At 47.9% G+C, this 497,624-nt stretch overlaps 17 protein-coding genes, 3 long non-coding RNA genes and 1 pseudogene across 59 annotated transcripts; 11 read left to right on the top strand and 10 right to left on the bottom strand.

Annotated features, from left to right (window-relative positions):
• The first annotated feature begins 41,553 nt into the window (after positions 1-41,553).
• On the top strand, positions 41,554-46,323 carry TSPAN1 (tetraspanin 1). The gene is made up of 8 exons (XM_082454763.1): positions 41,554-41,692; positions 42,123-42,187; positions 44,547-44,753; positions 44,966-45,040; positions 45,140-45,238; positions 45,318-45,473; positions 45,573-45,656; positions 45,844-46,323. The coding sequence occupies exons 2-8, from the start codon at positions 42,131-42,133 to the stop codon at positions 45,889-45,891; spliced, it is 726 nt and encodes a 241-aa protein (XP_082310889.1). The 5' UTR covers positions 41,554-41,692; positions 42,123-42,130; the 3' UTR covers positions 45,892-46,323.
• Positions 46,324-48,487: 2,164 nt separating this feature from the next.
• POMGNT1 (protein O-linked mannose N-acetylglucosaminyltransferase 1 (beta 1,2-)) lies at positions 48,488-57,773 on the bottom strand. Its single transcript, XM_082454489.1, has 22 exons — positions 57,646-57,773; positions 57,008-57,177; positions 56,287-56,401; positions 56,033-56,151; positions 55,284-55,349; positions 55,080-55,193; positions 54,178-54,295; positions 53,886-53,984; positions 53,602-53,729; positions 53,189-53,259; positions 52,885-52,960; positions 52,606-52,689; positions 52,475-52,516; positions 52,205-52,263; positions 51,816-51,888; positions 51,605-51,733; positions 51,395-51,520; positions 50,340-50,404; positions 50,120-50,164; positions 49,617-49,752; positions 49,263-49,372; positions 48,488-49,163 (listed from the first exon to the last, which is right to left on the bottom strand). Exons 2-22 carry the CDS (start codon positions 57,125-57,127, stop codon positions 49,076-49,078), a joined length of 1,983 nt encoding a protein of 660 aa, XP_082310615.1. The 5' UTR covers positions 57,128-57,177; positions 57,646-57,773; the 3' UTR covers positions 48,488-49,075.
• Positions 57,774-57,888: 115 nt separating this feature from the next.
• On the top strand, positions 57,889-76,614 carry LURAP1 (leucine rich adaptor protein 1). The gene is made up of 2 exons (XM_082454776.1): positions 57,889-61,073; positions 71,247-76,614. Exons 1-2 carry the CDS (start codon positions 60,876-60,878, stop codon positions 71,766-71,768), a joined length of 720 nt encoding a protein of 239 aa, XP_082310902.1. The 5' UTR covers positions 57,889-60,875; the 3' UTR covers positions 71,769-76,614.
• On the bottom strand, positions 75,026-103,235 carry LOC309657423. Its single transcript, XR_014261808.1, has 3 exons — positions 103,129-103,235; positions 76,623-76,716; positions 75,026-75,106 (listed from the first exon to the last, which is right to left on the bottom strand). It is a non-coding gene; the product is annotated as an uncharacterized lncRNA (long non-coding RNA).
• Positions 103,236-103,321: 86 nt separating this feature from the next.
• Positions 103,322-135,273, top strand: RAD54L (RAD54 like). 4 transcript variants are annotated; one of them, XM_082454454.1, is made up of 19 exons: positions 103,334-103,947; positions 104,027-104,113; positions 105,515-105,634; positions 110,335-110,395; positions 111,130-111,265; positions 111,710-111,779; positions 111,897-112,185; positions 112,413-112,537; positions 117,813-117,963; positions 121,398-121,524; positions 122,860-122,934; positions 123,082-123,212; positions 123,733-123,843; positions 124,004-124,127; positions 124,481-124,559; positions 124,871-125,050; positions 128,895-129,058; positions 129,155-129,380; positions 132,587-135,273. In XM_082454454.1, exons 1-18 carry the CDS (start codon positions 103,945-103,947, stop codon positions 129,363-129,365), a joined length of 2,244 nt encoding a protein of 747 aa, XP_082310580.1. In that variant the 5' UTR covers positions 103,334-103,944; the 3' UTR covers positions 129,366-129,380; positions 132,587-135,273. The 4 variants fall into 4 exon arrangements, with proteins under 4 accessions (XP_082310579.1, XP_082310580.1, XP_082310582.1 ...); XM_082454453.1 differs by lacking the exon at positions 132,587-135,273 and having other exon boundaries at positions 103,322-103,947; positions 129,155-129,848; XM_082454455.1 differs by lacking the exons at positions 103,334-103,947; positions 104,027-104,113; positions 105,515-105,634; ... (1 more) ...; positions 111,130-111,265; positions 132,587-135,273 and adding an exon at positions 111,294-111,404 and having other exon boundaries at positions 129,155-129,848.
• LOC309657429 lies at positions 116,289-117,963 on the bottom strand. The gene is made up of 2 exons (XR_014261810.1): positions 117,849-117,963; positions 116,289-116,448 (listed from the first exon to the last, which is right to left on the bottom strand). It is a non-coding gene; the product is annotated as an uncharacterized lncRNA (long non-coding RNA).
• LRRC41 (leucine rich repeat containing 41) lies at positions 129,485-148,239 on the bottom strand. Of its 6 annotated transcripts, none has more exons than XM_082454404.1 (10): positions 147,814-148,239; positions 144,193-144,279; positions 142,561-142,631; positions 135,280-136,426; positions 132,162-132,422; positions 131,456-131,620; positions 131,265-131,363; positions 130,593-130,715; positions 130,293-130,368; positions 129,485-130,177 (listed from the first exon to the last, which is right to left on the bottom strand). In XM_082454404.1, exons 1-10 carry the CDS (start codon positions 148,010-148,012, stop codon positions 129,958-129,960), a joined length of 2,448 nt encoding a protein of 815 aa, XP_082310530.1. In that variant the 5' UTR covers positions 148,013-148,239; the 3' UTR covers positions 129,485-129,957. The 6 variants fall into 6 exon arrangements, with proteins under 6 accessions (XP_082310530.1, XP_082310535.1, XP_082310532.1 ...); XM_082454409.1 differs by lacking the exon at positions 144,193-144,279 and adding an exon at positions 144,129-144,165 and having other exon boundaries at positions 147,814-147,947; XM_082454406.1 differs by lacking the exon at positions 147,814-148,239 and adding an exon at positions 145,938-146,340.
• A 108-nt stretch (positions 148,240-148,347) lies between these two features.
• UQCRH (ubiquinol-cytochrome c reductase hinge protein) lies at positions 148,348-155,602 on the top strand. Of its 4 annotated transcripts, none has more exons than XR_014261779.1 (5): positions 148,348-148,511; positions 151,742-151,768; positions 152,247-152,394; positions 152,507-152,680; positions 155,382-155,602. XR_014261779.1 is itself a non-coding variant. In XM_082454793.1 (5 exons), the coding sequence occupies exons 3-5, from the start codon at positions 152,332-152,334 to the stop codon at positions 155,412-155,414; spliced, it is 255 nt and encodes an 84-aa protein (XP_082310919.1). In that variant the 5' UTR covers positions 148,402-148,511; positions 151,742-151,768; positions 152,247-152,331; the 3' UTR covers positions 155,415-155,602. The 4 variants fall into 4 exon arrangements, 3 of the variants coding, with proteins under 3 accessions (XP_082310917.1, XP_082310918.1, XP_082310919.1); XM_082454793.1 differs by having other exon boundaries at positions 148,402-148,511; positions 152,507-152,665; XM_082454791.1 differs by lacking the exon at positions 152,247-152,394 and having other exon boundaries at positions 148,355-148,511.
• Positions 155,603-165,723: 10,121 nt separating this feature from the next.
• Positions 165,724-204,636, top strand: NSUN4 (NOP2/Sun RNA methyltransferase 4). 2 transcript variants are annotated; one of them, XM_082454700.1, is made up of 6 exons: positions 165,724-165,879; positions 169,816-170,159; positions 174,890-175,044; positions 178,062-178,222; positions 192,330-192,454; positions 204,499-204,636. In XM_082454700.1, exons 1-6 carry the CDS (start codon positions 165,787-165,789, stop codon positions 204,515-204,517), a joined length of 897 nt encoding a protein of 298 aa, XP_082310826.1. In that variant the 5' UTR covers positions 165,724-165,786; the 3' UTR covers positions 204,518-204,636. The 2 variants fall into 2 exon arrangements, with proteins under 2 accessions (XP_082310826.1, XP_082310825.1); XM_082454699.1 differs by lacking the exon at positions 204,499-204,636 and adding an exon at positions 199,636-202,054.
• LOC309657293 (sperm head and tail associated protein-like) lies at positions 166,708-169,803 on the top strand. The gene has a single exon (XM_082454508.1). The coding sequence runs from the start codon at positions 167,013-167,015 to the stop codon at positions 168,954-168,956; it is 1,944 nt and encodes a 647-aa protein (XP_082310634.1). The 5' UTR covers positions 166,708-167,012; the 3' UTR covers positions 168,957-169,803.
• A 4,918-nt stretch (positions 204,637-209,554) lies between the features above and the next one.
• LOC309657321 (fatty-acid amide hydrolase 1) lies at positions 209,555-230,055 on the top strand. Of its 2 annotated transcripts, none has more exons than XM_082454596.1 (15): positions 209,555-211,740; positions 217,175-217,288; positions 219,656-219,790; positions 219,997-220,130; positions 220,210-220,416; positions 220,668-220,708; positions 220,941-221,065; positions 222,686-222,811; positions 223,331-223,437; positions 224,591-224,690; positions 224,970-225,010; positions 225,738-225,777; positions 226,273-226,381; positions 226,949-227,094; positions 227,565-230,055. In XM_082454596.1, exons 1-15 carry the CDS (start codon positions 211,546-211,548, stop codon positions 227,691-227,693), a joined length of 1,749 nt encoding a protein of 582 aa, XP_082310722.1. In that variant the 5' UTR covers positions 209,555-211,545; the 3' UTR covers positions 227,694-230,055. The 2 variants fall into 2 exon arrangements, with proteins under 2 accessions (XP_082310722.1, XP_082310723.1); XM_082454597.1 differs by having other exon boundaries at positions 209,562-211,740; positions 223,340-223,437.
• Positions 230,056-234,710: 4,655 nt separating this feature from the next.
• LOC309657413 lies at positions 234,711-238,969 on the top strand. 2 transcript variants are annotated; one of them, XR_014261797.1, is made up of 2 exons: positions 234,711-234,850; positions 237,130-238,969. It is a non-coding gene; the product is annotated as an uncharacterized lncRNA (long non-coding RNA). The 2 variants fall into 2 exon arrangements; XR_014261798.1 differs by lacking the exon at positions 234,711-234,850 and adding an exon at positions 234,862-235,449.
• A 4,396-nt stretch (positions 238,970-243,365) lies between these two features.
• On the top strand, positions 243,366-290,868 carry LOC309657537 (fatty-acid amide hydrolase 1-like; annotated as a pseudogene). Its single transcript, XR_014268806.1, has 16 exons — positions 243,366-243,449; positions 243,879-243,993; positions 244,248-244,397; positions 244,711-244,844; positions 245,430-245,634; positions 247,256-247,296; positions 247,734-247,857; positions 248,788-248,979; positions 249,184-249,296; positions 249,725-249,917; positions 250,721-250,839; positions 250,936-251,046; positions 253,856-254,001; positions 255,388-255,936; positions 284,041-285,340; positions 288,228-290,868. The product of XR_014268806.1 is annotated as a fatty-acid amide hydrolase 1-like (transcript).
• A 4,635-nt stretch (positions 290,869-295,503) lies between these two features.
• On the top strand, positions 295,504-319,541 carry DMBX1 (diencephalon/mesencephalon homeobox 1). 4 transcript variants are annotated; one of them, XM_082454668.1, is made up of 6 exons: positions 295,504-295,963; positions 296,230-296,369; positions 309,849-310,014; positions 312,955-313,133; positions 314,435-314,783; positions 315,758-319,541. In XM_082454668.1, exons 2-6 carry the CDS (start codon positions 296,343-296,345, stop codon positions 316,210-316,212), a joined length of 1,176 nt encoding a protein of 391 aa, XP_082310794.1. In that variant the 5' UTR covers positions 295,504-295,963; positions 296,230-296,342; the 3' UTR covers positions 316,213-319,541. The 4 variants fall into 4 exon arrangements, with proteins under 4 accessions (XP_082310794.1, XP_082310795.1, XP_082310796.1 ...); XM_082454669.1 differs by having other exon boundaries at positions 295,504-296,369; positions 315,758-316,230; positions 316,289-319,541; XM_082454670.1 differs by lacking the exon at positions 296,230-296,369.
• Positions 319,542-331,736: 12,195 nt separating this feature from the next.
• On the bottom strand, positions 331,737-344,069 carry TMEM275 (transmembrane protein 275). Of its 3 annotated transcripts, none has more exons than XM_082463340.1 (2): positions 343,675-344,069; positions 331,737-334,648 (listed from the first exon to the last, which is right to left on the bottom strand). In XM_082463340.1, the coding sequence occupies exon 2, from the start codon at positions 334,558-334,560 to the stop codon at positions 334,027-334,029; it is 534 nt and encodes a 177-aa protein (XP_082319466.1). In that variant the 5' UTR covers positions 334,561-334,648; positions 343,675-344,069; the 3' UTR covers positions 331,737-334,026. The 3 variants fall into 3 exon arrangements, with proteins under 3 accessions (XP_082319466.1, XP_082319467.1, XP_082319468.1); XM_082463341.1 differs by lacking the exon at positions 343,675-344,069 and adding an exon at positions 341,954-343,659; XM_082463342.1 differs by lacking the exon at positions 343,675-344,069 and adding an exon at positions 342,310-343,659.
• Positions 334,568-355,640, bottom strand: KNCN (kinocilin). Of its 4 annotated transcripts, none has more exons than XM_082463384.1 (4): positions 349,822-355,640; positions 348,681-348,749; positions 348,139-348,213; positions 334,568-334,648 (listed from the first exon to the last, which is right to left on the bottom strand). In XM_082463384.1, the coding sequence occupies exons 1-4, from the start codon at positions 349,970-349,972 to the stop codon at positions 334,638-334,640; spliced, it is 306 nt and encodes a 101-aa protein (XP_082319510.1). In that variant the 5' UTR covers positions 349,973-355,640; the 3' UTR covers positions 334,568-334,637. The 4 variants fall into 4 exon arrangements, with proteins under 4 accessions (XP_082319510.1, XP_082319512.1, XP_082319511.1 ...); XM_082463386.1 differs by lacking the exon at positions 334,568-334,648 and adding an exon at positions 344,213-347,348 and having other exon boundaries at positions 348,139-348,240; XM_082463385.1 differs by lacking the exon at positions 334,568-334,648 and adding an exon at positions 344,213-347,348.
• Positions 355,641-355,731: 91 nt separating this feature from the next.
• On the bottom strand, positions 355,732-388,168 carry MKNK1 (MAPK interacting serine/threonine kinase 1). Of its 7 annotated transcripts, none has more exons than XM_082463268.1 (13): positions 388,030-388,168; positions 380,475-380,581; positions 378,196-378,297; positions 375,715-375,812; positions 372,909-372,988; positions 371,276-371,349; positions 369,107-369,211; positions 365,961-366,016; positions 362,831-362,926; positions 360,512-360,706; positions 359,683-359,847; positions 358,395-358,438; positions 355,732-357,036 (listed from the first exon to the last, which is right to left on the bottom strand). In XM_082463268.1, exons 2-13 carry the CDS (start codon positions 380,488-380,490, stop codon positions 356,802-356,804), a joined length of 1,266 nt encoding a protein of 421 aa, XP_082319394.1. In that variant the 5' UTR covers positions 380,491-380,581; positions 388,030-388,168; the 3' UTR covers positions 355,732-356,801. The 7 variants fall into 7 exon arrangements, with proteins under 7 accessions (XP_082319394.1, XP_082319393.1, XP_082319395.1 ...); XM_082463267.1 differs by lacking the exon at positions 388,030-388,168 and adding an exon at positions 381,438-381,564; XM_082463271.1 differs by lacking the exons at positions 355,732-357,036; positions 388,030-388,168 and adding exons at positions 357,043-358,205; positions 381,438-381,564.
• A 9,809-nt stretch (positions 388,169-397,977) lies between these two features.
• MOB3C (MOB kinase activator 3C) lies at positions 397,978-409,439 on the bottom strand. 2 transcript variants are annotated; one of them, XM_082463329.1, is made up of 4 exons: positions 409,307-409,439; positions 405,269-405,737; positions 402,999-403,201; positions 397,978-402,673 (listed from the first exon to the last, which is right to left on the bottom strand). In XM_082463329.1, exons 2-4 carry the CDS (start codon positions 405,684-405,686, stop codon positions 402,644-402,646), a joined length of 651 nt encoding a protein of 216 aa, XP_082319455.1. In that variant the 5' UTR covers positions 405,687-405,737; positions 409,307-409,439; the 3' UTR covers positions 397,978-402,643. The 2 variants fall into 2 exon arrangements, with proteins under 2 accessions (XP_082319455.1, XP_082319456.1); XM_082463330.1 differs by having other exon boundaries at positions 409,303-409,434.
• An 8,462-nt stretch (positions 409,440-417,901) lies between these two features.
• On the bottom strand, positions 417,902-452,109 carry ATPAF1 (ATP synthase mitochondrial F1 complex assembly factor 1). 8 transcript variants are annotated; one of them, XM_082433429.1, is made up of 10 exons: positions 451,666-452,108; positions 447,094-447,202; positions 443,933-443,983; positions 443,125-443,187; positions 440,331-440,381; positions 439,100-439,147; positions 435,493-435,588; positions 433,700-433,807; positions 427,656-427,729; positions 417,902-418,841 (listed from the first exon to the last, which is right to left on the bottom strand). In XM_082433429.1, exons 1-10 carry the CDS (start codon positions 451,992-451,994, stop codon positions 418,706-418,708), a joined length of 1,065 nt encoding a protein of 354 aa, XP_082289555.1. In that variant the 5' UTR covers positions 451,995-452,108; the 3' UTR covers positions 417,902-418,705. The 8 variants fall into 8 exon arrangements, with proteins under 8 accessions (XP_082289555.1, XP_082289553.1, XP_082289559.1 ...); XM_082433427.1 differs by lacking the exon at positions 417,902-418,841 and adding an exon at positions 419,317-419,880 and having other exon boundaries at positions 451,666-452,109; XM_082433433.1 differs by lacking the exon at positions 417,902-418,841 and adding an exon at positions 420,672-422,610 and having other exon boundaries at positions 451,666-452,105.
• Positions 452,110-456,507: 4,398 nt separating this feature from the next.
• TEX38 (testis expressed 38) lies at positions 456,508-457,092 on the top strand. The gene has a single exon (XM_082433698.1). It carries the CDS (start codon positions 456,593-456,595, stop codon positions 457,046-457,048), a length of 456 nt encoding a protein of 151 aa, XP_082289824.1. The 5' UTR covers positions 456,508-456,592; the 3' UTR covers positions 457,049-457,092.
• Positions 457,093-458,677: 1,585 nt separating this feature from the next.
• Positions 458,678-495,118, bottom strand: EFCAB14 (EF-hand calcium binding domain 14). Of its 3 annotated transcripts, none has more exons than XM_082433388.1 (11): positions 493,899-495,118; positions 492,176-492,324; positions 487,745-487,890; positions 477,427-477,525; positions 473,773-473,883; positions 471,347-471,451; positions 470,122-470,313; positions 468,365-468,451; positions 465,829-465,940; positions 464,658-464,783; positions 458,678-459,890 (listed from the first exon to the last, which is right to left on the bottom strand). In XM_082433388.1, the coding sequence occupies exons 1-11, from the start codon at positions 494,078-494,080 to the stop codon at positions 459,853-459,855; spliced, it is 1,347 nt and encodes a 448-aa protein (XP_082289514.1). In that variant the 5' UTR covers positions 494,081-495,118; the 3' UTR covers positions 458,678-459,852. The 3 variants fall into 3 exon arrangements, with proteins under 3 accessions (XP_082289514.1, XP_082289513.1, XP_082289515.1); XM_082433387.1 differs by having other exon boundaries at positions 458,678-462,152; positions 493,899-495,116; XM_082433389.1 differs by lacking the exon at positions 470,122-470,313 and having other exon boundaries at positions 458,678-462,152; positions 493,899-495,115.
• Positions 495,119-497,624: the final 2,506 nt, after the last annotated feature.

Genomic DNA, 497,624 nt, shown 5'->3' with positions numbered 1-497,624 from the left:
TGCTAAGTGAGAGGATGTGCCCATGGGCCCCGTGCAGCCGTCCCCGGCCGCTACCTGAGCCCAGCCGCGACTTCTCCCCTTGAGAAGTGAGGCACTTCTTAAGCAGGCATTTCGCGGTTACCCTGCGCTTTCCACCCCAGGATTTCTGAACCCAGAGGGAACTGCCCACCCCTGAAATAAATGGTGGAGGGCCACAGCAGGCCCCTCAGCTCTAGTGCTCAAGCCGGAAAAAATGCCTTGCAATTACAGCGCGTGTGTGATTTTTGAGATAAATCACAGGTGTTGGAATCCCTCGCCAAAAGGGCTCTATTCTGTTTCCCCGACAGATGCCTTTCCACATACACCCAATCCCTACACCTATTCTTAAAATGCTGACTATTTCCACGCATTTCAGGAACTGCTAATTAACTTGCTGGAGGGACACTGAATAGCCAAAACCAGATTTGTGTCTCGTGAAGCTTGTGCCTGGAATTGCCATTCTGCATACCCTGCAATACAGTCTGGGGAGGCCAAAAACTGCTCTCTTTCCTCTTTACACAGGAGTAACGAAGCCCATTGTGTTTGGGTTGACAACCTGATTAAAGCCGTAGCAAAACCTCCTACCATGAGTGGCTATATTGACATGCCTGTGGAAAAGTTGCCACGTTTCATCCTCAACCTCCTAAAGTGGTTCTGCCTTCCTTAAAGGTGCTCTGAGTTGAGACAGTTCCTGGGAGCAGTCAAAATGTGTATAGACTGGGTGTAAAGTCATGGGTTAAAAAGAGCCAGGAAGAATGAATGGACAGGGTTGAGCTGAGAAAACATCAGGATTCTTATATGCTTGCTTGCTTACATTTCTGAAATCCAAATGTGATTCTGGAGCCAAATCAACCTGGGACAGGTCACATTAATTTGAATGTCCTGAACCATTCCTCCAGGTAGAAGATACTGGAAGATCAACCCTAATTTGTGGCTGGTTTCCCAGCAGGCTCTTTACTTCACTGTATCTGGGAGCCAGAAGTACTCATATTTGATAACTCAAAAAGCAGAACAATCAGTCAAGGGCAAGTTGGTTTATTTTTGTTCACGGGTGTCCCTGTGCATTCCCAAACAAAATGAAGGTGAAGAGAGGAAGTGTGGAAAAGATAATAGCTTTCAGATTTCCATAGCAGCTTTTGCCTGGACCACTTCTCATGATTTAGTGGTGGGGATTCAATTTCCAATGCACGGAGCAATCACCCAGGCCTTCCCCACAGCTAAGGCTTTGGGAGATGTAGTGAAGAAACAGCACAGTATATCATGTGTGCTCAAAACTGACACATTGAGTAAAGCTATGTGATTCAACCTTGCCACCTAAAATCATATGACCCAACTGTCCAACAAATAAAGGAGGCCTCCAAAGAATAACAGTGATGCAAGAGGCAACGATGAATCAAGGGGAAGCACACTTCCTTCAGATGGGCTTGAACCAGTGCCCTGCCATGGTGGGAAGTGCCTGTCATATGATGTTGGCTTTACTTTCTTTCAGTTGAGAAATAGAAGTGAGGTTCTGACTGCTTGTCACCAAACCGCCTCAGGCTCTTTGGCAAAGGTAGACAATGTTAGCTCTGGTGCCCTGGATCATTTCCATCCTGGAGAATTATATTTGGCCTGGGTGTGGAGTAAATTCAGCTGTAAGAGCTCAAACTCCTGGGTCACAACCTGCTACTTTCGGAGTTGTTTTTTCCCCTTTGCCTCCTGCCTTTTTAAAATTTAAAGTAGTCTTAGGTAAATCACAAAATCTGCCTTCATTTATATATCTGTGAAATTGGAGATTACCTTCAGATTTATGCAAGCTACTTAGTTTATTGTGAAACACTCTGAGAATGAAAAAAAAATGCCACTTAAGTACTTAGAATTAATAGTACCTTTCTGTAACTCCAAACAGACAGTGTCCTTCACTTTTCACCCTGCTCTTGTCTTGCTATGAAACAGTTCAAATATGCTCCGTTTCCCCCTCTTTATTTCAGAGATGGGTGAAATATTTCTTCTGTGCACTGAATATAGGGTATGATCTCAGACCTCTCTGTGCCAGCAGAATCAGCCTGGAACTCAGCCAAAAGTTCTTCGTGATTAAAGGTGCCATCTGAGCACACGATATTTTTTTTAAAGCCTTGCAAAATGGAAACATACTTTTATTATTTTTTTAAGGTCACTGGCTTTAACGCAGAACTGGCTTTAGGCTTTGCGGAGGATCACTGGACTCAATCCCCCTCTTTTTTCCCTTTCTCACTATCTTCCCTTTGCCACTTGTCTTGTGATAAGGCCAAGTCCGTGCAGCTAAATAAACTCATTTAATAAATGGGATTCCAAGAAAACTCTACAAATTATCAGTTGCAGATTTTAGGACCTTCCCAGCCACATGCCTTATAAGTTGGGGGTATATCAAGTTTTTATGGAAAAGTTTGCCTTTACAATGTAAAAAAAGCAATGCTAGTGGATCTTCTAGAAAGACATCTCCCCTGGGGATGGATAGTCATCTCTTATGATACCAGTGTCTAACATCTTGGTTTTCCATTTTTTCAGAATGATACCCCTTTTATTTGGCATTTGTAATTTTTTATTTCTCCTCTACATCTTTCTTGAAACTTGGAAAACCATGGTAGGGTTAATCCTATCAGCCCAAGGCACTGAGAAATTATGACATTAGATGAATGAACAGTTTTCATAGGAGTGGCATTTCTCCAGATGCTGCTAAATTCCTGGGCTTATAGGGCTCTGTTTGAGGGCTTCCTCAGACCCTTCAGCACATGATATAGATCTTCTCCCCACTTTGGGTCCTCCTTCAGCTTTGGAGATCACCAAAAATGCAGGTCTCTCTCTCTCTAGCCTAACATGTTCCCCTCTTTTTGGTATCTGCCCTTTTAGCAACACAAGGGCCACCTGGATGGTATGTTATGCAAACTTCCCCTCCATCAAGGCAACAGCTTTCAACTCAGCTCTCACCGGGAGAGAGAGAGAGCAAATGAGATCCAAATGACAGGAACAATAGTCCAGGCTGTTTCACGAGGGCAGGGCACAAACAGGGCAGCTGGTGAGCTCTGCTACCCCATTTAATCTCCATAACCCTGAGGAAGTTTGTATTTTTATTCTCCTTTTACAGATGAGGAAATTGAGACCCAGAGCAGTGAGGAGACTTGTTCAAAGTCATGCAGCCACTCAGTAGCACAGCCAGCATTAGAGCCCCAGGTCCTGATGCCTTTCCCACTACACCACACAGCTTCCCACCCCTTCATTCACTTAGCGAATGTTTATTGATGCTTCCAAACACTGGGGATACAAAAATGAATAAGACAAAGTGCCTAACATTGAGTCCAGAGTCCGTAGAGGAGGAGTCCAATTATATGCTATAATAGAGAAATTGACAAAGTGCTATATGAACCCCCAAAACAGTAATGATCTCTGCCCACAATGCAGCTGAGTAAAGGCTTCCTTGAGGAGGTGATATTTGGCCTGCCCCAAACTTATATTCACCTGCTTTAAACATGTGGTCTCTTTACTTCTCAGTTTGTCCAATCCATATGATTAGCTCCAAGCCTGAAAAAGTTTCACTGAAAGCTGACCCAAAGATCAGATTACCAGAGTCTTTCATTATCTTTAATCAGGCTGCAACAGCCTCCTCATAATCTCCCTGCCTTGCTTCTTCCAGTTCATACTCTACAAAGTTAGAGTGATGGCTCTAAATAAAAAATCTGGGCATGTCACTCCCTTGCAGAAACTGCACAGTAATCCCGTTTGCCCTCAGGATAAGGTTTCAGTCTCTTAGCCTGGCATTCAAGGCTTTGATGGTCTAACCCTTGCCTCCCTCTCCAGTCTTTTCTCACACATTTCTTCCTGTCACTCCTAAGAACTATACTGAAGTACTGCATTTCTCAGAAAATATCTCCTCCACACAATGCCCTCCAGTAGAAACTTGCAAACTCCCACTTATGTGCATCCGATTTCGAAGATTGTGCTCACTCAGCCCCCTGCACTGGCCTCTGTACAGCCCTTAGCACACCGTGTTCAAAGTGTCTGTTTCCAGGTCTAACTGTCCCCTCCTGCTCTTGGAGCTCTTCACGGGTGGAAAGCATGTCCTCAGACCATCAGTGCCCAGCATCAGGCCTGGTGCACAGTGGGTAGCCGATGAATATTCTTTGAGTGAATAAACAAAAGTCACAAGAAGAAATGAAACTCTCCAAGAAAGTTCTGGGGCAGTCTAAGTTCAGGTTACCCTAATAATCCTTCTGTAGTTCCTCAGCTGATTCCCATTTATTTAAAAGGACAAAAAGAAAATTTTTTAACTGTACAGTTTTTGGTTACAGACGTGCGAGGGGCAGACAATGACATTTCTCTCCTGCTGGGTGCCTCTCGGGTCTTCACCACAGACACTCAGTTCCACTACCCTTTTATTTTATCAGCTGTGAATTGTTAGCAAAATTCCAAGCAGCTTGTAGAAAATTCAGAAAAACTCAGCAGTGAGAAGAGAAGCTGGTTTCATTTTCCAGGCCAGCTCATTTCTGAAATGTAACACCATATAGGGCTTTAAAGTACGCTCACTTCCTGTGGTCATTATTTCAATAGTTCGGAACAATTTGTAGTTCATGCCCCCTTTCTGGAATGTACAATAATCTCCCTGTAATTCCAGGGTCTCAAATCTAAAAACTGTCTTATATGTTTCATTGTAGAGGGCAAAATCAGTCCAGTTCCCATATTGGACAATTTTGGTTTAAAAAAAAAAACTAATAGCATTTTTCATTGCTTCTATGAATGATAAAATCACAAACATCCTTTAGAAATATTCTATAAAATCTATGCATTAAAAGAAAAGACGGGACTTCCCTGGTGGTCCAGTGGTTAAGACTCCACGCTTCCACTACAGGGGGCACAGGTTCTATCCCTGGTGGGGGAACTAAGATCCCGCAGGGTGCAGGGAAGGAGGGAAGGAGGGAAGGAAGGGAGGGAGGGAGGGAGGGAGGGCGAGCCTCTTGCAGCCTCCCCAGACACCTCTGCATGGGCATCCTTGAAATCTGGGAAAATGGTGCAACCTCTAGGGCTTAAAGATCACCATTTGAATAAGAAAAGTACAGGTATGGAATGTAAAAGGCTTGGTCATCTGTGTCTTCAGATCTGAGAATTTGTTTGAAAAAAATGATACACCCACAGTGACTTTTTTTTAATTCAAGGGTAGAGACTACCTTGTATTCTGCTCATCTTACGCTTCTTGCAAAGAACACGCTCTGCAAAGATCACTATTATTCCCCAAACTTCATCCAGGATCCTGTTGCTCCCCTCTCAGTACCAATATGTGAAATTCTAAATTATGCAATGTTAGGGCTAAGTAAAGGCACCTAAGGTCCTGATAGTAGAAGTAAAACACCTTAGGTACTCCTAGCATAAGGAACTGGGAGTTCTAAAGCAACATATTTTCATATAGTGAACAAAAAAAATTTAACTGGTCATCACATATATCAAAAATGTAATATGATAATTGCACCTAAAGTAGATTTATTAAATGTTAAAGGTGGAAGGGAAGAACAATCCAAAATGACAAGCTCTTTCAGTTCAACTGAACCTCTTTCACGATCTACAGTTTATGCTGAGTACTCAGTAAGATGCTATTTCTGTCCTTGTTGAGCCCATCATCTAGTAAGGGAGACTCATGTGAACAAGCAATAATAGTTTCACTGACCTTTGTGCTTTGTTTTTTTTAAATTGAAGTATAGTTGATTTACAATGTTTCAGGTGTACTGTAAAGTGATTCAGTTATACATTCTTTTTCAGATTCTTTTCTACCATAGATTATTACAGGATATTGAGTATAGTCCCCTGTGCTATACAGTAGGTCCTTTTTGTTTACCTATTTTATATACACTAGTGTGTATCTGTTAATCCCAAACTCCCAATTTATCCCTCCCCCACAGCCCTTGTGCTTTTAAACTGGCTAACTCTCTTGAGGCCAAAAGATCAGGGCAAGACAGCCTCTATTTACCCTCTCCATCTTCTTCTCCAATAGCGCTACTGTTTCATAGCCTCTTTCTCATCTCCTCGACTGCTATCTTAACGTCACACTCCTCACTGATTCTGTTCTTGCAGCACTGACTTCTGGCTGTGTTCCCTAACCACAGCTCAAATGTGTCCCTTGTCTTCTTTTTCAGGGCAATGGAGGAATCTAGCTCTGTATCCTACCCTGATATAGGGCCCTGTGGTTGGTGTTTCTCCTGAGTTCTCCCAGGACCCTGCAAACAAGAACCAGACAATATTATACCCATGAATTGCTCCTTCTCTGAAACCTCAACTCAAACAGATAACTCTCTCCAACCCTCCCTGACCTTTTTTTTTTTTTTTTTGGCCAAGCATAGGCATTGGAGGAAAATGATTACCATCTCATACCACTGTAGTAAATAGTGGTCCCCAAAAAAGATCTAAGTCCTAACCCTTCAGAAGCTCTGAATGTGATCTTATTTGGAAAAAGGGTCTTTGCAGTTATAAAGATCTTAAAATGAGATCATCCTGGATTTAGGGTGAGTCCTAGATCCAAAGGCAGGTGTCCATATGAAAAAAGGCAGAGGGGATTTGAGACACAGACAGAGGGGAAGGCAATGTGAAGCAGACGCAGAAACTGGAGTAATGCATGTCCAAGCCAAGGAACACCAAGAATTGCCTACAACCACCAAAAGCTAGGAGAGAGGCATAGAACAGATTCTCCTTCAGAGTCTTTAGAAAGAATCAGTCCTGCCAACAACTTGATTTCAGACGTCTAACCTCCAAAATTGTGAGAGAATAAATTTTTGTTGTTTTAATTCACCCAGTTTGTGGTAGTTCATTACGCTAGCCCTGCAAAACTAATACATTGCCTGATAATTTAATAATTAAAGACATTTTAATATCAAGACATAGAAAGAAAGAAAGAAAAAAGATATAGAAAGAATATAACTTCAAACTAAAGGATCATCCTTCCCAAGAAATGACCTTAAGTCACTTTAAATATAGTGTTCAAACTGATGAAACGTTGTCATAGACTAGCCCCAGTACTCGGAACCTCAGGCCTAACCCAAGGTGTATCTTTTTAACAATTTTCTCACAATACCTTCAACTTTGTCTCCCCTGTGTCCTTCCAAAAAAGTCACCCTGCTGAAGCCAAATCCCAGACCAAAACAAGAGTCCTGCTTCTGCTCTTACACTCAGGCAGCTGGGGCTTAGGTAAAGAAAAACCAGGTTTACCAAGTTCGCTCTGGGCTGGTCTCTGGTCATAATTGGGCTTCCTTCCTTCCGACGTTCCAAACCTTCACCACTTATCTCAGATGACTACGTCCCACCCTCAGATCAGTAAATATAACCTGGCCTTTTACTTCACAGAGACCATCAGGCATAACGCCCCCCTGCTTACATCCCCTCCAGAGCCTATAAACTTCTACCATCCTTGCTTCCTTGCCTCCCTCTGAGGCAGCATGTCTTTCCTCCAACTGAAAGCTGATCACCCATTCTGACCTCTGGTAGCACCCTCATCAACCTCCTAAAGCATCCCTTCTCCTGTCTATCCAAATGCCTACTAGATAGCCCCAAAACACCTCAAAATCATCATATCTAAGCTGGTTCCTTTTCTAGTTGGGTGACAGGGCCGGATGAGAATATAGGCCCACAAGGAAAAGAGCATGTGCAGATGCCCAGAGGAGAGCATGTGTCTCTTGGGGACACTGGAAATAGTGCCATAAAGGATGTAGAGGATGGTGAGGGATGAAGCTGCAGGGCGAAGAGCCTTGTAAACCAAGATAAGGAATGCATTCTTTTTTCCTTTTTTGGCCACACCACTCGGCTTGCAGGATCTTAGTTCCCCGACCAGGGATTGAACCTGGGCCCTCAGCAGTGAAAGCGCAGAGTGCTAGCCACTGGACCGCCAGGGAATTCCCAGGAATGCATTCTTTTTTTTTTTTTTTTTTTTTTTTTTAAATTTGTTTATTTATTTATTTATTTTTGGCTGTGTTGGGTCTTCGTTTCTGTGTGCGGGCTTTCTCTAGTTGCGGCGAGCGGGGGCCACTCTTCATCGCGGTGCGCGGGCCTCTCACTATCGCGGCCTCTCTTGTTGCGGAGCGCAGGCTCAGTAATTGTGGCTCACGGGCCCAGTTGCTCCGCGGCATGTGGGATCTTCCCAGACCAGGGCTCGAACCCGTGTCCCCTGCATTGGCAGGCAGATTCTCAACCACTGCGCCGCCAGGGAAGCCCAGGAATGCATTCTTTATGCTCAGAGCAATGAGGGCAGATCTGTATTTGAGAATCATTACAGATTGCAGAGTGAATTGAAGGGACAAACTGAAGACCATTTGAAGACAAAACATTGTTAAAACAATGTAGGCAAAAGACGGAGAGCCCTGGGTAGATTTGAGAAATGTTTAAGAGGTAGGAAAGGCAACACTTGGTGGTATTAGGTAACCAGCACATCCCCAACCTAAAAAATGGCTCACTGCAATATGAGATTACAACTTTTCTGGTTGAGAATCTTTCTCTTTATTGGTAGTATTTTCCTCCTCTGCTTCTCTAGGTGATACACTCACTTCTGGGACCTCACTGGGTGGATTAACCAGCCCCGAGAATACTGTTTATGGGTTAAGGCTTGAGGGTGTGAGTGGATCGATGACCCAGACTGGTTGGTCAGTTGTCCCATTGTAGTAGACACCTTTTAATACCTCTGGCCAGTTCACCATGACATTTCTCTTCTCAGTTTGTACATGACCTTGCCGCTGGCCATAGTTGATGGGACACAGACTGAGTTAAATTTTCTGTCAGAAATATTTGCAAACAGTAGCCAACACAAGAACTGGTCTCTCCAGGGGTTTGGACGTGTAGCATGGAATCCCTGGAGCTGGCCAGTGTTCAGAAAGCCAAAGAAGGATGAAGAAAATGCTCTGAAAGGAGCAGGGATGAAGAATGGAAAGGACCTAAGCAGTAGTCAACTTCTTTTTTTTTTTTTGGCTGCTCAGCACGGTATACAGGATCTTAGTTCCCTGACCAGGGATCGAACTTGTGCCCCCTGCAGTGGAAGCACAGAGTCTTAACCACTGAACTGACAGGAAAGTCCCCCAGTAGTCAATTTCTTCGGTCTATAGCCTCCTAATGCCCAGCTTTGTCCTTGTTCTAAGGTCAGGCCCACCTCTAACATTTGCAGAGCCCAGGACGATAATATAAATAGAAGCACACATACCATACGTCAAAATACTTAAAAGTTATAAATCAAAGGAACAACCATTAAGTAAAGCATATTCAATCCTCCTATCTTGCTAAATATACTTTCATGTAAACCTGGAAGACTAGGTTCAAATTTAGAATTCATGGATTCTTAGAGTTCTGACTCCCATCTCTTTTCACCCCTGGCTTCATCCTGCACTGTGAAGGGGACCCTTGTGCACATGTCCAAGCCCCTTCCATCCATTCTGCTATAAATAGCTGTCGCTTGACCACCCCTTGGGTCTAAAGGTACTGACATTGACAATGCTGTCTGTCCTTAGGAGAACAGATCCAGGGAAAAGGCCCAGTGCAGTCCTGGAAACAGGCTTGGGGCCATTTGGGTGAAGAACTCCAAAAGCATGGTCTAGAAGAAGGAACCGAAGCCTCTGGGTGGGTAAGTTCCCTTGGCTCTACTGATTTCTCATCCTATGAGGAGAGGTGGGCTCAGGACCCTCTAGACCCTGTCCTGGGCCCCTCTTTCTCAGATCTAATAGGGGCTGCTTATATGAATTCTTTGTTTATTTAAGTAGGCTCCAACTAGATTCTTTTATTTGCAACCCAAGAATCCTAAATAAGACTGATGTCTTTACCCTCTCAACCACCATCCAATTTTCTCTCTCTGTTCCCCATGGGGCCTCTAGTAGTGCCTGGGGGAGGGTTTCCTCATGAACCCTAATGCCTACCAAGTGGGCCAGAATAAAGGAGGGTTCCCCCATCAGTGGTAAGTTATTTTGGTCAAGCACTGTGACTGTCCTCTCCCACTCTCAGGCTATATGTTATACCTCCAATTAGCTATTTTGAGCTTAATGGGCAGCTCCAAATCCTAAAATAGCACTTTATTTCATTCTTGCATCTTTTGGCACCATACTCAACATCATATCAGAGTTTATGGACCCCATCTCCCACCTGATTTGGGAGTCCTCCAGAACGGAAGGGCGTTCAGATGCCAGACGGCCAAAAATGTCAAATGTTTGGTACTATGCTATTAATCAGGTCTTGAAGCCATCTCTATTGGAGGATGCTCTGGTCCTATTCCTTGGGAAGTTTTGAGTATTTTCTTTGGAGAGAACCCACACACACACTCGGCTTGGGTCCTGCCTATCATTCCTCTCTCCAACTCTACACTCACATTGAGGATAGTAATGGTCTGCCCTGGACCACACAGTCAAATGCCACTGTGATCACGGTGTCCAAGGCCTGTGTCAAAGCCTGATTCTCAGTGGCCCGTGAGTATAGACAGTGAAGAAAAACCACCGGCATGCTTACAGATCAATAAGAGTCAGGTACCAGAAGAAACCAACTTAGCACTGGGAAACACATGGGCAAATGAGATGTAGTCTAGCACCTGACACATCTGCTCTCTCTCTCGGAATTTACCTGTGATTTCCCACTTTTGATCCAGAAACTCTATTTTTTTTTTTTTTTTTTTTTTTTAGTTTTTTAAATATTTATTTACTTCTCTGGCTAGCCGGGTCTTAGTTGTGGCATGTGGGATCTAGTTCCCTGACCAGGGATTGAACCCGGACCCCCTGCATCGGGAGCGCAGAGTCTTAGCCACTGGACCGTCAGGGAAGTCCCCAGAAACTCTATTTTTTAAATAGTGTTGCACCTCACTATCAGACAGACTTGATAACAAAAACTATAAACCTTCTCTCTTCTTCATTTTTTTAACATAATACTTACTTAGATGCCCTCAAAACTGACATCAGCGTGGGTCAGCAATTGCTAGGACAATCCTGAGCTAAGGAGCTCAGCAAACTTACCAAGGCCTTGAACTCTCACAAGGGAGTGAAGGATTTGACTTCCTTCTGGATTTTAAGCTGACTTATGAATTGGTGAGCTGGGTCTGTCCTGATAATGCCATGTTAGAATACAAGTGAATTCTGCAATCTTGGAAGAACTTTTCATAAACATTATGAATATTTCTAGTTTTTCATAGTTGATGGGGCAGAACTAGTTGTTAATAGAGATCTTCTCGTGGCCTGTTCTTACCCCCGTGTGACATTACATGTCATCCTCTTTTACTGAGATAAAGCAAAATTACTTGAGTTGTAAAGTCTCCCAAGCAGTCTAGTATCACTATTGTATTAGTATGACTTTTTCAGATGTAAGTGACAGAAAACTAGCTTAAGCCAAATAAACATACCTAAGTAGAGGTGCTCAAATAATGCTAGCAGGAACTAGATTCATTCTCAGTTCTCCTTCCCTCTGATGTTCCCCCAAATGGTGACAAGGAAGGCTTCCAGCAGCCCCAGGCCTACATTCCACATACTTAGCAACTCCATCTAACAAAGTGCAAGTTTCTCCATACAGTTACAGAAAAATTCTGAGGGTTGAGTCTCATTGGCCTACCTTGGATCACATGCTCACCCCTGAACCAATCACTGAGCCTAGTTAGATGGAATGTTCTAATTGGACAGTTCTAGGTCATGTGGCACTCCTGGAAGCAGAGTATGGGGTCAGCTGCACCCACCGTAGAATTGGGGATTGAGAATTGGGGAGGGCAGTTTCTCAAAGAAAATCTGGGCAGACAAAAAAAAAAAATGTTTACTACTCTTTTTTTTTTTTTTCCTGGCTGCGTTGGGTCTTATTTGCGGCACACGGGATCTTTGTTGTGGCATGCAGAATCTTTCATTGAGGCGCGTGGGCTTCTCTCTAGCTGTGGTGCTCGGGCTCTAGAGTGCCCGAGCTCGGTAGTTGTGGCACGCGGGCCCAGTTGCCCTGCAGCATGTGAGATCCTAGTTCCCTGACCAGGGGTCAAACCCGCATCTCCTGCATTGGAAGGTGGACTCCCAACCACTGGACCACCAGGGAAGTCCCCATGTTCACTACTCTTGAAGAGCCATTCTTCATGCTTTTCCAAGGTTTTGGAGAACATGAATATATGTGTATATATATAAATAATGAATATATAAATATTACATATAAATGAATAAATAAACACTTCCAGATAAATTCAAATGACCAATCACTTTCTCCAGTAACCTCTGAACAGTAACGGGGTTTCCTGAAACCCCAATTCCTTCATATTGGTAGACCTACACAAGACAGATAAAATCTACCCTGTTAACGTCCTCTGTAGTCATAGGGATTTTATAATACTTGCTCTGACATCCAATTCTGGAAACAACTGACTCCATAGGAAGTGGCTAAGCCATCCTGTATAAGGAACACAGTATGCTGGACTATTTTAGACTGTCTATTCAGAGCCAGGAAATCCACACAAACCCAGAATTTACTTGATTTTTTTCTCTTCACTATCACAAAAGGGAATCTGTGGGATATGGAACCCAGAGATGATGCAGTTAATCAGTAGGTCTTTAAGGTGATCTAAAAGATCATCCCTTTCAGACAATATAGACTTCCTGCACTATTTTCTAAAGAGTCTGGGTTTCCAACTTCAAGCTTATGCTACTTCCCCTAAGCCCAGTCACAGTCCCTTCTTAAAGAGAGAAAACTATTCTTGGTTTGGGCCTTCCATGACACCTTCTATTTCCACCTTTTGAATTTTAGGAATCCCCCAAATTAAAGCTTAACATAGAGGACCCAGAATGGAAAAAGGGAGGATGGGAATTTGGGGCTCTTCCTTGCCTTGATTTTCCTGTGGCTTCCATTCCTGCATGAGGGTTGAACACCACTGCATGCTTTCAGTAGACACTTTAAAGGGTCTGGACTTGATCCCTATAAAGTACCTACCTTTCTTGAGCACTTCCAGGGTCCAACATATAACCACAGATTTTTCACTCCTTCCATCATCTCCACAAGTCCTGTAGGAAACTCAAGCTTCACAATCAGTACTAAAACAAAACCACATCTGACCCATTCTTTTTTTTTTTTAAATAGATTTTAATGAGTTATTTTATTTATATTATATTTTTGGCTACGTTGGGTCTTCATTGCTGCATTCAGGCTTTCTCTAGTTGCAGTGAGTGCACAGGCTTCTCATTGTGGTGGCTTCTGTTGTTGCGGAGCACAGGCTCTAAGCACGTGGGCTCAGTAGTTGTGGCACACAGGCTCAGTAGTTGTGGCGCATGGGCTTAGTTGCTCTGCGGCATGTGGGATCTTCCCGGACCAGGGGTCGAACCCGTGTCCCCTGCATTGGCAGGCAGATTCTTAACCACTGTACAACCAGGGAAGCCCAGACCCATTCTATTTTCATCACGGGGAATGGCTTGCGTGCTTGCTACTTGTGAATTCACCATCAAGCCGTGCTTAGTACTTGGTGCTTTTCTTGGCTGCTCCTCTTCCTAGTATTTTTCCCTCCACAAGACAAAGATGGGCTCTTCACCTGGCAGGGGATCCTCTTGTGAGGGTTGAAGAGAGCTCAAACTCCAGGCCCATCTCCATTCCCTTTCCCTGATGCTCTTCAACCTTAGGAATGCTATAGCTGGGATTTCTTCTTGACCTGGAGCCTCCTCACCCCTCCAGTGCTCTGCCTTTTAGGGGCTCTGAACTGTCCACCCTCATAGCTCTTTCCCCAAACCTAGAAGGCCATCATTAGGGCTCTCATCTGTACTGTGAAGTCCTTCTGTATAGTAGTCATTGGAGTCCTTGCTGCATATCTACAATCACCTCAATTGATGGAGTTTCCTTCATTCCATGACTTGAGCTGCCTCCCTTCCTCCTTTTCCTGTGTTAATTTCAATAATTGGAAGAACCTAAAAGACTACTCTGGGTCTGGCAGCTGAAATTTTCCCCAAAGGCTTAATTTAGGATAGCCCTAGTCCTTGCCTGTTACACAGGGGACTTGATTCACACTGTTTAGAACTTTGGCTCCTGTTTCCTCTGCCTCCTATAAGTGTGTCTCCAGCCCCAATTCAAAAGTAGACATCTTTTCAACATCACTAATTATTAGAGAAATGCAAATCAAAACTACAATGAGGTATCACCTCACACGGGTCAGAATGGCCATCATCAAAAAAATCTACAAACAGGGACTTCCCTGGTGGTGTAGTGGTCAAGAATCCGCCTGCCAGTGCAGGGGACACAGGTTCGATCCCTGGTCTGGGAAGATCCCACATGCCACGGAGCAACTAAGCCCGTGTGACACAACTACTGAAGCCTGCGCACCTAGAGCCCGTGCTCCGTAACAAGAGAAGCCACTTCAATGAGACGCCTGCGCACTGCAGCGAAGAGTATCCCCCGCTCACCGCAACTAGAGAAAGACCCAGTGCAGCCAAAAAAAAAAAAAAAAAAAAAAAATCTACAAACAATAAATGCTGGAAAGGATATGGAGAAAAGGGAACCCTCCTACACTGTTGGTGAGAATGTAAATTGGTACAGCCACTATGGAGAACAGTATGGAGGTTCCTCAAAAAACTAAAAATAGAAATACCATATGACCCAGCAATCCCACTCCTGGGCATATACCCAGAGAAAACCATAACTCAAAAAGATACATGCACCCCAATGTTCATTGTAGCATGATTTATAACCAGGACATGGAAGCAACCTAAATGTCCATCGACAGAGAAATGGATAAAGAAGATGTGGTACATATATACAATGGAATATTACTCAGCCATAAAAAGGAACAAAATAGTGCCATTTGCAGAGACATGGATAGACCTAGAGACTGTCATACAGAGTGAAGTAAGTCAGAAAGAGAAAAACAGATATTGTATAACATTGCTTGTATGTAGAATCTAGAAAAATAGTACAGATGAATTTATTTGCAAAGCAGAAATAGAGACACAGATGTAGAGAACAAACTTATAGATACCAAGGGGGGTGGGGGGATGGGATTAATTGGGAGATTGGGATTGACATATATACACTATTATGTATAAAATAGATAACTAATGAAAACCTACTGTAGAGCACAGGGAACTCTACTCAGTGCTCTGTGGTGACCTAAATGGGAAGGAAATCTAAAAAAGAGGGGATCTATTTATATGTATAACTGATTCACTTTGCTGTACAGCAGAAACTAACACAACATTGTAAAGCAGCTATACTCCAATACAAATTTAAAACAAACAAACAAAAAGTAGGCATCTTTAAAACATAAAGTAGGCATCTTTTCTCACACCCTCCAATAGAGCAGAGAAAAATATCTGAACAACCCTATGGTTATAAACCCTACCAACTGCTAAAGTGGTCAGAGTATTTGGCACTCAGGCAACTGACACTGAGACCTTGATAGCCTTGAAAACTCCCTTTGCCAGACTCAGAGGTTCTGCTCTCACTTCTCCACTACTGGTATCCACTTGTAGTATCTCAGTAGAATGCCCAACCAAAAGCACACTTTCCTCATACCAGGGGTGGCCTTCCCCTCAAATACTCTCAACTTTGGATCTCATAAATCTCTAACTGGAAGGCCTTTCCTTCCCCCTGTCCCCAGTAACTAGGCCAATGATTCTGGTGGCAGTTGGAACTATCTATTTTCATGTAGGAGAACTTCTAACCATATCCAACACTGAAACTCTGTTCCCTGGTATCTCCCTGGGACTTCAGACTAGTTAACATCTTTAGAAACTTGAGTAAGGCTGTGTTCTCTCCCCTCCTGAAGACCTTGCTGGGCCCAGGGACCTAACAGAAGTTTGCACACCTGTTCAATTTCAGGTCTTCCATAGTTCTTTTGAATCCCACAAGTCATAGAGATTTCTGGAAGTCTACATCTACCACTATGCACAAATTTTCTAATGTTTTCTTGGCCATTATCCTGAACATTTATTGGCTTTATTTCTAGAAGTAATGGTGAGTTCATGGTACGGATATAAACTTTTGGTACAGATATAGACTTCAATAAGATTCATAAAAATTCCAGGTGGAACCCCCTCCAAAATATAACCCACATATCCTCAGCCTCATTTGCCTCCAACTACCAAATGAGATTATATTATTTAATAACCTTTTATACCTAAGTTATTCTAGCATGAACACACACTTCCCTATTTGTAGGAATTAACCCCATGTCAGCTATTTCGGAGACTCTCTCCAGGGCCTCTTGAGTCCTCAAGAATAAATTCTTCAATGGCTGGTCATCTTGCCACCATACTGCTCTTTCAGCTTGTGTCAGATGACTCCCAGGAGCTTTAATTGGGCTATGGGATTTGCCCAAAACCACAGATGTTTCAGTGTTCTTTCAGCACCTTCACACTATCTGAGTTGTCAACTCCGTCACCCTCCAACTTTCATCCAAGATTTTCACCAAAACATTAGCTTTGGGTTTTAAATATTTCACAATTCTGAATGTGTTCAACATGACAGAACACTCATTAGACACATAACTGTTTAAAAAGAATTCACCTTTAGGAATTTTATTTAAAATGTGAGATTGAACAGTGTGATGTTAGCAAAAAGGTAGACACATAGATCAATGGAACAGAACAGAGAGCCCAGAAATAGTCCCACACATATATCCTCAGCTGACTTTTGACAAAAGTGCAAAGGCAGTTCAACGGAGAAAGGATAGTCTTTTCAACAAATAGTGCTGAAACAATTAGATACCCACATGGAAAAAAAGAAAAAAAAACAACAACACAACATACCTCACATCTTATACAAAAATTAATTCAAAATGGATCATAGATCTAAATGTAGAACCTAAAACTATAAAACTTCTAAAAGAAAACACAGGAAAAAATCTTTGTGACCTTGGGTTAGGCAAAGATTTCTTAGATATGACATAACAGAGCAATCCATAAAAGAAAAAAATTGATAAACTGGACTTCCTCAAAATTAAAAACATCTGCTTGCAAAAGATCCTGTTAAGAGAATAAAAGAAAGGTACAGACTGAGAGAAAATATTTGCAAATCACATATCCAACAAAGGACTTGTATCCAGAATATACAAAGAACTTAGTTACAAAGAACTTAGTAACAAATCACCTAATAAAAAATGGGCAAGAGATATGAACACTTCACCAACAAAGATATACAGATAGCACATTAAAATGTGCTTAACACCACTAATCAGTAGGGAAATGCAAATTAAAACCACAATGAAACACCACTACGCACCTATTAGAATGGCTTAAAGAAACATACCCCGACAATACCAAGTGCTGGTGAGAATGTGGAACAAATGGAACGCTCATACATGGCTGGTGGGAATTTAAAATCATATGGCCACTTTGGAAAACAATTTGGCAGTTTATTATAAAATTAAACATACAATTACCATATGGTCCCTAAATTCCACTCCTAGGTATTTACCTAATAAAATTGAAGGTTTTGGGGCTTCCCTGGTGGCGCAGTGGTTGAGAATCTGCCTGCCAATGCAGGGGACACGGGTTCGAGCCCTGGTCTGGGAGGATCCCACATGCCGCGGAGCGGCTGGGCCCGTGAGCCACAATTACTGAGCCTGCGCGTCTGGAGCCTGTGCTCCGCAAAAAGAGAGGCCATGATAGTGAAAGGCCCGCACACCGCGATGAAGAGTGGCCCCCACTTGCCACAACTAGAGAAAGCCCTCGCACAGAAACGAAGACCCAACACAGCCATAAATAAATAAAATAGTGTTTAAATAAATAAAAATTTAAAAAAATAAAAAATAAAAAAAGTCAGCTTGTATATCACCTGCTCTTTAAAAAAAAAAAAAAAATTGAAGGTTTTTTTAAAAGTATTTATTTATTTTACTTTGGCTGCGCTGGGTCTTAGTTGTGGCACACGGGATCTTTTTTTTTTTTAATATTTATTTATTTGTTTATTTTGGCCATGCTGGGTCTTAGTTGTGGCACACGGAATCTTCGTTGTGGCATGCATTATCTTTAGTTGCGGCATCGGACTTCTTAGTTGCGGCATGTGTGCGGGATCTAGTTCCTCGACCAGGGATCGAACCCAGGCCCCCTGTATTGGGAGCCCGGAGTCTTACCCACTGGACCACCAGGGAAGTCCCAGAAAAATGAAGATTTACATTCAGACAAAAACCTGCACACAAATGTTCAAAGCAATTTCATCCATAATCACAAAAAACTGGAAACAACACAAATATCTTTTAACTGGTGAACGGATAAACTACGATATGTCCATAAAATTGAATATTACTCAGCAATAAAAAGGAATGAATTACTGATACACTCAACAACATGAATGAATCTCAAATGCATTATGCTAAGCAAAAGAAGTCAAACTCATGCCTTATGATTCTATTTATGTATTATTCTGGAAAAGACAAAATTATAGAAACAGAAAACAGTGACTGCCAGGGATTGGGATGGAGGGGGGTGTTGACTACAGAGGTGCAGTATGAGGGACTTTTTTAGGATAATAGGACTATTCTGTCTCTTGATGGTTGTGGTAGTGAACTGACTGTATGCATTTGTCTAAACCAGTGGTGCTCAACAGGAGGCGATTCTGCTCCCTAGAGGATATTAGACAATGTCTGGAGACATTTTTGGTTGTCACAACGCAGAGGAGGGGGTGCCATTGGCATCTACTGGGTAGAGACCAAGGATGCTGCTAAACACTTTACAATGCAGCAGGACAGCCTCCACAGCAAAGAATTATCTGCCCTGAAATGTCAATATTGCCAAGGTTGAGAAATCCTGGTCTGAATCAGAGGTCAGAAAACTACAGCCCAAGGGCCAAATTTAGCTCATCACCTATCTTTGTATTGCCCACAAGCTAAGAATGTTTTTTAGATTTTTTTTCATGATTGCAGAAAAACATCAAAAGAAAAAGAGTATTTCATGAAAATTATATAAATCAAATTTCAGTGTTCATAAATAAAGTCATGCTCATTCATTTATGTATTATCTGTAGATGTACTGGTGCTCCAAAGGCAGAGTTGAGTATTTATGACAGACTGTATGCCCACAAAGCCTAAAATATTTCCTATGCAGCTCTTTACAGTTAAGTCTAAACCCATAGAAATGTACACAAAAAATAGTATATTTTACTTACATAAAAATTTTAAGGTGAATTTTATTTTATTTTATTTTGGCCGCCCCTCAAGGCATGCAGGATCTTAGTTCCCCCACCAAGGATCGAACCCATGTCCCCTGCAGTGGAGGCACAGAGTCTTAACCACTGAACCACCAGGGAAGCCCCTAAGGTGAATTTTAAAATGCGAAATTATAGATGTCTACACTGAATTACTACAAGCTGTGCTGAAACACACTCATTTCTGTAAATGTGCTTGTCTTTTCTGGTTTTCCTTATAGAAAATAAATAGTAAATAATAGGAATTCATCACTGGCTGGGCTCTGATGTGAAAGTTTCCTATTTAAAAAATCATATGCGACATCTCTGACCGCGAAGAATTTCATTCAGTCTCCTGGACACAGAGACAGTTCTCCAGAGCAGTCATCTGTGGTGAAGCAGCTAATAATCCCGTGCACTTGTCATCAGATCAGTAACAGGGTCTGACTGGGTTTCTCTGACTGTGACTGCCCCTGGACTGAATGGGGCATTTAGCACACTGTCTTGGAAAAATCAGCTGACCATCACTTGCATGGGCCCAAGAGCCTGTCAATTAGCTCCTGTCCATTAGTCCCTGTCCAAACACTCAAATGTCCTGGCCCTATTACTGCAGTCACGTTATCAGTTCCCTCCAGACCCTGAAAGCGTGATCAGGCATGAGCTCCCTGTCTCCTACCATCCCTCATTTCTACTTGGACAAACTGTCAGTTAATTAGCTAATGTGGGTAAAAATGCTTGAAGCTTAAAAATGCTCAGCTGGGCTGTTATGATAATCATCTGCTGGGCCCCTTCCCTCCAATTCCCTCCACTCCAAAGTCAGCCCACAGGACTCCTTGCTGCCCATCAATGGGAAAGCTCCACAGGAGGTGGCTGAGTGGTCATTCATGTTCAAGGACAGAGCCTCCCCAATCTCCTAATATTGATGCTGTGGATTCAGCCAACTAGTATCGTAAATCCTGAAGCTCAGGGACTGCATTGGCTTTCTTCTTTTAGAGGAACTGGCAGCATGGCAGATCTGGGTTCCCCCAAATTATCAAATTTTAGTTATCTTTGATTTCTTTCTTCAGCTAGATAGACCATTTAGAAAGTCAAAACAGCCTTTGAAAAGATTATGTGGGAATCACAGCATTATTTGCTCCAAGATTACAGAGCTTTATACCTGACATTTCCGGGGCCAAAACTCAATTCTCCATCTCTCAGTTCAAGCCGCTCTGGGAGCCAGGAGAAATCCCTGTTCAGAAAGTCGATCCCTGCAGGACAGAGTGATGGCTAGAGTACCCCAACCTGCTGAAGTTTCGTGCAGTTTTCAAATGCCAAAACAGGAAGGTTCCCAGGGCAGACACATGTTACTCCTGTCCAGCTCCCTTTCCTGAGAGGTATTTCCGTGGAGTGGGACTGAAAATAGTTGACCTCAATCTCCCAAAGCACAATTTCAGAAGAGTTGAGAGCACAGTTTCATTGTAGTCATATCTGGGCAATTCCTATATGTTCCCTGATAATCCTAAGAGAGGAGTTAGAGCATCTTGTTTCACCCTGAATTTCTATCATCCTTCCTCTCCATCTCCATTCCAAAGGCCTCATCGGTACTCATCAGGGCAGTTGTTACAGCCTCCTCCTTCGGTATTCCCATCACCCCTTTGTCCCTGCTGACCCTCAGCTCTCCTCCTCTGCAGCCAGACAGAGCATTCAAAAACACAATTGTGACTATATCATTCCCTAAAAGTATTTGATGGCTCTCTACAATTTACAGAGTAAGTCCAAAATCCGCAACTTGACAATTAAGTTCCTTCAAAATCTTGTCCCCACTTCCAGCACATTATGCTTGTCCCATATCAGGCAATTTCCCCTTCCCCACCTGAGACTTGAGCATGCCAGTCTCTTTGCCCATGCTCACACCTTTTTTTTTTTCCTCCTGGAATGGCCTCTCCACCTCATCTCCATTCGTGAAAAGCCTTTCCTCAAAATCAGCCTAAATGCTCCCTCTCCAGGAAGCTTTCCATGAGCTTACCTTTGAACTCCCAGAGCACTTTGCTAGTTATTCTCTTGGGCCTGCTTTTTATGATGGCTGTTAATGTACAGATGCACTCTCTGTACATTATGTATTATCTGTAGATGTTCTGGTGCTCCAAAGGCAGAGTTGAGTATTTATGACAGACTGTATGTCCACAAAGCCTAAAATATTTCCTATCCAGCTCTTTATAGCTAAGTCTAAACCCATAGAAATGTACACAAAAAATAGTATATTTTACTTACATAAAAATTTTAAGGTGAATTTTATTTTATTTTATTTTGGCCGCCCCTCAAGGCATGCAGGATCTTAGTTCCCCCACCAAGGATCGAACCCATGTTTGATCCCGCATGGGACAGTAGGCATCTTAAGAAAATCCTATAACTAAGTGTGCAGCATATAGTAGGTGCTGTTAATTATTAGTGACTGATGAACCAACTGCAGCAGAAAGATGATAGGCTAATGAGAGCATGAATCAGAGGAAGAGAACTGGGATGGCAGGAGAACCACAAATCATTATCAAAAAAGAATGGTCAACAAGGTCAAAGACTTAGCTGCCATCTTAGTGACAAAAGCTTACAAGGCCTGGGCCTTGTGCTAAGCGTTATCACGTTTACTCATCATATCTACTCTGTGATATAGGTACTATTATCATCTGTATTATTAATTTTATTTATTTTTAAAATTTATTTATTTATTTATTTTTGGCTGCTTTGGGTCTTTTGCTGCGCGCAGGCTTTCTCTAGTTGGGGCGAGCTGGGGCTACTCTTCGTTGTGGTGCGCGGGCTTCTCATTGCGGTGGCTTCTCTTGTTGCGGAGCACAGGCTCTAGGTGCGAGGGCTTCAGTAGTTGTGGCACATGGACTTAGTTGCTCCGCAGCACGTGGGATCTCCCCGGACCATGGCTCAAACCCTTGTCCCTTGCATTGGCAGGCAGATTCTTAACACTGTGCCACCGGGGAAGCCCTATATTATTTAGATGGGAAATTGAGGCTCGGAGAGGGCAGATTCATTGTTTCAGCCACCGGCCTCCTGTTGGTCTATAAACACATCTCACATACTCCCACCTCAGAGCCTTCACACTTGCTCTACCCTCACCTGAAACATTTTCCCCCAAGTATAGGCAGGGCTTGTTGCCTCTCTTCTTGTAGGTCTCTGATCAAATATCACATTATCAATTAGGCCTCCTCTGTCCACCTTATAAAAGGTGGCAAATAACTAACCCCCTGGCATTTCATCTCCCTCTCACTTGCTTTATCTCCATACCACTTATCTCTATCCATCATACTACGTTTTATTTTATTTTTTTTTTGGCTGTACCACATGGCATGTGGGATCTTAGTTCCCCAACCAGGGATCGAACCCATGCGCCCTGTAGTGGAAGCACAGAGTCTTAACCACTAGACCACCAGGGAAGTCCCTACATATTTTATTTATTTGTTTATTTTCAATTTCTTCCCACTAGATTATAAATTTCACAGTCACACAGCTGGTCAGGGGCAAAGCCCAAATTCAAACCCAGTTCTGACTCCAAAGCCAGATGACAAAGTTACAGTCTGGTGGGGCAAAGGAAGTAGCCTTGTTCTTCATGGCTCCCAAAGGCAAATGCCTTTGATCATGGGGGAAGCATTAAGGAGGTTGATTTCATCTTAATATGAGTACAATAGAGTTGTTAGCTGGCGTTCTCTCTGCCTCTTAAGAACCAGATAAGGGAATTCCCTGGTGGTCCAGTGGTTAGGACTGCTGAGAGCCTGGGTTTGATCCCTGGTCAGGGAACTAAGATCCCACAAGCCACACAGTGCAGCCAAAACGGAACAAAACAAAACAAAAAACAGATAATATTGGTCAAACCCCCATTCCCAAAAATTCCCAGAAACATTCCCAAAGATTATTGAAAATCCCCAGGGCAATTACACACACATTGTCATAATAACCTCTGTCTCTGCCTCCCTGCTTCCACTATCTGAATTTAGCTTATAGATTGCCTCACATCCCCTGTGTGTTATCCCTGTCCTGTACCTGGTCCTCAATCCTTTGTCATCAAAAACGGTCGCTTACCCAGAAGCTTTGTTACCAGACTTGGGACAGAGAGAACTTAGTATAACCACGGAAAACCTCCGAAATTTAGTATTAGACATTATTGTTCTTCAAAGCCTTTCTGCTACTATGCCATATTGTTTGACTTTCCTTTCTCTTCTTCTTTCTCTCCAGCCCTCGCTTCCTGGCCCCCTAATTCTCAAAAGCAAAAACAAACAAACAAAACACCCAGTTATCTTATTCAAACCATTTAACCTCTTTCCTGCCCAAACTCAGCTCTCTTTAAACTCTTCCTTTCTAAAGCCAAGGATTTGGCCAAAATACTTGGGTCATCAGATTAGATCCTTCCCATCTTTTGTCTTAGTTTCAGTCATGGGGAGTAATTTAGTTCTTCCAGTTCATGAGAAAAAAAAACTTTCCTTCGATGTTGACTTTCCAATGATGGTGACCTCGGGTGGCCTCGACCTGCAGTGGCTTGATGCAGGATCTCAGTTCCCCAGCCGGAGATTGAAGTCAGGCCACGGCAGTGATAGCACTGAATCCTAGCCACTAGACCACAAGGGCCAGTGGCCAGTGACAAGACCCCGGCTTGTCTGCTTTGTAGAAATAAATTTCAACAAAGAGACAAAAAGTAGTGAAACAAGTAAAGGGTGTATTGGGAGGAAAAAAGTACGTGTGAATAGACACACACGGGTGGGTTCAGAGAGAGAGTCGTGCCTTCGTGGTAGTTTACATCACTTATATGGGGCATTTCTTCTGGGTTTCCTCTGGCCAGTCATCTTGCTTACCTGGCTCTGAGTCTGTATTTGGTATAATTCAAGGTGCTCCCCTGTGTGTGCGTGCATCTCTTAGCCAAGATGGATTCTAGCACAGAGGCCTATGGAAAGGTTGACATCACCTGCTATGGGGTGGTGCCCCCTCCCTTTTTGGCCCCTGAGGAGTCTTTCTGCGCATACATGTGTAGTCAGGAAGGTTTCCTTGACCGTGAGAATGAGAAATATGTGGTCTCTTTATCTTTTATCTGGGCAGGGCTCAGCTCCTCCCTGCTCCTGCCATTATCTTATCTTGGAGTATCTGCCCATGGGGGTGGTGGGGGGACAGACTTCAGCTGCTCAGCCTGGGGCCCATCTATCTCCTGACTCAATGGGACAGATTACCTTTGAAGGTAGTGAGTACTCCATCCTTGGAATTATGCAAGCAAAGGCTGGACTAATACCTGACTAAAACACTTGGAGATTTGCATATAGAACATGAATGAAGAACACAGTGAAGATCCTTCAACCTTCAGAACCTATGATTCTGTAACAATTTAGGCACCTTTGCCTTTTCTGAACACCATGCAAAAACCATAGAACTTTTTCAATTGCATATAACAGAAACCTAGTTCAAACTACCTTTAAGGGGGAGGGGGGGTTGTGTTTGTTGCCTCACGTAAATGAAAAGCCAGACAGCTGAATCCAGGGGCTCAGACAAAGTCTCCAGGTATATCTTCTCCATTTCTGGGCACCACTTATCTAGTATTAGCTTCTGTCTTAGGCGGGCTCTCCCCTTGAGTGGCAAAGTCAGCCACCAGCCAGTTCCAGGCCTGTATTCTTTTTATATATATATATATATATTTGTATTTGGTCAGTTTCAGTTATGTATACACACATACATCCATTGCTTCAGGAACTTATAAAACTGCTTTGTTAAAAATTATAATATTCCATTTGCTAAAAGAGGAATAGTGACACTAGGAGAGTTGGAGGAAAGAACGAAGGAAATGAATCATTTGAATATATAAATTATCTGGAAATGCAGGCCTGCATTCTTTAGCTTCACTCTCTCTACCCCCAATCCCCTAATAGGAGAGATGGCCTCTGTCCCCCAGGTGTTCCAGCAAAAGGCCATCATTGCCCCACTTGCGTGAAATGTCCATTACTAAACCAATCACTGTGATGACTGGCCAGGCCAGGGTCTCAGTGCCCATCCCTGGAATTCGGGGGGTGGAGAAGGCCCACTTGAATCACAGGGACCAAAATGGAGGAGGAAATTTCCCAAAGGAAAACTGGGAGACTATAACCACAAAGAGAAGAGAACTCCAGGCAGGTAAAAACAATAGATACCCACAACAATGGCCAACCCCCACCGACTTAGTGAAGGAGACAGTCTGACCTGTAGAAGAATTTACCGGTGAGACTGGACCAAATCTTTGACCTAGTAGACCCCTGCCACTCTGGCCTCCAAGAAACTATTCAGCAACAACAACAACAAAAATGAGATTCCAGTTTTTACTTATCAAATTAGAAGAATTTTTTTATGGTAATACTCAGTGTTATACCATAAGACAGGTACATTTATATCAGGGTGATGGGGTGTAACTGGCACAACCTTTCTGGAAAGCATTTTGGCAATTCATATCAAGATCCTTAGTATAGCACAGGGAACTATCCTGTAATATATATCCTGTAATAAACCATAATGGAAAAGAACATGAAAAAGAATACGTATATACATATGTATAACTGAATCACTTTGCTGTACACCAGAAACTAACACAACATTGTAAATCAACTATACTTCAATTTTAAAAAGATCCTTAAAAATATTTTGACCCTCTGACCCAGTAATTCCACTTCCAGAAAAAAATTATAAGAAAATAACCCAAAATATGGACAAAGATATATGTACAAAGATTTTCATCACAGCATTTTTATAATAGAAAGAAAAAAAGAAAGAAGTAAAGGAAGGAAGGAAGGAAGAAAGAGGGAAAGAAAGAAAGGGCCTATACGTCTAAGGATGGGGGGAGTGGTAAAATGAAATATGGTAACTCCATATACTAGAAGATGATGTAGTCATTAAAACATTTTTTTTAACAGTTTTAAATCATATGAGATAGTTCTTATAATTTTGTTGAATAAGAAAGCAAGACACAGGATTTCCCCAGTGGTGCAGTTGTGAAAAATCCACCTGCCAATGCGGGGGACACGGGTTCAAGCCCTGGTCCGGGAAGATCCCACATGCCACGGAGCAACTAAGCCCGTGCACCACACACCTAGAGCCTGTGCTTTGCAACAAGAGAAGCCACCACAATGAGAAGCCCAAGCACCGCAACAAAGAGTAGCCCCTGCTGGCTGCAACTAGAGGAAGCCTGCGCACAGCAATGAAGACCCAATGCGGGTATAAATAAATAAATAAAAGAAAGCAAGACACAAAATTATCTATGCAGTATATTAACCATGTAAAAGAAAACCAGAAATGCCCAGAAATGAAAAAAAAGGAAATACTTTAAAATGTTAGCAGTATTTCTCTCTTAATGGATGCTTTATTTTTTTATTTTCTTTTTACTTGTATTTTCTACAATGATCAAATATTACTTAAACATTGTTTGGGAAAGTTATCCCTTCTCAGCTCCTAAAATGCAGCCACCCCCTTACCATGGCAGTTATTTGGACACCTGGAAAAAAACACTTAATGAGTGACAGATGAAGGTTAGCAATGTTTTTTTGTATCTTAAAACTTTTCCCCAATCATCCACAGAAAAATCAGTTTTTCTTGTAATTGTCAGTCCTCCCTTAGAAATAACCCATCACTTCATCACACGATTTTTTTTTTTAAGTAAAACAAAGCCTGGGAACAGAACAGAAACCTGTGCTGAACCCTGATATGAAAATGAATAGGCACTGGGATTCCAGCTGCCAGTGAAGTGCCTGTGCAGAAGGGATGCTCAGGTTGACGGATGCCAGAGACCGAGGTAGAAGTGCCTCCATTTCAGGCCTGAAATGCCTGCAGGAATTCCAGCCTGCCACTTTCTGGGCTCTGTGGACACATTCTACCTAGAGGTCCCTCAGATGACAAGGTCTCCCTCACGGCAGGCAACGGCTGATTGTCAATGATTGCTGGCTGGGAAGACAGAAAACAAGATTGCGCTTCTATGACCTCACAAATTGCACCACCTCCAGGAAGCTTTTCCTGCCTCCTCCCCCAATCCCCCTTACCCCCTCTAGATTGCATTTCTCCCCCAAGGAGCCATGGCTCTGGTGCTTTCCCTGCCCCTCTTAGAACAAATGTCACCATTGATGATGCGGCAGCTGGAACTGTGAGAAGACAGCACACAGACCTTTGTTCACTTCCAGTGACCTTTGTTCTGCCACTCAATTTCTGAGCCTCAGTTTCCTGAGTTATAAAATTGACATAGTAATCTCCACAGCACAGAGCACTGGCACCCTCCAGGGACTCTCTTTGGGAACGATCAGACAACTCAGTCCTTGAGCTCCTATAACATGACTGTGACCAAAGAAACTGCCTAGCAATCCAGAACCACAAAGGAACACTCACCAGACCCAGCCCAGTGGTAGCAGCACCCCCAGCCCAGCCTCCCCACGCAGACCTCCAGCCAGCCGCAGCCAGGGAACAGCCAGCCAGCAGTGCTAATGATACCCCTCCCATCTTATGGACAGAGGAATTGCCAGGTGGGACGACAGGACCCCAGTTACTGAGGGTCTGTGCAGGGGTGTGGTCAAAGGCATGTCCAACGCTGAACTCAGCTTCCCCTCAAATGTTTTACTCTTCCCGATCCCTGTCTCAGAGAATAGCAGCACCCTGGGAACCCAAGTTAGAAATCAAGATATGCCTCTTATTCATTCTATCACCAAGTCCTGTCGCTCCTGCCTCTCCCAAATCCATCCACTTCTTTCCACCCCAGGGCTGCCGCAGAGTTCGTGCCATTATCCTCCTCCTCACAGGTCTCTTTGTGCCCACACTGCCCCAGTGGGAGCCTATCTCCTCCTGCCTCCGATGAAAACTCAACAGCTCTCAGAAGGGAAACCGGCCTCCGTAACTTTGAGCCCCACCTTGCCCCAGTCTGGCCCCAGCTCACCTTTCTAATCTCATCTCTTTCCACTGCCTGCCTCATGCCTCCCCGTTTCCCGCAAATTCACTGTCCTGTTTCTCCCTGCCTGTTTTTACTCATGCTGTCCCCTCTGTCATTAACATTCTTCTCTTCTCCCTCTTCCACTGACAAGCTGCTACTCATATTCTAAGACTCAGCTCCGATTTCCACTCTTCCAGAAGACTTTTTGTTCCCCATCCCCACCCTCACCTCCAAACTAGGCTAAGTAGCTTTCATTGCTACCACTTGCTGAACACTGTTCTAAGCACCTTTGCTGTCCTAACTCATTTAATCCTCAAACAAATCCACAAACCCTGGGCCTAGGTTCTCCTATTATTATTTTACAGATAAGAAAAGGTTTGCAGAAGTTAAAGCAAATTTTCCAAGGCCAAACAGTAAGTGGCTTAGCAGGGCTGAAAACTAGGTCTATTTACTTTTTTTTTTTTTTTTAAATAAAAAGAGCTGTCGTGTCCTTTTCTGGTTATAAAAGTAACAAGAAAAAAGCGAAGACGCACTCCTCTTTTTGTCAATTTGTTGAATATCCTTGGTGTGGCATGCAGTATGCACTCAATAGATGCCATCTCCCTATGCCTATACATACATGCTGATTTGGCTAGCGTTTCCTTATAAACTGCTCACACCATTCCTGCAGGTCTGCTTCCTGAAGCTGGAGCCCCAGCACCCAGCACGCCTACTCCCGCCTGTCCTCTCCTCCACCCTCCTCCCAGTAGTGTCAAGGCTCTCAGGCCTCCGAGGTGTAACTCCAGCTTCGGCTTCCCTGCCAGGCTTGGGGCGGCCCCTCACAGGCCCGGGTATTCCCCCTCGTCTTCCACCCCACGATCTCCAGCGCTATACACGCTCCCCAGCCCTAAACCTTCATATCTCTCCACCAAAAACCTCAGGCCCGGACCTGAGTTCAGCCTGCCCAAGCTGCTCCCCATCCCCTACACTCCTAGTTAGGTTCTTGCTGGTCTTCCAGACCACCGCTTCCGGCTCCACACCCGGCGTTCCGGCGGGTTAATTACAGCCCCGCCCCCAGGCCGGAGCCGCCGCGGCCCAGCACCCATAGTCCCAACACCACCCCTATCCCCGGGCTAGCGGGGAAGGCACCCCCGCCCAGTTCTAGGCCGTGGCGCCCTTGGGTCACGGCCGGGGGAGGCACGTCCAGCCAAGCTCTGGCGCCGGGCGCGTCCCGCTTTACGGAAGAACGTCCGGGAATAAATCCGGAGCGGATTTGCATCACAGCAGCACTGGGAGGGCTCGCAGCAGCCAAAGCCCTAAAGCCGAGGACGTCCCTCTCCCGTCCACCACCCCGCCCGCAGTGGCGGGATCGGGAAGCTGCTGAAGGGAGGAGGTGTGCGCACTGGCCGGAAAACCTGGGGCAGGAAGGCAGCTACTGGGGTGTAATCTTCTCCCCTTAGCTGGGCCCGACCTCACGCTGGGCCTGGGTCCTGTCGAGGGAGGTCAGGGCAGAGCCTACATAGATCAATGGAACAGGATAGAAAGCCCAGAGATAAACCCACGCACATATGGTCACCTTATCTTTGATAAAGGAGGCAAGCATATACAGTGGAGAAAAGACAGCCTCTTCAATAAGTGGTGCTGGGAAAACTGGACAGGTACATGTAAAAGTATGAAATTAGAACACTCCCTAACACCATACACAAAAATAAACTCAAAATGGATTAAAGACCTAAATGTAAGGCCAGACACTATCAAACTCTTAGAGGAAAACATAGGCAGAACACTCTATGACATAAATCACAGCAAGATCCTTTTTGACCCAGCTCCTAGAGAAATGGAAATAAAAACAAAAATAAACAAATGGGACCTAATGAAACTTAAAAGCTTTTGCACAGCAAAGGAAACCGTAAACAAGATCAAAAGACAACCCTCAGAATGGGAGAAAATATTTGCAAATGAAGCAACTGACAAAGGATTAATCTCCAAAATTTACAAGCAGCTCAATAACAAAAAAACAAACAACCCAATCCAAAAATGGGCAGAAGACCTAAATAGACATTTCTCCAAAGAAGATATACAGATTGCCAACAAACACATGAAAGAATGCTCAACGTCATTAATCATTAGAGAAATGCAAATCAAAATTACAATGAGATATCATCTCACACCGGTCAGAACGGCCATCATCAAAAAATCTAGAAACAATAAATGCTGGAGAGGGTGTGGAGAAAAGGGAACGCTCTTGCACTGTTGGTGGGAATGTAAATTGATACAGCCACTATGGAGAACAGTATGGAGTTTCCTTAAAAAACTAAAAATAGAACTACCATACGACCCAGCAATCCCACTACTGGGCATATACCCTGAGAAAACCATAATTCAAAAAGAGTCATGTACCAAAATGTTCATTGCAGCTCTATTTACAATAGCCAGGACATGGAAGTAACCTAAGTGTCCATCATTGGATGAATGGATAAAGAAGATGTGGCACATATATACAATGGAATATTACTCAGCCACAAAAAGAAACGAAATGGAGGTATTTGTAGTGAGGTGGATGGAGTTAGAGTCTGTCATACAGAGTGAAGTAAGTCAGAAAGAAAAACAAATACACTATGCTAACACATATATATGGAATCTAAGGGAAAAAAAAAAAGGTCATGAAGAACCTAGTGGCAAGATGGGAATAAAGACACAGACCTACTAGAGAATGGACTTGAGGATATGGGGAGGGGGAAGGGTAAGATGTGACAGGGTGAGAGAATGTCATGGACATATATACACTACCAAATGTAAAATAGATAGCTAGTGGGAAGCAGCTGCATAGCACAGGGAGATCAGCTCGGTGCTTTGTGACCACCTAGAGGGGTGGGATAGGGAGGGTGGGAGGGAGGGAGACGCAAGAGGGAAGAGATATGGGAACATATGTATATGTATAAGTGATTCACTTTGTTATAAAGCAGAAACTAACACACCATTGTAAAGCAATTATACTCCAATAAAGATGTTAAAAAAAAAAAAGGATTGGAGGAAACAGACTGGGCCCTGGGGTGGTGAGAGTCCAGCAGACCCCACCCCTGCTGCTAAGACTCTCCCAGCCCTGGTCTTCCTCAGACTGCCGTACCAACCGCCTCGGGGCCCTGGATCCCTGCGGCCTCCACCTCTGTGACTTCTCACAGAGCACAGACAGTCCTGACCTCAAGTCCTAACCCTGGCTTATACTACTGCCCATCAGACTTCTATTCCAACCACATGGGCTAGCCTTGTAGGGCAATTTATTCATCCCACATAGCCAATCAGTGCCCCCTCTGGGCCGTTGCTCATGGTGTTTCTCAGCCAGGAAAAGTCTTTTATCCCTTTGCATCAGCTAAAAAGTTGTCCTTTCTTTAAGCCCAGCTTTAAAACCACGTATACATTTTTGCTGAAGCCTTTAGGGGTCTGTGCCCCTGCCTCTCTAAGCTCCCAGTATACAAAGTCTGAACCTCTCTTTTAGCCCTGACATCTCTCTTGGTGTGTCTACCAAGCAATCTTTGGCAAGTCCTGTTCTCTTTCTGGACCTCAAACTCTTTCCTCACCCTTATAGTGAAGGATCTGGAAGAGATGACTGCCCTCCCCCGCCCCCCACTGGGGTGCCTCCAGTCCTGACCCTGTGAGACAGTGACTTCCTGATTTCCCAGCCCCCTGTGAGGACCCAACCTTGGACAGGGCAGGGGTTAGGTGACCATCTGAAATCCTTCCACTTCCTTTGAGCCAGTTAACTGAGGCAGCTGTGCAAGGTTGCTGAGTCTTAGGGATCCAGAAGGTGCTGGGACCCTCAAGGCAGTGAGACTAGTGCCAACACACCATGCTATCCGAGCTGGAAAGTCCCCTGCTCCAGACCCCAAAGTCCCGTCAACCAGCTCCAGCTTCAGGTGGCAGAGGCTAGCCCATCCCAGAAAGCGAAGAAGCCCACATTCACAGACCCTCCCCAACATGCACACACTATCTCCAGGAACAGTGACAGCAGCCTCTCAACACCCTAAAGATCAGACCAGGACCACCCCACTCTCCAACCCAACCTCCTCACACTCAACCCAGCCCAGCTATCTCCAGGCTGAGCTGAGGATACCCAGGGGTTCCCAAGAGAAGGAGCCTCAGTTCACCTTTTTTCACAGCATGAGCTGTCAGTCCTTACTGCAAACTTTTCTTCTTTTTTTTAAATAAATTTATTTATTTATTTATTTTTGCCTGTGTTGGGTCTTCGTTGCTGCATGCAGGCTTTCGTGGCGAGCGGGGGCTACTCTTCGTTGTGGTGTGCGGGCTTCTCATTGCGGTGGCTTCTCTTGTTGTGGAGCACGGGCTTTAGGCGCGTGGGCTCAGTAGTTGTGGCTCGCGGGCTCTAGAGCGCAGGCTCAGTAGTTGCGGCGCATGGGCTTAGTTGCTCTGCGGCACGTGGGATCTTCCTGGACCAGGGCTCAAACCCGTGTCCCCTGCAGTGGCAGGTGGATTCTTAACCACTGCACCACCAGGGAAGCCCTGCAAACTTTTCTAAGTGCAACTCATCACCTTTCAGATCCAGCCAGAGAGACCAGTTCTCCCTAAACTCCCATTCATGGGCTTTCCTTTTACCTATGGAAGCCGCATGAAATAATGCTAATCTGAAACCACAGCACTCAGAATTAATACAGACCTGGTTGAGATTCCGCTTCTGTTGCTCCCTACTGAATGATTTGAGGCATTTTATTTACCCTCCCTGAACCTCAGTTCCTTCATCTATAAAATGGGAGAAATGATTTATATACACAGGGTGGTTGTGGGAATTGTATAAGATTTATAAAAACAATCATCATGGGCACTGACACATATAGCATGTCAAATGCGAGCATTATTTCTATTCCCTGTTCCCTGCATTCTCCCCTACGCTGCCAGACACTTTCTCTGGAAGCTGAGAATGGAGATATCTGAAGTTGAAACTGATCTGGACAAAAGCGGGACTATAAAGGACTAAAAGCTTCACTTAGGACCCAATTATAGACTTCAAAAAAGAGCAAAGGAGGTTTGGGGCCTAGAGAGGGGACAGCATTTGCCAAAGGTCACACAGCAGGTATAGGTAGGTAGAACAGAAGGCAGGCAGGGAGAGGGAGGCAAATGGGGGTGTGGGTAGAGGTCGAGGCTGAGGTTTTGAGCTGAATCCAAGGACAGGCAGCCGAGCAAGAGGATCTCCAGCTGACATTGCCCCATTTCCCATGCGCAGCAGGTCCTGGCATTTGCCTTTCTCTGGAGCTGCTCCTTCTGGGCTCCTGAGTTTTCACTAGTTTCCCAGAAATGCTAAGTAAATATCCCTGTTGTTTACTGAGTAACCAACTCCATAATCAGACAAGGGTCCCCATACAAAGTGCTGCCTCAAACTTGGCTCCTTCCATAGAGATGCCCGCCCCCAACAGACACCACCCCAGACAGATGCCCTCCACAAGGCCCCCTACCAGGGCCTTGCTGGGGGCGCTGAACCCCACCCCACAAGCTGGCTTTGGTGTACACCATGTTGCTCCAGGTTCAGCACCCCTTCGGAGAGAGGCTGCTCCTGCCAGCAGCCCCAAGAAAAGTGTAGTATATAGATTTTTTTCTGTTTGGTACCTTTCTGACCAAAAAAAAAAAAGCCAGGCATGGGTCACCATTCTAATGTGATAAAGAGTCTTACTAACCTACTAACCTTTGAAAATGTCCTGGGCTGATGTTAACCCCAATCCTGTGGAAGTTGGATGCATTAGGGCCGGTGTATTGTGCTACTTGATGATATTTTTCTTCAGGTAACATTTTCTTTGTTTATATAGTTCTCTTCTCTCTCCTCACTGCTACCCCACTCCCCTCATCCTCAGGAACCTGGAATGTGTCCTTATGAAAGAGGTCTGTCTTCTGTCTGGTTTACTGCAGGTGTGTTACCTCACCCTAACTAAGCTCATGTGTCCCAGGCTCTGCCTCCTCCTTCGTGTTCATGTGAGAACTCCTGTGCGCATCCCCACTGGGGAATCCCCTGGTTTAGACATCCACCCTTTACTAATTGACTTCTCAAGACTTCCATCTCAAGGATATGCTAATCTTGTCATCCGGGACTCAGTGATGCCAGAATTCTGTATTTCTAAGATTCTGTAACTCAGATTGCACCATGCTAGAATTCTGTGATGCTAAGACTCTGCGACTATGGATTCTATGCATCCAGAATTTTATGATTTTTGTGTTTCATGAATTTGTCATTGACATGGTGACAACAGTCTGGATTCACTTGGCCTGGATTTCTGTGTTTGTTCTCCAGAGGATGCAAGTCTCAGCTCTAGGCTCTTTTCTCTGAATTCGCTGAAGGCAGAGGAAGAAGATGGCTGGATAGGTGAAGGGTAGCACTGCTACCTCCCCTGGGGCTGCCCGGGGCGGGATATGCCCAGGGCAGCCCAGTCTTAGGCCCATGCATTCAGTCCACCTGCCTCCCCCAAGCCCCTTATTTAGGCTCCAGTATCTGAGGGTAGCAGGAAAAGCAGCCTCCTTTACCGCCCTCCCACCCAGCTTCCTTTCCTCCCTGGACTGCCTGCGGGTCCAGGAAAAGAAAGTTGACTGGGAGACTGGCCTGGCCAAATGGGCAGAGGGGGAGGGTTAAGCACAGGGCAGGGAGCCAGTGGAGGAGATATGGGAGATTCCCTAGGGAGCCCTGCAGCTTTCCCTGAAGGTGAGGAAGGAACAGAGGCCGGAAGTGGGGGTGGGGGTGAGGGCACTGGTAAGGGTGGGGTGACCGGTATTGCATTGTGGGGCTGGAGCTGGGCTTCCGGCCATTGATCCATTGGTGACAAGGGACCTCCAGCCTGGCGCCCTAGAGGCTGTCTGGTCAGCCCCTACCCACTGGCTTTGTGTTCCTGTGCCTAAGTCAGACTCCCAGGAAAACACGGAGGGCAGGAGTTGGGGGTGGGGAAACTGATCCTCCAGAGCTCCTTTCCGGAAGGGCCCACTGAGGCCAAGAAAGGGGGCAGGACTTTCTAAGGATCACACCGGGGTCTGGGGCAAAACAATGACTGAAACTCTGGGCTCCTGACTTCAGCCCAGAGCTATTTTCCACATACTCCAAAGGGCCCCAGTGTTATAAAATGCTCCCGCGATGAGACCATTTGGCCATACTCCATGCTAGAGAATGGGCCCACCTCCAGGCCACCTCCCAGGTGTGGTCTGGACCACTCCTCCAGTCCTTCGGGTTAGCTGAAGCTGCCAAACCCGATTTTCCAGCAGTTGCCCTGGCTGGGTAGAGCAGGAAGCCCTCCTCCAGGCACGAGCCCCTCAGGCTGCGGTCCTCCCCTCTCCCACCTCCTGACCTCATCCCTGCTTCTTCTACACCAGTGCCACCACCACTTCCTCCTCCACCTGCCTGCCATCTCGCCTGGGCTGCTCCCTGGGCATTGAGGAATGTGGTCCAGCACTACCCCTCTCTGGTCCTCAGTTTTCTCATCTATAGATGGGAAACACTGGACTGCTTCCTGGGGATCGACTGTGGGGAAGCTCCAAAGAAAAGAGAGACACAAATAGTGGTGGGCCACCACTTGGATGGTGGGCTGGTGCAGAGCTGGGAGCAGAGAGTGGGGTGTGAGAAGGAAGCAGTACTCTGTGGGATTCTGGAGGTGTGGTTGTTGGGGTGCGAGGTGCAAGGTAAAGGGAGTGCCCCTCTGGTTCCCTCAGGTCACCTCTGTGAGAGACAGAGACCATCATCCCAGACTAAATCCCCTCGTTACCAATTTTCAGAGCCCTCGCTGCGGTCCAGTGCGGTGCCTGTGTGCTCTGTTTCATGTCTGTCTCCCACCGAGCCATAACTCCAGCCAGGAAGAACGCCCACTGTCATGCTCACTGCTCTGTCCCCAGAACTTGGCATCCTCCCTGGCACACAGCAGGCACTACTGACCAAGACACAGTTTCAGATTGAAAAGCAGAAGGAGAGGCGCCCTAGGTGCTGGAGATCAGCCAGGTCAGCTCACCTAACCCAGGCCCCTTCTCTGGGCTGCCAGACTGCCCAAGCCTCCTCCTCTGGCCTGGGAGCCCGGTGTTCTCAGCTTCCAGGGAGCTAGGGCTGGGGTGAGAGGGAATGAACTGTATTCGGTCATCCAGGGGGTCACCTAGACTGGGATGGTGGTTGCCCACTGGCTGCGGCTGCCTCTGGGAGCCTGAAGGGGGAGGAGAGATGGGAACCTGGGAGGGGGAGGGGCAGTGAAGCAGCCATCATTGCAGAGGGAGCTAAAAATAGCCAGAAGAGCTGATGTCATCGGGTTCCCACAGCTCAGCACCCCGCTCACTCACACACACACACACACAAATGCACACACACTCTCACAGACCCAGATACACACAGACACAAGTGTGGGCATGCATGCATGCATGCGCTTGCACACAAACACACACAGACACTCATATAGGGGAGGGAGTCTTTTCTGGGTCCCAGGGCCGCAGGGGCAGGGAAGTCTGGTGAGTGTGTTTGCATGTATGTGTGTGTGTACCTGGGTTTTCATGAGTGTGATTGCAAGTGTCTGTCTATATGCTTGTGTGCTGTGTCTAGGAGCATGCATGTTTGTGTGTGTGTGTCCTCATTTGTAGGCATGTGTATGTGTTGTTACATGTGTCATGTGGAGAGGTTTATATGCATTTGCGTCAGTGCATATATCTGTTTATAGGCATGTACTTGTATGCATGTGTGAATCTGTTGCATTGTGTATCTGTGAGTCCAGTTGTATTTACATGTCTGCATGTGTTCCTGTCATGTGTCTTTATATGTGTGGGCCCCCCTGTGGGCCTTGGGCACTAGCCTAGCTAGCTTCCAGCTCTGACTGGGGTTCAGCACCTTCCCCCTAAACCCTGAGAAGCCTCATCCTCCGCCAGTGCTGTCTGGGCATGATGTGTCAGTGAATTCTCTGCCCCCCTCCTCCTCTCAGGGTCCCAGTCTCTGGCAAGCCTTGGAGTGGATGAAAGCAGACAGAATTCATTTTCTCCTCACAGGCTTCCCAGGGGCCCAGGCCAAAGGTCTCAGTGTTCACTCCCACCCCCAACACTCAAGGAAGGGAGCCCTGGAACTGGAGCCAGACCTCAGGACATTGGGACACACACTAACTTGTGCATAAAGTGACACCTTAGAGACACAGTCCCTCACAATGTTTCCTGCCACTGAGACACAACTCCATGGAGACACACCTCACGTAAACCCAGTTACACCCGATGACACATGGGCGCACATGCGGAAATCCAAGTGGAAAATCCCCAGGCCTGAGAGCTTAGCACCCTCCCACTTTCTGGCCTCTAACTCAGTCTCACCCCACCCCCAAACACCCCAGCTAAGCTGTTAGTCCTGGAAAATACCAACCTCAGAGAATGGCTGGGGGGCTGAAGATGGTACACCCCCGTCAGAAGCTGACGCTCTCCTCCTTCCGGCCTCCCGCACCCGCCTCCTGACCTTCATTCATTCCTCTTCGTGGAGATGATGCCTCTCTCTCCGACCCACTCATACGCTCACAAACACACCTTGACACACACAGCTGGCAACATTGGCACATTCTTTGCAAAGGTACGTTCAGCCACATGTCTGCTTAGATCCCCATTCTCTTGGTCTCACAAACACTGACCATAACAGGCACACAGAGCCACATACACCTCTCACTCAGGCACTCGTGGTTTACACTGGAGCAGTGAAATCTGTCTTTCATGCTATCCTTTTCTGATCTGTGCCTCTACCTCCCTCTCCAAGGATCTGGCTTCTTATACCTTCCAAGATGTTTCCGGAGATCCTTTTCCCTGTGCAGATGGGAGTGCAAGGCAGGAACTTCCCCTACCTCGTAGGGCAGATCAAAAGCTGAGGCCAAAGACGGTGTGTGTTGCTGACCTTGTTCTGTCCTTCCACTGTCTTACTGTGAGGGCTGCTGCTGTCGCTGAAGCCTATCCCTGGGAGCATTCAGTCCCAACCCTGCCCTCATACCCTACATAGTCAGCTGGAAACACCTTGGAGTGGAGTAAAGCAGTTGGAGCAGAAAGGATTGTTATTTGTCTGCTGTTTACCACCCGTGGCCCTTAGGAGATGCAGGTCCGGAGCCAGCCAAGCTTCTGGACTAGTTTCTGGGCATTTCTAGAGGATCAGAAAGCTGCCAGGTTGACAAAGGTGTCTGAGTACTGAGGAGAGGAAGGAGAGGGAAGAGTGTGAGGAAAGCAGAAGTTCTGGAAGCTCCACTGCTCTTAGATTCTCCCGTTTCCCCAGGCCCTCCACTTCCAGCCAATACATCCTCCGTTAAGGCTCTCAGCCTTTGGGATGCCTGCCATCAAGACCCCACCATACCTTTGGGGTGATAATTCACAGAAGGTGTGTCCCCTACAGTGCCTGCACAAGGCTAATGTGGGGAAAACTTGAGTGGCCCTGTTTTTCCCACCCCCCACCCTGGCTCAGGGCCCTCGGCTAACCTTGCGGTGGAAGGATCCACACCCTGGTGGTGGCAGTGTGGGTGTCGTTGATATCCGTGGCCATGGTGGCAAGATTGGTGGCTGCAGTGGTGGCAGCTGGGCCTTGGGATTTCTGCCGGTACCTTCTGTGACTACACTTGAACATCCTGGGAAACCGGAGCCGAGGCCAGCCTATACCTGGCCTCCGGTAGGGGGAAATTAAGCCCCGGGGCCAGGCTTCCCTGATGGCACAGTGGTTGGGAGTCCGCCTGCCAATGCAGGGGACACGGGTTCAAGCCCTGGTCGGGGAGGATCCCACATGCCACGGAGCAGCTGGGCCCGTGCGCCACAACTACTGAAGCCCGCGTGCCTAGAGCCTGTGAGCCACAACTACTGAGCCCACGTGCCACAGCTGCTGGAGCCCGCGCGCCTAGAGCCCAAGGTCCGCAGCAGGAGAAGCCACCGCAGTGAGAGGCCTGTGCACCGCAACGGGGAGTGGCCCCTGCTCGCCACAACTAGAGAAAGCGCACGTGCAGCAACAAAGACCCAACGCAGCCAAAAATAAATAATAAATAAATAACAAGCCCCGGGGCCGAGGGGCACAGACAAGCTGAGAAGGCCCCATGGGCGCAGGGAACTTCTGTCACGTGCCTGATGGTGCTACTGGCCAGCGCAGCTGAGGCCTCTATGACATACAGAGTCTGTGTAAGAGTGATGCTCTTTATTACAGGTCCTGATCCCCAGCCCCTCCCTTAGGGGTCAGGCTCCCTCACAGTTCTCTCCATGGGTCCAGCCGAAGAGCCAGAAAACCTCAGCTTGGCCCCTTGGAAAAAGGAACTCTGAGTAAAAAAATCACTCCCTCTTTTTCTCACTCATCCACGTTAACAACATTAACAATGTTTATTGAGTACTTACTATGTGCCAAACACAGTGCCAAGTCCTTTGCAAACATAATCTCATCTAATCCCACAACAGCCCTACAAGGAGATTCTGTCATTATTCCTATTTCATATACAGTCGATTCTTGTTATTCGTGGTAGTTAGCCCTAATAAAGTCACCACAAACACTGTATTAGCAAATATTGAGCCAATGCTCCCAGGAGAAATACAGGATTAGATTCATACTAACCTCTGGTCACAGCATTTTGTCAACTGAACAATAACCTAGTTTATTTGTGTTTCTGTTAAAGCCACTTCATTTAAAATATATTGATGTCAATAACATTGAACTCACGGCCAACAAATGGCCAACGTTTGCCTGAATGAAGTTTATCTAACACGTGTATTTTCTTCATAAGGCACATCACAGCCTTCTTGCACTGAGGAACACTAGAGAGCACTTCAGCACTACGCTGGAGGGAGTCTTTAATAGCAAAGTCACCAACAAAAAGCACAAAAATGCAAAAAACATGACAGACACTAAATAGGCCGCAAAAAGAACACTTGTTTACATTGTGAGAGCTGAAACAAGAAGGCAGAGCATCCCCTTGTTCAACCTCAGCTGAGAACAAGCATGGTAGACAACTCAAATTTTTTGCAGCTCTGCACATGTCCATGAATGACCACAAAAGTGCTGTGAGTATTGGTTTGCAGTTATAAATCATTTTTAGTGAGTGGGTAAATTCACTCAGTTAGGCTCACACAATTAGAGGCAGGCAGGGATTCAAATCTGGGATGGCCAAGGTCCAAAGCCCAGACGTTTAACTCCTGCTATTCTGCAAGCATTCATTCATTCAGAAATGTGCACTTAACCTTCTGTGCCTCTCTTTCCCCATATTTAAAAAGCAGACGAAAAGAGAATCTTGTATCATAAGATTGTTGTGAAAGGGGAAAAAAGACTTACTATATAAGTTATGCATTTAAAGCATGATACGTACAAATGTTAGTGTTAACAGCCTTCCTCTCTCTCCTGTCTCTTCAACTGCCTCCTCCCATTATAAAAACAAAACAAATTTAAAAATCTTCCATCCCACACCCCCTCTGGCTGTGACTCTCCTTATTCTGAACTTTTCACTCTGTGGTCATTCCCTTATGTCCCAGAATGGGAAGAAAAATCTCATTTTAAATCTCACTTGAAAACCCCATAACTATTCTGTTATACAGACCAGGAAACAGAGGCTTAAACCCAAGTCTAAGAAATGCCCCTAGGGTCACACAGCTAATAAGCAACAGAACCAGGAGTCGAGCACTTGGTCTGAGTGACTTAAAAGCCAGAACTTTCCGAGCACCTCGACATCAGGACCAGCAGCCCCGGAAGGACTGACGATGATGGGGATTACCGAGCTGTAGAACTTGGTGGGGAGGGGTCGGGGGAGGAAGGGGGGGCAGTGCTTTTGTGGGACCATGGTGTCCCCTGCTGGCAGGAATGGAAGGGGTGTATGCAGAGTGCTGAGAGAGGACTGAGGAGAGAAAAAGGGTGGGAAGGGAGAAGAGTGAGGAGGAAAGACTCAGGGAGGAGAAAGATGGGTTGAAGGTTTGTTTTTTTTAAAAACATTTTTATTGGAGTATAATTGCTTTACAATGGTGTGGGGTTGAAGTTTGTGGAGAGAAAAAGACTAGAAGATTAGGAGTCGTTTGCCACTCAGAGGAGGGGGCAGAAAACTCCAAGCCTTGGCCGTTTCCTTGAAAGCACGTGTGGGCATGCCTGCGTGAGAGAGAGAGAGAGAGTGTGTGTGTGTGTGTGTGTGTGTGTGTGTGTGTGCGAGAGAGTGTTTCAGTACGTACCTCAGATGTTGCTCTATTGATTGTTGCTGGGAGTCAGTCCACACAGTTCAGAGTGTGTGTGTGCGTGTGTGAGTGTGCATTTGAGAGCACTAGGAGGTGTTTGTGTGTGTGTGTGTGTGTGAATATACAGCTTGGGCAGATACGCGTGCCTCGAGCATGCAGGGTGTGTACGACAGTATCAGCAGGTGCGGGGTAGGAAGCGCCTGTGCACTGCTGTGGTGGAGGGCACACAGTTCTGGGGGGCCACTTGCCCCACCCCCAGACCTCTCTCTTCTTCAGGTCAGGAGGGGCGTTGCCCGTGGCTGGCGTTGACAGGAGGAGCCCCGAGGAGGCTGGGGCTGTGAGGACGGAGCGCCAGGCAGCAGACAGCAGGGGCAGGAGGAGCCAGACTGGCTGTGGGTGGGGTAGATGGGCAGGCAGAAGGAGGCCTTTAAAGCACCTGCCCTGCCCACAGGTGAGCAGTGTTGTGTGAGAGCCAAGCTCCGTCTCCCCGCCTGCCCACTCAGTGGCAGTTCCCCGGAGCTGCAGTCCCCTCTGGAGCCTCAGCAGATCCCTCTTTCAGAACTCACTACCAAGAACCCTGAACAGGTGATGGCATAGGATAGAGACTATCCCGCGAAGTGAAATCAATCTGGAAACAGGTTTGGGGAGCTGGAAGGGCCATGGGGAGGGTCTTGGAAGAGTCTAGGATTGGTTCAGGGGGAGTGGAAAGCCCAGGATACACAGGTGCCAGGGAAGGGCATGGAGTGACCCTGTAGCATGGGAGTCAGGCTTCGGGTGCCAGTGGAGGAACCTGGGATGTTAGGATTTCAGAGTGCCAGGTGTTGGTAGAGGGCCTGGGCAGTACAGAGGGATAGGGGCATCAGGATGGGAATTGGGAAAAGTCCTGAGGTGTCAGAGTCCAGATGCAGGAGAAGCTTGGTGATTATATGAGTCCAGGATGCTGGAGTCGGTATGTCAGCCCAGGTTGGGGGTGGGGGCAGGGAGCGAGGTCCTAACACACACATCTGCCTCCCAGGAGCCACCATGCAGTGCTTCAGCTTCATTAAGACCATGATGATCCTCTTCAATATGCTCATCTTTGTAAGTGTGGGGGTTATGGGCTCCTTGGGGTTCCCTATAGGAGTGGGTCTTAACCTGAGCAGAGCCCGAACTGGGGAAGAGGAGATTGCTATGCCCAGACTCTTCCTGCAAGTTGAGGAGGTGCAGAAGTCTCCCCAAATGCTGAGTCCTGGTCCCAGTAGCAGCCCGGCTGCCACACAGTTGGGGTGGAGAAGGTTAGGGGCATCCTCTCCTTTCCAGGAAGCTTCAGCTCAGGCAGGCTTACAGCAGGGCAGGGTAGGCTAACAGGCTGGGGCCCCAGTGAGGGGAAGGGGTTTGCCCAAGGTCACCTAGTGTGGAAGGAAATTCAGTGGCCTCTGTACGATGGGGAACCAAAAGCACAGAAGGCCCAGAGACATCAGAGCAAAGTGTCAGCTGCAAGCGGCCCTTATTCATTCAACCAACACACTGCATAAGACTCTGTGCTGAGTGCTGGGGTGACAGGTGAGCAAGCCCTTTCTCTGCCCTTGGGGATCTCAGGTCCAGCAGGCCAGATAGGCAGACAGTTTTGACATAGTATACATGGTCTTAGCACAGGGGCCCATAGGAGGGGCTTGAACCCTGCTTGGTCAGAGAAGACTTCTAAGAGGAAATAGCTGAGGCTAGGAATTTGCACTGAGTGAGGGGGTTGGTAAAGCATGCAGAAAGGCCCAAAGGCAATGAAATCAGATATTGTTCAGAAACCCAGGAACAGATTATATAGGGCATGTTTGAGGAAGCTGAGCAATGAGGCATGAACCCTAGAGATGGGGAGAAATGGACAAAGTGGACAAAGGACAAAGCCCTTGGATGGTGGCTGAGGGATGGAAGAAGGGGCAAGGGAGACATCATCTTGGAGATGATGACCACGTCTCTGGCAAGAACAACCTAGGGGATATCTCACAGGCAGCTGTGTACCCAGTGGGGTTGCAGCTCACGATATTTGAAAGTCATGTGCCCATAGGTGGTCGTTGAAGCCATGGGAGGGGTGAGAGCACTCAGGGAGAGTGAACTCCAGGAAACTCAGCTTACAAGGGATAAACAGACAAATGGCCACCAGGAAGCAAATGAAGAAAAAGCAGCAGGAAGCAAACCAGGAGAGCGAGGTATCAGGGAGGTCAAGGAGGATATGCCCATGACTAAGCACAGGATGTCACCAGAGACCTTGGAGCCACATGAGAGTGGGTTAGAGTGAGTAAATGGGGAGGAAATGGAGACATGAAGTATAGATGAATTTGGAGGAATTGGGCTGGGGGTGAGTAAACTGACTCCGATGTGGTCTGTGCCTTGGGCTTCCTCTGGTTTCAGGAAACGACTTTATCCATGTATCTGAAAAAGGCAACAGGACTGCAGGGATTTGGAGAGCAGGGGCTCTGGCCCGAGGGGGTTAAAGGCAAATCTGGTTTGGTTTCTGCCTCTGTTGCCCTTGCCTTGCCAGACTGGGCAGGGCAGGCCTCAAACTCCTTGAAATTTGACCCTGTAGGCTAAAAGCCCAGCTTTCTGTCCTTGGGCAAACATGCCTGGGATCCACCCACAATCTGCCACCTCACTCCTGGTTTCCATAGCCGGAAAGCGGGGACTGGACACCTAGGCAGTGTCAGGCTGATTTATCCACTGAAGCTCTGGATCAGCAAGGCTTTGCTCTAAGAGCTGTGGGAACTGGGCAGTGCCCTCCTCCCCAGTCTAGGCTTCAGGATTCCCTCTGAGCTGGGGGTTGAGCCAGAGAGCCTCTAAGAGCTCTGGCTGTACTCCCTCTCTGGTGCCTCAGTTTCCACTTGGGTGGCAAGGAGAGGTCTAGGCTGGTTCTGGAGGGGAGCCAAATGGGGCCTTGGGGTGGGTATCCCTTCTCACCACCGCCCTCTCCAATGTTGGTAGCAGGTGTAAACCTCAGCCATGACTCTGTTGCTATGGTGACTGTGGAGACTGCTCAAGGCTCCCACCCCCCTGTTTCCACCTATCAGAGGCCATAGTTGTTCCAGGCACCTGGAGGGGGGAATGGAGGGGGGGGCGGGGGGGCGGAAGCTGCTGGGGGGGGATGTTCACCTGCTTTTTTTCACCCCTAGCTATGTGGCATGACCCTGACAGCAGTGAGGGAAAGCCTTGCCCCTCCCCCCACCCTTCAGCTATTTCTGGAATCCCTGATCCCATTTATATCTGCCTAGGTGTTCAGCCTGGTGCTGGCTATGGATGTTCCAGCTCCCGCCTTTCTGGCTCTAAAGGATGTTTTCCTCCCTACAGGATGAGTTTTTAGACTCCATAGTCAATAAAGGGGGAAGTTTCTCATCTCCCATCTCCCTAACTCAATTGTGTGGTAGGGAGCTGCTTGATGGCACCGTTTCAAGGTCTGCCTCTCTGTCTCCAGCTGTGTGGTGTGGCCCTGTTGGCAGTGGGCATCTGGGTGTCAGTCGACGGATCATCCTTCATGAAGATCTTCGGGCCACTATCATCCACTGCCATGCAGTTTGTCAACGTGGGCTACTTCCTCATCGCAGCTGGCGCTGTGCTCTTCGCTCTTGGTTTCCTGGGCTGCTATGGTGCCCAGACTGAGAACAAGTGTGCCCTCATGATGGTGTGTCAAACCCAGCTCCACAGGCCCGTAACCAAGGCCCAGGGTCCCTCACCCTTGACACCAGGCCCTGGGGATCCCCAAGCCCTGCTCTGGACTCCAGGGGCCTCAGCCAGTGGGGCCCCTGACTTGTTTTCATGTGGGGGTGGGTTAGGGCAAGGAATGCATGAGGGACTGTCTCTCCCTAAAACTCAAGATCCCTGTTCTCCACTCAGTTCTTCTTCATCCTCCTCGTCATCTTCATTGCTGAGGTTGCAGCTGCTGTGGTTGCCTTGGTGTACACCACAACGGTGAGGAGCGGGGATGGGGCAAGGGGGGGACAACTGGGCAAAGCACTGCGAATGGCCACCCTCCCTACCAGGCCCTAAACACTGACCTTCCCCACCCAGGCTGAGAACTTCCTGACGTTGATGGTAGTGTCCACCATCAAGAAAGAGTACGGTTCCCAAAAAGACTACACCCAAGTGTGGAACTCCACCATGGAAGGGGTAAGGTGGGCTGGGGGAGATTTTGGGGTGAGGAGAAATAAGCAAGGCCCCACTGACCACCTCTTCTCCTCATCTTCAGCTCAAGTGCTGTGGCTTCAACAACTACACAGATTTTGAGGACTCTCCCTATGTAAAAGAGAACAACGTCTTCCCCCAATACTGTTGCTTTGACCATGACAATGGCACATTAGTGGAACCCTGCACTAGTGACGAGGCCCAGAACCAGAAAGTAGAGGTATAGGTTGGCCTGGGAGGTTGGGCTGCTTTAATGGCCTCGGAGTGCTGAATGTGCATGGGGGCAGCTGCTGACTACAGATGCTCTCTCCCCTCCAAGGGTTGCTTCAATCAGCTTCTGTATGACATCAAAACCAATGCAGTTACCGTGGGTGGTGTGGCAGCTGGTATTGCGGGCTTGGAGGTAAGGAGGGGAGGAGGTTGGGGCAGGATATCCCCATGGGCTCAGGGCTGTTTGACCCATGTCTGAGGCCTTTCTGGAAGAGACAGACTTCTAACAAAGCTTCATGTCGAATGTCTGGTGGGCAGGGGACTAGAGCTTAAGGACCCTGATCATGTTTCTTCTTCTCTGCCTGTTCCTTTCTCACCAGCTGGCTGCCATGATTGTGTCCATGTATCTGTACTGCAATCTGAAATAAGTCGGCTTCTGCCTCCGCCACTGCTGCTGCTGTATAGGAACTGGGAAGAGGCACCCCGACACTGCCAAGAGGCAGTGATCAGCGTGGGGACAGGATCTAACAGTGTCACTTGGGCCGGAGTGGGCCTGGGGCCAAATAGGCACCACCCCCTTCAACCTGTGCCAGACTTGTCCTTCCACTGGTGGGGTTGGGGTCCACCTATTTCAGAGCCTCTAAGGTAGCCAATCCTCTTGCCCATTCCTCCAGTCTGTTTCTTAAACCCTTGATACCCTCTCAGGCCAGGGGGTGGGGTGCTCTTGGTGATCCCAGTACTCCACAGGGGGATTAAAGGCACTGCACCGATAGCATGAGCATATGCAAAATCAGCAGTCACCAGGCAGATGTGTAGAAAGCACTTCAGAACTCAAAAACCCATTAAAATGTTTCCATTTGCACTCTTTTTGTGTATCCTTCAGGAGAGGGACCCATCATGCCTAAACTGGCCTCAAATTCCTGTGGGGCTATTGACTCAGAAGGCTCCTAGAAATGTAGCAGAATGGAAGTAGCACGGAGGTGGGTGGCTATTTCTCACCTTCATTTGGATGCCAGGCCTGGGAGGGAGCCTAACAAGGATGGCCAAGAGGACACTGAGGGAGGAAGCAGGGGCCGGGCCAGTCTGCAGTCCTATAATGTGGGAGGACTTTGGCCTGAAACTGCCGTCTCCTGGGTAGGAGCACTGGGCTGGAAAGCTATGAAAATAAAAAGCTTGTGCCCAAGTGGGGGCAGGGAGACCAGAAATACTGCCAGGGCGATGGAAGAGGGTCATTCCTTAGGCTCTGGGAAGCCCTCCAGAAGTCCCCATCAGGGGACCCAAGCTGCCTACCCTTCTCATGCAGGCACAGCCCCCGACCTGTCCCTGCTTTGGGGATTTCAGAAAGAATTTCATTTACTCTCGGTCTTGGTTGCCCAGTGCTCTACAGATTTGATCTCTTATTTAGTCTTAACCACCCCCATGTTCCAGAAACTGGGCCTAGAAAGGCCAAGTGACTTGTTCCAGGCCCACAACCTCCCATGAAGAGCTGAGCCTGGATTTGGGTCCATGACATCTGACTCCAGAGCCGGGTGGGATCCTGGCTGACATGGGAACATGATTTACTTTTAGGCCAGAATGTCCCAGACATAGATCTGATTGCTGCTGCAGGAGATATAGCACTAAGGTGGGAGGCTGTGGCCAGAGGATATGGTGTCTACTACCAAGCAAAGCCCAGCCTGGCAAACCAGTCCTCCTTGCTTGCCTCTGAGCCCTGGATTCCTCTTCCCAGGTTTTACTAGGGCAACCCAGAACCATCACCCCTCGTGAATCCAAAAAGGAACTGCGACCTAGCCAGTGCAACGCAGTGCCTGAGAGCTGGTCTGTGAGGCCCAGATCAGCAGCCTGCTGGGGGGATGGGCAGGTAGAGCACTTAGCCCCCCTCCCACCTTCACCACCTTTCTATGCCTCTCACACTACCCCACCCCCAGGTGCCTATATAGAGGCTACAAGGGATTTGTCTGCCCTGGGTGGGCCTCCTCCACTTCATTATGAGCTAATTGTTCCTCAACCTGACTGTTGTGGCACCTCAAGCGCTATCTCTACCTCCAGCAAACACTGAAGCCACACACCACCCGTGCCATCGCCGAGCAGGGCTCCAGGCACCGCTTGGAGAGGTAGGGGCAGAGAGCTGGTGACAGGGCAGAGTTCCAGCCAGCTCCTGCCTCCCTGGCCAAGGCTCTATTTAAGGAGCTCATGAGGCTCATTTTGCAAGGGCTCTGCAGGCAGACCCCTTCTCCAAGTGTCCTACACTTACTCTCTTGAACCTAAGTCCTTCACAGATTCCTTAAATGTCATGCCCTCTGCTTTGGGCTATCTCAACCACTTCCTCTGGACAATCTCATCCATTTTCTGGTGCTAGCATGACTAACTTAGTATCTTCCTGACTTCTTTGGATCACTGGTTGGGTGATCTGATGAAAATGATGGCTTTTCTCCAGAAAAATGCCCAGATATGGAATGTGCATACAAAGTACCCTAAGGGCCATAGACATCCTTGTTCCTGTGTCTCCACCTGCAGCCCAGTCCTCACTTCCTGATGATGCCCATTCAGCTCTGTCTCATCCACTTCCTTCCCACCTCCACTATACTCACCTGCTCTCTATCACCCTCTCATCCCCAGGTATCCCTTTTTGCTCTCTCTTGCTCCATTTTTGGGGACAGGTGCCCTGGCTCAGACACAAGCTAGGCAGGAAACAGCCTGATGGTTAATTAAACAGTGGGAATGGGGTATAGGGTGGCCGCTCTGAGCTCAGCCCCAAGTAGGGTGGGGCAAAGGTCAGACTCTGTTGTTCTACGGTAAAAATCTTGGAGTTTGAGACTTGGGAGTCCCCTGCTGGCCAAATGGCCCCAAATGGAAGATAAACCTGTGGAGGACAGTAAAGAAAACTCATCATCCATCATGACCATCCTCTCTCCCACTCATCTCTCTTTCTCTGTCTCTCTCTGTCTCTGTGTGTGTGTGTGTCTCTCTCTCTCTCTCTCACACACACACACACACACACACAGAGTCACAAGACAATCCCCAGAGCTTTTCTCCTTTTTTAATCAATGACCACCTCATCCAGCTTTGGAAATCTGGACAAAGAGGAGGCTGAGAAGAGGCCTGGTTCAGGGTCTGAGGGTCTCTGAGTGAGTCTGCATCAGCAGGTGGGCCCCTGCTGGGCCTGTCCATGGGTTGGGCACAGCAGTTTCCTGAGTAAGAGCCTGCCCCACCCTCAGGGCAGCACCCCAGTCCAAAAAAAAAAATCAAGGCCCTCCAGGCTTCTGCCTGTTTCCAAGGCCCTCAGGACAGTCAATAAATAGGTTAGATTCTGAGCCAGGCCTGGGAGGAGGGAGTATACAAAGGGCAGGATCAGCTGCCCAGGGATCCCAAAGATTCCCAGGTACTATCCTGCCCTCTCCCGACAAGGAAGTAAATAAATAGACCTCCAACTCAGGAACAGGGATGTTGGAGCAGGGGAACCCTCCCCTGGGAGTTAGTAATTAAGTCTCATGTTAAAAACAAACCAGCCCCAGCCCCTGAGAGTGTCTACAAAATCCTACAGGATTGGGTGAAGGGCTAGCCTGCCTGGGGGTACACAGTACCCAGCCCTGCAGGGTCCTGGAGGAGGTCTCATGTCTGTTCTGCAGCTCCTGGGGCTCCCTCCTCCTTTGGGGGTGGCTCCAAGAAAATTGGGGTGATTGATGGTGGCTTCTTCATTCTGGGAAGATAACAGGAAAACGAATAGGGAGGAGGTCATTAGCTACGTCCCCTAACCCCACTAGTCTTCCATTTCCAAGGACAGAATAGAGTCACTCACGAGTAGGGGGAGGCTGGGACCCCCACCACCAGGAAGTGGTTCCTCTTCCGAAACAATCTCCACAGGCCCCGGTGGTTGCCACGTACATCCAGGTCCCAGATATGGAGGCACTGGTGGGGGTGGGGTGGGGCAAAGGCAAGAGTCGGAGGGCTGTGGGGTGGGCCCTTAGCCTCCCTCTCCTCAGCAGCCTCCTCAGTTTGCAAGAGGTAGCATCCTCAAGAATATGGATTTGTAAAGGGGCTTAGAAGAGAGGCTCTGAGAGTATGAAGAGAAGGTTCTGAGGTGGAAGATTCCAGAAAGGCTCCCTGTATCTTGGGGAGGGGTATTGCTGGGGTAGGTGTGGTATTGAGGCACCTTGGCAAGCTGGGTCCAGGTGGTGAAGTCATCATCCTTCTCCATTCGGATAAAGGCCACATAGGTGTGGCCCTCTGTGTCTGGCAGGAAAGAGTCTTCACAAGGGTTTTTGCTGTGGTCCAGAACCTCAGCTTCACTGTAGCAGGGAGTGGGGGAGAAAGGCCAAGACAGGGCCCACCTCATGAGTGTGTCACACAAGCAGTGTGCTTTTAATGCTCTACTGCTGCCATCTTGGAATTCTTAACATTTGTTGTTTTTTGGCGTTTTTTGGCCGCGGCACATGAGATCTTAGTTCCCCAACCAGGGATCAAACCCGTGCCCCCTGCATTGGAAGTGTGGAGTCTTAACCACTGGACCGCCAGGGAAGTCCCACTTAATAATGTTTGAACAAGGGACGCTGGTTTTCATTTTGCAGTGGGCCGCACAAATTATGGGGCCAAGACTCCCAGTATTTGACTTCTCCTTACCCCCTGCCTCATACCCCACACTGCCCTAGGCCATACCTGAGCAGCCTGTGAACTTCCACTTCATACGCTTCTTTCTTCAGACTAAAGGAGAGGGAGAAATGGGTCAGGGGAGGGAGTAGCCCCTCAAGGGATGACATGGAGATTGGGGGGCAGCAGGGCTGGGGTAAACACACAGACCGCAGGGCTAGTAGGGTCTGTCAGGCACTGGTTATCAAGGCCCCTAAATATCCTCCCCTTGGCTGTCCCCAGCCCCCACCTGTCCACGTTCCTCAGCTGGACACCTGGAACCGTGTTGAACTTGTGCTTCTTGAAGTAGGCCTCCTGGAATGGATGTGAAGGTGAAAATCAGGGCATTACACTGTCTGGCCCACACCTGCCCGCTGACCCACCACATATCCACGAGGCCCACAAATGAAGTCCTGGACCTATAAAGGTCCCTCTGATTTCCTCCCGTCTTCCCCATCCTCTTGGCAGCAGGCTTGGCAGACTCTTCTTAGCTTTAATCTGGCTCCACCATTACCAGAGAGCTCATGCTCATACTGGCATCTCATGCTACTGACCCCTGAGCTAGTCCTTGTCCCCAGTGGCTCTCCCTGGGCCTGCTGTTCTAGGGCCACAGAAGCCAGGAACGGCCCCTGCAAAGGGACAGGCTTGACTGGGAGGGAGAAAACTGCTATGACTAAGGTACTAAGGGTGAGGGACATGAGGTCACTCCCCGTCCCTCTCGGAGATGAGTGGGGGTCTTGTAGTAATCAGCCTCTGAAGGCCCTTCTGGCTTCTAGGAGGTTCCAAGCTGGAAACTCTCCATTCTTTAAACTGGGTTGTCTCAAGGCCTCCCTGGCTATAACTGCGGAGTGGCCCTTTGGACACAGCGATGAAGGGGTGGGGACCTGGGGCCCTCTCTGTTCACTTCAGGCTGAGGCTTAGGCCTCAGCACTTGCAAGGACAGGAGAGGGCAGAGTTTGCTGGGCTGGACGAGTGCGTGGCAGCAGAAATATCCTCCCCACACCCACAGTCTAGTGCTAAGAATAGTAATGATAAAAATAATACCAGCTAATCCTTATATAATGTTTACAGTCCAAAGCATATTATACATATTAACTCATTTAAACCTCATAACTTCACAACCCTATGAGATAGGAGTATTTTTATCCTCATTTCACAAATAAAGAAACTGAGGCAAAAGAAGGTAAGTAATTTCCCTAAGGCTACATGGCTAGTGAGTGGCAGAGCTGGGGTTGCTCGAGTCCATGTTCTTGCCCCATCTACCACACTGTGCCCTATGCCCCAACACCCCTGCCTTCCACTCACATGGAAGTAGCCATTCATGTTGAGGCCAACGATGCCAAAGTGGTAGGATCGGGAAATGTCAGGGATGATGCACTCTCGGCCTCGGCGTTGTTCCGGCATCCGCATCCACATATCCCAGTCCCAGAGCTGGGGGCGTGGAAGACTCTGAGAGTTATGAGGTTTCGAGCTGGTAGGGGACTTCAGTCCACTCACCCTACCCTGCCAGGGTACCTTTTCCGGTGTGGGCCACTTGGGCTCAAGCTCCTCCTTGTACAAGGACTTCCTGAGCACCCATCCCAGCCCAGGCATGGTCTCCACACGGTACAGCAGTGCTGGGTCCTCAGCCGTGTGTTCATACCCCTGGGGACAGGGGGCCGTAATGGGAGGTATTAGCTCGGGGCCTCTACCGACTCCACAGCTCATCCTAGGCCACTCAGCCTACCTGGTCATTCCAGGCAGAGATACAGTACAGGCTGTCGTCCTCCTCCAGCAGGTGGATGGATTGGCTCAGGAAACTGAGAGGCAGGGTCCAGGGGTTCAGGGAGGGGCAAGGACAAACCCAGTCACACAGTGATGCTGGAAGAGCTGGAGATGGGACTCAGGAGTCATGCCTCCTTCCCTCAAAGTCCCACTGTCTCCATTCATCCTTTCTACTCTCTACTCCAGCCCCAACCCCTGCCAGCCTACCTTTGCTCAGGCATTTTCCCCACCTTGGAGCTTGCTTCCTCCGGAAACCTTTCCAAGACCCCTCATTGTCTTCCTCCCTGGAGACCCAGTCAAGCAAAGAGGCCCTACGCAGCTTGGAGCTGCGTGGAGGGACACTTCCCTCACCTGAAAAAATCCACAGCGATGTCCAGGTCCTCTTCCAGAACCACAGCAAACTTGGCTTCCTGTAGTGGGTGGGGGACAACATGATCCCAAGGGCGACTTTCTCATCCCCTGTCTCTTCCACCTCCATCCCACTTCTCAGGCAGCACTACCCCCATTTGCCACATCAGGAGGATGAGACCCAGAGAGAGGAAGAGCTTGCTATATAATAAGACCAGACTAATGCCCATGTTTCCCCTCTCTAGGTCCAAGAGTTTTGTCTTTACTACTCACCGGAAACAGGTTGAAAGTGGCAGTGAGGCTGGCCTTGTAGTGCTGGGTGGGGAGTAGGAATAGGGCACATGAGCTTTGGGGTGGACAGTGGGGCCAGGTGTCCACCCCTTCCATCCTTGCCTAGGCGGTACCTGAGACACACGGGCGTTCTTGATGCTGATGGGAGTGTGCTGGATGCCCCTCAGACCAAACAGCGCCACCACATCCATCGGCTCCTAAGGGGCATGGCCGCTGGTCATCTTGTGAGCCACCCACCCCCTGCCCACCTCTGCAGGCTCTGACACGCCAAGCCCTGCACATTTCACGGCCCTTGCCCAGGCTGTCTCCCTTGCCAGTCCTCTGTGATCATTGCTACTCAGCACCAGCAACCCTGCACTCTGCTCCGCCCAAAGCCCCCAAGCCCCACTCACCTCATAGTAGCCGTCGATGAAAACTGTTATCATCTGGGGAGACACCCCCTGGGCTGAGAGTAGAGAGCGCAGCATCCTGGGGAGCCCAGGGTTGGATTAGGCCTCTTTGTCCCCCCAAATCAGGACTCCCCTGTGCTTACAGATGGGCCCAGATTCCCCATGTTCACCCCCAAAGGTGAATGGACCTAGAATCTGTTGCTGTTCCGCCCACCTCAAGAGTTCCCCCTGCAGGTACATGAGCCTCGGGTTCCCACCACTGAGCACCTCCTGTTCAGAGATGGATGCAGCCCCCTCCCAGGCTCACCGGTACAGGTAATTGGGCCGGTTCCCCGCAATGACAGCTACAGGCACATTGAAGACCTTGTTGTCTGGGAGCTGAGGGAGAAATAGTGTTCAGCTCTTGCCTCACTCTCTTCAAACTGGGATCCCCACATGGGGAAGAGTCTTGAGGGAGAGGGAGACTCAAGGGAAAAGGCAGAGGGTCTTCCCTGTCCTGGCCCCTCCACACACTCAGTCCAACTCCAACTCTAGGCCTTTGCTCACATGGCCTGCTCCTTCCCCACAACCAAGACGCCCCGTCTTTCAGAGCTCAGTATAAATCCTCAGCTCCTGGTTCCCTCCCAGGCTGGGGTAGGCAAAGTCCAACCTGGACCTTTCCTGGGGCCCCTTGCCAAGCTGGGAAGGAGTCCGGGCCTCGCTGCCCAAGGTCCCACTCACTGGGTCAGGGCTGAACTCGATGGGTGTGGGGTCCTTGCAGCTGCACACACTCCCATAGCCCTCGACTTTGCTGCAGAAGCGGTGGCGGCGACGGTTCAGCTCTGTGTCTGCCCAGTGGCACTCTGCTTCTGAGGGAGGGATGAGGTCAACAGGATGAGGGCATGAGGTCAGTGTGGTCTGGAGAACACCAGGCACCCAGTCAAGAATAGAGCCCTGTAAAGAGAACCCAAATGCCTATCCCCAGCCCAGGCACTGCCCTGGAGCCCAGCGCCTGCTAACCCCACCTTCAGCTGAGCTCAGCGGCACATCTGTCTTCAGTAGGACTGGATCGCCCCAGGAGGAGAGGGCAGGTGACTTAGAATGTTTCTCCCCGAGGACAGGACCTGGCAGGGGGCAGAAATGAGGGGCAATGGGGGCCCAGGCTGCAGTTCTGGAGCTTCTTCCCATCTCCCTGCCGACTTTCATCCAGCCTACCACCACCGACTCCTATCTGCCCCCCAGCCCATCCCATCTCCTGCAGTTCTGCTCCTCCCAGCCCCTTAATACTACAGGGTGGATGGCCTATGGTGCTGGCACCTCCTTTTCGTCCCACGAAGGCCCAGGTGTCCCTCCAGCCCAGGGCAGGGCCGGCCTGGCTGCCTAGGCTCCTCAGCAGAGCCTTGGCTGTGTCCTTGAGGTGGAAGGAGCCCTCATCCTGGGAGACCAGAAAAGGTGGTCAGCCTGACTGGCACAGCTCCAGCAGACCTAGCCTCAGGGAACACTAACTACATGTCAAGCACCATGTAAAACCTTTTACTTAAATTAGCTCATTAAACTATCACAACAACCCTTTGTGGTTACTATCATTTCACAGATAACTAAAGGCTTAGACAGATCCTGAGAATCACCCAAGGTCACTAGGCTAATTAGTCCTTAACATGATCCCACACAGTCTGCACCTCTGTCCCCTGCTACCTCCCTGCCCTCTTCCCACCACCCTTCTCCTCCCCTCCCTTATTCTGCTCCAGCTCCACTGGCAGCCCGGCTGTTCCTCAAGCACACCAAGCACCTTCCCAATTCAGGGCCTTTGCACTTGCCATTCTTTCTATCTAGAGTGCTCTTCCTCCAGATATTCACATGGCTCACTCACATCCTCCAGCTTTCTGTGCACAGGTCATGTCCTTACAGAGGCCTCCCCTTTCTAAAATGCACCCCCCATCACCCTGTCTCCCTTGCTTAATTTTCTTCTTCATACAAGTCATCTTTTCCTGACATTGTAGATTTATTTGGCTGCTTTTTGTTGATCTTGCCCTATTGGTGTAAACTCCATAATGGTAGGGACTCTGTCTTGCTTTCCATTGACAAGGATAGGATTGGAACCTGGTCACCTTCCTCCAGAGGCTCTTGCCACTATGCCATATTAGGGGCACAGAACCCAGGGCCATGAGCAGGGCTGGAGCTAGGGGTGTTGGGAACAGGGCCAAGGCATAGTCACTGACCTTGACGGTGCAGATGAGCACTCGGCCAGGTGCCACCATGTTGAGGAACAGCACCATGGCCTCATCCTCATGAGGCGAGTACGTGTCAAACACCCGCTTTGCCATCACATGGCCCTGGCAGGAGACACACCTCTCATGAGTTAGTGTCACCAGCAAGGAGGGCTCAGCTTTGGCCCTCTAGGTCCCCTACCCCTAGAACCTCACCGTGGCCTGGTTGAGGACGATGACATGGATGCCCCGGCCCTGCTCCCGGGCCTCATCCTCCAGCACCTACAGGGTAGCAGAGACAAGGTCAAACTCTTCACTCTGGCATTTGAGGTCTGTCTTATGGGCACTTAAATAAAACAGCTGCATGAAACAAAACCTCCCCTCCTTCCTCTGCTTCTGTTCACACAGTTCTCTTCCAACCCAGCCTGAAGGCCATCTCTTCCAGGAAGCCTCCATAGCTCCCCCATCAAAAGAGATCCCATCTTTCTACAACACCCCGACCCCCTGCCAGCTTTCATGACTCTTAGAGCCCTTGACTGTCTCTGCCTCATGCTGGAGGTATCACCGTCTAACAGATGGAGCCCCTCAAAGTAGGGCCAGGGCTGACTACCTCCAGGTTCCCAGTGTCCAGGACAAGGACAAGGCCGAGGCCAAAGAAGGGACCAGGAAATAAATAAATAAATGGGACCACGAAATAAATAGATCACTGAATTAACTGCCTACTAATACTAATGATCACTTTTGATAATATCACACTACATATAATACATTTCACATACCTTACATTTAATCCTGACAAGCAGAAATCATTAGTCCCAGTCTACAGATGAGGAACTGAGGCCTCCAAAGTCACACAGCTAGAAACTGGCAGAGCTGCAGTTCCCACTCAGGCAGTGGACCCAGAGCCAGCGGACCACACCCTAAGTAGAATGGAGTGACCGTACACTAGACACCAGCCCACTCACCGTAGTGCCGTCCACTGCCACGTACACTTTGCTGCGGCTTGAGTATACCTCCACATCCAGGACCCGTCGGGGACCACTGCCTCTGCGCTGTGGGGACTCCAGTCGGCCCAGGGCCTCATCTGTGGGTGTGTGACAGGTCATGGAGGTAGTCCCTCCAGCAGTGTCTCACCCCTTGGGATCTGCCCACCATTTCAGCCACAGGATCCCAGGGGACACCCCCTCCACCACCAATCCCATCCTCAGTCTGGTCCTACCATAGTCTTTTTCTGGCTCCGGGTCTTCATTGGCCTCGCTGATTGCTCTCCGCGTGTCCAGGATCAACTTGATGTTGACAATGACGGTCACCAGTAGGAAAAGCACAGCTCCTGTCTGAGGGGAGGGGTGGGGACAACTAAAGAGGGGCACCCCCTCCAGATCACTGCAGGTCTTCCTGAAAGGAGGGCTCTGGCTGAAGCAATGACACAGGGAGAACCTGGGTTTTGCCTCTCTTCCCTCTGTCTGACCAGCTCTACTCCCTCAGACCTGGGTTCAGTTTCACGACCACCTCCTTCAGGGACCCTCCCCTGACCCTTCCCCCTTCATCAGGGCGCTCCCTACCCAGAACTCCTGTATTCTTCCATTTGAGCCTTGATTCCCTTGGTTCCTCCACAATTAGTTCCTAGAGATGGAGCCAGTCCCAGAGAACCATGCTGGGGATCAGAAGACCAGGGTCCTAGCCCTGACTGCCTGACAGATGTGGGCCCTGGGCAAAGCCTTCCTGATCCAACTTCAGGTTTGTCAGAAGCCTAGGAGGTTGTACTTGGGTTCTGATTCCAGAACTGTGGACCCAACCCACTACCTGGTAGGGACATGAGACAAAGAGGTTTCCCACCCTGCTTGCAGGGTGGGGGCAGCCAAGGTAGATCCCAGTGCCCATAGTCTAGGCTGCGGTAAAGCTGGGAGGGAGCCCCTGGGAGGTATGGGACACCTCTATACCTGACAGAATCTCCGCAGGGCCCGCTGGTTGGTCAGTTTATACTTCCAGGTAAGATACCAGCTCCGCTTTTTCCGAGCCCCAAAGGGCTTGATGAGGGGGCTGGGCTTCCAATCGTCCATGCCGGATTGGGGGGTCACCACTGTCCTGGCCAACCCATGCCTTCAGGAATCTGAGGAGACCAGAGGGTCACGTGGAGTAAGGTTTTCCTCCCAAAGTCTGATGCTTTCTTGGGGAGATGAGGGAGGACCCCCCAGTAACTCTTCCTTGCAGCATCCATGCTGTGTGACCTGGGAACAGTGGCTCAACTTCTCTGGAAAGGAAACCTTCAGAGGGGTCAGATCACCTGGAAACTCCCCTGGGGCTGGGGAAACTGACAGGACTGCCCATTGTCCCAAGGCTGGAGGCCAACTAATCGGCTCTCAAGGCTCATCAGTCCCTATAAGAACCAAGTCCCAGGCCTTCCTAGTCCTAGGGTGAGCGAAGGGCAGCGACCCCCCCCCCATTAGCCACCCCCTTCTGCCCTCGCCCCCTCCTATCTGGCCCTGCTCTTCTCCTCCCGGGCCTTGGGCCGCCCCAGCACTCGGGGACACGGCCCGGCCATGCCACCCCTCCCGGACCCCCGCCCAGAGACACTCACGGCTCAGGGGGCCCGGGCCCCGCTCGGGCCCCGCTCGGGCCCGCACTGCTCGGCCCGGCGCGCCGCGGCCTCCGCCTCCTCCATGCCGCTCGCGGCCCCGCCCCGGCCCGGGCGGCCCGCCTCCCCGCTTCCGCCGCCGCCGCCGCCGCCGCGGGGTGAGAGGGTGGCGGGCGGCGCTTAGGGCGGCGGCTGGTGTCTGCCCCCAGCGAGTGCCGCTAGTGCTCGGTCCCTCGGCTGCCTTGCAGCTGGCTGGCCTGGTGGGCGGCTGGGGGAGAGCAGGTTCCCCGCTCCCAACACTGCGTGGTGGCAAACCCGATTGGGGTCGGAGTCCTAGAGCCTTGGAGTAGACCGCAGGGCACGCCAGGGTCAGAGGGGCTACAGGCCTCGGACCCAGATGCCCCTCCCTTTGCTTGGGCAAGGCTGCACCCAGGTCTAGAGCATGCGAGGCCACTGAAGACTACGGGGGAATTAAAAACGTGGTTTTACCACCCACCTAGACCTTGGGCAAGTCACTTCACGTCTCAGCCTAGGTTCCCTTCTCTGTGAAATGAGGATGACCTCATATGACGCTTACTCTATGGCAGTCACTGTTCTAAGTAAGCATCTTACTATATTAACTCATTTAATTCCACAACAACTCCATGAGGTAGGTACTGTTACTATCCTAATCTTTTAGACAAAGAAAATGAGGCCCAATATCACGAAGTTGGTAAAGCTAGAATTCAAACCCAGGCAGCCTGGCTCCAGATTCCACTCTTAACCCCTCACTATACTGACAATAATAACACTTATAGAGTTTAACACATGCAAAGCACTTAGCTTAACACAGTGGTTCTCAAACTTTAGCTTGCATCAGAATCACTTGGAGGACTTGTTAAAACAGATTGCTGGGCCCCATTCTTAGAGTTTTTGATTCAGGAGTCTGGGGCAGAGCAGAATACTGCATTTCGAAAAAGTTTCTAGGTGATGGTGATGCTTGTTTGAAGTGAGTGGGTAGCCGTGGCACAGTTTTAGGCAGGGAAGCAACATAATCCAATTTAAGAGAACATTTACTGTTTTGTGGATAACAGATGAAAGGGAGACAGAAGAAGCCAGAAGATCGGTTAGATTTTTTTTGAGCTCTCCATATTCCATCTGCTTCCTGAAATGGTAGGATGGTATCCCCAAAATGTTAACAGTGCTTGTCTCAGTAGTTGAGGCAATCAGTGATTTCTCCTAATAAGCATGTGTTAGAATAGAAGAAATCCCAACACATTTTAAAAAGGCATTTTAGAAAGGTGTCCCACAGGGTTCCTCCCTGACCCTCTTCTCTCCTCAAACTCACTCTCCACAGAAGATCTCATCCACTCTCATGAGCTCTCCGACCATCTAGATTCCTAAACTCATATCTGCAGACTTAGCCTTTCTTCTGAGCTCCAGGTGGACCTGTGTTCAACTACTGGCTGGACATTCTCATAGGTTCCTCCAATTCAACATAACTCCTGCTAGAATCAACTCTTCTCACTCACAGTCCTCTTCTTGTGTTCCCTTCCTTCATGAATGGCATCAAATCAAACAGCTGGGAGTCACCCTCGATTCCTTGTCTCTCTCCAGCAACCAGTCCAGGTCTGTTTGCTCACCATTGTATTCTTTGTACCACATACAATGGCTAGAACATAGGAGATTCTCCATAATATTTTTTGAAATCATTCGTTTTCTGAACAAATATTTATCAAATGCCAGTATAAACAAATGAATGTTACTGGTCACCAAGTCTTGTCAATCTTACCTCCTAAAGAGTCCTCCTCCATTCAGGTCTAATTCTTTTCCAACCTTACCACCAGCCCCTGTCCAGGCCATTTTAGTTTCTTGTCTTCTAGCTGGTCTCCATGACTCCAGATTTTTACCCCTTTAATTCTTTCTCCTTGCAAAATCCAGAGTATTTTTTCAAAAAGGCAAATCTGTTTTGTAAATCTCTGATTTAAAACCCTTCCATGGTTCAAGGCATACTAAGGAACAGTATGTTACTTAAAATTACAAAGGTAACAAGCTAAAAAATAATGATAGAAATGTACAGGGCCAATGGAAGAAGGAAGTACAGAGTGTGAGGTAAATCTTATTTATCATAATAGGAAGTCAGTAGACAATATTTAAAATTAAGACATAGTGGTATAAGTCTATTGTGGAGTTATGAGTATAAACACCAGGAAAAAATAGCTGAAAGTGGTTGCCTCTGGGGAGTGGGACTAGAGGTGGGAAAGAATAGGTTGCGGTAACTATCTTTTCATTATAAATCCTTCTGTAACCATGGGCTGGAATTACTTGGATTAAAAACCAAAATCAAGCCAAAGCATAAAATGTTTTTTAGGGATCATCATTGCCCATAGAATAAAATCCCAGCACCTTAGAACCATCTTTTATAACCTTGTTACTCAAAGTGTGGTCCCTGGACCAGCAGCATGGCCATCAGCAGAATCTGTTAGAAATGCAGAATCTCAGGCCCCACTCCAGATTTACAGAATTGTAATCTGCATTTTAACAATTCGCAGATAATTCATGTATGCGCAGTCAAGTTTAAGAAGCATCAGTTTACAAGATCAAGCGTGATGTAGCCCTCTTCAGCTTCAATACTGGTTGCTCCTTTAGTCTAAATTTAGTGGCTACACTGGATGTGTGTGTGTGTCAGTGGCTAGCTAAATTCCAAGCACTGTTTTAGATCCAGCTCCTCTACTCCAGGAAGCCTTCCAAAACCCTCTGTAGTTCTGTTACCAATGTTCCTTAAAATCCCACATCCCTAACTGAGGATGCTTAACCTCATTCAGCAAACATTCATTGGGCGCCTGCTGAGTGCCTGGCTGGACTCAGTGCCAGAGTCAGGAGAAGGCACTGAGCTCTTTCAGGTGCATATCCAGCATCGCCCAGCCTCACCCATTCCGGAGCCAGAGTCAGGAGAAGGCGCTGAGCTCTTTCAGGTGAATATCCAGCATCGCCCAGCCTCACCCATTCCGGAGCCAGAGGTTGTGCGCAGCACTCGAATGTACACACACACACACACACACACACACACACACACACACACACACACACCGTCTGCGCGGCTTTTCTGAGTGTTACGGCGCCCTCCTCCCGCCCCCACACAGCGCGGGCGGGGACCCACCGGTTCCGCTCTGCACTAGCTGCTGTGAAAGCAGGACCCCCGGGAGCGGGATCCCGGCGTCCGGTCGCCCAACCCTGTTCAGGCTTAGGCCCGCATGGAGGGGACTGCGGAGTCCCAGACGCCTGACCTGCGAGACGTGGAGGGCAAGGTGGGCAGGAAGACCCCTGAAGGGCTGCTCCGCGGGCTGCGAGGCGAGTGGGAGACGGGAACCTCTGGCGCCCTGCTGCTCCCGGGGGCGCCTAGCACGGGCCACAGCCTGGGGGACAAGATCATGGCGCTGAGGATGGAGCTGGTGAGTGTGGGCTACATGGGCCAGGGGCACGGAGTCTCCAGCATGGGGCCGGAAGGGATGGACTCGCGTCCCCAGAATTGGGCTGGAGAGGAGGGAGTTAAAATCCCCCGCCTAAGTCCTCAGGATTCCGATCAGATCTATCTTTAAGCCCTGGGGTGCATTAATTGCATTCCCCACGAAGGGTGAGTGGAGTATTGATGGGCCCTGAGCACTCGGGGTGGGAGGCTCAGGGTTTTTTCAGTTGGTTTTTTTTTTTTTTTTTTTTTTTTGGCCAAATAATTGGGAGGGGAGAGGTGAGGATTGGGAAGCACTGAGAACCTAGCACAGCACAAATCTTCCCCCTCTCCCCTCACTTTGGGGCTACCTCTGCCCCCAGCCACCATTATAGGGCAACCAGTTTTTTCTCCTCTTGCAAACTGGGCCCAGGGTTTGTTCCTCAGAGGCTCCAGTATCCACCACAAGACTCAGCACAGAAGAGATTTGGGTGAAAACTGCCTGGTCTAGGGCCACTAAAAACATCCTCTTTCCCCAACATTCCCCCACACCCACTTAAAATATTTGAAAGTTCCTAGAACCTTAGCAGACACAGAGTAGCAGCACCTGCAGTGTTGGTCCCATCACTGCAGACTCAGTCTCCTTCCTACCAACCCCCAAGTACACTGGATATTTGCATCTCATCTGCACTTCCTTGGGGAGAAGAGGAGAAAGCAGGCACCCAACCCCTTCCCTGTTGCTGCTGGTCTAGATTCAGAGCCAAAAGGGCAGTTGGGGCCTCCCAGGCTCCCTAGCGCCCTGGTTCTGTTGAAGGGGGTGATTTACACCTGCCACCACTTTGCGGCCAATTCTAGGGAACTGAGGAATTGCCAGCCACTTTCTGGCCCAGAACCAGGAGCCCACAGTGAGTGTGTCAACTAACAGGTCTTCCTGGAGCCCCACTGTGCCCAGCTCTGTGCCAGGCTGAGCTGTGTGTGTGTGTGTGTGTGTATGGAGGGGGTGCCTTTGGGAGGGAGGTCATGGGCGCTACCTGACAGCCTGAGAGGCTGGGAGGAGAGATTTGTGGGCAAAGCAATCAGGAAAGGCTCCCTGGGGGAAGGATTTGAATGCCATATGTGCAGTTGGCCTTGAAGTTTGGAAGCTATTGCCAAATTCTCCAGAGTAGGGCTGTAACTGTGCCCACCTAAGGGAGGGGTCTGGCTTTGCCTCAGTGTACAAACTTTAGCTCAGGGCCCAGAAAGAGCTAACTTAGAATGTCTTGCTTTGGAAACTAACTTTCACCAAGTGCATGTGCCAGGTATCATGCTGAACATTTTACAAGATATTCTTTTAGTCCTCACAGAGATTTATTAGGTAGGTGATATTTTACAGATGAAGAAACTGAGGCACAGAGAGGTTAAGTAACTGCCCAAGTCATACAGAAAGTAAAAAGCAGAGCCAGGCTGTGAACCCAGGTGATTTGCCTACACTTTACATCTTCACCATTGAGACCAGCTTTGTGCCAGATGCATTAAATGCCTTTCATGTCATTGGAGTGAGAAAAGCAGTCGTTATTTTCCCATTTCACAGAGCAAACATGCTTGCAGGTGTTAAGGGCCTTGCCTGAGCTCATACTGGGAGGAGCCATGCCTAGTCTCTCTGGCTCTAACTCTTTTCTGTCTTTGGTAGAGATTACCTGTTCATAAACTTTAAGGGGTACGTTTTACTTTCGATTGGGTCTCTCTGCATTCCTGACCTAGCCTGGCTTGGGGCCCAAGGCTGCCCACGAAGAACTCAAGGGAGGGAGCCTTCTGGGGTCCAGCACAGGGAGAGGCTCCCTATGTGCCCCACGGATTCCTACTCCATTTCTTTCTCCCTCCTCGGCAGAGGTATCTTAGGTTTCTTTATGCACTCTGCCCTACCCACTGGGTGGCACCCAGGGGGACAAGGGTGGGGCAGGGGGGTTTCCCCTGGAGCCGCTTGTGGCAGAACTAGTCCAAGCCCTCTAAGTACTGTCCTTCAACTGTCCCTCACTCAGCTTTCCTGCAGGGAGGGGGCAGGCCTGCCCTTGAGGCCAAGGTCATCAGTGCCTCTAGGCCTCTCCCTCCCCTACTCAAAAGTTGACTGAACCAGACAGACTCCGGGATTTGTGGGAAGGGGAAACAATGGCAACTTCCCCTACTTAATCCTCCCACCCAGAGAACTGTTGCTATGACGACCCACCCCCACAGAGCACTTTGAGAAAAAGCTTTAGGCAAGGAGAGAGAAGGCATGGGTTCAAGTCCTGACTCTGCTCCTGAATGATTTTGTGATCTTGAGCAGAGCCCTGACTCTCTTGGCCTCAGTTTTTCTACCTCCTGGGGGAGGGGGCGAGGGGAAAGAGGGGTAACAATAGTCTGGGAATCTCATTCTAAAACCAGGGAGCTAGGACTGAGATCTGTAGGCTTTTATCCCAGGGCTTGATTTAGATTGAGCCATGAGTGAGCCATACTTGTGATCTTAGGGCTGGTCAGAGGGTTTGATGTGTACATGTTAAGGGGAAGAATGGGGAACCTGAATCCCCCTGGGAAGAGAATTGGGTTGGAGTGGCCTCTGAGGCTGCATCTCTCCTGAGCTGTTTATCCCCTTTCTGTTTCCAAAGAGATGGTGTGAAATGACTGTTTCTTTTTCTGGCAAGAAAGCCTTGCTTTCTTCTATTCTGGGCAGTGATGCTGTCACAGTCAGGGAATCCCACTGTCACAGGCCTATAGAATCTGGTCCTCAGATTCATTTGCCACCAACATGGTAAAACCCAGCCCCCTGAACCCTAGGACCAGCAGAGGGACCAAGGATAGTAAAGGCAAGAGAATCATAGAACTGAATCTGACCTACCCAATCCTAGGCTAAGCACCATAAACAAACTGGGCAGGACCTGCTGCTCTCAGGGAGCTCATAGTCTGGGTTAGGGAAGAGAGAGACAGACTAGCCACTCTGGCACAGGTGCTGTTGGAACTCAGGGAGGACTTCCTGGAAGAGTCTTCATTATAGAGTGACATGGTCAGATTTGTGCTCTGGAAAGGCACAACTGAACTGGAGAAGACAAGCTGTTTCTTCTGGTTGGAATGACTCTCCATGGCTTTGTCTGGCTAAGTCCCACTTGACCTTCAAGTCTCAGTTCATGTCCTTTATTCTAGGAAGCATTTCCTTACTCCTCTGGTTATGGTCCTCTAGGTACCCACAGCTCTCTGTGCAGCATTTGCATCCCCTGGCATTTTCTGCACTGAATTTTAAGTGCTTGTGTCATTGTCTTATCTTAACCCACTAGACTGTGAACTCTCTGAGGGCAAGAAAGGTGTCTTTTCTTGCTTTATCTACACAATGCCATGCCTATAAGAAACACTCAATAAATAATGTTCCATGACTGAATGGCTTAATTCCACCTTAAGGAAGTGTAGGGAAGACTTCCTAGAGGAGGTGGCATTTGAGTTGTGCCTTGAATAAAGTCAGTGGGAATTCCAGTTCAAGATGGCACATTAAACACATGCATTTACCTCCATTCCCCCCTGAAACTCCACTAAAAGCCAGGAGAAAGATTATTTTTAAAGCCATGAAGCCATTATGACAAGAACAGGAGAGAATATGATAGGAACAAAATTTTGGAAGCTGAAAGCAGAAGGAAGAGTAGTAACTAACTTAGTATACTTGAAAAAAGCTGAATTCCAAGCCAGCAATGAGGAAAGTTGAAAAGAAACCCATTTTGCACCTCAAAGGTCTCAGGAGTTGGTCTCAGATATTTCTAGATCTGAGTGTGCAAATAGAGCTGAATACAAAACGGTTGATGAATGTCTGTTTAAGAATCATACTCGGGGGCTACTCTGGTGGCGCAGTGGTTGAGAGTCTGCCTGCCGATGCAGGGGACACGGGTTCGAGCCCTGGTCTGGGAAGATCCCACATGCCGCAGAGCAACTAGGCCCGTGAGCCACAATTACTGAGCCTGCGTGTCTGGAGCCTGTGCTCCACAACAAGAGAGGCTGCGATAACGAAAGGCCCGCCCACCGCGATGAAGAGCGGCCCCCACTTGCCGCAACTAGAGAAAGACCTCGCACAGAAACAAAGACCCAACACAGCCATAAATAAATAAATAAACCCAAAGTTTAAAAAAAAAAAGAATCATACTCGGGGGCTTCCCTGGTGGTGCAGTGGTTGGGAATCCGCCTGCCAATGCAGGGGACATGGGTTCGAGCCCTGGTCCAGGAAGGTCCCACATGCTGCAGAGCAACTAAGCCTGTGTGCCACAACTACTGAGCCTGTGCTCTAGGGCCCGCGAGCCACAACTACTGAGCCCATGCGCCTAGAGCCTGTGCTCCGCAACAAGAGAAGCCACCGGAATGAGAAGCCGACACACCACAACGAAGAGTAGCCCCCACTCACCGCAACCCGAGAAAGCCCGCGTGCAGCAATGAAGACCTAACGCAGCCAAAAATAAATAAATTTTAAAAAAATACTGGTTTTCCTTTATATTAGTGATATAAAATTGGGGAAAAAAAAAAGAATCCTACTCAGGGGACTTCCCTGGTGGTCCAGTGGTAAAGAATCCACCTTACAATGCAGGGGACGTAGGTTCAATCCCTGCTCAGGGAACTAAGATCCTACATGCCACAGGGCAACTAAGCCCGCGCACCACGACTACTGAGCTCACGCATCTCAACGAGAGAGCCCATATGCTGCAAACTACAGAGCCCACGCACCACAACTAGAGAGAGAAAACCCACGTGCAACAGCTAGAGAGAAGCCTGCACGCCGCAACGAAGAGCCCACATGCTGCAACTAAAGACCTGACGCAGCCAAAAATAAATAAACAAATAAAAAATCTTAAAAAAAAAAGAAAATATTAAAAAAAAAAAAAGGGACTTCCCTGGTGGCGGAGTGGTTAAAAATCCACCTGCCAATGCAGCGGACACGGGTTTGATCTCTGATCCGGGAAGATCCGACATGCCGCGGAACAGCTAAGGCCGTGCGCCCCAGCTACGGAACCTGCGCTCTAGAGCCCGCGAGCCACAACTGCTGAAGCCTACATGCCTAGAGACCATGCTCTGCAACAAGAGAAGCCACCGCAATGAGAAGCCTGTGCACTGCAATGAAGAGTAGCCCCCACTAGCCGCAACTAGAGAAAGCCTGTGTGCAGCAACGAAGACCCAACGCAGCCATAAATAAATAAATAAATAAATAAATAAATAAATAAATGAATGAATAAAATTTATTAAAAAAAATAAAAGAATCATACTTGGGACTTCCCTGGTGTTCCACTGGTTAAGAATCCATCTTGCAATGCAGAGGATGCCGGTTCAATCCCTGATCCGGGAACTAAGATCCCACATGCTGCGGGGCAACTAAGCCCGCGCACCACAACTAGAGAGCCTATGTGCTATGGAGCCTGCGCGCCACAGCTAGAGAGAAACCCACACACTGCAACAAAGAGCCCACGCCGCAATGAAAGATCCTGGCGTGCCACATCTAACACCCGACGCAGCCAAAAACTAAATAAATAAAATACTAAAAAAAGAAAAAGAAAAAGAATCCCTCCCCAACTGGGCAACCAAGTACCCACAACTCCTTTATCATCGCAGAAGACTGGAAATGTAAGTTTTGGAAAGAATAGAACAGAAGGAAGGGAGGAAGGGGAAGGGAAGAAGACTGGAAGGCAGGAAGGAAGAGAAGGAGGGAGGGAAGGAGGGAAGGAAGGAGGAAAGAGGAAAGGAAGGGGGGAGAAAACAAAGCAGGAGAAGCATTTTTAGTATGAAAAGTTTTGTTTAATACATTTAGTTTGGTCATGGACTACATGGTTTCACTGTTAATAAATTTGTCCCCAGCATGAAATAATTGAAGATAATCTCTTTTATCCTGTGTCATTAATAGTCTGTGCAGTCTGTGGTACTTGAGTTATTTATGTCCACATCTCCTTACTGAAACTGTAAGCTTCTGTTAAGCAGGGAGAGTTTCTCCATTATCTTTGTAATTATTAGAAAATCCAGGTACCCAATAATCATTTGTTTAATTGAATTCAACAAATATTCTTCCAAATGTTGTGATGTTCTTCCAAAAACACAAATAATTTCAGGTAGAAAATTTTCTGTGCTTATGCCATAGTAGATAAGTTAACCATAGTAATATGTAAAGCCAAATAGCTACCATTTATTGATTAGTGAATATTTGTCAGGCAGTATGCTATGCCTGTTAATGATCCTTCTATTTCTGAAAATAAACCTTTAATTAGATAGTATCCTCTTTTTACAATGAAGAAATGATGGTTTAAAGGGAAAAAAATATTCCAATTTCATATGACTCATTAATGGCAAAACTGGAACTTGAATCCAGGTCTGTTTAATTCCAGTGCCTATATTTTTCTCAGTGTACAAATACTTGGTCTGATTTCTGGCTTATCATTGTAGGTGTGACTAAAGCAGTTATTTCCTGAATAATTCAATAAACATTTATCAAGTAATATATATTTAAAAAATAATAGAACCAAAGGTCTCCAGGTTGGGAGACACCAAGCAGAGTTTGAGAGCAAGAGGGATTAAATTAAAATATACTAAATGCGGGCTTCCCTGGTGGTGCAGTGGTTGAGAATCCGCCTGCCAATGCAGGGGACACGGGTTCGAGCCCTGATCCGGGAAGATCCCACATGCCGTGAAGCAACTAAGCCCATGCAACACAACTACTGAGCCTGTGCGTCTGGAGCCTGTGCTCCGCAACAAGAGAGGCCGCGATAGTGAGAGGCCCGCACACCGCGATGAAGAGTGGCCCCTGCTCACGGCGACTAGAGAAAGCCCTCGCACAGAAACGAAGACCCAACACAGCTAAAAATAAATAAATAAATTTATTTTAAAAAAAAATACTAAATGCTATGTAATACCCCTCCCAGCCTTTGCCTTACTTGGCTCCCATAACATTGGCAGCTTTGCTTACATTATACTCTCTAGATGGGTATAATATAGTGAATGTGATGAACCCAAGAAAAAAAAAACCACACATGCAAGGTACTACCTACAGGCCTTACCCAATCAAACATCCTAGCAAAATAACCCTTAGTGAGGTTCAGAGCTGGCAAGCCTCAGGCACAGAGAGTTTCCAATCAGCTTTTTAGAGACCACGCTGAAGTATGAGCAGCAGCTAAAGATTATAAAACATCTGATGAAGCCCTTTAACTATATAGACCTATACAAACAGAAAAAAGCGACTTGAATAAAATGGAGATAATTCAGGAAGATAAGAACTTAAACAATCATTAATTATATCCTTAAAGAGATGAGATAATATTGCAGCCATGAACAAAAACAGGAAGTTATTAAAAAACATTCAGAGAACTAGAAACAACTCTTGGAAATAAAAACATGATAGGAAAAAAATGAAAAACTCAGTAGAAGGGTTGATAATGTTGAAATATTTCACAAACTAGAATACATACAGGGAGAGATGAAAGAGAAAAAAAATAGAGGATCCTTTCAGGGTGCCCTCTATCTAAATAATGGTATTTCCAGAAAGAACAAAAAAACATATATTGGAGAAGAAATAATCATCAATGAAATAATTAAAGAAAATCTCCAGAACTGAAGCTCTGAGTTTACAGATTAAAAGAGCCCAACAAGTGATGAATTCAGTGGATGAAAACAGAATCACACCATGGCAAATTACTGTGATAATTTAGAAAACTGGGCACCAAGAGAAGATCCTAAGAACTTCTAGAAAGAGTGGCAAGGTGGTCACATACAAAAAGTCAGAAATCAGAATGGCATCAGACTTTTTAAGTGTAACACTGAAAATTAGAAGACAATGGAACAATGGTCTAAATTCTGAAGAAAAATTATTTTCAACCTAGATTTCTATACTCAGCTAAACAGTCAACAGTGTGAGGAGCAAATAACATTTTAAAGGCATGTGAAGCTTCAACAAATATACCTCCTATGCAGGTATAGTCTATGCAGACTTTCTCAGGAAGCTACTGGAGGAAAAGCACCACACACATGAAGGAGTAATCAATAAAGAAGATCTGGGATCCAGGAAACAGGGATCCAGCTCAGGAGAGAGGCAAAGTTGAATCCCCAAGGTGATAGTGAAGGGAGATCTCTGGAGAACAGTTGTGCAGCAGGGACAGATTGGAGCAGATCAGAAGGCTCCTAAAGAGCTGCCTGTAAGAAGATGGAATAGATAAAACATATGTTGTGTTTAAAAGCCTTGAGATGGAAATTCAGACAACAGGGAGAGAGTTTAGGGATGACTTACTGATAATGATATACCAAACTAAGCAAAATAGTAGCAGTAGTAATAATTATTATTATCTAAAAAGGAAAGCTTAAAGTTGTAAGAAAGGAAAAGTAACCATAGTAAACCGGCTTAGCTGTGAATAGCATTTCCAAATCCTAATGAGGTAAAGCTGAATAATTAATTTTATTGCATATATTGGGCATATGGGGAGATGGGAAGGGTATGAGTATGGCAGAGGAGTAGGGAGTAGGATGAAAGAGTTAAATCCTTAAACTTCTATTGTGTGTGAAGTCAATAGAAAATACCTAAAACTTAAAAATCAATAAGTAGTTATTTGGAAATTAGAAGGTAAGTACCAAAATAAACAGCTAAAAAAGCAATAGTAGCTGTCTTTGGAAAGTGAGATTTAGGACTAGGATGAGGGAACTGTTACTTTTCATAATAAATCTTTGAGAAGTGTTTGCTTCTTTAATCTATGTACATCTATCACTTTTATTAAAAGTAAAGCTAGGGAATTCCCTGGTGGCGCAATGGATAGGCCTCTGCACTCCCAATTCCGGGGGCCCAGGTTCGATCCCTGGTCAGGGAACTAGATCCCACATGCATGGTGCAACTAAGAGTTCACATGCCACAACTAAGGAGCCTGCATGCTGCCGCTAAGGAGCTGGCAAGCCTCAACTAAGGGGCTGGCAAGCCGCAACTAAGGAGCCAGCGAGCCACAACTAAGGAGGCTGCATGCTGCAACTAAGGAGCCAGCAAGCCACAACTAAGGAGCCCGTGAGCCACAACTAAGGAGCCTGCCTGCTGCAACTAAGACCTGGTGCAACCAAATAAATAAATATTAAAAAAAAAAAAAGTAAACCTAGGACTTCCCTGGCGGTCCAGTGGTTGACACTCCACACTTCCACTATGGAGGCTGCAGGTTTGGTCTCTGGTCGGGGAGCTGGGATCCCACATGCTGCACAGTGCGGCCAAAAAAAAAAAAGTAAAGCTAAATAAAATGAAATTTTAAAAGTTGTGTGTGGCAGGACCTGGGGTTCCCACAGAAATATGCTAGAGGTGAAGTTAGAGGGATGGGCAAGAGCTGTATTACGACAGGCTTTTGAATACCTGCTGCTAAAGTGCTTAGATTTTATTCTCTAAGAGCAGTGCAAAGCCCGAAAAGGTTCTTGAGCAAGGGAGGGACAAGTTCACACTTGTGCTTGGGGAAGACAACTCAGTGCATCTGAGCTAGAAGGGACCCTAGAGATTACCCAGTAAGTCAAACTTACTCCCAGTGCAGACAAGGAGACTGGTGTATAGTAGAGGGAAGCCCCGAATCCCCAGCCAGTGAGATTCTGACCCTTTGAAGCTCTAGCCAACCCTTCCCTCCCACAGCAGCTGCTACCAACAGCCTGAAGGACCAGGTTAGCGCCTTCTTTACCCCCCCAGCTCCTGCCTCATTTTGGCCCAGTCTACTTCCCAATTAACACTTGGCCGCCTATCAGGCTACTCTTTGGATGACTGCTTCTAAGTCTTACTGGTGAATCTGGACTGGTTCAATAGTTAATACCCTATCTGTGAAGTTCAAATCTCAGTAGGATTGGATTTTAATACTTAACACTTACCGAGATTTTACTCTGTACCAGGCACAGTGCTCAGTGCCTAAAAAACAACATCACAAAATTCTCTCAGCCACCCTGTGCAGTGAGTGACCTAACCCTATTTCACAAACAAGGAAACCCAGGCTCAAAGAAGGTAAGAAAGTTGCCCACAGTCATATAGCTAATCAGTTGTAGAGCTGAAATTTTAAACAGCAGTCTCTCTGCTTCTAAAGCCTACACTCCAAACCATTCTATTTCCATGCTTCTTGAAAGTGAAGCATAGTTGGTTAGATCACAAGGTAGAGGCCTCTAGAAACATTGGGGCAACCTGTGGCCCAGAACCTGGAACTGATTCCTTCTCCCACTCCCCTAGGCTTACCTGCGAGCCATCGACGTGAAGATCCTACAGCAGCTGGTGACCTTGAACGAGGGCATTGAGGCAGTGCGCTGGCTGTTGGAGGAGCGGGGGACGTTGACCAGCCACTGCAGCAGCCTCACCAGCAGCCAATATAGCCTGACAGGCGGGAGCCCAGGCCGTTCAAGGCGAGGCAGCTGGGACAGCCTGCCAGACACCAGCTCCACTGACCGGCTGGACAGTGTCTCCATTGGCAGCTTCCTGGACACAGTGGCCCCCAGCGAGCTGGATGAACAGGGCCCCCCCGGGGCTCCCCGTCCCGAGATGGACTGGGCAAAGGCTATACCTGGTGGGGAGAGGGCCAGGACTGAGGTGGACCTGACAGCCACCAGGCTAGGAAGCTTGAGGGCTGTGTGGAAGCCCCCAGGGGAGGGGCTCCAAGGTGGACCTTCTGAGCCACCAGAGGATGAGAGTACCAAGCTGGGCTTTGAGACCCACTGGTACTGGGGCCAGTGCCAGGATGATGTGACCTTCCTGTAACAACTCTTCCACCCTTTTGTTCTCCTATGGCTCTTTCATCGCTAGGCCCTGGTCTCCCTCAAATTTATTCTCCCTCAATCTGGGATTAGGAAGAGGCTGCATTGAGATCAGTTACCATGGAAACCTGGCCTCACCATCTCTCTGGTCCCTGGGGAGGCTCTGCCTTTATCCTTCAATTATTGGGTCCCTAGAGCTATTTTCATGGATACATTGACTCTAGAGGCTTGACCTGTGGCTCCAGGTGTGATGGTATCTCTTCCCCTTTCCTCCCAACTGGGATTTGATGGTTTAGCATCCCTGCGAGATCACTGATGAAGAGATGGGGGTATAATTGCCTCACCCAACATCTAGGAGCCTCGGCTCCCCTCTTGGCCAAGATGGAGGATTGTGGAGGGACATGGACATTCAAGGCCAACCCTCTATGGATTGGCCCTCCCAGAAGCCTTTGGGGTTGGTAGAGCCACCCCTTCCTGCCTGGTGAGTGATGTCATTTCCTGCCAGGATGGATTAGCCTTTCCTCTGTACCAGTCTTTTAGTGATGATAGGTCAGTATAGGGGTGTCTGAGCCCCTGCTGCTAAGTGAGACCATATCATTTATTCTCCCTACCATTACTTCTTGTGAATGGGAACATACCACCCTCCTCGCAGGAAAGTTTCTCAGTCAGATGTTTGTACTTCTTCTCAGAGAGGTTCTTAGTATTTAAACAGGGAGTTCTCATTTTATCCTAGGGATTCTCACTTCCTCTCTGACCACACGCCTGTCTGCTGCCAGCATTCCTATATCTGTGCTTTTAGGGAGGAAACTGGCAGGAGCCTCCAACTACAGCTCTCAAAAGTCTGTTTGGCCTGCCCTGCCACAGTCGCCTGTCTTACTCTGTCCCTGGGTTGCCCCCATTCTTGTATTCTGGCTCCAAATCTGTCTGTCAGGAGGTTCAGCCTTTGTGTTTCCACACCTTCTCGGTTTCCACTTTGGGCCTCATACCTTTTATATGCAGATGAGTCCCTCAGCCTTCTCTCTCCAAGGCTGATGGGAGCCAGAGGGAGGAGAAGCTTGGGGTGTACCAGACTCTCCGAAAGGGGGAGGTATCTTCTCAGATGTGATTCCCCTGCCCCCATCCTGCCCCAGACCTTCCACCATTGGTTACTAGGATGCCTGCCTGAGGCCAGGACACAAGGAATCCCCTTGTCTGGGTTACAATGGGGGGTGTGGCAGAGAAAGACAGAGGCTCTTTGGTCCTAGGGCCCACATCCTGGGAGGGGGGAGAGTAGGAGGGAAAGGCTGCTTTCCTTCCTCCCTTAGAGCAAGCTTTAGACTCCCGGGACCTGCAGAGGGAGCAGGGCACTGGCTCTGGGCCTGGGTCCCAGGGCCCTAGTGAATTACACCAAAGGAGGGACTCAGGGAACCTGCCAACCTGGGGCTCAGGGAGGAGACAGGCCCAGAGAGAGGGTGGGGACAAAGGCTGTGGCTGATGTCAGAGTATGAATTATTGGAGATTAACTCTTTGAACCCCAGATAACTGCCCCTATGTTGGTCCCTGTCTTTCCTGGGCCCTGAAACTAGATTATTGGAAGGCGAAAAGGAGAAAAAAGGATGTCAGGTAATCCTTGCCTATTTGCTGTGCCCTCGTGAGTCGGAGGAGTCTTCCTCAAATCCTGGAATAACTCCTGCAGTTTCTCTACTTTTCATTCTATGCTGAGGAAGGGACGGAAGCCAAGTTGATTATCTCCAGTTCCCCTAAACTCCTCAAGTCTGGTTCTGCAACCCCCCACCCCAATCCTTTTGGGGCAATACATTTCCTCCTCTCCTCTCAAAGTGATTGAAATCTCTAAAGAATATCCGTTAAGTCTCTTCTTTGCTGCCCACCAGCCCTCTCCTTACCCCTCTGGGTCTTGGGGCTCCTGAGCTCCCCTCAGGCTGGGAATTCAAATATCCTTTCCCAATACCCTGACTCTGTTGCCATTTTGTGGTGACTTATGGGTAACTACCTTTCCACGTGGAACCCTTGTATTCCTTTTCGAAGCTTTCTTATTCATTTAATCTACAAACTTCTGAGCTGAAGAGGTTGTCCGCCCTCTTGTGACCATTATGCACCATTGCTGGAATAGCTGGGTGAAACCTTCAGGCTCAAATATAACCTTAAAGAAGACCAGCCCTCTCATTGCACAGACAGGTTAGAGAGACAGGCCTACAGAAGGCAGAGACTTGACCAGTGTCACCCATGGTAAATCTGTGACAATGCTCAGGTTAAAGAACCCAGATCGCCTGCCTGCCAGCCTGTCCACCCACAATTCCATCACTTGACCAGACTGTTTCCCCACCCCACCCTGTCACCACCCAAGCCCAAAGGATCTGAAAGCAATTTTCTCCCTGTTTTAATAGGTTCTTACCCCACCCTAGAGAGGCAGCTCGGTATTTAGAGAAAGAGCCACAGGCTCTGAGGAAAGAGACCCTGGACCAGGACTGGGTAAAGGGTGCATTAATATGGACCACAGATATAAGGAAGATCAATCTTGGACCAACTATTTTTCTGGGAAGGTAGGGCGAGTAGGCCCAGACATCATGGGGGCAGAACTCAACATTCCAGACCTGGACGTGAGAAGCAGGGGATAGCGGTGGGAGATGAGAGAGAAATCCAGTTGGGTCCTGTGGAGTTGGGGAGCTCCAAAGTCAGGGGATTACAGCTCAGCTGGACTGGCATCTGAGGGTATTGAGGGGTTGCAGAGGTGGGTGAGTGGGGCTGCCTGGGAACTCCAGGTAGCCTAGACATCCCGTCTCAATACCTTAGACTCCATTTCACTACTAGAGAAGCCCAGGAACCCTGGTAAGCACACATTCCTGGTCCCTCCTACCTGCCTCTGGACTGACTGTTTAAGGCTTAGCTCTCCTTTTAGTTTAGACCTTTCCGGGTTATGAGGAGGACCTGTTTAGGAGCTCACAGAAGAAAAGGGTGAAAAGGGAGAGAGATGCAGAGAGACAAAAGAGAATGGGATGAAAATGGAGGCTTGAAGATATGATCAGAGGGAGCATACTATCCTCCAAGTGGGCTGGGGACTTGTCAGGGCTCGGGGTAAAGGCAGAGATGACAGAGCTCTTGGCAGCTGCAGAAACAGTGCCTGGGAGTATAAGGGGTGATGCTGGCTGGGATTAGTCCACCAAGGAGACGAGACCATGTGAATGGGCAAGTGTAAGAGCCGGCATTTAGGATGCGGTGGTGAACTTGAGCACTGGACTGACTGGAAGCTCAGTGGCAGCTTAGGTGAGAAATGCTTGGATCTTGCATTGGATGCAGGCTCACTCTGTGCATGGTGCCAGGCACATACTGGATGTTCAGTGACACCTGTTGAATGGAGGAATGAATGTAAACCCACGAACAGATGTGACTTATAGTTTAAAAAGTGGTTAATTAGGTAGTAATAGGTAATTTAAAGTATTATTCCATTTAATTCTTAGCAACACTGTAAACAATGCATTATTAACAGATCATAAGTGAACTACGGTAGGAACCTACGTCAGTCTGACTGCAGGGGCTTCCAGGAAGTCTTCTCTGATTCCCCACTCCCCTCTCTCACAGACCTTACGCTTCTAGGAGAACAGGTTATGCTGCCCAGCAGCAGGGCCACTGTACATGTTTCCTATTGCTGCTGTGATAAACTATCACAAACTTAACAGCTTAAAACAACACAAATGTGTTATCTTACAGTTCTGGAGGTCACAAGTCCGAAATCAATTTCATTGGGTTAAGTTAAAAGTTAAGGTGTTGGCAGGCCTCTTCTGGAGAGTCTCTCCTGGAGACTCTAGGGAGCAATCCATTTATTTGCCTTTTCTAGCTTCTGGAGGCTGTTTGCATTCCTTGGCTCATGGCCCCTTCCTCCATCTTCAAAGCTAGCAGCATAGTATTTCTTCTCTCTGACCTCTGCTTCCATTCTTACATCTTTCTCTAATTCTGTCTCCTCTTAGGAGGATTACTTTGTGATTACATATCCTTGTGCTTACATTGGGCCCACTGGGATAATCCAGGATCATCTCCCCATCTCAAGATCCCTAATTTAACCATATCTTCCAAGTCCTTTTTGCCATATAAAGTAAAATATTCTCAGATTCTGGGGATGAGGACTTGAACATCTTTGGAGGAAGGACCACTATTCAGCCTTCCACAAGCAGAGATGGAGGGTGGGCAGGAGGATGCATCCACACCCAGAAGGAGCCTCTATGCTTTGTCTAGCCTCCTTAGGCCTGGAGCGAGAGGTGGTGCCAAGGGGAGCTAGCCAGGCCCAGGCCCCATGCCTGGAGAATGGCAAGTGCCTCCTGCATCTTCACTACCAAGGAGAGCTGAGAGTGAAGGTCAGACTCGGGAGCAATTCTGTTTAGGGAACTTTTCAGACCTGAGACTTCCCTGGTGAACATGGTGGAGGGTTCTAACAGGCTCTGTCTTCAACACTGCCTCCTCTCCACGACCATTCTGTGCTCCCCCTCAAGGCAGAAGATAATTACCAGCTAACTAGCCTGGGCTCTCTCTAGAAAGGGTAGATTAGTTGTCTCTCTTTTAAATTATTATCTTTTTATTCCTTAATAGTTAAACCATGCTCCTCAGAGCGGGGTGAACTCTCATCATCTGTTGATACTAAGTCTCTTTTTGTTTGATCTTTTTTTAATCCCTGATCCCTCATTCCTCTCCCTGACCCAGGCATACACGTTAATGTGTTCAGTATGTGTTTGGATATGTATGTATCTTTGAAAATATAAATAATTATGTGCTTATGTGTTTTAATATATATAAATAGCAAGCCAACCTTTATAATGAATTGCCCCATATTACAGTAATTTAACACAATAAAGATTTATTTTTCACTTACACAGGAGCACAGGTATTCTTGGTTGCACGGCTCTCCTTCACTGCCCATTTCAGGTCCCAGGTTCCTTCCATTTTCAGGTGGTGATAGCCTGATCCTGCATCATAAAGTTCCCTGTCAACTTTTCACCAAATTGTTTTACCATCCATTAATGACCATTTTATTAATTGGTTATTTCACTAGCAATTAAAAAATGATGATTTCCTAATGCTATTATTTTTTCTCTTATTAGTTCTAATTTTGCACAGAAAAACATTTTCACGTCCTCCGGGACCATCTGGTTACCCTGAAATAAAGTTCAGACCAGAATGGCAAGATAAATGCTTAAATCTCTTCCCTTATTTATCCCTTTCAAAGTAGTAAGTTGATGTCCTAGCAACTTGGTGTTCAATGATTTTGTTTTGTTTCGCTTTCTCTTTAAATTATTGTTGTGAACTTATAGCTTTTATTTATTTAATGTCTTTTAATCATTTGTAGTTATTTTTGTTTTATATTATAAAAAATCTTGAGTGTAAACAATAGTAGAGAAGATAGTATAATGAATTTCCATGCATCCATCACCCAGCTTCAGTAATTATCAACTCTGGCCAATCTTGGTTTATTTATTCCCTCAGCTACTCTCCCCCAACCAAGATTATTTTGAAGCAAAACTAGATATGATTCCAGTTCATTTGTAATGTCTTAGTTTGCACCTCTAAAAGATAAGGAATTTTATTACCATTATGGCACCTAAAATTAGTAATTCCTCAATATAATAAAATATAACTATTCAATTTTCTGATAAACTTTTTTTAAAAATTAGTATCAGGATTATGCTGGCCTCTTAAAAGAAGTTAGGAAGTGTTTCCTCCTTCTTTGTCTTCTGAAAGCATCTGTGTAAGATTGGTAGCATTGTTCAGTATTTGATAGAATTCATCGGTGAAATAATACGGGCTTGGAGTTTTCCTTGTGGGGGAGGTTTTTGATAACAAATTCAATTTCTGTGACACATATAGAGCTATTCCAACTTTTAATTTCATTTTGAGTTAGTTTTGGTAAGTTGTGTTTTTCAAAGAATTTGTTTCAATTAAGTTGTTGAATTTATTGGCATGAATTTGTTCGTAACACTGCCTTGCTATTCTTTTTTTTTTTTTTTTTTTTTGTACATGGATCATCAAAAAATATGGAACGCTTCACAAATTTGCGTGTCATCCTTGTGCAGGGGCCATGCTAATCTTCTCTGTATCGTTCCAGTTTTAGTATATGTGCTGCCAAAGCGAGCACCTTGCTATTCTTTTAAAAAGTATTCATTGTAAAATAAAGCACAAGTGTAGAAAACACACAAAACAAATGTAAGGCTTAATGAATTATTCTAAGGCAAACACTCCTATAACCACTGCCGTGTTAAGAACTAGAACCCACCCAGAAGTCCTGTCCATGTGCCTCATCCCAATTATAATCCCCTTCCTCTGCTGATAAGCAATCATTTCCTGATTACAGTATTCACTTCTTTGTATTTTATTTTATATCTTTATCATCCAAATGGACATCCTTAGATACTATAGTCTTGTCCACTTGAAAACATTTAATGTCTTTTTATTTTATTTTATTTTATTGGAGTGTAGTTGATTTACAATGTCGTGTTAGTTTCAGGTGTACAGCAAAGTGATTCAGTTATACATATACATATATTTATTCTTTTTCAGATTCTTTTCTCATATAGCTGATCACAGAATACTGAGTAGAGTTCCCTGTGCTATACAGTGGGTCTTTGTTAGTTGTCTATCTTAGACAACCAACATAGTATGTATATGTTAATCCCAAGCTCCTGATTTACCCCTCCCCCACACATCTCCCCTTTGGTAACCATAAGTTTGTTTTCGATATCTGTAAGTCTGTTTTATAAATAAGTTCACTTGTGTCATTTTTTAAAAAATTAGATTCCAAATGAGTGATATCATATGATATTTGTCTTTCTCTGTCTGACTTACTTCACTTAGTACATGTGATGTCTTTTTATTTTTTTTTATTTTTATTTTTTTTATTTTTTAATTTTTTTATTTATTTATTTTTATTTATTTATGGCTGTGTCGGGTCTTCGTTTCTGTGCGAGGGCTTTCTCCAGTTGCGGCAAGTGGGGGCCACTCCTCATCGCGGTGCGCGGGCCTCTCACCATCGCGACCTCTCTTGTTGCGGAGCACAGGCTCCAGACGCGCAGGCTCAGCAGTTGTGGCCCCCGGGCCCAGCTGCTCCGCGGCATGTGGGATCCTCCCAGACCAGGGCTCGAACCCGTGTCCACTGCATTGGCAGGCAGACTCTCAACCACTGCGCCACCAGGGAAGCCCGTGATGTCTTTTTAAATCTCTTAATTTAAAGTCCCCCCTTCATCCCTTTCTTAATTCCTTACAATTTATTTGTTGAACAACCTGGGCCATTTGAAGTGTAGAGTTTACCACAGTCTGGATTTTGCTGATTACGTACTCATAATGCAGTTCTGAATGTTCCTGTGTTCTCAATATTTCCTGCAAGTTGGCAGCTGGATCCAGAGGCTGAATCAGACTCAGATTTGATCACTTCGGCAAGACTCTAAGAAACATATAAATCCAGTCTCTATGCCTACAATTTTTTTCAGGTGTTGATGTTTATTGCCTGTAGCCATTAATTCGTTGAGGATGCCATTAATTCTATAATTTTATTTATTCATTGAAATACTTTCATAAAGAGAAACATCCTCTTATCTGCTATTTGGTTTCTGAGGGTACGGTTCACATAGGAAAGGCAGAATAAATGTTTGATTCTTTTTTCACCAGTTTTGAAGATAATGAATTGAATCCCTATCATCCTCCAAAGTTGACCACTTTAAAAAATACCACTATGAAAAAAATATGTATCATTATGAACCTATGGATTTATATATATTTGATGGGTTTCAATCATCAATTAGAATTGTTGTCATTATTGAACTGCCAAGTGCCCCAACTTTGGCCAGTGGAGTCTCATTAAGCTGGCTCCTTGGTTCTTTTGACGTGACTCTAGTAATCTTTTTTTTTTTTTTTTTTTGGCTGCGTTGGGTCTTCTTTGCTGCGCGTGGGCTCTTGGGCTTTCTCTAGTTGCAGCGAGCGGGGGCTACGCCTTGTTGCGGTGCATGGGCTTCTCATTGCGGTGGCTTCTCTTGCTGCGGAGCATGGGCTCTACAGCACCGGCTCAGTAGTTGTGGCGCACGGGCTTAGCTGCTGCGAGGCATGTGGGATCTTCCCAGACCAGGGATCAAACTCATGTCCCCTGCATTGGCAGGCAGATATATTTTTTTTTTAATGTATTTTTTGGCTGCATTGGGTCTTCGATGCTGCCCGCGGGCCTTCTCTAGTTGCGGTGAGCTGGGGCTACTCTTTGTTGTGGTGCGCGGGCTTCTCATTGCGGTGGCTTCTCTTGTTGCAGAGCATGGGCTCCAGGTGAGCGGGCTTCAGTAGTTGTAGCACGTGGGCTCAGTAGTTGTGGCTTGTGGGCTCTAGAGTGCAGGCTCAGTAGTTGTGGCGCATGGGCTTAGTTGCTCCGCGGCATGTGGGATCTTCCCAGACCAGGGCTCGAACCCGTGTCCCCTGCATTGGCAGGCAGATTCTTAACCACTGTGCCACCAGGGAGGTCCCGACTCTAGTAATCTTTGATAGCTTTCCTTACTGTTTGGTTTGACAAAATATTCCTGGGTCATCTTCTATACTTCTTGCCCCAGACTGCAATCAACCATTTCTCTAAGAAGCCTTCAGTTTTTTAAGTAAGAAATTATATTTCAAGACCACCGCCAGGCCTTTTCAGTGGACAGAACTACAGATTCAGTGGATAGACTATATATATAGTACACACACATACACACACTAAAATAATTCAGGAGTACCTAGTGATACTTTCAATTCAAATTAAAGACTCAAGAACTTTTACTTAATCTCTTCTCTGGCTCCTTTCTTCCATACTGAGAATCTTAGTTTTTAAGGACACAGGAGATGATAGAATTAGAATATTCCATAATTATTCATTTCTTTTATCTCATACACAAAGCACTCTCAGAATAACAATATTAATACTACCACCAATATGATTACTGAAAACATTAAAAAAGTATTTTGCAAATGCACTTGCCATTCTCCACCTCATTAAACAACTTTGTAGTGAATCTACATTGTCAGGGCATATAGTCATGATATGCTATACTCTTTTTTCTTCTTAGCCCCTATGTAGTTTTAGTTCTACAAGTAATCTTATAATATTCACCTTCAGTCCTTAAGTCACTCTACTCATTTTGGTTGCCTGAAGTTGGTTTTCTACTAGATTCCCCAGGAAGAGCCCTTGGGAACAGTATTCTCTGAGATCTTACATGTTAAGTCTGTGCCCTTTATACTTATTAAGTCTTTTGCTAGGTTCACACTTTACTTTCTTGAGTCTCTTAAATATGTTACTTCATTCATAAAGTATTTGAAAAGTCTAATGATAATCTAATCTTCCCTTCTAAGTCATGTGTTGTGTGTGTATTTTTTTAGATGCCCAAAGTATTTTTTTCTTTAAAGTTCAGTCATTTTATTAGAATGTCTTGGTGCTGGTCATTTGGGGACTATATTCTCAGCTTTGAAGTATGATCTTTGAATGTGCAGCTTCAAATTTTTCTTTATTTCAGAAAAATTTTCTTCAATGGTTTTTAGTGTTTGTTCTGTTCCCTTGTTTTTGTTTTCTTCTTCAGGGACTCTATCTACCTATCTATCTATCTATCTATCTATCTATCTATCTATCTATCTAACTGTCTATCTATCTATATTTTAGTCTTCTTTGCCTATTTTCAGTATTGGTCATTGTCTTTCAAATCCTTTTTACCTTTCTTCATTTCTTTTTGATTTAAAATTTTTTCTTTTCCGTTTTATTTATTTAAGGCATTATCTATTGTGTTTATTTGCTGTTGTGTACTTTCTAGTTTGGTCTTCATTTCTAAAATGATTTTTTTCTTTCATTTCTAATTCTCTCCTGAGACCTGTCGCCTCATTTCTGAGTTTTTCTTTTTTTTTTTATTATATGAAACATATATTGTTATTTATCAACATTTTAAAAAGGACATGATATAGAGCAAGTATTGTTTTCCAAACTTATTTGAGCACACAGTTATACTAATATATCACAAATAAATGGTTCTATAGGAGGAATAAATGAGAGCTCATGTGCAAGAACTAGGGAAAGGTATTAAAGAGAGACGTATTTTCAAGAGTGTGACCATCAGTAGCTTCAACTAATCATGTCTTAAACTTGACCAGTTGATTGGAATCCCCTGGCTTAGATAATAACTGATTTTTCTCTTGAGTCCAGTATAGGGAGCCCCTGAGCAGATGCCAACGTATCTTAGGAATATACAGTTTGGTGCTGAAAACAAGATACACATACATTTGAAAAAAAATAAATATATCATCTGAATGGGATGGGGACTAAGTTTGGAAAGAATTTCTCAGGGAGACCTGATTTGTGCATTTGGCTAGGAACAATTGGCCAAGAGGGTAGGGACATCATAGGATACATAAAATGGCCTTGGAAGCAAGGAATGGTGGGATTTAAAAAAAGCATACTGGCTTGCTTAAAGTGGGGGCACTAAAGTAAAGACATTTTAAGATTGAAGGAAGATCAAATTTTAGATTTGATAGGAAAGGCACTAGGACCACTGTCAATTTTTTAGTATGCTGGGTGAGGCAAGAGATTCAGGTCAAAAGATTTCAACGGGGACTTCCCTGGTGGCACAGTGGTTAAGAATCCACCTGCCAATGCAGGGCACATGGATTCGAGCCCTGGTCTGGGAAGATCCCACATGCTGCAGAGCAACTAAGCCTGTGTGCCACGACTACTGAGCCTATGCTCTAGAGCCCGCGAGCCACAACTACTGAGCCCACGTGCCACAACTACTGAAGCCCGCGTGCCTACAGCCTGTGCTCCACAGCAAGAGAAGCCGCAATGAGAAGCCCACGCACCAGAACGAAGACACAACGCAGCCAATAATAAATAAATAAATTTATTTTTTTAAAAAAGGAAGATTTGAACGTTATTTGCCTGAGATAGTGCTGAGTTTTTCTCTTTTCTTTTTTTTTAACATCTTTTTTAAAAATAAATTTATTTATTTATTTGTTTGTTTATTTATTTATTTATGGCTGTGTTGGGCCTTCGTTTCTGTGCGAGGGCTTTCTCCAGTTGCGGCGAGCAGGGGCCACTCTTCATCGCCGTGCACGGGCCTCTCGCTATCGCGGCCTCTCTTGTTGCGGAGCACAGGCTCCAGACGTGCAGGCTCAGTAGTTGTGGCTCACGGGCTTAGTTGCTCCGCGGCATGTGGGATCTTCCCAGACCAGGGCTCGAACCCGTGTCCCCTGCATTGGCAGGCAGATTCTTAACCACTGTGCCACCAGGGAAGCCCTTTTTTTTTTTTTAATTAATTAATTAATTTATGGCTGAGTTGGGTCTTTGTTGCTGCATGCGGGCTTTCTCTAGCTGTGGCAAGCGGGGGCCACTCTTCGTTGCGGTGCACAGGTTTCTCATTGTGGTGGCTTCTCCTGATGCGGAGCACGGGCTCTAGGCACACAGGCTTCAGCAGTTGCGGCACGTGGGCTCAGCAGTTGTGGCTCGCAGGCTCTAGAGCACAGGCTCAATAGTTGTGGCGCATGGGCTTAGTTGCTCCGTGGCACGTGGGATCTTCCCGGACCAGGACTCAAACCCGTGTCCCCTGCATTGGCAGGCAGACAGACTCCCAACCACTGCACCACCAGGGAAGCCCTTTTTTTTTAACATCTTTATTGGAGTATAATTGCTTTACAATGGTGTGTTAGTTTCTGCTTTATAACAAAGTGAATCAGCTATACATATGCATATATCCCCATATCTCCTCCCTCTTGCGTCTCCCTCCCACCCTCCCTATCCCACCCCTCTAGGTGGTCACAAAGCACTGAGCTGATCTCCCTGTGCTATGCAGCTGCTTCCCACTAGCTATTGGTTTTACATTTGGTAGTGTATATATGTCCATGCCAGTCTCTCACTTCATCCCAGCTTACCCTTCTCCCTCCCCGTGTCCTCAAGTACATTCTCTATGTCTGCGTCTTTATTCCTGTCCTGCTCCTAAGTTCTTCAAGTGCTGAGTTTTTCTAATTGGGATTTATGGTGTTCATTCATATATCATTTTCTTAGTGTCTTTTAGTTTGTTTTCAAATAGTAGGTTGCAGTTTTGATCTGTTTTCTGGCACATCTTTGTGATGTGCTTTCACTGACTATATTAATGTTATTCTTACAATTTTTTAATAATAACTTTATATGGGATTTGACCTTGATACTTTCCCATTGCTCAAAATTAGTTTTCTTGAAATTAAAGAATGAGTCAGGGTTCAGAAAAGCTTTTATAACATCACAGAGCTCCTTCTTCTGTTATTTTGTCTGGCTTGCTTCCTGGGATTTCCTGGCTCTGTTCCCCTCCTCTACGTTGGTATCCATCTTCTCTTTCTTTGTCTCTGTTGTCCCTATCCTACTATACTTGGATTCCATTCCCAGCAATTTCTCCTCAGGGCTTACTAGAAGGAAGCCCTGATGGGCTGGTTTTGACAGTTCATAGGCGCCAGACCTGCTCCAGCCCCTTAGTCCTTCTCACTGCGGGCCCCTTGCACTCACCTGCTATTTTAGACCACAGATCCCTCCTAAGTTTCATTTACTATTCTCAATTGGCCTCTCTTGATTCCAGTAAGCACCTCTTGACTCTTTTGGGGTTCTCCTGTTCTTATTCTCTTAGATACTATCCCTTTGGTTCCTTCTTTCTCCTTGCACAGATGCTAAACCCATTTAGGTCTGGTGACTATTGGTGGTTTGTCCCCACTTGCTTGTAATTTGGGGTTGTGGAGATAACTTGTCACCAAATTTTGTTGTAAATGTTGTCCATGTTTTTAAAAATTTGACTCTCCAGTTGTTGGGTCAGCTTTTACGTGGAGATCTGAAGAGACTGAAAAACTGTGTGCCATCATAACTATCATCTTCTCAGAATCCCCTCACTTTTATCCTTTGATGTCTGTAGGATTTGTAGTGACATCTTCTCTTTCATTCCTGATATGTATAATTTGTGCTGCTCCACTTTATTTTTTTTTTAAAGGCTACCATTATTATTTTTTTTAATAAATTTATTTATTTTATTTTATTTTTTGGCTGCGTTGGGTCTCCGTTGCTGCGCACGGGCTTTCTCCAGTTGCGGTGAGCGGGGGCTACTCTTTGTTGCAGTTCATGGGCTTCTCATTGCGGTGGCTTCTCTTGTTGTGGAGCATGGGCTCTAGGCATGCCAGCTCAGTAGTTGTGGCGCATGGGCTTAGTTGCTCTGCAGCATGTGGGATCTTCCCGGACCAGGGCTCAAACTTGTGTCCCCTGCATTGGCAGGCGAATTCTTAACCACTGCGCCACCAGGGAAGCCCCATTTTTTTTTCAAAATTTATATTTATATTTATTTTTGGCCGCACGGCATGTGGGATCTTATTTCCCCAACCAGGGACTGAACCCGTGCCTCCTGTAGTGCAAGCACAGAGCCCTAACCACTAGACTGCCAGGGGATTCCCCTGCTCCATTTTATTCTTGATTAATAGACTCTTGCTCAGAGTTTATCCATTTTGTTAATCTTTTTAAAGAACCAAATTTTGGCCTTATTAATTTTCTCTATTGTTTGTTTTCTATTTCATCAAATTTTACTCTAATCTTTATTATTTTTTTATCTTCTACTTTAATTTGCTCATCTTTCTCTAGCTTCTTGGGTGGAAACTTAGATCATTGATTTTAAGCCTCTATTTTTTTAATAATATAAGCTGTAAATTTCTCTCTAAGCACTGCTTTACCTACATCTCATACATTTTTTTATGTTGTATTTTATTATTCAGTTAAATATGTTTTATGATTTCCTTTGCTATTTCTTCTTTGGCCCATAAGTTAATTAGGAGTATATTGCTTAACTACCAAATATTTGGGGCTTTATAGAGAGCTTATTTTTATTGATCTCTAATTTAATTCCAGGTAATATACTCTGTATGAATTCAATTTTTTAAAATTATTGAGATTTGCTTTATGGCCCAGAAGATGGCTTATCTAGATGAATGTTCCATGTCCCCTTGAAAATAACATGCATTCTGCAGTTGTTAGGTATAATGTTTTATAAGTGTCAATTAGGTTAAGGTGGTTGATACTATTGGTCAAGTCTTCTATCTCCTTGGTGAATTTTTATCCACTTGGTCTATCAATAGATGAAACAAATAGAAAATAAATAGCAAATGGCAGTCTTAAGTCCAAACTTATCAATAATTACATTAAATGTAAGTGCACTAAGTACTGCAATTAAAAAACAGAGGCTGTCAAATCTGAATAAAAAAGCAAGATCCAACTGTTGCTCTCCACAAGAGATGTACTTAAATACAAAGATAAAAATAAGTTGAAAGTAAAAGTTTGGGAAAAATAAAGCATGCAAAGACTGGTCCAAGGAATTTGGAAATTAATATCAGGCAAAATAAACTTCAAGACAAGGAGTATTACCAGAGAAAAAGAGGGACATTTTATAATGATAAAAAGATCAATACATGATGACTTAAAATTTTCAAATGTGTATGGGAATTCGCTGGTGGTCCAGTGGTTAGGACTCTACACTTCCACTGCCCAGGGCCCGGGTTTGATCCCTGGTCAGGGAACTAAGATCTTGCAAGCCGCCTGGTGTGGCAAAAAAAGAAAAAAATTAAAATGCGTATGTACCTAATAAAATGAGCTTTCAAATTACATGAAGAAAAAATTGGCAGAACTAAAGGGAAAAAAACCAAGCCCACAATCATAGTTGGAGATTTTAACACTCTTCCTTACTGATGATAGAACAAGTATTGTACTACTTCACATAAAATACAGGAATCTTGCAACAGTATAGTTCCATTTTCCCCCTCTGGCCCAATCCTTTGAGCTACTGTTGTCAGCTGTACTATACCTATATATGTCATAAACCCCAGAATATAGTTTATAATGTTTGTTTTTAATTTATTTATTATATTTTAATTTATTTTTGGCTGTGTTGGGTCTTTGTTGCTGTGCGTGGGTTTTCTCTAGTTGTGGTGAGTGGGGGGCTACTCTTTGTTGCGGTGCGTGGGCTTATTGTGCTGGCTTCTCTCGTTGCGGAGCACGGGCTCTAGGTGTGTGGACTTCAGTAGTTGTGGCTCGCGGGCTCTAGAGCACAGGCTCAGTAGTTGTGGCGCATGGGCTTAGTTGCTCCGTGGCATGTGGGATCTTCCTGGACCAGGGCTTGAGCTCGTGTCCCCTGCGTTGGCAGGCGGATTCTTAACCACTGCGCCACCAGGGAAGCCCTATAATGTTTGTTTTAACATTTTAAGCCAGACTTTTATAATAACCAACAGTATTAGTTTCCTATGGCCACTGTAACAAATGACCAAATTTAATGGTGTAAAACAACACAAATTTGTTACCAAACTTAGTGGCGTAAAACAACACAAACTTATTACCTTACAGTTTTGGAAGTCAGAGGTCTGAAATGGGTCTCATTAGGCTAACGTCAAGGTGCCAGAAGGGTTGCATTCTTTTCTGGAGGCTCTAGGGCAGAATCTGTTCCCTTGCATTTTCCAGCTTCTAGAGGCCATCTGCTCTCTGACACTGACTCTTCTGCCTCCTTCTTCCACTTATAAGGACATCTGTGACTACATTGGGTCACATAATCCAGGATAATCTCTCCATCTCAAGGTCAGCTGATCAGCAACCTTAATTCCATCTTCAATCTTAATTCTCCTTTGTAACCTATCATATTCATAGATTCTGGAGTTTAGGTCAGGGATGTCTTTAATGGGTCATTATTCCTCCTACAATACTGACATATTTATTATTTTTGATGATCTCCCTTCCTGTGGATTATTTGGTGTCATTTTCCTTTAGTCTGAAGAACTTTCCTTAGCATTTCTTGTAGTACAGATCTGGTGGTGATGATTTTCTGTTTTTATTGATCTGAAATTGTCTTTATTTTGCTTTTTTTTAAATTAAAATAAACTTTATTGAGATATAATTTGCATATAAGTAAATGAAACCATTTTAAGTTAGTTTGATGAGTTTTGAAAATGTATACACTCATGTAATCATCATTACAATCAATACATAGAATATTTTCATCACCTCAAAAATTTATCTCATGACCCTTTGCAGTCAGTCTCTCTACTGCCCTGGCTGCAAGCAACCATAGATCTGCTTTGTGTCAATGAAGATTAGTATTTTGTTTTAGAATTTCATATAAGTAGGATAATACAACATGTACTTTTTTTATGTGTGGCTTTTTTTGTTCAGCATCATGTTTTTGAGGTTCATATATATTTTATGGATCAGAAGTTTGTTACTGGGACTTCCCTGGTGGCGCAGTGGTTAAGACCCCACACTCCCAATGCAGGGGGCCCAGGTTCAATCCCTGGTACGGGAACTAGATCCCACATGCATGCCACAACTAAGAGTTTGCACGCCACAACTAAGAAGCTGGCAAGCTGCAACTAAGGAGCCTGTGAGCCGCAACTAAGGAGCCCGCCTGCTGCAACTAAGACCTGACACAGCCAAATAAATAAATAAAGATAAAAAAAAAAAACTTAAAAAAAAAGTTTGTTACTTGTAATTGCTGAGTAGTATTCCACTGTATGAATATACCACAATTTGTTAATCCATTCACCTATTGATGTACATTTGTGTTGTTTTCAGTTTGGGGCTCTTATGAATTAAGATTCTGTGAACATTCATGTACAGGCTATTTTGTAAACATTTGTTTCTCAAATAAAAGCTCTTTTGGATAAATATAGGAGTGGGATGGATGGGTCATGTGGTAAGTATAATTTTATAAGAAACTACCAACACTTTTCTGAAAATGCTTATACCATTTTACACTCCAACCAGCAATGTATATATGAGTGCCAGTTGCTCTACATCCTCACCAACACTTAACATATTGTCTGTCTTTTTAATTTTAGCTATTTTAGTAGCTATATAGTGGTATTTCGTTTGCATACATTTTCTTTATGTCTTTGAAACTTAATAACAGCTGAATTAAATTAACATCTGAGTCATCTTGGGGATTTTGTTGACTGACTTATAACATTTCCTGTTTCTTCACTTGCCCAATATTTTTGTTAGATACTGGACATTAAGAATGATATGTCCCAGGATTCTAGATTCTGTTATGTTCCTTTGAAGAATGGTTTTTGTTCTTGCAGGAAGCTACCTTGGTTAGACTTCAACTCCAAATCCTCTCTCTAGCAGGCAAAAGCTGATATCCTTACCCAGTTCTTTCACCTTCTAGCTGCTGCTTTTTTTTTTTTTTTTTTTAAACTGGGCTGCCTGGTGTTAACCCTATGCATGTGTAGGTTAGCAGTCAAACAAGGATTGGGGGGGATTATTTTATGCAAATGTTGGGGATCCACCCCTGCTATTCTCTGCTTTCCAGGATTTCTCCTCTAACTCTGGTTGTTCTGCCAGCCCCAAACTCTAATCTCTAACACCTCAAGGCAGTAAAGCTGTGTCTTTTCCCCACCAGAGCTGCTTGCAGGTTGGGGAATGCTCTCAGCAAAACGCCACAGATTCACAAATCTCACCAGTTGCAGTTGTTTTCCAAGGTTACTTACCTCCAGTTTTGCTTACTTTTGGTCACTCTCCAGTGCCTTCAAATAATTTAAAAAAAATTTTTCCCCAAATTTTGTAATTGTTATTCATGAAAGGTTAGTCTGACTGAACTTACCTGCCATCACTGGAAACCAGAACCAGAAATACTTCATTTGGCTGTGGCAAAGCAAAAATCTACGTTTTCCAAGTGCCTGAAACCTTCTTTACCTGCTCAGGGAGCCTCTTCTCCTTTACGAACCTTTGACTCCACATTGAGCACCCCTGGGCCCCCCTGAGCTACTACAGCACCCCCTTTTTCACAAGTAGTGGAACTCCCTGTTTTTCAATGGGCACAAGGCCATCTGGAATAAAGACTATATTTCCCAGCTTCTGCATTTATATGTGGCTGAGGTAATGTAATATAGGTTTTTCAGGTTGAGTTCTTCGGAGTCAGAAGCTGAGAAGGAATTTGGGGTGCTAAATACTCATTACAAATGAACAGCTATGAGAAGAAGGGTGCAGAAACAGGACTGGGCAGAGAAAGAAGTCAAACTGTGAAGCCACAGGCAACTCATTGGGGAGCTCTGTATCACTTACTGCCTGTCAGAGTGTACCTTGTTGGGCCCAAATTGTTGGGCCTTTATAGTCCGACTCTCTCAGTCACCTGATGCAAGCTACTATGGGATAGTATGACCCCAAGTAAAGTGGATCTGTGCAGCATGAAGGACCCAACTTTCAGAGGCTGTTTGATAATAACCACATTCTCTACAGATGAGCAGTGCATTAGGGTTCTCCAAAGAAACAGAACCAATAGAATATCTATATCTAGATATATATATTCATATACCTATCTCTATATCTATATCTATTTATCTATCTATCTATCTATCTATCTATCTATCTATCTATCTATCTATCTATAGAGAGAGATTTATTATAAGGAATTGGCTCACACTATTATGGAGGCTGACAAGTCCCAAGATCTGCAAGGCAAATTGACAAGCTGGAGACCCAGGAGAGCCAATGATGTAGTTCCAATCTGAAGGCTGGCAGGCTCAAGACCCAGGAAGATCTGATGTTTCAGTTTAAGTCTGAAGGCAGGAAAAAACAGATGTCCCAGTTTGAAGGCAGTCAGGCAGAATGAATTCTCTCTTAGTCAGGGGAGGGTCAGCCTTTTGGGTCTAATCAGGCTTTCAACTGATTGGATGAGGCCCTCCCACATTAGGGAGGGCAATCTGCTTTATTCAATCAACTGATTCAAATGTTAATCACCTCCAAAACACCCTCACAGATACATTCAGAATGTTTGACCAAATATCGGGGCACCATGTGGTCTAGTCAAGTTGATACATAAAATTAGCCATCACAGGCAGCAAGTCATTTCTTACATCATCCCTGTGTCTACCTTGATGGGCAACATCCAGAAAGTTTTCTTAAAGGGTGGAAAGTCCAATTCTTTGTCCTTTCCTCTTTCCCGCTGGTTTAAATGCAGGCAGAATATCTGGAAATTTAGCAGGAAATTTTGACTGTGAGGTGGAAGTCACATGCTGAAGATGGGGAAGAAAAAAGAAGCTGACAACTTTGTAAAACCCACACTACCAGCCTTGAATTGCCTGTCTCTGGCCTTTTCTGCGAAGGAGAAATAAACTTATCTTTTGTAAGGTATTGTTATTTTGGATTTTCTACAATTTACAGCCAAACCTAATTGTAATTAATATAGCTCCTTTCTCCCTGAAGGACTAGAGTTTATTTATAAATTCATAAATAAGGTAGGTTATAATATTCATGAAGATAGAGACTATATCTTATTCAACACTCTTTCCCCAGTGCCTGACATCAGAGTGCCTGGCACATGATAATGGTAGTGACCACATCTGGCACTTTTATATGTATCAGGCATTGTCCTAAGTGTTTTATATACATAATATGTAATTATGAGTCATAGGTATGAGGTGGCTATTATTACTCCATTACTATGTTCATTTAGGTTCAGAGAGGTTAAGGAACATAATATATGCCAAGGTTATAAAGGTAATAAGTGGACAGCTGAGATTTGAACCCAGGCAGTCTAGCTTTTTTTTTTTCTTTTGTGCCCGCGCCATGTGGCATGTGGCATGAGAGATCTTAGTTCCCTGACCAGGGATTGAACCCACACCCCCTGCATTGGGAGTGCGGAGTCTTAACCACTGGATCGGCAGGGAATTCCCCAGGCAATCTAGCTCTTAACTACTACTCCATCCCGCTTCTCATAGATGCCTGTTTAGTGAGTAGGTATTCAATAAATACTTGTGAAATGAATGGAAAACCCCAGGCTTCCACACCTGTGGCCTGAAGGGAGCTGAAGCCGTATGTGGGGCTAAAGTGTGTGCAGGCCCAATCATTTCTAGTATCTGGGGCTGCCTAGAGGGGTCTCAGCAGCTGGGCTGCCCCTGGTCTGTGGTGGCACATGTCACTGAGTGAAAGACGTGCACTGGTCTCTCTCTGAGCTTCAATTTCTTCAATTATAAAATAAGGATAGGGCTTCTCTGGTGGTGCAGTGGTTAAGAATCTGCTTGCCAATGCTGGGGATGCGGGTTCCAGCCCTGGTCCAGGAAGATCCCACATGCCACAGAGCAAATAAGCCTGTGCGCCACAACTACTAAGCCTGCGCTCTAGAGCCCCTGAGCCACAACTACTGAAGCCTGTGTGCCTACAGCTGGTGCTCCGCAACAAGAGAAGCCACCGCAATGAGAAGCCCGCGCACTGCAACAAAGAGTAGCCCCCGCTTGCCCCAACTAAAGTAGCCCCCAACTAAAGACCGCGTGCAGCAACGAAGATCCAATGCAGCCAAAAATAATAAATAAATAAATTTAAATAAATAAAATAAGGATAACAATACCTACCAACAGGGTTTTTGTAAGAATTAAATAATATGTAGGAAGTGCTTGGGAAAGTGCCAGGCATATGGTAAATGCTGACTAAAAGTCAGCTAAGAGTATTATCATGATTTTAATGTAATTGTGGTTATTAGTTCATCTTTTTGTTTTTAAAAATGGCTTTATTGGGATATAATTCATATACCATACAATTCACTTGTTTAAAGTGTACAAGTCAATGGTTTTTAGTACATTCACAGAGTTGGGCAACCATCATCACAATCAATCTCAGAGCATCTTCATCACCTGAACATGAAACCCAGTACTCATAAGCAGTCCTACTCTTCCCTGCCTCCCTCCTATCCCCAGGCAACCACTAATCTACTTTCTGTCTCTATAGATTTGCCTATTCTGATTATTTCATGTAAAGGGAAATCATAAAATGTGTGCCTTTTGTTTCTGGCTTCCTTCACTTAGCGTAATGTTTTCAAGGTTCATCCATGTTGTAATGTGCATCAGTACTTCATTCCTTTTTACTGCTGAATACTATTCCATAGTATTTTATTTATCCACTCATCAGTTGATGGACATTTGGCATAAGTTCAGCTTTTATCCTCACAATAGCCCTGTGAAGCTGGCTGCTCAGGAATTACCATTATTTCCATCTTATAGATGAGGAAGTTGAGACCCAGAAAGAGAAAATGATGTGCTCAAGGTCACACATCAAGTTAGAGGCAGTCTTCTGACTACTGGTCAGTTTCCAGTGGCCCACAGATGCAATGATGAAGTACAGGCTTGTGGCTTATGTATGTATATGGATGTACCAGGCTTTTGAGAGGGGAAGGAGAGAGATCATGGTCCAGCAGTTCTGGCCTGGCTCCAGTCCGCAGCTCAGCTCAGCTGGCTCCGGTCCGTCAGCTCAGGGTCCACCAGCTCAGCTCCTGGGAGGCAGGAGCCTCCATCAGGCTTCCTTTCTGTGTCTAGGGCAGATAAGAAGCCCTTTAAGAATCCAGATTTTGGGACTTACCTGGTGGCGCAGTGGTTAAGATTCTGCCCTCCCAATGCAGGGGGCCCAGGTTCGATCCCTGCTCTATGAACTAGATCCCACATGCATGCTGCAACTAAGAGTTTGCATGCCACAACTAAGGAGCCCGCCTGCCGCAACTAAGGAGCCCATCTCCAGCAACTAAGACCTGGTGCAACCAAATAAATAAATTAATAATAATAATAATTTAAAAAAAAAAGAATCCAGATTTCACTTGGCTGTCTCATTGCCAGATTTTACCTCCTGGGGCCCCTACTGGAGGTCAGCCACACAAGATAAGAGAATGGGGATAGAATATGGAGGATGCAAAGCAGGCTGAGACCCTTAGCTCAATAGGAAGGCTTTCCGCAGTGTGACCTTTCCCTACTCTTCAGTCTCCTGCTCTCACCAAGGCCATGCATCCCAGCTTTCAGTTTCATACACCTGCTCTAATACACACTGATCCTTCTCTCTGAGATTCTGCTCTCTGCCAGTTGTATTAATTAATTATTCCTCCTTTTATTTTTTACAACCTAGCTCAAACGTCATTTAAAGGTAATAATAATAGGAACTTCTGCTACTGGGAATATGGGAGTAGATGTATTTTTCCCTATTCCTCCCACTAAGTACAACTAAAAATCCTGGACTTTATATATAAAACAAAAATAAGAAGACTCTGAAAGATAGAGAGAGGAGAGACTGGCTAGGAATCTTGGGATTCCTAGGAATTCCTGAGGAATGACATGGTGGTGAGTTCCCTGAGTTTTCTTAGAGCTGAAGAAACTGGCAACCAGAAATGCCAATGAGTACAGACCAAAAGAGCCCCATAAAAGCCTGTTTTCTCTAGCCAAAGGACCAAGAAAAAGAGGCAGCTCAGCAAGGAGAAAATCGTCTAGACAATAAGTGCCCTGGCCTAGCTAAACAACACAGAAAAAAACTGTAGTACTACCTTACCCATGTCAGCAAAGGCCAAGTGTGCAGCCTAGATTTCCTGTTTTTGGGGGTACCCCAACATCCCCACTTGGGAGGTGTCAGAAAAGGTCAAGCAGGGTGCTGCACTCACATTTCTGCCCAGCAGTAAGGAGAAGTCCCCCTCCTCAGGTATCAATGGAAGCTGTGTAAGGAACCTGGACTTCTAGGACTTCTACCTATACCTGGCAGTAACTTGGCACAGCCCTCACTTCTCTTGCCTGAACAGTGTCCAAAAAAAAAAAAAGCCAGCTAAAACAGAAGGTTTAAATAAGATCTAGAGTCTCATAACATTCAGGAAAATATCCAGGTTACAAAAAACAAAAAAGACACTTGCCATACTTTCTATTTTTCGAGAGAAAAGGAAATCCAACAGATGCCGATACCACAATAACAGAGATATTAGAATTATCTGGCAAAGATTTTAAAGCAGCCATAATAAAAGTTCTGTGAGCCATTACAAACATGCTTGAAATAAATGCAAAAGAATAGAAAGTCTCAGCATGGAAACAGAAAGTCCAGTGAAGACATAGAAGATATAAAGAACCAATTCTAAGTTTGGGACTAAAAATACAGTAACTTTTGATTTAAAAAACTCAATGGATGGTATCAACGGAAGAATGGACAGAGCGGACATAGGAAAGTATCTGTGAACACAAAGGTACAACAACAGAAATTCTCCAGTCTGAACAGGGAGAGAAAAAAAAGGCTCAAGGACTGGTGGGACTAGAGCAAAAGATATGACATTCATGTCAGAGTCCCAGAAGGACAGGAGAAAGAGGGAGGGGGTGAAAAGGTACTGGGAGAAACAGTAGCTGAAAATCTCCAAAATTTGTCACGAAACATAAACCTACAAATTCAAGAAACTGAGCAAACTCCAAATACGATAAACCCAAAGAAATCCATATCAAGACACATCATAAACTTCTGACAATGACAAAGAAAACATCTTAAAAGCAGCCAGACCAAAAAAAGAAAAAAAACACCTTACCTATAGGTGAAAAATAATTAGAATGACAACGATTTCTCATCAGAACCATGGAGGTCAGAAGGAAGTAGCACAATATTTTTCAAGTGCTGTCAATCCAGAATCCTATACCCAGTAAAAACGTCATTCTTGAATGAAGGGGACATTGAGACATTCTCAGATAATGGAAAACTAAGAAAATTTATCACCAGCAGACATACCTAAACAAATAGCTAAAGGAAGTTCTCTAAGCAGAAAGAAAACAATATAAAAGAAGGAACCCTAGAACATCAGGAAAGGAGAAAGAATACAGTAAGAAAAAATATGGGTAAACACAACAGGATTTCATTCTCCTCTTAAGTTTTCTAAATTATGATAATTGAAGCAAAAATTACAACACTTTCTGATATTGTCCTAAGTGTTTGTAGAGGAAATATTTAAGGCAATTATAATAAATGGGGGAGAGTCAAAGGGGGTAAGGACAGTTAAAGATTCTATACTTGAACTAGTAAAATGATGACACCAGTAGACTGGGACAAATTATGGATAAAATGTAATACCTAGAGCAACTACTAAAAAAAAGCTATACAAAGACATACATTCAAAAGCACTATAGGACTTCCCAGGTGGCACAGTGGTTAAGAATCCACCTGCCAATGCAGGGGACACGAATTTGATCCCTGGTCTGGGAAGATCCCACATGCTGCAGAGCAACTAAGTCCGTGCACCACAACTACTGAGCCTGCACTCTAGAGCCCACATGCCACAACTACTGAAGCCCGCACACCTAGAGCCTGTGCTCTGTAACAAGAGAAGCCACCTCAATGAGAAGCCTGTGCACCGCAACAAAGAGTAGCCCCCACTTGCCACAACTAGACAAAGCCTGCGCGCAGCAACGAAGACCCAACACAGGCAAAAATAAAAATAAATACATTTATACAAAAGCACTATAAATAAATCAAAATGAAATGCTAAAAATGTTCCCATAGGGAGCAAGTAATGCAGGCAAAAGGAAACAGAGAAATGAAAAACAGAGAACAAACAGAAAGCAAAACAAAACAAAATGGCAGACTTAAGCATTAAGCCCTAACATAGCCACAATTATAGTTGGAGACCTCAGTATCCTTCTCACAGCAATTAAAAGAACAACTCGACACACAACCAGCAAAAATATAGACATCTACAATAACACCATCAACTAACAAATCTAATGAATATTACATAACACTCCACCAAACAACAGCAGAATACACATTCTTTTTGAGTGCTCACTGAACATATACCAAGATAGAGCATATCCTCAATAACAAAACAAATCTCAACAACAACCAAAAAGAGTTGAAATCATATAGAGTGTGTTCTCTAGCCACAATGGAATCACTACACATCAATAACAGAAAGATAACAAGAAAATTTCTTAATACTTGGAACTAAAGAATACACTTCTAAATAATCCATTGGTCAAAGAGGAAGTTTCAAGGGAAAAAATACATTGAACTGGATGAAAATGAAAATACAACAAAATTTGTGGGACACAGCTACAGCAGTGTGGAGAGGAAAATTTGTAGCATATGTTAAAAAAGAGGAAAAATGTCAAATCAATAATGTAATCTCCTACCTCAAGAATCTAGAAAAAGAAGAGCAAAATAAACCCAAAGCAAGCAAAAGGAAGGGAAAAATGAAGACAAGAGCAGAAATCAATGAAATTGAAAATTGATTAACAGGTCTCAGTTGATCACTGACTGAATGATGATATAGAGAAGTTAATGCCACTGAAAGAAAAGTTTAATGTTACTACTCACAGTTCCCCTACAGAGGGGAGGCATAGCACACTATGCAAGACCATGGGGGAAGCACCAGTATTGGTCAGGAGGCAGAAAGGAGTGAGGGGCACAATCTTTATTGGGGTTTCCACAGGAAAGACACAGCAGGGCAGGAAAACAGTTTAGGATTGGCTAATTTGAATAATTCTAGTGGGCTTTGGTCTGTTCCTGGTCATCTGGTACTTGGCCCTGGGTGATTTAGGGCAGGGAAAATATTGGCTTGGAGTATGAGGGTTAAATAAAGGAAGTGGTTGGCATATAGACTTGGGATTGGTTGAACGGTCTGTAATATGATTTTCACATGCCTGCAAAAGCTAGGTTGCAAGGGAGATGTAAACAACTTTAATCATTAGTTTGTCCCTGTGATTAATGGGTGCCAAATAGACAAATGTAAAATCTAAGAAAACATAGTAAGAACAAAAGCAGAAAAGCAATAGAGAAAATCAGTGAAACAAAGAGCTGATTGTTTGAAAAGATCAATCTGATAAATCTCTCATAAGACTGCCAAGAAAAAAGAGAGAAGACACAAATTACTATGGATGAAATAAGGAATATCACTACAGATGCTCAGACATCAAAAAAATAGTAGGGGAACACTATAAGCTCTACACACATAAATTTAACAACTGGAACAAAATGGACCAATTCCTCAAAAAAATACAAACTACCACAACTTATCCAATATGAAATAGATAATTTGAATAGTTCTATAACTATTAAGGAAATTGAATTCCTACTTTCAAATCCCATAAAAGAAATCTCCAGGCATAGATGATTTCACTAGAGAATTCCACCAAACATTTAAAGAAAAATTAATACTAATTCTACACAATAGCTTCTAGAAAATAGAAGAGAAGGAAACACTTCCTAATTCATTTTATGAAGTTAGTATTACCCTGATACCAAAACCAGACAAAACAGTACAAAAAAAAGAAACTATAGATTAATATCCCTCATGAATGTAGATTCAAAAATTCTTAACAAAATATTAGCAGATAGAATTCAACTATCTATAAAAAGAACCATATACTATAACCATCCAGGGTTTATTTCAGGGATGCAAAGCCAGTTCAATATTCAAATATCAATTAATGTAATCCACCATATTAGCAGGCTAAAGAAGCAAAGTCACATGATCTTATCAATTGATACAGAAAAAGCTTTTGACAAAATTCAACAGCTATTCATGATAAAACTTCCCAGAAAAATGGGAATAGAGGGGAACTCCTCAATTTGTTAATGAACATCAACAAAAAACCTACTGCTAATGTTACACATAATGGTGAAAGACAATGTTTTCCCCTATGATTGGAATAAGACAGGATGTCTTCTTTTGTCACTCTTATTCAACATAGTGCGGGAAGTTCTAGCCAGTGCAATAAGGCAAGAAAAGTAAATAAAAGGCATACACACTAGAAAGAGAAATAAAAGTGTCCCTAAATGCAGATGACGTGATTGTTTACGGAGAAAATCCCAAGGAATCTACCAAAAAGCCTCTTAGAACTAATAAGTGAGTTCATCAAGGTCACAGAATACAAAATAAACATACAAAAATCAATTGCATTTCAATATACTAGCAATGAACACAAGGAAAACAAAAATAAAAATACAATACCATTAACAATCACTCAAAAAAAAAAAACTTAGGTGTAAATCTGAAAAAGCATGTACTGTACAGGATTTGTATACTGAAAACTACCCAATGCTGGTGAATGAAATAAAACAAAATCTAAATAAATGGAGAGACATACTGTGTTCACAGACTGGTAGATTCAACACAGTAAACATGTCAATTCTTTCCAAATTGATAAACAGGTTTAATGAAATTCCTATCAAAATCACAGCAAGAGTTTTTTGTAAACATAGATAAGATTATTCTCAAATTTATACAGAAAGGCAAAGGAACTAGAATAGCTAAAACAAATTTGAAAAAGAAAATAAAGTGGGAGGGATCAGTCTACCCAATTTCAAGACAAATACCTACAGTTATCAAGACTGTGTAGGGGCTTCCCTGGTGGCACAGTGGTTAAGAATCCACCTGCCAATGCAGGGGACACAGGTTCAAGCCCTGGTCCAGGAAGATCCCACATGCTGCGGAGCAACTAAGCCTGTGTGCCATAACTACTGAGCCTGTGCTCTAGAGCCCGCGAGCCACAACTACTGAGCCTGTGTGCCGTAACTACTGAAGCCCATGTGCCTAGAGCCCGTGCTCCGCAACAAGAGAAGCCACTGCAATGAGAAGCCCGCACACCACAACGAAGAGTAGTCCCCGCTCACCACAACTAGAGAAAGCCCACATGCAGCAAGGAAGACCCAACACAGCCATAAATAAATACATAAAGAAAATAAATTTATAAAAAAAAAAAAAAGACTGTGTAGTACTGGTAGAGGAATAGACACATAGATCAATGAAACAGAATAGAGATCCCAGAAATGTACCCACAAATATGCCCAATTGATTTTTGACAGAGGTACAAGAGCAATTCAATGAAGGAGAGATAGCCTTTTCAACAAATGGCTGTTGAAATAAACGTCTAGGCCCAAATGGAGCCACTCCTGCTCGTGGTGACACAGAAATTTAGATAACCATCATGTCCCCGTAGATGTTCCACTTCAACAGAAACACACTACATCATCAGCCAATCCCCAAATGTCAAGCCAGCTCTGGGCTCTATACTTATTTCCTGTTCCTTCTCACCCCAAATGGGGTTGACTATGTGGCCCCAGTCAATCAGATATTTTCTATTTTTCTCTTCCTGTTCATTATTCTTTATCTTATAAAAGCTTCCTGTCTTTTGCTCCATTTAGCAGTTTTCTGAATGGCTACTGTCTGCTTCATGAAGTGTTAAGTTTGTATCACCTAAATTATCTTCTTTAATCGTTTTTTAACATGGTGCTAGAGCAATTGAACATCGATAGGCAAAGCAATGAGTCTCTACCTAAATATAACACATTATACAAAAATTAACTCAAAATGGATCACATATTTGAATACAAAACATAAAACTTAAAACTTTTATGAAAAAACATAGGAGAAAATCTTTGGGATCTAGGGTTAGGTCAAGTGTTCTTATTTTTTTTATTTTAAACCTTTTTTTTTTTTTTTTTTTTGGCCACGCCACGCACCTTGCAGGATCTTAGTTCCCTGACCAGGCATGGAACCCGGGTCCCTGCAGTGAGAGCACTAAGTCCTAACCACTGGACCATCAGGGAACTCCCAGGTCAAGTGTTCTTAAAGTTGACACCAAAATCATGATCCATAAAAAGGAAAAACTGGGGACTTCCCTGGTGGCACAGTGGTCAAGAATCAGCCTGCCAACGCAGGGGATACAGGTTCGATCCCTGGTCCAGGAAGATCCCACATGCCGCAGAGCAACTAAGCCCGTGGGCCACAACTACTGAGCCTGCACGTCACAACTACTGAAGCCCGTGCACCCTAGAGCCCGTGTGCTGCAACAAGAGAAGCCACCGCAATGAAAAGCCCGCACACCAAAACGAAGAGTAGCCCCCACTCGCCGCAACTAGAGACTGCCCATACGCCGCAACTAGAGAATGCCCACGCGCAGCAACAAAGACACAGCGCGGCCAAAAAAAAAAAAAAAAAAGTTCAATGTCATTAGCAACTAGAGGAATGCAAGTTAAAATCACAACAATATATCACTTGACACTTACCAGAACAGCTAAAGTAAAAAATAGTGACAACACCAAATTTGTGAGGATGCGGAAAAACTGGATCACTCAAACATTGTTGGTGGGAATGCAAAATGATACAGCCACTCTGGAAAACAATTTGTGAGTTTTTTTAAAAAAAACTAAACATACAAATACTCTATAGCCTAGCAGTTGCACTCCTGGGCATTTATCCCAGAGAATAGACTTATGTTTACACAAAAATCTGCAAATGAATGCTTGTAGCAGTTCATAATAGCCAACACTGGAAACAACCTAGATGTCCTTCAACCTGTGACTAGCTAAATAAACTGAGGTACATCCACACCACAGAATACCATTTAGCAATATTAAGAAACATATTGATATACATACGCTCAACAATCTAGATGAATCTCTGGAGAATCATGCTGAGTGAAAAAAGCCAATTTTAGAAAGTTACTGTTATATGATTCCATTTATATAACATTCTTGAAATGACAAAGCTATAGAAATGGAGAATAGATTACTAGTTACCAGGGATTAAGGAAGGGGTAGAAGTGAGAGGGGGAAGGAAATGCGTGTGGCTATGAAAGGGCAACATGAGGGATTCTCAGGAGGTGATGGAAATGTTCAGTATCTTGACTGCATTTTTGTCAATAACCTGGTCTTGATGTCATACTATAGTTCCGCAAAATGTTACCATTAGGGGAAAAGGAGTAAAGGGTAAAGGGTACATGGGATCTCTCTGTATTATTTCTTACAATTGCATGTGAATCTGCAATTATCTTAAAAATTTAATAATATAATTAAAAAATCAGTAAGAAATTATCCCCTGCCCCACCCCAGGCAAATAGTAATAGTTTATCAGAGGCAGATTTACCATAAAGCTAAAAGTAAGCTTCAGGGCCGACCTGCACAGACCCTGGGGGTCCCAGAAGTTACTGGGGATTTGTAATCAGTGTTCTAATTGGGGAGAAGCCAGATTGCAACAGGAAGACTTTCTGATAAATTGCCTAGAGGTTTCAGAATAAAGGGACCTAAATTTCCAAGATTCTGTAATTTAAAAAATCTCATTCTAAATAAATATTAATGTGTACCTAATTTTAATGTGTACCTAATTTTAGAAGGTCTCAATAAGTACTTACAAAAGCTTCAGTCCCCACAAAACTTGGCTCAGCCCCTCCTTACCATACCATGGTGACTAAGAACAGGGACTCTAAATTCAGATCCTGGGTATTCTCACTAGGTGTGTGACCTTAGATTAGTGTCTCTGAGCATTTCTTCATCTGTAAAATAGGGATGATAAATGGAATATTGCCTGCCATATCAGTAAACAAAGGGTGTCACAGTCATCAGCGATTGCAGCCATGCAGCCAACAACGAAGGGGGTGAGCCCTGAGGGAACTCAGGAAGGAAACAAAGAATACCTGCCATCTAGCAGCCTTCAGACTGCAGCCCCTCCCTAAGGTGAGCCCTGAGGAAACTTAGGATGTGAAAGCACAGGATACTGGACCCAGATAGCTAAGGTGCATATCAAAGGAATGATTTCATTGAGCCCAGAATCTTACATCTTCCCATATATAGAAAAGTGCTAAATTCCTTAACTTGCGATTTCTGGTTTTCTTTTATTAGTAGTAATCTTTTGATGTTCCAGACTACCTGCCCTTTGTTGCAAAACTCCTATGCATCCTAGCTCCCCCCTCGCCTCCTCAGAGCAGTTCTCTCAGGGTTACTTGAGATGCTGCCTCCTGGGCTTGAAGTCCTAAAAATTCCCGCCAAATAAAACATAACTCTCAACTTTTTGGTTGTGAATGATTTTTAGCCCACAGGGACAATGATAAACTTACCTTACTGTTGTGAGCATTAAATGAATTATTATAACTAAGAAGCTTAGAAGTGCCTGGCAGTAAACGCTATGTGTATACCCTTACTATTATTAGTGAGCACCTGGGTTGTGCCTGGCATTATACTGAGAATTTTAAGCACATTAATTTAATTCTCAGAATAGCCAAAGTACTAACATAATGTACATTTTCGGTATGAAGTAATTGACGTTTTGAGAGACTGAGTCTACAGGTAGACTGAGTGTATAGGATTAGGCCTGACTCCAAAACCACACTACCACCAACACGGTTTTCCCTAGGAAAGGAAGGTAGCTTCCTACAAGACACCCCCAGACCTTAAATTCACGTCCCCTGGGGGCTTTCACTGCCTTAGCCGACCACGTAGTAGGGAGTCCAGGCGGAAAAACTCCCTCCACCCGCGGCGGGGGAGGTGGGAAGAAGAGGGCCGGGAGGAGCGACATCTGACTCCAACCTCGACCTCCTCTCCAGGTCCGGCACAAACACACACACAGACACACACACACACACACGCACGCACACGTGCCTCCTTTCTCAGCCTTCCGCACACAGGGGCAGGTCCTCCGCTGCCCCGTCGGAGGTAAACTGTCACTTCAGCTGCCGTCCGGGAAGCTCACCGGTCTCCCGCAAACGGCAGTGGACCGGAGCCGGAGTCCAGCCCGCGGGTGCAAAAACCCTGCGGGCGCGGCCGCCCCGCCCACTTCGCCCAACGGCTCCCGCCACTGCAGGCCCCGCCCTACCTCTTAAGTCCCTCCTCCTCGCTCGTCCGTTTAGCCTACCCAGCTCCAGAGTCCAGGCCTCTCAGCGACCACAGCGCTAGGCCTGCCCCCGTCCTTGGGTCGCGAGCGCCGAAGTCATCGAACGCAGCCAATGGATGGTGCGGTGGCGGCACCGCGGGAGGTTCGATTGACCGGGCCTGGCGGGTTCCGGGAGTCCTGGCGGCTGTTAACGCGCGCTTTGGGAAGAGGAAGGTTGAGGCGGAGTGCTTGGGCTGAGGGTCAGCCTTGCCGCTCTTTCCAGCCTCGCCTGGGATAACCCTCCCAAGGCCGGGTCTTCTACTTGTCCTGCCTGGACCCCTGCTCGGCCTCCCTCAGTCCGGCATCCGCACTCCTTCTCCGGACTCGCCCTCCCCAGGCCTCGAATTTTCACCGTAGCCTCTCTCCTGGCCTGTGATTACCCTTTCCCTCCCGCAGCTACCCTCTGCCTTCACGTCCACCTGGGACCATTATCTCGACTCCACTCTACTCAGTCTGGCAGCCTACCTTGCCTCTTTGCCCCATCCCAGACCTCTACTCATTTCTGCTTGGGTATTTCCTTTTTTGCCTTCTCTTCCGCCTTGGCTGCCTCGGCTAACTGGAGACCGACACTTTCACAGTTTGGGCCCAAACCTCAGCCCCTGGCTGTATTCCCTCCATCCATGCTCCCTCTTTAATTAGCCCATGCTCTCAGTAATGTAGCAGCCCGCTCTTTACCAGGCTGGTTCTGCGTTCTCAGCTGTTGGGTGCCTTTGACCTTTGGCTGATGGGTACTTGACATTTTATGTTCCTGGGCCCAGAATGGTAAATATGGGCCTAGGGGAGGCTGTGGCTAGCCCTATGGCGGTGTCTAATGGGCTCACTTTCCGTCCTCTCCTTACAGAGGAGGAGCTTAGCTCCCAGTCAGCTGGCCAAGAGAAAACCGGAAGGCGGACCCTGTGATGAGGAGGACTGGCGGCCTGGAGCAGTGGTGAGCCCTCTGCCCTCAAGGGGATAGGGGAGGTGGGGGTGCAGGCTGTTGAGGCAGAAAGGAACCCTAGACCTGGTTTCTGGGGTTACTTGGAGTGAACCCCGTCACCTCCAGAAGCCTCTTTCAGTAAACTTCAGTGAGTGCTTACTATGTGTCAGGCATTGAACCACATAAATAAAATCTTTGTCCTCAAGGTGCTCATGAGAAGCTAATATGCCTCAATTTTCCTGGTTAGGAAGGGGCATTCCAAAGCAAAGAGCTGATTGGGTTGGGCCCTTTGGCTCCCTTGGAAAAAAAAGGGGGGGTCCCCGACAGCAACTAGCAGCCCGCTCTTTTGCTCTTTGTCACCTGCCCAATGTCACAGAACAGTAGAGTGTACTGGGCCTACCTTAGAGTCTGAGCTCACTTGGGCCTAGATTGGAGGGGTAATGCCCCTCCAGTCCCTGCAAATACTCAAGGGCACTATGTTCGACTTTGGACTGGGCTCTGCCTTGGAGGTTTTCTGGGGCTGGCTGTGGGCAGGACCTATGTAACCAAAATCAGTAGGAAGATGTAGTATGTACTTCAGAGAGAGCAATTCAAGAAGCAATGTTTGGCCACTGGAACTTTGGAGGGAGAGATAGCTAAGGAACTTCTCAAAGGCAGTTTTGGGCGGGGTTAGTGAGTGAGTAAGTAAAAGCCTGTAGAGAGAGCGGAAGGGGCCTGGTGTTTCTGTTTCAGGTATGCCTTATAGCTTCAAATACCTTGGCAATCTGGTACAAGTGGGTTCTTGCCTGATGGCTCAGTGGGGCTTACTCTGTAGTTGTACTGCTGGTGTGCAGGCGGCTCCTCTACCTGTGAGGGAGACACATTGGCTGCCCCTTGCCACTTACATGGGTCTCAGACTTGAACTTGGGGCAGTACTTGGTGCTGTCTGCTACTGGTTGCTCCAGAAAATGCTTTCAGTGCTGGTGTTCTCATTGCCGTGGTGTGGATGGTTGAGAGTGGTCTCAGAGGCCTGGGAGTTGGGAGCAGCTGTACTCTTGCCCTGCATTGGTAAACTCAGGGAGGGAAGCAAAGGGTCACTCAGTATTCCTTGGGGCTTTTAGAGTGAAGATTTGCGGGCAGCATGACTCTGTGCTACTGATGGACTTGCCCTTCACAGGCCCACTTCATTTACCTCTTCCAGTGCCCCTCAGATTAGGCAAGTTCTTTAACCTCATTAAGCTCCAGTTTTCTCACCTGTTAAATCAGGATATAAACGTGTATTTTAGGATTACTGTGAAGATGATACACGATAATATTGTACATGTGAAGAGTTTAGCACAGTGCCTGGCACTTAATAAGCATTTTAAATGTTAGTTGCCATTGTGGTGAACTCTGTATCTTCCAGACTTCACCTTTCCCAATTCTCTCTCCTAGACTCCTAAGAAACGGAAATCCAGCAGTGAGACCCAGAGCCAGGAGTGTTTCCTGTCTCCTTTTCGGAAACCTTTGACTCAACTAACGAATCGACCACCGTGTCTGGACAGCAGTCAACATGTAAGCCCTAACTGCAACCTGCCAATGTCTGTGTGTGCCCTGTTTTGTCTAGGGAGGCTCCCTCGGTCCTCACACAGTAGCCAGCAGATGCTTTAGTGGGGGCTTTGGGCCTGCCCACAGCTCCTGGGGCCTGGAAAAGGCCTGACCTCTTTCCTTAGAGATTGTGTGCCTGACTTGGAATTCCCCTTGTTTATAGCTACTTGGGCACCAGATCTCAGGTGGCTCAGATTGCTGAGGACAAGAGGGTGCAGGAGAGTGAAGGCTATGGCAGGGTGTTGGAACCTGTCAGAGAACTGTCTCTGACTCTGCATATAGCTTCTAAGAAGTACCAGAGTCCTACAGCTTTCATGTGTATCCTCTAGTAAAATCAAAGGTAATCATCAAGTGGCAGGTTCTGTGCATTATCTCATGTAACTCTCATTTTTTAAGATGAGGAAGCTGAGTCTCAGAGAAGTTAAGTAATTTGCTCAAAGTTACAGAGGTGTCAAATCTGCCTAGCTCCATCCAAAGCTTTTTCCTCCAAACTTTCTGAGGGACAGAGTGACACTGAGCTCCAAAAACCCTTGGAATGTGATAAGAGTGATAAAAGTGTCTTCTGTTATTCCTAACAAACCCCTTTCAGCCACACCTGAATTTGCTAATGAGATGACTTTGTAAAGCACTTAACTTTGGGGCTGGTTGCCCGGGGAACCAAACTACCAATGGCCAATGTTTAATCAGTCCTACTCTTTACAAACCCAAAAGGTATGGGAGGGTTTGGAGAACTTCCTAGTTGGTGACTTGGTGAGCAGGAAGTCGGGAAGGGGCACACCCGAAACTCCCCTGGGACAGAAGCTCCTGTGTTCACCACCCTTCCAGACCTCCCTCTGTGTGTCTCTTCATCTGGCTATTCATTCATATCTTTTAATATACTTTGTGATAAATCAGTAATCTAGTAAGTAAACTGTATCTGAGTTCTGTGAGCCACCTAGCGAATTAATCGAACCCAAGGAGGGGGTTGTGGGAACATTTGATTTATAGCTTGTGGTCAGAAGCACAGGTAACCACACGGAATTGAGATTTGCATCTGAAGCAGTGGGGAAGGCAGTCACGTGGGGCTGAACCCTTTAGGATCTGATGCTTTCTCCTGGAAGATAGTGTTGGAATTAAGTTGTAGGGCACCCACGTGGAGCCGAAGATTTGCTTCATGTATGGAAAACCCACACATCTGGTGTCAGAAGAAGTGTAGTATTGAGAGTAGAGGAGACACAGGATCGTGTTTTTCCTTTACAGGGACATTTTGAAGGAAAAATGGGAGTATGTTGATGGGAACGTGTAGTGGAGGTTAGTTATTTGTGCATTCAGCAAATGCTTAAAAACATTTTTACATAATATTTGATGAATATGAAAACATATATGTATAATGTATATAAAATATAAAACAAAATAAACACCTGTGAACCCACCATCCGGGACTAGAACATCATCAAATTCATAATCCCTTTTCTCATTCCCAGAGGAAGCCACTATCCTGAATTATATTCATCATCCCTTGCTTTTTGTGATAGTTTTACCATATATATATAATTCACTAAGTAATACATTGTTTAATCGTTTTCTTGAGCTTTAAAAAGTGGTGTGTAGTCCTCCGGGACTGTTTTCATTCGGGATTCATTTTATTGTCCTCTAGAACTATATGACATAAGTGCGGATGTGGTGGGAGTATGCAAACAGGGGGCCTAACAGTCTGGAGGCTGGTGGAGACCCGAATCTGAGGGACATGCTGATTAGGTTGAGTTCTGAAGGATGCGAGGAGTTTGCCAGGTGAAGAGAACAGGAAGTGTTCTAGATAGAGGGAACAGCCTGTTTGAAAGCTGTGGAGGAAGGGTCCCCAAAGGCAAAAATGCTTCAGGACCACAAAAGTCAGTGCAGCTCTGGAGATGAAGACTTTAGCCTTAGACACAATCAGTTTTAAGTCCTGTAGGATGTCTGGGTTTGCAGATGTGGGTGTGGTACTTAGGAGGGAGTTATGGAGTGGAAATAGATTTGGGGTGATTGGCATAGAGTTTGTTTGACACCTACAAAGTGTATTGGAGTGTCCATGTGAATGCACAGTTAGAAGAGCTTAGGGCTGAGCCCTGAGGAACACTGACTTTTAAAGGGATTGGGCAGAGGAAGAAGAGCGCACTAGGGCACTGAGCATGAGGTGCTAGAAAGGCAAAATAGTGGGAGAGTGGTGTCATGGAAGTCAAAAGCAGAGAATATTTGAGAGGAAGGAGTGGCCAGCTTTGTCTGGTAAGATAGGGTAGAAACATACCCCTTGGAGTTAAGGTCTTGTAGGCCATTGGTGACCTTGGCCAGAATCACTTCAGAAGAGTGGAAGGGGCAGAAGATAGATAGGAGGAGTGAGAGATAAGGAAGGGGAGACAGACTGCTCTTTCTAGAAGTTTGAAGGGGAGGAGATAAGAAGTCAAAGGACATTTTGTTTTTGAGATAGGAGAGAGTTAAGCATGTTTTAAATGCTGGTGAGAAAGAGCTAGTAGGGAGAAGTTGAGACAACAGGAGAGATCAGACAGACCTGACAGAGTGACTCTCTGTGGAAGAGGGAAGCTTTGACCTTGGGTTGGGGGAGGGATGTTCTTCTCCCTCTTCTATCATCAGAAGGAAAGGGTGGTATGAATTTTCAGTAACTAAATAAAGTGAGAGCATGGTTTCTCCTCTGCCTCTGTCAGAGTCTAGTGAGTACTACTACCAGACCAGATTCTTGGAGGCTGGCCTTTGCAAGTCTTGCAGGCTCTGCCTTCAGATGTTTTTGGCCATGGGTCCTCACCTTCTTCCACAGTAGTTGCACGAGCCTGCACTTCTACCTGCAGAACTTGTGGCTCCTGGGTTTTACTGAAAGTCTTTTTAAATTTAGAGCATAAATTCTTGGCTACTTAGAGCTTCAATACTAGCCTCTTATATTGACAGTCTTGAAAATAATAGTTTCAGAATTAAAAGCAGAATTGACGCCAAGTTAGGAAAGAAATTAGAGTCCATTTCTTTCCTTTTCCTCTCCTTTGAATTAAAGGTAGCTTTTTGTTAGCATGTTCTATATATGAGTTTCTCATCATTGCTATGGTAATTAAACATAGTCAAAAGATTTTATTCAGCTGCAAAGAAATATGCAAATAAAGAATTTGGGCCTTTCTCCAACCCTGGGCTTGTCGTGTTATTTAGTGTGGTGATGAAGTTCAGTTCTCCACATTCCTTTTCTGTCTTCCAATAGATTGCCAAATATATTCATTACATTTTTCCTATTTAAAGTACCTTGAGTTTCTAGAATTTAATTTATAATCTGTATAGAAGTGAGTCAGAATAAAAAGGTAAGAATTGCAGGGCAAGACAGGCTTGCTTTTTTCCCTATTAAAATACCTTATTGCTAGAAGGGAGTATTTTTCATTACTTCTTTTTCCACTAATGTATTCCACTAAGACTACCTTTAGGGTTTCTGGTCTTGTTTTTACCTTGCTCTCTTGGGTTCTAGCTCTTATTTTGTTGAGGTTTACAGGCTATTGTAATTCCCTGAGGGCTCAGGTGCATATAGATCAGAACTTTGATGGGAGTTTTCAGTTAGCTCAGGAGTTGGCATTGTGGACTCCCCTGCCTCCTCCTGCCCCAGCCCCGTAGCCCAGTGCTGATTCCAGGCCGAAGTGATGACACAGAGACTTCCTGTCACCCTTGTCCCTTGCTTTTTCTTGGTGATTGGCTTCCCCTCTCTCTCATGTCCTCTTTCTCATGTTTTTCCCTCTCTTGTGCCTTCCCATGGCAGGAAGCTGCTGACTCTGGGCTGATCCACATGGCTATACTCAAACAGGTTGGATTAGGAAGCCATATTGCCCAGTAGTTACAAGTAAGGGCCTGGAATCAGGAAAGTCCTGCAAATGTCATGGCTGTGTGACTTGGGAAACGACTCAGCCTCAATTTGCTCCTCTGTAAAATGGGGATGCCAGTAATATATGGACCTCATAGGACTGTTAATGAGGATTAAATGGTAACATGAATGCGAGGGCTTAGCACTGCATCTGGCATACATTGTTAATCATCATTATTGTTGTCACTTTTGCTGTTGTCAACATTATTTTACTAATACTATCGCTCCTTTTACTCCTGCTACCACTACTCTTTGAAGGGCTGTTTAGTTCCCAAGGAGGCTGATGTGAGAGTTGATATGGAAATTGGATGCAGTAGGCAGAACTGATATGACAAAAAAGGAAATGTGCGCTATGCTTGGAAAGATGTAACCCTGTGGGACAGTGGTTGAATCCAGACATTGGAGTTCTGTTAGTACTGGGATTGGGTGAGTTTGTGGTGCTTTCTTCTTAGGGCGCTGCAGCCTAGGGAATAGTTAGGTGTCCTTACTTGGCATGGTCTTTCATGAGCTAAAGGCTCTGAGCCTTGTGGTTGACCAAGGCTAGGTATTTGCTTTGGCACTCTCTTGTCCCTGGCGATTTGTGGAACGTTATGCAAAGCCTCAAAGGTAAAAGCCATTGTACAAAACCTAATAATCTAATATGGAGCACATCTGCTTCTGTTCTAGATGCATCTGAATGAAACGTAATCAAAATACAATGCTCTGAATGTATTACGATGCTTAAACAGGCATTTTAGACTGCATTTGTAAAAATATTATCCCATAACATCTCCAGTCAGTCCTGAATCCCTGTTTCTTCTCTTTTTAGGAAGCATTTATTCGAAGCATTTTGTCAAAGCCTTTCAAAATCCCCATTCCAAATTATCAAGGTAAAAATGGAGACTTTTCTATTTCTTAAATTAGTCACGTGTGAATATGCCTGAATAGATTAAAACCTCTGCTTTTGTAAGTACAAGCTTACCTTGGAATTAAAGATGCCAGTCCAGTGGTGACTGTGTATGGGGTGACCTTCCTGGGGCCTGCGTGAAGTCTGTGTTTGACAGCTTCAGCAAAGGCTACCAAGACTAACTGCCCCTCATCTTCTTGGTGGGGATATGTCAGTGTTCAGGAAGCTCCTGGTGGGCCAGGGTGGCTGATGGACCCAGGCTACATTCAGTCCAAGTGAGTTCAGTAGCATTTCCTTTATGAAGTTGGCTCTATCAGAGGCCTAGGTTCTATAGGGTTTCCCCCTGCCTTATGTAGGGCATAGAATTGTGCTAAAACTGGGGCCTGGGAGGGAGGAGGCAAACTCTCAAGACCTCTCAGTCTTGAAAGGCCCCTTTAGGGTTTCAGACCTTTCCAGGATTGATTTGATGTAAGATGAACGAGACCTGGCCCCCCAGAAGTTTGTAGTTGAATGGGAGAAGTCATATGGGGAAAACTCTGATCTGAGGCAGACTTGGGTAATGGTCAGGCAGAGGTGCCCAAACTGCTTTTGGAGAGGTTTTTGGGAGAGGGGGTCATATGGAAGCTTAAGAAAGTTTATATGAAGGATAGGCATTTGAGCTGGGCCTGCTGGAGCTCCTCAACTTAGAGACTTAGGTGACAAATTGTTGGTTTCTAGGTCCTCTGGGCTCTCGGGCATTGGGCCTCAAAAGGGCTGGGGTCCGCCGGGCCCTCCATGACCCTCTGGAAGAAGGTGCCTTGGTTCTGTACGAGCCTCCCTCGCTGAGCGCCCACGACCAGCTGAAGCTTGACAAGTATGTGCACTGGTATTTCTTGAGCAGTTCTGGTCCTCTAAGTGCACAAACCTGGAGGGCAGAGGGCATTTTCGTGTGATTTCACCTTGGGACCTGCATATGTTTTCAGAGTGCTGTCATGACTACTGTACCATCCAGAGTGAGTAGGTGGGGAAGGAGAGTGCCTGGGGAAGAACATGTGGACATGTCCAGTTGGTGGGGTTTCCTCATCCATTCCTACCAGGCTCACTCAGGGGCACGGGGAGGGTTAAGGTGATGGCATAGGGAACCCATCTCCGTCTCCTAACTTTCTCACCCTGGAGAGGAATTTGCTATGGTTTGATTGCACCAGGCCAAGGAGGTCCTCTCTTAGGCAGCTGCCTCTGAATCAACAGGACACAACTTTCTGAGGGTGTGCCCTTGCCCGTGTCTGAACTCCGTGTTTTCTTTGTTGTGTTTTCTCAGGGAAAAACTCCCTGTCCATGTGGTCGTTGATCCTATTCTCAGTAAGGTCTTGAGGCCTCATCAGAGAGAGGTAAATGGAGTTGGGGGGTGAGTTTGGGCTAGGGTAGGGGCTGCACCTGAGGGGCTGTCATCCCTGGGGCAGCAGCAGTGTGGATGCCAAAGTGGGCTGAGTGCTGTTATTCCCCAGGGAGTGAAGTTCCTGTGGGAGTGTGTCACCAGTCGGCGCATCCCTGGAAGCCATGGCTGCATCATGGCTGATGAGATGGGCCTGGGCAAGACGCTGCAATGCATCACATTGATGTGGACGCTTTTGCGCCAGAGTCCAGAATGCAAGCCAGAAATTGACAAGGCAGTGGTGGTGTCGCCCTCCAGCCTAGTGAAGAACTGGTACAATGAAGTTGGGAAATGGCTTGGAGGGAGGATCCAACCTCTAGCCATCGACGGAGGCTCTAAGGACGAGATAGACCAAAAGCTGGGTAGGAGCCTTAACAAACATGGCCGCACTTCTCCATACAACCTGCTCCTGTCTTAAGTGTATCCTCACTGATGGTCAGAGTTGAGGGCAGGGAGGGGGTGGCAGAAAGTAGAATTCCCGTGGAAAGAGTTGAAATAGTTATTTCCAGGCTAAATTAAAGAATCGTCAAACTGGCTTTTTCTTTATGATATTCTCAGATTTGTTCCCTTGACACCTTTTTTGTCGTAGAAGGATTTATGAACCAGCGTGGAGCCAGAGTGCCTTCTCCCATCCTCATCATTTCCTATGAGACTTTCCGCCTTCATGTCGGAGTCCTCCGGAGAGGGAGTGTTGGACTGGTCATATGTGATGAGGTACTTGACACTCGGCTGTCTGGGTGGTGGGAGGAAGTCTGTCGATGTCTTCTCACTGAGAACTGCCGTCCAAGGGCTGTGCCGGTTACTGGGGGATGTAGAGGACAGAACATACTGCCTTGAAGGAGGCAAATGGGAGGGAGAGCCCGTGGTACCATTTGCTGAAAGAGGGGTTAAGCAGAGCTTGGAATGCCAAGGAGAGTGAGGTGCTGTGGGCTGATTGGTTTTGTTGCCTCTAGACAGTTTTCCTAGACCAAAGGACTTTGAAGGGTGGGAGGGATTTGGATGGGTGGAGAGACATGGTACAGTGTTCAGGGGAACAGGTTCTAGGGTCAGAGAGATCTTCGTTCAAATCCTGGCTCTGCCACTTATCAGAGTAAGTGGTAAGTTACTTAACCACCCAAGCCTCTTTTTCTGTGTCAATAAAATGGGGTGATAACATCTGCCTTATGGGATTATTGTGAGGATTAAATGAAGGAAAGCTTTTATCACAGTGCCTGGTATGTCATAAGACCTTGGTACATGTCAGCTCTGGGTGTTTTTTTGTTTTTGTTTTGTTTTTTGTTGTTGTTGGTTTTTTAAAAATAATTCACCTTTAAAAATAATTAATTATTTTAAATTCTGTTTTATTTTTTGGGTGCACCACATGGCATGTGGGATCTAGTTCCCTGACCAGGGCTCGAACCCATGCCCACTGCAGTGGAAGCGCAGAGTCTTAACCAGTGGACCGCCAGGGAAGTCCCTTATTTATCTGTCTATCTCACGCAGGGCCATTTATTGATTGATTGATTGATTGGCTGCGTAGGGTCTTCGTTGCTGTGTGTGGGCTTTCTCTAGCTGTGGTGAGTGGGGGCTACTCTTCGTTGTGGTGCGTGGGCTTCTCCTTGTGGTGGCTTCTCATTGAGCACAGGCTCTAGGTGCGCGGGCTTCAGTAGTTGCAGCACACGGGCTCAGTAGTTGTGGCTCATGGGCTCTAGAGCGCAGGCTCAGTAGTTGTGGCTCATGGGCTTAGTTGCTCCGTGGCACGTGGGATCTTCCCGGACTAGGGCTCGAACCTGTGTCCCCTGCATCGGCGGGCAGATTCTTAACCACTGCGCCACCAGGGAAGTCCCTTAATTTATTATGTACGTATGTACTTATTTATTTAATTAATTAATTTTTTTGGCTGCGTCGGGTCTTGGTTGCAGCACACAGGATCTTCATTGAGGCATGTGGGATCTTTCATTGTGGCGTGTGGGCTTCTCTCTAATTGTGGCGTGCGGGTTTTCTCTCCTCTAGTTGTGGCATGCAGGTTCCAGAGTGCGTGGGCTCTGTAGTTTGCGGCACACAGGCTCTCTAGTTGAGGTGCATGAGCTCAGTAGTTGTGGTGTGCGGGCCTATTTGCCCTGCGGCTTTTGGGAACCTAGTTCCCCGACCAAGAATCCAACGCACGTCCCCTGCATTGGAAAGCGGATTCTTTACCACTGGACCACCAGGGCAGTCCCCTCAGCTTTGGTTTTTATTCTAGGTTGAGAGGACTCATGTGAACAGAAGCACGGAGATAGGAAAGTCCAGTGTGGATAGTCCATACACCTTGTGAGTCTGTGTTGACTCTCTGGGACTAAGGAAAATACGGCAGTTGTTACTCTCTGGCCTTTTCCAGCACTGTGCATGAAGGGTGGTAGGGATGCAACTACTTGGAAAGCAGTGAGGGTGGCTGGGAGCTTCCCTGTATAAAGAATTTCCCACGTCTTTAGGGGGCTTGGCTACCCTGAGCCTGCTGCCATTGTTTACATCTTGGGGAAAGTAAGGTCACTTTGCACACCCTGGGGACTTTAGTGTAGAGGTGGCTGAAAGACTTGGCCCCATCTGTCAACTGATTGGCAGGCTTGACTGTGCTCTGGGGACTATAGATTACCCTGTATCTGAGGGTCTTTTGGGAGAGGACAGAGAAGAAAAGCTTACTTTGGGGTACCATGCTTGCTAGTAGTGAGCTGTTTCCCAGTTGAGCTTTTGTCCTTATGAAGAGTCTGGCATGTCTGCCAACTTCTGATACGCTGATGGGCCATTCCCTGGTAGGAGTAAGGGATTTAGCAGATTGAGATGGGGTATGCACGTGGCCACTGCCCAGGACCCTGGCATTTGCTTCATCACCATGGAGGGGGACTGTGCCAGGAGCCTGGTCTAGAGGCCAGGGCATTGGGGAAGGGAAGGGAAGGCAGGCTGTTGAGCCCTTGAGGACTGGGGAGCATCTAGATTTTCTTCTCCTCTATAGTGTTTCGTTTCTTCCTCATCCTCTCCTGTTTTCTGAGCTGACTGGCATGAGGGACCAGGCTGCCTCTTGCCACACTGCAGGGTCCTGGCCCTCCCTTCTGCTCTTCTACCTTTTATTTATTTATGTTTTTTTTTCTTTTTTTCTACCTTTTATTTGTCAGCAGTGTGTTAATTGTCAGAGACCTGAGGAAGCCAAAGTCCTGAAAGATAGTCAGCCTACTCTAGGAGAAGTTTGTCCTGTTTGGATCTGGGAAAGAGAAGGTTCTGCCCCAGGCTTTCATGTTCCCAGCTTCCTCCCAGCTGATGCTTTTCTCTGGAACACAGAAATAATAACGTAATAATAGCATAATAACTGTACAAAATCTTGATCCACATTGTGATCTGAGTTAGACAGGGCAAGTCAGAACACTTGGGATCAGTGTTGGCTTTGCCACTTGTAAGCGTGACTGCAGATGAGACTGCTCTGAGACTATAGAGTAGATAGCACATGGTCTACCTGAAAGGGACATGATACAGATCAAGAAAGAGGATATAGGGAAGCGTTTTGTAAGGTGTATGAACAGGGGAGGGACTGACATCATCATCATCATCATCTCAGTTTTGGAGATGAGGAGACTGAAGCTCAGAGAAGTGCTGGGACTTGAATCCAGGTCTGAGATTTTAAGTCCTGACTCTTTCTTCTCTCTTAATGCCTTGGTTGTAACCAAAGCTTGGTGTAGGGAGAAGCTTGGCTTGGTTATGGAAGGACTGTCCCTGTATGCCTCATCTGGACCCATGTATGTTCCTTTACAAGTGCTAGAACACAAAGCAAGTCAGATGCTGGGAAATGCATTAAAAACAAGAATCTACTCATGGGGCTCATGTTTCAGAGAGACAAGTGGTGGTATTTAATCTTGGTATCATTTTTTGCTTTTAAAAGGATAATCTGAGAATTCTGCCAGAACAGAAGTTCAGCAGCAGCTTATAAATAAGAACTCTGACAACTTTTCATCTGGCCAAACATTTGATTTGCTGAGATGCCAGCATTTGGGTTTTAAATCCGTGGCCGATGGTGGCAGGAGCCGGGTCTGGAGCCAGGAAGGTCCCACAGGAGCTAGGGTTGGCTTTCCCTTTCACAGAGACCCACAGGGGTAGTGCATCAGTTCAGTTCATTAATTGAGTTATGAAGTACCTGTTATGTGTCAGGCCCTGGGGATCTCATGATTGCCAGCCGTCATGGGGGCTTCAGTTTAGAGGGATCCAATTGTTTAGAGGGATCCAATGGATGCCCATTTCCCCAGGGCCTTTTGGGTAATTTCTTCACGAGTTTCAAGTCTTATTTCCCTCTTCAGCTCAGAAGTCTTAGCCTTTTGTTTCAGGGCTGTTGCTTGGATCCTCCAGTCACTTTTAAGTTTATTTTCTTTGTTTAGGATGTCTTTAAATTTTTTTTTAAAACAGATATAATTGACATATAATGTTTTCATTTTAGGTATACAACATCCAGTCATTTTTTTTTAAATTAAAATTCTATGGGTGTCTGTCTGATTCTTCAATAGCAATGTTGCTTATTCAGTCATTCTTCAGCAAGCATTCACTGAGCAGTGTTCTGTGTGGGGCTCTGTCCTGTGCACTGTTACAAAGGCAAATCTGACGTGGTCTCTGCCTTTAAAAGTTCCTGCCTTGGTGAGGAGATAAAGTACAATCGAATGTGATTAGTATATATAGCAGTAGATAAGAGGCAGAGTAGTATAGTGCCCGGACTTCAGAATCTCACACACCTGAGTTCAAATCTCAGTTCTGCTACTTGATACCAGCATGATTTTGGATAACTGTTCACCTCTCTGAACCTCATTTTCTCTAAAAGGGTATTGTAATTTCCTCTCATCTGATCGTTATCTGGGTTTTAGAAGAGAATATAGGTAAAGTGCTTAGTATAGTGCCTGGCACATTAAAAGGATTCAGTGCACAGCTGTTATGTACAGAGTGCCATAAGAGCCAGAGGTGAGAGACCCCAACAGCCTGGGGTCATTGAGGAAGGCTTTGCATAGGAGGTGACATTTGAGGAATTTGCCTGTGGAAGCGAATTGTGGGCAGAGGAATGGCATGGGCAATGAGACCTAAGGAGATCCAGCATTAGGAGTGGTGAGTTGTAGTTTCCTGGACTGTGACAAGCTGTGGAGAGTGTCAAAGAAGTCAGCTGGGTCCTTAACTGAGAAGTACTAAGCTAACGAGCTTGGACTTGATCCCACAGATGGGAGAATCAGTGGAGGGTCTGTGTTTAATTGCACTGTGAAAGGCTGGCTTATTTGTTCATTCTTTCACTGGTGGTTGTGTTTTGTGTGCCCTGCCCAGTGTGGGGCTGAAAGGGGCTGGGGGTAGAAAAGGCGCAGGCCTGACCGTGCCCGTGTGATTCTTGGGGAGAGAGGAAAGTTGATAGGGTCCTTTACCGTTTTGTTTTAAAAGGCTTAAAAGAGAGAAGTAACAGGTGTGTATTGGGGTGGGTGATATAGGGATTGGGGAAGAGATGCAAAGAGGCAGAGAGAGGCTCTTTCTTTAGATTTCTGAGCTGGCTGGATTCTGTGGAAAGAGGAGAGGAGGAGCCTGGACCAAGTCCCCTTAGCACTGATAGCTGGGAGACTAATACAGAAGGCATCTGGCTCAGGAGGTTCTGGGATGGTTGGGCTAGTGCAGAGGGAGGATTCCCTGAAAGCACGGGTCTCTAACATGTCTGAATGATCTCTGAAAAGGATAGGCAGGCTACTATGGCTCTGGAGGTTGGGGCAGGGAAGAGGAGGGGAAGAAATAGAGAATCCATGCTTTATGGATATAGCATTGGTCTAGAAGCTGAAGGTCTGTCTCTTGAGCCTGGCATTTCTCCCCGAGAGAGTGGGTAAACTCTCGCTTTTGCTGCCCCCTGCCCAGTTCCCAAGGCCTCAGGACCTGTAATGCTCATGATTCCTCTTTGCCTGTCTATACAAGATTTTGCTACTGTTAGGGAGGCCACATTGTGCCCATGCCTAAGTGAGAATTAATTTCCTTGCAGGGGCACAGGCTCAAGAACTCTGAGAATCAGACTTACCAGGCCCTGGACAGCTTGAACACCAGCCGACGGGTCCTCATCTCCGGGACTCCCATCCAGAATGATCTCCTTGAGTATTTCAGCTTGGTACATTTTGTTAATTCGGGAATCCTGGGTAAGAATCTTGGCCTTGTCTGATATACTGGAGAGGAGCCTTGCCTTAGCCTTGGGATTGTAACGCTAGCTGAGGAGAGAGAGGAGAGACCACTAGTTATATGTGGGTCACTAAGCACTCTTCTAGGAAGACTTCTCATGTCAAGGAGTAGCAAAGCCATTGGGAGACCTTGGCTCTGCTGAGCAACTCAGCAAGGCCCACTCTGGTCTTTTTTTCCACTGCAGAGGTGGCAGGTGCTATGCAGGGCATTGTCTCTATGAGCTGGGGATGGAACTACTATCCCCAGGCATTTTTGCTCATCACATCCTAGCCGCCTCTCAAGAGCTTTGGCCTCAGAGCAGACTCTGTATTAGGCAGTTTTGTTTTGTTTTTAATCATTTTTTAGTGTGCAACTTAGTGTCATTAAGTACGTTCACATTGTTGTGCAACCATCACCACCAACCATCTCCAGAACTTTTTTCATCTTGCAAAAGTGAAACTCTACCCATTAAGCAGCAATTCCCCATTTCCCACTCCCCCCAGCCCCTGGCAACCATAGCTTGGGCAATTCTTACACATAGATATCTGTGGAAGGGTTTATTAGTGCCCATTTTTGAACTTTAAAGAATCATATAGCATATTTTCCTTTGCATCTGGATTCTTTTGTTCAGTATTATGTGTATGAGATTCATGCATGTTGTTGCCTATAGCAGTAGTTTGTTTTTCACTTTAGTATACTATTCCATTTTATGAATATACCAGAATTTATTAGTTCTACTGTTGATAGACAATTGAATTGTTTCCAGTTTTTTATTATTTTGAATAATGATCCTGTGAACGTTCTTGTACATTTTTTTACCTGAGCATAGTATGCGTTCCTCTGTCATAAGAGTGGAATTGCTGGGTCATATGTTATGCATGTGTTTAACCCTAGTAGATACTCCAGTTTTCCAGAGTGATTGTACCGGCAGTATATGAAAATTCCAGTGTCTCTACATCAGGGGCCAGCAAATTTTTTCTTAAAAGGGTAGATAGTGGGCTTCCCTGGCAGTCCAGTGGTTAAGACTCTGTGCTCCCAACGCAGGGGGCATAGGTTTGATCCTTGGTCGGGGAACTAAGATCCCGCATGCTGCACAGTGTGGCCAAAAAAAAAAGGCTAGATAGTTATTTTAGGCTCGTAGGCCATACTGTCTCTGTCACAGCTACTCAGCTCTGCTATTGCACTATGAAAGCAGCCATAAAATGTAAATGAATGAGCATGGATGTGTTCTAATAAAACTATTTATAGAAACAGGTGGCTGGCCCATGGTTATAGTTTGCTGGCCTCTGCTTTATAGCATCACCAATGTTTATCTTTAGAACACATTTTAAAAAAAATTTTAGTCATTCTGGATGGGTGTTTAGTGATATTTCATTGCATTTATTTAATGTTGAATAAAACTCAAACACCTTTGGGCCTTCCCTGGTGGTCCAGTGTTTAAGACTCCACGCTCCCAGTGCAGGGGGCCTGGGTTCGATCCTTGGTCAGGGAACTAGATCCCACATGTGTACAGCAGCTAAGATTCCACATGCCGCAACTAAAGATCCTGCACGTGGCAACGAAGATCCTGCGTGCCACAGCTAAGATCCGGCGCAGCCAAATAAATAAATAATATTTTTTAAAAAAAAAAAAAGATTGTTTAAAAAAAAAAGTTGAACACCTTTTAATATGTTCATTGGCCATTTGGAGATCCTCTTTTGTGAGGTACCTGACCTTTTACATTCCTGGCCAAAACAAAACCCTATACTCATTAAACAGTTGCTCCCTATCCTCACTTACCCCCAACCCCTATCAACTACCAATCTGCTTTCTGTCTCTATGGACTTGCCTGTTCTGAATATTTCCTATAAATGGAATCATATAATATGGGACCTTTTGTGTTTGGCTTCTTATACTTAGCATAATGTTTTGAAGGTTCATCCATACTGTAGCATGTATCAGTACAGATCTTCCTCAACTTATGATGGGGTTCTGTGCCACTAAACCCATTGTAAGTTGAAAATATTTTGAGTCAAAAATGCATTTAAGGGACTTCCCTGGTGGTCCAGTGGTTAAGACTCCACGCTTCTACTGCAGGGGTGCAGGTTTGATCCCTGGTTGGGGAACTAAGATCCTGCATGCCATGTGGCACAGCACCCCAACCAAAAAAAAAATCATAAAATAAAGTGGTATGTGGCATATAAAATAATTATACACCTTTAAGGAAAAAAAGCATTTAATGTCAAACATCATAACTTAGCCTAGCCTACCTGAAATGTGCTCAGAACACTTAAATTAGCCTACAGTTGGGTAAAAGCATTTCACACAAAGCCTATTTTATAAAAAGTGCTGAATATCTCATGTAATTTATTGAATACTATACTGTAAGTGAAAAACAGAATGATTGTATGGGCATAGAATGGTTATAAGTATATCGGTTGTTAACCCTCATGATCACGTGGCTGACTGGGAGCTGTGGCTCGCTGTTGCTGCCCAATATCATCAAGAGAGAGTATGGTATTTCATATTGCTAGCCTGGGAAAAGATCAAAATTAAAAATTTGAAGTATAGGGCTTCCCTGGTGGCACAGTGGTTGAGGGTCTGCCTGCCAATGCGGGGGACACGGGTTCGAGCCCTGGTTTGGGAAGATCCCACATGCCGCAGAGCAGCTGGGCCCGTGAGCCACAGTTACTGAGCCTGCGCGTCTGGAGCCTGTGCTCCGCAACAAGTGAGGCCGCGGTGGTGAGAGGCCCGTGCGCCGTGATGAAGAGTGGCCCCCGCTTGCCACAACTAGAGAAAGCCCACGCACAAGAAACAAGGACCCAACACAGCCATAAATAAATAAATTAATTAATAAAAAAAATTTGAAGTATAGTTTCTACTGAATACATATTGCTTCCACACAATCATAAAGTTGAAAATTCATAAGTCAAACCATCATAATAAGTTGAGGACTGTCTTTTTTTGTTTTTTGTTTTTTGTTTTGGCTGCGCTGCATGGCATGTGGGATCTTAGTTGCCCGACCTGTGCCCTCTGCAGTGGAAGCGTGGAGTCTTAACCACTGGACCACCAGGGAAGTCCCAGTTGAGGACTGTCTTGTACTTCATTGTACATGCTATTTCATCTCTTATAAGCAGTATATAGGTGGGCTATTAAAAAAAAAAAATCCTGACAATTGGATTATTTGGTCCATTTACATTTAATGTAATTAGTTATATATTTGGGTTTTGATCTACTTGCTATCTTATTATTTGGCCTTTCAAGTCTTTTCTGCTTTGGTAGCTCTCTGATCCATTCAAACAGAAATTGCCTATAATTTGTTCAGCTTTGTTGTTCTCAATAGAAGGTTGGTCTGTGACAAAGTAGTCTGCTGTTACTGGCAGTGGGAAAGTCATTACTTTTCTATATTCTTTAATGCCTTTTCTCCTATGCTTAGGAACTGCCCAGGAGTTCAAGAAGCATTTTGAATTGCCAATTTTGAAGGGTCGAGATGCAGCTGCCAGTGAGGAAGATAGGCATCTAGGAGAGGAGCGACTGCGGGAGCTCATCAGCATTGTGAATAGGTAATGGGGGGGGGTGGGCTAGACAGTAGTAACTCCCTTTGGGTCCCCCCACATTAGGTCATCAGAATTGCCTCCTTAGCCATCCAAAGCCGATCCTTTGTGGCCTTGGCCTTGAGGTCTGGGATTCTCCTAAGAGAGTGGGATTGTGCCCTGACAGTAGTCACTGAATAAATGAAGGGGTCTTGCAGGCTGATTCCCTGCTTTCTCCCTGACCTTGGGTCCTGTGGTCTGGTTTGGTGCCGCTTAGCATCCTGCTGAGGAAGCCTTTTTCTGTTGCTAGACTTCCTGAGCAAAATATCCCTTGGAGCATTGTTAGTACTTCAGAAGTTTCCTCTCAGTCAGTCTCACACCTAAAGCATCAGGCGTCCCTTCCCACGTCCCATAGCTTTCTGTGACAGGTAGTAGATCTGAAGGATGGGTATGGCTCCCAGGCTGACAAGGCTCTCTCCAGGGGGGCCACATAGCTCAAGGGGCAGGTACATTCTGGAGTCCTCTGTTGTAGTTATGTATACTTGATGATCTGCTTCCTGAAGAGTCTTGCTTTTGCCAACAGGCACCTCCCTCCCAGGTTAAGATGGCAGGAAGGAGAGTCAGTGTGCTCTTAGGAGCTGCTGCTTAGGTGCCTGATCCTGTCCTTCCTGGTCTGCCAGGTAGTATGGGCATACTTTCATTGAACCTTGGGCCGTGTGGCAGCAGGCATTTGGGCAAATGCAAGCAGAAACTCCCATAAGGGCTCAGTGGTTTACAGCTTACTTCCCCTGTCAGAGCACCAGGCTTAGTAGGAGACCTCTGCCTTCCCTTGAAAGGCAGCTGACCTTCTTTTTTCCCCTTAATTTTTATTTATTTATTTATTTATTTATTTTTGGCTGTGTTGGGTCTTCGTTTCTGTGCGAGGGCTTTCTCTAGTTGCGGCGAGCGGGGGCCACTCTTCATCGTGGTGCACGGGCCTCTCACTATCGCGGCCTCTCTTGTTGCGGAGCACAGGCTCCACACGCGCAGGCTCAGTAGTTACGGCTCACAGGCCTAGTTGCTCCGCGGCACGTGGGATCTTCCCAGACCAGGGCTCGAACCCATGTCCCCTGCATTGGCAGGCAGATTCTCAACCACTGCACCACCAGGGAAGCCCCAGCTGACCTTTTGAAGGGGAAGAGAGAGTTGTCCGTCTGAGCTAGACTGTTTGAAAGGGTCTCTGTTCCCGTGACTGAGACCCTGGTATAGATATCTTTGCCATAGGGCTGATGGGTTTCTGACATTTGATACTACAAAAGAAAATCAGTCTTGGTCCTTTGGGTGGCAGTTTTATCAGCCCCTTGTCTTTTTATCTTGTTCTCCCAGGTGCCTGATACGGAGGACATCTGATATCCTTTCTAAATATCTGCCTGTGAAGATCGAGCAGGTGGTTTGTTGTAGGTACTGAACTCAACTGAGGGGTGTGGAGTGAGTGGGTAAAAGCTCAGTCCCTGAGGTATGGCTGGGCTCTCAGTGTGTCCTTGGAGGGCAGAAGTGTGGTCCAGCATTTCCTGCTGACCCAGCTCCTTTTTTTTTTTTCTTTTTCAGGCTGACACCCCTTCAGACTGAATTATACAAGAGGTTTTTGAGACAGGCCAAGCCAGCAGAAGAGTTGCGTGAGGGCAATATGAGTGTGTCATCCCTTTCTTCCATCACTTCACTAAAGAAACTATGTAATCGTGAGTTGGATCCGTGCACTGGGGTCCTCTGTGAGAGTGAGCAAGGAAGGTAGTTCAGCCACCTTCACTAAAACTTGTCCATAGTCCTCATAGAGGCCACATGTAATTCTGTGCCTCCACAAGGCATGAGCTCATGTATTGTGTACTCTAAACCAGACCCTTTGCTTTGGAAAATTTAGCTTATCCTTTGCCTGACCCATGCTTGATGCTTGGAATATATAGGACTGCGCGTGAGAGTGTGTGCACACACACATATGCATAAAAAATATTGGACGGGGGAAAAATAACAAACTTTGCCCTGTCTGGTATAGCTCGCCTCTTGTTGGGAGAACACAGAACACATTAGTGAGCAAAATTGTCCACTCATGATCCCAGGTGGCACTGATTGCACACTGGGATTTGGAAACAAGCAAATCTGGTGGTGAGGAAGGTCTGGGTAGGCTTCTAGAGGGCGTTCTAACGAGCATTGAAGTGGAAACTTCTGAAAGCAATGTAGCTGGCATTTTGGAGTTTTTTTCAGATCCAGCTCTAATCTATGACAAGTGTGTGAAGGAAGAGGATGGCTTTGAAGGTACCTTGGACGTATTTCCCCCTGGTTATAGCTCCAAGGCTCTAGAGCCTCAGCTGTCAGGTGAGTCCTTTCCTACCAGTCTTTGGGCTCCTCTGGGAAGAGGGGTGGGATGTTGTCTCTTTGTGCTAGATCTGTTCTGTCTCATGGCAGAATATCATGAGTAAGAATCCTGGGCCATTGGGATGGCCCATTGGGTGCTGATGGTTGTTGATCTTCCCAGGTAAGATGCTGGTCCTTGATTACATTCTGGCGGTGACCCGAAGTTGCAGCAGTGACAAAGTAGTGCTGGTGTCCAATTACACTCAGACATTGGACCTCTTTGAGAAACTCTGCCGGGCCCGAAGGTAGGGAAGAGCTGTCAAAGGGGTACCTCTCCTACTGTACCCCTAGGAAAAGTAGGTGTTCTGATTGGTGGATATGGACCAAGATGTGGGAGCAGGAGGGACTTTCCAGAAGATGTCTGTTTCCTTATTGCTCCAATGGCCATAACTCCATCTCTAAGCAGAATAGTTCTTTGTCCTTCTGGTACTCCACAGGACAGTCCTAGCCCTTAGCTCCCTGCCACTCCCTTTGGGAGTTCAGGGTTTCAGGCTGTATATGAACAGCATTCAAGCATGGTTGGTTCAGTCCCTTCAGTAGCTCTGGCTCCAAGGGGGCTCTGCTTCCTTCTTGATTTGATCTTTGGATTCCCCTTCAGGTACTTATATGTTCGCTTGGATGGCACAATGTCCATTAAGAAGCGAGCCAAGGTTGTGGAGCGCTTCAACAATCCATCCGTAAGTGCACAGCTCCTGTCCCCACACCACTAATGCAATAACATCAGAACTAAGGGTTGACAGAATCTACAAAGGGGCTCTGCTTTAGGTCTCTCTTGACTTTTTTTTTTCTGGTGGGTATGGTAGGGTTAGGCTGATTGGTTGGTGATGGCTGTACTGGGAACTGACCTTGTGGGCTGGTAAATTGGCTGGTAGGTAGCAAACTGGTGGTCCTCACAATTGGTCTGCACATGAGAGAACAGTTGGCTGGGCTGAGCAAGATTCTTAGTTTGGGCTGTAAGTGGTTCTTTTTCTCCTTCTTCTCTTTCCAGAGTCCTGACTTTGTCTTCATGCTGAGCAGCAAAGCTGGGGGCTGTGGCCTCAATCTCATTGGGGCTAACCGACTGGTCATGTTTGACCCTGACTGGAACCCAGCCAATGATGAACAAGCCATGGCCCGGGTCTGGCGTGACGGTCAAAAGAAGACCTGCTATATCTATCGCCTGCTCTCTGTAAGGATGGTGATAATGGTCAGCGTAGGTGTGGGTCATGGAATAAGACTTTCAGGACCACCTTGGTTTGTTTCTCATTGCCTCTCTTTGGCCCCTCTGCCCGTAACAGTGGCCAGGCTATGGGCTTAGCCTGGAGCTCTTTATTCTTCTTTTCTTGCCCTCTCTCACCACCCTGTTCCTCAGATCCTTCTTACTATGCCCTCTGGATGCCTGTGCAGTAGTTAACAAACTCCCCTGTGGCCTCATCCTTTTCACAGGACACTTGCTTTCTCTTACACCTGATTTCTTCTGTACCGCTTGCCTTGTAGTCTTCTCATACTCCATGTCCCACGGGGCTAAGAAGTGGTATTGGCATTCTCCAAGTTCTCAGTGATCAGTCAGACCATCCATCGTATAGTACCTCTTTTGAAGCTCATGTTGTCTTGACTACCCTCTTTTTCTTCCTTGCTACAGTCATCTACCTTCTGCTGTTTACCTAATTCATCAATAACTTTGGACACCAGTTCAGTCTTCATTTCTTCCCCAAATCCAGCTATCATCCTGGCTGACTTCAAGGACCTGCAATTTTCCAGCACTCTGGCCTTCATGTTTCCTTGACTTCATCTCTAATGACCTCCTTAACTCCCCCTTTTTTTAAAAAAAAAATTTATTATTTATTTATTTATTTTTGGCGGCCTTGGGTCTTTGTCGCTGCATGCGGGCTTTCTCTAGTTGTGTCGAGCGGGGGCTACTCTTCGTTGCGTTGCGCTGCGCGGGCTTCTTATTGCAATGGCTTCTCTTGTTGCGGAGCACAAGCTCTAGGTGCGTGGGCTTCAGTAGTTGTGGCACACGGGCTCAGTAGTTGTGGCTCCCGGGCTCTAGAGCACAGGCTCAGTAATTGTGGCGCACGGGCTTAGTTGTTCCACAGCATGTGGGATCTTCCTGGACCAAGGCTCGAACCCGTGTCCCCTGCATTGGCAGGCAGATTCCCAACCACCGCACCACCAGGGAAGTCCCTTTCTTTAAAAAAAATAATAAATTTATTCATTTATTTTTGGCTGCATTGGGTCTTCGTTGTTGGGTCTTCATTGCTGCTCATGGGCTTTCTCTAGTTGCTGTGAGTGGGGCCTGCTCTTCGTTGTGGTGCACAGGCTTCTCATTGCGGTGGCTTCTCTTGTTTCGGCGCTCAGCTCTAGGCATGCGGACTCAGCAGTTGTGGCTCGCGAGCTGTAGAGCTCAGGCTCAGTAGTTGTAGCGCACGGGCTTAGTTGCTCCGTGGCGTGTGGGATCTTCCCGGACCAGGGCTCAAACCCATGTCCCCTGCATTGGCAGGCGGATTCTTAACCACTGCGCCACCAGGGAAGTCCTCCCCCTCATTTTTTTACTCGCGTTATTCCCAAGGCCACAGTATGGAACTTGTAACAGTACCAAAACTACACAGTACCCAGAGCTTTAATACCTCTCATTCTACTCTCATTTCCTGTCCTTCCAGCTTTCTCATACCTCCTATATCTGTTTCAACCTAATGTCCCTAGTTACCCCCGCCCCAGCTCCTCCCAGTCTGGCTTCCCTTTCTATTCAGCCTGATCCTCATTGTGCATCCTTTCAGGCACTCTTCCCCTAATACCTACTCCACGTGGATCCTTATAGCTGTTCTCAGCTTCAGCTTCTGCGCCAGATACAGCTTGCATTTACGGATTGGCACTACCACAGATTCATTCTCCATTTTGAGCAGGGCCATATTTCATTTCCTTCACCAGCTACTTCAAGCCTTCACCACTTTCCTCAAGCTTCCTACCTGGCCCTGTCTTTCCTTCTTTCAGGAGAGACTTTGTCTTCTACTTCACAGAGAAAATGTAGGCTACCAAGCTTGAATTCTCTTGCCTAACTTCCTCTCTTCTGTCAGTCTTTACACCTGCTCTTCCCTTCCATTCTCAAAGGAAAATCATTTCCTTCCTCTCTGTTCGAGGCTTATCATTCCAGCTCTGCTCTAGACCCCTTTCCTATCCTTTCCTTTCTTAGTTGATCAGTTTCTCCTTTATTCCCCTGAAGTCTGTAAACGTTGTCAAGTAGCTCTCACCTTAAAAACAAGTTTCTCATTTGACTAACTTAAAAAAATAAATAAATAAATAAAAAATTAAAAACAAAACAAAACAAAACAAGTTTCTCAACCCTCTGTCCTATTGCAGTGACTACCTTGGGTTACTTTTCATTCATTCACTGTCAGATTTTTCCAGAGCCTACAGATTTACTTCATCTCATCTCCTATTCACTCATCTCACCAGTTATGCCACTGAACCTTCTTTCGATATATTGGCTTCCTAATTGCTAAAACAAGAGACTCTTGATTTTTCTTCTTTGTATATCTGACACTGTTGGCTACAAATCTTAAAATTCTTTTCTCTTTGGAAACTCCACTCTGGTTTTCCTACCGCTGTGATTATATGCACTCATTATATTGACAAGTCTCTAAGTAACTTTTTAGCCCAGATCTCTTACCTGAGTTCTCGACCCATATTTCCATCACCTACTGTATATTTCTACTTAAATGTCTTATGAGTATCCCCTTCTGAATTTTGTCATTTAATGGCTCTGTTATCCACCCAACCCAAATCTGGGTATTATCCTACTGGACCATTCTCTGTCTCCTAACCAGATTCTAATTATACCATTGATTTTACCTTCTCAGAATTCCTTAATCTAACCTTCCTCTCCATCCCATACTAAAATCACAGTCATCTGACTTCCTAATTCTTTACCTTTGGTCTTATCATAACCCATTCTTCACAACTACTTCCGGAATGAGCTTTCCAAAAATTCTAATTTTGCTTTTCACTTCCAAGACAAGGTCAAGCTCTTTAGCCTGGCATCCAAGTTTCTCCAGTATGGGGCTTTCTCAGTCCCAGCTCTTACGTACTATACTCCTACCATCCTCTAGACAGGCCAAACTCCTCACAGTCCTCTAGTAGGCCAGGCTTATTGATTTTGTTCTTATACGTGGAATGCCTTCTCTCTTTCCTTGTAAACCATCTATTCATTTTTCAAGATTCAGCTCAAGGATAATCCTTACTTTCAAGCTTTTCAACATTATTCCATTCCACCATCCCTCTTGTGGGTCCCTGGGTATCCTATACAGATTTCTATCATTGTACCAAGTATATGTCTCTCTCTCCCCCAGTAGTCTATGAGTTTAAGAATAGGGATCAAAAAAAAAAAAAAAAAAAAAGAATAGGGATCATATTTGATTCTTCTTTGTATCCTGGCATTAGCACAGGGCCTGGCATAGGATACCCAAATGACATTTACTGGAGTGAGATTTGGACTTGTTGTGGAGATCTGCTGTTGCAGACAAACCTCAGCCCACCCTGAAGAAATTTAGCGAGGCCCTGGAATCCTCCATCGGTACAGAAAATATCCTGGGTGGGCAGACATGCACAAGTCATATTCCCAAAAGATAGACTGGGAAAATGGGCTTAGATCAGGGGTCCCCAGCCCTTGGGCCGGGGACTGGAACTGGTCCACGGCCTGTTAGGAACTGGGCCGCACAGCAGGAGGTGAGCAGCAAGCGAGCAAAGCTTCATCTGGGGCTCCCCATTGCTCGTGTTACCACCTGAGCCATTCCCCACCCCCCCCCACCCACCCGTCACCAGTCCGTATAAAAATTGTCTTCCACAAAACCACTGGTCCCTGGTGCCAAAAAGGTTGCGGACCGCTGGCTTAGATGAACAGAGGTATTGCTGCAAGACTCTTCTCATTCATCTCCCCTTCTCTTGGGTGGCCATAGTTTCAACCCCTGGGTTTTCCTGCCCTCTGTGTTTGGAGGTGACTTAGCCCTGGCCTCCACCCCTACCCCTACCACCCCCAGGCAGGAACCATTGAGGAGAAGATCTTTCAGCGTCAGAGCCACAAGAAGGCACTGAGCAGCTGTGTGGTGGATGAGGAGCAGGATGTGGAGCGGCACTTCTCTCTAGGCGAGTTGAAGGAGCTGTTTACCCTGGATGAGGCTAGCCTCAGTGACACACATGACAGGTGGGTGGAGTGCCCCTGCTGGCCATTACCTCTGAACACCCTACACAGCTTGGAGATGGGATCTACAGTAACCACAGCTCTGTCCTCTGCCCGCAGGTTGCGCTGCCGCCGCTGTGTCAACAACCACCAGGTCTGGCCACCCCCTGATGGTTCTGACTGCACCTCAGACCTGGCTCAGTGGAACCATAGCACTGATAAGCGGGGGCTCAAGGATGAGGTACTCCAGGCTGCCTGGGATGCTGCTTCCACTGCCATCACCTTCGTCTTCCACCATCATTCCCATGAGGAGCAGCGGGGCCTCCACTGATAACCAGCTGGTCTGGTGTGTAGCTGTTAGAGGAAGGAGTTGGGGAAAGGGGGCTCCCCGCCCCATAGGGCACTGTTGAATTTTGTTCTCTGAGAGAAAAATCATCAAGAAGGGCTGCATGATGTTTGCCCAAAATTTATTTTATAAGAAAAACTTTTTTGGTTAAAAAAAAGAAAGGAATAAAGGTATGAAAGGGACTGAGGCCTGGGAGCAGCATGGTGAGCCCAGTAGAGGAGAGGCCTGGTAGTGGGCACTCCTACACTTCACTAAAGCCTGGGTAACTGCTTGAGGAGGGAAAGCAGGAACCCCGGGGCAGGGAAGGGGGTGGGGGCTGTCCTCAGTGATTAATGACCACTGTGACCTCCTGGCCCCGGGTACTGAGTAAGGAGCCCAAAGGCTCTAAACCCAGTTGTGGGAATGCCTTTGCTGGGCCCCATCAAGGCCTCCAAGACCTCAGTGCAAGGGAAAAAGGAAAAAAGAGAAGGTGACAGAAAGAGAAAGATAGAATTGGTGGTTGGGAGTTCTGGGCAGCCCATGCCTCAGCCCCTGCAAGCTGATGGTACTGAGCATGGGCCTGTGAGGCATGGGCCCATCACATGGTGCTGACATAATCTGCGAAGGCTTGGGATGAGTCCCACGAGTCGCTAACCACATGGCAGGTGGCCCGGAGCCGTCGGATGGCTTCCCTGGCTGTGACTGCATCCTGGTCCAGCCAGTTCTGGAAGAGGCGCAGGTGACCGAAGGCCCCACGGCCCCAGCGCTCCAGCCGCTTGGCAAACTCCAGAAGCCCATCTGGCTTGATGCAGTTGGAACTGGTAGGGGTGAGAAGGATTAGACACCCAGGAGTCAACTAATCCCTGGTCTGTGTCCCTGCAGCTCCATCCCTTGTCGTTGCCCTCCTCTCACCTTCCCCACGCCCACATGTACCTGATATCCAGCTGACACAGAGAGGAGGATGAATCTTCTGAGAATACATCTGCCAGGGCCAGTAGGCCAGCATTCCCTGGGGAGAAGGGGAGAAATACTCATCACCTCTACCCAAGAACAGGGAACAAGGGTATCCCAACCCAGTTCTGGCTGGGGAGAAGCCCAGACTCCTAAAGCCCCAGCACAACTATATCCCAACCCCCGTCTTCCCAGTGGAGAGGTGTATGCCTTCACCCACTGAGTTTCTAGGTCAAAGGACTGGCTCCTTCCCCCTCTCCCTCCTCAGGGCCCTGCCCCCACCCAGGCGGTTTCCCGGCAGCCGGAGGCCCTTCAGTGTGGAGTTGCCCTTCATAGCAGCAACCATCTCAGGCAGAAATTGGGCCGGGCGCTTCTCAAACAGACGGCAGAAGGAGAAGGTAATCTCTGTCAAGAGAAAGTGGAATAAGTTCTGATGGCAGCATGAGAACTGGTGTTGCCCCTCCGGCCCCAGGGCCTTAGCAAGGGGTATGAACATTTTACATAGAGTCCCAGAAAGAGAAAATAATTTGTCCAAAACCCCAAGCAAGGCTGCAAGTAAGTCAGTATTCAAACCAGAGATTGAGCCTACAGGGGAGGCTCTCTGCACAGACGGTTCTCCATACACTTCCTTCTATGCAGGGGTGGGCATTAGCTACAAGTCTATGAGGGGGCGCCTGGCAGCACATTTATCCCTTCCCACCACCATCATTTGTCAGCCACTGGAAGGTAAGAAAAATTTTTAGGTGAGGCACTCTCCAAGTGAGTAATTTCCCGTGTTTAGTATAGGAAGAGTTGAGTAGGGGACCCTTTAGAAGGAAGGTGATGCAGGTTCTGTGATCATTTTATAGTTGACATAAGGCCAAGAAAAGAACAGTGGCTTGCTCACTCAGTGAGACCGTGGCAGATCTGCAGTGAGGACCCACAAATGCCCCAGGCTCTGGATGAAGAACTTACCTTGAAGAGTCAGATTCTGTAGCAAAAACAGCACCTCACTCTGACAGTCAGCCAGATTCATGTCGTGGAAGCTCAGCCTCTTCAGAGCTAGGTTGTACTCTGGATCGGGAAAGTTCATGGATCTTAGTGTTCTCAAACAACAATGCAAAGTCCCCTTCTGTTCTCCCTTTACCATTCTAACTGGGTCCTACCTTTGAGTGTCTGCAACACAAGCCCAAAATCTTGGGGAGAGGCAAAGGTGGCACTATCCAGGGACAGCTGCTGCAGAGAACCTGAGGCCTTCAGTACAGAGCACAGCAGTGGGGCTGGCTGGGCTCCCCGTGGAAATCCCATCTCCAGCTGTTCCAGGCAGTTTTCTGGATATGGTAGGGAAAGAAGATTACAGCTGGCCATTGCTACTTCACTTCCATTGCAGGTCCCATCCTGTCCTTAAAGGATTCACTGAAAAATCATTTATTCATCTACTTGTCCTTGAGTGCCTAATATATGCGAGGCAGTATGCTAATATTCGACTTAGTCCTTGTCCTTAACGGTGCTTTTAATCCAAGAAGACAACTAATCAGACACGAGTAGCATATGCAGAATGGTGGGATATGAGACATGCAGGAACTAAGGGAACATACAGCATGGGGACCCAATCTAGTCTAACGGTCAGGTCTGTTCTTGGTTCAGACCCCTTTCTGGAGACAGATCTGCCATAGTCACTCCCTACGGGGCTAGTGTTGGTCTGGGATTTATCCAACCCATGGTTATCTTTAAGAACAGGCTCTAAAGGCAACAAATTACAGATAAGCCAGGAATGTGTGGTGACAGGCCTGGATTAGAGATCTTTTGCGTCCCCACACAAATACACCTGCACACTTCTGTGGAGATAGACACACGCGCATAGTACTTCACCTGGTATCTCCTCATCCCCAATTATGTGGCTAGGGGGCCCTGCATTCCCTGGTACTGCAGGGTTGTCCCTCTGGCTAGGGTGGTCGACACGAATAGAGAGGACCCGCAAGAGGGGCAGGGCTCGCACAATGGCACGTGTCAGCTCCAGGATGGGCAGTGGTGAGAACAGGTCACTGAGATGCAGGGCACGGAGGCGGCATCCAGCCTGGCTTGACAGGGCCCGCAGGCTATCTAGCAGGCGGAAGATATTAGAGCCCAGGCCTATGGCAGGAAAGAGATTGGGTCAGTCATGTGGGAGTATCAGTAGGGGTAATATTCAGAGACAACTCCAAATATTTCTGTTGATAACTACCAAATCTGAGCTTTGGATCAGATTATTTTAAATCATTCTCAACTATTCATCCGTTGTCTTGCTTTTTCCTCAGGTAACCAGCTTACTGATGTCTCTTCTACTGGGCCATGCCCTCAAACATCAGTCAGGGCAGAGTCACAAAACAGAAGATAGGATGTGGTGGGACAGCATGTGGCTGCTAGCTGAATGATGGGCCCAGACAGCAGCAGAGATCTCTGGACTTTTCCTATAGGTCATGGGGAACATCTGAAAACTAAGCAGGAGAGTGACAGTGATCCAATAGGGAATACTTTTAAATTCATTGGGTGGGGATAGGGCAGAAAACATCCCACAGAAGGGAGTAGGATCCAGAAAGGTTAGGGCAGTTGCTTAATGCCACAGAGCAAATAATTCCTTGGAAGCCACACCTTTATCTCTCCTTGGACTGAGCAGGCTCCTTTTGATTCATTCATTCAACTAAACCTTACCCATGGTAAGCACCTGGTAAGCATGTTTTTTTTGCTAGATAGTCATGAGCAGCAGATCTTGTTCCTGCCTATACAGCCTGATAACAAAAGCATATGATGGGAACCGGGGAAGTAGAGTGCTGTGGAAGTAAAAGGATGGGTACTTAACACCCAGTTTAGCTTTCATCAGTAAAGACTCTCTGGCTGAGTCCTAAAGAACATAAAAGAGACAGGCTAAAAGGAGGAAGAGTGACTGGCAGAGTGAACTTGGCATATATCAAGACCTGAAGGGGAAAGAGTGGCAGGTTCCAAGAACAGAAATACTCAATGTGGCTGGTGTGTAAAGTATAAGGGAGGGAAGTGTTGACGATTCAACTATAGAGGTAAGCAGGGTAGGAACATGAATGGCCCTCTAAGTAAAACAGACATACAGTGACAAGAAGCCATTGCATTTTTAGGTGATTGACAGATATGCACTTTTGAAGATGCTTGGGTTGTGGTGTAAAAAATGAGTTGTATGGTGTGTGTGGAGTCAGGAGGAACTGCTGAAATGATGAATCCAGGTGAGAGGTAATGGTAGTCTGAATTAAGGATGTGGAGATAAATGAATCTGAGAGACTGTACAACCTGGTAACCAAATAAATGTGGAGTAAGAGAATCCAGGTTTCTTTTGAGCAACTGAATCATCTGTGATGTCATTGAGAACAGAAGGAAGGTCTGTTTAGAAGGAAGAAGATGCATTCAGGTTGGGGAGTGTGGTTTATGAATCCTGTGATATCTAGTTGTCGGATAAATAGGTCTGGAGTTTAGGAGGAAGATCTGGGCTAATGTCATAAAATGGGGGTGTCTTCAGCATAGTTGGTCTTTGAAACCAAGTCCAGGAAGCATGTGTAAAGTGGGTGAACTTCGAGGCTCTCTGAACATTAAGAGAGAATATCCAGAAAGGGAGGAGAAAAAAAATCAGAAAATTTTGACGTAGTAGAAATGAGACTATTTCATGAAGAAGACAATACTTAATAGCAGATGATGCTGAGAATTAATTTAAGATGAGGACTGAAAGGTATATATTGGACTTAGCAACAAGGATGACCTTGGTCACCTCGAGGTCCTCAATGCAGTAGATGGGGTGTAAGCAAGGCTGGAGTGGCTGTGAGAGAAGAGGGCACAGATGACTCTTAAGGTTGTCTCTGAAGGGCATGAAAGAATAGGACAGTAGTTAATAAATGGAATAGATGGAGGTGGTGGTGGTAGTTTTTGGTGGATACCTGATTGAGAGAAGAGAGGCAGCATTAAGTGGTTTATAAGTATGAGTTCTGGAGCCAGGTTACCTGGCTTTGAATTCTAGCTCTACAATTTACTAACTTATCCTGGGCAAGTCACTTGACCTCAGAATTGTAAGGATTAAATTAGTTAAAGAATATTTAAAATATGCCAGATGCATAGTAGGCAGTATATAAAAGTTAGCTCTTATTAAGGCATTTGAAAAATGTGCTTTCCTCAGGCGGTAAGAGGGTATGTATCCAGAGCACAGGCAGAAGAGTTAGCCTTAGATAGGGCAGCCATTTCTCCCATTGTGATGGAGGAAGAAAGGAAGAGTGCAGGTGTAGGAGTTTATAGGTTGGTTAACAATAAGTTGAAGGAGTTATGTGTGATGGCTTCTATTTTCTCTGTAAAGTAGGTGGTCATCTGCTGAGAGGAAAAGGGTTTGAAGTGGTAGGGTAGGAATGGAGCTGATGTTGCAAACAGGGTTCATATGAGGTTGATGACCATGAATGTATATAGTAGCACCAATCTGCAGTTGTGTGACTTTCTCTAGCAGTGTTCAGCAACCTGGGCAGATTGCTGGATTTAGCCAGAACTGAAATTTGGCTAGCTGGGCACAACCAGATAGGAAAGAACTGAGGGCTGTTTTGTAGGTTGCTGGTCTGATTTTTTTAAAAAAAGGTGTCCCACACCTTTTTGTATAGCTGCTTTGATATGACTAGTGAGATCCAACCTCAGCCCTGGTTGGCCCTGTATACACTATATTCTCCCACCTGTACTTGGTTTGCCTACCATATCTAAGGTAGACTCATTCTTCAGATTCTCACTGTCCCTCAGGAACCTCTGCTTCCAACTAGATCAAGCCTGTAGACCTTGTGTTCATCTTCTCGAGCACCGACAGTCTGCCACTATTTCATGTGTGTGCCTTCTGCCTCCCGTGAAGTGGGTAGGGCCACATCTCCAGCTTCCTGATCATACCCCCTATTCCCCTCCACAGGGTTGGGCACACAGCTGGTGCTGCTGGGAGACCCAACCCCTGCCCCTCCAGGGCACTCACCATTATAGGAGAGTGTGAGGCTCTCCAGAGACACCCAGGAGCTCAGCAGGTGGCACAGTGTCAGAGCCGCCTCTGTGGAGAGTGGAACTGTGAAGAGCTCCAAGGTGGAAATGCTGCGGAATCTTTGGGAGGCCTCCAGTGCTGGAAGCCCCAGGCAACTGGGATCTGATCCATCCAATGCTCCACAAGCCACTTCCCCGATCTCCATCTCTTCCCCATCCTCTTTCTCACCCGCCACAATGAAAACAAAGTCATATAGGTCTTCAGATTCAGCACCAGACCCCTGACGGGTGCGAGCACCCTTCTTCCCTGCAGCTCGCTTAAAACGCTTTAGGGGCTTAGGCTGTGGGGCTGAGCTAGCTGGAGCCCGTTTAGATGAGGATGTGGAAGAAGAGGAAGCAGAGGCAGAGGAGGTGGTGGCTGGAGCAGAGGGTGGGCGTTTGGTGCCAGGAGCCTCATGGGAAGTGGCTGGAGGGAGCGGCTCCCTCTTAGGGTCTGTCCCGCCTGCTGTCAGGCTCTCCTGTGTGCTCCGGCGTGTTACCCGAGCGGCAGGTGTGGCTCTGGCCGTCTGCTTGGCTTCACTCTTCCGCCGGGAGGCCATCAGGGCTGCAGCACATCGCTCAGCAGCATCCCGGCGAGGCCGGCGTGAGCCCAGCAGGAGGGACCCTTCATCTCGGGATGGGGCCCGGCCTCGGGAGGCCTCTCCACAGAGGCGGCAGGGTGGGCCACCAGGGCCTGGCTGCCAGAAGCCAGCACTCATGGTGAGGATAAGAATGAAAAGGGCTGACTCAGGTACAGGCCAGGAGTACAGCGACACCTGGCTGACAGCCCCATGGTGAATAAGCTGATGCAACAGCTGCCGAAGTGACTGCTGAGCAGCCACATCAGAGAACAGCAGGTGGCGGAACTTGAGGGTGTGCAGGGAACTGGCCAGGGTCTCCAGAACCCTGCGGTTGGGCTCAGCCACCAGCTCAGTTGCACCCTGCAGCATGTTGCAGATGGTGAGCTGCCGGACATGGCGGGAGCTATGCAGGAGAGGTGAGAAGCGCTGGTCACAAAGACGCCTGTCAGAAGACACATCAATGGTCCCACGTAGAACATGGGAAAAAAAGGCCTCCATAAACTTGGCTCGCCAACAGGTCACGCTCTGAAAGCAGAGAACATTCCAGACAGCTGTGATACTAAGTGCTACCCATGGAACCCAGTTTCCTTCCTTCCAATAGCTAGCTGTTTACTGAGCCAGGTAACTAACGTTCTAAATAATGTATGCAAATTCATTTAATCCTCACATCTTTGAGGTATATATTACTATTAGACCCATTTTACAGGTAAGAAAACCAAGGCACAAATGTTATTGCCTGTGGTTACACAGTTAAGGGGCAGAATTAGGATCTGAACCCAGGAGGGAATTCCTTGGTGATCCAGTGGTTAGGACTCTGAGCTCTCACTTCTGAGGGCCCAGGTTCACTCCCTGGTCGGGGAACTAAGATCCCACAAGCTGCATGGCATAGCCAAAAAAAAAAAAAAAAAAAAAAGATTTGAACCCAGGAAATTTGGTTCCAGAGACTATTGCTATAGTGCCTCCCAAGTGAAACACTCAACCCTGTAAGTTCTTCCACACTTGTTTTTAGAACCTGATCCTAACTTTCCATTCTTAACACTACCACCTTTGTTCAGACCCTTATCATCTAACATCTGGCTACTTCATTAGCTTCCTGATTCCTCTGCTTGTTCCCCTTCCCAAACTTTTGCACAAGTCCACTGGGTTCATCTTTGTATTAAAAAACAAAACTCTCTGATTACATTATTCTCCTTTAAAACCCCTAATGTCTCCCCACTGCTTAGGGGATCAGTGCTGCAGCACATTTGAAGTTCCTCAGGCTGGCAGGGAAAGCTGTCCACAATATAGCCTCTGCCTACCTGAGAAGCTTTATCTGCCACATCTTGCTCATGAATGCTTTGCTCTGGCGAAACTGGTCACCTCACTGACCCAAACGTGCCTTCTTTTTCCTTTCCTACCTCTGCCAGAAATGCTCTCCATTGCCAGATCAAATAGACTTCATGAAAGGACCTACGAACATTTTGCTCTTTGAGGCTGTTCGTCTCATTGACTGTCTGCCCCACTTTCTACCCCTCCCCCTACCTCTCTTGTTGGAACTCTGATACTGACTACTCAGGTCTTAGACATTGGTAGGTATGTCTCATGGTGCTGAGTCTCTGCCTGTATACACATCTCATCCCAACCAGATTAGAAATTCCTGGAGAGGAGGCAGCAAGTCTTAGTTTTCTCCAAGGCAATACTTTGCTTTGATGGGTATGAGATTTCATCAGGCTATTCTGATACATTTAGAAGAACTGAACACAAGTGATTTTTAAGCTCTGATATACATCAGAATTTACTGTGGAGCTTTTTCCCAAAATTCATATGCCATGTACCCAGACTTGGTGATTATGTTACATCTGAGGTAAGGTCCAGGCATCTTTATTTATTTTTTAAACCTTCCCCGGATGATTCTGATGTATATATCAGAGATTAGGAATTACTGCTACCTACCCCAAAAGGACACATTGAGACAAATATTGATATTTCTCTAAGTCCCCATTCTTTCCTAAGGTGCATAGAAAGTCTGATGACTTTGATAAAAGTGCCAGCTCTGCCACTATACTCTGGACCTCTTTAAACCTCTTTCTTCATCTGTAAAATGTGGATAATATCACCTGCTTCACCGGTTTGTTGTGAAGATCAAATGAGACAGTGCAAGTTTAAAGCACCTTGTAAACTGTAAAATACAAAATGTAACTTCTGTTGTTAATGATAATAATTACCCCACATGGGAAATGTGAAATGGGCTGGATGGAGGCAGAGCCTGTTAAGCAGGGTGCTTATTCAGCCTGAAGGTAGTGGGGCCTGAGGTTCCCAAAGGCTAAAAATAAGATACTTCCTTTGGTATCTACCCTGCCTCCGTGCATTCCCTCATACCAGATTGACCCTCAGTTTATATGAGGTTCTTGGCAGGAGGTGGGCCCCTATTCTCAGGCAAAAGTGTCATTCCCTTTGCCCTAGCTATTCCCCAAGACCCTGCTGTGGTAATAATTAGGAACGACTTCATGTTTAAGCTAACTGCATAGCAGCAACAAGTGAGAAAGGCCCCTCCAGCAGCAGTGTGGGGGCCTGAGGGCAGCAGGAAAAAATACCTGGCAACCAAATCTCTACTCAGCCTTAAGTGGAAGCAAAGAGGCTATTCCTGAATCCTTTAATCCTGCCTCATTCTAGCACTTTTTTCACACATTTGCTGGCCCACACAGCCTTGAAAAATACTTGCAGGTATCCCTAGCAAAGCTTCAACTTCACAAGTGAAATAGATGGTTACCATGAGATCTGGGCCTAAAATATGGACAAAGATGTGAACATGAACCAAGATATTGTGGCTGTTTCCGACTATAAGGCATGTGGAATATGAACTTTAGATAACTAAATACTTGGGTTTTTCAGACATTTTATTGGTTTACAAAGACAATAGGAGAGAATATTTGAAATTGGAACACCCCAGACCTGTGATAACCACAGTGAAAGCAGCATGACATAGTGATTAAGAGCATGCACTCCAGAGGCAGACTGCCTCAACTTGAATCTCAGGTCTGCCATTCATGAACTGTCACCTTAGGTAAGTCACTTTTCCTCTTTCTGCCTCAGTTTCATCATCTGTACACTGAGGAAGATAACTATACCTACATGACAGAGTTGTTGTGAAAATTAAATGAGTATGTAAAATTAGTTGACGACTATTGCAATGGCTTCTTTCTCATGAATTAATGCATAAGCAGGTATCAATTCACTGTATTTTATTCCATTACCACCTTGTAGAAGACTCTATGCTAAAACTTAAAAGCTGAAAAATACCTGAGAGATCTAGTCCAAGCCACTCATTTTGTGGACTCATACACTATAGTTCAGACAATGCAAAGTGATTTAAATACTTTCTTTTGGGGGAGAGTAGGGGAAATGAGGCACCACCAAAGAGGTGACATGACATTTGCTTACCAACACAATTAGTCCTTGGCCCATCCACAACGGGCTGGCAGCTCAGGTACTGGTAGGGAAGGAAGAAGTGTGTACAAACTAGGGAGAGCTAAATATTTTCTTGTACTAAACTGTTAGAGCCTGCAAATGCTCATAAACTATATATCGTCCACTGTTTTTCTGATAACAGAAATATTGTTTGTGGAACTATAAGGAAGCAAATCAAAAATCATGTGTAAACCAACTTTTTGGAGTGTATATGTATATGTGATGAGCTATAAGTATTTGTGTTTTTAACACTGAGACAATTCTGAACAGTTTCAAATGCTGGGCTTTTTTTTTAAACATTACATATCACCACATCATTAAACATTTTTACCACCACGTATTTAAATATTTTTAGAATGACTTTATTAATACTTTGAAAATATGGATGTACTATATTTAATAATTTCTATATTATTGAATACTTAAATTGTTTCTAGCTTTTTATATTAAACTTTGCTGTAATGAACATCTGGAAATAAATCTTCATGAGTATCTCAATTTTATATACCATAAGATATATACTTCTTAAAATTTCTAGTTGAAGAATTTGAATATTTTAAAGACTCTTGACAATTATCACCAGATTGCCCACCAAGAAAGTTGTAACATTTCTGCTCCCACCAACAGCATATTAAAATGCAAGTCCTACCCATCCCTGGAATTATCTTTTAAAACAAAACCAAATTAAAACAAGACTTCACTAATTTAAGAGGTATAATTTTACTTTCCCATTTTTTTTATTATTAATGAGATTGAACATTTTTTACTTTATTGGAGATTTTTGTATATTTTGAAACTTGTCCAAATCTATATTCATTTTATTCTACTGTTCGCCTCTATCTTATCTTCTGTATCCTTTTATTTTGCAAATACTGTTGCAAACATTCTTTTACGTACCTTTTAAATTGTATTTATAGTGGTTTTTTTTTTACATACCTTTTAAATTGTATTTATAGTGTTGGCATTTTATGTGGCCAGATGTGTCCATATTTTCTTTTTTGGTTCTGCCTATCTACTAGCACTCTCCACCCTGAGATTAGATAACCAGTCACCTTTATTCTTTTTTAAAATTGTTTTGTGCTTTTACTTTTTACAATGTAATCTTTAATCTATATAGAAATTGAGTATACTGTAAAGTGAGGCACTAACTTTAGTTTTTCCAAATGGTTAACCAGTTACTAGAGAATCATTGACTGAATAATCCTTCATTTCCCCATTGCTTTGTCTCCAGAATATCTATTTTATTCTGCAGATCTCTTAATAAACATATACACTAGTACTACACAGTTTGAAATACTCTATTAGCAATCAGGTGCTCTGTCTATCTTGCTCACCACTGTATACCTAGAACCTAGCGTAGTGCCTGGAACTGAATAGTCACTCAATAACTGTTTGAATTATGAATGAAGTGAAGGTTACTGTTATGCAAAAGTGGGAAGTGGAAGCAGACACCCTCTGGAATGGATATACTCCAAGTCAGGACTTGTGTGTAGGTGACTGTTGTTAGGCCACCAGGCCTGGGGCATCCTGTATATTCTGAAATACTCTGAGACAAGGAAACAGATAACAAATAGACATTACTTCCCAGGAAGCTTGAGATAATGGTGGAAAAAGCTTTCTCAAAGAGAAAGATATTACAGTCTCCATCACCTGCTAGTCAACCACACTACTTGGGAGACACTGTGACAAAGTGAATCTCATGTTTCTTTAAAGGTTGCAGGAAGCTGTGGCCATTTCTCAACATTCTTGTGTCCACTTCTCTTCCTCATGAGGCCTAACTCCTGTACATAATGCCTGATAATTTCATTGGGCCTCAATGTCATTATGCTGAGCTCCAGGGGTTGCATCTAGATCTGGAAGTGGAAATGGAGCTGAATGTTACTGAACCCAGTATATCCCCACAAAATAAATCTCCAATTTCTAATAAGAGCTTGTTCTCTTGTCATTTGGCCTCATTCACTATATAAAGCCCAGTTCAAATACTACTTCCTAGGAAAGACTTTCTTACTCCCTTTTCCTTCAACCTCCTCGCTACACTCGATCATACCACTTGCCCTACCATACATGATGTATTTGTTTGCAGATTTCCCCACTAAACTGATAGTTCCTCAAGATTAGGGATTGTGTCTATACCTTTAATATTCAGCATAAGACGTGGTATGTGGTAAGTTTGAGTAAATGTTTATTGAACTCAATCTGTCCTGTCACCTAATTATGGAGCAGCAAAAGGAATTCTGTTTAAATGAGAGCTCCAGTGAGTTATATATGAACCAATGAATAACAGAATCTTATTATTCTAAGGGCTAAGAGGACCCCTAAAAGTCATCTTGTCCAATATCTCCAATAATGCCGAACTTCTTCTATTGATACATTACCCTTGTGTCAGGTGGTTATCCAGACTCTATTAAACACTTAGTGATGGGAAGCTTATTACCTCTGGAATTAGCTTGTTTCATCACCAATAACCTTAGAGTTTAAAAATTCTACAGTTTAGCAAAAATTTATCCTCCTTTAGCTTCCACCCAGAACAAGTCTGTTAATCCCTCTTTCAAATATTTCAAGACAGTTCATGTTCCCCAAGTCTTCTCTTTTTCAGGAAAAACATCTCCAGTCTTCCAAATGTGACTCACATGATGTGGCTTTGGCTTCTTTCTCCATACTCCAGGGATAGCCTGACCACTGAAGAGTCAAGCAGGTCTATCATCCCCCTTGTCTTTCAGTCTACATTATAGTTACATTAGTTCACACAGCTCAGGATACAGTCATTATATGAGTGGCTTCAGCACAATGTAGACTAAACCCTCTTAATCTTTTTTATACTAGCTGCTGCTAAGCCAGACCCCTCCACCCACTACCCTGATGTCATGCAATTAGAATTTTTAGACTCAAGTGGAGAGGTGGTTTATTCTGCTAAATTTCATCTTGTTAGGTTTGACCATTGCTCCAGCCCTGTCAAGACCTGAATCCAGGTTCTGCCATCCATTGTGATCACTACCTTTCCCTGTTTTGTGTCAGCTGCAAACATGGTGAACAAGCAAGTCAGTGACAAATGTCAAATGAAAAGAACTTTGTGACAAGCCATCAGAGACCTCTTCCCAAATTCATTCCATGCCTGCCCCTGCACTTTACCAGTACCCAGCTTGTGTTTGTGTGCTATTCCTGCTTTCACTGTGCAAAGTCAGGCCAGAGTTCTACCTGGTGCCTTAACTTACTTCCAAACTGGAAGGCCTTGTCTTCATCAGCTCATCCCATAGTCGGCGCCAAATGGCCTGAGTGGAGAGGCCTGTAGAGAGAAATATCACATTTACTTGGCTGCCCCTTGGTCTCCATGAGTGAAGTACATCAGCCTTTTAATGTCCTTTTCTAGGTTCACAGGAGCAACACGGCAGAGTGGTAAAGAGCACTGGCTCTAACGACAGACTGCCTGGCTTTAAATATCAGCAAACCATAGTCTAGCAGTGTAACCCTGGGCAAGTTACTTAATTTTTCTGTACCTCAGTTTCCTTATCTATAAAATGTAGTTAATAATAGCAATTTCACAGAGTTGTTGAAAATATTAAATGAGTTTCTCCAGGTAAAGTGCCTAAGACAGTGCTTGGAACAGGGTTAGTTAGATGAATGTTAGCTGTTAACAGATGTGTCCAATGAGGGGTTTGGGAGGCAGCTTGAAAAATTAGAAAAACTAAGATTCAAAAGATCTGGGTTCAGGACTTCCCTGGTGCTCCAGTGGTAAAGAATCCTCCTTACAATGCAAGGGACCCAGGTTCGATCCCTGTTCAGGGAACTAAGTTCCCACATGCCGTGGGGCAACTAAGCCCACGTGCCACAACTACTGAGCTCGCGCGCCTCAACTAGAGGGCCCGCATGCTGCAAACTACAGAGCTCACGTGCTCTGGAACCTGCACGCCACAACTATGGAGCCCATGCGCCCTGGAGCCTGCATGCCACAACTAGAGAAGAGAAAACCCACACGCCACAACTAGAGAGAAGCCCGGGCACCTCAATGAAAGATTCTGCATGCCTCAACGAAGATCCCGCGTGCTGCAACTAAGACTCAATGCAGCCAAAAATAAATAAAATAAATAAAAAATGAATTAAAAAAAAAAAACATTGTAACTGAAGCTTATTTAAAAAAAAAAGGATCTGGGGCTTCCCTGGTGGCGCAGTGGTTAAGAATCCGCCTGCCAATGCAGGGGACACAGGGTTCGAGCCCTGGTCTGGGAAGATCCCACATGGTGCAGAGCAATTAAGCCCATGCACCACAACTACTGAGTCTACGCTCTAGAGCCCACGAGCCACAACTACTGAGCCCGTGAGCTACAACTACTGAAGCCCATGTGCCTAGAGCCCGTGCTCTGTAACAAGAGAAGCCACTGCAATGAGAAGCCCGCGCACCGCAACTAGAGAAAGCCCGTGTGCAGCAACGAAGACCCAATGCAGCCAAAAATAAATAAATTAATTTAAAAAAAATAACTTAAAAAAAAAAAAGATCTGTGTTGAGGAATTCCCTGGCTGTCCAGTGGTTAGGACTTGGTGGTTTCACTGCCGGGGCCTGGGTTCAATCCCTGGTCGGGGAACTAAGATCCCGCAAAAGATCTGGGTTCTATTTGGCTTTGCTATTAATCACTGTGTGCCTGTGGTTTCTTTTTTATTAGTATAATAGGGATCACATACTTGTTTTATGTTTCACAGGACATTGAGAAATCAGATAAGAAAATAGGTGTGAGGGTACTTTTTGAAAAGCATGAAGTTCTATGCAGGTATCAGGTGTAATATTTACCTGAAGAACATCATGGTGCCTTGCTTACAATCAGTGACTGAAAAAAAGACAGAAAAACACTCACCTTTCTTGAGGGCAGTTTCCTCAATCCTCTCCAAGTAATATATATTGAGCAGAGGTAAGATGCTTTGAAGTATTGGGCCTGGGAGGGCTACAAAAACCAAACATAAAATTTACTTTTTTCTCCCAGAGTTGCAAGCATTATTTATCCTACTGGAAAGGAAAACAGAAGGGCAGACTTCTCACTTGACGAGAGGAACTTATAGAAGCTAACCTAAGTTTAATTCAAACTCTGGTCCACTTATCTTCAGCCACTTAGTTGGCAGCTGGAATTTCAGGGGCATGCATGTCTTCAAGGGTGAGATAATCCCACAAAGCAAGCTGATAGGCTCATTTAGGAGCTGGCAGTTCACTTCTGCCCAAGTCTAATGGACCATTCCGCATTTAAAAGGTTCTTTTGAATATGTGTGATTAAAAAAAAAGTCCTTCATAATCTGGGCCCTACTAACTTCTCCAGCTCCCTGCTTTGCCTCCTACACTTCAGCCATACTAAACTACTTCTTTCAGTTACCTAACTCCCTGCTTTCTGCCTGTGCCTTTGTCATGCTGTTCTCTCCACTGGGAATGTTCTTGCCATTTTCAGCATATCAATTACTCATCTTTCACGTATCACATGCCCTTTATTAAGCCTTTCCTGAATTCCCTTCCCACTCTTCCAAACTGGCCACTTCCATCCTTTGGGCTCCCACTATACCCTGAACTAGCACTTTCCTATGAAGAATAGAAATAATTAGGCTCTATACTCTTAATTCAATATATCTTAAAAACAAAACTTGCTCTTGCTAACTTCCCTAGATCTGAGAGGCATTACAGTATTGTGGCTAAATGGTTTAGTCTCTAGATTGGACAAAACTGGGTGAAATCCTGATTGTACCACTTAATTATGAATTCATGGACAAATTAATGTCTTTGAGCCTCAGTTTCCTCAATTTTAAAATTGAGATAATAATAACTACCTCTTAAGATTATTATTCTTATCCTGTCAAAAGCATCTCTGTCCTGCCAAGAACAAGTCTTAAGATCTTGATACTTCAGAAAATTCTTTCAAAACTTACATTCCAGGATCTCCTTTTATCTTTACTTATGCAATAACTGAGTCTAGATATCCAAGAGCCTAGTACAATTCTTTCTACATAGTAGGTACTCAATGTACCTGCTGAAGAAAAGCATTAATTCCCTATGCTATTATACTAATGTAGTCACTCTACTGCATTCAAGATAAAGTCCAAGTTCCATATCCTGGCATTCAAGGTATAACATACCTATTCTATTCCTCATTATATCCCTTCCTGCTGCCTTCACTCATTTTCCCCTCCTCTCTCTCTACACTAAGAAATGCTAGTGCACTACTTCCAGGAAGGCTTTCCTGGCTGTTAGCCCACACTGAGACCTTCCTCCAAAATAGCATTGCTTAGCAGGCCTCTTACTTGGCCCTTCTAAGAGACCTAGCTTGATTCTGTGTGACTGTCCACCTGGGCTAGGCCCATAGGAGCTCTTCCTCCTCTGTCCATAATGCTCCCTTGTTTAGCCATCCCCTCTCACAGCCACAGGGATTCTCATCCCGTTATTCACAAACTCCTCTGTACCTTTCTCCATTCTTCTTAAGCCAGGCTCTTCCTTGCTTCTTTCCAGCCCACATCTTCAATGCTTCCCCTTCCCAACTTCGGGCCTCCACCCCCAGTCCTCTGCCCTCGTAGCCAGGTTTAGCATTCTGGAAGGTCCAGGCTGACACAGCCAGATCCACTGTACCTTCTTCCACATTCCCCAGGATTTTTCTGAGCCTCCTGCACAGATCTGCTGAGACTTTTCTCCCATTGCCCATGAGTCAGCCTGACCCTACTCTTTTTAGCTGTTGGTCCAGGGCCTCCGCAATCCCCTCCCCCTCACTAGGCCTGAGGACTTCTAACAGTTTTCCCCCGGCAGACAAGGCACTTGGGCCTATTCAGGATCGGTCCCCACCACCACCACCACCACCACCAAGGGCCTTCCTCCATCCCTGGACCTCCTTAACCACTCCACAGTTTTGGGGCTCATTCCTGGAGGCCCAACCCCCCAAACGCCAGAGCCTTTTCTCCACATCGGCCTCCTCACGCGTATAACCCAAATCCCCCATCCCAGGACATCAAGCCCCCACTCCTGACCTTACACGGGCCTTCCTCCTCGCAAAGACACCACCACCACCATTCCTGAGGCCTACTCTAGACACCCACCCCCCCCCCCCACCCCGCAGGCCCAGGGCCTCCTCTCCTGCCACCCCCTCCCCCTCCCCGGGCCCTCGGCCTGGCCTGCCATCTCCTCACCCAACTTCAGCCCTGGCCTCCGGGCCCCACCCCCTCACACCAGCAGTCAGTCAGGCCCAAGGCCTCCCTCCGCCCCGTGCGGGCAGGCCTACCCCCAGAGCTCTCACTTTCCTCTCTTTCACTCTCACCGTCGGTGCCCAGGTCGCCCACCCGCGCTTTCCTCCTCAGCTGCCAGACTGCGACCAGCGGTACCCACCCCACGGCCCGGCCTCCTCGTGCCAATCCGCCTGCAGACCTCCCTCCTCCGTTACTCGGCCCACCCCGCCGCCGTACTCCCAGGCCCCCCAGCCGGGCTAGTCGGTTCACCCTCCCAGGCCCTCATCCCAGCGCCCTAGGCCGCCCGCCTCTGCTCCTCAGCCTGGGCGCCCTCAACCCAGGCCGGGCCTGGCGGTCTCGGCCGCTCTCAGGCCCGGGCCTCCTTTCATTCCACTCGGACCCAGGCCTCCTAGCGGCGCCGCACCCCCTCCCAGTTCGGGATCCCCGGGCCGTCGCCCCGCCTGGGGCCTCCGTGGCCCTTCCCGCCTGTCCGTCATTCGCGCCTCCGTCGATTGCTGATCTTCTCCCGGCCTCCCTTCACCCGCTCTCTGGCCCTTCCTCGCCGCTCCGGCCAATCCGAGCGGCCTCCGGCGCTCCGTGCCCTGCCCGTCAGTCCGTCGCTCAGTCAGTTTGGCATCCGAGGCCCTGGTCGTCTGTTCGCTCCCTGCAGCCCCGGGCCGTCAGACAGGCCTCGGCGCCCCAAGCCTTTCGGCCTCGCCGGCAGCCCCATCCCCTCGCTCTCCAGTCCACTGGCTGCCCTCGCCCAGCGGCTTGGCCTCCGGAGTCTCGGCCCCCGCGGTCTGTCAGGCAGACGCCGGAGGCCCCGCGCCGTCAGTCTGGTTAGGTAGCCCCGGGCCTGGCCTCCTGGCCTCCGTCCGGGCCTCGCAACCTCGGCCCCCGCCCCCAAGCAGACGGGCCATCCCTGACCGTCCGTTCGACATCCGAGACTCCGCAGCCCGGCCCAGCCCGAGTGTCACTTCGGTGCCCACAGCCCGGCTAGTCAGTCCTGCCTCTGTCGCCCGGCCCGCTTCGCCCCAGACCGGGCCTCCTGGCCTCGCCCCCCGCGCCCCCCGGCCAGGCCGCGGTGCGGGTCCACCTGCCGGTTTGGTCTCCGCCTTTACTGTACCCAGTCCTGTCAGTCACGGAATTCATGCTCCAACCCAACGGTCTGGCTTCCAGTGCCCCGGGCTGGGCCTTGCTCCAGGCCTCCCGGCCTCGCCCCCCGCGCCCCCCGGCCGCTGGGCCGTCTCCGCTCGTTGCCAGAGGTAGCCCCTCACCCCGCGACTTACCCCACACCCCGCTTTCCAGAACCCCCATATGGGCGCTCACCGCCCGCCCGCACAGCTCGAACAGGGCGGGGGGAGCGCTGGGGCCCGAGGCCGAGCTCTTCGCTGGCGCCGCCTCCCGGGACGTGGCCTCCATGGTCGTTGCCGCCGCTACCTCACAGAACCAGCAACTCCGGGCGCGCCAGGCCTCGGGCGCCGCCATCTTGGGGAGGTGCGCGAGCCCGAGAGTAGCATTCGCGGGCCACCATCTTGAAAAGGTCAGCAGTTAGGACGGTTCCATCAGCGATGTGGGGAAGACTGGGAATTGCGCTAAAGGAACATCGAATACTTCTGCATACCTTCCAAGTCTCTTAGAAGCCAGTATTTCAAGTAAATTCCCAGGGTCAATATGTTTGGGTCTGGCGTGACTAAGGGGATAATTCCTTCGCAAATCCTCCTCTGGTGCAAATACCAGCTACCCCTATTCCCTGCCTCTGAGCAGTAGTACATGCCAATCGGAGCGTGTGTTCGCGACCACGACTAGTCTGCCGCACTTCCGGCCAGATCGCCGGATATCCGTTGAGTGACCCTTACAAGTCCTTCTTGATCCTGAAGTGGAGTAGGTGCCGCTGTTGCTGCTCGTGTTGAATCCACAACAGCAGTCGGACATGGTGCTGGAGGAAGAGCAAAGGATGCTGGCCGGGTCCGGAGATCCCAATGAGGTAAGACCAGGCGAGCGACTCGACCCTCTTCGTAGCCCTGAGGCTCAGGACCTAGCCCGCCAAAAAACGTTTCCCGCATAGAGTTTGCAGGGTCGGGAGAGCTGGTTCCCCCTACCCTTCCCTGGAGTTCGTCGAGTGACCTTGGGCAAGTAGATGACTAGGCTTTCTCTGGGCCTTGGCTTCCCCATTCTGTAAATGTGGTGAAGGTTTAACGAGAGCGAAAATGCTGTGTGGACTAAACTTTTGTAAAAGCAGTGCCTGTATTTTTAGTCAGTCAGGTGTTCAGAGCCCCTAGTTTTGTCGGGTTTGGGGAGCAAGCGGACCAACCCAGACCTCGCCTCAGCTCGGGTGGGGAATCCTGCCATGTCTTCTGTGGAGGTTCCGGGCAGCTGGCCTTAACGCTAGTTTCTATGAAAACGTGTTTTCTTTTTCTTTGGGTGGAGGGAGGGGGGGGGGGTGTCTTTGGGGACAGTGTGGGGATGTGCGGTATAATTCTGTGATAAAAGAGGGAGCTCTTTCCCTGACTGAGAATGCCAATGTAATAATTTATTGGCTGCTTAACGATTCCAAGTGCTTTGTATGTACTAAATCATTTAAGCCACACAATAGTCCTGTGAGGTAAGTATTAGGTGCTCTCAGTGTTGCCATTTTACAGATGAGGAAAACAAGCATAGAGAGGTTAAATATCTTGTCTGAGGACACACAGCTAGTAAATATTGGAGCCAGGAATTGAACCCAAGCAGCATGGTTCCAGAGCCAAGACTTAGCCACAGTGTTACACAGTTTTACAGAAACCAGCTAGTTTTTTGTTTCCCATCACATTTCCTGTCTTTTCTTTGTTCTCTGGTCACTTCCCGACAGCTGTGGGTTCAGAATAGTTGGAAACTAGTTTATCCCATAATTTTTTCTAGTCTTATTATCAGAAAGAGGACCAGAAAGAAACGGAGCCAGCCTCAGGAAGTTCAGCTGGAAGTATACCAGAAAGTTAAGTAGGGCTCACCACAGCAGTAGATGAGGGAAAAGGGAGTAAACAAGTAGTCAATTTTAAAATAAGAAAACTGAAGTTTGTTATGAAGAACCTGTTCCTCTTGGAGATTGAATCTTTTTATGTAGTGTGACCTTGGTTTTTCTCATTGACATGAAGTTTTACATGAAGTAGTCCATATTCAGACTTGTATTTGGATTTGTTTTCCCAAAACATGCCATGATACTTTTGACACAAAATTATCAAAGACATAAAATGATCAGTGTAGTAGCATTGCTAATAGGGAAAGGATATAAAGGTCTTGCTTCTAGGATGCTAATTTCCGGTTTCTAACTCAGGCAGAATGTGATTTCAGTTTTCTGGAAAAACTTTATTCAGGATGAATTTTTTTTAAGAGCAAGGTTAAGAAACCTTGTTTAATGGAAAACTAGAATTTTACCTCCTAAGTAACAGCTTCATGTTTAGAAGACACCTTTGCTAATTGTAAGAATAAATAGCCTGGGTTACAGTTGAACCTGCCCTACCCCTCACTTGCAGCTTTGATGAGCTTTGGTCCCTTCACTGAAGGTCATGGTAGAGAATGGGGCAGATTGTATTGGAATTTTGAAAACACAGTGAAGGATCTCTGAGCTAGTTCTTTTTTTCTGTATGTATGCCTTTTCTTTCCCTTCCCCCAAATGTGGACACATGCATGCACGGTCAGGCAAATGCCTTACTTTTGACAGGTTGAGTTGCTAAGCCACAGATTTAGGCCTATGCTGTTGCTCCCAAGGGGAATTTTTTTTACACTGCTCCTCTTGGAAGGTTGTGCACCTGAATCAGGAGTAACAGGTAGGGCCTGATGTTTTCAAGCTTGTGAATGGAGTTGTGTAGACCTTTGGTGCACTTAATGTTGGTAGTCTACTTAGTGTCCTGGGAGCTCAGCAAGCCAAAAAGCAGCGACCGAAACTATCTTTAGTTAAGCTTTGGCTAAAGTAGAGTTTAGGTTTGGCCATTTTCATGTTCCCAATTTAGGTTCAGAGCCTAGAAAAAAAAAAAAAAAATGTTAGCTTTCTTCCTAACTTGGTTTGGGGTGTGAGGATTAAATTTAGCTATTTCTGGTAATACTGGGACCTACCAGAATTTAGAATAAAATACTTAAGTTATGCAGATTCCATATGAACATCTGACAGCTTGAATCTTTTTTTTTTTTTTTTTCAGAAAAAATTAAAACATTTAATGGGCATTAATATATTACATATACACTACAGATACAGTTAGGTATTAAATATAGCATAGTATTTGCAAAATCTATACATTAAAATTGATATGGCAGTTTTAATATGACAGCTTGAATCTATATCAGAAAATGTTTAATTAGTGTTTGTTACTCCTAAACTGGGAGCCCCTTAAGGGACTGTTGTGATTAATCAAATCATTACAGATATAAAAGTGCTTATAAACGTTAGAGTGTTGTGCACACTTAAGTTTGTTGCTGATGAACGTGAAATTGTGTGTCCTTGTTGAAATATACCCAGGACTTGTTTTAGTCAGGTAGGGTAAGGTTACAAAAATGGAGACAACTTTTTTTAAAAATTTAAACTACTTTATAATTTATTAAAAAATAATTTAAATTGTATAATTGGTAAAAAGTTGTTTATATAAGTGGCCCTGTCTAGAATGATATTTATCACCCTTCTTCAAAGCATAACTAAGATGAGACAACTGTTTTTGAAAGAAAAGTTTATTACTTATAGTTCCCAAGAGAAGGGGGCCGGCCATACCACCCAGGGCCACATGGGGAAGTGCTTGGATCAATCAGGAGCAGAAGGAAAAAGGAATGAGTGAGGCAGGATAGGTGTGCTCTAGCAAGTTTAAGATTGGATAATTTCGTGGTGGGCTCTGGGCTTTGGGCTGGTCCCTGTTTGTTTGACACTTAGCCCTGATGTGATTAGTGCAGGGGCAATCATTGGTTTAGTGTAGGAGAGTTAGAGAAAGGTGGTTGGTGAGAAGGGTTTTGGATTGGTTGGTTTGCATACGAAATGCGTGCCCCCAGGCAAGTTGTTTGCTAACTCTAGAAATTAGCCAGTCCTGGGAGGGGCTGTCTCCAGGATTAGCAAGTCTCCTAAAACATCAAATCATCATAAAATACAGAAAATTTAAAAAGATTAATAATGTCTATCCTCAGTGATTACAACATCAATGTGATTGGGAATATACGTGTTATAAAATTGCTGCTGACATTAATTTTGTTTTCGTTTTGTAGGAAGAAGAGGAGGAGGAGGAATTAGTGGTAAGAGCTGTCTCAGGTTTGGAACCTTCTCAGTAAAAGAAAGTTTGAGTTTCATGAAACTCTAAGGGCAATTTAAGGATTCTTGACACCTTAGAGAGAATGGGAGTGGAAAAATCCTTTAATACCTCCTGTACAGTGTTTGGGGGGCGTGTGGGCCTGGGAAGCTGAGTCTTTTCTGTGTTTGGGGCTTCTCCAGTCATGGTATCAGGGAGCAGAGTAGCATCTTGAAGGCCTGGTACTCGATCATATGCTATTTGTGGTTTAATAAAAATTCTAGAAGGAACCTTTCTTAGATTGTCCTTCTCCACGTAACATTGCCTTTCTAGCTGGGCAGCTGGGGTGCATAGGCCTGGTTGTCAGACGAGGGGAATTGAAATTCACAGACATTACATATCCCAAAATGCTGTGTTAACAAGTAAGGCCTCCTATAGATCTACTTCAAGTTTGGCCAGGTTTCCTTTACCACCTTGTTTTTCAGATAGGACTGAGGCTTTCAGTGCATACTGGCAACCCTGGAAGGCAGGAATGTGAAACTTTCCCCTACTACTTAGCATCAGAATTGAATGGGAGACCCCATTCTGCCATTTCTGGCGGCAGTGTGGCTCTGCCAGCTGGCCTTCTGCACGGTAATTCAGAGGCAGCACCTTGGTTTGGTGGTTGTATTAATCAAAGCTTATGATTTGTGGGTTTCCTAAAACCCCCATTTTGGTTTTCTGTGTGTGTGTGTTTCTCATTCAGGATCCCCTAACAACAGTGAGAGAGCAATGCGAGCAGCTGGAGAAATGTGTAAAGGCTCGGGAGCAGCTAGAGCTCTGTGATGAGCGTGTATCCTCCAGGTCACAGACAGAGGATTGCACAGAGGAGCTCTTTGACTTCTTGCATGCAAGGGACCACTGCGTAAGTCAGCCTAAGGTCAGGAAGGGGAAAGCTTACAGTGGCCAGGGAAGACTTGGTGCTGACCACCTTTTCATCCTAGAGGCAGGACAGTGCTGAAACTGAGGCTCAGAGAAGAGAAGTGATGTTCTAATTTACACTGCTAAACAGTGGGGAAACTGGATTTTGTATTTTTAAGTACGAAAGGCTACTCTTTAAAATAATTTATATCCTCCGGTGTGTCTTGTACATAATAGTTGGTACAAAAGTTGTTTGTTTGTTTGTTTGTTTTTAAGTAAACTTGTGTTTGACTCCCTTACATATAACAGTAAGGTATTTTAATAAATTACAGGGTAGGCAAAGTTCAATATGATTGTTTATGTTAAAACTGATTGGGTGGCTAATAAGCATATGAAAAGATGCTTAACACCATTAGCTCTTAGGGAAATGCAAATAAAAACTACAATGAGATACCACTTCATACCACAAGAATGGCTATAATCAAAAAGATAGGGAGAAATGGGTGAAGGGGGTCAATAAATCAATAAACAACTCCCCACTAGTTTATAGTTTAATAGTTTAAATAACTATTAAAATAGTTAATGATCGCCACTCAGGCAACTTTCATAATTTATGCTTCAGCAATCCCAATTTAGGTATTTTGTTTTAATTCTATAATATACAATGCAAACACACAAATGTACATGTATAACATACTCATACACAGGCTCATATTAAACACATTGTGATAGTTAAGGAAAAAATTTTTTTTGTTTGGTTTTTTTTCTGGCTGCACCACGTGGCTTGCAGAATCTTAGTTTTCCGACCAGGAATTGAACCTGTGCCCCCTGCAGTGGAAGCACAAAGTACTAACCACTGGACTACCAGGGAATTCCCTGGAAAATTTTTTTTATAAAGACAAAAATCCAACTGAAATCATACTGTTTAGAGATTACCACGTTTTCTGGTATAATACTATCAGATTTTTAAACAAATATGAAATCATAATAAACACATTTACATGTAAAATATTATGAAGAGGCATTATATTCCTTTCCATTGATGTATGTTCATATTTTATCCATCCTCTGGTTTATATACAATTATTCATACAACTTTTTTTTTCAACATGATTTTAGTGGAAAGAGGGAACATTTATATACAATTCTCCATATCATGAAAAAAAATGTGTTGGTGATGTGGAGAAACTGGAAGCCTCCTATACACTGCTTATGGGAATGTAAATTGGTACAGCCCTATGGAAAAGTCTGGCAGTTCTTCAAAAGGTTAAACTTAGAGTTAACATATGACCCGGCAATTCCACTCGTAGTTATATACCCAAGAGAAATGAAAACATCTCTACACAAACTTATATACAGATATTCATAGAAGCATTTTTCGTAATAGCCATAATTGGAAACAAAACAACTGATAAATGGATATATAAAATGTGATTTATCCATATAAAGGAATATTATTTGGCAATAAAAAGAAATAAGTACTTTACTCAAAAAATTAAACATAGTACCATATGATCCAGCAATTCCACTTCTTGGTTTACACCCAAAAGAATTGAGACTCTGTTCAGGCACTTGAATAGATATTTGTGCATACATGTTCATATTCATAGCATTCACAATAGCCAAAAGGTGGGTGCAACCCAAGTGTCCATTGGTGGGCTGGATAAACAAAATGTGGTATACACATATAATGGAATATTATTGAGCCTTAAAATGGAAGGAAACTGACACATGCTATAACATGGGTGAACCTTGAAAACATGCTAAGTGAAATAAACCAAACACAAAAGAACAAATATCATTCCATTTATATGAGGCATCTAGAGTAGTCAGATTGATTGAGACAGAAAATTGAATAGTAGTTGCCAGGGGTTGGAGGGAGGGGGAAATGGGAATTATTATTTAATGGGTAAGGAGTTTCAGTTGGGAAAAATGAAGAAGTTCTGGAAGTTGATGGTTGCAGAACAATGTGAATTACTTAATGCCACAGAAATGGATAATTTAAAATGGCTAAAATGGTAAATGTTATGTTATTTAAATACTTTTATGAGGCAACACTAGGTTAAGATCTGGGAATGAGACAAGCATAGTCCCGTTCTACACTGAGTTATAAGCCAGCAGAGACAGAAGTAGAACGGTTAGTAAACTGGTAAATCTCTTGGGTGTAACCTCAGGATGGCCTTTACTGACTCTTCTATTTAAAGTTGCTATTCCCTCCCCCTGCCCCTATTTTATTTTCCTCATAGCATTTATCACTACAAGAAGTATATATATATTATATTTCTCATTGTTCTCTAAGTTCCAGAGGAGACAGCGATATTGTCTTGTTTACTGTTGTGACTCACTCAGCACCTAGAACAGTATCTGGCATATAGTAGATGTTTTATAAATATTTGTTGAATTAATAAGCACTGTGATATGGGAGGCATAAGTTTATGTGGGGAAAACAGGAGGGACAGGAGCTTGTTAGAGACAGCTTGCAGGAAATAACATGTAAGTTTAGATTTTGAAGGAAAATTAATAAGATGAAAGAGTTCTGGTTAGAAGGGAGCTAGGATTCAGGTAATTGAAAGGAGTTCACTAGGGCTCACGAAGAGTGTGGGGGTGTCAGAAGGCAAGTGGTGGGAGGAGAGGCAGTACTGTTCCAGGTTATGAAGGCCCTTGGAACTCATGACATTAGAGATGCGAGTTGATGACATCCTTTTCTTTCCCCCATCTAGGTGGCCCACAAACTCTTTAACAGCTTGAAGTAAGTGTGCAGATTCGTTCACCCCAGGCTTCATCACCCGGGCTTCGGGATATTTCCTTATGGTTTGGAACATGCCATTTGTTTCTTATTTGTGTAACTAAGGTCATGTGAACCTCAAGGATTTTTGGCTTAGGCTGGTAGCTTCTGTGTAATTATCAATGATTCCATCTTAATAAAGTCCAGTGATCAGCAGTCTTGCCTTCTGTCCTTTTTTTTTAATTTAAAATTTTCAAGCATAAGAATAGACAGAATAGGGCTTCCCTGGTGGCGCAGTGGTTGGGAGTCTGCCTGCCAATGCAGGGTACACGGGTTCGAGCCCTGGTCTGGGAGGATCCCACATGCTGCGGAGCAACTATGCCCGTGAGCCACAACTGCTGAGCCTGTGCGTCTGGAGCCTGTGCTCCACAACAAGAGAGGTCGCGATAGTGATAGGCCCACGCACCGCGATGAAGAGTGGCCCCCACTTGCCACAACTGGGGGGGGCCCTCGCACAGAAACGAAGACCCAACACAGCCATAAATAAATAAATAAATAAAATTTAAAAAAAAAAAAAAAAAAAAAAAAGAATAGACAGAATAATAATTAACCCCCATGTACCCATTACCTAGCAAGTATATCTCTCTTAATGATAAGGACTTAAAAATTTTACCTTGATGCCATTATCACACTTTAAATTAACAGTAATTGCTTAATATCATTAAATACTCAGTTCATATGAACGTTTCTTTTATCTCAAAAGTGTCTTTTGACAGTTTTTGGTCTCAGTGTCCAACAAGATTGCTTTTCTTCCTTCCTTCTTTCTCCCCTCCCCTCCCCTCCCTTTCCCCTTTTTCTTTTTTATTATTTGAAATCTATAGATGGTTCATTTCATTTCATTTTTTGGCTGCACCATGAGGCATGTGGGATCTTTGTTCCCCTACCAGGGATTGAACCTGTGCCCCCTGCATTGGGAGCGCAGAGTCTTAACCACTGGACCACCAGGGATATCCCCAAGATTGCTTTTCTTTAAAAATATTTTTTGGGGGGCTTCCCTGGTGGCGCAGTGGTTAAGAATCCACCTGCCAATGCAGGGGACACAGGTTCGAGCCCTGGTCCGGGAAGATCCCACATGCCGTGGAGCAACTAAGCCCGTGCGCCACAACTACTGAGCCTGTGCTCTAGGGCCTGTGTACCACAGCTGCTGAAGCCCGTGTGCCTGCAGTCCATGCTCCGCAACAAGAGAAACCACGGCAATGAGAAGCCCACACACCGCAACGAAGAGTAGCCCCCGCTCGCCACAACTAGAGAAAGCCTGCGCGCAGCAATGAAGACCGAACGCGGCCAAAATAAATTCATTAAAACAAAAAAAAATTTTTTTTAAGGGGGAGGGGAGAGGGGTACTGGAGTCAAAGCAGGGTGAGAAAAGAGCGCCTGGCTAGGCGGTGCTGAAAATGGAAGATTTGTTACATACATGGGGAATTGATCCAATAAGTAAATATATTGAAGATAATGAGAGCTAGCAGAGAATGGAGTTACAAATATAGGAAAGGATAAAACCAGAATGAAGCCTGCAGTGTTATTTGTATGAACTAAATAAATACAGGTTTCAATTTTAGTAAATACAGATGCCAATTTGTGTATGTAGGGAATATATATATTCCCTACCTTGGCCCACAAAGAGGGCTTCATTCTCCAGTAAAAGGAACCAGGGCTTCTTGGAGAAATGGGTGATTCCAGGGCTGGGATGGGGAAAGTATAAGATGAGCCTGAACATTTGTTCCAGAAAGAAGGAAGTGCTCAAAGAATGATAGGGACATACCAAGAGTATAGCCAAATCTGGGACGATTTGAGCATCAAAATATATAATGAAAGTACTGGATTATAACTCATTGAATAAAACAAATCTGTGAGCCATACTAATAAATGAATCAACTGAAAGTTCGGTGAGAAGGGGATACATATTAATTACAAAAGAAGAAAGTACACTGTAGAAGACATGCAGACAGCTTAGATGAAAGCTGGCGTCACCAATAATGGGACAAATAATATAGGAAGAACAGCAGCACCGGGATTTCTGCGAGAAATAGATAAGATGAATCCAACCAAGATAAATCAAATTGAGGGACATTCTATAAAATTGTTCACTGTACAAAATAATCCTTAACTTGTGTCGAGGGTGTGACAGTCAAGGAAAGACTGCAGAACCATTTCAGATAGAAGGAGACACATGCAACATGTGATTCTAAACTGGATCCTTTTGTTGTTAAGGATTATTGAGACAATTGGTTAAAACTTAAATGGGGTCTGAAAGATGTCAATGATGTATCAATGTTAAAGTTTGAAATTATTAAAAATAAACCACAGTAAGTCCCAAAGGTGTAGAACAGAGGCCAGTTTCAGACTTAAAGCAACAGCTAGTGCTGTGAGCCATCCATAAGCTTATGTCTAGTGTTAGGACATGGCATATTTCCCCATAAAAACAGTAAATAGTGATGAGGCTCTGAAGTATCACTAATAAGGTATGTTGCCCAAGGGATAGGAAAAATGTTGCCTGTTCTAACTGGGGAGACAGGCTAGGTCAGCACTCTCCAATAGAACAGTGTGCAATGATGGCAAAGTTCTATTCTGTATTGTCCAATATGCTAATGTGGCTAATGAGACTGAGGTACTGAGTTTTAAATTTTATTTAATTATAATTAAATTTGAATTAATTTATATTCAATAGTCTTGTGTGGCTAGTGGTTATCATATTAGAAAATTGCCTTTTCACTGCAGTCAACTGTTGCTATGTGGAAATGCACAGCCACTGTTGCCAGATCAGTTGTTTTATGTGAAATCTCCCAATTTTTAAATGTGGACAACCAACTTTTTGAAAGCATTAGGCCAAATAAAATACATCTATGGGCTGGCTTTGGCTCACTAGTTTGCAGTCTCTGGTTGCACATGAGAAAGACCTATATGTAAACAGTCATACACAGAAAGTGAGCCATGCCAGAAATGAGTGCCTTGTGCTTCAGAAGTAATCAGCATACTGATATTCAATATAGCCTGCAAGACTGAGGCTTCATAGACAAACATGGCAATGGAGCGTCTGAGAATCTGAAGGATTATGTTTGTAAAAATGGGGCAAAGGTCCACTTTAACCTAGAAGCTCTTTCAACCTATTGTCCTAGCTACAGGGATGGCCAGCATTTTCCAGCCATTTCTGACTTAGAACCCATTTCACGGTGATGTATAATCCTCACAAATACCTATATACAGGGTGCTATTATATTTGTTGTATGTAATCTGATCATTTTCAAACATCTATTAAATTTTCAAACATACAGCAAAGCTGAAATTTTACAGTTAACAGCCCTAAACTCATTACTCAGATTTTAGCGAATATTTAGCAAAGTGTTGCTAGTTTTATCATAAAGAGGAGGGAATTACCAGAGAGAAAGCTCTGAATCCTGCTTAGAGGATGCTTAAGTCTGTTGCTGAATACTAAGCTGCAAATGAATAGAATGAAACTCCATGTAGCCAGGCAAAGAACTACTGGGTAGCTGTAAACTGAATAATTCCCAAAGCTGTAGGCAGAGGGCTAGGAGATGTTTGAGGTTTTTTTTTTTTTTTTTTTTTAATTCTATTTATTTATTTATTTTTGGCCGCGTTGCATTTTCCTTGCTGCACGCGGGCTTTCTCTAGTTGTGGCGAGCGAGGGCTACTCTTTGTTGCGATGCGTGGGCTTCTCGTTGTGGTGGCTTCTCTTGTTGCGGACCACGGGCTCTAGGCGCGCGGGCTTCAGTAGTTGTGGCTGGCGGGCTCAGCAGTTGTGGTTTGTGGGCTTAGTTGCTCTGCAGCATGTGGGATCCTCCCAGACCAGGGATCGAACCTGTGACCCCTGCATTGGCAGGCAGACTCCTGACCACTGTGCCACAGGGAAGTCCCCGAGATGTTTGAGTTTGACCAGCTAGAATTCCTGTTGAACTTGCACCTCAGCAGTAGGGCTAAAACTAGCCATAGAGAGAGGCCACTCAAGATAGACTATAACTAATCTTAAAAAAAGGAACCTTAAAAGGATCAAGCTGATTCACAAACAAACAAACAAAACCCTGACTGCCTGCCAGAACAAACTCCAAGACATTTTAAAGAAGACAACAAAATCCAGCCTTTAACAATGTAAATGTCACAATACCGAGCGCTCAGTAAAAAAAACTGCTTGACATGCAAAGAAGCAGGTAAATGTGACCAGGAAAAAAATAGTCAATAAACAGACTCCTGGGCATATAGCTGGAGAAAACTATAATTCATTTATATTTTATTTTTGGCTGCGTTGGGTCTTTGTTGCTGCATGCAGGCTTTCTCTAGTTGTGGCGAGCAGGGCTTCTCTTGTGGAGCACGGGCTCTAGGTGCATGGGCTTCAGTAGTTGTGGCATGCGGGCTCAGTAGTTGTGGCACACGGGCTTAATTGCTCCGTGGCACGTGGGATCTTCCCAGACCAGGGCTCGAACCCGTGTCCCCTGCATTGGCAGGCGGATTCTTAACCACCGTGCCACCAGGGAAGTCCCGAAAACTATAATTCAAAAAGATACATGCACCTCAGTGTTCACTGCAGCACTATTTACAATAGCCAAGACATGGAAGTAACCTAAATGTCCATCGACAAGTGAATGGATAAAGAAAATGTGGTATATATGTATACAACAGAATATTACTCAGCCACAAAAAAGAATGAAATAATGCCATTTGCAGCAACATGGATAGACCTAGAGATTATCATACTAAATGAAGTAAGACAGACAGAGAAAGACAAATACCATGTGATATCGCTTATATGTGAAATCTAAAAAAAAAAAAGAGAGAGAGAGATACAAATGAACTTATTTACAAAACAGAAATAGACCCACAGACATGGAAAACAAACTTATGGTTACCAAAGCAGGGGAGGGATAAATTAGGAGTTTGGGATTAACATGTACACACTACTATATATAAAATAGATAACCAACAAGGACCTACTATATAGCACAGGGAACTATACTCAATATTTTGTAATAACCTATAAGGGAAAAGAATCTGAAAAAGAATATATATATATGTGTGTGTGTGTGTGTGTGTGTGTGTGTATATATATATATATATATATATATATATATATATCTGACTCATGGTGCTATACACCTGAAACTAACACAACATTGTAAATCAATTATACTTCAATGAAAAATTAAAAAAGCAAATAAACAGACCCAGAACGACAGAGATGATAAAATAGTAGACGAGGACATTGAAATTGCCATTACAAATATGCTCAAGGATTTAATGGCAATCAACATAATGAGAAGTAGAAAATATAAAAATGAATCAAATAGAATTTCTAAAGCTTAAAAATATCTGAAATAAAAAATTCATTGGACAAGATAAAGGAAAGATTAGACACTGATAAAGAAGGAAGAATTAGTGTACTGGAATGTTCTTGAAGACAGTAACAGAGACTATAAAAACTGAAGGACAGGAGAAAAAAACACTAAAAATAGATGAACAGGGATTTCCCTGGTGGTGCAGTGGTTAAGAATCCACCTGCCAATGCAAGGGACACAGGTTCGAGCCCTGGTCCAGGAAGATCCCACATGTCGTGGAGCAGTTAAGCCCGTGTGCCACAACTACTGAGCCTGCACTCTAGAGCCCTCGAGCCACAACTACTGAGCCCACATGCCACAACTACTGAAGGCCACGCACCTAGAGCCCATGCTCCGCAACAAGAGAAGCCACTACAATGAGAAGCCCGCGCACCGCAACCAAGAGTAGCCCCCGCTCGCTGCAACTGGAGAAAGCCTGCGCGCAGCAACGAAGACCCAACGCAGCCAAAAATAAAAATAAATAAATAAAATAATAATAATAATGAAAATAAATGACTAAAGGAAAAGTAAGCTGAGGGACAATATCGAATGGCCCAGGAAAGAGAGGAAGAGGGGGAGGGGGTTAGTGGAGGGGAGAGAACAAATATTTGAAGCAGCAATAATTATAATTTTCCAAATTTGATGAAAATTATAAACCCACAGTTCCCAGAAGCTCAACAGACCCCAACCTGAATAAACACAAAGGAAACCAGAACAAGTCACTTATTTTCAACTTTTTGAAAACCAGTGATGAAAATCTTAAACAGAAAATATGTATTACAGGGACTTCCCTGGTGGCACAGTGGTTAAGAATCCGCCTGCCAATGCAGGGGACACGGGTTCGAGCCCTGGTCCGGGAGGATCCCGCATGCCGCGGAGCAACTAAGCCTGTGCGCCACAACTACTGAGCCTGTGCTCTAGAGCCCACGAGCCACAACTACTGAGCTCGAGTGCCACAACTACAGAAGCCCGCGTGTCTAGAGCCCGTGCTCCACAACAAGAGAAGTCACCGCAATGAGAAGCCTGCACACCACAATGAAGAGCAGCCCCTGCTCGCTCTCCGCAACTAGAGAAAGCCTGTGTGCAGAAACAAAGACCCAATGCAGCCAAAAATTAAAAAAAAAAAAAAAAAGATCCTGCATGCTGCAGCTAAGACCTGGCAGAGCCAAATAAATATTAAAACAAACAAATAGAAACCACTACAGCTAACATCATGTATAATGGTGAAATACTGAATGCGTTCCCCCTAAGAATGGAAGCAAGGTAAGATGTCTTGTCTACTACTGCTACTTGTGTTCAACAGTGTACTGTAAGTTGTAACCAGTGGAGTAAGACAAAGGAAAAAAAAGGTATACAGATTTGAAAAAAGAAGTAAAAGTGACCTCATAAAAGACACGACTTTGTGCACAGAAAATCTGAAAAGGTTTCAAAAAAAGTTACCAAAAGAAAATTGCATTTAACAAGGTTTCAAGATACAAGATCTGTTGACAAAAATCAATTGTATTTTAATATGCTAGCATTTTCCTGAAAAGTAAACAAAGTAAGCTTGCCACTTCAAGGAAAACAATTGACAGTATTTGTTGCCAAAGATAAAATCTGCGTTTTCAATGAAAAATTAGGATTTTGAAAAACTTGTATGCGCCACTGTGAGTTTAAAAGCTGCCTAACATTTAAAGACTTTTCTGATGAGATCAGTAGTGATATTAACAAATGTGATTTTTTAAAAATATATATTGTATAATGAATGTGAAAACATTAGGAAGATCCAGGACTTCCCTGGTGGCGCAGTGATTGAGAATCCGCCCGCTAATACAGGGAACATGGGTTCGATCCCTGGTCTGGGAAGATCCCACTTGCTGCGGAACAACAAAGCTTGTGCACCATAACTACTGAAACCCGCTTGCCTAGAGCTGGCGCTCCGCAACAAGAGAAGTCACCGCAATGAGAAGCCACAACGAAGAGTAGCCCCTGCTCGCTGCAACTAGAGAAAGCCCACATGCAGCAACGAAGACCCAACGCAGCCAGAAAAAAAAAAAAAAAGGAAGATCTGCATAACTCAGTGAACCAACAATTTCCAAATAACCACTGTAAGATCTGACAAAATTATGCATGATAGACCAACAGATCTTAATGTAACAGACTATGAAAAGTTCTTTGATATGATTTCAGATTCTACACTGCCACTAACCTTGAAGGAAACTATCACTTGTCAAATTTTGGTGTAGTATCAAAGAATATTCACAGTTACCTATAAAGGTTATAAAAATACCCCTCTCTTTTCTAACTACATATCTGTGTGAGGCTGGATTTTCTACATATACTGCAACTAGAACAACATATTACAACACATTGAAGAAGAATATCTGAGAATCTAGCTTTATTAAGCCAGACTTTAATTTGCAAGAGATTTGTAAAACAATGCCACTCTTCTGACTAAATTTCTTTCAGGAAAATATAATTATTTTTCATAAAGATATTTATGTTAGCATGTAATGGGCTTATTATTGTTATTTTTAATGAATAAATATTTTTTAAAATTTCTCAGTTTTAATTTCTAAGCTGGTAAATATTGATAGACAAAATAAACATCTCAATAATTCTCAATAATTTTTAAGATTTTGAAGAGGTCGCAAGACCAAAACATTTGAGAATCATTGATCTAGTCCAACCCTCTCTCCCTTGTTCCCCCAATTTCTAGATGGGTAAACTGAGGTTTGGAGTGGGAAGGGGCCCTTCCCAGGGAGATTGTGGCTGTGGTTCTGACACTCCATATTTGGTGTAAGCCTTTGAAAACAGGTGTGTCTGGGATACCTCCTCTCTAGTGTATTGACTCTTTCTTCACTGGATCCTTACCTGGATTTAAATGTCTTTTTTTTTAATTTAACTTTTATATTATAGTTGATTTACAATGTTGCATTAGTTTCAGGTGTACAGCAAAGTGATTTAGTTATACATATATCCATTCTTTTTCAGATTCTTTTCCCATATAGGTTATTACTATGAGCTTTTTATTTTTATTTTTTAATTTTTTTATAGATTTATTTCATTTATTTATTTTTGGCTGCGTTGGGTCTTTGTTGCCGTGCGCGGGCTTTAGTTGCGGTGAGCAGGGACTACTCTTTGTTGCAGCGCGCAGGCTTCTTGTTGTGGTGGCTTCTCTTGTTGTGGAGCACGGGCTCTAGGCAAGTGGCTTGAGTAGCTGTGGTGCGCGGGCTTCAGTAGTTGTGGCGCGCGGGCTTCAGTAGTTGTGGTGCATGGGCTTAGTTGCTCTGTGGCATGTGGGATCTTCCCCGACCAGGGCTCAAACCCGTGTCCCCTGCATTGGCAGGCGGATTCTTAACCACTGCGCCACCAGGGAAACCTTGAGCTTTTTTTTTAAAAAAGGCCTTTCTCTATACATGTACCTCCCTCCACCTTACAACTGCTAGGTCCCTGTAACAAACTTCTCAAAGAAATTGTTTACACTCACATCTCTTTCTCATTTTTCACTCCCTCATTCAATAAATATTTATTGAGAGCCAACAATGTATCATATACAGTTCTAGGTGCTGATAATTCAACAATGAATCAAACAAAATTCTTGCTCTTTAAATATTACATCCTAGTGAGGGGAGACAAATCCAGAAAAATTGTCCAGAACTTGTAAATGGGCAGAAGAGGATTACTGGGTGATCTTTTATTGTAGTGCTGGGGTATACCTTTGATTGACTTTACATTGACTAGGCTATCTTACAACTTTGTAGGAGTAGAGGTTAACTTGTAGAAAACTGATGGCAATGCAAATCTTGTCTGAGAGCAATGCAAATAATTCCTATCCATAGAAATGCAAATGAATTTTTGTCCAGTAGAGATGGAATTTAATTCTCTCTGGTAAAAGATAATCCCCAACATTATAGTTTATTGCTTAATAGGATATTAATGTTTTTGCAACTATTAGCAAATTCATTTCAGCATTCCTTTGGCTCATAATCTAAATCTCTGAAACTCAAATTCTCATTTGAACAAGTCTTACCATCTCACTGGTTCCCTCATTATTTAGGATAATAATGGATAAGCAGTTTATTATGATGAATAAAATCTTTGGCATGTGTTCATTTTATATTTCTATAAGTTATGTTTTTAACCTTTTGAAAATTATTATTTAGCACACTATAAGAAAATAAATACATATCAGGTGATAATAAGTCAGAAGAATAAAAGCAGGGTAAGAGGACAGCTATTGACTGGTGGTGTAGTATATACTAGTGTAGATAGGGTCAATCAGTCAACAAGTCCTGTACTTCTTTCTCTGAACTGTAAGGGGAATCCATCTTCTCTCCATCTTCACTGCCACCACACTAATGCAGACCATGGTCTTCTCTCATCTGATCTCCCTGCCCTACTCCCACCTACTCCGATCGCTGGCTATCAGATGTTCATTTGTAAAAACAATTATCTGATCATGACCCTCCTTTCCACTGGCTCCTGTGGTGGAGTCAAGTTCTGTGGAAGCTTAAAAAATTTGGGAGACCCTCTTTAAGAAAAATAATACAAAAATTAGGTACGAGCCTTGAAAAGGGCAGTGCAAATGACAGGTCCTGAAACTTAAGCTTAATTAGCTTCACTATAAAACCGCCTCTGCCTAGAAGTCTAGCCTCGTTTTTCTCTACCTCAGGATCTCTCTCTGTACTTCTGCCTAGAAGGCTCTTCTCGCTCCATTTTGCCTAACTAACTCCTTCAGTACTCAACTGTCAGCTACCAGTCCTCCCTGATCCCCCAACTGGGTTAGGGGACTTTACAGAGTCTGTACAAGCATCCAAACGGAGCCACCACTCTCCGCGAAAAATTCTTTTCCAGACCCTCAAAAGATCCCTACGCTGGGCTGGGTTTGCATCCGTGACGTATAGGTGGGCGGAGCCCCAGGAAAGAGGCGTAACTCTCTCCCCTTTTCGTCCGCAGTGGGGCGCACCACCTCTCCGGAACCTGCGCGTCTCCCTTAGCGGTTCCGGTCGGAATTACCCGGCAGCCCACGCCGACATGGCTGCGCTGGTAGGGAAAGGTGTGCGCGACATGCTGAAGCGTGCGGACTTCATGACGGTCCCGCGGAGACAACGACATAAGAAGAAATGGGTGAGGTCCCGTGGCAGCAGTGTCTCGCCACCACCCCTCGGGAAACTTCTCCAGCCCTCCCACTTCCCGCACCCCCAGTTAGGCTCGCTACTCCCGCGCCTCTGGAACGCCTTGGGCCTCCTTTCCCCCGCCCCTCAGGGGGCGTGACTAGGCGCCTCCCGCTCACATCTGTTACGTCATCGCCTCTGTCCGCCCTTTTATTTCGTCAGAAGTCTTCGGCTTTCCCTCTTAAGTCTGCAGACTCCGCCCCTCTATGTTACGTCATCACCTCCGTCCTCCTTCTTTCAGTTCTGTCACGCCTCTTGTTTCCCGGCTCTTGGTTACCTTCCCCTGGGCCCCCACTAACCCTTCCACTTCCCTTCCTCCCTCCCCCCTCCCCCTTTTTCCTCCTCCCTCTCCCCTCCCACCCCCCCACCCCCCCGCATGATCTCTTCTCCTCCTTTCCTCCTAAACCTTCCAGCCCGGCCTCTCTCACCCCTAGGAAGGTGACATAGCGACTTCCCCTTCCCTCCTTCCGCTGCCCTCCGGGAAAGGATTCAACCCCTTCCTCAGCCTCGAGCCGTCTCTGGTGCCCAGGAAGTTACAGTAGCCACCCTCCCGGCCTTTCCCCAAACCCAGGCAAAAGGTGCAGCGACTCCTCTCACCCCATGGACTCTCCCCACTTATCCAGAGATCCTTTCTCTGGCCTCACTTGTAGCCCTGGAATTTCTTCCATAACCGGCCAGCCCCCCTCCCTACCCCGAGCGATTCCTTCCCCGCCCCCACCGCCCCTCTCCCCACCCCCACCTCCCCTCTCCCCACCCCCACAGACTCCCCTGCGCCCAGGAAGATGTTCTTTCGAACCCTGTTCTCCACTCCTAGGAAGGCCCTATTGCCGGGAGCCTATCCTCTCGGGTTCGTCCTCTCCAAGTCCTTGTGTTGACCGGTTCCGCCTTGTGGCGTCACCCCCTGCCCGTCCGCGGAGCCCTTATTTCAGCTGGATCAGTCCCCTGAGAACACCATGTCCCTGTCCCCGAGGCCCTTACACTGACCAACACACTTATGGCTGTTACTGTGGTGGATACCCTTCAGCCCCAGTAACCAACCCGGTGACCTCCCCTCCCCTCACTCATGTGCCTTTGGAAACTGGCCCCATGATTTCACCTTCCATCACTCCTGGGACCCAGGGAACTTGCCCCATGATTTCACCTCCTGTTACTCATAGGCCCCTGGGAACTGGCCTCATAATTTCACCTCCTCATGCTCACTGGCCCATGGAAACTAGACCTATAATTTCCCCACCCCTTTCTCACAGGGTTTTGGAAACTGGGCCCATGACCTCCACTCTGCTCTCTTCCTGGTCCTCAGGGAGAAGTTATAATGATCCTCCTCTTTCCCCAGCATCTTCCCCACCCACTGGCAGCTTTTACCATGGCCACGTTAAGCATCTAGACGCTTGTGAACCTAAACCACAGCTTGACGCCCCTCTTGGGAAAAATTACTGTGGCTCCCCACTTTCTTCTCAGGCAGGCACATCTTCTTGTCCCAGCTCACCTCAGAAGGGCTCTTATCACTATTCCCATCTTCCCCCAGATGCCCGCATACCTGCCCCTGGGAGCCCTTACTGTGCCATCTGCCTACCCCCTGGGAGTACTGGCTCTCCTTGCTCGCCCCAGTCCCAGGTTTCCAGGAAGCCTTGCTTTGAGTCCATTTACTCTTGGGAGACTGGTGGGAGCTCTTATCTCTGCATAACCCCAGGCACTACAATTTCTGGTGCATCCTGTCCCCAGGAACCACCTCTTCCCCTGTCCTCCCACTGTCCTTGTTCTGCCTTCTTTCCTTCACCTCCAGGCAACCAGTTTATGTCTCCACCCCAGGCACCCCACTGCAGAAGCTATAAGGAACCCCCTCTCCCTGCCCCAGTTTGCCCCCAAGCAAAGTCTCCCAAATCCTCAGAGTTAAAACAGCCATGTGCTCCTCACAGATGTCACTCCCTGGTCACCCAGCACACTCCTCCTGACCGGCCCATGTCCCCTAAGGCCAGCACCTCTCCTCCACCTCCCTCCTGCCCTCCTGGTCTCTCTGGTCCTTCTTGTATGGTGACATCCATCAAAACTTGCTCAAATTCCTGCCCCAAAGAACTTCCCCAAGGGACTACCGCACCTACTGTGGTCCCTAGAACCCTCAAAACAGTTATCCCCACTTCCCTTCCCCTTCGCCTTCCTTGTGATCCTGTCTTACCCAATAGTTATGCTCAGACCAGCCCCCTAGGACCCCCCATTGGACCCCCCTGCAGTACCCATGTATATTCTGTGGTTTCCCCCACCCGCCGCAATCCCTGCCTACTCTCTGGTTCCCTCAATCAATCCGCAGTTCCCCTTCAGTGTCATAACCAGCCCGTGGCGCCCTCCTGTGGCACCTATAGCACTCCCAGGGGCCCACCCCAACCTCATCGCCAGCCTGTGGCGCCTCCTTGTTCTACGCATATCTATTCTTTTATCCCTTTGAGAACACCCTTTGACCCCCCAAATTTACCCATTGCCCCCCGAGCCTGGGGCCATCTTGATACTAGGCCCTGTGGCCTCCATGTCTACTCTGTGGCTTCTCGAGACTGCCGCAAGGAGTCTCCCCAGATCCCCTACAGCTGTCCTTTGTCTTCATCCAAGAGTTCCAGCTGTAGTACTAATGCGAACTGTAGTTCGACTGTTGTTATTAGTGAATGCCAGAGTAGTGACAGCCAGAGCAAGAACACCCTCCAAAGCACAAGTTGGAGCCAGAGTGAGAGTACCCATAGCCCTAGCACAAACTGGGGTCAAAGAAAGAGTTTCCATCTTAGTAGAAGTCTGAGTGGGAGCAATAGTACCCATCAAAGCATAAATCAGGAACAGAGTGAGAGTCCTCAACTTTTTGAAAGTCAGGGCCAGAGCGAAAGTACCCAACACAGCAAAAGTCAGGGCCCGATCAAGAGTGCCCTCCGTAACAGAAGTTGGAGCCGAAGCAAGAGTCCTCGCCGTGGCAAAAGTCGTGGCCAGAGCAAGAGTCCCCACCGTAGCAGAAGTCGAGGTCGGAGCAAGAGTCCCCACCATCACAAGAAATGAGGGCAGAGAAAGAGTTCTGACCAAAAATCCAGGCTAAAGCAAAATTCATAGACAGTAACAGGGCTGCCAGCCATAGCAAGCATCCCAGCTGTGGCAACCAGGACCAACTTGTGGACTCCTCAGCTGAGGCCTTTTTTACCTTTCAGTCTACTTCTGTGCTCTTCAAGCCTGACTCATGCCCCTCTCTGCTACCCTCATAGCAGTCATCCTGTAAGTCCCCACTTTTGTTGACACCTCAAGGTTTCTGTGAGCTCTCCTCATCCCACCTTCCTGGAGTCTGGGGACTTTCCCAAAATGACCCTCAGCCCTGTGATTCTGAGCATTGTGGTGTCAGTCACTGCATGACCTTAGGTAAGTTACCCTCATCTCTCCATCAAATGTAGAAGGTTGATATTTTTTGTGTCCCACTGCGCTATCTCTTGTGGTGCTCACCTAAACTAGGAGACATGAAAGTGCTTTAGAAAATGGAAGGACTGTTCAGAAAGAAAGCATCTTCTATTTTTAAGCTTGATGCTTCACCCAGGGCCTACACAGTTTCTACCAACCTTCTGTAGACTCTTCTCAAGAGTCCTCTCCAAGGCCTCAAAGGAGTACGCTCTTTATTGGTGACCCCCACATGCTATTGTGAGAGCTATAGCTTACTTTCACAACACGGAGACAGAAAGGCTGGTTCCCCACTGCTTGTCTCTCACACACTTCTTTGGCAGGCAGAGGCAGGATGCAAAGACAGAATGCAAAGACAGGAGTGGGCACTAGCTGGATCCACGTTTGCCCCAGCGCTCTGAGGTACTGGTGGGGTCAGGCAGTAGGGGATAGAGGCAAGACTGGAAGACCAATAGGCCTGTTCTCGTTCTTTTAGGCTGCCACAGAGCCCAAATTTCCTGCCACTCGACTGGCTCTGCAGAATTTTGACATGACCTACAGTGTGCAATTTGGGGATCTTTGGCCATCGATCCGGGTCAGTCTCCTCTCAGAGCAGAAGTATGGTGCACTGGTCAATAACTTTGCTGCCTGGGATCGTGTGAGTGCTGAGCTGGAGCAGCTGAGTGCCAGGGACTTCGTGAATGAAGCTATCTTCCATGGGGAACCAGAACCTGAGAATGGCCAAACTGCAGCTCCACCCCCTGCCTCCTGGGCCTGCAGTCCAAACCTTCGATGCTTCACTTTCGCCAGAGGGGATGTCAGCCGTTTCCCTCCTGCCAGGTAGGATCTGGAGTTGTGTCGGGGGCTGTCCTGAGTGTCTGCTGGAAGTAGACAGGAAGAGACGCAGCTCCTGTCCTGTTTAATAGGGATCTTAATACTGCTAATATTTACTGAGTACTTATACATGCTGGGCATTATCTCCTTTTGTTCTGTCAACAGCCCTCTGAGGTGGGTAATATTATTGTTTTTCTTTTACATTTGAGGAAACTGAGGTGCAGAGAAGTTAAGGTACTTACTTGCTTTAGGTCCCTTAGATAGTAAGTGGTGAAGCTAGTAAGTGGTGAAGCTAGTATTTAGACCCAGGCAGGCTGACCTCAGAACCTGCACTTTGAACCTGCTTAAGTGCCCCACTTCTACTTCCTAAGTAAGAAAAAAAACAAAAAACTAAAAACCTTTTTACATGAGCACCCTCTCCAGTTAAAATGTGTGTTATTTACAACTGCTTTCTCACTTGCCCCCATCAAAGTGAGTAGGACAAGTAACCTGATGATACCAAATAAGAGGTGGGACTTGCCTAGGAAATGGGGCTTGCTTAGGGACACAAAGTTAGTACCAGACCAGACTGGGGTAAAAAAAAGGAGACCTTCCAGTCATCTTATCCAATGCTCAGATGTATATGAAGTTGAATGAAAAAAGACTCTGTAATAAAATGCTAAATTGAGAAAAGGAGAGCTCAATGTTAGCTGTAGGAGGTGGGAATTGATCTTTGAAGGACTGATTCATTCATTCAACAAATATTTATTGTCTACCAAATGCTAGGCACTCTTAAGTGCACAGGTCCTCATGGAGCTTGCAGCCTAGTGAGGGAGATAACTGTTGAAAAACTATTTATGGTTGTGATAAGTGCTACAGAAAAAAAGTACAAGATGCTATGAAGTCTTATAGTTAGGAGATCTAATGCCGAGGAAGTGAAATTTAAGCTAAGACCTGAAAGCTGAGTAGGAATTAAAGCTGGTGGCATGGGAGTGGGGATGGGAGTGTGATGTGAGGCTACAGAAGAGGGCTGGAGCCAGATTTTGAAGGTTTTACAGGCCTTATGGGATCATGGACTTTTTCTCTAAAAGGAAGAGGGAGCCATGAAAGGTTTGTTTGTTTGTTTTGTTGGTGGTGGTTTTTTGTTTGTTTTTGGCCACACCATGTGGCATGCATGATCTTAGTTTCCTGACCAGGGGTCGAATCTGTGCTCCCTGCAGTGGAAGCTCAGAGTCTTTTTTTTAAAAATATTTATTTATTTATTTATTTTTGGCTGTTTTGGGTCTTCGTTTCTGTGTGAGGACTTTCTCTAGTTGCGGCAAGCGGGGGCCACTCTTCATCGCGGTGCGCGGGCCTCTCACTATCGCGGCCTCTCTTATTGCGGAGCACAGGCTCCAGACGCGTGGGCTCAGTAGTTGTGGCTCACGGGCCTAGTTGCTCCGCGGCACGTGAGATCTTCCCAGACCAGGGCTCGAACCCGTGTCCCCTGCATTGGCAGGCAGATTCTCAACCACTGCGCCACCAGGGAAGCCCGGAAGCTCAGAGTCTTAATCACTGGACATCCAGGGAAGTCCCAGCCATGAAAGGTTTTAAGCTGGGGAATAACATGATCAGATCTGAATTTTTAAAATATCATTCTGGCTGCTGTGTGGAAAATAGATTGGAGAGGGGCAAGGCTAGAAATGGGGTTGTAAATTAGGAGGCTTTTGCAATTGTCCTAGCTGCGGGTTTGAGGGAAGGCTGTATGCTTAAGAGAAGTAAGAGATGAGGTTGGAAAAGTACATGGGGGCCATGTGTGGGGATCTTGAATGTCAGGAGCTTGCAGGTTCGGGGAAGGGGATTTTCCTGGTGGTCCAGGGTTGCTCATAAATGGCTGGAATTACCAGGGCTGGGTAGCTTCAGAGATGTGCCTTTTAATTCATATTGCTGTAATTGCAGTATGTTCATCTGTTCTAGAGAACCACTGAAGAGGGTTTCTGAGTAGAGGAAAGGTAATGTACAGTGGTTAAGAAAACCTAGGTTTGGATCCTGTCTTCACCACTTATTAGACATGTGGCATTGGATAACTGAGCCTTGGTTTCCTTATCAGGAAAATAATCTGGAAAGTAATGGTAGTAATAGCTGACAGTATAGCTCACTATGTGCCAGCTACTGTTCTAAGTACTTGTCTTCTATTACTTCCTTTAATTCTTACACTAATCCTATCTGATAGGTACTGTTATTACAGATGAGGAAACTGAGGCACAGGGAAGTTGAGTAACTTGCAGAAGGTCACACAACTGATGAGCAACTGGGCTGGATTTGAGATCCAGGCAGTCTGGCTCTAGAATCTGGGTTCTCCTGCCTCACAGGGTTGTGGTGAGGATTAAAGGAAATGATGCGTATTAAACACCTAGTATAGTACCTGCAATATAGCACTCATAAATAGTATCTCTTACTATCGATGTTATTCCCATCAAGGTTGTGCTTTAGGAAGATCATTTTAGTCACTGTGAGGAGGGCATAGATTGGAGCAGGATTAGAGACCAATTTGGAGGCACTGGCTTTAGGCAGATCCATGGAGTAAGACCCATGTGGTTTCCTAAGTTGCCTGAGGACACCCGGAGAGTAGTGGGGGAAGCAGCCCTCTGTGTTTAAGTTTTTTTCCTTCTTGTCTTGATGGGCTCCCTGTAAATCAAGGGGATCTTAATCTCTTGGGAGTTCAAGGATGTACTTAGGGAGTCCAGGAACCTTCTGAAATTGAGAAATTGTTGTGCTGCTTTTTTTTTTTTTTTAGTTTATTTATTTTTTATTTATTTATTTTTGGCTGTGTTGGGTCTTTGTTGCTGCGCGCAGGCTTTCTCTAGTTGTGGCGAGCAGGGGCTACTCTTCTTTGTGGTGCGCGGGCTTATTGCGGTGTCTTCTCTTGTCGCGGAGCACAGGCTCTAGGCGCGTGGGCTTCAGTAGTTGTGGTGTATAGGCTCAGTAGTTGCGGCACAAAGTGTGATTTGACTTTGAAAATATCCTATCACGGCCTGAGCCCATTTGTGAACGCCAGAGGTGTTGTGACCTCAAGACTGGGGATTGTAGGTCTTGTAGCTGATTCTCAGTGGTGCTCTGTCTTATATCTTGTCACATCTTTCTTCCAGAGCCTTCCTGTCAGGTCAGCAAGGACCAAGTTTCTGCCTCCTTGAGGCTGTTGCCAAAGGCTGTCCGTGCTGAACCGTGTCTCAGGCTGAATGGCTGCACCACAGTTGCCCTTATGACAAGTGGGTTGGGAGTGAGAAGGCCTTCTGTGACAACAACCTGTCTGTTGTCCCTCTCTCTCTACCCACATGGGTGCTGCCTCTCTCCATGCCTTATTAGCTCTCATTTGGACTCTTTTTTCTTTTTTAATTAATTAATTTATTTTATTTATTTATTTTGGCTGTGTTGGGTCTGTGTTGCTGCGCGCGGGCTTCTCATTGCGGTGGCTTCTCTTGCTGCAGAGCATGGGCTCTAGGCGCGTGGGCTTCAGTAGTTGCAGCATGTGGGCTCAGTAGTTGTGGCTCACGGGCTCTAGAGCACAGTCTCAGTAGTTGTGGCGCACGAGCTTAGTTGCTCCGTGGCATGTGGGATCTTCACAGACCAGGGATCGAACCCGTGTTCCCTGCACTGGCAGGCGGATTCTCAACCACTGCGCCACCAGGGAAGCCCCTCTCATTTGGACTCTTGTAACAGCTTTCCCACTGGTGTCTCTGTTTCTAATTTGTTCTTTGTAGCCCACCTAGCTTTCTAAAACTCTAACTAGCCGATCATGTCATTTTCTTTAAAAACTTTTGGTAACTGCCTACAGGTTATAGTCCAAACTCCTTAGCATAGGGTTTAAGACCTTTTACAGCCTTGGCCTCTATCTGCTTTCCAACTTCAATCTCATGTACCTTGTATTTCTAACACACCAGATTTCTCACTGTGTCTGAAAGAAGGTATGAGTTTGCATGCATCTGTGCCTTTGCTTTTTCTTTTTACTTCTGCTTGGAATGCTCCTCTTCCCTTTTTTTTTTTAACCGAATGAAGACCCATTCCTTCATCAGATCTAACTCAGGTAACTGACTCTGACAGGCACAGTGGATGGCACTCTTTTCTGAACCCACAAAGCACTTTGTGTCTCAATATGTAACCTAATAAAACTGAGTTCCTACTACATGCCATTCACTGTTTCAGGTGTTGGGGATGTTATAATGAACAAAGCAAGACAAAGTCCCTACCTTCGTTCTAATAGGGAGAGAGAGAAGGGGTAAAATACACACAAACCTATACATATAAAGTGAATAATAAATACTTTAAAGAAAAAGAATGCAAGATAGATAGATGGGAGTAGGGGGCTGCTACTTTTAGATGGAGTAGTCAGGGTATGCCAGTGCCTCTTTGATGAGGTAACTTTTGAGGAGGACCTGAAAGAAGTGAGGAAGCAAATGAGGGATATTTGGAGGAAGAGTGTTGTAGGCAGAAAGCACAACAACTACAAAAGCCTGAGACAGGAGTATGCGTGGCTTAATTAAGGAATAGCAAGATGGCTGGTGTGGCTGAAATAGAGTGAGTTGATCTATGTTTTAAAAGGCTGCTCTGGTTGCTATGTAGATGAATGAGTGAGTAAGCACACAACTGAGTGTGGGTCTGAGAAATGAGTTTTTGCTGAGTAGAGCTCAGTAGCCCCTGAGGGCATGGACTTGTGACCTTGACTTCCAGTGGGTCTCCTGACTTGGAATTTGACTCTAAGGTGGTCTCCTCTCTTCTAGGCTTGGCAGCCTGGGTGTCATGGATTACTACCTGATGGATGCTGCCTCCTTGCTGCCTGTCCTGGCCCTCGGCCTGCAGCCTGGTGACACCGTGCTTGACCTGTGTGCCGCCCCTGGGGGAAAGACACTAGCATTGCTTCAGACTGGCTGTTGCCGTAAGTCAGAGGGCTGGTGTCTTGGCAGGGAGGGCTCCCGACCTCACCCAGTCAAGGGCACACTAAATATGATGGGCTTCTGGTCCGGGTCACAGGTAGGATAGTGCTTGCTTGCTAAGCTGGTGTGTTTTTTCTGTTTGCAATGATTTTCTCTCTTTCTCCGTTAGTTGGCCAGGGAAGACTGCTGAGCAGAGCAAGGTCTCTGAAGGCAGATTAAAACAGAGCCCTGATTAATCTACCACATGACACTTTCATCCCTCTGCATCTGTTTACTTTGTGTCTAAGATTAAGTTCCATTTCCTTAGCCTGCCAGCTAAAGTGATAAGATCTGGCTGCAGCAGCCTGTTATAGCTTTATCTTCATTTTTTAATAAATTTATTTATTTTTGGCTGCGTTGGGTCTTTGTTGCTGCGCGTGGGCTTTCTCTAGTTGCGGTGAGTGGGCTTCTCACTGCAGTGGCTTCTCTTGTTGCGGAGCACAGGCTCTAGGTGCGCGGGCTTCAGTAGTTGTGACTCACAGGCTCTAGAGCGCAGGCTCAATAGTTGTGGCGCACGGGCTTAGTTGCTCCAGGCATGTGGAATCTTCCTGGACCAGGGCTCGAACCCATGTCGCCTGCATTGGCAGGTGGATTCTTAACCACTGCGCCACCAGGGAAGTCCCCCGTTATAGCTTTACTGTGTCATTCTGCCCCAGGCTTTGTGTGTTTCTGCCAAAACCTGCTACTCTCTGTTGCCTGAATAAGCCTCCAACTTTGCCATGTTATGGATTCTCTCTGGAATACCCCCACTTTATCACAGCTGGCCTGTCAACGCCCTTTAAGCTTTCCAGCCTCAGCTTAAGTGTGCCACCTCCTGGAAATCTTCCCTCATGATCTCTGCTGGCCAGTTGAGAAGTGCTGCCTCTGTCTCCTGTGCTCCCACACCATGGGCATCACCTTTGCAACTGTTAGCACATTAGCCTTGCATCAGAGCTTTACTGGGTATGCATCTTCTTCCTCCTCAAGGTTATAAATTCCTTGAGGACAGGCCCAGGTCTTACTCAGTAGTATAGGCCAGGCTGGGCCTTGTACATTGTAAGTGTTCACTTCAGCCATCCATTGGCCGACATCCTGCCTTAAATAGGCAGTATTTTTATCTTGAGAAATATCCACAAGGGGGCTGTATTTTTCACACTGATCCTGGAGCTCAGCCAGGCTTAACTTGCCATATGCCCTAGCCTTTTTGTTGGGCCTGGATCCTTCTTTTCCAGTTCTCATTAGCCAACTTGCACAGTTTGAGTTAGCTTCCAGCCTCAAGGTAGGTCCTACAGGTGATTCAGAGAGGTACCACATTTGATCACTAGCTTCTGGCAGTCCAGAGAGAATGGAGAAGAAATGTTGATATGGTTTAATGGGTCCAATTCAAGGGAGCCCAGCCTGTGTACTGGGCTGTGTTAATCTGACTGAGTGCTGTGAGAATCCATCAGAAGGGGGAATGGATAAGGTAGGGTTACTTGGATGAGGAGGGACTGGAACTCAGAAGAGGAAGAAGGGCCAAGGAGAAGTAACTGAGAGTTGCTTTTCTAAGGTATGCTGAATCACCAACACCTCACCCTTATCCCAGCTCCTCACTCAAGTGACTCTGTGATCCCAAGGAGATAGGAATTACAGGGTAAGAAGGGACCAGCCCTCATATTTTATGGAGGGGGAAATTGAGCTCTAGAGAGATTAAATAACTTGAATCTTTTACATGAGTTGGAGGTAGAGGCAGAAGTGGAACCCAGCTTTTCTTTTCTCAGTTGATATCCTGCTGCAAATTCCTCTTGAGCAGAGAATCCAATTTTGACTTCTTTGAGTGCCCTCAAAAATTGGGACATATTTCTTTGTGGGAAGACTAAGCTGGTTCACCATTGGATAAGGTATGTGTTCTCTAGTTCTTCACCACAGTGCCCACTGCTCCCTTTCACTCCTTGACTTTGAGGCCAGGTGTCAATTGCCATTTATCATTAAGCTTGCAGTAATAATATTTCTTATAGTAGAGCCAAGAGCAAAGTGAGATATTTCTTGAACTCATGTCTATCACAAAAGGGAAAATGAAAGGAAGATGATGAATCATTTAGGATTAGGTTTGGTCATATACAAAAGAAAACTCAACTAACCGGCTTAAAGAAGAAATGTTTATTTCTCTCTTACATAAGAGAGCTGGGATATAGGCAGTCCAGGGCTGGTATGGAGACCCCACAATTATCAGGGGACTATTTTATTGCTGGCTTCCATCCCCAGGATTGCCTCATGGTCCTCATAACTGCTGGAACTCCAGTCATCACATTCAAATTCCAGGCAGGAAGAAAAGACTGGACAAAAGGGACACATCTCCTGATTGTATCAGCTCCTTTTAAACGTTTTCCCGGAAGTCCCACACAATAATTCTGCCTACAACTCATTGACCAAAACTTAGTCATTGAGTCTTACTTAGTTGTCAAAGGAGGCTGGGAAATGTAGTCTTTTGGGGAATATTGCTTCCCCCTCCCTCAAATAAAATTGGAGTTCTATTACTAAGGCATAAGAGGAGAATAAATTTTGGGTAAGTAATGTGTAGTATCTACCAAAGATGAAGAGAGACACATATTTCAAGAAAAGTGGGAGAGAACGTATTTCTTTAGAAATAAATGTTTTAACCTGGTCTGCTTTATTTATTTACATAACCTTTCTGGCCTATGTCGGTGTTTGCCTTTGCAGCCCCCACTCCAGAGTGTCTAGTATTGTGCTGTGCATGTAGTAAACGTTTCTCCTCCACCTGCCCCTGCCCCTGGGGTCTGCATTGATTGGCTATGCCTGAGAATTGGTCTGACTCTCTATTAGCACCATTGCTGGTGGGATGTTTTCTTTTGCTGTGGCCTCTGAAGTTGCTTTATTCCTGCGGGCATAAGATGTTCATACTACCCAAAACGTCTATAGATTCAGTGCAATCCTTGTCAAGATTCCAATGGCATTTTTTACAGAAGTAGAAAAAACAATCCTAAAATTTATGCTCCCACAGGCAATCTCGCTGCCAATGATCTCTCCACTTCACGAGCAGGCAGACTACAGAAGGTCCTTCACAGCTATGTGCCTCAAGATGTCAGGGATAGGAATCGAGTTCGAGTCACATCATGGGATGGCAGGAAGTGGGGAGAACTGGAGGGGGACATCTATGACCGGGTGAGTGATTCCTGATCTGGGACATCCAGCTAGCCAAATCTGGCATCCCCATCCTGGCTCTAGGCCCTGAGGGGGTAAGATCTAGCCATATATATTTGAGGATGTATGGCTGACTGTGGACCTGGCCAACTCTCCATGGATGATTTGGTGAAAACAGCCATCTGTAGAATTGTTAGTTCAGTTTAGATAACTGGCTACTATCTTCATTAGAGGCAGTTAGCAAAAAGAGTTTGAACCTGTCTGACTGGAAAAAAAATTATTAGGCTTATTTTATTTTGCAACTCACTTGGTTACACAGTAACCCTCATTAAATTAATATGAATTATCTCATTTATTTTTGAATATTAATACAGTACATGGTACAAAATGCAGAAGGCACAGCATGGTATCCAGGGAAAAGTATGTTTCCCTCTTACTCCTGTCTCACAGCCATCTACTTCCTCTCCCTATAGATGACTATTGTCTATATTTTCTACTGTATCCTCTTAAAATATTTTCTTTGTGTATATACAAATATAAATGTGTATTTTAAATCTACAAACAATAAATGCTGGAGAGGGTGTGGAGAAAAGGAAACACTCCCACACTGTTGGTGGGACTGTAAATTAATGCAGCCACTATGAAGAACAGTATGGAGGTTCCTTAAAAAACTAAAAATAGAACTACCATATGACCCAGCAATCCCACTGCTGGACATATACCCTGAGAAAGCCATAATTCAGAAAGAGTCATGTACCATAATGTTTATTGCAGCTCTGTTTACAATAGCCAGGACATGGAAGCAACCTAAGTGTCCATTGACAGATGAATGGATAAAGAAGATGTGGCACATATATACAATGGAATATTACTCAGTCATAAAAAGAAATGAAATTGAGTTATTTGTAGTGAGGTGGATGGACCTAGAGTCTGTCATACAGAGTGAAGTAAGTCAGAAAGAGACAAACAAATACCTTTTGCTAGAGAAAAACAAATACTGTATGCTAACACATATATCTGAAATCTGAAAATAAAAAAATGGTTCTGATGAACCTAGGGGCAAGACAGGAATAAAGACGCAGACGTGGAGAATGGACTTGAGGACACAGGAAGGGGGAAGGGTAAGCTGGGACTAAGTGAGAGAGTAGCATTGGCATATATACATCACCAAGTGTAAAATAGATAGCTAGTGGGAAGCAGCTGCATCGCACAGGGAGATCAGCTCTGTGCTTTGTGACCACGTGGAGGGGTGGGATAGGGAGGGTGGGAGGGAGATACAAGAGGGAGGGGATATGGGGATATATGTATACATATAGCTGATTCACTTTGTTATACAGCAGAAACTAACACAACATTGTAAAGCAATTATACTCCAATAAAGATGTTTTTAAAAAAAAAAGGAATGATAGTATATTATGTTTACTATTCTGAACTTTGTATTTTTTTAAATTTAATAATGTGCCTTGAAGTTCAAGCTTTTGTTTTTGTTTTTGGAGTATAATTGCTGTATAACAGTTTATATGTACTTAGGATATTGACAGAGGTTACTAAATCACTCCCTATGGAGGCCAAATCAGTTTCATTTCTACTGGCAATGAATAAGAGTACTGTTTCCTCATATCCTGCCACCACTGATGTTGTCCAACTTTTTGGTTTTTGCCAAACTGAAGCATCTAATTTGCATTCTGTTATGAATGAAGTTGAAAGTCATTTCATATATTTTTTTTAATTTTAAAAATTTATTTATTTTATTTTATTTATTTTTGGCTTCATTGAGTCTTTGTTGCTGTGCGCAGGTTTTTTCTCTAGTTGCGGCGAGTGGGGGCTACTCTTGGTTGCGGTGTGCAGGCTTCTTATTGCGGTGGCTTCTCTTGTTGCGGGGCACGGGCTCTAGGCACATGGGCTTCAGTAGTTGTGGCTCGTGAGCTCTAGAGTGCAGGCTCAGTAGTTGTAGTGCATGGGCTTAGTTGCTCTGCGGCATGTGGGATCTTCCCAGATCAGGGCTCGAACCCATGTCCCCTGCATTGGCAGGCGGATTCTTAACCACTGCGCCACCACGGAAGCCCCTCATTTCATATTTTTAAGTTATTTGTATTTTCTTTTAATTGACACATTCTAAAAACATTTACTTAAAACATATACTTCTAAAAATGTAAAAAATATGTAGCTATTGTCTCTGTGTTGTCATCTGACACATTTGTCCAATCTGTCCAGTTCTTGCCATCTTGTCTCAGCCACTCTAAAAAATTGAAAGAAAGACCAAGGCTTATAGAATCTTGGATACCTTGAGAGACCTGCTTCCCACCTGTGTAGGAATCCCCTATTCAGCTTTTTTGGTATGGGGGCAGCAGATTGGAGAGAGCATGACCTCTGCTGTCGGCCTAACTTGTTTCTGTATCACAAGGTTGCCACTCACCTACTTTGGGAAAGCTGCTTGATCTTGCTGAACTTCAGCCTCTTCATTTGTAAAATAGGAAATACTGCTATGTAAGATTATTATGAGGATTCATAATGAGCATATCCAGGGAAAGTGCTTAGTACATCATCTGGCCGTGAAGATTAGGCAGGTAGTAACTATCATCGTTATTCAGCCTGTGCTTTCACACTTTCATTGACAGGGGCTCACTGAGGTTTGGTGGTTGAACACCTCTGCTGTTAGAAAATTCTTCCTCTTATTGAGTTAAAATGTGTAGATTTTATGGTATATCGTTGAGTACAGGGATTCTAGAGTCAGACTGCTTGGATCGGGGTCCTGGCTCTATCACTTATCAGCCAGAGAAGTTTGGGCAAGTTAACCTTTCAGTTTAAGTTTTAGTTTCTTCATCTGTAAAATAAGGATAATAGTAGTGCCTATCCCATAGGTGAAGATTAAATAAGAATGCATTTAGCATAGCTCCTGGTACATAGAAAGCATTTAATAATATTGTCATCACAATCCTTATTATGTTTATTATTTCCATTCATCGGTCCTAGCTATGCCTTTTAGAACAATGAGCTGCCTCCCATTTCACATGAAAGTGCTTCAAACATTTGAAAACAGCTTTAATGTCCTGAAGACGTCTTTGTTAATTTATTTGTTGAACAAATAGTTGTGCATACTATAACATAGTAACACATACTACGTGTTAGGCAAGGGTGAAGCACTTTAGATGCAAAGAAGAATACTATCTCAGGGCTCCATACGCTCTTGGTAACTCTATCTCTCCCCCAACTCTACCTGGCCATCAGCTGGAGTGCCAGAGCTCTGCATTTTCATGGCAAGATACCTACCTGCCTCCCCACTCACAGCTTTCTTTTTATAGGTGTTGCAGTTATACCTTTACCCATCTCTTTATTTTTAGCCTTGTTGAATCACTTCCTTTTAGATATGTCTCTTATATACTGCATGGAGTTGGGTTTTGCTTTGTGAACCAATCTGTAAATTTTATTCTTTTAAAACAGTTGTCACTGATATATTCGGTTTCGGCTCTGTCAGATTATTTACTGTGTTTGTTTTACTTACTTTATCTAGGAAGGTTTTTATATATATATATATATATATATATATATATATATATATATATATATATATATATATTAATTATTTATTTTTGGCTGCATTGGGTCTTCGTTGCTGTGCACGAGCTTTCTCTAGTTGGGGTGAGTGGGAGCTACTCTCGTTTGCGGTGCGCGGACCTCTCATTGCAGTGGCTTCTCTTGTTGCGGAGCACGGGCTCTAGGCACATGGACTTCAGTAGTTGTGGCTCACAAGCTCTAGAGCACAGGCTCAGTAGTTGTGGTGCACGAGCTCAGTTGCTCCATGGCATGTGGGATCTTCCCAGATCAGGGTTCGAACCCATGTCCCCTGCATTGGCAGGCAGATTCTTAACCATTGTGCCACCAGGGAAGTCCCAGGAAGGTTTATATTTTAATTCTACATTAGATAATTTCAATATGAAAACTCTTTGGGGGTTTAATTCTACTGGTGGTTGTTTCTGCTAATGCTTGCTCAAGGAGGCTTGTTTCCCTTTAAATTTTGTGGCCATTTTTATCACCTTTCATAATTTTCTAATAATTTTTCTGTTGGAGTATAACACAGAAGTGATCAAATCATCAATATGCTGCTTAAAGAATGATCTTATAGTGAAATATATTATTACTATCCTTTCAAGAACTATGATACTACCAGCATCCCAGAAACTCTCTTATGCCCCTTTCTGTCTTCCTAGAGGTGATCACTATTCTGACTTATAAAACCATGGATGTACTTCATATAAATGTAATCATATAGTATGTACTCTTGTCTGACTTTTTTCTCTCATTATGTTTGTGAGATTCATCCATGTTGTTGACCCTGGCAGTGGTTTATTCATTGTTGTTGCTGTATTATATATTATGGTGTATATACAGAATTTATAGTCCATTCTATTCATAATAGACATTTGGGTCACTTCCAGTTTGGGGCTATTACAAACAACACTGCTGCGAACATTCCTGTAAATGTGTTTTGTTGCACTATGTACACATTTCTGTTGAATTTCTGAATCATAGAGTATGTGTATATTCAGTTTTAGTCAATACTGTCAAAGTTTTCCAAGTGATTGTGCGAGTTTACATTCCTACCTACAGTGCATGAAAATTCCTGGTGTTCCACAACCTTATCAACATACTATTTTGGGACTTCCCTGGTGGTCCAGTGGTTAAGACTCTGTGCTTCCACTGCAGGGGGCACGGGTTTGATCTGCGGTGGGGAACTAATATCCTGCGTCCCGCATGCTGTGTGTGTGTGTATGTATGTGTGTGTGTGTGTGTATATGTATATATATATATATATATATATATATATACACTATTTTTTCCTCATTTTAGCCATTTTGGTGGGTGTGTAATGATATTTGCATTGTGATGTTAATTTTTGTTTCACTGATGACTAATGAGTTTGGACACCTTTTCATGTGTTGATTGGCTACTTTTTTTGAAGTGAGAATTCAAGTCCTTTGCCTGTTTTTCCTATTGTCTGTCTCTTTTTAATGTGTCTATTTTTATTTATTTATTTTTAAATTTTATTTACTTTTTATTTTATTTATTTATTTGGCCACACCACGGGGCTTGTGGGATCTTAGTTCCCTGACCAGGGTTTGAACCCGTTCCCTCACATTCCCTCAGCAGTGAAAGTGTGGAGTCCTAACCACTGGACCGCCAGGGAATTCCCTGTCTGTCTTTAAGGATTTACTTCTTATTTACTTATTTATTTTTGGTTGCATCGGGTCTCAGTTGCAGCACACGGGATCTTTCGTTGTGGTACATGGGCTCTTCGTTGCGGCATGCAGGCTTCTCTCTAGTTGTTGCACGTGGGCTCCAGAGCTCGCGGGCTCAATAGTTGTGGCGTGGGCTCCAGAGCGTGTGGTCCCTATAGTTGCGGCATGCGGGCTCTCTAGTTGCAGTGCATGGGCTTAGTTGCCCCACAGCATGTGGGATCTTAGTTCCCTGACCAGGGATTGAACCCGTGTTGCCTGAATTGGAAGGTGGATTCTTAACCACTGGACTACCAGGGAAGTCCCCTTGTTTGTCTCTTTTTAATGTGTGAGTGTTCCTTTATGTATTCTGGATATGAGTCCTTTATTGAATATATATGTATTATAAATATCTTCTTCCACTCTGTAACTTATCTTTTCACCCTCTTAGGATGAAACAGAAGTTCTTAATGTAGTCTAATTTATCACAATGGTTAATGCTTTTGGGTCTTATTTTTTTTAATTTATTTTATTGAAGTATAGTTGATTTACAATGTTGTGTTAATTTCTGCTGTACAGCACAGTGATTCAGTTATACAAATATATATACAGTCTTTTTCACATTCTTTTCCATTATAGTTTATCACAGGATATTGAATATAGTTTCCTGTGTTATACAGTAGGACCTTGTTTATACATTCTATATATGATAGTTTGTGCCTGCTAATCCCAAACTCCCAGTCCATCCCTCCCCCAACCCCACTCCCCTTTGGCAACCACAAATCTGTTCTCTATGTCTGTGAGTCTGTTTCTATTTTGTATATAAGTTCATTTGTGTCATATTTTAGATTCCACATATAAGTGATATCATATGGTATTTGTCTTTCTCTTTCTGACTTACTTCACTTAGTATGATAATCTCTAGGTCCATCCATGTTGCTGCAAATGGCATTATTTCATTCTTTTTTGTGGCTGAATAGTATACCATTGTATATATGTACCATATCTTCTTTATCCATTCATGTGTCAGTGGACATTTAGGTTGTTTCCTTGTCTTGGCTATTGTGAATAGTGCTGCTAGGAACATAAGGGTGCATGTATCTCTTTGACTTATAGTTTTGTCTGGATATATGCCCAGGAGTGGGATAGCTGGATCATAGGGCAACTCTATTTTAGTTTTTTGAGGAACCTCTGTACTGTTTTCCGTAATGGCTGCACCAATTTACACTCCCACCAACAGTGTAGGAGGGTTCCCTTTTCTTCACATTAGGTCTTATTTAAGATACCTTTGCCTACCCTAAGGTAATAAAGATATTCTAGTATTACCTTCTAGAAACTTTTTTGTTTTACCTTTGTCACTTGGATTTACAGTCCATTTGGAACTGATTTTTATGTGTAGTGAACAAAGTTAGGATACTAAAAATGGTATTTAGTTGACCCAGTATCAATTATTGAAAAGATTATTCATTTTCCACAGCTCTGCCTTGTCACCTTTGTCATAAATCAAGTATCCATATATATGTGGGTCTGTTTCTGGACTCTATTCTGTTCTATTGACCTATTTATCTTGCTTTTCAAGAAACTATACTGTCTTCATTGCTATGGCTTTATAGTAAGTCTTTAATATCTGGTATACTAAATCCTCTAACTTTATATTTGAATTTCTCTTGGCTCTTCTTGGTTCTTTTGTATTTTCATAAATTTTGTCAATTTACACAACAAGACTTTCAGGGCTTTTGCCAGGAATTACATTGAGTCTAAAAACCATATTTGAAAGATAATTTCACTGGACATAGAATTCTATATTGGTAATTGTTTCCTTTTAGCATTTTGAAGGTCTTATTTTTTTATTTTTTAAAATATTTATTTATTTATTTGGCTGTGCTGGGTCTTAGTTGCGGCATGTGGGATCTTTGTTGTGGTGTGCAGGATCTTTAGTTGCGGCATGTGGGATCTGGTTCCCTGACCAGGTATCGAACCTGGGCCCCCTGCATTGGGAGCATGGAGTCTTAGCCACTGGACCACCAGGGAAGTCCCTGAAGATCTTATTTATTTTGCTATTCATTGTTTCTGTTGAGAAGTCAACTCTAAGTCTTATTAAAACTCCTTGAGGGGAATTTCCTGGCAGTCCAGTGGTTAGGACTCAGTGCTTTCACTGCTGGGGCCTGGATTCAATCCTTGGTCAGAGAACTAAAATCCCACAAGCCATGAGGCGTGGCCCCCCCCAAAAAAAACGACCTTTAAAGGTGGTGTGTATATCTCCTGCCGGAGGTTCATAGTGCCTCCTGAATCTGTGGTTTGATTTTCTCATCAGTTTTAGAAAATTCTCAGTCATTATCTCTTTTTTTTTTTCTTTTAATAAATTTATTTATTTTATTTATTTATTTTTGTCTGTGTTGGGTCTTCGCTGCTGTGCACGGGCTTTCTCTAGTTGTGGCGAGTGGGGGCTACTCTTCATTGCAGTGCGCGGGCTTCTCATTGTGGTGGCTTCTCATTGCGGAGCACGCGTGGGCTCTAGGCGCGCGGGCTTCAGTAGTTGTGGCACGTGGGCTCAGTAGTTGTGGCTCACAGGCTCTAGAGCACAGGCTCAGTAGTTGTGGCGCATGGGCTTTGTTGCTCCGCGGCATGTGGGATCTTCCCGGACCAGGGCTCGAACCCATGTCCCCTGCATTGACAGGTGGATTCTCAACCACTGTGCCACCAGGGAAGCCCCCAGTCATTATCTCTTCATATAATTTTTTTGCTTCATTTTTTCTCATAATTTTGGGACTTTAATTACATGTATGTTAGGCTTTTTCACCATGTCCCGTATAAATTTTATATTCTTTCCTATATTTCTCTCCTTTTTTCCATCATGATTCAATCTGGATGTTATGTTTGACCTGATTCACCAGTCCTTTCTTACCTGTGTCTAATAAGCTGTTAAATACATCTGTTGAGGTCTTTTTAAAAATTGAGAAATAATTGACATATATATTAATATTGTATTAGTTTTAGGTGTACAACATAATGATTTGATATATGTATATATTGTGAGATGATTATCACAATAAGTTTAGCTAATTAACATCTATCACCACACATAGTTAACAAATTTTTTTCTTTTTTTTTTGGCTGCCATGCGGCATGTGGGATCTTAGTTCCCTGACCAGGGATCGAACCCGTGTCCCCTGCAATGGAAGCGCGGAGTCTTAACCACTGGACCACCAGGGAAGTCCCACAAATTTTTTTCTTATCATGAGAACCTTTTTTTCTGGCTGTACCACGCAGCTTGTGGGATCTCAGTTCCCTGACCAGGGACTGAACCTGGGCTACAGCAGTGAAAGTTCGGAATCCTAACCAATAGACCACCAGGGAACTTCTGAGAACTTTTAAAATCTACTCTCTTAGCAACTTTCAATATATAATACAGTATTGCTAACTATGTCATCATGTTGTACATTATATCCCCAGGACTTATTTCTTTTATAACTGGAAGTTTGTACCTTTTAATCACCTTCACCCATTGTACCCACCCTCCACTCCCTGCCTCAGGTAACCACTACTCTGTTCTCTGTATCTACTAGTTCTTTCTTTCTTTTACATTTTTCATATAAGTGAGATCATACAGTATTTGTCTTTCTCTGTCTGACTTATTTCACTTAGCATAATGCCCTCAAGGTCCATCCATATTGTCTCAAATGGAAGAATTTCCTTCTCTTTTATGGCTCAGTAATATTCAGTTGTATATATATTCCACATTTTCTTTATCCATTCATCTGTTGATGGGCACTTAGGTTGTTTCCATGTCTTGGCTACTGTAAATAATGCTGCAGTGATCGTGGGGGTGCAGATAGCTTTTCAAAGTAGAGTTTTTGTTTTCTTCAGATAAATACCTAGAAGTAGAATTTCTGGATTATATGATAGTTCTATTTTTAATTTTTTGAGGAACCACCATACTGTTTTCCATAGTGGCTGCAGTAACTTATATTCTCACTGCAACTATTGAGTTCTTGATTTCAGTTATTATATTTTCCAGTTTTAGAATTTCCAGCTGATTATTTAAAAAAAAATTCTAGTTCTATAGAAATTAGAAATGATAAAATTTTATGTCTTTTCATCTAACTTCTTGAACATATGCATGATTTTTTCAAATACTATGATAATTCTAATATTTGGATCTCATGGGTCAGCTTCTGTGATCTGTTTTTTCTCTTGGTTTTTGGTCATTTGGTTTTGTCTCCTGGTATTAGTAATTTTTTTGTTAGAATGCCAGACATTTTGTGTGAAAAATTGCAGGGATAATCTGAGGCTCTAGAAAGGATTTGATTTTCCTCAGGCTGACAGTTAACATCAGAGCAGATCATCTTAATTAAGCCAGAAATTAGGCTGATTCAAAGCTGGAGTTTGTGAGGGCTGTTCTTTTTCCAGTTTACCTTTATACCTAGGGTATTTAATTTCAGCACTCTAGCTCAAGGCATGAGGTGTTTCTTTACTAGGACCCTCTACTCCTTGGTGTGGACTCTGAACTCCAGTTTTTGTCCCCACAGTTCCATAAGACTGCTGAAAGTTCTGTTCATCTTCTCAACCCCTTATTTGTCACAGTAGAGCTGAATGCTTTTGGCTTACCTACCTGTACTTTTTCCTCTCTAGGATCTTAGCCCCTCAGTTCTTGGTTCTTTAGTAGATCTCTAATGATTTCAGATAGATATTTTAAATATTTTGTCAAGCATTTCTAATTGTTCCACCAGGAGCGTTGGTTTACAAGCTATTCTGCTTTTACTAGAAGTGTAAAACCTGATTTTGTTTATTGTCAGTTTATGATCATTGCTTAGTTAATTATAAGAGCCCTGGTTTAATGGTTGATTTTCATTCCTCCAGAAAGGAACCTGCCTTTGCTTTGCCAGGTGTTTGGGGGATCACTCAATCCAGGACCATTTATGGCTCTACAGGGGGTTTTCTGGATCATGCAGGCATCATGAGTTCGAACCTCCTATCTGAGTGGTTACAAATTCTCAGGGAGACTTTTTTTCTTTTTGCCTAGAGTTAAAGCCAAAACAGACAAGTTCTCTTGTCTTCTGTTGTGTCTGATTTTTCTTTTTTTGGCTGTGCCACGTGGCATGTGGGATCTTAGTTCCCCATCCAGGGATTGAACCTGTGCCCCCTGCATTGGATGCACAGAGTCTTAACCACTGGACTGCCAGGGAAGTCCCATTGTGGCTGATTCTTTTTTCCCCCTAGTTCATACTTTGATTGAGCATGTAGCCCTTTAAGGATTTTGACTTTTCTATGGATTTCCATTCCACTTCTGTACCTCAAGTGCCCTGTTTTCTGCCCTCCAAGGCTTTGGGTTACTAGGGATTGATAAAAGATAGAAGCCACCTCCAATGGGCACATGAAAAGATGACTAACATTGCTAATTATTAGAGAAATGCAAATCAAAGCTACAACGTGGGGACTTCCCTGGTGGCGCAGTGGTTAAGAATCCACCTGCCAATTCAGGGGACACAGGTTCAAACCCTGGTCCAGGAAGATCCCACATGCCGCGGAGCAACTAAGCCTGTGCACCACAACTACTGAGCCTGTTCTCTAGAGCCCACGAGCCACAACTACTGAGCCTGTGTGCCACAACTACTGAAAGTGGTGCACCTAGAGCCCGTGCTCCACAACAAGAGAAGCCACGGCAATGAGAAGCCCACACACCTCAATGAAGAGTAGCCCCCGCTCGCTGCAACTAGAGAAAGCCCGTGCACAGCAACGAAGACCCAACACAGCCAAAAATAAATAAATAAACAAATTAATTAAAAAAAAAAGAATCCGCCTGCCAATGCAGGGGACATGGGTTCAATCCCTGGTCCAAGAAGATCCCACATGCCATGGAGCAACTAATCCTGTGTGCCACAACTACTGAGCCTGCGCTCTAGAGCCTGCGAGCCACAACTACTGAGCCTGTGTGCCACAACTACTGAAGCCTGCACGCCTAGCACCCGCGCTCCGCAACAAGAGAAGTCACCGCAATGAGAAACCCGTGCACCGCAACGAAGAGTAGCCCCCACTTGCCGCAACTAGAGAAAGCCCACGCGCAACAATGAAGACCCAACGCAGCCAAAAATAAAAAATAAAAAAAAAATACTACAATGCGGTATCACCTCACACCAGTCAGATTGGCATTCATTAAAAGGTCTACAAATAATAAACACTGGAGAGGGTGTGGAGAAAAGAGAACCCTCTTACACGGTTGGTGGGAATGTAAATTGGTGCGGCCACTATGGAAAATGGTATGGAGGTTTCTCAAAAAACTAAAAATAGAGTTGCCATATGATGCAGCTATCCCACTCCTTGACAGATGTCCAGACAAAACTATAATTCAAAGAGATACATGCACCCCTATGTTCATAGCAGTATTATTTACAAGGGCCAAGACTTGGAAGCAATCTAAATGTCTATTGACAGATGAATGGATAAAGAAGATGTGGTACATATATACAGTGGAATACTACTCAGCCACAAAAAAGAATGAAATAATGCCTTTTGCAGAAACATGGACGGACCTAGAGATTATCATGCTAAATGAAGTAAGTCAGACAGAGACAGACAAATATCACAGATCACTTACATGTGGAATCTAAAAAAAAGATACGAACGAACTTATTTACAAAACAGAAACAGACTCACAGACATAGAAAACAAACATGGTTACCAAAGGGGAAGGGGGGAGGGATAAATTAGGAGTTTTAGGATTAGCAGGTACAAACTACTGTATATAAAACAGATAAACAACAAGGTCCTGGGAGTTCCCTGGTGGCCTAGTGGGAAGTGTGCTATAGGGAATATAGTTCCCTATAGCACAGGGAACTGTATTCAGTATCTTGTAATAAACTACAAAGAAAAGAATCTGAAAAATAAGATATATAATATCTACGTGTAAATATATATATTTACTGAATCTCTTCGCTGTATACCAGAAACTAATACAACATTGTAAGTCAACTCTACTTCAATTTAAAAAAATTAAAAAAAATAGAAGGCATCGACTTCAGCTCTGGAATCCCTCCCTGGATTTGTGCTCCTGGTTTTTCTTTGGCTTCTGAGGATTTCTCTAATTTTCTATGAGCTATGCATTTAAAAGTATTTTAAAAATATATTTTATCTGGCCTTTTTAGATATTTTGTATCACAAGGGTTTCAAGATACCTAGTTTACTACGTTCCTGGAAACAGGAGGTATTAATTTCTTCTATCATGTGGTTTCTAAACATCACAGTGGCCCTTCTCTGAGCATTCCTATGCCCTTCTCTGAGCATTCCTATTTAGTTAATGTCTCTTTTTCCTGTGAACGCTAGCCGCATCACATTTCTTGAGTTACGACCTGACCAGAATACAAGGTAGTCATTATTTCTCTTACTCTGTGTACACTGTATCAATTCATTCAGCCTAGGAGTACATCAGAATATTGAACACTGGGTCATTACTAATTTACTCAGAATTTCTGCTTGACTGAAAATTTACAGATCTTTTCCACAGATGATTTTACTTTTTTTTTTTTTTTAAATTCTTATTTATTTATTTATTTATTTATTTATGGCTGTGTTGGGTCTTCGTTTCTGTGCGAGGGCTTTCTCTAGTTGCGGCGAGCGGGGGCCACTCTTCATCGCGGTGCGCGGGCCTCTCACTATCGCAGCCTCTCCTGCTGCGGAGCACAGGCTCCAGACGCGCAGGCTCAGTAATTGTGGCTCACGGGCCTAGTTGCTCCGCGGCATGTGGGATCCTCCCAGACCAGGGCTTGAACCCGTGTCCCCTGCATCGGCAGGCAGATTCTCAACCACTGCGCCACCAGGGAAGCCCTACTTTTTTTTAAAAATAAATTTTATTTATTTTATTTTATTTATTTTTTAGCTGCATTGGGTCTTCATTGCTGCACGCGGGCTTTCTCTAGTTGGGGCAAGCAGGGACTACTCTTCGTTGCGGTGCACGTGCTTCTCATTGCGGTGTCTTCTCTTGTTGTAGAGCACGTGCTCTAGGCATGTGGGCTTCAGTAGTTGTGGCTTGCAGGCTCTAGAGCGCAGGCTCAGTAGTTGTGGTGCACAGGCTTAATTGCTCTGTGGCATGTGGGATCTTCCCAGACCAAGGCTGGAATCCATGTCCCCTGCACTGGCAGGTGGATTCTTAACTACTGCACCACTAGAGAAGTCCTGATTTTACTTTTTTGAAATGTAAATACAGGACTGTTTTTTTTTGGGGGGGTGGGTAGGTTTTTTTTTTTTTTTTTGGTCTTTAGTGCCCATCACAGAGTAGGCTCTTAGTAAATAAATGAATGACTTTATTTATTTATTTATTTTTGGCGGCATTGTGCAGCTTGTGGGATCTTTGTTCCCTGACCAGGCATCGAACCCAGGCCCTCAGCAGTGAAAGCATGGAGTCCTAACCACTGGACCACTGGGGAATTCTTCAATAAATGAATGACTTTACATCTCTCACTTTAAAACTTTTCCATATTGGATATGACGTTGTTTTAGCATAAGATAATTTTGAATCCTGATCCTGTTATTCAATATATTAGCTACCCTTTGGGTATTATATCGTCTGTAAATTGGATGTTTTCATTCAAACAGCTAGGGACAGAGTCAAGGACAGAGCCCTGAAGCACTGAAGACTTCTTTTTAGGTTGATATCAATTACTTAATTCAGTTTTTTGTATGTTGGTTTTGGTTTTTTGACCAGCCATGAGTATACTTAGATGTACTATTTTCCCACTGATTATTTCACAGTTGTCCACAAGGTTAAAGTGAGAAGCTTTGTCAGATACTCTGCAGTGGGGGGATGGGCCAGGGAAGCACTCTGCAGAACCCTCCAGGTCAAGGGCCTAAAACACCCCTGGCCTAAGGAAGAGGAGCCTGTAAGGAACCCTAATACTTTACCCTTTAACACTCCTGGGCAGGTGCTGGTGGATGTGCCCTGTACGACAGACCGCCACTCCCTTCGTGAGGAGGAGAACAACATCTTTCAGCGTTCAAGGAAGAAGGAGCGGCAGATGTTGCCTGTGTTGCAGGTGCAGCTTCTTGCGTGAGTAATAGATTTACAGAAACTCAGGACTTCGGGCCAGAGTGCTGTCGGGGGGTCTGGTCACCTGGGGGGCTTGGGGGCTAGAAGCTGTTGCCAAGACCATTACCCGTAGAAGGGTCTTCTGGCTGGGAATCTGCCTGGAGGAGACAGTCATCACTGGATGGTCTTTCTCTGGGACATAAGGACTCTATGTGGAGATTGGTTCAAGATGGCGTAGTAGAAGGACGTGCGCTCACTCCCTCTTGCGAGAGCACTGGAATCACAGCTAACTGATGAACAGTCATCAACAGGAAGGCACTGGAACTCAACAAAAGAGATACCCCACATCCAAAGACAAAGGAGAAGCCACAATGAGATGGTAGGAGGGGCACAATCACAATAAAATCAAATCCCATAACCGCTGGGTGGGTGACTCACAAACTGGAGTGAAGGTTCTGAGCCCCACATCAGGCTTCCCAACCTGGAGATCTGGCAATGGGAGGAGGAATTCCCAGAGAATCAGACTTTGAAGGCTGGTGGGATTTGATTGCAGGACTTTGACAGGACTGGGGGAAACAGACTCCACTCTTGGAGGGCACACACAAATTAGTGTGCACATCAGGACCCAGGGGGAAGGAGCAGTGACCCCATAGGAGACTGAATCAGACCTACCTGCTAGTGTTGGAAGGTCTCCTGCAGAAGCGGCAGGGACAAGGACACTGGCGGCAGAAGTTCTGGGACGTACTCCTTGGCATGAGCCCTCCCGGAGTCCGCCATTAGCCCCACCAAAGAGTCTCTAGGCTCCAGTGCTGGGTCACCTCAGGCCAAACAACCAACAGGGAGGGAGCTCAGCCCCACCATCAGCAGACAAGCCGATTAAAGTTTTACTGAGCTCTGCCCACCAGAGCAACACCCAGCTCTACCCACCACCAATCCTTCCCATCAGAAAGCTTGCACAAGCCTCTTAGATAGCCTCATCCACCAGAGGGCAGACAGCAGAAGCAAGAAGAACTACAGTCCTGCAGCCTGCGGAACGAAAACCACATTCACAGAAACATAGACAAAATTAAAAGGTAGAGGACTACATACCAGATGAAGGAACAAGATAAAATCCCAGAAAAACAACTAAATGAAGTGGAGATAAGCAACCTTCCAGAAAAAGAATTCAGAATAATGATAGTGAAGATGATCCAGGACCTCAGAAAAAGAATGGAGGCAAAGATTGAGAAGATGCAAAAAATGTTTAACAAAGACCTAGAAGAATTAAAGAACAAACAAACAGAGGTGAACAATACAATAACTGAAATGAAAAATAACACTAGAAGGAATCAATAGCAGAATAATTGAGGCAGAAGAACAGATAAGTGATCTGGAAGACAGAATGGTGGAATTCACTGCCGCAGACCATGATAAAGAAAAAAGAATGAAAAGAAATGAAGACAGCTTAAGAGACCTCTGGGAAAATATTAAACGCACCAACATTTGCATTATAGGGGTCCCAGAAGGAGAAGAGAGAGACAAAGGACCCAAGAAAATATTTGAAGAGATTATAGTTGAAAAATTCCCTAACATGGGAAAGGAAATAGCCACCCAAGTGCAGGTAGCGCAGAGAGTCCCAGGCAGGATAAACCCAAGGAGAAACATGCCGAGATACATAATAAATTGACAAATATTAAAGACAAAGAAAAATTATTGAAAGCAACAAGGGAAAAATGACAAATAACATACAAGGGAACTCCCATAAGGTTAACAGCTGATTTCTCAGCAGAAACTCTACAAGCCAGAAGGGAGTGGCATGATATATTTAAAGTGATGAAAGGGAAGAACCTACAACCAAGATTACTCTACCCAACAAGGATCTCATTCAGGTTCGATGGAGAAATCAAACGCTTTACAGACAAGCAAAAGCTAAGAGAATTCAGCACCACCAAACCAGCTCTACAACAAATGCTAAAGAAACTTCTCTAAGTGGGAGATACAGGAGAAGAAAAGGACCTACTAGAACAAACCCAGAATAATAAAGAAAATGGTAATAGGAACATACATATTGATAATTACCTTAAATGTGAATGGATTAACTGCTCCAACCAAAAGACACAGGCTCACTGAATGGATACAAAGACAAGACCCACATATATTCTGTCTACAAGAGACCCCCTTCAGACCTAGGGACACATACAGATTGAAAGTGAGAGGATGGAAAAAGATATTCCATGCAAATGGAAATCAAAAGAAAGCTGGGGGACTTCTCTGGTGGCGCAGTGGTTAAGAATCCACCTGTCAATGCAGGGGACATGGGTTCGAGCCCTGGTCCAGGAAGATCCCACATGCCAGTTGCAGAGCAACTAAGCCCATGCACCACAACTACTGAGGCTGTGTCCTAGAGCCCGTGAACCACAACGATTGAGCCTGCGTGCCACAACTACTGAAGCCCGTGCGCCTAGAGCCTGTGCTCCGCAGCAAGAGAAGCCACTTCCATGAGAAGCATGCGCACCGCGATGAAGAGTAGCCCCCGCTCGCCACAACAAAAGAAAGCCCGTGCACAGCAACGAAGACCCAACACAGCCAAAAATAAATAAATAAATAAAATAAATTTATAAAAAAAAGAAAGCTGGAGTAGCAGTACTCATATCAGATAAAATGACTTTAAAATAAAGAGTTTTATAAGAGACAAGGAAGGCCACTACATAATGATCAAGGGATCAATCCAAGAAGATGATATAACAATTATAAATATATATGCACCCAACCTAGGTAGGAGCACCTCAATACATAAGGCAAATGCTAACAGCTATAAAAGAGGAAATCAACAGTAACACAATAATAGTGGGGGACTTTAACACCTCACTTACACCAATGGACAGATCATCCAGACAGAAAACTAATAAGGAAACACAAGCTTTAAATGACACAGTAGACCAGATAGATTTAATTGATATTTATAGGACACTCCATCCGTAAACAGCAGATTACACTTTCTTCTCAAGTGCACATGGAACATTCTCCATGATAGATGACATCTTGGGTCACAAATCAAGCCTTGGTAAATTTAAGAAAATTGAGTCAAGCATCTTTTCCAACCACAACGCTATGAGATTAGAAATCAATTACAGGGAAAAAAACCGTAAAAAACACAAACACATGGAGGCTAAGCAATATGTTACTAAATAACCAAGAGATCACTGAAGAAATCAAAGAGGAAATAAAAAAATACCTAGAGACAAATGACAACGAAAACATGACGATCCAAACCTGTGGGATGCAGCAAAAGCAGTTCTAAGAAGGAAGTTTATAGCAGCACAATCCTACCTCAAGAAACAAGAAAAGTCTCAAATAAACAATCTAACCTTACACCTAAAGGAACTAGAGAAAGAAAAACAAACAAAACCCAAAGTTAGTAGAAGGAAAGAAATCATAAAGATCAGAGCAGAAATAAATGAAATAGAAACAAAGAAAACAATAGCAAAGATCAATAAAACTAAAAGCTGGTTCTTTGAGAAGATAAACAAAATTGATAAACCTGTAGCCAGACTCATCAAGAAAAAGAGGGAGAGGACTCAAATCAATAAAATTAGAAATGAAAAAGGAGAAGTTGCAATGGACACTGCAGAAATACAAAGCATCCTAAGAGACTACTACAAGCAACTCTATGCCAATAAAATGGACAACCTGGAAGAAATGGACAAATTCTTAGAAAGGTATAACCTTCCAAGACTGAACCAGGAAGAAATAGAAAACATGAACAGACCAATCACAAGTAATGAAATTGAAACTGATTAAAAATCCTCCAACAGGGACTTCCGTGGTGGAGCAGTGGTTAAGAATCTGCCTGCCAATGCAGGGGACACAAGTTCGAGCCCTGGTCTGGGAAGATCCCACATGCTGCGGAGCAACTAAGCCCGTGTGCCACAACTACTGAGCCTGCGCTCTAGAGCCCACGAGCCACAACTACTGAGCCTGTGTGCCACAGCTACTGAAGCCTGTGCGCCTAAAGCCTGTGCTCTGCACCAAGAGAAGACACCATAATGAGAAGCCTGTGCACTGCAATGAAGAGTAGCCCCCGCTTGCCGCAACTAGAGAAAGCCCACGCACAGCAAAGAAGACCCAACGCAGCCAAAAAAATAAATTAAATAAATTAATTTTAAAAAGAAACAAACGAACAGAAGTCCAGGACCAGATGGCTTCACAGGTGAATTGTATCAAACATTTAGAGAAGAGCTAACGCTCATCCTTCTCAAACTCTTCCAAAAAATTGCATAGGAAGGAACACTCCCAAACTCATTCTACGAGGCCACCATCACCCTGATACCAAAACCAGACAAAGATACTACAAAAAAAGAAAATTACAGACCAATATCACTGTTGAATATAGATGCAAAAATCCTCAACAAAATACTAGCAAACAGAATCCAATGACACATTAAAAGGATCATACACCATGATCAAGTGGGATTTATCCCAGGGATGCAAAGATTCTTCAGTATACGCAAATCGATCAATGTGATACACCATATTAACAAATTGAAGAAGAAAAACCATATGATTATCTCAATAGATGCAGATAAAGCTTTTGACAAAATTCAACGCCCATTTATCATAAACACTCTCCAGAAAGTGGGCATAGAGGGAACCTACCTCAACATAATAAAGGCCATATACCACAAACCCACAGCAAACATCATTCTCAGTGGTGAAAAACTGAAAGCATTTCCTCTAAGATCAGGAACAAGACAAGGATGTCCACTCTCACCACTATTATTCAACATAGTTTTGGAAGTCCTAGCCACAGCAGTCAGAGAAGAAAAAGAAATAAGGGAATACAAATTGGAAAAGAAGAAGTAAAACTGTCACTGTTTGCAGATGACATGATACTATACATAGATCATCCTAAAGATGCCATCAGAAAACTACTAGAGCTAATCAATGAATTTGGTAAAGTTGCAGGATGCAAAATTAATGCACAGAAATCTCTTGCATTCCTAAACACTAACATCAAAAGACCAGAAGGAGAAATTAAGGAAACAATCCCATTCACCATTGCAACAAAAAGAATAAAATACCTAGGAATAAACCTACCTAAGGAGGTAAAAGACCTGTACTCAGAAAACTATAAGACACTGATGAAAGAAACCAAAGATGACACAAGGAGAGATATACCATGTTCTTGGATTGGAAGAATCAATATTGTGAAAATGACTGTACTACGCAAAGCAATCTACAGATTCAATGCAATCCCTATCAAATTACCAATGCCATTTTTTTACAGAACTAGAACAAAAAAATCTTAAAATTTGTATGGGGACACAAAAGACCCTGAATAGCCAAAGCAATCTTTTTTCTTGAGGGAAAAAAGCGGAGCTGGAGGAATCAGACTCCCTGACTCCAGACTATACTACAAAGCTACAGTAATCAAGAGAATATGGTGCTGGCACAAAAACAGAAATATAGATCAATGGAAGAGGATAGAAAGCCCAGAGATAAACCCATGCATCTATGGTCAACTAATCTATGACAAAGGAGGCAAGGATATACAATGGAGAAAAGACAGTGTCTTCAATCAGTGGTGCTGGGAAAACTGGACAGCTACATGTAAAAGAATGAAATTAGAACACTTTCTAACAGCATACACAAAAATAAACTCAAAATGAATTAAAGACTTAAGTGTAAGGCCAGACACTATAAATCTCTTAGAGGGAAACATAGGAACACTCTTTGACATAAATCACAGCAAGATCTTTTTTGACCCACCTCCTAGAGTAACGAAAATAAAACCAAAAATAAACAAATGGGACCTAATGAAACTTAAAAGCTTTTGCACAGCAAAGGAAACTATAAACAAGACAAAAAGACAACCCACAGAATTGGAGAAAATATTTGCAAATGAATCAACAAAGGATTAATCTCCAAAATATATAAACAGCTCATGCAGTTCAATATTAAAAAAACAACCCAATCCAAAAATGGGCAGAAGACCTAAATAGACATTTCTTCAAAGAAGACATACAGATGGCTAAGAGACACATGAAAAGCTGCTCCACATCACTAATTATTAGAGAAATGCAAGTCAAAACTACAGTGAGGTATCACCTCACACCGGTCAGAATGGGCATCATCAGAAAATCTACAAACAGCAAATGCTGGAGAGGGTGTGGAGAAAAGGGAACCCTCTTGCACTGTTGGTGGGAATGTAAACTGATACAGCCAATATGGAGATCAGTATGGACGTTCATTAAAAAACTAAAAATAGAATTACCATATGACCCAGCAATCCCACTGCTGGGTATATACCCAGAGAAAACCATAATTCAAAAAGACACATGCACCCCAGTGTTCATTGCAGCACTATTTACAATAGCCGGGTCATGGAAGCAACCTAAATGCTGACAGATGAGTGGATAAAGAAGATGTGATACATATATGCAATGGAGTATTAGCCATAAAAAGGATCGAAATTGGGTCATTTGTGGAGACATAGATGGACCTAGAGCCTGTCATACAGAGTGAAGTAAGTCAGAAAGAGAAAAACAATACATGTGTATATTAACTCATATGTGTGGAATCTAGAAAAATGGTACAGGTGAACTGGTTTGCAAGGCAGAAATAGAGACACAGATGTAGATAACAAACGTATGGACACCAAGTGGGGAAAGTGACGGGGAGGGTGGTGGTGGTGATACGATGAATTAGGAGACTGGGATTGACATATATACACTAATATGTATAAAACAGATAACTAATAAGAACCTTCTGTATAAAAAATAAATAAATAAAATTTAAAAAAAAGAAAAGACTGTGTGGTAGGACATGCATAGCAGGATGGGCTGCACAGATTCACTTTTACCTCTATGCTAGTCCCCATGTCAGTGAGTAGCACAGTTTTGAAAAATAGTTACTGAGGTTAAGGCTCTGTAGAGCTGGGGTAAGGACTCAGTCCATATCCAGCATCAGGGTTTGGTTTACAACCAGAGTCAAAGATCAGGGGACCATTTCAAGAGGACTTTTGGAGGAGAGCCCATGGAGTAAGGTTGGGTTGCTCTCAGCTTTGAGAACAACTTTCAGGTGGTGTCAGTGTGGAAGGCACTTCAGAGGCTAACACAGCTACCCATCCCACAGTACACTCCCCTATCCTTCCAGCTTCTTCTGATGCGCTTCTACTTCTGGGAAGCTTACTAGTCACTGCTACTCTCTCTTTCTGGTTACAGGGCTGGACTCCTTGCTACCAAACCAGGAGGCCACGTTGTCTATTCCACCTGCTCACTCTCACACTTACAGAATGAGTATGTGGTGCAAGGCACCATCGAGCTCCTGGCCAATCAATATGGCATCAAGGTTCATGTGGAAGACCTGACTCACTTCCGAAAGCTTTTCATGGACACATTTGCTTTCTTCCCATCCTGCCAGGTTGGGGAGCTGGTAATCCCAAACCTCATGGCCAATTTTGGGCCTATGTACTTTTGCAAAATGTGTAGAATGACGTAGCATCACCCTGTTCCTGAAGTCCTGTTGTAGGAAAACAAAGGGTGTACTCTTGTGAAGACCAGTGGCAGAGAAGCACTCTGGCCTATCTCCATCCCATTCAAGTCTTTCTATAGACAGTTTTCAGCAGTAGGAAGTAAGAGTTTTTCTGTCCTGCTGTCCAATTGTGGAGCATCAGCACGTTTCTAACTCACTTATTACACTCCACTTCCAACCCCTACTCCCCATCCCTGAGCCTGTGCTAAAGGTTCCTGCCCCATTAGGGGCTTAGGAGGAGGAACCTGTGAGCAGGGCCACTCTTTAAGCTGTAAACTTGGGAAGAAGCATTTAGCCAATAAAATTGTTGAAGCTCCATGGAGCTGGGACTGTAGTTGGGGGGCCTCACGTCACTCCAAGTAGTGTTAGTTCCTTTTGTACCCAGATACCCAAAGCGCAGGACCTCAGCCTGGTTACAGAGCCCATCTCACACTTGAGGTGAGAGTTCTGCATGATAAGTCTTGAGCAGCCGAAGGGCTTAAACAAGCCTACCAAGTTTCTCCATATGTCCCATGATCTAATTTAAGAAACAAGTAACTAAAATGTTAAGCCACTGCATAATAATCTGCTTACTTACTTTGAGAAAGCTCTCTTGAGCTGAATAATTCCAGCCATTCCTCCTGCTGTCAACAGCACTGCTTCCCAAATGTGGCTGGGAAGAGGCTAGTGGCTCCAGTGGCTCCTGTGCTCTAGAGCCTGCGAGCCACAACTACTGAGCCCACGTGCCACAACTACTGAAGCCCATGTGCCTAGAGCCCATGCTCTGCAACAAGAGAAGCCACTGCAATGAGAAGCCCGCGCACCGCAATGAAGAGTGGCCCCCACTTGCTGCAACTAGAAAAAGCCCATGCGAAGCAGCAAAGACCCAACGCAGCCAAAAATAAATAAATTTTAAAAAACTAAAAAAAAAAATTAAAAAAAAAAAGAATGTTCATAGCAGCCCTGGTCACAAAAGCAAACCCAAATGCCTATGAGAGTGGACAAATAAAATGGAATATTCACACAATGGAATATTATACAGGTGTCAAAACAAATGAGCTACAATAACACATAACAATATGAATGATTCTTAGCAAAAATATATTAAATGAAAAGTTTAGTCCCAAAGATTAAATGTAGCATGATGCCCTTTAGAAATAAAACTTTATTCTTTTTTGTTATTATTTACATACGATATAATGTATCAATTTTAAATGTACCATTTAAATGAATTTTGATAATTCATTATAATAGTATAGCCATCATCACCATCAAAATATAGAAAATAATTCCATCTTCTAAAAAGTTTCCTTGTGCTCCTTTGCACTTAATCCCCTTCTCCCACTCCTGGTCCCAGGTAATCACTAATCTGCTTTCTGTCACTATAGTTTTGCCTATTCTAGAATTTCACATTATGGAAGAGAGAGTTGATTTACAGCTGGATTTCAAAGGCTGTGTCTTTATCTGGATGTCTGTTTTTTCACTCTTGGCCGAGGTAAGGGCATTGGTATTTCTAATGTGCTATTTAAATCTGAAGCTCCCCTGGTGACTCCCAAGGTCACTTTATTTACTGACGGTTTACAGCTGGCCTAACTGGTTACATGTGTGTGGCTTGACTACATGGCCAGATTAGCATAAAAAAGATCTGAGCTCTCCCACAGCCAAGATTCCCCACACAGATCATGGAGATTCAATCCAAAGATAGAGTACTTTGCTTCACATCCTTGCTAATACTTGGTATTATAAATTTTAAAGTTCACATCCTGTCCCAATGCATTATGGCTTTGCCACTTCCTTCACCAAGACACAGTGTCTCTTTCCTCACCCCTTGAATCTGGGCTGACTGTATGATTTGCTTTGACCATTTAAATTTGGTGGAATGAATGTTGTGTAAGTTCTAAGCTTAGGCCTCAAGAGGCCTTGCAGCTTTCACTCTCAACTTGGAACTTTTCTACTGCCATGTGAAGAAGCCCAGGCTAGCAGCTGGAGACATGTGACGGACACCAAGCTAAGACCTTCTAACCTCAATTAAGTGGTTAAATGACCCAAACTGCATGAGTAACTCCAGTCAAGACCAGCTTAGCTTGCTGATTCCCAGAATCATGAGTAAATAAAATGGTTGTTTTTAAACCACTAAGCTTTGGGGGTGGTTTGTTACACAGCAACAAATAATTGACACGTGTGGAAAACCCAAATCTGACTGTCATTTACCTGCTTACTATCCTTTGTTCTCTCTGCATTGCCTGCAGGATCAAGTCCAAACTCTGCCCTGGCCCCTGGTTGTTGATTCTATCTCTGCTATCCCCCAATGCTCCCTTCTCTCACAAGTTCTTTGTGTATCCCAAGCATAACCTGTCCCCTGGTGCCTCTGTATCATGACGCATTGTCTTCTCTGTCTAAATGCCCTTTTCTCTCTGTTCTTGCTAGCCCAGATTTCCACCCCCTCCAGGAGGCTTTCTCTGATTTTCTAAAGCAGACTGAGTTCCCTTTTCTGTGCTTCCCCAGCCCTCTGTATATATTATGAATATAACACTTCCCTTGTGTGCTTTCTCTCCTCACCCCATCCCCAAACTGAGAATTATTCGGGGCAGGAAGCTAGTATCTTGCATCTCTAACCCCCCAGCACCAATATGTTTGGTACATAAAAGGCATGAGTACAGACTGAGTATCTCATATGTGCTAGGCCTCATCCAAGATACTAGAGAGAGGGGTGATCAGAATGCACAAGGTCTTTGTTCTCAAGGGATGTACAATCTAGTGGGAAAGATAGATAAGAAATTACAGATGAATTACAACTAAATTACAAGTGAGCAAAGTACTGAGAGAAGTGTACAGTGCGTATACCTGGGAGACCTAACGTACCCTGGAGGAAGACGTGTTCAAACAGACCTGGGGATGAGGAGGAGTTAGATTAGTGAGGCACAGGAGGAGGTTGTGTGTGTGTGAGGGCTGTCCTCCAGCAGAGATAACAGGCCGTGTGACTGAAGCTCCTGAGGCTGGAGAGATATATTCCGGGACCTGAAAGAGGTCTAGTATGTTGCAACGCAGAGAGAAGGGGACGCTTGTGAAATACGAGGTCAGAGAACAGGCGGAAGCCAACTGCACCAGGGCTGGCAGGCTCTGAAGGAGTGAGTACTTGGAGTAATTGGAAGCCATTGCAGGAGTTTTAAGCTGGAAAGTGACCTGATCAGATTTCCACGGGCCTCCCACTGGGAGTATGGTTATCAATAGTATTTGCTGAATGAGGAAGTTAAATAACTGATTCAACAGAAAATGCTTCTGAAGGTCAGTCCAATACTTAAGCTTCCTCAGCCCTCCCCTCTCTGAGTAAAGGGAGCTGCTGAATTCCCTGCTGTTCAGACTGAAGTTTGAGGTGACCCACTAGGAGGCACACTGGCAAAGTCAGGTGTACCTGGGAGAGTGACCAGGATGGAGAGGAAACTGAAAGTTCCATCCTGGGAAGAAGAACTTGGGAGCATTAAGCCAGGAGACAGCTGTTCTCTTGCTCTCTATACATCCCCTGCTCGACCAGTGCCTGCTTCACCTGCACCCTACTCATCTGACTGACCTTCCTACATGCTTGCCCCAGGCCCCAGCTAATGATTGTTCTAACTTTAGCCACCGTGATAGCTTATCGTAGGGGTAGTGAGAGGTGTGCCCTTCTGCTAGTTTCCCTGGTAACCAATAAGCCAACCTAACATCAATTCCCCCTATAACTGGTAACCTACACCTACCCCTGGGAGTGAAGACTGCCACCAAGTCTGGCCCCGCCAAGTCCAGCCCCGCTGCAGAGGGGTGTCGCTCCAGGACCTTGCACAGACATGTAAGCTCCCTCTATCCATTAAACCGCTGATGTCTCTGTTGCTGAAAAAGAGAGAGAGAGAGTGAGAGAGAGAAAGAGAATGAGAGAGAGAGAGAGAGAATGAGAGATGCCTGCATCTAAATAGGACTGTTCTGAGGCAGGGGGTGCAGGTGTGTTTTGAGTGTCTCCAGGGTCAGTAGGGCTGGGGTCAGTAGAAGAAAGTTGTAGTGAGCCAGATTGCAGATCAATAGAAAACCTTTAAACTAGTGCTTTCTGGACTGTGGTTCACAACCATAATTCATTGGTGGTCATGGAATCAATTTTTTGCATATGGTAGGCAATAGGATTTTTCAGAGATAGCTAGTTACTTCTCTTCCTGAAGGAAAGGTTACTCCTCTTCCTCAGAAGGGTTGCCTTCCCCACTCCCTCTGCAGTTGGGCATGGCTATGTGACTTGCTTTATAAAATATTAGTAGAAGTGGTGTCTTTCTTCCACATTTCTGGATGGAAGCATTGAGAGTGAACATCAGGTTTGCCATGTCATTCCCACCACAGTGACCATGGAAACATATGTTGAGATGGAACTTACATCAGCCTGAGTGCCCAAGTGACTCTGTTGAGCAGAACCCCCTGTGGACCTGCATTAGACACGGGGCGAGAGTGAAAAATAACTGCCGTGTTCAGCCTCTGAGATTTTGTGTTGTTACTGAGGTATAACTTGGTCTCTCTCTCTCTCTTTTTTTTTTTTGGCTGCGCGGCTTGTGGGAACTTAGTTCCTCCACCAGGGATTGAATCCGGGCCCTCAGCAGTGAAAGCATGGAGTCCTAACCACTGGACCGCCAGGGAAGTCCCTACCTTGGTCTCTTTTGAACTATCCAGCGGGCATGGATCAGCTCCTTATTTTTTTTCTTATTGATTTTTTTTTAATCAAAGTATAGTTGATTTACGATCTTGTGTTAGTTTCACGTATACAGCAAAGTGATTCAGATATATATATATACACACATATATGTACATAATACTTTTTTTGATTATTTTTCATTATAGGTTATTATAAGATATTGAATATAGATTCCTGTACTATACAGTAAATCCTTGTTGCTTATCTATTTTATGTATATTTTTAACAAAAGAGAATAAAATAGACAATATCAGATGCAAACCAATCTATAGTGACAGCAGATCAGTGGTTGCCTAGGGGAAGGCTAGATTACACAGGACCATGAGGAAACTTTTGGGGATGATGGATGTCTTGATGGTGGTAATGATTTTACATGTATATACATATGTAAAAAACTCATGACACTGTATACTTTAAATATGTGCAGTTTATTATGCACCAGTTTTATCTCAATAAAGCTATAAGATATATGCATAGAAAACAACACATTTTAAAAGATCATATACAAACAAAAAGATAGGCATTAAATTATGAGTTGCTTATGGGTGGAGGGAGGATAAGATTGGGGAGCAAAGATAAAAAATAAACAGATAGTATATGAGAGGGGCTTGGATGGATCAATGATGATAATGTCCTGTGAACTGAGGGGTATGATGAATTCAATCCCTCTGCTCCTGATGGCATAAATGGATGAATGAACAAACTATTAGTCAAGAAAGGTGGCTGGTGGTATGCCTTTCTTCTTGAGTTGTGTTGGTCTTACCTCCCAGGAGGCTTTTCCCCTGACTCAGAGGGTTAACTGGTCAGGAGAGGGAATGTGACCAAGAAGTGGGCAGGTAGGCTGGGACTCCTACAATGTCACTGTCCCTTTCTCTTTTTTCCCTTCTTTGTCTGTTCTAGGGGACCAGCGTCACACAGTTCCTCTTTGTTCTGTTCCTCGCAAGCCCTGATTCCCTTAGTGGTTGCCCTGCCCAAACTGGGGCACTTCATTTAGAGAGTATTTCATCACACTCGAACCTGGACTGTTATTTTATTTATTGAAGGGGCAGGGAACAGCCCCAAAGTCACAGCAGTTCCAAAACAGTACTCTGTATATTCCCAAGACTGTCCTCACTGCCCATTCCTGCTTGGACCTTCCCCAGGTCTTTCTTGGGGAAGACCCTGGCTCCCTCTGGTGTCTTAGACTGCTTCTCCTTTTTCTTCAATTTGATATCACCTGCTTTCTATCTTCTAAGAATTTTACTTTTTGGGGGGTTTGTTTGTTTACCAATAATGCCTCTGTTATTCTTTTTGTTATTGTTATTCTTTTAAAAATATGTTTTTCTGTTATTTTAATGAAGAAGGTAAATGCATGTGCTTCATCTGCAAAATGCATGTGCTTCATCTGCCGTCTGGAACCTGAGGCCTCTGAATTGGGTCTTGAAGGATGAATAGAAGTTTGCCAGGCAGTGTGTGTTGCAGGGTTGGGGTGAAGATTTTGGAGGAACATCAGACATTAGAGGCCAAGGGAAGTGTGTTCAAAGGCACAGAATAATACTGGGACCTAAAGTGTTTGAGGAAGGCCGAGAAATGAGTTAGGACCTTCCTTTGTACATATGCTCATTCTGACAGTCTGCCAGAGTTGTTACATACTGAGTTTTAACCCTACCCGTGTGTTCCTCCAACTTACAGAACCAGATGAGGGCATCCACTAGAACTGTGGGCTCTGTCTCTCTTAGATGCCCCTGTTTGTGAAGGAAGTTGTAAGCAGGTTGTCGCCAGCTTGAGCAGAAGCCAGAGAGCTTGGTAGCTGAATATCCAGACTGTCAGCATAGTGACATCAGAGTCACTGAGGACAATGGCCCCACACCTTCTGGTTTCAAAGGGACTCACCTTGGTAGAGCCAGGAATTGCAAAAATTCCGGTCCTAGAGAGCCAAGGGCAAGAGGCCTCTTTGGGTGGTATCAGGATTCAGTAGCAGGCAGCCCTAGAGAGAAGGACCAGAGTCACCTGAGGGAGCCTTGGGCAGGCAGATTTGTTTTAGACACAAAGAAGTTCTGTCTACCTCTAGTCAAAATTCTGAATGTCCCTCAAAGGTATACTGATTTTACAAAAGCCATCCTCACTTTGCAGAATGGTTCCCCAGATGAGTTCTTTAAATAAGATAGATTTATGTTAAGATTTGATTTATACACAACCTACCAAGAATATACCCTCTGTGAAGTATGAGGTAAATATGTAATAATGTCCTACCGATGCTTCTTGAGAAGGGAGGCATGTGCTTTTCTGCATGTCTGGTTTTCAAAAACTGGTTTGCCACCCACGAGATGTTTTCTTCCACACCGTCTTGGATACAAAGGTTATGGCATACAAGCTCACTCAATACTCATATTGATGTCACCAGAGCCAAGTGAAAAATATGTAGCTCTCAGGATCAAAATTAAAATGTTTCCCTAATAAAATTGCTATTGCTATGGCTCATTTTTAGTCACATTATTTTATTCTATTATTTTATTTTATATAGCCCTTGCTATATGTCAGGCACTGTTCTAAATACTTTACTAAAATTAACTCATTTAATTCTCAATAACCAATGAGGTAGTACAATACCTCCATTTTACAGATGAGGAAACTCAGGGGCAGAATGGTGAAGAAACTTACCCCACAGTTTCAAATAAATTTAGGAGGGAGAAAACATTTTGTGTATATCCAAAGGATGACATGGGTTAAAACAGGTTGAGGAAAACAGATTAAGGGTGAGATGTGGTTGGTGTGTTTCCAGGTTAACGACTAGAAACTTTTTTTTTTTAATACAAGAAAATTTTTTTAAATTCTTTTTTTAATTTGTTTTTTAAGATTTTTGGCTGTGTTGGGTCTTTGTTGCTGCGCCCGGGCTTTCTCTAGTTGCGGCGAGCGGGGGCTACTCTTCGTTGCGGTGCGCGGGCTTCTCATTGTTGTGGCTTCTCTTGCTGCGGAGCACGGGCTCTAGGCGCACAGGCTTCACTAGTTGTGGCATGTGGGTTTAGTAGTTGTGGCTTGCGGGCTCTAGAGCGCAGGCTCAGTAGTTGTGGCTCTTGGGCTTAGTTGCTCCGCGGCATGTGGGATCTTCCCAGGCCAGGGCTCGAACCCGTGTCGCCTGCATTGGCAGGCGGATTCTTAACCACTGCGCCACCAGGGAAGCCCAGGAACTTTTAATAACAGTTCTAAAGTCTAGATGTGTGTATCCCTGTTAAAGAGGTAGCAGTGAGTCTCAAAGATCCAGGTCTGACTCACAGTGGGCCCCCACTCACTATGGAGTATTAAGCAAGTCCCTGGTTGTCTGTGGGCCTCAGTTATTCATCTGGGCCATGGGGATTGGGAGGTATGTCAATTAGCTATTGCTTTGTAATAAACCAACCCCAAAATTAGTGATTTATTTATTTATTATTATTATTTTTAAATTATTTATTTATTATTTTAATTTTTGGCTCTGTTGGGGCTTCGTTTCTGTGTGAGGGCTTTCTCCAGTTGCGGCGAGTGGGGGCCACTCTTCATCGCGGTGCGCGGGCCTCTCATTATCGCGGCCTCTCTTGTTGCGGAGCACAGGCTCCAGACGCGCAGGCTCAGTAGTTGTGGCTCACGGGCCCAGTTGCTCCGCGGCATGTGGGATCTTCCCAGACCAGGGCTCGAACCCGTGTCCCCTGCATTAGCAGGCAGACTCTCAACCACTGCGCCACCAGGGAAGCCCCCAAATTAGTGATTTAAACAACCATTTATTATTCTGAGTCTGTTGGTTGGCTAGGTTCACTCATGTATCTGCATTCAAGTGGCTCTGCTCATCTTGGCTGGGCTCTCACCTGTGTAAGGGCCTGAGCAGGGACAATTGGCTGAGGTTCTACTCCACATGGCCTCATCCTCCGGAAGGCTAGCTTGGACTTCTCATGGCAGTGGCAGGGTTCCAGGAGAGAGAAAGAAAACAATTCTCCTGCAGCTTAGGCTCAGAACTAACACAACATCCCGTGCACTGCATTCTGATAGTTAAAACAAGTCACAAAGTTCAGCTCAGATTTACAGGGGTGGGGAAATAGCTCCCTTCTGAAGGGAGGAGCTCTTTGCAGAGAGCGGAGACATAGAAAGCTGTGGTATTGGAATCGTTTGCCATAGGAGACAAACTCTCCCCTCCCTCTGGGGAGAGTGTAAGAGTAGGGGGCCTCTGAGGTGGTTGGGGAGCTCAGTCAGCTGAGGTCAAAGACCTGTCAGTGCTTTGAAAATTATAAACTGCCCCACAGGTAGTGCTTCTGAGTGCGGTATCCTGTGTCACTTGTGGAACTGTGAGTTCCTTGGAGCCAGGCTGTGCCCTGCCCCTGCCCTCCCCTTCTGTATTGAGGAAAGGCTCACAGAAGTGAAAGAAAACAAAGCAGAGCAGTTACTGAGAACAGGGGCACACTCCCTCTTCTCACCCCCAGAACAAAGACAGGCTTCAAACCCTCTGGAATCTGAGAAGCTTCCTCCCCTTCTGCATGCTCTACCCCTCATCCTTTCTGCCCTGCCCCTGCCTCCAACCGAACTTGGCAAGGTATTTACCTGTCTTCCCACTTGACAGCTGAGGATACATAAGGATGACTTGCTCAAGGTCACCAGCTAGTGGGGGAGGACCCTGATACTGCTCAGGAAACCCACCAGGGCCTGCTTGAGCGACTGCAAATACAAGTAACTAGTTTACACGCACCACCTGAGGGCAGGCACGTGCTGTTTTGTCTCACGGAATGGTGTGGTGTTGAATTACAGATGCTTTTCTAGTAACACAGGTGGAACCCTGGAAACCCAGCCCCACTGGATTCTCACATCCGCCTGCTCTTCCATTCCATGGTCTCTGCCTCCAGCTTTCCTCTGCCCGTCCTCCTCCACATTGCCTTTCCAAAACATTTGTGTCACATCTCTGTTTAAAATAATGAGTCAATGGTTATTGAGCTCTTACAATGGACCAGGTGCTGTTCTAACCTCATTTAATTAGCTGAATTAACTCTTTTGAATTAACTTCCCTTGAATTAACTCATTTAATCTTCACAATTCTATGAAGCAGTCACTATGATTATCTCCCATTTTGCAGATAAGGAAACTGAGGCACAAGAGGTTAAAGTGACTTACTGAAGGTTACACAGTAAGTGGCAAAGTTAGAATTTGAACTCAGAGAGTCTGGTTCCTGAGCTTGGGCTTCCCAGGTCAGAAAACCCCTCTCTGTAGGTCTCTAATAATAACAACAACAATAATATACTGATTAACATGCATGGATTGCTTTCTATAGGCTAGTCCCAGTTCTGGCTGCATTTCATGTATTAGCTCATTTGGTTCTTACAATAGTACTAGAGAATTGGCCGGGCGTCGGGGGTACTATTATCCTCATTTTACAGGTAAGGAAACTGGGGCACAGTCACACAACAAGGATGGGTTACCAGACACTCCAGCTCCAGAGGCAAACTTTAAACCACTGTGCTATCTGGCTTTCCCAAGGGCTATTCAGCCCAAGGGCCCAGCATCCAAGGCTCTTTGGATTCATGCCACATGATCTCTGCATTTCCACCAAAGCATGTCTTTTGTTTCTTGGTCTATGCATGTTTTTTCCTTCTCAACCAGACCTTGAGCTCCATAAGGCCTGATTGAAGATCTGGTACCCCCTTCAGTTTCCCCAGCTCACAGCAAGGGTCTCACAGATTCCTCCTAACAATCTTGCGAGGTAGGCATTCATCCTTTTACAGGAAAAGGCACGGGTTCAAAGAGGTAAAGACAGAACTGGATGGACAGCAGTGTTTCAGCAGACAGAGTTTTCCAGCCACAAAGCACTTTCCCACATCCCATCCCACGAAGCCTCACTTCCAGGGGCAGTAATGGTAGTACTGCTTGATGGTTAAGAGCAATGGTTTAGGATCAGACCTGAGTTTGAATCCCCACTCAACCACCTCTGTGACCCACAGAAGTCATTTAACCCCTCTTGTCCTCAGTTACCTCATCTGTAAATGAGGATAATAAAAATGCTTTCCTCATAGGTCTGTTGGGAGGACAAATGAAATAAAGCACATAAAGTCCTGTGAGAGAGGCCTAGATGGGAGAAGTATTATGTGTGTGTATATATAATCCACCCACCCCCCTAATGAAGGGTGCCAGGTCCCCAGACAGAAGCAGTTCTTTCTGTTTCCTGAGTGTGAAATCCAGGAGGGCCCAGGACTGGAGAAGAGTGACCCTGGGAAGGCCAGTCTGTGGGAGGTGGCTGAGCAAAAGGACAAGTGATGGGTGCTCTGGCCATGAAGAAGAGCCCAGGGAGGGAGACACCAGGTCCCAGGGTGGGGGAGGAGAGGGGGCAGCAGGTGGGCTCCCTGAGAGGAACATCCTGTGGCCATCTCTGCCTGGCACCCCAAAGCCCCACGCAGGGGAGAGGTGGGTGCCCTGTGATGCACGGCCCAACCCAAGGTTCTCCAAGCAAGATGCTGCTAAACTGTTTGCGGGGATTAAACAGGTCCGGGAGCTCAATCTATCGTTGCTCTCCGTCCTATTTTCCGCAGGGGCTCTGGCTGGACCGCTCTTCCGGGAGTTGGGGCTCTCGGGTGCGCCGGGCAGAGGTCGGGCCGGATGGGGGCGCCGAACCGCTGCTATGCTCGAGCTTCCGAGGGCGCCCAAGGGAATCGGGTGCTCCTCCCACTCCGCCTGGCCCAGTGCGTAAGGACTGGGGAGCAGTCTTAGCCGAGCTGCCGCGCTTGACCTTGACGGTTGCGCTTTACCGGCATCTGGCCGGCTGCCAGGCAACAGCGCGCCGCCCCGCGGGTCTGCGGCTGCGGCACCGCCACTCCCTCCCTCCAGCGCAGGCGGCCGCTGGATCCCAGGTTGATCCAGGCCGGGTTTTGCGGCGAAGTCCGCGCGTGCTGATTCCTCATCGGTTGCCCTCGGCAGCGGTTGGCGGCGGGAGACCATGGTGCTGGATGAACTCTGGGCCGCGCTCTGCGGGCCCTCCGGGGCTACCCTGGCTTGCTTCTTGGTGGCGGCGGCCTTGGCCCTGCACTGGTCCAGTCACCGGACGGCGCGGGGCGCGGCGGCCCGGGCACGACAGAGGCAGCAAGCGGCCCTGGAGACCATGGACAAGGCGGCGCAGCGCTTCCGTCTCCAGGTGATGGCCGGGGTTGGAATCGGGGTCTGGGGGAGGGCCTGGGGTGGCGGCAGCACTTTCAGCCGCCCGGGCGCGCGGAGGGGCGGGCGGCGGGCAGCGCAGGTGTGTGGGCAGCGCAGGTTCGTAACTCTCCGAAACTCCTCTCGCCGTAATGCATTCCGTACTCTTTCTGAGCCAGGTGGGGCCTAGGGGAGGAAGGGAAACGAAAGGGACAGGGCAGGTTGTCGAAGGCTGTCGCCGCACTGGGTCAAAGAGGAGCTTTGCTCTGGTGCCAAAGAATCTCAAGATCACTATTAGGACGCTAAAACGCAAGTGTGAGAACCAATAGAATGCTCGGGTTTAGGACTTTGGAATCATAAGGTGATGGCCAAGGGCATCTGGAGAGCTTACAGTTCAAACTCACTGATTTGTGCTTGAGGATGCTAAGAGGGAGCTGGGGAGGGACTTGCCCAAGTCCACAGGGAGTTACTGGCGGAGCTGGACCCCTGCCACCTAGGCTGTCGAGTCTGATGGGTTATAAGCCCTTTGCATGAATAGGTTTAGGTGGGTGATCTGTCAACAAGATTTTATCCTCTGGATCAGCTCAGTGTGTGTATGGGGGCGAGGGAGAGGCCTAGAAGGGGAGGCTTTTCCTCCAGGTGTATGACACACTGGACCCAGTTCCAAGTCAAAATGCTGAACTCAGTTCTTATGTGCTGAGGGAGGGAAGACCTGCCCCGAGTGTTTGATAGGATTTGGATCTGACAGGTGGGAAGGCATTCCGGATAATGGGACAGCACGAGGCAGGAGCTGGAACTAGAACCCAGATGCCTGGTGGGACCATCCAGCCTCATTCCGCTGGAGAGGAGCAGGGGAGAAAGATTAGGAAGAGAAACCCTGGCCTTGAATGCCAGGCCCTGGGTATGGCCTTAATGGCCGTGAGGTTTTAGCTGGATGTAACGGTATGGATTTACTCCACACCATTCCTGGACCAGGAAATGTCATATTTGTTTATTTATTGAAATAAAAATGTATCTGGTTCCAGCCTTCACTCATCAAGCTGGCTGAAAAGTACACAATCAGTCAGTTTTTAGGTATTCAATCCAAACTGGTCACGTTCCCTACTTGAGCACAGGTTTATCACTGTCTGATCCTCCTTCTCTGGCTGGCCTCCTTGGTGCCCCGCTCAGGGATCCTTGCAGTGATCCCAGGCTCAGCCTAGAGACCCTGGGCTGCTCCCGAGGCTCCAGCTCCTGTGCAGCTGGCTAGCTGAGTTCTGCCAGCACCGAGGGCTGTATGGAGGCAGCTGTAAGAATCTGCCCACAGTTCATGCCTACAGGACTCCCGTCCTGGTTGCAAGGAACCCACCAGCTGGTAGGGTTGTGGGGTGGTAGAAGGGTGGGTCTTCCCTCACTTCAACTCCAAGCATCAGCATCTACACAGTTTCCTTCCGGAGCAACAGCCTTTCATTATTTTTAAGAACCGACTCTTCCAGGGTAGAAGCTTTGGCCCTGAAATACCAAAAGCTGTTGAAACAGCCTCCGTGGGGCAGAGCCTGGCCTCGGAACACCAAAACTTGGCTCTTGCAGATGGGAAAGCAGGGAAATCACCTTTTGGCTTTCCAGTGACTGGGAGAAGAAAGGGAGAACTATCTTAGGAGCCTCAATGTGCTGAGCAATCAGCAAAGAGGTGAGGTCTTCGTGACAGAAGCTTTGGGAATGGGTAGGAGGTGGGCAGTTTAGCTGAGCTCATCCAGGGCCTTGGGACGGGGCCCGAGGTTAGCAGGGTCCTGGATGAATACAGCAGCCTGTAGTACAGCTCCTGCCTGATAGACCGCAGGAAAGCTAGTTGGGACCCAGATACCTCCTGTGTCCCGAGGCGTTGCTGGAGGAGGGGGCGTACTAAGCACCTTCTGAACATCGCAAGATGGTTCATCTTTCTCTGGACTCTAGAGCAACTTTAGAGTGAGGCGTATTTCTTGTATTCTCTGTTGACCGTGTGAGGCTTAACCTGTAACATGCCCATTTGTTGCATTTGTTTCCACCTTGCCCCCTGAATGAGTTTCAATATCCTTTCTGGACTGAAGAGAGGGCCCACCATTGACAGAATATTATGGCTGGGAGAGCCATCCCAGAACACCTGCTTATCCCTCTGTGTCTCCGCACCTGTAGTTTTATCCTGAATGCCCTTCCCACACATCCCTTACAAGCCCTTTTGTCAAAATCCCACTGGATTACAAATGCCACTTCCTTCAACTGGATCTGACCTGTAGTTCCATCTCCTGGTGTCTCCAAGACCAACTTGAAGCTGATTTTAAAACAAAACAATTCAATGAATGACTTGAAGAACAGTATGGTTTTTGTTTCGATCAGTATCAGTGGCCTACATGATCAAATGGAAGAGATATCTTGAAATAGGACAAAAGCGATTTAAAAAAACCCCATGAGTGAAAATAAAAAAGACTTCGAGGACAATCTAGGATACCTGAAATTAGGACAGTAGGTGGTTCAGAAGGAGAAAAACAGATGGAGGAGGGGCAGTGATTCAATGATAGCTATAGTATCCTTTGCTTGAAAAAGTAGGCATACAGATGGCCACATGCTTGGTGAGACGTTATTTGTGCACTTCCCTGCATTCTCCATACTAATTTTTTTTTAATTTATTTATTTTATTTATTTATTTTTGGCTGCGTTGGGTTTTCGTTGCTGCGCACGAGCTTTCTGTAGTTGCGGCGAGCGGGGGCTACTCTTCGTTGCAGTGCATGGGCTTCTCACTGCGGTGGCTTCTCTTGTTGTGGAGCACAGGCTCTAGGCGCGCGGGCTTCAGTAGTTGTGGCGCACGGGCTTCGTTGCTCCGCGGCATGTGGGATCTTCCCAGACCAGGGTTCAAACCCGTGTCCCCTGCATTGGCAGGTGGATTCTCAACCACTGCGCCACCAGGGAAGCCCCACATTGTGGGTTTTTCACAGACATTTTTTTTTCCTCTGAGGTTTCATCAGAAACTGTTAACTATGGTTTCCTTTTCAGAAGAGGGACTGGGCAGGGTGGTCCTAGAGGTGGGGGGAAATGTTCACTTTTCATTCTGTATACCTTTAAAAAACTACGTCACTAGGGGTTGTTCTTGTGTGTTGGTGGGGAGATCATGGATCCATTTTTCTTTTTTTCCTTCCTTGTAGCTCCCTGTGTTATTTAAAAAAAAAAAAAAAAATCCCAAGTGAGTGTTGTATCCACTTAACAAATTCATGGAAGAGGTAGAGTGTTCCTGATATTGAGGCCGGGCTTCAAAGGCTGTGTGGTGGGCGTTCAGCTCTGGGCGTGTGGTGGGTGTGAGGGGGCCATGTTGCATTGAGGGGGTTCAGGGGAGTCTGACAGCACCAGGGCCTGGAAGCATCTCCTGGAGCTTGTGGTGTGAAGGGGACTTTAAGGGGAGAGGCAAGGTGGGCTTGGACATTGCCCTATCTGGCCTGGCCGCAAAGCTTGGGCGGGGCAGCCGGTTGGGTGGCCCCTGTCTGACCCAGGAGAGAAAGGATGTGCACTGGCAAGGGTTTTGGTAGAGCGGACAGAGAGATAGCCATTTGCCAGAGCTACTTAGGGGGCTTGGTGACTGGATGTGGGTGGGAAGGAGAGGGGGGGAGTCGAAGATGGAGGGCAGCGTCCTTCCCTGAGGGAAGAGGAGCCAGTGGAGAGGGGTGGGGAGGCACCGAGCTCAGGGGAACGACACAGGGACAGAGGGAGAAAAGGGAGTAGCCCAGCGAGTAGGTCTGAGCTCAGTTGGGTCAGTCGAAGGGCATGATCTGGAGGCTTTGAGATAGGCAGAGGGCCTGGAGTGGAAGCCATGAGAAGGAGTGACTTCTCCCAGCATCAGAGAGGGAAGAAGAGGTGCCAGAGGAATCTCCAGGAGCCTCTGTCTCTCTCCGCGTCTGGCTCCTTCTCAGGCTTCAAATCACATCTGAAATGTCACCGCCACCTACCCAGCCCATCTGAGTCATTCCTCTGTTCTTTCTGTCACAGACTCCGTTTATCCTTTCTCACACTTGCCGTGGTCTGTCCATTCTTTGTTAACTTGTTTTCTTTCTTAAAAAAATTTTTTTTTCTTTTATTCTTTTTCAAATTCTTTTCTCAATTAACTTGTTTGTTTTCTTGAAGGTAAGCTCTGAAAGCAGAGACTTGTCTGTCTTGGTTATCTCTAAATTCACAGCCCCAGCTAGTCCTCAGCACATAGTAGATGCTCAGAACATGTGTGTTGACTGAATGAGCGGATGACAGAAGTAGCGGAGAGGTGGGAGGGAACCCCGGGGAAGGGGGTATGTCTGTGCCCAGAGGAAACTGAAGCGAGCCCTCTGAATGCCTCCATGAGACTTGGAGCAGAATGAACAGAGTCAAGTGTTTGTTGTATTCGGCAACAAGGAAGTCCCTGGTGACTTTGGCAGGAGCAGAGGAGGGTAGAGATGAGATGTGGTGCCTGCAATTCAGATGTCCTCCTAGCCCTATTTACTAATTAGCCCAATACCCTCGAGGGGGAAACCAGCGGATGTTTGCAGGCAGGGGCTGACCCCAGAGACTCTGGGGGACTTCGAGGCCTGGCAGTAGGTGTCTGATCAAACATCTCTTCTCCTTCAGAGAGCTCTTCCCTGACCACCCTCTACCTGTGTGCCGCCCACTCACTGCATCCATTTTATTTTCTTTATTTCTTGCTATCTACAATTCTTATTTACTTATGAATTATCTGCTCACTCCCAACTCTGCACCTTGTGTAAGCTCCCCCAAAGCCTGGATGTGACTTTTTTGTTCACTGCTGTATCCGCTTGCCTAGCATGGTGCCTGGTGCGGAGTAGGTGCCTAATGCATATCTGTGGAATGAACAAAAAAACCCTCTCTTTTGGATGTGGCTCCAGCTCCAACCCTAACCACCCAGGACAGGGTTTTCTTATTTCTGCCCTCCCCTGACAAGGTGTTGAGTAGTTAGGTGCAGGTGGACAGCCAGTGGGCAGCCCATGCTGAATGGGTAGAGAACTATAGTTTATCTGTAAGTCCTAGGCAAGGCACTTCCCCTTGCTGAGCCTCAGTTTCTTTAGTTGTGCAATGGGAATGGTAGTAAGATTTAATCCAAACATGGAGCACATTGGCATGGTGCCTGGCACACAGTAGGTAGTCATTGGTGGTCCCTGTTAGTAATGGTCTAATGATCAGCCTGGGCATGGCCTCTCCCTGGACCCCCCTCAGGTAAGCTTCTTGAAGAGATAGATCTGTATTGTCCACAGGTGGCAAGGGCCTGCCCAGACTGGACCACATTTGTGGTGTCAGAGCTGCGGGTGGGCACATCTGTCACGGGTTGGCATGTGACAGTGAGCACGTGCTTGGTAGGTGTGGGGATTTGGAGGCATGGGCCACTGGCGTCTGCTGCAGGCACATGGGGCCTGCGGGGAGTGGGGGACTGATCCAAGTTGTCTCCCCAGAACCCTGACCTGGACTCGGAGGCACTGCTGGCCCTACCTCTGCCTCAACTGGTACAGAAACTACATGGTGGGGAGCTGTCTCCGGAGGCTTCACTCTTCACCTACTTGGGAAAGGTAAAGCCTGGGAGTGACCCTGCTCCTTCCTCCCCTTTCTCTGCAAGGCTTGGGGGAAAACCTGGCCTGGACTTTGTCCCACTGAGGGCCGTGTTGGGATCACAGTGCCAGGGAGGTAGGGAGGGAGCCAGAGCTCTGTGTGTGTGTGTGTGTGTGTGTGTGTGTGTGTGTGTATGTGTGTGTGTGTGTGTGAGAGAGAGAGAGAGAGAGGGAGAGAGAGAAGAGAGAGAGAAGAGAGAGAATGGCTCTGTGTGTGTATGCGGGGACGGGGGAGGGGCGGGGGGGGCACTGAGCATGTTGTCTTAGCTAGAAACCTGGCTTTTAGCCCAGACTTCCCTCTCCCTCCCGCCCCCACCCCATCAGTCACCAAGTCTGGTCTGTTGCCTTCCTATAGCTGTCTCTAGTCCATCCCCTTGTCTCCCCCTCTTCAGCCACCCTGGTCCTCCACCACCATCTCCCTCTGGGACCAAGCGCTAGCCTCCTGGCCAGGTGCCCTCTCAGCTCTTCAGCATCCTCTCTGGCCAAGGCCTTCTGTAGCTTGGGGCACCAGCGGCTCAGCCGCTGGCAGTTCCCTGGCACCCAGCGCCTGCACTGGCTCGAGTGGGGCTCCTTGTACCGGTGAGGCTCTTCTCCTTCTTGCCCCGCTCAGTGCAACAGGCTCCCCGGAAGAGTCTTCAGGGCTCAGAGAGGAATCTCTGGAGTCTTCCAGTAAGCCTCCCATGACCCTCCTCCCCTCCCAGCCTGAGTTAGGGTTTCCTCTTCAGTGTTCACTTTCTAACAGCACATTTCTCGTCACACTGTAGGGCTTGCCTTGTCTTTCTCTTTCCCAAGGCAAATGTGGGCTTTTGGTGGACAGTCTTATTTGTCTTTGCACCTTAGTGCTGAACGCTATGTCTTTTATATAGTAAGTGCTCAAGAAATGTGTTTGAAACGAAATGAAAGAAGGAATTGTGCTTTGTGAGTGTGACTTGTCTATATATGCCATAGCATTTTTTTAAAACATCTTTACTGGAGTATAATTGCTTTACAATACAATGTTGTGTTAGTTTCTGCTGTATAACAAAGTGAATCAGTAATGTATACATATATCCCCATATCCCCTCCCTCTTGCATCTCTCTTGCGTCTCCCTCCCACCCTCCCTATCCCGCCCCTCGACGTGGTCACAAAGCACCAAGCTGATCTCCCTGTGCCATGCGGCTGCTTCCCAGTAGCTATCTATTTTACATTTGGTAGTGTATATATGTCCATGCCACTCTCTCACTTCATCCCAGCTTACCCTTCCCCCTCCCTGTGTCCTCAAGTCTATTTTCTATGTCTGCGTCTTTATTCCTGTCCTACCCCTAGGTTCATCAGAACCATTTTTTCTTTAAGATTCTATATATATGTGTTAGCATATGGTATTTGTTTTTCTTTTTCTGACTTACTTCTATGAGTGTGACTTGTATCTGATATGATTTCTTGGAAGAGAGCATGTGGTAGTGAGTGGGACCCCTAAGCAGGTGGACATGAGTGCCAGGGGGACTGACGGGTGTGTATGAGAGTGGTGTGAGTGACTGCAGCTGAGAGGGGGGCAGAGAGGGACTGTAGAGAAAGGACTGGACACCCCTGGGCCGGGTGCACTGAGAGGACATAGTCTCAACAGCCAGGGTTGCTTCTAACGAATCAATGTCCCTGAAAAAGCTCCTGCCCCTCTTAATCATCCACAGAGAGCATTCTGGCTACAGATTGGCCTCCTCTCTTTCTGCCCGGGGCAGGAGACAGATTTCTGTACCTGAGTGTGGCAGTAGGGCCACACCCATGTTCCTGTCAGTTGCTGTCAGTCAGCCACTCCTCCGTGACACTTGATTATCAGCTTCAAGGGTTCCTGGGGGAGGGGAGGCTTCACCTGGGCCTGCCTGGGGCAGAGGAGCTGGGAGGCTCCCTGGGAGGCTGTAGCCTGGGTCTAGACCTGCCCTGCACTGACTCCCAGTGTGACCTGACACGGGGATCTGCCAGCCTCACTGGGCAGAGGGTGCCGCTTGGAGGAGGATGGGGGTGCGGTGGCCAAGGGTCATCCTCCTCCCAGCTCGGCCTCTGGGGGGCATCTGAGGTCAGTATCTTGCCCCTTTGAGTTCCCTGGTTGTGCCCTGGCCCTGGGAGTACTCTCTCTCTGTCCGTTTTGGAGTTGAAGGCCAGAGACAGCCAGGGTGAGGCCGGAGCCACATGTCCCTAGTGAGGCGAGTGCTGGGCCTAGGTTATCCTCTGTGCCCCTGGGTCATGTTTCTGGTTACCCTTTTCCTGGGTGGTAAGGGAATTTTAACACAACTGAAAAAAAACCCAAAAAAGCCAGCCTCACTTTGTCTTGTATCCATATCTCTCTCCCCCAGGCCTGGGAAGTGAACAAAGGGACTAACTGTGTGACTACCTACCTGGCCGACTGTGAGACTCAGCTGTGCCAGGTCCCAAGGCAGGGCCTGCTCTACGGCATCCCTGTGAGCCTCAAGGAGTGCTTCAGCTACAAGGTGTGCCCTGCCTCAGTCCCTGCCAGCCAGCTCTGTGTCCTGGGTCACCCTGGGCCCTCAGAGGAAGTACCAGGTCCAAAGGCCTTGAGAGGGCACCATGGGTATGCCCTACCTTGGCCTGTGGCGTGGTGGTGGGAACAGACCCTGTGCTGCTGAGGCACCCCTGGCTCGTCAGCCACGCCCCTCTCGCCCATCCCTCCTTCTAGGGCCAGGACTCGACACTGGGCTTGAGCCTGAACGAGGGGGTGCCAGCAGAGTGTGACAGCGTGGTGGTGCAGGTGCTGAAGCGGCAGGGGGCCTTGCCCTTCGTGTACACCAATGTCCCCCAGTCCATGTTCAGGTTGTGTCTCGGGTGCGGGGTGGGGGCAGGGGCACCGGTGCCAGTGTGACATGGGCTGACCCCTTTCTGCTTCCTCCAGCTATGACTGTGGTAACCCCCTCTTTGGCCAGACTGTGAACCCGTGGAAGTCTTCCAAGAGCCCAGGTGGCTCCTCAGGGGGTGAGGGGGCCCTCATTGCGGCTGGGGGCTCCCCACTGGGCTTAGGCACCGACATCGGAGGAAGCATCCGCTTTCCCTCTGCCTTCTGTGGCATCTGCGGCCTCAAACCCACAGGGAACCGCATCAGGTATGGTGTAGGTGGTCGGGAGAGGGAGCTTTTGAGTCTCTTGCTGTGTGACCTTGGCCTAGCTTCCCACCTCTCTGGGCTCCAGGCAGGGATTCCCTGACTGGGGTTTTGCTGGGAGGTAGTGTCACAGCACCACAGTCCTTGGTTCCTAGTTTCCAAAGTGGTGAGAGAGTTGGGAGCTGCTGTATGGATGTGGGGTTGGGCAGAGGATGGCCATTTTCCATTTCCAACATCTTGTGTTTCTTATCCAGCAAGAGTGGCCTGAAGGGCTGTGTCTATGGACAGGTAGCAGGTGAGGTCTGTGGTTCCCTCTATGCCCTGGAGGAGGGGGGTCTGCCTTATCCGCCTCTGCCCCTGCTTCTCCTTGGGGCAGTGTTGTTGGGCCCCCAGGCCACTCTAGGTCTGAGTTCCTACGCCTTGTCCCTGCTCACACTCCTGGGCCATGGCCCAGCCTTTGCCTGGACCCGGCCCCAGAGCCCCTTGGGGCTGGGTGATCTCTCTTTCCTCCCCACCCTGCCCCACAGTACAGCTCTCAGTCGGCCCCATGGCCCGGGACGTGGAGAGCCTGGCGCTGTGCCTGCGAGCGCTGCTGTGTGAGGACATGTTCCACCTGGACCCCACCGTGCCCCCCCTGCCCTTCAGGGAGGAGGTGAGCCGGGGTGGGGGTGGGCATGGGGTGGATTCAGGTCTCACTGGTGCTCCTGAGCCCAGAGAGCAGCCCCCGCATTGCAGCAGGACTTGGAGGTCCTGTCTCCTGAAAACCACCCCCGCGGGGCGGGTGAGGGGGGTGAGGGGGGTGGGGGGGGGACGGGGCAGGGGCGGTGTCTAAGGCCAGCAGCAGCGCCTCTGCAGACAGCCACCAGATGGCGCCCTTGCCTGCATTTGGAAACCCTGAGGTTTTCAAATTGGTGGGCTGGGAGCAAGAGCTAAGGAAAGGCCCACCTTCTGGCCCAGCCTGGGGGCTGTCACTGCGGAATAGGAGTGGCCTCGAGGCTAAGAACAGCTTGAGAGAGCACTCCTGTACCTTATCTGTGTTTGATCCCCAGTAATTAGGAGCCTTTCCTACAGTATTCATGTCCCTATCCCCAGCCTCCAGAGGGATGCTTGGCGCGTAGGCTGAGTGAGTTAAGGACAGTTAAAAGCGGAGCTGTCTCCCTCCCAGAGAAAGCTGGGATCTGTGGGCAGTGGCAGATGCTGGCTCCCCAAAATATCATCAAAACAGCCTGTTGATCAGATAAGGCTGAGTTTAATGCTTTCTGTGGTGAGGGGGAGTGCTGCCTCCACAGAGCCTTAGCAGCATGGGGGAGGGGCGCGAAGTTAGGATATTGAAGTTGGTTTCAGGTGGATATTTCAGTGTGGGCCATTGGTTAGGATTGGGTACAGATCACGATGTAATAGGTTAGGACTGGTGGATACAGCAAGGTGAAGATTCTGAGGAGAGGGGTTCAAGGAGTCTTAGAGGATAAGCCGTCATTTGGTGCTTCTATTGAAGAGTTGATGGGTCTTTTAAGAATGACTGATAAAGTTATCTGTACTTTATGTACAACACATTCAGGAGTAGTCAAGTTAGATCGATGTGGGCAGTGGAATAGTAAAGCCATGTTAATGTAGACAGTAAGCTGTGTGATGTAAGCGCCATTTCTCAGCAGTCTGGCATTTCTCCCTACAGACCTCTTGCCTCACCCAGCCCGGGTTGCCTTGGAAGTGCTGAAGGCCCTGGGGCAGGCGGGAGATCTGGGCTGGGGGTGGGGTGAGCTACCCCTCCTCAGCAGAGGAGATGTTCTAAGTGAAACCACTCGTTCAAGAGCCCCTTCCTGAGCGGAGGCGAGGAGGTGAGGCTCCTGTCCTGAGGTCTGGAACAATCTATTATTACGGGAGCCAGGACTAGCATTCTTGAAACAGGCCGTGGAGAGCCTCGGCTCAGGACGCAGGATACCTGGCTTCCCGACCTAGTGCTGTAGCTCTGCCCTGACAAGTGGCCTTGGCTGAGTCCCAGCCCCACTCTGGGCCTATCTCCCTATCTAGACCTGAGGCCTCAGTTTCCTCGTAGGACCAGTGGGAATCCTCATTCTTGCTCTGCCCACCTGCAAAGTCATTGTGAAGGAGTCAGATGCAGAAGGGGCTGGCCTCGCTGGCAGTCAGTTTTCGGGGGATCTAGGGTGCAGCCTCAAAGCTGCGTCTGGGGCTGAGTAGCTGCTCTGAGCTCTGGGAGCCCTGCTTGGGGCCACCCTCTCCTGACCTGACTCTGACTCCTGTGTGTTGCCCCCAGGTCTACACAAGCTCTCAGCCCCTGCGTGTGGGGTATTATGAGACTGACAACTATACCATGCCCACCCCGGCCATGACACGGGCCCTGCTGGAGACCAAGAAGAGACTCGAAGCTGCTGGCCACACGGTATGGAGTTGGGAGCCCACAAATCCTGGCATCGCCCCTCTTTCAGGGAAGCCTTCCTGGTACCCATGGCTGCCACCCATCCCTGGCATCCTCCCACCCTGATTGTTTTGTGGTTGGGGATGGGAATTCGGTCCCTGGGGGACCAGTAAAAAGAGACTGATCAGAAGTATTGGGGTACATGATTGATGGTGAGCTCACCCCTGTGCTGGGGCTGTGTGAGCTGCATCGGGAGGGCCTCGTCGACCACAGACAGGGGTGCACAGCTGTCCAGAGGTTCCTGGGGCCCTGAGATGGCAGGTTTGGGGATGTTCATCTGAGACAGGCTTATGTGTGGCTCCAGACTTATCTCCTGATGTGCATCTTACAGGGAGTTATCACGGGCCAACAAGGCCACCGTTGCGGCTCCAGTGAGGGTACCGTGAAGGCAGGGTTGGTCCAGTCCATGCTCGGGGCTGCCTGGGTAGCATGGGGGTGGTGGGACCCAAGGGTTTCTAGGTCTGGGAGTCTTACACTCCTCAGTCCCTGCAGCTGGTTCCCTTCCTGCCAAGCAACATACCCCATGCTCTGGAGACCCTGTCGACGGGTGGGCTGTTCAGTGACGGTGGCAAGAGCTTCCTACAGAACTTGTGAGTGATGTTGGGTTTGGAGGTCTGTGGTGGGATCAGGACATGGGGAGACCCAGGAAGAGCAGCTGGGTGCTGTAACCCCGGGGACAGGCCAGGCTGGGGGAAGATGGAGGACAGGCCTCGGCTGAACGTGAAGAAGGTCTGAGCATTCTGGGTAGGGACCTTGCCACCCCTCTGATGGCAGGCTGAGCCTGGCACTACCTTGCCAGGGAGTCTTTGGAAAGGTGCCAGAGCAGGGGGAGGCTGGATTGAGCATCCGTGGCCTCATCCTGAGCTGAGCTGGCTGGGAGGTAGGAGGTAGACAGGGAGTTGCCTATCTGTTTGGGAAAGATTGAGAGACAAGGGTAGGGTCAAATAGGAGGGCAGGGGTGTAGACGTCATTCTGTGACTCCGGGCTCTTCTGACTTGAGCCACGTCTTTCTCTTTTGAGTAGGACCTGAGTTTTCTTGTCTGTAAAGTCAGTAGGTTGGACCAGACCAGCTTTAAGGGACTTCGCAGAGCTCACGTTTAGAGAAGCTGGTTCCACTTGGGTGTTTTCAGTCCTTAAAGGTTGACACGGGCAGAGGACAGGCCTGTGAAGGTGCCTCCTGGGGACATGCCCAGACTGACTGGACTTCCCCCAGTAGCTAAGTGTGGTCCAGGCTTCAGCGGAAGGGGCTACCCCTCACTCTGGCCCTGGGAATGAGGCTCCAGGATCAGCCGCCTGAGACCTTTCCCTGAGATCTAGAGCAGAGATAGCCTCAGAGACAAGGATCACGGTGCCCACTCAAGATTGCGCCACTCGTGCCTCCAGGCCAGTATCCGCATCCATGGGGGGAATGCCCTCAGTATCACGCCCTGGCCAGGGAGATGCTGCCTGTAGTTCTTATTGCTTTAAGCTGAGTTTGCCAGGCAGGGAGACAGGGAGTCCTGCCTTGGGGAGCTCCATTGGGTGTGGGTGGAGCCCAGGCATCCCAGAGGGTCTGCAGACACAAGCCACATATTGGAAAGGAGAGGCTGAGATGAAGGGGCTGGAGAGCGTGGTTACCGGAGTCTGGTGAGGAGGGAGGTAGAAAGAGTCACTGAGTAGAGACCGGGGGGATGCAGTAGGTGGGGGTGAGCCAGGACGAATGCCTGGGGTGGATGTGTCTGGACTGGACCCTTTGTCTCCCAGCAAAGGTGATTTCGTGGACCCCTGCTTGGGAGACCTGATCTCAATTCTGAGGCTGCCCAGATGGCTTAAAGGACTGCTGGCTTTCATGCTGAGGCCTCTGGTGAGGGCACAAGGAATAGAAGGGGTGGGGTGGGCTGGGCGGGAGCCTCTAGGGCTCTTCCCCCCTCCCCTTAGCCTCCTCTTCTTCTCAGCCCTCACCCAGTCTCTTCTCCTCCCCCCATGCCCTTTGATCTTCAGCTAACATGCATGCTGAAAGGGGTGCTGACCCAGGACATGGGGGGAGGGACAGAGGGAGGAGGCACGGGCAGCTTGGCCTGAAGAAGATTATTGCCACACCTGGCCCAAAGCTGAGTCACTGACTGTGTCTGTCCTTCTGCAGCTCCCAAGGTTGTCAGCCTTTCTCAACAGCATGAAATCTCGGTAAGAATGTTTCCCATGCCCAGATGCTTGCCCCCCTTTTCCCCTGACCTGGGTCCAAGTGCTTTCCAACAGGAAAAGATGAGAGAAGTAGCTTCTGAGGCTGGAAAGGACCCAGGCAGGGTGGCAACCTCTGTGGCTTTCGAGGAGGATCTTGAAGATGTCTTAGCAAGGTCCAGGAAGGCCTGGAGAGCAAGGACCTGAGGGAGAGCACAGGATGGGAGAGGGTGGAGAGGAGAAGACTGTCCTGGCTGGGCATGGGTGGAAAGGCCCGGGAGGGAGCTGGCAGGCGGCAGGAGCGGGGGATGCTGGGAACCCATGAGGGGTGCTACTCTTTTAGAGATCAGACTACACTTCGCCCTCTCCTGCCTGCCCCTCAGTGGCTCACGCCGGAAAGGCTGGGAATAAATTGCCCCATTCTCAGGCCCTGACATCTTGTGGACTTGCTCCTTCTGTTACCACCAGGCATTTAGGACCTTGGGTGGCCTTGGCCTCTCCTGTGTCCTGAGGGTAGCTAGGAGTCAGGCCTAAGTCCCTCTTGGGGACTCAGTGGGACATGAACTTAGGGATTAGAACTTCTGCCCTGCACTACTTTCCTCTCAGAGTGCCCTGGAATTGAGAAGGGTCCAAGGAGGAATGAGATCTGGGAGGTGTTGAGAGTAGGGGTCTGATGTTGCTAATCCCCGTGGCTGTGATCATCATGGTCGGTGACCTCACTCCCTCTGTCCAGGTCAGCTGGAAAGCTCTGGGAACTGCACCACGAGATTGAGGTGAGGCCAGAGCCTCTAGACTAGAGTAGGGAGGGTGGGGGGTGGAGTTGGACAGGGCACCTGTGTTGGGGTCTCTCGGCCACTGGTCCCACTGGTCCCCTGGAGTGGCCCATCGTTCTCCATTCCACTCCCTGGATTGGGCCGCTTGGGGACTGCTGTCAGACCCTCACTTGCCCAGAGACCCATCTTAGGGGCCTGGGTCAGCCTGGGGCTCCTGTCCTGGATACCTCTTTGCCACTCTGGTGCTGCCTGTAGCCAGCACTCCACGGCCCTGCCCTGGTAGGAAGAGTGGTGTCTGTGGTTCTGTGGAGCAGTTGATGCCCCCTGAGAGCAGCCCTGTCTGAATACCCCGAGGTCCTCCATCCCCCTGTGGTTCAGTTCACATCCGGGGCAGGTGCAGGGCTAGAGTCACCCCAGCCACAGTGCCTGCGTTGGAGAGTCCATGTAACGGGCTGGGTCCGAGTGCTTCACCTGGTGTACGGGTGTCCTCCCCAGGTGTACCGTCACTCTGTGATTGCCCAGTGGAGAGCAGTGGAGCTGGATGTGCTGCTCACCCCCATGCTGGGCCCTGCTCTAGACTTGAATGGCCCAGGCAAGGCCACAGGTGAGGCTTGCAGCCCCATCACAGCCCTGTCACCTGTCTCTTCTCTTCTATGAGTTCAGCACTTTGCCTGGTGGGGCTGCTGGGAGGTAGAAGAAGAGGAGCCCTGCGGTGGGTTGCACCCCTGGGGGAGGATTCCGCCCTTGAGAGGCTCACAGTCTGGTTGGCTGGAGAGATGGGAGTCATGTGGGATGGCTTGGGAGGGAACGAGCTCCCTCTCCTCAGCACTATTCAAGTTGGAGATCTTGTTACAGAGTCTATGGTTTTGGGAGGTGGTATTTGAAGTCCAGGTGGGATTTAGATAAACCAGGAAAACAGCAACAACAGTCCAGGTGGGGGGAAGCTGCAGGGCAGAGGCACAGGGCAAGCTCGTCAGCAGGCTCTCCAGCCTGCCCTGAATCTGGATTCCTGGGCTCTGTCACTCTCACTCAAGTCTCAGCCCTAGGAGAGAACCTCTCCCTATCTGTGGAGGCAGGGTGCCATTTCACAGGGTGGAAGACTGGGGCTCAGAGAGGACAGTTGTCATGGAAGGTCACCCAACCTGCTCCAGCCACATGTGCTGTGTCTCAGGGGCCGTCAGCTATACTCTGCTCTACAACTGCCTGGACTTCCCTGCGGGGGTAGTGCCTGTCACCACGGTGACCGCCGAGGACGAGGCCCAGATGGAGCATTACAAGGGCTACTTTGGGGATATCTGGGACAAGACGCTGCAGAAGGTAAGTCCCTTTTCCCCTGGACTCACACCTGCTCCCCTTCCTCTAGTGGAGGAGACAGTATAAACACGAGTATCCTTGTCTGTCTGTCTTGAGAGCTTGTTTGGAGGTTCTAGCAGGGGAGCGCAGCTACTCGTATACCCTTGACCGAAGAACGGTCCTCCTCTATCGGGGAAGGTCGTCCTCTTCGACGGGGCGCGCAGCTTCGGGAGGGACGCACGTGGAGCGGTGAGGGAGGAAGGGGACACCCGCCTAGCCAGCCAGATCAGCCAGATCAACCCTGGCGATCAATGGGGTGACAGATGTCACAGCCAGATCGCCCTCACATCCTCTTGTCTTTCTTAACGCAAGACCCCTAAAGACTGCGGGCTGGCCCTGCTGTGCTGCCCCTCCTCTCCAGCTGGGATGCTTCCTGGGCCCAGGGTGGGGTACTGCCTCGACACCTCCCATCCTGATGCCTGTGTCCCCTGCAGGCCGTGAAGAAGAGCGTGGGCCTGCCTGTGGCTGTGCAGTGCGTGGCTCTGCCCTGGCAGGAAGAGCTGTGTCTGCGGTTCATGCGGGAGGTGGAGCGACTGATGACCCCTGAGAGGCAGCCATGCTGACTACCGCCGCCTGGCCCTAGAGGGCCTGAGACCCACTGGAGCCACGCCCAGTGTAGTCAGGGCACAGCTGCCATCCTGGAGGAAGTGTTCAGCCTGGGGCAGAGGCTTCCAAGTCCCTCCCCCTCGCCCCTGCAAGAAGCCCAAACCCGCTGAGTCTGGACCTCGCTCCCTCCCCCATTCCCCTCCCTGCCCTGACACCCCCAACATGGCAGCCAGTGGGCATGACATGGGCGAAGGCCCACTAACAGTCAAGAATCGGTTCCTGGTCTGTGTCCTTTCTGGAAGTCATCGTTAGGGCACTGGGGGTTGGAGACCCGACCTTCTAGAACCTGACTCCAGCCACATCAGTCTCCTGCTCCAAAACCTCCTCTGGTTCCTGTCACTCGCAGGATGGACACAGGCTTCTCAGGATGGGCGATGCAGCCCCAGCACTTCACACCCACCCTTCCCACCCTGCTTAGACTAAGCCCTACTTTGTTAGACACTGTCTTATCTTTTCTCCTTGCCTCTGCTGGGAATGCCCTTTCTGCTCCCCTACCATTAAATCCTCTGAGGCCCAGCTCAGATCCCTCTTTCTCCTTCTGAGCCCTGGAGTAGGTGGGCTGTTTCCTCCCAGTCTGCCCTGTGTGGTGGGCATCCGCGAGTGGGTCGCCGCCCTTAGCACACTGGCTCTCCTTGACGGCAGGGATACTATTTCTACATCTTTGTCCTCAGTGGCCAGCACAGGGCTGGGCACAGGGCAGCGGGGAGTCTGGGATGCTGCTGGGGAGAGGACCCCGCAGGACTGAGGAGGCGAGCACAAGACACGGTGATCTGGCAGAGAGTGCTCGCAGGGCCAGCCTGGGACTGGAATGTTCTGGGAAGGCTTCCTGAAGGAGGAGTACCTGTGATGAGTATAGAAGGTCCCCAGGGCTGAGATAGGGGATGAGGACATCCCAGGGAGAAGGAACAGTAGTACACCCAGAATGGGCACAGGAGGAGCAGCGGAGATGTAGGTGGGGGTCAGATCAAGGTGGACTTGGAGGGCCAGTTCAGGAACTTGAATCCAGTCTCAAGGGCAATGGGTCGCTCTTGAAGGATCAGACAGGTGTGGCAAGGAGAGTAGGCTGGAGGGGCAGAGCCTGGAGAGGGTAACGAGGCTGCTCCTTGATCCTAATATGGGGAAGGGGGCCTGGGGCCTGAGCTAGGGCCCTGGCCCAGGTAGAGAGAGAGGTGGTTTGGGAATTGACAGTTGGGGGGTGGAAGTGAGCTGTCTCAGCTCAGGCTCAGCTCTGCCCAGTTTGCCAGCTCACCTCTTACTGGACTGCTTTGCCTGGTGGGTGGAGGGTTAGCTCATCTGGATGACTGGGGCCTTCTTGGGTCCACCAGCACAGCTGCCTCGCTCCTCCCTGGCTCCAACCCTAACTCGCCTGCTTGCTGTCGGAGATGTTTCTGGCCTGAGCCCTCGGGCAGGGTGGGCCCCTGGCTCCCACCTGACCTACTTCATATTCTTTTCAGGGCAAGCTGCTTTCCCAAGGCTCCCTTCTCCACCGAGATTTTCCTGCTTCTCCAGTGGTGCTTTCCCCTCCAAGTCACGTGCCCAGTGGCGCCTGTACTTTCTGCCAGTGGCATCCCTGCCTCAGTGGGGCAAGTCTCAGGGCAGACATGAGGCCCTACCTTGGGGCTGACTAGAAGCCCCGACCCACATGGATGCCTAGATTGGGGTGACCAGGCAGCTGCTGCACTTTGCCCTGATTTCTCTTAACTGCTGCGTCATTTTGCCTCATATCCTTGCATAAAACCACGTGCCATCTGCCCCAGCTTTCTGCCCCATTTCTCTCTTAGGTTAATGATAGCCTCGTGCTTTCAGACACGAGGCTGCCGTGGGGGGCCACCTCTCTTCCATTCCTTCCCTGGTTTATTGATGTCACCCTTGGACCCAAGCAGGGCCATGCCCAGCCCCGTGCTTAGTGGTGCCGGAGTTCCGCCAAGCCTGGCTCCCATCCCTGAGAGGCTCCTGGGCCTGTGTGTGTGGAGGATGTTGGCACAAGCACGTTGGCTCTCTTGTGATCAGGGCCGGGGGAAAGGGTAGATGACGGGGCCAAATGCTGCTGAGGGCAGCGGAGGTGGTCAGTGAGGAAGCGAGTACCCCCTGCGTTCCACCTCCACCTCTACACTGTGGTCCAAGCCACCTGCCTCTCACCTGGACACTAGTAACCGAACTGGGCTCCCTGCTTCCTTCCTCACCTGTCCGCCAATCCATTCTCCATACAGCAGCCAGAGTGATCATTTAAAAATGTATATCAGATCGAGTCACCTCTCTCCTTAAGACCTTGCAATGGCTTCCCAATCACCCGCAAATAAAATCCAGTCTCCTCCTCGAGTCCTGTGAGGCCCCACGTGATGTGGGCCTTGCCCACCCCCCTGCCTCCTCCTGGATGTCTCTTCCTCTCGTTCATCGTGCCTGCTCCAGCCACATGAGCACCCTTTGGTCTCTTGATCATCTCAAGCTGGTCCCTGCTCCAGAGCTTCTGTGTTCGCTGTCCCTCTGTTTGGAACACTTGGCGCCAATGTCACCTTCCCTGATCACCCACTTGGCAAACAGTTCCCCTTGACACCTTCTAACATGCCACCCTTTGTACTTTATAGCATTATCACTATCTGGAATCATACTTTTTTTTTTGTCTCCACTCAGGCAAGCTTCCTGAGAGCTGCATTTTGTCGTGCTCAGCCTGATACTCAGCATGTGGAACAGTGCCTAGAAGGTGCTTAGTTAATTTAGTGAACATTAACTGAGCATCTACTAGGCACCAGGCGCTGTATTGGATGCTGGGACTGCAGTGATGAATGCGGCAGACTAGGGTCTTGTCCTCTCGAAGCTGCATTCTGGAGGATATTTGTTGACTGAAAGGAGGCAGGGAGGCAGGCAGGTGTGATAGTAAAGACCTACGTATTTAATGGTGACTTTTAATCAGGACAAGGGGGGAAGGACATTCTGAATCTGAGCCATCTACCTTCTGGGCACTTTATAGTCATCATGTCATTTTATCCTATTAACCCTGTTGTGGGTGTTTGTGTCCCTATTTTACAGAAAGGTCCCACAGCTAGAAGCAAGGGAGTTAGAATCGATATCTGATTCATTCTATGTCAGAGCCTCTGCCTGGTGTCCCATGATGCTGAGGCACAGAGGAGTGACAGCATAAGCCAGCCGCCGCCTCTTCCTGTCTGACCAGTGCAGCGGCCTCAATACCCTCTAAGTCACGTGGCTACTTCCTGGTCTCAGCCTTTCCCCTACTCCCCGGTCCACTGCCACAGCTTCTTGCCTGGCCTCCCCTCTTCAGACTGGTCTTCTCCAACTGTCTTTCAGAGGGCAGATGAGTGACCTTTCTAAAAACAAATCTCATCATGCATAAAACCTTGTGCTCAGTCCAGACTCCTGGCTCTGACCCACAAGGCCACGCTTCACCTGGCCGTGCAGCTGACCACTCTGGATTCCTCCCCTTCCTTGGGGCCCTGAGATGGTGCCCAGGGCACTGCACACCTCCCACCTCCATGCCCTTTGCTCACTGTGCTTGCTCTGCCTGGAATGCTCTTCCTCATGTCTCCACCTGAAGATCCCCCCCCACCCTGTCCCACTATTCCAAGGTAAGGGTGGTCATCCTCTTACAACTGTCAGGCTGTGTTGAAAGGGCTTCTTGGTGCTTCTGTTCATGCTCGAAAGCAGGGGCTGTGTCTTAATAATAGAATCCAATATTGATTAGGTTGTGGAGTTGATAATCCATTATCTCATTGGAAAAAGTAGGCATTATTACTTCCATTTTATAGATGAGGGAACTGAAGTTCAGAAAGGGTTGCTGATTTGTCCAAGGACAAAGACTTGAACAGAGAAGAGTTGAATCCACATGCCCGACTCCAAACTTAGTGTACTTTCCTTGTCTGCGCAATCATCCCTAGAATAGGCAGTAAACACCCTCTGGGTGCCAGGTTCTGTGCTAAGTGACCACAACACTGGAGACAGAAGCCACGTCCAGGCACTGTGCTCCTCTGCTGGTGTCTGTTTACAGAAGGGTTGTGATATTGGAGTTTAGGACATACAGAGAACCTGCCACTTGTCCCTAAAAGGCACCATCTTTTAGGGTCATCCCAGAGCTCCAGCTTGTTGAGAGCCTTTGGGATCCTGGCTCTGTTGCCCACTCTTTCTGCTCTGCCTCCTAGCTTTGTCCATCCACAAATCTGAGCACTGGACCTCTCCAACCTCATCCAAGTCGCCAATAAACAATCAGATCAGAGCCATGGAAAGAGCCGTGGGGTGTGTCACCCCAGACCACCTGCTCAGACAACCTGGGCATAAGAGATTACCACATAATTAAGTCTCATCAAGTCCTGAGCGTCCCAGCCAGCCTTGGCGAGACCTCCCAGGTTTCCTACACATAGATTGGGAGTGGCGGCCCTGTGCACCTGAGGCAGATGAAGTCACCTGGGGTCAGGGCTGTGTGGGGTCTGCCCTTGCATGTCCGGCACCCAGCACGGCGCCTGGTACTCAGTGGGTACCCAGTGAAGGCTTGTTGAATGGAGGAGTGGGTGACTTGTTATTAGTGAACCCTTTTGGCCCCACCTGTTACTTCCTTCTCTCATCCTAAACAGGAATGTCCTGGTCAGCCCCTGTCCTCAGCCCTTTTCACATTTATCTTTCTACTGCTGTGACCTTGATTTGTGCCCATAAGGACAAATAGCTCCCAGTATATATTCAACCTGTGACTTTCTCCTCGTCTGCAAGTCTTCATCCATCCAGTTCCTCATCTCTATACCCCCTTCATCTCCATCCATCCAATAAACGTATTGAACTCCTCCCACAGGAATTACTTCAGGGTAACCAATCAGAAATAGTCCCTGCCTGAATGGAGCTTTCATTCTTCTAGCAAACAGACACCAAGTGCACAATCACATAAAAACACTTGTTAGAAGTGCAGTAAAGCAGAAGCACTACTTTATTTTATCAGAGTAAACTAAGTGGTACCTGGTTCATCCTGGGGGTGTGTGTGTGTGTGTGTGTGTGCGTCAGGGAATGCTTCCGGAAGGAAGTGACATTTAAGCCAAGAGCTGCACTGTCACAAAAGCCAAGGAGTGAGTGTATTTCAAGAAGGGTGGAGGCAATGGCTTCACATGCTGCTGAATTAACTTCAGGGAGATTGTTGAGATGATTTGGCATAAACCAGACTGGACTGGGTGGAGGAGTGAGTGAAAGATGAGGAAGTAAAGGCAGCAAGTGTAGATAACTTGAGAAACTTGGCTGGGAGTGGAGGAAAGATGTCAGGGTGGTAGCTATGAAGGATGTAGATCTGAGAGAATCTTTGAAAAAATTTTAAATTATTTTTTTAAGATGGGAGAGACTTAAGCGTGTTAAATGCTGCTATAAAGGAGCCATAGAGGTAATAGAGGAGCTACATCGAGATAAAGGCGGGAAGGGAGGGTTCGACCCATCTATCATTCCTCCACTTAAGAAATATTACTGAGCAGCTGTCGTGTGCCAGGCACTTTGAAAAAGGCTGACAAGGTACTTACTTTTATGGAACTTATTTTTTTTAGGGAGGAAGGCAAGAAATAAGTAAATAAGATAATTTCAGCGAATGGTAAGTGTGATAAGGAGATAAAATGGGGTGATGTAATGGAGGGGTGCAATCAGGAAAGGGTGATGTAACAAGGCCCCAGGTGCTGCAGGGGTGCTACAGCTGCCAGGTGGCCTGGGGGAGCTGAGCCGTCAGGGGAGGCCAGGGTTCAGTGAGGGGGGTGGGTTTGGACAAGGGAATGGTGGGGGAAGAGGAGGAAGGATGCGGGGAGTTTGCTGATGAGGAGGGCTAGTTCCAGAGGCCCCTGGGAGACGGTGAAGAGTGTTAGAGGGTGGATGACCTTGGGGTTACCCTGTAGGTCATGACTCCACATCCGGCCCTGGGTGACCCTGGGTGCTCAGACTCAACATTACGAACCACAAACCCATCTCCTTCCCACCAAATCTGCTTCTGACTTTCCAGTCTTGAGGGTGCGGCCACCATTCTCCTGTTCACCGGTGACTGGCAGCCTGAGATGTGACAGACTGCTCCCCTCTCCTCCTCTGATACAGAGGACTGGGCCCAAACAGACAAGAGTGGAAGGGCTCCCAAATCAAGTCCCTCCTGCTCTACTGCTGCACGTCTTCCCCGTCTTTCCTGCCCCTCGTCCAGGAGGTTACCTCCATCCCCTCACCTCACCCCCACCCCACAGATTCCTTCTCTGCATGCTCTCCCTGCTGGTAGGGAGCTCCTAGTCCAATGAGGAAACGGGACATGAGTCTGGAAGGGACAACCAGTAGACTGGGGAGGCTGGAATTCCAGGGGCAGCAGTGTGGCCTTGCTTTGGGAATCAGGAATGAAAGTCTAGCTGGGCTGGCGGGGGCAGGGGTGAGGGCTATGCCTGCCTGCCTCAGTCCTCACTTCCTTACAGCATGTCCCCCGGGACGGATGCCTTCTGAGCTCTGCCTGCCCCCCAAGTGTCCCTTCCTTTCTTCTCTGCCTGAGCCCCAGACACCCGCAGAGTGAGCTGCTAACTCTGGGCGGCCGTGGGCTGTTCAGTCCTTCTCCCTGTGACCTATGAGCCATGTTAAGGGAGTTGGCGATTATCCTTCAAGCCACAGGCAACCCCATCCAGAACTGGTGCGGGTCAGATTAGGGTGCTGGTGGGGTGTCTGATGGGTGGGATGGGGGAGGAGGACGTGAAGGGGGTGTGATCAGAGCCTGGTCACCTGCCCACCTGCAGTCTTGGGCTCCTCTTCAGGCTAGTTTCTGCCAAAGCCCCTTCTTCTGCATGGCCTGAGGAACAGGGGACTTTGTCCAGATAGGGGATAAGTCCAGATGGGAGTAAGAACTGGCTGGGAGGAGGTTGGGTTCTGTCAACACCTGGGATCGTGGCTCCTGCCTCTTTGGAGAACAGGCGTGGGAGTGTGCTCTGGCTGCATAGCTGACAAATAAGAAGGCAGCGCTCTTGAGGAAGCAGATGGTGCATCCGCACGACGCCTGTGGCGGCTTGGCTGTCATACTCGCTGGTGGTGCAGCAGGCTCCAGCCCTGAGCAAGATTCCAGGGCGCAGAGTGCAGAGAGGGGGCGCTGCAGCAGATGGCAGCCCTGGCACAACGTCTCCGGCAGCAGGTGAGCGGACATTGACCCCTGAGGCCCCCAGCCCTCAGTCCCAGTAGTGGGTCCCACGTCAGGACAGGGCCCCTCCTGTTGCCCCATCTCCTTCAGAAGACAGGGAGCAGCACCCCCCTCAGCTCCCCACCCTGGCTCCTTGTGTCCCTGTCAGTTCCTCCTCCATCTGTGTCCTTTGAGCCCCTTGAGGTTGGGGGCGGGGTATTTTCTCTTTCTCCCAGTGCCCAGCACAGGGCTCAGCAGCATTGTGGGTGTTTACCTGGGCTCTTTGTTGAAATAAAATAAACTGATGGAGGTGATTGGAGGTAGGAGGCCAGGGCCCTTTCAGCCCCTGAGCACCCCCAGACCCCACTGGGACAGGACCGTGGTCTACACATTCTGCCTCTCACCACCCCCACCCCCTGCCAGCACGGGGCTCTGCAAATGTTTGCTGAGCACATGACAGGTGCAAAGCACATGGGGTCACTGGAGATGGGATCCTCCCAGGAAGCTATGTTTCTTAAAAGGGGGCTTGGACAGCTTGGCTGGGGATAGTGCAAGGCACTGAGGCGAGTCACTGTGGCTGGGCTGGGCCTCGCAGTGAAGCGGTTGAGCTGTGGGTAAGTCAGCAAAGCCTTCCCAGAGCGGCAGAGGGAGCGGGAGAAGGAGAGGCATGGAGACAACTTTGCACCATGCCTGCGGTTTGCCATGTGGCCTGCAGGATGTGACAGTCCCTCTCTGGGCCTTGGGCTCCCCAACTGCCCCAGGAGGGGTGGGCTGGTGATGTCTTGGGTGATAGTGGCGGCCTCCCTCTGGGAGCCCTGGGAGCGGGGGTTGGGGTAGTGCCTGAGGTGCTGTCCCCGTGCTCTGGAGTTCCTGAGTGTCCTCTGCTGTCCCCTGGACGGTGATTGATGGCCCAGGCAGCTTCTCTGCCCGAGCTGCTGCAGTTCCTGAGAATGTGTATTAATATTAATTGGGGCTAATTAGTTGGATAAATCAATCTGCCCCAAGAGAGCAGCTGCCCCTCCCTGGTTGATGAGGAGGAAATCTGGGCTAATGGGGTTGCTGTGGCGAATCTGTGTGATGGAGAAGATTCCTGTGTGCGTGGGGAGGCCGCATCTGTGTGCAGTGGTGGGTTTAGGTTCCTTTACTGCAAACACCAGGGTCTGCTTGTGTGTGCCTCCTACTGGCGTTTTATTGTGTGCTGGATGGGTGTGTGTCTGGCTGTACGCTGCTTGGGTTTGGTTACGGGCCTTGGTGTATGTGCCTGGCTGGGTGTGTACGTGTTACTAACTGGCATGTACTCATCTAGGTATGTACGTCTGGCTTGGGTCTGCATGTCTGGCTGAGTGTGTGCACATGGGGTCGTGTGTCTGATGTGTGAGGAAGTCTGAGTCTGAGTGTGTCTGGGCATCTGGTTGGTGTATGTGTGGGTGTCTGGGATAGGTAGTTATTGGCTGAGTACCTGGAGGGGCTTGTCTGATTGGCTGGAGGAGTGTAAAGGGTTTGGGGTGAGGTTACCCACGGTGTCTCCAGCCTTCCCTCAAGGCCTCTTGGCTCTCAGCACCTTATTCTCTTCCCAACATAGCTACACATGTCTGTCCTGGGCACCTTCCCAATCAGGTCACTCCTCTGCCAGGGTTACCCTCAAGGCCTCAGATGGCCAGCTTTCTGACCCAGGCAGGTGGGAGGCTGAAACACAGGTCAAACCCTCACAGGATTCAAACAAATCCAGTTCATTTCCATTTAGGAAAATTTCACAAAGGATTCCCCTGGGTCTTGCCTCTGCTGGACCCTGGGGGCAGATTCATTATACAGATGCTGAATACAGAAACAGAGCTGTGCAGACCACGAGGGGAGGCAGCTCAGCTGAGGGTGGAGAAGGCCAGATGCCCAGGGAGCTGTGGGGCTCAGCAGGAGGGGTGATCTCTTCTGTCTGGAGAGGGCTGGTGGGGAAGGCTTCACAGAGAGGTGGTGTTGGAACTAAGCCTTGCAGGGCGTGTAGGAGTTTTCCAAAAGGAGGAAGGAACAGGAAAGGCAGTACCAGAGAGAGAAAAGCCTGCGATAAGGCAGTGTTTCTATAGAATACTTAGAAAATAATATTTGTAGGGTCCACTGGCTGAAGGCTGCTGCCTAGGAGGCTCTGGTCACCTCAGGTGGAAACTGGCCACCCTGAGGGTTGAGGGGTTTTATGACATTAAACATATTTAACAACCACTTTGGAAATATGAATAATAAATCAATCTACTAAAAACTTCAAAATATATTTTCTTTGATTTTCAAACGACACGTGGAGGCAGGACGAGCTGAGCGTGGAGAAGGCCAGATGTCCCTGGACCTGTGGGGCTCGGCAGGACGGGATGATTTCTTCTACACTGTTGGGCGGGCCAAAAAGTGCCTTCAGTTTTTTAAGTAAAAATAAAAGCCACATTTTTCATTTTCACCAGGAACTTTATTGAACGACGTATTCACCCTTTTGTTCCACTACCTTCTGCCATTTTTCAGGCAACTTCATAATTCCATCTTCCCAAAACTTTTTATCTTTTTGAGCAAAGAACTGTTCCAGGTGCCTTTTACAGTCTTCCAGGGAATTGAAATTTTTTCCACTAAGAGAATTTTGTGAAGACCAAAATAAATGGAAATACAAAGGTGCAATGTCTGGTGAATACAGCGGATGAATCAGAACTTCCCAGACAAGCTGTAACAGTTTTTGCCTGGTCATCAAAGAAACATGCGGTCTTGGGCTTCCCTGGTGGCGCAGTGGTTAAGAATCCGCCGGCCAGTGCAGGGGACACGGGTTTGAGCCCTGGTCTGGGAAGATCCCACGTTGCCTTGGAGCAACTAAGCCTGAACGCCACAACTACTGAGCCTGCGCTCTAGAACCCTCGAGCCACAACTACTGAAGCCCGCGCACCTAGAGCCTGTGCTCCACAACAAGAGAAGCCACCGCAATGAGAAGCCCGCACACTGCAACGAAGAGTAGCCCCCACTCGCCGCAACTAGAGAAAGCCCGTGCGCAGCAACGAAGAGCCAATGCAGCCAAAAATAAAAAATAAATTAAAAAAAAAAAAAAAAGAAACATGCAGTCTTGCATTATCCTGATGGAAGATTATGTGTTTTCTGTTGACTAATTCTGGATGCTTTTCGTCGAGTGCCGCTTTCAGTTGGTCTAATTGGGAGCAGTACTTGTTGGAATGAATCGTTTTGTTTTCCGAAAGGAGCTCACAATAGAGGACACCCTTCCAATCCCACCATATACACAACATCACCTTCTTTGGTTGAAGACTGGCCTTTGATGTGGTTGGTGATGGTTCATTTTGCTTGCCCCATGATCTCTTCTGTTCCACATTATTGTACAGTATACACTTTTCATTGCCCGTCACAATTCGTTGTTTTTTTTTTTAATAAATTTATTTATTTATTTATTTATTTATGGCTGTGTTGGGTCTTCATTGCTGAGCGCGGGCTTTCTCTAGTTGTGGTGAGTGGAGTCTTCTCATTGTCGTGGCTTCTCTTGTTGCAGGCTTCAGTAGTTGTGGCACATGGGCTCAGTAGTCGTGGCTTGCGGGCTCTAGAGCTCAGGCTCAGTAGTTGTGGCACACGGGTTTGGTTGCTCTGCGGCATGTGGGATCGTCCCCGGGCCAGGGATCGAACCCGTGTCCCTTGCATTGGCAGGCAGATTCTTAACCACTGTGCCACCAGGGAAGCCCCCACAATTCGTTTTAAAAACGGAACATTTTCATTACGTTTCAGTAGAGACTCACATGTGGAAATATGGTCAAGAAAGGTTTTTTCGTTTAACTTATGTCAACCCAAACGTCAAAGCAATGAAATAACCAAACTGGTGCAAATGATTTTCAACGCTTAATTTGGATATTTTGAGTATGTCAGCTATCTCTCACGTGGTATAGCGTTGATTGTTCTCAATTATTGTTTTGATTTGATCGCTATCAACTTCAACTGGTCTACCCGACCGTGGAGCATCGTCCAGCGAGGAATCTCCAGTACTAGACTTCGCAAACCACTTTTGACACGTTCGATCAGTCACAGCACCTTCTCCATACACTGCACAAATCTTTTTGTGTGTTTCAGTTGCATTTTTATCTTTCTTGAAATAATAAAACACAATATTGCCGAAAATGTTGCTTTTTTCTTCCATCTTCAATATTAAAATGGCTACACAAAAATTCACCAATTTTGATAAGTCTTTTTTTTAAATGCAGGATGATATGACAGCTGTCACATACAATCTAACAAAATTGTTTCAAATGAAGTTAAAGGCAACTAAGTGCTACTAGAGCCATCTTACGGAAAAAAGCGAACGAACATTTTGGCCCACCCAGTCTATACTAAAATGGCTTAAAAGCAATATAAGTTGAGGCTCAATTCTTTCATCAGATTATTCTAATAATTTCCAAATAATCTGTTGATTTTTAGAAAATTTGTGGGGATTGTCTGATGTGGCTATCATCTTTTGAAGATGTCCCTATCTTTCAAAGCTCTCTCAATAAACTGAGTCATTAGGTGACTTGCAGTCTCATTAAGTAGAGACTTTCTCTCAACACCAATGCATCCATTCTTGGGCTGAGTCTTGCTCAGCTTCTGCTGAAGCAGTAGCAGTGACACTCACAATTCCTAGGTCTTCTAATGCCCTCCAAGATTTTATATAGTCAAGCGTCTCTGTTGTCAACTAAGTCATAAAACTGTTATTAGAATGTCATATAAATTACATCGAACCTGATCTTACAGGCCTCGGGAGAACCTGTGTAACATGGCGGTTAAGAGTGTGGTAGTTAAGAGAGTGCTGGGCTGCCTGTGTTCAAATCCTGACTCTGATGCTTACATTTAAAATAATTTCCCTGTGCCTTAACCTCCTCATCTCTACAATGGGGTGATGATTATAATTATAGTACACAAGTAAGTGAATAAATGTTTACAGTGGGTATAGAGCAAACACTATCTAAGTGACAGTTCTCATTTTAGCAATAAAACTAATGTTGTTTTTGCTGAGTGGGCTTTTAGTGAGTTTCAGTGAATTTATTCTAGTAGATTTGTTCCATTCATCAGGTTGGTGAAAAGCTTCCTCGGGCCCTTGAAAGCCCCCCACCCCAGCACTGGCAAAGGAGCAGTCCCAGCAGAGGCCTGCAGGGCCCCCATTTGTGTCTCCTGGCCTGCTCTCCCCACCTCTCCCCAGATTCCCGAGAGGCTGCCATTTTCTCCAGTGGCCACGCAAGGACAGCTGCAGGGGAACGCTAGCCTCAGGGGTCCAGATGGACGCCGGGCACTTGCCCGCAGGGTGCCACCAGGGGTGCAACCTCTCCAGGTAGCTATGTGGGAATCGGGGTTGGCATTCAGTCTTGGTGGAGTGCCCGTGGACCGGCGGGTGCTGGGTGGTCCCTGGTGGGGCTGGTGGGGCTCCTCAGGACTGGGGAGAGAAGGGCAAGGGATGAGCACAGGCTGGCCCTCCGTGGCCCCCGAGGGAGTCAGAGGCTGTGCCTAGAGGAGCCCTTTACTTGCTGGGCTGCGAAGAGAGGATGCAATCCCAGGGGAGTGCTCAGGGCAGTGGCTCTTTGCTAAGTGACTCAGCAGGATTTCAATATTTTTAGGCACGGAGGGTGCAGCTGTTGAGGTGCATTCTAGCCAAATGCTCGCCCTGTCCAGGATGATGCATATCCGGGCCCTCCTGAAAGTCCTTGTGTTACCGACTAGGGTTCTTGGCCTTCCCCAGTCAATAGAAATTGACTAGAGGCCAGACAAGAAATGCAGGCAAGGCTTTACTGGGGCCCCTGCTGCAGTGGGGGGAGCGAGAACAAACAACAGGCTCCCTTGCTTGCTCGCTCCCTGAAGGGGGGCAAGCTTGTTTCTTATATGGGGTGAGGGTAAGGGTGTGTCCCAGGGTCGGGCTGGAGTGGTGGCTTAGGTGTTTCGCCCACCCCTTAGGTGGTGTTGTGTGCAGGGGGCATGCGCAGCACCCTGCTTTTGCTCCCGACACCCTGTTTTTGCTCCAGGTTCTTCAAAAGTGGCAGTTGGGTTTTTGGTCTCTTTGTATCTTTTGGGTCCAGAATTTGCCCCAACTGTGCATGTATGCAGTCATTTTTAGTCCCATACAGTTTCTTTGTATTTTGTTGCTGGAGGAGAAGTGTGTCCAGGTGCAAGCACTGTGGCACAGCAGCAAAGGGGCCCACGTCCCAGCAAAGGGGCCCAGGTCCCAGCCTGTCTCACTTGTGGCAAAACAGGCTGGGGAGCTCTGAGCTGAGGCACGGAGATGGCAAAATGGCACGGTGAATAGAAGGATTGGGCAGCAGTATACGGGAGGGGAATAGGCAAGAAGAGGCTGGTGAGATGGGCCCACCGGGACCCAGGCAGAGAAAGGGCCTAGTGCAGTGCCTGGCACCCAGGAAGTGCTTCATCAGAAAAGCTCCCCTCCCAAGAGCCATCAGAGGGTAGCGGTGAAGCTACAGATGACTTGGGCTTAAGTGTCCCCACCTTTATGACCTGGGGCAAGAAAGTTAACCTCTGTGTCCCAGTTGCCTTCATTGGTGAAATGGAAATGATAATAAAAGCACCCATTTAGGGCTTCCCTGGTGGCGCAGTGGTTAAGAATCCGTCTGCCAATGCAGGGGATATGGGTTCGAGCCCTGGTCTGGGAAGATTCCACATGCCATGGAGCAACTAAGCCCGTGTGCCACAACTACTGAGCCTGCGCTCTAGAGCCTGTGAGCCACAACTACTGAGCCCGTGTGCCACAACTACTGAGCCCACGTGCCACAACTACTGAAGCCCGCGTTCCTAGAGCCAGTGCTCCGCAACAAGAGAAGCGGCCACAATGAGAAGCCCACGCACCGCAATGAAGAGTAGCCCCTGCTCGCTGCAACTAGAGAAAGCCCACGCGGCAACGAAGACCCAACGCAGCCAAAAATAAATAAATAAAATAAATAAATTTATTAAAAAAAAAAAAGCACCCATTTAAGGGTTTTGGTGAAGATTTAATGAAATGGGACAGGCAGAGTGCTTGACGTGTTCCTAGTGCAGTAAGTACTGGGTAACTGCGAATATTGGTGTATCTATGTGTGAACACGTTATATGTTTATGGTGAAAGCCTTATAAACCATCCTGAAGAGAATGGTGTTGCAACTTTATTCTGAGGGCAACTGGGACCTGTAGTCAGATTTGGGTTTTATAAGTTCTGGAAAGGATCACCCAGGCTGTAGTGAAGAGGCTGAACTGGAGGGGTAGAGTCTAGAGGCAGGGAGGCCAGTGAGGAGGCTGTAAGAAAACTGAGAGACAGAGAAGGTTCTAGGCAGGAAGGAGTCCGAGGAGTCAGAGGTGGGAGATTTGAAGGAGGCAGGACCACCTACTGGCATTGTGTGTGGATAAGAGAATGGTCACTGGGGCTGCACAGGCCGGTGTGAATCCAAGTCCTTGGGTAAACAGCTCTCTGAGCTTCAGTGTCTTCTGCTGTAAAATGAGAAAATAACATGACCTACCTCCTAGGGTTGTTGTGAGGAGTAATATGAACTATTATATGTAAAATGCTTGGAATGGGGCCTGGCACGTATGAAGTGTTGTAACACATCTATCTTACATGTGATTGTGTTAGCATTTATCAATCCATGGTCAGAACTTGGGTCTGTCAATATTATGACATAGTATGAGTGTGTTTCGTGTTTGGTAATTGCAATCATTGTTGCTTTTGTTGTGGTCATCCATTTACAATGCTTGGTGTCAGTTTATTTATCTCTTGTAAAAATAAAATACAGTGTGTGTGTGTGAGAAAAAAAAAGAACTTGGGTCTGAGGATCCAGGGTGATCTTGAGGTTCACTGCGTTGGTGACACAAGTATCATCAGTTGGGAATCTCATGAAGAAGAACAGGTTTGACAGAAAAATGATGAGTCCTGGATGACTGTGGGTCCGTGGGTGGGTAAATGGGTCTGAGGCCTGGTGGGAGGCGGGCCTCGACTGGAGAAATGGGGAGATCTGGGCGCTGTGGGGCCCATGTGGCCGCTGAGGTTGCCCAGGGAAGGTGGACAGGTAAGGAGAGAGGAGGGCCAGAGGAGACTGAGCAGGAATTGCTGGAGAACAGGGGAAAGTCAGGGGAGTTGAGGGCAGGGAGAGTTTCCAGAAGGAAGGTGTCTCAGAGTCAGAGGCTGCAGAGGAGAGTAAGATGAGGACTAGGAAGAATCCAAGAAGGCTTGGAGCCCCCAACCTCCCAAGAAAACCCCTTTGTCTCCCCCTGCTCCCCTCCAGGACCAAGAAAGCTCCACCCAACCCACACTCCAGCTTGCCAGCGTCAGGGTCTCAGCTGGGACCATGGAGGGCAAAGGGAGACAGCTTCGCCTTCTTGAGTGCCCGCTGTGTGCTAGGTCCTTGTCACCTCACCCTTGCCCCTGACCGGAGTCCTGAGGGCTGGTTCAGGCCCTCCCTCACACCCTGGAGGGCTGAGCTTAGAGCAGCTGAGGGGCTTGTCTGTGCTCACCTGCATGGCTGACCCCTGATTGACTTCTGCTCCTTTCCTCTCTGAGGAGACCTAGGCCATGGGAGGGGAGCTGACCAGTGCTGTGGTCAAGGCTGGCTCCCAGCTCTCCTGCCACTCACGCTGGATCTTGCCCTTCCCCAAGGTCAGACCAGCAGGGGTGGGAGGACTGGAGAAGAAGGAAAGGTGGGATGCCGGGCTGAGCCCTGAAGGCAAACCTCACAGAACTGAGCCTCACTTTCCGTAACCACTGTGTCCCAAGATGTGCCTGTAGAGTCACTCCCACTCCACTGGTGTCCCTGCTGGATAGCGGTACGAGGAGGGGGGCAGGCCTTCTCTGTGCCGGGCCCTGGGCTGGATTCTGCGGAGGCAGACGCAGAAGAGGACACCTGTGTCCCTGTAGGGCTTTCATGACAACCGGGAGACAGACCAGGAGACGTTTTTAATGCTAAGGATGAGCACAGGAACATGTGCTGAGCACACTGTGTCCACTGGAGTAAGTGGGCGTGATGTTGAGTGTGTGGGGGGCCCTGAGTGGAGCAGTATGACATCTGCCTGCCCCCCAACTCCACAGGAGCCAGAGCTGGACCCCAAGCCCATTCTTGGAGCTGCCCCAGGAGAGGCTGGCCCAGAAGCTTCGGGCTAACAAGCTGAGTCTGGAGAGCGTCCTCTGCAGCTACCTAGAGGGGGTGGCGGTCGGGGTCAGGGCCCAACCCCGGGGCTCTGGGTGGAGTGGGGGATGTCACCCGTCGTTGTTCTGCTTAGAGGAGTTGGGGGACAGGTGTGACCCTGTGGCGCTGCAGCCAGCTTGGGAGGTGACTCGTGCCACAGTCATCTGTCACTTCTGCTCTGAGTCAGGGTGGGCAGAGGGGATGGGGTGACTCAGCGCCCTGTGCCTCGCCACCCCCTGAGCCCCGCTCTGGTCTCCCTCAGTGCTGCTCAGGCACTGAAAGCGCACCAGGAGGTGAACTGCCTGACAGATGTCCTGGGAGAATGTGAGGAACAACTGCAGGCATTGAAGAAGATGAAGAAGAGGCAGCGAGGCCTTCTCTACGGGGTCCCCATCAGCCTCAAGGATACCTATGACTGCATGGTGAGCCCTGGGGGTACACGTGCATGTATACACATGAGCATCTGAGTGTGTGACATTGGGCAAGTTACTTAATCGAGGCTGTACAGTTAGAAAGTGGCCAACTAGGAAACCGAACCAGCGGTCGGGCTCCCAAACCCCATCTCTTAACCACCGTGCTCTTCCGCCATCTGTGAATCCTTCTAAGGGTGCAGCACTTGTGTCTCAGAGGGCAAGAGGATGCATGTGAGTGTGAGCGGAGTGGGGATGAGAGTCTGTCCACTGGCTGATTCCACCCTGACCCCCAGGGGCTGGAGCTCATGTCACTTCCCTGCAGGGTCATGACTCGACGTGTGGCCTGGCCCAGTTCCCGGAGAAGCCGGTGGCCAAGGATGGGGTCATTGTGAAAGGGTTCAAGGCCTGGGTAGCTATTCCCTTTGTTAAGACCAACATCTCCCAGACACTGCTCAGTTCTCTGCAACAGGCAGGCCGGGGCTGGGGCTGGGCCCAGGACGAAGAAGCAGCTGAAAGTCCAGACTCAGGGCCGAGGGTGAGGTGAGGGCCGGTCACGCAGACCTTGGGACCCAGGTTCTTGGGCAAGTCTTCTCTGCCCTCTGAGCCTCAGCTTCCTCATCTGACAACGTGTGGGTGGACTCCATGCTCCCTAAGGGCCCTCAGGTCCCAAGGTTCTGAAAAGTTACATCTCTGTTTCTATTGCAGCTTCTCTCTAATTGTTCTTATTCTCTATTCTCCTCCCCTCCCCTGCACCCCACTCAGCTGTTGGTGTATCTATTTCTATCTGTTTCTGGAACCTATTCCCAATTCTGATAGCAGAGCTGTGGGCTCCTTGATCCTTATTTGAGGAGTCGTGGTTGGTCTCTCTCTTGCAGCAGCCGCTCCCCTCAGCTGAAGGGACACCAGGAGGTTTCCAGCCCCCCCGGGTGGAGCTCACCAGCCCTGGGGGTGACTCTGAGGGAGGTCGGCCTCTCTATGGGTAGGCCAGTCTTCTCCAGTTAAACCTTCCCCTCCCAGCCCCTTTTCTTCTGCTTCCCTCAGCTTTGATTGCAGCAACCCCATCCATGCACAGATTCAACCCTTTGAACTTAAAGAAGACACCTGGGGGCTCCTCAGGGGGTGAGGGAGCTCTCCTGGCAGGAGGGAGTTCCATCCTGGGCATGGGTACCAACGCTGGTGGCAGCGTCTGCGTTCCAGCCAGCTTTTGTGGTGTCTGTGGCCTCCGGACCACAGGATACCGCCTCAGGTACTCCGTGGTGGGTTCCTCCAGCCCAGCCTGGAGGAACTAGGGGTCTGGTCCGCATATCAACTCTCATTAGCTCAGTACTAGGGGAAGTGGGTGAAGGTAGGAGGGCTTCAAATAACTCCTGCCTCAGCCACAGCTAAACACACCATGTTTGGTATGGATGGCAGTGGAATAGACTGTCCACTCATTCATTACTTCATTAATTCATTCATCTGTATATGCATCCACCTACCTACCCTTCCCCTTACTCATACATCAACCCATCCATTTATCCATCTATAACAATTCCTCATCCATTCATCCACCCATGCAGTCATCATCCCAGTCTCTATCCATCAAGCAATTTCACCATTCATCTGCCATTTAATTTATTGGACAAAGACAGACACTGGACTAGGTACTTGGGATGCAACAGTGAATAAAATGGACAAATATCCCAGCCCTTGAAGAACTTACACACATCCTTCCTTCCATTCGTTCATTCATTCATTCATCCATTTATCTCTCCATCCATCCACTCAACTGGCCATCAATCAATCCATATTTGCCTCCATTCATCCATCCACCCACCTCTCCATACGTATTTCCATTAATCTTTCCATCTATCTTGCATTCATCCATACATCTATCCACCCCTCCACCTATCTTTCAACCCCACTCTGAGTACCTACACTGTGTGGGCCCTGTAATGGGGACACAGAACACTCTCAGACCTAGCCCCTGGCCCTACTGTGCTCTTAGACATCCAAATGGCTTAGGCAGCAAGTGATCGAGACTCTAAGAGAGGGTCAAATCTTGTGGGAACTTACAGGATGAAGCTGACATTTTCTTCAACAGAGATTTATTAAAAGCCTAGATTTGAAACTTTCAGAGGCAGGTCAAAGGCAGGGAAGGCGTCCTGGAGGAGGCAGCATTTGAGCTTGGATTTTTAAAATTAATTAATTAATAAATTTATTTATTTATGGCTGCGTTCGGTCTTCGTTGCTGCACGCGGGCTTTCCAGCTACGGCGAGCGCGGGCCATTCTTTGTTGCTGTGCGCAGGCTCCTCATTGCAGTGGCCTCTCCCGTTGCGGAGCACGGGCCCTAGGTGCATGGGCTTCAGTAGTTGTGGAACATGGGCTCAGTAGCTGTGGCTCGTGGACTCCAGAGCACAGGCTCAGCAGCTGTGGTGCACAGGCTTACTTGCTCCGCAGCACGTGGGATCTTCCTGGACCAGGGATCGAACCCGTGTCCCCTGCATTGGCAGGCAGATTCTTAATGACTGCGCCACCAGGGAAGTCCCTTGAGCTTGGTTTTGAAGGATGGACATGCAGAGCTGGAGTGGCATCTAGAAGGCTGTAATTCTGTAAGCAGCCTATTTTGCCTGGAGCAATATGGGTGTGTGGAAAGGCTAGAAGGGGAAGTTATGGAAGGAGTTGATATTTTAGAGCCTTGAAGGGCAGTCAAAGAGCTCAGATTTATGCTGTGGGCAGTAGAAAGTCATGGGAGGGTTTGAAGTAGCTCCCATTCTTGTGTGCTGGGTCCCGGGGGAGTGCACTGGCTGGGTGCTCAAGCCTCTTTGTCACCCAAGTCCTTCCCTTCAGGTGCTGAGCTGGGCTCTGGGTGGGCGGCGTTTTGCAGCTACTCCGGAGTTGCCTCTGCTGTCAAGGGCAGGAAATCAGGTGAGGTCTTGTCCGCCTCTGGCCACATCCATTCAAAGGCAAACCTGCCTGCCTTTCTCCAAGGACATTTCACTTGTCCTGTATCTCAGACAGACTGGCCCCACTGGTGATCAAGGAATCTGGGAGAAGGTTCTGCATGGCTCCCTAGTCTAGTGACTCTTGCCCCACTGAGAGGTGCTTCCTGTTCTTTAGCTTTAACCTCTCCTACCGGTCTCTTGATGTTCTGCCCCAGATGAGGGTCTCCTTTCAGGCACCAGAGTCGCTTTAGCCAGTCTGCCGACTCCACCCGTCCCCAACCCCTGACCCAGGTTGGCCCCAGGGCCTCTTCCTTTTGCCCTGATCATGGCCCTGGGCCCCACCCTCCGAGGCCAGGCAGTGGGGGTCCCCAGAGCAGAAAGGATGCGGTGTATCTGCCTTCCTCAGCCCCCTCTATGCAGTGACCACAGCAGCTGGCCCCATGGCCCGGGACGTGGAGAACCTGGTGCTGTGCCTGCGAGAGCTGCTGATTGAAGACGTGCACCCACTGGACCCCACCGTGCCCCCCTGCCCGTCAGGGAGGAGGTGAGCCAGGTGGGGAGCAGGCCTGGAGGGCTCCCTCCCCCCGCCCCTCATTCCTCATTGGCGGGTCTGCTGTCTGACCATCCCCTGTGAAGCCCTCCTTTCTCAGCCCAGGGTGCAGTGCGCAGGAAGCCCACACGCTTGATCAGTCAGCTGGATGCCAGCTGCTTTGGCTTCTCTGCCGCCCTGAGCCGTAGAAGATATTACCCCCAGAGAGGGATCCCAGCATCATATACCCAACACACACAGACAGCGTACTCAGCAAGTGTGGTTTAGAGAGCCTGGTATCGAGTGAAGCTGGGCCTTTAGGCCTCTAGGTAACCCTGGCCAAGTCACGTCTCTTCTCTAGGCCTCAAGTCTCCACACTGGTACAATGAAGAGGTTGGACCAGAAGACTGATGGGGTGGAGGTGGGAGCAGGGTGGGCCCCACCCTGTGAGGAAGGCATCCCCCTTCAGTGGTGGGGACTCTGGGGCTCACGCCTATGATTCCCATAGCCGGGGTTTCTGTTGCCTCCATCAAATGGCTGTAAGGGGCGCTCTGTCCTCGAAATCCCCCCTCCCCAACCTCCCATGCCCCAGTGGCTCCTCCCTGCCCTGCCTCCCCTTTGAGAATTGCCGGGCCAGTCTCTTCACCCCTGTGAGTCTCAGGTTTCTACCACACCGGGTGGCTGTGAAGGTTAAATGAGCTCACAGTAAAGCACTTGGCAAGGGGCTGGGTCACAGTTAATCAGGCAGCTCGAATTCTGTCTCATCTCTGTGTGGGGTGAGGGAGTGGGCATGGCACAAAGGCTTCTCACGCCCTGCTGAGGGGCTGAAGTGGATGGAGGTGAGGGGTGATGTGGTATCCTCTCTCTAAATCCTGAGGGATACAGAGAGAACACAGGGCAGAGCAGGAGGAGCTCCAGGCCCTGACTCGGCCTCTGTCTCCCCAGGTCATCCCCTTCTCTATCCCCCCGTGCAGTGTATGCCTTCTTACACCTGTACGGCAGGGGTCTGTTTGCTGATCGGAGGGGCCACACTTCTGGAGAAGCTGTATGTCTGCTGGGACTCAGATATGGGGCATGGTGGAAATGGGGAGGGGGCTGGTGGCAACTTGAGCCCTAGGAGGGGAGCTGCGGGCCCGGGCTGGTGGGATGCCTCTGGCTAATTGTGTGACCTTATGCAGCGAGTCACCCACTCAGGCCCCGTCTTCAGGATGCACACATTCTGGGGGTGGTGCTGGTGGGAACAGAGTGTTTCTTTGGGTCTGACCTCCCTCCGTGGCTTATCTACCGAGGGGAAGCTGGGCGGTGGGAGCCAGCTGGTGGCTGAAGGCTGTAACTGACCAGCTCTGTGTCTGTGGTTCCTCAGTAAGGGGGACCCCAACATGAAGGACATGGTCAGCCAGCTCCGCCTGCCAGACCCACTCAAGTGTTTCTTGGCCTGGTTCCTGAAGTACACAGTGAGTGTGGGCCCAGAGCGGGAGGGACTGGGGGGAAGGGGCCCAGAGAGGACAGGGGCTCAGAAAGGGGAGGGGGCTCCCAGGGGGGTGAGGTCGGGTCAGAGAGGAAGAGGAGGCCCAGAGAATGTGGTGGTTCAGAGAAGGGCTCAACGGAGAGGAACTGAAAGAGGGGGGATGGGGCCAAAATAGAGGAGTGCTCTCAGAGAGGGGAGGGGGCTTCAGAGAGGCTCAGCGAGGGGGAGTTTCAGTGAGAGGGCAGGGGATTTAGAGCGGGTGGGACCTAGAGGGGGCCCAGGGCTTGGTGCGGTGGTCAGGGGCTTAGGGAGGAGCAGAGCCGAGCTGCTCTTCCTGGACCCCCGTCCCGGGCAGGCTGGTGTTGCCCTGTGGTTTCTGAATTCGGTCTCCCCCTCTCTCCCCTCCTCCGGGAGCCCCGGACTGGCCAGAATTTGAAAGAGATTCGTGGAGTGGGGTGGGTAGTCGAGTCTCCTCGGGTCCAGCTCACAAGGGTTTTCCATGGGAATTGGATGAGGGTCACGTGGCTGGGGAGGGCTTGTCTGCTGGGGGCAGGGCTGTTTAGACTTTGGGATCTAATTAGGGTTTTAGAGTCATGCCTGACATGGGGTTAAATTTAGACTTTTGGGTGTGGTTGGGACCGGGGCTGGGGTTAGATTTGGAGTTGAGCTCTGAGTGCATGCTAGAATTGGGTTAAGTTGGGATAAAGGTTGGGCCTGAGTTGAGGTTAGGTTTGGGTTTGGGTTGGGGTTAAGGTTGGAACTGGGGTGGGTATGTGTTTGGGAGAGGAGGCTGGTTTGGGCTTGGTTTGCTCTTGGGGTTGGCCTGGTGCTCTTGGAGTTGAGGTGCTGTTTGGAATTGGGGCTGGAGCAGCCTGAGGGCTGACATGGGGCCTCGCAGTTTAGGGGAAGGGACCTGTGGTTTTGAGGGGGACTGTAGGTCCCTTTGGCTAGTTGTGGTGGTAGGGCTCTGATCAGGGGATGTGTACTCTTGGGAACATTGGACAGGCAAGGTGTCTTGGCCAAGGGACAAGATACAGGGTGATTCCCACCCTGCCAGCTGATATGCAGCCAGCATTGAGGCCAGACCCTGCTTCCTGGGTGTCATGTCCCCATTTGTATGAAAAGGAGTCCTCCCGTGCTGACCTTTGGACTTCTCAGTCTTCCCCATTCCCCAAGGACACCCAAGAAACTGTGGGAGCAGCACACAGCAGTGGAGGTGATGTATGCCTGGGGAGACCTTGAGGGACTGCCGGAACAGGGGCAGCAGACACCTGAGTGATGACAGGAGTAGCCCAACAGGGGGTAGATCTCTGTCTTGGCCGGCAGGGCGTGCCCAGCTGCACCTGGATGGTGACCTAGGAGGTTAATGTAGTCTGCCTCCCTGGGGCCAGGTTGATGCATTGTCCCCAGATCACTGTAGCTTCAGACTCCCTTTCCCATCCCTTCGCCTTGGCCCCTGGGAAGACCCTGACATCTCCCTGTCCTGCCCCCATCTCAGTCTGCATCTCACAGCCTGGGAATTCTTCCTGGTGTTTAAGCTGACTCTGCCTGGCAGCACCTGACCTTGTCCTGAAAACACTGACCTCTGCCAGTCTTACCCCTCCTGCCCACCACTATCCCTTCAGGAATATCAGCAAGAGTTCATAGCCAAGTGAATGTCCCTGGACCTGGACGTGTTGCTGGCACCAGCTCTGGAGACCTTGTCTTCTATATCGGCTATCCTGCCATGGCATCAAGTGAGAGGGCACTGAGTCTTGGTGGGGGTGGGGTGGTTTGAGACTAGGAGTCCAGGACTTTTGAGTCCTGCCACAGCCTCTGTGGCCTTGACCTCTGATGCTCTTCAGTATTTTAAAAATTTTTCTTGAGAAAAAATTCAGATTACTTAAATTCACCATTTAAAGCGTACAACTCAGTGGTTTTTAGTACATTCAGAATGTCATGCAACCACCACCACTATCTAGTTCCAGAACATTTTCATCATCCTGAAAAGAAACCCTGTACCTGTTAGCATTCACTCCCAATTTCCATTCACTTTTTTTTTCTGTTTTCTTTTGGCCGCGTCCTGCAGCTTGTGGGGTCTTAGTTCCCGGACCATGGATTGAACCCGTGGCCTCTGCAGTGGAAGCATGGAGTCCTAACCACTGGACCACCGGGGAATTCCCTCCATTCACTTTTTAAATGAACTTTATTGGAGTATAATTTACATGCAATAAAATTCACCAATTTTGAGTAACTTGATGAATTTTAACAAATGTATATATACATGTATAACCACCACCATAATCAAAATATAGACTATTTCCATCATCCTCCAAATTTCCCTCATGTCCTGTTGCAGTTCACCCCACCCCTACCTTCAGCAACCACTGGTCTACCTTCCATCACTATGGTTTTGCCTGTTCTAGGATTTCATATAAATGGAATCATAAGGTATGAGGCTTGGGGGTCTGACTTCTTTCTCTTAGCATATCCATTCACTCTTTTTTTTTTAAATATTACATTTAAAATATTTATTTATTTATTTATTTAGGCCGCGCTGGATCTTAGTTGCAGCACGTGGGTGGGATCTTCCTTGTGGCATGTGGGATCTTTAGTTGTGGCATGCAGGATCTTTTAGTTGCAGCATGCAGACTTCTTAGTTGCGGCATGCATGTGGGATCTAGTTCCCTGACCAGGGATCGAACCCGGGCTCCCTGCATTGGGAACGCAGAGTCTCACCCATTGGACCACCAGGGAAATCCCCAAATGTTACGTTTTTATTTTTATTTATTTTTTGGCCCTATGGCATTTGGGATCTTAGTTTCCTGACCAGGGATTGAACCCGCACCCCTTGCAGTGGAAGCGCAGAGTCTTAACCACTGGACCACCAGGGAAGTCCCCCTCGTTCACTCTTAACATGCTTTCTGCTGCCTCACTTCCAAAGGTGGCCTCAGCCCAGCCCACCTGCAAATGCAAGCCTCAGCACAGGGCAGCAACCCATCCCCAGAGCAGGTGCAGGTCTCAGAGGTGATACCATGCAGAACGCAAACCCACCTCAAGCCTGGACTCCTCTCCTCTGGGTTCCGCCACGTGGCTGCCCAGAGGCACATCCCACACCTGGCTCTGCTCTAGTGCCCTCTGTCCACCTCACTGCTGCTTTGATGCTCACTCCCTGCACACAGGTAGCTGCTGGGAGGAGCTGCCTTTTCAACTCAGGATTGCATTGCGCACTCCAGCCCTCTTGGAGCCCCGTGTACTGGAGGGCATGGCTGAATCCTCTGCCGCCCACTAGCTGTGTACCTGTGTACCTGTCTGCCATCTTGGTTTCCCATTTGTACATGCGGGATAGTAATCCCCATCTCATGGGGTGGAGAGGAGCCAAGGACTCAGCAACACAGAGAGGGGAGCACAGTGCCTGGCACTTGAGTAAGTCTTTGCAAAGCAGATTCTTTTTTTAAAAAATTTTATTGGAGTACAGTTGATTTCAATGTTGTGTTAGTTTCAGGTGCACAGCAAAGTGAATCAGTTATATATATATAATAATAATCAGTTATATATATATCCACTCTTAGATCCTTTTCCCATATAGGCCATTACAGAGTATTGAATAGAGTTCTCTGTGCTATACAGCAGGTTCTTATTAGTTATCTATTTTATATATAGTAGTGTGTATATGTCAATCCCAATCTCCCAGTTTATCCCTGCCCACCCATCCCCTGGTGACCATAAGTTTGTTTTCTACATTCGTGACTGTACTTCTGTTTTGTAGATAAGTTCATTTGTATCTTTTTTTTTTAAGATTCCACATATAAACGATATCATATGATGTCTTTCTGTATCTGACTTACCTCACTCAGTATGACAGTCTCTATCTAGGTCCATCCATGTTGCTACAAATGGCATTATTTCATTCTTTTTATGGCTGAGTAATATTCCATTGTATATATGTACCACATCTTCTTTATCCATTCCTCTGTTGATGGACACTTAGGTTGCTTCCATGTCCTGGCTATTGTAAATAGTGCTGCAATGAACATTGGGGTGCATGTATCTTTTTGAATTATGGTTTTCTCAGGGTATATGCCCAGTAGTGGGATTGTTGGGTCGTATCGTAGTTCTATTTTTAGTTTTTAAAGGACCCTCCATACTGTTCTCCATAGTGGCTATACCAATTTACATTCTCACCAACAGTGCAAGAGGGTTCTCTTTTCTCCACACCCTCTCCAGCATTTATTGTTTGTAGATTTTTTAATGATGGCCATTCTGACTGGTGTGAGGTGATACCTCATTGTAGTTTTGACTTGCATTTCTCTAATAATTAGTGATGTTGGGCATCTTTTCATGTGCTTTTTGGCCATCTGTGCAGAGCAGATTCTGATTTTCTCCTTCCCTCCACTGTGGGGAGCAGGAGACAGCTGTCAGGCCGACTCCCTGCACTGAACTGGCTATTGCAAGCGGAGGGCTGCAGTTCCAAGAAGGACCCTGAGGGAGTGCTCACCCACATTCTTTCCCACTGAGTCTTTTCTGAGCAGATAATTTCCTGGGCTTACCTGGATCTTCCTACAGGTAGCTCTTCCTACTTGGCCCTGTACAACATCCTGAATTTCCGTGCCGGTGTGGTGCCCGTCACCACCGTGATGCTACAGGATGAGGAGGAACTGGCCTTCTACAGGGGCTACTACAGAGATCGTTCCGACAAAAATTTCCAGGAGGTCAGTTTCCCTCTCTGCCTCTCTCCCTGTTGGGGTGGGGCCGTTCATTCCTGGTGTTTACCCTTTACCACTTCGGATGCAGTTTCACCCCATCCCTGAGGACACACTATCTGACCTCCAAGTCAACCTCTGTCCTTGTCAGGGGAGAATACTTTGCAAAAGCAGTGGTTTCCTTAACACTTCTGTAGGGAAAGTCGATCCCAGAGGCAGGGTAAGTGGAGCAGGGCGAAGGTCCCTGGTTAGGAGCTTACTGTGTAACTGAACTGGACACTGCCCCTCTCTGGGCCTCAGTTTCTTCTCCGGGAAAACGGGATTTAAAACATCTACCTTGCGGGTTTGTGCTAAAGTTTAAATGGAAAAAGAGTGAAGCAATTAACATAATGCCTTGTATGTAAGAAGTGTTCAATAAATGCTACTATTACTAATTCAGAGAGGGCTTCACAAAGGAAATATTTCCATGGACCTATTTAATTCATGGTCTAAAATAACAACCCTGACTTGGGTGAGAGAGAGGAAGAGAGAGAGGGAAAGAGAGAGACTGGCTCTGAAAAGTATGCATGTGTCTGAGTCAGACATTAAGTAACTTATTTTTTCTGGAAATTGATTTTACTGCTAGAGTTACCCAGTGGAACTGCTGACCTGAATTCTGAGAAGATAACAATAATGATACTATCTAATGTGTCTTGAGCTCTTACTCTGTTCCAAGAGCTGTTTAAAAGTGCTGTATATATATTAAATCATTAAATCCCATAACTGTCCTGTGAGGTTTTGCAAATGAGGAAATGGAAGCACAGACAAGTTAAGGGACTTGACCAAAGCCACACACACAGCTGAAGAGAAGGAGCCAGGACTTGAAGCCATGTGACCTGGCTCCAGAGACAAAGGCAAATAAGGGCTTATATGATAGCATCATAAAGCAATGAAAACATGTTTGAATGCCTACAAGTATGCCTGGATTTCGTGGCAGGGACTCAGGCTCAGCCCCTATGTTCCTGGGCCTGTGTTTGGGGTCAAGGCACCCCTTTCAGTGTAATGAGAAGTGTGATGAGACTCTGGGTCAGGGATTTGCACATTCTTCTTTCCTTTGCTGAGAACACTGGGGTGGATACTCGGTTTTATATTGCATCCTTGTATTCAGCTCTCTACACAGGGAGCAAGTTTTATATCTTAACCCTGGAGAATTGTAGCCAAAGCAGAACTGTTTTCCCAGGTTTTGCTGAGAGCTGAGGAAGCCTGGAAATCTAAGATCCAGGACATCTCTACCTTAATATAGACAGGGGGTGAGATATTTGGATTAATGCACACCTAAAGGTGGTGAGGAAGGCTGGACAAGGGCTCTGTGAGCAGGAAGCAGGCTTTGAGTCCACAGACCCTCTCTCTATGCAGGTGGTGAGAGGATCTGTGGGGCTTTCGGCGGCTGTGCAGTGCACTGCTTTGCCATGAGAAGAGGAACTGTGTCCCCGGTTCATGAAGGAGGTGGAGGCCTTGGTCAAGAAGCACAGAGAATCCAAGTGACAAGACACTCCTTCTCCTGGAGGCCTTTCTACATCCTCATCTAAGTCTGCTCTTGACGTCCCTTCCTTCTCATGAATACCAGATCTGCCTCATTTCTCCTCCTCCTGGAAGCCCACCAGACTTTTTCTTTGTTGTCCCTCTGCATGTCTGCTCAACACAGACGCCCCAGATTATCCCAAGATAGGGAGCAGGATGAAGTGCTTAATAAACACTTTGACTGGCCAGCCTCGTGATCTCTGGTCTAGGTGGGGAGGTGGGGCTGTAGCCTCCTGGTTGTCTCCTGCCCCCAGCTTCTCTCCTCCAGCTCAGTCCCCAAGATGCTGTCCCACATTGCAGCAGAGGGGAAAGAGCCCCAAACTGAGGGGTTGGAGACCTGGGTCCAAGTCTTGGCTCTGCTACTGGCTTGCTGTGCAATGCTAGGTAAGTCACTTCCCCTCTCTGGACCTCAGTTTTCTCATCTACAAATTGAGGGGGTTAGATTTGATGAGGTCTATGGTACCTGCCAGTACTTGACTATTAGTGAGCTGTGATTCCTAGGCATTTCTTTGATCAAGAACTTGCCATGGCTCCCACTGCTTTCTAGAGAAAGTTCCATAGAGCAAGGCCAAGGGAGTGAAGCCGAGTCAGAACAGACCCTGTGTTGGGACCTAAACCCTGCTCACAGTCCAGCTGCTAATTAAAAAAAATTTTTTTTAATTTATTTAATTTATTTTTTTTGGCTGCATTGGGTCTTTGTTGCTGCGTGCGGGCTTTCTCTAGTTGTGGGGAGCAGGGGCTACTCTTAGTTGCGTTGCGCGGGCTTCTCATTGCGGTGGCTTCTCTTGCTGCGGAGCACAGGTTCTAGGCACGCGGGCGCCAGTAGTTGTGGCGCGTGGGCTCAGTAGTTGTGGTGCACGGGCTTAGTTGCTCCGCACGGCATGTGGGATCCTCCCAGACGAGGGCTCGAACCTGTCTCCCCTGCATCGGCAGGCAGATTGTTAACCACTGCGCCACCAGGGAAGTCCCCCAGCTGCTGATTTTTTGGCCTGACACCCAGCACCTCCTGAGGGCCTCCACAGCCTCCTATGGCATGGCTGCACCACAGCACAGCCTCCCTCCATCCCCTTAAATGGGAGCCTTCTTGCCAGCACAAAGGGTGCTTCTGCCTCTGTGCCTCTGTTCATACTGTTCTCTTTACATAAACATCATCACTGTTTTCTCTGCCCTTCAAGCCCTGTTTCAAATGCCACTTCCTCCAGGAAGCCTTATTTGAGCCCTCCAACTCCCCCATGATCTTCCCTTCACCTGAACTCTCTTGAGGTTCTCCCCAATCAAAACTTCCCCTTCCTCTATCCCGTTCCTCTTTGTAGCCCTACTTCCAATCAACCAGGCAAACTAATGAACTCATTCCTCCCTGCGTTTGATAGCCCAGACTTCCTGGAGATAATATCTCAATGCAGATGAATGGAATTCATCTAACCATCCATCCATCCATCTATCTTACATTTGCTGAGTACCTCCTCTGAACACAAATGATGGAATTTTAGGCAGAAAAAGCCCTGAGTTTAACTAAGATGGAGACCCCAGGAATCACACCAGAAAGGCAGCCCTGACTCCACTTACAATAGAAGGAATCATTTGGGTTGTTCAGGTGCACCTCCTGCCTCCTCCGGACGCAGGGAATGCGTCCCGCTGGCTGCACCAGTCTGGGCACCAGGGGGCAGCATTGAGCTTCACACAGTCCAGACATTACCTGGCCTTCTCCCCTGTCATCAGGTCTTTCCCAGGCTTAACTCCATTGCGCAGATCGCAAATCAGGAAACTAGCGGGTGGAGATGAGATTGCAGGACCAGGAATAAGCCAGGTGCATTTGCAGATTTTAGGAGATGGGGGCAGAATCCTATTTTTGGCTGAAATCAGCCTGGGGAAAGGGAGTGGCAGATACCAGCCCAAGGGGCAAAGTAAGTGGGAAACCTCATCCTGGGCAAGACTTCCCTACAGGCTGGGCTTCTCTCATTTCTCTTGAGCTGACGTTTGGGGTCAACAATTGCCTTTCTCCCCAGTCCCAGCTCCATCTCCTGTGCTGACCTCTAATCTCTCACTTCCTGCCAGCACCGTCTTCAGCTGAAATCACTCCCTGGTCTGTGTGACTGTGGGCAGGTCATTGGCTTCCTCAGATCCTTTCTTCATAGCGGCTTCTCTGAGGCCTGCGTGGGTGCATATGGGACCTCCAGGGACAGGGCATCGTCTCCCTCTCCTCTTCCCACTCCATCAATACTTCCATCGTGGAGGGCTTCATCTGAGTGTCCACATGTCCAGGTTCCGGCTCTGCCTCCTCCGAGGCCTTGGGCAAGTCTCCCAGCTTCTCTGAGCCTCAGTTTCTTCTGTAAGATGGAAATAATGATTACATATGACCCGGCCTCAGGATGAGACATCCACAGAAGGTGAAGGCCAGGTGGAAGAGGACATGGGCTGCCCCTCCTCAGCCTGGGAGTCACAATGGGGATAGAGGCTGGTTCAGGTCAGGGAGTCTGTGTCCAGAATTCCCAGGGAAGAGCCATCTCCTCCTGGGGAAGCCAGTCTGAGAGCCTGAGGTTGGTTCACTCATGGGGAGGAGTTTTGCTCAGTAACAGGAAATTTCCCAGGGGGTGGTTGGTTCTACAAAGGCTGGGACTGAGGTCCCTGACTAGGACCCTTTGAGTTCTGGTCCAGTTTCTGCACTGTGGGATGCAGATAAGACCTATCTCCTTTCTGGGCCTCAGTTTCCCCTTTGGCTGCAAGGGGAAGGGGTGTCCGTCCCCTCCCCATTCAGTTCCAAGGCTCTGACGGTCAGCCTCTCTTCGCTGCCCAGCGGCTGTCCGGGCCTCTGTGCCCCACCCACCGCGATCGGGTATATCCCCGCGCCAGGTCTCCCGTGGGCCGGACAGACAGACCCGGCGGAGGCGGCCCTCCCCGCCCGCACATTGACGGACAGACGGCCGGACGCAACCCGCCCCGAGTCCGGCTGGCTCCCCGGCCGCTCCGCCGCTCGCAGCTCCGCGCACTGGCCGCCCCGCCCGCAGCCCTCCCCGGGCGCCCGCATTAAAGCGCATATGCAAGCCATGAATTATCAACTGAAAGGAGTCAATTACCGGCTCTAAAAACGAGTGTCTGCGCCCGGAGCGCCCGGGGCCATCCGCCTATTTACGGAGCGATTTCCCCCGCCCGGCCTCGGGAGGGAGAGACTGGAGAGACGGGGCCCGAGACCGGGAGGGAGAGAGTGATGACAGGGAGAGAGGCTGGGAGAAAGAGATCCAGAGACCCGCAGAGACAGGGAGAGAGAAACTGGGACGGGAGGGCGAGACCGAAAGCCTGAGATCTAGAGAAACGCGCGGAGTATCAGACAGGCAAAGGCATCTTGGTTCCTTCTCCCCTGAGCGGGGGCGGGAGAGGTGAAGCCCCAGGACCGCCGAGGCCCGTTCCCTGTCCCCCAGGGTCCAATTCTCCTGTGCTGAGGGAGGCTGGACTCCTGGGGCCCTGGGGATAGATCTGGGGCTCAGAGCGTGACAGGGTGAGGAGCACAGTTTGCAGAGGGGCCTGTCTTGGCAGGACACTGTGTTGTCAGGTGACCAGGAGTGAGTGAGTGAAGAACAGGGACAAAGTGAGGACAGAGCCTGCTGCGCGGGTGTCTGTGCGGCCTCTCAGCATTGAAAGAGAAGAGGTGAAACCAACCCCAGTGGGCTCAGGAAGTCTTGTCTGCCTCCCAGGTTCTCACCCAAGCGGTTCCCTCTCTGGAAATGCTTTTCCTACTGGGCTCCTACTCATTCTTTGGCTCCAGGCCTCCCCAGCTGCTCTGCCTGCCTTAGCCTCAGCACACACCCCATTCTATTCCATGATCCAGGTGTGACTTTTCCATGTGATCAGTAAGTACCATAAGGGCAGGTCCTTGGTTAGTATTGTGCCCTGTGAAGGGAGAGACATAAGTATTTGCTGAATGAATGGATCAAGGAGTGAGCTGGGCTAGAGGGGACCTTGGTCTGGCCTGAGGATGTGACCAAGGACCAGAGTTTGGATGGGAAAGGCCAAGTGTAAAGCACTCTGTTCTGATCACATGGAAGGCTTCAAGCAACCTTGGTGCTAGTGTGAGTTCACAGTAACTGAGTCCAGCCCTTGCTGTGCAGAGGGTGAGTGAGAGGAGGGCAGGAGCAGTGGCAGGGAGGGGAGGGGTTGGGGGCAGGAGACCTGAGACCTGGCTCACCAACACCAGCAAATTGCTGCCAGAGCCCCCAGGGCTCTGCCTTTAGCGCTTCAGGTCCTCTTCTTCTGCAGTGGGTGGGGACAAGGAACCCCCAGGAAGGAGGAAGGAGCAGGGTCTAAACAGCAGAGGGAAAAGTCTAGGCTTGGGAATCAAGCAGAGCCTTTTTCTTCTAGCTGTGTGGCCTCTGATAGCCTCTTAACTTCTGAGCCTCAGGTTCCTTATCTATAAAATGGGGACAGTGCGATCACTTTTACACTGAGTGTAAAATGAGTGTTCTCACATCTGCATAGCACTTTCCCTCAGAGGAAAAGACCCTGCCTAGAGTAAGAATAGCTACCATCTATTGAGGCTTAGAGGTGCCAAGTGCTGTGACTAGTGGGTTATCTTTCTCTTCTTCTCAACAGCTTTCTGAGGTTGTGAAGTCACTTTGCAGACAAGGAAATTCAAAGAAGGGCAGGATTTGGGAAGTGGTAGCCTCGAGTTTTGAAGTCAGGTCTGACTCCAGAGCCTCCTTAACCCTCGTACCATGGGGCCTCCTAGACTTGGCCCGTGTACCCCTGTCCTGTTTCTTCAGCCCTTCCAGTCTGACTGAGCCCAGGTCTACTGAGGGGGCCACAGCAAGTTGGGCAGGATAGCTCACGTCCAGCAGAGGCGGCCTGTGGGGTCTTGTTCCCACCACGGTGTGCATGGGCCGGCTTCCGGCCTGACGAGTCTGCAGCCCCGCCGTGCCATTAGTTGGCAGCCAGAGGGGGTGTCTGCAAGCGCCAATGCTGGGGTTCCTGCGGCTGCTCGCCTATTAATGGCTGGTGGCTTCGCAGTGATTTATTAGGGCTTCTTCATTTCCCCTTGGTCCGCTATAAACATATTTATACCACCAGAGTGACCGATAAATTTCCCTTATGAATCCCGTTATCTCCCCCATTAACCATCCGTCACCTTTTATGCGGCCACAATGGGCTGGGCCAGGGCACGGGGGGCTGGGTGGGAGGCCCTCGGCCTGCAGCCCTTGTGCCTAGTGAACTCTTCACCTCCCCCACTGCTCCCCAGACAGAGCAACCGCTGCTGCCTTGGAGCTGCCTCTAGGACGAGGGCACGGGCCTCAGAACAGACTGGACCAGGCGGGCCCGTTGAAATGTGGCCTCCTCCAGGGTCTTAGAATAGGGAGGTCCCTCTTGGGGCTACCCTGAGTCTCTCCCACTGTAGCTCTGGCTGCTCTTCCTCCTCTCCCCACCCTCAGCTCTCACCCTCATCCCTCTAAGTGCAGCAGAAAGCTAAGACACAGTTAGATGTGGTACTGGGGGCCAGATGCCAGCTGGCATTTGCCAAGCACCTCCTCTGTGCCAGTCACTTTACATTCATGATTTCATGTGATCGTCATCACAATCCTGGGGCCAGACATTTATATCTCCATTTGCCAGATGAGGAAGTAAGGCTCAGAGACATTAAATGAAGAGCCCAAGGTCACCCAGTCAGAGGGCAGAGAGGTGATTAGGGGACTTTCTGGCCCTAAAGCTTATGCTTTCAACTACTGCACTCTACCATCTCTTCAGATGCCCTGGTCTAGGAGGGATTAATCCAAGAAAGTTTTACAGCAGAGAGGGCTACAGAGCAGAGGAGGAAGGAGAAGAGAGGGGAGGGAAAGGGGCCTCAGTGTAAGGCTGGCAGGGAGAAGGGGGCAGGGCCGTGGGAGTGGGGAGTGATCCTCACTTTGGGGAAACCTGGACCCCTGTTCAGAGTTAGGCCCCAAGCTGCTGGGAATGGGGGCAAGGTCTCTCAGAGCCCTAAGGCACCTGTCCTGCCCACATCCGGCAGGGCAAGGGGCCTGGTGCATGGCCTGGGCTAGTAGACTAGGGCTTGGCTTAGACCTTCTCAGCTGTGTGACCTCAGCCTTCTGTCTATACCTGGGCATGGAGGATTCTGCCCTTGGAGTACCTGATACGTCGGCTGCCTTGGGAGATGGCTGGGTTTTTGTGGTGGGGGGCTGCCTGGGAGTCATGTCTCCTCCACCTTTCCCCCCAAAGTCAGCCAGAACTGCTGAGAGCGTCTCTAGAGCTAAGATGACCCACAATCTCCAATGGAGAAGACTCTCTAGACTTAGGTAGACCAAAGTCCACCCTGAGCCTTGGCACTGCTTCTCTGGCCCAAGGAGGATGGGCATAGGCATTTTACGGATGAGGAAGCTTCAGCCCAGAGAAGGAAGGAATCTGAGCAAAGAGCTGAGCCCAGGGTTAAGGTCTGGTGACTGGGAGGGGACTCAGCAGCATCAGAGCCAGGAGGTAGCAGAATGGAGCTGAGGATGGGACTGGAGTGTAGCCTGCTGGGTCTGGGTGGCCATGGGATGGGGGTGCAGTTCTATGAAGGCTGTCTAATTACTCCTGTCTCCAGCAGTGCCAGCCTGAGTGGTCTAGGTGTGGCTAGGGCAGAGGGGATTAGGGGCTTAACACCCCAAGGAAACAGATTCTCCTCTGACTTCAAGAGGATGTGGGCAGGTCTTTCTTTTTTCTTTTTGTTTTTTCTTTTGGCCAAGTGGCATGTAGGCTCTTACTTCCCCGATCAGGAGGGATCGAACCCGTGCCCCCTGCAGTGGGAGTGTGGAGTCTTAACCACTGGACCGGGGAAGTCCCTGTGGGCAGGTCATTCTGGCCATTCTCCTGCCTCCCATGGTCCACAGGGAGGACATGTTGGGGGTGTTCACAAGAGCTAGTCCATCTACTTCCTGCTCCCCTCACCCCAGCACCCGAGTGGGGAAAACAGCCATGCTAGGAGGAAGGAGGCCTGCTGGAGCACGTTCTGGCCCTTTCTGAGCCTCAACCCTAAAAATCTCCAGCTTGGACTCCAGACTCCTTGCTGCCATATGCCATGGGGACACCCCTGCCCTCAGATGAGAGCTCCTGAAGTGGGGACCAGGCCAGAGAGAAGCAGGCACCACAGCCAGATACTCTGGTTGTCTCTCCCACAGCGGTCCTCAGCCTCGCTGTCTCCTGGTCTCCCTCGCTCTTCTTCCCCCTCCTTCCCTTTGCCTTCCCTGTCCTACCCCTACCCACTGTCTGTCTGTCTGTCTGCCTGTCTGTCTCTGGGCTGGCAGCTCTCTCCCCCATGTCCTCTCCTCTCTGCAAGGTTGGAGGGAGGGGTAGGGCAGGAGTGTGCCTGTGTGTGTGTGTGTGTGTGTGTGTGTGTGTTTGAGAGAGCGCAAGTGCTCCCTCTCTCTCCCTTCCCACCCCCCTACGCTATCCTTCTCCCACACTCACACACACACTCTCTCTCTCAGTCATTTTCAATGTCATAAATTTCCACGTCTCTCTCCTCCGCTCGGCTATTACCTGCGCCTCCGTCACTGGCCGCGCTCTCGCTCCCAGATGGGCTAGGCCATCTCCGCTCTGCAAATGACTCAGGGAGAGAGAGGCAGGGAAGGAGGGAGAGAAAGGAGCGGAGAGACACCAGGAGAGATTGAGAGCTTGAGAGAGAAAGCGAGTGAGCAGAAGACAAGAGACTGAAGCAGAGAGGGGGAGAGAAGCAGCCCCGAGAGACCTCAGCCCCCTCTTACTGCCCCCTCCAAAAAAAGTCGCCACCAACAGGGAGCCTGTGGCGGGGAGGGGGGCCCATCTCGGCACCGGGGCAGGAGGCGTGGTGCTGGCTCTGGGGGTGGAGTCAGGTCACCTAGCTCTGCTCCCCGCCCCACCCCCTGGGACTTGCTGCAAGTCCTTCCCCTCCACTCAGGTTTCCCGTGGGCCTCCACATGCCAGCGCTGTGCTAGTGGGGAATCAGACACCCGGTATTCCTCCCTCCAGCGGCTCCCAGCCTAGGGGGCAGACAGACTGGTGGCTGTTCCCTGGGTGGTACAAATCTGCTAGAACCCCGTGGGGACACTTGCGGATGGGGAGTGGTGGTGTTCAGAGTTCCCACAGCTGAGAGTGGGCTGCCTGGGAGCTGTGCCTCGACCTTCAGAATTGGAGGCTCTCCTAGATCTGGGCTTCTCACCGTCAGTGTGAGACCCCCTCCTCCCCTCCTGCTATCTTCATAGCAGCTTTTAGATTTCCCAGTCCTGGTCTTTGGAAGAGAGAAGGGCCAGGAAGACTCAGGGGGTCTGGGGGAGAGAGCATTTCCAGGAGACCCCATAGGATGAAGAGTGAAGCAGAGGGTGTCCGGGCAGTGGTGTAGTGGCAGGACCCGTGAGAGTGTGGGGACCCAAGTCCCTCAGATGCTGCCGGGAGGGCCTCAGTGAAGCACCAGCTGGTGGTATTAATGATGGTGCCTGTGGGAGCTGCTGGCGGTGCTGGGAGGACATGTTTCCTGGGCCTGGTGCTGATACCAGAACCTCCTGGAAGTTTCCTGCTTTTACTCTCAACACCTCCAATTTCTTTTAAAATGCAGATATGATCATACCACTCCCTTGGTTCACCCCTCCAATGACTCCACGTCCCACCGAAAAGAAAACCTAAGCTCCTCACCGTGGCTTCCCAGGCCTAGTCTCTTCTGACCCCACCCTCCCCTCCTGCATCTCCCCTGACTTCTCTCTCCTGACAGGGGCTAGAATGTGCCCAGGGTCTTTGCACTCACTGTTCTCTTTCCACCCGGCTGGCTCCTCATCCCGCAGCTCGAATGTCACCTGCACGGAGGGGCCAATCCTGACCACTCCATCTAATGGTGGGTTGATCACCCTGTTAACTTTATTGTGGTCTTCTGAATATTTATTTTGTGGCCCTTTTTACACTCTGTCATTATTCGTTTACTTATCTCTTTGCTTGTTTAGTGTCTATCTCTCCTGATGGATTGTACCTTCCACGAAGTCAGAATCATGTTTGTCCTGTTCCCCAAAGATAGTAACTGCCATATCACAAATCCTCAAGAAGTACTTATTGAATGAATGAATGAATGAATGAATGATGTTGATGTAGGTGAATCCTCCTCACCTTGGTGTGTTGGGACTGATGTTTGAATGGATGTTGAGGCTGGACTGATGATCTCAGGGTTGCTGTCCGTCTGGCAAATTTGGAATCCCAGTGGGATAGATTTCAGTCCAACAGGGAAAGGCATCTTGCCCTGATGTTGGGAATTTAGCCTGTGATTAGGATCAGGCCTCATAAAAGAGTTTTCCTTGACTGAAGCCCACATACAGGAGTCCCTCCACCTGTGGGTAAGCATATATACACAGGCACACACACACGCACACACACACACTCTTACCAAAGGCTTACTCAGAGCCCTGCACAGAGTGGCCTAAGTTAAGGCACACTCACATGCATACACAGAATCCCCATAGATGCCTGTACACACCAAGGCACACACAGGGACAAGCCCAGTACCCATATTCCTACATATGCCAGACAACCTCACGGGTATATTCGTGGACAGGTGTACACATATACACACACGTACAAATACTACAAGTACTTATGTGTGCAGACACAGTCATAAAACAACATAATTAAACATTAAAAATGACATCAATGGACAAGACACCTGTTCCCTTGCTTACTGACTCAGGAGTCCACACCATGGAGTGACTAACTGGGCTCTGAGCTGCCCTCCAGCAGGGGATGCACTATGCTGAGTGGTCCACACTCTCCTGTCTCATCCCTGCACCTCCCCCTGCTCCACTGCCCCAGCCCTCATGGTCTTGTGAGAGGCCCAGGCTCCAGCAGACTCAGTCAGGGGCCAGAGACAGGGCTCAGCTAGAACCAGGGTCAGGGCTTGGTCTGTGGCCAAGGTCAAGGTTCACTGGGTGACTGGGGTCAGGCTCATCTGGGAACAAGGTCAAAGGTCAGTCAGGGGCTGAGATTTCCTTGATGCCCGGGTCTCTGCACACAGGTTTACCCACATGTGTGCCATCCCAAGGAGCTGCTGGTGGGAAAGAGACGTAGGGTCCTTACCGTGTGTAGGCCTCTGTGGCTGGTGGAGGCGGGGGGAAGGGGGGCCCGGCCGGGCAGATAGCTGTGAGGTACGTTTCCATCTCCGCGGGTCGGGCGGGCGAAGCCATTTCCAATCTGCTCTCTATCATTTTCAATATCATTAATCCCAGACACTCTATTTTCCATGCCTGCGCAGCCAGGCCCCCGAGTGTGCGCCGTGTAAAGTGACACATATTCATCACCGGCTCGTGGCGCCGGCGCCGACGCTGATACAATATTAGTGTTGCCCCCCCGCTCGGGGCGCGCTCTGCCCGGCTCCCCGATGGCACGAATCCATCACCTGGAGCCCGTGTCACTTTCCCCAGCAGCCACATTTGTTTGGGCACTTAGGAGGTAATTGTGGCACATTAGCCGGGGCGGGCAAGGGCGCTGGGTCCCAGGGAGGAGGGGAGGCTGAAGCGTCTTCTTCCATAGCCCGAGCCCACCGTGGCCTGGTGCCACTCCTGGGCTCATGCTGGGGTCCCAGAAACCTGGGTTCTTGCTCAGCCTTGGAGGGGGTGGCTCGAAGAAGCCAGGCCCCATCAGGAAGTCTCAGAAGGGTGCCCCAGCTCCCCTGTGAGCCCCAACATTGGGGCTTAGTCTAGATGGGGCCCCAAGCTTGGAGGTGATGCCCTTGGAAGCCCAACAGTGAGGGGAAAGTTGGCCCTGCCCTGGGAACCTGAGTCTGAGAGGGGAGGCCACTAGTCTTAGAAGGGTGACATGGCCCAGCCCTCAGGAGCCCTGTCTGAGTCCAGGTGGAAGGAATGTCACCCAGCCTGAGCAGTAGTTCATGGCCCAGGGCAGGGTACTTTTGGGAAGACTGCCTGGAGGTGGTGAGCCAGACACAGGGACAGCTTCCGGCCAGTGGGAGGCCCAGAGTGGCTGCAGTGGACGGAGGAGCAGCAGCCGGGGTCATTGATCCGGGCAGAGGCCAGGCTGTGCGGGGGCAGGGGTTCTCCCTCCTCAGTCTGCAGGGCTAACACCCATTAACCTCGTCAGCAGACAAATTGCCCGTCTTGTCAAATTCCCATTTAAAATGCAAACTCGATTTGACAGAGTAAACTGAGCGGAGGTGGGAGCGGATAATCCAGTGGAAGCTCATTAGCAGGGCCCAATGAGAGGGCCTGCCGGGATGGCCTAACGAACCTGCCGTGATGAACCTCCCAGCCTTTTAACATCCCACCACCCGCTCGATACTCACTGGCCCTACTGCCCGCCCCCCTCAAGGAGCCTGGGGACCCCAGCTGCCTGCCACCACCTTCGGGCAGGTGCATCTGAGAGCTCTGGAAGCAGACAGAGCTGGGAACCAGCCTCTGCCCTCTGCCTGCCCACTCAGTGGCCTTGGGTGGCGACAACAGCAATTGTGTCTCCCCACTCCGCACCGGGGTTCCCACTGGGACACTGTGTGTCTATTTGCTGAAGGCGGCCTGTGAGTTGGCATTATTAACTCATTTACAAATGAGAAGCTTGGGACCCAGCTCGAAATCAGCGGGCAGAGCTTGGATGTGAACCCCAACCCGTCAGACTGCCACAGTTACACTTGTAACCACTGCGCCGCTTTGCCTTCCTGGATTGTAGATGGCCGTCCTCTCCTCTCTGCTTCCCTGGTTTCTGCGCTGTCACTGGCTGTGTGGGTCTAGGAAAAGGGACTTCCCTTTGAGCCTCATTTTTCTCATCTGTAAAAAATGGGCAAACAACAGCCTCCCAGCCCAAGGGATACGGTAAGGAGAATTTTAGTAAGTACCTGGTTTAACGAATACTAATAACCATCCAAGAAATATCTGCAGACAACTTAGCCTGGGATGGGGTGGGGAAGGGGGGTGTGAAGGGGAGAGAGGGGAACTGGGTTTTCCCAGGAAGTAGCTCATGAGCAGACATGGGCCCCTCCTGGCTTCCAGGACCTGGGCACCCCTGGACTCACACCCTCTCCTGCCTTCCCAGCTCCCTGCCTGGGCCCCTCTCAGAGGAAAGAAGCCTGTGTGTGGTCGCTCTCACAAGCCTGGAGTGGGGTTGACGGGTCTCCCAGGCAGGTGAAGGTCCTGCTCACTCAGCCACTCCTTCTGTCCTGTGTTGCAGTCAGGCTGCTGCTACCTGATTCGAATAACTGCAATAACGGACAGTTAAGAGCCCTGGTTGGGCAGCCGCCAACAGCTGATGGGCTGTCGCTCCATCTCGCCTCCCCAGGGCACCCCCAGCTATTCCTTCAAAGGTGCACGCAGAGCGCCTGAACCGGGCTGGGGCTGCACTTGCCCCTGCCACCACACGGGGCGCTGTGCTGTCCCACCGCAGTGGGAGCTGGTGCTGGGTGACCTTGGGCAGTGGGCCTCTTTGGGTCTCATTGCCTGTCACTGGCATTGCAAGAGCCTTCTCACCCCCAGTCTCTACCCCTCTCCCTGAGTCCTTCACAGGCACCAAAGCAGTTGCTCTGAATATTACCACTTCCCCATCGTGACTCCTTACTCTTCCCAAGGTAAAGCCCAAATTCCTCAGCTGGTGGAATTCGAGGCCCTACACAATCTGGCCTCTGTTTGGCCTTCCAGCCTCTCACATGATGCAGAGGGTCCTGAACTCTCCTGTCCCTCTGTCGCTGCCGGGCCGTGATTACCCTCATATCCTTGTCCACACCACCTCCAGACTCCGCACCTCCCCTAGGGGATCCTCTTCAGCCCCTCTCTGCACCCCTCCTCGCCTGGCTCTAGCTGGAAGAGACCCCTATGAGACCCTGGGCCCTGGCTACATGGGGTGGGCTGCAGAGGAGGAGAGGCGGGGTGGGTTCTCAGCCTCCCCCCAGTTGTCTGCAGAGCCGTCCTCTGAGGCTGGCCTAATTCCCTTCAGAGCCTGGCTCCCATCTTCAGGGTGGTGCTTAGGGAGCTGAGAGCCCAACGTTAATGCCTGAGAAAGTCGTGGGTGGATTAGAAAGCGAGGCGGATTAGGGCCAGAGCTGGTGGCTGATGCAGGAGCAGAACCCCTCCTCCTGAGGAAGAGGAGGCTAATCCTGCTTAGCGACTGAGGAGCCGGCAGTGTTGAGGGTAGGGGGGCTTCTTCCCATCCACCCGGGGTGCTCAGACCTGCCCGGCCCACCAGGCCCAGCCTGGGCCCAGGCCAGAGCAGCATACAGAAGACCCCTGCCCATCCTCCAAACTTTTGGTCCACTGGGGTCCCCCAACCATCTCTGCCTTGTCCCCAACACTGCCCTAGCCCTTCATGTGACCCCAAACCTCATCCTGCTGTGCCCAGCCGAACTGCCCTGTATAGCCATGGCGCCTGATTTTCATAGCTACCCGCATGTCCATGAACTGAGCCATCCCACTGAGACTCCTGGTGCCCCATCGATCCGTGCTGCCCAGAGAGCCAATAGTGGATGCTGCAGTGCTGCCTAGATCCTCCCTGAGGGCCAAGGCACTCATTCCTGCAGCCGCTGGAGTGTTGGCTGCTGAGGGCTCATGGTCAAGTTCCTCCCTGGGGTATTGTATTGCTCTCAGCTGCCTCCCCCAAGGTTATGCCCTCTCCCTGGAGACAGTCCACAGGATGGCTGGTCAATGCAGGAGTACAAAGCTCTGGCCCCTTTACCTCCATCTGGGGCGACTCTGAAAGGCCATCCCAGCACCAGAGTTTTCTGCGGGATTGGCTGAGGCCGCCGCTGCAACTGCATCACAGCTCAGCCTCTCCCTCTGCCCAGTCCTGTCCCACACTGCTTTGTGGGCTTTGCTCCCCAGAGCACTCCCCATAAGCCCCCATCTCTGTGAGAAGTCTCACCCTTCACTTTCCTTTTTAAGTCTCAAGGTCAGGGAGAGAAGATTAGGTTGATCAGTGAAGGGCCTAGATTCCAGAGCTCCTGACCTAGATGCCTGCAGCCCAGCCGGGTGAGGACCGGCAGTCCTTTCCCCGGGGATTAATCCTTGGCCCCTTTGGTTTCAATGGTGTAGGCATCCCGTGGACTGAGCGGGGAGAGAGGTCCTGCCCTGGAGACCCAGTCTGGGATCCTGGCCTGAAAGAGGAGCCAGATTCTGTCTAGGGAGCTGATTGAGGAGAAAGCACCTGGTCTGAGAGCTTAATCTGAGGGAGGAGGCAGGTCACTTCCTATGAACCTGCTCTGAGAGGAGCAGCAGAATTCTGCTTGGGGAGCCTAGTCTGTGGGGCAAGAAAGGATGCTCCTTAGGAGCTGAGTCTGAGGAAGCAGACCAGGCTCTGGACCAAGAGAAAAGGCAGACCCTACCCAGACTGTCTGCCCCAGGACCCTCCACCCCACCCTCTGTCCAGGTCCTCCACTGCCAGGCTTGGCTTGCTCTCCCAAGGGTCAGCCAGTCACTGTGATGCCTGAACGTGGGAGGACTGGGTTTCTAAGTTAATGATGGGGTGTGTGTGAGAAGAATAGGAGGGACACCCACTATGGGTCCTTGTTCCATTAGGCTGGAAGCTGTGGCACATGGGGACAGAGATCGTCCTGGATGTAAGCAAGGTCTCTGAGAAATTCTGGTCCTCCGGTAACTTGAGAGCAGGGCTAGGGGACTGGACGGATTGACCTTTGAGAGTCAGTTTGGGAGGCAGGGATCAGTTGAGGGGGACCACTCCCCTCTGTTCCCTACCTTTGATGGACAAATGCTAATGACATTACCAGCGATTGACCAGAAACAAATAAATAATTCAGTCTGGCTTGAAAATGGGAGAAAAGTACTTAAATGCTATTGACAAGCCAGTCCCTGGCCTCATTACCCATGCAGACGCAGGCTTCCACATCGACCATGCCCCCCCAACCCCGATTCCTTCAAACCCCACTGTGGGCAGCCTCAGGCTTCCCTCCCACCAAGCTGGCCCAGGCTGAGTGTGGAGGGTGACCTGAGGAGACCAGATGGACGGTTGGGCCGTGTGGCTAGAGGTACCCCCAGGAGGGACAGCAGTCCCAACATCCTTCCCCCTTTCCCAGACCCTCCCAGTGGCCTCTGTTCCTGGGAAGGGTGTTCCTGGCCAGTCCCTCTCCAGCCCAGCCCCCGGTGTGCATACACGGGGCACAGGCGTGCACGCACACGCACACACAGAGCCCAGCAGCTGCTGCATCCTCTTCCAGGACAAGAAGAGTGGTGACCCCCGGGGCGGCTGTCAGTCACCGTGCTCTCGGGGAATACAAACTCATTAAATGTTTCCCTGCCTTGTTACAGGGGCCCAAGTCCCCGAGTCAGGCCTGAGGAGGAGGAGGAGGAGAAGGAAACAAATGTGCAGCTGATCCTTTAAAAGCACATCCTGTATTCCTGACCCCTGGAGAAGAGGGATTATCGAGGGTGGGGATTACCCACGGAAGGGCCTCACCGTGGGTTCCTCTGGAGTCAGGAGTTGGGATTTCCAGTTCCTGTGGCACATGGAGCTCCCCCAGGCAGCTATTCTGCAAAACAAAACCTTTCTATGCTAAGGGTCTCCCTCTCTCTTCCTTAGTTGCCTGGGCCTGACTCCCCTTCACGGTGCCTCCGCTGGCATCAGCTGGTCTCTTTAGGGAGAACTAGAGGTGCCATCCTTCCTCTGGCCTCTTCCCTGCTGGCAATACGTTTACGCCAGAGTCATGGAGCCTCCCTAAGCTTCCACAGTCAGAAGCCAACAATGCCTACTGGTTAGAGAATGGGGAGCCTCAGAGACCCTTCAGCCCAGCGGGCAAGCTGTCTCTTTGCTGGACGGCTCCTGAGCTGGACTCAGTGGTGGGGAATCTGGGAGGGAGCGCTGTAACGTGGGCCTGGAGGTGCAGGATGCTCCGGTGGGTATGAAGGGCCCACTTCAGCCCAGCCCAGGAAATAGTTCTAAAAGGGACCCCATCCCTTTGTGAGCCAAATAACCTGCTCCTGGATGTGGGCCGAGGCCCTGGTGGCACCCCCATTGCCTATCACTGGTGGCCAGACTTATCTCCTCACTCCCTTTGGAGACCAGACCCCCACCCTGCAGTCTGGAGGGTTTGGGCTGAGCTCACCAGTCCTGGCTTCTCTCCTGGTGCCCTCTCTGCTGCCTGCCCAGATCCTGCTCCCACGAGGGCTTGGCCCCAGAACCTCCCAGAACCAGCCTCTCCCTTCCACTTCCCCCACCCCACAGAAGTGCAAGGACTCTTCCACTTTCCCATGCACGCCCCACCCCCCTCAGCGTGGGCTAAAAAGCTCTGCGCTCCTGCTCATCATCCGTAAGGCCCTTCCTTCTCTGTGTCTCTTCCCACCCTAGGGTCCCATGGGGAGTCATTTATCCGGATAGACTGGCTCTCCTCAGTGCAAACATTCACAGGAGCATTAACAGGCCTAAAACCCAATTAGCCTTCAATTACTCAGGCCTCAGCCAGATTTTCTGTGATGGGGACAAGGGTAAGGAATGTGTTTGGGCCTGCCTGACGGTAGCTCCCCTCCATTCCTCCCCCGCCAGGCTCCGCTACTCCCGTCGGGCCAGTCTGCTCCCTGGGGCGCTCCCTCCTGCTCTTCCTTCCTTCCCTCCTTCCCTAGTACTCTTCTCTCTTGCCCTCCCTTCCTTCCACATCCCTCTTAAAAAAAAGCAGTATTCTTAAATATTATTAGTACATAACTAACACATGGTTTGAAAAAACCTTACTGTAAAAGCGTAATGCAAAAGAATGCAAAGCGAAAAGCTAAATCCCCACCCTACCTCCCGCCCCATAAATCTCAGTCAGTAATCGGGGGTTCTCTTTACTTTCAGACATTTGATTCTATACATTTACACATACACACCACACGTAGTTTTAAATGTTTTTTTTTTTTTAAACATTTCAGATTGGGACCCTACTATTCATATTGGTTTTTAATTAATTTAGCTGCGCTGGGTCTTAGTAGTGGCACTCGGGATCTTCGTTGCTGCGTGCAGGCTCTTAGTTGTGGTATGCGGGATCTAGTTCCCTGACCGGGGATTGAACCGGGGGCCCCCTGCATTGGGAGCGCGGAGTCTTAACCACTGGACCACCAGGGAAGTCCCCATATTGTTTAATGACCTACTGTATTCACTGAACAATATATCATATCGGCTGCATCTCTCCATGTCAGCGCACAGAGCTCTTCCTTCTTCTGGGTGCATAGTAATCCACCACGTGGCTGCTCCGTGATATACTTGGTCAGTCCTTTCTTGATGGACATTGAGTTGCTTCCGAGGTTTGGGATGACAAGCATCATTGCAGCGACCACCTCTGTCCCTATATGGCTGTGCACAGAGGCCAGTGTTTCTGTGGGACAGATACCTAGAAGTGGAATTGTTTGGCCCCAGGGGATGCATATTTAAAACGCTGATAATTATTGTCAAAATGCTCTCCATCTCCAGAACCTCCAAGATTATGCCAATTTGTACTCTCAATTCTCCATTTCCTCTGCTCTCATCAACACTGGGTATTATCTTTTAAAATTTATTTTTCAACCAAATAGGGAAAGTGACATCTGATTTAATTTGTACTTCTCTTCTTCCCATCTACTATCTCCCTTCACCTCTCCTTTACTTCCGTGTCCCACTCCCTCCCCTTCCTCAATCCCATCCAGCCTGCCTTTCCTCTCTCTCTCTCTCCCCCCCATCCCCATCAGGTCCTCTTTTTCCTTGCCTCCTTCTCCCCTTCCGCTCCTTCTTTCCACTCTCTTCCCCACATCTTCTCATCCTTTTGCCTTCCCTCTCTCCTCCCTCCTCCCCCGGGTACTACAATCCTGGGGGGAGGGGCATCCAGAGAAGCTATTAGCTCTGCCCCCTTAATACTCTGAGTCCTGCTCGCCTCTTAACACCTCCCTGAGCCTGGGCCTCTAAGCCCCATCTCACTCGCGTCTCCCTCTAATCACTAAGGCTTATTTCTGATTTTCTGAAGTGACAAGGAGCTGGGTTTGGGGGAGGGAGGGCTGTCAGCCAGCATCCTCCAGGATTGAGGGAGGGAAGATGCAGGGAGGGAGGCCTGGCTCATGGGATGTGGCAGTGGGGACTCCAGCTAGGCCCTCCTCACTCTATAGGCCCAGATTCTCCAGCCCCTTCTGCCTCGGCTTATGGTGCATATACTTCCACCCTCAGGGTGTTCTTTTAGGCTGTTTTCTCTGGTTTCTTTTGTGAAAAGGAAAGTGACTCCCCCTTCCCCCAGGGAGCTCCCGTGGACAGTCTCAGTCCTCCACTGTGCCCCCTCTTCTCCCTCCCCTGCTGCCACCATCTCCCTCTGCCCCAGCCCTCTGATCCCCAAGGTGGGAAATGCCTCCATGCAGAGCACCCCTCACCTCCATCTCCTGCTTCTTACCCGTGGACATCCCGGTCTCCCCTCTCCTGCCCCAAATCCACTCCTCCGAAAGCTCAGTGAATTGGCATAAATTTAATTAAGAACAGCAAGCAAATCTCTTGTCATTATAAAGACATTTAAGGTTTAAAATATGTGCTTAGAGTAGAGGTCTCAAGAGAGGTAGGATGAGGGAACCAGAACTAATTTGAGGGAGTTACACTTGAGCCCCAGTTCTAGCCCCACTGTGTGACCCTGGATGCTCCCCTGGCGTCTCTGAGCCTTTCCGTATCAGTCCCCCAGAACCTCTAAGAGGCCCAGCAGGAGTACCTTACTCCTGCCTGGAAGTGTTCTCCCTGCACTAATTTAATTACGTGGCCTAACTGGGCCCAGGCTGGGGAGGTGGTTAATGGCAGCTGCAGAGACAGTGGGTAATCAAGAATTAATTAAGCGTTTCTGGGGATTCCCGAGTCTGGGCCAGGGATTTCTGGGAGCTTGGCTATGGCTGCGCAGGGGGCCGGAGGGGGGGGCCCTCCAGCTTCCCCTGTGCCCTGCCCCTGCTCCTGCTTCCTCAGGAGTTGGGGGAAGCAGCAGGCCCTAGCTCCAGAGAGGCTCTGGGTGCAGGGCTCCCCACTGAGGCAGTCTCTGATCAGTGGGATATGGAAGCACACAGGGGCCAGCACCTACTGGCCAATCCAGGAGCCAGCAGTGGAGTGGGCAGCGTGGAGCTGGACGGGCGCCTGTGCGAGTGGGTCTGGACATTGCTGTTAAGGGCTCAGCCCATGTTGAGGTTGGGGCTCAGTCTAGGCTGGGCAGGTGGAAAAGGAAAGGTGGGGCCTCAGCCTCTGGGCTTTGGAGTCAGGCAGCCTGAGTTGCACGCTCAGCTTTACTACTTGCTATGGGCTGGTGCTCTGCCCCAAGGCCTGTCCCCCAGCTCTTCATGGAGCAGGTTCCTCCCTAGTATTCAGGTTCCACAGAATGCATCACCTCCTCAGGAAGCCTTCCTTGACCACTCAGGCTAATTTGCCTCCCCACCCCCGAGTTACTGTCACATTCCTCTGCCTTATTTTCTGTTCACGTATTTCTTGACTTGTTTGTTGTGTGCCCCCTGCCTTCTTCACTAGAATAGCGTTCCATATGCAGGCAGAGCCGGGTCAGCCTGGCTCACAGCTGGATCCCCAGAACCTAGCAGAGCGCTGCCCTTAGAAGGTGTGCCCGGAAGGAAGAGGCCTCTCTGAACCTGTTTCCTCACCTGTCAAATGGGGGATATTCACACTCTGCAGACTCTCAGGTCGTGAGGGGGATTTAGAGCCCGGACTCGGGAAGCGCTGAGCACCGCGCCGGCCCAGAGCTCGCCGCGATGGCGGTCACGACGTGATCAACTTCATCAGCGTCGTCCTTGCCACCGTCATCATCACGGGCGAATTTCCTGCCCCACCTCCCGGCTCCGAGCCCCGCCGGCTGCGGGGTGGAAGGCGCCCGCCGGGGTTGGGGCCTCGCCAGGCCAGGCCGGCAGACCCGCCGCGGGCCCCGCTCCTTCCCAGGCGCCCCCGCGCCGCCGGCGCTTTGAAGTCCCAATCCGGCAAATAGAGTCAATCAATTATGAAGGGAACAATCTGGCGGCCCCTCGGGGAGCGGCGGCCGAGCGATCCCGGGGGATTAGGCCGCAAATCGCGCTGAGCCTCCCTAAGTGACAGCGAGAGAATCGCACGCGGCGGCGGCGGCGGGAGCGGGAGGGAGCGCGGCCGCTAACCCGATTATGCAGATCCGCGGGGGGCGCGGATTAGGCCGCGGGGGCGGCTTCGCCCTAAGCGGCTCGGGGATTTGGGAAAAGTTTACTCGGGCGGAGGGGGCGGGGCGGGGCCTCCCCCGGGCGGGCTGCGCACCGCTCCCAGCTGGGTGGGTGGAGGCCGCAGGGCCGCAGAAGAGCCCGAGGTGGGGCGCACCTGAGACGCCGGCACGGCAGCACCTTTCCAGGCACAAGCTCACACACACACACGCGCAAAGAGTTACACACGATAACCCTACGTACATAAACCCACAAACCCACACATCCTGGCTCGCCATCACCCTTCCAAGTTGCAAAAGCACGTGAGAACACACAGAGGCGTGCACACATGCCCCCAAGCTCAGCGTCCCACGTAAGCCGTAAGCCGGGCCTATGATCGCTCACACACTCACACAGCAGTGGCTCACGGTCACACGAGCGTTCACGTACACAGTCGCAGACACAGGCAGACGCTCTACCATTCACAGACACACCATCCTGCATTTAGATGTGGTGCCTCCCTGCCGCCCCAGCAGACACCCCCAACACAGGTGGAGATGTCAGCCACAGGATGGCCCATGCAGACATGTGGTCAGGGGCATAGTCCCCCTGGAAGGACCCTGAGGACAAGCATGTGCCAGTGTCTGTGAGCATGAGTGTTTTTGAGTGTAAGCCTGCCAGGATGGCCCATATTTCTGGAGTCTGAGCCTACTCTTGGGCTTCTGCAACGGGGTGGAAGGGACTGAGGCATGACACTGAGTCCCCTTGGTGACTCTGGCTGGGGGTCCTCTCTGCAGGCTGGGGGTCCAAGACTTTCCTCACCAGGTCCTCTGGGCCTGCTGCTTCCCTGAGGTGCAGTCAGGGAGGAGGTTGGGGAAAGAGGGCAGTAGCTTCCCCCTACCCATCCGGGAAAAGGGCACAGAACCCAGCTCCAAGACAACGGAAGTCAGGCTGTCAGGAATGTCTCAGCCACTTTTCATGTGTAAAGTGTTCAGTGTGTATGATTGGGGTATGTGCAGGGAACACACATGCTTTCATGCTCAGTGTATGTCCATGTATGCTTTTGCGGTTGCCGGTATGTATATCCTTAGCCTCACACCCCTCACACAAACATCACAGCCACATATAATGACTGAGGGCACACAGTGACCACAGACAGGCCCTCATTTTGGACACACAAAATGACCATGGACACATATTCTTAACACACACACACACACACACATACAGCACGCCTCTGAGAGAGGCCAATCCTTTGCATGGACAGACAGTGAACACTAAATGGAGTCACCTTCTCAGTCCCCACAGCCGCTGTCAAGGTGGCAGAGGGCAATTACTGTGGCATGGAGGACACCCCACCCCATGCCCTAGGCAGTGATAGAGTGATCCTGTGGCTGACTCGATCAATGGGGAAGAGGGGTCAGGGTTAATGAGTCTTTAGCAAGCATGGCACTGGCTGCTGCCTCCAGCCCCTGTTCTGTGTGCATGTGTGCCTGTGTCCATCACACACACCATTGTTGTCACTGGAAAGAGGGTATATGTGTGTGTGTGTGTGTGTATGAGAGAGAGAGAGAGGGTTATTTTCAGAACCTGGGATCCACCTTAGAGTGGTCTGGGCTTACCCCTGGACCCTGGTCAGTGGGGGAGGGAGGTTCTACGGTGGGGTGAAGATGTGCTCTGGTGTCTCAGGCTGCTGGGCATGGTAGGCGGAGAGTCCCCTCCCTGTGTAACTACAGCCAGGCCCTGATGCTGTCTGGGCTTGGTTCCCTCATTGGCCTTCCCTCCTGCAACCTTTCTGGTCCTGAATCCCTTGGAGGTGAAGCTGGAGGAATCAGACCTTCAAGAAGAAATTCTCTTGGGTATCCCTGACCTACTGGACAGGACCTGTAGGTCCAGTTGGCCAGCTCCTCACACCTAAAGTGCCTGGCCCCCCATGGGGCAGTCAGGCCTGATTTCATGCTCAGGAAGGATTCCTCTGGCTGCCAATGGGGCAGATATGATTAGCTGGCTGCAGGGAGGGCTGAGTCACAATTAATCAGCAGCCAGGCTGTGGGGAGGGGCCGCCCAGGCAGGAGCCCACCACAGGGGTACACAGGGGGAGGCCTGCAGGATTAAAGGGAATGAGGGTGGGAAAAGCACCCCCCTACACACACCCAGGGTTCCTCCAGGGGGAGCTCAGTGGCATCTCAGTGGTCCTTAGCTGGGTTGGGCCCTCCTTCCCCCCAGCCTGCCCTGATCCAAATCCTGCTGCACCACTTGATGGATATGTATCCTTGGGTAAGGTACTTCATCTCTGTATGCCTCAGGCCCCATCTTTAAAATGGGGATAAGATAATCCCTTCCTCATAGGATCTATATAAAGGAAATGTGAAGCATGTGGCAGAGTGGCTAGCAGAGAGTAGGTGCTCAAGCTGTGGGAACTTCTGTTATTGTTACTACAATATTATAATTAGTTTAGAAGAGGCAGACCGCAGAAAAAAATCCAACAGCCGATGAAATCTGACACCCCCCCCCCCAAAGGAGGGAGGCTGGGGAGAAGGGAGACCCCTTGGGATCCACGACAATTTCCCCTCCCGCATTCAGGTTTATTACCTAGGAGAGCACACACGGGTCGGGTCGGGGGAACTAGTCTGGGCAGTCTGCCCTGAGGGGAGGCAGACAGAATCCCCCTCCCTCCAGCCCCCAAGTACAAGTGTGTGAGGAGTGGGTGGGGAGAGGGAGGCCAATCTGAAGTGGCTCAGCAGCTCAGTTGTTTCAGGCCAGAAGCCATTACCTTCCTGGAGAGAGAAGCCCATGGCCCATCTGAGGCTGGGGGCAGGGGCGAGCAGGGTGAAGATTGGAGTGAGACCCCATGTCTGCCTGGGGCCTTCTTGCTGTCTTTTCTCTTCTCTGACCAGGTGAAGAGGCAAAGTCCAACTCACTCTCCTCCAGTTTGGGCATGTTCCACGCTGGCCCTGGGGGTGAGGGTGGGCACCAGCAAAGAGGAAGGGGTCCCTGCCCACAGTGCCTCGAAAATTGAATGCACCTACTGTGTGCAAGGCCCCTAAGCATCTCCTGTTTACTTTGTACCCTCGACACAGCTGGAAACCAGCAGGGATATTCGAAAGAAAGGCATCCAATTATCTAGCCTGGGGGGCAAGACTCGGCAGCAGGAATCAGAGGATTTCCATATAGGGGTTGCAGAGGTGGCCAACAAGAGGGAAGGGGGGTGCTCAAGACCCTGCCTGCTGGGTTTGCACAGCAAGTGTGCTGTTTTATGAAGATGGCTTGCCTGCTTGGGGTGGCTTGGTGCTGATGATTGAGGAAAGGGCTAAAACTTCAAGCTCAGGGAAAACATTCTACTAAATTTCAGGCCTGGAACCCACTCGAGCTCAACGTGGCAATTTCTTGAGTCACCCCCAAGGTGGGTAAAGGGGGACAGAGATGGGAGTGGCAACTTGTGATGGGCCCTGGAAAAATCAAAGACCAGTTCTTATCTGTAAAGGACAAGAGGGGACCTTGTGTGTCTCTAGGGGACAAGTGTGTCCCTAAAGAGCAAGGCTGTCTCAGTACCATGGACAGCAAGAGCCTTCCTCCCCTTCCAGCCCCAAGTAGAGTTTATCTGTCCATTTATTCACTGGTGTTGGGTGTGTGTTGTGGGGTGGAGGACTGGAGAAGAAATGGGACAAGGAGAGGAATGAGGCTGTGTCCCTGCCACTTACAGGCTGTCAGTAGGCTGAGAAGACAGACTTCTAAGTAGCCAAATGGGGGGATTGTGTCTGCGCTGATGAATCTGTCCTCAGCCCAACTGTTTGTGAGGTAGAAGGTGTTTTTCCACATCAGAAGCTCTCAGAATGCTAAAAGGGTGTTTAAACCATACTAGGCGTCCTGGGTGAACTGAGAAGTCAGCTTTGCAAAGCACATCTTGCAGGCTCCAGCCAACCTTAAATTCTAGCTGGCACCTGAATAGCTTCGTAGCAATTTAAATTTCTTTGTCTGTCCTTTCCAGATCTGGCCACATGAACAGGTCTGAATCCCTGGGAACATTCACACCTCTCAAGGCACAGAGCCTAGGGAAGGCAGAAGCAAGACTCTGTTCTGGGTAGGCTGTGAGTAGCAGTGCTGAGAATCTGGTGGTGGTTGAGATTGGCATGGGGCTGATGATCGTGGAGACGGAGACAGCCATGGAGGTAGTGGTGATGGTACTAATGTGCTAACAGAGTGTGGGAGAGAGCTGGGGTGCTGATATGGTGGAGGTGATGGGGAAGTATTGGCAACAGTCAAAAGGTGGCAATACTGTAGGCAAAGAAGTAGGCCCTAATGGGAGATAGCTTGGCATAGTAGATAAGAACTCAGCCTGGGACTTCCCTGGTGGTGCCTGCCACCTGCAGGTTAAGAATCTGCCTGCCAGTGTAGGGGACACGGGTTCAAGCCCTGGTCCGGGAAGATCCCACATGCCGTGGAGCAACTAAGCCCCTGCACCACAACTACTGAGCCTGTGCTCTAGAGCTCGCGAGCCACAATTACTGAGCCCATGTGCCACAACTACTGAAGGCCACACGCCTAGAGCCTGTGCTCTGCAACAAGAGAAGCCAATGCAATGAGAAGCCCGCGCACCACAACAAAGAGTAGCCCCTGCTTGCTGCAACTAGAGACAGCCCGCGTGCAGCAACGAAGACCCAACGCAGCCAATAAATAAGTAAATAAATAAATAAAAAATTCTAAAAAAAAAAGAACTCAGCCTGGGTTCGACTTCTGCTTTTGACATTTGCTAGCTGTGTGACCTTAGGCAAGTTATTTTAACTTTTCTGTGCCTCAGTTTCCTCATCTGATAATAATAGTGCCTACCTCATAGAGTTGTCATAAGGACGAAATTAGTTAATATATGTAAAATACTTAGAACAATGCCTGGAACCTGGTGAATACTATGTAAGTGATAGCTGCTAATACTATTAAGGAAGGCAGTGGAGGTGGTGATGATGAGGGTGGTAATGAAATTGATAATGGTGAGAACAGGGATTATAATGACAACAACACTATTTACAGAGTACTAACTATGTGCCTTGCGCTATTCTAAGCTCTTTGTATGTAGGAACTTGTTTAATCATTTTAACCCTATGAGCTAGCTCATATTATCCCCATTTTAAAGATGATGAAGGTAACACAGCTAGTAACTGGAGGAGCTCTAGAGCCTGTGCACTTAACCACTTGCTGAGTGGCAACAGTGATGGAGTGGGGCACAGCGATAGCGAGTGCTGTGTACTGTGGATGGTGGTAATGGAGCGGGCCTGGGCAGTGGTGGTGGTCCTGTAGGAGGTGCAGGGGCAGTGAAGTCACCTATAGGAGCATCCACTAGCCAAGTTCCCAGTAGTGCTTTCGGCTGCTGAGAGGAGGCTCTGCCAGGTTTCCCTGGTGCTGTGTGTGTGTGTGTGTGTGTGTGTGTGTTACTGACCTTTTGTATGGTTCTGCTCTGAAAGCAGGTAGGATAGCAAGGACCTTCCTTTCTGTTCAGCAGCAGGGGCTTTGGGTCCCCGGCAGTGAAGTAGGATGCAAACAGGCAGACTCTCCGGGCACAGTGTGGCAAAGCCGTGGGCTGGGGCTTCCCATTTGTCCTCCACCCGCTTCCTGGGATTTGGCATCCTCTGACCCCATCACTGCCCAGGCCTTGAGCTGTCTGCCAATGCCTGGCCTGCACTGATGGAGCAGACAGCAGCAGAGGCAAGCTGCCCAGCCCATCACGGAACTCTCTCGGCCTCGCCTGCCCAGCGCTGGCTCTGGCCTGCCTCCCGCTTGCTGCAGCGCTGAGGGGGGAAGCCTTAATAGAGAATCCGCCTCTGCGCCGCGGCTCCCGCCCGCCAGCCTGTCCCTATTATCAGCACCATCAACGGCGGCAAATGACACTCGCGGAATCTTGACTCCAATCTGATGCCTGGTCCCCGGGGCCGCAGAGAGGCGCAGGCTGGCCAGGCTGGGGGGCTGAGGAGGGGCTGCGCAGTAATAGGATGTGGCCGAGGATGGTCTATTAGCAGCGCCGCAACTGATGATGAGCCCCCTCCCCAGCCCCTTGGCGTCCCCATCCTCCCATGCCCCCCCAGCCAGGCATACAGGAGGCTTGTGGAGGCAGGGGAGCTCGGGGAGGGGGCTGTTGCAGGGGTTGGGCTGGGGCATCTTTAAGCCTGGACACCAGGCTCCCTTGGGGAACCTGGGGGTTGGGGGAGGGAAGTTGGAGAAATGAGGCCCCTCAGACTCTCTCCTTCTGACCACGTGCTGGGGAGGAAGAGGAGTAGGGAGCAAGGGGTCCCTACTGAGGGAGGGTGACTTTTTCCATTCCTACCTGGGAGCATCCGGGGCTCCAGGTTTGGAAGGATTCTCAAGAGCATCCCATCCAGCCTCCTTCTCCAGCCTCTTCTTGAGCTCTCTGAGACATGGGAAGCTCAGCACCTCCCTGGCCACCTGTCTCATTGCTTCGTGCGTCCTCATTTGGAGTCCTGAGTGGCCTTTCTTTCTTTGTACCAGGGCCCTGAGACCCCTAGGGGTACTCACCCCACAACCAAGAAAACCTCATAGGATGTGGAGACAGAAGGTGGGTCTCAAGTCTGCTTCCCCGGGCCCCTACCCCTCCTCATGGCCACAGATCTTCTGGCCTTTGTGTAATGTGTGTGTGGAAAAGTTCTAAGACGCTGGGGGGCAGATGGATGAACCCACCACAGGGCCCTGGATAATGCAGGACAGCCAGGTCCTAGCCCAGCTCATTTGCTGGGCGACCATGGGAGAGCTACACACTGTCCACCCTAGTCTGCCTCCCTCTCCCCTCCAAAAGGCCCTTGCTGAGAGAGGGAGGTAACGAAGCTGGCTTTTCTCCCACAGGGGACGGGGCGGGTAAGCACTTTGGGAGGCAGGAATCATGGATTTGCGGTGGGACAATCTGTAAGTATGGTCTCCTTAACACCCCCTCCACCCGTGCATATACAACTGCAAAGGGGTGGAGGAAGACGAGGCTGAGAGTAGAGTGTGAGCTTGCCCCTTCTCTTCTTTGGGCCTGGCTGTTGGTGCTGGGGGCATAGTGTGTGTGTTGCGGGGGGTGGTGCTGGGAGGCAGGGTCAGAACACAGGGCTCTGTCCTGCCCTGAATGGGACCTGGCAGGCTGGAAGCCCGGGCGCTCTGGACTCCAGCCCAGCTGGACAGGGTTCCCTTCTGAGCTTTGCAACAGGAAGGAGGAGCTGGGCCTGCCTGTGCGAGGACCCCTGGGGCCTGGCTCACAACCATAGCCCCCCGACCCCACCCCCAGGTCTGGACCTCTGACCACAGCACTGAACTCAATCTGTTCTGCCCACTGCCTCCACCATGCCCCATAGTCCAGAAGCTACAGAAGTCCAAGCTGTTTGCCTCTGCTGAGTGCCTGCCCTCAGTGCCCCAGCGGGGGCCTGGCCATCAGTCACAGGGCTGGCTGGACACGCAGGGCCGGATGTGCACCAGTGGATGGCAGGCGGCAGGGGGCACTGACTCCTGCTCGTGAGCCCCTTGGTGGCCTCCATTCACTCTGCACCTTCCCTGCGCCATTTGCTCTTGCCAAGATCACCTGTGCCCTCACCTGTGCACATCCTTCTTTCTCCATCACCTGTGTCTACCTCACCTGTCCTGTTCACTATGTCCTCTCACCTGTGCCCCTCTGCTCTGTCCCCTCTCTCCTCCCTCATCAGATTCCTCTCCCTTGTCCCCTCCTCCCTAGTCTCTGGGTCACAGTCTTCCCCTCTCTTAGCCAGTTTCCTGTGTTAGTCTCTCCACCCACTTAGCCCCTTAGGGGCTAAAAAAGCCAAGATTCAGCCTGTGACATTCCATTTCCCTGACAACTGCTCCTACTTCAGCCAGGCCCTCCCCTTTTCCAATCAGCTACCAGTAGGGAATTGGGACCCCAAGGCAGGATAGGTTCTTTGACCCAACTGGTGGTACAGGTGAGAGGAGGAGACCTTGTGTGATTTTGGGGGAGAGGGGTCACTTGGCCCCGGGCACCCTGGGGAGAGGGTGCAGTTCTGGAGGTCCGGCAGCAGGGGGCGCCCAATCCTTTCTCTATTCTCAGACCCCACAGCTGTAATTGCCCAGAGCCGGAATAGCCCACAGGGGTGAGTGTTGAGTACACTGTGGGTTGGAACCCTAGAGGGCCCTCAGGAGAGTGTGAGCTTTGTACAAGTCTGAATTTGGCCTTGTCTTGTTTGCTTTTTAAAGAAACTCTTACCTGTTTCCCAGAATAACTTCTCTATTTGAACTCCTACGAAGGATGAATGAGCTTGGCCTTAGACCTCCGGGGTAGAGGGAGGTGGAAGAGGTGCTGTCGTTCCTCTGGGGAGGACCACCTCCACTGTCCTCAACCCTGGAGACTGGCATTCTGCCTCTCAAATCGTCCCATCTGGGGGAGATAAGGAGTAAGAGTCTCCCCTCGGCTTCCCTAAGATTGCTCCCTTCTCATCTACAGGCAGTGTCCTCCCTCCACTGGACTAACACCTACACCAGCTGGGGAAGGAGCACGCCCAAGCCAAGCCCCGACAGACCTGTCTGGTGCCCAGTGGTACGGAGGAGAGGAAGGGGGCTGGGAGGTGTGGGCCTTCCCTGTGTGACAGTGTGACCATGTCTGTGACACACTAATAAATAGTGTGTGCAAGTGTGTGCACAGGTGTGTGTGTGTGTGTGTGTGTGTGTGTGACAGAGAGACAGAGAGAGAGAGAGACAGAGAGGGAGAAAACAAGGTTTGTTCTGTTCTTTTCACAGCAAAACCTGAGACAGGTGCTACAGTGCACCCCCTTCCCCCTCCACACACACTTTGGGAAGGGGCTGAGCCTGGGTGTGAGGTCAAAGTAAGTGAGTGTGACATTGACTCCAACCAGGTGGAGCAGCCCCTTGGGGCATGCCACCAACCTCCTTGTCCTCAGTGCCTAAAAGCTCACCACTAAAGTTTTGATCTTTCGGAAGGAAGGAAGGCACTGCCCCAGGCTTGCATAATATCATAATAGTCATGGCTCTGGGATGGGACAGCATGAGGGGCCCAGAAGTGACTTGGAGACAGAGTGTGGCAGGGGACACTTGCTGAAGAAGGCTAAACTTGATGGGGAGGGGTCTCCCATAGCCCTGTGACCTGGGGCACGCAGGAGCGAGGGCCTGGTGCAGTCACTTCAGGCCCATAAACACCTTTCTGGGCCTCCCATTTTGCTGGGAACTGGAACTGAGATCCTCAGTGTAACACCCCCCTCTGCCCCAAGCAGGCCATGGGAGGTTGGTAAATATCGTAATCAGATTAGTGAGTGGAGACGGCAGAGGCTATGGTGGGAAAATGCTCTGGGTTAGCCTGGCGCCCACCCCTCTCCTGGGAATCCAACCCTCTTGCCCTGCCCAACCCCTCCCCTGTGGGCCCCAAAGCCATCTTGGCTCTTCAGTGGCCTCTGCTGGCCTGGGTGATCCTACCTATCACCTGGCTCTCTCTGGGTTTGGTGGAGATTTCTGCATCCTGGGTCTCCTCAGGCCGGGGGAGAGATGGGGCAGCAGAAAGCCCAGCCCTGCTGACACCCCTCCCCTCCGCTGGGCTGCTTTTCTCAGACCACTGAGCCCAGGAGGGACCCCGGCCCCTTCTTCTGGTCATGATGATGTGCTCACCTGTGAGACTGGGATGAAGCCTCAGGATTCCAGGGTGATCACAGCTGGAGGGAGTGTCTGGTGGGAGGCGTGGGTTTAATCAGGGTTGAGTCAGAATCACTTCCCCCCTCAGTCTTCTCCATGAGAAGGTGAGTACAGGTCTGGGCACAAGGGGCGCAGGAAGCCTGGCCAGACGGGATGGAATGGGGCAGAGATAGCCAGGTATATCCCGGGGGAACAGTAGGAACATCAGGTCAGACCAGGAGGGGAGGGGTTGAGAGAACAGGGGTTGGTGTGCTGTGGAGGCTGGAGAGCTGGGAGACTGGAGAATTAAGGATTGGGGGCTGAGAATCTAGAGAGTGGAGATTGGGAAGCCAAGAGGTTGGGAGCTGGGGGTTGGAACTGGGGTTGCAAAATTAGGAGACAGAAGACTGGAGCTAAAGGATTTGGGTCTGGGATACTGAGGATTGGGATATTGGGGGGCTTAGGATTTGAGGTATTGGGGAATTTAGGGGCGGAAGGTTAAGAACCGGGGTGTTGGGGGACTAGAGGATCAGGACCTCAAAAGAGGTTGAGGCGTTTGGGGCTGAGGAATGAGGGGGCCCGTGGAGCTGAACGTGGAGAGAGAGGAAGTAGAAAAACGTCCTCACGGGCAGGGAGAGGTATCCATGGCTGGGTGGGAGAAAGTGCTAAAGGTCCCAGGCCAGGCCCCCCTCAGCCTCTAAGGCCGAGCTGGGGCCACTGGGGCGGGCAGCGGGCCTCTCCTTTTCGGGCTGTCAGAGCGGGTTAGGCTCCAGGAATTGGTTCTCTGGATCATCTCCCGGGAGCCAGCCCCTCCTGGCAGCTTTGTTTGGCGAAAGCGCAGGGATTAGCGGGGCTGCCCCCCACACCACCTCCCGGCCGCCAGCTCCTGGTGCTTTCATCCCTGAAGGTCGCTAAAGCCGCAGTGCTTTGAGATTAGGTCCCACAAAGGGGCCCCTTGTGCTCCAGCCAAGCCTTGGGGGCAGGAAGGGGAGGGGGTCCCGAGAACTCAGTGCAGACTGAGCCCCTGAGACAAATCCTTCTCTCCTTCCCTGGCGCATCATGAAGGTCTCCCTGGCCAAAGGCCGAAGACCCCTCCCATCTCCCTGCCCCCAGCTCAGAGACTGCGTCTTCAGTGGAGCCTGGTGAAGGGCATTTCAGGGCAGTTAGAGGTGACTCTCAGGCATCGCCTGCCCGCCCCCGCCCCTCCCCCCCCCCCAGCATATCAGCATCCACCTGTGGTCATCTCAGGGTGGGGAGGGCTAAGGGCACCCAGCGTAGAGGCCAGAGTGGGTCTAGACCATAGACTGAGAAAGAACATCTGTCCCACCTGCTCACTGAGTGGACGGGGAGACCAACCAGGGCTGGAGAGAGGAAGGGGCTTGTCTTGAGTCATACCACATTGCAGGCCCAGCTGGGGCAGGAATGTGGTGAGCTCCCCCCTTCGCCCAGGCTAGCGGTCAGCAGGCCTTCTTGATGCGGTGGGGACAGTTTTGTGCTTCCTGCATGGAAGAGAGTAATATTTTAAAATGTGGCTTCCAGCATAAAGTTGCCAGCTACTAATTTGTCCATATAAGGGCACTGAGAGAAAACTAGCAACTGCTGTCAGAATGATTTCATAAAAGAAAGGATATTTTCATGTCAAAAAAGTTGAAAAGACATAATCCCAAATAGAGAGGATAGAGCTTCATATTGAATAGACAGCTTTAGGAACAATTTCCTACAAAAATCTTATTTTTCTCTTTTCTTGATGTTTGGGTGAAAGGTCTTGGGACTCTTAGACCAGGTGACCTCAGAGGGAGTGCCTGCCCCAAGGGGCTGAGGGTCTTAGGTCCTATGCATGCAGGTCCCCTAGATCCAGCTCTTCCCACCCCTCCATGCCAGGGGTTGGGGGGCAGCAGCTGTTTTGGGTCTGGCCCTGGGGAAGTTGGAGGAAGATGCCCTGAGATTGGGCTGCTCCTTAGGGGCTCCGCTGAGAGGGCGGTCTTCGCCTTGTCCCCCTCCTTGCCAAGGAGACACATGAAGAGGAGGGGAAGGGAGCAGGTTTGACTGCAGGTCGATAGAGGAAAATTTCTTCCTGTCCTCTCGCTCATAAAATGTTTCTGGCCAACATATTGCACAACATTCCCAGAGAGGCCACAAAAGGCAGTACTGGGCTGGCGGGGTCAAATAGAGCTCGTGGAGCCCAGCCCCCTGCCTAGCCCCCCACCAGGGTAATTGGGGTGCTGGTGGTGGGGATATGGGGTTAGTCTGAGGAACATTGAAGGTGCTCAATAAATCCCTTGTGAGAAAGAGCCTACAGGCTGCAATGAGAGGTAGGAACTGACAGTATTAGCCAATACTTATGTGCCATTTACCACTTACCAGGTACTACGCTAAATGTTCTCATTTAATGTTAACTCATTTAATGTTAACTCATTTAATGTTAAATGTTAACTCATTTGATCCTCACAGCAGCCCAAGGGGTAAGTACTAGTATTTCCCTCATTTTACAAGTAAGAAGACTGAGGCATGGAGTTAAGTGGCTTGCTCAAGGTCACACAGTTACTCAGTGGCTGAGGCTAGATTTGAACCCAGACGGTCTGGCTCCAGGGTCCATGCACTTAATTACTGTGCATGTGATACTGCTCTACTGTAGTCCTGAGTGAGGGTTACCCCTGAGTCCCCACGATCGCCTGGCCATGCCCTCCCCACTTCAGGATGCTCCATGGTTTTTCTAGGGTTTGGAGCCATCAAGAGGTGCTTGTCATTTTGCAGACACTGGGTAGAACGGAAGTGTCCCCTTGCCTAGTTGTGGTAGTTTAAACAATATGTCCACCAAGTTTTCAATACTTCTTCCTTTGAGTGGTAGAGCTTAATTCTCCTCACTTTGAGTACGGGTTGGATTTAGTGACTTGCTTATAATGACTGAAACTTAGCAGAAGTGATGTCACTTTTAAGATTAGGTTACAGCTTCAAATAGAAGACTACAGCTTCTATTTGACCTTTCTCTCTCTCGGATCCCACCATACAAAGAAGTCCAAGCTATCCTGTTGAAGAGACCACATGGAGGAGAACTGAGACACACCAGCTGAGAGCCAGCACCAACCGCCAGTCCTGTGAATGAGCCTTCTTGGAAGAGGACCCTCCAGCCCTAACAAGACTTCAGATGAAGTAGCCCTAACCAGTGTAACTGCAACCCATGAAAGACCCCAGGCCAGAACCACCCAGCTAAGCTGCTCCTGGATTCCTGACTCTCAGAAACTGTGATATAATCAATGTTTGTTTTAAGCCACTTAAGTTTAGGGGTAATTTGTTATTCAGCAATAGATAACTGATACACTTGGTCAACCTCACTGTCCGGAATCTCACCATTAGAGCTTCACCTATGGGTGGGTTAAGTCACTGTCACCTCCATGTCTCTCCCCAACCCTGAGATAAATAACAACTGGCTGATGCTGATTTGCTGACTCAGATAATGGCTAGAGGACACCTCCAATCTGGCTAGGGGATGTCATTCTGGGAATGGTATGTGGCCACTTAATCATTCTGAACCCACCCAGGACAGGGGTGGTCACCAATGAGCAGCTTTGACAGAGTTGTATGACTTCACAGCTTTCGTATGTGGCAGCTTCCAGAAAAACCACCCCCTGCTTTAGCTGACAGCAAAGGGGCAGGGCTGTCATGGGGATGAGGGCTTGAGGAGAGCTGAGCTCTGACAGGAGTAAGGCCCAGGTTCCACAGATTCCTGACATTCCTGGGCTCTCTCCATTCCTTGTCCAGTAGTGGCCAGAGCTGCATTCATGAGACCCCTCTCAGCGTCTTCCAACCTGCTTCAGAATCCCCACCCTTGGCTGGCCACTGGTCAGAAGTTAGCACAATGTGACTGTGCACATCTTAGTGTCATGGTATGTAGGGCATGAGGTGGAAGATATTTGTGTGCAGAAGCATGTGCTGGTGGGAAGCATGCATTTGTGCACGTGTACATTTGATTTGTGGGTTTCTGGGTGGGAAGGAGTGTGTATGCTGCTGTATTTTTGTGTGTACCTGCAAGAGTTTTTGTATACATCTATAAGAATCAGTGTATCTGCATGATGGCTTTATTGGAGTGGGGGCCTGTGCACTTCAGTCTGTGTGCCTGTCTTTGCTGCAGTTGGGATGTGTGTCTATGTGTCTGGCTTTCCACAGGCAGGTACCAGCGCTAGGAGAGCCTGGGCTGTGGTCCTTCAAGGGTTAAGAGAAACAGGCACCGCCATAACTCTTAATCATAGCTTTGCAAGCTTAGCCAGTGCCCCTGTTGAAAAATGTTTCAAAAAGCAAAATAAATGATCTTTTAGTTACAGAAGTATTGATTTTGCCCACATCTAGTAATAAAGAGCAAGTCACCTGTAGCTAAAACTCTTGTAAAATATATTTTATACTCTAATAGTCTGCAGATAGAGTCACCCGCTGAGCACAGATGACAAATCTCCCCAGCGCAGCCTGCGCCCCCCATATTTCACGTCAGGGACGCAGTGGTGGCACAGGCAGCGACACAGCTGGGCCTCCCTGCGGGTGAAGACACAGCGGCCTGGTTGGCCAGAGGAAAAGAAAAAGCCGGCTTCCCGGCACCAGGTCCATTCCCCAGGCCCCAACCTCCAAGCTCAGCACCAACCTGGCTCACGGTGGAGGTTCCAGACCACCTGCCCTGCAGAAAGAGCTCCCCTCCTAGATCCGGATCCCGCAGAAGCAGCTCCCCCAGGCTCTCAGAGCAGGGCTCTGGCTCTCCTCACTGCCTAGCTGCAGAAGCTGACAGTTTGGGAGTGTTGAGGCTGGATCTAAGAGAAGAGCGAACAAGGGAGTGGGGACTCCTTCCTGGTTTGAAGCCCAGTTACCCTAGGTGTGCACACACACGTTCACACAGGTGCCACACGCTGCCCCTCCCAGGCCCCCATGTACACACAAAGGCACACACTTAGCCCCCAGCATACACATACACAGAGGAACCCTCCGTACGTTCAGAGGGACCCCACCCTGTGCAAGTACACACATGGACACTTGGCTTTATCCATGTACCCAGACACACACCCAGGAGCTCATCCAGGGCATGCCCAGTTCCCCCACACAGTCCTGCCGTGTATTTAAAGAACCAGACTGTGTCCACTCTACCCAGAGAGTTCTTTCAAGAAATAGACTTGTCTGAAATGACCAAATAGTTACTTTGCTTTTGGGGATCGCTCCTTTCCTTCATTATCTATGTTATATCCGGATAAATCTGGTCCCGCACACACCCACATATAACTCTCCCCACCCCTCTCTGCAGGTGGGAGGGCAGTTGCTTAGTGAGGGCACCCTGGTCTCTTGGCCTCTTTTACTTCCCAGAGCGGTGCAGCCAGGGATGAAGCCCAGGCCTCGGAGGCCACACACCTGGTTCCAGTCCCTCTTCTGCCCTGATCTGCTGTGTGGCCCTCAGCAAGTTTCTGCATCTCTCCGAGCCTCTGTTTGGATGGTGCCCAACATTTCCCCCCAGGCTTCATGGCCTCCCTCAGAGAAAGTCCACCGGACTCACCATGTCCCTGGTCAGGGTACTCTTGGAGAAGTCACAGTGTCCTCCCACCTCCATAGCCATCCAGCCGGCCTTGGGCCACCTCACCCCCCGACAGTAAGATCACCTGGAGCAAGAGCGGTCAGAGGAAACTCAAAGACACGGCAGGAGAACCCCTCCTCGCAAAGCTGGTAATAAACAGCGTTTTCCAATCCCTGATGGCAACGGGGTGGGTAGGGGAGGTGAGGAGGGTGGAGAGTAGAGGGAACCTCTGGGAGTGAGAAGGTGAGGGGCGAAGTCAGCACTGAGGCAAGGCTGAGAGATGGTGGGAAGGGGCCAGGAGCTTGTGGGGGATTTGGGGAGTGGTTGGGGGGCAGGAGCTGATGGGGGGAGGGGCCCCCCAACAGGTAGCGCTACCCCAGCTAGGGGAGAAGGAACTCGCGCGGGGCAACTAAGAGGGTGTGTGTGTGGGGGACGCTTTGGGGTGGTCGGAGAGCGCCAGGAATCCACAGGGGTATCTTTGAGCGGTGAGGGCCAGCAGCCGGGTGGAGGGGGGGAACAGAGCAGGTAGCTGCCCCGCGCTGGGCTGAGGGCGGGGGAAGGGCTCTTTAAGCGGCGGCCGCGCTAATAACCTGTCCAGGAGATGGCTCGTGGCAAATTGCTTTGTTAGTCTTGTCAGCACGGCCGGGGCCGCCGTCAGCGCGCGCCATGGATCACGATGATGAATCGCCGCGGATCGCGCAGATGCGGGCGGCCCGCGGCCCTGCCCGGGGCTGGGGGTGGGGGTGGGGGTGGGGTGGGGGGCGGGGCCGCGGGGGGCCGGGCCGCCGCCGCCATTAGCTCTCGAATTAGCTCTAAGCCGCCCACACCCCAGCCACTGCCCGGGGGAGCGCCAGCCGTGGGGGTGGGAGCGGGCCAGGACGGGGAGTGGCACCGGGGCCCCCACCCCGCCAACCCCGAGCCCGGATGAGGCCTCCGAATCCCGGCAGATCCGGACGCAGAGAGTGGGCCTCCGGGAAGGAGCGCGGGGCGGCACGGTCTCCAGCCTCCCCGGCGAGCCTCCGACATCGCAGCCGGGTGTTCTCGCAATTCGAGGGTATCCTCTGCCCGTCTGGGGCGCCTAGAGAGTGGCCGCATCCGGGCATCCGCCCCCTCCCCTCTGGTGCTGAGTGGGCCTCTCCTTCAGAGTGTGTGTACATGCGGGGGATTAGGGGGGGTTGGGTTTGGCACTGCTGCTCTAAACCGAGTCCAGAAATGGCAGGGCTGGGGTCTGCCCTGGGACTTTCGGGGAACCTCGGATTCTCACTCAGTTCCCAGATCTTTTTGCACAGACGTCTGGCACCCGGGCGTCTCGGTTTCCAGGCTGCCGGAAGCTCTGTGAGCACCCACTTTTCCAAAGTTCCTAAGTTAACCCCTCCCTTGCCTACCCACCACCTTGGTCCAATTTAGAAACATCTCCCCACACACTCATGCGCGCAGCCCACAAAGGCACAGTCTGCATCCATATGTTACATATTTAAACCTGTACACACATATGTTACATACAAATATAGGAATATATACCTGCAACTACAACATACGCATAACTCACGGGATAATGAATACACACAAACACACAACACCTCCCAAAATGCACGGCCGCCTCCACTCCCAGCCCCAGTAGCCCCCAGAAAGTCTATTGGGGGCGGGTCCCCAACCAGTCTGGGATGCCTTCCTTTTAAGCCCTTTGAAGGTGTCAGCCACAGCCTTGGGGCGGTGGGTGGGGAGGCTCTAGGAACACGCTAGGGAGGGAGGCCCTGAATCATTTCCATTTCTTAGCTCCTGTCTAGACGGTGGCACCTGCGGAATCATTTTGGTAAATCAGTAAAACCCACCCACATTGTGGCATGCCAAGCTCTCCACCGCCCCAGACCTCCCCAAAGACACCTTCCCCTTAGCCCTCCTACCCTGTTTTCCTCTCTGACTTTCTGTCCCAGCACATGCCAGGGATTTTGTGCACCCCTCCCCACAAGAATCCACAGTCAACTCAGAGCCCAGCACTTTGCCACCATGTCTCTGGAAGTGCACAGGGGTGGGAGTGTGAATGAGCAGCCCATGGTGTCCCCTTGTGTAGAGGACCAGTGTGTACCCTGAGGCTCTAGGCATACTGGCCACCCAGCCACCACCTCCAGACCTCTAGGACTGGGACAGCTGGCACTGGCCAGGGCCTGGGTAGGAGGCAAGCAAGGGTTTCCCCAGCTGGGCCCAGAGTCTGTGTGGCAGACATGTCCCTTCAAAGAGCAGGTGCCTAGTTGAGCCCCATGACCCACCGCCTGGAGCCCTCAGTAGCCCGCAGCTCACCAGCAGAACCTGTGCTCTCCCTAACAGTCTGCTTCCCAAGTCTGGGCCTGGCCCCAAGTCCGGCCTAAGCGAGGTTGGAGTCCTCACCCCCAAGTCTGCCCAGCAGCCCCTGTCCTGTCTGAGGAGGGTACTAGGGAGGGATAGGTTGGAGTTGGGTCCCCGGGCAAAGAAAGATGTTGCTCCCTCCTGCTGGAAAGGGAGACCCAATTGCAGCCAGGATTCCTCTTGTGGGGAGTGCGCTCAGCAAACCTCCCCTGGGACTACCAAGTAGGGATGGCTAGGGGCAGGGAGGGACTCCACATCTGTGCTACCATGGGAGGGACTTTGGTGACCCCCCCCCTTCATTTGTGTGTCTCTAAATGTGACCCTCTGCACGTGCACCTGTATCCAGGTCTGCGTGTGACTGAATGACTAGTGTGCGTAGGAGGTGATAATTTTCTCGAGGATGATCTGTGTGCGTGTGTTCGTGTGTGGAGGGCAGCCAGCGGGGGGCGCAGCGTCCCACCATTTCTCCAGCGCGTGGAGCGAGCACCTGGCCGCTGTCCCCATTACCTAGGCCAAAAAGTCAGCCTGGGCTCCCCTTCCTTGCCCTTCCCTTCCCTCTTCTCCTCTCCCCTCCCTCACAGGGCCAGATCCCTGAAGGGAAATTAAAAGGTTATTTAAAGCCCCCGCCTCCACCTTTCTTGTCCCTTTAAATGGAGCCTAAACGGTTTTGCTTTGGCAGAAGAAATCTTTTCTGGAGCTTGGGGGTGGGGGATCCTGGTGGGAGGGAAGGGTCTAAACGGCCTAATCCTCTTACCGCCCCCTCCTCTCCCCTCCCTTCTGAGGCCCACCGCTCCCCGCCCCCCTCTGAGGCACTCAGTCCCTAACTCTGCCTGGGGATCGACCCTCAAATCTGTCTGTGGCCCCTTCTGGCCTGCCCAGGCCAAAATTCCTGACCTCCTCCACCCAGGCCAGGACTCTAAAATCTACTGGCAGCATCGGCCAGTCAGTATCTCCTGCCTCTCCATGCCTTTGCCCCTAAGGAAACAGCCAGCTTCCAGAAGCTAGACCCAGAAGCATCACAGACCAGAGGGAATGCCAGAACCAGGGCCCAGCTGCCCAACCCTGAGCGTAAAACCCGCGTGCCTGCCCTGTGTCCGTCCTGCACTCAGCCACCTGGATTCACAACCACGCTTGAACTCACAGTTGCACAAGGATTGGTTACACACACAAAAAGGACTTATGGCCATATGAGGCTCTGCAGTTACACGTGGACTTGTGGTCACGGGAGCATGGGTCACAAGGACACCCTCCACATGTGACTCACAGTCGCTACCACTGTCCTAAAGGCAGGCCACACAGAATCCCACTAAACAGGGACACACACCATACGCACCCCACAGCCTACCCACCCTTGGCCAAGCACCTCTACAGTCATAGAGCAGCTGCACACGGAGCTTCAGTACAGTCCTTTGCCACTCCAGCCGCACCAGCAGTGTGGGCGTTAACCTGCCCCTCTGGCACACAGACACCTTTCAGGAGGCCAGACTTCGTCATTGCCAGGCCCCAGAGCCAGCTCGAGAACACGTCTTCCTGCGAACAGGTCCTGCTTGGAGGGAGTGGGGCACTGGTAGGAACGGGGAGGATCCCAGGCCCGAGGTTTTCCCCATGTAGGCCAGGCGGCAGGTGTCTGTCCCCCTTGAGACAGGTGCGTGTGCTTCGTGTGAAGCTGAGTCCCAGGCCAGCAGCCTCTCCAAGAGGCCTCCGACTGCCAGACAGGTGACCGGCTGCTAGGAGCACCCTCCTGTGTACGGGCTGAGTGTGTGTGGGGTGAGCTCTGACGGCTGGTGATGGGATGGTGTGGTGGCACTGGGCTGACAGGGCTGCGGGTGGTGTGGGACTGATAGGGAGTGTGTGTGTGTGTGTGTGTGTGTGTGTGTGTGTGTAGCTCTGGACCGATCTCAAAGAGGGACGGTGGGCGTGGGAGTCAGTCAGGGCGCTCCCACACCATCGCTTGCTGACCCTGGTGCTAAGCGCCCAGCTGTGGGTGAGGCTTTGGGAGGGGACGGTTTCTCAAGACCCCCCTCGCCCTAGGGATTGGCCTATGGCTTCTGCAGACCCGAGAGAGGCAGATCCGGGGACCGGGAGGCCGAGACACGGAGATTCGGAGGAAGTGACGGACGCTGATCGGGCCCACAGACCCACGGACTGTCGAACCGGGGCAGCCTAGGCCGAGAGCCGCTTTGCCTCACCGGCGGGGCGGGGCGGGGGCGGGAGAGGCGCGTGATTGGCAGCCACCCGGGCCATTAGGGAGCGCGTGGGCCCGCGCGGGGCGCCCGGGAAACGCCGTTTAAAACTCCAGCCCCCGCCAAGGCGCGCGTAGATGGCAGCGGTGGCGGCGGCGGCGGCGGCGGCGGGGGCCGGGGAGATCAGGTGCGAGCGGGCGGGGCCGGCAGGACTGAGACGGGACTGGGAGGACGCAGGCCGAGAGCTCTGGGGACCGCCACCCCTCTAGTGGTCCTGCAATCCCAGACCCGCTAGGAGGACCGGAAAGTTTGCTTGGGGCCAGGGACTTGGAGACAGACAAACAGACTGCGTAGGGACAGAGGAAGGAGGAAAAGGCCAGGGAGACAGAGTCTGGGAGAGACCGGGAGGCAAGCAGGGTGAGACGGAGGGAGGGATACCCAAGGCTGACAACGGAGTCAGAGAGAGGGAGCAGCCCAAGGAGCCAGAAAGAGCGCAGAACTCGAAATTCCGAGGCAGAAAGAGAGAAGAGAGAGCCGTGGGCAGAAACGCGCCGAGGCAGAGACGGAAGCCTCGGCCCGCGGAGACGCAGGCACCCGCAGAGAAAGCTTCGGATCCGTCACGGTTTTGCCTCATTTGGAAGATATTACTTCGTCTCTGAAAAAAAAAAAATACAAAAAAGGTTTGGATATTAAGCGGAGACAAATCTTTCTCAGTTTGGAGGGGGCGGGGAGGAGGTGGCCGGGGGTAATGCGGAACAGATGCGGCCCCGGGCTTCGCGGAGCCCGGGGCCGGGGCTGGGGAGGGGGTGCGGCCCGCAGCCCAGGACCCCGCCCTGGGAGCGCAGGGGCCGCCCGCGCCTCCCCAGCTTCCGCATCCACGCCGCCCGGCGACCCCCACGGTGACCCGGGCATTACCAGGGGTCTCGCATTGGTCCGGCCCGCGCAGCTCCGGCTCAAACTCCACCGGCGGCGAGTGAGCCTTTTCTCTCGGGATTGCGATTTTGCACGAATTCTCCGGTCGGGGGTGGTTCAGCGCTCAGCCAGCTTCTGTCCTCGTAAATGCAGCCTCGGGCTGGAGTTCCCCAGGTGGGTGTTTGGGGCGCAACGGGCCTAGACCCCTGGAATTCGTTTTGCCTCCCGCGGCCTCGGCTGGCATGGGTCGGGTGAGCTGCGTGTGGAACCGCAGGCTGGGGCCAGCCCCCGGAGCCTCTTCATGGTGCTTCGGGTGGAGCGGTCAAGGGGCTGGGGGCACTGCCAGGGACTCTCCTCTCTGGGCCTCCTAAACCGGGTAGCTGTGACCCGGTTCTGGACGGGGACAAGCGGTGTCCCGGACTCTGCCGGCTGAACTTTCTCGTCCATCACAAGTTTCCGGGCTCTGAGCCGGGGCCGCGGCAGCCCTGGTGGTGCGCGTAGGGGGCCCGAGCGGAACCTCTCCTCCTCCAAATTCGCCCCGGATCTGGGGCCCGAACTTTCCCTGATTCCGGTGTGTGTGTGTGTGTTCCTCATGCTAGTGATTTGTCCGATGAGGGAGTCCGGGATTGAGGGGTGGGAGGAGGCCGGGATCCGCGCCCTTTCCGCCCTTTTTCAGTGTTTCGAATCCCCCAAGCAGGGAGCCCGCGAAGCCTCTTGCGCAGCCTCAGGGCCAGTCCGCCCAGGGCGCGGGACGATCTTTTTCCTTTTAGAAAAGTCTGCAGAGGCAAGGGGTCGATCGGGCTAGTGCTGGTTTTCGAAGGCGGCTCCGGGTTAAGGACGTCGGGGAGAGAGGAGGGCTTTACTGCCTCGATCGGCCTTACGTGTTGGGGGTTGGGCGGGGTACTGTTGGCCTCGCGGCGGGTGTTTGCGCCGCAGCCGCGAAATTGTGCTGTTCCCAGTTTGCAGCCGCGACGGCCGGGTGGCCGGGTCTTTCCCACTCGAGCTCGGGATCCTGTGCGCTGCAGGCGGGTTGGCTGGGCCCGGCCTCTTATTAGGAGGTCCTGTCGTCTATTAGTTTTAGGTGGGGTGGAGTGAGAGTTGTTTTCAATTTTGCAGGGATTCGTCTTTCACTTCTCTTCATCCTCAGTCTTTCCCCAAAAGAGAAGGCAGCCTGACCAAAGGGTCGGTGAATTTAGTCCCTACCTCCCCTCTCTGCAAACCAGCTGGGCTAATGTTTGTGTAGGCGGTCAGAAAAAAATCGAATTTGCTGCCCAGTGAGAGCAAATTATCCGGACAACTGGCTCAAATCTCTCTCCTCCGTGGCCGGGGTAGATACAGTCTTTGGACAAGAGGCAGAGAATCGCTACTCAGGATGGGGGTAAACACCTTCCCCCACCCACTCGGACCTTATGGGTGCCGACTCTTGCTGCGAAGCGGGAACTTGTGCGGCCAGACGCACAGATGCCGCGTAGAAAGTGGAACAGAAGGGCAAAGGTGCAGAGGAGTGGAAACCCGCCCTGGGCGAAGGCAACCTCGAAGGTGAGCACCCAGGCCTCCGATGGGCTCCACCCGACCTCGGGCTGGCGAGTCAACTTCAAGGGCAATGGGTGAGTTTTTGGAGGACCCCTGCACTGGTCCCCACCACTTTCACACGCAGAATCCTGTGTATCTCGAAATTGGAGCCGTTTCTCTGCTCCGATGCAAACGTAACTTGCTCTGGAGACCCAGCCCCGCAAAGCCCCTCAAACGCAGCTTAGTGGATCTTTAGGAAACAAAAGTTTTCAGAGGACCCCGAGCTGACAGTACTGTGGCCCTCTCAGGCCTGGAATGGGGGATCAGCCCACTGCCCTCCCCTCCGAGCCCGCTGCCCTGAAACCTGGGTTCTGAGGGAATGCCCGATTGAGTTTGGTGATTAGAGCACTTGGACTTGCCCGTAGGTTGCAGAACCTGACCTAAGGGCAGAGACCCCTCCCTCCCCAGTCTCTGAGCTAGTCCTGTACACCCACACATTTTGGGGCCATCCAGATGGACAGACACATAGGGATACACACACATACACACGCTGACCGCCACACAGAGTCAGAGGCATGGGTTAGAGTTACCTGGGCTATGGGTGGCTCACTCAGACACATACAGGTGAGAAGTCACACAGGTAGAGGAACACACACATAGGGGCACACAGGCAGATCTGCTGGACACATAGAACTCCTTAGACAGATACCAAATACACAGGTTAAACGCACACGGACACTCATGCATATCACACAAGACACCCCCAGGGCACCCATCAGAGTCGCAACAGCGCCACTTCTCCCCCTCACCCAGTTCAGCCCAAGGGTCCCCCGGCCCACAGCTCCCGCCCCGCCTCTGCTCCCCTGATTCCCACCACTAGCCTGGGGCCTCAATGCTCACTCCGATGCTTACTCCCCCTGTCAGGTCTCTGGTCCTTGAGGAGCTAACCCCCACTTCTCCCTCGTTCCCAGTCCCCCCCCACCCCCATCCCCCAGTCCTGCTCGGCCGCCCCGCGGTGCCCATGTAAATGACAGCAATAAATATCTAATCAAGGCCCCAGGCGACGACGCCCGTCGCCCGCCAAAGCCCATTACCGAGCAGGCGGGCGGGTTAGGGAGGGGTGCTGGGGGGACGGTGAGTGGCAAGCCCAGCATGTGGTCCGTTCTGGACCTTCGTTCTGCACTGAGTACCCATCATCTCTGACCTTGGGCGAGTCATTGCTCCTCTCTGCGCCTCAGTTTCCCCTTGGGTAAGACGGGTGCTGAGCTGGGCTCTCCGTTATCCTGGCCTGCCCTCCCACCATCCAGCGATCTCTCTTTCCGCTTAGTCACCTCTCTGTTCTTCGGACAACTTATTTGACTCGGCCCAGTGCTGCCAGATGGGCGGGCATCCCAGCTCGCAAAGACCGAGGATCTCAGCTCTGGCCCCGCCTGTTCTTCCAACTTTAGCTGGGTTTCCGGCAGCGGCAGCGGCGGGGAAGAGTGCCCTGGATCTGCGGTCACCAGGCCGAGTGCATTTCCCTGACGGGGTTACTTCTTGAGACCAGTCTACCGCCACTGCAGGCGCTGCTTCAGTGTGTCCCCAGGTCACTGGAGCCCACTGGGTCTCGCGGCCCCTTCCAGCCCCCACGGGTCTGTGCCCCAGGGTTGTTTGCTTCCCCATGGCCGCACGTCCCTGTATCTATCCATACTTCTGTCCGAGCACGGGGGCATCCGGGATCGCCGAGTCAGCACGACACACCCCTCCAGCAGCCCGAGGCCCACACCTGGGCCAGGAGCAGGGACTTGCTGTCCGTGTTTCATGCCTGGCCAGGCCTGGGTCTGGATGATCCTGGGGCGACCCAGCTGGTACCTGCGGCACTCCGGGCCAGGGCAAACCCGGCGAGTGAGGCCGCCTCCTCCGTGCGGGTGTGAGGCGGGAATGCTGGTGGCCCACCCTGCCCTGCTCCACTCCAGCTCGGTCCAGGTCTCCTCGGTCTTCTCTGGCTCTCTAGCTGCATCTCTACTGGAAAGGAAGAGGAGAATCAAGCAATTATCCTGACAGTTCGATTCCCAGGGCCTGCGGTCAGACCTCCCCCGAGCCAGCCTGTCCTCCAGAGCAAACGCTGGATGGGATTCGAGAAAAAAACAACAAAAATTGGCCTTTCTCATTTTCTCATCCTTCCCCCGCTGCATTTCCCTGCCTTAAAAAAAAAAAAAATTAACTCCAGCCGCCTGATTTCTTTGCACCCCCCCCAACATTGAGCACATCAGAAAAACTGAGAAGGGCCTCCCTCAGTCTCGGCCCATTAGCCTGCGGGGGGCTAATTACCCCAATTAGCGGCTGATTTATAATTAATGGCTCGGACCGAGGGATAATTGGATGTTAATGGATAACAGTTTGTGTAGGGAACTAAGCGCCTGGGCTCCTCAAGAGGGCCCCGGGGCCGGGGTCTGTCCTGAGACCCACCCGGAACTCTGGGGATCTCTGCGCTGGCGCTCCTCTTCCTCCCCGCTCTGTTCCCATCCCTAAGCCAAGAGGCTAGGTGAGAATCTCCTTTGAGAAACTGATGAGTTCTAGGTGCCTGGAGACCAGCACCCCATCTGACTTGACCCTTGCAAAGCCACACACCCTGAAGCCCACCATCTGAGGTCCTTGGCTCCAACTTTAGGACCACTTTGGGGGCCCTCAGCTGAGCTGGAAGGGGGATGCTGGAGGACAGCCCATTACCTCACCACATGGATCAAGCACATTAATCAAGGGGTTAATGGTAGCAATGTGCTAATCATGGTGCCTGTATCAAATGCCACTGGGGGGTGGGGCATGGCCAAGACGAGAGCAGTGGCCAGGGCTTGGTGTGGGACAGGGTCAGGGCTCAGTCTGTGGCAAAGTCAGGGCCGAAGGAAGCTATGGCCAGGAGGTGGCTTGGCTTCTGGTGGGGACATGGAGTCTTCCCTGCTGGGTAGGGCAGGGCAGGCAGGTGAGGAGACTCTGGACCTTGGCTCCCTCAGTTCTGGGTTTTGCTGCCCTTCTCACATCTCCCAGAGCTTCACCCAGGGCATTTGACCATCTGACCATTCTGCTAGAATTTGAGCCCCTGGAGCTGGAACTCATTGCATTACCCCAGAGTTCATTGCCTGACAAACAGTGGCTCTATCTTTACTTGTGGGATGAATGTCTCATGTCTCCTGTGCTGGGTAGTGAGTACTTGCTCTGGAGCCAGACCCTGCCTGGCAGGAGCCCCAGATTGGTGAGGTTAAGGGCTCTTGGTGAGCACTGAGTTCACGCTTTGGAGTTAGACTCCATGGATACCATCTTGGCTAAGTTGAGTAGCTGTGTGGCTTTGGGCTCTGTCTCTGGGTTGCAGCTTGCTTACCAGTCAAATGGGATGAGATTGTTGTGAGGATAAATGAGATTCTGCCTGTCTCAGGATGGCTGGTAAAAAATAGTTATTATGATATCTTGGGTGAAGGGCAGGCAAATGGGCAACTGCAGTTTGGTAAGGTAATGCTATGATGGAGAGTTCAAGAAGTCACCTGACCCAGCCTGGCCTATCAGGGGAGGCTTCCTGGAGAAGGGGGTGCGTAAGTCTAGTGTGAGGGATCAGGAGTTCTCCACGTAATGCTGGTGGAGGGACAGTGTTCCTAGAGGAGGAGGCATGGTGACTGTGGGGAGCTGTGTCTCAGTGGGTGGGAGGGTGCTGGTGCAGAGGGTTAGGAGGGAGCAGGGTGGGGAAGTGGAAATGACAAATATGTGTGTCTCTAGAATGTGTCCTTGGCTGTTCTCTGTGGTTTTGCTGGCCATATCGAGTCGCTGAATTGTGGGCGCCCTGGCTCACCCTCCTGGGAAGTGAGGCATGGCTGAGGGGAATCTGGTGCCTGGCAAGGGGAGAAAGAGGCTGGTTCCTGGGCTTTCTGCACTTTGGCGTGCCTGACATTGACAGTGGAGATTCGGGGATCTTGGAGGGTTCGGCAGTGACCTGAGAATTGATCTGGAAAATAAACAACATCTGAGAGGGAGCAGCTGGGTGTATCCTCATCTCAGGTCTGCCCTTAGCCCTGGCGCCTGCAGGGTCCTTGGTCAGGGTAAGGTCGCGGTTTCGGTGTCCTCTTGTGTCATATGCTCCCATTGCTGATTCCTGGCAACTCAGAACAGATATGGGAATAGGGGTGCTTACTGGGATGGCGGCTCAGGCTTTCCAGTTCCCAAACAGGTCAGCCAAGGGTGACTCACCTTCTCTGAGCCTCAATTCCTCATCTGTAAAGTGGGAATAATAATAGTGCCTCCCTCAGAGAGTTGGGGTAAGAAATTAATGAGGTTACCATGGTTGAGTATCTGGCATGTTCCGGGCACAGATCTTCTCTTAAAGTCCTGTAAACTAACACAACATTGTAAATCAACTATACTTCAATTAATTAATTAATTATTCTGGCTGGGGCGTAGCTTGCAGGATCATCTTAGTTCCCTGACCAGGGATTGAACCCAGGCCCCGGCAGTGAAAGCCCTGAGTCCTAACCACTGGATGGCCAGGGAATTTCCAACTATACTTTAATTTTTTTTTTAAAAATTATTTATTTATTTTACTTTTGGCTGTGTTGGGTCTTCGTTTCTGTGCGAGGGCTTTCTCTAGTTGCGGCGAGTGGGGGCCACTCTTCATCGCGGTGCACGGGCCTCTCACTGTCGCGGCCTCTCTTGTTGCAGAGCACAGGCTCCAGACGCGCAGGCTCAGTAATTGTGGCTCACGGGCCTAGTTGCTCCGCGGCATGTGGGATCTTCCCAGACCAGGGCTCGAACCCGTGTCCCCTGCATCGGCAGGCAGATTCTCAACCACTGCGCCACCAGGGAAGCCCCCCAACTATACTTTAATTTTAAAAAATGTTTTGAATAAAAAAAAAAATCCTGTACCCACTAACTCAGAGCTGGAAGGCATTTGGGTCATCTTGGTCAGCTACCCCCTACCCACTCACACACAGTCATGTGCACACACGCACATTCATGTGCACACACGCACACACACGAAGGACTCTCTCCCCCTCAGCTTCCTCAGGTGGCTGGCCGACGCTGGGTTACACACTTCCCCCGACCAACCAAGATTTCTCTCCCTCCTGGGGCAGCCGTTGGGTCAATGTTGTAACAGAAGAGGTCAGGGATGGTAGGGTCCTAGCCAGGGTCAATAGCAGCCTGGGGTTGGGGCAGGAGCCCTGGTCTGGAGCTCCCGGGTTCATGTGTTCGTGTTCTTCTACCTGCCTAGCTAAAGTCTTTTGGTCTCCAAACTACTCGGTAGGAGGAAAGGCAGCAGGGGCCTCTTCCCCCAGAGGGTCACTGGGGAGCCTCCAGGGCTGAAGGGGTGGTAGCATTTCTCAGGGCAGGAAGTCCAGGGCAGCAGGCCCCCTACAGTCCCTCCCACTGCTGTTGGCACCCAGGGCTAGTCCTCACCAGTGCCTAGCTCTCGGTCACACTCTGGAAATAAATACCAGGTAGATCCTCGGCAACCAGGGTTCCTGTTCTGCCTCTACCCCTTGGTAACTGTGGGGCCTCGGGCAGGTGACTTTACCTCTCTCAGCCTCAGTTTTCTCACTCCTATAGTGGGGGTAATAAGTCCTACCTAGTAGGGTTGTGTTGAAGCTTGTTAACGTGAGCAGAAGAGGGTTTGGCTCACGGTAAATGTTCAGTAAGAGGTAGCTGTCATTGGTAGTGAGATAATGTGTCTGACCATGCTTGGAACAGAGGAGGCAAATTGCTCAGAGAATTTTGGTTCCTCCCCTCCTGCATTCTTTCCTTTCCTTTAAACATATTTGTTCTGCTTGGTTCTCCACTGTATGGGGGAATGAGCAGAAATGGAGGGGGAATTAAAAGTTCAGAAAAGGAGAGGAAGAGGCGAAGAGAGATGGGGTAGTTCTGTGGGGTGGCTGAGCCGGGTGTGGCTGAAGGAAGGGTCCACTTTCCTTTTAATCAAAGATGCCTTACGTGTGATTTCCTAGCAGTGCTGCCGTTAATTTATAAAAAATGCCCCCTAATAAAATTCTGCTTGATTCTTCGATTGGCTGGGCATTAGGCCGCAGCCAGCAGCGACGCGGGGACATAACGGATGCATTTGCAGATTTGGAAAATTAAAGCCATCTATATGGTGCCTGTGGTGGGACATCCGCCGATCTGCTTGCTTAATGAAATATAAAGATTCTTTTAACCAATGTAAGCACAATTCGACAGCTTGTGAAACACGGCCGCTCCATGATGGATGGCTCTCCTGGCTCGCCAGGAATTGCGGGGTGGCACCTTTTAAATATATAATTGATTCTGTTTGGAGTGTGCAGTGGGCTGAGCCCATGCACAGCCCGGCCTGGGGCCAGGGGTGCAGGGCCCTGTTTAGAGGCTCCGACTAGCCCTGCAGGACTCCAGCCTGGGCGGCTCTTGGCCTCACCCTAGGACCCACAGCACTCAGAACTGGATGTGGATGGGGCTCTAGCTGCTGGGCCTGGCTGAGGACCCCGGGGGACAGGTCTGGGCTGCCCCTTGGCTGGAAAAGTGCCTACCGGGCAGGGTTCCCCCCAGTCCCAGACTTATAGTCCTGCGGAGAGAGAAGGTGGTGGTAGCAGGGCCTGAGGACCATACTGGGCTGTGCTGGCCCTGCCTCCCCTACCACCTCTTAGCTGGTGAGTCTTTCTCATGCATGCAAGATTTATTCTTTACTAAGCACTGGCTGTGTACCAGGCTCTGTGCTAGGTGGTACAGAAACCCAAAATGGGTAAAACAAATCTATTTATTTTCTCTGTGTTGATCTGTCTTGCTCTCTGCATCAACTCCATCTCTTTGCTTTTTTTTCTTTCTTTCTTTCTCTTTGTGTTTCTCTCTCAGACCCTGTTCAGGGCCACATGACTTCTGAGGGTACCATTTAGCGTACGTTCCTCTGGTCATACACACACACACACGTTCACACACACCAGCCCATAGACATATAGAGAACCACAGACACCCACCTAAACGCAGATGCATACACAGTCGTGTGCCTGGTCACAGTCGGGCTGCGTACACACATGGCCGCACGTGATCACTGAAATGAGCTGCAGGCCTGTGGCTGTGTGCTACCACATCTGTGCAGCTTGGATGGTAAGCAGCAGCATCAGTCAGGGGCCCCTCTGTGGCCTCAGAGGAGACCTGGGGCCCTGATGTCCATCTGGAGAAGGAAGAGAGTGTGAGGCTGGGGAGAGAGGCGCTCAGCTGGGAGGATTCAGGCTTGCACAGCCTCATCTCACGACATACACACGCTCACATGTGCACACACGTGCATGTATGAGCACACGCACTGGGGGAAGGTGCTTTTTCTCTGCTGTTGTCCTATTGCCTTGGATCAAACCAGAGATGCTAGAAGTCAGGGAACGGAACATGCCGGAGTAAGAACCTGTGAGTGGGGTTAGGAAACACCAGCTGGTGGGAGGAACATCACCTCACCTGTGGAAACTTGTTCTACCACTTCCTAGGTGCGTGGCCTTTAACAAATTATCCGATCATTCTCACCTTCCGTTTCCGCATCTGTGAGATGGGGGTGATAACAGTCCCTACCTCCTAGGGCGTTGGGAGGATGGATGGGGATGTCTGATGTATCTGGGGCACTTAACAAATAGTTGTTATTATTAATTCATTCATCCGATCCTCATCTCCTGAGCCCTGCCTCTGTGCCAGACCCTGCGACTGGGCTGAGGTAGGGAATCCAGAAATGCATGAGATATACTTTCTGCCCTCAAGGAGCTCAGTCTAGTGGGGGAGATAGAAGTGTCATCACACTACTGGTCCAGGGCTAGAATTAAGAAAAGCCACGTAAAGTGCTTTGTGTGGTGCCTCGCTCAGTGTGTTCAGTAAATGGTAGCTGTTGTTGTTACCATCATTTCTGTGACCTGAGCTTAGTTATGTGCAGGCTGAAGAGGGGAGAGATGCCTTCTCAGGGGCAGGTGGGGAGTGCCCCATTTCTGAGGAGTAGGTGTCAGCTGAGTAGCCTTGTCAGGTCAGTGGGAGGAAGGGCAATGATGTTTCAGGTGGAGGCCCAGCAGGAGCAAAGGCATGGAAGTGACACGTGGGAGTGGCAGGTAATCTGGTATTGCTGGGTACCAGGGAGGGGGAGGGCATCAGGCTGGAGGGGAGGGGTGGGCAGACGCCAGACTGCGAAGGTTCCGGAGGCCGTCAGAGGGCCAGTGGGCTGGGGCGGTTTTGGGGCCGCGAGAGGCACTGCTCCTGGCGTCCGTTAATAAAGACTTGTCGTGCATCAAAAACTGTGAGGTCAGCAATAATTAAGTCAATTAAAATGTCACTTACCACATTAACAACAGTGGAGTTTTAAGGCCACAAATCCCCTGAGTTTGGTGGGGGAGGGGCATTCCAGCCCAACCGGGGTGGGGGGTGAATAAAATTACTTCTAAACTCTGTTCCCTCTTCCCCACATGGCCCCTGTGACACGTTTTGGAGCCTGGCTCCATCCCCACATCCCTTGGCACACAAAGATAACCCTCCCCCCACCCCCACCCTCAAAAAGGAAAGAAAGAAGGAATATAAACGTGAAGATCACCTGTAATCCCATCTGCTATCTCCGAGAGATAACCTCTGTTAACATTTCAGGGTATAACCTTCCGGACTTTTTTCCTATGCATATTTATACATACATTACAGAAATGGGATCACATCATGCATACTGTTACCTATTTCTTCCACTCAACAGTATATTGTGAGCATCAGCACATACAGATACACATCATTGTTTTAAACTGTGCCACCGTCTTGCATTGCGGGCACGACTGTTCCCTCATTTACTGAACTAATCCTCTCTTGATGGACAGTGAGGGTTCCAATTGTTTGCCATCATAAGCAAAGCTGTCATAAATATTCCTATATCCATATCTCTGCATACTTGAAGGATAAATTTCTAGAAATGGAATTGTTGAGTCCAATGATGCTCTCTCTAAAGGCTTTTGATGCAGGGAGTAAAGAGCTCTTTTGTCAGTGAGGTAGGAGAAGGACCATTTCCTACTCCCCTCAATAACCCTGGGTAATAATTTTTCTTCATATTTGCTAATGTGATTGGTGAAATTCTTATTTTATTGTTTCTATTTTTATTTCTTTGGTGACAAGGAAGGCTGAGCATTTTTTGGTCATATGTCAGACGGCTATTTGTTTTTCTTCCTTAATAAGTTGTCTCCGGAATTCCCTAGTGGCCAGTGGTTAACACTCTACGCTCTCATCGCCAAGGGCCCGGGTTCAGTCACTGGTCAGGGAATGCAGATCCCGCCAGTGAGGCGCAGCCAAAACCAAACAAACAAAGTTGTCTCTTCATTTACTTAGCCCATCTTTTATTAAGGTGACCGTCTTTTTGTTTCTATATAAGAGCTCTTTGTATGTTATGGGTATTGTCTTTTATTTTTATTTGTGCTATTTTTTAAATCAATTTTGCTATGTTATGTATGGTAAATATTTTCCCAGGTTTGATGTTTGCCTTTTAGATTTCTTTATGGTACATTCTATTATACAAATGCTTAAACACTTTATGTCGCCGTGTCCATCACTCTTTTCTCTTAGATCTCTGCCTTTGGGGTCATGTTTATGGTACATAGAGTGGGATTCTGTAAGTAAGTGTTGGTAGGTGTCATGTGTGAGTGTCGACTCAGAAATCTGTAAATCCAGCCCTCAGCTCCCAACTTATATATCCAGCTACCAATTTAACATTCTTTTTTTCTTTTTTTTTTTGGCCACGCCGTATGGCTTTCGGGATCTTAGTTCCCCGACCAGGGATCGAACCCGTGCCCCCTGCAGTGGAAGCATGGAGTTTTAACCACTGGACTGCCAGGGAAGTCCCCCCAACTTAACATTCTTACTTGGAAGTCAGATCCATATTTCACACTTACCATGTCCCCAAAAAGCCGTGATTTTCATTCCCCTGCTCCTACTTCCCAGAGCCGCTTCTCCCCTAGAGCTCCCGATTCAGGAAAAGACCCATCTTCACTCAGTGGCTCAGGCCAAAAACTAGAGTAATCTTTTTTTGCCCTCTTTCCCTCACATCTTATAACTGACCTATCAGCAGTCATGTCAATTCTACCTTCAAACTATGTCCTGATTCTGACCACTTCTCCCCCGTCCACCCGTACCACCCTAGTGGAAGGCACCTCGGTCGCTGGCCTGGGCTTCTGCAGTGGCCTGGTCTCTTCGCTTCTCTTCTTGACCCTCTGCAGTCTGTTCTCCATACAGCAGCTGAAGTGAGCTTTTAACAACAAATCGTCATGGTCCTCACCTATTCAAGACCATCCAGGAGCTTCCCATCACACTCAGGATAGAATTCAAACTCCTTACAATGGGCCATGAAACCCCCTGGGATCTGGCCCCCTCCTCTCCCTCCCACCTCCCCTCCCCCACTTGCCCCCTCCCCCTCTGTGCTCAAGCCACCCTGGTTTCCTTGCCGTTTCACACACACACCAAGCTTATTCATGCCTCAGGGCCTTTGTCCTTGCTGTTCCTTCTGCCTGGAAAATCTCCCCCCCACCACCCCGAGTCCCCCCGACCCCTGAGATTCACACGGCTTACTTCAAACATCATAGTGCCCTTTCCTGACCACATGTTCTAAAACAGCCTCACCTTGCCTCTTGTTATGCTCTTCCTCTGCCTTATTTTTCTTTAGGGCACTTATTCCTGTCTGACTTTATTACATACGTTTATTTGTTGTTTTATAGCCTTCCTCCGTTCGAAGGTAAATTCCACGAAGGCAAGGACTTTGGTACTTAGTATGTGGGTGCTTAATGAATATTTGTTGAATGAATATGTGTAATACATGAATGTGTATGAGTATCATGTTTGTGTGTAGATACATCTGCTGCGTGGATAGGTATCTGTGAGAACATCTATGTGTGGAACTGTGGAAGTAATGACATTGTGTTTGTGAATGTTGCTGAATCTGTGTGCAAATTTGACTGCTTACGTGAACGCTTTGCTGAGAATGTCTGCGTATGTGTATCTGTGCATGAAGCGTGTGTGCGCCCGTGTGTGCATGTGTGTGCTGTGGATGTTTGGTGACGTGTCCACTTCAGTGAGGGTGGGGAGCTGAGACATCTGGACACGTTCTTCCTCTTATCAAATGGACCACATTCCAAAAGTGACGTTTCAGGCCGATACATGGTGGGCACTCAGATGAGGACTGCAAGGGTCTGGAGGAGCCCTGGGGCTGGTGGGGCCCCGGCAGCCTCAGGCTGATGCGAGCCATCTCAGCAGAAGGCATGTGCTCTCTGATGCGTTGGCCACCAAAGAATGAGGCTGAAGCAATGTGGGGCAGAGCAGGCCTTGCACAGGCTGTGTGGCCTCAACATGTCACTGCTCTTTCTCCAAGCCCCAGTAGACTCATCGGTAAATGGGGTTCATTGCTCTTGGCCTGCTTGCTTCTTGGGAATACGGTGAGAATAGAGGGAGGCGATGGCAGTGTGTGTATCACAGTCATAGTAATAGTGTTCTTAAAGCTGTGCAGCATATGAGGGTTGTAATCCACTATCTCATCAGAGCGAATGCCTCAGTGATCCCAGGCCAGCTCTGGACCTGGCCCCGTGTGAGCCTCAGTGGCTGTTTGTTGAATAAATAATAGGTGTGTGAGCAAAATAATGATGTACAAGTGAGTAAGTGCCTGGGTGATTAAATGAAGAGATGACTGCACGAAGCAGCAAACGGATTGATGAATCCCAATGAGTAACATGTTTGAGCACATGCTACGTGCCAGGCCCTATTGTAAAGGCTTCTCTTAATCCATGCAACAACCCCATGAGATAAGTACTATTACTAACCCCATTTTGCAGATGGAGAGACTGAAGGTCAGAGAAGTTAAGTGACTTACTCAAAGCCACAAAGCTCCCAGGTGGCAGAGTGGAGATTCCAGCCCAGGCAGGCTGACTCCAGAGCCCAGAGCACTAAACCCTACACAAGTCCTGCTGTGTGAATCGATGAATGAGTGGGTGAATGAATAAATACATGCAGGAGCCCTCTTGCTCTTAGCTGTGGGCAAAGCAGGCCACTTTCTGACGGGGAAGCAGAATCTCTCAGGGGTGAGGTGGGCATCCAAGGCCCGGACCTTGGGTGGTGTCTCTGCCAGGGTAGAGTGTGACCGCATGGCCTCACTCACGTCCCCTCCCTCTCCCTGGTCTGCAGGCACATGCCGCGATGCAGCACTACGGGGTGAACGGGTACTCACTGCACGCCATGAACTCGCTCAGCGCCATGTACAACCTGCACCAGCAGGCGGCCCAGCAAGCCCAGCACGCCCCTGACTACCGGCCCTCGGTGCACGCGCTTACCCTGGCCGAGCGCCTGGCTGGTAAGGGCCGTTTGTGGGGACGGGGGCTTGGGGGTGGAGGAGAGATCTGGGGGAAGAGGCTCTGGAAGGTGAAGACAGGAGGAAGTACTGGGAACGTTTACTCTGGGAGACTCAGGAAGACGTCAATTCAAAGTCTGTGTGTGAGTGTCCAGAGCACCCTAGTTTGCCAGCACTGTGCTGGGCCCTGGAGCTGCCCTGTGCCTTCAGAGTCCCTTAACCACCCTGTGAGGGAGGGATTCATTAGCCTGCCTCACAGATGGAGAGACTGAGGTAGGAGGTAAGGGACTAGCCCAGAGCATTCCAGCTAGGAAGTGGCTGGAGTGCCCAGGGAGTCCCATCTGTAACAGCTCCCATGTTTTGATCACTGACTGTATGCCAGGCACTGTGTGAGGCGCGCTCTCTCTCTCTGTGCGTCTAACCATTCAACTCGAGTAAAGGGAGGTTATTATGTCCATTTTATGGACAAGGAAATGGAGGCTCAGAGAGGTTAACTCTAGGCAGGGCCAGGGTAGGAGATTAGAATGTGACATTATGGCTAAAAATCTGAGCTTTGAAGTTACAGACTTGCAGTCATTGTAGGGTCTGCCCACTCACCTCTCTTCTCTGAGCCTCAGCTTCCCCCTTTATAAACAGGGAACATGTTGGAATGTTCCCATAGGATGGTTGGGATGTTATTTGAGATAACATACTCAAGGTATTCAGTAAGGGCTTGTAGGTGCTCAGAGGAAATTATTACCCAGGTCCCAAGCGAAGTGCCCATGAGGGAGCCGCAGCCTGGTCCCCCCTCCCCCAGTTCAACTGATTGTTGCCCTGCCCTGGCAGCCCCTCAGTGAGCGTGGGAAGGATTTGATGGCATAGGTGGGGAACGTGATTTCCTGGGAGGTGAAGCCACCCACCCCATCCTGTCCCAGGGCAAACCTCAAGCAGCTGGTGAATTGCTCTGGCCCTGGGCCAGGTGGTCCTCAGAGGGCTTTAGGGCACTCCCAGGGAGACCAGGTGCCCAGAGACCCACGAGAGGGCACGGCAGGAAGAATGTGGCCAGGATCAAATGGTGGGGCAGACCAGAGAAGCATGATCAGCTGATGCAGTCAGGGAGGGCTTCCTGGAGGCCACGGAGCAGGAGTCAGGCCTTAAGAGGGCAAGGAAGGGGGACTAGCATGAGTAAAGGCACAGAAATGGGATGGGATACGAGGCCTGGGTAGGGGTTCCGGTCTGGCAGGGAGGGTGAGGCAGCCGCTTCTACTCCTCTAGACCCTGCCAGGCTCTGGGAAGGGCTCAGTGGATAAAATGGAGCCCCTGGTCACCTTCTGTAGATTAGCATGGGGTCATCAGTCTCCAGTATGGGAATGTGGGTGCAGTCCTGCCTGGGCTATGGCTGCTTCTCTGGTTTGGAGTGAATTCCCTGTGCCCAAGCTGCTGGTGACATTTGATCCTTACCATGTTCCAGGGCTCACAGAGGAAGAGTCAGGGACAGAGGCTCACCTCTGCTGGTGGGGACAGAGGAAGTGGAGTATTCAGTGCTCCCACCAATTCTCTAGTCTTAGGAAGGAGGGATATGAGCTCCAGGCGGGCCTTTGTATGGAGGCCTCGCCTTCCAGCAGGGGGTTTTGCTGATGGTACAGAGAGCCTGGCCTCCCAGGCTGTGACTCCCCGCCACCTTTGTAGTCCCTGGAGCCAGCAGCAGAAGGCTGACCTGTTGCTCCCACACCCAGTGTTCTACGGAGAAGGGTCCTCACTCCTTCCCCTTCACAGCGTGACCAGCGTGAGCTCAGGGCTCGGTCCAGGCTGGGATTAGTGCCAGTTTGTAAGAGGTTCAGGGCTCCCTCTTTACACTGAAAAAGGAGCAGCCCAAAGTCTGAGGCTTCCTGGATACCCAGTTGCCTCCTGCTTCCTCGTTCAGAGTGTGGCGTTGACTCCCCAGTCCCTGGAGTGCAGGGGAAGGACCTTGGCAGCCCTGTGCAGAGGTTGTCACAGCTCGGGTTCCCTTCAGCATAGATAGTCCAGGGTCCACTTATGGGTGATGGTAGGTGGGGAGAGAGAGGTTAACTGTCCATCCTCCAGGGACTGGTCAAGCAGAAAGGTTGGAGGCTAGACAGCAACCCCAGACAGACATCTATGCTGGGAGGTTCATGTTCCCAGCACGTGGGCAGGACTGTGGAATCTGTGGTCCACCAGGCCTGTCTCCCCTCCAAGCCTGTAGTGGTTAGTACCTGCTCTCTTTGTCCTTCCCTCCTGGAGGAAGCAGCTAGAAGGGTCAAGACCACACGCAAGAAGCCTTTTCTGTGTTCTGAGGGCCCTGCCAGAGCCAGGGTTTCTGTTGAGGAGACATAAGAGCAGGAGCCTCAGGTCCTGCCATCAGAGATTCATAGGCCAACGGGGACGATGAGATTCATACCCAGAGGACATAGGATCAAGTGCCAGTGAATTCCATCTACTCAGTCAGACCTCTCCTAACTGTACCTTGCAGATAAGTCATGGCCTGGCTTCTCATAGTCGGGACAGTATTCTGTTGGTATCTAGAATCTAAGGGTCATAGGCTATTAGAAGCTTTGTGACATGGACTTCCAAATTATTAGCATCATGTACTCTCAGAATATTATACCCTTATTATTCTGGGACTTTAAGGATTTTAGGGCAATGCCCACCCACCTACCTACCCACCCACCCCAAACCAAATAAGGAAGATCCCCCTCAGTCATATTCCTGACAGCCATTCATAGAGATGAGCTAGACCTCAGTGGTCCTGATAGTGAATGATGGGGTGGAGCGATCTTGAAAATCCAGCCACATGGAGAGGAGATGGGTGATTTCCAAGGGGGAAGGACCAGGGTCTAGCTCTGGCAGGAACACAGTGGGTCAGAGCAGGGTAAGATTCAAACTCTATTTCCCATAATTAAATGGGCCCCCTCTCCTTGCCCTCCAACGGCTGTACATTTCAAGACATCATCTTGGAGGCCCGCTATGGCTCCCAGCACCGCAAACAGCGTCGCAGCCGCACGGCGTTCACGGCTCAGCAGCTCGAGGCCCTGGAAAAGACCTTCCAGAAGACTCACTACCCAGATGTGGTGATGCGTGAGAGGCTGGCCATGTGCACCAACCTACCTGAGGCCCGGGTACAGGTAGGACCCAGCTCCTCTAGCTAGACCTTGCAGGCAAGCACCAGCCCATCTATCTGGCTTCCTGCTGTCCAGGAGCCAGCACTTCAGCCCTCGGTGCCAAACTGCAACTGGTGTCTCCATGAATGCCTTCAGTGACAGGGAGGGTGGGCTGGAAAGGATTGTGGGTGTGTGTTTGCTACAAGGCGGGGGCAACCTTGTCACTCACATTCCCTGTGGGAGCACCCTGCTCCACAACTCTGCTGCTCCCCCCCAACTCCTGCTGCTCCCCCCTGACTCCTGCTGCTCCCCTTCCCACTCCTGCTGCTCCCCCTCCACTCATGCTGCTCCCCCTCCACTCCTGCTGCTCCCCTCCCACTCCTGCTGCTCCCCTTCCCACTCCTGCTGCTCCCCCTCCACTCATGCTGCTCCCCTCCTACTCATGCTGCTCCCCCTCCCACTCCTGCTGCTCCCCTCCCACTCCTGCTGCTCACCTCCACTCCTGATGCTCCCCCCCACTCCTGCTGCTCCCCCTCCCACTCCTGCTGCTCCCCCTCCACTCCTGCTGCTCCCCCCCCACTCCTGCTGCTCCCCTCCCACTCCTGCTGCTCCCCTCCCACTCCTGCTGCTCCCCCTCCCACTCCTGCTGCTCCCCCTCCACTCCTGCTGCTCCCCCCCCACTCCTGCTGCTCCCCCTCCCACTCCTGCTGTTCCTCCTCCACTCCTGCTGCTCCCCCTCCACTCCTGCTGCTCCCCCCCAACACCTGCTGCTCCCCTCCACTCCTGCTGCTCCCCTCCCACTCCTGCTGCTCCCCCTCCACTCCTGATGCTCACCCTCCACTCCTGATGCTCACCCCCACTCCTGCTGCTCCCCCCCAACTCCTGCTGCTCCCCCTCCACTCCTGCTGCTCCCCTCCCACTCCTGCTGCTCCCCCTCCCACTCCTGCTGCTCCCCCCCAACTCCTGCTGCTCCCCCTCCACTCATGCTGCTCCCCCCCACTCCTGCTGCTCCCCTCCATTCCTGCTGCTCCCCTCCCACTCCTGCTGCTCCCCCCCAACTCCTGCTGCTCCCCCTCCACTCCTGCTGCTCCCCCCCACTCCTGCTGCTCCCCTCCATTCCTGCTGCTCCCCTCCCACTCCTGCTGCTCCCCCTCCCACTCCTGCTGTTCCCCCTCCCACTCCTGCTGCTCCCCCTCCACTCCTGCTGCTCCTCCTCCACTCCTGCTGCTCCCCCTCCCACTCCTGCTGCTCCCCTCCACTCCTGCTGCTCCCCTCCCACTCCTGCTGCTCCCCTCCACTCCTGCTGCTCCTCACCCTGTTCCCAGGTGTGGTTCAAGAACCGCAGGGCCAAGTTCCGGAAGAAGCAGCGCAGCCTGCAGAAAGAGCAGCTCCAGAAGCAGAAGGAGGCTGAGGGCTCCCACGGGGAAGGAAAGGCTGAGGCCCCGATTCCAGACACCCAGTTGGAGACTGACCAGCCCCCCAGCCTGCCCAGCGGTGACCCCCCTGCTGAGCTTCACCTGAGCCTATCTGAGCAGTCGGCCAGTGAGTCAGCCCCTGAAGACCAGCTCGACCGGGAGGAAGACCCCCGGGCAGGGGCTGTGGATCCCCAAACTGAGAAGAGCCCTGGGGCTGAGAGCAAGGGGCTGGGCTGCAAGAGGGGCAGCCCCAAGGCAGGTGAGGCTCGGCAGCAGCTGTGGGTGGGCCGGGGCCCAGCCTAGGGAGGACAACAAGGTCTAGTAGCACGGGGGCCTGGCTACGCAAGTGGGGTCAGAGCAGTGGTAGAATTAGCCTTTGTGGCACTGGACCTGACCCAGAGAAAGGACTTGGCCATAGCAGGCCTGTTCCAGGTGGTCACCCTTTAGTTGCTGAATCCTGGAAAGGTCCAGGGAATTCGGGGGGTCGGGGGAGAGGCTCTGTGGCAGGGGAGGGGTACTTGGGGAGCTCAGGGCAAAAGCTATTTATCACGCATTGTGGAAATTTTCCAGTATTTTAACAACCAGTACAGATGTACCAGTGCATACTGGGTGAGTACCATATGGGTACCAGAGAGTCCCGCATGCAGCAGAGACTCAGAGCTGTGTTTTTGAAGGAACAGAGCTCTGGCAGGAGGCATAGCTCAGACACAAACCCTGGGCTCAGGCAGGGAGGGGATGGGGCTGTGAGCTGAGAGCTGGAGGGGAAGGGGAGCCACAGACAGGAGAGGGGAAGGGGAGGTGACTGCCCTTGAAAAGAAAAGGAGTCTTTGGGAGGGACATTTCTGTGCTACCTGATTTGCTTATGGCTCAGCCATTCCCCATGTCAATCTGTGATTCTGTTGTGACGATTTCAAGAGTAAATAAAACTCTTTTGTCCCACCAAAACCAAACAACAACAACAACAACAACGAAAAGAAAGAAAGAAAAGAAAAGGAGTCTCCCTAAGAAGTCAGACATGGGGGCCTTGGCAGAGTCTGGTGCTCCTCCAGGAAGCTTGGGTCCCTCCCTCCCGGGATTCTGGGGGATGCTCAGCCCTGGCTGAGATGGGTGGATATGGTTTCAGCCAAAGCCTGTCCTGTCTGCAGCTCCAAGGGGGTGGCAAGGCCGAGGCAGCCCCTCCTGGCAGACCAGTGCCCTGTCCTGAGTCCTCGATTCTTGGTTCTCTGCTTGCAGATTCCCCGGGCAGCCTGGCCCTGGCCCCTGCAGCCCCGGGGGGCGGCCTCCTGGGCCCCTCCCACTCTTACTCCTCATCCCCGCTGAGCCTCTTCCGTCTGCAGGAGCAATTCCGCCAGCACATGGCCGCCACCAACAACCTGGTGCACTACTCTTCCTTCGAAGTGGGGGGCCCGGCCCCTGCTGCTGCTGCGGCTGCCGCCGCCGCTGTGCCCTACCTGGGCGTCAACATGGCCCCTCTGGGCTCACTGCACTGCCAGTCCTACTACCAGTCGCTGTCAGCGGCCGCTGCTGCCCACCAGGGCGTATGGGGGTCTCCACTGCTGCCCGCACCCCCCGCAGGCCTGGCACCTGCCTCGGCTGCCCTGAACAGTAAAACCACGAGCATCGAGAACCTGCGGCTTCGGGCCAAGCAGCACGCGGCCTCCCTGGGACTCGATATGCTGCCCAACTGACTGCTGGCCTCCCACCCAGCCAGGGCTCTTGGGTGCCCCCAGCCCAGCCCCATGGTTATCCCAAGACGGCTTTCAGGGAGTTAACTCCAGGAGCCCAGGGACCCCGGAGCCTTGGAGTCCTGCTTCCTGTCCCTCTCCCCCTCCCCTCACCAGAGCTCCAGCCCTCGGTGAAGCCCACACCTATGCCCTCTGCATGGCCCTGCTTGGATCCCACGGAGGCTGAATGGGGAGGAGGTGAGAGGCTGGTGCCCCCAGCTTTCCTCGGGGAGTGAGAAGCTCTCGCTGGCTAGATCCCCACCTCAGCGTCACCTCCTCCCATCCCTCCCTTCCTCCCCTTCTGTCCCTAGTAAGTTTGTGTGTGGAATGTGAGATATATAAAGCTATATTTTCAGGCACCTGCCTGCCCCAGGCCCCCTGCCCCGCTCCATCTCTTCTCCTCTGCTGCTCCTGCCTCCACCTGCAGCTTCCGCATCTCACTCTGGCCTTCCCTTCTCTCTGTCTCTCTGTCTCCCCTTTCTTCTTCCCTGACCGCTCTCTCCCTGTCTCTGTCCAATTCCCCACCCCTTCTCTCCCCAGCCTCTGTCTTCCCCTACTCTGGATCTTCCCCCATGTCTCTCCTCCCTGCTCCTGCTTTCTTTCTTTGGTGCTGGCTGTGTTGATGTCGTCAGTTCCCAAGCTATGTTTTGTTTGGGGCTGTGGCTTTTTAGTTTTAGTAATTTTGCTTCTTCCTGTTCCTCTCCTTTTGCTTCTTCCCTGCCTGTCTCCTCCCCGCTGGCACCCTCTTGAGGCAGCTGTTCCTTTGCATCCCCAGTAGAGGTGATACGGCCCTCGCTGGAGACCCTGGAACCACTGGAGCTGCAGGCAGGAGGGGGCACTAATTGCCCCCCTCCCCCTAGCCCAGAGTCTAGAAGGGCATGTTCTCTTCTCTCTCTTTTCTAGCTTTGAGGCCCCCCCAATACCCCTGATTGAGGAGGAAGGGAGTGGAGGCAGGAGTCAGAGTGGGGCGGGCAGTAGAATGGCAAGGCAGCATCTCTGGCTGCAACAGCGTTCATCCAGGCCTGATCACAGGGCTCTAGACCTCTCTTTGGTGAGACTTCCCTGGGTGGAGGGAGGCAGCAGGGAATGGGTGCTCTCAGAGAAGAGTCTTCAGAGGAATGCAGTCCCACGCCCTGGGCCTCCAGGTTCAAAGTTAGTGTCCAGGGCAGGGGTGTGGCTAAGCCAGGAGGGAAGGTCGGACTCCAGCTCCTGATCACCGTAAGCGCAAACCAAACCACGCAGCAGTGCGGAGTCTCAGACTTCTGCTGGCGTCCTGTCCCAGAGCCAGCTGTCGAAGTAAGGGCTTCTGTCCAGGTAGTCACTGGCTCGGAAAGGTATGCTCCTGCTTATGGCCAGGAACCCAGCCCAGCAAACTCCCTCTCCAGGTGGAGTGACCTTGAGTCAGCCCATAGCCTCTCTGGGCCCATTTCTCCACCTGGGTTAGATGGCCTGTAACGTCCTGTCCAGCTCTAATGTTCCGCACGTCTGTGCTTACAACCTTGCGGGGCAGAAGTTTTTAGTTAAATTAATAACAACCACGAAAAGGCTCTCAAAAGCACAATGTATGAATTAGAAAATGACTGTTGCCTTGATGTGGAGCAGTGGGTGTCGCACGCACAAGCCCCTCCATGGGTACAGCCACAGTCTCTGCATCTCAGTTTCCCCAGTAAGTATAATGGGTCCTTTCAAGTTGAGACAATCTGGATTTGATCCTGTTTTTCTTGAGTTTTAGTCCAGCCTCTGTGGTCACCCCATCTCTAAGCCTTCACATGGTCTCAGGGGCTCAGGGTAAGGGGAAGGAAATGGCTTGCACAGATTCTGGGTCATGATGCCCAACCCTGTGCAGCTCACCACTGAAGCCTCCACACCCTGCCTAGGGAAGTTGCATCTGAAAACCAGGGTAAAGATTCCTAAGGCTTACCTCCTCTCCCAGTGGGAAGAGAGGGGGGTCTACTGGCAGGATTGCTTTGCAGAGTAGTCGATGCCCATGACCCTTGGGGAGTTCGTCTGGGCTAGGGCAGATGGAGACGGCTTTGGATGGGAGCAAAGTGAGGGGGATGGTAGCTTGGGCCAAGAAAGCTGTTTGAACAAAGCAGTGGAGTGAGACTTTGTGGATGATCGGGAAATGGTGGCTGGCTTCATGAGAGGTGGGGCTGAGGGTCTTGAATCCAAGATCTCACCTGGATGTGGAAGGGACCAAGGCAGGCAGGTGAGGGTTTCTGAACAGGGGGATCAGTTGAGCCAGGATCAGGTATCTGAGATTTGGAAGGTGAATCCAACAGCCACAGGAGATCAGAGGAGAGACTTGGGCAGGGAGACAGGAGGGTAGCAGAAACTCTAGGAGACAATAGGGATTTCTGGTTTATCCTCTGCAATCAGCTCCAGGAAGTTCTGTTTCTGAAATGAAAGCAATCTCATCTAGCCCAGGCATGGGGACTGAAGCTTTTTGCCTGTCCCTGGAGGCAAATGACTGTCACTGGACCTTGGAATCCAATAGCTCTAGACACTACCACCTCCTCCAGGAAGCCTCCCCTGACTTCCCAAGGAGCAAGTCCACCCTGGAGTCATGTTCTCTTATGGCAGAACCAGGCCCACCTCCAGCTCAGCCCATCTTCCCTCAGAGCTTTGTCAATACTTCCTCATTCAATTGACCCAATTCCACCAGCCCAGAGAAGGCAAGGAAAGTATATGTCGTCCCCTTCCCCGGGCAGATCTCAACGTAGCTTAGGGGACCAGCATCAGTGACTGAAAGCAGCTAGAGAGCAAGAGGGGAGAGTACTTGTAAGCGGTACCCTGCATCTCCTATGAGCTTGGGGCAGGCCCACCACACCTGAGACTGAGGCTGAAGTCTCTCCCAGGTTGGCCTGGTCATCTCAAGGCTGAGAGCCAGAGGCTCTGACTGTTACTTCCAGGAAGGCCTCATTCCTCTCTCCCTCCTGTTTGAGGTCTCCATTTCCCTGCTTCCTCACTTCCCCAGAGCATGATCCAGGGGCCTGGGCCCCCACCCCGACTCCGCAACAGCGGGCTGTACAGACTGCTTTCCAAACCAGCTGTTTTGTGACCTTTTGTGCTTAGAGGTCGTGCCAGCCCGTGGCAAAACCACTGTGTACCATATTTATTTATTCTGTTAGTTGAAAAAACAAGACTCAAATGCCCTTCCCCTGCTCCACCCCCTGTATAGTACAGCATGACACTCTGTCCTGTGTATCCCTCCGTCTGTCTGTCTGACTTCCTGTGATGTTGTGACCTGTTCTTTGTCCTACTTGGCTAATAAAAGAGAATCTGGCAGCACAGCCCTCAGTCCAGGTTCATTCCCAGAGATGCCCGTGGTGGGCTGAGCAGATGTCGTCTGCCTCAAGGTCTGCTCACAGTGATCCAGCGCTGTGGCCAGTGGTCACGGTGGTCTAGCACTGTGGCCAGTGGGGGAGGAAGGCAGGACTGCCTTGTGATTGGCCACTCCCTCCAGGGCCCTCACCAGTCTGTGGCTGGTGTGCCACTCTGGGGAGGTCATGGGGAGCAGAGGGACCAGGGCGGGGAAGGGTTCCACCATCTTCTTGGGCTGCTTGGTCCTCACCCAAGCCTGTGTGGCAGGGCTGCTGGGGGCTAGGGCCAGCTGAGGGTATTCGGGGTAGTCTCGGCGATGGGTATGTAGGACGGAGAGGGGCGGGGGTTCTGTGGGAATGACAGAAAGGCACACTGGATCTAAAGCCAGAGCTGCTCTCCAACGGGATAGGCAGCTTGTGGAGGGAGGGAGCCCATTGTCCTCAGAGGTGAGGAAGCAGAGGAGGAAGAGGGACTCTGCTGTGGTGGCTGGATGGATTGGAGATTTATGAAGCTCCTTTTAAGAAAAAGACAACTGGCAATTTCCCCTACTCAGCCGTCATGGCCCTTCCCCGGGGTTCTGCACAGAGGGTCTGCACAGGGCCCCTGAGCCAGAAGGGGTGGTGCAGGCTCGGGGTTGGGGTTTGGGGGTGAGAGTCCCCTCTGGGGGTTTCCTGGGAGGAGAACACCGGCAGACCTGACTAGTGTGCAGGGAGCTGCTTGCTGGGCTTCCCAGGGAAGGCGCCTCAGGCCAGAGGGACCCATGGGGCCCGAGCCCCCCATTTCCCAGGTCGCTGCTGGACCCTAGGAGGCACATTCCTGTCTCCCCAGTGGGGCTGAGGATTAGGGCGGGGAGCACCCCTTCACCTTGCCTTCCCACCTCCCTGGGAGGGGCTGGCTGCTCAAATGTCTGCCCCAAATCTCCTACTGCCCCTCCGGACCTGAGCCCTGCCTACCCCTACATACCTCTGCCCCAGGTATACACCTTCCCTGGTGGAGAGGGCGCCCCGGGAACTCTGCAGTTCAAATCACTCATGCACTCAGCACTTACTGAGCGCCTGCTATATGCCTGGCCCTGTGCTGGGTACATAGAAACGAGTAAGGAAAACATGGTCCCTTCTCTCAAGACAGTACAAAACAGGGTTATTTGAGGTTCAAAAAATAGAGAACCATGGGAGTTCAGAAGAGGGGTCCCTAGCTCAGCCCAGGGAGGTCAGAAAGGCCCCTTGGGAGGGGGACTTTTGAGCTGAGTCCCATAGGTCCAGTGTTCACTAGGAGGGCAAGAGAGAAGAGTATCCTGGGAGGCACAGCACACACAGGGCTGCAGGACCTACGGCTGGCGAGCCCCGAGCCCTGGGGGAGCCAGGGCCTGTCCAGGTGGGGCTTGAGAAAGGTGGGGGTAGTGTCAGGGGCTGACGAGGGAAAGGGAAGCTGGGAGCTTGGACTCAAGCCCAAGGGGCGTTGGGAGCTGTTCCCAGTGGGGGAGTGGGGTGATCAGATCTGCATCTTAGAAAATCCTGACCCCCCCCCCATACCTTTGCTGCCTGGTGGCTCGGGAGGAGGTAAGGAGACGGGAGAGGAGGCCACTGTCACGTCCTGGTGGGAGGAGGGTGGCATCAATGTGGACTAGGGGAGGAGGGGTGGGAGGAGGGGTCAGACTGATGAGAGATTTAGGAAGTAGAATTACTATGGTTACCGCAGGCTTGGGAGGGGTCAAGGGTGCTCCTGAGTCTCTGGCTTGGTGGATGGGGACCCTTGGGCTGGCGTGAGGGGAATGAGCCCGAGTTAGACTGGTCTTTGGGGCACCTTTAATTTATTCAAGGGAAGATGTTGGGATGTACTAGATCAGGGCGCAAAAGAGGGGTCTGTCTGCGCTGCTTAGACTTTATTTAATAAGTACTTACATAACACTTTCTCCGTGACTGGCACCTCACAGATATTGTCATTTAATACTCACATAACGCTATGTGGTATTATTATCCCCATTTAACAGATAAAGAAACTGAGGCACAGAGATGTTAAATAACTTGCCCGTGACCACACAGCTAAGTATTGGGCAAACCAAGGTATGAACCTGGCTAACCTCAGAATCCATGCACTTCACCTTGGTGGTTGTCAACAGAGACAGAGAATGAATCCATGTTACTAAGTAAGATCACACAGGGGACTCTGAGGATGGGACCTCAGCGAAACACTGACTACAAAGCAAAGAAGATTCTGCTATGGAGTTGGGACAAGCTGTTCCCGGCTTGCTGTTGACTTTGGGCAAATAACTGCCCCTTTCTAGTCCTCTGTTTCCTTTTCTGTTGACTGGGAATCATTAACTATGTCCAGCCTGCTTCCTGGGAGGCTTAGGTGAGACCAAGAGGAGAAGGGTCTGGAGGAGGCCGAGGGGCTAAGTGGCCTGTACCTGGCACGCAGTAGGTGCTCAGACAGCCCACGGTGGGTGAGACGAGAAAGGCATAGGGGCTCCCTGGAGCTTCTCCCTGAATCCTCGTTTCCTTAGACCTTGGCCCCTGTTTTCCTTCGGTCCAGGGTTCCTTGGGGGCCCTGTGGAAGGGGCACCATCTGAGAGGGTCCTGGGGGATTGACCCCTTTAGGGCGGGGTGGGGCGGGGTCCGCCCCTCCCCCATTTCCCACAGAGCTGCCGGGCCTGGGGCTCCCCCACCTCCACCCCGCCCCGTCTCTCATTCTCCGCTCCCTTCTGGGAAAGCCGATTAGGAGGCAGCCTCTTGCCCGCTCCCCTGACAAGTTTGTCTGAACTTCCAACAAAGGCCCTCAGAGGGCTACAGAGGGAGGGCCCGACACCAGGAACCTGACACCACTGGCCCAGGATCACCCGGGCAGCCTAGGAGGCAGCTGTGCAGCTCTGCTCACCCTATGCAGGCAGGAAGGTCTCCCAGAGGGGACCTGGCCCCTCCAAGGCCTGGGGGCTGGCAGGCTGGGAGACATCTCCCCCTGGGAGCCCCTCCTAACGGGGACAGGGCCAGCCCCAGGAGAACAGGTGGGGATCTGCATATATTCTCACCCACAGTCACACACACACACTCCCAACTCCCAGGGACACTTGTACCCTCCCCTGCTCACAACCACACACACACTCACACACGTATCCTCTCTGTGATACACACGGGACGTGCTGACTTCTGCATTGCACCACACAGTCTCAGGGTGTCTGTGTGTCTGTCTCTGCTACGCTTGCACACACCACCCATACAAGCCCTCAGCCTCGCCTGGAGGTTGCACACTTGCCCCACTCCCAGATGTGCACTCTTCCTGGCTTACACTCCGGACAGCATCCCCCCAATGCTGGGATAGTGGCTCCAACTCCCCCCTACACACAGGCCTCCAAGCCACACTGCCAGCTTGGTGCCTGGAGATACTCCACGATTGCTGCCCTGGGCCTGCTGAAGACACTGCCCAGATACCCGCACGAGAGTCAGACCCGGGCCCGAGCTGCCGTTTAACACCCTCGTTCCCTGACTCCATGCATCCATCCTCACACGCCATCTGCTCTCTTGAGGACACCTTGGGGACACATAGGCCCCTGGGCTCAAGCCCTGTATTGTTCTGATGTCTCCATTTCAAAATCCTTAACTTTTAAACAAAGGACCCTGCATTTTCATATTGCCCCGGACTCCACCAATTATGTAGCGGCTCTCACTCCCTCATCACAGTCTCCCTCAGTCTGACTCACTCGGCCCTTCTGAGGCTTTAGAAACTCAGAGTCTCCAGAAAGCTCTCAACTTCTCCCACCTGCCCGAATGCCTCCACTTCGTCTTACAGCTGAGCCTTCCCTGTCCACCCCCATCTCTCACCAGGCAGCTGAGTGTGATGGGTGGAGGGAACCACTAAGAATACACTACACTTCTGTATACCTCCTCCTAGTGCGATCTTGGGGCTCAGTGTCCTCATCTGTAAAACAGCCTAATGATAACACTGACTTCGGGGTTCTTTGTGAGGTTTAAATAACATCTGTAAAACACTTAGCACAAAGCCTGGCATTTAGTAAATACTCAATAAATATTTGTTTTTATTGCTATGATTACATTCTTACAAGTGCTGGCGAACAAAACTAGACTGGCCCTATGATTGTCTAGTGGGTAAAATAGAGATTACTCGAATAATCACACATACATAAATGTGAAGTAGCAGCAGTGAATGAGGAGCACAGGTCTCTAACCTCGTGAGGTTTACAGCTAACAGGAGAGGCAATCTGAGGCAAGGATCAGGGATTGGTCTGGAACAAGGCCAGGAATAAGTCTGAGGCTAGAATCAGGGATCAGCCCAGGGCATATCGCTTAGGGGACAGAGGTGGGGCTCAGAATGGGGCCAGGGTCAAAGCTTTGTGTGTGGCTGGGATCAGGGATCATTTGGGGCTGGGGGTAGGGCTCAGTCTAGGGCAGATCACAGCTCAATTAGAGGTCAGAGTTGGGGCTCAGAATGGGGCCAGGGCAGAGCTCAATTTGGGGCAGGGCTGAGCTAAGTCTGTCACTGGAACCAAGTCAATTTCATTTCTAGCAGTGACTCACTGTGGGGCTGTTTTAATAAGCTGCTAGGCTTCTGTGAACCTCTGTTTTATCATCCGTAAAATGGGGAGATCTCTGTCTACCCCCCAGCCTGTGGGAATCCAGTGAGCTAATAATGGAAGCAGAGGATTAAACCACTGCCACAGCTGCTAATGATTCTAAGCCTGGCCCCCTGGGATGCTCCTCCCCCTGCCAGGCTGGGGAGGCTGTGCCATCCTCACCTAAGTCCCCAGCTGTGGGGAAATCGCCTGGGATCCGTTCCAAGAGGAGTCTGGAGATTTCACAAAGCCCTTTGAACAACAAAGGCCACAGGAGCGATATTTCCTCCTGGGGGCTGACTGCCCAGTGGTTCCTTTATCTTGGCAACCAGGGTTGAAGAGCCATTCTTGGAAAGAGCTCGTGTGGGGCGTGTGCGGGTGCGTGTGAGTGTGAGCATGTGCTTACAAAGCTGCTCTTTGTTGCCGTCCCCACCTGAGCGGCTGCAGACCTGGAAGCCTGGGTCCTTCAGAGTTCAGCCCATCCATCCCTCGCCTCCACACAGATGTGCTGGGCAGCCAGGAGGGCGGGAACACTTTCTTTTTTACCTTAAGATTTTCCCGGAGGAGAGAACGCCAAGAAACAGGAGCCCTAGTGACTCAGGAACAATGCAGGCTAGGCTGAGGTGGATGCTTGACGACATGGGACAGATGAAAGGGAGTTTTGGTTCTTTTAGCAGGTGCAGGGCATCCTCGGCCCTGGGGTCCCTCCCCAGCATACACGGCCCCTCTGGAGGCAGGGCCGACAAGATGCCCGAGAGGTTTGCCTCATTCAGACTTACCTTCAGTCTGCTCTTGGTAAGCCACCTAGAGAGAGACCGTGCAGCCAGCAAGCCCCGACCTGCCTCTCGGACTGTGGGACATGGGAGAAGTCCCTCTCTGGGCCTCAGTCCCTGTGTTTAAGTTGGGCTTGGACTGAAGCCCCTGACTGCGCTGGGTGGAAGCTCCAGGTATACAGGCAGGACCTGGAGTGGCTGGACCTGCAAAAGGAGTCTTTCTGCCTGTCTTTTCCTCTCCCTTTCTCCTGTTCTAGCTGCCAGGATCCCACTAAGCCCAAGCGAATGGACAAGGGTGGGGTGGCGGTTGCCTCCTGGAGGGCCTGGTGTGTGGATGGTCTGGGGATTCCTGCTACAGGTTCTCAGGACAGACATCCTCCAGTTCAGTCCCCATTTGGGCAGGAGTCACTAACACCCAGACCCTGCCCACGAACCCGTAGGGACGGGAAGCTCATTACCTTGCAGGGCAGCCTGCTCCAGGTCTGACTGGGAAGTTCTTCCTCATTTAAGCTGAAACCTGCCTCCTCCTCATCAGGCCTGGCCTGGGGGGTAGGGGTGGTGTGCACACAGAAGACATCTATTCACACTGTTCTGGGACGTCCAACCAAACTGGACCACGTGGCACCTCCCACACTCACTGTACCCCTTCCCACCTGTCTGCTCTTGCTGATCAGGCCTTCTGGGGAAAGCCTGTTCACTCTTCAGAACCCATCCATATGCACCCTCGCCAGGAAGCCTCACCTGATCACTCCTTAGCCCCTCCCTCTCTTGACCCCTTTTGGCCACCCAGGGACACCCAGATGGAGCTTCCTGAGCAGGACTTGGCACGGGCAGAGCCAGGCTCAGAGTTGTTGTGGAACCAATACTGCACCTGTCTAACTGAACTGGAGGTGCAGTGTGAGGGGTGGGCTCTGCCTGGGACCCTGGGAGCCCGGTTCCTGTCTGGCCTTGCTTTGCGGCCCTGGGCAAGCCCTGGCCTTTTCTGGGCCTCTATTTCCTGTGTAGAGGTTGGAGGGTAGTCTATTCAGGCCACCTGCCTGCCTTGGATGGCCTTGCTTTCTGAATGTCCTGCTGAGTTTTCTCTTCTGTGTGATATTCACCCCCTAGTTTCCTCAGTTGTTCCATCCAGGCCCTCTCCCCATGCTGGACCACATGACCCCCTGTGGGAGCAGATGGGGCTTGGAGGCACTCGTGGCAAAGGCCCAGCAGCTGCCCAAGGAAGTGGGATGAAGGGGTGTCCAGGGATGGTGCCCAAGGACCAGTGAGCACCCTTTGGCCATGCAGGGCCTCGCCCTTCTCCTTTAGAGATGAGGCTGGGCCTGAGGCTGAGGCTGTAGTCCAGTCCCTGTCTCTTCCTGTCTCTTCTCTTCCTGAGGATGTGGCCCTGTCTTGGCACAGGCTTTAGCTCCCTCCTCTCCGTCTTGAGCCCCAGTGCCCACACTTTAGGGACCACCCGCCACCAGTCTTTGTGAGGTGGATAGGAGGGGCCTCAGTCAACTAATGTTTACTGAGCACCATCTATGTGCCAGACACAGCCTGGGAACTGGGGATGCAGTGCTGAACGAGACTGTCCCTGCTCCCAAGGCACTCATTGCTGGTGGGGAGACAGACAACAGGTAGATAGGTGCTGAAACAAATATGTTTGGGGTGTTGATTAAAGGTTATGAAGAAACTCAAATACAGAGTGGGGTCAGGGTGCAGCTGAGGAGACGGATGGAAGGAGCAGACCAAGAATGAGGCCAGAGAGGACCAGACAGATCAGATGGACAGCCAGGTGGACAGCTGGTGAGGAAAGAGGCTGGCGCAGGCCTGGAGGCTCCACTGAAGGCTCCACTGAAGGCTCTGGGGGAGAAGGGGTTGGGGTGGTGGTGGGATCTATTAAGCTGATGACTCCAGGCCCTAATCCTGTGCCAGGCCTAGGCGGGTAGTGCGTGTGTGGGGGAGGGGAGCACCCCCGCTGGGGTGTAATTTCACGCTGAAGGGCCTGATGGGGCGTCCCAGGGACTGATCCTTTCTGGATCAGAAAACTCACTTCCCTTTGTCGCATGCAGGGCGATTAATGCCTTAACCCTTTGTGGGCTGGCCTAGGGCCAGCCCCGCCCCCCCCCCCCCCCCCAGCCCCTTGGGACCTAGCCCAAAGCCCTTCGCCTCCAGCCCCGTCAGCTCCTGGACCTGGTCCTGTCTGCAGAGAGGGAGAAGCTGTGACTGAAGACACCAGGAGACAGCTTTCCAAGCAGCTTTTCCATGTCCCTGTTCCCTGGAATGCAGCTGCCCAGGCCCTGTGCCCCCAGAGACGTGAACTCCCCACCCCTATCTGCAGGTTCTTTTGTAGCTCAGTTCAAGTCCAGTCTCCTTCAGGAAGCCTAGGGTCTAGTCCACAGGCCACCACAGCCTTCCCACATGTCCTGCGAAGGGGCGCCCACTCTCTCCCGGGGGTGCCCCTCCCAGCGGCCATAAGCAATACAGCCATAACCGCCTAGTCCCGCTGACCTCGCAGCGAGGAATGAACACTGCTCCGCCCCACACCCCCAGAAGGCCAGGTCCCCTGACCCTTAGAGTCCACGCCTCCAGTAGCACCCCAGGAATAGCCCTGGCCATTCTGTCCAATGGTGGCATTGCAGGCCTGGGCAGCTCACCACCGGCAGCCCCTGCCTCTCCGCCCACTCGAGATCGCGGGCCCCTCTCTCCCAGTCTCTGTTCAAAGCCCCACCAGGAAGTTGTCGCACCTTCTTTGGCCCCTCCCCTCGCTCCTTACAGCGTAACTTCGCCGCATCCCGGGGCAGCCCCGGCGGGTCGCCCCTCCCAAGCTCCCCTGGGGTGGGGGCAGAGGGGCAGGGACCCGGGCTGGGCCTCCCCTAAGCTCCCCGGGTCTCTGAAACCCCAGCCCCGTTAAAAGAAAGCCCCTAAATGTTATTTACACTTCGGAGTCTTAAAAACCATTAACAAAAGCCACTTAATTCAATTATCTTCCCGGCTGGCTCGGTTCTCAGAGCTGAGCGCGGGCCTCCCCTTGCCGCCCCCCCTCGCCATACCCCCCCCACTGTCATTGTGTCGGGCTAATGAGGTAAACTGAAGCGAGCCCTGTCCCCCCTGACAGGTTTATGAGAATTTAATAAAGCGTGGCCGGGACCAAATGAGTTGCCTCAGCCTGGGAGAGCTCATTGTCTTCGGCGTCAGCGTTTTTGACTCGAGCCGCCCCTCCCCCGCCCCGGCTCCCGCCTGGCTCGGCCCCCACCCCCGCGCCAGTGCCGCCCAAGGTGAGCCTGGGGAGGGCCTGGCAGAGGCCCGTTCGGGCCCGCAGGGCCGAGGCTCCCCGGGCCGGCCCTGACCTGGGCAGTGTGCGCTGCGGAGGGGCTGCGTGGTGCCTCGCGGACCCGCCTGTCCTCACACACACACACCAGACCCCGGGAGGGTACGGGGACCTCCGGGACTCCTCCTTCCCGCCTTCCTGCTCCTGTCTCACCCGCCACTGCCAACCTGAGGCTGAGGCCTGGCTGGAGCCGCCTTGAGCGTGATTCACTTTCTCTTGCTTGTCTGCAGTGACTGGCCAGAGTGAGGGGGCTTCTCTTCCCGCCACGGTACACGGTGGGGACACGGGGCCCTCAGTCATGACCTGGTCACCTTCTCCCTTTTGCCCTGAAAGGTAACGGAGGGGTGGAGCACAGCCCAATGAGTGGAAGGGACTTGCCCAGGTTTCAGCGGGAGTCAGAAGTGCAGATGAAAGAGGCGCCCAGGCTGGGGGCCCCCAGATGCACAGGCAGGCGGGCAGGCCTCACCGGAGCTCCAGAGGTATCTGGAGAAGGCCCAGCTGTCCTTCGTCCCTCATGTCCCGGACAGCCTAGAACCGGCCTTTCTCTGTCTGGCCTCTCAGGGATGCAATGTCTAGGAGTTTCCGGACCATTCAGAGACCCAGAATTCCTTCTTTCCCCTTCCAAAGTGTTTCCAGAAGTTACTTCCTTCTGGGGCTGAAGCCTGGCTGAGAACCTCATCTGGAAGGTCCTGAAGTCAATGGGGTGTGTGGGAGCCAGTCTTAGGGATCAAGGCTCAGTCTGTGACCATGAGGAAAGCTCAGTCTTAGTTCAGGGTCAGCATTCAGTGTATTGATTAGGGTCAGAGTTCAGGTTGGGACCAGATTCAGGGCTCTGTGACCAGCGTCAGGCTCAACCTGTTACTAGAATCAGGCCTTAGTGCATGCATCAGGGTCAGGGCTCAGTCTGTGACCAGAATAAGGGCTTAATGTTTGTCCATGACCAAGACTCAGTCTGTGCACAGATCAGGGTTCAATTTTTGATAAAGGTCAGGGTTCAAGTCAGAGCTCAGTCTAAGATCAGGATCAGTGTTCACTGTATGGCCCAGGCAGGGTCAAGGCTCAGAATGTGATCAGGCTCAAGCTCAGGTCAGGACTTAGTCTAAAATCAGAGTGGGGGCTCAGTCTAGGACCAGACCCAGGACTTACCTGTGTCCTTGATAAAGGATGTCTGTGTCCAGCATCAGGCCTCCCTCTGTGGTAAGGTCAGGTTCCAGGGACGGAGGTGTCACTTAGTGAATCTGGGTGACTTTAACACCCACCCCCTTCGTGCACACCCAGCTCCCTACTCCCCACCTCCTCAGAAGAGGAAAAGGCAAAGTTGTGCAGTCTGGCTGGGCTGTCACCTCTATCCCCTGTCATGTGCCCAGGGTGCCCTCTGGTGGTACTCCCTAGCAGTGCCGGTTTCCTCAGTCTTAGCCCATCCATCTGGCCATCTCCTACGTAGGGGAGCCTGGCCCTCAGGTGCATCCATTAATGCCCATCTAGCCAGCTCTATATTCCTGCATCACCCCACCTCCCCACAAAGCAGAAAACAAGAACTGACCAGGAGAACTCCCACACGCATAAGGAGCTTTTCTCCCTTCCTGTCCAGAATCAGGCATCTTGATAAATCCCTATTTCCGGCGGCCCAGAACCTTAGCTGTGTGATAACATTCACACCCTTTACTCATTCAGTCATTTGACAAATATTTATGGGGCACCTACCTTGTGCCAGGTAGGCACTGAGTGCACAGCTGTGAATAAGCCAGAAGTCCCAACCTCTTCGAGCTCACATTCTACTCACTTCTCCCTGATCCCCAACTCCTTGTGCACAGACCTCACCAGAAAGGCACTGGCATCAGCAGAAGGTTGGGCGAGATTCAGAACTGGGCAACTTCAAGTGCCTTCTCTCCCCTAGAGTCAGAGGCTGCACTACTCTAGGTTCTGGTTCCTGGTCTTCATCTCTCCTCATACGCCTCATCTGGACTCATGGCTTCACCACCACCCACAGGTCAATGGCTTCTGCATCTGCCTCCCCAGGGCTCTCCATCTGGAACTCAGGCCTGCGGCTCCAGCTCCTACAGGACAGCTCCACTGGGTTTACAGACCTTTCATCTGACCACAGCCCTTGCTTTTCCTCCACCATATGCCCAGCTGCTCAAACCAAAATTCCAGAACTTCCTTCCAGATTCCTCTCTTTCACTCCCTTAAACTCCCCTGACAGGGAGATCTCAAAAATGGGTGTCGAATTGGCCCAGCTCACTGCCACCACCCTGGTCCTGACTCCCAGCATTTCCGACTGCAATGACCTCCTAACCTGGCCCCTCTTTTCCCTCGTGTCCCTCAACATCTATTTTCCACATAGCAGACAGAGTGAGCTGTGCAATCATAAATCAGATCATGTCACTTCCCTGCTTAAAACCTGCCAGTGGCTCCCATCTCACGGAGAATAAAATCCCAGCTCCTCACCCTGCTTACTAAGCTTTACAGGAGCTGAGCACTACGCCCGCTCCCACCTTCTCCAACTTCATCTCCCACCTTTGTCTCTACAGCCCTTCTTTCTTGGTCTGACCCATGGAAGCCAAGTTCATTCTCACCTTAGGGTTGCACTGGCCATTTTCCTGAGCTTGAAATGTTCTTGCTCTAGACCCATGTGTGGCTAACTCTTGTCAGAGCTCAGCTTAACTGTCCCCTCTCAGAGAAGACCTCTCCAGCCATCGAAGTCCCTCTGTCACACCTTCCTATTGTGATTTTCTGCACAGCACTATCAACTAGCTAGTATTTTTTGTCTTGTTTACTTATTTAATTCTTTAATTCTCCCCCAAGCAGAACGTAAGCTCCTCCAGAGCTTGTTCACCAAGCTATGGGTTCATAGTAGGGCTCAGGGTTTATTTGTTGAATTAATTAGTAAAAAATGGTCCTAAGTGGCCACCCTCGTTTCTTCTAGTGGGAAGAGACGGAGAGGATCCGAGTTCCCGGCCCTTACTGGGCTCCCTTGTCTTGGCCCTCTGGGAGGTGGCCTCACTGTGCCACCCCTGAGCTCCCCCAGGCCCCAGGCGGCACCCCTCCTTTCAGAAGGACCAGCTATGTGTCCTCCACTGCAGCCCCTGGACCTCTGAGGACATACCCTGGTGCCTCAGTTCTGAATCTCAGGGCCAGGAGTGGGAGTGGGAGCGTTTAGCCTTCATCCCAGGACCCCTCGGCAGTGTCCCAGCGGGAGGTGCCAGTCCCTGCTCAGATTCCTCAAGGTCAGGGAGCTTGCTGCCTCTGTGCCGTCAGAATCACCTCCTCTCCTCCCACAGAAACCTGCTTCCCACCCGCTGGCCCCCTGGAGCCCCTCTCTGCCCTCAGGGCCTGGAGCCTGCCCGGGAGGGGCCCGCAGACGTGCGGGGACAGGGCAATCCTCCAGCCTCCTTGTGTGTGGAGACTGCGGCTGCCCTTGGGCCTCGCTGGCTCCACGGTGGACGCACTGCCCTAGGGGGTCCTGAAGGGATATGAGGGGAAGGGTCCCCGGGTGTGGCAGGCCTGGAGGGATACTGGGGGGCTTTGCTAGGGCTGGCTGATTGGAAAGTGGGTCCTGGGGTATAGAGCATATCTCCTGGTGTGCCTGGGGAGGGAGAGGAGGCACAGACGGGACAAAAGATGACCTTCAGCTGGCGGTGACAATGGAAGGGAGACTCCAAGGAGCCATGCTCCACAACCCGCCCTCTGCTGCCACCTTGATCCCATTCTATTCACTCACACCATCGATCTGTGGCCCACTTCCTTGAACCCTATCACATGCTCACTCTCCTCCCCAGCAGCCAGGCTCCAAGACAGGATCTGCAAGTCTTCTTGTAGAAGAGGAAGAAACCCTGATGGTGCAACTCCAGGCCTCTGCCAGCAGGAGGGAGAGGGGTTTGGGCTGGGCCTGGCATTCCTGGGCTAGAATCTGGGGTGCCTCTTCTTAAGAAGGTGGTGGGAGAAGGGTGGGCCACACCCCAAGGCGGCATCAGCAGTGGCATCAGCAGTGGCCCCTCTCACCTCCTACTCTTCCAAGGCAGCAGGTGGCGTCTGAGGCTGCCAGTGGACCAGAAGAGACAGGCCTGGAGCCTGGGGAGGTGGCCTTCCTTACACACACGCACATATGCATGCAGGTGGGGGTAGGGAAGTACTCTGAGAAGAGGTCATCAGCTCCAGGGGCTAGATGCTTCAAAGGTTAGGACCATCGACCCGTGCTAATTAATAGAGATGACTTGCTCAGCACCCACTGAGAGGGAGTCACTCTTCTTCAGGTCAGTGGGAGGGAGACAGCAGGAGAGGCAGAGGCAGAGAAGGGGTCAGAGGAAGGGAGGAAGAGCCCCAGGGCTGGTGGAAAGTGCCTGGGCCGGGGCAGAAGAGCAGCAGAACCCAGCCTGGAAAGAGAAAGGGAGGCTGATGAAGCCAAGGGCAGCCAGCCAGGGGTGGTGGGCCAGTGCGTGCCACCATCACTGGGCACTGCTTGCCTGGGTCCCTGAAGTGAGAGGAGGGGCTGTCCCAGGGTTGCAGTGTCTTCCCCCCAGCCCCCAGCCCCCTTGTTTCTTCTTTCAGGGCAGCCTGCATTTCTCTACCAGGCACGCTCACCCACGTGGACAGAAGACAGGCTGAGCCCAGACTGCAAGCTCAGCCAGTCCAGGAGAGAGGTGTAGGCTTTGCAAGACCTGGGGAGCCCTTCTTGCGTCACCATCCCTGCTGGGTGACCCAGCCCTCAACCACCAACACACACACACACACACACACACACACACGCTCCCACACAGGTGTGATGTCAGACAGTGTCACCCAAAATACTCCCACACTCGCCATCTCATGCACGTAGCCAGGCTGTCTCACCCACAGTCACACTCATATACTCATCCAGCCCCCCATCCGACACCCTGTTTCCACAGACGTTCACAGGCACCCACAGTCTCAGACAATCTTTTGTTCACAGTCACGCACTCCTCTCCCTGGGGCTCCCTTCCAGGTCTCCAAGCGGGGCTGGTGCTGGGATGATGAAGCACTCCGCCGCAGGGTGGGAGGGCCGGAGACTCCAGGGTGCTGGGTCAGAGGCCCCGCAGTCCGCTCCTCCCTCCTGCGCTGCACAAGGGCAGAGGACGACTCCAAAGGTGATTTATTAAGGGGCGAGCGAGGTACAGCGGGAATACATGGTGCGGTTCACACCGAGACCTTCAGGGTGGGAGGAGCCCCCCCCCCCCCCCCCCCCCCACTGCTCCCTGTCGGCCCCAGCTCAGCTCCCCCGGCTCTAGTCAGGCAGAAAGGGTGGAGTGTGCTCAACACAGCTCCACCTTAAGGATGATCTGGCTCAGATCAGATCCTCCCCCATTCATCCCAAAAGGTCATGTTGGGGTAGAGACAAGGAGGGCGGGGAGGGACAGAAGGGGAGCGGGCAGCCCTTCACAGCAGGCGGGGACAGGAGACAGCCCAGGCTGAACCCCTCCTTTTTCCCTTCTTCCTCCCACCTCTTGGGGGCGCGGGCCTAGCTGAGAGCCCCTCAGAGTGGCTCTGCTCACAGTGCCCAGGCAGGGAAGGACCAGCAGCCCCGTTTCCGGACGTCTGGGGAGTGAGGTAAACTAGGGCCCAGCAGACCCCACCCTTTGAGGGCCGTGCCTGGACGCCATCGTCACACTTCCCCCTCCCTCCCCCGGAAGTTCCAGAGATGGGACAGAGGAGGCCACCTGTGCCCAGCACCGGACCCGCCCCGTATGAAAATTTTCTTTTTCTTGTCTCTCCTCCTCCCTCTCTTTTTTTCTAATGGCACTGATGGGAGGGAACCGGGACAGGGGAGTCAGGGCCGGGGACCCGGCCGGCTAGGGGGCGACGCGCTCCCGGGGCAGGTCGCGCCGGACCCCGTCGGCGCGCGGCGCGTAGACGGCTGCGGGCGAGGGGGCGTCCAGGGCGAAGGGGCCGGGGCTGGGGCTTGAGCGGCCCGACGACGCGGCCGAGGCGGCGGGGCTGAGCTGCACGGCCGTGGTGTCCTGCGCCGTGCGCTCGCTGCTCTCCATCTCCAGCGCCACCCGCCCGCCGCCCCCGCCTTGGCAGGGACCCGCGGCCGCCGTCGAGCGCGAACGGGGCGCGGGCCCGCGGCGGCGGCTACACACGCAGCAGGCCGCGAAGAAGCCGAGCGCCAGCACAAGCAGCGCCGGCCCCGCGATGAGCGGCGCGTTGTGCCCCGGGACGAAAGAGGCGAAGGCGCCCACCAGCGTCACGTTCACGCCCGCCAGCAGCACGCACAGGCCGCAGGCGCAGAACAGCGCGGGGGACGGCGGGCCGGGCAGCCGGCCTTGAGCGCGGCCCGCGGGCGCCCGGGCCGGGGGGCCCTGGCTCTTCTCCGGGGGCGGCATCGGCCTTGGTACTCCGGGCACTCATCCAGCTCCCTCCTGCCGCCGGCCCCGGCCAGCCCTCATGTCAGGGGCTCAGCTCACAGTAGTCCTGTGGGCACAGAGCAAGGGAGAGGTCAGCAGGGCATCTGGGCTTCCAGCCCCACTTTCGGTTCTGTGGTTACATTCAGTGCCTGGGAGTGCAGAGGCCATGCCGTCTTGGCCAGCCCCTGTCTCTGCCTCTGCCTTTGGGAAGCAACGGCTCACCCCCCATGGGAAGAGTCCCTTATCCCACCAGGTCCCTGGAGTTCCTCGTGGCTAATCTTGCCATCTTCCCTCCCTCCCCACTTCCTTATGTCCTCCAGACAGTCACAGGTCCTCCACCTCCTCTCCTCCAGGAAGCCTTCTTGGGCTAATTAAGTGAGTAAATAGGTGTAAAGTCCTCGGCGCAGTGCCTAGGTGCTCACTGAGTGATAATCATGATCAGTAGTTCTAATCAGAGGCCAGGTGGCAGCTCTTGGGACTTAGACAGCTTCCTCCCTTGAGTGGTGGAGGCCCTAGAAATCATCTGCTCTAGCCCCAGCTCGTCCAGAAGAAGAAACTGAAGCTCAGAGAGATCTAGTGATTTACCCAATATCCGGGACCGGGACCTCATGACCTGCTGCCTGGCCTGGGCGTCACCACCCTAGGCTCTGATAGGCATAGCAATGACATTAACTTTCCTGAATATCAGATGAGGCCCTGGAGTGAGTGACCACATGAGAGTGAGGAACTCCTGAAGTTTTAGATGGTCATTGAGAAGAGACAGTCCCTACATGGGTTGGGCTGGAGCAGACCCAAGGCCCCGGGTCCTTCCCAGTCTGGGCATTCTATTAGATTCCACTCCTACCCCCATCCCATCCCCCAGGAGTCTAGTGTTGAACCTGGACTCAAAAGCCCAATCACTGGGTACTAGGATCCCTTTCTAGGATTTTCTCCGTTGTATCTGGTTGTGGGATCTATCACTGGATTCTGTAATTCTGGGAATGCATACAGAAGCAAGGGTAATGTCATCAGAGTCTGGGGAGTTTAAGACTTCTATTTGAGAATTCTGCTCTATAACATGAAATCACAGGTATTAAGGCCCTCGAAGGATGAGATCATAGCCATGGAGCTGTGTTAGAATTGTGAAAAAGTGTTGGAAAAGGGCTCTGAGTTGGGGTGGGAGGGGAGTAATTAGATGGGACTACTGGTTGGCATGGAGCATGCTGGATGAGTAACGGAGCATGACCTGGACAAGTGGCCTAACTCTCTATGCTTCAGTGTTAACACCTGTAATGTGGGGCTAATAAGAGAACCTACCTGATAGGGTGTGGTGATAACTAAATGCTGTAAGCTAAATCAAGTGCTTAGAACAGTGCAAGACATAGTGAGATTTCCATGTTGGTCATGTCATAGTGGTGGCTGATAAAGAAGGGGCTCTAAGGTCTCAGATCTGGGGGGGTCAGTCATGTCAAGTTTGGAAACAGAACTGTTAGTCTGTCCCTCAGATGGAAGTGCCTCAGGGACAGGCCCTAAATTATCCTTCCTGAGTCCAAAGCCTGTACACAGAGGAGTTGGAGAGAATTTGATGATGGGGTGTGTGAAAACGAGGACTAGTGCTGGGGAGGGGCAGCTCAGGTTGTCACTCTGGACACAGGTAGGAATCAGCTTGGCCCAAGCAGGTCAGAGGGTCTGGAGGCCACCTCCGGGCCTGCCCAATGTGATGACTCCAGGGCTTCCTCCCCTGGCATCACAGTGGGAGGTGGCACTAGGGGAGGTGACAGCTCTCCTGCGACTCCAGCGAGAAGCTCCTGGCTGACACACTAAGCTGGCAGGAATTCAGAAATCCCCAAATCCTGGCAAAGAAAGCATGTGTTGACCCTTGAGGGCCTCTACCAACCACAGGTTCCTCAGGAAGCTCCATATTTGCATGAACCATCTTTGATCTGCAGCTGTTGGTTCTGCCAGGCAGCAATAGCAGCCGCTGAAGGGGTACAATTTACTGTTTTTAAAGCAGCTTCACATCCATGACATCACTGAATGATACACCTGCTTGATACTTATTAACAGCCACATCTTACAACTGAGGAAATGGAGGCTCAGAGAGGGAAGTTGATCTGGGTCTAGTGGCTGGACTAAAAGGAAGACCAGAATCAGAGAACACATGGTCTAGTTCACACCGTATGCAATCGTGCTTCATTTTAAAGAGAAGGCTTTGATCCCGTTGGTGTTGATGTGGAGGTAAATCTCAACACTTTCTTCCTGTTGCCCTCAGGAGGGGCTGTGAGATTCCCAAATTTTACCCCTTCTGTACCTCATCATTATCTGACATTGTCCTTCCTATGGGGAAGGCTCTGTCTGAGGCTGATGGAGGGAGCCCCTGATGGAGGGGATAGTGTCTGGCCTTTCACCTTATCTCACAGCAGACTCCTGAAAGCTGACACTGGACAAGGGTCGGGGGGCAGGGGGGGGAGGCCTAGGTGGCTAGAGGATCCAAGGCTCTCCTTTCTTTTCCCTTATAGAGAAGACTCTTTATCTTTGGGTTTTGGCAGTTTTACTATGATGTGCCAAGGTGAGATTTTCTTTGTATTTATCCTTTGTGGGCTTCCTGATGCTTCTGCAATCTGTGGCTTGATTTTTGCCCGTTTTGGAAAATTTTCAGCCATTATCTTTCCCCCTATTCTCTCTCTTCTCTCCTTCTGGAAACCTAATTGCATACATGTTCAACCATTTGACATTGTCCCACACATCTCTTATACTCTATTCTGTATTTTCTAGCCTTCCCCCCCCGCGCCCCGACCCCAGTTCTCTCTGGCTATTTTTCTACCGATCTGTCATCCAGTTCACTAATCCTCTCTTCACCTGTGTCTTCTCTGCTGTAAAATCTGTCTATTCAGTTCTTAATTTCAGTTGTTATAACTTTTCAGTTCTAGTATTGCCACTTGATTCTTTTTCATAGATTTCAGTTTTCTACTGAAAAACTCTCTCTTATGTATTTTCTTGAACATATTAAACTCTTTGAAGTCCATGTCTGAAAACTCCAACATCTGGATCTCTTGTTTCTATTGTCCGTTTTATTGCTTTTGGTTTTGGGTCATTAAGTCTTATCTCCTGTAATGCCAGATCATTTTTTAATTAAACGCCCAACATTGTAGAGATAGCTTGAGGCCCTGGATGATGTTGTCTTCCTTTAGAGAAGATTTACTTTTGCTTCTGACATGCAGCTGAAGAAGGGACAGGCCCAATCTAGGACTGCACTGACTGGGAGCTGTGTTTCAGTCTTCCTGAGTCTGGTCTATAGCTGGTTAACCAGTACTACCAGAGGATAGCCTTTTGGGGCCCCCAAATAAAAGCTGGAGGTGTTTAACAGGGCCTTTCCCCTTTTTAAGTCCTAAATTCCAATTTTGACTTCCCAACTCCATGGCCACTGCCCCCTACAAACTGGAAAATGCCTTAAGGGAAAGAGTGAAATAAAATATTACTTCTCTTCTCTCCAAGATCTTGGCCCCTCAAGTCCTTACTGCCTTGGTAGCTCTCCCATGCCTTTAAACAGATTTCTTAAATGTTTAATCCAGCCTTTTTAGTTACCCTCAGTGAGTGAGTTGGTCTGATACAAGCTAGTCTTTCTTAGCCATAAACAAGTCTGGATGAGAATCTGAAATTAGCGCTTTCAGATTGCTAACGAAGTTAGTTGTGTTATGTTGAGCACTTTGCAATAACATCTAATTTAATTTTCACAGCATGAGATTAAGTATTATTGTCATATCCTCATTTTATATATGAGGATATTGAGGCACAGAAAGATTCAAGTTTCCCAAGACCATTGAGTGGCAGTGGTGGTGCCAGGACTTGAAAACTGGTGTCTTGACACCAAAGCCTGAGTTCTCAACCCAGTATAGCGCTAGGTTTGCTAAGTGCTTGTTGAATGACAGAAGCACAGGGCACAGGCTTCTGTAGATAAGCTCCTGTAATCAGCACTTATGCTGCTCAAATATCAACAGCAGAGGAGGACAGGGTGTGTTTTGTGTGTCTCTTAAGGAAGGTAAACTCACTTTGCTCCTTCCTTGGCTTAGCACACTCAGTTCAACTAAAGCAAATACCTGCCCAAGGGCTGAGCTTCCAGGGGCTAATTGCCAACGAATGATTCTTACCTGCTCCTGGGAGGCAGAACTGACTCTGGAATACAGAGTACTCCCAGAGTCTCCACCCCAGGCAGAGAAGAGGCTAAGGGCCGATTCCTGAAGTTGCCTCCACCTTGGTTAATTGGGATCTGGAGCACGCAGGGGTGAGGTGTTGAGGTCGTTCAGCTATTGCAATTCAGTCTGCAGCACCATTTCCATCTGGTGGACTGTGGCCCTCCAGCTGGGGCTGTTGGATACTGTTTTGTAGCGAGTGCTCTGGCTTGCTCTGCTCTGGGTTTCGTTGGTGCTGTTCACCAAATCTTTTTGGTACTCCCGCCTTCTGAACACATGTTATGATTGCACTTTCTGGCCAGTTCGTGATTAGGTGGGGCTGTGTGACTAGTTCTGGCCAATGAATTGTGCCATTCGTCACTTCCAGGATGGAGTATTTAATTTCAGAAGCAGGACCCTCCGAGTTGGTTTTATTGCTATCCCTTCAAATATCCCTTCAAACCCTTTCTACCTCATCCCAAGGCCGGTCTTCAACCCCATTGCCTGAGCAGGAGGGAAGGTCATTGCTCTGAATCTTAAGTTTTAGAATTGGAACCTTCTCTTTAGTGAGCGCCCCAAGCTGCTGAACCTGTAAAGATCATCTCGTTCAATTCCTTCATCTACAGAGGGGGGACACTGAGGCTAGGTGTGAGGAAGTTCAGGGAGGGAGTCTGTGGCCAAGCCAGACCAGAACCTGGCCTTTTCCCACAAAGCCAGGGCTCTGACCATTGCCATTCAGCTGCGCATGACCCTGGTCAGGCAGCCAGAGTCCCCCCTGCCCTGCCTTGGCCTGGGAGACCGTGTGGACTCTATTTGGGAGTCCAGGCCATAAGGCAGTTTGGGGCAGAGGCAGACACTAGGGGCTGGGCCTCAGATAACCAGGGTTCTTGACTCTGGTCTAGTTGGGCAACTTGGGAGGGCCAGGGGCCCTCTCTGGGCCTCAGCTGCTGAATGTAAAGGGAAAGATTTAACCAGATTATTGTCTCTGAATCTGTCCTCCTGCTGCTGGTGGTTTGTGAAGGTGGACATGGAAACCAATCAGAAATTACTGCCAATATATCAGAAGATCTCAAAAAAACAGTACATTATCTGTAATATGGCTGTTCTTTGCTTTGGGCTGGGATTAAGTCATTCCCCTCACCCTGCCCTGCAGAAGTAACCTGCTGCTCTGCTGTTCAGGGTGGGGGTAGGGTGGGGGGTGGCTCTGATTTTGGGGAGAGGGGCGCTCACGTCGAACAGCAACTCTGTGCTAAGCACTTCCCCTGCACTAACACATTTAATCTTTCCTATGACCCCGTGAGCTGTTGCCATCCTGAACCCAGTTCACAGTGAGAAACTGAGGCTGGGAGAGGTGAAGAACATTCCCTGGTTTACTCAGTTGTGATAGGTAAAGCTGGGATTTGAACCCAGTTCTGTCAGATTGAAAAGCCATGTTGTTTCTGCTACACCAGAATTTCTGCTTACAGAAGGTATAGAGATATTTGATTATTTTAAAAATTAGTAATTGATTATTACTATCCAGCCAATCATCAACAAGCTTGGGGCCCAGGGAGGATGGTCCTCATAGGTGGATGCAGAGCTCCTAGAGAGGGGTTCTCCGTCTGAAGCCCCTCAGGTCAGCCTGCCCCACCCAGTCCCTGAATCTGGGATGTCTGTGTTGTTCTAGAGCAGTTACTTGACCAGGGGCAGTTGCCAGGCCTCCTGGTCCCAGGTTCCTGCTGCAAGGGTCCAAGAGCCTCTGGGCAAGGGGGCTGGGGCTTCCGTCCAAGCATCAGGCACTGGTCCCAGCACCCTGTCTTCCATATGAGATTGAGTCCCTTATTTGCTCAGTCTGAGCTCTTTCCCCTCACTGTGAACCCCTCTGTTTTCCTTAGCTTTGGCCCTTCTGTTCCCCTTCAGTCCCAGAAAGTCTGGGCCAGCTCCCTCCCCTGGCCTCCCCATCCACCCCCCTCCATTCCACCCCCATCGTCAGGGAACCTCCCACATCACCATTACTCAGTGCCAGCTTATTAACTACTCTGGAAACTCTCAGCTTCTGCCAACTGAATTCTGCCTCCTGGGAGCCCCCAAAGTTGCCACCACCCCCACCCTAGCCAATCCCACTGCTCCCCTACTTCTGCCCAGGCAATAGACATGCGAGAGAGTGTGCGCGTGCGCGCGCGCGCACACACACACACACACACGCGCACAAGGCTCACCCAGATTCTCCAGGCTGGAAACAAGAGAATGAAGAGAATGAAATCTGGAGGTGTGGCTTCCCAGCTCCTGCGTCCGACACCTGGGCCCCATGATCCTCATCCCTGAGTGCATGTGCACACACACACATCACACGTGTACACTCAGTGGCCAGACATATCCAGAAACACACACACAGATGCATTACACACTGAGAGCTGCAAACACAGGCCAACACATAGCCAGACAGAAAGACACTCTGAGTTGCCTGCCTATCTGGTAGAAAGAAGCTGTTGCCCAGCAGAGGTACCTCTGGAGACTTCTCTTTGCCTGGGAGTGTGGAGGTGGACTGCAGTTTGGCTGCAGTGGAACTGCCCTTCCTACCCACCTCTTTCCAAGGCTTTGGGAGGCGCTCTTTCTCCTCCAGCCCAAGTCCCCTGAGGGACTTAAGCATCCTTTGCACAGCTGCCCCACCCTGCACCCTCTTAGTTCCTTGGCTCCTCATTTCCAACGCCCAATTCCTCCGTTCCACCCCAACTATGCTCCCCCCCGTTACCCCAAGGACCTCATCACCCCTGTCATTACCCTGAATCCTTCCACCTCTGAGAAACCCAGCCATCCTACTCTTGACTAAACCCCATTGCTACCACTATAGAAACACCTGTACAGCACCTACTATGTGCCAAACACTGTTTTAAGCCCTTTATATTATTAACTCACTTAAGCCCTATGACAACCCTATAGATAGATGCTATTGCCATCTCCAATTTTGGATGGGGACAAAGAGGCTCAGAGAGGTTGAATCACTTGCCCAGGGTCACAGACATGGTGATAATATGTGGCAGAGCTGGGATTCAGACCTAGGCTGTGTGTCTTCTAAATCTGTGTTCTTCACCACGACTCCACAGCCTCTTGCTGTTAACAGTGCTCTGATCTAATGCAATCCTGGAACTCTCTACATTTTCTCCGTGAGCCTCTTGCCTCTGCTTCTTTCTGCTTCCACCCGAGAACCCCCACTGCCTTACTTCGCTTACCCTCTTGCAGTTTACCTTGTCTTGCCACTTGTTCCTTTGTCCTTCTGCCAAAGCTGCCCAGTGATGCCTCGACCCTGCATCAGTCCAGCTTTCTGTCTCCTCCATGTTTGTGCCCAAACTGCTAAGCTTTGTAGGTGAAAAGAAAATCACCAGCTGGGTGGCAGGGCCCTCGTGCATCCCTGTCTCTGGCGCGACTCAGGGCCTCAAGGCTCCCGGGGAACGTCCCCCTTCCTAGTCGGTGCTCAGCCCTTCTCACCGCGCCTGCATCTCCTGGAGGCACTCAAGCCTCTCCTTCTTGAAACCAAACAAAGCCCCCACCTCCCCCACACCTGCCTGCATCTTGAGAGCACTGTCTGCGCTCCCTACTGTACCTCCTTCTCAAAGGTCAGTCCACTCCCATCGCGCTTCTGTGCCACCGTGCTCCGAACCTGCTTGCTCCAAGGCCGCCAGTCACCTCCTCGGTGCTGAATTCAGTGAGGACGGTTCAGTCCTTAGCTAACTTGACATCTCCACAGCTTTGGACCCCTGAACCCTCCCTCCTGGGAACATTCTCTTCCTCTTGGAAACAAGCCCATTAAACTTCCTCTTCTCCCACAAAGCCCAGACTCCCAGCCGGAAACCTGGCTTCATCCTTGCTCCTCCTCCTCCCTCAGGCTTTCCCCCCCACATTTCGAATCTAGGCCGTCACCAGCCCTGCAGATTCTTCCCTCCAGGGATCTAGAACCCATCCCTTCCTCTCTAGTCTCACTGCTACCCCACTCCACTCTCCTCCCCCATCGCTCCCTGCTGAAACCCCTCCTGGGCTCTCCCAGCCCTGCCTCCCTCCAGGCAGCCCTCTAGATTTTGCTGGAGCGGAGCAGAACTCGCCAGGTGTGGTCAGGTGGCCACGCTGCTCCTGTTGCCTCTACTTTCACCTGGCTAGCTCCAGCTCAACCGTCAGAGCGCAGCTGGGACGTCGCTTCCTTCAGGAAGCCTTCCTTTGCCTCCGTGATTGGGAACTGCTGTGTCCAGGTCTGTCTCCCCCACTGGTCTACCTTGAGGACCAGGATTATATCCACCTTGTTTGCTGCCACATCCCCACTGGAGTGTCTGGGTCTCCGCAGGTGCCCAGGAAATATTGGTTAGACAAATGGTTAAGGTCAGAGGGGCCACTGCGGCCTGCCTTTTTCTGTCTCTTGGTTTTGAAGTCGCTCTGTGCCCGCTTCTCCCTATTCCCTCCTCACTTTGGGTCTTGAGAGGGTGTGGTGGACAGCTGGGTGGGGACTGGAGGTGGATTCTAGGGCAGATTCTCACTGAGTTAAAGACCGGGGAGGGATCGGGGTAAAGCAGAGGGGCCCAAGGCAGCCTCTCTATGCCGTGTGTCCCCCTTCTCCTGTTTCCCTCTCTGTCGTTCTCATCTCTTTTCAGAGAACTGTGCTCAAGGCTACAGGTGCTTGACCTCTTGTCTGGCCACTACTCAGTTCCCCTGGGGTTTAGGGCTGGATAGAGTATCTCCTCCAATCCTAAAGCTACCCTCCCCATCGTCTCCCTTCTCCTTTCATCCCCTTGCCCTCCCTCCAGCCTCCCCCAACGCCTGTAGCTTGCACTTGCCTGAGCCGGTCCAGTGGACACTTCTCTGCCGGTCCTGCCCCGGGAACCCCCAGGGGAGGAAGGATCCCTAGAGAGGAGGGCAGCCAGGGGGGCGCCGACTTGGAGGGGGTTGCTTGGGGGAGCGGCGGCTGGCCCCCCTCACTCACCCGGCTGGCGGCTTGCAGATCCCGGGCTTAGCGGGTGGGCGGGGGCGTGAGGGCGGAGGGGCTCCAGGGAGCAGCTCCCGGGGACCCCGAGGTGCCGGGAGGGCCCTGGCTGTGGGCTGCGCCAGGTCGGAGCGCCCATCTCAGCTTCCTTGCGGCCCCTCGGCTCCCTTGGACCCCCCACGGATCAGTGTTCCCACCAAGTCTCTCCTCTTTGGCTCCAGCTCCGCACCGCCCTTCTCCCCTCCCCGCCTCTAGGTTTTAAGCTTTTCAAGCGCCTGGCAATGAACCGCCAGCCGCCCACACACTCTCCAGTCTGGACTTCGTGAGTCCGGGATGGACACATTGCCGTTCACTCTAGAGCGAGGGGTGTAGGTCTCACTGGCTCTGTCTTCAGTTTCTGGCAGATTCCCAACCCTGGGCGGGGGTGGGGCTTGGGGGCGGATGGGAGGAGGATGGAGCCGTGGGAGCAGGAAGATTTTTCCAGGGATGGGGCTTGTTTTCAGCAACCCTTCTCCAATCACCCTCCACAAATCCTGCATCCTAGAAAGAGGTGTGGCCACGAGCCCCTTATACAGCTCCTGGTGGGATTTGGTGGGATTTGTAAGGGTTTCTTTGGGGGTGGGAGCGGGGAGGGAGTGCTTGGCCTGCCTCCAGGCTGGACTGTGTTGGCGAGGACTGGGTGGGAGTCTGAGGTGCTGATTTTCCAGGACCTGGGGGAGTTCAGCTGGAGGAGCATCTCCAACCCCCCCTTCATTCATTCACTCATCCATTCATAAATCCGCCCTGATGTGAACCACGTGCCAGGCAACCTTCATCCTGACAGTGGCCTGGGAGGGACCACTCATCTTCCATCTGCAGATGAAGAAACTGAGGCTCGAGGCCTCACAGTCTGTTGCCCAGGCCCTGGAGGGGGGAGGGGGGTTGCTGAACCAGTATGTGAGTCTTATCCCTAGACTCCAGCTCCAGCCTCGTCAGTCCTCCAGGTTGGCCCAGTGGGGATGTGACTTGCAGGGGGCTGCCTGGACCAAGCACTCCCCACCTTTGGTATAGTCTCAGCACCCAGCCCAAGGCTGGCTAGGCACACCCACAGTTGAGGTCAGAACAGGGCTATTGGATAGAACTGATTTCATTTATTGAACAGACCGCTGTCCCATAACCTGTCCCTGTCCCCACCCCCCCAACGCTGAATGGAGGGTTCCGGACCTGCTCAGAGGGGAGAGGGCGCTTTCCCCTAACACTACCCACCGCACCACCCCTGTCTGCTTGGCCCAAACTCAGCTTCTTCCAAAGCATGGATGGGGAGAAGTCACGTGTCTCCGCGCGGCCACTACTGGGACCAGGTGAAGGGGGTGGGGGTCAGGAGTAGAGATGCAGTTGGGGAGGAGGTATCTGGACACTCACCTGGACTGGGGGAAGGGAGTTCTCAGGAAGCCCATGGCAGGGGAAAGAGAGGAAACAGGCCCAGGCCTTGAGAACTCCCAGAGTTTCAAGGGTCCTTGGAGCTCCACCCAGTTCTTCCCCAAAGGACATAGCTCTTGCCTTTTCACGTGTTCATTTCCTAATTTAATCCACTCTGATGCCCAATGCTGCTCTGTGCCTGGCCCTGCCAGGCATCTGGGATACCATAGCCCTGCCTGGGGGAGATCATGGCTGGGAAGGGTTGATGGTGGGTGAGGGGGGGACCACAGTCCCTACAGCTCAGGCACCACCTTCCCCACTTCCACCCCATCCACCCCTAGGCACCTCTTTGGGGTGCTGCTGGTGAGGAGAAAGATGGACCGGAGGAAGCGTTTCCTTACTGATCAAGGAAACCAAGCCTGAGTTATTGTTGATGATGATGATGTTGAGGAAAAGGAGAAGGGAGAGGGAGCAGGCGGGAGGGAAATGCAAGGAGGGGAACACTGACTTCCCTCGGGCTGGAGGAACCAAAGTCTCCCCAGCCCACCAGCATTTGTGAAATTTGTTCTGTCCATGGAGGTCTGTCCCACTGTGGTCAGGGAGCTGGTCCCTGGGGCCTGTGCAGAGGGCAGCAGAGGGTAGAGCCATGGGTGGGGAGAGAGAAGAGGCCTGGATGCGAGGTTTGGGGCAGTCTCTCACCATGGGACTTGATGAGTCCTTTTCCTGCAGGGCCTCAGCTTTCCCATCTGTACAATGGGGTGCTCTCTCCTGCTTTTGGTGTGGTTTTCCAACATCCACTGGGTACCTTCCATGTGCCTGGCCCTCAGCGCCCCCACTCTCGTGAGGGGGAAATAGAGGCCACTCAGAGTGCTGGGGGCTGTGATGGAGGGGAGCCCTGGGGCTGTGGGAGCACAGAGAAGTCAGGGAAGGCTTCCAAGAGGAGGTGTCATCTGCACTGATCCTTGAAGAATGAGACTCTTCCTAGCTTGTCTTTCGCTCACCGACCAGGACAGAGGCCACATGGAGAAGATGTCTCCATAGAGGTCATACAACTCTGCTTCACCCTGAGGTCGCAAGTGTATGAGGAGAGGCATGGAGGGAGGAGCAATATTTCCTGTACAGCCTGGCTCCAAACCCTGTACATACGTGGAGCCTTGAAGTGGCTCTCCCGGGAAAGCCTAGGGAATTGTTTTTCCACTAAATTTAAGCCATTTAACATTTATTGAGCACTTACTGTGCACCCTGATGGTAACTGGAAAAGGGCAATAGACAGTAGGTTTAAACAGGATTAGTAACTGTTTTGTGAAAAAGAAGACTTCAACCTGCCTGGAGGGTGTCGAGAGAGGGAGACAGAGGCTGGTGGAAGAGGATGAGGAGGGCACTGTGGTTAAGGGGACACTTGGAAGGAGGCCTTTGAGGGTGGGGGATTTGATAGGCAGAGAGGAGCAGAGTGGGGGGCATCCAGGAGAACACAAGCCAAGGCTTGGGGGCTGGAACGTGTTTAGATGGTTCCGGAGCAGTGAGAGGGTGGGGAGAAGAGGAACGCTGGAGGTCTTGTTTGCAGTCAGATCATGAAAAGCCTTAAATAGTGGAGTCAATCCCCAAGAGTCTCAGCGCAGGGCTCAGCTCAGGAGACACCTCCTCCTGGAAGCCTCCAGGCCTGTGCGTCACCTGGGCTCCTGTCAAGGCAGCGACCATTTTGTTTTTCTAGGCTATGCCGCTGTCTGGTTCACTGCTGCTCAGGGCCCGTTTCTGAGCAGCTGCCTGGAGCTTTTGATAGTCAGGGGAGTCTGGTCCAGGCCCTCTATGCAGCCAGTGAGCTCCTGAGGCCCAGGGCCAGGCCCAGACCCTGTGTGGTTCCTATGAGCCTGCGGTTCACTTCCCTGGCCAGGCTGGAGCAAGAGACTGGGGTATCACTGGGCCCCAAATTCCAGAAGATCCAGCCAGTAGATCAAAAAGGGAAGAAAGCTGAGCTGCAGTTCAGAGAGAAAATCCAGGTCAAGAGCCTGAAACCAGAGACACCGTGGTCCAGGCCCCACCCCACCACAGGGAATCCATTTCCAATGGCCTTGGTGAAAGCAGGTCTGGCATCTCCAGGACCTGGTTCATCTCTGGTTTGGACCCAGGCAGGCTCTGAGATTGGGGTAGCAGGTGGGAAGAGAGGGCAGGGCAGGGGGCAGCCTGTCAGCCCCTGCCTCAGCCCTCCCCAGCCCCCCGGCCCCCTGGCTTCAGCTTCTCCAGGGTTCTGCTCACGGTGGACAGGCTGCTGCGGGCTCCTGCGGGAGAGGCCAGGACAGGGCTTGCTGAGTAGACAGGTCCCGGGTCAGAGCCACCCAGAGGGACCCGGGGTCAGAGAGGGCTAGAATGGGGAGGGAGGGAGGCGCGGTTAGAGTGGCCCTTCTGGAGGACAGCAGCATGGTGTGGGTGTTAGAGGCAGGACTCGGGGCTGAAGGCCTGGTTTCTGGACGCACCACTTCCCGGCTGCCTCACGTAACCTCCCTGTGCCTCAGTTGCCCCATATATAAAGTGGGGCTAATTATAGCACCTGCCTCATATGGCTGTTCTGAGAATGAAACAAATTAACATATGTAAAGTGCTTGGCATGGTGTCTGGAATGGAACCTTCTGCGGAGTACTAGGCACTACCACTGGCAGCAGACCCTGAGGGTGGAGGCATCTTTGAGAAACTCTTGCTCTGGCATCTTCCAGTGTGTGGGGATGAGGGAGGAGGGAGATGCCCAGTTTCAGGTACCGGGTCTCAGGTCTGAGAGTTGGATTCCACAATGGGAGAGGAGAGTGAGAAAATAAGCGGGCCTAGGGGAGGGAAGGGGGCAGTGTGGTGCCATGCTGGACCTGACAGAGAAACCCTGGGGACCAGAGGAGCTGAGCTCAGCTGGGACTAAGAAGGGTTTTGACTAAGCTCATGGAAGAAATACCCAATGCTGCTGTCTCCCTGTGATTGGAGAAGTCCCCTCTGCACTTCCCTCAAGGTTTCTCTGGGGCCCCACAGAGCTGTGCACCCAGAGGGGGAAGATGGCAGATGGACTCTGGGATTTCTGGAACTTACTTTCTTTATTACCATTGGCGCTGGATCTTCCTTCCCCGTGGTCTGCCCCTGGCTGGGGGTGGATTCTCAGGCTCCCTGTAGGATGAGACCACCCCAAGCCCCCTGGTTACCAAGCCATTCTCAAATCAAGTCCAGCTTTGGGAAGGGAAGTCCTTCTTGTTGTCTACTCTCCATCCCTGCTGCTGTCTTTGCTCCACTACATTCCTTTACGTCTCCCACATGATCTGAGCTGATCTGGGGAGAGGAGCGAAGGTGGGAGAAATGGGCCCTGGAAGGAGAAGGTGGCAGATTTTTAAGGAGGTGGGGGTCCCGGGGAGACCCAGGGATACGTAGCCCCACAGGATTGATGGAGATGGGAGCACATATGTGGGGAGCTGAGAAGAGGAGGGGAGCTGTACAAGGGTCCTAAGGTCTCACACACAGCCAGTACCAGTGACACACATGGGCTCGGCTCCACTGCAGAGTGGGCCACAGACTTACAAACAAAGTGTCTCACACAGCCTTTGTCAGGGAGTCTGCTGGGGGCCGGGGAGAGGACTCACCTATCGTAGGCAGGATGTGGTCCAGGTTGCACCGAGCCTTCAGGAAGGGGTAGGCGAAGATGAGGAGCCCTGAGAAGAGAGACACAGAGGGGTTCCGTGATGGGGAGGGAGCCTGTTTAGTTTGAGCTGCATGAAGCTGTGGGCTGTGAGCCTGGGGGTGGATTATGGGTGAGCATGGGAGGAACCCGAGTGGCAGGGTTGGGACTGTGGGTGTGTAAATGCAGCCTGTGAGTGTGTGCGTCGGGGGTTCCCCAATACCCGGCCCCAGGAGGGGTTGGGGAGCAGTGCCTTCTGCGGAAGGGGCTACAGGCTGGGAAGTCCCAGGCCCCTGGCTCCACACCGCCCAGGTGATGAGCAGGTGGCTTTCCTCGTTCCCAGCTGGCTGGAAATGGGCCCACTGACACTCCCCAGCTCTCTGATGCCCCCCCCCCAGGGCCCCCAGGGCAGGACTGGGGCTGCTCCTCGGTGTGCTTCTTTTAGCCCAGACCTGGGGAGGGGGTAGCAGAAGAGCGAGTCCTGCTCTGCTCACTCCCAAGGGTCTGTGGCCCTTGGCCTGAGTTCACAGGTACAGATGCCCAGAGCCCACCAGCCTCATGCTTCTGGTTCTGCTTGTGGCCCAGGGTGGTGGAGTGGGGCGAGGGATGGTACCCAACACCACTGTGGGGAGGTGAGTGGGACTGGCCCAGATAGACGGATAGATGCCTGGACAGACATACCTGCTGCTGCGACATTTGGGAAAAGAAAAGGAAGCCCTCTCTCTGAGCTGGATCCTGTCCTGGCTCAAGGAGGGCCCCACAGAGAACTCTGTCCTCTTCCACCTGCCCCCCATCAACTCAGCCCCAACAGGCTTATGAGTCCCAACACTAACCCAAGAGCCCAGGGCTTGGGACTGGGAGCCGGAGCTGGAGCAGCCCAAGAGGGGTGGTGGCCAGCTCCTCCTCCACATCTCCTGGCCCCTGCAGCGTGCTGTGGGAATCTCACCCCAATCTCCCTCTCCCTCCCCGTACCCCCATGGCTGCCTTGCTCACACCTCTCGCTTCTATCCTCCCCAACCAAATTCCTGATGACCCAGCTCTTCCCTCCATTCCTCGTTCACCTGACCATGGCCCCAGCTCCCTCTCCGAGCCCAGCACCTGCTCACCCAGAGCAGCGGCACCAATAAAGATTCCGCCCACGGCAGCTGCAGCTTTGGACACGGAGACACCAATGATGATGCTGCCGGCCACCAGGCCGAGGGCCACGCAGGCCAGCTGCAGGCAGCGGAAGTCTCTGCTGCTAATGGGGATGTCCATGCAGGCCCACCCGGCCAGCGGAGCCTTTCCCCCTGAAGAGCCCTGGAGGTCTCAGTCCTCTCGGATGTCTCCTTGCTGGAGCTCCACCTTTAGGGAGGGAGTTTCTGGGCAGTAAGGTTCTGGGCTGGTAACCCTTGGCTTATCTGCAACCCTATCCGACAATAGTCTTAGCTAGGATCTCTCCCAGGTCGCCCCAGCTTACTCTTCCTCCCCTAAAGGCCCCTGAAGCTGGAAGCCACTCTCAGGACTTCTGCCTGGTCACATCCTGCCTTGGCTGCCAGAGTTCTGGAGAGCTGGAACTGCCCCACGGGGTCCTCCCCTGCCAGCCTCCTCTCGGGAGAGCTCAGCCCGAGCTCCCCTGCCCAGGACCTCCTGCCCCAGCTCCCTGGAGCCTACTCAGCTGCCACTGAGCCTCGGCCTATTAAAGTTTAAAGCAATGGAGGTGGGAGGGGCGGTGGTCCAGAGGACGTGGCTTCCTCAGAGATGCAGGCAGCAGGAGGTGCTGAGTTATTTATGAGGTCGCAATGTGATCTGCTGCCCACAGGCCCACTAGGGCAGTCAGCCCAGGTTCCACTGTTGGTCCTGGACGGGGCAGGATGAGCGGGTAGCTTCACAAGCGGCTCGGCAGCCAGAGATGTGAGGAGACTCCTTGGCCACATGCTCAGGACCCACTCTGCTGTCCCTTTGGTTGGAGGTGCACCTGGGGGCCTCTGCTTGGGGACTCAGAGACGGAGGCATGGAAGGAGACCCGGACGAGGCTCAGGAGACAGGAACAGCGACAGGGACAGGAGGAGGAGTGGGAGAGGGTCCTTCCAAGTCCCCTCGCTAACCCCGCCTCTCCCCCCTCCTCCCCCCTCCCATCAACCTCTGGGCCCCCAGGCAGGGCTGAGAGGTCCTAGTTTGAGGACGATCTCAGGCGACCCTCTTCTCCTCAGGTAGGCTTCCTTTCAGTTGCCAGTGGGCTGAGAAGGTGAGCCCTTCCATCTGCCCTGGGATCCCTGGCGGGGGACTGACAGGGAAGAGCAGTGGTGGGTGCAGGGGTGGGAGGAAACACACGCAAGCTAGGGAGCTAGGGCTGGGAAGAGGAACTGGCAGGGGCTGGGTGTCAGCAGTCGGGGTCAGGAGACGGGGACAAGGCTGGCGCCTCCTGACCTCCGGGCTGAGCTCTGCCCAGCCTGTCTGACCTACTTGCAGAAGCCACCAAGTCAAGGCCGGGCAGCGGTAACCTAGCCCAGCCCGGCCCCGCACCCCAGTGCCAGCCCTCATCACTAATTGCATTCTCTGGCCCTTAATGAATCAGCACAGTTCCCAGGGTCCCATCACCAGCCCCACTGGCCTCTCTTTGGATCTCCCATCTCTCCCCTCCATGTCTGCCGTCCGATGCAGCCAGGCCCAAGGCCTCTGGCCTCCACCTGCCTCCACAGCTCCTCCTGCCACACACCCCCACCCGGGCCTTCTCCTCTGTGGCCCTTCTGCTGAGTGTGTACCTGGCCTCTGCCATCTGGAGAACCCTCATTCTGCAGGACCCTGCTTGGGCAGCCCCAACTCTGCAGAGCCATTCCTGATGGCACCTGAGTGGCTGCATCCCCACACTGAAGTGCCTGCCACCTGTCCCTACGCTCTGTCTCCTCTGTAGACGGTGACCCCCCTGAGGGCAGGTTCAGGGAGTGAGCACCACTGAATGGATAGAGGGCACCTGGGCTGGGCTTCTGGACACAAGGACAGAGCTCGGGGAGGGCTTGGACCTGTACGACCACCTCGGGTTGGCAAAGAGGAGGGCCGCGGGCACCATGGGACCTCTGTCTCTAACAGGAGGCTTTCCTGGGTGGGGGTAGGGGTCTGGGAAGGCCAGGGTCATCTGACTGAGCTTCAGCTGAAGGAAGGCCCTGTCAGGAAGCTGGAGTGAGGCCTGGGCGGGGACATGTATGAACTCAAAGGTGTGAAGAGAGGAGGGGTGACCGCCGAGCACCGATGGGCCCCAGGGCCATGTTCCCGGCCCCATAAGAGGAAGGCCCTGGAGGTGGGCATCCCAGCCACAGCTGCTGCTGCCAACATCCCTTGTGCCTCTCGCCAGGATGAGGTCTGATTATTCCTCTAATTAGGCATCAAATGACAACCCATGTCTCTGTCACACATAATTTATCCCCCACTGACTAGTTTTAGAAGGAGCCATCAAAATAGTTGTCCATGAAAACGTGTTCCTGAGACATGAAGCTTTGGGAACCTGAACACCCTCCACAACGCCCCCGGCCCCTATTAAGTGTCTGCGTAACTCTGGCCGGGCAGGGCCTGTGCCGGCTCCTCTCCTGCTGTCAGGCTGAGGGCGACGCTCCCAAACCATCAGCAAGACAGAGGCTCCCCGGCCACATCTCCGAGGTGGGAACCTTGCACTGTGGGCCTCACTTTGCTCATCTGGCGAATGGGGATGGGGATGGCAGGGGCCACGGTCAGGGGTGCCTGTGCATTGTGAGTTTCAGATTCCAGACACCCTGACCTCTGAAAGCTGGAGACAAATTCTAAATTAGAGTTTCCTTTGACACTGTAAATCTCTCAGGGCACAGAGGCAGAGCAGAGCATATGGAAGAGAGACACATTAAGCCACCGTCAGTTACAAGATCACAGAACCTCCCAGCTCCTTTCCAGAACAGATGGGGAAACCGAGACATGGGGAGGTGGAAGGACGGCTTCAGAGTCCATGATGGAACCCAACGTCCAGATTCCCCGCTCAGCTGGGAAGTACGCTAGCACATCTCTAAATTATCTTATTTGAGGTGGGAGGAATTGGCAACCCTATCATCAGAGGGAGACATGGTGTTCAGAAGAATCAGTCAAGGCCTGCGTCGTTCCCGCATTGACAGGAGTGTCACTAAAGGCTACTGGAAACTTGTGACACCTGCTCCTCTGTTGATTACAAATGTAGAGAGGGAGACTTGCCAATTCTTTTCTCAATACTGGCCGTACCAGCTCTGAAAAAGAAAGTGCATGCTTGCCCTTGGGTGATGAGCTTACTGTCACAGGTGGATGAGATGGGAGCCCAAGGCTCTAGAGCCTGACCACCCCACACTTCCCCATCCCCAAGCTCAGAGCCCTCCTAGCTGAAGCCTCGGCCCTCCAGGCCCCCGGATCCAGAGTGTGGCTAGACCGTGAGTCACTGCTGAATTCTGTCACAAAATCTCTTTGACAGGGAGGCCAGGGCTGGAGGGTGCCTGCCTATGCTCTTTCCTTCCCGGAAGCACCAAGTCCAAGGGTGGCATGGGGGTGGGGAGGAAGAGTGGGTGAACAGGCCTCAGCTTGGTTTAGTTCTGTTTATTTTCCTTGAGGGATGAGGACCCTGGAAAAGAGTTTGATTAATTCACCGATCCCCTGGGGGACAGGCAGCTTTCCCGCACTGTTTGGAAGCTGAAGTCGGGGAAGTGGCTTCCAAGGCAACTGCTACCATGGCAACAAGAGTGCCAGCCGTTGGGGGGACCTTGTTTCTCGCTGCTCCCCTCAGACCTCAGCAGCTGGAGCAGTTGGCATGGGACTAGGGCACTGCTGTTCACCGAGCTGGATCTGGAGAGGGGCAGTCAGCCAGAAGGGAGGAGGGGCCCTCAGAGCTCAGGCAGGTGGACACTTGGAGGGAGAAAGACTCCATCCCTGTACCTGAGCCCCCAGGTGGAGCTCAGACAGGAGTCCTCAGGGTCCACTTGAATCAGGATGGGCTGGGGCTGAGGCCTGCCGAGACTGGATTTGAGGCAAGAAGCCTGAGGTCCAGGACACTCCAGCCCTCTCCTAAGGGCAGCCCGCATGTGAGCCCTAGAGCTGGGGCTCTGGCTGCCACAGTTCCAGGCCCCAGAGCCTCCCTCAGCACGTCTGCCTCTGCCCAGCACAGCCAGGCACATGGCCTGGTCCCCAGAAAGGGCAAGGGACTTCCCAAGGTCACCTAGTGAACAGTGGTAGAGGAAGGACTAGGACCCCGGGCCCCAGCCCCCAACCTGGCTCTTCCCGTGGCATAACAGCTGCCCCGTGGGGACAGGGACCCCCGTCAAGAGGGACAGAGCAGCCTGCCAGCAGGAGGATCCCACAAAGGGCCAGAGGCCAGCCCCGTGTGGAAAGGCCAGACACATCTCCACCCACACAAGCCAAGAAAAAGGTTTCTTCATCTCCATCACTGGGGCCCAGTTGAGCAATTCTGCCCCAGGAGACAACAATAAAAGTAAGTACAACCATCACGGCTACCATAATATTTATTGAGCACTTACTATGTGTGCTTGGAACTGCTCTAAACACTTTACATTTATTAATTTGTAACTTTCACAGTAGCACCATGAGGTAAGCACTAGCCTCCCCAATTTTTGGTTTAAGAAACTGAGACCCTCAGAGATTGTGTAACTTGCCCAGGGCCCAAGGCCAGTAAGTGGAAGAGCTGGGATTTGAACCCAGGTAGCACAGCTCTGGGTATCAGGTCTCTCTGGGAAGAATTCCAGTTCTACCTTCCTAGCCCTACAGCTGTGGGCAAGCTATTTTTTTCCTTTTTCTGCTTGGTTTTTCATGTTAAGTGGGGTAAAATAGCACCTTACCTCATATAACTGCTCTGAGAATTAAATGAGATAATGCCTGTGAGCTTCTCAGAAAGTACTTGTTACAGAGTAAGTGCACAATAATGCCAGCAAAACTGAAGTAGGCACAGTAGCATTTAAGCAGAGCTGTGGATGAGAGAGGCCTTGCCAGGTGGACCTGGGGAGTGGGATGGGTGGAATACTCGGTCCAGGAAGCTCCTGTAAGTCACATCCCTGCTGGGCCAACCTGGAGGATTGACCAGGGTGGGGTTGGAGTCCAGAGACAAAAGTCACACCCTGGTTCCCAGTCCCCAGGGACAGGGAGACTTTGGGTCAAAAGGCTCAGATTCTGCAGGGCAATTTATCCAGCCCATCCCACACCGGGTAGATGAAGAAGGGACGTGAGGATGTTAAGGGTTCCTGCAAAGGAAGGACCATCAACAAAAAGTATGTCCTCGTTGACATGGAGGATTCACGGTGTAGAACACCTGGCAGCCTGGCCCATGACCTGCCCCCACAGGGAAGAGCCCCGCTCCCCATCTCAGCTCTCTGCTCCCCCAGGGAGCAAAGCTGGCAGCAGCGCCCAGTCTTCTGCCCTGACACTCAGAGCTCCCTCTGCCACCTCCTTGGGAATTTCTAAAGGCGCTCCCCATACAGCGCTCTGAGTCTGGTTCTGAGGATTACTAAGGCAACGCGCACAGAAGCCTTCTGCTCGAAGAACATGAGGACTGTGGATCGAGGCGCCATTTTTCTTTGTTGCCAACTCTAGCAGGACAACCACAGTCCCAGGCACACGATGGAGCCTCAAGAAAGGCTTAGTGCTGCTTCAGACAGACGGGACTCTGCTCCACTTGGGTGGGTGGGCTGGGCTGGGTACAGGGCACGCCTGTTAAAGCTGCTTTTTGAAGCCAGCTTGCGTGATGGTTGCTGACACGGCCTCTTCCACTGGATAGGGAGAGCCTAAAAGGCAGAGGCTGTTTCCCACTTATCTCTGGGTCCTGGCGCAGAAAAGGAGACCGACAAATGTTTGATGAGTTGCATTTCCTCACCTAAAAAAGAGAAGCAATGGTCTCTCCTTCACCTTGTGTTATGGATCCTCTGAAGTGCTATATTCAGAGGTCTCGACAAGGGGCACCCCCACTCGGCTGGACCCAGCCCCTCTCTAGAAGGCCTGTCTCCTCCTCAGGGTTGCAGGTAAAGAAAGGACCACCAGGAAGGCACTAGAATTTAAAACAGTTTTATTAAAATAAGCACAATGCATAATAGCATCCTTGTGTTGTAAAAACATCTGACATATGCAAATCGATTTTCTTAGATAACTAAGCAGCTCAGCTGATGCTCAGCTATCAGCTCCCCAGCAGAAGGCACCACATGGCTCAGACCAGGGTGGCTGGGCAGCCTCCGGACTGGCTCCACAGCAGGCACAGAGCTCCTCAGTGCCCCAGACCTGCGCTGCCCTCCACACCGGGCTCGAGGAAGGAAGCAGCAGACACACTGGTCTCTAAGTCACTCATCATCTGAACAGCTTAAAACCAGTTAGAGTAATAGGAAATAGCTCATTAAAACCTTCCAAATGCATGGAAATTCAGGAGAGAAGAGTGAACCCTAAGAGCTCTGGAAAGTCCATGGGCTCACAGTGGGAGTTTAAAGTCTCATCTTTGTCGGAAGAGCACGGTTAGAAAAAATGCCAAATATTGTAAAAAAACGAAATAATACTGACTTTAGCAGCAATCCCAAACAAGGAAGAGGATGATAAATGACAGACACATTTTGGTCATGGCAAAGAAAGATTATGTGCTTCTCTGCGCTATCGACTGGAAGACTGATCTGGCTTCCTGAATGCAGAAGGCTCCCTGCCCTTCCCTGAATTGAGGGGATGGCTTCGCTCAGCCAAGGGGGAGGACGTCCGGAGGACAGAGGAAGGTGGAAGGACCGCCAGAGGGGGGTGACAGTGCAGAGAGAGGGAAGAGCCTCTGTCAACTGACGCTTCTCAAGGCTGGCTCCCTGAAGGCCGCAGCCCCAGCCAGTGAGAGCGGGCTGGATCCTCGATCCGCAGGCGGGTGAGCAGGTGGGCAGGAGCCCAGTAAAGAGATGTCCCTGCTGCAGGCGATTATGCAAAGTGACAAGTGATAGTTTCCCTTTCAAAGACAACCCCTTCGGAAAAAGCTTTTTCCTTGAGGACTCTGGGGAAAGGAGGATGAGAGCCTCTGTGGATGAAAAGGCCTGGATGGAGCCGCAGAGCAGGCCCCTCACAGGTTTCCAGTGGGGCAAGGCCTGGGGCCCGGAGTGGGTCAGAGCGCTGTGGGTGTCGGGCTCGGTTGCGTGTCTCCACTGCGGCCTGCCTGGGCCAGCGCCCTCCGGCGGGCCAGGCGTGACTTGGAGGGAGGGGAAAGCTTCACGGAGCAGAGGCCCTCAGCCAGCACCTCTGACTCCTTCGCCAGTTCATTCTCCTCGTGCTGAGACAGCTGGCGGTTAAGGGCGATGGCCTCGGCCGCAAAGAGCGTCAGGTCCATTGTGCTGCTATTTCTGCAGGGATCGGGGGAGCAGAGAAGAGAGGGAGGCAGGGCTCAGTGGGGTCCGCCAGCCAGCTCCTCGACACCCGCACCAGTTGCTGCGGTTCTATGCTCCCACTGGATTTTTCTGAGCTGGCACAGGCTGCTCTCTGAAGAAGTTCTTGCATGGGTTTGGAATCTGACTTCACTGGGGCTGGAAAGGCTTTGAGCCTCAAGGACAGTCTCTGGACTTAAGAGTTGGGACAAACGCCGCCTTCCATACAGAGCCCCCTCTTCTGAGCCCTGCACACGCTCTACCAGAGGAAGGGTCACGGCACTTGAAACTCACCCATGTACATCCCTCTCCCCCGTCAGGACAGGGGGCTCCAAGAGCAGGGGCTGTGCCTTTACGTCTGTGTCCCCAGAACCCAGCTCAGGGCTAGCATGTAACGGGCACTCTGGGTTTGCTGAATCAGTTTTCTCAGGCGGATCTGAGGTTTGGAGCCTCAAGGCATCTGGATGCAGCTCTAGAGAATCAGGGAGGAACCCAAGCTGGGCCCAAATGAACTGTGACTATAAAGGTGTAATACTTCCCTGTTTAACTCCCAGAAACTGGCCAGGAGGTTGGTTCCCAGAGGGCTTCCCATGAGGCTTTACTTAGCCCTGGTCCTTGGGGAATAGGGAGTGCTCACTGGGAACATGATCTAGTGTTAAAAGGCACTAGAGTCAAACACATCTGGGTTCAAAGTCCCACTCCCTAGGCTACTGTGTAGCCTTGAGTAAGTTAACTTGATTTATCTATTCCTCAGTTTTCTCATCTATAAAATGGGGCAATAGGAGCACCTCTCTTTTAAATGTATCGTAAAGCTTATGAGATTCAATATATGTAAAGCCCTTAGTACGATACCTGGCGGGTGGTTAAGTATTTCCTGTACAGTGGCCATTATTATTGTTTGTCTAGTAGTGTATATGACACTTGGTCCCTCTGCCTTACAAGGCCCCAGGTTCCTGCTACTTTCACCAACCCGCAGCAGTAGAAGGAAACCTTGGTATGCTTCGGGCTGTAAATAGTGATTTCCAGTTAGGATTCATGTGGATCCACAAAACAGGTTTTCCTCCTGCAAATAGCCTAAGGCGGGATCTTAAAGATGCTGGGGCAGGGGAAGCCATCCAGGTGGAAGAAGAGAAGAGAGGGAGCCAGACCTAGTGTAGAGGGAGACAAGGAAGAGGAGCGAGGAGAGGGAGGCCAGGAGCCCATTCAGGAAGAGGATACCTGAGCCTAGAGATGGGCTCCCCGTCCCCCACGGGGGGATGGCCCCAGTGTGGCTGAGAGCTTGAGGGGAAAGTCAAAGCCAAATGAGGAAGGGCGTGGAGTGCAGCAGGAGCATTTACCTCTGGAGGACTTGCGGCGTGGGGAGTCCCCTTTCTGGAGCTTGCTAGAACGGGAAGGACAGATGTGTGGGTAAGCGCTGCTCCCTCTTTCGAGAGCTGCCCCCACCCAAGCCAGCGGAGTGGGTAGGTTACTAGAGGCTCGGGCCCAGCACAGGGACTTGCCCATGCGTGCTTGCAGGGTCAGACCTTCCAAGGAGACAGAAAGCAAGGTACAGCCCCCAATCCAGCTGCCTCTGCATGGAGAGCCCTCTCTTTACCTGGCAAAGTCCTAATCACCCTCCGAGACCCAGCTCCAGGCTCACTTCCCCCATGAGACAGTCCCCCTTCCTTGCTGCCCCCCAACCCCTGTCCCAAGCAGAGGTGGGTCCTTGTCCTTTGGTGCCCTGAACACTTTTGATAACACCTTTGTCGTACTATCCTATCATTCATTCCCTTGGTTCCCTCTCCCCATCAGAACATGAAGACAGGGCTTGGTTCTCACTCCTCCCACTACTGCCAGTGTCTGGCATGTGGTAAGCGCTCAGTGGTGCAGCACTTGGGTGGCTGCAGCAGCTCTTGGGTGGCTGGGAATCAGCCACTTGGAGACCCACGGATTGGGTTCCCACCTGTAACGGGCTGGCAACGCTTGCTTCCTTCCACTGTCAGGGCCACTGAGGCTGGCTAGGGACTGGCAGACCAAGGAGACACAGTAAATCACAGGAGGTCTGGCAGACCCCTTGGAGGGACAGAGGTCTGGTATCATGATTAACTGAGGAGGATGGTTAAAAATGTTTTCTAGTGAAGACTTGGAGCCTTCCTTTGGGGAAAACACCAGCCTTTGCCTTTCAGGAAAGCTGCAGCCAGACCCCAGCAGCACAAGGGGAACCTATGAGCCCCCAGTGCAGCCGCACAGCAAGCAGGGTGGGAAGGCCTTGTTTCTGCGCGCTCTCAGCTAACGAAATTTCTGTATTAGGGGATGGTGCTACCATCCAGGCTGCTCCCTCTGCTGTGTGCCTCTGCCAATAGTGGGACACACACGGAGAATCTCCCAGAGGCCTCTTCCATTCCAAAGGGGCATGGGCCGCCTGGGGCTTAGTCTGTGGCCAAGGTTAGAGCCGAGTCAGTGATATCTGTAAGGCGCTCGGTGTGGGGTTAGGTCAGGGGTCAGTTCAGTTCTACGTGCACAGGGGTTGAAGCTGCCATCCAGCTCCCTCCAGTTGAGATCAGCCTCTGGGGTGTGAGAGCTTCCTCATGCCTTGCTGCAGCCCTGAAGAGGTGGACGCCCCCACCCCCCCAACCAGTCACTCACCCCCTGCACCCACGGGTGCTGCAGAACTTGGGCGGCACTCAGTCTCTGTTTTGCGTCTCGAACCAGGAGCTTGGAGATGAGGTCTTTGGCCTCGTTGGAGATATGAGCCCAATCCTTGTCAGGAAACTCATACTTGCCTTCCTGGATGCTCTCAAACAGCTTGTTCTAGGTAAAGAAGATTCCTAGTGAGGCCACACTGGCCAGGGGATGGGCAGGATATGCCTGTCATGGTCTGATCACGTGGGTCCAATCGACCTCAGCTGCACCTGCAGCTAGTGGCCTGGGTATTTCCCAGACTAGGGCCCCTTCCCCAACCCCCACCCTCCCCTAAATCATCCAACCACACAGAACGCCCTGGGTGGGTGGGATGGCGATGCTACTTGGAGGGCCAGGTGGGTGATGAGTGAGGAATGTCCACTAGAGAACAATGCCCAATTCCTCGGCCCTTCATCCAGATAACCGGGCTCATCTCCCACCACCAGCATCCTTACCCTTCCTCTTCCTCCCTCGACATACACTGCTGTTTCAAACCTCCTATCTTTGTTCGTGCTGTTCCTTCTACTTGCATTTCTTGCATCTCTTCCCCTCCTGGAGTGGGCCAGACTCCTCCTTTGAGACTCACTCAGCTCAGGAATGATCTTCTCTAACAATCCTCCCCTGAACTCCTCTCTGGGCTGAGGGCCTGATGATCTCCATCTCACCTGGTGGCTGCTCTTGGACTGAGAGGGAAGGGCACGATACACCCCATTCCAGATCAGGCACAATCACCAAGCCCAGTCCTGCTTGGCCTCCCCCAGCCGCCTGACCTCCCAGCAGGCCCTGTGCTCACCTGGCACACTGTGCAGACCTCTCCCCGGTCCCAGCCACAGTCGGCTCCGCAGTGACCCACAAAGGGCGGGTAGCCACTCAGCATGATGTAGAGGACCACACCCAGGCTCCACAGGTCACAGCGCTTGTCGTAAAAAGTGGCCTCATCCGTGAAGACTTCTACCACCTCAGGGGCCATATATTCTGCAGAGCCACACTGGGTGGGGCCAGAGGTGGAGAGGGGGAAATGGCAGAGAAGAGAGAGGCTTAGTCACAGGCAGGGGACCGTAACGGGACTTGAGCAAGAGGATGGAGTTGCAGAGTAAGAAGCTGTCGAGAAAGTGAGCCAGAGAGCTTGACTGGTGCCACGCAGGTATTTAGAAAAGCTGGGCCACTGGACATTTGTAAACTGAGTCCTATCATTCCCCACAATCCACAGGACGAGTTAGTTCCAGGTCACCTTCTTATCTTCTCAGGTCCTTCTCCAGTAGGCAGAGACCCTTGGTCAAGAAGCTCCAGTAATCTCTCCCTGCCCTGGCTCTCTGTAAACAGTCACTCAATGAGCAGGCACTTCAATGTGCCAGGAGCACAGCTCTTGGGAGGAGATCCAATTCCATAAAGCAAGGATTTCTTTCTTTTTTTAAAAAATTTATTTATTTATTTATTTATTTTTGGCTGAGTTGGGTCTTTGTTGCTGCGCACGGGCTTTTCTCTAGTTGCGGCGAGTGGGGGCTACTCTTGGTTGCGGTGCGCGGGCTTCTCATTGCGGTGGCTTCTCTTGTTGCGGAGCACAGGCTCCAGGCATGTGGGCTTCAGTACTTGTGGCTCACGGGCTCTAGAGTGCAGGCTCAGTAGTTGTGGCACATGGGCTTAGTTGCTCTGTGGCATGTGGGATCTTCCTGGACCAGGGATCAAACCTGTGTCCCCTGCACTGGCAGGTGGATTCTTAACCACTGCGCCACCAGGGAAGCCCAGCAAGGATTTCTTAAAGTGAAGTCCTGCCAAGCTTCCCTGCTAGCTTTGAGCATGGAAGAATAAGAATTTAGAATTAAGATATCATCAAAGCTAGGAGAGCTCTTAGAACAAAGCTGATTTCCTCACTTCTCCCATTTATGGATGGGAAAACCAAGGACTAGAATGGGACAGGGATTTGTTCAAGCACATCCATGGCAAACCCAGGTCAAGAATCCAGGATTCCTTCCTCCCATACTTGCACGGAAGACTGCTGATAAAAACAAAACAAACTCTTTTTGCTTCCCTCTTCATTATTTCAGGCTCACCAGGAGGCAACCCTCCCCCAGCCCTGCAACATACACAACTAATTGGATGGGAAGATGGTGAGTGGAGAAAGGACGTTTTCTTTGTTATTGGCAATTAGAGTTAATGACTTTGAGAATAACGTAGCTCAGTGTAGTAGAAGCTAATACAGAGACATCTCTAATAATGTTGCTTAGAATGAGACATGGGCATATTTAAAAACGTCTTAAAAAAAGATTATTAGGGACTTCCCTGGTGGCGCAGTGGTTAAGAATCCGCCTGCCAATGCAGGGGACATGGGTTTGAGCCCTGGTCCAGGAAGATCCCACATGTCGCAGAGCAACTAAGCTCGTGCGCCGCAACTGCTGAGCCTGCGTGCTGCGACTACTGAGCCTGCGTGCTGCAACGAAGAGTAGCCCCTGGCTTGTCGCAACTTGAGAAAGCCCGCGCACAGCAACGAAGGCCCAATTCAGCCAAAAAAAAATTAGGAAAACTCACTTTTGAAGCGTGCAAATCTCAAAAGAATTATAATAATTATAGTATATCCAGTAGGTACAGGAGATGTCTTAGGAAGAAATAGCTCCCAGCAGCACCATCTGAGCAGGAAATGGGAAGTGAGAGAAGCAACAGGATAACTCAGCCAGGCCCTTACGTGCAAAGACCTCTCAGTTCTTGCCACAGAGGCCACACTCCTAACCTTCACCGTAAGGTGGACGCGCCCCGACTCTGCCATGGGAATGGGAGCTGTCCACACGCTCATATGCAAAAGCGTGGGCCTGAGAGTAGTGTCTGTCTTCACCTGGGTCAGGAGTCAGGGCTCAGCCTGTTATTATGGATATAATTTGTCTCCTCATGAGCAGTGGACCCACCCCAAACTGAAAGCTCTAATGTCAGTTCCACTAGCACCTAAGCAGGGGTGGGGTGGGGGATGGGGGTGGTTGTCAAGATAGGAAGTGAGGCCAAACAACAACTCAGGCCGCAGCAGATACACTCGGTTTCCCTTCCTTAGCCCTCTGTTCTGGTCTGCAGAGCATTAGGGACAGGAGCTCAGAAGGAGAGGGCACAGGTGCCCAGCCATACATACTGGAGTGGTCAGCTCTGGTGTGGTTATGGGGGTGCAGGAGTTGTTCAGTTTCACCCCACTGCCCAAGTCAAAGTCACAGATTTTCACCGGAGACACCTGAAAAGGAAAGCAGGAAGCAAAGTTACAAATAGGAGCAGCCAAAGGGCGTGAGGAGACAGCGTGACTATGTGGGTACACTGCCACAGTGTGGCTGCCACACTGAAGCCCAGCTTTACCTGGCAGTCATGTTCCCTCTTCTTGAGTGAACTAGACATCACCTGAGGATTTGTCCTAAGGTGTCCTCTTCTCCATGCTCCTTCCTTATTTCCCGACTAGGAGAAAATGTGTGCACTACATGGGGTCAGACTGTGGTTGTGAACTTCGTATAAGACAAGGAGCAAACCTATGGAACTCTTGCCAACAATGTTGGTTGCAACTCAGAAGTTAGAGAAGTTAGCACGTATTCCTGAAAGACTCCTTGTAGCTCACTCACTGCAGGGCAAAGGAGTTTTGCATAAAACCCTTGAGCACCTCAGGTGGCTTAGGGTGACCAACCTGTCTTTGCTTACTTGGGGTTTTGTTGGGTTTAAGCACCAAAAAGTCCTGCATTCCAGGAAATCCCTTAGGCCCGAGGAAACTGGGATGGCTGGTCACTCTAGGCAGCATCAACATAGCAGCCCAGTCCACTGGGACTAGATGCTGCACCCGAGACTGCAGAGAGCGTGAGTCATCTCTGGAGCCGAGCAGGAGGCGCTGCGTGCATGCATGAGAATGGCCTGCGTGGTGGAGTAGCACAGCGAGCGAGCGAGTCAAAAAAAAAAAAGTGCTAGTCCCCATTCGCCATTTACCTGCTGCAGCTCCCACCTCTGTTTCTTTCCTCCCTCCCTTTTCTCTGCCTTACATTCTAGCTTTCTTCTTCTCTTTTTCACTTAGCTTCTCTTTTTCATTGTGGTTAAAATACATATAACATAAACATGCCATTTTAACCATTTTCAAGTGTACAATTCAGTAGCATTATTACATTCATACTGTTGGGCAACCATTACCAGTATTTTTCCAAAACTGTCACATCACATCAAACAGAAACTCTACCCATTAAGCAATAACTCCCCATTCCCCTGCTCTCCAGCCCCAGTAACATTTAATCTACTTTTCGTCTCTATGAATTTGCCTATTCCAGATATTTCATATAAGTGGAATCACACAAAATTTGTCCTTTTGTGTCTGGCTTATTTCATTTAGCATACTGGTTTCAAGGTTCATCCATGTGGTAGCACGCGTCAGAACTTCATTCTGTTTTACGGCTGAACAATATTCCATTATATGGATATACCACATTTTGTTCACCCATTCATCTGCTGATGGACACTTGGGCTGTTTCCAGCTTTGGCTATTATGACTAGTGCTGCTATGAACACTGATGTTCAGGTCTCTGTCTTCAACTCTTTTGGGTATACACACAGGTGTGGAATTGCTGAGTGCTATGGTAATGCTATGCTTAGCTTTTTGAGGAACTGCCAAACTGTTTTCCACAGTGGCTGAACCGTTTTACATTCCCACCAGTGATGGGGAAGAGTCCCAATTTCCCCACATCCTCATCAACACTTTTTATTTTCTATTTTCTGTATTGTAACTATCCCAGTAGGTGTGACATGGTATCTCACTGTGGTTTTGATTTGCATTTCCCTGATGACTAAGGATGTTGAGCATCTTTTCATGTTCTTACTGGCCATTTGCATACCTTCTTTGGAGAAATGTCTTTTCAAGCCCTGTGCCCATTTTTAAATTAAGTTGTCTTTTTGATATTGAGTTTTAGAAGTTCTTTATATATTTTGGATATTAAACCCTTATCAGACATATGATTTGCAAATATTTCCTCCCATTCTGTGGGTTGTTTTTTCACTTTCTTGATGATGCCTTTTTACATTCAGTCTCTCTTAATTTTAACGTCAGCCATAAAAAGGAGGAACAAATCTGTGTCATGAAGATCAAATGAAACAAAGGACATGAAAGTACACTGTAAACCAGAGACACTATGACAGAGTAGTTCAGAGCACCAGTGGAGTCTGGGGTCAGACTACCTTAGTTTTAATCTCTACTACTTATCAGCTGACTGACTTTTGGCAAGTTTCTAAATCTATCTAAGCTTCAGTTTCCTTATCCCCATAAAATGAATATAATAATAGTGTCCACCTCATGAGATTTTATAAATACTAGATAAAAGAAGTGTAAGTGCCTGGTACAATGTTAAGTGCTCAAGAAATGTTAAACATAATTATTAATAATAACCATAGTGATAATCATGATAAATTATAAAGTTTTATGCCAGAGCCACTGACAGGAAGTCACAAGATTTATTTGAGTGAATACATTTCTATTCCCCACAAAAGCATTGTAAGTAGCAGGCTGACTCACATGTTCCCTCACAGCCACTCCTTATTTATGAGCTCTCCCCTAATCCAGACCAAGACACGTGTGTCATGTATATGCACATGTATACACACACAGCTAGGAATGTGGGCCATCAAAACCACCTGGGCCTAAGTCCCTCCTAACAAAGACTTTGTCAAATTCATACATGCTATGAAGATGCAGACACTTCCATTTACTAGTAGATTAAGATAAAGATTAAAATAGGTTGCATTTGTTCAACACCAAGTAAAAATGTCTTCTTTTTAATGGGCACCTTTGGAAATAAAAATGGAAGCAGAAACCCTTTTCAAGAACTTGCTTCCTAATTATCACTTCTAGTGGTGGACACTGGCAGGCATATATACCATAACATAAACATCATTTACAGGCAGAGATTTGCTTGATGTAAGATGGAGTTGCTGTCTGACTCACATCTACTGCTCTAAAGGTAGGTGCATTGGATTAGAAAACATTCATTTTGTGCAGGTCTCATATATTTTACAAACACTCAGGTTTAAGCCAATCTGCTGATAAAGAGCACAGAAGGGCCAAGGATTAGCCCTACTTGGGATGTAGAAACACTACACGTTAGGTATAATATTCTCATGTGCCTATAATAATCAGTTCAACTTGGTACCTGAGGCCGAGAGAGCTGCTAATGATTTACATTGAAAGTAAGGGTGGCTTCCCTGAGTCAGTATGAACTGTGACATCCCAAATCAGGCCAGGCCCTAAGTACCTTTTCTGGAGATTCACACAATATATTTTCTGGCTTCAGATCACGGTGAGCAATGCCTGAAATGACAAAGAGCAAAGAAACGGTTAACATATGCACTTGATTATCAAACATTCCACACACAATTAATTTTTTCCAAATGCTGTTGTTCGCAGATTAATTCCCAATTATGGTACATTAAAAAATCAACGAGCTGCAGGAGGCAGAAGTAACCAGAAACACAAACCAAAAGCACAGTTGATTCTGCAAGTTCTTTTGAAGCGGAAGCTTTAGAAGTCAGTCAGGGATAAGAAGGGCTAAATGAATCCCAGCCAGCCTACCTCTCAGCACTGCACTGACAACCCAGAATAAGCAGCCTAATACGAAGCACAGCAAAGAGCCCTGCAAACAGCGATGCTTGGAACAGCAATGAAGAAATAATTAGTGCCTTGTTTAAGAGCATCTCAGGGGGCTGGGACTGCTCTACCTCATTTCTTCTTGTGTGGCCGATTCAAAAAAAAATGATTCCTTCCGTGGGACTCCCTGAATGTTCAGAGGATCAAGCGTTAGTTAACAAGTCTCCCAAAGCTTGTCTGGTTCCCTTCTCACCTGCTCTGCATGTCCAAGACAGTCCTGCCAGAAGCTCAGCAAGGACTGCTTTGGCCCGAGGGTGCTGTTCTTAAGAGAAACCTCTCCTGTATTTTGGTCAGACCTCCTTGAAGAAGACTGCGGATTTACAGCCTACCCCGTGAGGCATTAAAAGTTGCTGACCTGGCCAAGAAGGCACCTGGGGGCAAACCCCTTCTAACCAAAGACAGGGACAAAGAACCAACTCATGGCCATGGTGTTCTAGTGGTGGACACAGAAATCTCCCATTCCTTTTTCCTCCTGCAGAGTGTACGGCGCAGAGATAGAGGGCTGTAAAGTCAAGCAAAAGCCAAACAGCTACTGCTTGGAAGTACTGGGAAGCAGCAGAGGATTCGTGGAATAATGGGGAAAAGCAGACTGCTTCATTACAACTCCCTTGCTGATCAACTTCTCAGGCAGCCCTCTAGATCCCCAGCAGGAGGCACTTCACTAGGGAAGAAGAACCTGAGCTCCAGCAGGCTAAGTAACTTCATCAGTCACCTAATTGAATGAGAACCCAGAGCGACTACGTCCAGGCTGCACAAATTGAGCTGGGCTGCAGCTCGCCGCGCTAAAAGTGAAAGATATTTTCCATTACAGCAAGTGCTCCCACAGAAGGGTCGCGAGCCACACGTGGAGCCTTACTCTCCAAATAGGTGCCGATGGCCCCGTTGTCCCCCGGCCTGTGAACTGAGAGCCAGGCTGTAATAGTGGGCCTGCCTCAGTGAGCACACCAGCCATCGAACTGCTCCAGTTCATTTCCCAGAGGTTGAGCTGCAGTATGTCCAGTATTTAAAAGTATGGAACCTGTTTCAGGCTGACCCATTCTAACCCAATTCATCTTTCCAGCATGAAGTTATTTAGAAAACAGCCAAATTCAGCTGCAAATTGTTTTTCATCACCTCCAACTTCTAGTCACATGGGCAGCTGGCCAGCTAGATGTTAACTAGCACTTCAGAACTCCTAAGACACCACCAGCCTCTGTTCCCTGTAGTGCATTCTGGTAAAAAAAAAACACACAAAAAAACCCGCCTTTACCCCCTCCAAGGTATGGATCTTATAAAAAGCGTGACCCAGTTTTGCAATCTACAGAGGCGGCTTGGGGAGCAGTTGTAAATCTCTGTCAGGCAGGTGTTACGTACATGCATCCCAGCTTTCAGAAACAGAACTACTGCTATTCATCATGCTGTGCAAGGTACAGACACTCCCTTCTAGGAATTTTCATCCCATGTGCAAGTCAGGCCCCCAACCTGGGCAGTGTCAGCATGGAGCGCTCTCCTCAGCCACCGGAGGAAGCGAGGTGGACTGGTGAACCTCCCCTCCGGCACATGCCTCACCAGTCTGCACGGTTATCACTGGCACATAGCGGGATGCGGGATGCGGGAGCAGCATGCCTGCAAGTGGACCTGAGCGCTCACAACCGATGAGGCTGGCCAACGTCCATGGAAGTGAAGGGAGCAGAACTAAGCCTCAGGGCATGCGCTCCACCCCCATGCCCGCCAGGCAGAGTGCGTAATTTTAAGGGAATCAGTATGCGGAGTAAAAATGCCTTCTGCCTGGCGGGGGAGGAGGGTGGAGGAAATGTTACTGAAGAACCACTATGTGCCGGGCACTATGCTCCACCTATATATGTATATGTTATAAGTATACAACACATATGCAAGAGACACACAATTATGTAAGCGAATCAATATATATAAAAGGCCCAGGATAGTGCCTGGCACATAACAAGCGCTATGTAAGTGTTAGCTACTGTTGATGATGTCATTATTATCTCTCTTAATTCTCACCATAGCTCTAGGAGGTAGGCATTGTTACTGAGAGAGCACACAGCTGGTAAAAAGGTGAAGCCAGAATTCATTTTTGCCATGGCACTGCTGTTAGGCAAATTTTAAAAACATATGTAATAGTCAAGCATATTTCAAGAAATGCAAAAACGTATCATTTGCAAAAATATTTAATTTACTACAAAAGTTCTAGCTAAGGAACTGTAAACTGAAGTGTAATTCAAACAATAGCAGCTTGCTATTTACACAATGTTCAACAGATACCTCAAACTCACCATGTTAATAGAAAAATGCATTTCCCATTTATTGTGAACAATATATAAAACTACACGTATACTACCATGCCAATTTTGAAAAGAGAGATACAGGTGATATATTTTAAAAGACTAGACTGAAAAATACCCAAATATTTATACTAGAGTCTAGGTCATATTATGCATGATTTTTGCATTCTTCATTAGTAAAGGAAAAGATCATACACATATACACACTCAGACATACCTTGTTCAACATGAAATTCATTTTTTTTTACTCCTTGCTCTTTCTCCTGTATCCCTATCCTGCTTAATAGCTCCACATCTACCCACCATTCACATCAGAGATCTAGAGGCCACCCTGGCCTGCCCCCTCACCCTCCTGGGTGGGCCTGCTAGCTGCACCAGCTCCTGGCCCAGCCCTCTACCTGGCCTGCCCCTCTCCCTTGGTCCTCAGAGGCAACCAGCCCAATCCACCCACCACGGCCAAGGCCTGGCTAACCTTTGGTATGCAGGAAGTCAAGGGCTGCAGCGACATCCTGCACCACTCGGCTGGCTTCTCGCTCGTTGAAGTGCTTCTGCTTCTGGATGTGGGTCAGGATGGAGCCTGGAGAGCAGAGGGACACAGAAGAATGCCTTTCAGGCTCTAGTAAGTGTAACTTCTCAGAGGCCAAGTTTTCAAAAGTTTGGGGTGGGGAGATAGGCTTATTCATCGCTAAATGTCCAGCACCAGTGTGGTACCTGGCACAGAGCAGGTACCAGCACAAAACTGGACCAAACAGAACTGGAAGCCTATCTTCTGTACCTGTCTATGATGAGCACAGAAGGGAGAGAGAATACCATTTAAGTGACCAAAAAATATTAATGCCACTTGGGCAGATTCAGCTTCTGAAATCGAAAAGAACTAAAAGTGAATCCACACGGGGTTGGGGGCCTCTCTAGAGGAACTTTTCCTCCCTTGCATCTGATCTCAGTCCAAACAAAAGCACATGCCTTCAAATGGAAAAGCCACACCTTTACGCGTTATGTAAAGGTCTAGTAAAAGGGAAAAAAATGGCTTCCCCCCCGAACTTTCCCATTTATTATTATTATTGTTATTATTATTATTATTTTGTTGGCAATGGCTAACATTTACTGGGTAGTTAACTATATACCAAGCACTATGTGATACTCTTTAAATAGATTATCTTATTCTCACTGCAATTGTACAAGATGTACAAAATAGAGTCATCCCCATTACACAGCTATAGATGGGGAACCTGAAGCCAAAAAAGGTTAAGCAACTTGCTCAAGATCATACACCAGGAAGTGGTGGCATCATCAGGACCCAAGCCCAGTAAGTCAGGTCTCGGAGCCTGTGCAGACTTCTCCTCAGCAGGACCTATGGTCTGACTCCTGGGGGGATGGGTTTTCCTGAGCCAACCACACATTCTCTTTACCCGCTGAGTCTGCCCTCAGTAGAGCTGCGCTCTAAGTGATACAGTTACTGATGACCCTGGCTGCATCAAGCATCTCAGATAGGTAATTCACGGTGCTAGTGTGGTTGGGAGGGGTGGGGTAGACACAGGCACGAACATATGGCTTGGCTCCATGTGGTCTGTGCTCACCACTGGAAGCCAGTATTTTTGGGCAGAAGGTGTCATCTCTGTATCCTAAAAATGGCACATGTTTACTTATTATCTCTGGTTTTTGTCACGGGGAGGGGATGAAAGATCTTTCACTTGCCAGATTAAATAATCAAAGGATCCCAACATGCTGTGGAACATTCTGAGAAAACTGGCTCTTGGCTAGGTCTCAGGCTTGCTCTACTGTGTGAGTCTCTTATTTTCAAATTTGTTAAAAGGGAGAGTGGCGAGTAATACTCTACACACTTCTAAGATAGCCCCCAGCATACCCAATTGTTACAGCTGACATTTATTGAACCCTTAGCGCCTACGGGGCACTGACCTAAGCATTTCACATGAATTATCTCATTTAATCTTCACAGTGTCCCAGTGCTGTCATTATCCTTATTTACAGATATAGAGAATACTGTTGGGAAAGATTATGTGACTTGCTCAAGGTCACACAGCTAGTAAGTGATGGAGCTCCCTTAACCACCAAACCCCTCCGTGTAGCCCTCCACTAGGCTCCAGACATCCTCCCTAACCTTCACCTTGCAAATGCTTCCTAGGGCTGGGTGAGTGATGGGGAGAGAAAGGGCTTCTCTATGTCAGAAAAGCAACTTAAATATATATTCCGGTGATCATGTGTGTGGGTGATGGTGGTGATGGTCGAGAATGGCATCTGTCCATCTGAAGGATGGCACCTTCTGGTGAGCCTTTTTAGACTTCACAATGAATGCAAGAGCTCCCACCCCATAATTAACTTCATTAAATAGTGAATGTGTCAAAACAATGGATTGATAAATTGATGACTAAATGTATCTATATATGAGTCCTATTATAATGAGAAGGCATTTATAGAAGTCCACACAGGTGACATTCTGAGTTCTGCAAAATGCTAATTACATCCTTCCCTCCGGCCTCCCTTCTCCCAAATCAAGGGCAGTTTTAAGTCCTTCATCCTTTTTATTAGCTTGACTCGTTTTAGAAGTCTCTGGGATTCATGATGGATGATCACCGCCCTGGGTCTTAATCAGAAGTCCAAACACATACTCAACAGTAAGTACCTCCTTGCAATTTCTCAAAGACCAAGTAAAACCTTGTGTCGTCTTCAAAGAACTCAATCAGCTCCAAAATGTTCCTTAAATAGGGAAAATAGTATTATATATTGAAGCCCACTTACAAATACACAATGAAAAAAAAAAAAACAAAAACCAATGCCCTGTAACAGGGCAGAAATCAACTTGAAATCAGAATGCTTATTAAAGCCCCATGTTTGAGAAGTAGCCAATGGTGTTAGCAAGATTCAGGTCACCTTATCTTTCCATAATGTTTAGTCTCTGGTGTTTTCACCAAGTCTGTGCTGTCAAACCCCAACCCTAAAACCCACTAGGTAGAGTTATAAAAAAGTCCCGGTCACATTAAACTGAATAAAATCTGCAGCCGACTGGAAGCAATTGCGGCTAATAACACTGAATAGTAGGTGTGTGTCCTGGAGGCAAGCAGCAAATAATTACCTGCCCTCCCTCTTGCCCATAAATCACGGGGCAGTATTTACATTGCCTGGAGAAAATGGAAACATCTGTCAAATAGACTTGGGGCCTAACGTGGGCACCGCTAGACCCTAACTGCTAAGCGCTACTTAATGAAACGGCCGCGTTCCCGGCCACTGTAGCACTTGTGGCCTTCCCCGGTGAGCACTCTCTGCCTGCCTGAGCATTACTGCGCTCTGCCAACAAGGTCGTCTTGTAACTCAGTAGGGAAGCCACCAGCCTGGATATTGGAGGTGTTGGGGGCTTTTTTTCTTTTAAAGAACGAAATAAACCAAGTAGAGTCTGTAATGCTGAACTCAGAAGCTGCAGGGCTGAAAATAAAAATCTGTCCCTCATAAAAAATGCTGACCATTTTGGGAGACACCGGGCGTTTACTAGCAAAAAGGTGTCCGAATAAGATGGCCAAATGGCCTAATTTGAAAGAAGATTGTAGAGGCAGTGCCTGGAGTTAAATCAACAGCAGCCCCCTTCCTCCAAGCTTAATGACAAAGCCATCAATACTGGCCACTGGCTCCCTGCTGACCCTGCCATGGAGGGAGAGAGAGGGGGGAGCAGCGTCTTAGAGGTCACCCTGATTTAAAGCCACAGTGGGAGAGCCATTCATTTGGAGAGGGTGGTGAGTAGACTAAGACGGGGCTAGAGACCACCTTGGCCCAGTTATCAAGCAACGAGTGTTAAACAAGGTTTCAGGACCCTTAGTAGAAGCTGCACGTATGTAAATATGCGAGGAGCAGAAAACAGCGCAAATAGTCTTAACAGTTCTCATCATCCTCATCTATTAACTAAAGCAGGTCCCTACAGATTTCTACTAGGCAACACTCAGTCAGCCTGCTTTCCACAGGCGCTTGAAAGAAATAAAACCCCATTTTTTCCCAAGCAGCCACTGATTCAGATTGCTTGCTCTTCTAACTTGCATAAATTCCTGATATGTACAGTATTTCAGCCTAAATAGAAGACAGCTTCTTTGCTGCTGCTGCTTCTCCTCTCTTTCTCTCTCTAAACATTGAAAGATGGAAGGAGTTATACACAGTTGTGGGGGAAAGAGTGAGAGCTAACTGTTGGGGTCAGGAGATGGTAAGAATAACTTCCTTTTCTGCAGCCAAGCATCCCCCCAGAGAAGCAGCAAGTAACCCAACACTATACTCACTTGTTTCCTTGACACTGATACAGCGTCTCCACCTCCCGAAATACCCTACTCCGACTGTGTCCTGCATGTTTTTCAATGATCTGTGTGAAAAATAAAATCTGTCATATACACCCACCTGGTCAAAACACCCCTCAGCGGGTGCCCTCTGGGAGAGTGCAAGGCCAAATTCAGCCCAAATCCAGTTTCAAGCGCAAGTCTGGAGTAGGCCTTGTGGCTCTGTCAGCAAAGCAACCGACAGGCCCCAGGGCTTTCTAGCCCACCTGGGCTTGTTTGACTCTGGCCAAATACATCACCATCGAAGCCTGTGAAGTTGCTACCCGCAGCCGCCCAGGGGAGACCGAGGCAGCCAGCAAGACAAAGAACCAGCTCTGCCAAGCTCCTACCCTGAAGGCATCTCTCTCTGCTTTAAGGGTAAGAATTTACAAGCTCTACTAAAGGATCTTCTAGTGCTGGAGGAAGAGCAAGGGGAATAAGGGATACAGTGAAGAGGAACTAAAGCCCCAAGGCCCAGCTCAGATGCCACCTCTGCAATTCTTCTGAGAATCTACCTTTGGCAGGCACCGTATTAAGTCATTTAGGTACATAATCTCAGTTAATCCTTAATCCTTACAATCCCGAAAGATAGGCAGAGGTAAAACATTTTGCCCTCTTCTCTGGTAAGAGGCAGGGCTGCAATTCAAGCCCAGAGCTGCCTCCAAAGCCCTTGCTGTCCTATACCTGCTTATATCCTACACAGCTTTTTCTCACAGAACCTAGAGGCTCTGTCTCTCCTATGATATTGTGGGCTGCTCCCTCTCCCCACCTGTACCTGGAGATGCTTGGCAAGTACTGACTGAAGGAATGGGGGAGCCAACAGCTGAGCAGGTGGTTTACACAGGGACTGGCTGACCGTGCACATCTCTACAGACCCATCCAGAGCCCCAAACCGTTGCTAGTAGAGCCTGTGAGCAAGTCTTCTGCAGAGCTGGCTCTGCCTTATCGTCCCATGTGTGGAGTGGGCAGACATCCGGTTCCTTCATTCCAAGACTGCTGTCAAGGACACTTCACACTTCTCCAATATGCAGCAGCACAAACATCCACAATCGACTAATTTTCTAAATAAGTACATGTCTGTTAGTAGACCACTGGACCCATTTTCTGAGCTGTCAGAGAGGTGAGGTGCTGGGGCACAGAAGCTATTCAGCTCATTTGTTCACCAAGCAGATCAAAGTCAGGAAGAACTTTCTAGCAGGCAACTATTCAGCAATGGCATAATTTTCTCTGAGGAGGTAATGAGCTCCTGCTACCAGGGATGGGGGTGGCGGGTGCCAAACACGGAAAACTATGTGAAGAGTTACAGGGGAGGCTGAGGACCAGATTACCTTGAAATTCCATTCCAACCGTGAGACTCTAGGATTCATCAGTTGGATGCCTGTAGGGAAAGTCCTAATAAAACCAAGTACTGTGGAGTCAGGCTGGAGAAGTAGCCCATGTCTGGGGAGCTTTCAAAGAACAGAAGAGACGTGAGACATGGGCAGAACTGCTGAAACCAAAGAATTGCCAAGACCAGGTCTGGTGTTTGCCCAAAGATGCCATGGAGCATGAAGGAAGGGCAGCCTTGAAGAAATAGCTCTGTCATCCATAAATGTATTCACATCTTTGAAAATCAATTTACATTTGTGGTTTTTACCACACTTAGGCATATTTTTTTAAAAAAATTACTTGTAATTTATACTGATCTGTTTCCAACAAGGAATCGAGATAATGCTTTTGTTACCATATGAAGCAACACGCCAGCAAAAAGGGACATGGCTTAGCAGAAGCGTTCTCCTTTATAAATCCAGCTGGGACTAGGACTATGACCAGTTGGTTAAAAGAAGAAACATTTCTTTCAGGAGCCAGTTTGGCTGTGTTTGCCCATATGAGGCAGCACTTAGACCTGGTGGCTCCGGCAGATGATTTGAAAACTTTGCTGGATACCAGAATCACCCGGACAGCTTGTTAAAATTAATGTTGCTGGGGCCTACCCCTAGTTTCTGATTCAGGAGGTCTGGGATAGGGCCAGGTAATTTGTATCTCTAACAAGTTCCCAGGCCATGCCGGTACTGCTGGTGCAGGGACCACACTTTGAGAACCACTGCTCTAGATCCATCTCTTCTTCCATGTAGAGTCAGCAAACGGAAGCACAGAGGGATACGGTGAGCCACTCCACGGTCATGCAGCTGGAAGTCACCTCTCCTGCCACAAAGCCGAGTGCTCGATCCTCATCACCACATTGCTGTACATCACTTGTAGAGCATCTTGTAATTTATAAAATGTTTCTACTTCTACCAGTTCATTTTTGTTTTCATCTTCATAACTACTCCATGAGACAGGAAGGACAGGTATTATTATCTTCATTCCAGAGATGCGGGAACTGAGGCTGAAAGAGGTTCAGTGACTTGCCCCAAGTCAAACAGTAGTAGTTTGTCAAAAGAGAGATTCAGATAGGCCCTCTAATTCCAAATCTGTCTGCTCCCTGAAGCTAACTTCATTCATTAGAGGCACTTATTAACTTTACACATATTAACTTATTTAATCCTCATGACAATACTATATAGGTTCTGTTATTACACTCATTATACAGATGAGGAAACTGAAGGACAAAGAGGTTAAGTAACTTGCCCAATGTTACACGGCAAGTAAGCAGAGAAACCAGTGAATCCAGCTTCAGAGCTCCCATTCTTATTAAGCCACTATATCACAGAATATAAAATTCATCTGGTTTAGGACAAGCTAAGACTGACTACCTGCAAAGTAAAGCCTGGCATCCAGATGAGACACTCACTTTGACAGCATACTCCTTGCCATTCTGCAGGCTCACGGCACCCTGAACTTTGGCATAGGCTCCCTCTCCAAGCAGCTCAGAGGTCAGTTTGTACGTATCTAGAGGTGAAATGGGTGAGAAGAATAACAGGATGAGTCACCCCTTTGCATAGAAGGAAAGAAGAGCTGTGTCACTTGGCTTCCCCAGCCTGACAGCGCAGGCGCACGAGGACTCCGCAGCTCTCAATGACGAGAGAGGCTAGTGCTCCCAGCCGCCTCGGGACTCGGCTTCACAACAACCAGGCCACATCGCTGAAGGATCTTGTTCCTCATTTTAGAGATGAGGTCAGTGAAAGAGGTTCAATTCGGCACATGCTTCCCGAGTACCTACTATGTGCCAGACGACGTATTAGACTCACGATAGGGACACAGCGAGGAATAAAGTATAGTACCTGCCCTTTGAGAGTCATGATCCAGTGGGGAAGACAGACACATACACAAGTGACCCCAGAATAAACCAGGCAGTGGTCAGCACTCTACTATCACAGAGGGACAAGACACAGTAAAAAAGAGTGGGGGAAGGGAAAGGTTAAATCTGTTCAGGGAGTCTGGGGGATCCTCACAGAAGGGGTGTGATTTGAATGGACATCATTCATTCATTTACTCATTTGTTGAGCACCTGCTATGTGCCCAGCTCTGTGCTAGGAACTGGTGATACAAAGGGGAATAAAGCACTGTTTTATTTTATACCACACACAATGGAAGTCGGAGGTTTTTGAGACATTTTCAGAAATCACCGACAGGAAATAGGAGACAGAAGTAAGATGCAAACGGATGCCTTGAGGTTTTTAGGGTGCTGAGTCAGAGCGGTTCTAACACAGCAACAGGCTTGGGTGAAAGTTTATTTAGGTGGCCTGCCCAAGGCCCGCTCCTCATAAAGAGCACAAGCTCTCTGACCCCCTTCCAAAGGAAGCCATAGCTCTATCATGGTCTCTGCCGAGGCCTCTCCTCCCTTGGTCTCCATTCGTCAGCTTTTTCCTCTTGAGGCAGCCTAGCATTTAAACCCACAGACTACTGAGCAGAATACTTTTAACTGTGAAATTAGATTTTATCACTCTTAGTCATGAGAAACCCCATAACTGCACAAGCCATCCTTGAATAACAGGAAATACTCTCGTGTTCATTGAAAGAGAAAGACCTGTTGATTTGGAAACTATTCTAAAAAACCTTGGGACTTTTGTTCATTCCCCAACCCCCTCTGCCATACACATACATCTACTGTTAAAGACAAACAGACAAAACCTACACTAAGCACCTTGTTGGTTCCATCAAGGTTTGGTCTCACAGCTGTTTGTAAGAAAGCACACTGCTGTTTGTAAGTATTTTAAATGACGTGCTTCTCTTACAATGGACACTTGGGTATTAGCTTTTGCATGTGTCAGGATAGGTTGGTGGCTGGAGGTCCAATATTCCTGACTCATAAAGGGCTTGTTTTTAGGACCACTCTACAAAACAGTCAATTCACTAGTATGTCTGCAGTGTTGGAAAGAGGGACCATAAAGAGAAGCTATTTCAAGTTTCACAACGAAAGAAACAAAATAGATGATGGGGGCTCGGTCACTCCTAGGAGTAGCTACTTATCCTTTCAGTCCTTCGCAGGAGTGTCCAATGAGTCACTTCATCCCATCTGGTGCCCAGTGATAACAGGACCAGCACTGAGCCTGGTGCCTCACACACACTGTTCAAAATGTTTGACGACTCAACATCGTGTCCCCTGAACACAACATGCACTATTAAAACAGAGTCAAACTCATCCAGCACAAGTAGTTGCAATCTCTATAAGCTGAATTCTCTGCTTATAGAAGATTGAAGTTTCTTTCCTTCTTTCTTTCTTTCCTCCTTCCTTCTTCCCTCCCTGCCTCCCTCCCTCCCTCCCTCTTTCTCTCTCTCTTTCTTTCTTTCTGCCGCGCCACGTGGTTTGTGGGATCTTAGTTCCCCAATCAGGGATTGAACCCTGGCGACGGCAGTGAAAGCACAGAGTTCTAACCACTGGACCGTAAGGGAATTCCCTAGAAGATTTCAGTTTCATTTGCAGCCATGGCCCTTGATGTTCCCTCTTCCTCTGACATGGCTGTTCTGCCTCTTGGCAGCTCCTCCAGGGCAAGCTGAGGGAAAGATCACATCTGAAAAGCGGCTGAAACATTCCAGGCGATCTCACTCCATGTGCAACTGTGACACATTGGCCTTTCTGTTCCCTGATGAAATGCTCAGACCATTCAGAGGAGGCTTGTGCACCATCCAAGAGCTGTTCCCATCCCTGCACTCTATCACCTCTTTCTGTAAACTCTCTCACCCCTATCTTTCACGCCTATCACACGGAGAACCATGAAGCTGGCTCTAAGATGATGCATCCTATGACCTTTACCCCTGGGCTACCAGGACACTCCTCCCATGTCTGGGAAGCCACCAACCCAGCTCTAAGAGATCAAAGAGAGTGACCAACCTTCAAACTTTCCTGGCAAGGAGTCAGTGGCCCGGGCCTTCCGCTTCTTCTTCTTCCTCTTGTCACTTTCTGCAATGGGAACGGGTTCACTGCTGCCCATCTCTGGGAGAAAAGAGGAGATGGAAGGGAAATATCACTGGACTGATCAAGCGATAAGTTCACCCAAAAGGAAAAAAAGGAGGGGGGGACCCAGGAGCTTTACACTCACGTTTTTAAAATATCTATGAGGGCTATTTATCTGTTTTGACCCAAGAGGCAAAACTAAAAGCAAAACCATTATAGATCATTAACTGTGGAAAGGAACTCAGACAGATAGGCTAGATTAAAAGAGGATAGCAGAAGCCTGCTGTAACCAAGCTCATTAGCACATGGATTTAGATCTGCTCCCAAACTGAACAATGACTCCTTAAGCAGAATCCCACATGTGACATCCTCCTTCAGCCTCAGCACCAGAAAGGCAGGACCCAGGGAGCTTAAGCAGGAAGGGAGGTGGGTTTGTGGGGGCGGGGGGGGGTCCATGCAAATGAAATCACATGCTGCTCAATAACATCCCTGTGGATGTGCATAGGGACTCAAAAGGCCCTCAGTGGAGGCTGCCTCTGTGACGGTACAACAGGGCAGGGGGTGGGTTTGAGGATGGCCCTAAACTCCTTCATGTCCAAGAGCACAGACTTGAGTGCCTGGGAGGCCAGCGCATACTCTCCCTCCTCAGCTCCTTATTTGAGAGGAGGCGGTAGGGTCCATTCAGAAGCCTGCAGTTGACGGGTCTACACCGGGTTGCTGGATGCAGTCATTTATTGCAAAAACATTATTATCTCCCTGGCAAGCACCTGGCTCCCCACCTTAAAGGGAGGATTTGTGAGGCAGACATTCAGACATTGGACAGATTGGGCAGGAAAGGGTGGGGACAGAAAGAATAAGCATGAAGACTGAGAGGGGGAAAGAGAAAAGGAGGAATAATGAACCAGCAGCCAACCATAGTCCTGTTTCTAAGACACTCGAGTAAGGGCCTTCCCATGTTAAAGATAAATTACTTATAGAACATGTCATGCCCTTGATCCAGAGTGGAGCCTTAATACTCTTCGCCTGCAGTTAGAAATAATAAGATTTCTCTGAAGTCTCTGGGTCTAAATCCCCACCAGGGTGATTAAACCTTTACATCCTTCTAAAATAGAGGCGGTCGAGCCCTGATGGGGCATACAATGTGAGAGACTTTTAGACCAACCTTCAATAAACACAGGCTCTGGGTTGCTGGATTTTTTTTTCTGCGATTTTGAAATGGAAGCTGGCTCTTTGCCCACTGAAGGGAAAGGCCCACTCTCTTCTCAGAGGACCCCAGCTGAACATGATCAGAAAAATGGCAAGTCTGCTCAGGAAGATTGATTAGAGCCTATGCATGTCTACTGCACACTGTTCTCAGAAGCAAGCACACACAACCATTAGGAGAAAGCACACAGAACAATGGCACGTTTCAATACCACAATCCAGAACCTGGTTAAGCAGCCAAGTGTCTGACAGCTCAATTGAGGTGCATTCTTCCTCCCATTTTTAGGATCTGATGACAGCAGACTTTCATTTACACTTTAGAGAAGATCAACATGTGGAGAAAAGGAATCCACAGAGGATCTCAAAGTATTACTCTAGCCAACAGCTTCAAGCACAAGATATACCTGGGGACTGCAACATGCTATGGATTCAAAGAACTGAACTTAAACATCAGCAGCCAAAGATCCACCCTCACCAAGGGAAATTAAAAGGAAAAGAGCTGCCCAACATAGTGAGAAATTCTACAGAAATAAAACACAGGGTCACTCATCTACAGCCCCCCAGGAAAGGGGTACTGGCCATTGGGACAGCAGGCTGAGAAGGAGGGACCACTGTCCCTCTTGCCCTGCCCTTGAGTGCAGTCCAGTGGCACCCCTCCCCACCCCATCTATTTTCTCACCAGCACTGCGAGCTGAGTGCAGTGAGGACAGATTTGGGATTCACTTCTCTTCCTCCTTCCCCTGTGCACACTCTGAAGGAGGGCCGAAGGACGAGCAAAACAGCCCAAAGGCAGCAATGGAGAGGAGCAGCAAGACAGCTGGCAGTGTTACAGTTCATGGGGGACGCTCAGACATACTTATGACTCTAGCTAGAAAACCCCGTTAGCCGCAATTTATACTTGGTTTTCACCACAGCAGGGCTGAGGGAGCCTCTCGTGGAAGAAGCATACCTCTGAGCACTGCCGCATACACGATATTAGATTTTATGGCTTCACACACAAAAAGATCGAGTACCTGGTCTATTCTGCATGGATTTCAATGGAAGAGGGTGCGCCAGAAGGGACAAATGGTTAAGACTTTCCTTGGAAACAGAACTTGTTGAAGGAGAGTTGTTTTTGAAACTAGGAAGAAAAAAATGTAGGAAGACAGTGAAGTGAAAAAAACATGCTTAACTTCCCTGTTTACAGCAGGGGAGTGGGATGGAGATGTGTCATAATCTTACCAAAGGGCTGAAAGCTCTTCACCTGGAGCCTGTCCATACACTCTATTGGGACCTTAGTTTATTATGCACGCAATCATTTGAGAAAGGCTTCCTCAGGGTGCGAGGCTCCACAATCAAGCTGGCTTACCTCCTTCCCTTGGACTAAGAACTCCTCTCAGCCATCAAAACCCAGCTCAAAAGTCTCCCCACCTTAGAGTAAGTTAAGGTTTGCACAAACACTTTTGAAATCTATGCAAATAGATGGCGTTACTGCACAGAACTCGAATCCGGTGCTCCATCCTCTGTTCCCAAACACCCTGCTAGCAGCTATACTAGAGCACTGGTTTTATTTGGCCTTGAGCTCTCTCTACTGTTCCTAAAGGCCAGGGCTATCCTTGCCTGTTCATCTCTGCGTCTCCTATAAGTTGTGGTGTGGTGTCAGACATGTATCGGGCATCAGAAAACATGCACTGAAATGAGTATGATATGAGAGGACGCACATCCTCGGGGTTAGGTGCAGGCCTGTCACACAGGTCCTCTAAGTAACGAGTGCACACGCTGAAAGAAACGTAGGTACACCTTTGCCCTGCAGGCAGCACAGAGTAAGACTTTACTCAGTCTATGAATTCCCTGATAAACTCCCTCTCAACAAAGCCCTATGACTCAAAAGGTCCTTAACTTTCTAGCAAGAAGCCTGGTCTTTGCTATAGGATTGGGCGATGTGTCTGCTATTTCAGAGGAGGGAGTGAGCACTTCCTTCATGTCTGTAGACAGACCTCAGCTGGCGTGGAGGCTCCCAGCACTTCACTGCCTCCAGCCCTTGCTTTCCTCTTGGGCCAGGCTTGGCGGTCGGTCCACTACTTGTGTATCCGCGAGGAAGAGCTGGAGAGGAAGCACACTGCTGACAGGGAAGGCTCGTGCGCTTGGCATCAGGATACCTAAGTGAAAGTCCGGTTCAGATATTACCAGACGTAGCACCCAAACCAAGTTACTTTGCCTCTTACAGTCTCTGTTTCCTCATCTACAGGTTAGGTTTAAAAATAACACCTGCCCTTTCCAGCAATGCTGTGAGGACCCAGTGAGCTACTTATATAAATGCACTTCAAAAAAACATATATGTATGCATAAGTCTGTATGCTCACACAACAGAGTAGAAAGATTAGACAGAAATACACAAAATTGTTAAACTACTACAATCTGAAAGAGTGCCTATTATGTGCCAAGCACAGGTATTTTACATACATTATCTCTAATTCTTACACTAATCTCCAAAGTAAATATTTCATCATATTTCAAGTGAGGAAACTGAGGCTCAGAAGTTAAATTATCTACCGAACACCAAACATCTAGTTAGTGATTTAACTTGGATTCAAACACAATGCTGCCCTTTCAAGTCCAGGTCACATCTGATCTATAGTAGTTTTCTCTGTGTGATAGGTGATTTTTATTTTCTTCTTTATATTTTTCAGTATTCTCCAAATTGTATACAATGATGTTTATTACTTTTTTAAAGTGCTATTATTGTTTCAGTCAATTTTCATTTTTCAACAAAATACACAGTAACATTTCTCCAATGCACAATGGAATTTAGAGTCTGATTGTACAGTTTTACAAATTATACCTAGATTTCTTTATATTGAAATTCAACGGTAGGTAAAGAAAAAATATTTCAGGAATACTGGGGCCCTGATTTTTTATAATCTTGGAAAAAGAACAAATGGCATTTTAACTTTTATCTTTATAAATGCTATTTTTTAAAAGGAAAAACTTTGTGAAAAAACCCTCAAATAACGCATTGAACATCTGCACCTGAGATACACCCTTTTAAATTCTGGTCTTCACACTGTGTGAGCTTTGGCAAGTTGCTTAGCGTCTCTGAGTATCAGTTTCTTCATATACAAAATAAGGTCAGAGTAAGGCCTGGCCTCCCTAGATCACAAGGCTTTTGTGAGGATCAAATAAGAAAGGAGAAGTGAAAGCACTGCTGACTTACTCATTCAACAAATACTGTTTTTTATTTGGCACCTACTGATTGCCCAGTGCTAGACAGTGAGAACACAAGAGAAGACACAGTCTCTGCCCTTATGGAATTTAAATCCACTGACATGTAAAACGATTTCAATTTAGTGGGACAAGTGCTATGATAGGGGTACCAGGTGCTGTGGAGCAAAAGACAGGCGGCTAACTCACTATAGGTCACTAGTGACTAGTTTGGTCACTAGAAGAAGGGACAGCTAAGCTGACACTTGAAGGATGAGCAGGAACCAGCCAGGGTTGGGGCTGGGGAGAGAGACAGAGGAGGTGCATGAGCTAAGGCCTGAAGGAGAGGCAGCGTGGCCGGCTAGCGCCACTGCAAATTGTTCAGGCTGGCTGGAGCACAGAGTATGTGGGGAATGATGACAAGTCAGCTGAAGGGGTGAGCAGGGGCAGATCATATGCAGCTTCACCCCCACAGTATCATCACCATCATCACTATTATGTGTTTCTATTCCTAGGCATAAGTTTATCTTGTTTTCTCCATTAAAATAAGTGTAGGGATGCATATTCTCCTTTCTTTGTAAAACAGGTATTCACTGGAGGCGTAGTAGGTGCTAAAGATACAGATCCAACCACCAACCTGGCTCCTGCATGGGGAGAGGGCCCAGAGGACTCACAGAGCAGATGAGGAGCAGCTGAGGGGTCTCACCCAGTGAGACTACAAGAGCCACAGATATTCCTAACATGCCAGTACCGAGCCACTGTTCAGCCCACAAGCTGACCTCAAGGTCCCCCTTCTGAAAGAACTGTGTCATTTCTCCATGAAGTCTTATGAGCCACATCGCCCCCAAAGGCACCAGATCTGTTCTCCACCTTTTGGTAGAGCTTAGAGAGAACTAACCAGCTCTAACATGTGGTATGTCACACCAAAGACGATCCTTCTTCCCCAAGAACATGACTTTGCTGGCTAACTCAGCTTGACAAACTTAGCTCATGCTCCTCTCCCAACCACCCTAGAGTTCTTTTCAAGATCTATGATTCACTTCTCAACGTGTGAGAGCTAGTTCCCTCAATTGCTAGAGCTTTCTAGAGAAGGAATAGCGGTGACAGTAAGCTGATGAGGGTAATTATCAATTCATCTGCCTTCTCAGTCATCAGCTGGCTGAGGGCCCCCAAACAAATGGAGAACTGAGAAAACGAAAGGAAACTGAGGAAATGAAAGGAAGGGGGATGGACACTCCTAAGGAAGAGGCCAAGACTAAGAAATCTGAGCAGAGGAGGAGGCAGTGAGGAGGAATGGGGAGACCTGCCCGGGACACTTACCTCTCTGAAGCAGTAGTAATAGTAGTGGTAGTACACACACTTACATGGTGCTTACCCCATGCCAGGCAATGTTCTAAGCATTTTACAAGTACCACAGTTTTACATATACTGACTTACTTAACCTTCACAACTCTATGAGGTAAGTATAATTATTATCCACATTTTACAGATGAAGAAACTGGGTGCAAAAAGATTAAGTAAGTTGTCACAATCACATCGTTAGTTAAGTGGCAGAGCTGAGATTTAAATCTAAACAGTCTGGCTCAGAATTCAAGCTTTTGACTATTACAGCATACTTAAACATTAATGCTGAAAGGCAGAAGGGGACAGCCAGTCAGAGTTAGTGGGGCACCAATAAGAATGCTTTAATTTAGAAACCTTAGCACAGAGCCTCCCCACTGATGTGCTGTGAGTGAGATATTGATCCTCTCACCAGGCTGAACAACATCATTTTCTCTGTGTGCTACGATGTCCAAAAGGTTGGGTGGCACTGCTCCAGCTTAAACACAAGGGCATTACGACCACATTATCACTATTATATTAATCTAAAATCTAATTTATCAGAAGTTTCCTCTCCTTGCTCTGAGATAGCTTTGTATTTTGTGTTTTGGCCTGTTTTGTAGGATGAGCTACAAGCCAGTCCAACCACATTATTCCATGGCAGTTCTGGTATCAGGACAAGGCTACTGTATTCTTCTTCTGTCTGACCTATTAGTTGGTTGATTTGGTTTCTGATGGTATCATTACCACACAGGGGACAAGGTCAAGGGTACACTCAAATGGAAGCTAGTCAAATTTAACACACGGTGGTTGAAAGGAGCCCCCTGTGAAATCAGCTTGTCCTGATCAAAGGACGGTCTGTTAATGTGATTCCAAGGAGCTAAGGTATTTCACAGGTTTGCTGCAGAGTCCAGTGTGTAGTGGGGCTGGGCAGCATTATGCAGATTGCAGTCTCTCACTCAACTACAGTGAAAGCAGCTTGAGGCCCACTAAGGTGCCAGAGGGGTGGTGATTCACAACAGGCCTCAAACAGGGCTGGGATGGTAAGATTCCCAGGAGCAAAAGGTCTAGCTTCAGGCCCATATTCTTCCTCGGTTCTGATTCTGGTATCATATGCAGCTTTCAGAGCTGTCACTGCATCACCTGGTGGAAGGAATGAGAACAGGAAAGGTGGAGGGGGTAAAGGGAGTGTGTACTTAAGAAATAGCAAGCAGGAAAACAGAACTACCATATGACGTAGCAATTCCACGTCTGGGTATTTTTCTGAAGAAAATGAAAGCACTAACCTGAAAAGATATCTGCTCCTCCACGTCCACAGCAGCATTATTTACAATAGCAAAGATAAGTAAACAACCTAAGTGTCCGCTGATGAATAAGCAGATACAGAGTGGGAGATACACACACACATACACATATACATACAATGGAATAGTATTCAGCCATAAAAAAGAATGACATCTTGCAGTCTGCAACAGTATGGATGGTCCTTGAGGATATCAGGCTAAGTGAAATAAGTCAGACAGAGAAAGACAAATACTATATGATCTGTAGGATTTCACTTATATGTGAAATCTTAAAAACAAAACCAAAAAACAAGCTTATAGATACAGAGAACAGATTGGTGATTCCTGGAGGTGGCAGGTGGAGGGTAGGTGAGATTGGGGGTAAAAGCGGTCAAAAGGTACAAAATTCCAGTCATAAAATAAATAAGTCATGGGATGAATGTACAGCATGGCAACTACAGTTAATAATACTGTACTGCATATTTGAAAGTTGCTAAGACAGTAGATCTTAAAAGTTCTCATCACACACACAAAAATTCTGTAACTATGTATGGTGATAGATGCTAACGAGACTTACTGTGGTGATCATTTCACAAACATCAAATCATTATGTTGTACACTTGAAACTAGTATCATGTTGTTATGTCAATTATACCTTAATTTAAAAAAAAAAGAAAAAGAAATAGCAAGTAGGAGTAAAGGACTGGATTTGTGTGAGCAGGACAGTATAAAAAGCTGAAAAAGGCTGAAGTCAACTCATCCAAGCTTATTAATACGGCCTACAAGGCCCTCCAACATCCAGTGCCTGTCTACTTTCTAGCCCCACTAACCATCAGTCAGTCATTCTTTCAAGGAAAAATGAAAATAGTAGATAGTTCAGCTTGCAGTTCAGCTTCACAACCTCACAAGTGCTTTTCCTTGAGACAAGCGCTGTGCTTTGGTATGCAGCAGGAGTGCTTTCGAGCATTTCCACTGTGTCACGCAGAACATTAAAAAGATGTGTACTCAAGGGCTGAGATTCAATAAAATTAATAATTTTTACTGCTTCATCAAGGACATACTTAAGTGAAAACGGCATTTTTTAAAAACTGTGAGTGCAGAGCAATAAGAATACAATGACTGCTGGTGCAGTTCAGCGCCACTGCCTTGATTTGCGCTAAGGCATCAGCAGTTTTGCCCACTGTTGTTTTGCAACAACAAATAGCATCTTGGCACTAATATGAAAGTAGTTTTGACCTTGCAGATACCTGAAAGGTTTTCAAGGATCCCCAGAGTCTGTCGAGCACACTTGTGAACCACTATTCTAGGCAATGGGGAGGGACTGGGCCCCACTGGAGCTATGCTTTAGGGCCATCAAACCAGCTGTGATGGCAGAACAAACTGGAGGCTGGAGGGGGACTAGAGGGCAGAGCAACGCTGTGGCAACAACCCGGAGGAAGGCAGGGAAGGTGTGTGGCTGAGGTGGGGATAGAAAGGAAGAGGAAGAGGAAGAGGTGAGGGGTGTGATGGGGAGAGGGAATGAAGCCAGAGAGGCAAAGCTGTTCCTGGTCCTGCCCAATGACTGGAGATGGTGGAGGAGTCCAAGACCACTATCCTCCTTGAAGGGAAGGCACAGAGTCTAATTTCTCTCTATCCCCACTGCCCTGTATGGAACCAGGCACAGAGGGGGACCTCGATATATGTTTATTAACCAAAATCAGGTAACTGTAAGAGCAGTAGTACCATCAAAGAAGGGGAGAATTCAGGAAGGGAAGCTGGTTGGGGATGGGGAGCAGGGGAAGACTGTGCCCCTGGAAAGCTTCAGTTGAAGGAGGGTGACATAGCAGCAAAGTCTGAAAACTCTCAGAACAGGCTAAAGCCATTCTCACCTAGCCCTCATCTGAAACAATCTACAAATGAGGCATTGTTTATAACGCACCAGGCATGATGAGACCTCAGGATAGTGTGTCATATAGAACACTTCAAAATGTCCTCAGATATGTCACAAATTTTTAAACCCTGGAAAGATACATCTCAAGCCATTATTAACAATAGTTACTTTGGGAGAATGAAATTGAGTGGGTACAGAATTTTACTTTTTATACTTTTGTTGTATTTGATTTTGTTTTGTTATGATACAGTCGTTTTTACCTTTATAATTAAAAGGGAATAAATATGTTTTCCTTACTGCATAGTTTTCCTTATGACCCTCTCTGCCAGTTTATTCTGGTAGAAATGTGCTCCACCCTACTGAGTAACTGTCTTAGGCATGCCAGAAAGCCCAGCTAATCCTAGCTGCCCAACTGAACACTGGAGTCTCTGACTCACCCCTTCCTCTGGAAATATCAGACACAGGTCTCCCAATTTTCGGAAAGTTCGCTTCACGCCACTTTGCTTCTATGAAAGACCTACATTAGTATGTACCTGTTTTCAAGACATACCAAGAGGATTTTCATATTTACGAGAAAGGGTGAAAAGTGAAAATAGGGTTCAGCATTTGTCTTCCAGTGAATATTACAGAGGCACCATGCACCACGAGCAGTGAGAGTGGCACTGCCAAGCTCCTTCCCCAGGAACTACACTCAGCATCAAGCTGACAGAGCTTGGAACTGTGTCTGTGAGCATCTGCGCTTGACCTCTGTTTATTTTGTGCATCTGTTAGCAAGAAGTGTCCTAAGATAATTGCTTTACACCATTTCTGCTTAAGAAAGGTTTCATGGGAACACTACTTTCAGATAGTGGGGGAACCTGCAATTTCAACCTGATGCAATCTAAAAGGTTAAATAAAATGTGCATCCAATCTTACCTATAGGTCTGCCCAACTTTGCAAAGCAGACCCTCTGTAAACTTGAAATTCCAAATGCAATAATGCTCCTGTCAGGGGGCTGCTGTCTTCCAGCTGCAGGAAGTGTTTCAATGGCCTCTGTACATAGCAGACATTCTTCAGTTTTCCATTGGCCTCTGCTTCATCATACCTGGCATGAAAATCTTCAGAAAGCAGAAACAGAAAGGATGTAAAAATGCTGACTTAAAAAAAATGACCAGAGAAGATAAAGATCAACTTGTGTTCCCCAAATCTATGTGTTACACCAGTAAGTAAGTAATCACAAGGCAATCACAGATTTCCCCAGTCTTTAAAATTGGAGCATTTAAAATGCTGACACAAAGCATTTGAAGATTTAACAAAGGTCTGGGTAAAAGTTTTCAGATTATGCTTCCATTGTGAGATTCCAGAACCAAAAAGATGTAACTGGACCTGAATAACAGATATGGGCACCTCTGTTCGCTGAGGAGACTCACACGGATGGTAAAAGCTGCCACTTTTCTGTTGTCCACTTTTTTAGAGATGAATGAGCTCTGGTTTCATCTCCTAGTGGTTAGGTCCAAGACTCACAGGCAGGAGGCACCAGAGTCAGAAAGGTAAAGTAGATGCTGAGAGCAGCAGGTGGCATGAACAAGAACAAGGTTTTATGCCAAATGCATAACTATTGCTAGTTTTCCATCTGTTGACTTCATTTTCTGTATGTCCACTGCTATTTTTAATCTCATGGCTCTAGTTACCATGTGTCAAAGTTGATTTGTCAATTTCTCTACTCAATGAATATGTACTTCCCCTTTTCCCAATGGAAAAGCTCTAAAAATGTAGTTTAAATCCGAATTCTAGGCCCTGGAAGCCAGATGTGTTTCACCATTACCTCAAATCACATGTCCCAAACTGGACTTATCCCCAACCCCCGTCTACCACTTCCTTCCCCCTTCCTCTTCTTCTCTATCAGATTATATCATTCTGCCATGTCACCCAGCCACAGAACCTTTAAATCATTTCTAATGTTGCTTTCTCCTCCAACCTCATAAACTCTATATATTCCCATTGGCAGGCTCTCCCTCAGCCTGGTATATAGTTCCTTGCAAACAACACCTATTCATCCTTCCAGGCCTATCATAAATTACCGAAAGTAGTCCCACAAATTACAGGAATAGTCCCTCTTTTTTCTACTTCATTCTGCATTTAATTGAAACCACATCTAAATACTATTGTAATGCTTAGAGTTGGCTATACTCATGCACATGTGGCTCTCCCATGAGGCCATAACCTCCTCAAAGGCAAGGACATGTCTTTTTCATCTTTGTATTTCCAGCACCTAATGTAGTATCTGGCACAAAAAAGGGCTCTAGTAAATATCTGAATGAATTACTTCATCCACAAAATATTTCTTTATTGTTCAAAAGAGAATGTTAGCACATAGAATTATCCTTCATATTGTGCTTTTCATTCCCAAACAAATCTCTGTGGCCCAACAAAACTATTTCCAGGGCCCAAAGAAGCTCAGGTTGCGTTCCCTCTCCCTATGGCCACAATGCTTCCAGGGACAAACTTGAACACCTTGACTTTAACTCTTTGCCTTCAGTCTTGCCACAGGTTTAAACCCCTTGGTCCCTTCTTGTTGCCTATAGTAAAGGTCGGCAATTTGTTTTCTGTAAAGGGCCAGACAGTCAATATCTTATACTTTGTATGTCACATGGTCTCTGTCACAACTACTCAATTTTGCCTTTGCAGAGTGAAAGCAGCCAGAGATGATAGGAAAATGAGTGATTGTGGCTGTATTTCAATAAAACTTTATTTATGGATGCTGAAATTTTAATTTCATATGATTTTTGTGTCACAAAATATTAATTTCTCTTGAATTTTCCCCAGCCATTTAAAAATGCAAATGGCTTGCAGTCCAGACAAAAACAGGTGGTGAGCCAGATATGGCCTGTAGGCCATAGTGCGCCAACCCAGCTTATTTACTTTCCTCACCAACTCCATTCCGCTACACACACACACACATCTCTAGTAGGCCTCCAGTAAAAACAACCTTCACAATTCCTCTGCGGACTTTGTTATTTTGCTGTTTGGAGCCACTCTAGGGCTGGGGAGGTAGAAAATGCATGGGCTTTTGAGGCCTAGATTCAGAATCTGGCCTTACCATATACTAATGCGGTAGCCTTGGACATAATATTTAACCTCTCTGTGCTTCACTGTCATCATCTATAAAATGGGGGCAGTAACACCTACATGACAGGGATTTTGTGAGAATTAAACGAGCTAATGTGTATCAAGTTCATGGCACAGTGCCTGGTTTATAATAGGCACTCGATAAATAGTAATTATTACTCTAGCTTGGGATATGGCTTCCCCAGATCAGCTGTGACCCTGGAAAGCAATCCAGACACTCTGTAAACCACAACTGGGCAGCAGGAGAGAATGAACTGAGAGCAAAGTACAAAGGCAGGGATAGAATTTGGAGGTTTTCAGACACATGACCCAGGATTCTAAGTGCCTGGTTTGCCCCGATTCCTTCTGACACCATTCCAAATTCCACTGGGCCTCTTTTCCTCCTCAGAAAGAACTTCTGACTCTCACACTACCTGAATCTCCTTAGCATTCCTTACCAAATACCCATATGAGCCCTGGAACCCTCTCCTCATTCTTGCACCTCTTCCTCGCATAGGGCTTGGAAAGGGTGAATGAGGCCAGACCAAACCTCACAGACTGGCCTGCCACTGGGTCTTAAATAGGCCAGGCACCCAACGCTCTCTCAATTATTCATGAATTTCCTGCTGTACAGAGAATGAACTTTTTTCAGAGGTCAAGAACTAGTCTCTCTACAGAAGTTTTAGAGCAAAAAAAAAAACCAAGTATACAAACAAGGGTTCCCCCCATAAAACATCAGTGGTGGACAGACAGGACAGATAAGCTTGTGGTATCTCTGTCCTTGGTACAAAGAGCCAGATTTGAGCCTGGTACTTCCTTGCTCCAACACGTCTAATGGGAGTCTACTGCCTCTGGAATGACCAAGCTCCTGTGCTGTCACTCAGGGCCTCCACAATCTTGCCCTAACCCACCCCTCCTGCATTATATCTTACCACTCCTCTATAGAAGTCCTCACCTACAGCCCAGGCAAAACGGACAGTATCTACCTAACTACCCTAAACAATTTCCAGCTTCCCGCATTTGTGCATAACTCAATCATAGCACCTGTAACATTTTACTGCACATCTCCCCTTAGACTGTGAGCTAGCAACAGGGCAGAGACTGTGTCTGATTCATCTCTAGGTCCCCTACACCTAGCACAGTGCCTGGCATGGGGAAAACATCCAATAAATGTTAATGAATGAATGAAAACACCTGAAATTATTCCTCCCTTAAACTGTTTTAGTTGGACTCTTATTAGCAGCTAAGCGCAGTCTGGGTCACTGCCAAGAAGTAGAAAGACCTAAGAAAAAGGAAAGAAGCATGACCAATGTGATCCAAGCAATGGAAAATAGGTTTTAAGAGTGAAGTAAAAGAAACCAAGGCTGTTTAGCCTGCAGAAGAGAAGATGAGGCCCAACTCGATTCTGGCTTTAAGTCTACAAAAGGTCCTCATGAGAAAACCTTGATTTCATCCTCCCTTTATAATCAGAGGGAACTTTTCCATATTCATGGAAAATGGAACAAGAAGAAATAGCTTAAGTTAAGGCCAGAGGGGCTTAAGCTAAAGAGAAAGAAGAACCAAATTAGGCACCACTTTTCCAAAGATACTGTTATTGTACTTTTTGACGAGTGAATTGGCGGGGTTTTGCTGAAAACTTTTTTTTTTTTTTGGCCACATTGTGTGGCTTGTGGGATCTCAGTTCCCGGACCAGGGATTGAACCTGGGCTCTCGGCAGTGAGAACACAGAGTCCGAACCACTGGACCGCCAGGGAATTCCCGCTGAGCACTTTTGTTGAAGGCTGTGCAAAAGGAAATGAATATGCTGCTCTGTTCCTGTTTGCTGTGGAGACCAGGTGGGTGAAAACACAAGTCGGGTAAGATTTTCTAATAAGCCACTGACTTTTTTTTTTTTTAAACATCTTTATTGAAGTATAATTGCTTTACAATGGTGTGTTAGTTTCTGCTTTATAACAAAGTGAATCAGTTATACATATACATATGTTCCCATATCTCTTCCCTCTTGCGTCTCACTCCCTCCCACCCTCCCTATCCCACCCCTCTAGGTGGTCACAAAGCACCGAGATGATCTCCCTGTGCTATGCGGCTGCTTCCCACTAGTTATCTATTTTACATTTGGTAGTGTATATATGTCCATGACACTCTCTCACCCTGTCACATCTCACCCCTCCCCCTCCCCATATCCTTTTAATTGACCCTTTTTTCTATAGGCACTTTCTGTCATGTCATGTTTTGCAGTCCTGTGATGGAACAACCTAGTATAGGCATACCTCAGAGATACTGCAGGTTCAGTTACAGACCACCATAATAAAAAAATTACAGCAAAAAAGCAAGTCACACAAATTTTTCAGTTTCTTGGTGCATATAAGAGTTATATCTACCCTATACAGTAGTCTATTAAGTACGCAATAGCATTATGTCTAAAAAACCCAATGTACATACCTTAATTTAAAAATATTGCTAAAAAATGTTAACCATCATCTGACAATGCAGGGTTGCCACAAACCTTCAATTTGTGAAAGATGTGATAATTGCAAAGTGCAATAAAATGGGGTATGGCTGTATTTCAAATTTTCCTGAAGGGAAAATGGAAAGAAAGAGAAGGCAACAATGTCAGAATAAGATAGTAGGGAAAATGGCCCTAAAAAATATACTTTCTATAAAAACAATATCTAACTGGATATTAATAATAATTTTTAATAGTATTACTATTAAAGCTAACATCCACTGAGCACCTACTATGTGCCAGGCACTGTGCTAAGTGTTTAACATAAGCTATCTCAATCCTCATAACAACCCCATAAGGTAGGTTATATATGTAGCCCCATTTTACAGGTGAAGAAACTGAGACCCAGGAAGGTTATATAACTTGCCCAAGTCACACAGCTAGGAAGTGTCAGAGCCAGGACTCAAACCCAGGCAGTTCAACGTACAGTCTACTAACTACTGTCTCCCTGTAAGAAGGGTGATCGGCTGGAATTTAAACCTTAGCCCCTCTGAATCCAAGTTCATATTCTCAGTTACTTCCTTATACTGCCCCAAGCCAGGAAGAACAAAGCAACACATGACATCAGCAAGAGAAGAGATCTCAGATGTGAACCAAAAACACCCCCCATATTCCAGAGAAAGAAGCTAAGATGTGAGGATTCACAGATGCTAATGAGCACAACCAGGACTTGAATGCCAGCCTCTTGACTGCAAGTGCAGTCCTCTTTCCTCCATTATAGATTCTTGTTGAATTTGAGGGTGAGAAAATGAAGGAACAGTATGTGCCAAATGGGCTCCCTCCCCAGGCACTGTTGTAATGAACTGCTAAATTCACATTAGAACCTGTGCCTGAAATACCAAGGCACCAGCAGCCTCTGTAGACTGACTCTAAGATTCTAGTAGTTGAGATGGCCATGAACTGATTAACGGTACTAGAGGAGCTGCCAAAATGCTCACATAGTAAACCCATCAAGCAGACCTAGACCAGGCAGCTACCATACTAAGTCAGTGGCTCACAGTTTAAGCCTGGACTGAACTATTCCAACAGCTTCCTTGTTGATGTCCCCATTCTCGGACTTCCTTTGCCCCAGACTAGCCTCCATTCTGCAGCCAGAATAAACAGAGCCCCAGTCACGGCATTTAGAGTCTTGCAGCATAATGAAAAGAACATGGATCTCTGAACCCAACACTCATAGGTTTGGACCAAGCTCTGTCACTTACTAGCTACATGACCTTGGGCAAATCACTTTAATCTTTCTGAGGTCCAGTTTCTTCATCTTTAAATTGGGGCTAAATATCTCCTTGTTACAGGATTCTGAGGATTAAATAAATTATAGTGCATCTAATATACTCTTGGCCACAAAGCAGAGTAGAGACTGGATAAATGTTAGCGTTCTTCTTCCCACACCCCTCTCTACATTTTGGCCACAATCAATCATTTCAGCTTATTTCCCTTCCTCACCAACTCCATTCCTCTTCCCCAACACACACACACACACACACACACACGCACACACCCCACCTCTAGACCCCTGCTCAAGCTGTTCTTTCTCACAGGAATGAACCTCCTCTAAGGCCCAACATAAATTTTCCACCTTCAGGAATCCTTTCTAGACCCTCTTTGGTCGTGTTGGGATTGATTTCTCCTTTTCCCAAACTCCCACTTTGTTTACATTCTTTACTACATTTACTATAGTCAGTCTGATTTCAGTTATTTATGTACTTACCTATCTTGCCAACCACACTGGAGGGAGAAGGCTCTAAGAAGAGAATTACTGGGGGTGGTGGTGGTGGGATGAATTGGGAGATTGGGATTGACATATATACACTAATAAGTATAAAATAGATAACTAATAAAAAAAATGAATGTGCATTGGAAAAAAAAGAGAACTACTTATAGGAGGGCAGGAAATGCATTGTTCTCCTCTGTGTATATTTCTCAACACCTGGGTCTTGTACACAGCAAGAGCTCAATATGCGTTTATTAAACTGAATCTTGCCACCATTGACTGGGCATCTTTACAGAAAGATCCTGGACTGAGTTTACTCTAAAATTCTGCTTTCACTGCCTGACTTGATCAACATGCAATTTTTAAAGTATACTAATATTCCTAAACTAAGAGCTACCAATACTCATGTTGGTTTGCTTCATTCTTTCATCCTTTCTTTCAACACACTCTGGACTCCTCTCAAGACATCTCTTCAGGATACAGGGAGATGTGGCTGGGAGGACGTCTCTCACTCATGGAAGTAGGGTGACCCTGGAGAACTGTTCCACCCCACTGGTTAGGAGACGACAGTCATTAAAACCATATTAAAAAGCAGAGTTGGGGAACCCGACAATAGATCTGAATGATTTCTAGCTGTCTCAGTTTCTAAGTCTGTAAAATATAGAGTTTTGAGATGTTACATAAAAAGCACTTAAAACAGTATCTGCCGCATAGTAAGTACTCAATAAATGTCAGAATTTTATTATAATGTAGTAGACTGGAAAAAACAGAGTCAGGACTTTTCACTTCTAGTACTATCTCCACCACTGACTGATGTCTCGTCCAATCTTGATCAAGTCCTTTCCCCTCTCTGGGCCTCTCCCCATCTGTAAAACTAAAGTAGAACCAGACGCTTCCCAAGCTCCTTCTACCTTTAACGAGGTATATTTTTCTATGATCAACAAACAGCCTTCTGTTCCAGATGCTGAAGCTGTTGGCAAGGAAAAATTGTAGCTGCTGGTTCCCAGAAGAGAGGGGCCAAGACCAAGGCAAGGCCAGGACAATTGATTAGTAAACCACCTGTGTACCTTCCCCTGTGTCAACTATAACACATTCAGTGCAGGTTCCTGAACAGAGCACCACCTCCCCGCCAACAAAACTCACAGCAAAGGCAAGACAAGAGCCTGAAAACAATAGGAGCAATGAAGAATCCTGCCTTGTGCAGAGTTCCTGCACTTTCTTACCTTTGATGCCTGTAATTAGGGCACCATCAGTCTAAACTAGGGCCCTCCTTAGGCACAAAGAGAAGGAAGAACACAAAGGCCCACTCTGAACATGAAAGCTCATAAAACAAAGACCAAAGCGAGTAAATAAAAAATGTCACTGACTCATTCGACTGCACACACTGCAGAGGCCTACTATGTGCTAGGCAGAGGAGGTATGAAACAGACATGATCCCTTTCCACCACTGTAGTCAGAGTACATATGGGGTGACACATCCCAAAGCAGACTGTAATAAGAGCTATATTTGAGGTGTAGCCTCTGCTACGGAAGATGGGAAGGGGGCAACTAATCCAGTAGGGGGGACCAGAGAAGCTTCAATGACAAGCTACATGAGACACAGGCCTTGAAAGATGGGGGGGTGGGAACCTCAGGAAGACGGAATATAGGCAAAGGAACATGCAGGGAGTACTTGAGAAAAAAAAAAAAAAAGTTTATTTTGCCTGGGCCACAGGGTGCAGCTTTGGGAGAACAAAGGGAAACAGGGCAGGAGAGAGATTTGGGAACAGATTATGGAGGGACTCATCCATGAGGCTGAAGAGTCCGAAGTCTATATGGCAGGCAACGAGGCCCACCAAGGTTTCTGAGCAGAGATATAACATGATGAGAACACTGTCTCAGGAAGATCACATGGGCACCCATGAAAAGGATGCAAAAGGAACCAAATTACTAGATTACTACGGGAAGCTTCATAAGTATGTGCCAGAATCCAACAGCTCCTGTTCACAGAGCTTCTCACTGCCCAGGTTCAGCTTCATGTAATCTGAGTTTAAGAGGTGTTCCCTTGCCAGGCCCTTTAACCATCAAAATCTGCTAGCATAACAGGCCTTCCAGACAAAGTCAAAAACCCAGTTAACCCTATGGATCACAGAACAGGAAGAGCTGATGTGGGAGAAGTTAGGGAGGGAGCACCAAAGTCTCCAGCTGGCCCAGCTCCACATAAAAAACCAACCCTGGATCTCCTCTTTACATCACTTCCAGCCAAGCCTTCTTTACAGGGGCTGAAGCTAAGTACAGTGGGGCTGAAAGCACTTGGTCAGAGGCTGAGGATCTAGTGAAACAATATATATGAAATGCCCAGCACAGTGCTGGGCACACGGGCACTGGTCAGTAAGCACTGACCCAACCTGCAAGGTCAGTTCCACCTATAAATCCCACTAAGGCTTCAAGACCTAAGTCACCTTAACTCTTCCCCCAAGGCCTCTCTAAAGTACCCCAGTCCAAAATGACCTAATTCCTAGATATCACACCCATTTCATGCGCCAAATATTCAGCACCCAATTCATGACAGGTGCCATACAAGGTGACTCATGTAATCCCATTCAACCTTCACAGTGACTCTCCTAAGCTCTTTTAATACAGGAGAAACTAAAGCTCTGAGAGGGGAAATGACTTTCCCGAGAACACACAGCTAGGAAGTGGCAGAGGTGAGATCTGAACCCAAGACTGCCTGACCCAAACTCAAGCACTTCCAACACTTCAATCCTGTCACCAGCGATGGCCTCTGATCTGCTACTGACCATCTGACAGGTAGCCTGGAAACTCCCTAAGGAGAGATACGCTACCTGACACTATTCTCTCTCCTCACTGTACAGCGACCCACTTATGTCAGGAGATTTTAAATGAAAACATCTAACTTTAAAATAATGGAGTACACAGATATGATAAATTCCTTACATGAAAAACTATTCATGACGTTGGACTGCCTGAGACCTGAGCCCAGCCATATAGCCTGATAGGGACTGAGTCTCAAGCTGGCCGCAGGCTGAACTCCGACCTCAGACACCTGTCACAACCCAAGCCTCGACCCTAGGCACAGGCTGAGCCCGGACCGGAAGCACACGCTGCACCCACAGCTCGTCCCAGACGGAGCCCTGCCAAAGGAGAGCCCTAAAGAAGCGTCCCCTTAGGCTGTCCCTGCCCCCCCCGCCCCCCGCAGCAGAATCTGGTCGTGACCTCGGGCAGTTCTCTAAGCCCCGACTGCTCCGTCCCAGGCACACGACTCATTCACAAACCCCCCCGCCCCTCCCCGCACCATTTCACTGGCAGGGAAACCTCGCTGTCTGGACTTTACCTCAGCTGACTCCCGGCAGGGCCTGTCGCACACTCCCAGCCAGCAGCTCGCTCAGCCAAGAACACGGAAGAGGCGATCTTAGCCCCGAGGGGGTGGGCCCGACGGCGTGTAGGGAGGAGCTGCGCCTGCGTCCTGATGGCTACGCCCAGCGAGAGTGTGTGTGGGGGGGCTAAGCAAACTGCGCAGGCGTGACGGGAGAAGGGCGGGGAGGTTGCTGGGATAGGGGGCGGGGCTTAGCTCCTTCTGGCAGTACCTTTCTTGCGTGGAGGTCGGGAAAGCCGGGAAGTGCCAGGAAGGAGGAGGCCCGGCAGCAGCAGGTATAATTATATTTACCGAGCGCTTCTGCATGCCGGGAAGGAATTTTTTAAATCCCATTTACATATGGGGAAATGCTGCCAGTCTTTTTAAAACCGAGAACGAATTCTGTAAAATTTCTTAAAAGGTTTGCGTGCCTGTAATTTCACCGTGAGAGTTTCTCCTTGAGTAAAGTATTACCCCCAGTGGGTAATGGTGGTTTAAAATAAAAAAACGTAAAAAGTTCATTTCTTTCAGAAAACTACCTGCAAATAAATTAATATTTCAACCAGCCCCCGACCCTCCCACAGGCTGCAAGTGTGATGAGGGAGTGAGAGTGCTGACTTGGGGTTAAGTCAGGCCCTAACTTGAGTGTGTTTCCTCCGTTGTGAAATGGAAGTAAACATCCCTTCCCTGCCTGTCTCAGGATTGCTGTGAGGGTCTGGCGAGCAATGCTCGTGAAAGAGCCTCTTGGACTTCCTTCCCATCATCCACCCGACCAATGTTCGTTCCCTTTCCCTTATTGGGCTCAGTCTTCTCATCTGTATGATGGAAGGAGGTCTGGAACAATAGGGAACATTCAAGGCTTTGCTAGATTTCCCAGTCTGGGTGACGGCTGGAGTGGGGGCGGTTTCTCCCAAGCTTCTGTATTAAGTAAGTCACTTCCAGAATCTCTCAGTTCAACCTGAAAGCCCCTGTGTAAGTTGACCTCCCCCACCATCGCCTTCCAGGCCCATCCAAGCTTCAAGTCCTCAGAGGCTGCGCTGGCCTGTTCCCATCTCTGTTCCCTGAATGTCTCAATAGCTAGATGATCCTTAGGTCTGTGTTCCAACCCAAGTTCTCAAAATTGCTGTGTTCCCTGCATGGCAACCAAGTTCAGTTAACAGCAGAGATGAGGGCTCTGGGGGGCTCCGAGGAAGAATGGCTTAAGGAAGGGCTCCCCAAATCAGATGGAGCTCCAGCCATGCCTGTGGCTCCCTTCACCACACACTCCACACAGCTCCTGATGATGGGGCAGTGGGAGTGGCAGCAGGAAACTTCCAAGAGGCTGCAGTGTTCCTGGGGGCCAAGGGTGGTGGGGCATCTTTTACTCAGCAGGTGAATGCTCTGCTCCAAGGTGGGGAGAATGCCTGGGCAGCTAGGCTGCAGACGGCTTTGTTTTCCTGTTGGCTCAAGAGCCGTAAAAATATTTGGAGCAGGGAATGAGGAAGGGAGCCAAACTATCCCGCTACCTTCAATACATTGCCTCTCCCAGGATCCTCTCCTGCCAAGTTTTGCCCTATGGGGGGCTCTTTTCTCTGTGTAGCTGAGGCCTCAGCTCTCTCTTTTATCTTCTCCTTTCTCTGTCTAGTCTTCTCCAAGCATCTGTCTTTGAATTTCTCAAAATAGTTTTGTGAGGGCTTCCTGATGTATTCAGACATTGTCATGTAAGGTGCAGGCCTTGGCCACACAGTTCTGAGATAAGTCTACACTCATATGGTGTATTCCAGAACAACTATGATCCCAGAGCCTGAAGTTTCTAAGAGTCTAAGCTGTCCAGTAATTGAGGAAGTAGTCCGTGACCTGTCATAGGAGGTATGCAAGCAGAGCCACCTTTTAGAATGCTGGACTTGGGCCTCCTCTGGTAAGCCAGAAGAAGGGGCTGCAGAGTGCAGGGCCTTACAGATCCTACAGCAATGAAAGGAGGGATACCGGGCACCAGGAAGGGAGCTAGGCAACTAGCCAAAGACAAACGATTCAACAAGCTATTATATGTCAAGCATCTAGAGCTGTACCTAACACATAGTATTAGTTATTATTGTGAATGATCCACAGACTGTAATGAAGGAGCTTAGAGATCAGTAAGTCCCTCACTCCCACACCTGATCATGAAGTACATGCCAGAGTACCTTGGGGGCTGGGCTGGGGCTGGAACCCAGGTCTCTGTCTCCCAGGAGAGGCACTGCACAAAGCCAGGCTGTCTCCTCAGGTAGAAGGAAGAGCTCTAGGTGGGCCTTTGCTGACTCTTAGGAACCAAGCTGGTTTTCAACTCTTGGCTGGGCAGTTGAGGGTAAGGGGCAGTGGACTGACGGCAAGACCTGAGCTAAGAGCATCAGGTGTCTCCTGGGGAAGAAGCTCAGGAGTCAGCCCCATGTCTTGCCACCACTTGGAGCTCTAGCCAGCACCCGACAGACAGCCTTCTTTTGAGAAGCGTTTCCTCTACTGTGATTACAGTTAGGGCTGTATTTCTGCCCTGTTCCTTAACCCATTAGCTCCAATAAACCACCCAGATTAAGGAGGTGGAGTGAGAGTCAGTGCCAGGTGACCTGAGCTGAAACAGGAAAGACTTTCCCAGGAGACTGAGTTCCCCGAAGGTAAGGGCCAGCCCTCCCCACTCTGAGGTTCCTAGCCTAGCCCAGGAATTCTGGGTCTAGGATTCTGAGCCCTGGGAAAACCTTGGTGACTCCACCCTGGAGAGCTGGGCCAGACATGACCACATCAGCCAGGCCTCCACATGGCCCAGGATCTCTGGACAAAAAGCCCTCCCTGCCCCATTCTGGCCCAGTTCCTTCCACAGCCTGCCCAGGAGCCATGTGGCACCCAGACCACAGCTTCCCACCAGGGCCTTTAGTTTGCCTCCTTTATTTTACCAAAAATAACAACAATAAAATTTCCCTCTGTTTCACAAAAAAATACACCCCCCCCCGCCCCCTGCCGTGTAATCAGCACTGGCCATAGCCTAGACTCCATCTTCCAATCCGCAGTCCTCCTTGGCAGAATCTTTGACACCCCCCCCCGCCCCCCTCACACCAGAGCTTCTGGCAAAGCTGCTGGGCCAGTGCTTCCCTCGGGAACTTCTCTGGAGGCAGCTGTCCCAGGGCCAGCTGGCTGGACCCAGGAGCCCCATCTGCTTCCCCAGAGATCCGGCAGCTGCGGGGCCATGGAGAGGGGCATGATTTTGGAGGTTTAGGCTCAGCAGACAACCCCAGCAGACCACAGGGGTGGTGGGGCACTCTGACATCAGGCTAGAAATCCTTGCTCAAAGCAGGAACAGTTGTATCCTGGAGAGGGGCTGTCAAACCCTCCTTTGGAGTGCATCTCATCTCCCTGTGTAGCAATCCACAGGCCTGGGGTGGGAGTCAGAACCCCTGGTTTCCGTTCCAGCTCCACAAAAGCTTTGCTGGGAGGCCTTGGACAGTTTCTCCCGCCTCTCCTCTGGCTTCAGTTTTCTCTCATGTACGTGGATGATTCTGTGAGTGAGACTGGATGATCCTCAGATTCCTTCTGGCTCTCCATCCTGGCCCCCCAGCCTGGAGTCTCCAGGAGAGGAGGGCCTTGTCCCTGCCTCAGTTTCCCCACCTGTGGGTCTGGGTGCAGGGCTGGGCATGGCAGTACTGAGTAATAAGTGCTGAATGGACATGCCAGTTTCTCTGTGGATAGCTACGCTCTGAGATCCAACCAGCTGGAATGTTTCAGGGATGGTTGGGAAGGAGGCAGGTACTTGCAGGATGGGGGCTCTCCAAGCCTGGAAGAGTCCATTCACAGCTATGTGGTCCTCAATGTCCCAGGCAGGAGATAAGGCTCTGGAGCTTCCCAATTCAAGCTCACTAGCTTTGTGGGTTGGAGGATTATTTTGTGCCGGGCTTCAGATCCTCACAACCACATCTGGAGATTCAGGAAGCTAGATTGGAGTGTATGTTTCCTGATTTAAGGACTGGGGATCTTTGTGGACATGAAGAATCACCCCCGACGCCCATGAGGCTATCTATAATCAGGCCTCCTGGAGGCAGAGGGATGAAGGAAATGACAGCTCCTGGGCATCTCTAGCTGAGCAAATCAGAACCTATGGTGGGCCAGGATTTCAGTCAGGGCAGGGCCCCCCTTCCTACCTGCCCCCATCAGTAGCTCCCCAGAACTCATGCTGATGGAAGATGGTAACCTGGAAGATTCAAACATGGAGCTACATGTACAACCACAGTTCGTGCACTTACACACATAGTCAGACACACCAAATGGGAAGACTGACTTGTCATCATTCCTAAGTGGTCATGGTCCGATGGCCCTAATCCCTACTTCCTTCCTTCCTTCCTCCCTTCCATCCATCCATTCATCCATCCATCAATTTACCTAACATTTATGGAGGGCCTACTATGTGCCAGGAACAGTCTAAGGCAGGTAGCTCTCACAGACACACCCCACAGTCAAAATCATACACATACACACTGATATACACATGTCATCCGTGTCCACTCACACATAGGCTGCTCATGCTCTTGCATCTTTCTTGCCGTTACTTCAGCCACATCCACGTTCCCCAAACAGGCTTGGCAACCACCGTGGAAGGGTCAAGTGTCAGAGCAGACTAGACTTCACGCTAAGGGTTTAGCTACTCCTTTTCACCTGTCTGCCCACCTTTAAGCTCTTCCCTGCTCTACTCACAAACAGTCAGGGGGACATGTGGGCAGACTCCTGAGAACCAGAAGTCCAGGGGCTTTGTGTGTGTGGAGGGGCCCCAGGGCCTTCAGGTCCCTCTGCTACCAGACTTCTGAGGGTCCCCTCCCTGGCCACTCTGTGTTCAGATGGTCCATCTGATGGGCAACAAGGTCCAGGGCTGGGCTCAGTGACAGATCCGCTCTGTCATCTCCCTCTGCAGAGACACAAGGTGGGGAGGGGTCAGTCAGAGCTCAACCTGCCAGGCAGCCCGTTTCCAAACCACAGGGCCCGGCTACTCTTCTGCCTGAGCCTGGCCCCTTCCCGCCACCACCGCCTCCCAACTCCAGGCTGCAGATCTGTGTTTGTAAACTGATACTTGAATGAAGTCGCTATTAAAGTACAAAATCCATTGTTAAATGAATTGCGGTCCCCTAACATATCCACTTGGATATTGGATTTTCTTAAAGCAGGTAGCCTTCGGATCTGAAAACTCAAGACGCTAGCCCTGGTGGGGGAGGGCAGTGGGGGCTTGGCCTCACCAGTGGCTCCAGCTCCCGCTGGTCCACCAGGCTGAACTCTCGGATGAAGTAATAGAAGTGCTTGTAACAGGTGTTGACATGCGCCTCGGCCCCCATGCTGAGAATGCTGTCGAAGTGGTGGATGTAGACATGCACAAAGACGCGGAAAAGGCGGGTCAGGATCTTGGTGCAGACCTGCTGGAAGTTCTTGGGGAAGGGAACTCCTAGGGGGCGGGATGGGCAGATATGGGGCATCAGCAATCTGATGATGAAACTCTGCCCAACCCTGCCCTCCCCCACACAGGCAGCCTTTGCCCAAGATGGCCTCTTCCCTAGCACACTTCCCTGTGGGAAACAGAGATCAAAGTTTGCTTTCTCCCATACTTCCCTTTTTAATGAAGCACTGTGCCTCTCCTCTGCTGAAATACAAATCGTCTTCTGATTTTCCCATCACCCTGAACAGGACTCTGCAACTTTGTTGGGTCACTGACCAACCCTTCTTAGACTATAATGGAAGTTATGCCAAAACTCTCCCCAGAAACATGTGCATCTGTAGGTGCTCGCACACAACACCCTTGGATGCAATTCCAAGGGGAGTTCATCAATATCTGGGGTCCATTTTTAAAAATATGGGCCTTCAGGATTGAGTCCTAACTTCCCAGCGTGGTGCCTGCTCAAGGCTTTTCATAATCTGATCCTGACTTGCCTCTCCAGCCCTACCGACTCCTTCCCCTTCGCAACATTCACACGGCAGGCCCCAGACGCCAATCCTGAGAATTACTAAATCTTCATGAACAAGTTCGTATATCTCTCAGTCCTTCAAATAGTCAATAAGACTTACAAGAACCTTCCATCTGTGAGCCAGGCCCTGTGCTGGGTCCTTTGCACCTTTAGCCTGGTATGATAATGGGTATGGCAGCCATTCTAGATATGATAAAACAGAGGTGCATAAATGTGGAACCACTTGCCCAAGGCCACACAACTATTAATTAGTACAGACTGGAGGTAGGATTCAAGCCCTCTTTGCACTGCACTGCAGCACCCCTCAGGGAAAAATGCCACAGACCCTGCCAGAGAGAAGGTCCAGGACCTGTGAAAAAGGCACAATTTCTGTACAGTCCCCCATGCTCACGGTGGAGATCTTGGTGGCTACACCCTCTTCTCTGCTGTGGCAGAGCCATCCCAGGATTAAGGCACAGGCACCTGGGACCTCACAGGTCTGGGGGTGAAGGCTCGAAGGGAACAAGCGCTCAGACGCAGGCCCACACTGACTCACCCCACTCCATGAGGCCCTTCCCCTTCCTCACTGCTCTCGGGTGGGGCTGAGCCCTGTCTCCCTGTGAGCCCTTCCAGGCCCAGCCCAAGTCCCTCAGACTTGTCCTGTCCATCTAGACGTGGGGCCCTGGGCCTCAAGAGACCTGAGCTGGTTCTGAGTCCCTCCTGATTCAGTGCACTGTCCCTCTCTCGGCCTGTTTCCTCTCATGTGAAATGAAGATACCCATGTTGGACATGATAGTGCAGGAAATGGAAGGCCACCAACTGGGGAGGGGCGTGGGCACTGATTTGTGACTCAAGGCCCTCAGCATTCAGACTTCTCCCCTCTGGGCCTGACCACCCTGCCCCACCCATCTCTGATTCCCATAGCCTTAACACAGATGAACAGGAGGCCAGGTGGGGCGGGGCTGCTGTGATGAACACAGGGTCATGCCTGCTCAGCTCCTGAGCCAATACCATCTCTTGCTGCCCTTGGGTGGGGAAGCTGGGCCAGGATGACATCATTCATCTCCTCTCCCCACCCTCACCTGCCCAGGCTGCCCAGCTGAGAAAAGAAAAGGCTCCATGGGTTGGGCTTGACAAGGGAAAATTCTGCCTTCAGAGCCCACTGAGGAGGAGATACCGTCTGGCCCCCATGGGGCCCCACCCCCTTCCCTTTCCTGGGGCCAGGAGTCAGAGGGGACTCCCAGGAGGCAGCAAGTCAGATCAGCCCAAGCAGGGCGACCTGCTAGGAGCACCTAGAGGCACTTGTTCTGGAAGGTTTTGAGAATCATAGTGGTCTTGCCAGGGTGTTCCCTGGAGGGACACTCAAGCTTCAGACAAAAAGAGGCCCCAAACTGGGAGCCAGGCCGCCCTAGCTCAAGATGCCTGATCTTGAGCAGACACGATCTCCCTGAGCCTCCGTTTCCTCTTCTACAACATGGCTGTATCAAGCTAAATGCCTCATCTGCGCGATGGGCCCCGCTGGCTCCCTTCCTCCCTGGCCAGGCCTGACCTGCCTGCCAGGCGGCACTCACCCACGCGCGTGGGAAAGACATCCTCGTCGTTGATGAGTCCCTCAATCCAGTCCATGAGCAACGCCATGTAGCGCGGCGCCGAGAGCTTGGCCGGCCGCCGGTACTGGCGCTCGTCCTGCCAGCGGTACTCGTAGCGGGGCCCGCCGGCCATGACCGGGCAGCTGGTCTCGCTGCAGCGCTCGGCCATGGTACCGTAGATGAGGTTGATGCGGTTGAAGAAGTCCACCACGTGCACGGCGATCCAGTCGTCGATGTTCTCGCCCGGTGGCAGCCTCACCACACTGCGCAGGTCCAGACCCGACTTGAGCGACGCCTGCGCTTTCTTATACAGCTCAAAGCGCTGTGTGCCCGGCTCGAAGCGCTTCCGCGGCCTGAACGTCTTGTCCTTGGCGAACACCTGCTTCAGGCACAGCGCCATGGCCAGGATGGGTCGAGGGCCAGGGGTCCAGGGGCAGGCCCTACGGATGCCCTGCCAGGGCCAAGGGCATGGGGGAGCACGGTGGTCAGGTCCTTACCAAACGGGCTTGACTTCCCAACACATCATTTCCCTCCCACCTCTCGGCTTTTGGCCTGGAATTCTCTGCCTGGAATCTAAATCCTCCTCATCCCCACAGTCCAGCATCCTGCCCTATTTCCAGATACCCTAGCTCCCCCTGCCAAGCGTCCACAGCCCTCCCATCTTGTTTAGTTTCCTCTCCACTTTCATTGTGTCTCAGAGAGGGCTGGGCCTGGGCTCCAGACAGGTGCTCCTCAGACTTGCTGTGAACCATTAGAGAGCTGGCAGAGGCTTCCTGCAGGCAGAGGCCCCTGCAGGAGGCAGGGGCCTGCACAAGATGACCTCTGGGGATCCCATGGGCTAGTTGGTACAGCGTGGGAGAGCTGGCCTGCATTGTCCTGGGGGTAGGGGGAGAGCCCCCGCCCTCGGCTTCCTCTGAGATATCCCGCAGTCCATCCGGCCACCGGGGATTCCCAGGGAGCAGGAGGGACTTTTCTACCAAAAATGTCCTTTCCTTTTATTACCCTGAAAGGAAAGAGCTCTCATATGGCCAGCTGGGTGGCCTCTGAGTGTGGCTGCAGGCACTGGAGGGAGGGGGAGGTGGCAGGTCTAGAAGGGCACCACTTCCTCCAGCAGTGGCTGGAGATCCTTCCTCCCAAGCTAACCTCCTCCAGCCTGAAACACAAACCAGAACAGCGCTGGCCCCTCCCACTGCACCTGACATTCAGTAGACATTCCTAGAGCACATACTATGTGCCCGGCACTGGAAGGTAGGAAAATGCAGTCAAATCACCCAGCTGGGCCCATCCAGAATTCAGAAGAATTTGCTTTGCCTCTTAGAATTGAAGGATCTCAGTCTCCGAACAGACTTTGGGGACAGTGATGGGGACAGCCCCAGGCTTTGAGGCTGGAGACCCGGGTTCTAGTCTCATCCACCACTGCTGGGTGACCCCTGCAGCAGGTATGGATTGGACCATACAACTTCCTCGGTCACTCACAGGCCAAGTTCCTGGGACTTCCAGGGTAGTCACCTCATCTCCCCTGTGAGTGTGTGAGCTCTTGGGAAATGCAGAGCTAAGTACCCACTGGAATTTAGCCACATGAGCACTGATCCTGACCCCAGACTGAGCACTAAGGCTGAGTGTAGGCTAAACACTGAGCTTTTTGGCTGCAGGCTGAACTCTGACCTGGCCCTGACCCTGGTCAATTTGAGTCCTGGATTCTGACCCTAGACTGAGGCTTGAATACAGCCACAAAGCCTGGCCTTGACCTCAGAGCTGACACTGGAGTATTTTCCTTTCTCACATCTCTAGAAATACTGGGACAGGTTTGGGGAAGGGAGGGTGGGAACAAGGTGACAACTGGGTGTAACCAAAGGTACATGTGGGTCATCATGTCAGACAAGTCAAGCTAGTGGAGAAGTCTGAAACACACAACACACAGGCCAAGAAGGGAAAGTCAAGTAAAATGAGAGGAGTTTGGAGAGTAGGGGCAGGTCTCCCAGCAGGATCTTGTCCTCTTGAAAAAACCTCAAAGATGTGGTAGGTCATCCATCCCCTACCGCTCAACTTCTCACCCAAAGAAGTCCCCAGTGTGGGACTTCCTGATCCAAGAGGAGATGTCCATGCTTGAATTGCAGCCTGCATTCTAAACTCTGCTTGGGGCAGGAGCTTCCAAAATCATTCACACTGCAATTAGGTTGGGTCCTTGGGCTCTCCACCTTTGCACAGCCCCCCTCAGTGACAGCTACCAACAGACCCTCACCCTGGCATTCAACACCTCACCCTAGCTTTCCTGCCTCACTTCCCTACAGAAACCACCCTGGGCTTCTTCCTGATCCCTGAACACGCCCCCAACTCCTGCTTCTGTGTGTTTTCTTACACTGGTCGCTTGGCTTGACTCACACTGTCAGGTTGAATGCTACCTCCTCCCACAGCCCCTCTACTGAACCCAGATCTCTTTGTCCTTGGGTGGAGATTACTCTTTGGCCATTGGTCCCCCACCAGCCCCACCCCCCAGCCTCGGTCAAGGCCTGGCACATAGCGGATGCTCAGGCTTTAAGGAAAGCTCAAAATCAAGAATCATAGGGTTGAAATAGCCCTGAGAAATCAACTGGCCCAACCCACTTCTTGTATGGATGGGGAAACTGAGGCCCACTAAGGGGACTTGAGGAGACTGCATTCACACAGCAAGTTACAGGCAGGGGATCTCCAGCGGCAGAACTGGACACTGGGATAAGGTGGGGCATGACAACTAGTAAAGGGCCATTTTCCTGCACTGGCTGGTCGCTGGTCTGGTGGAAATAAGGGGAAAGGAGGGGAGTGGAGGGAAAGGGGAAGCATCTTCCCATCAACTAGACCAACCTAATTCCTGTTCCCCCAGCACACTGAGCCTTCCCTACACCCCACAGCAACTTTGGTGTCCTAACCAGTGAGCTAGAGTCCCACCTACCTGCTGCAGAATTTCAAGGCCTGGGTCTTTCCCCAGGAAAATGAAAGCTTGGGGGTGGGGGGATGGATAGATGCCCTTGTATCCATGCCACTTGTCTGTCTTCACTTCCCACTCCCATCCCTTTACTGAGTTTCTAACTCCCACAGAATCTCTGTCCCCTCCCTGAACTTCCGAACCATGGCCATTCCCCCTCTCGGCCCCCGTTTCCTAAATCTGGTTGTCCTTTCACTCCCGAAGTGGCTAGTGATGGCTCGCTCCCTGGGTGAGCATCTGGGTTTCCCAAATGAAGACCACCGAGGGGCCCTGCCTGCTTCTGATGCTCAGCCACACCTGCCACTCCCCCAGGCCTGACCCAGGTCTTGGCCCCAGTCTGAAACCAGAATCCAGCCTAGAGTAGTGCATGTGTGTGTGTGTTGTGTGTGTGTGTGTGTGTGTGTGGTATGTGTGTGTGTGTGTTGTGTGTGTTGTGTGTGTGTGTTGGGGTGTGTGTTGTGTGTGTTGGTGTGTGGGGTGTGTGTGTGTTGGTGTGTGTGGGGTGTGTGTGTGTTGGGGTGTGTGTGTGTTGGTGTGTGTGTGGTGTATGTGTGGTGTGTGTGTTGGTGTGTGTGTTGGTGTGTGTGTGTGGTGTGTATGTGTTGTGTGTGTGTGTTGGTGTGTGTGTGTGTGTGTGTTGGTGTGTTGGGGGTGGGGGCAGGCGGGAGGGCTGAGGGCAGAGATCCAAGAGAAAAGTAGAGGCGAGGACTCCCAGCTCTTCCCCGCGGCGCTTGGCCACCTACGACCACTCCTCGGCCTCTCCCAGGACCCCTGACGCCCCTCCCTCCCCAGCCCAGCTGCCAGGACAGACGGGTCGTAGGACCCAGAGGAGCAGGCCTGAAATTTCCGCCTCCGAAGACACGCCCTCCTCAACCGACTCGCCTCAACCTCAGCCCCGACTTTCCAGCCCAGAGCTTCGGACCCGGACCGAGGGCTGTGGCCAGCCTTCTTGGGCACAGGTTGCCTCGGGACGGTGCCACGCCGGGACGGCCGGAGAAATGAAAGTGGAAACTAGGCTGGGCCGTGTGCGCGGCGGGGCGCGAGGGGCACTCACTCACGGGGTCCGCCGGGTGGGCTAGCGCGAGTCCTGTCTGGCCGCGAGGTCACATCCCCAGCAGGCGGTCCCCTCCTTTTGCTCGTCGCCGGCCGCGCCGGTCCTCTCGCCAGTCTGCCTGCCGAGCCCGCGTCGCCCTCCCGCCCCCAGGCGACGCCAACTCCGCCCCGGCCCTCCCTGCCTGGCCACGCTGCGGCCAGGGGGCGGGGAAGGGGCGGGGAGAGGGGACCCCCCCCCCAACCCCAATACCCCCGCCTTTCCGGAAGGTCTGTATCGCTCCCCGCTTCCCAGGGGCAAAGGACTAAGAGCTGGCCCTCTCAGGAGGGCCAAGGAGGCAGCCTCAACTTCTTCGACTGTAAAATGGGGACAAGCCCAGCTTCTGTCTGGAGCTGGATAATGGTGGTTTCCTTGCCCTCCTAGAATCGTCTGTGTCTCGAGTGTCCCTGAGCTCGAGATCACTATACACTCCCATACCCTCAGCTCCTGGCATAGTGCCTGGCACATAGCAGGCACTTAATGAATGCCTTGGGTACAATGAGCTGAGTCCCTTACCTCAGCACTGAAAGGACTGGCCCTCAAGAATGCTCAAATCACAGACTTTCACCTCCCCCACCAGGGCTGGGGTCTTGGCTCAGGCTGGGCAGATTCTCCTCACTCCTGGCAGAAGTCACCCCATTTCCCCCCACCACATTTTTGTTCCAGCTGTTCCCACTTTGGGATATCTTCTTTCCTTCCTTTCTTCCAGCCAAATCCAAAGCCTTCAAGACCTGATTTGCTTTTGCTACTTTTCTACTTGGGTTCTTCCCCTGAGGGCAGACAAATATTCTGCAGCAGCACAAAATGCACACGGTGCGCCCCAGGCTCAGGGACCAGTTGTCTGGCTCTGCCCTAGGGTGGTAGGGAAGGTTCGAGGCATTCTAGGGTGGGAGAGCCAAGGCAGACAGATGGGCTACAGAAGTCACCTTGGAGGGGTATGAGAGGTGAGCAGGCAGGGATAAGGAGAGCTCGAGGCAGGAGATGGGCATGTACATGGCACAGAAGCCCCACTGGGCTCCCCTTGTGTCTGGATCTTCTGCTTGCTGGATGGCATGAGAACACACAGGATCCTTAAAAATCTTAGCTCATAGAACTGAAGATTCTTTCTTTTGTTGAATACCTATTTTTATCCCGGTCTAAAGCTCTCTTTTTTTTGATGTCTGAGTCTTAACTCAGCCCCAGATCCTCTATAGGCCAACATTTGCATGCTCTAGTGTATGCAGAAGGAATTCAAACCTAGTCCTTCATTTGTTTGATATCCTAATTAATACCCTTTATTGAGCATGGCTGTGCACTGAGAGCAGGGGATCAGGTGACGGAGCTGACCCAGTTGCTGACCTCAGGTGCTGACAGGTCAGCTGGGGGGCCAACACACAGAGATAACACAGGGTCAGAGCTTAGTCATCCAGTTGTGAGAACACGGCTATGGACTGACAGCGAGCACTTGGTAAGTGTGGAGTTATCGGCGTGAAACACATGGAATACCCAAAGTGGGTGCTTTGAGGAGAGTTTAAAGAAAGCAGTATTTAGAGGTATAGACAGGGTGTAGGGAAACCACAGGGATAGCTTATCACCAAAGGACTAGTAGCCCTTTGCTGTCTATCCTAGGCTGGAGGGAGGGGAAAAAGTGGGAGCCATGAGGATGGCACTACTGACCAGAGCTGTGGCCCGAGCCCGAGGGACATACCCAGCCCACAGCAATCATACTGCAAAGGACTGGGGGTAAAAAGGGGCCCCACTTCCCTCCCTCTGATTTCTGGCAAGATTTCCCCATTGGCCAAATCCTACCAGAAGCCAAGGACAAGGGAACCAGTTGATGCAGCCCATAGAGCTCGGCCTCCTGGGACCTAGAGCTTGGAGGAGGAGGTTGGAGTGCATCTGGAGGGGCAGCGGAAGATACTCAGCATGTGGGCCCAGGGACTTTGACTTCACAAAGGAAGTAGAAACTGCTTGTGCTTTCCTTATCATTCAGTTCTAAGTATTTCATAATTTCATTGTCATTTCCTCTTTAACCCAAGGATGATTAGAAGTGTTTAGTTTCTCAACCTATGGGAGGTTTATATCTCTTGTTGACTTCTAATTGTATTTCATTGTGGTCAGAGATCATGGACTGTAAGATTCTTTGGAATGTTATGTGACTCCCTCTGTGGCTTTGTACATGGTCATTTGCTGTACCTCTGAGCTGGGTTTTATAAGATAGGCAGGAGTTTGCTTGCTGAAGAGTGAAAAGCATGGAATCTTACACTGTGGGAAATTTAGATGATCCATTTTGAAGAAACTTCAGAAGTTCCCAGCTTATCAACAGAGCCCCTGGGTGTCTGCCTCAATACAAGCTGACAGGCTGGCATGTGGGATGGGAGGCAGGTGGAAGGGTTGGGAGAAGCCAGAGATAGCCCAGATCCTACAAACATCTGTACCCCCTTCCTGTGACTCTCAGTCTGGTCTAGAGAGACTGTGTTCTTCCAGGAGGCTCTGTTGGGGCTGAGAAGACCCAGACCTTGGAGAACAAGGTCCGGGCTTTACCATGTATTAGCTGTGTGTCCTTGGGTTACTCCTGCCCTCTCTGATGGCATGCTGTAATACCATAGTACTGCATACCTACACAGGACAGGCACTGTTTCCTGACACTGTGTCCTGAGTATGATAAGTGCTCACATAAGGCCATCTCTGAAGCTTGGCAGGAGTCATCAAGGACCTAGTTGAAGATGTACGCTCTCCCACTGCACAGCCCAGGCTCCTTGATGGGAGAGCCAAGTGGCAGTGGAGTGGTGTCCAGACCTGGGTTCCTGCCCTGCTCTTGTCTCTGGGAAAGCCTCTGCCTCTCTCTGGGCCTCACTTTTCCCCATCTGTACCACAAAACATCTTCCAGCCATACCATTCCAAGTGCCTTATCAAGACCAGCTTCCTGCTCCTGCTTCTGTGGGCCTGGACCCAGTGACTCCACTGATACGGAGTGACCTCTCCCTGGGAACTCCCCAGCCCCTCCAATGCCAGGAAAGGCCCCCCAATCCCAAACTTCTCCCAGAATGAGCAACAGTAGTCCCAGCTCACCCCACCAGGCATCTGGCTGCTCCTGTAGTCTGATGGGGCCCACTTTCTCCTCACTCGCCCAAGAAAAGGTTTCTATTTCAGTTTCTGCCACTCCCTGCCCAGAAGGCAGGATCTCCCATCCGGGGTCTTCCATCCTAGCACACTGAGGAAAAACAAAGGACACCCTCATGGCAGTAAGAGGAATTAAGGTTGGACTTCCTTTAGCTTGAAGAAGACAAGTTTCAAGGGAATGTGACAGGGGAAGACAAGGTTGAGAAGCATGTACATCAAAGACCTCTCTGAGCCTACTTCCGCTTCTGTAATACAGAAACAAAAACAACTGGGACTTCCTTGGGGGTCCAGTGGTTAAGACTCCACGTGCCCACTGCAGGGGACATGGGTTCGATCCCTGGTCGGGGAACTAAGATCCCACATGCCGAGTGGCATGGCAAAACAAAACAAAACAAAACAAAACAAAGAAACAACAACAATAATAGTAATGATAAGCCTCCCATGGAAGAGCTGTGAGGACCAGATGTGCTAGTCCTCGTAAACAGCAGAAGGCTGCAGCCAGTCTTTCTGGGGGTGCTGCCTTCAAGCACCCTGCAGGCTTTTGTGTAAAAGAGGGATTGCACTTATTTCTGTGGTCCTGGCGGGCACGGGGCAGAGACCAGGATAACACGAGGAGACACGTGGCACATCAGAGCTCTCCAACCATGCAGCCTGGATGGCTACACTCACTTCTCCGGAGGGAAGTGTGCAAGCGAAAATGGCACAGCTCCCCTGTGACATGGGCTTCAGAGGGTTTCAGTCCCTTTGAAGAGCAGGAGTGCCCTCTTGACCCTGAGAACCTTGCCCATGCTCCAAGGTCCTCCTCCCTCTCAGCTCCCCATCCACCTCTTGAGTTGGAGGCAAGGAGACCTCTAGAGGCTGTGGTGGAAGCCTGGGGTGCATAAGGGCCTTAGACAATTTCACAGCCCCCCGACCTGACCCCCAACATGGCCCTGCTAGGCACTGCCCCCTCCCCCAGGTGCACGCCCTCCAAACACTTGGGTTTGTTCTCAGCTCAGAAGTGTCCCAGGAGTGGAGGTGATAGCTGGGTGGGGGGAGGTTCACCAGTGTCCCAGGCTCAGCCTTCCATAGAACCCACCACGAAGCCTGCACAGGACGTTCTGTCCAACCCTAACCCCTCCTCCGCCACAGTGGTGCCTCACATTCAGCCTCTGAAGCGGCCTGCCTGGAGCACCACCCCAGTTCAAAGCCCTTCTCCTACAGGCAAGCCTCTGCAGACTGCCCCAGTCCCCATGGCATTTTCTTCCTTCCTCCGCAGTATCCTTTGTCCAAGTGTGTTCAGTAACATGTGCCTCAGAGTTGCCAGTGGGGATGGAGGTTCCTTACAGAGAACCATCTGATTCTGACTAGGCCTGGAAATCTAACTATCAGTTATATGAAGGATTGGGAATAGACGAACAAGTGAAATGACACTGGGGATGAAATCAGCAAAATCCGGAATGAGGAAAATTCTCTAGGATAGATTCTTAATAAATAAATAGCAAGAAAACAAAAGAGATGAGGGGACACCTATTAGTTAAAAGTGACAATATGGAATATTACTCAGCAATAAAAACAAATCAACTATTAATATTTGTAACAACTTGGATGGTTTCAAGGGCATTATGCTGAGTGAAAAAATTCAACCTTAAAAGGTAATATACTATATGATTTCATTTATATAAATTCTGAAAATAACAAAATTATAGTGATGGAGAGCAGATCAGTGGTTGCCAGAAGTAAGAGTTGGCAAGGTGCATGCAACTGTAAAGACACAGCACATAAACCATAATGGAAAAGACTATGAAAAAGAATATATATACATATATATATGTGTGTGTATATATATGTGGATCACTTTGCTGTACAGTAGAAATTAACACAACATTGTAAATCAACTATACTTCAATAAAATAAATTTTAAAAAAAGGACATAGCACAGAGGACTTTGTGGGTGACAGTTCTGTGTCCTGCCAGTTCTGTATCCTGACAAACCTATGCATGTGATGAAATTTCATAGACTTATATAAAAAAGGAAAAAAATGAAAAATGAGTACATATAAAAACTGGTAAAATCCAAATAAAGTCTGTAGTTTTAATAGTATTGTACTGATGTCAATTTCCTGGTTTTGATAATTCTACTATGGTTATGTAAGGCTATCATTGGAGGAGGCTGGGTAAAGGGTACACAGGAATTCTGTATCATTTTTGCAACTTTTATGTGAGTCTAAAATTATTAAAAAATAAGAGTTTAAAAAAACTGACTTAAAAGACTATCCAGTTGCAAGGTATGGATCTTATTTGGATCCTGATTTGAACAAACCAACTGTAAAAAGAAAAGTTATAGGACTAACATATACACACTACTATATGTAAAATAGATAAACAGCAAGGACCTACTGTATAGCACAGGGAACTATATTCAATATCTTCTAATAACCTCTAATGGAAAAGAAACTGAAAAAAAAAATATATATATATCTCAATCATTTTGCTGTACATCAGAAACTAGCACAGCATGGTAAGTCAACTATACTTAAATTTTTTTAAAAAACCACCAAAAAATTAGGAACACTATTAATAAAATTCATCATTAATAAATCTAGGGTGAAAATCAAATTATCATCTCCATATGTATTGGAAAAACATTTGACAAAATCAACACTAGATTTTTAAAAGTAACTCTATAAGATAGAAATCAAGGGCATTTTTCCTAACGTGATAAAATATATGTTTTTCAGAGCCAAACGGAGTAGTTATGGTACTAATATTTATTTTTTTAAAAACTGCTAATTGTTAAGCGGTAATTCAAGAATCATTTCTACTAAAGTCACAAACAAGATGAGGATGCCCACATCTATTATTTAACGTTATATTGGAGGTAATAGCCAATGCAATTAGGTAAGAGAAAGACATTAGAAGTGTAAAAATGGAAAAGAAGGAAAATGCTATTATTTGCAGACAATAAGGTTGTCTCCCTAGAAAATGCAAGAAGTCAACTAAAAATTTACTATAAACAATAAGAGAACTCAGTAAGGTAGCAGAGTACAAAAGTATACATAAATTAATAGCTTTCATATATTCAAACTACAGCTAGCTAGAAAATATAATGGAAAAAGAAAGTCCCACTTACAATGGCAACAAAAAATAACTAATAATAAATCTAACAAGAGATGCAAACCTACATGAAAAAACTTTAACACTGATGGATACAAAATAAGATGAGCAAATGGAAAGATAGCATTCTCAGATAGAAACACTGTCATTATTAAAGATGTTGGGACTTCCCTTGTGGCTCAGTAAAGAGGCCGCCTGCCAATTCAGGGGACACCGGTTCGAGCCCTGGTCCAGAAGATCCCACATGCTGCGAGCAACTCAGCCTGTGCGCCACAACTACTGAGCCTGCAGTCTAGAGCCCAAGCTCCACAACTTCTGAAGCCCAGGCGCCTAGAGCCCGTGCTCTGCAACAAGAGAAGCCACCGCAATGAGAAGCCCGCGCGCTGCAAGGAAGAGTGGCCCCCGCTCGCCACAACTAGAGAAAGCCCGCTCACAGCAACGAAGACCCAACGCAGCCAAAAAATTAATTAATTAAAAAAAAAAGATGTTGATTTTCCCCTAAGTTAATGAATAAATTTAATCTGATTTCAATACAAATTCCTATAATGTTAAAAACAGTTATGAGACAATTGGGGAAATTTGAATATGACTGCACTTTTGATAGTATTAAGGAATTATTGTTATTTATTTTAGGAATTTTTAAAAAGTACTTGTCTTTTAGAAATATAAATGGAAGTATATATGGATGAAACAATATGATATCCAGGATTTGGAGGGAAAGTGGGTGGGGATATAAATGAAACCAGATTGTCATGTGTTGAAATTTTTAAATGTTGGATCATAGGGACCTGGGTTCATGCTATTATTGGCTCAATGTTTGAACGTTTCAACAATAAAATGTTTAAAAAAGGAACCACACTAAGGGCAGATTTCTGGGCCTCTTCTCATAAAGATTTTGTTTCAGTGTCTCTGGGGTGAGCCCATGAATCTGCCATTTAGCAAGCGCCCCAGTGGTGTTTATATAGAAGACTAAGGTTTGAGAACCTCTATTATGGACTGAATGCTTGTGTCCCCCCAGATTCATATGTTGAAACCTAACCCCCACTGTGATGGTATTTGGAGATGAAGTCTTTGGGAGGTGATCAGGCCATGAGGATAGGGCCCTCAGGAATGGGATTAGTGCCCATATAAGAGAGACCCCAGGGAATTCCCTTCCCCCTTCCACCATGTGAGGACACAGTGAGATGACAGCTGTTTATGAACCAGGAAGGAGGTCCTCACCAGACACTGAATCTGTGGATGCCTTCATCTTGGACTCCCCAGCCTCCAGAACTATGAAAAATAAATTTGTTGTTTATAAGCCACCCCATCTATGGTATTCTGTTATAGCAGCCTGATGGACTAAGATAACCTCTTCCTGTTCCCCATACTATTGGTACTTGTGGGGTGGGGTAAAAATGGGGGACTTCCAAGAGGGCTAGGGTGATGTCTTCTAATAATAAAAGTGGTAAATTAGTATAGTTTTAACATCTTACAGAGGCAGCATGGTGGGGTGGAAACAGTATATCTATTTCATTCATTTGTTCATTCATTCATTTATTCCGTAAGTATTTACTGAGGGCTCATTAGATGGCAGGCACTGTACTGGGGCCAGGTGCAGATACTGTCCTTGCTTTGTAGGTGATGACAAAGCCTCAGTCTTCTGAGGAACTTCCACTAGGTCCAGGTGTCCCACTTCATAGCTCATAAGACTGAGGCTGCAGAAGATGCTTAGTAAGCAGCCGGTCAGAGAGGGGGTGGTTCTTAAAGGGGAAGGGTCCTTGGCTATCACTCAGTCTAATCTCAACAGAGTACATGAGAAAACTGAGGAGCAGGGAGCAAAAGGGATCAGCCCACAGATAAATACTGATGATGATAGACATTCTCTGAACCTTCTCTACACCTGTGCTGGAGATGCATTTTCTCTTTTCTTCCTCTCATCAACCCTGGGAAGGAGGGAGATTTGTCTTTCTGTAGCTGTTAAGTTGTCCTTCCCTCCAGAGGGAGGGATGGAGGGGCATGAAAGAGAGAAAGACAATCCCCCTAAGGGGGAAGAACGCCTTGGACATGTTAGGATGACACCCCAAACTCTGCCCTGCAGTTCTCTTTGGGAGAACCCCTAGGTGCCATCGTGGCTTCATTTCCTGGAAGTGGGAAAACTGTGTCCCCCACATCCAGCAAGTAGCAATTCAGGCAGTGGGCAGGAACTACTTCTTGGTGGAGACCCACACTGCACTCCGTGGAGTCTGGATTCCATGGCAAGTACAGCCTGTGACTTCCCGAAGTTGTTATCCAGCTGGTCATGGGCTGAATTTGGGCCTTTTTCAAGAAGCATCTGTAGGAGCACAGCATTGCCCAAGGCTAAGAGAACTAAGGGCGTGTGCTCTTCTCTTCCAGGAAGTCTTCCTGCCTTATGCCAGCTGCCTGGAACCAACCCTCCTCAGGGGGGAGCCCTTGGCACAGAAAGTTCTTAGTGTTTTGCAGAAATGCTCCTTGCTTAAGCCCATGAGATTATTGTCTTCCCTTTGGATTGTAAACCCTTAAAAGTGGGTTCTTATTTATTTTACCTTCTCCCCTGGAACACTGTAGCAATAACTGACTGTTGTATGGAATTTTCTGGTTTACAAAGTGCTTTCATCACTCCAGGTTTTGAGTCCTGTAACAACCATGGGAGGAGAGTATTGGCAGCAAAAGGTGAAATGACTTGGCCAAGGGGCACAGCCTGAAAGTGGCAGAGTTGGGACTCAAACCCACGCCTCCCAACTCCATTCATGGTCCACCCCCTTGCCCAACATTGCCTGAGCGCTTAGCAGATGTAGTCACATGACCCGCCCTGTAAGTTAGGGAAAGGAGAACAAATTTGAAAGGGGGTAGGCACTTTTCTAAAAGTGTTCTTCTGGGAAAGTAGATGAACGCAGACATTTGTACCTGGATCCGTGTTAATGCAATTAACAGTATTAAGATCATCAACCATCCTCAGTAACCTTGACACCACCTTAGATTTCTTGCTTACTCTTTGATACCCTGGCAAAATCTGCTGGGACAGGTCATACTCCATACAGATAGCACCCAAGAAAGAACGTCATTTAGTGTGAGCCGAGGGTAGAAAAGGAGAAGGAGATAGGAAGGAGACCGAGTACAGAGAGAAGGGGTTCAGGAAACAGAAGGCTACTGGAGGGTCACTTGGCTTCTAGGGTGGAGGGTCGCCTGCCTCTGGGAATAAGGCACGTGGTAGATCACCTCTGAGATACCCAGAGCTTCCTTGACCTTGAGAGCAATTCCTTCTCCACCCGGGCACCCAGAGGACACAGTGCAGGCTGCTGTCTCTGAGAAAAAGTGAGAAGGGCGAGAAAGTTCCAGCCAATCAATCCCAGCTCCAGTGGGATGTGAGTCTCCCAGCTGAGCTTTGTAGCTGAGTTTCCATCCATTCTCCATCATTGCTGCCTGCCCAGCTCTCCATACATCATCCGCCTCTGCTCCCTCACCACAGGCGAGAGCAAATGCACATACGCTGGATGGAGAGCTTCAGCCTACACAGGCAACGCACAATTCTCCATGCAGCTGCAGGGGCCAGGCACAATAATCCAGTGCAACAGATGATCCAGCATTGGGCTCCAGGGGTCATGGGCCTGGGGAATTCTCAGCTCTCACAACTGAACGAGGAAGCTATCTGGACTTCAAGAGTCAGAAGGCCTCTGCTTTCCTCTGTTGTCCCTCAAGGTCCTCACCCAAGACATGCTAGGAACACCTAGCCTCTTCCCAGAAATTGTCCCTAGAAGCAGACAATAATCAAATCCTTATTTTTCATATATCTTCCACTTGTGTTGCCTGGGACGAAAGTGCAGAGAAAATTTGCAACAAAAGGATGGAAGGAATGTTGCTACCAATACCCTGTATGATGTAGGGGAAGTCATTTCACCTGGTTTGGGGTCTTTTTCCTCAGCTATAAAATCACTAATTTTTGCAGGAGTTCCCAAACCAGGCTGAGCCTCAGAATTACCTAGAGTTTTAAAAAAATTGTTTTCCAGGCCCCACCCAGACCAAAAAAATCCATATTTCAGTGGTGGGGCCCAAGAATCGACATCTTTGGCAAGTTCTTCAGGTGTTTCTGATGCCCAGCCAGGTGGGTAAATTCCAGGCTTTGGTCTCTTTAAGCTGTAAACTGTTATGTGCAGTGAGTCGACAAGGAATTAAGTAAGTAGCGGTCTGTAAACAGGAGTAACTTGGTCTGATAAGCCAAATAATCTGGCAGGCCCTGCACCTTGGCCTGGAACTTCAAGTGCCACCTGGCTCCTGACCCAGATGTCAGCTCCCGGGCTCTGAGTCCTGCATTCACGCCTCCCTTTCTTTGTCCAGGTATGGGCACTGGGTCCAGCCAGCTGGTGGTTAAGGAGAGAGAAATAGTGGTCACTCCAACCTGTATGCTCTGGTCTGGGCTTAACCCAGCCTTCCCCTCCTTGCTCCCGCTCACCAGCTTGTGAATCCAGCCTTGAGATTCCCCAATTCCTAATGTCATGCTCTCTGGCATGATTACTATTGCTCAAGCCTCTTTAAATTCTTGGAAGAGAATTTCTGAAAATGGCAATACAGTGCAGGAAAAATAGCACAACAGAAACTTGTGTTCTAGAAGTAGAAGATCTATGTTCCAGAGCAGAAGTTCCCACCTCGTCTATATAGGAGACGTGTGCCTTGAAAAGGTAAAGTACTTAATCTAACAGCTACTACTCTACACTTTTATTATGTGTGAAGTATAGAGCTAAGTACTTTACATATATCATTTAATTCTTTCTTAAATTTGAGATAGGACCATTAATTTTTAAATTTACAGGTGAGAATACAAAGGCTCAGAGAGGACTTCCCTGGTGGCGCAGTGGTTAAGAATCCGCCTACCAATGCAGGGGACAGGGGTTTGAGCCCTGGTCTGGGAAGATCCCACATGCCTCGGAGCAACTAAGCCCGTGCGCCACAACTACTGAGCCTGCGCTCTAGAGCCCGTGTGCCACAACTACTGAAGCCCGCGCGTCTAGAGCCCATGCTCTGCAACAAGAGAAGCCACTGCAAAGAGAAGCCCCTGCATTGCAACGAAGAGTAGCCTCTGCTCTCCACAACTAGAGAAAGCCCGCACGCAGCAACGAAGACCAAACAGATCCAAAAAATAAACACATAAATTTATTTTTTAAAAAAGGCTCAGAGAGATTGAGTAATTTGTCCAAAGGCAGAGCTGAGATTCTAATTTAGTCCTTACTCTTAACATCTACGATGCTGTCTCCCCAGTGTCCTCATTTGTAAGATGAGAGTAATGTTATCCTCATAGTATTGTTGAAAAACATCAAATGGAAGAAACTTAGGTAGTGGAAGCAAATATCTCAGTCTTTTGGAAGTCATGCACCAAGTGAGACTCAGGAAAACACCTCTGTGCTTCCTCTTTTCCCCTGCGAAATCAGTGTCAAAATATAAGATCTGTCAGCTTCTTCCCACCTGACCAGAGGCAGGGCCAAAATGCGAAAATAAATGTAGATTGAAGAAATAAGAATGCAAGGTGGGGATTCACGCCAAATCATGAATATCGGAACAATAACAACAAAAGTGATCTGGGGATCACAATGGACCAAAAGTCAAACATGACCCAGTAGTGATGCTTCAAACCAAGGCAAGGATTTTTGTGTGTGTGTGTGTGGGGAGGGGGTGGAGTAAGTGAAACACTTGAGGGGACACCTCTGATTACCTCTGATTACTGCCATGGCAGATGTAGAAGAGCACCAAGGAAAAGCGAGTATCACATCTGTAGGGAGGGACACTGGTTCCGGGCAACAGGCAAGGTTCAAGTCAAGATGTAATGGGAATGCTGGGCTGAAACCAGCCAGATGAAATGACATAGGGATAAGTGTAGAGACCCAAAAGTCAAGAGTTCCAGGTAGGAAAAGCCATGTTTGACAGCAGATCCTGGGAAGACAGCTGAGGGTGGAAGTGGGGACGAGGGTGAGGGGAGGGCACGGTGGAGAGGCAAAGTGGAGAGGTGACTTCGGAGTGGGCCAGGCCAACTCCCAAAGGACTTCCATCCTAAATCCACTCTGGTTACCCCACAAGATTATCTTTGGCTTAACTCCAGGCCCCAACGGTGAGGCAGACACTGGTGAGTTGGTCCAGAAGCAGGGGTTGGGGTTTTGGGTCATATAAGGAAAGACAGAAGTTTGCTCCATCTGCTGAAAAGACTCCAAGGCAACTTGAGAGCTATCTTCACACATCAGCAGGAGATGCTGTGGGGTAGAAAAGCCAACAGACTTTTCTGGGAGGCTCCAGCTATGTGGGGCAGAACAAAGCCCAGTGAGGGGAGGGAGAGATGGTTAGATTTCAGTGCATGGTGGGGACAAACTTGCAATCACTCAGAGCTGTCTCTGCAGGGCCCAGGTCAGCTAGCAGGGTAGAGAGCCTGCAGTCCCTGGAAGTTTTCGAACAGTTGCCCAATGGCTTGGAGATGCTGTAGGCAGGGCTGCTGTGGTGGGTGGGAGGTTAAACTTGACCAGGTTTTTTTCGGTCTTTCTTGGAAACGGTTTCTTCAAATGTCAGCTTATGGGAAGCCCAGTAAAAAAAAAACAAAAACAAAAACCTTGCTTCTCTCTGGTTGAGTTGGGGATAAGGACCAGGCTCCCGGGATCCCCACCTCTAGGAACTGTTGGGATGTTCTTGAAGTACAGTTGAAAACTAGTTACTAGAAAGCGTATGAGATCTTTTTAATGCTAAGCCCTGGTAAGCCAAGACAGGAGCTTGAATGTGCCAGGCTGGTAAAAATAATTGTTTTGCTCCCCGAGTTTGTTCGTTGTCTCAGTTCCTTCTGCTTACAAACCCTGGACCGGCTGCCTCCTCTGATGGCTCCTTGGCTTTGTTTTCACATGCAGCCTCTGCAGTAAGAACAAGTGAAATGGCCACTGCCTGGGGCTGGCCTGGGGCATAATCACGATGGGTTTGCCAGGGCTGGGTCTCATTGTACAAGGATGTTTGTGGACACAGGTGGTCTGAGCTGAGCAGTCATCCAAGAGGAATTTATTCAACAGTCACTGGTATCTTCTCTCTCTGTGCTGGGCTTCATGCTGGACCCTGGGAATACAATGTCCAGTAAGATATGATCTGTGTCTCTGAGGAGTGTCCAGTCTATGGGAGAGACAGCCTTGTAAAGGCAGAGCACAAAATGCTGGGGAAGCTCAGGGGAGTACACAACCAGGTGGGGACAGCGTAGAGGGGGTTAAGTGCCAGGGAAGGCTCTGGTAGAGATGCTCAGTGGAGCTTTGAAAGACAAATAAGAATTAACTTGATGAAGGGGGAAAAGCTGGCAAAGTTTATGCTAAGATCAGAGCAGAGGGAAGAACAGCACAGTGTATTTGGGGAACTGCCGTCATGCGGACTGACTGGAGCTAAGGGAGTCAGAGGGGCCTAGCAATAGATGCGCCTGGAGAAGTCACCAGAGACCAGTTCTTAAAGCTCTTGTGAGGTGATCCAAAGGGACTTTGTTCTGAAAGCTCTAGGCAGCTTGGGAGGATGCATAAGTCGTATGAACTGATTTTGTTGTAGCTCTTGCAGTCCCTGGGGCCCAGAGGGCTCAGAAGTTGCCCTGAGGATTTGAGGGATGAGCCTGCTCCGTGGGTGTGACAAAGGATACCGTGAAGTCTGGAGCACGGCCTTCTATTCCTGGCTTGGTTCCTCATGCAGCGACCTTCAGGTCATCTCTTGCCTTTTCGTGCACCAAGTCTCTCCTTTAGCAGAAGAGGGGTAAAAATGCTGCCACCACCCTGCCACATTAAGAGAATTGCCAAGACCAAAATGTTCCATGTGGTATGAAACAGAGCACAAAAAGGTCCTCCTTTAGGTAGAACATGATGTCCCTTGAAAGAAAGTTTGGATGAATCAGAAATGTTATAATGAGTGCATTCTGTTCTTAAGTTGTTGGCAGGATAACTGGCACACCTGTTTCTCAGAGCAAGGGCTTGTTCAAGAGACACCCATGACTTCTTAAGGCCTGAGTTGGCTATTGGAGCTGGGGTTTGGGGTGATTGGGAAGCTGCCCTCTTTTCTGAGCTGGAGGTAGGGGAAGGCAGGGGGTGCAAGGAGAGCAGCAGCACATCCCACCAACCAGCAGGTTCCTGCCGATCTCATTGGGTTGTTGGAAGGACTGAGACAATCCCAGTAAAGGGCTCAGCACCATGCCTGGCTCATGGTAAGCCCCCAATAACAGATGTTAGTGGTATTGTTAACGTGTATATATTTTGAGACCAACTCTGAACTCAGAGCGCCTCCTGTCTCTTGGATGGAATATATATTCTTTGAGATTTTAATATCATCTACCTTTTATTCCCTGTTAAGCCATGGGTGCTTCAGGGCAGGTACCATGGTCTAGCAAGATTTGCATTCCCCACAGCACCCAGTAGTGTTCTCTAACTCTCCTTGCCCCTCTTCTGAGATGGCACTGGTCAGTTTGCCTTGTATTGTAGTTAGTATTCATGTCAGTGTCTTGCCTCACTGAACTCTGAGCTCATCAACGCTGGACTGAACCTTTAAATCTGTGCCCAGAAACAAGCATGCTTAGCTTGGCCCTGCTTCAAGGCCTCAGCACTTGCTGATCTCTTTACCTGGTACTTTCCCCAGCTCAAGCATCAGCTGTCAGCTCTGCAGAGATGGTGTTCCTGACCATTAAGTTATTGCCTTCACTCCACATTCTACCATATTTTAAAATTTTCAGTATTTGAAATAATCTTGTTGGTTTATTCATTTGTCTTCTCCACAAGAATATAAGCTCCATGAGAACAGGGGCCTTAGCTGTCCCCTTCACTGCTGTATTCCCCAGTTTCTTATAATTGTGCTTGGCATATAATAGGTGCTCCATAAATATTAATGAATGCTGAATTGATTCTAAATTAAATGGCTGGGGGAGTGGGCCTTTGTACCTCTTCTCCAAGACTGAACAACAGGTCAGTACTGCAGAGATTGCAAAAAACAGAGCATGTGGCTCCTGCTTCCCAACTGCTTGGGGAAGAAAGAAACAGTAGTATAAACATCATCAGAACAAGACAAGGCAAACTCTTACGAGGCGCTAGATGTGAGGCACAGAATCAGAGGCAAGAGACACAGGTGGTGGCTGGCTGGAACACAGCCTGAGTGCAGGGATCGTCGTACTCACTCCACTGTGTCAGCACCTAACTCAGAGGCTGCAGAGGAAGTGCTCTGTGAGCGACTATTGAACTGCACTGAGCAGACAGCCCACCAAAGAAGTGCAGGAGGTTAGCTGAGATACAGAGAATTTGTGTTTAACTTGCTATCTTCCTACTCAGTTAAGTTTTCGACCTTTGTGTGTCAAGAGAGCCTCTTAAATTCAAACTATTTAAATATAAGCATATACAGAACAAGATAATGTTTTGGCTAAAATCCATGTCATTTATTTATTCAACAAAAACCTGAGTATCTTCTCTGTTCCAGACCATGTCCTTGGTGCTGAGAATGGAGATAAACCCTGGCCCTCAAGGAGCTCACAGTCTGGGGGGAAGATACATACATGAGTAAATATAAGGTAGCGTATGCCGAGGGGACCCCTACAGGAGGCAAAGAGCAGAGGCACCGGATTCTACGGTTCATGTCCGCAGGAACGAGAGACCTGGCTAATGGGTATTTTTTGTGAAGAACAGATATAAGGTAGTGGTCCTCAGAGTGTGGCTGGCTAATTATCTACATCAGAATCATCTGGAGCACATATTAAAATGCAGATACCCAGCACTTCAGCAGGTTGGGCTTTGGGACCTGGGAGTCTGCATTCTAAAGTGCTCTAGGTAATTCCACTGCAACTTAACGTTTGAGAACCTGTGAGATAAGGTTTGCTTATGAAACTGGAATGAAGAATGATCTGCACATCTGAAATGCTAATTTGTGTTGGCCTTCGGTGAGAGGCAGGGCAAGAAGGGAGGAAGAAGGGAGTTGACATTTATTAAGCTCTATATAGTCTCTATATAAGTTAATTTAATTCTCACAATAATCCTGTGAGGTAGATATTATTACTCTCATTTTACAGATAAAGAAACAGAATTAGAGAGCTTAAATAATTTGTTCAACATTTGGAGCTAATGAATCCCAACACTGAATCTAGATTCACTTAACCGTAAAGCCTGTCCACTTTCCATAACACCATGTTGTACCAGGGGACTGATTAATGTAACAATTTTCTTTTAGTCCTTTGCCAGATCTTGCTAGGTAAATATAAAGAACAGCCAGATGGTACTCTGATCATGTCCAGTGTAACTGGCCATGGATACATCCTTCTTTGGCGAGTGGGGGATTCAGGGCAAACTGGGAGGAACAATAAAATGAGCAGCCAGTTCTGACTTCTTTCCCCATCGTTTTCTCACCTTCTGGTGGAGGTGTTATGAAAGGTACTATGGCTAAAGCCTGGGTCCATCTGGAGGGAAAAGGAAACATATCCACGAAAGTAACTCCACCTGATGTCAAAGATTCCTGGGACTCCAAACATCCAGACTCAAGTTTCTCAAAAAAAATTAACTGTCAGGAACAGAGGCCTGAATTTGCATTAGGAAACAGCTCAGCCTTAAGAGAAATTGTGAAAGACCAGCAACTTTTCCAGGTTAAACAAACACTATCTGTCTCTTTCTACACACAGACTCAGAAGTACAGCAAAATAAACACAGCTCAGAAAATAATGGGAAGTCCAACCCCATTTAAAGGACTTGGGGACAAGCCCAACTTATAAAAAGTCTCCTGTAATAAAGAAAACACACACACAAACTGTAAATCCTGGTTACATTCCCACTCACCATATTATGTCATTCGCCACACCACAGGCAGGAGCAGCAAGGTGGAGCATGTTAGATGAAGAAAAGGAAAGGTATTATAATCGAGGCGGCTGACAACAATACCGGGGGCGGGGACACGCTCTGGGGCCTCGAGTTCAGAAGGCTGGTGTGTAACCGCCACCCGCTTCTATCGCTGAGCTTGGAGCCACAACAGTGGCACTACTAACCAAACCTGAGTTTCCTGCGCTGGAGAGCTTCTTTCTTATTTCTGGCATTTCAAGCAACTGCTGAGTCCAAAGATGAGTTTTGATAAAATCAGTCCACAGTACTGACGCTATGGATAGCACACAGCTTAGATTTCACTATTTAGTGTAACAAAGATTATAAGCCAGAATTTATTTTATTGCTACCACACCCAATATGGGTACATTTGCTTCCACCAACCTTTTCTATAATACTGGCGTGGTTTAGAGTTGTTAAAAAAAAAAAAAGCAAATCTGGATTCATCCTCTCTTTACAAAAGTGTTGATTTATTTATACTGCACTTGATTCAGCCCCTCCAAATACACAGCTTCCAACAGGCAGAGTTAGAGAAGCAGGTGCCACAAGCCATAGTTTAAAAATATGCAGGCAGCAGGCACTGTACCCGTTTAACTATAACTGAAATCTGCTGATACTTCAAACCAGCTACACTAAAGCCATCTCTGGGGGCATCTAGACGGAGTCTTAATCCTGATGGCAATATCTGGTTGTTCTAGAGTCTAACAGGATATCTGGGTTATGCCTTTGGCCAGCCAAGTGGGAAGAGTATGTAAAGCCCACATCTAACTACAGCAGGTCTTCAAGCTTATTATCCTGTCACAGTTTATAAAGATGAGGAACTAATCATTTGGGAGCTGTGCAGTCAAAATGTCCAGAAAACAAATATACTATTACAGTGTGTAAAATCAAGTAAACCATCTTGTGGATCCTTGGCTGTCTCTGGTTATGACCTCAAACACTTAAAAAGGAAACCTCAAGTATGCTGGCAGATAATGATCAGAATGCTTGGGTACCTCTGTTCCTGACAATCAAGTAACGGGGCTCACCTCCATGTTACTTCTTGCAATAGGCATACAGGGCAGCTCCTTAGAGACTGCTCATTATAGATGCTGAGCTCCCGAGAGGTCAAGGGGTGGGTAGGCTCAGGACTATCCGGGGCTGAGCAGACTCTGTAAACCAACCTTACAGCTCTAAGTCTTATCCTGGTTCTGAGAACATTTCAGTTCTGCTCCAAGTCCGCTTTGTTCCAATTCAGCGATGACAGACATATATTTGAACTCATTTGGTCTGAAGTTAAAGGTCTCCACTAACCCGTAGGTTTCTCTTCGATCAGTGGCATAGAAGAGCTGAACTTGGTTGGCAATGCACTGTGCCTCAGCAACATTCTGAAAGGTAAAAAGAACAGTCAGGTCCTTTCCAGCACAGGGCCATGAAGCTCTGTGTCTAAGTCCTATGGCAGTTGGGGGCCCTCACCCAGGAGTCACTGCTTGCAGAAAGCTTCCCTGACATCCCAAGTCTTGGTGAGGCGCCCCTTTTCTGTGTATTCAAATTACCCTACACGTCCCTCTAACATAGTATGTATCATACTGTATTGTATCTGTCCTTTTTTTTCCTCTTTTTCTTTTTTGTCTGTCTTCCTTTGTGTGAATTTCTCAAAGTATGTGCTTCGTTTACATCCTGCACCCAGTGAAATTTGGTGAATGTTTGCTAATAAATTAATGCATATGTTAAAAATTTCCCTCTTCATTCAGTTCTTTAGTAACTGTTAAGTTTATCTCAAGGGGGAAAAAAATAGCAATAGTTACCCAGTTCCATGAACCAGTTTGTGAGTTACTACTAAGTTCTTGACTAACCAGACATACTCTTGAATAAAACCTGTTCCTCATACCACCTCAGTCAAAAAAGTAGTGCTAAAGCCAGCTGTAGTTTTACAATTTGTCCGTAAAGTCTATGACACAATGTCTTTTTCTTTTTTCTTTTTTTTTTGGCCGTGCTGCGTGGCTTGTGGGGTCTTAGTTCCCTGACCAGGGACTGAACCCAGGCCCTTGGCAGTGAAAGTGAGGAGTCCTAACAACTGGACCGCCAGGGGATTCCCTATGACACTCTTTCTTCCCTGTGATGGAGCCTCGTTTCTCTTTCCTTGAGTGTTGGCTATACGTAGTGACTTGCTTCTAACAAATGGACTAAAGTGGAATGATGAAAAATGACTTCTGCTATTCAGTCACAGAAGACATTGTAGCTTCTGTCTTGCTATCTCTCTTGAATCACTTGCTTTGGGGAAAGTCAGTTGCCATATCAGGAGGACATTCAAGTAGCCTAGGGAGAAGCCAGTGTGGCAAGGAAATGAGACCTCCTGCCAACAGCCACGCAAGTGGGGTCAGAGGTGGACCGTCAAGCCCAATCAGCCTTCAAATGACTGTAGTGCTTGCCAACATCTTGACAGCAACTTCATGAGAGACTCTGAGCCAGAAACACCCAGCTATGCAGCTCCTGAACTCCTGACACACAGAAACTGTGAGGCGATAAATATTTGTTGTTTTAAGCCACTAAGTTTTGGAGTAGTAATTTGTTATGCAGTCATTTCTAACTAATCAACCCGCAAAGCCCCAGGGAAAAGAAGGGGCCACCTTCTCTGAAGCTCAGTAGCAGGGAAATGGTGACCAGATCACTCTATGTAACAGAAGTGGGGTCAGGACACAGGCTACACTCTTGAAACCTTACAAGAGATTTACTTCAAAAACTCTTACTTTTGCTTCCTATACATTCTCTAGTGCTAGCTGATCAGAGGCACTTATTCACGATTACAATGTTCACACAGCCGAAACCCAACCCCAAACGATAATGGAAAATTCCTACTAAAACTGTCAAAAGTGTGCTATGTCTAGCTACAGTGATGAAAATAGGTTTATAAATACCACAGCCTGCTTCACCTCCATTCCCTCCCATGGGCCTTGCAGGTCATTTCTCACAAGCAGGCACTGATCTCTGAGACTGGATCTTCAATCAAAAGCCATTTTCCAAAATGCTGGCTATTTCAAATTAATAGAATTTTAGAGCTGGAAGGGGCCTTAGAGATCACCCAGTCCTCATTTAATGGACTAGGAAACCAAAGCAGATGAGGGTCAGGGATGGACCCAAGGTCATATGGCTAACAAGTGGCAGAGCAAGGACCAGACCTCTGGACTCCCAGGCTGGTACTCCCTCCACTTCACCCTGATAGTATTTCTGGTGGGGCAAATAATTAAGACTGATCAAGGTTGATAACTCTACTTCATCATTTTTACCTTTCTTATATTCAAACATGCCTCAAGAACAAACCATCTCTATAGCAAGTGCATAATCTGAGGCAGATCCCACCACTCTCTGAGGCCCTGAACTGTAGGGCCTGTGAGTCAACTTTTATTTGAGGCTTAGGATGGTGGAGGTAAGGGTAATTTCAGTTGTGTACATTCTAGAACAGTGCTGCTCAAACTGCAGAGTCCTAGGTGGAGGTGCCTCTGGTCCCTTCACCTCTCTTTCAGCTGTTATATCCTGGGGTTTTACATAATAAGATTCTGTGTGGATAAAGGGCTCTGGCCACTAGTTTGAAGACCACTAGAATGGTGGGTAGAGAGTTAAGATATGGAGATATGTGCAAATGTCTCTCATGGAGGATTATGGAAAGCTCCCCTGCACCCCAACCCCTGCCCACTTATTCATTCCCTGCCTTTTATTCTCTCAACATGAAACAGTAGTCTCTTCCCGTTCCAAGACCCAAGAAGATAAACATATTAATTCCCTATGTTGCTCAACAAGGAGGTTTATTAACAAACCTGATTTCTCCCTCTCTTTCAATCTTAATAGCTACAATCAAATTACCAAGTCTTGCCCATTTTATTCCCTATATATTTCTGGAGTCATTCTCTCTCCTCCATCCCTACTACCACTGCTCTAGTTTAGGTCTTTACTACTTCTTGCCCAGACTATTGCAACTGCATTTTAAATGATCACACTGACCAGGCTAGAACTAAAAAATATTTAGGAAGCAAATACTTAAGGTTAATGGTCTTAAAATCCAACTCTTTATGGGTCAATCCCCATTCAAAACCCTTTAATGATCTTTTTGTGCCCACAGGATAAAGCTGATCCTTTAAACACAACCCACCAAACCTCCATTTTTAACATACCAGTGATAGCAAACTGTTTGTAATACCCCAAGTCATTTTATGCCTCCTAGCATTTATGTATTCTATTTCCACCACCTGGAACATTCCCCTCCCCCTCCCCACTTTACCCTGCTAAACTCCTGCTAATCTTTGAGTTTCAGCTCAGGTGTCATCTCTAGGAAGGCTTCTTCCTCCTTCTGGGCCAGGAACACTCCCCCTGCCCCCTCCCCCAACGCTGTGCATGTCTCTATCCTAGCACTTACTACCTTCCAATGAAATCATCTGTTGACACACATGTGGACCCAAATAAGGCTTTCTAATACTATACTAAATTTTCATCATTAAAGTTAATCAGTTCAGAAGAAACCTCTAGTTTCCAGGTGTTTCTATCCATTTGCTTTACTGTATTTGGAAACACTATGCCTAAAGTGCAAACTCATGCATGAGTGTGCAGGGGATCATATATTTATATTACATTTCTAGGTTTCCCATCTCTGAATCATGTATCTCTACACTAAATTCTAACATGTCTAATTCTGTACTACATTAGAAACTCATAGTCAAGTTGACTTATACAAGGCAAATGTATGTTGTCTGGTATGATGTTAAATGTTATAAGGCTAGGAAGCAAATTTTAATAATTATGGGTTTGAGACCACTAGGGTGAGGCGGTATAAATGCTAAAACAGAAAGGGTCTCCTCTGACCTCTAGAGCCCACTTCTAATACAGTTAGATATTATGCTTTGCTGAAGATCAGAAAATGCAGTACAATATCTATGTCACTCACTCCTGTGGTCAAATTTTAAACCTTATCATTATTGATAACTATATCCCCTCCAAATCTCAACTTGAAACATCCGTACTGTGTCTACTATTTCCTATATTTAACACTCACTCCCAAACTTAAAAATCCTTTAACTCAAGTAGGACTCGCAGTTCTGTCTCTAACCTTTCTCATGTTTCCACTTCCCTCTTTATCCAACTTGCACTCCATTGTCAATAATTACAATCATTCCTTTGCATTCACTTTTAACTTCCTGGTCCCTATCTTACTTCATTACATCACTTGGCTAAACCATAACCCTAGTTAAATCCAACTCTCGATCTTCCCTCTCTGTGCTTGTACCTGCACAGCCATTCTCTCTTCCATTTTCCTAGATCACACATCAACAAACACTTTCTGGAAAGGGAGACACTGTTAATATTTTTGGCTCTACGGCCCTATAGTCTCTGTTGCAGCTACTCAACTATCTGCTGTAGAGGTAAAGCAGCCATAGATAACATGTAAATGATAAGCATGGCTGTGTTCCAATAAAATTTTATCTACAGACACTGAAATTTGAGTTTCATATACTTTTCACAGGCCATGAAATATTATTCTTTTTTAGTTTTTTGTTTGTTTGTTTGTTTCCTCAACTACTTAAAGATGTAGGACACGTTCTCAACTCATGGGCCTATCCTAGACAACAATTTCACACTTTCTCGTTTCCACTCAAAAGTCCAACACCTATTCTTCCATCTTCACTCTCAGCTGACGATCTTTCTTTTCACTAAGCAATCTGAAGAGAACTTCTTACAAGCTACCACCACCTCTATTCGTTTAACTGTATTTGTGTCATTATATCCTGGTTTCTCTCCTGTTGTTACACTTCTGGCAAAGATCAACCCCTCATTCCCAAGACTCACCCCACTCAAGAACACCACTTCAACAACTCTCCAGCCTCCTTCTCGTGCATTATCAATAGTTCCCTCTCTACTGGATCTTTCCATCAGCATATACATATAATGTTATTTCTCTCATTTAAAACAAAACCAAAAACACACTCTCATCCCCACTTCTTACACCCCATTCTCTCCTTCCCTTCTCAAAAACATCCCCTGAAAGACGTGTTTATGCTTACTCTTTCTCTTCCCATTCTTTCTTAAATGTACTCCAATCATGCTTTTGTCCTACCACTCCTTTGAAACTGCCCTTATAAAGGTCCCCAATGACTTCCATGTTGTGAAATCTAGTAAATTCTCAGTCCTCATCTCATTTGCCCTACCAGCAAGTGAGATTTGGCTAGTTGAGCACCCTTGTTCCTTGAAACATTTTACCTTCGCTTCCAGGGGATTCTACCATCTTAGTTTTCCTCCTATCTCACTGACTCTTCCTTTTTAATCTTCTTTGCTGATGCCTCCTCATCACTCCAAGGCTCAGTTCTTAGACCTCTTCTCTTTTCTACCTTCATTAACTTCCTTGGTGATTTCATTCAGTCTCATGGCTTTAAATAAAAACCTGTATGCTGACTACTCTCATTTTTATCTCTCTAGCTTGGACCTCTCCCCTGAACTCCAAGCTCATATATCTAACTGCCTACTACTTGGATATCTAATAGGCATCTCAGATTTAACGTGTTGAAAATTGAGCTCCTGATCTTCCTCCCAAACCTCTTCCGCCTGCAATCTTGTCTGTCTCAGTTAATGGCAACTCCATTCTTCTGGGTAGGATTTTGGGTGACTTCCAGTTGAGTGTGATGGGTAGAAGGAAGAATGGGAGAAATGGGACTGAACAGTTACAGGAATAACAGACAAGGAAGTAGAGTCTCAATTATGTCCTAGACTTGGGGCTTACTGCTACTATGAGATACTAGGTGAGTACCATAACTTTTCCCTTTCTTGTTTGCAGTTGATTAAGAGACAGAGGAAAAATAAGTGGGTGTTGTAATTAAGAACCTCAGGAGGAAGAGGCACTAAGCGCCCACTATCTTGAGGACATCCTGAACTTAAATTCTGCCAGATAAATGAGACTGAAATGAGCAAGGACTACACGAACAGGCTGAACAGTAATCATAAAACTGCTCCTGGCCCTGGATATGTAAAGAACAAACACAACAGACATCATTACCAATGGGCATATGGTCAATGCTCTATCCCAGGAAATGGGAAAAGGAGGAAGGAAATTCACTATGTATGATGAATGCTGTACATGTGAACAGTGTGGAGGAAGATAAAAGATTAAGAACTATTCTAGACTTTGAACTCTTCCCTACATTTAAGAAGCCATTTACTTGTCCATAGTCTCTTGCCTGAAACCCCTAGGGCCAGATGTGTCTTGGAGTCAGAATTACTGGATTTTAGAAAGGTAACAAGTGCAGATACCATATAACTGTATCTGAATACCTTCAGGGTCACCAGGTAAATCCAAAAAGGTAAAAGTTGATTCTTACCAGAAACGTGGAATCCATTTCTGCTGTCATCAGCACTATGCCCTTTTCTTCCTTAAGTTCAGGGTAGTGATATAAAATCAGCTGGCTGGCTGCAGCTTCCCCTCGGGTCTGTAAGGAGGAACACTTAATCAAGGCTCAATAAGGTGCCACCACAACAAAACTGCGACTTCACAGCAATAGAGAGTCTGGAGGGAATTCTGGCTCTTAACAGCCGCTTGGGTGGCTGGTGAGTCGGAGGACTGGCACGTGGCGGTGGCCAGGTCTGCCAAGGCACATCGAAACTGACAGCTTGCACAGTGTTATTTGTGTCTTCAATTGAAAAAGGTTTGGCTTTTCTCCCGGAAAATGTTTACAGTAGGCAGTGAATCCTTCATCACGGCCATATATTTAAAAACAAAACGGCACAAGCAGCTACCAAGTCAAGTCCTAAAGAAAGCAATATGCCTGTGTAATTGCCGCTTTTATGGACTAGTGCATTTCACAGTTGAAATCTACTCCCCTTGGCTGGCTCTGAGGACTGAGCTCTTTTAAGCTGTAGCAAACAGCTGGAGAGTTTGCACACGGGCCAGATTTGTAATGTGCAGTTTTAAAATATAATCTGGGTGGGAGAAAGAGGGGAAAGAAGAATGGGAACATCATAATTTCATGAAGAATGGACAGGGCAGTGGTGACTAGACCTCACTCCAGACTAGGAAGAGAGGCTAGGTTCAAAGCCTAAGCCATCACATAGTATAGAAGGAAATAACTATACATTCAGAAGATCTCTGGGTTTCATTTTTAAAATTTCAGCAAAAGTCCTTTTAATTATCAATACCTAATTATTGCTAGGGTACTCTTAATAATAGTTCAGCCTCAGTTCTCTCGAACATACTTCAAATACACTATCATTTTGGTCATAATTATGTTTCTGGATCTTTTTCCTATACTTGTATATGAGCTTCACGAAGGCAGTCCTAGCATAGTTTCCAACACAACAGCATAATGGTTAAGTTCATAGACTTTGGAGTCAATAACCTGGAGTCAAGCAAACCCAGCTCTACCACTTACTAGCACTGTGAACTAACTTCTCTGAGCCCACTATTTTTTTTCTTTTCTTTCTACTTTTTTTTTTTTTAAAACAAACACAATACAAGTTTTGGATACAATCACAAGGGCTACAGTCATGAGCAAATTCTCATTCTGTTTTGTGCTCCCTTTACCCCAACTTCAAAGCCATTATAATACATTCTTGTTTTTGCCAGATTCAGCCTCCAAATATAGAATGTCAATCCTAGTGATGATCTCATTTAAAATACTTTTATTTCAAAAGCTTCAAATGCTTTGGATCAAACTTCTTAATCTAATACTTGGGAGTAAAACAAAGAAAAAGGAAGGAGGGAAGCAAACAAAACGACATCTGTGAAATGAAAACTATGCATCTAGCACCTTAGAAAGTGCTGACTTGGTTAATAAAACACATGTAAGACACAGAGCCTACCTTAAGGTTATAAAGATAACCATCATGACTCACCCATGTTTGTTAAGTGAGGTACATGCAGTAAATGTTATAGATGTATGGGGAAGAGAGGAGAGAGCCAGAAATAGTCAGAGAATGTGTTTTGGGATCGTTTCAATTTCTAGGTAGTGAGTGGGGCCTAAAAAGCTAGCCCAACAAAGTATGACAATTCATCAGTGCTACAGCAAATCCTGCTGGTAGTTAGTACATATTCTGTGTCCTCAAGCCTCAGCAAGGGCTCATAATACCACAAAGGGGTAGGCCTCCTTCATCTAGGGGCTGAGCACAGGCCACCTACCTGAATATTTATAAGTGCAGTGAAGTGGAGTTCAGTACCTGTCCACTGCCCGACAAAAAACTCATAACCTTCCCTTCTTGGTAGTGCACACAGAAACTGTGGGAAACAAATACATGACGAGACAGATGAATAAATAAAATCATTTGCTCTATGTCCAACCACCTGTGTCATTCACTCCATTTCTTCAAAGTTTGGTGTTAAAAACTTTTTTTAAATTATGAAATTCATATGTGATAATATAACAAACACTCATACACTACCCAACTCACCTAAGAAAGAAAGCATTAGAGATCCAATTGAAGCTCTCTCTGTAAACCCATTATAATTCCATTCCAGTATAACAGCTAAACTGCATTTGGTGTCTGTCATTCCCTTTCAGTTTTTTATACTTTTAATGTATAGGTATACATCCATAAACAAGAAATAGTACTGTTTGCATGTTTAAAAACTTAAATCGTATCAAACTATATGTACACTTTTGCAACTCGCTTTTTTTTACTTCACATCATACGTCTGAGATTTACTCATGTTGATAAATATAACTCCTAATTCATTATTTTCACTGTTATATGGAATGTGACTACAGAAATTTACCACAATTTTATCTATCCTTCTTTTGATGAACTTTTGGGTCTTTTTCAATTTCTAAACTTTCTAATGCTGCTGCATTAATTTTTGTCACAATTATTGTAATCACTTCATATTCTACTATCTGAGGCTGATACTGAAGCATGTCTCTAAACACCAAGAAATAATAAGTTTTATGCTCAAGATGAACTGGGGAGGAGTGGTGAAGAGAATGGTGGCAGAACAAAACAAAGTATCATCAGTCCAATATGCATTAGTCATGGAATTGTCTCCTTACTGCTAACCACTAAGGCTCTGTTTTATTATTATTAGATGAGATAACATCAGTGCCTACCAAATGGGTAAACACTTTTTTTAAAGCTTTATTAAGGTATACTTGAAGTATAAGTTGCATATATTTAAAGTGTACAATTAGAATAGTTGTGACATATGTATACAGTGAAACCATTACCACAGTCAACACAATGAACATATCTATCATCTCTAAAAATTCCTTTGTAATTCATATCTCCCTCTCTCCAACTGTTCCTAAGCAGCCACTGACTTGGTTTCTGTCCCTACTGGTCAGTCTTCATTTTCTAGAATTTCGTATAAATGAAACCACAGAATCTATACTTCTTTTTGGTTTGGCTTCTTTCACTCAGCACAATTGTTTTGTGATCTATCCATGTTGGTGCATATATCAATAGTTCATTCCTTCTTATTGCTGAATCTTATTCCATTATATATGTATTGTATATGATGTATATGTACACACACACACAATTTCTTTATTCTTTCACCTGTGATAGAGTTGGGTATCTTCAGTATTTGGTTATTAAAAATAAAGCTGCTATGAACACTTGTGTACAAGTCATTGAATGGACATATGCTTTCAGTCCCTTGGGAAAATATCTAGGAGTAGAATGGCTGGGTCTTATGGCAGGTATATGCTTAACTTTTAAAGAAACTGCCAAACTGTTTTCTAAGGTGGTTGTACCATTTTACATTACTACCAGCAATATATTAGAGTTCCAGCTGTCCCATATCCTCACCAACACTTGGTATGGTCAATCTTTTTAATTTTAGTCATCTTAGTGGTATCTCACTGTGGTTTTAATTTGCATTCCCATTATGACAAATGATGCCGAACATCTTATAACTTCCATTGCACTTCATTGGTGAATTGTCTGACTCTTTTGCTCATTTTTAAATTGGGTTGCTAGTCCTCTTATAAAGTTGTAAGAGTTTTTAGTATATTTTATATACAAGTAACTTGTCAATATATGTTTGCAAGTATTTTCTCCCAGCCCGTGGCTTACCTTTTCATTTTCACAACAATGTCTTTCGAAAAGTAGAAATTTTTAATTTTTTTATTGTGGTAAAATAGACATAACAGTTACCATTTTAACCATTTAAAGTGCACAATTCACTGGCATTAAGTATATTCACACTGTTGTGAAACCATCACCACCATCCATCTCCAGAACTTATTTCATCTTCCCAAACTGAAACTCCATACCCATTAAACAATAACTCCCCACCCTGCCTTCCACTCATCCCCTGGCAACCACTGTCCTTCTTTCTGTATATGAATCTATTCTAGGTACCTCATATAAGTGGAATCATACAGTATTTGTCCTTTTATGACTGGCTTATTTCACTTAGCATAATGTCTTTACGGTTCATGAATGCTGTAGCATGTGTCAGAATTTCCTTCCTTTATAAGGCTGAATAATGTTCTACTGCATGTATATATCACATTTTATTTATCCATTCATCTATCAGTGGACACCTGTGTTGCTTCTACCCTTTGGCTACTGTGACTAATGCTGTTATGAACATGGGTATACAAAGAGAAAATTTTAATTTTGATGAAATCTCATTTATTGATTTTTTCTTTTATGGTTTTGTGCTTTTTGTGATGTATCAATACTTAAATCTCTGCCAAGCCCAGGTCACTAAGATTCAATCTAAGATTTTTTTTTTTCTAGATCTTGAGTTAATTTTTGGATACTGTGTGAGGTAAGAGTAGAGGTTCATTTTTTTTGCATATGGATACTCAAATTGTTTTGCACAATTTGTTGGACATGTGTTGAAAAGATTATCCTTTCTCTATTTAATTACCTTGGCACCTTTGCTGAAAAACAACTGACCATGCATACATTGGTTTACTTCTGAATTCTCTATTCTGTTCCATTGATCTATTCGTCTATCTTTATGCTGTTACCACACTGTCTTCACTACTGTAGCTTTATGAGAACATGGTCTTGAAATCAGGTAATGTAAGTTCTCTAACTTTGTTCTTCTTTTTCAAAATTGTTTTGTTATTCTAGGTCCTTTGGATATCCAAATAAGTTTTTTAAATTGGCTTGTCAATTTAAAAAAAAAAAAAAGAAAAAAAAAGCCTATTAGGATTTTGATTGGGATTATATTTTATCTAGAGATCAATTTGGAGAGAAATGACAACAATATTGAGTCGTCCAACACAGTATATCTCCCCATTTACTTAGATGTTTTTTATTTTCTCTCAGCAATGTTTAGAAGCATTTTTTGAGAATCTTAGAAATTAGTATAGACACCAAGTCGGCTGATCCATCTCACCTATTCCCTTTCTCTTAGGTCTTCTGGCAGCTCAATACCCCAGCAACAATTTCATAATTCCTTTTAGGTATATATAATCAAAATGGCATGGCCAAAACTGAAAAGAAACTGTCAATAAAAGAGAAACTTAAAGGAGGCTGAAAAGATTAAGGTCTCAGGTGTTGCTTCCAACATTCACTTATATTAATAAATTAAGATCCACATCAGAAAGGGCTGAGATGTTTCAGAGAGCTAAACAGAGCCACACGCTTATTGGGCCAAACCCACATGATTTCATAAGGCTAAAAATCTTACTTATCAGTACAATCAACATGTGAGCGTCTTTGTTAAATAACTGTAACATGTGAGATGGTATGGAGCATGAAGAGATTGGTTAGGAAACATCCTTGTCTGGCAGCACTGATAAGCAATCCTCATATGGTCACTGGACACTTACTGTTGGACAGGACTGAGCCCGGTTCCAGATCAAATCAAACTTCTCTTTCTGTAGGTTAGAAAAGAATAAAATTCAAAAACAAGAAAACATAAAAGGCCACAATCACATTTAAATTCACCAAGACTGAACTCTAGAACTAAAATACAACTAAAACAATCCCAAGTTCCATCATTTACAAATCCCTCGTACAACAAAGAGGGAAAAGCAGAGGTATGCTTTCCTGTTCAATATCAGAATTATGTGTGAAGAGTGGACACTGCAAATGCTCTAACTCTTCAGGGGACTCTGCCCAGTGTCAGAGACAACAGGTCACTGAGTTTGTCCAGGGAGAGACAAGAAGGCCTATTCAAACAATGAGTCAGCATTGGAGACCTAAAAATATCATGAAAAGTGCCGACCCTTCTGAATGTTGGACTCATGAAAGGAAAGGGTATATATGTAAAAGAGGAAGAAAATAAAAGATAGCAATACTCTCACAATAACCAAAAGGTCTGGCTTTATTTTTCCATCTGTAAGTTTTCCTCCTTAAACTTACACGTGTAAGCTCAGTATATATTTGGGTGCTTGATATAAACTTAACCTAAAGCTACTTCCTCTTCAGAGAAGAACAATTAAAGAACTAGCTGATAACCCAGTACATTAAATGCTTTCTTCTGGTAGAAGGCAGCAGGACATAAACCAGAAGAAGTCAGCAGCATTCCTTCCCAGTCACAGATCTTAATGGTCAAGCAGTGGCCCGTTACTATCTCCAAGAAAGCAACTTTGAGAAAGGAAAAAAAAAAAAAAAAAGCCACTTGCTAAGGGGAAATGCCAGAAAAAGACTAGGAGGAAGCTCCAAGTGAGCTCAGGTACAGGTCACTCATAGACAGGAAGGGAAGAAAGCTAGGCCAGAGGCCCTGTCCTAAATTCCAACAGCTTGGCTGGAAAACACCAAAGAGAAATAAAAGACACTTGGAAATTGCTCAGCAACATAAACTTACACCATGCTCCCTTGTCAGAGACTTGACTCAAAGAGACATTTCTAAACCAGAAAGATGAAAAACAAAAGCCATAAATATACCATATGGAGCTCCCAATCTTTGGTGCTCAGGGCATAATAAAAACCCTCGAGCTATAAATGTAAGTTCTCAAGAGGCAATAAACATAGGAAAAGTAAAAGCAACTGCCTGCTAAGGTTAGAGCCCTGACCTTCATGTTATAACACTTTCATTTTCCCCTCCAAACTACTTACAGGAATAACTGCGTAGACTGTATCTTTTGCTGCAAAATACTGCTGCCAAATCTGTACAAAAAAGAGAGAGTGTCTGTGACACATCAGTAATCTTTTCAACCTGTACCAAGAAGTGGTGACAGCTTTCATTGCTCAGAGTAATATGCTATTTGATAACAGGGAGGAAATCCCAACGTTAATACTTTTATTACTAGTACATGATTACAAAAAAGATTTAATACCACCGACTCTTCTAGATGATCAAACTGTAACTCTTAATAACAAATTCCTATCAGAGAAACGGATTCTGAGACCTTGTTAATCACTTCTCCCAAGGTGTGCCTTGTGTGTAATAGACAAGCTTTTTTTTATCATATCTTCTCTCTTCTCTCCCAAAACCCGCACTGTCCGGCCAACTGTGGGCCCTCTCAGAGAGCCAGGATCAGTCATTCGGAACCCAGGGTCTGAAGTCAGGCAGATCTGGATGCAAATCCCAGCTCCTATCATTTGCTGGCTATGCTACTTTGGGAAAACTACTGGAAATCACTAAATTATATCAATATACTCATCAATAAAATAGCAGTAATATTAACCTTAGAGGATTACTGTGAAGACTACTGAAATAATGTTTGTGCTTAGCACAACAGAATTACAATGCAAACCAAAGCCAAGGTGCTCCGAGGGCAAAAAAGATGCACTTAATCCAAGTTAGGGAACAAGTGCCAGAGAAAGGGACACCTGAGCTGTATCCTGAAGAATGATCAGGAGTTAGCCAGGTGAACAGGGAGTCTGGGAAGATAAACAGGTAGGAGAGAAGATAAGAGACACATTCTAAGCAGAGAATGACAAGCAGTAGCAAAGGCATAGAAGTTGGGGAAGGCATCATAGCCAAGGTGACACCTGAGGGAGCTGGTGTTGAAGACTGGGTCACCTTCCTTTAGAGCTGCTCTGCTTTGTCAACATTCCCATGAAAATGGGGGTGAAGGGCAGCAACTGAAGATACTAATCAAAGTGTGATCTCACCAACACAAAGCACAGAAGGACTATTACCTCCTAGGACCTGGGCAAATCACTCTATCAATGCAGTAAGGTTGCTTTTCTTTTTTTTCTTTTTTTTTTTTTTGCATGTCAAAACACTGTCTCCTCATTTTAAGGACAGCATATCCTGCTTATTTTTATTTAATTTATATTAGTAGATAGTTTATGAATCAACACTGAATTTATGAGACTGACAGATGTTCCCTAACATAGTTGACCTTGGTTACTCAAAATTATATTATTGAACACAAATTCGTATCTAAAAATATAGGTCTAAATGATATTTGTCATATGATGATCAGGCCTCCTGGGCCTGGCTTCTCTCTCCCCAAAGGACATGCCTGGTGTCCACTTTCTATTGGCACTTCTTCCCAAAGGCAGTTTGAGGTCTCCTGGAGACTTTGCATTAAGCCTCTATTAACAGAAGTTAGAACTCTGCGCTGTTCTCTTTTTGTTTTTGTGTCTGTCTTTCCACTAGGCTGAAACCCCTTGAGAGTTGGGGATTCTCTCATTTATTTCTATGCCTGGCACAGAGGCTGACATTTAATAACTGTCTGCTGAAATGAATGACACAGCGCTCAAGGACACCCACAGTAATTGGCACAGCTTCCCATAAGGGAATATGATGTAGAGTCAAACAGACAAGGGTTTGAGTCTTAGCTCTGCCACTAAGTTGCTTCATGTCTTTAAGTTACAGTTTCCTCAGCTGTAAATTGGGAATAATAGCACCTACTTTATAAGGGGGTTATGAGAATACAATGAAATAGTGTATATAAAGCACTAAGTACAGTACCTAACACATAGTATACTGCTTTTATTATTATTTTGATTCTCTCAACATACCTAAAATATAATTCATGGAACTATAAGGAATGCCAATAAATAGCTTATTATATTCTAATTAGCGAGAAAAGAATCAGATGTGAAAATGTAAATAGCATTTACAAACGCTAATTCAAGCAATATGGAACGCTTGGTATATGGAATGACCAAACAAGCGGAATAGATCACACGTGCTTTGAAGGAAGGTGTCCAGGAAGCTTCCTGCAGAAGGTCCTAAAATAATGGAGGACTCTGAATGTCAAGCAAAGGAATATGGGAAGTCACTGAATATTTGAGAGCAGGTTACTAACATAATATTTATTTTTACTTATTTATTTAAAAACACAAATATAGCACTTATTCTGTGCCAGGCACTGTTCCAAGTACTTTATAAATATTAACTCGTTTAGTTCCCCAAATAACTCCATGAGGTAAGTACTATTACTATGTCCACTTTACAGATAGGGAATCTGAGGCCCCCAAAAGTGAACTAACTTATCAAAGTCATTCCGCTAGTAAGTGGCAGAGCTAGAACTTAAAACTGGCAGCTTGGTCCTAGAGTCTGTGTTCTTAACCAATACACTATGTGAAGTAGAACTTCAGGAGGATTGAACTGGTGAGGATATGATGGGGGAGAGGGGGTGGGAGAAGTAAGAGCAGGGAAACCTATTTAGAAAGGTAGTCATCCAGGCATAGAGTAGTGATGATTTTAAATAAGATGTGGAAAACAGGAATGAAAAAGAAAGGGGAAATGTGAGTTGATTAGATATATAGGAGTGAGACCAAGTTTTTGTATGCACTATTTTTCATGTAATTCATCACTTCTGCTTTCAATGATTGTCTTTCATTTTGGCTAGAAAGAGGTGTCAGGAAATGTATGCTCCTTTCTACTTTCAGATTTGGTTCACAGAGCACACATTTTCATAAAGTATGCCAATTCATTTTCATTCATTACCTGTTTTATTTCTTCTGCAGTTTTGTCTTTCACCATCTCAACGTTAAAGATTGAACTGAGAGTCTGAAAGAGAAAATAAAAGGCAATTAACACCCACAATTAAAAAAATAAAACAGTTTAACTCTATCTGTAAGCCTTGTGGGAAGCAACATGGGAGGACAGTAAAGCAGATCTTCAATAAGTGGAGAATGAGTATAAGAAAACCCACATGCTCAGAAAAGGGAGCCCCCAGGGCAGGTTTCACAGTTCTATTTTCAGGGAATATCTACTGGTACTTCCCAAATGTTTCACGCTCACTAATAAGCGTTGCAGCACTTTGCAGCTCCTAAGAGGAGAAAGTTTGGTTGTTACCTTTAACTGCTATTCTGCCAGAAGTGGCTCCTTATTTGCAAGTTAAATGACAGAGTAAACATGTTTTTATTTGATTTTTTAAGACTATTTCCTGGGACTTCCCTGGTGGTCCAGTAGTTATGACTCCGCATTTCCACTGCAGGGGGCACAGGTTCAATCCGGGTTGGAGAACTAAGATCCTGCATGCTGCGCGGCGTGGCCAAAAAAAAATCTACTTCCTATACAAAGTAGGAAGTAGTACACTACATTTCCTTTACATTTCCTCTAGCACCCCCAGGACCCACACTATACTAGGAGTCGTATCAAGGTCATAACAAAAATTCGTAGAAATATCTCTCATCTCCACAGTTAGAAAATCACAAAATCACTGAACCACAGTAAATATGTTCAAACTTGCAGCCACTTGTTATAGATGTTCCATATGAATTCACGCTTGGATATTTAATTAGAAACCTACCTTGTCCTTGGTGAATCCTCTGCTCATACGCTGTTTCCCCAATGTGTCTGTCTGAAATATACAATGGGACAGGATATTAATCTATACTTTACTCTTAAGAAGAAGACCACCCTCCCTAGGTGAGGTGCCCAATACCTCATTTAGTAATGCTGCACCTCAGAACTCACTTCTCTCCACTCTATACAGTAACTGTGCACACTGTTCTAAGAGTTACTGTTTGTGAGACAACTTTTCTTTGACTGATTCTGAGATACAGAGATGAGAAAGGAGTTCTCTGTTAGTAAACACCATCTACTGGTACTGAGAGTCCACTTTATCCCTGCCACCATGGATGAGGGAATCCTTCCCAGAACAAGCCTACTTGGGTTTCCTGTGCTCTCCTTCCCAGTGAGCCACAGAGGAGGTAAGAATGGAATGATATATTTTCCAAGCTGCTTCTTATCTGTGACAGCACTTCTGAAGTCAGGCAACCTCAGCAGACTACTGAGTCTTTTCCAGTACTCCATCTTAGTATTCCCTCCCTCAAATTAGACTCCCCCTCAAAAAAAGCCAAGAACAACTGAAAGTGATTATTTTCTCTCCTAGCCCACTCTCAGATAAAGGCCATGGCCAGGAAATCCAATTTTGAGTTGTTTCTGACAGTAGGGATGTGTTGTTCTGAGTTTTCCATTCAATTTCTGTGCCTTTCAGAGAGGAGTGCAATCCACACCTGGGATTCTGAAGCTGAAACATACTTTCTGCATTAAACCCTGTTTTTCATTACTCTGTGCTTTAATGAATCCAAACCTTTCATAAATGATGTCTGTAGAACCAGTACCCACAAATTAGACAAAAGCGTGCTGTAGAAGAACCTACTGGATACACCCTATGTGCCCAAAGTCTCAAGAGCAATTAATGAAACATTTAAAGCATGTCTACTGCAGATGCTTTGGAAACCTATGGGGACCTGTTTTTTTGTTATCACAATAATTGACTGGATGTTTTCACCTGCATTTATGGGAGAGGCAGCGGTGCTAAATGAGCTGCAATTTTGCAGATGAGTTCTACATAATGAATTTTCCCTCACCCCACACAACTTTCCAATTCTAGCCAGATCTTCCTTCCTTCCTCCCTCCCTCCTTCCTTTCCTTTCTCTTTCTTTCTCCTTTGTAAAACAGTTTTATTCAATACTGAATTTTTCAGAAATGCAACTACTATGTAACTTAAGAGAAGACTGTACATTGTGGAATCTCATGAGGGTCACTGATAACAACACTGCTTATGGTTTGGGAGTTTTTATAATTACCAACATAACATCCCGTACCAGTCTGCATTTGTTGCTTACGTATTCATGGTGATTTCATACAGAGGTGAAAGAACCTGATGACTGTACTAGGTCTCACAGCATAGTTGTGCCCAAGAACTTACATGCTGAAATCTGTATTGTATTTAAAAAATACTTCCCTTTATTACAGTTAAGGCATTATATTTATTTTTTCCCCCTGAAATTATGTGTGTAGGTGGGTTATATTGTCTACATTTCATTCCAGGGTAGAATTAGAGAGAATTAAATACAATTTATTATAAAAAGGGGATGTTGGGTATCACATGGTAGGGAACCAATGACTCAAAGTAAAGAAAAGGCTTTAGACATGGAGCCATTAGCCATTAGCCTTCCTCTAGCTAGATAAGAAAGACAGTAAGTGAATATTTACCTGAAGTTGCCATAATTTAAATTAAATCTTTACGTATTCTGCTCTTGTCATCATAAAGCTGAATTTCTAAGTCTTGTTTCAAAAAGGGGCAAAAAGCTTTCCCAGATAATACTGAAAGTTTATAATACAGTAATATTTCCCATAGCTATTGATTTGTAATATTGACACTATAAATGTTTGCTAAAGGAAATTACATTTGATAAAATATTTGTAGTAGAAAGTTATTTGTTCATATAAAATTGTAAACTACGTTTATCACAAGTTGAATTTGCTCCCCAACCTTGTAATGATTAACCCATTAACTATTCTTATTCGAATTAACTCAACCAGTTATTAAAAGACTGAGTGGGTTCTCTTAAAATTTAGGATACCCAAGGCAAAAAAAGTTATTTTCCAAGTAAAATAAACATCTCTCCTTTTACAATGTAGAACCCCAATTTTCCACTGTAACTACCTTATTTCAGGCCCATGCAGCCCACACCTGGATATATTCTCCCTGGCTTTGGCCTCTCCCACTCCAATTTGTTTTGTGCACCACCTTAGATTAGTATTTTTCAAATCATAGGTTGTGAAATCAATTTAGTGGACTGTGGCCAAAGTTTTTTAAAAGATGAAAATAATAATAAGAGTGCATTGCATGTATCAATAGTAAAAGTAAGCATTTGCTTCAGTTATAATTATATACATATATGTGTAATGAATTGCAATGTAAAATATATTTCTTACCGTGGGTCATGGTCAAAAAGTTTGAGAAGCACTGCATTAGATTAATCTTCCTATACAATTGTCCCCTGGTATCAGTCAGGGATTGGTTCCAGGACCCCTGAAGACACCAGAATCTGTAGGTGCTCAAGTCTCTTGTATAAAATGGTGTAGTGTTTGCATATAACCTATGCACATCTTCCCATACACTTTAAATCATCTCTAGACTACTTATAATACCTAATACAATGTAAATTCTATGTAAATAGTTGTAAATACAATAAATGCTATGTAAATAGCTACCTGTAAGTGGCAAACTCAAGTGTTGCTTTTTGGAACTTTCTACAGTTTTTTTTTCCCCCTGAATATTTTCTATCAGCTGTTGGCTGAATCCACAGATGCAAAATCTGTGGATGCAGAACCTGCAGATAGGGAGGGCTGACTATACACAGCTTTCAACATGCTTTTCCCCAGCTCTGATTCTTGTTTAAGGGTAATAAGAGCTAACATGTATTAAGCACTTTTTCCTCCCTGATCCCTACATGTGTGCCTTGCCTTGACCACTCGACTATACCCCCTGGGAGCAGAGATTACCCTTTTCATCCCCTTATATCTCCACCATGACTACAGTACCTTGCCAGAAAGAGCAGAATACCATTTATGGATGGAGCTGATCCCCTCAATGAGCCCACTCCCAGGATAAGGGTCAGTGGTGGGGATGTAGCGCACTGGTGAGCCAACAACACCCAAAGGGGCAGGTCTTACCTTCTGTTCCACACATTTGATAAAGTCACCTTGCTTGGAGTGCCCCACTGGCTGCTTCCGAAACTCACTGCACTTCTCCAGTCGGGACTCAAAAGCAGTTGGGTCAGACCTGATCAAAGGTAAACCAAAGGATAAACCCAAAAAAAAAAAAAAAAAGGATAAACCACCTGGGCCTTCCTGGACATTTTTTTTTTTTTAATAAATTTATTTAATTTATTTATTTATTTTTGGCTGCGTTGGGTCTTCGTTGCTACACGCAGGTTTTTCTCTAGTTGTGGAGAGTGGGGGCTACTCTTCATTGCGGTGCGCGGGCTTCTCATTGTGGTGGCTTCTCTTGCTGCAGAGCATGGGCTCTAGGCACGCGGGCTTCAGTAGTTTTGGCACGTGGGCTCAGTAGTTGCGGCTCACAGGCTCTAGAGTGCAGGCTCAGTAGTTGTGGCGCACGGGCTTAGTTGCTTCGCAGCATGTGGGATCTCTTCCCGGACCAGGGCTTGAACCCGTGTCCCCTGCACTGGCAGGCGGATTCTTAACCACTGTGCCACCAGGGAAGCCTGCCTTTCTGGATTTTGAAATAACAAAGCACCATGTTCCACTTCCACAGAGAGAGGACACAGACAGTCAGAGGCTGAAGGATTTGTCTTAATTTAGTTAGGCCTGAGCACAGGCCTACAAATCAAAAAAGTGGGAAAAGAAATCCACTTATTCAACTGTTATTAATCCTCAAGGGGCCTGTGTAACATTTTTCTCCTGCAGGATATTCCCTAGGGTGACACAGGGCTTGCTCCCTCAGGTACTTACACTCTGGGTATTTGGAATTTAAATCCTTAAGATGGGAAAGGTACTTTGTGGTCATCTTGCTGGGTTAGATGAAAGAATCCTCAGGCAGGAATCCCAGGTGTCAAGCTTTTACTGGAACACATCTGATTCTTAGACATCTCCCTTCCCTCCCCGACTAGGCAAATCTCTACTTATTCAGATCCCGGCAATTCAGAGGCTTCAGGCACCCTATTTTGCAGATTTAGCACCTGAGTTCTCCCTGACCCTCTCTCCAAAGAACCTGCTCCAGTTGATGGAACATCAGAATTTGTCCTTTATGTCAAAATGGGGTTGGTCTTCAGGCGTGAAGTCCAGGTTGGGGCTGCCATCTGTTAAGAATGCTTCAGGCTGTGTAGCTGACAATATTTGGCGGTGTACACTTTGGTGAAGATGTTATCCAGGGGCTCCCGCTCCCGGGCCATGAGACCTGTAGTGTCATGGGTGACGTCTGCAGGCTCCAAGGGCATCCTGGTCACCCCTCTGGTCCTTCTTGGTCAAGGCAACGTAGGGCGCTCCTCCTCCATGTAACTCCTTTCTGAAGGTGATGTCGAACACCACTCCCTTCACTGCCATGTACTTGGATAGATCTTCCTCCCTTCCGGAGAAGGCCAGCTCCTCCTCGATGAAGAGCTGCACCAAGGGCCTCACCTGGTAGGGTGTGGCACCTGCCTGGCCAGGGCTGCAAGTACCAGGGCCTAGGTCAGTGTTGCCAGTGAGCAGATGGAGACGGTGAGGGGTGGCCCAGGCAGTGGAGCCCTGTGTACTCTCACCCTGGACATCTTTTATTATTAAAACATTCTGAGTCTAAGTCTACCTCTCTGTATCTTTCACTCCCCCAGGAACAAGAGAAAATGTCTAATTCTTTTTATGAGTACCTGAAAATTGCTCTTATGTCACCTCCGAAGTTTCTCTTCTCTAGGTTGAATTTCTTCAGGTTTTTCAGCCCCTCTTCATATATGTGATTTGTAAATCATTCCTTACTGTGGACCTGCTCTCTGGGCACGTTCGTTTATGCACACTCTAGATACAGTGGGCCTAAAGCTCTCAACAGTGTAGAGTGTGATGCAAAAACCCAGGTACTGGACTGGAGTGGGGTCAGCAGGGCACACAGCCTTGTCTTGTCGTTGGCTCACACTGAACTGGGGTTATAAGTGCTCCAAGAGCCCAGGTTTTAGTGAGTATGCTCCAGCACTAACCAATCGAGGACTATAATTCCTTTTAAAATATCTCACGATAGCCTACCTGTTGGTCTTGGGCCTCATGGCGAAGCTCTGTCTTGCCTCTTTCCTTGACTTGGCCCAGGTTCTACTGATCCTTTTTTGGCCCTGCTTTCACTTCATACCTCCCTTTTCCTCTACCTCATGTTCTTTTCCTTTTTGTAGCCTCAGTTTTCCCTCCCATCTCACTCAACTTCTTCTAGGACTTATTCCTTCCTCTCTCCCTTTCACTCATTCAGCAAACTTGACTTGTTGTCTCTCGCCTGTTGGTTAACTTGCTGGGCTTCAGAGATACAGAAATAAATAAGAAAGAGTCCTTACCTCAAGGAGCTTACTATCTAGTAGGACAGAAAGACATGTAAATAAGTACATTAGAGTGCTACAGGTATTATGATGAAAATTTGCTCAGATATTCCCAAATGGTTGAGGTGGTTTCAGGCTCTGTTGCTCCCCTTACCTGGAACACCTGCCCCCAACATCAGTCCTTTATTCCTTTGCGCTGGGCCATAGAGCTAAAAGGAAGTTTTGGTATTAGATAAAGCTAGGGAGACTGGCAGGTACTAGAGCACAAGGGCCTTGCGTGGAACACTAAGGATATGGAGTGGCCTTGGAAAGCCACTCTTGAGGAGACAGCAGTAGTATGTGTAAATACTGACACAGGAATGATCTAGCGGGGAAGGAAAGTAAAACCAGTCATTCATTTGTTCATGAATAAGAATGAACAGGAGCTGTGAAGTATTCAGAATATTAGTAGACCACTCTTCTGAGATGCTTGTCTGTGAAAGGGATCAGTGAGAAAAGGCTGAAGGGGAATGTAGGTCAAGAAAAGGTTTTTAAGATGACAAATACTTGAGTATATCTGAATTCTGCTGAAGGAGAGCAAAAATACTCATTCAGTTATTCTGTCATTCTTTCAAAGAAAGATCATTAGAGTAGCAGTGACATGGACTGGGGGTAGATGGGTCTAAGACCAGAAGTGAGGAAGACTAGTTAGAGCAGGGGTCCCCAACCCCCGGGCCACGGGCCGGTACCAGTCCGTGGCCTGTTAGGAACTGGGCCACACAGCAGGAGGTAAGCAGCGGGCAAGCGAGCGAAGTTTCATCTGTATTTACAGCCACTCTCCATCCCTCGCATTACCGCCTGAGTTCCGCCTCCTGTCAGATCAGCGGCAGCATTAGTCTCACAGGAGCGCGAACCCTACTGTGAACTGCGCATGCGAGGGATCTAGGTTGTGCGCTCCTTACGAGAATCTAATGCCTGATGATCTGAAGTGGAGCTGAGGCGCTGAGGCTAGCGCTGGGGAGTGGCTGCAAATACAGAGTATCATTTGCAGAGAGGTTTGACTGCACAGAGACCATAATAAATCAACTGCTTGCAGACTTATGTCAAAACCCTATCGGTGAGTGGCAAGTGAAAACAAGCTCAGGGCTCCCACTGGTTCTGCATTACGGTGAGTTGTATAATTATTTCACTATATATTACAATGTAATAATAATAGAAATAAAGTGCACATTAGATGTAATGTACTTGAATCATCCCGAAACCCTATCCCGCCCCCACCCCCCCGCCCCTGCAGTCTGTGGAAAAATTGTCTTCCACAAAACTGTCCCCTGGTGCCAAAATGGTTGGGGACCGCTGAGTTAGAGGATGACTGCAATATTCTGGGTGAAGATAATAGAGTAAATTAAGGCTGTGGAAGTAGAGATGAGCTAGAACTCAAAGAAGTTACAGTATCAGTCTTAGGTTTCCTTGCCTAAGACAACTGTCTGCCCACCCTGCCAGATTCTCTCCCAAGTCCCTTCAATTTTCACTTTTGATCTCTTTCAGCTCTTCCCAGTTCAACTCTTTGGACCCTCCACGGCCTCCTTATACCCACCTCAACCTCCTCTCATCTCCAGGTCCTTCTCTCTGGAAGGTGAAGGGTAGTGTTAGGAACACCAGATACCAAGTCAGACAAATCCCAACCAGCTGTGTGACCTTTGGCAGGCCTCTTACTCTCTCTGATCCTCAGTTTTCTCATCTTAATGACAGAGTTCAACTGAGAGCCAACTGTAACACTATTAATCTTTGATGCCCTGCTCCCACCCAATCTCCTTTCCTTACAGTCAGGGTCCTCAGCTAGAAGCCTGGGAACCCGAGTCCTATGACAGGGCTCAGCTGACTCAATAGGTGACCCTGAGCAAGTCAAGTCCCTTCTCTGGAAGGCTCCATTTTCCCATTTCGATAATGAGGACAGGTCTCTTGGAGTTGCCTGCCTCTTAAGGGCTGTCGTAAGAGTCGACCTCAGCGTTTTGAGAACTAAAGCAGACAGAAAGACAACTGGGGCTTCGCAGAGACTCCCGGCTCTCACACTAGCTGTGTGATCTTAGGCAAGTGACCAAGCCTCTCTGAGCCTAAATAACCATCTGTAGAGTGGGGACAGTGCCAGTGGTCCTCTGGCAGGGCTGCTGGAAGGGCTGAGAGCGCCAGATACAGATACACCAAGAGCGCGGGTCGAGCTCCGTCCCTCCTCCCCGCCCGCCGCCGGCCGGGCCCGCACCTGCGCAGCTGCTGGATCTTGTCGCGGTAGCGGTCGTAGAAGGGGTTGGCCTCGATCTCGTTCCCGACACCACTGCCTTCGGCGCCCCCCGCGGGCCGGCCCGAGCCGGGGCGCACCGGGAACACGCGCAGCTGCGCGGGTGACACGAGCCCCAGGCCCAGGGCGCGGCTGCGCACCGCGCACAGGCCGCGGTAGATGCCGGCCACCTGCAGGACGGCCGGGCCCGCGCCACCCGCTGTCGCCACCACAGCAGCCATGACCGCCCCCGCCTCCTCCTCCACCTCCCCAGGCGCGTCGGCCTCGGCCCGCGGCCCGCGCGCCCACTCCATCGCCCTCCGGGTCCTCCGCGCCCGCGCTCCAGCAGCGAGGTTCCGCGCGCTGAAGGTTCCGGGAGCCGGTGAAGGGCGTGGTGGGAGGCAGGGGGTTCGCCGCTCCTGCCCCGGCCCCCGCCCGCGCCCCGCGAGCTCTGCAGCTCTAGCGCCCCCGCCCAACCTTCTCGCCGAGCCTGCGACCAGCAGCCCTTGCGGGCCAAGTCTCCTCTTGAAAGCTGCTCCGACCTACTGGTCCTCACCGAGCTTGCTCCCTTTTAAATTCTTTAGGCACATGCTGGAGTAGTCATCCTTCAGCATCGAAGGCCCTTTCATCAGCTGTAATCACAGTAGCAGCTTCTCTTTATTGAGCGTTTCTATGTGCAGGACACTATCTGCTTCATACTGTGAGAGGCAGGTTTTATCCCCATTTTACAGACGAGGAAACTGAAGCTGAAAATCATTAAGAGACTTGTCCCAGACTTGTCCAAGGGCTGAATTCTTTTAAAGATGCCAGCTGCCTCCGAAGCCTTTTCTTCCTCTGCTTCCTGACACCCACCTTGAACTCCAGCCAAACTGAACTACGCTTCTCCCCAAAGAGACACCTGGATTTGTCCTTGACAAGTCTTTATACCTGGAATGCTGTCTCTCCACCCAATGCCACCATCTTCTTCACCCCCTGAACCAGGTGTGAGTGAACTCCTGGGGTCAAGGACAGTGACATCAACACCTGGTCTCACCTGCGCCCAGCACAGGGCCAGGCCTGGAGCAGGCCCCCTGTGATGGCACTGATCAGTCTGCCCTCATAAAAGTCCTCCTGTCTGGGTCTTACCTGATAGAAACCCCTCTTGAATGATGGACCTCTCAGGGGCAGGGACAGTGCCTTCAACTCTGCTCAGTCCAGCCTGCACTTTTGGAGATGGGCCTTGGGCCCTGGCCTGTGCTGGGAGTAGTGTGGTGAACCCTGAGATTAGCAAGTCCTTTAAGTGTGCCAGCCTGTACCTGCCTTAGCATCCTTGCACTGGCTGCTCCGTTTGCACGTAGCTATCTCCTCATCATCTAGGGCTCAGTTCACAAGTCAGCACCTCAAAGGGACTTTTCTTGATGCACCCCCATCACTTTATATTCTTTATCCCACTACCTTATTTTATTTTCTTCAGAGCATTTAAGGCTACCTGAAATTCTTACGTATTTATTTCCTTGTTTACATTAATTCATGGAGCTTACATTCTAGTGGGGTGAGACACAATATGTATACATACCTACATACATACATAAATAATGTTAGGTGATAATACATGTTATGAAAAAAACAAAGCAGGCTAAGAGAGACAGAGATAAGGGGCCAGTTGAGCAGAGACCTGAAGGAAATAAGGCATGGTCTGTGTAGATATCTGGGGGAAGAGCCTTCCAGATGGACTAGCAAGTGCAAAGGCCTTGATGCAGGAGCATGCTTGCCCTGCTTGTGGAACAGCAAGAAGGTTATTGTGCGAAGGAGGCATGGGGAGGGGTAGTTTGATCGCTCAGGGCTTTGTAGGCTTTGGTTAAGGACTTTGGTTTTAAATCTGAGTGAGGGTCCTCCTTGGTGGCGCAGTGGTTAAGAATCTGCCTGCCAATGCAGGGGACACGGGTTCGATCCCTGGTCTGGGAAGATCCCACATGTTGTGGCGCGACTAAGCCTGTGCACCACAACTACTGAGCCTGTGTCTAGAGCCCGTGAGCCACAGCTACTGAAGCCCGCGCGTAGAGCCTGTGCTCCGCAACAACAGAAACCACTTCAATGAGAAGCCCGGGCACGGCAACAAAGAGTAGCCTCCGCTTGCAGCAACTAGAGAAAGCCTGCACATAGCAACGAAGACCCAACACAGCCAAAAATAAATAAATTAAAAAAAATAAATTTATAATAAAATAAAAAATATAAAAAAGGCTCATTCTGACTGCTGGTGGAATACAGGGCATGGGGGACAAGGGTGCAAGCTCTCCCAAGGGTGATTAATTTGTCCTAGTTTACCTGGGATTTTCCTGATTTTAGCATCAAAAGTCCTATGTCCTGGAAACTCTCTCAGTCCCAGGCAAACAGGGATGGTTGATCACTCTAAAGGGAGACCAGGTGAGAGAGGGTGGTACTTGTATTAAAGTGATGGTGATGGAAAAATGGTCAGATTCTGGGTATGTTTTGAAAGCAAAGCCTGAAGATTTTGCTACTGGAGTGAATGTGGGTGTGAGAGAATGAAGGGCGTCAAGGGTGACTGTCAGGTTCTTGGCCTGAACAACTGGAGGGAGAGAGTTGCCACTTACAGAGAGGAGGAGGCTGGAGTAGGTTTTGGAGATGGACCATCAGGAGTTTGGTTTTGGACATGGTAGTTTGAGATAACTTAACAGACTGGCAAGGAGGGATGTCAGCCAGGCTTTTGGGAGTATGAGTGTAAAGTCCTGAGGAATGGTCTGGGCTGGAGGTACAACGTTGAGAGTTGACAGTATAGATATGATAGATATGCTATTTAAAGCCATGTGTCTGGGTGAGATCACTGAGGGAATGAATGTGGACAGAGGGCTGAGGACTGAGCCCTAGGGCACCTGACATTTAGAGATCAGGGAAAAGAGGAGAAACTAGCAAAGGAGACTGAAAAGCAGAAGCCAGTGAGGTAGAGCCCAGAGCAAGTGGAACCTGGAAAGAAATCTGTGCTCATTAGTGCCCCACGTCCCATGCTGGGGGCTTAAAGAGGGAAGTTCTTAGATGGTGCCCAGAAGCTGAGCTAGGCCTAGTGGTGCAACCTTCAGGGAGGCTGATGTGGGTTTAGTTAGGGGAGGGCTTTCTAACTGAGCTGCCCATAAATGGATCAAGCTGCTTCAGGAGGTGTGGGCAAGTCCCTGACCCAAGCAATTCCCCAGGGATTAGTGCTGGGTAGGGGAGATCTGCCTCTAGGGCTCAATCATGTGCTGGGAGTTGGACTAGACAACTCTCAAAGTGCCTTCAAACTGGAGACGGTGTGATTCTAGGAAGCCAACTGAAAGAACTTTGTCACAGAGTAGGGGGTGTTGAGCTGAGCCTTGAAGGATAAGTAGGTGTTCAGTGGGGGGGAGAGTGGGGAGGGGCACTCCTAGGTGGAGAAGCAGTGTGAGCAAAGCTCCAGAGATGTGAATAAGCAGGGTCTGTTAAGCAGGGTCTGGTCAGAAGGGAAAGGTGTGTGAAGGATGGGGAGGAAGGTGAAGCTGAAAAGACATGTAGGGCCAGATGGTGGGGAGCTCCCATAGGGCCTGATGCCCCGGAAGCACTTGCCAATACTTGTTGAAGGAAGGTAATGAAACAGAAACAAAAGAGAAATTGTAAGAGCCAAGGAAGGAGGTGCTGACCACATAGTTCCCTTGAGCGGGTTGTCTCCTGACAAGCCAGTCATAGCTGACTTGACGGCAGGGCTGCCCACTGTTCTGGGGGCTCCCTGCCCAGGGATCCATCAACTGTTCCTTAAAGCCTAGGGACAAAATAAGCCCCCGAGGAATCTAGGGCCCTTCCCTGGGGGCTGCTCTGTGGGTCAGAGGTAGGGGGCCGACAATTCAGAGGGTGGGTCAGTCCCTGGTAGAAGCAGTAGAGATGCACTATGCCTAGGAAACACCACTGGTAGAGTCTGTTCCTTCCATTAGACTTCACAAGCGTTGCCCTTGGATGCTCAGTGTTCAGAACTCGGTGACCCACCTTTATGCAACAGTGGGGTCTGGGCATTCTGGGGACTCCTATTGGCTAGCCAGATGGGTAGGTGAGCTCCCTCTCCCCAGAGCCATCGGCCAGCTAGGTACCAAGGTTTGACCTTATGGATTCCCAAAGGGAGGACCTCAGCCTCCCTGGAGGTAAGTGTGCTCCCTCCCCGGTGGTAAATGTGCTCCCTCCCCAAATCCCTGCCCCTTGCTTTATGACCTAGGCTTGGGGGCACTCAGGGAAGACCTTTTGCATGGATGGGGGTGATGGCTGCCTGCGTGGAAGCATGCTTAGGACAGGGTTTCCTCTAGAAAACTATGGATTTCTTGAGGGCATAGACCATGTCTCTCTGCCGGCCCAGCGGGGGTACCACAAATACCCCAGGACATCACAGCTGAATGGTTAGGGGTGTGGTGGAATGGGATGGGACATTGGTGTCCCGTCGACTGGTAAACTTTTACTTTCTTGATGGGCTTTGCCTTTAGTGAGGCTTCTCGTTCTGATGGATTGGATGGGGCCAGGGTTGGGAACCAGAGGCTTGAGTAAGCCTGGGCAGGTTGTGCCCCTCTAGACCTAGCTTCCCTTATCTGTGAAGAGCGAAAGGTGGCCTCTTAACCTCCCTGGAAATCCTGCTTTGACTGAATAAAAGAATGATGAGGCCAGTCAATGAGGAGAAGAGGAAGGAATGCAGAGAGTGGTTAAGTGGAGGGAACGATTGGTGAAAGGGCTGAGGAGAGGAATGAGAAACAGCTGAGACCCCAAGCTACAGCTCTCAGCCAGCTTGCTTTTTTTCTTATTGCCTTCCTTAGTGTGGGTGTCACTGTACTTTGGATTCCTGGGGCTGTGTTCTGTGATAACTGGCGGCTGCATTCTCTTTCTACACTGGAGGAAGAACCTGCGGCGGGAAGAGCGTGCCCAGGAGTGGATGGAGGTGATGCGAGCAGCCACATTTACCTACAGCCCGCTGTTGTACTGGATTAACAAGCGACGGCACTATGGCATGAACGCAGCCATCAACATGGGCCCTCCCCCTGATGCCACCAAGACCGAGACTGACACCCAGAATTCAGATCACCCGTGGGAGTTGGATGTCCCTGAGAGCAGGAGCTATGCTACTCAAGACAGCAGCCCCAAGGTGGAGGCCCCGAGCCCCCTGCAACGTGCAGTGCAGCTGATCCCACAGCAGCCCCTACCTTCCCCGGTGCTGCGGCCCCAGGCCAGCCCCCCACTCCCGATTCCCATTTTTCAGGAGGTGCCCTTTGCCCTCTCGCTGTGTAACCTACCCCCGATGCTGAACCACTCAGCCTCCTACCCTTTGGCCACCTGTCCTGAAAGGAACGTCCACTTCCATTCCCTCCCCACACTGGCCCACACTGCTTAAATGCCAAGCTGTCTGCTTCTGAATTGTAGCCTCCTCTCACTGAGGATGGGAGCTGGAGGTAGCGGGGCAGTGCAGGAAATGGAGCTGACCTCAGGGAGGTGGTACTGACACAGAGGCCAGGGCCCATCTAGATGCCACATAATCAAAGATTTAAAAAAGTAAAAGGCTCCCTTGTGTCTCATTTGCTGTTAGGAGGGAAAATGTCTGAGGGGGGCACTTTGCAAACCAAGCTGAAGGTCAGAGTCTCACCAGTACCAATGGGAACGGAGGGTTGGCTGTGGGGAGACACGCTGAACCAGTATTTGTGATGGGCTCAACATCCCTCTATCCAGTATTTAAGAACAAAACCGTATGCCAGACCCTGGGCTACGTACCCAAAGGCACTGCCATTCTGTGGGACATTAAGCACAGTTGCGACAAGAGTGACAGCCACTGAGGATGCATGAGCGATGGTGATTGGTAGTGGCCAAAACAAGTCAGTATGAAACCCATGAGCCACACTGCACTGCTGCTGGAACTGCATTCTTTGTTAACATCTAAGATGTATTGTGTTCTTGTGTGGTTGTCTACATTATTTCTAATACAAGAACACTGCCAAACAGGTATCACAATCCTTCTCTTACAGATGAAGTTTCCAAGGGCATTTGCCGTATCATTTTTATGTTGCAGAGCAAGGTCTCAAATTTATGTCTGTCTAGCATCAAATTTCCTGATCTTCCCACCATATATCATGGTGTCCATTCCCTAATGATGTCTTGTTTGAAGACACTTGGAAAATGATTTATTGTGTGTGTGGGGTGTAATTAACTTGGTTCAAGGATTGGCTTGGGGGAAGGGCTGGTCAATGAACCTCCTAAAAAATGTATTTTTTTTTCTTTAATCTTTCTCAAAGGGATTCATGGCCTCTCCCAAAGTTAAGATCCACTGTGTGCAAATATTAATTTTTGTACCTTCTGGAAACTTCTAAAAGAGAGATAAAGATAATACTGGCTATTTGGTCCCAGTTCAAAGATAAGAAAACCCAGCTCTGCCCCAGGATATAAAATTTTCCCTTTCACTTTGGAAATGAGAAAATCATCTTACCATATTTGTAAATGAGCTAAGCTTTTTTCCTCCTGAGAGGAAAGGCCACCCAGATGGTGTGTGTGTGTGAGTATGTGTGCAATCTCAGAATCTAGCGGTCATGTAGAGCTATTAAAAATTTTTTTTTCCTGTGTGTGAAAAAAGCCCAGCCCCTCCCTATATGACCCCTTATCTTGAAATGGATTTCAAGCCTTTTTCCTTCTTTTTTTCCAAAGACATTGGAATATTTCTTGTAAACATGCTCTTACATTGAATCTCAAAATAAAAGACAGGCGTAAGTGGAACTTCTCTGGTTGATACAGAGGCAGGGGATCACTCTTCCCTCATCCTGCTCCCTTCCCACCCTGCACATGCCAAAACAGGCTTCATTTCTTCAGGCCAAATTGGGCGGATCTTCAGGCAGATTCTTCAACGTTACTTTCTGTCCACCATCTGTTAGGCTTTGCATTCAAAAGGAGGAAGGAGTCCATAAAAATAGGGATAAAAGCAGATTTTTTTCTTAGTAATTGGGGGAATGGGGGGGCGAGGCTTTAATCACAGACACAGTGAGAGAAAAAAGAAATGTTTTATTTAAATTAAAATTGTTTTATTACTGATATTAAATTAGCAAAGCCCAAATCAAGTGATGGAAATCTTGAATTCCCTCCCTAAACAGAACCAAAATTGCTTAAACATTACCAAAATAGCTCCACTTAAGCAAAGTAGATTTACATTTCTTAATATGAGAAAAAAACAAGGTAGGTTAGGTTCGTATAACAAACAGTACACGCTCTATAAAGTCCTAGGAATACCCAAATGTGTTCTGGTTTGGATATGAAAGAGGGGACCATATCAAACTGGCATTGGTAAGCAAGCCAATGAGGTGTAGCAAACAAAAGCTGTTACTAAAAACAACTCAACAGCAGGCCATATGAGTATGAGCCCATCACAGTCAAAATCTTCAACTGTGACCAGCAAGACCAACATGGGGGGCACGGGGGCGCACAGGTGTGGTTACGTCCAGCGATATAACGTGAGGGGGAACGCCAAAGGAAGGGAAAGCAACCAGCAGCAGGTGAAGGGTGTCCACTCTTCAGCTGTGCTGTATCAGACACAGTCCTAAGAGCCAGGCCCTTCTCGGCCTTTAAGACGACACTACAGTCATCCCTAAGCCAGGTTCTCTCTTCTTTTGGTTCTTCTCTTCCTATAATACATTGCCTCTCTGATTTATGGGGGAGGCTCTCTAGGTAAACATTATACCAGATAGAAGGCGAAAGAAAAACAGGACCAAGAAGACATGCTTTGGGTAACTCAGGAAAGCAGCAGGAGGAGCTGCCGGAGTGAAAAGGTAAAAGCATTTGAAACGAAAACCAAAACCAAGCTCACTACTACTACCTAGCCTTCCTCTCAGGGCTGAGGTGTGGTAGGTGAGGCTTGATTACAGATCGACACAAGTCATAGGTTGGATAAGTTAAGACAACTTTCAAATAAAAATCCCAAATTAATACTGAATGATATACGCTTATAAGAATTCTTTTTTTAAGCCAATGAACATGCTCAACTTAGAACAAAAGAGTTCAAGATGTCCTAGTTCTGCCTGGGAGATATGGCACTTTCCCAGGCGGTGTGGCAAGGGTACTCACAGGTCTGAGGGTGCAGCAGGAACACCTCTGCCAAATCTGGTGGGGAGAGGATAGAACCATCCAGCTGGCTCAGGGATGATGGTAGGTGGCGGACAAGCTTCAGGTGGGAAGAATGGAGGCTAAACTAAAAAGCACAGCTGATGCAAAAGAAAAGTATATACGAAGGGTTAAGGTGTCCTCAAAGTATTTGCCTATGAATAAGAATTTGAAACTAAAAAGGACAAGTTACATTACCCTCAAGTATACTTCATATAAATCAGTTCTCAAAAAAATACCTTCCAGGTACAGACATACTATTTACGGTACAGTACATATAAATATAGCAGTATAATTCGATTTATTGCTAGAATTTTATTTGGTTGTTACAAAATCTGCAAGGGTATATATATTAAAAAGGGGGGGGCATGAAAGGCAGCCAGAAGAGTAGGTTATCTTCAAGTTACCTAAAGTGCCAGGCTAATTTTACACTATATTTAAACCTTTCCAAGGAAGTAAAATAGCATAGGCAGGCAAAGGAATTGTTTGAGAGAGAGAAATAGAGCGAGAAGCATAAGCCATGATGAGGTAAGCAGACACATTCATGGGAAAAGACTTCATCCCACTTTAACTAAATTTTAATATCTCTAGGAAAAAAACCAAGGTTAGCCAACACCGAGCTGAACATCATATAGAGAAAAAAACATCCCTTAAATATTTAAGGGTGCTCCACTGCACCCATGGCTAACAGGGCAACTTGGACAAAGTTAAAATGGAAACAAGGTTTACTAAAGGAGTCTGAAAGCTTCTCTAGTTTCTCCCTGACTTGGCCTACAGCACAGTTAAATTTTGCAGAGTTTTCCTTTTGTGTTGCCTGAAGATTGCTTCTAAGATCAACACAGCACACACAGAGGTGACGTGGAGGAATAATTCCTTCCAGTTCAGGGACCTTTAGTAGCAGGGCTACAGAAGTATTTAATGGGAGAAGTACTGCACTTGCTTGTATTAGATTTGCTGCCATCACGTGAAGCCCCCCGCCCTAGGCCTGCCTGCCATGTTTGGCATCCTCCGGACAGAAAGCCTCTAGCTATTTCTGAGCTGTAATTGTAAGGAAACCTAATATGATTTCAGGTGTTTCATTTCACAACCTTTTTGGCCTTAGTCAGCCCACAGAAGAACATATTAGGTTCTTGGTTAGGCCCCAGGTAAAATCTCAAGAAGTTTCCTGGATCAAAATTAGAGGCAGAGCTTTCCTCTATAGTTCCTGAGTAGCCAGGCTGAGACAGTGGCCGAGGGACTGCAGCCCTGCCATTCAGAATGGAGACAGTATCAGAGGTGAAAGTCAGTTACGGCTTAAAGGTAGACTTGAGTGGATGCGTGGGGGAAGATAATCTAGTTCACTCAGGGAGGAAACGTAGCTCCCACTGGATAACTTTTTATGCTCATAAACCCTGAAACAGGATTAAAAGAGAGAAAATCCCCAACAAGACTTCTCTGGTTCACAGGTTGGGAGGAGCTGAGAGGATAGACCAAAGAGCCAGAATCCTGAGCCTGGAGGCAGCACCGTACCCACAGTGTCCACTCCCTAAATCTACTCCCCCAGCACCAGGCCAAACCCCATGGCAGCACCCAAAGAGGATGTCTTAAGGAGATGGGGACACAGCTTCAAGCTGCTACCAGATCAGATTAGCAATTTTTAACAGCAAGTCATTTGTTCACATCCTGTTTCAAACCATTCTTCCTACTTCCCACAAAATATGCACAACTCTTTCTTTCATTTTAAATATTTACAAACAGAAAAGGTCTATCTGTTAAAGGAAAGACATTTTCTGAGTCTGTATAAAGTGCAGCTAATTTAAGGCAAATTTATGCGAAATATAAAAGGTGGCTTATTCTCTCTATATACACATTTTCCAGTTTTAAAAGATAAGGTCTCCTCCCCTCAAAAAAAAAGGAAAGAGAAAAAAAAGAGGGCTTGACTTTTTTTCTGGCAATTTTAAAATTAAGATCCTACTGGTTTAAGGAAATCATAGATTTCTGAGTATCCTATTATAAGTAAAATGGTCTTTTTTAAAAAAATAACTTTTACATAGCTTTTTCAAACAAGTTAAAAGGTGGCAATGTGTCTGCTACTGTAGTTTGGAGGACTGGAGGATTGATGGGTAGGTAGAAGGGTTGTTTTTGTTAGCTGAGTAGATATTAGGTAGTCCAGGGCATACATCCATTTCTAAAATAAGCCTGATGAGGCTAGACACCTAAAGCTACTCTTAGCTCCAGGAATGAGTATCTTCCATCTCCATCAGAATCAAACTCCCTCAAACGCTCTGGTTCTGGCACAGCAGAATGTAAGGAGTCCCAGATTTCCTGGTAGGTCAGCTTCCCATCCACATCCTGCCCAGTCTTATGGAATAAATCCTGAAGATCTGTTAAAAAGGAATTACAAAAAAATGTATATGTCTATACATATAACTAAATTTAGTTAACAGTTTAAAAAGTAGTCTCAACAGAATTTAAAGCACTGAAAGAAAAGCTACTTTGCAGACTTTGTTCCCAAAAGGTAAAGTTTAAGATCTCACTAAATCTGAAAGACTAATTCTTGATCCTTTAAGAATGAGAGGAACACTGTAGGCACTATCGTCCCAAAATAGAATCAGTGACAGATAATCACAGGAGAAGTGAATGGACTGGCTTTCTCTCTGTTCAGGGCCGTTCTTTTAGATTTTCCAGATTTTATTCTTATGTTGAAGGGGTAGAAAGGACTGTAGAAGCCTAAAGAGCTAACTGATAGGAGCTCTGATAGCCTATAAAACAGACTACGTATGGCATATTGTCAGTTCAACAGTTACTATATAACCCAGCAATTCCATTCCTAGGGTATGTACTCAAGAGAAATGAAAACATGTTGTCTACACAAAAAGTTGTATACATATGTTCATAGCTTCATTGTTCCTAATAGTCAAAAAGTGGAAACAACCCAAATGTCCATCAACTAATGAAAGGATAAACAAAATGCAGTATATCCGTAGGATGGAATATTATTCAGTCATAAAAAGGAATGAAATATTGCTGCACGCCACAACATGCATGCCAACCTTGAAAACATTATGCTAAGTGAAAGGAGCATATTGAAAGAAAGAAGCATACATAAGACCACGTATTATGATTCCACTTATATGAAACACCCAGAATAGGCAAATCCAAAGAGACAGTGGTTGAGAGATTAGTGGTTTCCAGGGGTGGGGGCAGGGGGATAACAGGGTGTAACTGTTCTCTCTTGGAGACTGACCCCCTCCCCGACCCAAGAGAGGGCCCTATAATAAATACCTAGGAGGGCCGATTGTTTACACAACGTCTAAAAAGGGCTTGAATGTGTCCCCACTGAATGACTTAGTGGATTCAGTCTCTAATACCAGAGGACAGTACTATCAAGCAATTTTGTAGACAAGCTTTTGGGTAAGTCCCTACTTTTAGTCCTAAGAGAGCCCCAACAAAGCAGCTAAATAAAGTCTCAAAAGCTCTCCGAAAAGCCAGAAAAGCAGTGAGACACTTGTTCCCAATGCCTGCCACCAAGTGGCTAGCTGGAAAATGTTTGTGTGTGTGTACATGGGGCATGAGTTTATAGAGCATGCTATGTACTCTACAGCAGTATTCAAATAAAAATCTGATTGGTGCCTCAGGTCATTTATAAAATGTAGTCATTCAAAAGTGTGTAAGGTCTATGTTAGGGATTAAAGTATAAATGTTAAATTGGCTATTTCTTAATCTGCTCTAACAGTCTTTCCTCCTTTTATTCTCATCAATTCTTGATGTAATAATGAAGAGTAGGAGGAGGCAACTTGTGTTGCCAATAAACACAACTGAACACTCTCTTGTCTCTCCAGAAAACAGAAAAAAAAAATTGGGGACAGGGAAAAAAGTAATTGCATTTAAATGACAATATAAATTTAAGCCTTCTATGCTTTAAAAGCATTAATTGTAGCCTGTAGACAACTCATTCACTTAACAAGTATTCACATGTACCAGGCACTAGATTAGGGGCTGGGAGTGAAGTTAAATGTTATAGGTCCCCAGGAAATTACAACGGGTCCCCAGGAAATTACAACGGAGTGACACGTGCAAATGTAAGATATTATGAGTGCATACACAGGAGGAGCCTAATCCAGTCTTGGGAGGTAAGAAAATGTTTCCTGGTGGAAAGGTATCTAAACTGAGGTGAAGAGCCAGGCAGAGATAGGGTGACAGGAATGGGTGATTTTTCAGGCAGTTAGCAAGTGCAAAAACAGGAGACCAAACACCACGAAGAGGGATGGAACACACACTGTTGGAAGCAAGGCAAGCACATTTCTCTGTGAATCATATCCTTCCTACTAAAGTTTTTCTTGCTGATTTTCAGCCAAAGGACCCCTCATTTTCAGAGGGTTCTGACAAATAGGGTCAACTTTTACTTTATTTTGCTAATCTCACAGTATTGTGTTTGCTTGCTTGTCTTCTCCACTAGACTGTTATATCCATGAAGAAAGTGAGAATGATTCTTATACTGTATTCTTACTGCTTACACTGGGTCTAACTAGGCACTCATTGAATGAATGAAGAAGACTCTAAAATACATTCATAGAGAGATAATATAGTGCAGTGTGGTTAAGAGTGCAAACTTCAGCGTCAAACTGCGTTGGTGTGAATTTTGCCTCAATCAATTATTTGCTATGTGGACTTAGGTAGTTTCCCTATCAGTAAAATGGGTATAATACATGAATGTTGACAGTCCCAGGTTTGTTATCAGGATTATATGATATAATGCATATCAAGTATCTGGCCTATAGGAAGTGCTCAATCAATGTTAGATATCATTCTTTATCTTACAAGTTAAAAAAGTCAGAAAGTTATAACTTTGAGCATTTCCTCTATCACTCCATAATATAAAAATTTACCTTCGATGCTAGAAATTCCTGGTAGGGAGACAGGCCTTAGCTGGGCAGCTTTCTCAATCTGGCCTCCAAGAGACCGTGGGAATTTTGGCAATGCTGATGGCTTTGATGTGAAACTCTGAACTTGCTCTGTAACAAACAATACAGTTTTAGTATTACTAATGTGACACCAAATTAAACCAGTATTGAAGGTCCTAACCTTTTAGGACAAATTCATATGTACTTAATTTAAGAGAAACAGCTGAGAACTAAGTAGCATAGTGACTACATGAAGTTAAAGATACGAATTGAAATGTTTTGTGGATAAGTGAAGATCAATCAATATTATGTAACATTAAGGTTTGAAGCCGTGGTCCCACTGGATGCTCTTATAGTACAAGTTAGCATTCCACATGTTTAGAGGTTGAGAGTTCAAGCTGCAAGTGAGAAGAGCATTGGGTATCTGACATCCTAGGAGCTGTGCTATGAGCCCGATCTGGGGGTATGTGCCACCAGACCAGCTGGTGCTGAAAGAGTGCTAACATACGATTATGTACCACAGTGTTAGGGCAAGGCCTCCCACTGTACTTTGTCTCTCACTTAAAAGAGAATAAGAGAAGTTGTATTGCTTTCCCCAAAATGAAAAATACTTGTGGGAGGGTAGGGGTCAAAACCAACATAATCTAATGCCATGGTTACATCCTCATAGAGCAGCACCAGCAGAGGTTGATGCACCTGCTAATATCGATTAGGTTATGTCCCTGACTAAAGCCAAAGGCCCTTCCAACCCAATGATCCCATTGTTATTTGTTAATGGTTTTTCAGAAGGACTAATATTTAAGTAAATTTTTATGCATTTACAGAAATGAAGACTCCCGTAAACAACATTTAGGGCTGGTTTAATACATGCTACGACAGTAATGTTTTTGCCTATAACTGGATGCAGACAGCATGGAAAAGTCTATTTCCAGCTAAACATTACCCATTTTTCCCTTAATAGACTGGAGTACAAATCATGTGCAAAATGGGCTTTTTCTAAATGAAAGCAAAGTGTAGCAGCTTCACCTCGGTGCGCTCAGGCATCATTCACTCAGTGCCATCAGTCCTGCTGGAACACCTTTCCCCACTCTCTGTGTGGGAGGCGAGCTGCCCAAGCCTGCGTGAAATATTCAGAAGCCAACCCTGAATATCTCACCTTCATCGGCAGTCTCTGGAGGCCTGCTGCTCTCAGGTTTGCTTGTGAGAGCACTGATCAGCTGCAGTTTCTCTCTGAGCTTGTATACCTGAGAATCTGAACTATCTTCTTTCTGTCCAAAACAAAGATCACAGAAGGTTTAAGGCAGAAGGAAGACCTCATCTGATTCTTCATGATATACCCAAAGCCTATTTAGCCTGTATTGCTTGACCCCAAGTAGGCTTCCTCTGAAGGCAATGAAGGAATGAATCAACAATTACTAGAGGTATCTTCAGTACTCAGCGTTGATCAGGGCCTGGCTGGATTTGAGCCTAGACCATCAAGGGAACATTATGCTACAGATGATCTGATTCACTGTGTGCATCTGGCGGACGGGGAAGGCAAGCATGTGTCAGCAGTAAAGGAAACATACACTTGCTCAGGTGCTGTTGTGATACCCATTTCCTAAATGGGTAGGATATTGTTTTCTAGGTACTATTTCACACTAACTAAATAATTTTCCTGAATAGCTTACTTCACCTTGTGACTAGATCACTTTAGGCAGAGTTTTATGCTCTTATCACCTTAAAAAAAAAAAAAAAGCAACCAAACCACAAATATTCCCCCTGATCTTCCTTCTCTGCCACCATGGTAATGATTCAACTGGTGGCAGGAACTGTTAGGAACATAAGGGAGCTATAATATTTCTTTTTTTTTTTACTGTTCTTCATTCATTTATTTATTTTTTAACATCTTTATTGGAATATAATTGCTTTACAATGGTGTGTTAGTTTCTGCTTTATAACAAAGTGAATCCGCTATACATATACATATAGTCCCATATCTCTTCCCTCTTGCGTCTCCCTCCCTCCCACCCTCCCTATCCCACCCTTCTAGGTGGTCACAAAGCACCAAGCTGATCAGGGAGCTATAATATTTCTAATTCGAGGCCTTACTTGTATCTTTAAAAAAATTTTTTCCCCCTACCCTGCCTCATTCCCAGATGATATAGTGGCATATAAAAAATACAATTAATTATAAAAAGAGAGAAGTCTGGTTTCTGTGAGGTCAGTTTCTAACTGTGTAGGCTAGCGTGAAAGGTCCTGAGCCCATGTTTAGTTAGAATATCGACCATTATACATTTCTTTTATTCAATATATATTTACTTAGTTCTCTCCTATCCTTATTCTACCCTAATAGTTACTGTACAGTAGATCACTCTTAGTTTATTTAGGGAGCTAAAATATGGATGTATATAGCTAAAACTAGGTACTAAATGCTTGAATAATTTATGGCAAGGAGAAATTACATTTCTTTTGGACACTTAGATGAGGTAGGACAAAGGGACTAATACAATGGGGTAACAGTTAAAAACACAAAGTGTCAGAAAGTAAAACCAAAAAATTCAGGCAAATATGTGTACTAGCTCTATTTTATTCTGATATTTACTGTCAAAATCTGAACTGTTGCTGAAATCACTACTATTTTCCAATAATAACCACCTGTTACTTTTTTTGTGCTTGAACATTTTTATCTGGATCTTAAATTTTTCTTGTCATTCTCTAGGTGAAGATAAATTTTTTTTTGGGTAGCAGCAGTTAGAAAACTCAACAAAAGCCTAGCTTATAAAGCACTAAAATCTTAATATATGTGATTTTTATCCAGACAATACAAAACTGTTAAGGAAGAACAAGTTTAGATGCAAAGCATTACACTGAAAACTGCCTGACATATGGTTCATTTCCAAGTTCATTTCCTGTGAACCCCATCCTTGAGCTCATCGAATGCAATGTGCATCTGAAATGATATTTTAGTCACTCAGTCACAATCTTTCTGGCTTTTCCTTTATTTTAGCCCAGATCTTATAATATTAAACAGTACTCTAATCACAGAGAATGCTGAAAACAAACTTTCTTTCCTGGGATAACAAAGCACATCACAGACTACTTGTCTTATCTTGACAATATGTCTGGGAAGATCAAAAAAAGGGAAGGTACAAGGTGAAGGGAACTGGCTGAAGCTTAAAGGGACTATGTATGTACTGAGACTGCAATCTTTCTTTTCCCCCTTCCACCCCCCAAGAGTCTGTAATTTTAAAAATAAGAAATAATTTTTAGTTTAGACACCATTTTTAGATTATCTATGCCTCTCATCATTAGTACAGATAACTTACTGTTTTAGCTTAAAAGTCACTTCCTTAGGGAAGCCTTCCTGTTCTCTGTTAGCACTGTTATACCCTATACCTTTCCTTTGTAGCACTTATCATACTCGTGATTATCTGCTCAATTATGTGTTAATGATCTTCTGGCTGATGGACTTTGAGCTCCACCAGAATAGGTGTCACGTGTCTACCCTGCTCACTGTGGTCACACCAGCTCCTAGCAAAGAGCTGGGCAAGGGGCAGGTTCCTGATAAAGTATTTGCTTATTTACTAATATACTAATTTACTAATTACTTTGTCTTGAAGTTTCAAAAAAAGACCAAAGTGCTCCTTTTGAGAAAGAAGCAGGTGCTCATGCATTTATTCTTACTTCAGAGAAAGCCTCCTATTATTTACCTTTATGCTCTGGGATTTTACTGACTCTGTTCTGTTGGTCACTTGATGCAAAGACTCTCTCTTCAGAGTGGCAGCTCTATCATTCATCTTAAAGGGTAAAAGGAACAAAACAAGAGAAGATTAAAGGAAAACATTAAAACTTAAACAATATCCAGCATTTTAAAAACAAACTGGCCAAACTTATTTAAAGGGTCTCGATATACAACTGATTCACTATGCTGTACAACTGAAACTAACACAACGTTGTAAATCAACTATACTCCAATAAAAATTAAAAAAAAATAAATATATAAAGGGTCTCAGAACACTTTCAGCAGAAAACCAGCAGGAGAATGAGAGGAGAGAGGGAGAAAGGCCTCAGAGAGACAAAGCTGAAACTGGTGCTTCTAGCTTCTATCACAAACTTTAACACTTTGAAGTATAAAAGGCGAGAGGACTTCTACCCAAAACCATGATGGGTATGATGCTGCTGGAAGAAACAGTAGGACAGATGGCACTATTAGCAATTTCCTCTTCTGGAAAAAAATAGGGTGAGGAGGGGAGGGACAGTATGGAGAGTTTTGAGGCTGGTGAGTTTTCACTATAAGCCTTGAAAACCAACCTTCAAGACCTAATACTCATCAAATCATCCAAAATTCCTAGCCTCTACCGTACTCAGTTTAGCTAAGTTCAAAAAGGCTTTTAAAAATAAGGCTCCTTTAATCTTCACAGCTTTGTAGTGAATTACACACCCCTGTAAAGGAGGAAGAGGAGCAGGTCCTCTTACTCTACCCTCAAAGCCAAGTCCGGGCAACTTGCCAGGGCTCCACTGTAGCAGAGCCAGTTCAAAGGCTGCTTCCGATGTGCCAGAGCTTGACTTTACTTGTAGGCTTGCTTCCAGATTTGGTAGTTACTTGATTTACACAATTTATAAATTTATACAATTTATACAGTTACTTGACTTATACAATTTATACAATTTCCTGTATTTGGTTTCCATTTCTATATGCCTATGTCTTTGCTGTATGAAATCTTTAAGAGTGGGGCTTGCAGCTATTAAAAAATAACCCACGTGGATTCCAGAACAATGTATATGTGAAAGGTGATTAAAAAAACAACCACCACATCTTATTTGCAATAACATGAAAACCAGTAAACCATACGGTCTGGCAGCATCAGTGACTTAGTACGTCATTCAGGTTCCTCTTATGTAAAATGAGATAGACTCAATGATCTCTTAAGGGGAGGAGCTGGTCTGACTGATTTGTCTTAAATAGCTTTCCTGACATTATCTGCAAGGGGATCCCCCTCATATGCCCATGAAACAGGACAAGTCTGAAAGCCGAGTCTGGGCTTAAAGAAATGACAAAAGATTCTCTAGTTATTGTCACTGTCATTGTTCCCAGCCTTAATAAATTAAAAAAGTAAAGATCAAGAAGACCTCCCTTGGAAATATGTGCCAGAGCTTCCCTACCAGATGAGTCACTGGTAACATAAAAGGAAGCTTGTCGTCTCTGCCAACTACTTGTGGTGAGGCCTTGGCAAGCAACTGAACCTCTCTACATCTCCCTTCCAAATCAGGACTGACATCGTCTGTGCCATTCACATCACAGAGCTAGTGTAAGGATTAAAGGAGACAAGGATTAAGCGTAACACAAACGTGGACCCTCTCAAGTACCCTAGAAGTCGTGGTCTGAAAAGGTTGTGGAATGTCATCCACGTACAGACAAAACACACCGCAACACAGAACATATCACAAAAGACGTGAAGAGGCTTACCATGCTGAAGGACAGGTTCGCGCGCTTTTCTACCTTGCTCATAGCAACCAGATCTCTTTCTATCAAGTTGACTCTCTGGGTAAGATTACTGACTGTCTCATTCATCCCCTCGAGTTTAAGATCATTCTCTCTCTGGTACCCCACTAGGGCACTGTTTACTTCCTCTAAAAAGTTGTGGAGGTACAGGATATCCTGGAGTGGAAATAAATCAAGTTGTGGAATCCAGCTAAAGACATGTACTAGACAAGCAGGCCAGCAGCACTGAACAACCATTACTATGTCAACTTATTGAAGTAAACTCCTTTTCCTGCTCTTGACCATTGATCGTCAGTCTCCGTTTTGTCCCTCCACTCTGAACTGCTCCCAGTTTACTCCCTCTGGAACTGTCTGACCTCAGTTAGACAGGAGGGGGAAAGAGGGAAGAGACTACCAACATGATTCACTCTCTGGTCCCAGAAAGCTGAGAGCTTGGGAATTGATTTCCCAATGTTTACCTCACCTGCTGGCGAGAAAGCCTGCTGGGTTATTAACTGAAACGCTCATTAACCTAATTTGTCAGAACAAAACTACCGTAGAAACAATACCAATTACTGAATTGGCTCATGTAACAAAACCATAACAGGTAGTGCATTATTTAGTACAAGATTCAATTATTTTTGACATTCTCCAGTACTGACTGTTATTTAGAAAGGAATGATGATTATAGGCTTTAAAGGGCATTAAACTCAGGACAGGAATTCTTCTCAGTGAAGATTTCTTTTATTCTTTTTAATGTGATTCTGAACTCACCCTTTTCCCTCCTCTGGTCTTTAGAAAATCTTGATTTTCAAGGATATGCTTTCTAATGTTCTTAGTATTTACTGTGACCCAAAACAGCCATCACTTTGAATTAATCTGCTATCCATCCATCTTTAACTTGCCCAGATTGCTATTCAAAAACTGTTCAAAAACAGTTTCAGGATAATCTGGTCACTTTATGACTTTCAAGATGTGAAAAGGAATTTACTCCACTGATTGACATGCAGCGAGAAAAAGCAGACTGCCAAGGAAGACACAGGCAGCATGCTGGCTCCCTGACAGAGCCGCACACCCCCCTCTGCTCAGCTCTCAGGCAGACAAACGTGTGCACAAGATGCCTGCTCAGGGATCGCAACATGGAGCCTACACTACTCAGGCCGCTCCAGAGTTCACTGGTCACAGGGAGTTAAGCCAGAGACAAAAGTACCTGTTTCAAATTCTCACTGTGGGTTTTACTGTCAAGTTCAGATGTAGCTGAAGGTGATGGAATGATCTGGTTGCTTCCACTGGTTTCCTTTAAGGCGTGCTGATTCTGTGAACAGGAATGAAGGTTGGTATAGGCAATAAGTAATAACTAAGTCTACTTATCCATCAGGGATGGTCCTGGAACATTCCAGCTTCTCACAGGTGGCATCCACAGATTAATCAACAATTATTTCCCAGGAGCCTTGGTATGACCAATCCTGTGCTAGGCCTGAGGGCACCAGGTACTTCTGGGGATCCCCAGCCTAAAGCCTGGACTGGATCAGCAGCACCCAGACCGCGTCAGGGAACTTTCTCAGTCTCTGAATGGAATGAACTCCCTAGAAACCAGGCCTCCTCTCCCTGTCACCTGTACTCCCAGAGAAACTATACAACCACTATATCTCCCAGGACCAACTCAGTCTGAACCTGGTTAGTGTCATTGTTTCCCCAGAACTAAAGAGATTTATACATTCCAAGAACAGCCAGTCAAGGAACCACTGGCTTTGGGCACTGAGCATGTAACCAACCATGCACATTATTAGCTTTTCAGTTTGTACAGCACATGCCAAGAGTTATGAGGGTTACCCTTCCTTTCTCATCCCCTTCCCACTGCTCAAGTCTCTCGTGGTGGCGACTGAAGTATAACACGCTTATATACACTTTTCCCTCTGACGGAAAGACTTTGTATGGCTTATTCAGTAGGAGGATTACCACTGGCAATCATGGAAGTTTAAAAGATGCACATTTAATGATAACAGGATGCAACTGGTCAAAATAAATTGTTTTCCTTGAAATCTGAAATCCTAGACATTTGTCAACTCTGCTTTTATAGGAAACAAATGGTAACAATAAAGAGAAAAGGAGGAGAGGATGAGAAAAAAAAGAAAAAAAACCCATGGTTCTGTAAAGTATGAATTTTTGAGTTAGTAAAAAGTATTTTAGAAAATAATTACTTTGAGAAAATGCTCAAGCTATTAAAATAATAATAATAATAATAATAATAAAAGAACTGTTGAGTTAGAGAAGTCTTTATTATTATGTATCACACAGTTACTCAGTGGCAAAGTTGGAATTAGAATCCAGGGTGTCTGGATACCTAGATCAAGGCTTTTTCCTCTGGGTCAGCCCCACTAAATAAAAGTGAGGAGTATTTGTTCTGAAGAAAATGAAAAACCCTCCTTTCTAGAGCTCTAAAATAGCCCAGGTCTCCTTGGCACAAACTGCCCAGTTTAAACTTGAAACTCCAAAGCTTGAAAAGAGCATGTAGGGCAGATCTAGAAATTGGTGGAAAAGCTAGGGAACTTTTGTGTGCCTTGAACTGTCCTGATTTCACATATGTATAACTCATCTCTCCAGCAGGACAGCGAGGGCTGTGCCATCCTTTTTCACCCTTCATAAATCTTTCATGGAGCTGAGGATCCATTAGGAGATTAATTAAGGCCTCTGAATGACTGCAGACAGCTTACACCTGCGCAGCATTAAGCAATGTTTGAAAACAATTCCTGAGCACTGCAGGGTTTGCTTCTGTCTCAGTTATCTGTTGCTGTATAATAAATCATCCCCAGGGACTTCCCTGGCGGTCCAGTGGTTAAGACTTCGCCTTCCAGTGCAGGGGGTGAGGGTTTGATCCCTGGTTGGGGAGCTAAGATCCTACATGCCTCGCCACCCAAAAACCAAGGCATAAAACAGAAGCAATATTGTTACAAATTCAATAAAGACTTTTAAAACGGTCCACATAAAAAAAAAAAAATCTTAAAAAAAAAAAATCATCCCCAAACTTTGTGGCTTAAAACAAGTTTATTATTTCTCATGATTCTGTGGGTTGACTGGGCTCAGTGGGGGTGGGGTGGCTTCCTGTTCCCCATGGTACAGGATGAGGTCACACACGTGGCTGTATTCGACTGCGAGACTGGCTGAAGCTGGAACACCCAAGATGGCCTTTCATCCTCTGGAGCTCCTCTTTGCTTTGCCTCTACTCATTCCACAGTCTAACAGCCCTGCCCAAACTCCTGATCCGCAGAACAGTGAGAAATAATAAACTGTTGTTTTAAGCCACTAAGTCTTAGGGTGATTTGTTATGTAGCAATAAATAAGACACCTCCCCACTCCCCTTTCCTTCTTTTCCATTTTCCTTCCTACCCATTCAACTTTAAGGACAGTGTCTTAGTGCTGTATCTCCTCTACCACGTTGGCAAAAGACTCAGCTTTTAATCCTATCTACCTCAATTTACAGATTGTAGTAAAATCAATCAACACTGCTTATTTTATCTTCTAAAAAGGTGCCTGTGGGGCCTGTTTAGGTAAATGGAAAATTGGTATCACGAGATTACACAGAAAAGGGTAGGCAGGAGTATGCTGACTTTCTGTAGCATTTGTAGATTTCCGTACCATATCACTCTGCAGTAACTCCATGGTTTTCTTGTGTTCGTCCACAGTCTTCTGTATTGCCTCCACAGCAAGATGGACGCTGTTTAAAGTATTGCCAATGGAAGCTACACTCTAAACAGAAACATGTAGTAGGGTCAGTGTTTTTTCCTTTTTAAAAATTTTTAATAACTTTATTAAGATATAACTCAGAAACAATAAACTGCACGTATTTAAAATGTATGACTTGATAAGTTTTTACATATATATATATACACATACATACATATATATATATATATATATATATATACACACACCTGTGAAACCATTACCACAATCAAGATAATAAACATCCATCCCACCCAAGTTTCCTCATGCCTCCTTGTAATTCTTCCCTCCCTGTTCCCAGGCAACCAATGATCCACTTTCTATCACTATATATATATATATATATATATATATATATATATATATATATATATATATATATATATATATATATATGTCACTAGCTATCTATCCATACACTTATATATATCAGTTTGCATTTCCTAGAATTTTACATAAATAGAACAGTGAGTGAGAATGTACATTTTTTTTTTTTTTTTTGGTATGGCTTCTTTCATGCAGCATAATTATTCTGAGATTTATGCATGTTGTAGCTACTCAGCATGTTGTGGAGTAGCATTCCATTCTACAGATACATCACCTTGACCTGTTGATGGTGTTTTAGGTTTTAGGTTGTTTCCAACATTTGACTATTACAAATAAAGCTGCTATGAACATTAACGTACAAGCCTTCATGTGGGCATATGCTTTCATTTCCCTTCATCATAAGCTTTCTCGTTATCACAATTCCTAGGAGGTGAATGGCTGATTGTATGGTAGATGCAGGCTTAACTTTTTTACTCCATCTCCTCATCAATACTGGTACCCTCAATCTGTTCCATGTTAGCCATTCTAGTGGGAGTGTAGTGGTATATCATTGTGATTTTACTTAAACACTGACCTAATGGAGGATTATTTCAAATATCTTCGAACTATGAACTCCATGTAGTTTATACTGACACAATTAACCAGAAACTACACATACACACACACACACACACACACACACACACACACACACACACATAATTTTCATAGAGGAAAGCCAGATCTTTCCTTAAAAACAAAACAAACAAAACAAAAAAACCCCCAAAAAACTAGTTTATAAATCTGGGATCCGTAGATAAAGTTCTCCCACAAACTGCCTCTATCAAGCCCTGCAGGCAGATGGCCAGAGCTATCATTGTAGACTGCCACTCTCAGGAGCAAATGATGACTTTTGAGTAAAAATGGGTGGAACCATTTCTGGCCTTGGAAAACCCAGCATTGCAGAGATGAAGGGAAAATTCCATTTGGCAGCATGTGTTCTTCTGCTTTAGAATCCCATCAGTAACTACTGAGTAGAGTTAGATATGGCTAGTTGCTTACTTGCTTTCATTAGGTCTAAGGAGCCCAAGTGGATTGCAGACTTAGGAATATAATTCAGAAACGATCTTTTAAAAAAGGCTTGTCCTAAAGGAACATCCAAGAGTGTTACTAATTTGATAGGTTTTGGTCTTTCATTAAGATATACTGACAATTTTATAGTGTTCCATTAGTATTTTTAACCAAGGGTGCTTTTATTATACTGATAGCCAAGAATCCAAGAGAAAAATAAATGACATTTTCAACATTAAAAAAAAAAATAATTACATGAGATACATTGAAGTTAGGTTTTTTGAGATGACCTACACTTCAAAACTGAGCCACCTGTAATAAAAGTAGTGCCTGACATTATAAATGCACAGATTTGCAAAGAGACAACCTACTGGGTAGAAGTCTCTAAGCTGGGATTTTGTCTATGTAAGCTCTGTTGTTATAGAAGCTACAAGCATTCAAAGACATCCACTGTTAGAGAATCCTCACTGGCTGGATGCATGAGCCCATCAGGACGCAAGAAGATAGTAAGCTCTTGTTTAAGATTTTTTTTTTAAGGAAGCAGCTGACAGAGCCATGTGAACTCTAGAGCAAAACCCTGAAACTAGTATTCTCACCAACTGCAAAGTGCCTGGCACATACTGGAGGAAGCCCCACAAATGTTTGTTGAATTAACGAATGCAAGAATAAACCGATTTCCTTTTTGAATGCAAGACTGCCAGAGTTGCTTCTGTATTAAAGGCTACAGAGGCCTACCTTTCCCCCTACTTGACCCTTGGGAATAATGGCAAAAACAGTCTGGCCTCATCAAAGTTGTCCCTACTTTTTTTTTAAGTTGTAGGCAGATGACCATATTGGACAAACAGCAGACTATAGAGACTGAGCACACACAGGTGGTGTGGCTGTAAAATAACAAGTTCCGTTTCTGGCTTAGGAATTTCTCACTCCTCTGAGGAAACAATTTATATGTTTATAGAGCCTGGTATATAATCAAATCAAACTCAGCACACACTGACTTTCTTTTAAATTTTATTTATTTATTTATTTTTGGCTGTGTTGGGTCTTCGTTTCTGTGCGAGGGCTTTCTCTAGTTGCGGCAAGTGGGGGCCACTCTTCATCGCGGTGCGCGGGCCTCTCACTATCGTGGCCTCTCTTGTTGCGGAGCACAGGCTCCAGATGCGCAGGCTCAGTAATTGTGGCTCACGGGCTTAGTTACTCCGTGGCATGTGGGATCTTCCCAGACCCGGGATTGAACCCGTGTCCCCTGCATTGGCAGGCAGATTCTCAACCACTGTGCCACCAGGGAAGCCCCCACACTGACTTTTAAAAGCCAAAGATTCTATATTTGATACCCATTGTTTGGGGTTCCCTGCTCCAGAATCCCTCTTCCACTTCCTGCTACAGGGCCTCATGTTGCTTGTGCGCCCATTAAGCACCCTCTTTTCCTTCCATTCCCTGCCCACTCTCCCCACCCAGCTCTAAAGATTCCAACATACTCTTCATCTGGTTGGTTACTGCCTCCTGCTCTAGGCTGAATCATAGGGATCAAGTAAACAGAAATTCTAAAGTAATGTTTGCCTAGGCCCTAGAGTCTAGGGCATATACCTAAGAGTGATTTGCTTAGAGGGTGTGTCTCTCTACCTTTATAAAATAATACATATTGTTTTCCAAAATGCTTTTTACCAATTTATACTCCCGGCAGGAGTGTTTGAAAGTTTCCCTCTATCCACATCCTTGCCAGTACTTATCACATCCTGAATTTTTATTTTGCACTTCCCCAAATTATCTTTTTTTAAAAAACAAAACCAACGAAAACAAACAAAAAATCCCCTCTCTTTCTCAATCATGGAAAATAATAGCAACTTAGAGCAACTCTCATGTACAATTGCTCTGCTTTCATAAAGACGTTGTGGATGATGAACTGAAAAGGCAAGTAATGAAAAGCAAACCCACACATGTTAACACAAGAGTCCCAGCAAAGCAATCCTGGGACTTGGAAAGCCAGATAAAAAGGTGTGAATCCATATAAACCATAGCTAAAACCACCTGTTGCAAATTAAAGGTCCAACTAACCAGACCAAAGCAGAGATGTCTTGAACTCTATTACTGTCCTCTTGGAGTAGCTGATTTCAAATGCCAGCCTTTCAAAGAGAATTTGTAAGAAGACAGAATTACAGTGGGTTAATTTCAGTGCCCATACACAGCACTTACCTTCTGAAGTCCCTCTACAGTGGCAGGCAGGCTAATTAAGTCTGCAGCTGACTTGACATTGGCTTTGAGGTTGTTTACTGCAGAAGTCAGCAGAGAAATCTGAAAGGAAATGAGTAATAACCAATGAAAACAGAACTTGTAGAACAATGCTCCCTTCACACACTCTACAGCTGATGGTGATGTCAAGCACCTTTGGACATCATGAGATTCTGTGATCCAGACGTTCTGCCCGGTCACGTCACAGGAATAGAAGAACTCTGCAGAGTACCTTGGATAGACTTGAGATGTGGGAGGAAGCAATAACACCCCTTCTCTCCCTGCCCAGTTTAAATACCAGTGCCAAGGAGGGAAAGGCAGGCATTATTCTTTACCCCACTCCTGGCAGCTACAAGATCCAAAAATCTTAAATTACCCAAAAGATGCAGTAATTACAACACAGTCCTTCAACAACTGGACAGGAAGAAAGCTAATGATCAAGGATCTCTAAAAGATTTTATTTTGGTAAAAAACACCACCTCAGTTATTTGCTGAACTTTTGTTTCTGCCCAAGTGGGAACATATAAAGTAAAAGCCCAACATCACAATATACAGTTGACAGCAACTGAACCCTGGCAACTTGAATAGCACTTTCAACTACTTGGGGATTTAGTTTTGGTTTAACAATGTGATTAATATTTCAAACTCAACAGCTCAATCAAAGCACTACTTTGTACCCTGAAGGGGCTCAATAAATACCCACTGACCTGCTGGCTGACTGATATACTGAATGTATTAAAATAGGAACTGAATCAAAACAAAAAGTATCTTCCCTTCTGCTATTTATGGGTAAAATTCTAAATAGCTGGACTTCTCTCTAGAATGAGGACTGGTGGAACCTGTGTAATACTCAGTTTCAGGATGCAGAGATCATATTCTAAAAACCTTGCAATGTGGCTCAAAACTTGGTTCCACACTGCTTTCCTGTCCCAAATTCTAGGATGAGGACACAGATCTACCAATAGCAATTATATTCAGAATGGCCTCACAGAGTAACCATGAAAGTTTCTGGGCACTTGTGACATGCCTAACCCTGTGGTAGGCATCAGATGGATACAAGACACAGTAAACCTGACCCCTTATTCTTTTATTCAACAAAAGTCTAGCACCTTCTCTGTGCCCAGAACTGTGGAGAAAGTGGCAAATAAGACTGTGAGGTTTTGCTTTCATGGAGCTTACATCCTGGTAGGAGGTGACAGAAGAACAAAGAAGCAAAGTATTAGATAGTAATAAGTACTGTGTACAGTATTTAAAGAGAGCTCCTGGAGTGAGCAGCAGCGTGTTCTGAATAAGGGAGTGCAGTGAGGAGCCTTGGAACTCTTCTCCCTCTTTCCTTTTAGGAGGGATGTGTTCAGGGGCGTCAGACCATTTTCCTTTCATTCATCCACTCATTCATTCATTCCTGCAACAAATATCTATTAAACTCTATTTTATTCCAGTGGTGAACAACACAGATGTCAGTGGTCTTTGGTGTTTACATTTTAGTGCAAAGAGACAGACAATTTGATATAAGAAAAATATTAGATAGCAGGATACATTAGAGGAAAATGAAAATAAGGTGACTTCTGTTTACAACAGCCAGGACATGGAAGCAACCTAAATGTCCATCAACAGATGAATGGATAAAGAAGATGTGGTGCATATATACAGTGGAATATTACTCAGCCATAAAAAGAAACGAAATTGAGTTATTTGTAGTGAGGTGGATGGACCTAGAGTCTGTCATACAGAGTGAAGTAAGTCAGAAAGAAAAAAACAAATACTGTATGCTAACGCACATATATGGAATTTTAAAAAGCGGTACTGATGAACCTAGTGGCAGGGCAGGAATAAAGACGCAGACGTACAGAACGGACTTAAGGGCATGGGGAGGAAGGGGAAGCTGGGATGAAGTGAGAGAGTAGCATTGACATACATATCCTACCAAATGTAAAATGGATGGCTAGTGGGAAGCTGCTGCATAGCACAGGGAGATCAGCTCGATGCTTTGTGGCGACCCAGAGGGATGGGATAGGGAGGGTGGGAGGGAGGCTCAAGGAGGGGATATGGGGATATATGTATACATACAGCTGATTCACTTTGTTGTACAGTAGAAACTAACACAACGTTGTAAAGCATTTATACTCCAATAAAGATGTGAAAAAAATAAAATAAGGTGACTTGATGAGTGTGACTGGGTAGCTACTTTAGATTGGACTGCCAGAGAGGGCCTCTATTAGAAAATGAAATTTAAACTGAGATCTAAATAATAAGGAATTAACCAGAGAGAGAAATAAAAACAAGTACATTTCAGGGCAGAGGGAATCGCTAGGGCAAAGGTCCCAGTGTGGGGAAGAGCTTGGCATATTTGAAGAATAGAAAGAAGGCCTGGGGGACAGGAGCAAAATATGAGTGAGAAAAGGAGAGGGGGAGGGGGAGGGGAAGAGAGAGGAGGGGGAGAGGCAGAGGGAGGGGAGAGGGAGGGAGGGAGAGGGAGAGGTAGAAGTAGATAGGTAACATTAAAGAAACAAGTACTAAATGTGATACTGAATACAGTCTGAGAAAATATTAGCACAGGTTGAAAGGGACAGGCTTCATTGAATCAGGACTCAAATCAGACTCTGATAGAGAAGTAAGAGTTTTATGTATAGAAATAAATCAGTTATCCTTTCTAGGTTAGAAGGGTGACTGTGGCATCAGGGTAGGTAGGGAGCAATAAAAAGAATAGGCCCGGGCTTCCCCGGTGGCGCAGTAGTTGAGAATCTGCCTGCCAATGCAGCGGACATGGGTTCGAGCCCTGGTCTGGGAAGATCCCACATGCCGCAGAGCAGCTGGGCCCGTGAGCCACAATTACTAAGCCTGCGCGTCTGGAGCCTGTGCTCCGCAACAAGAGAGGCTGCGATAGTGAGAGGCCCGCGCACCGTGATGAAGAGTGGCCCCCGCTTGCCGCAACTAGAGAAAGCCCTCGCACAGAAACGAAGACCCAACACAGCCATAAATAAATAAATAACTAAATAAATAAAAAATTAAAAAAAAAAAGAAAAGAATAGGCCCAGGAATACTTTTCCTTCATAGCATTTCTCAGAGTGACAATGATTTATTTATGTGTGTGATTTTAAATTAAGATTTCTCTCCTCCACTAGACTGTAAGCTCCATGTCATCAAGGACCATGTCTGTTTTATTTTCCATAATACGCCTGACACAAAGACAGGCATTCAATAAGTATCTACCAAATGAATGAATGGCTAAGAATGAGCACTCTGTGTCTGGGATGGACGCTGAGAAGGCTAGTCCAAGCAGAGTAGAGGGTAGAGTCTAGGAAGTAGGAGATAAGGCTACATAAGTGTGAACTCATTTTCCTCACTGGTAGTATGGTATAACAACAACCATCTCACAGGGACATGTGATGGTTTTAAAATATGTCCACAAATTCTTTGATAGTCCTCCCTTCAAGAGGTGGACACTAATTCCCTTTCCCCTAAGTGTGGCCTGCACTGAGTGTCTCACTTTTGGCCCACAGAATAAAGTGCAAGTGACAATGTGCAACTTTGAAAACTAGGTCATAAAAAAGCACTGTCTTCCTTTTTGCTCTCTTTTGGATCACTCACTCTGGATAAGCCGGCTGCCATGTTGTGAGAACACTCAAGCAGCCCCATGGAGAAGCCATGGTGGGACAAACTGAGACCTCCTGCCAACAGCCATGTGAGTGAGGATGCTTCAGTCCCAGTCAAGCCTTCAGATATGCAGCCCTGGCCGTACATCTTAGCTGCAACCTTAGAGAAATCCTAGCCAAAACAACTCAACTAAGCTGCTTCCAAATTTCTGACCCAGAAAACCTGCGAGATAATAAATGTTTGTTGTTTTAAGTCATTAAGCTTTGGTACAAATGTAACACAGCAACAGATGACTAATACAGGCTATGAGGCTTAAATGAGATACATATCTAGAGCTCTCAGCACAGTACCTGATACAAACAAAATACCAAGTAAGTGTTAGCTCTTTAATAATGAAATTTAATAAGCACTTAAACATGCAATTCTCCATAAGTGCTCCAAAATACTCAGACTAATCTTCAACATTCCAACTCTATCCATTTAAAAATAAAATGGGTGAGAAACTTCAGCTCCAGAGAGATACTCTCGGCAAACTATAAACCTCTTAAGAGCAGCAGTTACATCAAGGAGGTTTTAACACATGCCCTTAAAAAGATATGAATAACACTTAGGTTTGAAAAGCACATACAGAAATAGGTATTCTCATGCACTGTTAATGGAAATGTAAATTGGAGAAGACTTGTTAGATGGTTATCTAGGATTATCTGTCACAATTTGAAACGTTTACACCCTTTAATTCAGCAATTTCATTTCTAGAAATCTATCCTAAAGGTTACTTGTTTAATCAAGAAGAATAAAATACCTAGGAATAAATCTAACTAAGGAGGTAAAAGACCTGTACTTGTAAAACTGTAAGACCCTGATGAAAGAAACTGAAGACGACACAAACAGATGGAAAGACAGATCGTGTTCATGGATTGGAAAAATTATTGTTAAAATGACCATACTGCCCAAGGTAATCTACAGATTCAATGCAATCCATATCAAAATACCAATGGCATTTTTCACAGAACTAGAACAAATAATTCTAAAATTTGTATGGAAACACAGAAGACTCTAAATGGCCAAAACAATCTTGAGAAAGAACAAAACTACAGGTATCATGCTCCCTGATTTCAAACTATACTATAAAGCTACAGTAATCAAAACAGTATGAGACTGGCACAAAAGCAGACACATAGATCAATGGAACAGAATAGAGAGCCCAGAAATGAACGCACACTTATCTGGGCAATTAATCTACAACAAATAAAGCAAGACTATACAATGGGGAAAAGACAGCCTCTTCGATAAATGGTGTTGGGAAAACTGGACAGCTACATGAAAAAGAATTGAACTGGACTACTCTCTCACACCATGAACAAAAATAAATTCAAAACGGATTAAAGACTCAAACGTAAAGACCTGAAACCCTAAGACTTCTACAAGAAAACACAGGTAATAAGCTCTTTGACACTGGTCTTATTAATACTTTTTAAAATATGTCTCCTTAGGCAAAAGAAACAAAAGCAAAAATAAACAAATGGGGTTTCATCAAACTAAAGTGCTTTTACACAGTGAAGGAAACTGTCAACCAAACAAAAAGGGATCCCACTGAATGGGAGAAGATATTTGCAAATGATATAGCTGATGAGGGGTTAATACTCAAAAATATACAAAAAGCTCATACAACTCAACATCTAAAAAACAAACAACCCAATTAAAAAATGGGCAGAGGATCCGAACAGACTTTTTTCCAAAGAAGACAGGCACATGAAAAGATGTTCAACATCACTAATCATCAGGGAAATGCAAATGAAAACCACAATGAGATATTGCCTCATACCTGTCAGAATGGCTACTATCAAAAAGACAACAAATAACAAGTATTGGCGAGGATGTGGAGAAAAGGGAACCCTCTTGCACTGGGAATGTAAATTGGTGCAGCTGCTAGGGAAAACAGTAGGGAGATTTCTCAAAAAAATAAAAAACAGAACTACCATATGATCCAGCAGTCCCATTCCTGGGTATTTATCCAAAGAAATGAAAACATTAATTAGAAAAGATATATACACCTCTAGGTTCACTGTAGCATTATTTACTATAGAAAAGATATGGAAGCAACCTGAGTGCCCATCAATAGATAAATGGATAAAGAAGTTGTGGTGTGTATGATACACACACACACACACACACACACACACACACACACACACACACACACATATATACATACATACATACATACACACAAAATGGAATATTACTCAGCCAGAAAAAAGAATAAAATCTTGCCATCTGTGACAACATGGATGGACCCAAAGGATGTTACGCTATGTGAAATAAGTCAGACAGAGAAAGACAAATACTGTATGATATCACTTATATGTGGAATCTAAGAAACAAATGAACAAACATAACAAAACAGAAATAGAGAACAAACAGGTGTTTGCCAGAGGGGAGGAGGCGTGGGGGAAGGAAAGAACTAAGTGAGGGAGATTATGAGGTACAAACTTCCAGGTGAAAAATAAATGAATCACAGGCATGAAATGCACAGTGTTGGGAATGCAGTTAATAACTATGTATTATCTTTATATGGTGGCATAAGTAACTAGACTTATTGTAGTGATCATTTTGAAATGTATATAAATATCAAATCACTATGTTGTATAACAGAAACAGTATTATAGGTCAATTATAGTTCAAAAACAAACAGACTCATAAAAAGAGACCAAATTTGTGGTTGGTTACCAGAGGCAGGGTGGGGGGGAATTGTGAGGGGAGGGGGAGTGGGAGGAAGGTAGTCAAAAGGTACAAACTTCTTGTTATAAGATAAATAAGTACTAGGGACGTGATGTACAACATGATAAACCTAATTAACACTGCTGTACGTTATATATGAAAGTTAAGAGAGTAAATCCTAAGAGTTCTCATCACAAGGACAAATATATATATTTTTTCTACTTCTTTAATTTTTTATCTATATGAGATGATGGATGTTCAGTAAATGTACTGTGATAATCATTTCATGATGTATGTAAGTAAAACCATTATGCGGTACACCTTAAACTTACACAGTGCTAAATGATAACTAGTATAAAGGCTAAATGATAACTAGTATATCAATTATATCTCAATGAAACTGGAAAAAAACAAATTAAAAAAAGGTTACTTTATGCTCACCAGCATAAAGATGTATGCTCAAGACTATTCACTGTTTTCTTATTTGTAATAGCACAACTCTAGAAACATCTAAATGTCTAACACTAAGGATGTAGATATATTGAGTAAACAGAGAAAGCTGTAGAATATATACCTAATGATTCCATTTACTCACACACACACGTGTGCATGTGCACACGCTAACCTAAAAGCTAATTCATATTAAAAGCTATTACAATTCTGTAAATGCATATAAAGGGGACTGTAAGAATGTAGCCCAGACTATTGACAGCGAAGAACTATGGGGACAGGGAATGTGTGTTATGTGTCTGTATCTGTGTGTAATGGGGGCACATACAGAGATGGGGTTGAAGGGGAGTTTTCGTAAGAGTTCTATGTGTATTTTACTATTAAATCTTATATAAGAATACATTCACATATTAGTCATGAAATTTTAAAGACAAAAGATGGGAAAGAAATATACACATAAGAAAACACATCACAAAGCTTTGGAAGGGGTGTGACAGATTTCCTTGGCTGGCCCTTTCCCCATGCCCTCCACTGGGCCTTCCAAGACTATCTTAACATACTCAATCATAAAGTACTTGGAAGGGGTCTACCCCATGTGTGTTTTACTCAGTGCCCCAAATCATGTACACAATTGGTGCTACACCAACTTGATGGGCAAGGATATGATTATTCCAAATGACCTATCAATTTTGTAGTTCCTTTTTTTTCACCTGAGGGAACAACTCCTTCCACTGACAACTGGCCAGATCTTAAAGGGACAACAAGCTGTGTTCTAGGTGGAACAATCTGGGTAGAAACTACTCTCCCAGGTACGGCTCTATCCTGAGGCTGTGGCAGAGCCTGATGCTAGTCACAGGTATCTCAAGAATGGTAATGGCCTCACAAATGGCCAGTGTGGCTGGCTGACAGCTATCATTTCACCCAAAACCAGAGCAGCAGCCTGAAAGCCGAGGCAATGTAAGGTGAGATGCTGTTCCGCTTCTCCCCATGCCCCAAACGCTCTAGGCCTAGGGTATCAGCTGCCTCACAGAAAGAATATGCTCTGGAGAGCTGACCACTAATTCTCCAATTACCAGGCAACACTTAGGACTTCTTACTCACTTATAAGACCTGGACCACATACTGTCACTAGGACCCAGCTACAGTCCCAGAAACTGCAAAGCTGGATTCCATTTTTCAGCATTCCTCTCTTGGGTGGAATAATGCCCAAATCTGTAGAAAACTACAGCAAAGCTACATGTTTAACTAGAACAGAGAGACAAGGGGCACTCTCCCATTACCGATATCTGGGACTGCTTTGGTCTCTGATAGACACATTCTAGCACGTCAGACTGGATTCAAGTGTTATAGAACTTATCTCTAAAGTCACACATTGCAATTCAAAGAGTCTAAAAAGTTGAATTAGGTACAAACCATTAAGGAAAAATCTCCCACATTCCAGCCAAAAGATGAGTCATGACTTTCATGCATATTACATGACTTTTCATTAGTGAAATTAAAAATAGCTACTGTAGACCATTTTATTAGACCATTTTATACTATAAAAGCCTGAAATGCTGCTTTTCTGCTTTGGGGTTAAAATTAAGTGCTCTTTAAATAGTAAGTAAAAAAGTTACTAAAACAGACAATCATCAATGATGAATGATTATGAGCCCTGATAGGGACTTGACTTCACATCCTTTCAGCTTTATCTACTAAGCACCTACTGTGTCCTTTAGAGGTTATAAAGATGGAAGGCAGAATAGAAAGTTGGAAAGAAAACAGGCTCCTATAACTTGAATATTTTGTTAGCATTGCTACACAGCTGTTGACCTTGGGCAAACTACTTAATCTCATTGAGCCTTAGTTTTCTTACCGATAAAATGGAGATAGCACCTCCTACTTCATAGAGTTATAGAAGCGAAAAAAGAGAAAGGAGATCTCATATGTAGTACATCTAATTGGGGCCTGCATAAAGAAGGCATTTAATGAGTGGCAGTTACCATCTTAAGTGCCATCATCATCAGTACTATGCTCAAAGCTCAGAACACAATATACAACCTTCTGGTGTAATTAGATGCCTCAGAATGGTAAACTCCATGACTGGCTACTATAAAGAACCCACAGTTTGCCCCAGAGAGAGATGCTAATTGTCTCTCAGTGCTTCATGGTGGTTTACTTTCACCTGATGTACTGTCTGGACAAACTGCTCATTTGCTCTGTGAATACAAGCAAGACCACGGTTTATCCTATTTTTCTTGTAAAAATGGAGTGAATACCTGCTTTTCCCTCATAACTCAGAGTCCAAGGCTAAATGATAACTAGTAAATACTAGGTGCTGCAACCCATCAATTATTTCATGAATACTTCTTAAAAATGAAAGAGAACTGAATAAAAAATAATGAAATATCATAAGGCAGCATAATATTAAGGGCAAGTGACTGTTTTCAGAAACTTTTATTTCAGTTATATACATGTATGCATGTGTTTACTGGGTAATGATGGAAAATATTTCTTACTGTGGGTTCCAGGCAAAAGTTTGAAAGCTTCTGCCCCAGGTCACTGATCTCTGGTCACAAGTGCTGAACCACCCCACTCCCAAACTACTGCTGAAAGGAGAGGGTAGCTTCAAAAACATTGGCAAGCACTTTTTTCTAGCACGGTGCTCTCTGCCCTGGCTGATTCTGAACTCTGCGACTCTACTCTGAAGAACAGAATATCCTCTTAGCCACGACAGGGATGACAAAACAATTTTTAAGCACTTTGTGGGTGTACCATTCACTTGGCACTTGAGTTTTCTTCTCAACGCACATGTCTTTCTTAACTAAGCCACAGAAACTGAGAACAGGGGCTATAGTTACCAAGTGGCAACTGCAGCACCTTATTCACATAAGCACAAGGTTTGACTGTTGAATCCTGACAATGCTGCATCAACATCTTCTGAATATGCTCTTTTCCTCTGGCAGAGTCCCTCTTTCGGAATGAATGTGAGATCTGGCCAATTTAGGGACTGGAAAAGTTTTGGCTCTAGTCCTGCTTGCCTGGTCAAGGTATTTAACCAACTCTGTCATTTCCTCCAATGCTATTCTAGAATAATACTTATCATTAGCTGCTGATAAGTTTTTCGTACAGCATATAGCACTACATCCCAAGGCTGTAAGTCTGTAAACTATATTAAACAAAATAAGCTCTCATTATCTAATAAAAACAAGTTATCCAATTTTCTTGGGCGTTAGATGACACTGTTCTTAAATTGAATACATACACTGTTCCTTAGGAAAAGTTGATTCAAGACTTTCTAACTTCCTCTGTTAAAACTCTGTTCCTTTGCAGAAAGGGTTAACATTTTAAATACTGGGTAAATGCATAACTATTACCTATTTTACCTGACTTTAATGTGTTGGGATCATAGTATGCAAAGCACCATTTCAAAAAGTAAGACAATCTGAAGTGAGTTCCCTATACTTACAGTTACATACTAAACAGACAAAATGAAATATTCATTGCTTACACAGAAATAAAATCACACTTTTGCTACCTGCTTATTCATTTCCGTGATGTTTATCCAGACTTTGTTCAATCCCAGCTCTCCAGATTCAATCTTCTCAAGTTGTTTTTGTTTGCTGAGTAGTTCTTCGTTAAGTTTGGGTATTTCTTGGAATGAGCTTTTCTGATTAGATTCCACTAAAAGCAAAAATAAGAACAATAATAAATAGCCATAAAGTTCCCTCATGGCTCCAAGGTGAAAAAATGATCATACAGCAGGAAAGAAGATAGATTAATGAAAGTTAATTCTGGGAGGATGATGACAATTCATATCTATCAACTCCACTGTTCTGTTCAGTGAGCACTGAACACACTGTGCTATACTTATTTACTTGTCTGTCCCCTCCATCAGACTGACAGAGAGCTGCCTGAGGACAGGTCTTATTGGGTCCTGTATTCCCAGGGCCCAGCACAGTCCCAGGTACACAGAAGCATGCAAATGCCTGTCCAGTGAAATGACTGTATGGTATGAAATGGAGTTAATGTTACCCTATTAAGTTAAACAAAGAAAACTCAACAAATAAATAAATTCAACAACAAAAAAATCCCCACAAAAATCAGGGGGTGGCGGTGGTATCCTCACTGTAAGCAAACCCACTACCTGAAAATTCAGAATTATTAAAGGAAATTAGATATTTTTATTCACTTTTCAAAAATATGTGCTGAAGGATTTCTTTAAAAATAGTAGACTTGGCTAAGTGCTTTTAATGTAACATTTGATTTACACACAGTTTGCAGGAATACATTCATCTCATGTGGTAGGAATATTTTCCCAGTCAGTCGAAATTAATGTAGCACTTACAGCACCCAACTGAATTTCGTACACATATTCAGTTAGGTTAAAAAGAAAAACTTATCCCACACACGTCTGCCATTCTCTGGTGGTAAAACATCCTAAGGCTGGGGGAGAGTCTCTTTTTTTCCTGCAATCTATATGAATTAAGTAGAAGAGGAAGTAAGACAAACACATAAATAACTTGGATTAAAATTATTAACTAATAAACATGTGAGTCTGACAAGCCCTGAAAACACTCTGGATCCTGAGGATTGTATGAGCTAAGAGGGGATTATATTCATGATCTGATTTGGGGTTTTTTGGGAGAGATAAGACAAGTAAAGGCACTCTGATTACATAAATGGAATGAAGTGTAGTAAACAAACAACTTATGATTACTAATTCATGTTCTTTCAACATGGAAAGCAACTTATTTAAAATTTAGTATAGTAATACTCAAAAGAACTTACTTAGCTCTTTTCCTGATCTTTAAGACCAGGAAATGGAGACTTTTGCCTACACCCTTTAGATACAACATACAATGCCAATAACAATATTTTATAATTATACATCTTTATAATTTGCAATAAACTTTTATGTAATTACTCATCTTGTGATCGAGCCCCTACTATGTGCCCGGCCCTGTACTTGGCACTAGTGCATACAAAAGACCCTGAAGCTCTCAGTCTAGCGGGGAGCAAGGCGTCGCCCCAGAATTACTATACAGTGTGACAGACGTCATGACAGAGGAATGCCCAAAGTGCTTTCATAGCACAAATACATCTTTACATATTATGGATGGGAAAATGAGGCTCAGAAAGAATAAGTGACTTGCCTATGTTTCATAGCTAGTAATGAGCAAGTCAGGATTCAACAGTCAAACCTTGTGCTTCCAAGACCAATACTCTTTCTAGTGTACTTCAGCTGTCACAGATGCTTATATCCTAACAAGACCATTTTTAGGCTCTGCACTGAATGACCACACTGCTACTCTCCCTGTATGACCAGAAATGAAGATGTCTGATTTATCAATACTGTCCTTTTCTTCCAAATTCTTTCCCCTCACTTTAGCCATGAGCGATAGGGAAGACTGCTTGGGAACAGAATCTCCTTTATAATAACTGTGGAGTCCTTCTGGAGTACCTGGTTCTAGAAGAATACTGAGCTGAGAGTTTCAGGCCAGCCAGCACTTCAAGCTTAAGGATCAAGTTACTCCTTGGCCTCAAGGGAAAAATACCAAGCCTATCTGCTTTGCTTTCTGTTCCAGATATTGCAGCAATCCTGCCTCCTTTCCTCACAAGTGTCTCAGAAGATAATGAGATAAAGGACAAGGGGCTCTGAATTTTTCAAAAAGGTATCTAAACCAGGTCAGCAGGTGGTCTTATTTCCACTGTCCTCTTGAAAAACAAGAAATAAAAATAAACTTATTGAAATATATTGAAAGTAGAAGCATAATTCAAAGGAAGATTATTTAAGTTTAACAAGATTAACCTCATTTAGCCAAGAAAATGGTTTTCACAAAAAAACTCTTGCCGAGTAGTCCACAATGGTTCAGCCTGCAGACTGATTTATGCCCCAGGCCCTACCCCATCCTCCCTCAGGAAGTCCTGCTTTAGACAGAATAGGTGCTGGCATATCTATTGCAGCAAACCAAAGCCCACAGAGCAGCTGGACTGACAATTCCAAATCTGCTTCATTCAACTGGCTGACAAATGCAGTCAGGGTCCCAGGGGAAGGCTGCTCAGTGATAGAAAGCAGGTCTCACAGTCCAGGGTACAACTCCCGGCATCTCCTGAATAGAGTATTTCCAGGTATTAACATGTGCTCAGTAAATATTTGTATTAACATGTGCTCAATAAATATTTGTTGCCTGATCGATTGTCAGGTCTATTACATGTATACACTTCAAATATGCATTTCTAAACAAAGAAATTTCCTGAAAATGAAAAGCTCAGCTAAGGTACAAATTACACTGGTGTCCTGAAAACACAGGCACAGAGCAATCAGAGAAATGAATCCCTGGAAGGCAGAACTGAGCAATGTTTTGAAATGTATAAATAAATAATTGCTATATGTAACCAAAACAAGCTGTAGTACAAACGTAGGAGGCCCAACTAGTTATGAAGAGATGATGGCACAGACAGGTGTCGTCAGTGGTTATTTATAGTTAAACACTGCTTCTCAGAACCTCATTTCCAAGTTATGATTACTACTTACCAAGAAAACACTGGCCTTAAAAACACCTTGTAATACTGCTAAGGACAACATTCAGGAGGGAAAATAACTAGAATACAAATCTCATTCTTACACTGTACTCTGATCCCACCAATTGATAAAACATATAGGTCAGGATGATCCTGGCAGAGAACTGTGGCCTACCCAATCCCATTCCCTGAATCAGAAGCTCAGAAGAAAACCAAAGTTAGTATTTCAATATATTTTTTTCAAGCAACATCACCAGGAACATCATTAACATACTCACTAAGGATTAGCTGTCCCTAGGTCAGGTTTGGAACTTAACTAACTGCAGGCAGCAAAGAGAAGCTGGGGTGAAGGAAAGCTAGGATGTTGTGATCTCCTATGGCTTAAGAGAGGAAGTAAGGAAACAACTCTAATTCTAGTTCTGGGGCCAGATTTCTTTATGACCTTGAGAAAGCCTGGTGGTCAGTTTCCTGGCGTGTTAAAGCTGTTAAAGTTAGGGTATTTTTGATTAACCTGAAACTGCTTCCTTAGCTTAGAAATTTTTTTAAAAAATTAATTTTATTATTTATAATAAAATTCAGGTTGTAATTGTAGCTACACACTAATTGTTAGTTAAAACAAAGACTGAGTAAAGCATCTTTTGGGTATAACTTTACTTTCTTTTTTTTTGTACTTTGTTTTTGTTGTTGTTTTTTAAAAAGTTTTACTAGCTTTAGAAAATTAACCCTTGAAACCTAGAACTAAAGATCTCACTGTTACTAAAGGAAGATCTTTAGGTTAAAACAGGTTGAAGCTACCATGCAAACACACCTTTCCAAAGAAAAAGTACTTTGGATGTGCAAAATACAACTTGACAGTTTTGAATATATAGAACTCTTCAACTTAAAGTTTCTTAAACTTTAAAACACTCATGAGACAAATATTTATTTCTGACTTGGCATACAGTAAGCACTCCATAAATGCTGGCTATCATTATTACTGCTCAGTCCTATGTTTCTACAGGTTTTTCTTGAGGAGGAAACTGTCTGACAGACACTCCCACATGCTTTCTCAAATGTCCCTGTGAGGAGGAAGGAAACAGCCTAGTGTTGCTATTGCCACTTTATAGTTGGGGAATATGAAGTGGCAACAGGTGGAGATTAACCAAGATTCTAGACTTCTGGATCTTAGCCCTTCCCTTCTGCACTGTAAGTGTTGACTGCAATACCATTATTTCAGATGCTATTTGTCCTAGTGGTGCATAAGCACAGTTTTTTGTTTGTGGATTTAAAAATGAGTAACTGTTACTGCATTCAAGCTGACAGCTAAGAAAGAGTTTTAAAATGCTGACAGGAACATAATTGCTTCATCAGAGTGAGCAAAAATCTTGATTCAGTGTGGTTCACTTTGTCCTAGAACCTGGAAAAAAGAGTCCAAAATTATACTCTGAAAAGGGTGACCACTTACTTGTTCTAAATTTTTCCTTGAGGGCATCCAGATCCTCCTTCAGAGCAACTTGCATCCACACCAAGCCAACGCAGGCCACGACACAAGCGGCAAGGATGACAAAAGCACAGAGGGGATAACAGATCTTGCAGCATCGTAAATAGTCTCCCCTGACATAAGGACAAATTCAACCAGGAGTACAAAAGAGATTATGAATACAGCTTTATTCAAAATAGCACGCTTCGCCATGCAATTATAATCTCTAATGAATACCAGTTAATTCACCAGGGAACGCAAGGGTAACACACTTAAATCTGAACAGCAGGTTGAGTATGTCTAAATTATTAATATGACCTATAAAGAGTTCATCTATAGGGAACAAAGGTTTCAAACTTCACATGAAACAGAGGGAGTTCCTGTGAGCTACAGGAAGCACCTGTGGGCACTGCAGCTCACTGCCATCATCAATTCACCATCAGTTTCTTTGGAAACTGGCTCAGGTTAGGGAAGTGTAAAGACCAGAGCTTCTCTGCCATTCCATCACTGTACTGTAATTCACTTATCTATTTCTCTCTCTTAAATATATACTCACTCCAGAGGACCTCATTTCAGTTTACTGAAACTTTATAAACTTTTGAGTGAGTTTTACTCCAAATGGAATGAAAAAAAGTAGAACAGTAGGTTTAAGTGGACACCTGGTACACTCCAGCTTATTGGCTCAGAAGGAAGGGAAACATAGAAAGGGGTTAGATTTCACACCAAACTTCAACCAGCACTCAAGGTCTAAACTAACCCAACAGGATAACTATTCCAGTTAACTATTCCACTTCATCAGATCTTCACAGCCCAAACCCAGGATTACCCTGAACTGGCAAAGAAACCAATCTCTTCCTTTAACATAAAAGGACACAGACATTCTAAACAAACAAACCTCAAAGGATTCAATCTCTTTTCTTCTAGCACCCCAACCTTCTGCCTAGCTCTTGCTTCCACAACCTCAGCAGCATACTCTTCTTTAAACGTGCTCCTTATGAGAGTCCAAGGGCACCTTCAAGGTTCCCTTCGGCCCTTTTCTACCATAACCCCCAATTCGCAATGTCTTTGTGCTCACTACTGGATTTGTCTAGTGGCTGCACCATCTAAAAGTGGTTTGAGAAAACCTGCTTCTTCTTTTTGTTTCCCACCCGTCATTTCTCTCGAGGCTCATGCTTTTTACAGAATGTCCCTCACCATATTCCCCCATCACCAAGATTCAGACCCATCAAGAGTGCAAAAAAAACAGAAACAAAACAAACAAAAAAAACCTCAACAACAACCCCTCCCCCAAACAACCAAAAAAATCCAACTAACCTAACAAAAAAAACTGCAGTCTTAAGGTCCCTGTCTCTCCTATACTTAACAAAAGGTCTAGTCCCCCAAATTTCTCTGCTCTTAGTTTCCTATTCTTAGCTTCTTTGCTGCTCCCCCCGTGGTCTCTCTGGGCTCTTAGCACATTCCCCAAGTCCACCCTTCCACCCTAGATTCAGAGCTCTTCTTTGTATACTCAGAGATAGACCTCTAACTTATCCTTCATTCAGAAACTGAACTCATCTTCTCCCTAACATTCTTCCTCCCTCTGTGCCTTCCAAGGTCTACACACTTTTTTCTTCCTAAGAACTCCCTTCTCCTTCCCTTTAATTTGCCTCCTTGGTAGTGCAAGGAGATGCCTTTTCCCCATCCCACCCCTGAGTACTGCATTACTCACTTGACAAAGCGAGAGCGATTTCCAGCTACACCAAATTCCTCTTCCTCCTCTGAGCTGGACTCAGAGTCTGAGTCAGGAGGCTCGGTGCGAAGCAGGCGGTGGCCTGAGCCTTTCTTGGGCTTCTTTCTCCGGCTGTCCCCAGCCAAGCCGATCAGTGCATTGAGCTCTTTGCGCTTTTTCATCTTCTTGTGTGGGGTAAGTGGAGCACCCACTCCTGAGCTGCCAGGTTCGTACCCGACGCCCAGTTCTCTCGAGGCCTTGGAGCCGCCTTCCAGGGTGAGGAATCGTGGGCCAGAGCCCCTCTGGTCAGTCCCACCCAGGAGTGGGACTGACCAGATCCGCTGGGGGCTGGAGATCGGAGCCCAGAGGAAACTGTAACTCAGATAGGTGGGGGAAGTCACGTAAAGATGGCCAGGGAGCTGGTGATCCAAATGGATAAAGCCCTAGGCACGCACTGTCAGTTACCGAAGGGGGTATTGGACGTGGAGGAGGTGGGAACCTTTGTCTCCCAAAGGGGATAAAAAGTCAAGTCAAGAGATTCTCAGCCCCGGTCAGTAGACAGTATTTCTAAGGGTGCTCCAGGAGCTGGGGAAGGACACAGATGGGTGTTTTGGACTTCCGGGGTAGAACTTCCAATGGAGAGAAAAAAAGAAACTTGTTCTTCAATGGGAGGAGAGGGGGAGATGCAGAGCGAGACGGTGGGAAGGCGCTGTTCCCTCCCTAGCTGGCAGCAGGAGGGGGCTCCCAGCCGCTACAACCCCGACAGAGAAAATGCCCGAGTCTGAGATGATCACCGTCCTCCGGCCTCCGTCCTGAGTTTGAAGGAAGCCAGAGGCCGAGGAAGACCCAGAGCCCGGCCTGGAGGGCTCGGCCTGAGAGGAGCCAGTCCCGCGCCTGGGGAGACCCCAGCTCTGCTGTCTGGGCCTGGGGGCGCGGTGAGGAGGGGCGACGGCGGCTCAGCCCACCTGAAGCGCTCCCACCCAGAGTTTGAGGTGTTCCGGCACGGGCGACTCTCGGCAACTCACACGCGCCGCCTCCACTCCAGCCGCGACTCCGGCCCCCGCTCCGGCTGCGGCCGCACCTGTTCCCGACTCGCTGGTGGTGGCGGCGGCGGCGGCGGCGGCGGCGGCCGCGGGCTCCAGACCCGGGCCATCGCTCCAGCCCCAATTCACTTCCCCTTTGGCAGCGACCGCCGGCGCCGCCTGCCAGTAAGGCGCGCTCCCATTGGCCGCCCGTCTGGTGACGTCACGCGAGGGCCGGCGGGGAGGCGGGGTGTTAAAGGACGCAGGCTCAAGCAAGGGCAGGTCCCACCTGCCGGTCGAGGAGGCCCCGCCCCCAGGAGGTTCGGGGACCTGTAGCTCACCTGAAGAGGGCGAGTTTTGTTTCTTGAGGAGCAGGGATGGGCCAGGCAAAGCATCCAGCTGCTCGGCCTGCTTGGGAAATTCATCAGCCGCCCGGGCCCCCCCAGTTGTGACTAACCCAGCCTAGAGGCTCCAACCCTCTGACTCTCATGCTGTTTATTAAAGGTTTAGGCGTGTTACAGATTAATGACCTGGTTGAACACGTTCATTCATTCATTCCGTAAATATTTATTGAGAGATTACCATATGTCAGGAGCAGTTCTACCGCTGAGGATACAGCAATAAACAAGATAACCACTATCCTTGCCTTCCTGCATAGGGTTGCCCAATTTAGCAAATAAAAATACAGGATACTCAGTAACGTTTGAATTTCAGGTAAACAACGAATATTTTTTTAGTATAAGTATATCCCATGCAACGTCTGGGACATCTTCATACTTTTTAAAGTTAATTCTATTTTACCTGAAATTACTTTTAACTGGGTGTCCTGTGTTTTATCTGCCAACTCTATTCCTGCAGCTTATACTCGAGTGGGAGGACAGCAATAACATATAAAATGTCAGGAGATGATAAATATTATGAGGAAAACTGAAACATGATAAGGGGACGGGGAGTGCCTCTGTGATAAGGGGACCTTTGGTTAGAGATCGAGAGGCAGTGAGGGAGTGAGTTGTGCAGTGGCCAAGAGGAAGGAGTGACCTGAAAGAACTGCTGTGGCTGGACTTGAAGAGCAAGAGGAGAGCGGTAGAAAATGAGGTCAGACAAGCATCAGGGGAAGATCTTGTAGGGCCTTATAGACCACTGTGAGGACTTTGGAAAACCCTTGGTGCTTTAAGCTCTGGCTTAGATTTTTAAAAGATCACTCTAGCCACTGTGTGGAAAAGAGAATCAGGGAACAGTGAGGGACAAATAAAGATGATGGCAGTTGTGGAGATGGTGAGCATTCTGGATGCTTCTTGACCACAGAGCTAACAATATTTGCTGATGGTTTACAGAGAAGGTGAGCAAAAAAAGAGGAGTAATAGATGACTCCAGGGTCTTAGGGTGCAACAGCTGGAAGAAAGGAATTGCTGTTTACTGAGATGGGCAAGAACAGATTTGGGGCAAACTTGAGAAGTCAATTCAGTATTCAGATGGACTGTTTGGTATACCTATTTGGAGTTCTGGGCAGAGGTTGGGGCCTGAAATGTAAATCTGAAAGTCATCAGATGTAGATGGTATTTAAAGCAAAGTGCTTTGAACTACTTGGAAAAAGGTCACTTAAAGTAATTTTTATACCCACATTCTTATTGTGGCAATCACACTGTCTTTGTCTAGGGATACCCACCCAAAGTCTGGGTCTGTCTCTTATTTATCTTTATGTGTCTAGACCAGAGGTAGATGATCCAATATATATGTGATGTCTACATGAGTGGGCAGAGTTATACAGAGGTATAAGTGGAGTTTTGGAATCAAGAGATCTGCAATGAAATCATGCTTTGAATATTTGCTAACTCTGTCAACATGGAAGCCATATAAATTCTGAGCTTCAGTTTTCCTCTCTGCAAAATGAGGATTAATATCTATTTCACAGGACAGACAAACGAGAAGATGCTTGTGAAAGTGATTTTGAAGCCCCCAAACATGGGCAGTTATTTTGGTTGGTTTTTTTTTTTTGTCTCCTTTTGTTTCTAGAGCTGCACTGCCCAATATAGTAAGTAGTCATTAGCCACATATGGCAATTTAAATTTACATTTAGCTTAATTAAAATTAAATTAAAAGTTTAAATTAGTTCCCCAGTCTCACTGGCCACTGTGCTCCACAACCATATGTGGCTAGTGGCTATTGCGCAGCACAGAACAGTACATTTCCATCATTATAGAAAGTTTTATTGGACAATTCTGCAGTAGCACCTCCCTGAAGGTCTGGGGATGGACAAGAAAAGGTCTTGACTTCAAGAACCATTTCACAAACAAACCCTATGGTCATAAGAAGACACAGGCAAAAGGGGTGACTGGCCCAGGATGGCACTTCCCATGGCCCTCCTGTGCTGTAGATGTTACATGTTCACCAAGGGAACCAGGGGCTGAGGAACCCAAGGGAGTAAGGTGGAGCCAAGGATGTATCACCTAGTTACAATGACATCTGGTCAGCCAGGCCCTGCCCTTTCATGCAATGGACTGGTCATGGGTGGGGAGGCTGGAGGAGGGGAGTTGAGAGCTAATGGGATGCTTCTGCTGGATCTATCATTCAGTCCCTCTGTCTGACTGTTTGTCTATTGGACTATAGATAACACACCCTTCTGTGTTGGGTAAACATCCCATGAGATGCTGAGTCATCCTTTGAAAACTGATGGCCAGATGTTTTTTTCTCTCAGGAGCTCTTG

The sequence above is a fragment of the Balaenoptera physalus genome (assembly GCF_965194825.1).
Source record: "Balaenoptera physalus genome assembly, chromosome: 1".
In the NCBI taxonomy this organism is placed as follows: Eukaryota; Metazoa; Chordata; class Mammalia; order Artiodactyla; family Balaenopteridae; genus Balaenoptera; species Balaenoptera physalus.
This window is presented reverse-complemented; position numbering and strand designations above follow the sequence as displayed.

What these genes read in the sequence shown, in the direction of transcription:
- ATPAF1 (XM_082433427.1), bottom strand. Translation starts at nt 451,994, where the DNA reads ATGGAGTGGGCGCGCGGGCCGCGGGCCGAGGCCGACGCGCCTGGGGAG. An exon ending in CTGCAGAAGAAATAAAACAG is followed by an intron (nt 440,382 to 443,124) that starts GTAATGAATGAA and finishes TTTTTTGTACAG; the next exon opens with ATTTGGCAGCAGTATTTTGC. An exon ending in AAATGGATTCCACGTTTCTG is followed by an intron (nt 427,730 to 433,699) that starts GTAAGAATCAAC and finishes TTTACCTTTCAG; the next exon opens with AATGTTGCTGAGGCACAGTG.
- EFCAB14 (XM_082433387.1), bottom strand. Translation starts at nt 494,080, where the DNA reads ATGAAAAAGCGCAAAGAGCTCAATGCACTGATCGGCTTGGCTGGGGAC. An exon ending in AATCGCTCTCGCTTTGTCAA is followed by an intron (nt 492,325 to 493,898) that starts GTGAGTAATGCA and finishes TCCTTATGTCAG; the next exon opens with GGGAGACTATTTACGATGCT. An exon ending in AGTTACTGCAGAGTGATATG is followed by an intron (nt 471,452 to 473,772) that starts GTACGGAAATCT and finishes TCCTGTTCACAG; the next exon opens with AATCAGCACGCCTTAAAGGA.
- RAD54L (XM_082454454.1), top strand. An exon ending in GTCTGGACAGCAGTCAACAT is followed by an intron (nt 105,635 to 110,334) that starts GTAAGCCCTAAC and finishes TTCTCTTTTTAG; the next exon opens with GAAGCATTTATTCGAAGCAT. An exon ending in GAGCAGGTGGTTTGTTGTAG is followed by an intron (nt 122,935 to 123,081) that starts GTACTGAACTCA and finishes TTTCTTTTTCAG; the next exon opens with GCTGACACCCCTTCAGACTG.
- LOC309657321 (XM_082454596.1), top strand. Translation starts at nt 211,546, where the DNA reads ATGGTGCTGGATGAACTCTGGGCCGCGCTCTGCGGGCCCTCCGGGGCT. An exon ending in AAGAGCTTCCTACAGAACTT is followed by an intron (nt 223,438 to 224,590) that starts GTGAGTGATGTT and finishes TTTGTCTCCCAG; the next exon opens with CAAAGGTGATTTCGTGGACC. An exon ending in CTCAACAGCATGAAATCTCG is followed by an intron (nt 225,011 to 225,737) that starts GTAAGAATGTTT and finishes CCCTCTGTCCAG; the next exon opens with GTCAGCTGGAAAGCTCTGGG.
- LRRC41 (XM_082454404.1), bottom strand. Translation starts at nt 148,012, where the DNA reads ATGGCGGCGCCCGAGGCCTGGCGCGCCCGGAGTTGCTGGTTCTGTGAG. An exon ending in GGAAACTGCCCTCAAGAAAG is followed by an intron (nt 142,632 to 144,192) that starts GTGAGTGTTTTT and finishes TTCTCTCTACAG; the next exon opens with GCCTCTCCACTCAGGCCATT. An exon ending in TGGGGATGAGGAGATACCAG is followed by an intron (nt 131,621 to 132,161) that starts GTGAAGTACTAT and finishes TACCATATCCAG; the next exon opens with AAAACTGCCTGGAACAGCTG.
- LOC309657293 (XM_082454508.1), top strand. Translation starts at nt 167,013, where the DNA reads ATGATTTCACCTTCCATCACTCCTGGGACCCAGGGAACTTGCCCCATG.
- POMGNT1 (XM_082454489.1), bottom strand. Translation starts at nt 57,127, where the DNA reads ATGGACGATTGGAAGCCCAGCCCCCTCATCAAGCCCTTTGGGGCTCGG. An exon ending in CGGCCCAATTACCTGTACCG is followed by an intron (nt 52,961 to 53,188) that starts GTGAGCCTGGGA and finishes TGGGCTCCCCAG; the next exon opens with GATGCTGCGCTCTCTACTCT. An exon ending in CCACTTTCAACCTGTTTCCG is followed by an intron (nt 52,264 to 52,474) that starts GTGAGTAGTAAA and finishes CACCCACTACAG; the next exon opens with GAAGCCAAGTTTGCTGTGGT.
- KNCN (XM_082463383.1), bottom strand. Translation starts at nt 349,972, where the DNA reads ATGGACATCCCCATTAGCAGCAGAGACTTCCGCTGCCTGCAGCTGGCC. An exon ending in TATTGGTGCCGCTGCTCTGG is followed by an intron (nt 348,750 to 349,821) that starts GTGAGCAGGTGC and finishes CTCTCTTCTCAG; the next exon opens with GGCTCCTCATCTTCGCCTAC. An exon ending in CCACATCCTGCCTACGATAG is followed by an intron (nt 348,214 to 348,680) that starts GTGAGTCCTCTC and finishes CTCATCCTACAG; the next exon opens with GGAGCCTGAGAATCCACCCC.
- MOB3C (XM_082463329.1), bottom strand. Translation starts at nt 405,686, where the DNA reads ATGGCGCTGTGCCTGAAGCAGGTGTTCGCCAAGGACAAGACGTTCAGG. An exon ending in TGTCTTTCCCACGCGCGTGG is followed by an intron (nt 403,202 to 405,268) that starts GTGAGTGCCGCC and finishes CCCGCCCCCTAG; the next exon opens with GAGTTCCCTTCCCCAAGAAC. An exon ending in AGCGGGAGCTGGAGCCACTG is followed by an intron (nt 402,674 to 402,998) that starts GTGAGGCCAAGC and finishes GTGTCTCTGCAG; the next exon opens with AGGGAGATGACAGAGCGGAT.
- TEX38 (XM_082433698.1), top strand. Translation starts at nt 456,593, where the DNA reads ATGGAGGTGATGCGAGCAGCCACATTTACCTACAGCCCGCTGTTGTAC.
- TSPAN1 (XM_082454763.1), top strand. Translation starts at nt 42,131, where the DNA reads ATGCAGTGCTTCAGCTTCATTAAGACCATGATGATCCTCTTCAATATG. An exon ending in ACAAGTGTGCCCTCATGATG is followed by an intron (nt 44,754 to 44,965) that starts GTGTGTCAAACC and finishes TTCTCCACTCAG; the next exon opens with TTCTTCTTCATCCTCCTCGT. An exon ending in CCTTGGTGTACACCACAACG is followed by an intron (nt 45,041 to 45,139) that starts GTGAGGAGCGGG and finishes TTCCCCACCCAG; the next exon opens with GCTGAGAACTTCCTGACGTT.
- MKNK1 (XM_082463268.1), bottom strand. An exon ending in CTTTGAGAAATTGCAAGGAG is followed by an intron (nt 369,212 to 371,275) that starts GTACTTACTGTT and finishes TCTGCTCTCCAG; the next exon opens with GCTCCATCCTGACCCACATC. An exon ending in TGACTTCCTGCATACCAAAG is followed by an intron (nt 366,017 to 369,106) that starts GTTAGCCAGGCC and finishes TTGTCATTTCAG; the next exon opens with GCATTGCTCACCGTGATCTG.
- DMBX1 (XM_082454668.1), top strand. Translation starts at nt 296,343, where the DNA reads ATGCAGCCTCGGGCTGGAGTTCCCCAG. An exon ending in CTCGGGCTGGAGTTCCCCAG is followed by an intron (nt 296,370 to 309,848) that starts GTGGGTGTTTGG and finishes CCTGGTCTGCAG; the next exon opens with GCACATGCCGCGATGCAGCA. An exon ending in CCTGGCCGAGCGCCTGGCTG is followed by an intron (nt 310,015 to 312,954) that starts GTAAGGGCCGTT and finishes GTACATTTCAAG; the next exon opens with ACATCATCTTGGAGGCCCGC.
- TMEM275 (XM_082463340.1), bottom strand. Translation starts at nt 334,560, where the DNA reads ATGCCGCCCCCGGAGAAGAGCCAGGGCCCCCCGGCCCGGGCGCCCGCG.
- UQCRH (XM_082454791.1), top strand. Translation starts at nt 148,458, where the DNA reads ATGGTGCTGGAGGAAGAGCAAAGGATGCTGGCCGGGTCCGGAGATCCC. An exon ending in GGTCCGGAGATCCCAATGAG is followed by an intron (nt 148,512 to 151,741) that starts GTAAGACCAGGC and finishes TTCGTTTTGTAG; the next exon opens with GAAGAAGAGGAGGAGGAGGA. An exon ending in ACTGCGTAAGTCAGCCTAAG is followed by an intron (nt 152,681 to 155,381) that starts GTCAGGAAGGGG and finishes TCCCCCATCTAG; the next exon opens with GTGGCCCACAAACTCTTTAA.
- NSUN4 (XM_082454699.1), top strand. Translation starts at nt 165,787, where the DNA reads ATGGCTGCGCTGGTAGGGAAAGGTGTGCGCGACATGCTGAAGCGTGCG. An exon ending in AGCCGTTTCCCTCCTGCCAG is followed by an intron (nt 170,160 to 174,889) that starts GTAGGATCTGGA and finishes CCTCTCTTCTAG; the next exon opens with GCTTGGCAGCCTGGGTGTCA. An exon ending in GCTTCAGACTGGCTGTTGCC is followed by an intron (nt 175,045 to 178,061) that starts GTAAGTCAGAGG and finishes ATGCTCCCACAG; the next exon opens with GCAATCTCGCTGCCAATGAT.
- LURAP1 (XM_082454776.1), top strand. Translation starts at nt 60,876, where the DNA reads ATGGAGGGGACTGCGGAGTCCCAGACGCCTGACCTGCGAGACGTGGAG. An exon ending in TGGCGCTGAGGATGGAGCTG is followed by an intron (nt 61,074 to 71,246) that starts GTGAGTGTGGGC and finishes CCACTCCCCTAG; the next exon opens with GCTTACCTGCGAGCCATCGA.